This window comes from Apus apus, chromosome 1, assembly GCF_020740795.1.
Source record: "Apus apus isolate bApuApu2 chromosome 1, bApuApu2.pri.cur, whole genome shotgun sequence".
Classification (NCBI taxonomy): Eukaryota; Metazoa; Chordata; class Aves; order Apodiformes; family Apodidae; genus Apus; species Apus apus.
In genome coordinates this window covers 73,271,388-73,745,734 of record NC_067282.1, presented here as the reverse complement: position 1 = coordinate 73,745,734, position 474,347 = coordinate 73,271,388, and the positions used below count along the sequence as shown (strand labels likewise).

Sequence of the window (474,347 nt, the reverse complement as noted above, 5' to 3'; positions counted from 1 at the left end):
CTTTATCTTCAGAGTCCCAGGACGTGATTCATCCAGAAAGGAGTGGGGAGGAAAAAGAAAATTAGTAAAAGGCACAAGTTAAATGTGAGGCAGAAAGGTTGCAACCCCAGAACTGCCAAAATCAGCATCTTCTTCTACATGCTAGCGCGTCTTCCACTGACAAATTAAAGCGAATAGATTAATATCACTGTCAAAATGGAGTCACAAACAGAGCTAGTTAAGGAACTAATTGAAGTAAACACTGTCTTCTTCATCATTGGTGATCAGTGGATGAATCGCCTATGTGTGTCTAGGAACATCACGTTGCTTCTACATTAGGACAGGAGGTTTGTTTGGCTTTTCAAATTACTGGATCACTTCCATCTCAGGTTTAGAAAGAGAGCTCAGAAAGCTGATGTGATATGCCAAGTATATAGAGAAATGCAGACAAAAAAAGCACTCGGGTCTCTTGGGATGTGACCAGTCTAGTCATTAGATACTACAGATACTGCTAGATACTACTGTTTATTTAACAGATTACAGTTTATTAAGATGATTTTTCTTCTTATCAAGAAAAAATATGAGTAAGATAAGGTATGCATTAAATCTCCTTGGTGGCAATCTGCAAAATATTTCTAAAAATACTCGAACTAAAAAAATAGATAAGAAAAATACCAAAATCTAATTTTTTGTGGTCAAAACACTCTGTACTGAGGAAAGCACTTAAGGATATAGGAAGGACTGAGTAATTGCTGGAATAATTAAGATTACATTTATGAACAGGAGCTCCAAAACTGTTAGTATACCTTTCAGACAACCAAATGTCTTAATGGTCTGCTTCCAGAGGTTTTAGTTAAAGGCAGGCTGTGCCACAACACCAGTGACTGATACTGGGACAAACCTCCAGGCAAGACAGGGGTGTTTGCTGCCCCTCTGGGCACAGCTCTGTCTGGCTATGGATCTGTCTGCCTGCCTGTGGTAGCAGTTAGGTTGTATGTGTGCCTCTTGTCCTAAATCTTTGCTTTCTCTCTATTAATCTCTTTAGCACAATAAAACAGAGAAAGGAAGAGGTCCTCACTTCTGTGATTGGCTGATGAGTGGGATGGAGTCTGAGGGTGGGAGAAAACAGCCTTCTCCCTGGCACAGGGGGGATGTTTGAGCCTTTCAGCTCCATAAAATGCCAAGGTGAAATTCCCCCCAAGGGGGTTGCACAGGCACTGGCAGTCTTTCTTCATCAGAGGGGCAGAAGTGGGGCTCTGTGTGGCAGGGCAGAAGGAGTGCCCCCTTTGCTGGGTGAAAGCAGCCATGGGTGGAGGCTGCATGGTACAGCTCCAGGTCTGGCCTTAGAGTGCATCCCACTTCCCAGCTGGCCCACAGGCTAGGAAACAGTTGCAGAGTCACCCAGGCAAGCTGGCCACTGTGAGCCCCAGCTATCTCGCTGCTTTCAAATAGTGAACAACCACAATTCTCAGCTGGGGAGAAACATTTCCTCCTTGTCCTCCCACTCACAAAGAATGCTTAGTACCCCTGCATGTGTTAATTACTTTACAGCTTCTTGCCATAAGCAGTTAAATGTTTGATTTCCTGGGGTTAGAGTTTTAAACTGGTTCTAAAAGACACACAGGAAGACGCCCGTCCCTGCACAGGATTTGTACAGAGCAAAGCAGAACCAAGCATGATCTTGAAGTTGGGGAAACTGAGTCACATATTAGTTCAGCAATGTTAAGCTACATTCAATATACAACCAAGTCTGAGGTTTACAGTATTTTTAAAGCATACACAGCTTCTGAATCACAGATCTGGGTTTTTTGCTTATAAAAATGCTGCTAGATGAAAGCAGGGACCTTGCATACTTGCAGAAAATTTTAAATTGCAAAGTAGGGAAGAAATAAGAATTAATTATTGTGGTTATTGATGTATCCCTTTCTATTCAATGGGAATAACATCCCTGCTTCATTCCTTTGCATAGCTAACATCATCATGGACTTCTTTGAGCAGCATGTTGTGTTTAGATATAAAAAATACTGAGTACAAAACACTGTGTTACAAGCCCAGACTTTCAAGGGGAAGAAAGCTTGTCAACTGGGAAGTGGAAGCAGGATTTTGAGAAAAAAATGATTTGGAACTTCTAACTTCACATGAATATTTTATGTAAACTGTAAAGGAAAAAAAAATTACAGAAGGAACCAGATGGCAAAACCAAAACAAATTCATAAACACACCCAAAGGATAGTACAGTTTTATTTGTGAAAATATTGAACTATGTTTATATTATAGAATAATCAAACTGAAAGAAAACCGTATTATTTGCAAATTTGTGTATGTGATGCAGCTGTGAGGAGATAAAACCATTCTTGAGTGACTAGATATGTTTCTTTTGCTTTCCTCCATTTCTTTTAAGCCTTAATTAAAGCCAGATGTTTCTTGTCTCCTTTCTTTTTGTATTTTCAAGCCTGAATAAAGCATGGTGCCAGCAGTAAACACCATCTCTGACATTTTTTTGTGTGTCAGCTTCATCTGGCTGAGTCAGAGTCACAAACCGGTAAAATTACAGCACAGTGCTGCAAGCTTTGACTCCTGCTGTCATTCCTGTTGGAAGCAGGGAATCAGCATTACTGGTCCTGGGGCTGCTGCACAGGAGCCATAATAATCCTGGAGTGTGTCTGAGAGCCTTGTCCCTGGTAAATTTTGCTGGAGGCATACTGGAATGCCATATACCTTGAAAGCAACTTCCTCCCCCGTAGTCTGAGAGTGCTAGGAGTGATTTCTAGTTGCTCAATTGTTGTTCAGTCATACAGATTGACAGTCTATTTTCCGTTTGTTCTTTGTCCTCCTAAGGGAGGCAATGACTGGTACCCACAGTACAAAGATGTAACCATTTCTGGTCCAATTCCATGTCCTTACTATGATATTGACCTCTTAGGTACCATCCTCTGGGAAGTATTTTGTCATTAAATGCCAGCAGTCCATATGCAAGAGCTTTATTTCTGAATCAAATTGCAAAGCATGTTGTAGTATTCATAATTATGTTTTTCAACTACTATTTAAATGTATTTGCATTCTAAGAAGTGTGTCAAATATAAAAAACCATGAACTGCAACAATTACATAGCAAGGTGCTAGAAACCGCTGTTCTGAAAAAGTCGTCTGAGGACTAGTTATGCCTCATTTGACAAATATTAGGCTTTCTACTCCCACATATTTTGAACAAGGATGTATTTTACCTAGAATAGATTTTAAAGGCAAGTGCCCAGCTATTTTCCAGTTGTCTTTCTCCCTTTTAACCGATGTGCTGTTGTTGTGCAGTCCTTGGGAGTCAAGCTTACTTCCACTACTGCACATGTCAAAGAGATTTTTTGATAAAAAGCTATTCTGTTTTCTTCCACTGACTTCTGTACCAGTAACTCCTAGCCCAGCTGCTGTAGTTCAGAGGAATTTAACCATGTAGGAGGAGGACATTAAGGTACCAGCTACCCCAAAGTTTTCTAGTCCCTCTGTTTTAAGGATGAATGAACCTGTAGGATTGAAACCTTGCTGCCAAATTTACTCTTAGTTCAAGCTATGTATAGACACAAGAAAAAGAAAGTATTTATAGCATATAAGTATCACAGTTAACAAGCTGTACAGAGATGCAGATAACGTAATTAAGAGAAAGCCACATTCAACTCATTCATCCTCCCTCCTGCCAGACAAACTCCTCACCTTACCCATGTGTGTGCCTCTATTGGTGGTGCTAAAGGAGTAAACCTCTACAGCACAAGTATTCCATGCTACAGGCATTTTGAGACTAGTTTTGTCCCAGGGAGGCAGATGCCCATTAGTGCTTGGAACACATAAGATGCAATGCTGGAGAGCACCATCAAACTTCATTTCCTATGAAGGGACTCCAGCTCCCACAGTATGGCTCCTCTCCATGGTGCAAACCTTGGCAATTAAGCTAGGACAGGTGGGTGGGGTTCAAAGAGCTCTCATGTTCCAGACTAAAATGACAGTGGTGCACCCAGTAAGGTGGTTGAGGACCCAGGAACTGCAGGAACAGCTTTAAGCTGCCATGTTGAAGATGCTCTTTTCACCCCCAGGACATCTTGTTTCCTGGTTGTCCAGGGCATGGTTGCAGCCTCCTTTCCTTTGGGCTACTGTCTCCTTCGCAGCCTGCTGACAACATTGAGTGAGCTTTCTTGGGCTCAGGCAATGCCATCCCAAAATCAGGATCCTCATATGGTGCCTAAGTGCTTCCCTCTATGCCTCACACCAACATCAATGCAACCATGAGGTCCTGAGTCATCCCCCATGGGAGGAAACACCTTCTCGTTGAGAAAGTTTCTGCCATACACTGAAGCTGGTTTGCCTTACACATAGCCAATGTCAAAATGTGCTTTTTTTATGGTTGCACTAATGGGAGATGGGAGAGGGCATGCAGCCTGTCACCAGGTTTTTCTTGGGGTCAGCCATGAGAGTAAGCAGCCATGCCAGCAATTTGGTTGGAGATAGTTGACCCCAGCCCCACAGCTACTTCTAGATTTTCAAAGATTCTGACCGGTAGTTTTCAGGAAAACAAACAGACAAACAAACAGCCACAACAACAACAACAAAAAACACACAACAAACAAAAAAAAGAAAACCCCACCAAACAGCCAAAAAAACCCCAAAAACCCAAAGACATTTGTGGATGTAGCACTTAAGGACGTGTTTTCGTGGGATGGTGAGGTTAACAGTTGGACTTGATCTTAAAGGTCTTTAATGATTCTATGATTCTTTCAGATTTTTGAGCAAGCAGACGAAATGGGAAATTAGAAAGTGCTGGCTTTCTCTTCCTTACCTGGTCCTGGAGAAATTTAGATGTTTTCTTCTGTATAGGTTAGTGCAGTCCACCTGAAGTTGTCCATAGTTGACAGAAAAACACTCCGTCAAATAAGTAACAAAGGTGTATCAAATCCATGTCATGATGAAAGCAAGCCATGGGACTGCATTCTATAACAAATGATTAATTTATGCCCAAAATGCTGTCTAGGAGTGGCCAAAATTATAGTCCTTAATTTTAATTTTAGGATCTGGTGGACCTTATGAAAAGGACAAATTCTCTTTCTGCCAGCATTTCTTCAACTATCTCAGTTTTTTTCTTTCAGAATGCATTTTCATCTTACAGCAGAAAAAGGTTTTTATTTCTCTTTTTAAAGGAAAAAGGGAGCAAAGTCAAATAAAATCCTAAATATTTTTATTATTAAGATTCTCAAAACAGAAAGATCCTGTTCGTGCAATTCTTTTTACCTGGCTTGCTGGCTGCTCCATCTGGTATGACACAGGAGACCAAATCCAAATCTGGAACCTCCTTTTTCCCCAGCATTTGACCTTTGTGGATCTGTAAAGCTATAATGCCTAGACCTCAAAAAGAGTTGTTTTCACCCGTGATGTAAATTAAAATCAAATAGTAGAATCAAGGGAGTTTGACAAGGCAGCACTGACCTTTCCTGAATTTGAGTGTGACTCATTCAAATGCTTGGGTGGGCTATGAAAGTAACAGGTCTATCCCACCCCATCCTGCCCCAGAAATGGTTAACTTTTTTCCCCTGCAAACATGACAGACAACTTATATGAATAAATCAATTTTATTTATATAAAATTACAGGCATACCTTGTGTATTATAAACTGCCATATAGTTTTTCAAAAGCACCATATTTATCAATAATTTAAAATTTCTTGAGAGCAGCTACCTTTTTCTGAGTGACATTCATAAATTTGTCAGACTTCCCTCCACTCATTCAACTCAAGCATAATCTGTTGCTCATGAGATGCTGAAGGTTGTACCTCTTTCATCATATTAAACATCTTACTGTTCCTGGACATCTCTTGTGAACAGTGCTAGAGAAGAATGGGTCGGGTGTTCCGCTTAACAGTAACTCACCCAAAAATGGGGTGTTTCTTTCTTTTGTGGCACCAAAAATACGTCAGGTACAAATCCCCACTGAGACACTCACTCTGTACGTATTAAAAATTAAATCCAAGAGACTACTGTTTCTTTGAGGCTTCAAGATCTGTTTTCCCTTGCATTTCTTCAAGCTCATTAATGCAATAATCTTTCTTCTCTTACGTGAAGACAGAGTTTTTGTGAGAAGCCTGCTCTACAGTTCTGTGTCAGACTGCATTAGCTTCCAGGCTGTGCTTCTTTAAAGGCATCTTTGCTAAGCATGGGTACACCAAAACCAGGAGGTGTTTCTGATGGGCTTATTCATCCAGTTCTCTGATAATTTAAGGGAGCTTCACAGCAGTGACACAGAGGGAGATACAGGTGTTACCTCTCAGCAGGCTTAGTCCTGCTCAGGTTTTTCCCAATAATATGCATGACCAACAGCCACTGCTGGGCTGATGCCCTGGTGCAGGTAAAGATGGATCCAGAGCCACCAAGCTAAGGTTGTCACAGGACGAAGAGTGGCAGGCAGCCACTCTTCTGGTCATCGTATTTGAGTACTGGCACTTTTTGTTTCTGAAAAAGCAGGTTTTTTCAAAAGGGGAGTTTGCTAAGCACCCTCAGCATTCACAGCTCACTCAGGTTGTGGAATCCCATGAGACTCACTTTATCAACTGATTTTGGCTTATCCTGACAGACTTTTGTAGTAATCCCCAAGTTCTCTTTGACATGTAACCATTGTGTTCATTGCCCAGCACTGCAGAGAAGCTTTATACTCCAATCATGCTAAAAGGAAAAAATAAAAAATCCTACCCTTTAAAAGAATCCCAACAGTTCAGGGACATGAGTGATGTGGTGCAATGAAGGTAAGATTATGGTTGGGTGTAGTGACATGCTGCATTTGGCCAATGTATCCCTGCTGCAATTAACAGGCAAGCTCTTTGGCAAAGCCATGGATCTTCATTATGGCTTATGCCGACAGAAAACCTGATTTTACTGGAACTACAGTAATGAAACTCAAGTCTAAGATTTGCAGAGTGGAGTGAATATAATTTAATACAGAGTTTACAGTGAGAACACTCCAAAGCTGAGACGAAGTGCTACAAAAGTGCAAAAATGTCATACTGATACCTTGCTTACAAGGTTGTCCTGAGACAACTTCAAGATTGCCAAAATCTCCAATGTCCTTGAGAGAAAAATCATTGAAGAAGGTAAAACAATTGTTAAGAAAAGTGGTGATCTTTGGCTATGCATCTGCATTTTCCCATTTTACATTTCTAACCATAGAAATGTCTGTGAACCAGCTATTGTTGCTTTCAAACGTAGATTCATCTGGATAATCTGTAACCTGGTTACAAGTGTCACTTCATGGTACTTGGCAAAGGTCTAAAATACTTTTTAAATTGCCAACCGAAGTCTTCTAAGAAGACATATCAGAGCTCAGCCAGTTTATCTGGCTGTTCTTCCTGCTTAGGTTATCCCGTTGGAGGTACAGCACCTTAATACTTGTACACTATTAAATATAATTTATCAAGAAAAGCAGTGAAGAAACTTGCATTGTTCCTGCCTATGAGAAGCAAAGTACTTTCTGAAGCTCTTCTTCATAATAAAATACCTCATTGATTTTTAAAAGCCATTGATAAGCTCAGAGGTCTAAAATTCACCTTTAACAGCATGTGCAACTAAGGAAAGTGGCTGCTTGTAGAAGAGAAGGAAAAAAGTGGGTCCTCAAAATGAAGTGAACGTGTGAAATAGCTTCAGAAAAAGCCCTTTGTTTTTTTTTTCTTTTTCTGAGTCTTGTGATCCCTGTGAAGTACAAACTATTTTATTGCCTATCTTTTTAGGCAATCAGCTTACTGCAATTAATAATTTAATGCTACTCATTCTTCTGGTTCACACTGAAAAGAAAAACAATGGGGAAATTCAAAAGTAGAGGCACCAGATCCTGCAGCTCTTGTTCATCTACCAGAGTCCAGCTCTGCATTTCCTTAGAAGCATCTGAAAAATTTCAAATAATAGAAGGAACACACTTATGCAGCACCGAAACTGACATACTGGTACTATTTGAACAGAATTTGTTGTTCTGCATCAACCTGTTTCTGAAAATAATTAGAAAATAAATTTTTAGAAGGTCTTTTAAAGGAAAGGGCAGTTCTCCAGAATGATCCCTTTAGCACTGATGGATATGTAAAACGGCCCATGGCCACCAGCATTCATCCCATGTTCTGCCCTCTGGAAGGCAGAACACACATGCAGTGGCACAGCAAATGCTCCCTCCTGCCCACCTGCTTGTGCAATCCTTTCAAAAGGTGTAGAGCCAGAGCAATGTTTCAAAAGTCTGCTCTGTAAGGGCAGTGTGCTTATACACAACATCATTTTCTGATGTGTTTTGCCATGTATCAGTTCTTTCCCTTTTGTTGAGGTTGGAGAGCAGCCCAAGCAACACTGAGCCCTGGGAGGGGCACTTTCTGTGCCACTGGATCACGACTTCAGTTATAGTATAGAAAAAAAGTGTAGTTTAAAAATATACTTTTTTAAGTTGCACTTCTGTGGGTCTCTGGGCATGAAGCTATGATGAAGGCAACACCTGCCCTCCTGCAACTCACCATGCAGCACTGTACAAGCAACCTGGCATTTGCAGGGGCAGAAGCATGGGCGACACAAGGAAAAGGATGCATATCCATTTCATCCTGCCCACAGATCAGCATTACCCACTCCTGTCCCGGGTACTGGGTCCAGCTGTGCATCTGCTATGAACTCTGCTGAAATTCCACCAAGTAAAGAAAAGAACTTTGGAAAAGAAATCGGCTTTGTGGCTGGGTGCCACCCCATTGGACACCCCTTGGCCTTTCTGGAAGTTGCTCCAGGAGCTGAAGGAAAACAGAGTCACTTAATTGCCTTTATAGGCCAAATTATAGCAAAGAGGCAGGACTATCTATGCATGAGAATGGAGAAGAGCAATTACTTTTGATCAACATACAGCTCTTTTGTACAAAGCTTGGTACTGCCTCTGCAGGAGTGAACACACTACATACTCTTCAAGGAAACACTGAATGAGTTTGCAGTGAGTAGTTCGTTCCATTTAATATCAAGCCATTAGCAGAGACATGAAAGTGGTACACAAGACAGCTGCAGGACTCTTAATTTTTTTATCTTGTTCTACCATTTTCCAGGTCTGCAAAGTTATTTATGCACAGTTACTCCCAGAGCAACAAACACACTTATTTGGACACCCTACCTATGGAAATTTCACAGTCCATTCATTTTGCTTAGCCTTTAATGAGGCAAACACACAGACTTCATCATGCCATCCAGGCTAAGTCTGTCTAGTATTAGTCTGGTTTTCTCTGAAGCATTTGATGAGCAAGGTACTAAAGGTACCATCACAAATCGATATCAAGCTTACCCTTCACAAATAAAGATGATATTTATATAATAAGTTGTAATACAGAATTAATAAGATGGCAAACAACTCTAGAAATGAGGTATCAGTTAGCCTAATGGTAGAGCAGATAGGATAGTCAAGCCATATTCATACTAAATTTCATCTTCTGACTCTTGGTCTCTTTCAGGTGTTTTCAGTAATCCCATTTCCATAGACTGGGACTGTTTGACCCTTGAACGAATTGTCCTAGAAACAAACAAACAAAACAACAACAACAAAAGAGTTGTCAATAGCAACACAAAGGCTCATCAGACCATTTTTACATGGTAAAAACTGTTTAACTCTTTCATTTCAGCAAGGAATTAGAATTATTGATTTATGAAGACTTGAACTGGACCACTGGGAAAGACATTGTAAAGAGAAGACAGTGATTTCAAACAGCTTCTGGGCAGAATTTTACACCAGGCCTTAATTGTAGATAACTGTATTTTAGCATGAGTGACTGCTGCACAATGCCCTGACATACCATGACATTCATATGTGCTGCCTGTAACAATACCATCCATATGTACTGCTTGTAAGAACTTGTTCCTATGGACACATCAAAGAACGTACACTTTACGCAGACCTCAGTGTAACAACTAGAAAGTTCCATGTTGTGCAGGTACAAGACAGACAGCTGCATTCACTTGGAAGAATACTGTAAATCTGTGGAGAAAAATGAGTCTGGTCAACCTCCCCAAGGATGGGAACTCAGATCAACTCAGGGGAGGCTTGTCTGACCCTGCAGCAGCTGCCATTCCCAGCATCAGAACGGGATGTAAGATTGTTGTCACCTTCTCTATAGTTGTTATCCTTAACACAACAACCAGTTACCCAGCTGTGAGTGTCAGTGTCTTTTGGATTGAAATCCAAAAAGACTTGGCATCTCCTCAGTGCCAAGCAAGGCTGCAAGAACTAAATTTGGCCAAAGCAAGATTAAATAGGGCTATTAGGATGGTAGGGGTAAAGCAAGAGGTGAAAAGGATGTTTAGGGCAGTGCTGGCAAAGGCTTGGTAAGGTCCTGCATGCCGGTGATCACACACGGCAAAATCAGGCTCACTTTTACAACCAGCCTAACTCTGCAGTTGGAATCTTGTCAGAATTAACACTGGGCAGCAAGGAAAAAGGCTAACTTTAGAAATTAGGAAATGAAACTATCCAGTGAAAAAGAAATCAAGTCTAGTCACAGGAAAATACTAGCAATCAAACCCATCCAATAATATTCAAAGCTAACTCATGAAGACTGCTGATTAAGCCACTTGGAATTAGTAAAGATGAGCACTGGGAGAGAAGATATTGTAGGGAAAAAAGGTCTCTCCTTGTAAAATTTCTGTATTTACCAATGTGAAGGACTGTCAAAAAAAGCTCATTTATCTGAGAAGCATTATGCCATCAGAGCTGTATTTTTTAATTTTTTTTCCCCTTTCTACTGCAGCAACGTGTCATGTTGTCTTCACTGATTAGTAATACCTATTTTTATTATACTTTGCAAAATAATAGATTACTTTGTGGAAACCTTTTGATTTGTCAATGAAACTTTTCTGAAACAAAGCTCTTGCTAGACTAAATAGCCAGGTCTCCATAGTTTCAGTGTTTCAGGTAACTTACCAGCTGACGATTGTGTAATTCACTGCAAGTATAAGAAAAGCGAAGGCGTAATGCCAGCAATAGCACATGGTGAGGAACATCATATTAGTATGATCAGTCTGATTCCACTCTGGACTCCCATTTGGAGGATAAAGCACAAAACCAATCTATAATTAAAAAATACATATATATATTTAACAAATGTCATTTGACGTACATCTTATGCTGTATATGTACTAGGCTATTCACCACAAGGCAGGCATTTCATATTCTTATAGTTCTGTATATATCTGTGATTATTACTAAAAATACTTTGATTCAATGCATCATTTTACACACTCTTGTGCAGAAATGCCTTTGAAGATGCAGAGCTAGTCCCAGAGAACCACTACTCTTGCCAAGTCAATTAAGGAGTGGGCCAAACAAGTCCTGCAGTGATCACAATTATGTACTGTAAGGAAAGGGGCTGATGTTCAGCCATGTATGGTCTGAACTGCAAGCACATCACCAACCAGCAAATCTGCCTGGCCATTTGCACTGCCTCACTTCTTCCCAACATCATCTGGGAATGTGCTACATGGTTCAGAAGATGATTAATAAATTAATAAATAAAGGCAAGCCATAAGTCTATTTCTTCTTGGTCATCCGGGGAAAAGGTCAAGATTTGAAATTACATAAAAACAGAGCATTCTCACCCAAGGCCATAAGCTCATGTGAAATACATAGCTGATTTTTTGATTCAGAGCTGAGAAAGGTCTAAGTCAGAGTAGTGCATAAACCAGAAAACTAGTGCTGCCTAATACTCTTCAAAGTCACTGCTCAGCAGTTTAGCTGAGAATTCAGGAGCCTGGAAGAGGAGGAGAGAAGGGAGGGGAAGAGGGAGTGCATTTTGCAGTTCTATGCAGAGAATTTAATGAATGAGAGTGTTGATGATGCAGAAAGGAAATGTCTTTACCTTTTACAAATTTGTCACGCTGCAACTAGTATGTGGTTTTCAGTCACACATATGGTTGAAGTCGTGTGGTTGTGAAAAAAACCACACTTAAATGTCTTGCATTATTAGTTCTTCATTTTTTTTACTTTGAAACAAAAAACACATTGTCTCCAGAGCTAAAGAAATAACTTATTCTAAAATTAGACTAGGCAGACAACAGAGAATAAATGGTTGCATTGAATTTCTCTTAAGTAAAGCTTCTTAAATTATTGAATAAATGTTTACAAATAAGAAAATAAAACACCAAGTGCTGCAGCACCAGGTTCTTGAGTTCACTTATAGAAAAATACTGCTGTTTCAGAGGTCTGTCTTCTTGCCAGAGCAAGTACTTAAATATTTGATTTGGGGCTGAGTGTCCAGTTCTCCTAAGGAACAGCAAACATTTTTACTAATCGTGTCTGGCCAGCACATAAAAAAGGGAAGCCAGTCTAGACATGCTGGAAAGAAAAGTCACTGGAGTGACCTCAGTTCTGCACTATAAGATGAAACACAAATTGGCACTAGAGCTCCTACTTCTTTGTTAAAAGATCACAGCAATTAACTAAGTTCTCTCTCTTTTGACAGCAGGTAAAGCTTTGCTATCAAATATCTATTAATTGGATAGAATGACAAGTAAACAAAGACATGGAAGCTGCATTTTGAAGAGTCCTTTTGGGAGACACATGTCTGAACAGTAAAAGTTTGGGCTGTTACTTCTGCTCAGTTTCCCAAACACCAGAAAAGCGGGAGGCTTTACATCACTCAATCTCTTAATGCAAATAAGGAGCTCAAATGCCTCTTCAACTCAGCTTGCCAGTGTTGCAATGCTTTTTAAAAAGTAGAAAGAGGCAGCCAACATGAAAGGTAATTGGCAGCTTCATTCCTCTTCACACAATGTCAATGGGTGCTTTGCCTGGCCCATCCAGTGCTCCGCTGGGCATTTACTCACTGCTTTGGAGGCTGACAGCAGGACTGCCTGTGTAAAGAGCAACATACACTGCTGGGCTGTGAAAACACTGCCACTTGGCTGGCAAATTTTGAACAAGATGTTACCGAGATCAGAGGGAATGTTCAATCACAAGGGAGAGCTCAACAAAACCACTTTAGCTTTTTTATTGACTCAAACAAAAGACACTAGAAGTAAAATGTCTTTTTCATCTGTAAAACAGATATGATAAATACTCCTGCCTCTTTAAAGGGATATCAAGAATGGATTTTTTTTTTTCTATGAAAGCTTTGAGATCTGTGTTTAAAAGGCATATTGTACCACCTGTGAAACTTCCGCAAAGGGGTAAATTACTAATTTGGGTGAAGGAAGAAATTATTAAGGCAGAAACGTGACCTACCTGCCAGAACCAGCTGCCTTGTAATATGCAGAGGCTTGTACGGAGCATCTCCAGCACAATACTGCCACGGAAGAAAACTTCCAGAAATATGCAGGCAGCAGCTCCAAAGACAGCAAACAACAATAACTGATGAACATGAACATCCAGCATGGCTCTCCCATGAAGGTGATAGCAAAAGAGAAAACCTGGAATAAATTAAGTGACCAGTTTACAATATTTTCTTCCCATGTAACCTCCCTGCATCTGCTTTTATAGAACAGTGAACCTTTAGCATTTCTCTTTACACCAATATCACCTTCTCAGTTGAACTGAGAGTAATTTTTTAAGACTGATGCCTGTGTAATGTGTGCTCCCACTCTTGAGATCATACCAGGAAATTGCATGGGAAGCTGGAGCTCTGGTACCTTCTGTTTAAAACACATAAACAAAAGGTCTCATTCATCTATCTCTGCAGTGTATCAAGTGAGATGCTGTGCTGCATGTACAGAAAATATAAAGTGAGTGTATCTCCAGTGCAATTCCAACATGTGATTGCTCTGCAGGTAAATGCATTCACGCTGGCTTTAGTTATCAAGTTGCCTACCATGTCAGTACATACATTGAAGCTCATGCCCGAGCTATGAGTGCTTACCCAAAACAGGCTTGTGCTGCCATTTTCATAACATTTCTATTATCTGAGCCAGTTAGGAAAGCACAGATACGCCTATACAGTGTGTGATCGTGCTCCAGGCTGTAGTACAGACAAACCTCAGCCATTTAAGGAGGGCCAAGACAGCATTTAAGCATTTTAGGGATTTAAACACCCATCTCCTGTGGGCTCATTCTTTAAGGCTTATTTGAGATTCCCGGACCAAGGACTGATACTCCTCTACAAGTTTCACATGCACCTCTGCAGGGAGAGGTAAACTGACCTTCAATAAACACTGCTAAGGAAAGCATCATCCTGTCCATAGCCACTGGCAATGCATTGGTCCCATGAGCCACGATGTCAACCAACCCTGAAATGCCATAGAATAGGTACATGGTGGCATGTTGCCAGTTCATCAAGTGATCCCAGTGCTTTTCCTCATAATTATACAACTTCAGATGGGGTCCATCAGGAACAAACTGCTCGGCGACCATTCCTGCACATGAAATGAGAAGTATAATTATTTGTCCTGGTGCTTAAGGTATACATGGATGTTAAGTCTTTGGACAAACAATAGAGGCAACAATATATCCCCATGCAGTATAATGCCAGTCACTTTGGAGTTTAGTCTGGCTGTCTGTGGACTGTTCTGGATGCTTGATATGCTTTGCTCCCTTCTGCCCCATTAAGCCATGCCCAATAAAGTTTTTAACATGTTGTCCAAATTCAAGTGAAAATGCACAGAGGCCTCAAAGGTATTAATTACATATAAGTTTTCAAGAGAATAGGCAGTGAGTGGAGGAGAAGTGAAATAAATTACTTTGCTGAAAAGGAATGACCACGGGGTGAACTCAAACATGTATTAGAATAATAGAATCATTAGGTTGGAGAAGACCTTCAAGATCATCAAGTCCAACCATTAACCCTACTCTACTAAGTCCAGCACTAAACCATATTCCCAACTGCTACATCTAGACAGCTTTTAAACACATCCAGGGATGGTGACTCAACCACCTCCCTGGGCAGCATGTTCCAATATCTGACCACCCTTTCAGTGACACAGTTCTTCCTAATATCTACTCTAAACCTCCCCTGGCACAGATAGAGGCCATTCCCGCTTGTTCTATCACCAGTTACTTGAGAAAAGAGACCAGTGCCTACCTCTTTATAATGTCCTTCCAAGTAGTTGTAGAGGTTGATGAGGTCTCCCCTCAGCCTCCATTTCTTCAGACTAAACAGCCCCAGTTCCCTCAGCTGCTCCTCATAAGACTTGTTCTCAAGGCCCTTCACCAGCTTCATTTCCCTTCTTTGGACATGCTCCAGCACCTCAACGTCTTTCTTGTCCAAAACTGGACACAGTATTTGAGGTGTGGCCTCACCGATGCCAAGTACAGAGGGATGATCACCTCTCTGGTCCTGCTGGCCACACTATTCTTGATGCAGGCCAGGATGCTATTGGCCTTCTTGGCTACCTGGGCACACAGCTGGCTCGTATTCAGCCTCCTATGAATCAGAACCCCTAGGTCCCTTTCTGCTGAATAGCTTTCCATCCACTCTTCCCCAAGCCTGTAGTATTGCATGGGGTATTGCATGTGCATCACATAATCAAGAGAGGAGAAAGCCAGAGGAAATCAGGCTTCAGCTCCACTCCTGATGCATCTTGCAGTTTCCAGCAGTGAAAATGGAGACAGCTATTCTGTGCTGCTGTTTTGTTGGGGTTTTTTTAAACAATTGCTATTGTAGTAGTCCTCTGACTGAATTTTTCAGCTGCCTTTCCCAGTGGTTCGAACATAAGTATAACACATGCTAAAGTCCCCAAAAGAAAGATTTACCATTTCAGTCCTCTGCAATATGCAGAATGGCAGAGTTCAGAGTCTTAATTCAAAGGGATTTTTTCCTATAAAGCCATAAAAGGAAATCCCTCCACTGTGCAGAGTTATTAAAGGTCCCATGAGAATGTATTTTGAGTTACAGTTTGAATTGCTGCTCCACCACCTCCCTTACCTTGGCCCCTCAGTGTCTTGCTAACTAGCTGCAGTATTCCAACAAGGGGAAAGCTGCTTTTAGATACTGTATATGATCAGTGGAGTTTTGAAAGGGTTAAAAATAAATTATGCTTTAAAAACATTCAAGTTCATTATACTGTTTATAAAGCGTGACCCTGCATCCTGCTGTACAAGGAGATAGGCTGCAGAGCAAATGCAGTGTTTTTCCACCTTTACTTCAACATTTTCCTAACACAGAAACAGCAGGTTTTACTCCCGCTGCTGCTTTTACTGCTTGTCCTTGCCAGGCTTTCTGGCCCATGTTTTTAACTGGAATTGAAATTACCATACATTAAACTAATAGCTTTTTGTTTCAGGGTAAAAATAAAAACACTAGATGAGTGTTTTAGCTGCCCAGCTACCTCTAGCCACTGACTGGGAAATTTGTAGGAAAACTGGCTTCATCCTGGCTCAAACCAGGACAATGTCCCCACTCACACCTCAAAATGAATGCTATTTTTTAGGTTTTGGCCATTTTAAGGCATATCAGAGTGATATCTTAACTGATACAAGTTCCAGGGAGGGAGGAAAGCAAGAACAAGATTTTGGCACAGCCAGCAATTTGATTAGAAACCAGACAACTGAGCACCTAAAGAGTAGATAGAACCTAAAAATCCAAAAATCTAAAAATTAAGATCCTTAAGACACACATATGCTGAGCTCCCCAGGTCCCCTGTTATTTAGCTTACTTAATCCATGTAGGTAATTTGCTAGCATGCAGCCTGCTGGAATTCCAGCAAATGCTGGAATTGAAAAACAAAAACTAGGCACCACCAATAGGCTTCACAGCTCACTTAACAATTCCCATGGGTTTCCACCCAGGCCAGTCTACACCAGAAGGAGAAGAAACATCTTTCCTCCACACTATTGCAATGGTCCTGCAGCAATAAGATCTGGAGTTCAGTCTTTTTTTGTGAACATTTTCACTTTCAAGTGATATTAATGCAGAAGAATTTGTATTTACATATTATATCAGTAACTCAGTGGGGACTATCAATATCTGAGATGACTGGATTCAAACTAGGAAAGCAATGCCACAGTCTGGTGCTCCCAGTCTGCACGTGAGAACCCCTTGCCTAAATATCTCACCTCCCTCCCTGAAGTTGTGAAGAGCATATGAATGCTCAGGTGGACCAGCTGTGAAGTAGTCAGATCTTAAAGAAGCTCCAGAAGAGCGCTATGGATGAAAACCATGTTAAAGTCATAACTATGCAATCAGTTACAGTAGTCTCACTAGTTCATAGATTCATGGTACTTAAAGGACAAAATACCAAAAATCAGTGAGATATGTTATATCAGAGAACAAAATAAATAATAAAAAACACACACCCACCAAACAAACAAACAAACAAAAAAGTGTTAAAAGGCACAGGTTTTTTGTTGTCTGTTTCAAATCTACCTCACTTACCAATCAGGGCAAAGAAAGCTTTGATGATACCCTCAACAAACTCCAGGCGCTGAAATCCTGCCCTGGAGCCAAAGTAGCAAGCATTCTTGTTTTTTCTACAGGCATACTTCAGTGGGTACTTCACTGACCACCACAAGCCAAAAAGAAGGAAAAAGCTTCCAGGGAGGGCATGCCCTTTGAAATTCCCCATGGTTTCCTGGTAGATGACACCTGAAGGTGAAACAAGTGCAGATAGATTATGAGAATAGTAGAAGAATTCTGGGCATCATAATTTTAAATTATCCCTTTGCATGGATCAAAAGAGTGTCACTGAATTAAGTACTCTCATTTTATTTCAAAATAAATTTGGGTGTTTATCTTCCCTGTCTGTTCAAAACACCCAGCCAGTCTGCCCAGTCTCATAGCTTTGCAGAACAAGAGTAAGTGAACCAACTGCAAAGCAGTTCACCTGAAATGCAGAGCTAGCAGTTGGCTAGTTAAGAGAAAAAATGCCATAGTACACTATAGCATGCTGTTGAAGTTTTGCTAGCAAAAGAGAGAACTTGAATACTCAAAATTTGCTTCTTTCACCTTTAGAGAGTGCTTATGTTTCTTTACTCCACAAAAAGAAATCAGGACTATACCTGACTGAAAGACAAATGAATTGTATACAGATCTGATGGGTAGCTATTCACTGGTAAGTTGTATTTTTCAATCTGGATGATTCATTATGTTTTATAAACATCAAGCAGATGTTTGTAACTAGATACATCAAGTGCACTGAGGGTAAGGTTATTAGTTGGTCAGTGTTATACAGTCCTTTAAAAGCAATGCCATGAATAAAACTTAGTAATTCTGTTCATCGTCCCACCTTTTAGAAGAGTTAACTTAGCTCCAATAGCTTCTTCATTAAAATGACAGTTATAACATTTAATTTCAATTTTTCTTTAAGTTGTTATAAATTGAGTTCGTTTGCATCATGACTCAAAGGCATAATAAATCTTTGCTCAGGCAACAATCAAGAATATCCACTTTAGAAGCACTGGCAATCTGTACTTTCTGTTATTATCATCTCTGACTTAAAAAACCTGATCACCTCACTACACTGAAGCCATCTGGTTATGAATAGAGGAGGCTCTGTTATATTTTTCTTTCCAGTAAGTGTGGTCAGCTCTTCATAAGAAGTTTTAAACTGTGGTTTGTGGACCATGGAGTACTTGCAGAGGGTTCATGTAATGCTGTCTAGTCACGTAGCGTGAGTCCTCTCCAATTTCTGGAGGCTAAACTCCACTGAAAGCATTAATTTTTTTTTTAATTTTTTTTTTTTAAGAAAACAAACTTTTCTACATGCACAGGTCATGAAGCTGCAATAAGGCTTTTACCCAACTTTATAAGGAGAGTTGACCTATATACCTGTATAGCACAAAGTAGAAGAAAAAAATTGCAGTTGTTCATGCATTGCATGAGGTAGGCTGTGATTTAAACAAGGATGCTGAAGAAGATCCTTCCCCTTCTGTCTGTCCCTTCCTCTTCCATAGCTGATTTCTCCAACTGTAAGGGTTGCAGAAATGGAGGGATGAGCTTTATAAGCTTTCCCTGAATAACACTCGTCTGAGCTAATTTCCAGGGAAGTATTGCTGAAGTAATGCTGGAGAGCAGCACGGCAGAGAGGGACCTGGGGGTCCTGGCTGATGGCAAAATGAAGATGACCCAGCAGTGTGCCCTGACAGCCAGGAGGGCAAACCGTGTCCAGGGGTGCATCAAGCAGAGCATTACCAGCTGGTCAAGGGAAGTGATTGTCCCGCTCTACTCTGTAATGGTGCGGCCCCACCTTGAGTACTGCCTGCAGGTTTGGGCACCACAATATAAAAAGGACATCAAACGATTGGACAGTATCCAAAGGAGAGCCATGAGGGTGGTAAAGGGTCTGGAAGGGATGACTTACGAGGAGCAGATGAGGTCACTTGAGGAGGAGGCTGAGGGGTGACCTCACTGCAGTCTATGGCTATCTCACAAGGGGAAGAGATGGGGCAGGTACTGACATTTTCACTGCTGTGACCAATGACAGGACTTGGGAAAATGGCAGGAAGCTGAATGAGGAGAGGTTTAGGTTGGATACCAGGAAAAGGTTTTTCACCCAGAGGGTGGCTGAGCTCTGAAACAAGCTCCCCAGGGAAGTGGTCACAGCACCAAGCCTGCCCAAGTTCAAGAAGCCTTTAGACGATGCTCTCAGGCACATGGTATGATTCTAGGGGTGCCCTACACAGGGACAGAAGTTGGACTCAAAGATCCTGATGGATCCCTCCAACTCAGCATATTCTATGATTCTATGATTCTAAGTGCTAGAAAAGGGAAATGTGATAGTGGTTGCCCAAGCAAGCCCATTTCTGGATGTGACCTCACAGACATTGCCAGTGCTGGCAGTCTCAAAGCCTGGAAGGAAAGTATGCCGAGATGGCTGCACTGAGCCTGGAGAAAGCTCCTGGGGAAGCAGCATCTGCGAGCCATGGGGCACAGAAACAGGAATAAGGATATGTTTACAGGTTAGGAAACATATAGGAGTCCATTTGGGATTTCTGCTGTGTGGGGAAGGGCTTCTGCTTGGTTTTCTTGCTGGCCTGAAAGGTATTGCTGTCTTTTCAGACATGCTGGGTTTTTTCCTTCTTTGAAGGAAGGGGAGAGGAATGGGAAGTGGTCTTTCCTCCCCCTGGGTCTGATCTCTACTGAACACCATTTATTAGAAAGACTTTATTCATTAGATACTTCAGTATTCACTACAGGTACATAGCACTCCAAATGGAAAGATTTACCCTGTACTCCACATCAAAGCAAGACACTGGATTAAAAATGTAAATTAAACCTATGAAAGCCCTCCCTCTAGGAGAGTGCAGCTGCAGTAAGAGTCAAAGAAGAGGGTGTTGATGACATTTGTAGTGCACAGGATAGAAAACTTCAAAAGTAATTCTCAGTCTGTAAATTCACATATGGTTACCTAGATCTGCAGGATTTTCCTGCCCTAAACCTGGGTAAACATAGAATCACAGATGGGTAATCCATCAAGATACTCTGTTTAAGACTCTTTTTTGCCTTCCAAAACAAGGGAAAAGAAGAAAATTAAAAGACTGCTAGAGGAGCTACTGCTGTATATCCAATATAAACAAGAAGAACCAGAAAAATTGAATTTTTGCTATAAGAAATCCAATCACATATTATTATTAGCTTTAGAGGGTGTAAACTTCAGTTTAAGTTCATCCAAAGGTGACGTGACTGAGAAGTTTTGCCTGCAAGTAAACTGGGTGATATTGTATGGTTTGAGGACACGGTGGGGATAAGCAGAAGTTCCCCTGCAGGAAGATCAGTGTGTGGTCAGAAGTGGAGGTGGGATGTGTGAGGCAGAGGTGCAACTGGAGGTGAAAGGAACAGAGGAGAGGGTGGCAGGCTGCTGCCTTTCTGTGCTGCACTTCGGCATCGCCTTGTGCAGCCTGGGACAAAGCATCTCCTGCCACTCTTCTGCGTGGCTTGAGAACCAGCCAGTTTTGGTGTCTCAGGTCCTATTTATTGGCTAAAGATGGCATTAGCATGTTATGACAATACCTAATAAATCTGAGGGTTTATTTTTTTACAGAGCCTTATCACATAATCTAGCAAGCAAATGACCTGAGGACTCTGGCAAAGCAAATTTTGGATTCTACCTTGGGGAAACTCCCTTCTTGCCTACCAGCAGGGCTGCCACCCCATGGAGCAAGCCCAAGAACCAGTCAAGGTGCATGTTCCAGCCCAGATTCAGGCCTTCCACAGCACGTACTCCTTGAAACCCTGTTTTTGGGAGGGTGTGGGGCACACCAGGAAGGGAGGCTGCCGTCAGGGCACCCGTAGACATTAATTGCCCCAACCAGCCTCGCCCTAGCACCCCTTCCCGTGGGTCTGTGGTTGCAGGGTAACTGGAGAAAAGAAGTATGCATAATTATGGCAATAAACTCAATTGTCAAGGTAGTTTATAAATTTTAAGTACCAAGCAAAATTTCTGCAGCTGATGGGAATAAAGAACGAGAATAATTTGCAGCTACCTGTGAATGTGATATACCTTTTTTCATGTGTCATAATGTTGTGGTTTGGGCAAACTTCTGCTAGGGCACCTTCTTCCCCTTCTTCCTCACCAACCACCAGCAGGGTTCTGCCTCTCCAGCACAGCTTTTCTCCCCCAAGTGCCTCTCTGCTCAGGTGTTATAGCTGTTCTTTTTTATGTTAATCACTGAGGCGCATCTATTTTCCTTCTAATGGATCTTTGGCTGGGTTTGGAGCAGGGGGAGCTTCTCAGCTTCTTACAGGAACCACTCCTGTGGCCCTTCCCCTGTTACCAAAAAACTCACCAAACCGAACGAGAACACGTAACTCCAAGAATGTTTTTTCTTGCAATAATCACAGAAAGCTCTGCGTGATTCAGGTTTTTCCAGCGATTAGAAAGCTGTATAGTATTGCAAAAGTGTTTTAAACTCAAACTTTGTTGACCAAATATAGATTGTTGATGGTTGCCCACTTACATAGCAGTAATGCTTTTTGTAGCTGGGATGTTCATCCCTCAGTTCAGGCTGCACCTTGCCCCTTGGGATCAGAAAGGAAGGAATATGAGGATCTGCTAGCAAGGGAAAGGATGAACAAGTTTCCAAGTGAGCATTCAAGAAAAGGTGTGCATTTTTGTGGGTATTAAAATCTGCTTTTTTTAGCCAGAAAATTATCTCCCTTACGCTAGCAGAAGCATGAAAGACAAGCAAGAAACAAACTTACAATATAGATTTAAACACTCTCTGACTTTTTTGGGAGGGACATTTCATAACATTTACCAGTTTGATTCCTGATCTCTTGAGGTCGTCCAGGTAGGGACTAAGGCAGGATTTGCAAGTGGTAAGGAGAAAGTAGCTGTACCACCTTGTTACTAAGATGGCTTCTCAATCACTTCTTGAAGAACAAGAGTAGTTTCCCTTTTTTCACCTTCTCCCTTTTAAAAAAAATGCCAGGGCTCCGGCCGTTTAACCTGTACTGGACAGGGACACAAGAGGCAACTGAGCCAGAGCTGCCCAGCAGCAGGCAACTTCCCCTCCCTGCATGTTCTCCTGCCACAGCAGTATGTCTTGCAATTTCCTGTGCTTATTAAGCCCTGGGGAATGCTGAAGAGGACTGTCAATGAAAAATGTAAGATTTTTTCCAGAAATTACACAAGTCATCAGGCCACAAACTCACTCTGCTGCAATGCATTCACTTCTGCTACAAAACCATATGACGACATAAGTTAAACTCAGAGATTAAACATTAGCAGATTTACTGCAGCTGTAGAACTGAAGGTTATTCTTCTCCCATGCACTAGATCAGGAAACAATAACATGGACCTTATAATATTTGATACAAAATTGTTTATTTATCCATAACAGCGGCAGGAATTGATCATTATGTTAGTGAGGATAATGCACCCAGATTAGAGAAAAAAGAAATAACACCTTTGTAGACACTTTCTTATCAGTGCACAAGATGTGATCATAGAGTTTTTACTGAAAACTGGAATCCAGCAAAGTTGGATGTGTCTAAGACACATCACACAAAATCACAGACAAGTTTACTTCCGTACTGAAGTTTCCTACTTGCAGCTAAAGATGTATTCACGAGGCAAGTGCTTTCTATCTTGCAGCCATTAAATTGCAAACATCACAGAGAGCCATGCTGATCTGAAAAACGTCTGCTGTAATTACTTTATTCACTAAATGCAACACTGGTTTCATGTCATGACTAAAAGCATTTCAGCAACTACAGCCCCACATTTACAGATGAGTTCACTACTCTGGTGTTAAGGAAATACTCAGCTGGCACCTATAGCCCCTTCAGAATTAAACTGGAACTAAGTACTGTGTATGCTAAGGAAAGCAGGAGTCAAGCCTTCCTGAAATGCTAAAAAATTACATTACAGCCTTGATATATTTGGCTTAAGGGTATGGGAGATAGAGACTATCAGGTCAAAAAAATGAAAGGTCATTAACAGGCAACTCTGAAGCCTGTAAAAGAAGAGTTCAACCCTTGATAAAACCTTCGGCTTTTTTCTTTCATCTTCCAAGCTCAAGATAGGTGCATTCCTTTGAAAAATCAGGTAGAGGAGGAAGGAGACCTGCATGGATGAGCAAGGAGCTCCTGAAGAAAGTCTCCTGGAAGAAAGAAGTTCACAGTTTGTGAAAGAAGGGACTTGTCATGTGGGTGCTACAGGAACATTGTCAGAGTATGTAGTAAGGCAACAAGGAAGATCAAAGTCCTCTTAGAACTAAACCTGGCTAAGGAAGTAAAAGAGAACAAGAAGGGCTTCTTCAAATCAGTGGTAAAAGGAAGAACAGGGAAAATGTGGGCCCACTGCTGAATGAGGTGGGAGCCCTGGTAACAGAGGATGCAGAGAAGTCAGAGTTACTGAATACCTTCCCTGCTCCAGTCTTTATTCCTAAGACCAGTCCCTGTGCAATTCCAGACCCTGGATGTAAGAAAGCAAGCCTCGAGGAAGGAAGACTTTCCACTGGTCAATGAGGATTGGGTTAGAGATCAGTTGGGTAAACCAAATACACACAAATCCATGGTCCCCGATGGGATGCACCCACAAGTGCTGAGAGAGCTGGCTGACGGTGTTGCTCCACCACCCTCCATCATTTTTGAAAGATCGTGGAAAACAACAGAGGTGTCTGAGCACTGGAGGAAAGCCAATGTCACTCCAGTCTTCAAGAAGGGCAAGAAGGAAGATCCAGGAAACTACAGACCAGTCAGCCTCACCTGCATCCCTGGAAAAATGATGGAGCAGCTCATTCTGGAGGTCACCTCTGAGCACATAGAAAATAAGGTTATCAGGAGTAGCTGGCAGGGATTTACCAAGGGAAAACCATGCTTGACTAATAGACTTCTATAATGCTGTAACTGAATGGGTAGATGCAAGGAGAGCAGTGAATGTAGTCTACCTTGACCTTAGTAAGGCTTTTGACACAGTATCCCATAACATCCTTGTAAGCAAGCTCAGGAACTGTGGGGTAGAAGAGTGGAGAGTGAGATGGATTGAGAACTGTCTAAGCAATAGAGCCCAGAGGGTGATGATCAATGGTGCAGAGTCCAGCTGGAGACCTGTAACCAGTGGAGTTCCCCAGGGATCAGTGCTGGGTCCAGCCCTGTTCAACACCTTCATCAACGACCTGGATGGGGGGACAGAGTGTATCCTCAGCAAACAAAACTGGGAGGATTGGCTGATTCACTGGAAGGCTGAAAATCAGCAAGATTTGAACAGACTGAAGAGCTGGGCAAATAGGAACCTAATGAGGTTCAACAAGAATAAGCGTAGAGTCCTGCACCTGGGGAGGAATAACAATGCACCAGTACAGGTTGGGAGCTGACCTGCTAGAAAGCAGCTCCATGGAGAAGCACCTTGGAATCCTGGCTGTCAAAAAGTTATCCATGGGACAGCAATGTGCCCTTGTGGCCAAGAAGGCCAATGCTGTCCTGGGGTGCATTAAGAAGAGTGGGTCCAGCAGGTCGAGGGAGATTCTTTTCCCCATCTGGTTGTGTTTCTGTGTGATCTGCCTTAGGTGATCCTGCTCTGGTAGGGGAGTTGGACTAGATGATCTTCCGAGGTCCCTTCTGACCCTTAACATTCTGTTATTCTGTCATTCAGGCCTACAAGGCAGGGATGAAAACATAAAATCCCAAAGAGGTAATGACCAGCAAGCTATATACTAGCCTTAAAGAGTAGGGACTCCAAAACACGGTATCTCATAGCACTGAATCCGGGCCCACAGCCAGTGCTATTCTATTTTTTTTCAGTGCCTTACATTTGTCAACAACTCCTTCTTCCCAGATACTTGACCTTCTTAGCCCTCTGAGTGCTCCTCACTGTGTTTTTTTATCTCTCATGACCCTCAGTTTTCCGGCTTTCCTTCTCCTTTCTCTGTGTATCTGCTGACTCTGTTTCTGCTCCCATAGCTGAGCAGGCTCTCTCCAGGGGTTATCCAGGGACAGCAAACTCTCCAGAATACTCTTACCATTTGCTCTGGAATCAGAGCAGCTGCTAGTGTGCAGATATGAAAGTTCCAGTCTTCAGGACTGCCAATTTGGAGCCTCTCATTCAGGTCACCACAAGTTCAAAAAACATACACACACCAAAAAAAATAAAATAAAATAAAAAAATAAATCTTGTAAGTGCATAGAATACGTAAGAGTCATTTTTTCCTATGAAGAATCATATTTTATTTATTTGCCATAAAACCTGGTCTTTCTTAGCACTGCCTGAATTAAAGGGTAAAATAGCATGAGTATATGAGTAAACTATTGCAGGTATGAGTGTTACCTCCTGCAAGACTATGTTTGGCTTCAACCACCACAACCACTTCCTTGCCTGCAGGATCCTGGTGGTAGCCACTGCCTCCTGTGGGGTGACCTTCCAGCTGTCTACTGTGCAGAGCAGCAGTTCCCTTCCCTGCAGAGGGTCACAGCAGGCTGCTGCCCTTCAAGTGAGGTACTGCCAATGTGCAGCTCCTCTCAATCCAGCAGAGTCAAGCAAGCTCTTGCCTGCGTGTGGCAGCAGCTGAGCCACTGCTGGACAGATGGTGTGGTGGAAGGACATGCTGCAATATCCTACTGCTGTGCTGTGGGAGCTCTTAACTGACATCCCAGGCTGGCTCTCCCTCCCAGTCCACCCGGTGATGGGCTCAGCTAGAGCTCTTATTCCTTCTCGATTTTAACCTGAACTGTTCCAGCTAGTGAAATCCCTATAGCTTCTCTCTTTTTAAAGTAAATTCCTCTTCTTTTCTTTAAACCAGTTCAAGTCACTTCAATGAATGACTTCTGCAGGATCCCAGATATTCCTGAAGGCCTGTGGCCATACAGACGTCACACCTCCAGTAAGAAGATTGCTCCCTGGCTATCCCACCAACACCAGTTTCACAGCATATAATCCCTGCCCACTCCTTGTAGTTCAAGGTGTGCTCAATTGTGTGTTCTCCACTTCCTGACAGTCATGCTAGGAAAATGACAAGAGAGTGAAAGATTGTTTTATCAACTGATGGTTATTGCTCAAAGACCATTTCTGAAGAAAAAAAAATATTATTTGGTTTCTTTTAAGGACTTCCTCTTAGAGTGTCTTCTCAACACAGTCAGGGCCTCAGCAGAAGGATCTAGTAAGACAGTGAAGTTCACAGGACCACTGGACCATGACAAGTATTTGTAATACTAATGACCCCCTAGGCTGTGACAAATCCTGCATTTGGCACTTAAAGAGCATTTTAAAGACTGTTAGAATTTGTAATTTTTTCCAAATATTTCTTGAAGACAAGAAGACAAAACCAAAAAGGGGGTGTTTACTGAGCAAACTCAATGTTTGAGTGGTCTAAAATGCTAATTCCCACCTGCAAAAAAGGCAGGTTTGAAAGAGAGAAGTGAGAAATTCTGTTCTTGGAGAAGGACAGATCTGGTAGGGAAAACAGGGTTTGTTTACCTCAATATGATTTATATGTCTCTGGTTGCAAGGGTTGCTCCCTCAGTGTGGCTACCAGTGATGGTGCAGGCGTTTAGAATTCTCTTCTTCATAGACAGTACCAGATATTGGGAGGACTGAGACCTTCAAATGAGAAACTGGAATGTTACAAAGACAGCCCTGTTCTAATGAATCACCAAACAATAACAAAATATGGGAAGCAGATACATCATGCTGTGCTGTACATACTAGTAAGTGTTCATCTTAAGGATAGTCTGAAGTTTACAAAGAAGGAGAAGGAGTTCATCTCAACAAAAGCAAGAGCATTAATAAGTCCCTGCTAGTATTAATAGGAAGGATGCAGTTTTCTTACCAAAACATTACAAACCAGCTCAATTAGCCAATGTGATGCTCATAACAGCTCATACCCAGGCAACAGGCAGGTGACACCTCTAAGAGACTAACTTTTTCTGTCCCCTACTAGGGATGAGACTGGAAACCAGGGGCATGTGTCCAAAATATTGTTTTCTAGTGGAAACTGTCTCCTCTTATGAGATCCAGCCTCTTCTTGAATCTCTGCTTTCTGAAGTTATTTGATTAAGTGATTCTTAACCTTCACTCATCCTGTCTGTCTTTGGATTACAGTTAGGCATTGTGAGCCCTCAGGGCTCTTAGCAAACAAAGTGATTTAAAATAAATGTTTAAATCTCACAGATTTGGATGCTGTAGCCAATAATATTTCAGTGTTTAGGGCTTGCAACACTGAGTTGTGATAAGAAAGGGGAAAAAAAATCTAAAAATCTCTCCTGTCAGTGTTTTCCAAAAAGCCATGCAACAGAGCAGAAGGTGAAAATTGCACCTAGAGCTTCACCTTCACTGACTTGCCTTTGTATCTGGAAATTTCCTCTGCAAGTTCTCTGTTGAGATCAAGGTGCTTGTTGTACTGCTTGTCATAAGTGCACTGCTTCTACCACCTATTGCATGTGGGAAACACTCTCAGCAGCAGAAAGATGTGTGGGTCAGAAAAGAAAGATAAACACTAAGGAATAAATGGAGGCATTGGCAAGGCAGTCTTCAACATCCAATAACAGCTGGGAGAAATGGCTGGCTGAGTAAGCCCAGCTAGAAGAATCAAAATGCATCAGAGAAACTGGTATAGTTCCTCTTTATGGGACCACATCATACTCACTACATGGGAATCAGGCAGTGCTAATGCAACATTAGCAGGAACTGAAGAGCCCTCCATAAAGCAAGACTACAGCAGAAGTGGCTTCAGTTCTTGCTGCCCCTCAGGTGACAGAATTAATGAAGGGAGCAAGAGTAATGCTGTAGAGTAGGAGCTTTGTCATTCAATCAGACCAGCAGCTGCAGCAAGGGGCTGTATCCTCTTCCAAAACCACCAGTGTTACAGACGCTACACTCAGTCTCTCAGAAATGCCTCAAGTGCAAGGTCACACAGAGCAAGAGTTTTAGGAGTTTTGCTGAGATAACATTAAAATGTTATAGCAGGCCCTGGTTTAGGCATAAATTGATTAGAAAGGGATTGAAGTCTCCTTTCTATCTTCTGGAGGAATAAGCAGTGCTAGGACTCAGGCTCTGTCTCATGCTGGACGATAAGGCAGGATTGCCAAAGTGGCAGGCACTCTACTAAAAACTGAGATACTTCCAAAACTGTGTTTAATTATTTATAATTCCTGGATTTAGGAACTTGCCTTGCTAATAGCTAAGAAGCTATTATGATCAGAATTACCAGTGTTGCCAGCTTCAGGGGAGCATGAGCATGTTTGGTCACATCTCAGAGAGCTTAAGATACTGAGGAGCCTTGATTCATCCAAGTCTTCAGACTGGAGAACAAGGGGCCTGTTTTTGTGCTGCTGCACTGGCTGTTTGCAGTACTGAGTAAAACGATAATTTCCAGGCAGATTTGGTGTGCAAGAAAAGAGTATACAGAGAACCATTTGCCTAAACACTGGCATAATTATTCAAGCCACTTCTCAAGGTTCATTTGGCTTTTCTGCCCCAGCAGCTATTTCCACCCATACTCTCCACAACTGAGAAAAATCTGTTTGGTTTAGCAACTCCATTTGTAAAGAGAAAAATACAGGAAAAGCCCACATAAGCAACCCTGAAAAGCAGCTAAAAACGTTTGAGTTAATTTCAGAAAGGTAACTCCAGAGTCAAAAATGAACTTGCATCTAAAACGGATATTGAATGCATTCCTTTTACAAATGACAAAGTACTTGAGATGACTTATGGTACAATGTATGTCATAATTGAAAGAGGTGTACAATAACATAAGGAGATGCAAAGTTATATATACTGGAGAAATCACAAGTCCTGGGTATATAAATGCATAGTAATCATAATATATTCAGTTTTAAAATTAAGAAGCATAAGTACTTTGTTTTGTAGTGCTTCCCAAACTCTGAAATTTCATTAAGCCACTTAGCAGAAAGATAATAAAATGTTTGATACCATGTCAAGTATTAAACACTATTGGGAGAGAAGAATATAATTTATCACTGAAAAAAATTGAAACAAAACCAAACATATGCAGGGATTGTAAGTGTTTTTCCAGGGGTTAGTCTATTTTGAATTAGAATAGAGACACTGGGTAATCTAATTTTAGGGTTTCTCTCAAAGAGTGAGTAGACATAGCTACATTTAAATTTTCTTGATTTTGCCTGAAAATTCCAGTTTGGATGTAAATCTTCATTTGATACATCCCAGGAAGAGACAGGAAATAAAAACCGGCAAGAAACTTAAAACTATATTGAACCTTTTCTTCCCATCCTTAACACTTAATCCCCCTTTGTTTAGCGACCCAGAACCACTACTGCCAAGGTTCTTGTACCTGAGGTAAAGTACTCCGGATGCCTGCAAGAGCTGCAGGCGTGTTATACCTCCAGCAATCTTTTCAAAGGCTATTTCTGATTTTAAAGTCCCGTCCTCTCTTTCTGCCTCAGGATTCCCCCTTCATGGACCGAGTTAAGGCAAACATGGAGTAGTCGTTGCCCTTTCGCCCGGGAATATTCAGCAATTCCCCCAGCCCTGCCCCCGCCGCCGCCCGGGGGGAAAGCTCCAGCCCTGCCCGCGCCCGGGGCTAGCGGCAGCCCGGGCTGCCCTTACCTTGGCCGCCCTGCTCCCTCGCAGACTCCTCCTTCGCCTCCCCCGCAGCTCCTCGCCCTGCCGGGGGCTTTCTCTGCCGGCCCGGGGCAGCCCCGCGGCCCCGGGACCCTTCAGCTGAGGCCGCCGCCGGGGGATGCGCCGCCTCCGCCGCCCCAGATGTTTGCGGCGCGGCCGCCCAGATGTTCCCCGGACGGCCCCGCGGGGGGCGGGCGGTTTCCTCCCCGCCTGGCCGGGGAGAACCGAGGGCAGAGACAAATAAAAGGGGGAAAGCCAGGCTTCAGCGGGAGCCGGCCCTGCCCGGTGCCCGTCCCCCGCTTCTGCCCCGCTTTCCAGGAAAAGCCGTCGGGAGGGGGCCGGGGCGACGGCGGCAATCACGGCTGGAGGCAGCGGCCCCCACTAGACCCAGGGAAGGCTAGGAAAAGTAGAAAAAGGAGAGAGACTTGCTGACACACAAACCCTCCTTTGATGGCTGCATAGAACAGAGGCTTTTAAAAATGTGCTGCTATTTTTTTCTCTTCCGTGGTTTTCTCCAGGAAAATGTGCACCGTGACTGTAATTCATGTAATTTCGCAGGAATGTACAACAGAGCCCTGAATCCAGAAGAAGAATGTCTAAAAATAAAATCTAAAGGATGAAGCCACAGTTTTATTGGCAAATGTCATGCTATAGTAGACGTTGTTAGTGACATTACTGAATCATTCAAATGATAGTGAAAGGCATCTTACATGGCACCAACCTCTGTTACATTAGCACATGGAGACACCAACAAAATCCTCAGGTCTTGCATTATGGAAAAATCCTCCTTTGAGGTATTTGCCAGAAAGTCGAGAAAATCAGGTTTTGAAGTTTTGAAGTCTCAGGAGACTGAGGGGCAACCTCATTGATGTTTATAAACAGGTAAAGGGCAAGTGTCAGGAGGATGGAGCCAGGCTCTTCTCAGTGATGTCCAATGATAGGACAAGGGGCAATGGGTGCAAGCTGGAGCATAGGAGGCTCCACGTAAACATGAGGAAAACCTTATTCACTATGAGGGTGACAGAGCACTGGAACAGGCTGCCCATAAAGGCTGTGGAGTCTCCTTCTCTGGAGACATTCAAAACCCATCTGGACATGTTCCTGTGTGACCTACTCGGGCATCCTGCTGTGGCAGGGGGGTTGGACTAAATGATCTTTCAAGGTCCCTTCCAACCCCTAACATTCTGTGATTCTGTGACTCCATGTGATTCTGTGAAGTTCTGATTAAACTACACCAGAAGCCTCCATGACCCTTTCCACCCCACAAGTGCATCAAATTCCTGTTTTGTCATCCTCCCTTGTGGCTGTTAGAACAGCCAGGCTGAGATGCAACTTGCCTGACCAGCTAGTCATAACATGGACTAAATTCTGAGATGCCCACGAGTCCCCAAATTTAAGATTTCAGATTTTCAGGATTTGAAACCTTTTTGCTTTGGGAAATTTCTGGATTCAATTAGCTCTAGGTAAAGATGAAAACTTAGATCAACAGTGCATTTCTGTTTGGCGCTTTTTCACCCTCACTTATCTTCTCAGACAACTTGTCTATGCCTCTCTCTTTAGTATAAAGTGATACTTTCACTATCAGATAAATAGTCCTCCAGCAAATACCCTTCAGCATCTGGCAAACAGATGCCTTTGCAGGTTGAGTGATGTAATGAGTTCAGAGAAAAAGGCAATTAATATTTTCCAGAAGGGCCACTTCTCTGTAAACAGTCTTTCAGAAATCTTGCCTCTGTGGCAGCTGCTCCACTTTCCTGGTCTGAATGACTTCTTTTGCCATTTTTTTTTTTCAACAGCAGAGTGCATCTCAGGTAATGGCATTCATTCCTACCTAAGGGATATCCCTCTGTTGCAGAAAAGTTTTTAGTTAGACTGAGCTAAATCAAATAAACGGATAACTGTAATTACCTCATTTATTTACCACTGGCTTGATATGTTCGCCTTGGCAATGGAGCAAAAATCACTTCCCGGGATTCCTCACTTCCATCCATATTTCAGATGACTTAAAAGTGACTCTAAGTAACAATTAGTGTCTCCGATGTCAGAAACTCCAATTAGCATCCTGGAAACCCTGCAGGGATTCTGCACTTCTGCAAGGACCATTGCAGTGTGCATTAATGTAACCACAGAGAAGTGTATGCAAAGAATATTCTATAAAACTGTTAGGGACTACAGGAACAACAAAGCATCCTTTGCAATTTTTAACCAAAGGTCAGCAAGAGACCAACAGCACTGCTACACTCAGTGAAGTTCAGACCTTCTTTTATTTTCATCTTACTCTTTTTACCTTATTCCAAAGGTAGGTAATTAATCCACTGAATCTGTTCCAAACTTAGGATACATGCCTGACGCAAATGCAGGCAACTGAGTCCTCCTCGAGCTGGAGGAACAGTGTTCACCCATCTCTGTAAGGACTTTGTGTGCTTCCCAATCTCTGGTTCAGCAAAGGAGTCAAGAAAACATAAAACATTTGTCTTGCTTGCTGAGGCAATGTATTCTGAGAACTAATACAAACAACAACAAATACCTTAAAGGAAATTTAAATTAGTGAAAAAGACTTCTTCAGATCACAGTGGTTTGTTTTGCTGTTTGTTTTTTTTCCCCTGCCTGTTCATGATTGCTTTCTACAATACAATTGTAGAAGATAAATCAAATTACTAATAGATTCAGTTTACTAGTTTGTAACTAATAATGTATTGGAGCCATTTCCACTTTTCTTCCTGCTTAACATGACCATAAGCAAAAGAACAATTGCTTTTAGATGTTTAATGCTGTAGTGAGTGTCAGGTTTATGCTATGGATTATTCTGGATGACCACTCAATAATTGAATAGCATGGGTTTGATGTCATTAACATTGCTTTTGCTGTACAGTAAAATGACTATATCGTATGGTAAAATGACCACATAATCATACAATGTATTCTCTCTGAAATGGTAAATCCTATTCACTCAAGATAAAAACTGTGGTTTCTAAGACAGAAAAGCAAGATTCTCTGAACATTACAGCCCAAGTGCATCATTTATGTTTGTCTGACAAACAAACATTATTTCCATACCTATAATAATCTATAATTAATGGGCAATTGGCTCTTCTTCATGTTGATTTGAGTCCTCTGAACTAATAATATAGCAATCTGGCATGGAGAACCCAGTACAATAAAGCCAGAAATGCCAAGTGTATTAATGCTAAGGGTTTTCTCCCCAGACTTCTCCATTTCCATATAATGATGATTCATAACAGAGAAATTTGGGAAAAGCAGAAACACTTGGAGAAAGTAGTTTGCAGAGCTCAAATATTTTTCTTCTCAGAGTATCAGTACTTGAAATTAACATATGCCTTGACACTGAGAGCTGTGCAGGTGAGGTCTTCTACTGTACAAACATATAAAAATTATTATCCTTTTCCTCACACTGCAGATGAAGAATCTTTGCTTATTCTTTCCTTGCCATGTATCAGCTGAATGAGAGCAGTGATCATTTTTAAGGCCATAAATGCCACCATTGAGGTTTAAAATGTGGAATGACATTTCCTTTTACTACAGTTCAGCTCATGAAGCAAATCCGGAATTAGAAAGTAAGAGATTATTCACACTGTGGAAAATTATGTGCATTAATCTAGCATTTTTCAGTGGAGGATGGTCAGCAACAGATTAGTTGAACAATGTCTACAACAGAGTAACTTTTCAATAGTCAGGTGGTGGTGAGCTCATCTGGTGTACTCACTCAGGGTCAAATACCAAGCCATCTGTTGTTGCAGAAGTTGAGACTTCGAATTATAAAACAGAAGGCTGTGGGAAAGCAAGGGATAATCTACCAGAGGAGGCTGCAAGAGCTAGAAACTCTCCCTGCCTCCACTGGGTTCCTTGGCAGTTTCTAGATGAGTTACCTGCATGTTTGGTTGATGGTTTCTTATTTTGGGGCACCTAGTAGGAGACATCTAGGTTATAGATTTATAGAAGCACCAAGGACTCAGAACAGCAAATTAAGTCTGCTGGAGCATTAGTTAAAATATAAAGTATTCCGAACAAATCTCAGGGCCAATGGAGAATGCAAAAAGGAATAGCGAATCATAATGAAAATTTCCCAGTTCCCTGGAAATGGGAGCTCCTCACCTTTAATGCACACTGTGATGGCAATCACATTTGCAAAACGTTCAGAAGTTGCAGGAAAGATACCCCAAAAATCCTCATGAAGCAGCTGGCAGCTGTGAATGCAGTGCAGTGTCTGGGTTGTACAGTGATAAATGGGGCTTGTAGTCACACACTTACTCCAGGAAATGTAGAGAACGGCTTCATTCCCAGACGCTGTCCTGCTTTTACATTAAACAAGGCACTAGTCCCACGGGGAAAATAGTATGCAGTCAAATGATTAAATCATGTCACATTATACACTCTGCGTAGGGGAAAGGGAGCAGAGGCTAAGCTACACTTCCAGAGGCAGCGTTAGGTCTGGATTTGTCCAGCCTTTGAGAATTCAGCTTCATCAACCTAATGGTATTCTTCCAGCTTTTTTTATGATGCAACTTCATCTTCCTCATTGGTTTGTTAGTTTTTGTTCTCTCTGTCTCTCTCTGACTCACTTGCTGTATTCAGCACGTAACTCGGGTGAGTCAGGAGAGACAGCTAGCCGGGGGGGACATCAGGGTGAACAACCCTCTGGATGGAGACATGAGGCAGAAAGAGCACAATGGGAAAAATTGGCCAGTTGAGCAGTGACATGAAAAGCACCAGCTGTAGTCCAGCCGAGGAAGACAGAGCAAAAAATGCTTTTTCAGTAGAAGAGGAAAAGCAACAGCAGGAGCACAGCCACGGGAGGTGAGTGCGGAAGGATGGGGAGGTCAGGAAGCCAGTGCCTCTGAGTGGGTATTGCCTCCTGAGATCATTTTCCCTCAGCTCTCCTGCAGCATTGCAGGTTATGTTTTTCTGCTCTCCATGCAAAACAGGAGCACGCAGTTCTTGTGGCTTTGGTTTTCATCCCATGGGACACTGGGGCCAGAAAAGTTCTGGTACAGAAAAGCTCTCCCCATACACACACTTATCACATACATGAAAGAGGAAGAGCACTAATAAGGAAGGTGTCTATCCAAGCATCACGGAAGTCTCTGTGTTCAGGAGAAATACTCCCTGGAGATAAACACCTTCCCTTAGTCACAGTCTTCCAAACCAGCTCCTTGCAGGCATGGCCATACACCCTGTCTCACTGGGATCTGGATCCTTCAGTTTCCTGCCTGGTTGTCACTTATGAAATCTTGACCTTTCTAAAGCACCTGAACTTAGAGCACCCCCACCCCAGGGCCTTGCCATCAACCCAAAATACTTCTCACAAACCAGCTCCCCCCACAAAGGTATCTCTGGGCTTTCTAAAACATTCTTCCTCAGGGTCGTCCTGATTAGACGGTCCAAAACCCCAGCCTGAGTTTCTGCCAATGCTCTTCCCAAACCAGCAGCCAAGCCACAGCTGCAGTGGTGCTTTGGTGTGAACTCACTCAGCTTCTTCCTCCACTTTGCTTTAATCCAGAAGCAAGGTAGGCAGGAGCACCTCCACAGTGCTGGCTCCCCTCCACTCCTGCCTCTCTGCCAGGTTTCCTGCAGCATCAAAATTTCCATTGACCTGTGAGTTAGTATCTACTGGCACAGATGCCTTTATAAATACAAGTAGGCCTGAACATGAGTTTGAACTCACAGGGTGATGTTGGATGTAACAGGATCACAGGCAGTCAGCTAAACAGCGTTTTAGGAAAAAAGAGGGAAGCAAGGGAATGACAGAGAGAAGGCTGTTTCTGAGCAAGAATGTTGAGGAAAAGAAGAGAATCCCAGGGACTGCTTGAAAAACACATATGGCCAGGCAGGGGGAATGGTGGAGAGGAGCCCACAGTACAGCGCACTGCTCTCAGGATATGCAGAGGTGCAAAAGTCTAATTGTCAGCACAGGTCAGTATATATATAACATATTATATCACGTTATTTGGCACCTTGGTGAACCGGCACAATAGAAATGAAACCACCAAGTTATTTAGTAAGCCAGTGATGGGTGTCCAAGGGAAAGAGGGTGATTTCTGATCTCCTGCTGAAGTTCCCAGTGTGAGGGACCTCCCCTCATGATGGAGATACATCTCTCATCCAAAACTAACATATCAAGAGAGACAACATGGCTGCAAGCAGGGCTCAAAGACACACACAAGGACAACGCTAGGGAGCCAGCTGTACAGAACTATGGCGAGAACAGACTCTTTTGCAACATTGTTATAATGGTGACGGGACAAAGAGAAGTGATTGGGTAATAAAGACTGAAAGGACACTGATGATTGGTTAAAATGAACCAGTCATAGTGAGGATCCAAAAGGGACCAATAATAAGGTGCGGTTCACTTCTCTCTGAGCTGTAAAGAAAGGACTGACAGAGCACCCAGGAGCTCAGCGCTGCTCAGCGGAGAGAGCTTGTCTGCCTGCCTGCTGGCCTGCCTGTTGTCGGAGGGAAGAAAAGTGCCTCACCCCTGAAGAAAGGAGAAGCCTGAACTTACCTTCTCTCCCTGAAATCGCTTATTCTCTAGGACAACAGCAGACGGTGGTTCAACCACCAATCCCATGTCCAGAGAAAATAAAAGAGCTAAATATCACTGCTCCCTGTGAGCCTGGGCAGACAGTGGCTTGACCATCAAGTCCAAGGAGCCGGGGGGTGAAGAACAAACTCACCAAAGCACTGCACCTGCAACCGCATTGTTCCTGTCACCAAACTAAGCCCATTGTTACATTGTGCCTGAAAACTTGCTCCACCAGCTGTGTCCAGAATCATGAGACCATTTTCCTAAGTGAAATTCTCTATCTCCTATATTGTTTAGCATGTCTCTCCCTGGGAAAACGTAACTGGCCTGCATCTACATACACTGCATCTACCCAAATGGGATAAGCATGAGGCTCCATGCCACTGTCCATCATAGCTTCTCTTTCTCCTGCTGGTTCATGTTATAACACAACTGTGAAAAAGCATTTCACATCCATACACACTATCCTTCTTTGTTTCCGTCCTGGTGCATCCAGTATTCCCTACTGTCTCTTGCTTTACTCACAAATCTCAGTAAACGTTTGTTTCTAAATTACTGGTTTCCCTGTGAGTTTCTGCATTAAATGCATGTGCATCTGTGGGAGTTTCTGGTTGATTTAATACCTGGTGGAAGCAAGCTGGTCCCAATTCAGGGACAGACCCACATAAAAACACTAAATTAGCTGTAAGAGGCCATGCCGAAACTGACTGTCATGCTCTGACTTGCGGGCTTTTGGCCTGGGTCTGACTTGGACCGTCACACCCAGCCAGAACACCCTCTTTCAATTGAAAAAGAAAGGGGGAAAAAATCTACTATCAGATTTGTTTTGATGTTCCAGTGACTTGCTTAGACTTTTTTAAGAAATTCAGTTGCTTGACCTCCTTTTTTTTTTTTTTCTGAGAAAACATATTTATTTGATGGAACATAGGAACTGACCTTGTCAACATTTGTGCTCCATTTCACAACCATGAGTAATCCCCCTGCAATTAACATATTTGTATATATTTGAAGAACGAAGTTCAGTATGGCTTTATGTCTCCAGCTTTCCTTTGAAATAACAGTAAGAGGCCGAGGAGTGTAACTCACACCAACTGTGCAAACCAGCTGAGTGGTTTAAGACTCCCTGCTGCTCCCCAGCTGTGTATTTCTTTCCCACTGCCAGACATACCCTCAGAGCTAAGCTGACCCACAGGAGTGAGTCCCTGCCCTTCAGTTCACAGCCCAGCAAAGTGGCACAAGCCTCCCTGCATAGGTCAGACTCCAAATTGGACTGACTGAAATGCAGGTGGATGTGCCACTTTCCTACAGACTGGTGTAGAGCAGAAGTTGTTTGATGAACAGAGATGTTTCAAAATGTATTTTTAAAAATAGCTTATTTTTAGCTATGTGTATATGAGAAGTACCTGTAATGTGGTGGTTTTCTTCTGGGCCACGTGGGACAACAGGAGCAATGGAGATTTTTTTACTAGTTAAGACAGTGTGAGATTTGATTTTTAAAAAGTCAATCCACACACATGACAAGTAAAGAAGAGTCATGAAACTATTGAAGGAAACCTGCATAGACCTGCTAAATGTGATTTACAGACTCTGGAAGATAAACATTCCCTAAAAAAAAAGTTGTTAAAAACAAAGGCTTTTATTAATCTTTCTACATTTATTGAATATCATGTGCTTCTTCTAAGAAGAAATTGCTACTGCTTTTTCTCTGAGAAATTTCTGGCATCACATATAATCATTCTGCCAGAATAGACCTGGGCAAGAAATATATTATCTTTTCTACAGTAAGGATTAGTGGAGAGCTTCCCAAAAGTTTTCTTGTATTTAACATTGAAAATAAAGAAATCAAGACTGAGCACCAACTGCAGCAGGGACATTTTAGCCTAAAGGAGCAGCTCACCAGCTATAAGCAAGTATCTGAGAAGCATGGGCAAAAAACACGCCTTAGTTTCAGGGTGTGGGGTGAAAGCTGCTGAACTCCAGGGCTGCCACAGAGATGAAAAGCGGCTCAGATGTATGCACAGGAGGAGCAGTTCCCGTAGGAGGAGCTGGATGAGCTGTGTCTGACACTGGTCACCCATTGACCCCATGAAAAGCAGAAAGCATGCAGACCTCCATCCCTCTGCAGGGGCTGCTACTCAACCCTTCCTTCCAGCCTGGTCATTCAGTGTGCATGTGGGTGGGGGCACCCAGGGCTGCACCAGCAGCTTCCTGATCAGTAAAGGATGATGGACATGGAGGGCAGAGCAAGAGGACAGTTTGGGAAACATCTGCAGTGAGGAGCTGCCAACTAGTGATTCAGCAATACAGCATTTCAGAAGTGAGATCAAGCTGACCACCAGGTAAATACCCCAGTCCCTAATATCAGATAAAATTATCCCATGTGTTTTAGCATGTATCCATTTCCTTCCATATCAACAAAAGTCATATAAGAACAACACAGAGCAAAATTTAACCATACAGTCTTGTGCTCTTTGTTCTGGGATTTTTCGAGCTTGTCTCCTTGTGGCACTGTAGTTAGTTTTCACCTCGAACTTGTGCTTGCAGCAAATAACAGCGCATGTTCTCACCCTGTCGACATGCTCCCTCTGCTGGAAAATGGCTATATGCATTTCTAGCCGTTTAATGATGATAAGTGAAATAACATGCAAACAATTTCTTTTGCAGTAATTTTGTAACATTTATTTACATTTCTGTAGTTCTGTAAAAATATTTTTCTGAACCCTGGCATGTTTCTATGACACACACAGGCAGAAGGAGCTGAGTTAGGTTTTTATCTTCAAAGGTGGGCTCTGAAATGTATTAAAAAAATCTACACTTACAGTAACCTTGTAAAGCATTAGTACACTAAGTAATCTTTTGTTTTCTTTCTTTTTCTGTAACTGGAATCAAGCCTTGACTATTTCTCCTTCGTTGTTGTAAAGGGCCCTCTCTTCTTTACTTCATCATGGATGACAAATGTCTGCCACTGACTTTACCTGAACAAGACATTTTGGATAAGCTGGTTTCCTTTGCAGCCACTTTTGAATGCACTCTTAAAAACAAATAGAAAAAAAATGCTAGCAAACAGGATTTTGACACAGAAATTCTTACTATTTCCCAGGACCTGAGAGGTGTAGATGATATATTTCATTGAGAAGTTAAGATCACTGGTACAAAATACTTACAGAATCAATTATATTAAGGAAACAAGGATGTTGTTATTAGATAAAGTTTTGTTACAGTCAGAATAGCTTCAGCAAGATCCAGCTGAGGCACAATGTAATTTTTTTTTTTTTTTTTTTTTTTTTTTTCCCCCCAGAAGATTGTGGTATCCAGTGCTTTCTCTTTTTGCTTATTTGGTACTAAAGCTAAAAAAGCCTTGAGATTAGGTTCTGTGCTTGAAAATACAGCTAGCGTAGCAGTTACTCCTGCCTCCCTCTCTCCACCAACACATCTCAGATGTCACCTACAGAAACAACCTCCAACAAGAGGAGTAGTCAGTCTTTGGTTCCTCTCCTAATGTTGTCAATAAAGACACCAACTATACCGCATCATTTATCTCTACAGAATGGAGTGAGCTGGACTGACTGAACACTCAAACATATTAGCCAGGGATTAGAATATTTGCTCCTTCTCTGCAAGACCATTTCTGAACTGTAAACACTGAAACAGCAGTCTACTTTCAGGTCCTTCAGAGCGTTTGTGTTCCACTTTTCCACTACAACAGTCACATAAAGAACAACACACACTGGCTGCAGCAGCTCCAGTCTGGACTGTCATCTTCACCTTTTGTCTTTCCACCAGTGCAAAACTTCCCTAAAAACCATTAAGAATGGATGATACTGAGGATTCTCCCACCTTCTAGGTAACATCTGATAAAGTGGAATTATTCCAGCAGCTCCAACACACACATGTATTTCTTTCAAACACCAGCATTCAAGGTTTAGTCAGGGCCTAGCAAAGTTGAGATACCAACCCCTTCCTCTGCTCTTTACATTGCATGTAACAGAAAACAAGGCCCTGGGAGCTCATCATGATACCTCTGTGAAAGCTGTGCATGCAATGAAGTTCTGTTCTGCTGCCAGTCCCCAGCTCATCATGACAATAACACACGGGTTTCACTTTCAAACAAATGGAAATTTTTACCAGTCCTAAACTAGCTCAACTTGGAATTGCTTTTGATTAGGTAATTGTCATTAATAACCTGAATGAGTGATGAACGTTATGAATTATGTTTATTTACCATATTGTTGAGAACTGGATTATACTGCTGTGGGACTAATTTTTTTCAATGGAAATGGAGTTAAAGGAATGAAAAATCTGTTGTCTGAAGTGGTCTCACCTCCAACTGTGGGTAGGTAGAACCTGGCATATTGGAGAAGGAGTGCATTAAATTAGTTTCTGCCCCCTCAAACAATAGCACCTGTGACTTCCACTCCTGCACGAGCATGAGCTGACCACAATTGCTTTGTTATCCCTGAAGACCATCAAGATGAAGAAATGCTCTGTTTCTCCCAGGCATAAACTTGTGCTAGCTGAGGGAAGGCTAATCTAAAATCACTCGAGCTGCTTTCTGACAGCCAAAATTCTCTGTAGAAAATTCCTCAGGGAGTAGACCCACTAGATTTAAAATGCTTATGTGACACATTTAAACGTGTTTTGTGCTTACAAGAAGAGCAGAACATCAACCGAGATCCATTGCATAAATGTCCAGGAAGGTTTATTTTCAAAAGACCAAAACCTTATCATCCCCCCCTATATAGTGGGATATGGTTGCAGGGAAGCAACCCTAATTTATCTTTTCAAGTTTTGGAACAAAAAATGAGCTCCTTTTTGACACTTCAGAATCAGGAGTAGGATTAATTCACCAGGCTGAGAGCTCTGTGTAAGGACTCCATGTGCTTTCTGATGAAAATTCATGTATGACTGTCACGAGTTTTAGTAGAACTTCTCTGTATGGCAAAACTATCAATCAGTTTAGAAACTGCATGAACTAAAGCATTTCAACAGACATATAAGAAGGACAAGAATGTATCAAGTATGAGACAATATTAGTCTTTGATGCTCCCTGTATATATTTTTATTATTATTTTTATTTATTTATTTTTTCCTATTTTCTCTCTGGCCTGGGAGACAAGACAGCTGATAGAAGTTGTCTTTTTCCAAAGTACGCTAGAGACTGGGCTAGGATTCAGAGGGATCCTCCTAATAGGAGGAATATCATCTGCCAAGACAATCTAAAACAACAGAATAAATTAAAATCAACACCCTAAAAGTAATGTTTTCTATAATGTGTGCATTTATTTTAGTGTTTGTTCATACAGTTACCTAAAGCTCTGGCACAGCAGCTGCAGGCAGGTAACTACCTATGAAGTTTATTGGATTTCAATATTCCCTTCACTTGTTGAATGACTAGATTTTGGCTGCAATATCCTTCTGGACATATTTCAAGACCTCTTTGTTTTCAATGGTTTTGGCAGATGGCTGTATAAACTCCAAGTCCCATGATTATGATTCATTTCTATGTGAACACTTTTGGTTATCAGGTGTGATTATATCTCTGTGTGATTTTATATTATTCATATGTACAATTAATGCATTTGGAGCCAGGGCTGTGCTTAGCCAAGTACTTTCTTTTGTGCCAAAGAACAAAAAAGTACAGATGAACATTTTCATTTTTCATACTTAATATTTTCTTTTTTAATGGGTATTATATTCTTGTTCAGTGCTGTATTTAAATGTTTCCTATATTTCATTATTCCTATATTCAGTTTATATTTTTCCTATATTTAAATATATTCCTATAATTTCAAGAAAGCAGTGTGGCGAGCATGGACATAAATATAATCATTGCTGGATTTTGCCTTTGTAAGGTCTGGTATTTTATATGTTAATATGTAATAGTTAACAAGTACCCAAAATTTAACCCATCCTTAAAACCATGCTGCAATTAAACAATACCTCAGAAGCACGCAAGCAGAAATATTTTGCTTTAGGAATGCTCACCTAAAAGATAAGGCAAGCACAACTGCTGTTCTTTTCTTAGCTCTCTCAGAAGACTGTGGGGTGTAACTGGATCTTTCTCATGGAATGCTTTGTGCTTACCCATGCCCTAACTTCCCACAGGAGCACTCTCTAGTTAGCCTGAAGGATACACAGAGACAAACATTTTATCAGAATGTGGTCTCCCACTCATGAGGCACAGCAAGTTTAAAATGTCCTTCCCAGGCCTCTGAGTCACGTCAGCTTTTGATAGCCAGCCCACAGTGCAAGTGTCCTGCTAGTTCCCTCCTGCTGTAAAACTGTTTCACGTTTTCAACATTATCTGTTAATGAGTATTTTGGAAACTACATTTTTGGTTGCTTTGTCTTTGCTTCTTCATGTCCAAGGCTTGGACTCTGATGGCACTTGCAGCCACATCATTCTTGGAAAGAGCAGAAGAAGCAAACAGTGTTTGCCTAGGAATGGGTGTGTGTGCAGAAAAAACCCACAGCCAGCAAGCTGCTCTGGGAACCGGGGATGGAAATCACAGCAGTGACTGTTCTGTGTGTCAGTCACCACCAAACTAGTGCCTTACTGTGAAAATGAAAACCTTCTGGAGTCTTTCTGATAGCTTGTACATCCCCATTCCACTTTCTGAGAATATAGAAATATCAGCCATGCTATTCCAATTGGATTGCTCTTTGGATGATTAGCTTCCTTCCCAAATAGCTGATCCATTATGGGATAGTTTTTAATTTCTGTGGAGAATTATTTCATTTTATCATGTAAGTTTCAGCCTTTCTAAGTAGTACTGTGGTATCAGACTGCATGGGACTAAAATGGGAAGAGTTGTTGGTCCAGTCAGGCATAATATTTTATCTGAGGAACTTGGCATAGCTGGCCATGTCCCTTTTTATCTAGGTCTACTCTAATGAAGTCTTCAAATTAAAGCTATAAAAGGAAAGCGACCTGCATGGAAGTTTTGGCTGACAGAAGAAGTTCATGAAAATCCAATCTGGATTGGGGACTACAGAAACTATGCATAAGAACGTTTTTCAGTCAGATTTATTAGTTTATAATGTATGTTACCATGCAAGAAGCCATTTACAAGCATCAGCAGGAGTTCCATTGCTTTCTTACATATCCCCCAAAGCCCTACTTAAAAAGAAAAACAATTCTTTAATGCAGATAAGCGTTACAAAGTTTTAAGGATGCCCTAAGCTTTTAAAAGGTTGAGCATTCAAAGTTAAGGCTCTAAGGTAAAATAATAAGATCTTTGTTAATTACAGAAAATCACAGGAAGGATACCTGGCAGATTTTGACTTTTGCTCATGACTTTATTAGTCGTCCCTCTTCTTTATTTGTGCTACCCAAAGAAGGCCTTTGCTATACTAGGCCTGGGGAAATTATTCTCAAACAGGGTAGGATTCTTCTCAGCAAGGAAGACTTACATGTTAAGAAAGGAGGGCATGGAGAGTTGTGGAGGCGTGTATGTGTTACGAGCATGTGGAGGTAAAATTTCTCTGCATAGAAGGAAATCTTACTAATAGTTGGTGAGAGTTATACCTGAGTTCAGATCTTCAGTCAGAAGACACAGTCCTGCTTACCATAGACAAAGCCAGCTCCCATTCCCTGGGTTTGGCCCTAGTTCTAGAAAAAGAAGAAAGTGAAAACGGGTCCCAACCATCACCTGTGGTAAACCCATTGACGAGTTTATATAGAAGTGTGAGAGGCAGCACATCCCTGTTTTTACTGGAGAACTTTCAACAAGGCTCAAATTTTGATGGGGCAAAACCAGACATGTAGCAAAAGATGTTGGTGGCTATGACTCAGGCCTATAAAGTAGTAAACAGAGAGGGAGAAGGCCACAAAAGGGACAAGATGATGAGGTTGAAGTTGGGAGAAAGAATTAGCTGTGTGACTGGGGAAATGGGACTGGGGACATGGGAGACAACTGGGGCATGCCAGAGAAATGAGGGTCATATTGCTAGTGACAGTGAGGGAAGATAGAGAGAAGTGAGACATGAGGAAGGAGTAAAAGAGAACCTGTGGGCTTCTCTTCTATTACTTCTGTAAATCTGGTGTTGGGAGAATGTAAAAGAAAAAATAAACCTGTTTACAAGCCAAACCTCAGTGAATGTCAGGGATATGAAGCAGGTGGCTGCTTATGTGTACTTTTTTTTTCCAAAAATCACCAGCAAGTCCATTTTCAGTTAGAAGATAAACATAAGGTTTTGGATGACTTTGCAAAGCTCTGTGACACACACAAGCCCTCCTCTTAAATGAACACATCCAGCACCATCCTGTTGCAGTGCTTAATCTGTCTGGAACACTCTTACAGTGGTTCATTGCTAGCTTGGATCTTGCTCCAGATACACGCCTCCTACGACAAGGGTCACCTTCCTAAGGGAAGAAGTACAGACAGGAAGGTAATAACAATGTGTCAATTATGCAGTTGACTTTTATTTTACCGGTCAGGGTTTACTCTAGCTAACAGGCCTCTTCTAGTCAAAACAAAACAAGAATGTTCCCTCAATTCTTCAGGGAAAGTGTTAAAATTCATTGTATCAATGCATTCTAGTTGCCTGTGCATAAATATCTTTCCTCTGTGCTTGCTTGTGATGGAAACTGTTCATCGTGTTTTGCAGATACAACTTCTAAACCTTCATCTTCTTTCTGCTCTCTTCTGGGCTCTGATTTCTCTCCCATTCTCTTGTCAGACTTGCTTTTTCTCAAATGCAATCTCTCTCTCTCTCTTCTCTCCTTCATGCCTTCAGGTTGCTAAAAGGTAGGAGAAAAATAGCAAGGAATTTAAAGTGTATCCTACATGAACAACTAAATCTCATTATTTTATTTCACTGGTAATGTATAATAAAATATACCAGTTACCTACCTCAGTCAGATCAGCTTTAACATGATGGGCTCAAATTCAAGGCCCCAGCCAGTCACTCTAAAATTCAGCAAGAGACAACATGCTTTCGATGATACTGTATGTATGGTAGGAGGGTCACCTATTTGGAGGGCTTGAGGGGAGAGAGGAAAAAGCAGGGGAGAAGGAAGGGACTCTCAGATTTTAGCCCAGATGCTGTGTTTTTGTTCTTTTGCATGATCCATCTTTGTGTGCCTGAAGGCTGTTCAGTGCTAGCTGCAAAAACCTCACGGAAAACCAGTGCTGAAGTCCTCAAAACCACATTTATAAGAGAAAAGCAATATGCAGGAAAGGAGATGAAATTGGATTGCTTTTCCCTCCCTTTTTTCTTAACCCATGTAGTCATGTAAAGGTTGGTTTTAATTGCACTCACAGAACTCTGAATGCAAAACAGATCTCCATTTGGAGCTGCAAGTTTAAGCCCACTCCCAAATTTCTTTCTAGATCTCTAAAGACCTATAGCTCAGTTCTTAGAGACTCTCAAGCCTTCACATCTCCCAGATTTCAGTGGTGACTGAGGGAATGACAACGATTTAATCTACTTGAAAGGTAGAATAAAATACAGCCCAGCACACCTTACTGTGGATTACAGAAGTGTACCAGAATAGCCATTTTTAACTGGAACTTAAGCTGTATTTAGTGAATTATGGCCACTACACCTATTTTACAACTATTATCCATGCACAGACTTTCTAGTCTTAGGCACTTTTGAGAAATTATAAATTATAAATCTGACAACCACGGTTGAGTGTTGGCAAGTGAGGCAATGTGAAGTTCCAAATGAAATAAATTGTGAGTAACTCCTAAAGGGGAAAAAGAAGATCAGAGAATGCATGTTAAATCTTCACAATTGCATAACAGAGTTGTCATCATCATAATTCTATATATTCTTAGAGGGCTGGGCATGCTAGAATGACAATTGTGGGATTGATCATGTAATGATGCTGCTCATTGAAAAGATAATTTTTTTTCCTCTTTTAGCAGACACAGAAGGTCTGCGAGAGGAGCTGAAAATTATTTCTCTATACAAAACTGTCAGTGTCAACAAACTGAAAAAAAAAATATACTTTCCTCTATTGTTATTTTATTCTAATGTCAAGTGTTATTCAAGCACAGCTTTTTTCAATGGGGCAACTTAATTTGACAGTGTTCTGATACTTAAAAGGTACTTAGGATTTATTACCCTTCCTTCCATTGTATGATATAGCAGGTAGTATGTATCATAATACAGGTCCCTTCCAACTCTGACAATTCCATGATTTTGTGATAATAATAAAAATGCACTAAATCATCATAGACAAAAGGTTGTTATTGGCTATTTCCTCAACACAAACCATACGGAAAATGCTTATGCCTCAGGGCAGAATGGTAGGGAGAGGGGTGAAATGGGGGAGAAAGCCCTGCTGGCTACATGACCTTACAGAGAAAATACGTTCAGTGACTTAGAGCAATGGCTACTGCTGCAGCTCTGTGGTGACACTGAGGGAAGCAGAGTCCCTAGGGGTAAAAGAGAAACCTCTCCAACCGATAATGTCTGGCAGTCTCACAGATGACTCTGTATATGGATAAACCAGGCCAGCACCAGTGAGCCAGCTAAGTCTTCTGGCAAAAGTGAATTTATATTGTCATGCTTTTTTGGCACAGCTGTAGTAACCTCTGAAAACATTGCTACAGCCAGTGTAGTGTCTAATTTTGAAGATACACATTTTTTAAGAATTCTAGATGGTAAGACATCATCAAGAATTCTTATACTAACAACACTAGCACTTTAACCTTGTTTGCACTGCTGTGAGGACCACAAAATTTCAGAAACTCTAATTCAAGATTATTTCTTCTCTTTCCCCAGCAAAGCCACAGCAATGACAACAGAGGTAAAGCAGGCCTGCTTGTTGATTGGTTGGTTTGTTTTTCTCCTGAAGTGATCTTGAGTTGGTTGTTACCTACCAAAGAAATTGAGCGTTTGCTTTTCAGACGCAATTGCTTTTCAAAGGACTCTGCAAATTCCTGGATGGAGTTTGATCTTGACTCTGAGCATGAGCTGCCTGATGAAGGTGTTCTGCTTGCCTTCCTGTGGCGGAGGCATTTGACATCTTGGTCTTCTTGAAATTCCGTAGAGTCCTTGAGATGGCCTGAAGATGAGCCTTTGGTAGAAGCATGAAGTCGTGTTTTATGGAGGGAGGGAAGATTGGCCTGAAAAACAAGATATCTTTGTTGAGTATTTAATATTAGAGCAAAGCACATGGGGCAGATTCTCTGTGCCACAGAGTTCTTGCTGAAAAATGGGGCAGAATGAAGGACCTTGCCCAGACTCCTGTATCTTTCCTTTTATGTGCAGGAGAAGCACACTGGAGCTTACTTTCCAAGGACTGGAGCAGAATTTGCTTTTATTCTGGCTTTTGAGTATCTAAGTTTTGGCACTCAAATGAGCATTTCAAATGTAAAGTGTTCTGGGTCCTCTTAGTACCTGGGACCGTTCATAACCTCAAAAATTCAGGCCTTACATCTGATGGAAGGTTCTAGGCAGGACTCTCAAAAAGCAAAGACCTAGCCTTTTGTGTCCAGATGAGCCAGATACTGGCTTTGACCCACAGATACTCCAGATCTTATCAGATGTCTGAGTTCATTTGAGTGTGACAGGGACCATTTCTAGCCCAGTTGTGTCAAATTTGCAGCACAGCCTACATGCAGACAAGATGCTGCATTGTCCAGATCTGAATTTTCTGCTGGTGTCTTGGGCATGTTGGTCCTGAACTGAGGAGTGAGCTTTTTCAGGGCAGCGAGGCACAGATCCCTACTACAGAAGTGGTAGGAAATAGGCTTTCTACAGTTACACTTGTAGGGCGAAAACGTGGAGGGAGTAGATAGTTGTTTAGTTTCCTTCTGTTTCAATTTTCCCAGGCCTGACATGCAGACAAAAGCTATTGATCTGCATCAGTTGTGTTTAACTGGATATCAGTAAAAGAGATTAAACTGATACAGAACTGCTGTGTCCTATAAAGTCATGTACTGGTGGTTTTACAAATAGACAGACCTGTAGAAGAGACAGGTAAGAAGGCCACCATGTAGAGCCAGGCACACCCCAAACCCTGCAAGCTGTTGATGATTTTTCAGTGTGAGCAGCTGAACACTGGTAAAATGCAAATAATGAAAACTGTGAGAGAGAGATGGGAGGTACCAAAAATGAGACCCCTGCGGGTGTCAGGTTAGGGCATTCCAGGCCCCCTGCTGCTGCATACATGTTTGAATGCCTACACAGTTTGTACAAGCCTGGTGCTAAGCCTTCAGCTACTGGAGTCACCCCAAGAAGCTCTACTGGGTTCAAGGGAGCTGTGATATTCCAGGAGCTGTGACTGTCACCAGCTGTGAAGGTCTATCCCACAAAGCCTGAAAAACGCTTTCTAAGAAAACCCCTACACCCTGTTGGAGGTGGTATGGTGGTGTGTGTTTGTCTTGGTTTTTTAACAGCAGTGGAAAGCCAAACCACCTTGATACAGCGGCCACATGAACCTACAAACCTTGAACTGCAAGGGACCTGAAACATATCCTCTATAAATACATATTTATGCTGGCCCAGATGCTATTATAAATGTATCAGCACAACAGGGACCTGTGCAGCCTGTCTCTGAATAGGAAGTCTGTGCATCCATGTGGCTGTGACTACATCCCAATAGAGAGAGTTGATGACAGGTATTAAAAATAATAAATCTTACTCCTGACAGGCACCTAATCCTGAAGGGGTTTCAGGTCACATGGTACTGCTTCGATTTCTTTTCCAGACACAAGCTTACTTCAGTATCTAGTATCATGAACTGCCTCTGAGAATAGTGGTAATGATTTCTGCCATACTATTTTTACTTTGGTTTCAAAACAATCAATATAGCTGTTATTTCTGTAAGGTCATATTGTATTGTTATTTTTAAAAGCATCAAAGCAATCACATTGTGCTTGAGGGACAGGAGTACACATGCTGTGTCAAGTTCAACATGCTCAGTGTCTTCTGTGTCACTTTAATGGCATCAACATATATTGTTTCCTGGAAATAAAAATTGTCTCACACTAAAAAATCACTGGTATTTGTTCTTAGAGGGCTTTGACAAAAACCGAAGGAGAGAGTTGAAATGGGGATGGTGTTGTATCAAGCCTGTTTTGCAATATTTGTAAATGTTTTATTTTACTAAGACACCAGTTTTATATTTCCCTTCACAGACTGAATTATTGTTAAGCCCTTAAGAAAAAGACTGGAGTTCGTATACTGACATGACAGTAACGGTCCAAAAAAGGGACAGGCCTTCCTCTGAAATGCCCATCTGCTTCAGTGGACTGAAGATAAAGCTACACATACCTACCTATGCAATCATATTACTGTGACTTTGCCTCTTTTCACAGTGCCTTTCCATACTACATAGCACTGTAGCTAGGACAGCATGCTCGTGCATGTTAGCATGTTGCTGTCTTACAGACACAGCCCTACAGAGGACAGGAGCCTTAACACAACTGCTCAAGCATGAGCATTTCATGACTTATAACTAGTTCAGTACATGAGTCTATCAAAGATTAACTCTGTGGAGAACTAGAGAGACTAAAGAGTTGTAAAATTAAGCCCAGTGATGAAGCAGATTTGGCAATGACTTAGGATAAAATCCATGCAGCTTTCTTCCCTTTTCTTAGATGTAATACACACATTTAATACATGTGTTTGATGCCAAAATGATTGCTTGGTAACATTGTACCTAAGAACTGCTGAAGACTGCTCTAATTTGTGCTTCCTCTCCTGAAGTCTCAGCAGCTGCTGGCAACCGAGATTGCCTCTATATCTGCTCACTCTGTTGTCAACCCACTGCTGCTGTCATCCCTTGCCAAAGGTCTCTGAGCACAGCCCTCAGTATCTGTTCCCAACTTTGCCTCAGCAACTGCCTCATGCCTATATCTGGTCCCTCTTTAGCAAACTCACCATGGTCTCTAACTCCTAGGATCTGCCCTTGATTAGTTCTTAAACTGAAGAAGTGGGGAGGAGGTGAAGGAAAGAAAAAGGCATGGGAAAGAGGAATGATAAATGCTCCTGTATCAAAATGGGGATTTTTTGCTAATGCTGGGAAAGCCAGAATCACCAAGTGCCGTTCTCAGAGGTTGTTTCTCCCTTGCTTTAGTATTCACTTCTTCTGCTTGAAACTTTGGGTAAAGACCAATCATGTTTAGTGTATCTATTTACACAATAGCTAATCTTTTGCTGATTGCCCAGCTAAAACACACAAAAACATACAAACAAAAACACCTCAAGAAATAGACGTCAATTTAAGTTGCCTATTCCCTTTCTCCGTTTCTCATGGAGACAAGATAATTGCTTCCATCTTTTGGGCTTGATCTGAGGGCTTGCACAGCTGTCAGTAAGAAAATTACTCCTCAGTGTGCCAGCACAAGCATTCCCTGTTTACCAAAGTTGACACAATGACCCCAGTACTTTTGGGACACTTTGGAACATCTGATATTCAGATGCTGTCCCACTGCTTGCTTTCCTTCTGAGAAGCTTGTAGCCAAGTATATATTCCTTAAAAATCTTTTGGCCTAGGGTCCAAATTATTTGTAGTAACAGTATTGTGGTAGATGTTTGTTCTGACTTCAGATTAAATGTTAGTAACTTCAATAGCAGACAGTTGCTCTACTTCCACTTTCAGCTTTTTCTTTCTTTGCTGTGAGTAGCAATGTCTACTGGAAGGCAGATACACTTATAGGATTGTAAAACTCTTAGCAGTGCCTTTGCCTCCTAGCTTTTCCCCACAACAAAGTATGTGGAAGGTAGGAAACTGTCCTGAATGAACAAAATGATGGAGGACAACTAAAAAGTGTCAAGGAAAAGTCATAGCTGAAGGCTTCAAAAAGGGTATCACAGTTAATATGTTTAAAGTTTGCCAGAGGAACATGTTAACTAAAGGAGATGAAAGCAGATGACTTGGTTCTCCCCAGGCAGTTTTCACATTCACATTCAGTGTTGGTCCACAACAACATGTACTACTCTGATACTTCACAGGGAAGTGTGGTTAAAATTTTAGCCTGTCTTGCAAGTGATCCATTGAAGGCTGAATATAATTTTGTGTTCTCCTCTGCAAAATGGGAATGACAATAGCAAAACCACTTTGCGAAGCTTATCTCAGTAATGTTTGTGAGTTTTACTAAGATACTTGGAAAAAAATAAGGAAAATTGTTGTTAGTCTGGGACTTGTTCTACAAAGCTTTATCCATATTCTGGGAGGATTTACTATGGCAGGATGCCATGGGAATTTACCATTGTGTTTGAGGTGAGAGCAGTGGCTTGAATATCTTTTCCTAACATTCTGTGATTCTGTAATTCCACAGCACAGGAAAAGCTACAAAGACCAACGTACCAGTTTGGAGTGGAAAGTGATTTCCAGTGTTATTTGAAACCATCATTTGTGCTATCCTAATAGCATTTTGCTATGTAACACCAAAAGGCTCCTGGTGCAGAGGCAGTTCATGTGGGCAGGACTGTACTATTGCTGATGTCCCATATAATAGCCTCGGATACGAGATGAAGTGTGCTGGCAGTGCTGTTTTGGCAGGACCACTGTAACTTCACAAGGAACTGTTGCCAACAGCTCTGTCAATCAGAATCTGCAGACTTGATTTTCACCAGGAGAGTGATGCCATCTCCATTTGCTGTGTTAACACATAAGAAAGGGTACACTGTGATCTGCTGTGGAGGTATTAACCTACAGAAGAGAGGCAGTCTGATCTCCGTTATTAATCCTCCTGATTAATAGCACTGTTCTGATAAAAGGAAGACAATATTTAGCTAACACTGATCAGTGTTTTGAGTCTTACAGTAGTTCTCATTTGTAATAATGAATCTTACAGTAGTTATCATTTATAATAACTGTGTAAAAAACACACATGCAGGTGCAATAGCAAGCTGTTGCTTTCAATAAGGAGATGCTCTTTCTGAAGGTATTTCTAACAAATTATTAGTGCCCATTTGTTTAACCTCTAGATTTGGTGTAAGACAACATGTTTTAATGATCTTCATTACCAGCTACTCGGACATTTACAAATAGAAAAAGTTTCATCTCAAAATTTATCTCAGAATCATAAAATCCCTGAACAATTCTTCCCTTCTTATTCTTCCAGTCAGTTTCTGGCCAGGATAAATAAAGCTGTTGAAATTTGTATCTCCTGTATAATACTACTGGAGCAAGACAAATTTGTGGAGAGCTTTAGTGCAAAGGCCAGACATAATTAAGTGTACAGGATAACATTACCTCATTGAACAGTACTGTTAAAATCGCAGTCTTTTCTTTCTGCCAGCTAACTTAATCCTAGTTCTAGGTGTTGATTCAGGGATACAACTATAGCAAAGTATTTGAATTGCCATTAGCAAAGTATTTAAATAGCTCTTGAACAAACTGAAGATAAGAACATACATCAAATGAAATGTATGTGTACACATACAAATACATTAATGTAAAGGAAGATGTGTTCATCAGATTTCTGAATAGTGATCTAAAGTGCAGCCTTATGAGTCAGTCTGTAGTGGGGCCTGAAGAAATTGTATATGTGAAGATCTGGGAAGGACAAATTAAAATACAATAAAATCAATTTTAAAAATTCACATTGTTAAACGTTCTGCTTTCAGGCACTCTAATGGAATCCGTCAGCAGAGTTCTAGTTCAGACTGTCTTGCGATCTGTGAGCAGGATAAAATGTAACTGCAAATAACAAATGTAACTGATCAGTTCCAAACTAATGAATGAAGGTTACCTCTCCAAGCCATCCATGTATTCTAAGAAGGGGGAAACGGTTTTGGCCCATTTTGTTTTTCTTAGCCACGTTTTTTGAAAATTAAAAATCCCACTGCTTAGAACATGTCAGCTCCAGTGGAAGAGAACTTGCAAGGTAAAAATAATAGCACAGCAAAAATAAAAAAGAAATATGGAAAAGATTAGCACCTTCTCCCTAGTAGAATAGCATAAGCCAATTGAAGTAGTTGGAAAAAAAGAGACAGGTTTGGACCACCTACACATTTTTTTAGGGCTGAAATAGAAGCAACAGCATTTGAGCAAAGAGCAAACTGGGAACAGCTGCCTTCAGATTAACTTCATTATGATAATCAATTAGACAGTTGTGAGCTGCCTTAAAAAACTGCCTCTGTGTATGAACCCTGATGCTTTCCCAACTATTGTAAAGCGTACAACTTTCTAGAGTTGGTATAGTTGCAGAATTAGGTCCAGATCCTCTGAATACACACAGGCTTATGTAGTTTTACACATGAGAACAGACTCATTGAAGCCAATGTCTGAGTGCTAGTTGCCAAAATGTTTTGAGTTCTGCCGGGTCATGCTTAGCAGACAGAACAACACTGTAATACAAAATAGGCAGTTATTACAGTTCTTCTTCTTACATTTCTGGTTCTATTGTGGCTTAAAAACCAACTAGCTGCTGCCAGTAGAAGCTCAACTTATGCAGCAAGGTGTACCACACCCATTCTCACAAGTCTCTAGGGCCATGCCCCTGGGGATGACGCTCATATTTATACATAAACCACTCATACACAGAGAAAACTGTACACAGCTCTTACCGGCAGGGAGGCTCTCCTTTCATGGAAGGATTGCGTTTGATGTTTCTTGTAGCCTCTACCCTCTTTCTCATTCTCATTGATAAAGTTGTGTCCCCAGAAGCTGCTCATCCATTTTGCAAAGGAAACATCATCATCCTCTTCATATTCCATGTACAGATGTTCTGAACTTGGGGGGGTCTCCCAACCAGACGAGTCAAGGCTAGGTCCAATGCCACCACCAAGCCAATAGCCTCACACTGTTCTGCCAACTAGAAGAAGAGGAGATGCAGTTTCAGCCACTCTTTTTGCTCTCCATCCCCTAAAACCCATCCCACTGCAGCCCTAGGCGCTGCCTAAACATAGTCAATCCTTTCTCATTTCTTTTCAACATGGTTTCTTTTAACCTTTCCATTACAGCAATGTCCAATAGGACACTGCCGCGGGGGGGCTGGTGGGAAAGGAAATGTGTTGGCTGCTCCCTGCGTGCTGCTGTTGAGTGCACCAGCTGTCAATACCAATGGAGAATTGCCCATGGTTATATGCCTGGGAGGTGTGTTCACAAACCCAAAGTAGCCTTGTGATTTTGAGAAGCAGTATTGACATATTGATGGTGGGCAGAAGCTGGCACAGCTGCTTGCAGAGGCCTGATTGGCTCTGTGGGAGGACAAATTGCCCCCTCTTCCCATGCTGCCCTCCCTTCTGACTTCTGTTGTCTCTTCTCTTCCTTCAGTATTCAGGAAATGAGGTCTGTCCAAGAAGAAGAAAGCCTCTCCTAAAGACACTGCTTGTTCATTTTTTGGTAATGACAGCCAGTGTCAGCTGCTTTCCACCACAGTAATTCCTTCTGCCATGTCAAGGTTACGGGAGGCCCTGCCTTACTTGAAGACATACAAAGTAAAAACGGGTCTAACTCCTCCTCACCAGCCCTGGGTGTAGGCCATATAGGCCACGTCTATACCACAAAACAGAACAGGGCTAGGGAATGTTTTCTGGCCCTAAAAGCAACTGGCTAGACCACTCACATCTACCCTACATGGCACTTATGCTGTGGGTCTCTGCCAGGCTGTATGTAATGCACTGTGGCTGGAATTCTTTGTTGTAATTTTTGTGTCTTCCTAATGTCAAAATATCCGCTATAACAGGAAAACTCTGTTGTGGCCCATAAGACTGTTTTTTGCACAGCGTGAAACTGGAAGATACGTTACCTGCCTTGGGACACGGCAGAAGGACGTGGAGGAGTGCTTTGAGGCTGTACAGCCTGTTGGGATGGTGGTGGAACCGGAGGAGGAGACTCAAATCTAACTTCCTACTGGAACCAGTCCTTGGTGTGTGCTGAGTACCTAGAGGTTCTCTTGGTGCATAGGCATTGCTGTGGAGATGCTAGTCGGCCTTGGCCAGAACTATGCCAGACGCTTGCTGGCAATTTAGCGTTATGTCAAGTTGTCCAGCATTAAAATCTGCTCTTAGTCCTCAGTCTATTTAGCAATACAGACACAGTAACAAACCTCTGGCTTCATTCATGTGGGTGTAGGTGTGAGGTTTAAGTACAACACTGATGTAGGACTTTTCATTCTGAATGATAGTGGTGAAGGGACCAATTGGTCATGGATGCCTGTGTGCTGGAGTTTTACCTTGTCCAGGGCAGACAAGACCATGGTTAGCACAAGGACCTGGAGTGAAAGGATGTGCAGATGGCATATCAGAGCTTGGAGACCAACCAAGCCTGCAGCCCCCTGCTTTCTTGGCAGAAGCACAAATGGACAGGACTGAGAGGAATACCTGCAAAAGAGCACAGTAAGAAGAGGCTTGAAGCAATAAAAAGAACGAATAGGCTGAGTCTCCAGGTGGGAAAGAACACCCTGGGCTATGTTCTGACAGCCTAAATTGGATTTATGTCCTTGAGGCTGCCAATCTGTACAGGCAGGGTACCTCTAAAGATCTACACTAGCTCATAGGGACTGTAATATGAGTGGAACTTAGGCTATCCCAGTAGGAAATTATCGGCGTGTGGATATGTATTTTCTATTGTATGGTTCAAGTTTCTTCTTTTCTGACACATGAGACAGAACTGCAGACCCTCATGTGGAGGAGAAAATGCTTTTGCAGTGCTGAGAGAGGTGACAGGGAAAAGCAGGAGAGAGGCTATCCCACAGCTCTGGCAAAATATGCTTACTTAAATCGTAATAATCCATAAATTAAAGGAGACACATCTCAAGCTGTTTACTACCAGGCAGCAAGATATCTTGACCCATGAGGCAAATTTTAGTTGGGCTCCTGAGGTATTTGCATTGCAATCTTACTCCTGTCTGTATTTTCAGTCCTTTTTTTCTACAGTGCAGTGTCTCCACACATATTCTTCCCATGTCCCTCCTGCCTACAATGCAATATCTAAGTATGAGAGGACTAGTGTTATCTGAGTATAAAAAAGCATTGAAGATGAGTACTATTCCTCCTCAGCTGAGTGCTCCAGGGAAGTAAGTGGAGACAGAAAGACAAGCTTCCTCTGCTTACAGGTAAGGATGTTGATCAAGCACAGACACACACATACGTAATGCTTATGTATATACAACATATATAAAATTCCAGTATTGCACATTAAATTATTTTTTATGACAGATCCAATTAATAACTAAAAAAAAAAATTCAAATAAAAAAAAAAAAAGAAAATTATAGCAAGGATAATTTTGCTTCAAAACGTTCCAGTAACAACAACAAAAAAAAATATGAGAAACTCCACATCAGTCCCGTGTGCTCACACAACCACAGAGCGGTTCGGGTGGGAAGGGACCTTTAAAGACCACCCAGTTCCGAGCGCCCCTGGCTGGGCAGGGACCTGCCAGCCGCCCGGAATCGCCTCCCGCAGAGGACCGGCCCGACCTACAGATGCTCTCGGGATGCTCAGCCCGGGGGACCAGCCCCCCCGCCCCGCAGCCCCCCCGCACGGGGCGCTCCCACCGCCGCGCCAGCAGGCGGCGCTGCTCCGCAGGCCGCGGAAGTGCTTCCCCGACCCGCGCCCTCCCGCCGTGCCCCGGGTGTCCGGTGACCCCCTCCTTCCCTCCCTCCCTCCCTTCCTCCCCTCCCCGGGCGGCCGTGCGAGCGCGTCATGGCCGCCTCGAAGCCGGTGGAGGCGGCGGGCGGCGGCGGCGGCGGCGGCGGGGGGCTGTCCCGCTGGCAGCTGGCCCTGGTGCTGGGGGCGCCCATCCTGCTGGGCGCCGGCGCCGTCTACCTGTGGGGGCGGCGGGCGGCCCGCCGCGGCGGGAAGGGCGCCAGCGAGCGGAAGACCCCGGAGGGCCGGGCCAGCCCCGGGCCCTGCGCGCAGCCTGACGGGCCCGGCCGCGAGGAGACGGTGAGCGCGCGGCGGCGGCCGTGGCGGCGGCGGGCGCGGGCCGCCCTCCCGCGCCCGGCGCGTGGCGCGGCCGTTAGTGCCGGTTGGCGGGGCGGCGGTGGGGGGCACGCGGGAGGCAGGGCCGGGCGAGGCCGCAGCCCGGTCCGAGGAGCGGCGGTCGGAGGCTCTACCCGGGAGGGAGGCGTGTGGGGCGGGGGACACAGGGCCCGGCTGCCGCCGCCGTGCGCGGGTGGAGGAATCCTTCCTTCCTCGGCCGTTCTCGACGTGAAACGTCCGTGAGGTCGGCCCCGGGGAGCGGGGAGCGCTCATGACCGGGCCTTAAGCTTGACGCTTGTCTTGCTGCGGTCGGTAGTGCGGAGTGCGTGTGTTTGTTCCAGTCCTGTGACTGGTGCTTGGAAGAGCGTGTTGGCGAATGCACCTCGTCGTTAGCCAGGTGAGTATGGATCTGAAGCCGTGCCGCTGTTGAGCCAGCGTTCTTCTGCTTCTGGGGCGTTTAGAGTAGCTGTGAGTAAGTTCCAGGAATGGTATTTTGCAAAGGAAATCTGTGGTTGGCTGGTTGTTAGTCTGAGATGCTGGATGCAGCAGAGTGGAAAGAAAACACGATCAAAACACTTTGAAATTAAATATTTTCCAGGAAAATACAAGAGCCACACAGTTCAAGCATCTGAGACTTCAGAGTAGAGTTTGCCTAAATAGATACACTTTCAAAAGTTACATTTATCCTGTTGTAAATTACCATTCTGAAAATTTTCAGATAAAGTAGCCTATCCAAAAATCAAAGGGCAACATGGAAGATCAGGGTTGAGATCAGATCCATGATTCTCTTTTATGTGGAAAAATGCCTCCAGGATGCACGTTCTGCACATCTGCAGTCACAGATACACTGTGACAGTCATGTTGTATTGCTGAGGTGAGGTTACAATTGTGAAGCATGTTTAAAGCGGTGAATTTGGCAAACTGATGGGCTTTGATAAGAAAATCCCATTAAGATATTCCTGCATTTTATTCTCCCATTCTTGTATACCACCCAAAATGCTCTGAACTGTTAGACCACTGTTGTAACTTTGTGTCAGTAATGATCAGGAGAGAAGAAGTGAATCAGCTTTCGGAAACTCAAGAAGGTCAGTTTTAACCTTGATCATTTCACTGAGATTAGTGTTACGAGAGTGGGCGGGCTGTGCAGGAACACATGGGAGTGGTGAGGAGGGTGGCAACTTCTATAGCTAGTGAATCATAGGTACCCTCAGGCATTCCTGAAAGCATTGAGAGCTAGAAAACCTATACTGGACTTGGAGGCAGTTACTTGAATGCAGTGATTTGTTCCTTCATGGGCAGTAGTACTGAGCAAGTAGTGTACAGAGGACAAATTCAGGCTTTGTTTACTGTGGTAACTTTGGCTTGTGGCTGCAAACAGCACCTGGCATATTTATGGCAATGTGCTTGCTATGTGTGAGCTCCAGTTTGCCTGCTGCTTGTGACCTTCGTGTAGCTGCAGTGACTTTGCTGTTAGAATGTTAACTCTGGGTTTCTTGATTGTATTTCTGAATTGCAGTATATACTATCAAGTATTTGTAGTAATTCTGTAGTTGTACTTGAAGCAAGTACTTGACTTAAAATCCTTGAGATTGCTTCACAAGTTACATTACTGGAAGACTGTATGTATCTAAGAATAAGTATATGGCTGAATGCTGTGATCCAGAGTTCCTTGAAGAGCGTCTGTGTTTATACTGTAAGGAAATGAGAGGTGTTACTTAGGAAAACTGTAGAAGAAGGTATCAGATTTGCCTGATTTAATGAGATATGTGTCTAGCTGGACAAAATATGGCTGCAGTAGGAAATGAATGTAGGTACAAGTTACCTTCACTGCTTTATAAATATGGGGAGGAGTGTCTTTTAGAAAGTCTTCTAGAAATATGTAGTTCAGTAATGAATGTGCTACCAACAGCTGTGTGTGTCAGGTAACTATTCTTTTATTCATAAATGTAACTTAGAACTCAGACTTTTTGTGCATGTCATTAAATCAGTTTCTGTATTCATTTGATGCTCTGTTCACTGTTTCTGAAGACATGACTTTGAATGTTTTTGTTTGTTCTTTGAAAATATGTAGGGTCTGAAATTTTCATTGTTCTTTATTCATTCAGGCTTCTTACTATTTTGCATGCTGTTTTGCATGGAAGGTTTTCTTTTACCTGCTGCAGAGGCCTCACATTTTTTCTTCAGACAGTGGCCATGCTAGAGGATTCTTCTGGCACCCTGGTCAAGTGTGTGATCTGTGACTGACGCTGTGTTGGCAGAAGCCCTTAGCATAGTGCTATATCAGGAAGAGCTGAACTACTTTTGAGGTTCCTTCTCCTGTAAGCACAGCTCCTCAGCAGTACAGTGGTATTATTGGACCAGTTAAGTGCCAATGATAAAACTTCATCTGTGGATAACTCAAAGGTTGGGAAGTCAAACTGCATCTGTTAATTACAGAAATTGCCATTGTTTCTCGTAATTTAGGTGAAATGTGTTTTAGTTACTCGATAACAGCAGTTGCTTTTTGTAGTGAATGTTGCATAACTTCAACGTTCTGGAAGAGTAAACTGTTTAGCACTTAACTGCATTAATTGTTACCCTATTGATTCATGTTTTTTTACTTACTCCACGATAAGTTCTTAGCAAGTTTATACCCTCCATGTCTGACAAGAGCAACCACTGCTTAGTCACTGAGGTAATGTGTTGGTTGCGCAGTATATTTTTTCTCCATAAGCAGAAATCACTTCCCTTTCCAAGCCTGTGCTAGCAGAAATCTCACCCCTTAACTCTTTCAGCAAGTTCATAGGCTAACTGTGGTTTTGGTATATGGGGATGCATCGAGCAGCGTGGAATTGTGTTGCAGACAAAGCCGTTTAGGTCCAGAGTTCACGGTCTTCGCACATTTTCTTCTGAGCTGGGTATAGTCTTTCAGCACAGTGGTGGGTGAATGTGGCTGAACTCCTTGGCTTGTGCCACATGTCAGGATCAACAGCCAACTGGTATGGCTTTGTTCCCTTATCTATTTTAATAGCAGTTGCTAAAAGCTGCCTAACTCACTGCTGTGACATTAGATCAGCATATGAATGAATGAAACCCCTTTGTCTAGAGACACTTACGTTGGTACTCTGAATTGATCTAAGCAAGTTGTGTAAAAAGTAACTTCTGATGTACTGTGCACCTGTTGCCTAATACATCTCACTATCGATGTACTGTAGGTCTTCTGTGTTTCATGCTAGCTATAGTGGATAGCTGTAGGAGCTCTCAAACGTGTAATAGCAGTAGAACAATTGTTAGACTCTGGGCAGCCCATGTGCAGCTTGCTTATTCATGGTAGGCTTGAATGGCAAACCCATTTAAAAGGAAGGTGACTGATGGAGAATGTTGACAAATTGTACTGTAAAGTTGAGCTTAATTATTTCTAATTATAATATGTCCTTGCTGGTTTTAGTGCTAAGGGGAATCTTAAAACCATTCATACTCAGTTAATGCCTTTCAGTATAGGTCTGAGATAAGACTCAAGATGAATGTTTGTTAAAAAAAAAAAAAAAAAAAAAGGGGGGGGGGGAAAAGATAGGTATTGAGTAACAGCAAGTATTCGGAAAACTTTTTCTTTTTTCCATGCCTGTTGTCATCAAGAGGTTCTTCTCACTTGGAGAGAAAAAAACAGGTCTAGACTAGGTCCTTTTTTTAATCTTTATTTTTTTTTCCTGAAGTTGATGAATTAGGATGGCAGAAACAGTACTCCCTCCATATCATTTGTCAGACAAGAGCTCATGCAAATCCTTTTAAACCAAAACAAAACGCTGAAACTCGCTGCTCATGCTTCTATTGTGAATCACTGTCATCATTGGCTGGCAGCAAATTTCCTTTTCTGCTTCAGAAAACAACCCCCCTTGAATAAATAAAATTCTGAACTGCTAGCTTCATGATATTGGCATTGCTGAAAGTTACTAAGCTTTTTACTCTTGCAGCTGACACTCTGTCAGAGTTAAGTTGCTGTTTACATGCAGTTTCTGAACACTTTGTGAGGAAGGCACATCTGCTGAGGTTAAAGTAATAGTTAAATTTTTCAGTGCTATCTAGTCTTTTGACAGTTAGCAATCTGTGTCTTTAGCTACTTTGATAACTGAGTGCTTTTCAAATACACAAGTGTCCTTTGGGTTAAACTCTGTTGTAGGACTTGTTTTTGAACAAGTTGCTGAAAGTGGTCCTGACTACTGATGGGTTTTTTTTGTAATTGCAGATAACTTCTGAGCTATTTGCTTATACTCCTGTGGTAGATAATTGATTATGAACTTCCATTTGTTTTATTGAGCTAGTTTGCTTGTTGCACAGGTTCTTTGACCAGTAGGTGACAAACTGAGTTTTCCTTGCTCTATATGGACCTTCAGTTTAGGGGCAAAAAATGTGTGGTGGACCACATAGAATGGCTATGACTCAAGTGAGGATAAGCAGTGGAATTGGAAAATATTGTCCAGAATTACTACATTTGCAAGAAAATGGAAGAAGGTGTGAGGTTTTCTGATTACTTGCACATGAGGTACATGAAGTTTGCTTGCATAATCTGTTTCTTACTTGTGTACATCTTCAGTGTAGCAATTCAGAAGGACTGGAGGGCTGAAAAGCAGCAGCTTAAAAATCTCATCAGAATTAAATTTAGGGCTTGAGAAACTTTCAAAAACTGATCTTATGTTAAGAACTTTCATATTCTGAGTTGTGCTACTATAAAAATGTATTGCAGCATATAATGTGAAATTACTTCTTTGATATATTTTAAAATAACAAAAAACCCAAAACACATACCAAAGCAGAAGGAGAAACTCAAAAATATTTAGCTTTTTAGTAGTTTTGTTTTTATCAGGTTATGCTGCAGTTAATTAAGTTGAATATGTAACTTAAACAGAAAGTATTAAGCTTTATTTTAAAATAATTTATTAATATTCTTTAAAATTTAAAATAAAAGTTGTGGTTTTTTGTTTGTTTAGCTTGTTCCACAAGTTAATAATTTATATACTTACATTGTAAAAGAATCCACTATATTTTACTGTTTTCTCTATGGTAGAAGAGTTTCATGATTGCTAAGAAAATAAATCTCATGAGGATCGTTTTAAACTTGGCAATGGGTCTTGTCACCATTTGGGCCTTGAGACATATGTTTTGTTATTTTTAATGCACAATTTCTATACAGCCTGTGTGGGATCCGTTTTTCATGGGTATGAGATGTAAGTGACTCTTTTCATCTGAGTCTTAATCAGAGTGGGCTTCCTGGTTGGATAGAGCTCTATCAGCATTTGTGTTTATAATGTCAGCCATTCAATTCAACAGTGTATTGCATGCATATGGAGGACTGTAGCAGAAGCAAGTGACTAAAGTTGCAGAGATTAACCATCTAAAAAGCTAGGAGTCTAGTTTAAGGCAACATAAACAAAAACGGTTTATTTCTTTCTTGCCATGGGCATTACTGCTGACTTTATTACATGATGGCGAGTTGTGCTCCAACTCCAGACTCCCTATCCTCAAAATTCTTGCATCATGCAATGTGTGGGCAGAGGGTAACCATGGAGTTAGCACCTATTCAAGGATTCATTTCTGTATAGTTGTTTGTGTGGTCTGTGGTCATACTACTGTTATTCAGAGCTTACTCTGGTAAGAGAGTATCAGAGCTTAATCTGATAACAGTTACTAATTTTAATAGGTTTTCATGTGGCATTGGGATTGTACTTTAAAGTTTTGGTCCCAGTTGCATGCACTTAGGCTTGTTTCAAGACTTCATGCTTCCCAGGAACCAGGAAAGCACCATTGACAGTCTCAGAAGGACACATTTCTTGCTTCTGGTTACAATTCCTGTTGCACACCTGACACTGTAGCAACCATTGCATTTGGATATTTTCCAGTAGTCCTCATCCAAAGCATATGTCTTCATGCAGGGACTGCAGTACAGGACTGTCAAAGTGTATAGGATGGAGTAGACAGATTGGTCAGCCTGTGGTGCGTGTTGGGGTAATAGATTGCAGAATCACAGAACGGTTTGAGTTGGAAGGAACTTTAAAGATCATCTAATTCTAACCCCCCTGCATGGACAGGGACACCTCCTACCAGCTTACTTAAAGCCCCATTCAACCTGCCTGTGAACACATCCACAGCCACCTGGGGCAACCTGTTCCAGTGTCTCACCACCCTCAGAGTAAAGAATTTATTTCTAATGTAATGTAAATCAACCCTCTTCCAGCTTAAAACCATTGCTGGTTATCCTATCACTGCACACCCTGGTGAAAAGCCCCTCCCCAGCTTTCCTGTAGTCCCCCTTCAGGTACTGGAAGGCTGCTATGAGGTCTCCTCAGAGCCTTCTCTGGGCTTAACAGCCCCAACTCTCTCAGCCTGTCTTCATAGGAGAGGTGCTCCAGCCCTTGGATCATCTTTGTGGCCCTTCTCTGGATTTGCTCCTAGAGCTCTAAGTCCTTCCTGTGTTGAGGTCTCCAGAATTGGGCACAGTACTCCAGTACTGCAGATCTCTGGGCTAAAGGAAATGACAGTGATGAGAAAGTATTAGTGTAGTCATAGTGTAGACTTAGACTCTGCAATCTTAAATAATTTTCATACTGGGAACACATGTATGAGTGTAACACCATGGCCCATGTCTCGTGTTTGTTTTTTTTGGTACCAAGTGTCATGGCTTAAGACTGGGCTGGCGATTAAATGAATGACAGATTGCTCTCTGTTAAACTCCTCCCCCCATAAAGGAAAAAGAGAGGAAATAAGGGAGAGAGACTATTACGGGTTGGAAACTAAACTACACAGCTTTAATGAGACAGTGGTGATGAAAAGTAATTAAATATATACAAATATACACAAAAACACTATTGTGGTTCCCCTCCCCAGTCCCCAGTAATGCCCATATCACCACCAATCCTGCAGGGCAGGCCTTGGAAAAGTCTGGACTCAAGTCCCGGAGTCAGTGGCAGAGAGGAGCTGGGATGCAGGAATGTTGGGGTGCAGGAACACAGGGATAGGGATCAAAGGCAGGTGAACAGATGGAATGCTTCCAGGATGCTGGCCATGGACACAGAAAGCAACCCCCGTGTGATCCCTCAAATTTATATACAGTATGATGTGTATGGGATGGGATACTTCATATGGTTAATTTTCGTCACCTGTCTGGTCTACTCCTCCCCAAAGGGGGATCTCAGGTGTGACCCCTGTAATCCCTTCTGGTTCCAGAGCATAAGATGTTTCCTTCAGAACCGAGCAGTGGCCTTGGTTCTACATACCATTCTCTTGCTCTAAGTATAAACACGGGGCATTATCAGTCCTAGAAGCAGACACTGACTGAAAAACATGCTGTTAATTTCAGCAGCTGCAGCTACTAAGAAGACACTAAACTGAAAAGTAAAGTCACAAAAAGGAAATTAGTTCTATCCTAGCTCAAACCAGGACACCAGGTAAATTGGAACAGCATTGAATGTATATATTATTTCACAAAGACAGTTCTAATATGGTTTGTTGTAGAAATGCAGAAGGAAACATTCAGGCAGACTTTCATGCATTTAAGTTTGCCTTAGTTAAAAGAGAAGTGTTGTTGTATTTGGAGCTAAATGTAGGACATACTTAGAGTAAATGTAACCTTTTCAGATGTAAGTAGTTTCTTCAAAACTTAACCTTTCAAAAACATAGTTACATGACTCAGTAAAAATATTTGCGCTCTTAAGAGTTACAGTGTACAGAAAGGGCTGAAGTTAACAATCTTTTATCAATTTTAATTTAAATAATTAAAAAACAAAGCCATGCAGATTATCTTGTACTGTGAGCAATGGAGATCTTGATGGGTGACCCATGAGAGAAGAGATTTTCTGGCAGTAGAGATACTTAAGAAATTCTCTGCCTTATATGGTTTCACTTGGAAGTCTCTCCTCAGGAGAGTGCCTGTAGGATACTTTTGTTCTATTTGGATGCCTATTTTTATGTAGGAACTAGAACTGGTACCCATTATCTGATTCTCTCATGCCATGATAGGAAAGTAGGCCTTAAGAGAGGGATTGTACAGCAACTGTTGGGTTCCCTTCAGATTTTCAGTATCAAAAATCATTTAGATGCTAAAAATGATCAGGCTGGCACGAAATGAGCAGATATTAAGGGAAAAAAGCTGATGAAACTCAAAGATGCTTTCAGGTTAGTTTTACAGCAATCTGGGTGTGGTTTGGTGCTGACAGTGGATGAGGGGGAAGATGAGATAGAAGTATGGTCAAAGAGCAGCACTGACAATTGCCAGCAAATCCTAGATGATCTTTTAAATGCATGTGATTGAAGAGGTGAGATGTAGTTAATCCTGCAGCTATTTTTTAAGGCATTACTGCCCCCAGGTTATACTGTTTCACTCTTCAGAGAGGTTGGTAGGATGGCATGTGTGCTCATACCTCTGTTCATTTTGTTCTGCCAGGTTAGCTTGAGCTTTCCCAAAATGTTGATCTTGAAACAAGGCCATGCAGGAGGAGGAGAAATCCAGATGATGAGTGTTAGGATCATTTGCAGCTCTGCATTTCTTGAATGTGGGTCATAACACCTTTGATAAAGAGAGGCTTATAACATCTGATTACTTATAAACTAAAACAGTTGATAACTGATCTGTAAATCTAGGGGTTACAGGTGGCAGTGTTGGTTTCTGCAGAAATGCAGATGATTGACAAGTAATGCAGAAATTAAAGATTCATTCAGCTGGATCACAGGCCAGTTAGCAAAGTTTTCAATCTTTTGCTAAAAATGACAGACTGATGGTCCAGTGCTTTGTATTAGTTGTTGAATGAGGAAGGTTTTGTGAAGGCTGTAGAGGACTTAGCTGTAGTTTATTTATCTAGTGTATGGAATGCAAAACAGCTTTGTTTTCCCTACAGGTTTTATTCATCTTGCTCAGTAGGTCTTTCCACAAACTGCTTTCCAAGTTTAATTCATAGTCTGCTGAGTGAACTCTGGTCTTATAGGCTATATATATTTCAGCAGGAAACTGAATTGCTCTGAGGGCTTTGTTGTCTTCATGTACTTAGTCTTTGGAGAAATAACTTCTTTCGTTGGTTCTTCTGATCACCACTCACATAGGATTAAAACCTGTTTAGCTTTCCAAAGAGAAATAACGGCATTGCTGTCCTGGTTTGAGCCAGGATTAAGCCAATTTTCCTTTTTACTTTTTTTTTTTTTCCCCCCTTCAGTAAGCTTTCTTTTAACTAGCAACATTCTGTTCTAGCTAGTTGTAGTCAATCTTCTGAAAACATTGTCTCCTATCTGATCCACTTGCAAAACTTCCAGGAAATAGAAGGAGAAAGGTTTTCAGAAGTCTAGACTAGACTTAGATCTGGTTTCTATCTTTGAAGATCAGCCATTAAGTGCAGAGCTTGCACGTGGTGGAACTTTTCTTATTTGAAATGAGCTATTACTTTCTTTTTCAGAGCCCGCTCGATAGAGCCCAAGCAGCCAAGAACAAGGGAAACAAATACTTTAAAGCAGGAAGATATGAGCAAGCTATTCAGTGTTATACTGAGGCTATCAGCCTATGCCCTCCTGAGAAAAACCTTGATCTTTCTACCTTCTACCAAAATAGAGCTGCTGCCTATGAACAACTGGTAAGAAATTAAAGCTAATTATGGTTTTATTATAAAAAGTTGCATTATAAATTGTGTATTTTGTCTCTTTTGTCCAGTGAAAGATCCCAGGTGGTGACAACTGCTGCCTTCACAAGATGCTGTTTCTTGCAGCCATTTTTCAGTAGCTCATCATACTTCTTTATGTAGAAATAAAATTATTTTCTGTTACTTATTCTCAGTCTGTCTTCTGTAACTCTTATGTGTCCCTTTCTTATAAGACAAAGTTTTAACTTCTTATCTGGGACAATTTTCTTCTACATAAGTTAATTCTGCTTCTCTCTACTAGAGTGTTTCTTTATCTGGGAGGTGAAAGGCAAAATATTTTGGAAGGCTGCTACTTCAAAAACTAAAAAATATCACAGAAATCCTACTAAAGCCCAAGATCTAAATTTTTCACATGTGGTGGTAATGTTTATTTGATAGCCGAGTATACATTAGTTTTAGAAGTCAACAAGTGTTGTTTTTTATGGTATCAATAGTTTTGCATATGAGGTCAAGTTGGTGAGCTGTATAAAGGAGTGGAGAAATTTGCTTTGTAGCCTTGAGTATCAAGTGAGAAAGGCTGTGTGATTAGAGAAATGTGGTCTTGAAGGTTAGGAGAGATGAACAATTCTTGTCTGCTCAAATACTACGTATAACACCAAATCGTGCCGAACGTATGTGGTTCCTCTTTTCCAGTTACTAGAAAAGCCTGTTTTGATAATCGGTTTTTCAGATAAATGGATTTTTAGTTCTTAATAACCTTAACCAGCTCTATTTCTACAAATTAATTTATCATAGAATCATGAAGGTGAAAAAGACCTTCATGGTCATAAAGTCCAACTGTCTGCCCTATAGCCCCTGACCACTAAAACATCTCCCGAAGTACCATGTGTGCCCATTTATTTTAACACCTTCAGGAACAGTGCCTCCACTACCTACCTGGGCAGCCTGTTCCAATGCCTCACCACTCTTTCTGTGAAAATTTTTTTTCTAATATCCAGCCTGAACCTCCCCTGGCATAGCTCAACCCCGTTTCCTCTTGTCCTATCACTGGTCACTAGGGAGAAGAGGCCAACACCCACCTCACCACAACCTCCTTTCAGGTAGTTGCAGAGAGCAATGAGGTCTCCCCTCAGCCTCCTCTTCTCCAGGCTGAACAGCCCTAGCCCTCTCAGCCTCTCCTCATAAGACCTGTTCTCCAGACCCCTCATCAACCCAGTTGCCCTTCTCTGCACCCTCTCCAGCACCTTGGTGTCCTTCCTATACTGTGGCACCCAAAACTGCACACAGTGCTCGAGGTGCAGCCTCACCAAGGCTGCGTAGAGGGGCAGGATCACCTCCTTGGTCCTGCTGGTCACACTATTCCTGATGCAGGCCAGGATGCTGTTGGCCTTCTTGCCCACCTGGGCACACTGCCGGTTCATGTTCAGCCAGATGTCAGTCAGCACCCCCAGGTCCCTGTCTGCTGAGCAGCTCTCCAGCCACTCCTCCCTAGATCCATAGGGATGTCGGGGATTGTTGTGGCCCAAATGCAGGACCCGACATTTGGCCTTATTGAGACATTGCCATTGGCCCATCAGTCAAGCCTGTTCAGATCCCTCTGCAGAGCCTCCCTGCCCTCAAGCAGATCAACACTCCCACCCCACTTAGTGTCATCTGCAAAGTTACTAAGGGTGCACTCTATCCTCTCATCCAAGTCACCGATAAATATGTTAAACAGGAGCAGCCCCAGCACTGAGCCCTGGGAGACACCACTCATGACCAGCCACCGACTGGATTTATCACCATTGAACACAGCTCTCTGGACCTGGCCATCCAGCCAGTTTTTTATCCAGCAAAGCATGTGCACATCCAAGCCATGAGCAGCCAGCTTCTCTGGGAGAATGCTGTGGGACACTTTTTTTAAAGGCCATGCTAAAGTCAAGTTAGGCAATATCCACATTGACCTCATCCAATAAGCAGGTCACCCTGTCATAGAAGGAGATGAGGTTAGTCAAACAGGACCTGCCCTTCAGGAACCCATGCTGACTGGGCCTGATCACCTGGTTGTTCTGCATGTACTGCATGATGGTACTCAGGATGATCTGTTCCATCATCTTCCCTGGTATTGAAGTCAGACTAATAGGCCTGCAATTTCCCAGATCGTCCTTCCATCCCTTCTTATATATGGGAGTTGCACTGGCTGATTTCCAATCTGCTGGTACCTCTCCAGTAAGCCAGGACTTCTGATAAATGATGGACAGTGGCTTGGTGAGTACCCCCACCATCTCTTTCAGCTCTCTTGGGTGCTTCCCATCTGGCCCCATAGATTTGTGCACATCTACACGGTGTAGCAGGCCACTGACCATCTCCTCCTGGATTGTGGGGGGATCATCCCTTTGTAGTAATATAGCATAGTAAATTGAAATAACATTAAGGGGGAAAAAAAAAAAAGTGGTTTAGAACTCTGGTAAACTTGTTTGTTGATTTTAATTATGTTTTAATCTTTTTTTCTTATATCTGCTTTGTACCAGTCTTTCAGTCCCAATGTTACCTCCTGCAGGTGTCTTCAGATAAACTCATTATCTTTTCCTGCATGCTTGGCACAACTGTCTGGTTTCATTTTTCTGTAGGATTTGCTTTTCTTTTTGTGGCTTTTCTGGTGCAGGTGGCTTCCAGTGGTGCCTGGCAGTTTCTTACTGAGAAACTTGCAGAAATAGAAGCGAGCAGGTAGAACCAGAGCCCTGGCAACTGCAGCTACTGTTAGGTGGGCATGACCCTGGAGTTGGTATTGGAAAGCTAACAGAATGCAGCTGAGTAGGCCCTCTCTTATTGCAGTGTTTTTCTACCCACAGCAAAAATGGACAGAAGTGGCACAAGACTGCACAAAAGCCGTTGAGCTTAATCCTAAGTATGTAAAAGCTCTCTTCAGACGTGCAAAGGCTCATGAGAAGTTAGACAATAAGAAAGAATGTTTAGAAGGTGAGTGTTGCTTGATGCATATACTTGAAAGTGGAATTAGCTCAGGTGCTTTGGAGATTATAACTTCTGGGATTGTTCTGCTTTTACTTCTGTAGCTACAGTAATACAGAATTATTTCTTTAAAACCATAGCTGCTGCAAATGTATTTTCTTCTCTTGTAAGGGGAAACCTTTTCCCATTCTTCAGTCTCTCATCTGCTTACATCTGAAGTAGCTGCCGAGAAATTGATGTTACTGTAGCCACTCAATATAGTCTTTTTTTCCAGGAAACTCCCTATATTTTAGAATAGAATTCATCTAACATGCTGAGTGGATAACTCAGACAATAGTCGTTCTACTTCCATACAGTAAACAAACTTTGTTCCTTGTTTGTTTTAGGGAAATGGTCCTACTACAGAAACAAAGGTGTTTTTGCAGAAACAAGAGTATTACAGTCATTTAAATGCATTTTGCAGGTTTTAAAGGGAAAACAGTTTCAGTAGCATTTCATTCTGATGTAGTAACTTATGAAAATTGAAGCAGATTTAACTTTTTTTTTAGTATTAACACTATTTGGCCAAAACCACTGTGTCAAATCCTTACAAATATTATTCCTACCAGAATATATTTTGAACTGTCAGAAAGTTGTGACTCAGAAGCCATGAAAATCAAGGAGAACTACAGGTCAGGTTTATTGTCTAAGGGCACTTCTGAACTAAGGGACACTGCTTGAAAGTACCTATTTAAATTTCATAAAATGAAATATTTGCCTTTTAACCTGACATCAACAGGAATTGAAATTATTAGTTGTGCTTATTATCAAAGAGGGATGGAAAATAAGGCAGTGTTCTGACTAGCAAATCTAACTGTTAAATTACTTTCATTATGTGGAACAGGTAGGTATTAGGACTGCGAAATTAGAAGGTAAATAAGATGTAGAAATGTTATTTACCTATCTATTTATTTATCTGCTGTCATCATGAATCATGAATGCATTTCACGCTGATTCATGCAGCAATGGGTTAACATCTGCAGAGGCTTCTGTGTGAATGAAAAGTGATGTGATAGGGCTAGCACTTTAAATAGGTCAGGTATTTCTCTTAAACTTGCTCTGTTCCAAAGTCACAGAGGTGAACAGAAAGTATTGAGATTTTTGTCTCAAGATTTCTTAAACTGAGGAAGAAGCGAGATGTGATGGGACTGAATGTGAATTTTAAAAGCAGAAAATGAGGACCAGTCCCAGAAGAGAAGCTGTCTTAGCGGCTTTAGAGCAAGCATAATATGAACATAATTACTGTCCTCAAAGTTTCAAAACGGTGAAAGCCCCTCCTGGAGATACATATTTTAGCTGTTCATTGTTTGTCTCTAGATAAAAGCATGAAGATAAACATTCGCTGTCATGAAGTTCTTTCATCACAAGGAGATTGTTTTGTATACAACTTGAATCTTTGAAAAAATACAGCAAACCAGGAACAGGCTTTTACCGTCAAACACGCTATGTAATAGTTTGGCAGTGACTCATTTTAACTGGCACATTTTAGTGTACTCCACTGAGTATTAGAATTTGTCTTTAATTTCACTTTTCTATGTTGTTTCCTAGATGTCACTGCAGTCTGCATTTTAGAAGCCTTCCAAAACCAGCAAAGTATGTTATTAGCTGATAAAGTTCTTAAACTCCTTGGAAAAGAAAAGGCCAAAGAGAAGTACAAGGTAGGACTTGTGATATTGCTGTCAAAATTCTGATTTCTCCTGGCTGGTTGTTGAAATGTTGATTGCTGGTATTCTGTCAATTGTAAGCACCTCACTGTCTTCATCTGCTGAAGTGTAAGAGTCAACATGAACAGTTTTGTACAAAGCTACTATTGTACCAATGTTGTTTTTGTTTGGGACCTTTCCAAAGTTTTTCAAACCTCAATAGGGAAAAGAGGTGTATTTCTAACAGTTGTTTCCCTTTAATATTCAAATGTATTATTACATACAGGAGTCATCCTATGTTGGTGTGCTGCCCTACATGGGGCTTTTCGGGACTTGCAACATACTGAAAATAGGGCGTGTTAGAAGAACAGTAGCCAAATGTTCATTTGCTTGTCAGGTGATTGAGTTAGGTATGTGTGTTGAGATAGGGAAGTTTATAAACCATAATTGAAAACGTGTAAAAATGTTGGTTCCTTATGTAATGAATAGGTTAAAATGAGAAGAATGACGACTGAGGACGTTTCCACCCCAGGTTATTACTGCTTTTGTAAATAGAAATTTAATGTAGGAAAGATGAAGTTGACAGCAGAATTCCTATGTTTTAGGTGGTGGTAAAATAATACTGTTTTACAGTTGGATTAAAAAAGAAAAGCAAAAAAGCCTTGCTTAGGAAAAAATAATGCAGTGTGATGTCTTATCTTTTTGTTAGTGGTCAGACTTTCTGATTCTGTATTGAAAAATATGCCTTTATCTCCTAACTGCTACAGATGACTTGTGATGTTCAGTCACAGGCTGTGTCAGTCCATTTCTATAAATAGGTGCTTATCCTTGTGCTTTCTATTTTGGCACTCAGATGTCTTTGCATTAATGTTTGGAGACTGTGGAAAAGGGAACTATGAAAGTGTAGGTGTAGCCAGGAGCAGTCATTTTAAATGGCTGTAGGTTTGCAAAAAAGTTGAGACAGGTGTTGAAACACTTTTGCTCATTATTAAAGCATTCTTGCTTGCTTTTAGTCTCAGTGGTTGAAGTACGGAATCTCCTGTTGGTTTTGAGGTGCTGCTTTTATTTTCTATAGAAAATAACACATAAATGTGTATGTTGTTGAGGTAATAAAAAATGAATTGTGCTCTTAGTGTGTGGTGGTAGCATGATAAAATAGCCCTGTTTCAAATAGACAGTATTATGGTAGAACTTAATAAAGAAATTCAGAAGAGCGCATTCAGACTTTTCTTGCAGGAGAGATTGAATTGGAGTTCTTCTGTTCAGTGTTCATTTTGAGCAAGAAGTATTTTTTTTACTAAAGAAAGGATTTTGTACCTGAGAGGTGTTACTTCTGTGATAGCTGTGCCAAGCTCCATGTAGAGTTAGGATATTGCCTCATTAGTCTTCATTGTAATGACAGCAGCTTCTCTTGGACAAGTTGGAGAAAAGGGCAAATTGACATTCAGAATCTACTTGAATTTAGGCTCATGGTTAAACTGTCAGCTTGTGTTTTTCACCCCAGTTTATGTGCACACATACAGCTTTAGTGCATCTGTCCAATGTCTTATGATACCGTAAGGGTCCTCATTTTTAGTCACACATGCAGAAATATACTATCTCCCTCCTCTCTTGAATATCTTCACATTATTTATACTGGTGATGGGTATTGCATTGTGATCTGAAACTTAAATAATCCCTAATTCTCAAACTATCAAATAAAAAATACCAGACTATTAGATGAGATAGTGGAAAGTCATACAGTGGTTCTTTTAATTACTTTTGTTCAATAATTGCATTTGTTTATCCATTTCCATATTTGCCATCTGATCTTACCTTCTAATGACCTGAAATTACATTTCTCTGTTTCAGAATCGAGAGCCTCTGATGCCCTCACCACAGTTCATTAAATCCTACTTCAGTTCTTTCACAGATGATATAATCTCCCAACCTTTGCTTAAGGGTGAGAAATCAGATGAAGATAAGGATAAGGAGGGAGAGGCTTCTGAAGTAAAAGAAAAGTGAGTGTACAGTACAGTTGAGAATTGCTTGGAATTTCAGTCATTTTGACATTCTGCTCAGTGTAACTTGCTGTTGCTTTTATAGTACTTGGTATGGGAAATCCTGTGGTAATAAAGTGAGTCCATGAAGTGAGATAATACTAAAACTGAAACTGTTATGGAAGCTGACTGGCTAATTCCAAACTGCAGATGGCTTCAATCCACTAAACAGAGGAAAGAAAACTAGATTGGGAAGATACACTGAATATTTACTACAGTATCTTAGTAAATCTTAGGAGATGAGAGGACTGGCGAGTGCTGAATGATGCTTCGGGAGAAAGGAATGTTTTAAACTGAAGGAGAGTTCCCAAGGAGGAGAGCAAGTTGTTAGTCTTTGGGTTGGAAGAGAGAAGAAAATCTAGGGAAAGGGTCTTTGTTAATGAAAACTATGAATTTACAGCAACTGAGGCTAAAACAGTGTTTTATTTTTCTGGAATCCACTTGTACATAAATGAGAGGTTAGATCTGACAAGGAAAAGCTTGAGCTTTTTCTTCTTTTCAGTAGAGCTTGAGCACCACTTGAGTGGTGGTTTAACTGGCTATGCTGCTTTCCAGTTGTTTATTGTTTGTTTGTTTTTTTAAGATATCACTGCTGTCAATATGGAAACCATTGTAAACAGTGTTACTTTTTTTCATAAAGTAAAATAGAATGTCATGATCAGGCAGATTTACTGAATCCAGGACACTTAGCGGAGGACAGGGCAGTGCTTACAGTCATTTTTGCTGTGAAATCCTTTCTTCTATGTATAAACTGCACATTGCTAGGTTTAATATTTCACTTTTCTGATCTGGAACTCCATCTCAGCCCTCTTGTTTTAAGGCAGAGATTATTGCTGTCCTTAAAGGGGGGGGGGGGGGGGGGGGGGGAATGGAAAGGACGAAGTAAGCTCAAGTACAAGGGTGTAAAAACTATTTTCTTCCTTATTTCCAACATAATTTGGCCATTCTTTGTCTTAATTGTCTTCAGTATGTGATGGCTCCATCCAAGAATATTTGTAATTTTACTATTATCCTGGTGTTGTAGCTGAGTATAGCAAAACTTAGTATGTGTTAAGATTTAATGAAAAATCTGAATTGAAATGACAGTGTTCAGTGATTGCATATGTGTATAGAACTGTTCTTGTATCACTTACAGCTCGGGCTATTTGAGAGCAAAACAATATATGGAAGAAGAGAACTATGACAAAATTATCAGTGAAAGCACAAAAGAAATTGAAGCAAAGGGAAAATACATGGCAGAAGCTTTGCTTCTGCGGGCTACTTTCTACTTACTTATTGGCAATGCAAATGCTGCCAAACCAGACCTGGATCAGGTCATAAACATGGAAGAGGCAAATGTGAAGGTAAGATTTTTTTCGCAGTTGTGTTGTTGTTTGGGTTGAGAAAATGTAAAAGTTAGATTTTAAACTTGCATATAGTTCAAGAAGTTGCTTTTCCAAGTTTTCAGATACTTTAATAGTAGTGTTTTTGTTTATTAACTGTTTTGTCTTTTTGTTCCTGACAATTTTTTTTTCCAGGGCTTGTTGATTTTTGAGACAGCTGTTCTAAGTAGTACAAACTAAAGAACAGGGGAAGTTGAATGAATCGGAGGCTTATCAAGTCTAAAAAATCAGTTATTAGATAAGCAAAAACCATTAATTGTACTTGCATACTGAACTGCTTCAAAAAATACTGATGTCTTTATAAGCGTAGGGAAACCTGTCTTCATAAAGGATTTTTGGGGAGTTGAAAATCCACTGAAATGGAAGCATAGGCTGACATACTTGAAATTAAGCAAGGGAGTTGATTCATTTAGTCAATACGAAATTTATTCCTGCTTAGAATGAATGGAATCTGTCAGTGAAAGAAACTGGTCAAGAGAAAAGATTACTGTAATTGTCATAAAGCCTTGAATCAGGAGGAATGTTGGAGTGGCTAATGTGTCTTTAAATTTTTAATTACAGCTCCGAGCTAATGCTCTGATCAAACGGGGAAGTATGCATATGCAGCAGCAGCAGCCTGTGCTGTCCACTCAAGACTTCAACATGGCTGCTGATATTGATCCTCAGAATGCAGATGTTTACCACCATCGAGGACAAGTAAGAAACATTAGGGATTTCATCCCAATACTTGAATATTTCAGTATATACTAAAATAAATATAAAGATGGTTGCATCATCAGAGACACTTTATACTGTTTGTCACAGGAAAAATACAAACTTCTAATTTGAAACTGTTGTGGAATAAACACCCAGTGTAATTTGCAGGTTCAGGTCAGGTAGAAGCAGTTTATTTCTGTAGCTATAGGAAAGAATGCAAAGCTACAGAGGTTCAGCCCTCTATCAGTACAGAATCGCAGAATTGTCACGATTGGAAAAGACCTTTAAGATCACCATGTCCAACCATCAACCTCCACCCCCCACCCAAAATAAATAAAAAAAAGCCCACTAGAGCATGTATTGAAGTGCTTCACCTTCACTGTTTTTAAATAACTCCAGGGATGGTGACTCCACCACTTCCATGGGCAGCCTGTTCCAGCACCTGACTACTTTTTCAGTAAAGAAATTATTCTCTAATATCTAGTCTAAACCTCCTCTGGCATAATTTCAGGCCATTTCTTCTAGTCTTCCTGTTACTTACTTGAGAGAAGGGACCAGCACCCACCTCACTACACCCTTCTTTCAGACAGTTGTAGATAGCAATGAGGTCTCCCCTCAGCCTCCTCTTCAAACTAAACAATCCCTGTTCCCTCAGCCTCTCCTCGCAGGACTTGTTCTCCAGCCCCTTCACCAGCTTGGTAGCTCTCCTCTGGACACACTCCAGCACCTCAATGTCTTTCTTGTAGTTAGGGGCATGATCACTTCCCAACTGCTGGCCACGCTATTGCTGATACAAGCCAGGATGCTGTTGGCCTTCATGGCCACCTGTGCACGCTGCTGGTTCATATTCAGTCAGGTGTTGACCAACATCCCCTAGTCCTTTTCCTCTGGGTAGCTTTCCAGCCACTCTTCTCCGAGCCTGTAGCATTGCATGGGGCTGATTGACTGAAATGCAGGAGCTGGCACTTACGAACTAGGGCCTAAAAGTGCTAGGGCTTATATACACTTACAGCAGACATAAGCTGCTCTGTGAAGGGGCCTGATATGGCAGGGCAGCATCTGCATAGAAGCAAGCTTTGTTACAGCGGATGTGACATGTTCTGGTAGCAGAGCATCTGCAGCACTGTGGCCTAGACTTCCATTTGTTCAGCTCATCCCTCTCTGGATTGTGACGCTGCTATGTCCTTGACTAATTTCTAGACATAGGGAGCCCTGCTTGCACAGAGCTTTTATATTAAATGAAGGATACAGTACCATATGCAGATATGCTAAACCACGGATCAAGTGCCTCTTTCCATTAATTCATTAGATCTATTTAGTGCTCAGAAAATAAGAATGGTATTGTATTAATTGAAAGGAATGAAAATTTTCCGAAGACTATAAATTAAGTGTTTTTCAGTAGCTTCACAGGAAAGTAATAGAATGATACAGTGAACTCCACTCTTCTGGAGGAGTGAGAATGTAAACAAAAAAAAAAATTCAAACGTAAGCTCGGAAAGCCAAAATGTTTTGAAATCCTGATAGTCCACAGGCACTACCTACAGCAAGGCAGAGTAACTTGAGAAAATAATGGCATAGTTTTGGAGATTGGGCATAATGCTGAAGCAGTAATGGCAACAGTCTGAAATGCAAGTATTCTCAAGCCCTACACATGGACATTACCTTTTTGTGTATGAAACCAAAGTTTCACTGGTGCCTGTGTTACTTTATGGCAGTGATTTTTAGTCATGGGCTTTGTAGGTTTCTAGGCAGTTCTAAAACTGAACTGGAGATTATATGAGTAACCAATGTTAACTGAATTATCATTTAAGTATCTGAAGCACAGCTTAAATACAGAAACAGGACTTTCTTTCATTCTGGCTAGTTGAAAATCCTGCTTGACCAAATTGAAGAGGCTGTGGAAGACTTTGATGAGTGTATCCGTTTGCGACCTGATTCTGCCTTGGCTCAAGCACAGAAGTGTTTTGCTCTGGTAGGTAACGTGTCTGTGTTTATCTTTGTACTTTTTCTGTTTAAATAATTCTGGAAAACATACTGTGTTTCTCTGTTTTATTCCAATTTAATGGAAAAGTAGGGCAACAAAGATCTCAATATCTTTTAATAATAAGGTTAGTAAGAAATAATGCAATAGTTTATTCAGTTGGAGCAAGGGTTTGCTGCTTTACTTTTGTAATGTTTGTTAACAGTAGGTTATCTTTTCCGTGTGGTAGAGGAACACAGACACTTCACTTTTGTTGTATCATGTAAAATTGATTCAAATAAAGCTTTATGTTGAGCATATTTGCAATCTTCAAGAAAATGGAAACAAACTATTTCAAGTTAGTACAACGCGTGCAGGAAACCTGAGGACAGCTTTGCATGGTGTGAACAAGGAGGAATTCAAGGCTTGGAGTTTCTAGGCTTTTGAAATAGGGAGGCTACTGGCAACTATCAGGCCTTAGGGCTTCCTTCATTCACCCTTTCTCCTCTCCCAAGTCCACTCTACTAGAGACTTGGACACATGGTAGGTTCCTAAAAACAGATTTGATAGGACATACAGTCACAATACCTTCTGGAATTTGTAATTGTTATGACGCATGCCTCTCTTGGGGAAGTGGGTAGAGGTCTGTTGAACCTTGTGTGTGTGTTATTTCAATTTTTTCAGTTTTTTCTTTTTTTTTTTTTTTCTTTTCCTTTCTTGAATAGTATCGCCAAGCTTATACAGGAAATAATCCTTTGCCTGTGCAAGTAGCCATGAAAGGCTTTGAAGATGTCATTAAAAAATTTCCAAAGTGCGCTGAAGGCTATGCTCTCTATGCACAGGTACATTTTTCTCTCTTTTAAATAGAATGCTGCATTCTCTTGCACCCTTTATCTTTGATAACATACATATCTTCAAATAATATGCGAAGATTTTTGAGAATAACTTCTGATATAACACATGCTGTCTTTAATAAGCTACCTGAATTTATGGGTGTTGTGGGGTAGAGGAAGTAGAGGGGGAGTTGGTGGAGGAGGATATAAGTGCTGAGAGTCAAGGGTGGTTACTAAGAGACAGAGATCTGGCATACACACTTCCCCGTGAATTCCTGCATGTGTGTGGCATCTCACTTGATGGATGTTAGGGATTCTCTAGGTAATCTGGGAGTCAAATGTGTAGAACTAGGGTAATGGTTTTGTTCTACAGATGAGATGTCAAGCAGAGTTTGGTACAGATGTTCGGAGTACACTTGTAACAGAGACTGGCATTTCTTTTCTAAGAAAATGTGTATTGCTGGTTCTAGTACAAAGCATGAAATGTTCTGGTTTTAAGCAGGCAGACAGTAAGGATGCATTTATTTTTTGAAAGAAGTATATTTCAAAACAAAAGAAGTTGAGACTTGCAGGTACAGAGTTTTAGAATGGCTTTTACTTGCAGTACACTTAGTGTGTTGCTTGTGGATCTCCCATTACAGATGGTACTGTGATCATTAATTTGAAAGCCTCGATTTTTAAATTCATCTCTGGTAACTGATGTGCCTGGCCTGCTCTGCCATAAGAGAGCTGTACCCAATCTCATATCATCAGTATGGTTTTAATTAGAACCAGCATAGTGCAGAGTGCATGTTTTGGTTGCGTATTGACATACGAGTTTCTTTTCTGATGCAGGCACTAACTGATCAACAGCAGTTTGGCAAGGCTGATGAAATGTATGATAAATGTATTGACCTTGAGCCAGACAATGCCACTACATATGTTCATAAAGGGTATGTATTGAGTTTGCTGTTCTTTTAGTTAGGGCAGTTGGCATATTTAGATGAATCAATCTGAATGGAACGTTTGTGTTTAGAAGTTTAGCCAGGTGAAGTGACTTTGTGAAAACATCTTTGTGCTGTTAAATGTATTTCAACAGATTCTCTGGACTGAGCTGTAAATAAGCTTCAGGAAAGTTTCATTAGTGTTCATTCCTAGTTGAGTATCTACTTGACGTATATCTGACTTTAGCTGTATCTTAATTCAGCTTTGTGCTGAATTTACTTCTCTTTCATAAAACAACTTACAGCAAGTCTTCCTGGGAGGAATTTACCATTCTTTAGAGTTATTAAACTGTTAGCATGGCTTATTGAAAGTGACCCTCACATACATGGTTTTAAAAGATGTGAAGTTACTGTCTACCCTGCATTAGGAATTAAATACATTTGGAATCTTGTTTTGTTTACATAATCAGGGTTTTGGGAGGAGTATGCAAAGTTTGTTTTAAACTTTCTTTCTCTTCTAGTTTACTTCAGCTTCAGTGGAAGCAAGATTTAGACAAAGGCTTAGAACTCATAAGCAAGGCCATTGAAATTGATAACAAGTGTGATTTTGCATATGAAACCATGGGAACGATTGAAGTGCAAAGGTAATGTTGAATTGCATTGTTAAGAGTTCTTAGTTATTTTGGAAATTGCAGTAGTCCTTTAGATTTCCTTATGGGTCTTAAGTCTTTTGTAAGATCTTCTCCCCAGTGCTGTTTAAGGCCAGCTCTTATCCAAAGTCCTGATCTGTTCTGTAACTCTTAGGTAAAGCCCCCCTTTCTCTATGGCATAATTCTGCTTATGATCTGACAAGTTCCTATGTTCACCAATTTCATACTTGCTGGAAAACATGCAGATGAGTCTGTGTATGTTTAAATACATTCCTTTTGCCTTTAAATTAACTTCCTTAATCATTACAAGGAATCCTGTGTATCTAATGTAGTCCTTAAACATATCTTAGTGGACCATTTGTACTGATGATTTGGGTTTAATTCCAAAAGGATTGCAGTTTGCAAGATTACAGAGTAAAGAGGAAAGACTAATGCACTGTGCTGTAACAGTGCCTTGTATTACAATTGTGCAAAAGTTTGAGGTGTAGCTGAGAGTATAGTTGAGTCTTTTTTTTACATGTCTAGCCATCAGAAGGACAGACAATTCAGCGGTTGCCATGAGAAATTTTGGAAGTGTATTTGGAAGTATTTTAATAATGTGAGCTCTTGACTCTGCTGGTTTTCCTCTTAAGTATACAAATGCTTTCAAGGCAGATGACAGTTCATGTAGTTGTCCCAGCATTATGATTGTAGTAAACCTAGTGTCCTGTGGAGAAGATTTTAATCCCCCACTACCACCCATGAGGCCTTTCAAGAGCAAGGCTGTATAACAGCTGTCCTAGTTGGTAACTTCTCTCAGTTTGCTCATGATCATTGCAAGTTCTTGTGGTGGTTTCTCCTGAAGTCCTTTCAAGCTGTTAGTAATGTAAGTCCTGAAGGAAAAAAAGATGCTGTAGAGATTAAAAAATTGCTTTGCTGGTCTTAACTGGACTACATTTTGGTTTATTTCAGAGGTAATCTGGATAAAGCCATTGAAATGTTCAACAAAGCTATCAACCTGGCCAAATCTGAAATGGAGATGGCCCACCTCTACTCACTCTGTGATGCTGCCTATGCCCAGACAGAAGTTGCAAAGAAGTATGGATTGAAACCACCAACACTGTAAAGAAACAAGGAGGAAATGACCTTCTAAAGTGAAGTTGCCCACTTCAGCCAGCCCTAAAGACGCTGTTGCAGACCATGTTGAATGGTGGAACTTAGTTTCTTTTCCTTTTGTGGTGTTGTCATTTGCTACATCTGTAAATGTTTAGGTGTTGTGGGAGTGGTTGTTCAAGGAAGTATGCAGTGTTGCATCTTCTTCCTTCTGCAGCATAAAATTCTTAAAGCGTCTTAAGGGAAAAAAAAGTTGCAGGGGAACAAAAGAAAGGTATTTTGGCCATGCAAATAAAAACTTCACACTGGTTCATTTTGGGTGATTATGCTGTGGGCGATTTTCACTTTATCAAACAATATTACAGCATGTGGGGTTTTTTCCTGTTGATTTTAAAGGTAATACTAGTCAGTGCTGTAAAATAGGTTTCTTTTTTATATGCAATTAATCCTTGAGGGTTGATTTTAATTTTGCAAAAAGGAAAAAATTAATTTTCAAACTGTTTAATAATAAAAGGTTTTTTTAAGTCAGTAGATGTGGAGAAAATCCCTGTGCATATATGCAAGCATGCACAATCTTCCCTTAAAGCCCCTCCCACCTTCTGCATAACTTAGAAATAGTCCTGTGGCAGCTATTAGGGAATTCATTTGATAGTCTTTATCTTCACCCCAGAAAGCCCTAGTGTACTAGTAAAAAGGCTGGCTAGGGAAAGAGGTCAGGTAACACTGCTTCAGTGTAGGTATTACTGGAAGAAAGGCTGTTTTCCTGTGCAACAGTCCTTACTTGAATGTCATGGGAAATTGTTCTGGAGGGTTCAGAGGGACTTTCAAAAACAAGACACTTCTGGGAGTAGAGCTGCCAAGGTAAGGTCATGCTTGCATATAATCTTTGTAATCTCTGACTCTTTTGCTCTTCAGTCTTTAGAGATCACTGTGTTCTGATCTGCTCCTTGTAATAGCCCCTTTGCAGGATTAAGTGAGATAAGGAACAAAGCACAGGCTAAAACTTAAAATAATGGATTTAGAATCTACTGGTTTCCTTGTTCTTTAGACCCTGTCTTGTCCAAGATTACAGATACTGTAGAAAGGAAGCAGCTGTTCTGTGTATAGCAGATTGGTGAATTACTAACTACTAGTGTAAACAGTCTTCCTCTAGCTAGGAACTTCACAGAGGGCTCTCTTGGCTTTGGATTGACCTTTCTGATATGGCCGTGAGTCACTTCATCTTGACTCTCCCTGGATTGATGTGGCTGGATAAACCTCATGCTGTGGTCAGACTGTCTTGTTCTCTAGTTGTACCACCCTGTAGTAGCCTTCCTTTTTCCCAGCAACAACAGTTGAGAATTCAAAAGGTGGAGAGTAGACAGAAAGATTTAATCATCCTATTTTAGCTAGCTCAGTCAGCAATGTGAAATCAGAGTGTTGGTGTAGAATTGAAGGCATCAGAAGGTACTGGCAGCTGCTGAGGGCAGTGCACATAACAAGTGTCAAATGTCTTCTGGAATTTCCATTCTTTGCATCAATTACATGAGAACAAAAATATGCCAGACTGACTGATGTGCCCTGTTCTCCCAAGGAGTTTTTATTTGCATGGCCTTATTTACATTGGCATTTTCTCCTCTTCACCCTACCTGTACCCCATTCCTTACCCCACACAATCAGTTAAGGGAAAAAAGCATGTGCTGTTGAATACTAGCATTCCAAATCATCACAGACTTTTGCCTGTTCTTGAACTAGTTTGAAACTGCACTGAAAGGATGCATTGTCTGTAATTTTTTTTGTAAATGACGTATCACTTGTAAACTGAAAAAATAAATATTACCTTCAAGTATCTCTCTCTGACATGTGTAAGAACAGGCTTTGATCAGTGTTCTCTGCAGTGGTGCTCTCTTGCTTATTCGAGGTTGCTCTGAGCCCAGGAAGAACTAATGACTGACTCCCTGACATCTTCTCTTGCTTCGGCCTTTAAGAAAAAATGAGGAGGAGACATGGAATTAACAAGTCTTAGCTCCAGTTGCTTCCATCACCCACAGAGGTATGATCTTGAAGATTACAGGGGAAAGGAAATCCAGCCAGGAAAGCTGGGGATCTTAGTAGCTGACACCCTGTTGATGTGTGTATGCAGGTGGATCCCTTTGGTGAAGGATTATTTTTTTAAATGGCTGATTTAGTTGATATTTTGCTTTAAGCTACATGTGCATGTGAACTTCTATAAAAGCCTTCCTTAGTAGGGATCGAGAGCTGAAGTGAAAGAAGTATTGCAGCTATTTAAAAAAAACACAACACACATGCATTGAAATAATGTAGGAAGCTAGTACTGAAGACTTGGATAAACCTGATGTATCCTAGAGACTGAGAAGTTGCTTCTACACGCAGTTGTCTTGCCTCTTAATTCTGATCATGTAAAGTCCCAAGGTGGACTAAATGGAGCTTAGAAGTTGTGACTTGAATTACTAGGACCTAGTTGCAGATTAAAGGGAAGAGGGAATGAACATACTGTAAGGAGCTGTGCTGTAACTTGTTCTGGAACTACTAAGAGCAGCTTAGATGCAGCTTAAACCCTGCTCCGCAGCTGCTGTGGTAATAACACTGCCTGATGCAACAGGCCTTACTGTGTTTTTTGTCATTTCTTTTAAAAATAAACTCTTGCAGGCTGAAATTTTGTAGCAATTTCAGGCTGGTTACTGTTCCTGGTTGGTTTTCTGTACTTACAGAATACTGGTGCATATGTATAGTATGGATCCTTAAAGTGCCTGCTTTCTACCAAGACAGAGATTGAGTATGAGCGCTTTAAATATTGTCTACCTGAGAACTGATTGTGTGATTTTTTTTTCATTGAAACCTCAAAAAGTTTGCCATCCCATTTTTATCACTTGAGCGGCTCGCAGTGGACTCCTAACACATCCTACTAAAACAAGGTGCTTAGAAGTTGTACTGGCAGATCAAAGAGGGCTGAGCACGTGTCACTTCTTCCACTGAGTTTGCCAGAGTAGCTGGCTAGATTTTTATCTGGCATTTGGGATGCCAGGGGAGGAGGGTCCAGTCCAAAGATTCTGTGGTCTGTTGCAGACTGCACTTGGCATTTTTAAAATTAAGTGGTCAGCCCTTGAGAATCCTTCACTAACTTTAATTCTCCAAAGATGGTACTTAGTTCCTGCTCTGCTGCATGTTCAACTAGTAAAGAGAGGGGAGGGAAAGACAGATGGAGTAGTTTAGAATAAAGGGATGTATAATAGTTGCTGATTTAGAAACTGGAGCCCAGCAATGGCCATCCTGGATGCCAGTAGTTGAGTATGTGGGAGGCACTTACCTAATGCAGGAGACTTGACTCAAATGGTAAATTGTTACATTTTTTATATTTATTTTTCAACAAATAAATCTTCATTTCACTTTGTGCTCTGTGGCTTGTTTCTTAAGAGTTCCAGTACAGTATGTGCACCAAAATGCAGTGAAAAGTACAGACCAAAAAATGCCTGCTGGAATAGATCATGCCACTGAGTGGAATGGTGTGACCTGTCTTTTGTGGGGAAAGATGCCTCAGGGTTTAGCTTAGTTTAACCATTAATTTTCCTCTATAAAACACACCTAGCTCATTCCAGAGAAGCCAAAAAAAGAACACTAAAAAAAAATAAAGTCAAGAGAGCAGCTGTGGGAAGAGGAGTCTGGCCAAATGTGGATTAAAAGGTAAGGTAGTTTTGGGGGGAACTAATGGTTGGATAGAGCAAGACGAAACCTTCTCTCCCTCCCATTTTTTCTATTTTGAAACCTCTTTTATCATTTTTGCTCTTGGAAAACTAAAAACCCAAGTGGTAAAGGCTGCACAGCTAGAGTTGCTGCTTTTTTTTTTTTCATTCCAAGGAGAAAAAAAAAAAAAGCTATCTGCAAATTCTTACCTTTTTACATCAGAGCACCAAGGTGTCTTTCTCAGAAAAAAAAAACCCTAAAGAACAGAAGGCTAAACTGGTTTTAAAGCAATCTTTAATTATCACTTTGTTAGTCTGCTCAGCAAGCTATGAAGTAAGGGGTGTTCTCGTGCAGCTGTTTCCATGTTGGGAGCTGCCCTTCAGTAGCAACAATGCACTTCAGCATGATGCAGTTCTAGGACAAGTCTTCTGGAAGACTGGGCAGAAAGACTTGATCCGTGCAACAAGTTTTCTAACCCTTTTCACCAACACCCCTCAGCCTTTCCAAGTGGAGACTGTAAAGCAGCAGAATTAAAGAAGGTAGCAGTATGCAGGGCAAAGGTGTGGTGACATGTGAATGGCTTTAAAGAAAGACAGCAACCCAATGACCAGCAATAAACAGAAATTGCAACAAGGAGAATTTAACACATTTTTCCAGTCATGACACAACCCAAAACCTGTTGCAGTCTTCTCTAGTAGTAATTCTGTATGGCCCCTTCTTGCATTGTGCCTAAATAGTTTGCCTAATAATTTGGTCTGTTTTGCTTAGTCTGTTCAATATTGAGTTTTCCAAGTTAAAAGCTGGGCATTCAAGGAACTTTGTTAAGGCACATACAACTAAGGACAGAGATGGAAGATTCATGCTTCCACATTATCTGATAATTCACTGAAAAATTCACAGTACCAAAGCTGACTTCAGAGATTTCCAGAGAAAATATTATATTATACACATAAAGCCACCAAAAAGTAATCAACTATTGTGATGCATGAAAAGCCATGTTAGCTACTCCTGTGTTGAACTGATTTCACCTCCATCTTCATTTATCCTAGCTGTAAAATACTATAAAATTTTAAATATGTGAGAAAATATAAAAGTTGTATTTTAATCAATTTTAGAATTATACCAGCAAGTTGATTTTTTTTTTTTCTTTTTTTCTAAACTGGCACATTTAGCCAATGGATTCTGAAGCAACTAGTAAGGGAATCCTGAAGATGAAAGCAGCAGCGATTGTGCCAACTGAACCTTCCCTGTTCACCCAGCTTCACTTTTTCATCTCTATGCCATAGAGATCACAACGCTTCTGGCTTAAAATAGGAATTTGTTGACGTATTTCTTCAACTTTCTTCAGATCTGTGGAGGGGGAAGGAAGAGCTATTAAACAGCAGTCAAAAAGGAAAGCTCCTGCCTTGCTTTCAGGTAAGGCAAGGAGAAAAGCAGATTTCGTGGAGAATGGGTATGTAGGGCACTGCAACTGGGCAGCCAGGGCTGAAGGAAGCCTCAACTTTGATCTTTCTTAAGGCGGCAGCTTCCTCCAAAGTAAGGAAACCAAAAGGGTATAGTAAAGTGCTGCTTGTTCTTGCTTTAATCTAACAAAGGTGGAGAAGGGATGGGAACACTGCATCATCTCTAATTCCATGTGCAAGCCCACAAACTTAAAAAATTGTCTCTCCTTAGTCTCATAACCTGTACTCAAGAAAGAAGGCAGGAAAAGAGCCCTTTACCCTTACCTATATCTGTGTATATCACTGTTTCCTCAGCCCCAGCTTTGGCTATGACTTCACCCCTGCAAAATTAAGCACATTTGTTCACAGCATTAACACAGAGGTCTGAAGGCATCAGTCCAGTTGCTGCTGTTTGTACAAAAGAGTTCCTACCCTTGATATCTACAGCTGTAAAGACAGGGCTGTCCTAAAAACAGTGCCATAATTCATAACTCTGGCATGATAGAAATGGCTTTCAGGCTTTATATATGGCACATTTTATGTGATATACACATACTTAACATTGCTATGCTTCTGCAGATCAAGAGTCATGGTAAGAACAACTATGAGAACCAGTGCATGTGAGCTTGCAATATACCTCAAGGGGAAAGGAACAGCTTCACCAGGGCCAGCTATACATGGCAAAACTCAATTTTAATAGGAGTGTACTTTTACTCACTATGTGCTACTGAACATTTTTTATCATCTCCCACTAGACGTTCTGTCACTGTTTTCATCGCATAAAGTGAAAAGCTCAAGACATGGATAAAGTTTTTCTTACTTTGTAATCATCTGGAAGAGAACTATCTGGATTTATTTGAAAGAAAAATAACTGCCTGAAGACTTGGTCACTTGTACCTCTTGTGTACCTGTGTGACTTCTGTTTAAGTCAGAAGATGTCTCTTATCTAGCTGAAGACATTCATGTTCTTTCTTAGTCAAAGCAGTGTTGTTCTTTGAGGAAACAAAATAGTTTTGTGTAAGCTGTTTAAGATGGTTCAGTTCTGCAAAGAGAATTACCATAACGCATAGCAGATAATGGCCTGAACTTCAGAAACAAGCTGAAAAGGTCAGCAGCTTAGCTAATGCTAAATATTAGTACTCAGTAGTTTCTGCTACCAAAAAGAATACATACTGTTAAACTACTTTTAGTTTCTTGGTTTTCAGTCAGTTTTAACGGATGATTTTGAGAACGCAGGCTTAAGCCTCAGGTGCTTTTTACCAAGAACTTATAGTATTTTTAAGAGCAGATGGAAATGTAGGACTGAAATATGCCTATCAGGTACAACATAATTTTTAACCAAGAAAAGGTGGGGTGGTTTGTTTGGTTTTTTTAACTCACCATGGATCTACTACAGTGCTGTGTCCCCAGGCAACATAGGATGCTTTTTCATCTCTAGCAGGAGATACAGCAGCTACATAGACTTGATTATCAACAGCTCTGTGTTCACAGAAAGACAAGGGAAGGGGAAGAAAGTGAGTAGAATTTTTTTTTATGCCACCAATTAACTAAGCATGAGAGAAAATTCACTTTGAAGGGCAAGCTATATAACCTCCTAAGGACTAGCCAAAATTGTAAATTATATGAAGGTCAGAGAAAGCAGAACCTGCAAAGTCTCTAGCACCTGCTCCAGAGTTACTCGGTAGAATGAATTAAGCATTTGTTCAGTATTTAGCAAAGTTGTTTGAAGTTGAGCAAATGAATAAATAATACTGCATTCAGGAATCTCATGGTCTTCCTATCTGTAATTAGAGCAGTTACCAAATGGTTACTGGCTTTTCTCTTGAGAAGTTTGTGTGTGAAGGGGTGCTTACAGACCCATGGGGAAAAGGTCCCTGAAAGGGCTTAACTGCAGAGGGGCTGGCAGAAGGCAAGGATGAGCATTTCCTGCTTTTGTCCTAGACAGCAAAATCATTTCGGAGTCCCATGCAAGGCTTGAGGAATGGTGCAGCCCCAACAGCCTCCCTTATGAGGAAAGGCTGAGGGAGCTGGGTCTCTTTAGTTTGGAGAAAAGGAGACTGAGGGGTGACCTCATCAATGTTTACAAATACGTAAAGGGTGAGTGTCAAGAAGATGGAGTTAAGCTTTTTTCAGTGATGACCAGTGATAGGACAAGGAGTAATGGATACAAATTGGAGCATAGGAGGTTTAAGGTCAATATCAGAAAAAATTTTTTTACTGTGAGAGTGACAGAGCACTGGAACAGGCTGCCCAGAGAGGCTGTGGAGTCTCCTTCTCTGGAGACATTCAAAACCCGCCTGGACATGTTCCTGTGTGATGTACTCTAGGTGACCCTGCTCTGGCAGGGGGGTTGGACTAGATGATCTTTCGAGGTCCCTTCCAGCCCCTATGATTCTATGATTCTATGAACAGTAGAATGGCCCTGCAGCACCACTTCTGATGCAGTGTCATTTGAAACACAAGAACAGTTCAGTTCAGCATCCTAAAACTCCCTCTAGAACAAGGATAAGCTGTTACTTTTTTCTTACCGACCCCTCTGTAGCAGTTCCCAGTGAGCTGGTCCTGTTGTCAGGTTAAAAGCCCCTGGATATATCAGCAGCTGGCAACCTTTGTTAGAAGAAAATTAGAATCCGACCATCATTTAAGGGGAAGATGGCTTAACCAAGAGTGGCCTTTCATATTGAGACTCAAGGCGAGGTTTCTTCAGTACTTCCCAACCTCTGCCCAAAATGGAACCAAACAGAGCCTGCCCATGCATGACATGGGTAACTTGTTATGTCAGCAAAGTCCTGGGACACATCACCAAGTGTGGGGCCATTCCCATCTCCATCACTCCATCAGCAAATGGGTACGAGGAAATGATCACTACTCTACCCGAGAAGAACAGACACTCACTTGAATAACGAAGTCTTGGCCACAGGATGCATTTTGTGTTACTGGGCAAGGACAAGAGTGCCTGATCACACAGCTTGCCCAGTACATACCACCCAGAAACAGCCATGCATAGTTCAGGCCCCTGGGCTAACCAGGCTGCATTAAGTGACCAGCCTCACCTTTCTGTCCGTAGATTTGAGCCATCTCAGCAAATCTGATATCATAGCAGATGCCCAGGCCCACTTTACAGTATGCTGTTCTCAAAACAGAAGAGACAACAGTCATATCACTATCACAAGTACACAAAAGCAAAAAGACTCCCTGTAGCCACCCTGCCAGCTGTTATTTTGTGTGTCTTGCTGTAACAAGACGTGCTATGTTTAAATGTGTATCCATATCTGTAACAACCATTGGCTGCTTGTGGGGGAGAATTCGTGCTTCATGATGAGGGGAACACTGTGTAAAAACAGCCATTTCTGAAAAATCATGTTATAGCAAGTCTTTGTGTAATGTATTCCTCTCTGATTTAGCTGCAGGTTTTTCAATTATTTTATTTTCAAGAAAAGAAAGCACTCACTGCTCTTCATGGACTAAACAAAGTACAGTCATGTACTTTCTTACAGCATGTGCATTGCGAGGAAGAAAAAGTGACCATGGTTGATGAGACTCCTCAGAAAGCTCAGTAAACAGCCTGCATTTATTTATGTACACTGGGGCAGTGTTGGTTTCTTGCTTTTTTTATCTGATTTGGTTGATTCAAGAATGCTGGAATGGGAGTTACAGTTAATTGTCTCCATTATTAAATCATCCTCACATTAAACAGTGTCCCTGTGTAGCTGTGTAGCTACATATATTATTTTCCAAGCCATGTTTTATAAGAACCATTACAAAAAATGTACCTACTATTAAAAATACAGTAACTTCTCTAACAAATCAAAATGACCACTGTTTATTAAGTGCCATGATTCAACCCCGCCTACTCTTCTCTCCTTTTGCTGTCCTACTGCTTTTTTAAGTTTCAGAAGTGACCCATGCACTTCGAACAAACTTAAACTGTGTTTGCCATGTTTGGCAAATGCCTAACATCAATCTGATAGCCTAAAAATCCATTGCTGGGGAGGAGGAGGGGGAAGAGAACTCTAGAATTACTGTAGTGTTATTGTTGTAGAGCTTCTTGAAGAGAGGGCTCATCATACTCACGAGTATCAAACATGGATAAATTATTCCCTGGACTCAGTGTTTCAGATTCCTTGAACTGTATCTTCCCAGGAATATTAATGTCAAACAAATGGACCTGTAATTACAGTATAATGAATACCAATTAATAACAATTTATCTGCTTGGTATTTGAGACTCTTTCTATTAGGCATGCTTTCTAGTTACCACTATCTAGCCTAGTCTTTTGACAAGTGTTCCAACTAAACACTGCTTAAAACTGAGATCTGAAGATGATTTGAAGCAGTTTACTTCTTTACAGAAATTATGCACATATCAAAAGTTTATATTGCTTACCAAAGAGGATGCCCTGTCCTTCTCCCATGCAGTAGAGTAGTTAAAAACAGCTAAAAAATTAACAATTAATTTGGCTCTGTATCTTCTTCACAGAAAGAATCCCTGCAAAACAGCCAGATATCTTGATCTAATGAGTAATTTTGCCAAATAAATTTTTATATAAATGCATATAAAATGTATTGAATTTGTCAGGGTGATTTTAAAGCATGTTGAAGCAGGTGATACTTTCCTCTCTAAGATTTTAATCCCATTCCTGCAAAACTTCTCCAGAAAACACCCTCACCAAGTCATAAAGTTGCCACGACTTCAGCTGTGCAGATGCTTCCTAGCCCCTGCAGGGTATTTACTCCTCCCTTGCAGTGGAAGATTCTGTTCCTGGTCAGAGCTGCCTGGTAACATAGCTGGTTTTATATTATAATTCATTCATATTTACACAGTAGAAGCCTGCACTCAATCTGCAAACAACTACCAGGCTTGCAGACTGGTATGGCATGACAGCTGCAAGGCAACATGGTACTTCAGAAAGTGATAATAATGAGAATAATGTAGCTAGGTGTAGAATCAGTTCACAGAAAAAATTAACACTTGCAAGGCACAGTTATTTTGCACCACCTCTTTTGTTCCAAGCAACATTGTACTCTATTTTGTTTTTCCTTGACAGAAATAAGCTGCTATTCACCTAAGGAATGATACCTGTATGCATAGTCACATTAAGAGGAACTGCAGTCAACAGTTACGAATAGGAGGTAGTTTCTCAGAAGGCACAAAGCAGCGTCCATGTGGGAGACAACAGCAAGCAAGAACCTGCCATACACAGCAGACACAGCTTAACTATGGAACCTGGACTTCGGTTGTCTGCACTCATCATACACACAGCACACAAAGCATGTAAGGAACAGTATTACTGGTAACAGAAGGACTAAATCCGTTGGGAACTTGAGCAAAAATCCTGATCCCACTGAAGTGGCACTGTTTTAGACGTGGACCAAGGTACACAGATGAGTTGGATCAGAATATACTCTTCACCGTAGTTTTCCCAGCATCTGGGAAAAGCCAGTTATGCCTTCTGCATGTTGTCACACAGATCTAGAACAAGTTTATGACCACCTCTGTAAGGGTGTTTACATGCCCCAAATAAAAATTACATACAATTTTACTGACAGTAGATAGCTTCATTAATTAATGCAAGATTCTACTAATTCACATCACCTTCAGACACAGAAGAAATCATTTGTGCAACATTGAAGAGAAACCTTTTCATAACAATACTGTGCCATCTTACCTTCCTATGCTTTGCCAAAATAGCACCATCAGGCCCAAAGACAGCACATGTATTATACAGCTTTCCACTATCCTCCTCTGGAATGGATCCTTTGTAAAGGTGAGAACAAAGATTTTCCCTGCTGTATTATATGAAATTTTGATCCAATGGCACAAACAGACATTGGCCATTTTTCCCTCAATGAGGGGGTCACTAAAAATAAACTACCTCCAACGAGATATATGCTGCACTCCTTTGCAACTTCTGAGAGCTTTTGTGTGGATACCCCAGGGATCTTCTCTGCATACTCCTTAAAGTATTGGGTTCCATATGGAGAATTAAAGCATTCCTAGAATTAGGGAAAAAAAAAAAGTTAAAATCCAGTAACACCACTACAAGGAGATGTACTTAAGCTTTCAAACTCCCATATATCAATGTTCTTATACAATCTTTAATTACAGGAGTTTAGTTTACAGGAGCTCAATAAGCAAACCAGAAAATAACAGGAAGCCAGAGAACCCTTAACAATCAGAGAAAACGCAGTGGGTGTGTTCGTGTGAACACATGCCAAACAGAACATGAGCTAGGAGTATCACACAAGCTGCAAGTAACAAGGCTAATACATTTATCTGTCTAGACTTAGCAAGATAAAAAGGGATGTTCTTGTCAGGACCATGAACCACGTTCCCACTAGCTCATCTCACAAGTTACAAGCTAAGGCCATTTCAGTGAAGCCACGGAAGCGAGGAACACCAGAGCGAGGGATCGTGCTGGTGGACCCCTTCTGCAGCAGCTAAACTGCAAGGAAACCCTCGGCAAAACCGAGGAAGAGAAGGTGAGAGAGAGAGATAAACGGCGAGAGTGGGAGGGAGTCAGTCCCTGCCCCCGAGCAGCGAGTGAGAGCTTCTGGGGAGCTGCAGCTCTGACTCACCGTGGGCGGAGGCAAAGGGACAGAAGCCTGACCCCCTCAGGTAGAAGAGCAGCCCCCAGGGAGCGCGGCGACCAGCAGCAGCAAACAGGGCGTGGGGCAGTAGAAGGGCCTGGCGCGGCAGTTTGCGCAGGCAGAGCGTGCAGAGCAGGGCACGGGCCTCCTCTTGGCTCAAGGCAAGAACTCGGCTAGTGATCATCCTCCCCCTGAAGAGGACCTAGCCATGGTATCCACTCGGGGAAAAAACATTGCCAGGAGGACGGTGGCAACCCAGGCAGAGGTCCCTCCCTCTCAAGAATGCAGCTGTCCATGCCTCTGGCTGCACAGGAGGTCTCAGCCTGGCAGTCGTATCGGAGGAGAGCAGAGAGAGCACCTGCGTGCGCTGTGACCAGGTGAATGATTCACTCAGCCCAGTGGCTGAGCTGAAACAGGAGGTGGAAAGATTACGGAGTATCCAGGATTGTGAAAGAGAAATAGATGGGTGGAGTAATACCCTGCCATCCTTGAGACAAAGCCTCAAGGTGGAGGATTCACAAGAAGTAGAGGATCCCCTGCCTTCCTGTCACCTGGCAGAGGAAGGGGACCTGAGAGAAGAGGGGAACTGGAAGCAGGTCCCTGCTCAGGGCAACAGAGAACCTGCTCCCAGCTTCCCTCACCTTCACGTGTGCCCTTACAGAACAGGGATATGGCCGTGGATCAGGAAAATCAGGTCACTGAGGTTACTGACAAAGGTCTGTCCAGAGAGTTGCCAGGACAGTCTTCCCCATGCATTAGGACTGCTTCTGCTAAGAGCAAAAGGTAATTGTTGTAGGACATTCTCTTTTGAGGGGAGCTGAGGGCCGTATATGCCAGCCAGACCCAACCTCAGGGAGGTCTGCTGAGGTCTCCCTGGGGCCCGGGTTAGTGATGTTACCATGAAACTCCCAGGGCTGGTGCAGCCCTCTGGTTACTACCCACTAGTGGTCATGCAGGTGGGCACTGATGAGGTTGCCCAGGCAGGTCCCAGGGTGATGAAAAGGGATTTCAGAGAACTAGGCCAAATGCTTGTGGGATCAGGAGCACAGGTGGTCTTTTCCTCAGTTCCTTCAGTGGCAGGAAAAGCTGAAAGGACCAGGAAAACACAACTGATTAATGAATGGCTTAGAGGCTGGTGCCGTCGGATGAACTTTGGGTTTTTCGATCATGGAGATGTTTACAGGGCACCACCTCTGCTAGCAAACAATGGCATGGAGCTATCAACAAGGGGGGAAAGGGTTCTTGTCCAGGAGTTAGCAGGGCTCATTGAGAGAGCTTTAAATTAGGGTAGGGGACAAAACTCCTGGATGGTTTGATTTCCAGGACACCAGGTCTGCTGGCATTGGATGGGAAGACCCTGTCCTGCAGGGAACAAAGGGTCCTAGGGCACGAATTAGTTGACCTAGCAGGTCAGCAAAGCAAGGTGGTGGAGTTGCTCTTTATGTGAGAAAGCAACTAGAATGTACTGAGTTCTGTCCAGAGGCTGATGAGCAGCAAGTGGAAAGTCTGTGGGTACCAATCAAGGGGCAGGCTGGCATGGGTGATACAGGTGTGGGGATCTGTTACAGACCTCCTGATCAGGATGAGGGAGCTGATGAGGCTTTCTATAGGCAGCTGAAAGCAGCCTCACAACTACAGGCCTTGGTCCTCATGGGGGATTTTAACTACCCAGATATTTGCTGGAAGGCCTACACAGCCAGCCATTCACAGTCTAGGAGGTTCCTCCAGTGCATTAAGGATAACTTCTTGATATAAATGGTGGACAAACCAACTAGGACAGGAGTGCTGCTGGATCTTGGGCTCACCAACAAGGAGGGTCTGGTTGAAGAGGTGACAGTCAATGGCAGCCTTGGCTGCAATGATCTCAAGATGATGGGAGTGCAGGATCCTGTGTGGGAGGAACAGAAACCCTAGCAGGACCAGAACCCTGGACTTCTGCAGGGCCAACTTTGGCCTCTTCAATCAATTGTTAAGAGAAGTCCCATGGGACAGGGTACTAGATGGTAAAGGGGCTCAAGATAGTTGGTCAACATTCAAGGACCACTTCTCCCAAGCTCAGGATCAGAGTGTCCCAATGAGTAGGAAATCAAGTAAGGGAGCCAGGAGACCTGCATGGTTACACAAGGAACTGCTGGGCAAACTCAAGTGGAAAAAGAGAATCTATGGATCATGGAAGGAGGGGCTGGCCACTTGGCAGGAATATAGGACTGTTGTCAGAGGATGTAGGGAGGCAATTAGGAACGCTAAGGCCTCCTTGGAACTAAACCTTGCAAGTGAGGTCAAAGACAATAGAAAGGGCTTCTTCAAATACACTGCAGATAGAACTAACACCAGAGGCAATATAGACTCACTGCTGAATGAGGTGGGTGCCCTGGTGACAGAGGATATAAAGAAGGCAGAGGTGCTGATGCCTTCTTTGCCTCTGTCTTTACTCCTGCAGGCTCTCCCCAGGAGCCCCAGATCCCTAAAGCCCCAGAAGAAGTCAGGATGAAGGAGGAGTTTGCTTTGGTAGATGAGGATTGGGTTAGGGATCAGTTAAGCAATCTGGACATCCATAAATAGATGGGTCCAGATGGAATGCACCCGCGAGTGCTGAGGGAGCTGGGGGAGGCCATTGCTAGGCCACTCTCCATCATCTTTGGTAAGCTGTGGGCAACAGGAGAGGTGCCTGAGGACTGGAGGAAAGCAAATGTCACTCCTGTCTGCAAGAAGGGCAAGAAGGAGGACCCAGGTAACTATAGACCGGTCACCCTCACCTCCATCCCTGGAAAGGTGATGGAATAACTTGTTCTTGGCACTATCTCTAGGCATATCAAGGATGAGGGGGTCATTAAGAGCAGTCAACATGGTTTTACCAAGGGTAAGTCATGTGTAACCAACCTTATATGAGGAAGTAACTAGGTGGACAGATGATGGTAGGGTGGTAGATGTGGTTTGTCTTTATTTCAGTAAAGCATCTGACACTGTCTCCCACAGCATCCTCGTAGATAAACCGAGGAAGTGTGGTCTTGATGATCAGGTAGTGAGGTGGATCATGAACTGGTTGAAAGGAAGAAGTCAGAGAGTTGTGGTCAATGGGACAAAATCTAGTTGGAGGTCTGTGACTAGTGGAGTCCCTCAAGGTTCAGTACTGGGACTGGTACCATTCAATATCTTCATCAATGACCTGGATGAGGAAGTGTAGGAAAAAGGGACCTGGGGGTCCTGGTGCACAGCAGGATGTCCCTGAGCCAGCAATGTGCCCTTGTGGTCAAGAAGGCCAATGGCATCCTGGAGTGTATTAGAAAGGGTGTGGTTAGTAGGTCAAGGGAGATTCTCTCCCCCTCTATTCTGCCTTGGTGAGGAATTTTGTGTCCAGTTCTGGGCCCCTCAGTTCCAGAAGGACAGGGAACTGCTTGAAAGAGTCCAGCACAGACCCACAAAGATGATGGAGAAGAACATCTCCCTTATGAGGAAAGGCTGAGGGAGCTGGGTCTCTTTAGCTTGGAGGAGACTGAGGGGCGACCTCATCAATGTTTACAAATATGTTAAGGGTGAGTGTCAGGAGGACGGAGCCAGGCTTTTTTCAGTGATGTCCAGTGATAGGACAAGGGGCAATGGGTGCAAACTGGAGCACAGGAGGTTCCACGTAAACATCAGGAAGAACTTCTTTACTGTGAGAGTGACAGAGCACTGGAACAGGCTGCCCAGAGAGGTTGTGGAGTCTCCTTCACTGGAGACATTCAAAACCCGCCTGGATGCGTTTCTGTGTGATGTGCTTTAGATGACCCTGCTCTGGCAGAGGGGTTGGACTAGATGATCTTTCGAGGTCACTTCCAGCCCCTAAGATTCTGTGTAATTAGATCCCCTCAGAACTGTGAAATGCTAGTGCTCAACCACAGCCCAGGTTTTCCTCAAAGGACCCTTGCAAAAGCATGCATTTCTCAAAATTAGCTACTCTTTTGCTAAAACAATCCTTTAAACATCATTTCCTCCCAACAGAACAGTGTCTTCTGCCCTGGCTTCTAGTTAAAGATTTGCTATCCCTCAGAAGCAGGCATGTAACCTTTAAACAGTAAGCTTAACAGTACAGTTCAGATGCCTAAACTAGGTGGCTAGTGGTCTTGGAGATACCCAAGATACTGAGAACTTCGTGCTATATTTGCCAGCTCTGTGACTATGTGAATCCCTCCCAAGACTTTTTTGTCCCTGAAGGAGAACAACTGAAGGCCATAGATAGGCTATCAAAAAGCACCAGCACCTACTCTTTGGCACCAAAACCGGATGGATGTTTTTGCTCCAGACACAGACACTGGGCCAGCAGCTGCCAGCTAACCCACAGCAGGCTGTCTCATGAGCTTCCCAGGCTTGTGAAAGTTGGACTGAACTTCAAAGAAATTAAAGCAATGCCAGCTGCCTCCACCTTCACCTTGCCACTTGCAGTGTCAAATGTGGCTGGGTCTGAAACCAAAGGCTCTTGTTTGACAAGATTTACTCTAAAATAATAAATTATTGGCAAAGTGAGCATCTCAACCAAATAGGTGTGGAAAACTCAGTGTTTGCACACATGATGAAAGTAGCAAATAATAGATGATCTCAATGTAGGAGGCCCAACCAGAATAATCAAAGGTCACATTTGCAACACAAGAGCTGTGTTAGCCCAGAGGAGCTGGGAAGGTTGCTTAATACTTTGCCTGTGACAATAAGAGGGAAAACATCCTGTGTGTAAAACATTCAGACCAAAAGTTCACTCAGAGAAGAACTTTGCACTCCTGAGTCAGATGCTGCAGGGCACAGGGGTGACAGATGTAACCCCAGGAAGAGAGGAAAAAAGCTTAAAGCTGCAGTGGGAAGGTCACGCCACTGCCAGCACACTGATCTGTGTAAAAATTCAGCAAGGTAATAATGGCTGAAATCCAAAAAGTAAATTTGAAATGATTGATAATTTTAAACGGCTATTTATGTTCCCACACAAGGAAGTCACAGGAGAAATATGTTTTAATCAAAATTCAGCCACAAATGACCTGCTATAAATCTCTTAAGTCTATTTTGTTTCTCACATAATATCTAATCTGGAATGATTATAGCAAAGAGAGTCACTGAATACGTGTTTTCTTTCATCTTCATATCCACATTGCTTTTTTGTTTGGTTGTTTTTGTTTTTGTTCTTCTTACTTTCCCCTCTCTAAAGTGTGATCCTAGACAGAACCCCTGGGTTTTTTCCTATTTTGGAACCTCATAGAGCATCTAAGCTGTCCAGACAGAAACAGGAATATATAATGCATTAACAAACACTAGAAGGAGTTTTCTAAGGGTTTGAGATACAGGTGCCAAGTAGGCCATGATCTTTACTCACAGGTAGAGCCACAACTTTTGCTCCTTTAGCTGATGCTTCTCTCACCAGTTCACAGGCTCTTTGAAGGTTATCCGATTTAACAGCAGACACTTGAAGTTGAATAAGAGCCAGGCGGAAGTCTAACAGCAGAAAAGAAAAAAATCAGTCAGCAGAATTAGCCCCCAGGAAAAAACTCTTCATTAATCTGAATTCACTAATGAGTATTTAACAAAAGTAATCTGTTTATATATTAACCCATACACAAACCACTTCCAAATCATTTTGCCGTCTGTCTGTGACAGCGGAAACAGTCTCTCAACACAGGGGAAACACTCAAACCTCGGCTTGCTAGTGGGAAACACACATCACCAGCACCCTGCTCAGGTAGATGGTCACAAAGTTCACGTGCCAATAACATTTTGCCCAGGCAGTACCCAGCCCAAGTTCCAATGTGAGGTACCTAGCCTGGGAAAAGGTTATAAAATCCAACACAGAGAACAAATTTCATGGTAATTTCTTTGCAGTTTGGTTTCTAGCCAAGAGATGGTTGCAAGTGTTATCAACACTGTCTCTCCTGCAGCTAAGCAGGATTTAAATTTGTAGGCTCTTGAAGTTCACAAGTCAAAGAGATCAAATCAACTTTTGTGCACACCCCTTGGACTGCCTTCCACGAGTCTCCTAGGACCTTGGGCTGCATCCTAATCAGGTAGAACTGCCTCCTAAAAAAAAATATATATAAAATAAAAAGCTCTGGCTTCATAAAGAAAAGTATCCCAGTTTCAAAGCATGTCTCTCCTCTGGAAAAATCCCATCATATGGTTAAAGATTACAAGATAAAGAAAAGGCTGCAAGCAACACTGCCTCAGCAGTCAGGGAAACATGAAGAAATTATTCAAGTGAAGGTGAGATTGGTTCAGGAACAGTCAAGGAAAATATCTTTCTTATTACTTTAATTCCCACATTAGCTAAGCAGCCAATTTCTAACGGTTAAGCAAATTATTAGCTGCTCACTTTGCTACTCTCCATGTGAGAGACTCTTAGTATTTGGTTTATGGAGTAAGTGAGGCTTCACTGAGATTTTTAACAGCTGTAACCACAGATTCCAGACCCGCCTATGCAACCACACTAGGAATCTGCCTAAAATTTTCCCGTATTTGTGCAACATGTTTCAGCTCTGAGAAACTGGACACAAAGGTTTACATTTCAGCATAAATTCACCTTCGCAAAAAAAACTCTTAGAAGAGCCTCTACTAGGAAAAATTGTAACTAACGTCCCGTAATATTTAAAACAGCAGGAAAACATCAGTCTTGCTTGGAGTTTGCTAAAGGGCAAAACTAAAGCTCAGTCACAACCGAATACCTGTACTTGTGCCCGCAGCTTAGTTTAAAAACGTTAAGAACTAACAAGGAGAAACGAGCAACAGCGCTGTAGAGGCTGAAGACGTCTGCTTTGGGCCTCGCGGAGCTGCCTCAAAAACTCATTCAAAAGCAACTCTTCGGACAGGCCTGCAGCAACGCAGACCACAACCAGGTAAAAGCGCGTCAGGGACAACGAACAGGTGGTGTCAATACAAAACGTGGGGTGTTTTTTTTTTTTTTTGGAAAACACCAGAAGCTAAGCAACATCTGGTCCTCCAGATCTAGCCCCCCGACACGCTGACCGCCGCAGCCGTGCAGAGAGACGCACAGCGAGAGGCCTCTACCAGTCTGGGGCCGCTCCCGCCGGTCCCCGCGCCGAAGGCTCAGGGCCAGCACCCGGGGCTCAGGCCTCCACGGCCCACCCAGGCCTGGGGACCCGGGGGGACACACCGGCCGCAGCAGCAGCCGCCGGCCCGTCCCCGGCTGCCTCCCCGCGGGGAAACAACCGGCTGAAGGCCCCGTGGGAGCGGGCGCCGGGTCGGCGGCAGCTGTGGGGGCAGCCGGGGGGTGCCTGGAGAGCCCCGAGGCGCCTGGGGAGGCCGGCCCCGCATGGCGGCCCCGCTGCGCTGCCCGAGGCCCGGGGCGGGCGGCCGGAGCTGGGGTGGCGGGGCCGGTCCCGCCGCAGGGGGGGCCCTTTCCCCGCGTCCCCGGCGGGGAGGGAGGGGGAGGGAAGGAGGGAGGGAAGGAGGGAGGGAAGGAGGGAGGGAGGGAAGGAAGGGAGAGGGGAGGGAGGGAGGGAGGCAGGAGCGGAGCCCCCGCTCACTCACTGGCCATGGCGCCGCGCGCCGCCCGCATCCCCGCGCCCCGCCGCGGGGCACGCTGGGAAATGTAGTCCCGCCCGCGCTGGGCCCCGCACACCGCGCGCTCGTGCCCTGCCTGGCCGCGCTGCTCCGCGCCGCTCCGGGGACACAGCCTGGGGGGGGGTGTCGGGAGAGGGCCCAGCCGGGAGCGAATCTCCTGCCCCGAGGCCGAACTGCTGCCGAGTGAGCCCCGCGAGCACAGACGCGCACCAAAACCTCTTGGGGCTCCAGAGCTTTGCTGCGCCAACGTCTTATTTCCTCAGGCCGAGGCAAGCCCTGGCAGACTTAGACGTGCTGAGGGTTGGTGCCAAGAGGTCTGTATCCAGTTCACAGGCAGCTCGTTCGCCAGGGACGTCCCCATCTTCCTTCCCAAGAACAGCATCGCCTGCGGTGCAAGCAACAGGCCAACCTGCCGTGCTGTCTGGATTTATCACCCTTCAACCCAGAGTGCTCCCCTCTACTCGGCACTGACCCTTGCTGCCTCACGGGGAGGTTATGATCTTGGGCTTTTAAACAGCACGTTTGTAGAACTGCAGATCCGTGTTGTAAGAACAGTTTCCAACAGACTTGTGCAAGAGTATCCCCACAAGTTGCGAACACAGGGCAGCAGAAGGGCCAAAGTCGGGTTACCCAGCATGATCAATCTCTTACACTGTTCACTTTCAGGAAACAGAGATAAAAGGGTAGGAAGTGCACAACCACCCCTAAATGCACAACCATTGCTTGCAGAAGTCACAAACATTTATTAACAGAAAAACTTTTCAATCTGTCCCTTGGAGCAGTAAAGGGAACAGCTCATCTCAAAACGACCAAGCCAAAGGAAGGCAGAATTACCAACAGTGGGCAACTGCAGATGAGGAGGGGATGCAGCAGCTCTTCAGCAGGCCTCCCTCCCTTTTACACCATGTGGTGGCAGACTGGACATATATAAACTTGGGGTTTTTTTGAGTAGCATACCTTGCAGGGCTCCAGGTGCAAAGAATAGCTGTCTTCTGAATTCACACGAGGTTTGGGGTAGAGCACAAAGTAAGAAAGAGAGTAAGTAGTGAAGCAGTATCATTCCTGCAGGGCAAAAAGCACAGAACTCCACCGTTTCCCATGGTTCAGACAGATAAAGTGTATTTTTCAAGTTTCAAAACAAAAAGATCTGAAAGCACTAAATACAAAAGAACAGGTTACACACTATCACCCCCCCTTCTTGCTCAAAAGCTGAAAACTTTTCAGCCATTTAATAGACTACACTTATATTGAAAAAGGTTATTTGACAGTATCAAAAGTTTTGAAACCACAGCTAAAACGTAGCTAGAAGGAAGAGTTATATACACTGCTGAGACCCACATGTAACGTCCACCAGGAACTAAACTGAAAGGACAGCAAGTAATTTGTACTTAGATCTGGAGGAAGCAATATATATAAAATCACATCTCCACAGTCAGAGTGTTCTGGGTGTGAAATACACGTAAAGTTTTGTACAAATTCAAGTAAAGATCAGAACCTAAAAGAAAGTGAGACAGCTGAAGAGCCATCAGTGAGCACAGAAGCACTGACCTGGGCTGTGAAACACAAAGGTAAGAGCTTCCATTTGGCAGGAAAGCTTACTCTGTGTGTTTCTTGGCTGCTACAGGCCTAATTTCTATTGCCAAAATAAATAAAAATTAAAACCCCAGCAACACTGCAGCTGTCATATTCAACAATACAGACAGCAGTGCATGCAAAATAAAATGAGAGCCTGCAAACCTCTGGCAAATAATAAATATTTGAAGATGAAAGGAACCTGTAGGAGCATACTATTTTGATTCTTCTTTTAAGAAATTGTCATGCCAGTACAATTTCTGCTTTATAATACAAGTTTTGTAACAAACACAGTAACTACAGGCATGTACACTATGAGTCAAATGTAGCATTTAAATTGTGGGTAGAGATGCATAAACACCACTGAAATTATTCACAGTTTGGACTCAGCCTTGTAACATAAGGCGTCTTTGATAACTTGCACATTGCCTGAAAAATGACAAACAGCCTCTTAAGGGCTTGGATTATACATTTCTGCACAGAAGATATGTAAGAACTGACTTACTGGAGCTTTACATACTGTAGATCTAAAAGATCTGTATTTGTTGTCTTCATAGAGAAGCACACACTGTACCCACTCTCCATAAATAATACTCAAAACCACCTGTTTAACTTGGTGTGCTTTTCACAATTCTGCCCCACCCCCCCAGTGACTAAGAGAAATGTGTTGCATTATTTTGTCAACATTTTCATAATATAAAAATATGATGCTGAGAAGTCTGGAATTCATGCACAGACTCTTTCTTGTATAATTTCACCATTTGTTAACTCATTTTGACCTTTCTACAAATGCTCACTATGGCTCACACAAATATTTAATGAAATTAGTCTAAGCCTAAATTCCAAAATACTTGCATTATGATGTCTCCAGCAGTAGCTTCCTATGATCCATAATCAACTTCTTTATCTCAAAAAATCAAATTCAACTCCATTGACAAATACCTTTAGGAAAAACTGTTAATCTATTGAGAGAATTCACACAGAATGCAACTAAATGCTTTCTGACAGGAAGTTATGTTCAAATTGGACTGGTTTATTTACAACTGTAGTTTATAAACAGTAACACAAACATTTTTACATGAAAAAAATCTCATTGCTGAAGTAGGCACAGAGTCCGAGACTCTTCAGGGTATTTTCAGAAGGGAGTAGGAAGAGGAAAATGTAATACAACAGCTGCTGGGCAAAACTATAAATACATGAGCATTGGCCCAGGTGCAATTTCATGCAAATATCTTCAACAGTTCAAGTTCTATTGGTGTTTACTACAGTGAAAAAAAAATAGAAAGGAATTAGTTCCAGAATTAAGGTGCCCTAGCTTGATTCCTAGTAAAATAACTTAGAATAACTGTTTCTTATAAAGGTCAGTTTAATTTATTTTACCTCCTGATGAGGTACCAATTAAGAGGTTTTGATTCAAATACTCAGAAGACTTCACACAGCAAAGCTAACCCCTATTGTCTTTTATTTCACAGTTTTTGGTAATTTCCACAACAGTCTTATGAAGATGCTCTGCCGAGGCCTGTACTGAGCTTTTTAACAAGAGAACTGTTCTTGAAACAAGTGGAGAGCTGCTGATAAACAATCACAGAGTTGCCATCTTTCAAACATGGAACTAATTTAGAAGATGTTTATTAAAAGAACATAAACAAATGCTTGAAATGATAAGGCAACACATAATGAATACATTTATCACAGGTATATAGCACTTGAATCTCTTAACTTTGTGTGCAGTAGTTTTCTTGCTGAGCACACCTCTGACCAGCATATAACCACTTCTGTGCCAAACAGAAGGTTTTTAGAGGTCTAATTATCTTAGACATTTTGTTCTGAGGAGCAAGGCAACTCGTTTTCAACTGTCATATTCTATTTTGAAGCATTAAATTCAACTTCAATGCACATGCCCACCTTTACAGGAGAAACAGCCTCAACCTATGAAATTTAAAATTTTGCATAATTAAAAAAATCACAACCCTGTAATAAAAGCTTATTGTGCACAGTTCATTTTGGTATTTACCACCAATTCCAACTTTTTAACCTAGTAGCAGTTAAGATTTTCTAAAAAAAGTTAATTTTACAAAATGCTTGTATTTTTTCCATTTATCTGCAGCCCAAGCTGGACTTGACCATTTTCAATGAGAAGGAACCAGTATTTCCAACATTTTTATCTGCTCTGCTGATAACCCTAAGTCCTTGATACTACCCAGTAGGTAAAAATCAAATTTATGGACTGTAGACAATAGAGTCATTTTACTTTCACAGGATAGTAATTTAAAAATAATTGTTTTCAATTTTTTCTCCATATCTGGCAGAGCTTCATTACTTGAACGTAGCAAATGCAAACCCAGCTGCATCTTATCTTGCAAAGATGCAGATCCCTCACATTAAGGCTGCACTGAAAATTAAGCAAACTGACCTTTATAATAAACGTTTATTACAAACAAACAAAGTCATAAAAAAATTTAAAATCCTGTTTAGAAATGGATAATAATTTACCCTATCTTAAGCCTGCTACTCAGGCACTCCCAACAGCAAACAGAAAAATTCTCTTAAGTTAGTATTGAGTTGGGAAACAGTTTGTGTCCACATACAGTATCTTGGCTGCTTCTTCTTTAGAAACTTCTCTACAAAGTCTTTAGTTATTAACTCTCCAAGGCATCCAATACTTTCATTATCTGTTGTTTTATGGCTTTGGTAGCATCACCTGCGTTTGGAATCAAATACCTTTAAAAAAAAAAAAAAAAATTAGAAAAGCCATCATTAATTCACCATAACAATTCTGAGTATCAATTCCATAATTTTTGTTTTGATTTTTTTCCCTGACATGAAATAGGAGGAAGAGAATATATTAAAATGAAAAACAACTAAGAAAACAACATTTATTTCCTGTTTATACTATGGAATGGTTTCCGTTTGTGAACTTGGAACAGTTGAGGAGTACTTCACAGGCCTTTCCTGGAAAGGAAAAGTTCTTCATTATTTGATAATGGTATAGATCAGGCAGTTCAAGATCTCCAGAGACAGCACTGTCTGACTGGGCACAGCAGTTGTGGGGTTTTTAGTTGTTTTGCTTTTTTTTTTTTTTTTTAATTCCTATAGAGAGCTCCAGGTGATTTATTTATGATCCTTTCTTTTCTGGATTTGCTCCAGCCAGCAAGGTGGTGAAGTCATTCAACAAGCAGCAAAGCTCTCAGCAACATTTTTATTTATCTTTGTCTGACCTGCTACCAAACTAATTTCATTCTAAGCAGCCAACAGGCATAGAACAACTCTCCTAGTCAGCTGGGAAACTTATCCCTGACTTCTCGTGAAAACAGAGCACCTACTGCACATAGTTCTCTCCAAGGAAGAGGATGAGAAAATGTCCAACTGTTGTCAGCAGCTTTCTTAAAACAGTGCCAAGAATCAACAGGCTACAGTAGTGGACAAAAGCCTAGTGCATCCATCTGACTTCCTCCCAGACTTCAGCATACAAAAGCTGAGCATGGCAATACCTAACTTTCAGGAACCAGGTTTCAGGGATTCAGTTTTGAGGTCAGACTTCTGGACATCTTGTACAACGCACAGGAAGAGTTAGCTATCCCAAAAAAGACAAGACAGAAGACAGACCACTCCCTTAAATGCTACCCTTCACAAATCCATACTTTATTCTGCAGACAGTTGTCCAACTAATTTGCATTTAAGACATTACAAAAATGAAAAAGTTGCACACATCCCATCCCCAACAACTGTCATTGCAGACTATGGAGTTCCTCTCTGCTGGGTCTTGTAAACTCTCCTTGTTCTGCTGGCAGATCTGTTTTCTAGCTCACATCCAAATGATTTATTCCTAAGTAAAAAATACTACTTTTGAACTCAGTTCTGGGAATTTTGGGATTCTGATTACAGCATGATCCTGATTTCCAGTTGACAGCATTCTGTATCCCATTACTACTTAGCATCTTGCTACTGAGATGGCTTACCTTTCAACTGCCAAAATTTCTATGCCTGAAGTATTGCTGTTTCCATACTTAAAGGTGATCAGTTCTGGGTGTTTCTTCTTGGATGTGATTTTGACAACAGAGTTGAGTGCCTGTCGAGACTGTATGTAAGCCAGTCCCTTTCGTGATGGAATCTCTCTCAAACAGTACATATGAGTTGCCGTCACTAGGAGATGACTTTAAGGAAAAGAAAAATACAAATTAAATTTGCTAATGAACTAAGTATCAGCCATTTAGAAAGCTAAACTCTACAAATAAGTTACATGGAGAGAGCTAGATAAAACAGTCCATAAATGTAAGAAACAGTGTTAATATTTCTAAAATCTGTAATTTAGAAAGGTGTACAAAATACTTCAGATTTGCCTTGAGTACTGTATCATAGCCATTTTGAAAACACACATGGCATCCTCAACAGCATATAAACCCAGAGTGGGCAGTTAACATCACCTCAACACGACTGCCATGAGTGCTATTAACAAAGATCACAACCACCAGCAATGTGGTTAGGGCACACTCAGAGTAGGGAAATTGCTGCACCCTCTCTCTTTCACCCTTCAATCATACCCTAACCCCATCCCTACATCTATAGAGCAACAGCTCTCCAAGTGGAGCATCAGACCTAAATTGAAAGGATGTGCTGGTACTCCATGATTGTCCATCACTGTACAAGCACTGACGTGGAGATGCAGACCTGCCAGCTCAGTTCAAGACCTACTTTTGCCTTCTTCATGGAAGGAAAGAATGTTCAACTAGTGGTGCAAATACATCAGTTGAGTTCCAACTCAGTTTAAGAAACCAAACTATGACAGATTACTCATCATACACCATGGAAAACAAATCTAATGGAAGAATAATAATAAAAGACAAGAAAAGACCATGATGTAAGAGAAAACCCATCATAATCTTCTGTTCAAATTCAACAGCATTTGTACTCTTTAAGGAAGCCAAAGATTTTCATCAAGCTTACAACTAATTCCAGTACCTGGGAAACATATGTCCATTTTCTTTTACTTCTTTACAGGGGAAGTTATACTTCACATCAGGTTTATTTATCCATGTTTGGATGTTGACAACCTCTTTTCGATCATCATCTGACATTGAGGAGCTATCAATTTCATCTACTTTGAAGGGAGGGAGTAAAAAAAAAAAAGAAAAAATTTAAAAAATATTTTCCAACAACATTTGACAACTTTTCAACTCACCTAAACCCACAGTAGTTACACTGGTTCAAACCAAGGTCCAATCTAACCATGAAGTTTAGAGTTCAGAGGGAAGAAAGAAAAAAGCATTCTCTCATTTAATTCTCTCTCAGCAGACAACTATTTTCAGCTAAGGGGATTTATTAGACTGGTCTGATTTGTCCATTGAGTAAAGTTTAATAAATTTCTTTTATACAGACTTGTCAGTCTCTACATGAAGCCATGTTAATTTTTTGCATCTACAACACCAATGGCAAGAAACAGAAAACATGTCAGCTACATTCCAGGAAAGCCTCCTCTGTGGCTTCTAGTTTTTTGTACAAGAAGAAATAAACTTCTGTTTAAGCACTTTCCAAGTCAGGTATTATTTTTGTGAGCTACTTTTTCTCCCTTAAATTGCCTATTTCACACACAGAATAAAAGTTCTAATATTCAGTTATGCCTATTGGTAAGCAATTTAGCCTCTTTCCTCACCCTTCTTATCCCTCTGAGCCTCCTCCTGGTTTCTGAGGTAGAGGATCAATGCACACAATATCCAATGTGTGGGTGAACCACAGGTTTATACAGTGACATAATAACCTCTGTTTCATTCTCTGTTCCTTTGGTTATAATTCCTAGTGTTTTTATTTGTTTTTCTGACTGCTAATGAGCACTTACATTTTATAAACCTACTGCTGTGGGACACAGCCAAATCAGGCTACCATTTTGGATCTGAAACTAGAACTGTATTTTTCCATGTCTTCCTTGCCTCACATTAATTCATATTGAATTTTATGTGCCATTTTATTGCCCAGTCACTCAGGCTAGCAACAGACTCCTTTAGTTCTTCAGTCTGTCCTTATAACCTTGAACAAGCTTGGATCATTAGCAAAAATCATTGCCTTCAGGTTCACCTCCTTTTCTAAGGGCATTTAGGAACATACTCAAAACCAAGATCTTCAGCACAGACCTCTGTGAAACACCCGAAATTCCTGCAAGTGTTATCTCTTTGTTGCAAAATACCATTTTTATGTCTAAATATGGTGATTATTTTTAGCTAGTAATTTGGTGTTACACTAGAAGAATTCAAGCAGTCTAAAAGAATTAACTATATTAAATCCATAGAAATTACTCCCAGAAATTCAGGATGCCTGGAGAGGTGTTAGAAGTCCCATCCCTGGGAGCATTCAAGGCCAGGTTGAACAGGGCTCTGAGCAACCTGATCTAGTTGAAGACGCTGCTGCTTGCTGCAGGGGAGTTGGACTAGATGACCTTGAAAGGCCCCTTCCAACCCAAACCTTTCAATGTTTCTATATAACTTCAAAGGACACCACTTTACAGCACCTTGGAAAAGGTTTTGAAAAGGTTTTCACTGAAAAATGCATTCTGAATTGAAAGCAATGGAACAAAATCCACTCTCATTTCACAGAATCACAGAATGGTCATCTGGCTCAACTGTCCTACTCAAGCAGGGCCACCTAGAGCAGATTGCAATTATTATAGCTGATAGCAATTATTTGCTACAAAAAACCCCAAAACACTAAAACTTCACAGAAACAGGTCCACTTTTTTGAATTTTTTTGTACCAAAATAACCTGTATTTCACCTAATATGTGTTGGCTTTGCTTATTCAAATTGTTGCAGAGATCCTGCTTACTTGCTAAGTCTAATAATGCATTTAAAGGCAAGTGTAAATAGAAAATAGCAAACAATCATTACTGAAAATATGTTCTAGACAGTTCTTCTTTGAGGACCTGGTTTTCTGAAACCACAAACTTTGCCAAACCCTATTATGGATGCGCACGGAACTGTGCAAACTTAATTACATGGCATTTCGAGAAGTATCTTGTTAGCGTTAAATCTTCTGCCTGGTATGTCATTTTGCTCCTTCCCAATTCTTAGAGCAGACAAACAATGATCAATGATCAAGATTCCTAAATTATTTAGTTTGCAGGTCAAAGACTCTTAGTATAGTTATTTGGTTTTCACATAGAAGCCAAGTATGCCTTTTGGTCACAGAATGGTTACTTGTGTGATGATAATGGCTGGGAACAAGCTAACGTTACCAGAACAAAACTAGGACAGAAGTCAGTCTGCACCATTCTGATGTTAGCACTGGTCTCAAAAGACCAATAATAATAATAATAATAATAATAATAATAATAATAATAATAATAATAATAATAATAATAATAATAATAATAATAATAATAATAATAATAATAATAATAATAATAAAAAAATAATAAAAAAAAACCAAAAGGCAACTTTGTGAAAAGTGTGGTGTTTCAGTTTTGCCTGTAATTTTTCAACTGGAAAAAAAAATAAATTAAAATTGCATGCTTTTTCTTCTCCATGCATATCAAGAGATGAATCAATAGATTCACTGCTAATAGGCAAAGTCCAAAACACTGGAGAGGCGTGCACACATTAGCCACCTTAAGCCTAGCTCCAACCCTACTTTCAGAAATTCAGGCTGTCACATTAACTACCAATACTAAAGAGTCAACCTGAAGCCTATCAGCCAAACTAGATCCTTTACATTTTGCTTACAATCATAATAGAGGTACAACTGCAGGTTTACACATACAATAGCAATGTTAAAAAAAAAACAACAACTTTACTACAAAAAAAACAAGTTTGTGCGAGCGATCCACTAAATCCATCTATTTCCATTTCTTTCTGTTGGCTGTTTGGTGCCTACCACAAATATTTTCATTTAGTCTACTGCTATGTATTTGAAGAGAGTGGTCATTTCCTGGTTGGTCCTAGTAGCACACACCATTAATGATAATAGTTATAAAGATCAACCTTGTAAGACAAAGGAGTAAAATACACTCATATGATTTAGCAAGCTTAATAATTTTGTCTAAATAAGCTCATCTAGGTAAGAGGAAAATAATCTACTGTACCAGTATCATATTCTTCTTCATCCCCGATGCTGAATACTGGTTTCACACCCCGGTAGGGTTTTCCTACTCTGTCACTGCTGCTGACATGTCTGTTGGCAATGAAAAGGGCAGGAGAGAACATGGGATAGGAGAAGAAAAGTAACTTTCAAACTGATGACTGTATGACTCTTACAATAACATATTAGCAAAATGTAAACACAACTGTGCAACTTGAGGAGGACAAGAGAACTTCATGAAGCTGCCCGCAAGGAAGCTGTGACTGACCCATCAAGCAATTTGGTTAGTGAAAGCATGTATTCAGTTAGGTGGCAAGGTGGACTGTTGTAACAAATAAAGTAAACAAGAAATACTTCTTTGTTGCAAAAAGAACTTCTGGTCACCTTTTCAAATGACAAAATACATTACAGACCTGAAAACAGACAAGATGCTATGAAGTCTCTAGAATGAAACTTAAATATTTCTGGACAGCCAGGGCAGCTTTACAAGGATGCCCAGTTAGGATGAAGTAAAAAATGAATACTAGTAGCTAACATATTTGGAAGCTCATTTTTTATGGTTAATTCCTCAAAAAATAACAAAATACCTTAAGCACTTCAAAGTGAGGTTATTATAAATCATCCACCCTTTCCACTACTTTCTCCAGCATGAGCAAAACCCTGAAGTCTTTGGTCAAGTAATTCCTACTGTTAGAATTCCAGCATCACTGGGATTTCTGCATAGACATTGACTTCAAAATCACATTTAAATCTGCTTCTACAGATCGTATTAGATAACACAAACACACACATTTGAGTCTTAATGTTGCAAATCCTGAGATATTTTAAAGCTCCAGCTGAGACTGCTGTGATTACACGATTAAAGCTATAATTTTAAAATTTCTGACCCTCAGCTGCTGAGAATACCTGAAAATTATGAAAAAACCTAAAGGTTCAGAAAGCCACAAAATCACTAATCGATGGAAAATAAACAATTCATGATTTTAGCCTTTATAACTGACAACACGTCGTAGTTTAAAAAAAACAAAACCAAAACAACACCCTAAAACCCAGTCCCTTCTCCCACTTCAGGTTCTATGAGCTCCCTCCCCATAATGCTTATTTCCTATAAACCCTGATTCCTGTTTACATGTATTCAAAAATTCCAGTTTACATGCTACTGTAGAACCAAGTTGGAGAGGCAACCTCTTCAGTAATATACAGATGAATGCTAGTACTTATGTATACCTGAAAGTATATTTGAAAAATATATATATTATAAAAAGATAAAAACATAACATATATAACATATAAAAAGAAACCTAAATTTTCTGTGGCTAGAATTTATTACTGTAGACAAAACAAGGAAATGTTTAATAGGAAAAGAAGCAGAAATGCATTCTACAATGAAACAAAAAAACCCAACAAACAAAAACATGCTCATTAGTGTTTAAGACAATAAGCATCAATGACACTGACAATTTAAGAGGGCAGTGCTTCTATATGGAGGCTTTTGTAAATATGCTTTAGTAATACATAACCAATTGAGTAAGAAGCACATTTAATTAGTATCAAATTGAATTACAAAGGGAATATTTAAGACAAGATCTCATTGCTGTTTATAGACCAAAGTTAGCCAAGACAAGAGAAAGTAAAAAGATACTTTATAGAAACCTGGTAACACCTTAAACTAGATAAGGATTTCCTTAAACCTGTTTGCATGGAAGACCATAATTACATTGTTAGAAACTGCAATTCCCTTTAGTGGCAAACCTGCAAAATGAAATATATTGGTGATAAATTGAATCACCAGTTGGATCTAATAGGATGGATGGGAAAAGAATGCCATTCCAGGTTTTGAAGAGCTGCAAATTTAAGAGATCCAGTGATCAACAGTCTGAGCAAATGTAGTATTGCATCTTCTCAATGAAAGAAGATAAGCAATATGAGTGAAAGGAGCAAGTAAAGTAACTGAAGTATAATCTCAGTATATCAAAACTTGATGGTTACAAACACAGGTTCAAATGTCTTTCAGCTATGGAACACAGTCTCTAATTGTTCTAAGTTGGAATTTTAACACTTTCTTATAATATTCTAAAAAATGGTCAACAAGATGTGGGGAAAACTTCCCATGATCTTAAGGATTTCTAAATTAACAAAATGTATTATGTGCTAGTGGGATACTCCCAGCATGTTTTTAAAAATAATACTGGTTAACATGCCTAATGGTTTTGCTCACGCAACACCATCCTGCAATGCTTACAGGTAAATCCTATCTCAAATTATGTGCAAACTACTTGAAAGAATTGGTCCAAAACTCTTGAAAACCCAAACATCATTTTAAGTCTTCACTAATTCTTCCAACACCCATCTTCATGCTTCTCATGAACCTGTCTGACGAACCTGATCTCCTCTTATAACCTGATCACCTGACTATTGGATGAGGGAAAGGCTGTGGATATTGTCTATCTGGACCTCCAAAAAGCACTTAACACGGTTCCCCATAGAACTCTCATAAAAAAACTGGCTGCTCATGGCCTGGATGAACATATGATCTGTTGGATCAAGCACTGGCTGGACAGGCAGGCCCAAAGAGTGGTGGTCAATGGAGTCAAATCCAGCTGGTGGCCAGTCACAAGTGGTGTTCCTCAGAACTCAGTGTTGGGACCATTTCTGTTTAACATCTTTATTGATGATATTGATAAGGACATAGAGTGTACTATCAGTAAGGGAGGGGTTATTGGATGTAGATGATCTTTAAGGTCCATTCCGACCCAAACCATTCTATGATGATTCTTTGAGACTGTGAATCAGAACTCTTCCAGTTACGTAAAACTACTAGGGATTTTTGCAGTTGCATTGTTGAGTTACTAAAATAATTCAGATGGGAAGGAACCTCTGGAGGTGTCTAATCCAGCCCTGTGCTAAAAGCGCTGTATGGACTTGTCCCCCTGTACTCAGCACTGGTGAGGCCACACCTAGAGTGCTGCGTCCAGTTTTGGGCACCTCAATTCAAGAGAGACCTCGAGGTGCTGGAGCGAGTACAGAGGAGGGCAATGAAGCTGGTGAAGGGCCTAGAGAATAAATCTTATGAAGAACGCTTGAAGGAGCTGGGAATGTTTAGTTTGAGAAAGAGGAAGCTGAGGGGAGACCTGCTCAGTCTCTACAACTACCTGAAAGGCCATTGTAGAGAGGTTGGTGCTGGTCTCTTTTCACAGGTAATTAGCGACAGAACAAGAGGGAATGGCTTCAAGCTGCAACAGGGGAGGTTTAGACTGGACATGAGGAAAATTTTTTTCACAGAAAGAGTGGTTAGACACTGGAATAGGCTGCCCAGGGAGGTGGTTGAGTCACCATCCCTGGATGTGTTTAAGGGTTGTTTGGCTGTGGTGTTGGTGGATATGGTTTAGGGGAGGACTTTGTAGAGTAGGGATGATGGCTGGACTTGGTGATCCCAAGAGTCTTCCAACCTGAATAGTTCTATGATTCTATGATTCAGTCTACGAGGCCCAAAAGCTGTAACATAGCATTGCTAAAGTATAACTGAAGTTCCAAAGTGATTATGCATGAGCTGTTTTTAAATTTATGTCAAGTAATTTTATATAACCTTAATTCACAAATTTTATTTCTGAAATAATTGTAAGGCAATGAATCTGAGACAAATGTGAAGGGGCTCCATATTTGTATGTAATGTAGTAGTTTTGTGAACAAGATGAGGGAGAGCTGCAAGGCATATTTAACTGTTAACTCAGCATCTTGCTTTGCCCAGTAATGAGCACCTCTGTTTCTATCAGGATGTTCTATCACCATTGGATGAGAAGCATAAAAATTCCGGATTTCCGGATCTAAGCTCTGATGATGCTTTATGAACAGTTCATAACAAATCCTTTTCACAGCTGTAGTCTCTCGTTAAAACCTCAAGACATGGTTTGTTCAGTAATTCCTTCTGGTGTCTTTCACTAGTACAAGTCACTAATAAAACTCACATAGGAAATGACAAGTAAAAAGAAAAAAAAAATCATAAAAAGCAAGAGTTGGGAAGGAAAAAAAAAAGTAAGGAAGAGAGCAGAAACCACAAAGCAGAAACTAAGAAAGCACTACCAATACATAATTTCCCTCCTCCCAGTCCCTTGACCAGTGCTTGTAAAACCCAATAGCTTTAACATATTCAGAAAACCTAAATGAATATAAAAACACGTGACCAATTTTGTCAGTGTAACCAATGCTTACAAATACTGCAATGCCATGCTAAATACAACAAAGGTGGTTTTAGTCAGACTGCTTAATTATCAAGCTTACCGCTCCAGGCTTGCTCTGTCTGGCCAGGGAATATTGAAAGGTATTCTATAGTACATCGGGGCAGAGGACAGAACAAAAGAATTAAAAAAAAAAAAAGGGAAAATCTAGAGAAATTATTGAAATGCTCTATATTGGCAATGTGTCTTCTTCAGCGAGGATGCTTATAAATAAAAGCAATGCTTCATGAGAGCTAGCCATGAGACAAAGACATGTAAAAATTCTACTAAAAGATCCATTTTCCATGCTGTATGTATCCATGTAGAGCTTACATATCAGCCTTACTTGAATTCTTCACACAACAAAAGCTACTACCAAATGTTATTTATGAATGTGTTGCCTCTAATTGTGAAAGAATAGTAATAATTTTAAAAAATTATATTCCAACACAAAAAGAAGCAACAATCTGTACCTTTTGATTAGGTACAAGACCACTAAAAACTACTTTTTGGTATGTATTTTAAATCCTGCTACCAAACTCTGGCTCTGTAAAGGTTATTAGATACCCATGTCTTCGTAACATACAACTCCAAAGGTTGCATTTTAAAAAACTCTGAAACACGCTATTCAGTTACAGCTTTGACAGATAAAAGCTGTTATTTGCATAAGGTGAGTATTTGGAATGATGACTTCCAACTTTGAAAGTGTCTTTCAACATGTTTGCATATTCTCATTCCCAGCTCTACTTGAAGGTACAAATATGAACAGAAGTAGATTCTGGGTTTGAAAAGCAGCTTTACGTCAGAACTTAAAAAATCACAGTCTTCAAAAAAGTTAACCTCAACTTGATGAGGCAGTAAAAAAACAAACCAAAACAGAAAAAAAACAACAATCAAACAACAACAAAAAGGATTTAGGATCCTCCTGTTATTCACCCACTCCACTAGAATCAGGATGGGGAGGAACTGAAATAAAAGTGAAATGATTCTTGACTTTTAGACTGAATACAGAATTGACACATCAGAAATCAAAGTAACCATGCAGTGACAAATTCTAGATAAAAATTCAAGAGAAAAGGCTGCTCACACTGGCCTTTCCAAATTAAGGCAGCACAGCAGTCTTACTGTGCTGTGATAAAATTGTGAGGAGGATAGGGGTAGGAAATCTAAATCCTGAAACTAGAAGATAATATTTTTTCCTAACTAGCAGAGTCTTCACATTTACAAAATAGCCACCTGAAATGGGAAGTCATTCCTCACTACTAATTCACAGGGAGATACAAATGACGCACCTGTCCACTGGAGTAGATGTATTTTCAATAAAACTAATAACCTTTTCTTTCACATTCACAGATTTAGTCTTCAGAGCAACCGTCATTTTATTCATCAGAGACTTTACTCCTTTCCCATCACTTGAACCATTAGGAGAATCACCCTGCAAAAGTAACTCCTCTCAGGATTAATCACATAATGTTATTTCATCTCTAGTTTGTTAAGAAAGGAGACAGACTACAAAAATAGTAATGTACTTTTTGGTACTCAGTAGAACATAAATTACAGCATTAAGAATTCTTTTAAAGTTCTTTCAAATGACAGTAACAGTATGTGTCTGAGGTAAAGATGATCTGCTATGAAAATCTGGAGAGGAAGGAATTCTATTAATGGTAAATTGTATCCAAATTAAAAGCCAAATCCTACATACAACCTATCAGCTGCAGAAGAGATCATTTTGAGCTTTCCCATGCAACTGTATGCCAGTTTTATATTACTTTTTTCTCAGAGTGAAGAAGAGCCAGGAAAATAATTGCCTATTACATATATACTGCTGAGAACGACTACTGCAAGTTGTTCTATTCACTGTCTTCCTCTCAAGAGGAAGATGTTTAGGTCACCTCCAACTAGACAGTGAATATTTTGAAATTAAACACACAATTGAAAACAGTCATGACTTGAAGCAATGCATTTTACAGAACAGAATGAGAAATATGAAGAAAAACTCTCAGTATACCTAGGGCTCCCACCACACTACGCCACTTGAGCTTAAAATTCACTTACATCAACAGAGGAGTTTATGCTACATCTTGAGCCCGAAGTACTAGCAATCCAGTGTCCATATCCATTTTCTGGTCCTTCCACATTGATATCTGCTAAGTGCTGCTGGAGGGCTGTTAAAAGGCCATTAAAAAACGTTCAGAACTACACTGGAATTAGTCTGTTGATGAAAATACTGTATATCCAAGACTAATCAGTAACATGATAAGTAACATGATGCTGCACATACTGACTAGTAATGCCTCTATGGTAGCACAGATCTCTCTGCTGTTGTAGAGCCTGACTGATTACAACAATATGAACTGCAGAATTACAAACTGCTAATTTAAGAAAACACAACAACAATTAATCATAATTATGAAGTAGCATCTTCTTAATAATCTGCAATCTATGGAGGCTAAACATTGAGAACGACAAGTTTGAAGAAAGAGGGAATTTCCCCACTTCTTATATTCATTTTTCACTATTCAGAAATGTGGGTAAGCACAACAGTTAACCAGAATGTGCAAGAGCAGCGTGTTGACTTACACAAAACATAAACCTGACCAATGAGTCCTAAATGGTATTAATTTAGCTGATTTCTCACCAAAGCCTAATGAAAGTATCAACAGCATTAAGATACCAAGTTTTGTCAAGCCAAAGCTCATTATTATTAAGCTTACCCATAAATCCTCCTTTGGCAATGCTTACATACTCCTTATTTTTCTGCAACAGAAAAGACATTTTTGTTTGGGAAAAAATAAATCCATGGAATGGGTTTTGCAGGCATATTAATGAAACACAGCTTAACTTCACAAAACTTTAGTAACGTAAAAAACAGTTTAGATTTTAAGAGAAAAATGTTTTGCCATTTAGTATCAATAATATGTGCAGAGACAGGTTTTTTTAGTTATTAAAATCAACCGCAATTTAAGTGTACCTGTAAGAAGTGTGCTAGCACCATGTTCATATACATATCTTCTTCTTCCCTGCCACTTCCCATGAAGCAGAGATGCTCCCCACTAGCTATAGAGCCAGACTCAATAGATTGTTTTTGTGCTTCTAATAGGGATTTTACAGACTGTGCAAATTCTGATGGGTTTTGAAGCATCTGTGGAATGAACAAACAAAAGTGCTTTTTGATGCCAACGTACTGTAACACAACTTGTGAAAAGTTACAAACTTAGAAAATGGTTCTAACAGGTTGAGCACAAAGAAGACAACATCAGCACTGCACAAGATAGACACCACAAAAAAAACCAAAAGAGCCTGACCCAGACTTCATGTTACATAAACAACACTGAGAATGGTCCTTTTCTTCCTAACTCCACCTTGTTCTTCCTAGGAAAGAAATGCAGCCAACATTTTTTATTTTTGCAGACCAAATGATAGTGGAAAAAGTCTTAGCAACTTTCACGTTGCAACTTCCATGTTGCATTCAGTTGGCAATACGGCAGAAGGACTGATTTCCGTACTTACATGTGCTTCACCATAACACATGCAAACTTCGCAATTTTTAAATTCTTTAAAATACTTGGAATTTCTAGGTGGCAATAAGATTCTCCTCCTGTTGACTTCCTGCTAAGCTTTTTCTCATTATCAATATTAAGAAAAAAATTTAGAATCAGAAGTACAAGGAGACACTTGGGATTCTACAACTCTGAAAAAGTTAAAGCTGTTGTTTGTCTGAAGGCCTATTATGCATGTAAAAACAATGAGCAGCCATATGAAAGAGATGGAGAAACAAAGACTTTTTAAATACAGCTGAAATTTTAACTTGCTTTTTTGGGGAAGGCACTTATTTAAATTACTATGGAAATATTGACCTGGAACTGGATTAGGGGAAGAATTTTCATTATCTAGTCTTTACACTAGATTAAACGATGAAGCACAAAGCAACAAGTACATGACCTAGCCACGAGTACGTCAACCTAAAATTTAACTGGGGTTTTTCTAGAGCAAATTGCTGCTGCTTTCTTATGTAGGTGCTAAATCTCACAGCTTCCTCTAAGACTACCTATAAATGAGATGTATTCCAAAGGGCTTTCCCCATTGCCTCCCCTTAAGGTAAATTGTGTGTATTTTGCAGGTACCAGCATGTAAAACCCACCAAGTTCCATCAGTGGCTTTTCATCTCAAGTATTATTCCCTACAATGTTTTCCTGGCATTAATCTGCTCAAAACAGAGATGAAACAGGTAACATTCATTCAGCATGGGTCAAGAAGTATCCTAACCATACCAACTGACACGGACTGCAGAAGCTAATTCCAATATATAATGTCAAGATATATGAACTAATCATATACAATTTAAGAATTGTCTTCATGGACCTCTTTTTCATATATTACTAGTTTTTTCAACTATTTAATAATTTATAATACTTATTTCTACTTTATGGAATAGTATTTTCAGTTAAGGCTAACAGAAGGACACTCACCATGGGGAAAGTTTCTTCCTAAATACTTTTTTCATCTAGGTTAAAACCCAGAATACTATATTATAGAATCATTGAGTCCAACCTACATCTAGCATTGCCAATTCTCCATCACAAAGCCATGTCCCTAAGTCTTTTAAATACAAGTCTTTTAAAGTCTTTCAAAGTCTTTTAAATACCTCCAGGGTATTTTAAATTTTATATACATATTTTAAATACTTCCACCAGTTCCCTGGGCAGCCTCTTGCAGAGCATGATAACCCCTTCTGTGAAGAAATTTGTCCTAATATCCAATCTAAACCTCCCTTGGCACAACTTGCATCCATTTCCTCTTGTCCTATCACTTGTTAATTGGGAGAAGAGACCAACAACCACCTCGCTACAACCTCCTTTCAGGTAGCTGTAGGAAGCATAATGTCTCCCCTCAGCCTCCTTTTCTCTCATCTATAATTACACTTGTGCAAATCATACTAAATACTACATCATTTTAATTAGAGAGGTAAAGATAATAGATGCATCTATCCTGCAAAGAGATGCAGGACTGAGGTTCTTAACTAAGAAAGGTAAAAAAGGCCTTTTATGCAGTATATACATAGAAATACTACCATGCAGCATCCACAGACTGCTTGAAGTGAAATAGTAGAGGGTTAATCCAGAAGTGAAGAATATAGTATAAGCCATCTGAAGTATAAGTAATTTGTGGAAAAAAGGATACAGAATACATGATTGAATGTTCAATTAAGAATTCATAATCAAATGGAAACTACAGCAAAATCTTTAATGAAGTAATTAGCCCATAGTACATCTCAGTCCTCAAACTGAAGTACTTCCTCCCTTATATTGTACTGCAAAAATTTTAAAGGAGAAGCCAAACCCTTTTCAAGAGATGCTCCTTACAAGCAGACTGTAGTAATCCTGGCTGGGGAAAAAAAAAGCTACTTATTAAAATTAATAACACCTTTCATTAGAAATTATGATCCTAAAAAGAGATTTCTCCTTCAAACTATGTCTAGTCTTCAGCTTGTATCAGGTTCCAGTTCTAAGAAAAGAACAAGAAGCCTGGAATCCCAAATTCTAATGTTATTAAGGACTAAGGTTCTCAGTAAAATGATTGTTCCACCAATCTCCTTTAGAGAAACTAACTTGTGAAACCTCATCACATAGCTAGACACTGCAGTCCACAAATCAGAGTCTAATCTAAGGATAAACGCTTTCTCTATAGCTTGGGATTCAAAAATCAGTAAAGAAACAAAAAGCATACGAACCAAATCAGAGTCTAAATGGAATGCTGTTGATAAATGTCCAGCATTGTATTGCTCTGCAGGACGACAATCCACTACAAAGAACCTTACTCCGTCCTGAAACAGAAAGGTTTTGCCTGTTAAAAATTTTATTATCATGTAATAGTTGACGGGAAAGTACATAATTCAATTATATTTCAATACTAATTCCATTACTGCAGGAACTGCTCAAGGGGGCTAATAGCTATCAAAGAAACACCTTATTTCTTTTGATTCATCTGAACTTCTACAGTTACCAGACCACCAACAGTATTCTAAAAGTGATTTTGAATTAATACATCAGCTTGCACATTAAAAAAGGTCAGCCAAATGCATACACACAGTGTATTTATTTCTCCTCTACTGAGAAGAAATACAGTGGGTATGAGAGCACACAAAAAGACATCAGAAGGGCTAACTCTGAGATCCCAATCCAACTGTCCACTACTACTCAGCACAGTACATAAGGATAGCTTTATATCCCACTGACTAAAACAGGATATAAATAGATACTTAACATTAAGTGGACTGAGGGAAAAAAAAAACTATGCATGATTAAACTGGGGCCTGGAAACTGCTACAAAAAGCCAGTGGTCGATAAGAAACATTGTAATCTAGCTACACTACTATCCATATATTGGTCTGAAAATACTCTAAGTGAAGTCCCAGCATCTAAGTATATCTGCAATTTACTACTACAGAAATAACCTGAATCAATGTTTGTTTGTATAAAACTTTAATTGACAAAAAAGACAAATATTTCACAATGGCATTCTTCTCAATGGTACTAACTAGTGGATTTCACATTTTCCTCTACAATGCCTTGGTTTGGAAAGTAATTCAAATTCATGAGATATTACATTAAGCTCGGATTCAAATCAGCTGCATTAAGCTCCCCTGTGCTATAGCTCTAGTTGCTACAGCACAAATGAATTGCAGTCAGCAGATCCTTTACAAGGGAGACAAGAATACTTTTTCCTGAAATAGCAAATATTCATCTGTGTTGTTAGCACTTAAAAATATTTATGATACACAAAGTAATAAGTGATTCTTTTCCTTTTCTATAAAACTGGGGGGGGAAGGGAAGAAGAATTCAGTGCACTTACTCCTTGTTGCTGATTTGCTTGAAGAATCTCAGACACAGAAACTGCTAGACAGAGAGCCTGGCTCAAGTCTGTGTCATCATCTTTGAGGCCCAGCAAGCTGCTGCCGAAAAGACTGTGGTTGTCCTAATAAGGCAAGATGGAAAATAATAGTTAACTGAAGCCACTGTCTTTAGATGTGAAGGCTTAAAATAATACTATATCCACCAGGTCAAAAATATTAAGGCAAATACATGCATAGTCTTGTCCATATAATCAACAAATTTTTGATCAACTGAAATTCTTTCTGAAAATCATGGCAAGGCCTCAACTTCCATTACAAACACACTTATCTACCACTCTGACCATATCAACATGATGAAATACCTCTGTTTTTTGTTTTCTTTGTTGTTTTGTGGGTTTTTTTCCCCAAAAAATTCTCACCTATTTGTCTATACACATCAGAGAAAGTAATTACAAGCCAAAGGCAATGATTAAATATTACTTTTATTTCATTAATTCAATTAAGTCAGGTATCTTCTGTAAGGAAGAACTCCAAGAACAGCGCAGGCAATGACAGCTTTATCTCCAATAAGTGACTTTTTCCTGTTTGCTGTTGCGAGCACAGCTAGGACTACCATGCAGTCTACTACAATGCAATTGGTTAAGTATGACATTTTTGTTTCATCAGTTCCTTACAAGAACTGGTTTGTAAAACAGGGTAATCTGAATACTGCAGGGAAGCTTCTCTATAGCATGTTTCACTTAACCTTCTTATCTTTCAAGAATCCTAGCAGTAAATAACACCAGGGTAACAACATGAAAAACTTGTTTAAAAGACCATCACAATTAAATATTCAAAGTTACTGTCACAGCAGGAGCTTAACCAGTCACCAAAACTAAGAGAATTTTGAAGTTACTTTATTACCTTCCTGAAAGAAGCTGGAGTTTTGCTACAGTAATATTGTGCCAAAGAGAAGAGATCTTCTATATCTTCTAAATCAAGATTGGCTGGTGAAGTTTCTAAGAATTCTGAGATATACAAACAACATAAGCACACCATTATCTCAGGCATAGAAAAGCAGCACCATGTATCTTTCACAAGATAAAATTGCTTATTTTTAATAAAGAATAACACAATTGATTTTATTGATTAAACATGAATGTTGACTCAGTCTCTAGGTGTAAAGAGAAGATACAGTAAATACTCCTTTATCCATAGGAAACCTGTGCTATTTGTTAGAAGTTCAAACCTACACAAAACAATTTTTACCACATTGTTATCTCCATATGGTTTTAGCTTTCAGTTGTAATACTAAGTCAGCTGCCTTTTTTACAGAGGGTTGACCCAAGAGAGTCAGTAGTGCTATTCTGTGCCCAAGATGGTAGAAGGTTCTGCAGTATATGGCGAAGATGCAAAATTCCAAGCCCCTCACTTTTAACTAGTAGATTATTAAATATGTTGTATTATACCACATTAAAAAAACCCACAAAGGCAGGTGAAATAGGCTCACAAGAAATTTACTGTAACTTCTATAAAAAACAGAAGAAGGTAAGACAAGAACAATGAATGAGGCTCAAATCAAGTGCTTATTTCCTGCAATAATCAGGAAAAATACAAGTGCAGTAGACTTCAAAAAGAATTTGAAAGCTCCTGCTTTGGGCTTAGGAACACGGTGATTGTTTCAAGTACTCCAAGCTGAAGTATAAAACAAGGGGTGGGAAAGCTAAAAGGAAACATAAGAATATTAAGTACAGGGCAAATGTGATGCAGCAAAGAATAGCGACAAAGGAACTAGTGGGTGAGGGGATTCATTAATGAGAAAAATCACAGGGAAATAATTAACTAATTCAGTTATTCAAAATAATAATCAATGAGGATTATACATATATGGCAAATATTTCACTAGCAGCTATATAAGAGAACGACTTACTTATCATTTCTTCTTTATCTGATTCTTGTGCTAAGATAACATCTCTGAAAACAATAAAGTGACAGGCATACATTAAGTCACTAAAACCAAAATGAAACAGGAGTATTAAAATTGTGTCAGCAAGAAATGTCCCAAAGAATTCACTATACACTTACTTTGCATTGACAAGGATGATTAACATTAAGAAATAAATAAAGAACGGATCTGCTTGTTGTAGATATCCATCCCATATTGCCTGAGTGACTTCAGTTGAACAGTAATATGAGAAGAGGCTTCCAAGCTAAACATTTGGAAAACAGTGTGAGAAAAAGCAATAACCAGGCACAATCTTACCGGGATAACATTTTTTAACATAGATACCAGATACCTAACAGAAAATAAGGGCAACTAAATTATGTCTGCTCCCATGTTCCAATTTAAACATGCATCCTTTCTGATATACCAAGTTTGGAGTGGATAAAATAAAAGGTAGGAACTTCTTTTCACACATGCCAGATAGGATTTGCACTCACACCTAAATCAAATGCATACCAGCTGGCTTCACTGGGGCCTTACTGAACTTGCTGATACGTACAAATTCTGTATCAACCAAGCCACAGCTTCCACAAGATCAGTATCTCTTTTTTAAACACTATAATGGAACATTTCAACACTTCCTAGTATACTTTTAGAACAAAAGGTAAAAAGATCTACGCATTTCTGAGTCAAACGCAACTGAAGAGAAAACATCCCTGGACAAAGAGGCAATGACAGGTCTCCGAAAGTTGTTTATGTATTTCTACAAATTAGAAATCCCTCTATATATACTAAGTTTTTTGACAGATGAAACAAGGAATTTTAACGTAATCTCATAACATAAACTGAAGGTTAAGATTGTTTCTAAGCCTGTACACCAGAAAGCATGACATTGAGAACTGCCAGCTACACTAGCTTATTTCCCTACCTCCTTTCATAGGGAAGATTTTTCCCTAATGAATCACTAAGCCTTTAACAAACAACTTCAAAGAAGTTTGTATTTACTAAGGAAAATTGCATGTAAGAGGAAAAGGGAGATTCAGTAGTGAAAAAGCACCTGATTCCTCTCTTGAAGGCTGATCACTGGCATAAGGCAGATTTTGAGAATATGGAAACTCTTCCTGGACACATTTTAATATTAAAATTAGTGGCAGCCTAAAAAAAATAGTCTTTAAAAAACCCCAACCAAATACAGACTTTGCAGTTTAATAAATAAATTTAGTCTTATTTCTTTAACTGAATGTAACAGAGTTACAAAAATATTACAAAGCCAATGGGAACGAAAGAAGAACCTAGAAGAGTTCATGGGTCATAAAATCTTCTTTATCAACTTACAGGCTTTGCCTCTGCAAGCACTGATTTTTTGCATTGCATGCACTATTTAACATTGAAACATGAGAATTTTGCTGCTATATTTTATAGTTCTGCTACACAAACTTTATAAAAAAAAATATTGAGGTAAGAATCTTTAAAAATGTTCCTGGCTTGAGGTAGTTTTGAAGTTAAGGAGAGGAGGACATGACCAGTTCTTGAAGAGCTGTATGGAAAATATATGTACCTAAATTTCAAAAGGCATGACACCACTTGAGGTAATCAAATATATCTATTAGAATGGAGGTTTTTAAAACATTAGGCTGATGTTTATCCATATCTACAAACATATAGCTGCCCACTATAAAAACAGGCATCACAGCTTATTACTTACTTTCTGAGTGTCAGCTGCTTTCATTCCTACTTAGTCCAAGTAGTTCCTAACATCAGTGGCTCAATTAACATCCAGTACATCAAAAATGTGATGTTAACAAAATAACATACTTTATGTTAAACAACCAAAAAAACCCAACCCCACGCTATACTAAAACAAGCAATTGATTTCAATATATGCAGTTCTAATCTCTTGTACTACTCTTCCATAGACTGTCAAGCTGTACTTAAATTTTAACACAAATTTATTTTTCATTATGTTTCCCTACTTTCACATTATTACCCAGTTGAGTGCATATGAGTCAGGAGTCATCTTCTTAGTATCAAGAAAGGAGCAGAGTTCAGGCTCATGGTACTGAAGAAGCAGTCTAAATAGATGAAATGGTCTTCCTTTCATAAAACAATCCCTAAAAAGTAGCAGTGAAAATAATAATAAACCCCTCTGTGTTTTTCCAGACTTGCAGTAGCAATTGCAGTTATGTAATTTCCTATATTTTTGTTTTAATTCACCAAGTCTGATCATAAACAAACCTCAAGAGTTAAAAACCAACCAAACAAAAACCCAACAAAAACCCCATAAAAACTGAAAACCCCACTCTATTAATAAAGACAGGAGAAAGAAAAAAATACTGCCAACACTAGATAAAGTATATAAACACAGAAGTATTTAAAACAGATTTAAATATGGAATCCAGGCTAGTATGGTATCAATACTGTTAACTAAAAATTGAATTTAAAAAAAGATAAATAATTCTGTTGACCAAAAGAAATTTAAAATATGCTTATATAATACATTAATAACAATTAAATGTCAATTCATCAAGCAGGAAATACAAGAGTATTAAAAATGGATAAACAGTTGCTTAAAGACATTGGGAACAAATCTCAGCGCTAAAAAACTTAAATAAACTTATGTGACACTTGACACACAGCTCTCCAAACACAACTATTAGCCTAACTTTCTTAAAGAAGTGTATGTCTCTGGTGGAGAACAGGAAATATCCACCACACATTATATGCAGGGATTCTGTTTTGAAGTTATCACAAGGACTCTGACTTTCCATTAAGATAACAGCCAAAAGTGTGAAAAGAAGAAAAATATTATATTAATTATTTTAGCATAAGAATCTAAATTTGCAAATTACTTCCTGTTTGAATGGTTATTATGGCAAATTATTCCAGTCAGTCATTCTTTACCTCTTCTTAACATAGCAAAAAGTTAAAAATTAACTTCTATCAAGTAGTAATGATGGTCCAGCAGCCAAACATCAAACTGAGACCAAACTGACCTAGGTGGAGATTTGCAAGCCTACAATAAATTGATTTTCTATTACCTTAATTATACCATTGAAAAGAAATAGAAATATCTAGGTCTCAATGAAAACACCACCTGTGTTCTGAAGGTTTTCTGTGGCTGAAGTATATGAGTTACATGACCATAATGACACTATCCCCAAACAGTTCAGAAAGCCAAACAGCGTATTAAATCAGAATAAGACACAAGCTGAGTCAAGTGACAGGACCAATAAATGTTTCCTGCCACGACACCAACCGTGCATTTTCATATTATGAGTATACATCCAGTGTCTAGGTCAGAACTTCCCCTCCAGGGAATCAGACTAAGATCTCCAATTATAAACTACCCACATAGTATTTCACCATGTCTTAACCAGAAGACCCTGCACCACAGTGTCATGGTGCTACTCCAACATAAATAAAATTAATTTTTGTGAAAGCATCTATATAACAACATGAAAAACTCCAATTTCATTTTTATTAAAAAAAAAAAAATCTAACTACTAAAAAAAATAGTAACTTCAGCCCCAACTCAGTAGAACTCAGGAAAAATATCAAATAATTCTTGTAAAGAGATTTTTAGACTTATTTATTGATAATTAAGTACTTTGAAGTGACAGGGATAGAAGGATTTTAGATACCAAAAATGCTAGGTAAGGAAAGAGAAAATGCTTTCACATAATATACATTAATTAGATACTTCCTAATCACATATTTTTTATATTGCATGAAATGAGCTTTTCTTTAAAAGGCACATGGAGTCCACATCAGCCACGTGCACTCTTTCCATCTTAAATCAACTCAATCATCTACTGGACTTTAAAGCAACAGGTACTGAAATGTGACTCAATCTATTATCATTTGAAGAAACCTGACAACTTTGCTACAAAGAGTGTTACTCTGGATGAAACCAACATGCACATCCTTTCAGAAAATACATTAAGGAAATGCCAATAAAAATAGTACACAGGTAAAAGAGTTTTACCTTGGAATGAATCTGTTCATGATAGCATAAAAGCAGTTGTACAAATCACTGCGTGGCAAACGAAGGTGCACCAGAGGTTTGAGAAGATGTATCCAGCCAAGGCAAGAACTGTATTTAACATTGCGTGATTTACAATAAAAAGTAATAATTGATTCGATATCCAGAAGTAATACTGACTTCTCCTCCTCTGGCACTGACAACTGGTCTGAAATAGGCACAGCAACATAAACTGAATCAATGGCCTTTCAAAGAACTTGAAAGAGATTATTTCATAGTACAATTTCACCAATAGCTACTGCTTGGAAATAAAAATAAAAGCAACAAAACCAGATGAACAAAAAACTAGCAGCCTGGATTAAATGCTTACAAAGAGGCATCCAAAAGGCATCAAAAATACAAGTTATTTTATAACCCCAGTAGGATAACGCATTTAAATATAATTTAAATATCACAAAAGTATTAAAGAAGTTTGGGTTTTCCAGGATCTATATGAAACAAAGATTATTTTAATGCACAGAATGTCCCATCTTCTATTCCTACGTGATGTGCTCAGCAGATAACTTAAGCTCAACTCTAGAACAACTTCATTTGAATTTCAACACAGTTCAGCCCACAATGCATACCTCCAATTCCTCAAAAGCCTACTGACACGAACATTTAGAAAAATCATTAGTTTGAAATGAGCTAGACTTACAGACAAATTTTACTATTAATTAAACTACTTATTTAATACCTACTTCAAAGTAATTTTCCTAACAAGTTTAAATTTGGGGGTTGTTAGGGTAATGATAAAAAGGCAAATTATTTGATTACTTATAACTACATCTGGCTTTTAAATTCTATTTGGTACTGTGGTTAATCAGATGATACACTAACCATGAACACAATATTTTACAATAATGTAGTACAAATTCTTAAAATGTAAGGTACTGAAAAGTAAAGATGTCCCCTATTTAATAAATAATTTTGAATCCATAATTTATATTGTCACATTTGGATAAAAACTGGCACAAATATTTGGAATAAAACCAGTTCTGTAATTAATGTAGCAAGCTAAACATTTCTTAAATACTGTAATTATTGCATTTGAAATGTACACAAAGCTTAGGTTTTCCTTTGTTCCAAAGCATCTTTCTGCATACTCTAAGACACTACATTAATGCAGTGGCATTAAATTTCCAGGGAGCATTTTTTCCCCTCAATTACAAGTAGTCCATAAGTCTTATAACTGTTAATGAAATATTTTGTTACTGAAGTCTTTAATACTTTCCCATCAAAGCCTGCCAACACTTGGCGTTTCCTGTCTTCTACCTCTCAGGAAAATAAAGTAGTACATTAAACTCAAATGCTATCTGAAGATTTACTGTAAATTTAGAGAGTACTTGCTTTGCTGAAACATGGAAAAAGAGAGATTTAATCTGATCCAAAACTGAAATATCTATATAACAATTAATTCTGAACTAATTTCACATTTATTAAGCAGTTTAATATTGTTACATATTACAAAATATTTCCAATAAAGACAAAGGGACAACTAACAGACATAGAAGTGCTTCATTTCCTATGCTATGAACACTAAATGGGACATTTCACTATCTTCCAGAAAAGACACTGTAATTAAATAATACAGTGAAATTTTTTCTCCCCTTTCCTTCACAGGACTGAGGGGTTTTGAAAATAAGCCCTACTAGATTTTAGAGCCAGACAATGTAGAACAACATTTTTAAAGTAGTAAGTACATGCGCATGCACACATGCAATAACCCCATTCTCTGCCTTAACTTCCTATTGTGCAAGAATAAATTAAAGTGTGACAGGTAATAAAATGGAGGATTCTCTTATCGATGCTGCACAAAGAAGTATTCTAATTTATGAATAAGTATTGGCTCCAGCACCTGATAATTGATACTAAGGCTGTTGCACGGTCCTAGGGATTTGGCCACTTTTGTGGTAAGTTGCCAACCATATCCTGTGGCACCTCCCCACAGGCATACTAGAATATTATTTCCCATGTCCTGGCAGCATCTTGCTTTCATAAACACAACCTTTCATTTTTGCTGAAAACACTATTAAAAAAATACTTTAAAAAACCCCCAGTCTTTAAAGTCCAAAGCATTCAATATATGTCTTCCTTTAGAGGTTAGATGCATTTTGGTGCTACACCAGCTTTTCAGATTAAGTTCATTAGGAAATGAAAAACTCGAATGACACTATAAAAAGAATACCTGGTTTAAAAGATGGAGATTGGAAAAAAAATTAATTTATTTTCAACTCCTGGGTTTCTTTTCCCATTCAAGTCCGAGCAGGTAAACTATCACTTAAAAGCTAGTACTTTAAAATTCCATGATGTCACCCTTCTCAGAGTCAAAGTGCAGGTAAGATACTATGTTTTTCTTACAAGTTCTTCCTGATTTTCTCTGCCTTTTCATCCTCTTCCAAAATGTAAACATTATTCAGGTTGTTTAATTCAAGTAACAAAGCCCTAAAAGAGCTAGGAATTTTCACATAGATGATCTAAACATAATAGAACTTACCAATCAGCTCTTGGCAATCTTTATGAATTATAGTCTGTTCTGGTAGGTCTAAAGAGCCATCCCAGGATGCTAGGCTGTCCCCCTTTCCTACAACATTAAGTGCAATCTGAAAACAAAAAATAGAAAGCCCTCTAAGCATTTTAGCGTTCTTCCATCACTACCCAATTATTGAACTCAATGCAGAGGTATTTCCTAAAACTGAATCAACATACAATCATATAAAAATTCTAGTACTATATCTCTTCTGTATAGATGCCTGTTAATTAAATAATTTACCTCAAATCAAGCAACTATTTCCCGCTTCTTGATTTAAGCTTTTATTTACCTTCCAGACTTTGGCCCTCAGATAAGCAGGTAATTGCCTTCCTTGAATGATGTTTCTCACTGTTTCAAGATCACAGCCTCCTTCTTCTAGAGCGTCTGCAAGATCTTTTTCCCTATAATAATGATACATAATATGTTTATTAAAAATAAATTATATAATATTTTTCAATGTTTATCTATTAAATGTCTGTAGACTGGAGACTACTATCAGGCAAAACACACATATGTACAGATGTATTATAAGGCAGTTTGCAAGTTAGTGAAAATAAATATTTGCAAAATGTTATTTATTCTTTTATTTTAATACTACTTGATATCTTTATCAATGAGCTGGATGAGGGAATTGAGTGCACCCTCAGTAAGTTTGCAGACAACACCAACTTGGTCAGGACTGTTGATCTGCCTGAGGGTAGGAAGGCTGTACAGAGGGACCTGGACAGGCTGGATTGATGGGCTGAGGCCAATTGTATGAGGTTCAATAAGGCCAAGTGCAAGGGCCTGCACCTGGGTCCCAACAACCCCAGGCAACACCACAGGCTTGGGAAGGAGTGGCTGGAAAGCTGCCCAGAGGAAAAGGACCTGGGGGTGCTGGTGGACAGCCAGCTTAACATGAGCCAGCAGTGTGCCCAGGTGGCCAAGAAGGCCAACAGCATCCTGGCCTGCATCAGGCCAGCAGGAGTAGGGAGGTGACTGTGTCCCTGTACTCGGAACTGGTGAGGTGGCACCTTGAGTGCTGAGTTCAGTGCTGGGCTTCTCACTATAAGGACACTGAGGAGCTGCAGCATGTCCAGAGGAGAGCTACCAAGCTGGTGAAAGGTCTAGAGAACAAGTCATATGAGGAGCATCTGAGAGAACTGGGGTTGTGTAGTCTGAAGGCTGAGGGAAGAACTCATCGCCCCCTACAACTACTTAAAAGGAGGAGGTAGTGAGGTGGGTGTTGGCCTCTTCTCTTAAGTAAGTAACAGTAGGATCAGAGGAAATGGCCTGAAGTTGCAGCAGGGAAGACTGGATACCAGGAAGAATTTCTTTACTCAAAAAGTGGTCAGGCACTGGAACAGCCTGCCCACGGAGGTGGTTGAGTCACCATTCCTGGAGGTATTCAAGAAACTAAATGTGGCACTTCAGGGCATGTTCTAGTGGCCAAGGTTGTGGGGGTTTTTTGTAGGTGTTTTTTGGTGGTGTGTTGTTGTTTTTCTTTGTTGGGATTTTTATGTGTGTGTTGACAGTTGGACTCCGTGATACCAGAGGTCCTTTCCAGCCATGAAATTCTGTTATTCTGTGATTCAACTTCTAATCCCAATCAATTTACACAAGAGAAAAAGTTAAGTTCAGAACATGTTTTGTTTGCTTTCATAAAGTGGCAATACTGCACAATGTACCATAAAAATGCAAGCTTAGTTGTGTTTACAACTCGAGACACACTGCAAATTTTCACACACAATGTATTCAGAGCAAACACTACACCTAAATTAGGTGCCAGTGTTCTTTTAAATAAAGTACTACATGACCTAGAAAATTTATGTGAAAAGTTTAGAATTATCAGCTTTTAACCCCATCTTTCCCTAAAATGGGAAAGCACCTGTTAGTGAAACTCCAGTTTACTTAACTACAAAGTTCTAGTACTCTTAAGTGTAGGCATGTGCAAAAGACTGAATTAATGCATTAAAAAATGTTAATAATAGTGTAGAAAGTAGCAAAATACACACATTCACAAGACTGTCAAAGAGTAACAACACTTTTAATTGCCACAATAAGACAACAAGGTAAGAAGGTACGCATTCAGAAATTACTTTACAATCTCTCTGTTAACTTCTGCAGACTGTTTCAGTGGTTCCATGCTGACAACAATGAATCACATCTGAGGATTTCAGGAATTTTCGTATTATGTAGCACAGCAGTGGCAAAACACCAGGTTCACTGGAAAAATAGCAATGGCAGTGACACATAGGTCCCACAGGCAATACTTCTGCCTTACTGTATCCTCTTGACAGTTCTCTACTGACATATGCCTTAAGGTTTATAGCCAGAGCACAACACAGAATGGGATTTATTCAGGGCAGATACTGAAGTATGAAGATGTACTCCCTATGAACAACACAGTTATTTATACACGTGTAATGACTGATATTCAAGTGTTATCGGTACAATTCTCAGTTAATCCACATGTTATGTACTATGCAGTCAATTCCAAATACCCATGGAAAAAGAATGTCAGCTGTTGAGCTCTGTCTGCTTCTTTAATTTGCATATACCCACAACTAAATCCTTGATACAAAGCTTCTTAAGTTTGGTCTTCTGAAAGCTTAACACACAAATTTATTATTTTCTAAATCGCCCGTTTTTTGATAAACAGATTAAAATCTTAATCCTGTAAGAACATAGGCATATAATTTAAAAAAAAAAAAAAAAAAAGGCAATGAGCTCACCTTAGCTAGCTTACTAAGGACTTGTTAGTTTTACAAGTTTGCAGGGTAAGCATTTTCCTTGCATTGTACCAGCTAGTTTCTTTGCCAGTATTTTTCAGTAGCACTTTAAATTGTATTTCAGATATAAACTGGGTCATAACTTATAGTCAGTTTTCCTCAAGTACTTCTGCAAATTTGGATGAAATAAAGTACAGCTTACAAAGAGACTGACTTCCCTTATTTTCTTGTATTTTCAGTATTAAAAAAATTCCAAAGCCCACTTACTATAGAATTACAGGCTGTACAGGTGAATGTCCCTCTCCTAAGAGAAACGGTGGTGGAAAAAATACACAAGCACACTTGCACATCTGTCATCTACCCTGTTGTCTGATTGTATACATAACAATCAACACCGGAAAAATTAAATCACCAAAACAGTTCACCCTAAATAAAAGTCAAGTATTTCCAGGACATTTACACAAAGAGATTTAGCACTCCGCAGAATTGAATGAACCCTAGGAAGATCTAACTTCAGCAGAAGCAAACGTCAAACACCAGCTGAAGAGAGCTAGATGCTCTCATATTGCAGGTTTTTGCACACTCAATGTATGACAATCAGACTACAGAGCAACAGCTAGGCCTTGAATCATAGCACACAAAATAAGATCAGTTGCTATAAATATTACCCAAGTATTAAGGCACCTGAAAACGAATGTAACAGCTGCATGCACGTTGTATTTCATAGAATGGTTCAGGTGCAAAAGTCTTAAATCACAATACTTAAATTTAGTTTCTATGTCCTCCAAACAAAAGTACTGGGGGTAAAAAAAGGTAATTTAATATATATGTGAAAAAACACTTAAAACCACATCTACATAAATTACAAAAACACACCTGGCAAAGAGTGTTTCACAGGCCCATGAGTACTAGTGCTACTAGTTTCTTGTACCTAATATTCAGAGCTTAAAAAGCTGTGCATGGGGTGAACAGCAAGATCAATTTCAATACGTTATCTGCAATTGTGTGCTCCCTCTGTTGGATAATATACTGCTATATGCAAATTCCTCTTCATCAGTACTGTCATCTGCACTTCCTACACTGTAAAGATGACCAGCAAATGCTAGCTATTTCACTTTAAAATGCAAGAATCTGATATGCCCATCTCCCACATGGAGAGATGTATTACCACACTGAGTGAAATTAAATAATAGAGGCAAGGTGGTGTTATTCTATTTATGATTAGCTATTTTTTTCCTCCACCAGCTCCCAACTGTTCATAGTCTAGAACTGAGGACTTCTCAAAGATTAAGAAAAAATATTTTCTAATAAATATTCTATTCACACTAACTTGCCATGAAAGTGACTTTTAAACACATCCACTAGCTGTGTTTTACCTTATTTCAATCGGAGCTATAAATGTTCCATCCAGCAAACTGCTAGCAATCTGGATCCTTGTCTTTCATGAGTTAAGATCAGCTAGCAAGTTTACTGTTTATATGGAGAACAACTATTACAATTACTTCAGAAAGAATGCGGCACTTCTCTTCATAGGCAAACTCCTCCAGACCTAAACATCCTTCTTCCTGCTCTACCACGAATCCTAATTCTAGATGCAATTCTAAATTTTGGTTAGATATGTACATGGCCTGAAAGGTTAATTCTCACAAGATATACTGTTCAAAATGTTATAATCCACAATACTGCTATTAGTGTATCTGGAATAAATTTCCAAACTTACAAAAGGGTCTCTAAAATTCACAGTAGTCTAGTGACATATTACAATCAGTAGGATACCTTTGCAGATATTCAACATTATGTATTTTTTTAAGCCAAAAGTGAATTGAAGGCAAAAAAAAAAAAATTATCAACTGTTGGGACTTTGGTTTCTTTTTTTCCAAGTACTATTTATTTTGTGTATATATATTACTGTGATGAAATTGGTAATAATAACTTATAAATACTAATTAAGAGATTAAGAAATTGTGGGGATGTGAACAGGAGACAAAAGACAGTAGGAAGTGTTTTGATAAACTACAAGCACATAAGAAAAGATGCATTAAGAAAACAATCAGTAGGATTACAATGTCTGGAATGTGCCTGCTAAAGTCATTATGTGTGCCCATTTGTTACTAGGAAAGACAGATCCTTTTGACCTGCTTCTTCCAAGTCAAAGCTAAAGCTTTAATGTGTGATGGGCATAGTTCTAATACGAATGCATAATTTTCACAGCCCAACAGGTGCCTCCTACATGTACCAAATTGATTATATAAAAAGCACTTAGCAGTCCAAAACAAGATCACTGAATCTACTATTACACAGCTGCCTGTTAAGACACTACTCAGTGGCCTAAAAGAGGGTTAGAACACGTACTCCCACTTACATTACACCACTTACCAAACTGACCCCCCTGCCTTCTAACCACTGATCAATGTTGGCATAACACCTGAAAAGCTTCTTTGATTATTTTCTCCCACACTCCTCAAGTGACACACTCATCATAGCTGCTCTTGATATGCTCTAGCAGCCCACCACCATTTTCAGCATAGGTAGTAGTACTTCTTAAACATCTTCAGATGATTCTTGCTTGCCCTAAACCAGAAGCAAGGCTGCTACAAACTGAACTCCTGCCAAGTGTATAATCAGTTTGAGTTTCTACAAAGTCATTGTCTCCTAGGACATCAAACACATCCAGTCTGCAAGCTTTCATGTATTTCTGGTAACTGTAGTACACAAAGAGAAAGGTACACATATCACAATGTTGACATCACAATTATGAGATCCACTTGTACATATCCATGTTAGTACCAGACTGGACTAATTTATTCTAATATAACTGTTTATTTTTCTTATTGAGCAAGTACTTTACTTGAAGAAGCTCACAATAGCACACAGGTTTATAACACACAGTAACAGCAAACAAGCTTCAGTTAAAAGAAAACTGGGCAAGTTAATACTGCTGACAAACAGTTCTGAAGTTAATGGCTAATATAAATTTATTTTTATAGTCATTCTACCTTTCCACAGCAAAGAACATAACTTTCCACCACAGAAAACTATCTATATCAAAGCTTCTCTGCCCCTGCCCTCCCCCGAAATATGCTTATATATGATCTAGTTACTCTGGTTCCTACTTCTAATTTAGGATTCTCCTGACTACTGGAAAAAAGCCTCAACAAGTGCTACATTAAATCGAAAGTAATGAAGAGTGTTTGTTCTCTACAGAAAACAAACAAACAAAAATCAATTCCTCATATTTACTTCAAAATATCCATTGTACTCAGAAAACTATTGAATACTCTTTTTTTTTTCCCCCCAATGGAATTTCAGAGAAAAACGTTAATTCCCTGGCATTTTTTCCCTGGCATTTTATGGCTCCAAGCACTAATAAGCCAGATTCTGAGCATGGAAAAAATCCTTATGTACTAGTTTTGTCACCCTGCTACCAGAAACAGTTGGAGTGTATTTCAGGATCCATAAGATGAATTATTCCAACGCAAAGTTAAACACAGGGGAACAATTCCATCTGTGGTTAGAGTTACAATTAATTAGTTCAGGTCCTAACTTTCCAAGTATAGATCTTAAAATAAAAAACACTGCTTGATCAGGTTCCCTGAAGAATGAGTATGAAGGAAACATTTGTAAAATGGTTTTGGAAATTAGTAACTGTCTATATCTACTTGAGAACCTGAACAAGAATAAGTTCAAATTATTTAGTTTGTTGATAAATGAGGGGATAAAAACATTAACTTCCAATTACAAACATTTTAACTAAGAAAAGCCCAGTTTCTGTCTATACATTCTATTGACTAGAAGTATTACACTGACTAAAATTACAGTTAAAGCAATCAAATCAGTAGACACACACAAAAAAAAAAAGAAAAAAAAAGAAAGAAAGAAATTAAGCACAGCTTGAAAGCAGCCTGCCTCATTTATGTTTCACAGTATTCTCAGTTTTGGACACAGCTATGTTTCCCAGCATCAAATATAATACAGCTGGCAATTTCTCCAATTAACTTTTGAGAATCTGCCAAACAGCTAAAAAGAAATATTTAATAAAGAAGGTCTGATGGAATTTTCTCACTTTTGGACCAAGACTGTTGATAAACTTCCTGTATTTACTGAACAAAAGGCTGACAATCTCATATTTTAATAACATTATACAATAAGCTGGGGGGGAGGTGGGGAGGAGTTTTGTTGTGTTTTTTTAAATTGTATTTTGCAGGGGTAAATTTCCCTCTTTTTTGTTCAACAAAATACATTACGGTGAGTTCAGATAATTAACAGTTTTGACTCACCTTTAGTTTGTGCCTCCTCAAAACAGTCACCCGCACAGCATGTCAGATTGACATGGGAAAAACAAAACAGGCATTTTATGTCAATAAGCATGTCTAGTCTCTACATACTCAAGGTGCTGAACACAAAATTTCATCTGCCTTTGAACCTCCCTAAGGAACTGAATAGAGAATAAGGAATCAATGCTGCCAGTTTTGTTCCCAACACAGTTCAGGTGTACATACATGTCACTTTATGTGTTGGCCGGATTTCTTTAAAACATGAAATGTTACTGAACAATCCTATACACTTCAAAACTATGGTAAAGTAGTAATTTCCACCAAAAAGCTCATTCAAAAGTTACATCTACTTAGAAAAACTACAACTGTTCAACAGCATTCAGGTATGTACACAACAGTTTAAATCAAAACACGAAAAAAACAAACCACTGAAACTTGCTTCAAAAAAACAACAAAACACAACAACAAACCAGAACACAACAAAATCAAAGAGCCATGTATAATTTCTAAACATGCAGTAAGGAATACAACTTTATGTTACCCACAGCGTACAGCTCTAGAAACAGGATGTATTCTGGCATATTAATGTAGCATTTAAGCATAAACCTCTTCAACCGTTACCATAAAGACTTATGAAATCTCTTCTAACAAAGGAAAGCTTGCCTTTTCTAGTACTACCTGCTGGTCACATTTACTATAGTTACACTTTGAAGCTACCAGTGACAACAATATGCCCTGAAATATTTCTGGAAACTGCATTTGTGCCTTGTTCTTAACCAGGATTTTCAGAAGTGTATTGTGATCTAGGAGATTGCAATATACTTTCCACATTAGAAATGAAAGAGGTTTGAAGTATTTTTTCAGAGATGTTTCAACATGGTTCTTTTTCAATATTCAGGGTTGTATTTCAAAGAGACCACGTTGTCAATGAGTCTGTTGTTCATTTTGTAATTATGTCTCAACAGTCAGACCTGTATTTAGACATAATGCTTATACAACAGTGTAATTATAGAAAATGCTCCATAAATATTGAAGTCATGACTCATAGCAAAAAAAAAAAAATAAAGGAAAAATGAAAAAAACTATACTAATTAATTTTACTTTGCTAATGAGTGATACTAATTGTTTTATCCAAGAGCTGTATGTGTAGAACCAACTTAGACAAAGAATAGATACCAGCTACACCTGCGTGTGTGTCAGTTCTGGCTTCTTTACAGTGAGATAAGTAAGCACAAAGAAGGCTGAGGATAGTCAGCAAGAAGCTTTGAAACTGCCACATAAAGTCCAGAAGCAAAAACATTAGATTGGAAATGATAATAAAAGCAGGCCTGTGAGGTAACAGTTTGAAACGTGTACGTGAAAAGGCCAAAGAGCAACGCTGTGGCACAGAATCACAGAAAGAAATCACATGCAATGCAGAAGCACATGGAGAAAAACAAAGTGAAGATGCACAGGAATGGAGATGTGGAGTGCTGTAAGAGCAGCTTCCGTGTTTAAACACAGTGTTTATTTAAGCCTCAGCACTCTTAAGTGAATATGAATGCAACAAATACTAAAATCACATCACCGTTACCATCAAAATGATCCTATACACACTCCAGAAATAGTCTCTTGTCCTAGAGGTTCAATGTGAAATCCATTGTAAGTAGCAGCTACACCAGAGGAGTGTGGCGAGCAAAAGCACTCAGGAAAGAAATCGGGACCTACTGTCACCCCCTGTGCTTGAGCAGGTACGCAGAGCTAGGGAAAGCTGAACGGAACAAAACAGCTCTGCTCCAGGCAGACGCACACACCGAGCAGCTCCCACCGCGTACCAAAGCTGTCACTTTCAGCTGGAGCAGCCGCCCGGCTCCAGGCTGAGCAGGGCCAGAGCCCGCCCCGCCCGGCCCCTCTCCCGACGGCGAGGGCCCGGCCCTCGGGCCCCGGGCGCTGCCGAGCGGCTGGAGGCGTCTGCCGCGGGGCTCCCCTCGGACCCCCGCCTCGCCGGGGCCTGCCGGGCCCGCAGGACGGTACCACGGGGGGGCTAACCCTTGCCACCCTGCCCCCCCCAGAGCGCTCCTGTCCCCTCCGCGGCGGCGACACCGACGCCCCGTCCCGACCTCAGCCCCGCAGCACAAACGTGCCCTATGCCGGGGGACGGGGGGGTAAACAGCGACACGCAGGGGAAATTTCAGCCCCCCCTCGTCCATCGACTCCTCCCCGCCGGCCCCACGGCAGAGGAGAGGGCAGGGGGCGGCGGGAGGGCACCCCCAGCCCCGTCACTCACCAGCCGCCCGGCGGCGGCGCCGCTTCCCCTTCCGCCATAGCTGTTGACGTGCCCCCCGCTCGGCCGTAAAGCGCGCCCGGCTGGGGTGGGCTTTGCCCTCTTCCCAACACGGCAGGTTCGCGGCTCCGCCTCCCTCTGCTGTCGTGAGGTGAGGCCGCCCACCGTAAAGCGTGGAAGCCTGGCGAAGGGGAAGGGCAGCTCTGGCGGGGGCGGGAGCGGCCCGGGCGGGCTCTGCGCTGCGCTCCCCTGAGCCGCCGCTGGGCTGGTGGCGGGGAGGAGCGGGGGGAGAGCGGCGTGAGGCGTCCGAGGGAGGCTGCGGCTACGGGGATCTTCCCCGCAGCCCAGGAGCTGGCCCGCCTGCTGCTGCTGCTGCTGCTGCTGCTGCTGCTGCTGCTGCTGCTGCTGCTGAAGATGTAGGCGCTGGTTTCACAGAACCACAGGATGGTTTGGGCTGGAAGGGACCTTAAACATCATCTGGTTCCAACCCCCCCTGCATGGGCAGGGACACCTGCCACTTGACCAGGTTGCTCAGAGCCCCATCCAACCTGCCCTTGAACACCTCCAGGGAGGAGGCATCCACAATTTCCCTGGGCAATCCGTTCCTGTGTCTCGGCACCCTCACATTACAGAATTTCTTCCTAATGACTAACCTAAATCTACCCCCTTCCAGTTTTAATCCATAACCCCCTCATCCTACACTGCCTGATAAGAGTCCCTCCCAGCTTTCCTGTAGGCCCCCTTTAGGTACTGGAAGGTGAGTATAAGGTCTCCCTAGAGTCTTTGCTTCTTCAGGCTGAACAACCCCAACTCTCAGCCTGTCCTTACAGGAGAGGTGCCCTCTTATCATCTTTCACAGCAGGGAAGACATTCTGTGAAAAATTAGAGTGGTTTTGGTTTTCATAAAGGTGATCTGCTTTGCTATGTATAGGTTTGACTATTAACTTACTTCCCCTACAGTCAATGTTGTGCCATCAGTCAGAGAAAATTCATGTTTTACACAGAACCCTAAGATCTATAGACAAGTTGGTCTCACCTCTGTGCCTGGCAAGATCATGGAGCAGATCCTCCTGAAGGCACTGCTAAGGCAGGAGGTTGTTGGGAGCAACCAACATGGCTTCACCAAGGGCAAATCATGCCTGGCAAATCTGGTGGCCTTGTATGATGGGGTCGTGGCACCAGTGGACAAAGGAAGAGCAACTGATGTCATCTACCTGGACCTGTGCGAAGCTTTGGACACTGTCCTGCATGACATCTTGCTATCTAAGCTGGAATGTTATGGATTTGACGGGTGGACCATCAATGGGTAAGAAATTGGCTGGATAGTTGCACTCAAAGAGTAGTGGTCAATGGCTCTAAATCCAGATGGAGACCTGTGATGAGTGGTGTTCCTCAGGGGTCAGTACCGGGACCGGTGCTGTTCAACATCTTTGTTGGAGACATGGACAGTGGAATTGAATGCACCCTCAGCAAGTTTGCTGATGACAACAAGCTGTGTGGTGAGGTTGACATGCTGGAGGGAAGGGAGGCCATCCAGAGGGACCTTGACAGGACTGAGAGGTGGGCTCATGCAAACTGCATGAAGTTCAACAAGGCCACATGCAAGGTTCTGCACCTGGGTCAGGGAAATCCCAAGCACAAATACAAGGTATGTGGAATATGGATCAAAAACAGCCCAGAGGACCTGGGACTGATGGTGGACAAGAAATGTGCCAGCAATATACACTCAGAGCCCAGAAAGCCAACTGTGTCCTGGGCTGCATCAAAAGCCCATGTAGGCTGGGAGGTGGTATTTTCCCTCTAGTCTACTCTTGTGAGACCCCAGCTGGAGTACTGTGTCCAGTTCTGGAGTACCCAACACAAGGACATAGAGCTGTTGGAATGAATCCAGAAGGAGGTCCATGAAGATGAATAGAGGGATGGAGCACCTCTCCTATCAAGACAGGCTGAGAGAGTTGGGAGAGCTGGTGAAGGACTAAGGATTGAGAACAGCCCAGAGGAGAAGGACTTGGGGGAAGTGGTGGACCAAAAGTTTAACATGAACTGTCAATGTGCACTTGCAGCCCAAAAAGCCAACTGTGTCCTAGGCTGCATCAAAAGAAGCATAGCCAGCTGGTTGAGAGGTGGTTCTCCCCCTCTGCTCTGCTCTGATGAGACCCCACCTGGAGTACTGTGTCCAGCTCTGGAGTCCCCAACATAATAAGGACATAGAGCTCCTTGAGCATGTCCAGAGGAGAGCTATGAAGATGATCAGCGGGATGGAGCACCTCCCCTATGAAGATAGGCTGAGGAAGTTGGGGTTGTTCAGCATAGAGAAGAGGAGGCTCTGAGGTGACCTTATAGCAACTTCCCAACATCTGAAGGGGGCCTACAAGAAAGCCTGGGTAGGGCTTTTTACATGGGTGTGTAGTGAGAGGACAAGGGGCAATGGTTTGAAGATTGAAGAGGGGAGATTCAGGTTGGACATCAGGAAAAAGTTATTTCCTGTGAGGGTGGTGAGATGCTGGAACAGGTTGCCCAGAGTGGTTGGGGTTGCTCCCTCCCTGGAGGTGTTCAAGGCCAGGTTGGATGGGGCTCTGAGCAACCTGATCTAGTGGGAGGTGTCCCTGCCCATGCAGGGAGGTTTGAACTAGGTGATCTTTAAGGGCCCTTCCAACCCAAACCTTGATTGTGCAAATTCCTTACCCACCTACACACTCACAGGAAAAATAAAAAGGTATACTTCTATGAAAGTTCAGTAAAAAGCATTCAAGTAATTTATACACGGAATAGCACTGCCATCTCATGATAAGTTCGTGTCCTTACACTTGGCTCCTTTACTTCCACAGCACGACAGTGCTCTGGTATGTAAATGCTCAGACTTTGAGCAGGGCTGCTCCTGTGAGAAAAGAGACACGCGTGCTTAGCTGTGCGCAGGGTCCCGTTCCCAGACAGCCAGGAACATTAATTCAAAGGGAATGCCCGGGAATTTCCCGTATCTATTTGTTTCTCAGAAAATATTACAGGGATAACCTTCATCAACAAAGTAAAGTATTTTCCAGCGTCAAACCAGACTCAGGCAATTAAAAAGAAAATATATTGTGAAGGAGCTGGCAGTATTTTAATTCCTTCCCACTTTTCCCCCCTTCATTTATATTCTTCACTAAGGAAAAGAATACAACAAAACGCCTAAAAAAAAAAAAAAGGAAAGAAGAATCCGGTGAATGTTAAAGGCCTGCTTTCAGCACTTGGGCAGCCAGATTCCTATCGAAGCCCACCACCCCTTCTCCCTCCCCCGTCCCTCGGGAAGCGCTCCCGGGGCTGCCCCCCCCCCCCCCCCCGCAGGGCCGGGCCGGGCCGGGCGGTGCCAGTGCGCAGGCGCGGCCCGGGGGGCGGCGCTCCACGCGTGGCGGCGGCGGGAGCGGGATCGGGAGCGGGATCGGGATGGGGGACACGCTGGAGGAGCCCTGGTGGGAGACGCCGTCCGGAGCAGGCAGCAGCCCAGGTACTTCCTCTCCTGGAATTCGCTTCTGTCGCTGGGCTTGGAACGGTTTTCCCGAGGGCCGGCCAGCCCCCTCCTCCCCCGCCCTCCTGCTTCCTTGTAGGGGTTTGGTTTTGGTTTGTTTTTTTTTTTTTCCCCACTTCCACCCTCCCTCCAGCGTCCTGCGCCTTTCCCCTTCTCCACCCGGAATTTACTTCTCCCCGTTTTCCTCTTTGGTTCCTTTTCCATCCCGGTGCCGGCTTGTCCCCGCTCGCCGCCGGTGGCCGCCGGGGCCGCGAGCAGAATCTCCGCAGCCCCGTGAGGTCTGAGGGCTGGTCCTTCGGGCCCGGGGTGGCTGCGGGGTGAAGCAGCGAGCGGAGATCGTCCGCCCTTGAGTAACAGCAGGAGCCCACTCAACAAAAAAAATACTTTTAAGCCAGTTTGGAGAAGCGGGGAGGGGGAGGAAGAGGAAGAAAGCCGCTGGGTTTGAGTTCAGCTGTCGCCTGCCTTCGTTTGTCTCCTAAACCGTGCTTACTTCCAAGCCGAGTTTCCCTGGTGCAAGGATGTTGCACAGTGTGTGTTGGTTCTCGTCACCGAGGTGAAGTTACTTGCACTTCTGAAAGGCCTTAAGCAGGAAATCTGTAGCAGATCCTTTGAGAGGAAAGACGCCTGGGGTGGTTGGAGAGCATCATCACCCATGTGCTCCCTGGGGTGTCTCATCTCGCCCCTGCCATGTGTTACTGTAACAGGACGGGAGTTCAGCAGCTTTTCTGCAGCTCCTGCAGCGTGCTGCTGTGGCTGATTTTTGTGTCTTTTCCTGATGTTTATAATATCTGGCTCCCCTACTTGGCTTTTTTCAGTGTATTGTAAAGCGCTTTACAGCCTGTGGTTGCATCGGCAATGTTGAGATTTAATGTGGAAATTCAGGTAGACCTGGGCGACTAAAATTACTTTCAGACTTTATCATGGCCCATAGTACTGATTTTTTTTTTTTTTAATGGGTTTTTAAAACTTATAATATGCATAAGAGTTTGAAGTTACCACTTCCCTCTAGGAAGACTCTAGATCTTCCAGTGTCCCTACAGTGGTTGCTTGTGTCCTGTGAAAAAGTACTGGAGAAGAGTTTGAAAGGGAGCAATATAAAAATTATATGTATGTAATAAAGAGGGGTCACAAGCTCTAATAAGACTCCTGAATACTCCATTTTTATTTTTAGTCTCATGTGAGTTCCTTAAACAGTTCTAGTTCCCACAGTAATTCCCATTAGGAATTTGTAATTCAGGAGTCCTAAATATCTGAAGAGCCTACCTGAGCATTCTGCTATTCATAGGTTTCACTTGGGGTGGGTGGTAAGGTTGTTTGTATAACGTTGACGGATTTCCTTTAGAAACTGCATACAAAGCAGGACTTGCATGATAAAACTTTTGGCATGATGGGTAAGCCATCAGACTTTCATAAGAAGCTCAGCATAAGCCGGCAATGTGCACTTTGTAGCCCAGAAAGCCAACTGTGTCCTGGGCTGCATCAAAAGACGTGTGGCCAGCAGGTCAAGGGAGGTGATTCTTTGCGTTTACTCAGGTCTTGTGAGACCCTGCCTAGAGTACTGTGTCCAGTTCTGGAGCCTTCAACACAAGAAGGACATGGAGCTGCTGGAGCGAGTCCAGAGGAGGGCCATGAAGATGATCAGAGGGCTGGAGCGCCTCTGCTATGAAGATGGGCTGAGACAGCTGGGGCTGTTCAGCCTGGGGAGGAGGAGGCTCTGAGGAGACCTCATAGCAGCCTTCCAGTACCTGAAGAGGCTAGAGGAAAGCTGGGGAGTGGCTTCTTAAGAGAGCTTTTAGCAAGTTGACAAGGGGTGATGGGAGAAGGTAGATTTAGGTAAGACATTAGGAATAAATTCTTCAATGGATTGGTGGTGAGACACTGGCACAGGTTGCCCAAGGAAGTTGTGGCTGCCCCCTCCCTGGAAGTGTTCAAGGCCAGGTTGGATTGGGCTCTAAGGAACCTGATCCAGTGTGTGGGAGGGGTTATTGGATGTAGATGATCTTTAAGGTCCATTCCGACCCAAACCATTCTATGATGATTCTTTGAGACTGTGAATCAGAACTCTTCCAGTTACGTAAAACTACTAGGGATTTTTGCAGTTGCATTGTTGAGTTACTAAAATAATTCAGATGGGAAGGAACCTCTGGAGGTGTCTAATCCAGCCCTGTGCTAAAAGCGCTGTATGGACTTGTGCCCCTGTACTCAGCACTGGTGAGGCCACACCTGGAGTGCTGCGTCCAGTTTTGGGCACCTCAATTCAAGAGAGATCTCGAGGTGCTGAAGCGAGTACAGAGGAGGGCAACGAAGCTGCTGAAGGGCCTAGAGAATAAATCTTATGAAGAATGCTTGAAGGAGCTGGGAATGTTTAGTTTGAGAAAGAGGAAGCTGAGGGGAGACCTCCTCAGTCTCTACAACTACCTGAAATGTCAGTGTAGAGAGGTTGGTGCTGGTCTCTTCACAGGTAATTAGCGACAGAACAAGAGGGAATGGCTTCAAGCTGCAACAGGGGAGGTTTAGAGTGGACATGAGGAAAAAAAAATTCACAGAAAGAGTGGTTGGACACTGGAATAGGCTGCCCAGGGAGGTCATTGAGTCACCATCCCTGGGTGTGTTTAAGGGTCGTTTGGCTGTGGTGTTGGTGGATATGGTTTAGGGGAGAACTTTGTAGAGTAGGGATGATGGTTGGACTTGATGATCCCAAGGGTCTTTTCCAACCTGAATAGTTCTATGATTCTGTGATTCACTTTACTCCAGGAACATACTTTGAATGTTTTATGAGTAGTGATTACATGAGAGCATTGTGCAAACTGGCTGCACTGCTGTTAATATCCCATTTTTGTAAACCTGTTGGCAGGTTCTTTATGTGGAGCTTGTAGTTGTATTAAGTTGACAGAAACCATCAGTAAAATAAGAAAAGCACCAGTTACTTTAATTTTGTATAGCTATTTTTCACTTACAACAGATGCAAAACCACAGGTTAATTTGTACCACATCTTATCGCAACTGTAAAATGCTTTAAGATCAGTTGGCATGAAATAGGAAATCAGGGATTACAATGTACAATGTAAGCAGCAATAGAAGAAAATAACTGCCCATTAGCAAGCACTTCTGACAGACTTGATCAAGTTTATTTACATGAAGCATCGAGTTTTGTTAAAAAACCCCACTTTTATGTCCAACTTAATTTTCTGACATATTTTAAAAGAAACATCTCTGCCGCAACTGTAGATGCAAATCATAAAAATTCTATTTGTACTTTTAAAATACTGTTCTTTTGCCAAGTCCTTTAAGACTAGGCCTAGAATGAGTCCTGACCAATGGAATATTCTTCCTAATAACTCAGCCCTCACCAGTGTCTTAGGTTTTAGCAACTTCTGGTTAGAAGAGACTACTTTTAAGATGAAGTATATGAAAGATATTCAGATCCACTTACAATGTATGAAAGCACAAAGTGTATATCCTAGTTTATGGATATATAGGTAATTCTTAATTTGATTTTGGCCACATCATTGAAAAATGAGTATTTTACAATCCATATTAAATATTAAAGGTAGTTACTCTCACTTTGAGACATGAAACTTACCCTGCTGCAGGTGTTTTATAGATGTAAAAAAAAACAATAAAAAAAGAACCCTGAAGGGATTAGCCATCTGTGTTTACCTTGTCACATGACACAAACTAAAGAATCTTGCCCAATAACATCTTCACCAAACCTTTATCTTTGAGAGTAGATTTATGGAGAGAGTCTTCAGGGATTATTGTCTAGTTATCAGGGATGTTCAGTGTTACACAAGTCCCAGGTAGGGCTTCCTTCCCTCCCTTCTTCCAGTTCATGTCACAGCTATGTCCAGTCTTGAATATGATTTTTGTATTGCATTCAGACCTATAAGGGAGAGGATAAGGAATGCTAAGGGGTTTATTTAGTACTGGTGAAAGACACTGACTTTTTCCTCTTTTCTCCATGAACAGAAAGAGTTCGAGTCACAGCATTATGAATGTCTGTATCTTGCTTGTAGCCAGCATGCCACATCTCCCGAGCAGTTTGAGGGAGAGTGATGGACTTCTATTTTTCCGAAATTCTTCCAGTTTCTTCCTTTTATGTTACCACTCGTTGTCTTTCATTCTACATGCTTTCTTTGTCTTTCTTAATCCCTTAAGAGTGTAGTATCCCAGTTTGTCATTTTGTTTAAATGGCCTTAAGTAAGAGCCTATGTGGACCATGCCCCTCACAGGTAGAAACAAGTTATGTCGTCCCAAGACAGGAGCAAAAGACAGGGAAACTATTCTATGTCAGCAGTACAAATAGGTGAGAATTAGAGTATGGTACCATTGGAGGATGATTTGACAGTACTTGTGGGATGCTAAAGAACAGGATGCTGTTGTGGGAACCAGTTTCTTTGAGGTTTTCTTTTATTTCTGTAGACTGGCAATAACGGGTGCCATATAACATCAATTTGTAATACGTAATTTACAGCTATTGGGAAGCAAGAGTTTTGCTTGATCAGAGCTGAGATCTGTTGGTGGACCTGTCTATCCAGAGGTGAGGTTTTTTTGACTCATCCGTCAGTTGCTTCTGATAAAACTTGCTCTTGTACTGAAGATCAGATAAGCATGCCAAATTGCCAGCTGCTTTTTGAAATTTGAGTTTCTTGGTGTTTACATACACTTACTCTGCAAGTTGCTTCTGTGAACCTTATTTGGATCTAAGCATGTATGACATGGAGGCTTGGAACTTTATAGTTACCTGCAGATTTAGTGAATAAATTTCAAACCTTTTCCGTTTAATACAGAAGAGCCAGTCTTTCTTTAATTTTTGTGTTTTGACACAGGTTTGTCTTGTAGGACACAAGCTGAAGTTTTTTTCAATAGACGGATCTTTCCCTTTTTTTGGTACTCCGTACATAATTTCTTGTGAAGCTCTTGAGGGAGGCACAGGTTTCCATTTTGGTTTTGCAAAAAAAGTCACACAGCAGTGCTAATGTGTTGTACTGTCTTGGTAGTTAAGTTAAAAGTTTAACTGTGAAATAAAAGGAAAAAATGTGGGTAATGGATTGCATCAGAATCTCTCCTTGCTTCAGCAAAAGGATCGCGGTTCTGGCTACAGCACTGTAAGCCAACTTTTGCTTTACTTAGGAATCAGGATTTGGCAGTTCTTAAAGTAAGACCTATGTGAAAGGAGTTTTCCCACAAGTTATGAGTTGAGCCATTTAGACTGTTGGAATGCACTCTGTTAGGGGAAGAAGAATGAGGGAAACATTAATACCAGGGAAATAAATGAATTTTAATGTTTTAAGACAGTAACTCATGTCAGTTGGTATTACAAGATTCTTGGGGGGGGGATCATTGCAGTAATAATATGTTGTTAGTTTTAACTTTCTAAAGTGAAACAGTGAGAAATTTTCCTGTCAGAACATCTTCTAATGTTTCGGTTTTTATGTGTGTGTTGGCTGATGAGAAACTTTGAGTGAATTTTAAGTCTTTCAAAAAAGTTATGCTTTAAGACAAAGCAAAAAGGCAAATTTTCTCATGGATTAACTAGAACAGCTTGGTCGAAAAGTTAGTTGGGTTAAAAAAATACTAAGAGTTATGAATGCATTTATTTTACTTGAATATGAGCAACTGAAAGGAAGGACAAAATTATGGAGAAATGGAAGAACAAAATCGCAGTTCTCTGTAAGTTACAACTTATTGTTAAGCTTTACTCAAATTCTGATCACTTCCAAAATACTGTTTAAATTAACTGAAATCTAAATACTATAGTCCAAATAAAATGGTGAAAGTTTATACAGCTAATACAAACAGTATCCATCTCAAGTCTTGCATCTATTTTCCTAAGATAATATCTGCACAAACGTGAGTGCGGATAATCACACTAGTTAACTCATTGAGGAGAGAATTGTTCATGTTCAAATCCTGCTTCTGAAATGATACTTGGCACAACAAGCAGCTTTGCATATATTCAGGTTCTGTACATTATGAAAGAGCAGATTTCCCCACACCTCTCTTCGTTCTGTCATTACAGCTGAACAGAAGCTATCCATACTGCAACATTTCTTGACTAGGCCAACTCTGAAAACAAAATGGCACCTCCTTCAGCCCTTCTCATTTGATTGACCATATAGTTTTATAACTCTACTGAGACAACATTGGTATTCTTATTTGTGAAACATGTCAAAACTGAATTTATAGTAGAAACTTATTTTGTTTTCATGAGCTTCTCTACTGTGAGGGCCAAATTCTGGAGTTACACCATAAAAATGGGAGCAGAGCTTGGTACCTGCAGACATGCAAATACCAAATAATTTGTCTCTTGATGTTTTGTGATTGCTGACCGTTGACATACTGACCATGCGGGCAGTTTGAGACTTCCCCAATAGAAACAACTACTGTTGAGATTCAGATTGCTTAAAACCATTTTAATGTCATAGATCACAGAAAAATATTTACCTTCTCCCTCCACTTTGAAGGCAGGTTTTAGACACAGTCCTTATGATACGTAGCTTTCCAGAACTGCTGTCTTGAAGTGGTTTGTTGACATGTCCGGCAGGAATTTTGACAGGTACTTTTGTTGTGCTTGTAGGCTTTGGTTTGGGGATCCGAGTTGGAACCGAACGATGGAAGGCATCAGTAATCTTGAAATAAACCAAGAAAATAAGTCATGCGTTAGGGAGGAAGGATGGATTGTATATTTAGCTGTTCAGTGTCTTTACTTCATAAAGCTAAGCAGGTTGTTCTTAGACCTGTTTCTCTGAACTTCGTTCTCTCTTTGGTAATGAGAGTGTAGCTTTGTATTTAACTCATTTTCTTGATCAAAGAATCTGAATGGTTGAAATCCAGAATATAAATAGGAGAGGTTTTCTGTCAGCCCTCTGACTAAGACAGCAGCCCTAGGGGCTGAGTGAGTGATGCAGTGCAAAGGCTGTGAACTGGGTGGCCCCACTGGGTGAATAATCAGAGAACTTGCACATGCAGAAGCAAGTCTTGATTCAGTCCTGAGTAGCAGGCAGTACCTAGCTAATACTTCACTGCGAGAGATCATTCTTTGAAAGTGAACACAAAATGAATTTATTTGTAAGACAGAACTCATAACTCTGCAATCCAGCATAGTCATATTTAATTGCAAAGAAGTAATTAGATGAAAATAAGAAGTTAAAATAGGCACTGAAATAGACACCTGTAAAGGCAAGGAGATTTTTTGAGAGATAGCATATCTGAGACTAGGGTTAGACATCAGAAAGGCTTTTTACATCACAAGCCTTTTTATATATAGCTTTTATAGTTGAGCAACAGAGTAAAATAAGTTCATCGGGTGTTTGTTTGTTTTTTAATCATAAAATGGTGAATTAAGTGTGAATAAGAATGAGCTAGATCAAATAATTTTTGAGAAACAGCTTGTTAGTGGCCATAAAAACCTGCCTGGAATTAGTATTTATTAAAAAAAAAATAATCAGAATTCAAACTCCTACCATTTGGCTGTACATAACTCTATAGGGGAGGAGTTCTCAAAGCTGAGCCAACATCAAATCCTGGTACGTGCTTAGTATGAAGGAATTTGGGGAAGGTTTGCACACCACAGACAAGCTTAGTGGATTATGAGTAACGGAAAAAAAAGCAACCTGGGTTAACTGAAATTTGGTAGCAAAAGGGTAGAAAGAATACTAACCATCTCCCAGAACAAAGACGTATTTTTTAAAGAGTTCTGAAAGAGATTATTTATTAAAATTGCCAAATCCTTATTAGTATTGTGCAATCTGCCCCTGAAATTGCTGGTAATGCTAGAGGAATGAATGTGATGCCACTTTTAGAATAAAGCTTCACAAATGATTTGTAAGGGTAACAGCTGAACTGACCAAACTATAGAAATGACATTATGAAATAGCATGTTCACACAACATGGTCACAAATTTCACAGTGGGAAAATATCTACATTTCTTGTCAAGGATAATATTCAAGTATGTGTTAGATATTGTTATATAGTTATATGGAATAATATTTTCTAATAATGAACTAGCCAGTGCCTGTGAATGCTCGCAGGCACTTGGACTGTTCAATAGTCAATAGTGTTTAATTGTGGGAATGGTCTGTTACCTGGATCTAACTAGAACAATCCTGATCCATAGCTTGGGAGTTAGCCCAGAGGAGGTTTCGTTTTGAGTAGACAGTTTGTATCTGACTAGGAAGTTTTGGAGGTTCAGGAAGTTTCTTGTAGTTTGTGTTGACCCTTGTCTTAGTGTCTGAGGGGCAGACGTGGGTGGCTTTAACTTACTATTATAGATGTGACCATATTATGATTTAAAAAAAACATACAATGCCACAAATATGATAGTAGTCTCTAACAAATGAATCTTGGGAGAGCAAAGTGTCTGTGGAAAAAAAAAAAGAAAATTCTCACTGTTAAAAAGTGGAAACTGGATAGGAAGCAGAGCCCATAGCCTGTTTTCATAGTACAGTGGAGATAACACCTGAGCATCACAGACACCTGTGATGTTCAGCATATTCATAAACTGCATGGGATGAGAGTACTGAAATCACAACATTTGCATATAGAATAAAAGGAAGGGTGTTAGAAGAAAGAGCAGACAGTAATTCATGGCATGTTGAGTTAACAAGGGGATAATGTGTGTCAGTTCAGTGTTAAATGACAAGATATATGGGGGAAACTACTTCACATAGGCGAGTAAATATGACATCTACTGTCAATCAGAAAACACAGATCCTGTAAGTGGTCCTCATTGCTCAGCAACTGGCAATTGTCAAACAGGTAACAGGCAGGTTAGGAGCTACTAGTAAAATAGAAGAAGACAAAACCCATCATGGATTCAAGTTGATAAAGGGAATGTTTAGATTGGATATTAGGAAAAATTTCTTCACCCAGAGGGTTGTCAGGCACTGGAACAGGCAGCCCAGGGAAGTGATTGTGTCACCATCCCTGGGGGTGTTTAGAAGATACGTAGATGTGGTGCATAGGGACGTAGTTTTGTGGTGGACTTACCAGAGTTAGATTAGAAGTTGATTTGATGGCCTTAAAGGTCTGCAGCCAAAACAATTTTGTTACTATTTTTTTATGTCTAAATCAAAACCATACCTACATTGTAAATGTTTTGCAGAGTTTTGTCCAAACAGCTCAGAAAAGGATATGACAAAATACATAAAATTGTGACAAAGACAATAAATTATGGAATGGCTTCTGCATGAAGATTAGCAGCATACACTAAACCTTTTCGAGTTTGGAAAATAGATTGTGAAGAGAAGAGAAAAAAAACCACAACCAAAACGAAAACAAACAGAAGGAATCTATCATTACGCGTAATAGGGAAATTCTCCCTAATAATGTGCTTGAGAGGGTGTCTGTTGAAGGTGGTTTAAAGTAAGTAAAAATCATTTTTCCTTGCAATGAGTTATGAAACTCTTTGAGACAGGCAGTTTTTGAGGTGATGACAAACTGTTTTAGACTGATTCATGGCATCCATCAAGGACTACTAAACACAAAGACATTATGTAGATTTCAGCGATGGATAGGTGTAAATTGTAGGCTGCTAGAGGCTGGGCTTATTGCTGTTTGTCTGGAATTTAGCTTTCTTTTCATTTGCCACTGGTAATTATGACAGATGAGGTGCATAGCCTGAAAGTATATAACTAATTTGATTTTTTTTTTTTAATATTTTGAGAAAGGAAAGAGTTTGCCTATGAAAGTGAGAAAGAAAAAGGAGATGCGTTTTTCTGTGTTCCTTGAAGATTTTAACTCTAGGTGGCAGCAAAGTTTTTCTTTTCTACTGCATGCCAGTATTTTCACTAAAGTCGAACTTAAACTTGTCCTGAGATATTGAATAAAAAAAAAAAAAATAAGCCTGCATTTTCATGGTAGTCTTGAATTTTAGCACTCTTATTTTTAGCATGCAAGGAGAAATAAAAGAAAACCCTCTCAAATCAAAAAGCTTCAATTACCAGAGGCACCAAGTTACAAAAGAAGGGGTTGACGGTGGAGGGGGTCGTGTTACTGCTATTGGATTTCTTTGAGTACTAAGTTGGAAGAGTTTGCCTTCTGACTGTGTGGTATGGCCTGGTAGATGAGGCACAGTATTGATAATAAAGTGGGTGGACTAGTCCTAGCAGTGCTGCTCTTAGATGTAAATTCAGAGGTGATACAAAACACGCCTCAGTTTTCTAACTGCAAAAAGATTATCAATCATTTGGTAAGCATATTGGCATACATAGATAAAAATATTTATGTAAAGTCTTGCATGCTAAAGTGTGATGTGTGATAGTATCTCTCAAGAAGAATTGTGGCTTTTTTTATTCCCCATCAGTTCAGAGTTTCCATGGAACACAAAATGGCTGGAGGATTCTGTCCATGATTGATTGAACAGCAATGTTAGTACTTCAAGAAGGTATTTATAGGCCTAGGTTTTTACAGGTTTTTTGCATCTCACTGGTTACTGAGGTCCTAAATTCTTAATTATTAAGTGGGAAGTTAGGTGTTAAAAATACCCCTGTGCTCTGCTCTGTAGTTTGCACCAGCTCCCAACTCACTGAAACCACTGTTTATAATGTGACCTTCTGAGCTGTCAGATTTCATTTCAAGCGAGAAGTTTTTGGTGACTCAAAATGAAGTTCTGTTTGCAGCTCTAAATGACAGTATTGAATACATCTAAATTATTGCCACTTAGTGCTGAGAGTTGTATTATAACTGATAACTTTGTCAAGGTTCAGTCTGCTTAAGGTGTTTGTATTGCTCTCTTTGGTGCATGTTACATTCCACAATTGATGCCACTCCTGGCATAGGCTCAAACTTCAGGATAGCAGCTGTATTACAGGGCTTTTTCCCTATGCAAATAAACTATACCAGTGTTAAGTTTCTGTGCCAGGACAACTAAACTTGCACTTCAGTAGTTGTACCAATCTAACTGTATATCTGTAACTTCTGTTGTAGGCAGGGATTTAACAAACTGGCCATCTAGCTCTCTTCCTCCTCATTCAGCACTTAGACATTAATATTTTTCATCATTCCTGATAAAAATTCTAGAGACAAAAGGCTGACTAATTTAAGATTAAGGAAAATGCTTCTTGGCACTTCTTGAGTTTAGTTACATGTGTAGCTAGATCCAGGACTAAAATTTGTTTATTTTCAAAAACTTTGTAGTTGACAAAATATGAATCTCAATTATGAGCTGTAAGAAGAACATTCTGGATCAGTTGACTTCAGTCGATGCTTAAGCTGCTGTAAGATATACCTGTTAAAGAGGGAATGTCATGATGTGCGATTTGTCTGGCAAGCACTTGGATGTAACTTTATGCAAAGTTCTGCATTGATTTAGTTGTATGTATACTGAAAATTCTTACGTAGTCCTCTTAGTTCCTTTACTACTATTTAGTGTAGAGACATGTAAGCAGGTACATTGGCTATGGTGGCTTGTGTGTTAGGATGTCCACTTTGTATTTTGGGCAGACCTCTATGACTAAAAAAACCCAAACCCTTGATGATGGGCTTTTTCAGTTGACTTTTAGCTGTTACCTATGTATGGGAAGTCTATATGCACACCAAGAATCTCTTCAAACATGCATGCTTTCTAACAATTCATTTTCTCCTTCAAGATGAATGGCTTTCAGTCTCCCTTGTTCTTTTTATTTGTATTCTGAATCTGCTGGCTTTGTTCATCATTGCTATTTAGTTGTGGCTTCTTGATTTCCCATCTATAGGCCACTTTTTATTTTTTACATCTTTCCAAGTGATAGAAGACAAAATAAGATAAGTTTATCCTTCAAAAACCAAGCTGGGCTGCCTTTCATGTTCTGGAGGGCTCTTGAGAATTCCCATCAGTGCTCTCAAAATACCCCAAGAAGCAAAATCTTGTGCAGGAACTACCTATCTGAGTAGTTGTGCAGTTTTCCTTTGCTTAATGTGTCTAAACACAGTAAGTAATTATCAGCAAATAATTACAGCAACAACAAAAGGCAACCCAAACCCGAAGACATTAAACAAGCCATGTTTTTGAAATGAGAAGATTATGTGGTACTTCTGTCTGTAAACATAACAGCATCAGGTTAGTTTATGGTGTTGGACTCAGAAAATACCAACATTTTTGTTAGTGCTTGCAGTTGCAGAAATAAGCAGTTAAAGCTCATTTTAAAGGCAAGCAATGATGTAAGAATCAAGAAAGCTGCAGTTTCATAAGAATCTTTTAACTCCCTAAGTTTTAAATGAACTTCTGAAGTAGTTATCAATCTACTTCAATCTGTAAAATAGTAATTGGCAGGAGAATAGGTGTTAGAGTGAGGACTCATGCAGCGGCTGTGTTTGTTACTTCATAGTGAATGACAGCAAGTACTTCAGGGTTGGGGACAAACACTCCACAGGTGACAGCTGTGGAATTTTCAGACCTGACTGAGAAAAAATGACCCTTCTTAATTTCAGGAGGTCAGCTGTGAAAGCATGCTCTGCACTATCAGGATATATATTCCATACACACTTAGGGTTTTTTCTCCAAGGGTGCAGAGGTGGCTTGTCTGTTATTTACATGGGCCATCAGGTATTTTACCACAATACTGTGCTAAGTGGGCTAAGGCAAGTGTGTGGGGGGGGAAGGGGAGAGAAAATGTCTGTTAGTGTGCTCTTCAAGTGGTTCTTCTGCCTTTGATCCTATTTGTTGTTTTTTTTTTATCCCCTGGAATTACAAGGTATGCTTTGCTTCCTGTTTGAACTGTATTCCTTTAAAAGGCAGGGGGGCAGTGGTAGTACTTCTGCTGTGAGTTTTCTGATTTACCTTTCTTGTACAACTTGATCTAGGAGAAATAACTTTAGATAAGGTTCTTTCTCACTGCTTACATTTTTAGCTTAGGAAATCTGAGTAACAGACTTTTCACTTTAGTGAAAATGGCCAGGAGATGGTGCTGAAGATTCTTTACACGAAAGTCCATATATCTGTATGTGCACAGTAGTGGCTCTTGCCAGACTTAAGTTTGTTCCTGGATGATTGAATGCAGTCAGAATGTAAACCAGGCCTGCAGGTGAGAATGATTTAAGATTAAGCAATAAGGCAGAACATTCCCTTTGATCTCCAAACAAGACTGTTTTGCCTGAAATTTCCAGTTAGGCCTCCTCAACTGCACTGGACATTAAGGTGTTTCCTTTTCTTTCAGTAGATCCTGGCATCTGTCTTCTAGGTATCCAGAGGGAAAATTCTCTGTTGCTCTGCATTTCCTTTTAAGCAACCCACTTGGAGTCAGACATTGTATTCCTAATTACTGAAGTTCTGTTATGTGCCTTGCTTTTTTAGGAGATATCTTCCACGGGAAATGTGATAATATCTTAAACATAAGATAGCTTAAAGAACTGTTTTTAATAGATAATTGCCATGCAGCTGTCTGTTCTCTGAAATGAATGGTTGCTTGTTAGTTTTCTTTGCTTTGCCCCTTGTAACAAGGAGGGATCTTGGACACCTTGTTAGGGTCTCTAAGAAGAACAGTAGTATGGCCTTTTAAAATATCGAATACACTGCAGTATTAATTCTGTCCAAGAGAGGGTAGTGCTAGCATTTAAATGTTTCTACTGGTGCTAAACTGTTAGTGTTTTTGTCATAGAGTCATGGAATAGTTTTGGTTGGAAAAGACCTTTTAAGTCATCAAGTCCAACCATTGACACAGCACTGCCAAGTCCACCACTAAACCACGTCCCTAAGCACCACATCTATATGTATTTTAAATCCCTCCAGGGATGATGACTCCATGACTTCCCTGGGCAGCCTGTTCCAGTACCTGACAACCTTTTCAGAATAAATTTTATAGAAGACATTATTCTACAAATCTGTGTTAGATCATCAGTTTGCTTGGTGTAAGGCTGCACTGCTATTTGTTGAGTAAGGTTCTTGGCAGTGGGTCTTATTCTGTACAGATTGTGGGCAGGTAGCGATAGGTGTGTTTGGTTGTTTCTAAGTATGTAGTTTTTAAAGGGGCCTGGATCTGCGCTCATACCTATATGTATCTTTTAATATGAAAACATCTTCAGTATCAATATTGTCTGCTCAAAAGCTTTGAATATAGTTTTTCCCATATTAGCTAATCTATGTGTTGAAAAAGCATACAGGAATAACCAGGTCGGGACCAAACTGTTCTGCACAGAGAAGTAAAAAGAACACTCTGCTTTTGCTGTTATGGGTTTTTTTTTTCTGTCTGAGAGCAGGCTGGTTTGTTCTGTGAAGGCTACATATAAAGGTGTTTTAATCAGAATCCTATTTTATATAGATATAAAGATATATATTTTAAAAACCTTCTACCTTTTGTCCAGCCAAGAGTAGGTTTTCTGTGGAATATAACATGACCTATAATGGCTTGAGTATGGGAAGATGAAGGTTAAGAAATTCTAGATTCTAATCTCAATTGAAGCTGCCTTACTGTGATTTTGCACAAGTCAATTAACTTTTCTCTTAAAAGGAGGAGTACTTTCTTCACCAACACAGAAGGTTGTTAATGGGACTGAGGAGTGTTTGTTGTACATTTGAACTGCTTTGTGATGCATTTGCACCTTCAGACAATAGTGGTAGCATCTAAGGTGATGAGACCAGGGCTTTGGCAGTGATTCCAGTATAAAGTGCTCATCCTTTTTGCTTGCCCCTTCAGTTATGCTGTTGGAGCTCTTTTGTAGAGGTGTGCTGTGAAGTGAATCCTGGTTCTTTTTTAATTATTATTTTAAAAAAATAAAGATATGTGAAATGTGTTTTTTTTTTTTTTGGTTGGTTGTTTTTTTTTAATCTGGATTTTTTTTTGACGGCTTCCCAGTGCTACCTTCTTTAACAGTGATGACAGCATAACAGAAAAGACAGTATTTTGTGATATGGGATGTCGTAGGGGTAGGGGAGGGAGCTTCTCTTGTCCATACATGTATGAAGACCCTGTGATGTTGGGCCACTGCTTGGCAAGTGGAGAGTCATTGATTAAAACAGATCTCTCCTCTTGTATCCAAAATCTGTTTCCCAGGAGTGCTTTGCTTAGGGGTTAGAGGAGAATCACGTTCATTTGGCAGCTCATATGAGGCTTTCAAAGTGCACACAGTGTGGTGGGTCAATGGGTGATGTGCTAGAGGAGAGAATTATGCAATCTTTGGGCCACTGACTACAGGTTTCTGAAAACACTTCATGCTTCTTAAATTTTTAAGTTTTTTTTTTTCTTTTTTTCTTTGAGCAATTTCCCACTTAGAGTACTTAATGTTAATTTTAAAATTTCTTTACGCGTCCATCTGTGCTGTACTTTAAGCGTACAATCCTTTTCACTTCTGTTCTTGGTAACAGAATGTTTTGGTAGTCTTTACTTAAGCCTGGAGATTAGGCAGTTGTCAGTTTTTGTTTTGCTTGTCTCAATATCTGTTTCCTAGGGACAAAGTCATCCTGCAGATGGTCACTCCATTTCCATCACCTAACCCTGCAGCATCCATTCAGTCTTAATCAGAAAGCAGTGCTGTACAACTGTTTCTTATTATTTTTTCCCCAGTGTGGGGAGCACGCCTACTTAAGCCTTGCATGAGATCTTTTTTTCATATTACAGCCTTACATTTTGTCCCCAGACACCATATTACCTACTGTGCTTTGGATCAGGAAGATTAGCTATCTGCTCCTGTAATATTTGTCAATTCTGTTTCTTACTTAGTTACTAGAGGGAAGTTTTTACATAACTTTAAGTACCACCTCTCATTTGATGGATGGGCACTTTGCTCTCAGAATACCATTATTGCTTCTTACTCTCTTCTTTTTCTTTTCCTGTTTTTCCCTCCCCTCCCTCATCCATCCTCCTTGTATGAATAAAAATTACAAAAGTTTCTTCTGAGGTACTGAATCGGATAAAAAGAAAGAGTTAAAAGTGCTGAGTGCTGAAATGTTAGTGCTACCCTTGTTTGTGTTCCTTTACTCACTCACTGAAATAAAAATGAAAAGATGAAGGAAAGTGGGCTGACAACTTCTGCCATTTTTTTATCAGTTAATTTTCCCTTTTCTTTTCTTGGGGACTTAACTCAGCATCCAGGCTAAAGGGTAGAATTTTAGACTTTAGAGGATATGCTTGCTAAATATTTTGGAAAAGAGAAGTGTTGATTTTATGATATACTGAAAACTGCCTTTACTCTCTCTTTCACAGTTTAATCCCTCTGATATATGCTACTTACTTTGTGACCATATTTCCCTTTAATATTTAGTTGAATCATTACATACCTGTCAGATTCTAGATTTTAGGCTTTTGGGCAAATGTTGAAAACATGTCTCAGCCTCCAAATTAACAGTCATACTTACCATTTATGTAATGCTTGCAATTCCTAGAAAAGCTGCCTTACTTGGTTGGATTTTAATAGCACTATGCTTGATGTTTTTGTTCAGAGTGTTTAAATCAATTTGCAGACAACTGATTTAATTTTCTCCTTGCTCTATTGTTTTATCTTTGTCTGCTAAGAAAGTAGGTGAATATTTCCACTCAGCAAAATGGGAATGATCTGAAATATGGAGATGGGGAACTTGAGGCTAATTTGTAAATAGGTGTTTTTCTTATTATTAAGCTACGCTTCCTATTTGCTATTTTATGATAAAATTACACCTACCTTATTTCTGTTCAAACGATTAAGTTTCAGCTCCCAAGAGATACATCCGGGTGTTTATTTTCTCTGCTGCATGCTTTGAAATGCACAGATTTTATTCTACAAACCCTGTTTTTAGTAAAAATAATTATTTGATTTTTTCATCTGTTGAAATGAGTGACAATAATTCCACTGTGAAGTCAAGTCAGTTAAGGATCTACACTTAGCGTTTTTCATCACCCCTTAATCAAGGAGTGCTTTTAGGAAACATAGCAAGTTCATTTACAGGCAATGGTGATGCTTCTTATTTAGGAGTTAATGGTCATGAGTGACTGCATCCTTTGTCTTGTTAGTTGGACAGTTACAGGTAAACAGTCAGCAATATAAGGATTAAGACAGGAACAGAAGTTAATTGTTAAACTTCTAAGTAGTGTGAATTCTCATCTCGATTTTGTATTCCTAATATAGCTTGGGAATTGTCCAAAGGACTAAGTGTGCTTATTGCTATGGTCCTGATTTGTGCTTTTCTTTTACAACACGTTGCAATAGATGGCCAGGTGGTTAATGATCAACACGTTTCTGTTTATTTTGGAATGCTGGTATGAAATGAAAACGTCTTCTCTACAAGATTTTTAAGTCCACCTGAAAATATTAGTGCTTCTGGAGAACAACTGTTAATCCTCTAATTTTTGAAGACTCTGGTGTGTGTTAGTACTCTGGCAAGTGTGTGCTTCAGACATAGTTATTTAGCACCAGGACTGTAATGTGCCCCTGCAGAGTTCTTTGCTATGGATCAGCAGGATATGCAGTAGAAGTGCACAAAATGTGTTTTGAATTGATTGCTTTTTTGATTTTGAATGAGCCTTGTGGTTAATAAAGTGTAACCTGAATGTAGTTAAGTAACTTGTTCGTTTAATTATCACACTCTACAATTTTTATGATCCTGACTTGCCTCAGTGCTGGCTACTGTCTTGATCACTAACTTTCTCTGAAGCTGATGAGAGCCAAAGTTTGCTTTGTAAGACTGTGGGCTTGTTCTGACCCAGATCTTAGATCTCACTTTTGCAGTCACTGAAGATAAACTGAGATGGAAGAAATGGGAAGGATCTCTTAGGAAGCCCACTAACTTCAGGAGATGTTTTATAAGCATGACATTAAGCTAGGCTTGTGCAAGTCTGCATTTTGTCTTTTTAAAACTGCCACTGCTCAACTGTAGTACATTTTTTATACCCATGTCTATCACATATGTTATAATATTTTATAATATTTTTTTCCCATTGTTAATTTTACTGAAAAAAAAGTGTGTATGAGTGGTGGGCTTCACTTTTCAGCATAAACTGTTGCTTCTAAAATCAGTTATTACCTAAAGTTGTAATAAATTAGATTCCTGTAATCAAAATAACAAGATAAAAATTCCCTTATTATGTGAAAGTATATGCCAAAGTCCAGTTGCTAAGTTATACTGCAGAATTTTTTTTTTCTCTACATAATGTAAACAGAAAAAAGATACGGGTTTAATGAATAGGGACTTTGTGCTTACTTGCAAACTTCCTTGTTGATAAGGAGGATGAATTTTTAAAAAATAATTTTCTTGCCCCAAGAGCATGAGAGACATGGACATTTAACTTTTTAGAATCAGAGCAGCTGTTCCAATTTACAGCTGCAGTTTCCAGAGACATTTGAAAGTGCATTTCAGGCCATTTGGGTTGATTTACATTCTGCTTGAAGTTGGTCGACTACTAGCAATATTTTCTGGGAGGTTAGGATTGATTGTTTTTCTGCAGTGAACCTGTATGATGTATATTGTCTGCTGAACTGGTGGCTAGGAGTTTAGATGAAATTTTAATATTATGTGTGGCTCCATTCTTCTGAGTTATCCTTTCAGAATGCAGGTATTGCTGGTAGTTGCTTTACAGTGTACCTAAACAATAGCAGTTTTTCTGTTGTATTGGAAAAAAATGCCTTGTCTGGGGAGAAAAATTTTGTGATATAAGCTTCTGAATGAAGCTTGATTACAAGAAGAGTTTACAGGGAAGTTTGAAAAGAGTTTTAACCCAACAGTGAGAAAAAAAACGTGGAGGAAAAGTGGTGATTGTGAGCTGAAACATACCATGTATGCATCATAAATTTGTAATGAGAAACATAATATTTTGAGTGTTTGTCTGTGATGTACTGATAATTATCAGAAATGAGATGGCTAGGAGGAGTTGGGAAATAGCAGGGAAGATAATGAATCAAGTCTTATCTGAAGTTAGCAGGCAAAATATTATGGCTTAATTAAAATTCTACTGTACATGCAAAAAAATACAAACCACACAAACCAAACAAAAATATTCTGCAAGCAATGATAAAAGTAATCAATTATTTACTGTGTTTGTAATGTTAAAATATTTTACCAAGGCAAGTTGCAGTCAAAAGTAATGTGAGTTATTCTGAAAATGGAAATACATAAAGATGCATTTATACAAGTGCAAGACTAAATATTTTACATAACTGTATTTCAATGAGAAGGTATACAGTAAGTGCACACTTGATAACACTAAGCAGGCAAAACTTAACGTTAGTTCCATATACAGTCGTATAGTTCATGCACAGATCTCTCCCAGGGTAAAGGGGCTGTTCCAAATAATTCTTGCTGGGATGAAAAACAGGATGGGTTGCTGGTAAGGGTGTCAGCATGGATGGGGGTCAGTTATAGACATTACTTACTGTAATTTGTGATTGCCGTGGGAGAGGAGTGGCTGTTGGTGTAATAGTAATACTGCTGGTGATTTTATTGGTGGGCTTACTGGGTAGGCCGTTAGCTAGTGCTGGTGTTCTGTTGTCTTGCACTGGATTACAAGGACTGGTGGGCTTGGAACTGGTGAAAGATTGGACATAAGGACTTCCTAAATGGATGTGGATTTTGTTATCCTCAGTAGTTATTACACTTGATCCCGTGCTGTTAGATCTCTGAAACTGCCATGATGACTGCCTGTCTGGGGATACTCTAAAAACAGTGTGCTTGGCTCCCATTTCCAAAGACTCTGAGGAGAGTATTTGTTCCTGAGAACTTGAGCCTGGTAAAGCCAAAGGGGACATTGTTCTTTCAGGAGTTAGAGAACCACATGATTCAGGAGTTTGAGATCTTGCAAAAGTAGCCATAGTAATTGGAGAAATTACTTGCTCTGGGCTCATGTAACCTTCTGCTGCTTTTGATTTTACAGGTGTTAAGGAGGCATTTTGAATAATGGTTATTCTTTGCTTTGGAGTACCACAGTTTGGTATAACTGCTGTGCTTGTATAGGAGTGAGGACTTTCAGTGGTAGGACTAGTTATTTCAAGTGTTGCTGTGTTCTGTCCATGGTCTGGAGTTACTTTGATGTGAAGAGGTTGGCCAGGGGTATGGCTTAGCACGAGGTCTCCAGTCTGTGCACAGTTTCCATTTTGCTTTGTATGAATCTTTCCATTTTGAGGGTGGCTGTCTTTGGACTTCATCCAAGGGATCCATAGTTTTTTGTTGACGGCATTTGAAATGGATGAGTTACTTCTGAAAGACACTCTCTGTTCTTCCTCATTATTGTCTTTGTCCTCATTATCGCTGTCTTCATACAGCTGCCCATTTATGACTGTTCGTTCTAAAGGCATGAGGGTTTTGTAATCAGGTGGTTCATTGTCTCCCGGATCCGTCTGGACTTCTTTAGAAAAAACTTGCAAATCAGAAATTCTCCTTCCATTGAGACCAGGCCTGAAGTTCTTGCTGAAGTGTCTGTACCTCTCTAATTCTTTCGTGAGACTTTCCATTTCTTTTGCTAACTCCCTGTTCTTGTTTTCTTGCTGGAGGAGTTTCTTCTGTAAGACTGTGTGATCACCTCGAAGGTGAGAGATGAGATCTTCTTTTGCCATGTATTCATGAATTTTCTCTTTCAGTGCATCTACTTCTCTGGAAAGATGACTTGATTTAGCTTCCTCTTCTTTGAGCTTCTTAAAAAGACGCTGTTCTTGATTGGACTCTGCCTTTTCTGTTAACTTACACCTAGCCAATTCCATTTTCACAGCCTCCAGCTCCTGTGATAGGAGCTTAGATCTGTCCCGTTCATTGACATACCTTCGTTCTAGAGATTCAAATTCATCTTCAGTTTTCATAAGATCATCTTCTATAGCCTTCATTTCTTTCAGCTTTTGCTTAAGCCTCTCCACTTCTTGAGAGAGCTCTTTGATTTTGTTGTTCTCGTGCTGCAAGGAGGTGCTGGATTTAGTATTCTCCTTAAGTTTATTTTTAAGATACTCTTTTTCAACAGCTTCCAGTGACTGAAGTCGTTTTCTTAGAACATTCACTTTGGAAACAAGATCATCTCCTTTCTCCTCTTCTGCTTTGAGTTTGTTTTTCAGTTCATCTCTTTCTTTTGTAACGCTGGACACCTTTTCCTCTGCATCAGATTTTGATTTGAGTGCCTTTTTACTTTCCTCAATTAATTTTTCTGTAACAGACATCACTTTATTTTGTTCCAACTGAAGCTGAGAAGTTGCAGCTTGCAGCTTTTCTTCTGTTTGCTTTATTTTTTCACCCATTGTTTTTCTTTCATCCACAAGCATCACTGTTAAACTCTTCAGCTTTGTTAAATCTTCTTTAAGTGTAAACTCAGTTTTTTCTAACTTACTTTCAATTGCTTCAAGCTCACCAATTCTAGCTTTTAAGCCATCTAGCTCATGGGACAACTGCTGTGTTAACATTTTTTCTCTTTCTAGGTTGCATTTCAGGGAGTAGCAGTCCTGTTTGCTCTTGTTGAAAGCATCTTCTAATTTCTCCAGCTCCATAATTCTTTTGTTGAGTTTGTCAACTTCCCCTTTAAGGTTCTTGCTCTGTGATGCTTCTTTTTCTAATTTTCTATTAAGTTCTCTGCACTGGTCTTCCATTTTGATGAGCTCTTCATCTTTTCCTTCCATCTCCAGCAGTCGTTTCCGTAGTTCTTCTACTTCGGTCATAAGTGTGGAGTTCCCACACTCTCCCTTGTTTATCTTATCCCTTAGGTCTTGCAGTTCTTCCTCTGCTTTTCTTAAAGATTTATTGGTCTCTTCCAGCTCATCAATTTGTCGGCTGAGAGCAGTTAATTTTATCCGGAGCTGACGGTTCTGACTGTCTTCGTTGGTTAGTTTGGCCATCATTGCTTCTTGGTTTTGGGAAATCTTAGTGCTTTGGGCTTGAAGTTCAGCCTCCAGCCTGCTGGCTTTCTGTTCCTCTTCCTGAACTTTGGCTTCAGCAGAAGCCAGCTTCTTGTGTGCTTGTTCTGCAGAAGTGGTTAATTCTTGAATTTTTTTACTTTGTTGATTCAACTGGTCAGTAAGTCTTTGCTGTTCATCCACCACCATTAAAGCAAAGGATTTCAGTTTTGTCAATTCTTCTTTCAGTTTAGCTATTTTCTTGTTGTTTTCCTTCTCTATTTTTGCCTGATACGCTGTTTCCTGTTCAAGAAGCTTTTTCAATCTGTGGGGGGAAATAATACAATATTTTATAGCCATTTTAATGGACATTTAAAAACATACCTGAAATATCATGGCATCTCTGCTGGATGTGCATGAACTTGTAATTACAAGCAGACCTCTCCTAGTTGTGTCATGGGGCCCACAGGTCTTATTTTCTACTCAGAACATCTTTTGTAATAGACACTTCAATGTGATAATTTAGACTTCAGTAATTATGCATCTTTGATTGCATTTTCAGCTTTTGGCAAGTGTTAGCGTGACCCAATTTTCTGCTAATCTACACCAACCAGCACTGATCTTGGCTGTTTGCTGACATCAGTTATGTAGTGCGGGTGTTTTTAAGAAATGTGTTTATCAAAGCAGTTGAGAAATTAAATCAGTGCAGGCATCAAGGGAAGGTATAATTTACAGCAGCATAAACCTCCTAATAGCTTTAAGTTACTTATAAACTATCCTGATGTTTTATGATGTTTCATGGTTAAACCTTATGGGTATTAAAGCGTGTGAAAGAACTGTAGCCACATCAGGGAGTTAGTCAGGCTGCCTATTGTCAATTTCTAAGCAGAGCAAAATCAAACATTGTAGGTAAGTCAATCCTCAGTGAAAATGCAAGCCTTGTGACCTTGTATCATACACACATTAAAAACAATCCAGTCAGCAGATAAGCAAGTGTTTAAATTGTGCCCTTTGAACTTCAGAAAGGCTAAAGTTCTTGCTGTCTGTTAGGTGTGGATTCAGTCTTACCTCCAAAACTTGCAGATATATACCCAGGTGCAACCCTGCTTTTACATGATTCTTGAAAGTTTTCACAATGTTTTTCCAAAATTAGTTTTACATGTTTAATTTAGTACTCAGTATTAAGCAAGATGCAATATACTTAATTGGGGACAAGGTTGTACTTTTGTTTGTGTAAGATCCTAAGAAACCTCCAAATACCTAAAAAAATTTGCTTCTTTTGTAGACTCCTTTGTCAGTGAGATGGCTGTGGAGTTGTTCAGTATGGTATGATTAAGTTTGGCCAGCACATTTGCCTTCTTTCCATTAGATTTTTCCCACAGCCCAACTGTAACTATAGTCTGGTATTAAAGAAAATCTGAAAAGCCTAGGTTGATGTAATAAATTATTAGAATTTACATGTTTCTCCATTGTTTATGTATGTTGTTTATGTATATGTATGGTACGTACCCAGTTGTATAGATTATGCGTGGGAAATTAATTGCATATCAGAACTGAACTTGAACCAAATGACTGCTTCATCATTCATTTGCTGAGACCCCTTGCTTTTGTTAGCTTTTCCCCCCTCTGCAGTATTACAATGGCTTTGTAGAAGTTGCTGCTGAAATGTAAGATTCCTGTTCCACATTTGTCTCTGGCCGTTGTTGTGATGCCCTTGTCCAAGTGGTGAGTCTTTATGGCTTCCCACCAACAAGTTGCTATAGCAGCCATCCCTTCAGCTCAGGAAGAGCTTAGATAGCAGCCTCCTTTGCACAGCTCTTTATTAGCTATTGACTGGCTGGAGGCATATATTTCTGGGCATTTAATAGGCTGCCTCAGCAACATCTCCTTTTGGCAGTATTGTAGCTTTACTGCATGGAGAAAGAAAGTCCCTGCTATTCTACAACTACCAGGCTTGTCTGATTTAGTGATGAAAATGTATAGAAGTCTATGACTATGAAATTTCTTTATACCTTCATCATCTCTACTATTGTTATGTTAGTGCAAAAGTTGCACTGCATTGAATGTAATTAAAAGCTTTACGTGAAAGGTTGTTATAATGGGAAGTAGCAATAAACAGAGTTGATATGGAAGACTTAAGCCCCAAATTCTTTACAACAGTCAATTAACATAAAGGGAAAAAAAGACATGAAAAAGTTAAGTGAAGAGGGACAGAACTGTGAAGTAAGCTTGAAGGAATGCTGCTGGTTGACAGAACAGAAAAAATGGGGAGAGGACTGCGCCATCTTCAAAGACAGCTTTTTACTGTGTTGTTGGTACGTAAACTTTTGTCCACTTCTCAGTGCTATTTCCAATTTGAGGGTTTTTTTTAGTGTAAAACTCTCTCTTCCCTCCCCACCCTTGACTCTAAATGCTTTAGTAGTGAAGTTCAATTGATGATTTACTGTTGCCATAGAGACAAAACCATAACAGAAGCATAACTAACAATTTCATTTGGAATGAACGCAGTTTTTGTGTGTGCATGAAGTTAAGACATCTTTTATTCATATTGTTAAAATAGACTTATTAGCATTTATTTTAGCTTGCTTCACAGTAGTTTATTTTGGTAAGGCAAATTTAACTGAGGGTATTAATACCTAAACTAAACAGTGTTTTACCCAACACTTCCATATTAACTAGTTGATATCTCTCTGTCCAAATGAAACTGCAACGCTTTGCTGACCAATGCCCCTTAAACTGCTTTAGAAAGAAAACTCTTAGACCAAATAGTAACCAACAATTGTAATTTTCATAGGGATGCTGTATTATTTTTTATGATGTAAATAAGATAACTGTGCCTAAATAATAAAATCAGTTTATGAATTAATAAACCCAGTAGTCCTTCCTATGAGCATCAGTCTGTATGATTTGTATTTTTTGCTGTAGTCTTATCTGCAAATATTTCTAAACCCTAAGATCTGTTTCTTTTTGAAAAAGTACTTGTATAAAATCACTCAATTGAAGTTAAGTTGCAGAGAATTGTTCAGAAGCTGTAAGTTAAAGGATTTTAATGTGCTTCTAAAAAGGAATGAGGGATGTATTAAGCATGTGGGTTTGGTGTTGCTTTTTTCTTTTATATTGTGTAGTTAAATAAGTTTTTGCATGTGTTTTTGATAGCTGTATGTTTATTCATATATTCCTATGCAGAAATATTTCTGTATTACTATACAGAAAATGCCCTCAACAGTGCTGAATAGATAGTAATTTCTTGGATAGAGGTGAGATTGATACTGTACGAAGTAAACTGGGAGTCTGTTAATATTTGCAGAAGAATTTTTCCTTGGCTGTTGAATTCCTGTTTCATGGTTCAGTAGGTCACAACAAATCTGTCTGTGCACATGCAGTTAAGAATGGAAGAGGACCATAAAATGTTTGGGGTTTTGGTGGGTTTTTTTGGTTGTTTTGTTAGGTTGGTTTTTAAAATTAATAATTTGGTTTTGGTCAGCTTTTTTGGGGAACCTGACTTCTGCAGGTCAGGGCTTGATTATGTATATAATTTGAATTAAGGCAAATCACAGGTTTAATTGAAGAAGTGCTGTGACTGATAATAACAGCACTTTGATATTTTGTGTACTTTCTGTGACAGAATCCAAATGCTTTTTTGTTCATCTAAAATACTATCTTCATAGAATCATAGAATGCTTGGAGTTGGAAGGGACCTTTAAGATCACTGAGTTCCAACTCCTGCATGAGCAGGGACACCTCCCACTAGATTAGGCTGCTCAGAGGCCCATCCAACCTGTCCTTGAATGCTTCCAGGGATGGGGCTTCCACAGCTTTTCTGGGCAATCTGTTCCAGTGTCTCACCATCCTCATCACCACTAAAGAATTTTCTTCTGATCTCTAACATAAATCTCTCTTCTTTATGTTTAAAACAACTGCCCCTTGTCCTATCACTACCTGCCCTTGTAACAAGTCCCTCCCCAGCTTTCCTGCAGGCCCCCTTCAGGAACGGGAAGGCTGCGATGAGGTCCTTCTGGAGCCTTCTCCAGGCTGAACAACCCCAACTTGATCTTCCTGAAGAAGAGTATCTGAAGTATTTGAGAGAGCAGTTTTATAAAAAATACGCAAAGTTTAAAAAAAAGTTGGCTTAAAAAATAATCAAAAAACCCCTAGGCACGCCCCTGTCCAATAACATATTTTTATTATTTTAATTTCCAACTTAATTCATGATAGTGTAATTTCATATCAGGGAAAGGTAGGTATATCATCTAAGCAAAGTTTTCACAGATAATTCCAAGCAATTGACTTCATAGGACTAAAAGAACCCTTTCTGAGTCCAGACCAGCAAAAACAGGCATTAGAAATTCTTTTTATGAACATGAATGTTAGGTAGTTAAATGAAATCAAAGCAGTGTCATAACTTTTTCTTTAGAGCTTTTGCTATAAATGACTGCTTTATTGTGGCTTACGATTGTTCTTGCTTGGAATACTAGTTGCCTGCTTTCTTATTTCCTTAAAGAAATTGTATTTGTCAGCTCCCCTCTGCTTATTGTAATCACCTTCCTCAATATACATTCTATAGAATAATAAGAATTAAACCTATTACTTTTTCCTTTAAGCAATCTCATGATAACTTTAGAAAAAGTTGCATTCTTTAAGGTTTGTAAAGCTGTACTTCTGTAATTCCTTTCACCAAAGTATTGAGAAGATTTTAATACACACCTTATCAAGATCTTTATTGTTACCAGCTCATTCTGCAGAAAGGACTGAGATTTTTTAATGTCTGTGACTTTTACTGTTTGTAAGCCTTAAAGATACATATTTGTATCTAGCTCATGTGCTCTTCACTCTTCCCCATTAAAAGATGGGGCTTACTATGGGTTATGACATGAAGGAGACTCTCTTCTAAAGTTTTTGGACCTGTGCTTAAGTTCCCCTATGTACAATGCAAATAAAATCAGTAAGCTGAAAGCTTTTAAATGTAGATGAAGTCATTCCTTTTGGTCTGAGGCATTCTTCCCAGTTAGCAGTAAGCCATGGTCTGGCTTCCAGTAAGAAAAGAAACAAGCTTCATCATTTCCGCTAAATCTTACAAGTTGTTGTAATTTTTGACACCAATGCAGTTAAATTTTCATTTTTGGAAGAAAGCCAGCCTGTCTGTGCCTTCCACAGTTTAAAGCAGCAAAATCTGGGTTTGTTAAAATGGGTTTCTGGTCTTGGAGTGGTTATACATTTTCTTTTCTTCTTGGCCTACAATTCTACTTATTGATGTGTAGTTTTTATGAATTCATATGTTATAGCTACTTTTATGACTCTATTTATTAACTTTATTGATGCTTCTTTTTTGCCCCTGTCATAAAGTCAAAGCCTTTGAAATTACAGCAGCAACAACATACCATAGCTGTTGTGTAATCTGTTGGCTTTATCTGAATCAGTCAGCACTTCCCAGCAGAATGTGAACACTTACTTTAACATTTGTTTTCCAGTATATTGTTTACATATGTATATTTTAAGTAATTAGCTTATGCTCTGATGCAAACTTCTACAAAGGAAGGGTGTCTCACCTGCAAGAGACTGTGTGTAAGGCTAAATTCCCCATAAAGAAACTTATTTTGTAAAATGAGGACTTTCAGTGAAGGGGGTGTGAATTCTGCTTATTACTCCACAAACTACCAGAGAGTAATCATTGTTTTATCTGATGCTTAAAATGCTGACGTGCTTTTAGGAGTCTTAATAAAAGTTATATATGCTGAATGGTGATGCCAGTTCTGGGTTAACTCAAATCGATAACCAGATAGATACAGCTGTGATGCTGAGTAATCATATCCAGATAATATTTAAATAAATAATTAATCTGGAACTTTGTGACCATGTTTTCACAACTCCTAAGCTGCTGAAAATTCTTCCTGGTGATGTATGGATCCTGGTACTCATAAATGTTATGAAATCCTGTGTAAATTTAGTGACAGTAAATGTAATGAGAAATTTTTAATAAATTTATGTTGGTTAATTTAAGATTTAAGACTGGATTGACATTCACTTCTAGTTGGAGTTATTTTAATTCAGCACTAAAATTCATTTTGTTTTAAAATGTAACCTCAGTTTAAGAAAATCTTCTGTCGTTAATCATATTCTTCATATTCTTTCCAGATCTAGATGTTCTTGGAATCACCTATCAAAATATCGGTCTTGTGTAAAAAGTTTTAACGCTTTCTGTGGCAGTAACTGTTAGAATGTGCAAGGTGATAGTTAGTCATTCTTTGTGGTTACTTCTAATCTTGTAATGGTAGCCTTCTGCAATGTCTGAGATTATGATAGGAAGATGCAGGATTTTTAGGTGGGAGTGAAGAAGTTGCTACCCCATTAATTTGTCTGGATCTCAGAGGTCAGCTACTAGAAAATGTGACACAATGAATTGTGAGCTGGGCTCTGATGTGTCACTCTTTTTTGAGATGCACTCTCCTTTCTTCTTCCCTCTTTTTAGATTTAACAGTTATTTCAGTTGTTCTTTGAAGTCAGTATCCATTACTGTTGGCATTTCAGTGGCGTCTAATTGTGCACTAGCCTGCCTGTAAATCCTTTTCTGTTCTGAATCTAAGTGAATCAATAACTTAACTGACTCATGGGAATAGGACTTGGGTTTTGTTCATTTGTAGTTTGGGCTTTTTTTTATATTACCATAGTGCACATGTATTCCCCCTCACTCTGTCTCTCTCACCCTCCCTCCATGCTGCCTGTAAAGTCGGAAATAAAGCAAGTAATTTCAGATGTAACGCCAGAATTTGGAACTCTTCAAATTTACGTCAGCCAGGAAATTATAGTTTCGCAGATGGAAAGCTTTCAGAAGGAAATGGAAAGATGAACCACAAGAGATGTGGTATAGGGGTCAGAGCAACAAAACTGAGGCAGAACTTCTCAGTTACTAATCCAGGTCATGCTTTTGTCTTTTCTTCATAATTTAACAAGTAAGATTTTGTGTCTGAACTTCAGATTTCTTAAAATGGAAAAGCAGTGTTGACTTTCTGTAACAGATAACTTTGAGAATTAATATTAATCCAATTATGTTCTGGAAGTACAGGAACCATGCAAAACAAACCAAGACAACTACTGCTTTTTATGATTTCTGATTTTTAAATGATAGTGTCATTGAAGTGATTGATATCTGATATTGTGTGATAACAGTCTAAATTGATGGGGGAGATCCTGTCTTTATGAACCTAATTTTTGTTTTAAAGCATTCTTAGCATTACTGCTAGAACATTATTGCTTCACTACAGTTGTTGAGCTGTTTTTAAAATCACCAGTGCTATAAACCACTCAGTACTACAAAGATAAACAGGACAGAGTTTTTCCATGGTTTTTTTTCCCCTCCATGCGCAGGTGAATGTGCTTTCATTGTCAGTTCTGAGTATTGCTTACCATTGCAGCCTACTGCTAGGATTTGCAAGTGAAAAGTTGTAGCAGGAATTAATTGAGCTCCTGAAAACTGTATTTTAGAACCCTGCTCGTCTTCTCCCCATTTGCTGTGGGAAGGTTAGGCACAAAAAAGGGAGTACAGCTTGCCCAAGTTCTAGTAATTTCTGGTCAGGCTGCTACTAGCACCCATTACCCCAGCCATCTGTATTTAGTTTGTATGAGGCAAATACTACTTAGTTACCACTGCCATGCTGTGTTAACTGTTGATTGAAGTGTAATAGTTGGAGGGCTGAGTTTTCATCTAGGCTATTTAATCTGCATCTTTCAAGTGTCTAAGGAGTTTGCAGAAGTTCTTATTCCCTGAATGAGTCAGTTGCTTCAGCACAGTTAAGGTTTGTAACCCTTAAGTAGTCTTTTTACACTTTTCAGTTTAATCATAATACTTCTTTTAGATTAAGAGAACAATCTGAGTTTTCTTTAGACAATTCCAATAGATAAATGCTGTCTATATTTTGACTGTGTTTTTTTAATTCTGTATATAACATCACAGTGTGTATGTTCAAGGTGACCCTCTGTTTTATGGGTGCTTTTTCTGAGGGGCAGTTGGGAAAATAGTTGCTTTTCCAGTATCTAATTGAGCTGGGGCAGGGCTAATGCTGCTGTCTTGACCAGAACTAGGCATAATTGCGCAAGGTTTCAATTCATACAAACTTTTAAAAACTTCAATTAGTTAATATTTTTGGTATGACAGAAAATGGCACTCAGCCAACAATAACACATCATGTTATTCAGAGGAGACTGGTTAGTCCTAAATGTCATTTTCCCAAAACATTTACAGAAACTGAATGTTCTCTAAAACACTTTTAATACACATTTTATATAGAACTTAATGTCTGGGGCCATATTTTCATCCATGGGCAGAATAGGCACTGTGCCTATCTCCAGTGCTAACCGTGGCCTTGTTTTGTATGTTATCAGTCATCAGCAGTGGTAAAATTTAGAACTTTCCAGGTTGCCACATGCACTTTCTTTTTTAAACGAAAGGCATCCTTCTTTTTGTTGCTAGTCCTGAATGAGCTGCTCGAGTCCTACAGTGGCCACTTGTTTTTAGACGGGTAGGAGTTGGCTGCCGACTTTAGTATGTTCTCAAGATGCTTAAAGCACATAATCACAGTATCAGCACATACATTTTTATTATAACCCCATAGATTAAACACTTTACGTTAAATAAAGGTACTTAAGTATTGAATGGGACTGTCTGGGAAGACGAGTTTGCCATTATTTGGAGGAATGGGGCTAGTTAAAAACCATTAGACAGACATTCCTCAGGTATTATGTAGGTGGTGTTGCTCATGTGCAGGAGGATGAAATTCCATGACTTCCTGAGGGTCCTGTTCATACCCATAAAATCTTTATTATATACATACATCCTAAGACAAAAGTAAGCCCTTTTTCTGGTGTGCTTACTTCCTGAAGTAGCTCTGTGTACGTGTATAATAAATGTTAATTGTTTGAAAACTGAGTTTAGGTGGCACCCCATTACTTTTATTGGCAGAAAACATAAACCTTAATTGTTTCTGCAAATTCAGCTTGAGATATGTAAATTTTCCTTGATGCAAGACTGTCTGAAGAAGTGTAGTTGAGAATTTGCAAATAATAGACTTAAGTCAGCTTTGCTGATACAGTTGTAACTTGTCCTAGTAGCCACAACTCAAAGTATTAAGAGCAGTAATTACACGAGTGTCAAATGGAGATTTCACTTTGAAGATAAATACGCATCTTTTTCCCTTAGACCTAATAATTAATGTGAGGGTGTCCATGTTTCTCTCTGTCCTAATCCTGCTGAATATCTTACTGTATCTGAATGCGTTGAGACTTCTAAGTGTGGGAAGTTTGCAAGTTGCATTTTCTTTTTGGCCAATCGTCTAAAGGTGATAAGTCAATGCACGTTTGTTTAAAGCACGTTAATCCTTAGCATATGTGCACTTGTTCAGGTTTACATGGTTCCTCCAAACTAATAATCTTCAAAGAGGACTAACACACTGTTTTAGACTACAGTATAGGAAGCTATGGTGAAGAGCTAAAGATGATTGCCTGAGAATTTTTTGAGTGCTTATAGTTCTAACCAAGGTTTACTTAATAGATTTAATTCACGTATTTGAGAAAAAAAATTAAGAAGAAATAATAATTTAAGTAGCCTCGTCGTCTGTGATGAATTTTTAAACTAAAGAAAATATTTTACTCTCAGATCTGTTGATAATGATGTGCTGAAGTAAGTTTTTCCATTCTTTTGCAGCCTTGGTAGTCCACTATGTTAAAGATCAAATGCCCTGCTTAAGTGTAAAAGAAAACTAGGTTCTTTAGTCATATCTCCACTCAAACTGCCAATAAAAGTTTGTATCTAAAATTGCTTTATTTATTTATTTTTTTAATTCCTACTTGCCTCTGTGTTCACCAGCTGAAGTAACTGTTGATTGCTTAGGAAGTAATTTCTTAGGAGAAAACCCTACATTGTTAGGATGAAAAAGTGGCTGTAACTAGTTCTGGGTATTCCTTGACCAATCATTTCTTAAACTCTTAAAATTAGCTTGAACAGTCTTCCTAAAGTCAAGAGAGGGACTTACTCTTTCCATCTTTAGTTGTTTTCCAGTTTTCTTGCTTTACCTTTCAAATACTATAATAGAAAATAGGCTTTTTAGGAAAGACAAAGGTCATGTGCATGTATGTTTCCCTTGCCCCTTCATGTGAAGACTTTTAGACTCCAGGTGTTCGCTGTTGATTAAACAACTGTTAATTCAGTTGAACATTCTCTGCCTTGTTGTACCCCAAACTGATTTATAACTCAGTATCGTTAAGGGACTGAAAAACATTTGGCTACATGCCTTATTTCATCTCTTGCCTCCTGGCTCATGGTCTGTGATGTTTAGGTTATAGTCTCCTATTTTCAGATGTCACTCTGAAAATGAAGGATCTGTAGCATGCTTTCATGTACAGTATGTTTCTGATGTAATACATTTTAGCTTTTATCATTGATTTATAATGTGTCTTCAAGTGCTGAAAATACAAAATTATCTCTAGACAGAACTTGTTAGTTGTTTGGTTAACTGCATAGATAGATGAGAGGGTCATTTACAGGTCGTAAAATCTTACCTTGTCAAATTTTGATTTTCCCCACCCAGTTAATCCGGATTGAAAAAGGAGAATTTTGCCATCTACAAAGATGGGAGCTAGAGCTTTTACTAGACGATGGGAACAAAGCAAGGCCATGCAGAAACTTCCCAAAGTGGCTGCTCCTTTGTATACCATGGTACATTTTCTTCCCTCCTCCTTTATAGGGGTTAGCAAAATATGTAAGCTTGAAGATTCTTGTCAGCTTTTTATCTGCTGCTTTCCTGAAAGGGAATCAGTGTATGCACCTCCTAGTGGAAGCCTAAATATTCTCCACTGCCTGGTATTGTCCCTGCACCACCCTCATCAGCAGTCTATTTTATGTCTTTAATTGACCTATATTGAAGCTATACTCACTGACTTTGCTTCAGAGACTTTTTATCCCCCAGCTCTGCTTACACATATGCAAGCAAATGCACATAACCATTTATATATTAGATATATTCTTAGAAACATGTATTTTAGGAGAAGTTTTAAATTTGTGGTGGCCTTTTCCTTGCAGCCAATTCAGCATTTAATTTAGGAATTACATGGGCTGGTAGTGAAAAGACTTTTCTCTTTACATGAAAGAGTGTACAGTAGTGAAAATGTTTCAGCTTTGAGCATTAACAAAGTTGTGGGTTTTTTTTTTTTTTTTTTTGTTGTTGTTTTTTTTTTTGTTTGTTTGTTTTTTGTTTGTTTGTTTTTTTTAATCCACCTTTGTACATCCCAGTTTGTATATTCAGCACTGGATTTCAGATACTTAGGTCAGGGGTTGGTTTCCCTAAATGTTGAGCTGTTGAACCTCCCATGACCAAAAGTAAATAAAATAGGCTCATATAATTCACTTTTCTCTTTTCTAGGTAGGGATTTGTAACAGCATGGTTCTACTGAGGCTGAGAACATGCTTGACTGGGGGAAGTATTTTGAAGTTGAAACCAAAAACAACTGTGGCATTTGCTAGGTGGCTTTTGAGAAACCTCTTAGCTTAGTAGAACAGAATTACACTTGGGAGTGTGGCGGGTGACATTCATTTAAGGTAATCCAAGCTTAATGGTGACAAAGTTTCCTAATTTTCTTCATAATTTGACTTAAAGACTAAAAGTTATGCAGAGTTTACCAGAATATTGATGAAATCCATAAAATGTTGATGGAATTCAGTCAGTTTATACTTTTTATAAGATGGTTTTGTCTGTGTGTTAAAATCCAATATATAATAAAATTGTGAGGTTTATGGGTAGATTACTTCACATTTTTAAGCAGTCAATCTTGTGTGTTTTTTCTCATGGTAATAGCAACATGCTGTTCATTTAAGTTTTTAAAATTCTGCCTCTTATGCTCTCATTGCAGTAGTTGCTATGCAAACACTAAATAAGCTTTGTATCTCCCATAAAAAAAGAATAAAGTTTGAAATCCACTCTCTGTAATGAAATTGAAAATGATTGCTTTTAATATTACGTTTAAGGCAGATCTTTAATAACTCTAACCTATTGTTTCTTTTAAATTAAATTGTTGTGTTCCTTTCTAGACTTCCAGAAGCCTACAAAGGACACTGTTATCTGGTTGATGCTTGTTTCACATCCCTGAAGTTTTTCTTGCCAGAAGTATTTAGGTTTTTTCCATCCACACTTTCAGTCATGTTCATAGGAGCTTTCAGTACCCCTCTATAAGTATATCTGTAAAGGTTTGTTGAAGCTTGAGCATGAGCAGTCAGGTGGTTGTGGGCTCTGGTTGCTCAGCTTCTAAGGTTATGCATTGTGAAACAAAATGGCTTCAAGTTCTGCTTATTTACCTGAGCAGCTGCTCTCTGGTGGTTGTCCATAGGTCCCCTGCCCAGCTCGAGGCTGAATTCAAGAAGTTGTGTTACATCATGACATGCATGATGAGCTGTACCAGAATGGGTGACTTATCCTTTATCAACTTGAATTATCAAGGTTATAGGACTTTGAGTGATGTTGAAATGTTGTCTAGCAAGGTTGGTTCAAATTTCAGCTCCAAACTTTCAATTTTGTTATTAAGGGAGTGTTATACAATGCTGTTGGGTGTTCACTCAGCATTATTTATTGCATGAACCTCTTCACTGTCACCTCAATTCTGGTGTTCTGGTGAGGAAGAAGTGCTTTGGGAGGTGTTGCTTTTGAACTGTTTTTTATATGGAGGCTACATACTGTCACAGAAAAAAAGTAAAATAAATTTTCCTTGAATTTGTGAGCACTTGAGGAGAGTGAGCTGTGAATGCCTGAGTGTGCTCCATTGGTCCCTCAGCATGAGGGCTGTTACTGACCTTCCAGAAACAACATGGTGACCTGGACATGCAATCAAAGTGATCTCTGTCTTGCTGACAGAAAATACAGCAAATCTCAAAATCAGCATAACACTGAGAGGTGTTAAGACTCAAAATGTCCATTACTTCACTTAAATTCCAAGACTGGGCACTATATTTAGAATTTTTCAGCGATGCCTTTTACCCTCTTGGATCTGAGTAAAATAGTTTAGTGAATGGTTGAACTAACCAAGTTTTGAACCATTTCAAAAAAGTTCGACATAAACCTCAAGGATACCCTGGCAGAATCCATTCAATATGAAAAAAACAAACCTAAGCAATTAGAAATAATTTTTATTGGTAAGGTATAGTTTCTAAGCTCAAATCAACTTGATGACAGGGTAAGGTATTAGAGTGAACTATTAATGAGTCAGAACTAAGATTTTATAGGATTATTTTTAAAGATACGTCTTCCTACATTGTAAACTTCTTAGGATTCTCTGACTTAAGTATTTGAATTGCTTCTGTGACTTAGACATTTTAATTGCTTTTTTTAATGAACAGTATTTAGGTGATGCCACACCCAGGATTTAAGAGAAACTGTTTGTAGGAGAGGTCCAGAAGAGCAGTGGCTGCTCACTTGCCCGTGCCAAACTACCTGTTAAAGAATTTTTGCTGAAGAAAAATGTTAGCCCTTTTAAGAACTGCCATGAAGGGGAAACTTGCTGGGAGTAAAACCAGGCTGTTTTTTTACCCCATGACAATGGCAAATGTGATAATTCATCACAGTATCAGGTAAATTGCACAGAAGTGCTGTTACTTAGCAAAAATGAAGGAATAACTTGATTTTACAAGTGATGATCGGGAGAATAAAATAAGTGTAAGATATATCTCTCAGTCTTCTGGGTCAAATCTCTGAAAACTCTTCTCTCAGCAGTTACACAACATTTGCCAGTGGAGGGAGGGGAAGTGACGGGAAAGGAAAAAAGGGTCAATGCAGTTTGATAGGAAGTTGACTTTCATTTCTGGAGGATAAACTTGTTCTTAAAATGCTTTCTCTTTGCACTGGACATTAGAAAAAAAGCTCTTACAAAAATAAATTTAAATGAAGACTGAATTATGTTGATAATTCTTTTCCTTTACTGTCTCCTTTTACTGCTAAGTGATGCAAGCAAACATTTTAATGGCTTAAAATTATATAGTCTCAATGAATATTAAGAAATCTGATAAAACGAAGGAGTGTAATGCTGGGGTTGGGGCGGGAAACAACAGTAACACGTTTTAAGCATTATACCTTAGCCTTATTGTCTTGGACTTCTAACAGTGTAGATGAGAGTGAAATTGGTCATGCAAGTATTAAGTGAAGAACGTTTTCCCTTTTGAGCAAAAGAAGACAGACTGTGGGAAATAAGAGTTCTGGCTTTTGATAGATGCTATGATTCATATTAGGCAAGCAGCATTCACAGTACAGATGGGACTTTGGATGTTGCTAAAGCAGTAATTAATGATAAATGTTACCCTCTGTTGGATTTGAAAGAGCTGAAATAGTCTTTTACCTATAGGCAGGCTTTTTTTCTTTTTTTCTATTTATTGCCTTGATCAAATCTATATGTTTATTCCATGAGTAGAATTTCTATGAATATTTTTTCTTTATCATATTGTAGTTCTTTGACTCCAGCAACCCTTTCTGCTCAGACACACTTTTTGAGGTCTGTTGCTTAACTTCGGTTCATAATGTAGCTAAATTTTACAAGTTATAACTTGACAGCGTATTTGTTATTAAATCTGCAGATATGACAGAATAACAAACTGAAGACATTGTAAGGGACTTAGGATACTGATCCGGAGTATTGGTTTTCTACTCTACACTTATTTGTTCTGGTTACCTCCTCCCCTATTTTATAGCCAGGCAGACTCAAGGCACCTACAGGGGTGTAAACTTTACTCATTACAAGAAAGATTATCTTGGAAACATGGATGTGACCTTTATCTAAATGCCAAGTTTAATAATACACAAATAGATTAATTATCTTTGAAATGAAATGTGTCTTTATATGCTTATGTTTTTAGAAGCATGTGGAAAATAACTACTTCATGTTTTCTTGTCGTTTAGAGCAAAAACAGTTGTAAGACTGTTCGAACATGGTATTTTCACTCAGTCTCTAAATCCATATATGCTTGATACTACAACAATTTATATGATATTATAATCTTGATTTTTCTGAAAAATATGCTTGAACAAGGATTTTGCAGTATTTAAAACATCAAATGATGGAGGGAAAAAACCTCCTTTCTGCTGTCCTACAATTTAATGCTGATTTAATTTCATATTAAGGAAAATGAAAACATGTTTTACTTTTAAGAAGAGATTGAGTTTAAAGGTCTTAAGGAGTCTTAACTTTTCTAACATTTTGAATTACACAGAAGATTTCAGGTGGCAATGCTTAGTAGCCTGAATATCTAAGTAGGACAGTACAATTTACTTAATTGTTGTTTTTCCTATAAACAAGGATTTGAGAGGGTTAGGTTCTTAAACAAGGGAGAGGCAGTGTAGTGTTTTTTATACTATGCAGATGTGAATGATAAACACGCTAAGGTCTAATCTTTCAAGGTGCTTAGTGCCTCCTCGGAAGTGCTTTCCATTCTGTTTTTTGGAGTTAATAGCTGTGCAACTTGCAGAATAAGCCAGTGGGTTTTCTGCTTTTGAAAGCCTTGTCATTTGTTGGATGATGGGGATTTGTTTTTTTTCATCAAAATCTGACAGTTCTGCCCTCTTGTGATTTTGACACTTGCACACAAGACACAGAAGAGGGAAGCAGCGTGTAGTAGTTGAAAAGTTTGTTAGTAATTAAAGTAGTTACAATGTTTCTTTCAGACATAGCATAATCTTATTGCAAAGTAACGTTTGTGGCAATTTATCCATCCCTCTGTAAACTACAGAAGTTGTTCAAAAGCATAGTAAATGCTCAGAGACATATGCGCATACATGTCTACTAATATATAGCATATGCATATAAAAGCAGCATAAAGAGAGGCAGTAGCACTACCTAATACAATACAGTTGGACTCTTTCCACAGCTTTCAATGCAGTTATGATTTTATCCGACCCTTTGGAAAGTGTATGTAATTCATAACTACCTCCTTCTTTAATGTTAAATTAGTTCCTCATCTGTTTGCTCTGTAGTTACTGTTTAGAATACAGTTTTTAACGCTTGAAACAGTCATCCTAATTTTGAGTAACCGGACGTCTTCTAGATCTCCTGGTGCTGTTTTGGGGTGTTTTAATTTGTTCCTCAGTCCTCACCCCGTTTTTTGGAAGCGACTTTTTTTTTTTTTTTTTTTTTTTTTTAAATCAAAAAAGCATCTCGCTAGGAAAAAAGCAAGAAGCCGTCAGCGCTTGCCAGAAGAAGTTTTGCTTCCCACCCTCTCCCTTACCTTGCGCTCCTGGGCTATAGAAATCCTGGGTCAGCTATTGCTCCACGGTGTGAGGCGTTCAGCTGGAGCATCAGAGCCGTGAGCATTCCAGCCAGTCCCACTGAACAATGAGAGATGGGCGCCCGGCGTGCCCCGAGCCTATGGAGCATTACGTCAGTGCCTTCCCATATAAGGCGCTCGGTGTTGTGCAGCCTCGTCCTGGCTGCCTGGTGTGCTTCGGTGATAGCCAGGACTTCCAGAGCTTATTAATGTGTTCTGGCTCCAGCTGACGCTCAGGACTGTGTGAAGTATTTCGTTTGTCTCCTAGTTCATGGCCAAGAAGAATGTGCGGAAGGTTTGGGCTAGGGCAGTTCCCTTCTATTCTTGATAATAAAGTCGTTAGAAGTTGTTTGCTGATTAGTTATAATGTTTTCCACTTAGTCTCACAGCCTGCCATTTAAGAAGGGAGGAATTAAATGCAAGGTCATCTTCTTTATTTACTTGTTCTAAGGGAGGTTTTTTTCCTTTTTAAAAAATATGACCAAAAATGTGAATTTAGCTGAACTCTTCCAAGGGTGAAATGAACTCCAAGGCTTCCTTTTTTTCCCCCCCTTCTGTAAAGAGTCGGGGTCCTCAGAGAATAGTATTTTATTTCCTGATGATGTAACTACAAAACAATTCTCTAAGTGATGATGGGAAGGCCAGATGAAATCAGATTTTTTTTTTTTCCTCCCTTCAATGTTTTTCCTACAAAACCCTTTTCATATGTTTGTGTTTCAGCTAACACAATTAAGCAGTCCAACCAACTATTTTTAGTCAGAAGGTCTTAAAGAAATGAGTCGTTTGTTTTAATATTTAGAAAAGAGGCGGAAAGCCAAAAAGTAGGATCTAGATTGAAGAGCTTAAAATGTATCTCTTTTAGTCTCTGTCCTTCAGTGTACGTCCTGAATAAACATTGAGAGCACAAAATAGGCACAAAACCTGCTGAAATTCCACTAAGGGTTAACAAGAATAAATTAAATAGAGTCCTTCTGTATTACGGGTAAATTAGACCTTTGAAAGACATTCTACACTATTTTGTGCAGCTCTGTGACAGTAGGTGCATCCACAATTCATTTACTTGCAGCGTTCGAATTTTAGTGTTCAAATAAATTTCAGGATAGCTTGAGCTGTTGTACTGCCTGCTTTTTGTATGTTTTATCATACTTGAACAGAATGCTAGCATAAGGTAATTTGCTTATTTGGGAGTGTTGTCTGTAGATATGAAGACAAATGGTGATTAAAATGTTTGCATTTCAGTAAAAGGACGGGCATCTCTTAGCTACCTTGAGCATAGTTACCCTGAGTGTAACTTGAAAAAGAGACTTACTCTTCAGTTGGAAAATTTCAGCCAGCTCTTAGTTCTGTGACTGCTGTGACTTACTCAGAAGCGTGCTGCTTGTGTGTCTGGGTGACCCTGCTGTGTCCTTCTTGTTTGATTCTGAGGAAGTTCAGGTTTGGTGCTTGGTCAGAAAATTGCCAAATCTATTGAATACTGCAATAACCTGTATCCTGACCCTTGCAAAATAGTTTCAGAGGTAATGCCGTGTCCAGTGGACAGAGCAGGACATTATTTTGTTTGCTGTTCTAGGGAGATTTAATAACCAGATTCAAACAAAAAACAAACAACCCTGTCCTTTAGCTAAAATTGGACTGTTCAGTTGCTTGGCTAAAGTTTTTAGGAACTAACATTTTATGTAGTTATTCTTAAAAACATTGTGCTGATATGGATCGTTTGAATTACATAAAAGCTTATCCAGGTGACCTTGGTATAGGGAACATAAAGTTAACTTAATCTTCAGCTACAAACTCCCCCTTTCTGCTGGGACTCTGTTTAAAAAGACAGGACAACTACAGGTGGAATGTATTGTCTTAGAGCAGGCTGTATCCAGTTAAGATTTGCAGGGGGAGTCAGGAATGTAGATCTGTGAAAGGTAGTAGCTAGGAGTTAAATATGCATGCAGTCTTTTTACATCTCTGTACATCTCAGAATACAAATTATTAGAGTGAAGACTGTTTCTGCATTTTACCTGGTTAATTTTTTTTTCTTTCATTCCATTTACAGGTTTTTCCTTGCATCTTCCCTTTTCACCTGCACACCCCGTCTCGCTAGTCTATATAAAAATTGCTTGGATTTTTGTCCTCCCACATGAAACAATTGTGGTAGACCATACACAGCTTTGAAGAGAGAACTGCAAAAGCTGGTAAATAAAAATCCATCCATATAGTTCAGTTCTGTTCTGGAGATTATAGGAACACAGCTCAGATAGTGCTGGTTTTAAGTTTAGTGACAGTCTGGGGGCAGGCTAGAGCAGGAAATAGGGAATAGAAATCCTCCTCGTTTTAAGTATGCCTTTATGTCTCGAGGTGGCCGAAGTATGAGCTTCTGTTTTCTTAATTAATTTTCCTCTGTGATATTAAAGTGCAAATCTCACCTTGTGCAAAACGGCTTTATCAAAGAGCATCCTCTGAGTATATAATGACATGACTTCCTCCTCTCTTGTCACAACTTAATAAAGCACTGAGTACAAGTACTATTCTAAGCCCTGTGTAAGGAGCTATATAATATAAAATTCCAAATTTTGGGGTATAATAACATGAAAATCTTATTTTATATCTGAAATAACAAATAGAGCTGCTGAGAAGCCTTCCTTTGCTGTTTTTTCACAGTGTCTTACAGAATGTATAGGTGGAATCCCAGTACTGGTGAACATTGCTTCCAAAATTTAATTCAATTTCCTTAGTTACTAGAGAGATATAGATATGTATATAGTTGTTCACAATTGGTCCATTTTCAAGTATTGTGACAGTAGAAGAAACCGTGGATTTGTAGAAATTAGAGATCAAATAAAAATCTTATTAGAACATTTGGTGTATCCCCTGACAATGTGGGACTGCTCACTGCAGCCTGCTTGCAGTGGCTTTCATCCAGTCTCTCTGCATATCATTTCGTGTTGTTATTTGTGCCCACATTCTCTCAGGATTTTACTTGTAAAAAACAGAAGCTGGAAAGATGGAAGATTGTGGCAGGCAGGGAAAAGATAGGACTAATATACTAAAAGACACTGAGGCTGTTGTTTAGACTTAAACTATCTGAATTTCTCCTATTGCTTCCATCCTTAAGCTACGTCTCTTTTCTTTTTCTTCCCATGGCAATTCATAGCAGCAGTTCCAGTGTCCTTAAATCCATAACCTATCTCTTGCAGCATTTGAGCCCTTCCTTTAGCCATTTTGTATCTAAGATAAATAAAGGAAATTAGACCTTGGGCCTCAGTTCAACAAAGCACTTAAAACATAGTCATGTGTATTTTTGTTGAAAAAGGAAAGGACTTCAGCATAAGCCTGATTTTAATGATATATTGAAATGCTTGGCTGAATTAGGCTCTCAGTCACATTTACTTCATGTAGTTTTAAAACTTGGGCTTTTGAAATTCTCTGTGGGGTCTAAATCTTTAGGTTACTTTCATATTCCAAAAATAGACATCTGCAGAAGTATAAATGCTGTCAAAGCTCTTATAAGCATTTTACATTACTTAAAACCATTTGCTTTTTTGGAGGTGGTCTGCTTAAGCTATGCAAATGATACTGGAGAACTGAAGCAGATGCAAGATTGAAAAGTTGAATTTTAATGACTTTCATAAATGAGATCTGATGTTTAATGTTTTAATAACATGTGACTTCAAGGATTTTTCCCCAATATATGCTGAGCCTTGTCTTTGGAGTCTGTGGGAGTTTTGACATTAATTCAGTGGAAGAATGATCACTCTTTATTTATTAGATTGATAGTATCCTTCAAAGAAATTGCTATCCAATTTGTCTTTATTACTCCTCTTAGCATTGTGATTGACACTTTTAGATTTAATCAGTAAAGAGTCTTTTAGTATTTTATATCTAATGTGTATATTAATTTCTGAATATTTTGAAGAGAAATATGGAGGCTATATGGCTAAGTGACAGTCTGAAATGCATTGACAAGTGATAAATTACATGTGGAAGGCAATAGGGAGAAGCAGGGGAAAGTTCTAGAGATAACATTATTTAAATTCATGTGTCTTTTCCTGTGGCCCACGGACAGAAAAAGGGTCCTGTCTTCATTACTGTGTGTTTTTAATTTTTTTGGCAATAGAAAGAAATATTTTCACAAACTCTCCTATTGTTTGCAGATTCCATTATTCTCCCTTTTTGGCAGATACAAATAAAATCCCTAGCCAAATACTAGGGATAATTAGACGCCTTTTTGTCGAGTGCCGCCTTGAGAAGTTGATGACTGCATCTCTTAACTACTAATGACTTCTCTCCTAAGGAGAACTGGCAAGTACTCCATATCTGTTTGTGAGATTGCTTCCTCTTTTATAAGGAATCAAGATAATTTTTAATGAAAAAGACATTTTTTGCACAGTAGAGCTTACTACGAACAAGGATTAATAGAATTTAGTTTGTATGCCTTCCCCTAGTCTGTATAAACTATATACAGCCCAGTAATTTTTTCACTGTAATTAAATGAGATAATGTTCCTCAGTCTTTGAAAACTCTGCACTGTAGTGTATTTTAAGAAGCAGTTTAGGCTTGGAGATTCGTTTTGTTTGTGGTGTTCTGCACTGAGATGGTTTTCCCCACCTCCTCCTGCAAGTATGCTGGTCTAGTTGGGCTATTTCTGAAAGCGTGGCAGCCATTTCAGAATTAATGCAATAGCACACGTGAGTTGCAATTATGTAAAGACTGTTGCAGTGAGGTACCTTGGAAGGTACTAAGTTCCATGTTTGTTAACATACTTGGAAGTAGAACATATTTTAAAATGTCTACCTTTAGTCATTAGACGTCAAAAAAAAAAAAAAAAGTTAGACTGTATAATTAGTTGCCTACTTTTCTTCATCCATCTCCTTTGAAATTCAGTCAATTCGGGATTCTTCTTGTAGAACTTCAGGGAAATTATATGACTGAAATATCTGAGCTTCAAATCTGACTCCACATGAATCCCTGATCTCAGATCTTTTGTATGTGTTAACCTAAGCTGTGGATTCAGTAATTTTGTTCAAAGTGATCAGACCTCTCTCTGAGCAGCTTAATTCTTTTTTATTTAATAAACACACAGTTTTGAGAGAAGTTGACTCAACTTTTTGCATAGACATTAATTGAACACAGTGTCAGTGGAGGATGCCTTTCAAAGCTTTGATGCAGATAAGGTGAAATAGATTGAGTTGCTGCAAGTTCCTTCAGTTCCTCCGTATCACTGGCCATCTCTTCCCTTCCGCTTTTCCCTTCACATCTACTGTTTCTTGACTTGTTGCTGAGTGATGCTGTTCCGCCAGGGCCTTGGAGCACAAAGCCCAGCACACAGGGAGAAGGGATTTGGCTTTCAGTTCACTTCTTACAGGTTACAAGTGTCACTAGAGTCAGTTGAGGCTATGGTCTACTTTGAGAGCACAAGCTTGTGAGGAACACAGGTTGAAGGCCACTTAGATGTATGTGGGCTTGAATGCAGCTTAGGAACTGTAAGAAGACTTGTTTGAGCTATAGATATTATACGTATAGGAGTACAAAGTTGGCACACTTTTTTAGTGTTTAAGTAGAGAGAATCCAGGATCAAAATGTATCATGAGTCTTCCATGTAATTGTTATAATTCTCTTGAGTAGGCATCTTTTGCCTCCTACAGATTAAAACACAAACCTGCTCTTGGGCCCACAGGCTCTTCTTTGCATCTCTAGATGCTGACATTTATGTTATGAAACCTACATGATAAGAGACATTTTTTCTGCCTTTAACTTCCACACACCCACCCCCTTTAGATTCCCTACTAAAAAATAAATTGTAAAAGGCTTCCTTGTTCTCTACAATTTCAATAGCCATACATTAGTCCCTGTTTAAAGCACAGTACTTTCAGTTATTGGTGATTTTGTGTTTGAGGAATCTGTAGGAAATAATGCAGAGGAAAATATAACCTATACAGGCCATTTTAGATTGTGGATTCCTAAGGTTGTAAGGTAACTTGTAAAACTTTGCTCCCTTTGGGATTCAGAATTGCTGAGCTATCTGATAAATTCATAGCTTAGAAATGTGACTTAGTTGTGTGGTTCAATTCTCTAGTCTGGAAAAGTATTTACAAAATTTCTTGGTCTCCTAGTGTGTAGTCCCATGTAGTTCTTTGTATTAGTATTGCCCATAGCAGGTAATGTTCAAGGAGTCTCTTGGGCTTGGGGAAATGTATTTAGCAGACCGAAATGCACTATAGCTGCAGAGTCTGCAGCAAAAATTTCACAAAACCCTTGAGTGAGGAAGGGGAATAAATACAAAAGGGTATTAACTTGACTTTTTTTATGGCAGCCTGCATAAGCTGTGTCAGCATTAAGAACTGTTACCTTAAACTCAGCAATACTAAAAGTTGTGTTGTTATCTAGGAACAGTTTTATGGATTTCATGTCTGTGGATGTTAAGCCAACAGGATGGACTGCTACTAAGAAAGTCTTTCAGGAGATGAACAGAATGTTTGAATAACCTACAGATTGCTTTGTGCTTAAAAATCATGCTCAAGCACAATGAATTGATTTAGGGAAATTCTCTTCCAGCACCTAAGGAAAGACAAAAATTCCGTTTTAGTCCCTAAAATCCTATGATCTTGAAACAATGTTCCCTGCAGCCTTTCCCAGTGCTCTATGATCTGCTTTATTTTGGGAGTTTTTTCAGTTGAGTAATGTTTTGTTCAGTTACCTATTTTTAGTTATGAGGGTGGAAGTTTCTGTTCTTTTTAATGTTGTTTCCCTGTGGTAACTTAGCTGAAAGCATTCTGACATCATCATTTCTGGCTTCTATTTGCTCTGGACAGTGAACTCAGAAACTCATAACATGAAGATTAATAATAATTAGATGAAAAGTACTTTCAGTCCATAAAAGGTTGTGTGTATATTGTGTGATCCTGATGGACTGTGTAGAATTGATTAAATGAAGAGATGTGTTAGATTCTTTCTCATAGTGATACAGCTTCATATACATGAGATCTGAAGTGAAGTGGCTTCTTTTGCTACAAAATCTCATGATGCATTTGATAATAGTTAATAATTTATCTTATAAACAGATGGTGTTATTACTCAAGAAAAAAAATTAACAAGATGTTTTCTTAAATGGACATATAATTTTAAGTTGTTCTCTCATGTATGTTTTTAACATAGGTGTGTTTTCCTAGGAAGGTACAACAAAATACTGTAGATATCAGAATTCTTCAGTGATTCCATAGAGCAAAGATTCAGGCATGGTAAATTTATTAATAATTTGGTTGTTCCCCATGTGTGTCCTTTCCCCTCCCCCCAGTAAATACATACATTTGTGTGTAAGTGAATATTTGTGTATGACTCTAGCCAGTAGCAAGGGCAGAGGGAGAAAAGTTCTAATTATAGCAGTATGCTACTTAGGATACTGTTTGCAGACTTTTTGTGGAAAATTACAACACTTATTATTTGCTTTAACTTTTAAAGTGGTGCATAAATGAGTGTTTGGATTCCATATATATGATAAACAGAGGCCTAGAACTAGAAGTTACGGAAGATTAAGTCTTTCCCAAATTCCTGAGGTATATTGTGTTGTTTAAATGAGACCCAGTTGTGCATGATCTCTTGGAGTTTGATTGAAGTTGACTTTGCCTACTCTAAGATGTCTGTGTTTTTGGACATAGAAAGTTTATTTGTTCTTTGTTGCATTTTTGGTTTACCCTATTTTTCTGGTTCTATTTCTTTTTTTATTTCAGAATCCCCATAGTAGATGAGCAAAGTCTGTTCTCACATAAAACAAATCAGTTCTTGATACTGCAGCTGAGTAAAGAGGAGCATACATGGATCCAACTCTACCAAAATCGGAGGAGTTATTTTGCTAGAAGCCTAAGGTGTGTCCAAGAGCGACATAAGGTTATACAGAGCTTGACAAGAATAAATACTTAATTTGAGAGTTACAAAATGAGTTTGACCTTGGGGCTTGGGAATGTAAGTGGAGCCTTAACTTGTAGCTATCTGTGTATTTCTAAATCAATGCAAGTCATGCCTGAAAGATGTTGCTATATATGGTTTGCTCAGTGGTAAGTATGGTGAGTGGTTAGAGTTCTTGGAGCAGTCCTGTTGGGGATAGGTATCACTAGAGCAGAAACACTCATACTTCAGAGGCCTGTGGAAACCCTTATTGGTGGCTTTGCTCTGGGAGACCAGGGTCTGAGCAGGGGTGAGTTCTGAAATGCCTCCAGTCTTTTTGGGAATTGCTCTGGGAAGTTTTCATACTCGAATGTACACAGAGGAGTTGTGGATACTTTTGAGATTTTGTGGACAGTGGTTCCAAAGGATGTTGATTTCTTCCAGCTAGTTGTTATTTAGAGGAATAACTTTAGAAGTGACTGAGGACTGTTAGGGTATCACAAAGTTATAAAAGCCAAACCAGTATGTTTTCCACATGTATTGACATCACAGAATTTGGATTGTTTAACCAAGCTTGGACCCATTACTTTTGCATCAGTATTGTGGGAAATGCTTTCTTGGAAGCATCTTCTCTGTTTTAGGTATCTCTCAAAAGCAGGAAAGCTGACCATTTTTGGTAGTGAATTCCTACAGGCTTCATGGAATAGCATGAGTATCTTAAGTAATACAGAAGGAAGATGGGAAATCATGTTTATAGATCCTTTTGCAAGTATAATAATAAATTTATTTTCAGAACTGTGGGGGAACAGGTAGACCAAATCGCCCTGTGAAGTTTTGGTGTTTGTTTTTTTTTCTTTAAGTACTTAATCAGTAATTAAAAAGTCTTTTCTCTTCTTGCGCTATTCTGTGTTCATTTCTGATTTTTTAAGTGCATCCAGGAGCCAAAAACAATAAAAGAGGCTAACATTTGTTAGGTGAGGTTCCAATTTACCTTTTTCATGTTGAAAGAAAAAAATCCATGAGTGGACTATTGGAAGGTGGATGAAGGACCATGTGAAGATGCCAGTGTCCAGTGGAGTGACTGGGAAGGAATGATTAAGAGACATTTTTAGCATTTGTACTGGAATGCAGGGAGGCTTGTGATTGCACTTTTGTTCCCTGAGGGAGGTCAGTGGGGAAGGGAAGAAGTGCAGAATCACAAAGTAGTCCACACAGATTCTTAAATGCATACTTTTCAATCTGGCATTTTTCTTAGTTTAGAAGGGAAAATGGCTGTATCTTGCATTTCTGTGTGGGATTATATTAAGAATATTTTTATTTCAGATAGGGCTAATTGCATGGCATTGCGGATGGTGAAAATGGTCACCTCTTTAGCAATGAAGAAAAAAGTTCACTTTGTTTTTCAGTAGAGCTTTGGGCTTGATTTATTTGTCTGTCTTTATTCTTCTGACCCTGATGATGTTCTTTCTCTCACATTATTCAAAGTCACCACTTCAGTGAGAGCAATTTTACTGAGTTGACAATAGAATTCTGTTGCTTTGTTATGTGTTCTTTCTGGTGAGTATTTGAGTGTTTTACTGCTGGTAAGCTTTTTTACTCTTTTAGAAAAAAACACTTCTTCATTGGTGGGAAACAAGAAAGCTGCTATCTGTAAGCCCCATGAGGCAAGTCCTTTTAAATTGTTTGTGTGTGTGTGCACATGGTCTTATGACATTCATGGCTGTTCCTGTTTCTACTTTGATAAACAAGGAGTGTACTGGGTTTGTGTTCAACTGCCGAGTTAATCCCAAGTTAAACTCCTTCATAAGTCTTAAACTACAGGTGTATTAATACAAGTTGGATTTCTAGATATAACTTGTTTTTTGAAGAACTGCACAGATTACTACACATGTTCTTTGGACTGCTGCCTTTTGGGCATTGTGCATTGTTTAAAGCTATCTAGAAAACATTTTTCATGTTCTTATTCATGAATATAAGTTGGGAGAGGGTTTTTATTACATTGTTTGAGAAGCTGTTAGCTTCAAGTAAAGGTTTGTTGTTCTTGGTGGGTTTTTGTGTGAGTAGTTTTGAAGAAAACTGGGATTCTATTTTTGGTATCCTAAAGTTTGTAAAAGCTATGGAGCAGACAAACCAGAAAGGGAGATCCAACTCTCTAGCATGTGAACGGTTCCCACTGAAATGTGCCTTGGCTTTTGAGTTGTGGTTCACAGTGGGCATGCTCAGACATTTTGTTACTTCCGAAGCAGCATTACATCATCTTATTTGCAGTGTCACTGTGTTACAGTTGTCCTTACATCCAGAAGAGCTCTGAGTGGGATATCGAATATAAGCATTACATAATCAGAACAAAGTCTTTATTGGTTGATTGTACCCTGAGGGTGGGATGGTTAATGGTTGTTGCATATGGAAGACATAATCATGCAAAATTAACCATTTCCTAACCATCATACAACTGTGAACTGAAATAATAGGCTGGAGTTAGGATTCACTCAGGAAGAGTGTAACTTAAAGAAATTAGATTTTAGATCGGTTAAAAGTTCACCTCCTTTCTGTAAATGTACTTAAATGTACTGAAACAAAAAAGAACTAGAAGAGATCTACAAATATGTTTATAGACTGATTTGCTGAAATTTCATGTAGTGTAATTGCTGTTGTTAATGAATTTGATGGAGGCAGACCCATTTCCACTCTGTCTGTGGTTTTAATTTATTGGAAAATGATCTACTTAAATATACTGGAAAGAAACATTTTTGGTTATGTAATATTTAATTGGTCTTTGTGAGCTAATTTAAGCACTTTTTAGAGTTACTCACTTTTTAATGACTGTATGTGCAAAATTACTGTTATGTGCCTAGCAATTTTAGTTGCCCAGATTAGAACTAATTTGGTTTTCAGTAAAACTTTTTTTTTTTTAAGGTATTATACAGAGTTTATAGTTCTCAAGCTATATGAAAGTGATATCAAAGTTTGGTCTTCTGTTGATTGTTGTGGTAATTTGTGTGATCTCAGTCTAGTTTCAAAGAACCTGGACTTCATAAACATCATCTTAAATAAAATCAGTCCCTATTCTGTACGAAATGAGACAATGTAAAAAACCAAAACAAACCCAAACGTTTACAGGTCTGAGCTTTATGTTATGATCGTCTACAGGTGATTTCCTGTGTTGTCTTAGTGTAGTATTTATGCATGTTTTCAGGGTAAATTTGCACCAAACTTTCAAACTAAGACTGCTAATCAGCCTTTGGGTATGTGTACCTTTTAGACTGGAAGGTGTTTTTCAGTGAAAAGACTGACTGAACCCAAGGCTTCTCTCTCACCCTCTTGCCCTGCTCTTAGACTACATTAGGCACCAGTACGAGTCATCCATCAATACTGACTTTGCTTTTGAGGTATATTTGCTGAAGAGTGGGAACTTGCTGGCAGTTTTTTTTAATGTGCCTGTCCCACTGTATCCTCAGAAATAATACATTTGATTTGATCATTTCACAGAATTCCCCACTACTTCTTCAGATCAATTCCAGATGGTCAGTGCTCCCACAAGATCTTGGAAGAAGATGAAGATTTTGAAGGAGTTGGGTGTTCATGTAGACGTCTTTCTGTTTCAGTCTCCTAGTCATCTTTGTACCAGTTGTGGAGCAGACATTGAAACAAGGGATTATTAGTTAATTTGGAGAGCTAAATATACATGTTACTGATATATGTTTAGGAAAATAAAACTGAATTGTGTTGTTCCCCCCCCCCCTCTTTTGGTAACAAGAAATCAGTTTGGGGAATTTATCTCTTTTAACCATGCATCTTGCCACATGACTTTATTGCCTTTTGACCTCTCTGACTTAAGCCTGAATATTCCTTTTTCTGCAAAAGGACCAAAGAACTTTTGCATCTCCTCACTAATAGCTGGTCATTTGAAACTTTCCGAGACCCAGTATTTGGTGCTTTACCTTGCTGACTGTTCATTTACTTTATATGTGTTTTGAAGAAAGTTAGAATTGGAAAACAACTTTAAGTGTTATATAGGAATTTTTTTCATCATTTTAGTGATAGAATTAAGTGGTGGAGGATTTGTCAAATTTTCATTGCTGAATCATCGTAAATATAAGGGTGTCAGCTATCTTCTATGTTCGGTTATCAAGTAGTATGATAATTACTTACTAACTTCCAGATAGATGGGGTTACCAATAAGGGCAGAAATTTGTGGCACTGAAGAGGAGTAAGTGGTACATCACACCGTTTCATTTTGGGGCCACTACTCTGAGAACTGAGAAAAAGTATTATTCTGCATGAATTGCATTTGGTGTGGTAGGACACCTTGGAATAACAACCAAAACCTCAGGATGAGACTTATTTTTTGAAAAACGGGTAAAAATAGCCAAGCATGTCCAGGAGGAGTCACTCAATAACAAAACACAATGTAAAAGTAAGATTTGTTGGGTAGTTTCCATTCTTAATATGAACCCATGTCTTTATGTAATTAACAACATCTTTAGAAAATTTTAAAAATACAAGGTTTCAGGCTGTGCATCTTTATTGTTTTAATTATGCTCTTGAGAATTTCAGTAGAGGCAAAAGGTAATTCTTTGGCCTCTGATTATGCAATTCAGTTTAAGTAATTTTCTGGCATTGAATATATGTTTCAGTTTTTTTTCTTCTGAAAGCTTCTGTATCTCCTCACATTAAAAAAAGAAAACAAAAACAAAACATAAAGCCCAAACTGAAACATAAAAAAAAAAAGAAAAGGAGAAAAAAAGAAAGATCTGGTGTTACCACATAGCAATTTTGTTGCTGATAGTCAATGCAGGAGTGTCAGAGAAGAAAATACTGAAGGTATTAGTTTAACTTGAATTAATTTTATTTTAGAAACACTTTTTTTTTTCAGGAAAGATTTTTTTTTTTTAAATAATTTCTTTTGAAACTATCCAACACATCTAATTTTGTACTGTGTTTGACTCCTTCTGGAAAATCTTGTTGATTTTTAACCTATTTAAAAAAAATATTTATTGATAGGCTAGCTTCTGTTGCCCCGGTTTAATGTTAGCAAGGTTAGAAGGCAACTGCTGGCATCCATTTTAGTTGATTGCTTTTTTCTACTGAGTTATTAGAGAGCTGAAGATACTGTATCCTCATGGGCTGTTACTCAGCAGGATTTTCAGGGTGCTGGAAGAACCACCGTCAGGAGAATGGCTGCTTTGGCACTGTCAGAATTTAAGTCATCACACTGACTTGCATTTTGGTTGGTTGTGCATCCTGTTTTTTCCCTCCATTCACCTTTTACTGATTCCTCCCCCTGCATCTGTCATTTGAAGATTTATGTGTATGACTTTATCTTTTCATCATCTTCTCTGGAGGAGAAAAAGAAGAGAGTGGGTAGTGCTGTAGATGTTTTTTGAGGTCCACTGCTCTGGAACTGTGAAGTGTGCACTGTGAGGCTGACCCTAGGAAGCAAGAGTTGCAGGGAGAGAGACTGCAAACCACTGGTAAACTGAGCAGTGAGTTTACAAGAAAAGAATGTTGGATCACCAGTGTTGATGCTTGGGTAAGCGATTCACAAAAAGAATCCTCCATCTGGAAACTGAAAGGAGAAAAAGTTTATTTAAGGTGGCCTTTAAAAAAAATGAAAAAAAATTTGCTTCTCTGATACATGGCTGCAGCTATATATTTTGCAGCATGAGTCATGGATGGCTTTATAGTTCTGCATCTCCTTGCATAGGACAAATAAACATTGGAGAAGAGGAAGTTAAGAGAAAACAGAAGTGTGAATAACTGCTAATGGTGCTCTCTCTGGCTCCATTCAGTCTGCCATTTCATCATACATGAAGGGGGTAATTCAGAGATTCCTTTCTTGGCACATAAGTGGCAACATATGTTTGAAACAGTGAGTGGAAACTGTAGGAACAAAACGGCAGGCATATGGCAATAGGAAGGCAACGGAAAATTTGTTGCCCTAATGTTAGCCACATAATTGGGACACTTAACTTCTGGGGGACTGATTTATTTAAAGACAAAAATGTATGCTCCATTTATTCAGGTTTTCTGTATGTAGCCCATATCTTGTAGTTCCTTCATAAAGTCTGTCTGAGGGAGTGGAAGGTGATGTGCAAGGTTTAGAGCCTCTGCCAAGGAACAGAGGGAAAAATCTGGATGCAAAAGCACAAACCTGCCTTCGTTCATATTCTCATTTTAAAAGAGGAAAAATTGAAATCCTTCTGTATTTTAATATTCAGTTTTGTGGATTTTTTTACCATGTTAAGTTAGCAAGAATGTTTATGGCTTAATGCTAACATTTACTGCATAGTGAAAAAAGGTCTGTCCTGGAAACAGCCATCATCCCAATGATGTTTCCAGCGTGAAGTACATGCTGAGGTAACCTGCTAACTTTAGTCAAAGAAGCACTTCTACCCCATGCACACACATCTATGCACGATGGTAAGCAAAATGCAGTCTCTCAAGCTGTATGTGATGTGGAGAAAACATGGGTAGTTCTTCCTGTTTCCTCAGTTAATTTTGTGCTGTAAGTCAAATAATCAATTTCAAGTGAGGGTGTTGTTGGCAAGTTCAAATTCAAACCTGGCCCTACAAGGCTTCTGTTGTTATGTAAAAATGTCTGTTTATGAACTTGCTTTGGCCTGCAGCTGAAAACTCTTCAATCCAGAGAATATGTTCCCAAAAATGCTTAAGAGGAAAGCAGTCTGTTGTCTTTCTATTGAAAAATAATTGATCAAAACCCGGGAGAATGTTTCCCAGCACATTTGCCTTCAGAAGTATGGGCTTTTTCCTGAAGAGTGGTGGGGCTTCTGGAGAACTTTACAACTGAACAGTCATGTTATGATCTATACACTGAGGAGGTCTTAATCCTTGCATGGAAAAGTAAAATTGACTAAATGATGTTTTAATTTTGTTCACTCTTCTTTCGGACCTCTTCTGGTTCTGGAATTTTATGGTCTAGTGATTTAATTTTGAGATGTTAAGTCCTATGTGAGATTATAAAGAAGTGTTCATTTATAAGTTGGTTCTGTTATGCCAGCAAATGTAGCTTATTTTGGAGAGAAGGAGGACAGATGCTTTACTGATCTTACTTAAATTTGGAAAGTGTGCAGTGTTAAACTTCTAAAAATAGATAAAAAGCTAGCTCTAGCTTTTTATTAAAAAAAAAATAATGAACAAAACACCTTCATAATTAGTAGTGTGTGTTAACAACTAACACCCTGAAAACTTGAGAATCTGAGCTAGTTTCTTTACCAGAGTAAATGACATCACAAATACTGTCAGCAAAAGGAAGGAAAACAAATGTTTTGGAAGGAAACCTATTTATGTTATTTTCATTGTCACCCATGTTAGCAAAAAGCCAGGAAAATGCATCTGGAATTTATAGAAATCTGTGGAGTTGGTTAGGGTTTTTTCCCTTCCTTTTTATAAATTGGGGGGGCTGCTACTTTTTTCAATATTTAGTTTTAAGCAACAAAAATGTTCTACTTGTTTTGGAGGAAAGGGGAGACATTTTTAGTGAAGTTTCAGGTAAATTGTTAAATATTTATATTAGGTAGCTTCTGTATGTCTTATTTTACTTAAGTGTAAATGCACTTAGTTATCCCATAGGGTTTTTTTTTTTATTAAGTTGACTTTGTTGGAATCACTGCCTTGCACACAGAATCCTGTAAATATCTGTAGACTAGAGTGAGACAGGTCAGAATGGACAAGGACTTCTTTTGGGGCCCTGCCCTCTAATTATTAAACAGTTTTGTAGAGTACATTTAAAGAAATTTGGTCCTTCTTCTTTTCAAGTTTCAGTTTCTGAATGAGTAGCCACTAAGGATATTACTATATTTTGCATCTGGTTTGAGTTTTCCCATAAATTTGCCATTATGCCAGCATAAAAAGCTGTGGTGACTTGTCCTGATTGAGGTAGAGCTTTTTACTTCGACATGTTGGTTAAAAAATACCGACTAATATCGACTGTCAGGTGGCAGAAGAGAGTCAATGCATGGCTCTTATGTCATTGTATTCCACCGCCAAGAAGCTGTAGTCACAAGATGGGACATTTTTATAGTGTGAGGAACTCCAAATGTTTTGTACAGCCTTTTGAAACTGCAGGGTTGCAGCATGTCTATGTGCCATGACTGGCAACCATCCTGCAGAAGTGCAAATTGCAGACAGACATGTGCAGGCTGCCTGCTGGGCATGGAGCACACGTGTACAGGTAGTTATTTCTTGTGTAATGCTGACAACCTTTTCAACACAAGTGAACTCATCCTTTTTTCCCTTCCTTTTCTCATGTCCAACAGTAACTCTTCTGCTCCATGTTACTTCAGTCCCCTTACAGCAAATGCTGGATGAGAGCCAGCTGCTGCTGCCATCCCTCTGTGATAGAATGTTGGAATTAATGTTTTTATGCCACTAGGAGTCTTGCAGTTTCCTAATAAATATCCTTCTCTAGGTGAGCTGAGCTTTAGAAACTTCTGTTTACCATGAAACCTCACAATTAGTTGCCCTATACGTGGTTCCTAATTTTATGAGCTGTTGGCTCCTGGAATCACATTTCCGAGCTTTGAAAAAAAGCTGTATGCAGATGTGTAGCTCTGGCTTCTGAAAACATGCCCAATTTCTGCTGACTTTGTAGAGAATTCCAATAGATTTCTGTTCTAGTTTCTGTGGAGTGATGCTGATGTTCAAGTTGGCAAATGCATAGTTTTGGGTAAATTTTGACCAAGTGTGCTGCTTAGAACTAATTCAGGAGCTGGTTTTGCTATTTGTTGCAACAGTTGGATGGGGGAAGAAAGGCCTTTCTTATTTTCCATGCTCTGAATTAATTTCAGCAGACTGTTTTATTTGTAGACTCAACTAGTGGTACTGACAAAATTAGGATCTTCTTCCTGTATTTGTCTTGTATGTGTTTGGTTTGCCATCTGGGCATTGGGAGAAACTCTTTTCTATCCTTGTCTACTTTTGACTTCTCAGCGCTAGAATTGTAGAATGTTGTTCAGAAGTGTAGCTGTTTCCTTCACTTACAGACCTGCTGATCTGAAATCTCTTTAAATTTGCCATCCAGAACTTGAAATGGAGCCATCTCATCTTATATTTCTCCATACGTTCTTTAACAAAACCTTATTCTCTGCTTCACTTGATGCATCTTTCTACAGGACTCAGGAAGATGTCTAAATATCTTAACATACTGTAGGGATGACTGCCAACAATTGAGTTGGTTCTAAAAACAGTGGCATGATTAATCAGTGCTGACCTGCCTGTTCTGTCATACCTGTGCTGTTTTACAGTGTGGGTAAGAGCTATTTTGAGGAGAGTAAGAATTGACTTCGCTCTGGACATCAAGTCATGTTTGGGTTCAGCCTGCCTTTTCTAATGAGGAGAAGATGGGATGTTTTTTCATCTGAGACTTCTAACAGTGGTAAATTTTGAGCTTCTTCACAATTGAGAATTCTTGAAATCCATTTGTCAAGTGTCGTTGCAGTTTGTTGTTTGTTTTTTTTCAGATTTTGATATAGGCTGTGTTGTTTTGCTCTACTGAGATGGGTTTCTTCTCTGGGACTTGGGGATCAGTTTTATTGTTTACTTCCCCATCCCGCCTGGATTGCTGTTGCTGTTACAGATTCTTTTCTATGTTGAAATTTTGCCTAGAGATGATGAAGAATTGCATTCTTTGAAGAGCTCTCTGGATAAGCTAAAGAGACAACAAATCTAATGCTTTTGGGGCTTTATTGCAAATGATAATTGGACCTTTATAAATCTTATAAGAGGAGGATGCTACATGATTAAAGTAGAGATCCTATGTAAATATTTCAGATTTTTATAGTCTAGATTGTCTCCTGGTGTGATTTTGTACCATTTCCTTTTAAGTAGACTGATTGTATGTTTTTAAAAGATGTAAACTCCTAGGATGGTAGCTAATTAGTGTGGAGAAATTAAAGTGTATAAAAATAGCTTACACATAGACTAATGAATTAAATATTTAAACAATATAAATAGATGACAGTAATTGAAACTCACCTCTTGAGATTATGATCACCAGGTCAGGATTTTTACAATTACGCTTCTGACTCTCTCAGTTACAGTTGTTTCTTCCTCCCAGGCAATGTATTGCCAGTACAGATTATAAGAACATAAACTACAAGCTTGCAGGGTGTGTATTTTATACAGTGCAGTCTATAAGGAACCTTGTGCCAGACCTCATCCCCAGTTTGTGCATTTAAGGATAACTTGGGGCTTTTGGCTGATAAATATCTCTTCCCAGATTCTTTCTTCAAAACCTCATTTCACATCAAGAGAGCCAGTCTGTGACCATCAGGGTTGGGCATGGCCTGCCAAAACACTTTAGTAGGCTTTTTTTCTTTTACCATCATTCCTTAAGGCAAGGAGTTCTGCCTTATGAATTCTCCTGCTGGTCTGTATCCCCTGCTTTGCTGTCCTCCTCCATGAAATGTACATTTGTCTCAGGTTGGAGGACACGTACGTTACAGGGAACACCAGCATTTTGGTCATGTGGTGTCCTGTTCACAGCCTGCTTTCTTCTAAATATTATTCAAATGCATTTACAGTTATTTAAGATAAGTTATTTGATACCTAGGAAGTACCTTTCATCATGTATTAGCAATTATCCTGGTGGGATTCAGTTCTGTTTGCAGCTTGCTGGTATGGTGCCATCACTAATACATGAGCCTGCTGCATTACTCTGTGTGTGTATGTTTATGTATTCAGATACAATCTCCCTTTAGTCCTAATGCAGACTTCTAGGTAAGATTCCAGTTTTGTTAAGGCACTAAGTAAAACTCCCTGTCTGTCCTAGGAGAGGGAGGGTATTGATAATGTCTGTGAAAAAGGCTGGCTAGAGTGTAGCTTTGGTGGCTCTGGCTCCTATTCCAGACCATCACCAAAGTTGTAGTTGGAGGCCATGAGGCCTTTTGTGCGCTCCGTTCAGCTGGTGACTGAGATATGGGTAGAGCTGCAGCTGAGCAGATACTATTTCAAATAACGGGATGTTGCCTGTGACTTTAGTGGGACAGGCATGGGTGTTACATCTAAATGGATGAGGAGAGCTGTGCAGTAAGAGATCATGCCTATGGCAAACCCTGTAGCTGGTGCACCTTTCCTCTGCACAGTCAATGAAATGCTGTATTTGGAGAAGCATCAGTCTGCTCCTTAGAGCTTGTGTGGTATCTTGAATTTCTGAAGGTGCACAGTCAAAGAACAGCCACAATAGATTCTGAAAGGCATTTGTGTGAAATGACCCAACGTCCCTTTTGGTTCTAAATAAAAATAACGATATGTGTTTAAATCAGAGCTTACATATTGCTATGTTAGGACTTATTCTAGCTTAGTATCGGGACTCTTGATGATAAACATAAGATGCCTAATAAAAGTGTAGGAGCCAAACTGTAGAGTAAACAGGGCCAGAATAATTTCTTCTATGAGAGTGTCTTTCTTATTTCTAAGAAGTTGCATTCAATCTCAAAATAATCTCCTTTCTTTTTTCCTGCATGCCGCCAAATCCTTAGAACTGTTTCAACAATTTCAGGGTCTTTGTTTTGCATCTAAAGTCTCAGCAGTATTTTGAAAATTCTTGAGTTCAGAAACTTCTGGTAAAAGTGAATGTCATAACCTGATTATCAATGAAAGAACAGATTTTTTAATATACTTTTAGTCTTGGAGTTACCATGTTTTGATGTTAATAGAGGCTCTCCTCCATAATGTAAGATAAACCAAAGAACAGTTGCTGAACAGCCGTCACTCTCTGTTCATGTTGGATTGCCTATACTGCGCTTGATTATGTCCTCTCTTAATATATAAAACAAGAAATCCTACAGATAGAGTAGACTGACAAGTGAATGTATAAATGTGTATGGACATTTTACTGAATATGGATGTTTCATTTCCACGATGGAATGCAGTAAAGAACATCAGATGTGCAAAACTGTCAAATAAAATGTATCTCAATATACATAAGTACAAAGCATGAGCATGTATGTACGTACATGTATGTATATATATGGGCCTCTGTTCATTTCATGCATTAGTATCAGATTCCCAAAAATGCGGTGACGAGAGAGGACCATTTTAGCTCATGTCAAGACAATGTGCTTTAGTAATTTCTCCATCGCTGGAGAGCTTATTTAAACACAAAACAAAATGCCCCAGAACATAACTGAGTGTTTTAAGTTATTTGCTTTCGTTTCGCTCTTGGCCAGCTTCTCATTGCAGAGGGCTATGGCAAACTAAACCTGTAATTTACACTGACAATGATAATACACCGTTTATTCTGCTAGCTTCTTAACTCAGAGTTTTTATAAAGTAAACATTCTAACAAAGCTCAAGTTCTTAATGTAAACACATTTTATTACTCTAAACTTAGCCAAAAAGAAATCAAATAGTGATTACATTTTTCTCCCCTTCCCATGAAAGTGTCATTATATAGTTTTCCTTTCATTTGCTTATAAATACGAATATCTCAACCTGAATGATGAGAAAACAGAGCAGTAACCTAAGAACTTGTTTTTCTTTTTCACATTTCTTTTTTTTAACCACGAGTGTTTAGCACCAGCTTCCTAACCATTTTATCCTTTACTGCCAAGTGTATCCTTGTGAGGATTGACACAGCTGCCACCATACATTGCAAATCTGCTCATCAAGCTCTACTTGCTCCAAACTCAGAGTGCAGAATGGAAGTTAGAGGCTTCTGTAAAATCTGTGATTTCCAGATATTTTTGGGATTTTGCAGTTTGATTTTTTCATTTGTTTGGGGTTCTTTGGTGGCATTTGTGGGGTGTTGGTTGTTGTTTTTTCCCATTTGCTGAATCAATTTTCTTCCAAAAGGGTGTTTGTTCCTTCTCAAGAAATGAAATGTGAAGTCTGTGTAAACAAGAGTTAGAATGCTGAGAAATCTGAATGGGCAGATGCAGTAGGTGTGAAATGGTTAGAGTCAGTGGTCAGTACCAGCACTTGAGAGAGCAGTACAAGAAACATGCTGCAAAACATTGTGTTAGAAACTTAGTGAACAGCTCAGTAAAGATTTATCTTTCAAATGCCTATTCAAAGAGGGTTACAGAAAGAAGTAGTGACCCTAGCACTTAAGTTACCAGTTCTGGAGTGGGTTTTAGTCCATGTGAAGGCACCTGTCTTCAGTCATTTGAGTGGAGCTGTCATGAGTACATTTCCATGGACAGCGCTGAGAGCTTAGGTACCTGCCTCGCAACAGAGGCATCTGAACAAGGTCACGTACTGTAGATGTCTTAATCTATAAGCTGAATCACACCTTTAGTATCAAACATGGAACAAGTTTGTTTCTGAACATAATTTACAGGTTCAGTTGAAAGCAGAGAGAGGGACATGAGTGCTGGGAGGGCAAAATTTGCCCTGTGTTGTTAGCTTACTAAAAGGTGATTTAATATACCTACTATAAGATAGTCCTCATATCTATATATATGAGAGATATATATATGAGATATACTATATAAGAATGGAGAAGCAGAAACATCTGAAGAAAAAATGAAGGCTGCAACCAAAAATACATGTTTTGCCATGACTGCAAAAATAAGTACTCTTTATAGACCTGACGACCAGAACAAAAATGAAAGGAATTATTTTAATACTAAGGACTGAAGTATCTGAGGGCAGATTGATCAAATAGAATAAACTTCTTTTTTAAAGAAACAAATGCACTGTGCTTTCGTAGGAGTGTCTGCTTAGTATATACTTTGTGAACTGTAACACACAGTTATACATACTCTTGTATTATATATTTGTCCTGAATGCAAAGACAGTGAATAAGACTGGGGACCAGTAATGACTTTAGGTGTTGTGTTGTCAATCAATTTAATGCTTGAGGAAAATGAGGTGTTTGTCTTAAAAAAGGCAGTGTAATGACTTCAGTGTTATACAGCAAATAATCAGCTTGTCCTTTTCCTGCTGTAATTATAGCAGCTAAACAAACTGCGTAATATGAGGAGAAGTTTCTTAAATAAATAAGGATACTACGAGAAAGTGGAATGGTGTTCAAATTGTTCAAGATGGGAGTTTTCTGCATTTGTGGTCTCAGTGTCTTCCTGTATTGGGATCCGAGTATACCTGTGTCCTAATTCTTGAAATTATTTCAGTGTCTTAAAGATTAATCATGTACATTTTGTACTATCCCATTTTTTGTGGATTCAGCTGAAGAGGACTTGTGCTATGATCTCTCCAGCTTTTTTTTTTTTTCTTTAGGATGAATGTAATTGAAGATATTTTTAGCATTTTTCTTCAAAAAAACCCAAAAGTAAAACAAACCAGCCTCTCTCAGTCTTCTTGGAGGTAGGAGAGCTCTGCTTTATTTGGGATAACTTTTAAAACCGCTACTGTTCCAGTGTGCTCAGTGTCTTCATTCCTCTCCGTGTTGCTGTTAAGAACTGCTGCATGCCTGAATGCATTGGCAAGTCTGGCTACAGTTCTTTAAGAGGGTGAAGACTGCTCTTTGGAAGCTATGACCCCACACGCTAGTACTTATTTCTTGAAAACTTGACTAAATATTTCATTATAGATACCTTCAGGCAACTTATGCATGGGTTCCTATAATCTTGATTTTTATAAAGAGAAGAAGGAAAAAGTGAAGATTGTGATGTTTTATAACCATTCAAATATTCAGCTTTGCAACAGCAAATCAATATTCTGATTTTACTTCTTAGTTTGGGTGTAGTACAGATAGGCAACTGTTTTCCTGAGGTTTGTAAAAAGAGTGTTATTTACCATGGGAAAAAGTTGCTTCTATAGTGAAACAGGATTAATTATGGAAGTTTGTTTCATGGCTGAATGTTTTTAGTGTCCAAAAATGTGCATCCTGCTAGGCTTTCCTCCCTGTTAGGATGACGCAAAGTTTTTCTGCAGTGTACTTTTACCAGGGTCAAACTGGACTCTTGCTTAATATCCTGCAAACTAAAAGATAGCCATTTTCAAGAGCCCCGTAGGTATTTCATAATTTAGAGGTCTTTTTTTCTTCCTTGCATTTCGTTTGAAATTAGCGATGAGAAAATGGGATGATGATGTACAGATGCACAGCCATAAGAAACTCAATTAAAAATAGGCATTTTAAAACATCTATTTCAAGCAGTTACAAGTAACTGATCAGGACCTAGAGTTTCATGCACTTCAAAGTGCACGAAAAACATACTCATGCTGGGAAAGGGGTAAATGAATTGCTAGGAGCTCAGGCATGCTTCAGTGCAGGTACCAGGATTAATGGGAGGATAGAAGGGCAAAGCATTACCCAGTTTAAGGACAGATGAGGAAGGAGAGCAGATATGGCACATGCTTCTACTTTCCTCTCTGCTGGCTCGAGTATTTTGTGTTTGCCTGATATAACTCAGTTCTCTTCTTTACTATAGTTTCTGCTAATTAGTTGGTGAATCAAATGAATTGATCTTGAATTCTGCTTGAGTTATTCCTGGCATCTTTTGTTAAAAAGTAGTGCTGCTGCCCATTTATCTGGTGTTTTAAAAGATGTTACCCATTGCCTAATAGTTCATCAGTTTGTCAGGCCGATTCTTTTGGAACACGTAAATACTGTTTAGTCCTGGTAAGTTGCTTAGTAAGCTTGTTTTTTGTTGTACAAATTTGATCTAAATCTATTTCTATTATCAGTTCAACTTCAGATGGCTTCACAGACTCTTTGTCCATCAAGAGATTCTAATGATAAAACCTTCTGACTTCTCACACAGTGGAATCCAATGCTGTTATTCAGGGAAAAATATAAATTAAAAAGAACTAAGGTTGTGTCAAATTAACGTAATTAATTTTATGCCTCAGTGTTTAGATGAGAAGAGTGTCCAGAGCAATTCAGTGTTCTCCTCTTTGAGAAGGATGCAGCTTTCCACTTTATATGGATGTTTTTTATCAGACTAGCATTTCTATTCCTTGTATGTTATCTTTGCATATATTTTCTCTTTTAGGATGCCTTTTTACTTAATTTATTTTAATCTGTTATTAAATTGCTTAGTTGGCTTCAGGAAGTGCTTTTGAATTGCTGATACACATTTACATGGAATCTGCTTTGTCAGTGTTGTTAAATAGTTTCTGTGGTTCCTTCAAGGTATTTACACTCCTAGTTGCTTGGTTTAGTTATTTTCTATTAGTTTTATGTCTTTATCCCACTGAAAGCAAGATATAAATGCTGGTGTTTTTGTTTTGTTTTGTTTTTCTTTTCCTCCAAACAGGTTGAATTTGAGAACTTACTGATCTCTTGCTTTTCAATATTTGCAGTGTGGACTAGTTCATGGCTCTAGTAGGAACAAAACCCGTAACTTGCACCTAATATTGAAATTTATTATTAGACGCTTTACAAAAAGTTCAAGTATTTAAATAGTTATTTTCTGTTACACTTTAGTGTAACCTATATCCAGCATGTAAAAATAACGGCAGAGTCCATTTATTTCTGCCTGTTCTACCTCTCATCACTGTGTGGTAAGTGTCATGATTTTGGATTGAAGGTCAGTAGTTTAGCATTTATATGAGATTATCTCTTTATATATGAGCATCAATTAATAGAAAGTCTGGATATACCTTTACAGAATTAAATACATTTATCTTATTTAACTCTCTCTACTTTTCTGCTCCCCTTCTTTTTGTTACAGCTGTACAGCTCCTACATCAGCATTGTTAGTTCTCTCATTCTGATTTAAATACTTTTATCAGTAGTATAATCATAGTCCTCTGAATGTTCTTCTCAGGCACTTTTGGGAGCACATTCTATCCATGTCACATTTAAAACTAGAGTAGTTTTTATGTGGGATTTTGGGCATTTCAGTAGGAGCCCTTGCACCCTTGTTCTATAGTTCTCTTTTTGGGGAAAAAAACAAACAAGAAAAAAAACCCAACAAACCCCCCTTAAAAGCAACAACAAAAAACCACCCAACCTCCCTGCTCCCCCGAAAAAAAACCCGCAAAAAACCCCCACCCAACAAAAACCCAAAACAAAACAAAACAAAAACCTAAAAATTTGTGCTTTACTGAAAAGCTGTTTGGTTAGACAGAGCTTTGCTATTTCCTGTCAAACTTCATTAGCTACTTTAATGCGTTATTTCCAAGAATACAGAGTTTTAGTGATTGCATCCCTGATTGATGTGTCATACTGAATTGTGTATGCCTTTGCACCCGCCAACTTTCTGCTGAGTTTAAACAGTCTTCATCTTAATTTTAAACTTAAATATCAGCAGCCCATTTTGTTGTATTTTAGGTGGAATTTGTGCATCCAATTCCAAAAGGTTTTCAACAGTCTAATAAAACGGAATCCTTTCTTTCTGCATCATTTTCTCAATAACTTTCTGAAGTGCTACTTTACTGCCTGAACCTGTGCTTTGAGACTAGCACCATATCAAAGATGTGGCTGTGGTGACAGTCCTGTAGTCAGGTGGCTAAAAAGCTAATTTTGTTTCTAAGCACTTTGCAAATTCCTTTGTGTGTTGTTATTTTTATCATGAACAGCTCCATCTCAGTTTTCTCCAAGAAATGCTCTGGATGCCTTCTGGGTATTATAACCAACCATCTTTGCATTTAGTAATCAGAGTACCCAAGATTGTGCATAATGTTTTGAGACTCAGATCTTTGCATATGTAAGCATTAAACTACACGCTTAGTGAAAAGCTTGCAGTGAAATCTCAAATGCTATGAAATTAGCTTAATTTTAAGATTGGTTACAGACAAGAAATTTAGACCAGACTAATCTTAACATTTGTAAATGTTTATAGGCATGTATGGAAAACAACCTGATATGTAATTAATGTAAAATAAATGTTTTATTTTATGAAAGCAGTAAAAACTTTGTTCTTTTGAATGCCCTCTTTTCACTGATGATCTTGAATCAGTGTGGTACCTTCGTTTAATAAAACTCTATTGCAGAGTTGCACACTATGCTGTTGGATGTTCACTATTGCAAGAAATGATGCTTTCCAAAATGGTGTTTAAAATGTCCTTACCCTTTGGTTAACTGAGGGTTCAGGAAACTAAATCAGCTCAGTATTTCTACTCTTCTACAAGTTCAGTACTGTATATTTCAACCATTTCTTATTGCTAGGCCAAATACTACTCTCAGGGAGACCTAAACCACATACAGATTATAACAGTAGTCTTCACTGTCTTTTCAGGAGTGTTGAACTGCGTAAACTCTGGGTTTAGCTGTTGCTCATTCAGTCTGGACTACAGTACTGGCTGTTACATTGTGTTCAGAGACCATGAGAAAACTCGATTCTGAACCAAGGATGGTCTGTATAGGGCTGATATTTCAATAAGTTGTGGATGAATAGCAATTAATAACATAGATTTATGGATGTGGTGCTATATTACAATGGTGAAGCTTTGATGAGCATGTTTACAAGGTCCTTTGAGTTTTAATATAGTGGTTTTCATTAAGTTTATTTATAATCTATAGTTTTTATTGGCTATAGTAGTCTACAAGGATTTTGAAGGTTTACAGCAAACTTAAAGAGATATAAAAAGTTAAGTAACTATCCAGTGAGCATGTTTATCCAAATATCAAACTTATCAATTTCCTTTTTAAAAGGCTAGTTAGGGACAGCCTGACTCATTCTCATGTCTGAGAGAATGCAAATATATCCAGAGTTTTGCTGGCAAACTCTTGAAAAAAAGGGAGAATTTGGGGATTTCAGGGAGCGTGTCTTGTTTCTCAGTTCCCCAGTTGGATGCAAGATAAAATTTTCAAAAAAGAAACATGGGAAATCTTGTCTAAACATCTGAGTAAACCATGTCCACATTTTCTGAAGCCTTAAATGCAAATTGTAGAATCTGAAAGTTCCTAAAAGTCATCTTAGTAGTCATAAATTTATACATCAGGAGAAGGTTTAAAGTGCTCAGGATTTTCTAATAAACCTATAATTCTTACCATACAAATCAAATTGAAGGGCAGGTGCACAGTCTCAATTTCTGCTAGGTTTTGTTTCCCTTTCCACAGGACTGTCTGGTTTCATTCAGAATTTTTCCCAGGTTATGAAAGAGGAAGGAGACTAGCATAGCATGTAAGAAGTGCAAGTGAGATAGTAGCAATTATGATTGACTGAAATTGAAGGATAGTTCAAGAAAGCCAGTCTTTTTAAATCTATACCCTGATATTGTCTGTGTGGCATCAGTGAATTTAAGATACTGTGAATCAAAGTGCTGAGGCTAAAGAATTTCCCAGTAATATACAAGAGGCACGGTTTTAAAAGTTAAGAGCTCTGTTCAAGTTGCACATTTTTAATCAGCTGTCATAATTTTAAGCAAAATGTGTAACTTGAAAGATATTGACAAGGAAGTAAATAAGGTATTGTTCCAAAGAGCAGTTTTAGTGATTTTTCTTTTGCAGTGCCATAACCTGATACTATGTCTGTTGAAGCTCCTAGGATTATCTTGAGCAGAGAATGAAAAGAGACATATGCAAGGTATATCTTGTCAAGCTCCCGTGCACATTTGAAAACAGCCATGTTTCTGGATTCAGTGAGATTCCCTTATCTTGCGTATTGTCTGGGAAAAGGTAACTGATGCTAGGCCAAATTTGGCAGCTGTAAATCAGTTAGCTGCCTGGGTATTTTCAGTGTTATTGTCCCTTTGGCACTTTTAATTTCCTATTTTGGGGGAACAGTACAACTTGTTCATGACAAAATACTTCCCCTCTTCCCTTTCAGTAGTCTGATCACAACTGTTGGTTTTGGGTTTTTTTCTGCTTGAAAATGAGATGTTGTTGACGATCAACTGATGGTTTGATAGCTTTTATAGCTGTAGCCTTCTGTAGTCAGTATGACTGTACAACTTCTAGCTTTTACCAGGTGTGTTCCCCAGCACAAACTTTTCTGTGGGAGGGTGAAGTGGACTGGTTAAGTCTCTCTACCTGCTTGGTCCTTGGAGTACCTAGAATTCTTGCCTCCCAGGGGCTGATGTCTTGGGTTTTACAGCTAATGTATTATTGAATGAATAGAAAAAAAAAAAATCATTTATTACAATGCAGATTTAATAGAGCAGTTCTACAAGGATTGAGACCTTTCTGTACTTTGGACATTTATAATGAAAAGAGAAATTATCAACAGTACGCTTGGAGAACAACCCTCTGTTGTCAGGGATGAGACTAGATGATCTAATGTTTTTTTTTGTATCTACTTCCAATCACTGCCATTTCCTACTCTGAGCCATCCACTCATCCTGTTGACTCCCCCTCTCATATAGCAGTCTGAAAGAGAAATTGTAAAAGCATAAGTTCTTATGTCCCTCCTGACCTTTTAGTTTATTTTGGAAACTATACGTACTCTGTGGCTGTTTTCCGAGTCTTCTTAGCAGAAAGGTTCAAGTGCTGAACAGAATTCCTTAAAGGTTTACACTTTCGGTCTTCATACACTAAGTAGGTTATGTGTTAACTTGTGCAAGTCTGTGGTGTTTTCCTGAAAAGTTTTACAGTGGGCATTCGTGGCTTAAGAAAGAAAAAAAAATAATATACTTATATGAAAATCAAAGTTATTGTGGAAGAAGATTTTGGTGTTTATTTTTTCCAGTAATCTTTGTTCCCAACAGGTTTACTGCTACTGATTTTTGTGTTTATGCTTTGTTTAAAATTACTGTCTTAGCACAGAGACTAGGGTTGTAGCATTTTTCTTAAACTGCTTCAGCCTCCTCTTTCATATGTGTATATAATGCTCAGACATTTTGTAGCTGGGCATAAATGGATTGAAGCTCATAGTATGCCATGGGAAACTTGGTTATGAGTTTAGACTGCAGGGCTTGGTAAATGATGTGTGACCTGCACTCTCAGTTCTCATGGCCATTTTTCTCTTGCCTGTTCTTAAGATATGAAACTATTTATAGCACTTGTAAGTCCCTTAAATTTTTCTGTCACAAGAAATATCTTAACTTCATTGAGACTTCTCCTCCTCCTCCACACTTGACCAGGAGAATAACTTTTCCCATAGCAATCATTTGTTCTGGAAGGTTACGATAGTGTCAAACTTTCTATCTCAGAGAACAATTTATAGTTCTCTGTCTGATGTTGTGTGTTCTGTTTTCAAACTTCAGCTACAAAATCCTGTGCCAATTTCTCCCTCTCTCCCAGCCCCACCCTGAAATGAATCAGAAGTGTACCGTGTCTTTTTTTGGTCACAGGTCTTGTTGCAGTCATCCACTGCTATTGTTGGTCATGGTTAGACTAGTTATGCTGTATTGCACATGGAGCAGTGCACTCAGTCTTATTTGGAAATGTAAATTGGTGAATACAGTCACTGCCCCGTTACTGAGGGCAGTGCCTCACCATGAGCATATTTGGCCAGTGCTTCATTGTCCGGGCTGGTCACTAATTAGGTTCCAAAGAGAGTATATGGAGTTGGTGTTGATTTAGAAGAGCCATAAATATTCTGTGACTTGCCAGCTTAGAAGGATCATCTTTGAGCTCTGACTCTAGGGTTAAAAGTGCTGACCAGAGCTACCACCAGGCTGGTTTTCCATGATCATCCCTTTCAGAAGGATTTTCATCCTTTTGCAGGGAGGTCTTATGTCAACCACAGTCACTTTCACCACTCATGAGAGATGAGAGGGTAGCAGTGTAGAACATTGTTTGACTAAAGGTTTTCACTGTGTCCTCCCTGGCCTCAAAGTATACAATGGTAGGATCAGCTGGTAGTCATGACAGTGTACCTGAAGCGGTGAACAGACATGTTACGTGCTAAGAATTTAGTGAAATTAAATGTGAGACTCGCTTCTTTCTTGTCATTCCACCAGTGTCAGTGGAGTTGTGTGAGAAATGGTTGCCACCTAGGTCTTGAATTTGCTTGCTGATTACAGTAGGTTGAATAATTTAGAGTTGCACCATGGATCTAGAAAGTTTCTCAGCTGTATTAACACAGAGTTGAAAGCCCTGTTTCAGTTTTTATTTATTCTTAATTTTTGCTTTGAATAAACATAATGTGACCTTGTTTGACAATTTGGCGTTTAAAAAATCCCTTTGTTATTGTAGATATTTTTTTTCTTCAAGGTCAAGTATTGCAACCTTCCATCACGCACAGAAACTTCTGTAAAGATTTTTGAATCCTTGAATTTTGACAAGCATTTTGATTTCACAACATCTGTTGAAAGTTATGTAGTGCAATGGTGCATAGTTTTTCACGTACAAGCGTGAGGTCATTAATCTGTATACATCACTTCCTTGATTCTGTCTTAGTGCCTCAGTGGTGTTATTAGTGGGACTGTCCCATTGGGGTGTAACGCAGAGTAAGAAAGCTAATGTTTTGCTTGTGGTGGGTCTCTCTTTTTCACCTTCAGAACACTAGATACCCATGAAAAAGGTCAAATGTACAGAGATCTGGCATCCATTTCACAACTTGCAAGACATAGTCTCAGGCATATGTAATATACATAACTCATTGCCAGAAAGCTAAAAGGAAATGATTGCATTTGAGTACAATGCAATCTACAACAATAGTTCAGTGTGCATGAAATTAAAAACTGCTGGTAACTCATGTAGAATAAATAAGCCGACAGTGTTTATTTTTACTGTAGCTTTCTGTAGAGATAAGTTCCTGCTTCTTATAATATTTAATTGGCTTCATTAAGAAAACCAGCAAATATTAATTATATTTGCTGTTACAGAATATTGAATTTTCAGAATTGGGCATGCTCTGAAATATTTTTATTCCAAATGTGTGAAGGTGTCAGAATTGAAATACAGCAGTGTTATGCTGTCAACATACTAAAACACTTCACCTTTTAGCTGAGATGTTTCCTTCTCTCCTTGGTGCCCTGTCCTGGTTTTCAAGCATTGGTGGCTTGACCTACTGTGTGTAGCAATTGCTTTTGTCTGACACTTTAAGTATAAAACAACCAATCCATGCAACCTAGAGTGTTCAGTTTTATGAAGTCATGTTTTCTACCTACTCAATACCTGAGCAGTATTATAACATAATATGATTTAATTTTGGTATATTTTTAAGGTGATGTTTAGTCCATGTGTTAACGTCGTATGAGAAGGTAAGAGTGTACACAAGGAAGTTAAAGGGTACACAGGAGGAAACACATAGCCCTAATGCAGTCATGAGTGTGCCTCCAGTGAACAAACACAGAGGAGTGAAACAGCTTATGTGGAAATGATAAAAATATTTTTCAAGTGAGATCCTGGAGAAGGACTGAGTTATTTGGATGGGCAGAAAAGATATGTTTGGCTTATTTGTTGCATTTTTTTTGTTTGTTGTTTTTTTGTTTTGTGGTTTTTTTTGTTGGTTTTTGTTTGTTGTTTGTTTTGTTTTCCATTTTTGTTTACTTGCTTGATTTGTTTTGTTGCTTTTTAAAAATTTTTATTTTTTAATTTTCTTGGAGTTTCTATGAAGAAGAATTTGTGAGACTTTAACGTAGAAAGGCTTAGGTGGAAATTGTGCCTGGTTATCACAGGCTGAGTGACAAACAGTATAACTTGGTTACCCCAGTTTTAAGAACTGAGGTATTAGAGAATCTTAAGGATGAAGCTAGGGGAAAGGCTGAGTTCCCTTCTAGTCTTGTGGAGTTGGGGATGATGGCAGGTTGCTCACAAATGGTGAGATTTGTTGTTGGGGTCATGGTTAGAGTAGACTGGAGTCATCAGCATAGAGATGATGGCTGTCTCTGAGTTTCTGTGGGAAGAACAGAGTGTGCATGGATAAAGAGAGGACCAAAAGAATAAGACCTGCAAAGTCCTATGGGCAGAGTAGCAGATGCACAATGAGGAGTTCACAACTCAGAGTACACTGTGGAAACATTTAGAGAAATTAGTCCAGCTGGAGTCACAGAAACTGTGTGTAATATGGCATGGAAGTGCTGAAATTTCATTTGAGTCCAAGGCAGCCAAAAGATCAGAGACAGTGAAGATGGATTAGGTTCAGAGGTTTGCCAGAAGAAAAGTTCCTTAGCCTTTAACGAGAGCAGTTTTAGTTGAACATGGGAGAGATGCCAGACCAGAATTATGCCTACAATGAAACTGAGGGAAAGGGTCTCCTGGTGAGGATGACAAAGACTATGTCAGGAGCCCAGGCAACAGCAAAAGACTGTCCCTTGGAGATCTTCAACAGTCAGCTGGACAGGGTCTGAGCAACCTGATCTGACTGTGAAGTTAGCCCTGCACTCAGCAGGTTGTGCTGAAGACCTCTAGCGAACTCTTCTAGCCTGTATCACTCAACAAGACATCATATTAACTTAGTAACCTTGAGGGGGACAGCAGTTGGAGCAACAAGCACCGTGTTTTATGGTGTTTTGTTAGATAAGACTACAGTCATGAGATGTTTGCAGATCAAGTTCCATTTTTTTATGCTCAGGGAATCCTGATTTCCTCGTATCAGTATAATAACTTTTATCTTAACACTGAAAATGCCCTTTACTTCATGTTTTAAGAAGAAATGTCTGATACAGTGGAGTTTGGTTGGTTGGCTCAGGGTTTTTCATTTGCTTAGAGCATAAGGAGTAAGTTTCCTTTTAGGAAATGTTAGGTTTATCTTGTATGTAAACAGTAGTGTTTTCTTCTTCTTTGGACTGTGTTCTCTATGTGACCTTTGTGAGTGTGAATTCTGGGCTAAAGCAAAAAACATGGCTTTTCTCTCTGTAGAAAAGAACCCTTCATCTTAGCAGATGATCCTTACACTAAAGATCTTATTTATTGCTGCTATACCACCTGCAGAGTTTTATGCTAATATTTTAATTCCTGTGAGCAACATTTATCATAACTGCCTTTAAAAATCTATTTGCATTGCTTATTAGCAAACTGCTATTTTTTTCTGTTCTATTGAGTATTCACTTTTTTAAATGGTGACTGTGACTGGTATCTTCAACTTACATCTCCCATTTCCTTTTAGTGTTCAGAAAATGGGTAATAATTGTTTTTGTGTAATACTTAAAACTCCTTGAGATTTGCAGAGGAAAGGGGCTGTTGTAGTGCTAATCATTGTATTCTTCCATTGTTGGTTTGGTGTTTTGCTTTTTTGGGGAGTGGAGAGTAATATATAAACACATACTTGTGTGCGTGTAGAATGTGTTTTAGCTTGGTAAAATGTTTTCAAAAATGGCAGATTTTATTATTTTGTTGTACTACAAAAATACAGAATGTGGATAAATGTATTTGGATAAGTAGGTTTATCCTCAGGGAAAATACAGTGGAACCTGCATTTGAATCTAAGTATTCTTTCTACTTCTTGATCCTGCCCTTCATCCCCCAAACCCGTCATACGCAAGAGCCTCTAAACAAGCTCAGTGGCTTTTATGCTACCGTTCTTCAGTAGCTTCAGCACCCAGTAGTCTCTGTATCTAACTTCTGGAGTTCTTTCACATTCCTGTGAGTTTAGGGGCTGCTGTTTCTTTAAGCTTCAGCGGTACAAAAACATTGTCCCTTCTAGACTCCAGTAGACTTTGTCTAGTACATTGTAATGGACATGTAGCTTGTCTTTGTGTATTCCTGTCTCGTCTGTGCACATGCAGAGTGCAATTCATGTTGAAATGCAAGAAAGATCTCTCCAGTTGTTGCCCATCAGCCTCTCTTTCTCCAGAAAACTGTTCCTTATCTGATAGGGGCTGGTCAGTGGCTACATGCTTTAAAAGTGTGTGTAACTGAAGATTAATAAAAATACTGATAGTAGCATGATTTTATCATTCTTCTAGTGGTGAATGTAGATGTTGAGACTTTTCAGTTTGGAAGACTAATCTTTGCCTCTTAGCTGCAGTAGGACTATGAAGGATTATGTTTGGCTGGCAACAAGAAAAATGCTTAAAATGCCTAAAGAGTTAACATTAAACACTAACCAGTTCTCACATTTAGAAAGCTGTCACTAGTCCTGTCATAAGTTTAAACTCCCACATCTGATAATGTACAACTGCTGAGGCCAAACTTAACCTTGTTGTCTTGCTGTGGAGTCAAAGGGGTTCTTATATTAATTAAGGTGAAGGGTTTTAATGGACTCAGTGAAGACTGCTAATGTTTTGCATGATCCAAACATGTTTTCTAACTCTTCTAATGAGAAATGTCTTGTACAGAGATAGTAAGGCAGCAGAAAGGCCCTAGTGATGGAGGCTTGCATAGTTTTTGTAAAACATGATTGTCTGATGAATTAGTTTGTCATTAATTTTTTTATTTAAGAATTGTTCAGTTCTCTACTTCTTGAGCACATACGTAAGAACAAGGAGATGCTTTCTCTCTGCCTTACTTGAAAATAAGGTCAGTCATATGGAAGAACTTTTTACTGTGAGGGTTGCAGAGCACTGGAACAGGCTCCCCGGAGAGACTGTGAGTCTCCTTCTCTGGACACCTTCAGGATCGCTTTTTGAGTGATCTGCCCTAGTTGTATTTGGGTTTTTTGGTCCTGCTCTGGCAGGGGGGTTGGACTCAATGATCTTCAGAGGTCCCTTCCAATGCCTAACATTCTGTGATTCTGTGATATGTAAAAGTTGGAATTGACCGATAATTTCTTTATTCTTGCTGTCAAGAGTAGTTTTCAGTGCTTGAGCATCACTGTCTCATAATATTTTTTTTTTATTATTATTTTAACCACATAATCATGTTAATCATGTACCTTGATTGTCTTGCATGCATTCTATGCTCTTCAAGGATATCATTAGCATCTGTGGCATTGCTCTTTGATGAAAGCAAGACACTTTTTTCACTAATTGAATGGAACTTCAGATTTTGCTTAGAAACTGAAATACTGTTAGGAATTTTTTATACCCTTCCACACTTGGAAGAGGGTATTGCTTATGGCTGAAAAAAGAAGTAGTTCATCTATGAATGCTTTTCTGATTAATTTATTTTTTTACTTGAATTGAGGGGAGGAACAAAAATTTGTCACTGCTTTATGTATGAAACTTTTCAGAGTTCTACTTAATCTAAATGCAAAATTCACATCCTGAGAAAATTTTAGATTGGAATGAGTTTTGTGAAATGGAAGAAGAGTTCACTTTGCTGTGTATGGGTCTGTAATCTGAATGTTGATTCAGGCAGGCTAACGTAGAAAGAAAGCTGTACTTTAACGTGCTGAATGGTTTTTGGTTGTGAGCTTTTTTGTTGGTAGGTGGTTTTTTCGGCTGGGTTTTTTTGCTTTTTTTGTTATGGCAGGCAGTTGACTGGAGATCTTGATGGCGACATTGCTTGGCAAACATTTTGGAATCTGCTCAACATGTGACATCACACCCCCTTAAGGTTTTCCACATAAAATACGTCCTCCAAAGAAAATACGAAAATTGAGACTTAATCTGAAATCTATTATTATATCCTCTAAGGTTTCATTAGACATCTCAGTATTCCCCTGCCTGGCCCTCTCCTATTCCCCCCCTTTTCCAGGCAGATAGACTGGATGTTGCAGATAATACTGGTGTTTTATAGTCTTCTTGGGGGGAATACGGAGGAGGGGCAGGGAAAAGAGCTTTAATCCCCTGTCTACGCTGTTTTCACAAGGAAAAAAAACCTACAAAGACTCTGATGCTTAGGCTTTCCTTCTGTGCAGCTTTTCACGCTGTGTGAGCAACATGTGTCTGATGTAACATTTTACCACTTTTAGCAACTGTAGTTGTAGTTGTTTAGCTCTGTCTCTAGGAGATGAGTGTCTCATACTTCTTGAGAAAAAGACAGCAGAGATAAAAGCTTCCATTCATCTCAAGTTTTGGTCCTGATACGACGATGTTTCACAAAAACCAGTTCTTGGAGAAAAAAAGTCAGTTCTGTGCCTTGTGAGGGGACTTTGTATGTGCTTTTCTTTGTGTGCCTGCGCTTGCCTGCATCCGGTATACATTTTCTGAGAAGCAAAGGGTTTTTTCCTTAGGTGTTTTAATTGCAATCCATAAATATGGCTGTGTACTCCATAGGAAGCATATGTGCTATGTTAGATAGACCTGCAGGAGAGAGGTGTAGTTCGGAGCGTGAACGCTGCCAAAATACATGGAACATGATGTTACACAGGCAAAGCAGAGGAAGAATTATCTATGCATGCTGTGAGTTTAGAGTAGGCTCGACATTCTCACACCCAAATATTTCCATCTGGAAGCTGTTCCTAAGCAAAAGGAAACAGACACAATATTCTCCTATCTTCTGGAGTAGCTATCCAGGGAATAGGAAATGTTTTTAGATAGTTTTTTTTCTTTAGTATGTGTTCATCCTAAGTGCAGATTAATAGAAGCCACAGTTTAAAATGGCTTTTTTAAAGACAGTAAATGACATTAAATTCTGTCTGTCTTCTGAGAATTGATATTGAAACCCTCACACCGTGTGGCATTTTTAGGTTGCACTTAAAGTTGGATTTATGGGTTTTGTGCCACTCCTGATACCTGAACTTTATGACGTTCTTAATTTCAAAGCTTTCTGTACATTATCCTCTGTCTCTGCTTCCTCTCTGTTTCTGTGGTCTGTCCAACCACCTTTCTATTTTCATCATGTCTTTTTCTTCTGCCACCAGAGGTTGTGTGTCTGATTTAATATTCTGTTACTTACCTACTGTAGTGTACACTGAGCATCTTAAATGTGATGGAAGGGTTCACCTGCTGTGACTTTACACATTAGTGTGTCTCCCTGTATTCTCTGTAGTGTAACATACCTGTCTTCCTGCCACAGTGCTGAAGAATCTGTGAACCATTTGACCTACCTCACCTGCTGATGGTGATGGAGGCACTACTGTTAACTTAGGAATAATTAGTCATGTTTCCACAGCTGACGTCTCAAAATACAACTCTGCAAATATTTCTGACTTATAGCAGATGCAGAATAAGAAGGTTAAATTCTAGGTATTTCTTAGTAACCTTACCTTTCACGTTCTTGTTCCAGTACATTTGTGAACTCATCGCTTTTTTCCATGTATTTGCTGTGCTTCCTCTTCTCTTCTTCTAGTTCATACAGTGTCTGTCTGTGTGATTTTTCTACCATTAGAAGTTGCTCCAGCATTCTTCTGTGAGTTTCTTTCTGTTTCTCTATAACTTTATCAAGCTGCAAAAAAATGCCAAAAACTCAGGCTTTCATTAATGAAAGATTTTGAAAGGCTTAATAATATAAAATGCATTTAATAGCCTAATGGACAGATCCTTTGGTGTCTGTTTTGAAAGGGTTATTTAGTTCTGTCAGATGAAATCTGACAAAATAGAAAAATAGGTTAAGGTATGGTTTTGCAGGACCCTTAGTTGCCTCCTGTTCCTCTTCCTGCCATGACCAATCCTAAACAGCTACTAATTAGCAGTTAGTGTTCCCAGGGCTGTGGTTTTCTCATTGATCATTATGGTAGAGAAACAGATGTCTTGGCAGAAGAAGCCTTTGCTTCACACAGAAGTAGACTGACTTTTGGTTGAATAGAAATAGCTGCCTCATTTGTAGCTGCATAGGAAATAAGAGCATTGAGTTATCTTTATAAGGTAGACAGGTAGATCAAAAAGCAGTTTTCCTCAGATTTCACAGTAAATGTGTGATAAAAACAAGAGTGAAAGGCAATCCTGTCTCCTGTGCTTCCTTTGAGCATGGCTCTGGGTTTCTGGAAGAGCTAAGCACTAAACTTTGAAATGGTTCTAAGTATTTTTATTAAAAAGTAGCATTTCCTGTTTTGTTCCTCAAATGTTAGACATTGTAAAGGAGTACCTTGCAGATGGCACCTTTATAGCACATTTTGAACATCAGATTCCCTCTTCTTCCCCAAGGATTTCTGCTGAGCTTCTAAATATTATTATATAGTGATATTTTAATTTAAATAATTTGTTTTTGGCTTCAGCAATAGTTCTAGGTTTTTCTAAAAACAAAAGTATTGGCATAACTGTTCACTGGAGTTACGCTGTTAAAATTATTTTCACAGACTAAGATAAAGCTATCTTTCTGAGAATTCTGTCATAATTTTGAGTTCTTTATGTGACTGAGTTCTGGTTTGGTGGGTTTTTTGGTAGCGGCGGAAGGGTCACAGGAGTGGCTCCTGTAAGAAGATGAGAAGCTCCCCCTGCTCCAAACCCAGCCAAAGAGCCATTAGAGGGACAATAGGTGTGTGGACAATAGGAATGTGGTGGAACATTCCCTGAAGGCACCAGGAGAGGTGAACTTGGCCAGTGGACTTGGATTTTGCAGCCAGAGGATTTGCTGCCAGCGGACTCTGATTGTGCAGCTTTGGAAGACCCTGGTGCCAGGGGAGGTGGCTGTTCCTGAAGGAGCCTGTGACTCTGTGAGAAGCCCAGGCTGGAGCAGCTCTGGACCTCGTGGGAAGGACTCAAGAAGGAGAGGTTCATGGAGGACTCTCTCCCATGTGAGGGACCCCGTGGGGAAGCAGGGAAGGACTTCCTTCTTCCTTCCTTTCAGGGAAGGAATCCTTCTTCCTGAGGAGCAAGGAGCAGCAAGAGCCACCAGCCTGTGAACTGACTCTAAACCCCATCCCCTGTCCCCCTGTGCCGCTGGGGGGAAGGAGGGAGAGAAACCGGGAACAAAGTGATTTGGGCCTGGGAAGAAGGGAGGGGTGGGGTAACATATGCAAGTCCTGCTCTGTGTGTTGTCTGTGTCCTGTGTGTGTTTGATTAGTGTGAAATTAAATTATTATTATTTTTTTCCCCAAGTTGAGTCTGTTTTGCCCGGGACCTTAATTGGTGAAGAACCCTCCTTGTCCTTTGTCTCAACCCATGAGCTTTGTCCTCCTTATCCCATATAGTGTGTGTGGCGGGGGGTAGTTGAGTGAGGAGCCATGGGGCTGTTCCTTTGCTGTTGTGTTGTCCCAGACCATGACATTATTGGCAAGCCAGGCAGGAGAGACACAAGGAACCACAACACTGAGTTATTCAAGTGTATGTGTATGAAACCAGAAGTTTTCCTCCTTAGGCATTACTGATCTAGCTGAAGCTTGAGGAGCATTCACTGAAGGCCAGCTGAAGACCTGGGAAAAGTCTATATTAGTGGGCATCTTTGTTCCCTGCTCATTCCTCTTCACCTGTGGAGACTGCCTCCTTCATCAAGTCAACACAGGAATCCTCGTATCCCTTTTGGAATAGAGAAATTTAAAGCTCAAAGCCCAGTGACTCTTTTTAACCACAGTCTGTTCTAGTAAGTCAAGCTGTGTTGCAGTGCTTTATTCTATTAATAGGAAAGTATTCACAAATGGGCAATGTGGAAAGCAATGCTGGTTCTGGGTCTCCAGCATTTCCCTCACAAGGAATTTCATGTGTCAGAAGAAACACTGAGGCTTCAGATTCTTAGGACCACTGCTTATTTTGGACAGTTTAATTCCAAGGAGTATGATTAATTATCTTCTCCTGAGCTGGAATGCCTAAACATGAGTTTCTTGAGTGAGTGAGAACTTCCTCAATTTCTACATGGGCTTCCAAGTCTCCCCTTGCTTACCTCAGCTTCTTTGTAAGCTTTTTAGATTTATGTTTCTTGTACATCATTGTTAACTTTATTGGTGGCACTTAGATGAATAAAGAAAAAGTAACTAGTGACAAGACTTTGAAGATCATTTGAGTCCAAAATATCCCAACAGAAATGTGAATTTTGAAAAATTGCCTGTTCTTTTTTCTTAATGCATTAGAGAGTGTCTTTTCTGTTGTGAAATAGCTGAGCTCATGCAGGATCAAAACTGTAAAGAAATCTATGATTGTCCTTTTTGGTTGTTTAGTGTCTCTCTTTCAGCAGGTTGTTATGATTTATATCACCTCATTCACTCACAAGTTGCACACTTTCACACCAGCAAGGTCAATGCTTTCTGGAACTATGATCATGTAGTAGGACCTCTCATGGGAAAACATCTCTTACCTAAACCCTTGCATATGCAAGCTTTCTCAGTAAGCAAGCACCGCCTTATACAGTAATCTCTTGGCTGTGTTTCCCATGTCTTTTACAGAGGTTGAAAACTGAATTGCCTTAAAAGGTCAAGTTGAAGAAAACTGGCCCTTTTAAATTTCTCCACACTCTTCTTCCATGGGAAGTGGAAATTTCAAAATTTAAAATCTTTTGTTCAGCTGCTAGTTTGCCAGAATGAGAGAATTTTCAGTGTTTTATCAACCTTCCTCCCTCTCCAAAATGTCTGAGGGGTTTTTGGAACAGCAATTGCACAGATGTGTGAATCACCATCTTTGGAGTTTCTGATCCTCAGCTTTTGAAAGGTCACACTGTTGAATGAATACATGCTGTTCTCAGAAAGCAAGCTGCCTTGTTTTTTTGGTAAAGTTCTAATGTGATGCTGTTTGCAGCTATGGGTCTGTCGAACTTCAATTGCTGTGAACTGGGCATCAGCCTTGCATGGTACGGCTTGCTGGTCTCAGCCCTCAGCATGAGATCAAGTGGGGAAGAAGGCAAAGGCAACAGCTTGAGATTTCTTTTAACAGGCAGTCTGCATGGATGGGGTTAAGCAAGTAATGGATTGGACCACTGCTTTAAAAGTATATGTAAGAATCTGAGAGGATGTGTAAATTGCTGTCATAAGAAAACACTGAAATTTCTGGTTACAATCAAACGACTCCTGTTTCCAAACATTAATGCCTGATGGAAATGAGCCTTTGGAGATGCAGCAGATCCTATATTGCAATTAATGCAGACACTTGAGATCTGCACGTAAGCTGCACAGGGGGTAGGGCTGGTTGGCCTTGTGACACTTGCTTGTGTTACTGTGCAGCAGTTCCCTGTAGGACCAAGCAGAGCAGAGTCGTACTGGGTTGCTGCACTCCTGTGTGGGGTTTTTTTTAAGCTCTGTTGTGCCCCTCTGTGAGATAATGGCACTGCCTTGTGAAGCAAATTTGACTCCTGCATTTTCTCTGTGAGATCTTGTGGCTGACTCCTGTGTATCCAGCAGGGAAGAGAGAGGAGTTGTGTGAACCCCTGTTAGCATGAGATCCTCTCCCAGGAGCAGTCTCTAGCAGCCCCTTGGTTCCTCACATTACTCTGTCTAAATGCTAAAGCTGCATATGTAGAAGTATCCATTTGTATGTACACACACATTTACTCAGCATATACAGTTCTTGGCAAAAAACTGCAGAGGACTAATAAGCAGCAGTATAAATGTCTTCTGTTGAGAATTAAAGTGATAAAATCTTAATTAAGTGATTTGTTATTTTTTTCTTGCTAACCATATGGGCTTTTTGAACATACTGTACAATACAATGGAAAATAAGAGACATGGACTTACGTAAGTGTGAATAGTTCAGCAAGCTAAAAATTCACATGAATTTAATAGTTTAAATACATTTTGCCACCAACTTGTGTCTGAAGTCAAAACTAGGATGGTATGTCTCATATACATTTCATTGAAACTTAACTTTTTGTCTTTGTCTTTTAACACTGTTTTGTGTTTGGCACAACCAGAGTAAAATCCAGGTTGGTTACATTTCTTTATTCAAAGTGCAGTGAAATATTATTCATGGTAATAATATCCTCATGGTCATTGTTTATAAATTTGTAATCTTGAGTTTAAGATTGCTGGAGATTATGGGAGATGTTTCTCCCTTGTCTTTTTCAGCCCTATCTGAGCCAAATTTCCATGTGGATATGTAGGCCTGCTTCTCCTGTATGTTGCTTCCTATGACTGTAACTTACTGGTGCCCTACAGCTGTCATCATTAGAAAGTTGTGACCAACACTTGTTAAAAGGCTGAGTAGAATGCATCTTCCCTTGAGTTGATTTGCACCAGAATTAAAAAAATTAATTAAATGTTGTATTGTCCTTGGTGGGTGCACAATATAGGCTTTCCTCTAATTTCGCTGCTTTTAGAGTTTTCAGAGGGGTAGGAGGTTTGTTCATCACATTTCAAATAGTGAGGCACCAATTTTTTTAATCTTTGACTGTGTTATTGGAAGCTGGGGAGGGTTAGAAACCAGAATTGGCTTTCTAATTCCATGACAGTTTGAAACATGAGAAAAAGACACCACAAATTCTACATTATCTTCCTTTTTTCTCTCTCTTGTCTTACATCACATTCTCTGATGGTTTTTTTGATTTATTTTTTTTTAACATTTTTTTATTTTTAAATCTGGGAAAATGGTTCTTACACTATTATTCTGTATTTATTAGAATGCTGAATACTTTCTCTTTTCTGTTTAGGAGAAGTGGCAATTTGTCTGAAACCAGGTTTTTTCATGAATAACTAACTCAATCTAAGTTTACAAACCATGCAAAGATGGAAAACCTTTTCAGGCCTTTGTGTCAGACAAAAGCAAAAAGTAAAAGCTTATTATGTTTTCTTTTGAGCCACATTAAATAAAACAATTTATTGTATCCTCAAGTGTGAGGAATAAGATTTGGCTTATCTGGCATGTGTTAGGTTGCAGAAGAAAATAACTGTAGAGCAAATACAGCTGAAAACCCCTGTGCTTTAAAAAATAAATAAAAATTTCCTCATAGCCGGCGAAGACATGCTTTTGGTCTGTCACACTCATAAGTTTTGCAAAGGACAAGGTATTACTACTGTTTTCTGTTTTACTGCATTTCTTCATCTGTGAATCCTGTTGCTAGTGAGTAAAGCTGTGCAGTCAGCAAATTTTCCCACTACATTCTTAACTAAATTTGCCAAGGAACTTCACGAAGTTTAGGATAGATGAGCCGGTTCTGAGAGACTGGTAAAGGACCAGTAATCTTACTCTTGCCTTCTGAAATTCACTGTATTTTCAGTTGAGTTCTGGGAAGATCCTCTATGGTCAGGGCTACAAGGCTGTGTTGTCAGTGATGAGACCCTGCTTTAGAGGAGCTGAATCAGCACAGATTTTGTAAGCAAATACAAATGTCATGGTAGCAAAGGGGAAATCTGAATGATCAGTTTCCATACTTCGTGGCTGGTTCTTTGTCTCACTTGGTTTTTATAAATGTTTAAAAAATCCAGGCAAAAACGAAATGGATCTCTAACTTAATTTGGGGGGATTTTGAAGCGGAAATTGTGGAATGCCTGCTGATTATGGCATCTTCAGGTTTACCAAGTTATACGAAGTGTCAATGCCTTTCTAGCCTTTCAGTTGCTCTTGGGATGTTTACCTTTGCCTTTTGGAATTGCCAGTGGTGTCAGAAATCCTTACACTTAATGGCAGAGAAGGAAGGAAACAGCATGTATCAACTTAGGTAAAGTAACAAACTGAACTCATGTCTTCAAACTTTTTTGGACTTCAAGTAATTTCCATTTGCACTCTTAAGTTTCTGTGACATAATGCCACAATATTCTAAAATAAATTAACCTCCACAGAACTAAATCTGCTTCAGATTGTAGTCAGAGATTTTAACCTTTGAACCTCTGAAATGAGTGCTGACCTTTTGCCTGACAGTTTTCTCTGAAATTAACTCTGTATCCTTACATACATTTCTGTTCAGAAATCTTGTAAAACACTTGGTAGAATAATTTTTTTTCATATTTTCTGCTTTTATTTTTATCATTATTATCTATATTGGGCAGCATATTGAAAATGTTTATGTAAATTCAAGAGGAGATGTATACTTGGGAAAAACCAGCATATTCTGATATGAAGGGTTTTTAACACCCAGTGATCTGCATTGCAGGGCAGAAATAAAATTCAGATAACACTGTTCAAAAAATATGACTACTGCTGCAGTGTAATTAAACTAAACGTTAATTAGGTATAATGTAAGAATATTAGATTTCTGCCTGAATTGAGTTTCTAATGATAGTTCATTACAGTAGCTACTCAGATCAAGCAGACCTAACTCTAACCCATGACTCCCCCAGAATTAGTGGGAGCTGGAATATTTAAAGGTAGACATTGCTGCCATTACTGCTAAATGGGCCCTTTCCAGCCGTTGGTAAGATGTCCTCAATGAGACAAGTGGGGAAGCATCTGTTTGGTTGGGTTGAATATGGATAACAGGGAGAAAAAGAAGGCAGTGTCAGAAAGAAAAGGCTGATAACAGAGTCTGAGTTTCACAAAATCAAAACTGTCTATGTCTAAAGCCCCAAGTGCACAGTATAAATGAGGAATAGATACCTGTTTTTATTAGGGACCCTGGACTTTGTTCTGCTGTCACACTCAGGTTCTAGATTTAGAGCTCATATGCTTTCATTCCCTGAAGTCAGTGAGATAAGTTCTGTTGAATTTGGTGGAAGCTATGGTTAAACATCAATTATATGTTCATACCTCTCTCATAGGCTTTTCATAGACATCTTCTTGCCATTGCTCAGCCTTTGTTTGAATAGCATCTCGCTGGAGAGCCTCTAACACCTTCTTGGGAGTAACAAAGCCATATTGTGCTTCAAGCAAAGCCAAGTCAATTTTTTCAGCCTTAAGTACTCCTATAACTTCATCTTGAGCCTGCAGAAACACAAAGTAAGGTTTTATTTTGTTAAACTCTGTATGTGTATTTATAGATTGGCTTTTTACTTTGTTCTTAAGAAAACTCAAAAACTTGTAAAAGAGTGCTGTGTATGTAAAGTGCCTGAAAAAAGTTACTAATGTGAAGACAGTTAAAAAGCATAAGAGAAGTATTGGTCCTTGCATTTTTTTAGCTCTGCATAAACTCCAAAATCTTCAGAACCGTTATCAATGCTTAAGTACTTCGTTAGTGATTAGGTCTTATTTCTGTTTCTGGATCAGCGTGTAGCATTCACAACACAAAATTTCAGGGTAAATTCTGATGTGGGGTATTAGAAGCTGATTTTAAATTGTTAGTGAAAGATGTCAAGAGAGTTCTTGAAGCCTGGAAGTGTTACTCATTTGGTATACTCTGTGTGCAACGGTGGCTTCTGTAGTTTAAATCCACCTGGGATCATCTGCTTCTGTTGTTACACTGAGCTTGTTTGAGAGCTGAATGTTGTGAGGTGTGTGGTGCAGGGGATGTGACCCTTTGCAACACACATTCCAAAGGCATGCAATAATGGCAGTTCTTTAAAAGAAGATTAATTGCCTTCAAAGCTGGAAGCGGGGTCCATGTGCATGTGTATGCATGTGTACGTGCAAGTGTGAGACCATGCCTCAAGTAAGCAATCTTGTAGCATCAAGTGTTTGGGAAGTAAATGCTGTAAGGGTATTCTCAATTTGTGAGTGCATGCTAAAAAAAAAGGCATTTAAAAATAGTTAAGGGAAAGTGGTGTTATCTGGCTTCCAAAAACCATGTAGTTTCAAAAAGTGTAGTTTCAAAAAGTATAGCCTAAAAATGTACATTATACTTTTCCTTTTTTGATGTCATTGCATTTTCTAAATCTTCTAAAATATCTGATGACATCCTGTTAGCAAAGAGTAGATACAATATTTTCTCAGGCATGTTTTCAATATGTGCTTCTGTGTATTTCAGAAATTCTTGTGCAAGCTGGCAGGTGCACACACCTTATCTTCCTGTCAGTTAACACTGCTCTCATGCTTTGTGCTTCAGAAATGTGCCATATGTATCTGCAGTATTTGAAGTGATTTATAGATTCCCTTTGTTCTTTTAAAAAAAACCCAAACAAACAAAAACAAACAAAACCCCACAAAAAAACATATCTTTGCTGTACAGTTGTTAGCTCCCAGATGTTAAGTTGGAGGGGACAGAATACCTGCTGCAAATATTTCCTTGTTTTAAAGTCTAATGATAATGTTATTTCATGAGAACTTCAAGAAAAACTGGTTTAGGTCACCACCTCTCCTGGGGCTGTGTCTATTTCTTTTTTGTTCCTGCATCCTCTGGTGGTGGAGGTTGCCCACTGCCCCCATTACAATCCCACAACTGCATGAACTGTCTCAAACTTCCCTTGTCTGCAATGATCTCAGTTAAAGCCAAAATGAAATACATGTAATCCTAGAAGGGTAGAATAAGAAAGGAGGAAATCAGAAAGAGAAAAATGTATCAGGAGAGTGTAACACTTGCAGTCTGACTGTTCTTGACTGGAGCACTTCTGTAGCTCTCTTTGTAACTGTTAAAAAATATAAAAGAATCTATTTCTAATACCTTTAGGAAAAAACCTAGAAGGGGGGATCTTTGTGCATCTTAAATGTTCTGGAATCAGGGAATAGTGGCACCTAACTTTGAAACTTAATTATGGTTGGGTTGACAGCTGATCTTCAGAGATTGGACATTACAGGAGGTGGAAAATTAGGAATAAAAAATGAACTTTCAATTTTTTTCTTTTACGGTGCTTCCTCTGGTGTGTCAGACATGATTTAAGATCTTTGTGTCAGGCTCATTGTTTTTCAGTTTCTCATTTCACTCTGTTTCAGCTTTAAATCTGAAGAATTTAAGTGTGTGTTTATTTTATAGATACATTTTTTAATGTTACACAAATGTAATGAAGTGCATGTAATACATCAAAATATATTTACATACACATCTCTTTTGAGAGGAAGAGGAGATTTTGAAGCGGTGTGTGGCATCTGCATTTTAATTTAACTTAAGAAATGGTAACTGAGAAGGAGATAAATGTTTCTTACAGAAATCGTTGTTTGCATAATGAAGTGTTCTATATAAGTTTGCCTTGGATCTACTCTCAGAGATCGGTACATCTATCAAATATTCATATTATATGTGTTCTGTTAAGCATGCGTGTTTTATTAAGTAAATATAAATGCATATGTTAAGAATGGAACTACCCAGGTATTGTCTAGGTAGTAAACTCTGAAACCATGTAGTATACCCATTTATGCCACTTTGTCCAGTTAACTTTTCCCTCTGCCTGCGAGGACTTTCAAGTGACCATCACTACTTCCATGCAGTCAGCCTGCCAGAGAAATATTCTGCCTGCTTACTGGAAATCTAGTTCCCACTTCCTGAGATTACGTTTGACCAGGTTAGGCATTGTTTACCACTTGGGATCTGGCTCCTTTTCCAGACAGAAGAATGGTCACTCTTCAGAATTCTGTATCTTGTCGGCTAACTGGCATGCAACGCTTAAAGCTTCATATTATGGGATATAAAATGGCTATTTTTATTTTTCTAGAAAAAACATCTTAGAATACTGTTGAGCGAGTTACTTCTTGTAATCTGGCACACTCTGATTTATAGGGAGTCATGCTTGTGACTTCACAGGAAAGAGAGGAGATAAGAAATAATTAATAGATCTTAAAGGTCTCTAATGTGTTCCTCGTATAGGTTTTACAGTGACAAATACCTTGTATTTCAAAGTACTGAGAATGTGGCATCACAATAGGAAAGTTTAGTGAGTTCTCTGCTTTGAGAATTACATGAGCCTTCACGGTGAACCATGAGTGTTTTTAGTGTGATACAGGTATATTGTGAGTACATTTTATTTGCATTTAGGGGTGGTGTAAAGATCACCTTTTCTGGCTGATAGGTGGAATAATAGCTATAATTTCCATTATTATGTACTTTGCAGTTTGTATTTGTCCTGTATCAAATTAGGTAGGGTGTTTTCTTTATATGAAGGCAGCATGCGTTTCATGGTAAATTGGGTGTGTGTGTTTTAATTCAGGATATAAAAGAAGACAATAAATCACCTGCAGTTCACCCTCGAGGACACTAAGAAGAAATATTAAGTCATCATGAGAGAGATCCTCTCTTTGCTTGAAAGAACTTCTTTGCTTTTTCTCTGCCTTAGGGCTTCTTAGGATGGTACTGGCTTGGGCTACATCATCCTTCTGCCTTCCTTGCACGTTTCCTCTCCCACTGCAACCATCCTCTTCTTTATGGTGGTCTTTCAACCTTTGCTGGCTCAGCTTTGGTCTGGTTGGGCTTTCTGTGCTGTTACTTCTGGAATGCATGGTTTATATCTCTGAAGCTGAAGGAAGGCGGGGAAAAAAAGTAATTGTTTTAACCAGCAGAGACTATAAAACTATTACCATAATTTATGGTGGATATTATTCTTCCCTTGAGACTAGTAGTTTTCCCTCCCACACAAGGCTGTTTGTCATTTGTGTAAGCCAACAGGAGTGAGCTGTGATTCTTACTGGATGTCTGTAATGAAGTAAGTCTTAATTGCCACCGCCACCCCCACAACCTAACTACCTTGCTGATCATGGTCTCCCCCCACCAGTAACCATGTAGTGTGAAATCTGCTTCCTTAGTCTTAGACTCTAACCACTCTAAAGGTGTTAATACCTGGCCAAAGGGACACTTGTTCTAACTAGACCCCTTTGAAGTGCCACTGGTAAGTAAACATACTCTAATGCCCTTGCAGATAACTGACTAACACTGTATAAATATTGATCAACCTCAGGAACTCATTTTTGCTTATCATTGCACAGATTAAGGTATGAGTGGATTATAGTCCACCTGTACAGGAAAACTGTTGTCATGGATACCTTAATAAACAGACAAATGCCTGATTGTGTGATTCAAAGGTGAAATTAAACATGTTCCAAACACAAGGCATGGTTTTTCTAACAAAAGTGCAATGCTAATTGCTGAAAGGTCCAGAAAATTGTTACGGCCTGTAGTAGGAAGGAGATAATCCTGCTGCTGCTTTTTGGCATCACAGATCTGTGGCTGATAAAGTTCTATCAGATCTCCCACATCCACCAAGTTCTGACTCTAAATGCTTTCAATTCTGACTCTGTGATTGCACTCCTTAACTTTGGTAATTTTCCACTAAACACTAGAAACAGTGCCTTTTGTTATTTTGCTGCAAGAACAGAGAAAGTAGAAGTTTTTTGGTTTGAAGTTGATGCCTGAGAGTGGGGATAATTTATCAAAAACATTACAAGTGTACAAGAGAAGTGTTCAAGGCCAGTTTGGATGAGGCTCTGAGAAACCTGGTCTAGTGCGAGGTGTCCCTGCCCCTGACAGGGGATTGGAACTAGATGATCTGTAAGGTCACTTCCAACCCAAACCAGTCTGTGATCTATGAAAAACAAGGAACATTTTCTACGATGCTGAAGTATCTTCCAGTATAATTGAAAGCACTTATAATAAGCTTGTATTTCATAAGAAAAACTAGTTTCTCCAGGTCTCCAAAAACTAAGGTGTGTCAAATTTGCATGGCAGTGTGTAGTGGAACCTGTTTAGTGAAGCTGTACATCAACAGCATCAGTTTAGGATGGGAGCTTGTTACAGTGCCCAAAAGCGAGAGCTGTTCATAGCAGGCTGGAAATTATGTTAGCTGATTATTAGTTTAAGTTGGTGCTTATCCTGTCCTTTCAGTTGAATGTAATTCCTCTGTGTTCACTGTGGTCTGCTTATTAGGCTTAACTAACGTTTTGCATCTTGCATATGGAGTACTATTATGTTGGAAGACCATTAGTTTCCTTTGAGCATTAAATGCTGAATACCTGCTTTGCATTTGCATACAGTTAATGGCTAGTGTTTATGAAATTAAATGCAGGAGTTGTTAAATCAGGTAACGTGAACACACTCTAAGCTTGTCAACACACCTTGCTGTTGCAAGCACAGGACACCATGAAATGCATAAATAGTGCAAGAAGTCCTTGCATTTTCCCCTCATACATGCAACAGCCTTGACTGAACATCGAGCCACTGTCAGACTTGTTGACAGCAGATGCCCATATGACATTCCTTGCAGAAGGGAAGAGGAAGTAGTGCATAGGGAAGAGGTTAATATAATTTTCAAGTTTTTTTAATTGTCTGCACCTGGAAGCAGAATCCTGAACTTGAAAGGACAGTAGCCTCAGTGATCCTACCAAGAAGGACACTCTCCTGGATGTTTTCTTTTATACTGTACACATACGGTTGGCTTCAAGGCCACATGCCACGCAGTTTTTACAGCTGCAGAGGGCTAGCTGTGACTCCCTTTTCAACTTGTCATGCCTACTTCTTAATCAAGTAGATCAGTCCTTTTTGCACTAGCAAAAGGCACTTAATCCCTGAGAAGGCCAACTGACCTACTGAATAGGTTACCCTCCTATGGAGATGGCCCCTTTGCAGCATTCCAGAGTGGATTTTTCTTCTTTCCTTGTTGAAAAGAGTAATGTACTCTTCCACCTGCATTCTATTCTGACATTCCTGAATGCCAGTGCCTACTATTGAATCTGCTAATACAAATATTATCGGATATGCAAATACTATCAGATTTAGCAGTCAGCATGAATTGTTAGAGACTGAAGTTGCATACTAAATGTATGCTTTAAGCACTTTTTAAGCACTACTTGAATGTAGCTGATGAGAGAGGCACAGAGACTTCAGTATTAATAGGCTGCCTTATTAATGTAGTCTTTGTTGATTCATTTAAGCCTTCTTATTACCTGTACATTGACTGGCATTCTTATTGTAGTGTTGTCTGTTTGCATAAGGATGTTCATATTAATGTAGTCATCAAGGGGTGTGGGTATGAATAAGAGAAGGACCATTCAAAGCTTAAAATTACTGCAGACAGTATAGATGCTATTGAAGCAAGCAAGGCTGGACCTCAGAAATGGACAAAAATAAACATCCCATCCACCCACCTTGAAACTCCTTACCACCTTCAAATTGTCAGACCCCCTAGATGTGGCACCATCTAAGGGACTAACTGTCGAAGTGCACCTGACATTTTGGACAGAATATCAGCTGTTGTGTCAGGAACTTGCACAGTGGTAGAAAAATGACCCATTACAGTCCAGAGGATGCTGGTTTTCTGCAATGTTATTAAGGCCTTGAAGAGCCCTAGTGTAATGTTCAAGATAGAAGCAGTGTAGTTTGAAATTGTCCAGCTGTGTATTTTGGTATGATGGGTTATTTTTTATTTTGAACAACTCTTTCTATGTTCCTGAAGGTTAATGAAGAACGATTTCCAACCCCCCACCCTCCCAAGGCAAAAATACTAAGAGAGACTCATAGAATTTGTGGATATCAGTTGTCTTACAGCAACAAAAGAGGTGTCTCATCCCTCCTTGAGCCTTGGCTCTCAAGATTAGACTAATCAGTGGAAAATTTGCCTTTTTGCAAATCTGTCTTAGTTCCTTTTCACTTCAGATTACACATTGGTGGGGTCTGTGTAGAAGAAAGCTCTCTTGCAAAATATAGGTAAAGAAGAAGGGTTCCTTCTTGTAACAGGCTTACTGCTCTTGTAGTTCATAAGAGTCTCTGGTTTCTTGCGGACTGACTCTTGTATCTTGTGATGAACTTCCTGTATAGAAGCTAATTTAAACCATGTTTCTCTGTACCACCAAGAAGGATGACAATATAAGATACCTTAGAAAATGATAAACAACAGCTGCTAAGAAAGAAAGCAGCAGGTGAGAAGATTTGGTTGGGCTTGTGTGCCTTGTGCTTGTGATCTTTCATCTGGTCAGTTAATATCTATGCAGCAGGAATTGTAGCTACATGAACAGTAGAAACAAGGATACATGTCAACATTCTCATATGGTGCTTTACATAAGATGTAGGCAATATCTGCTTGCATCAAAATAAAAAAAAGGGTTTATTCAGATTTTGAAGTCACATGTCCTGAAATCACAAACCACCGTGCAGTGGGTACTTAATATAGATTAGTTTACTGTATGTGTGCTAATTAAAGACCACAAGGCCTGTATTCTGCACTATTGTGCTTTCTGTCACATTATTATGTGTCTTTTTAACTGAAGATTTTGCAGTGGTGTCTTGCTTAAAGTCACAAGGTGATGGTTCCCAGGCTCATCAGTTGACATGTGGCTTGCTAGACTGGTTTCAGTGGAGTAAGGGTACGTTACTTTGAAACATTCTGGTAAATTGAATTATTACAAGTAACATACTCAACTAAGTTTGAATCTATTCTCAGTATTCATGTTGTTGTTCTTTTTATAGTTTGTTTTCTGTTCTGTTTTTTAGAGAGCATGTGCATCTCTGAATATGAATGCTGTCCTTCTGCATATAAAGGAGAAGTTTTCCTGTCCTTGGTGATGACCAAGTAATCTGAGGGATAAAAATACACTTCCCTAAAGTGCCAGATGAATAAATGACCAAATGTTTCTATGATGTTAACTTGGTCTCCACCTTCTCAATCATATTCTGAAGGAGATGAAACTGCATTTGTCTCTTTGGCAGCAGTGAACAAGCAGGTGGTTCAGAAATCCTTGCACTTTTGTGGGAAAGACTGAAATATCCTTCAGAGATGAATTCATCACAGACACCGCAGGGTTTTAAGAGACATCCATTTTTTACCCATCTATTTTTCCCTTTTGTGATTTTGCTTTAGTCAGTGATTGACTTAAGAGCTAACAAAATCCTTCACAGGACCAAATCTTCCCTTAATCCCCGGGTAAAGTTCCTGAATAGTTAAGAACTTGCAGTTTCTTCCAGAAATCTGTTACTAAGCAAGGAATTAATTCTTTCTGTTTTTGAACATCACTTAAAGGGCTATGGCAATGCTTTCGATTTGCTGAAATTAGTAGGACTCCTACCAACAGACTGACTTTTAAAAGGAGTTGAGATGCAGTTGCTCAGCATGCCAGTGTAATGGGAGCGTGTAAAGCACATGATGTCTTTTGAAAAGAGGTCTGCAGTCCTCTGCCCATCACTACAGATACGGTTTGGGGCAAGAAAAAAGGTGATCTCACCTCTGTTATTGCAGGGTTACAGGTAATTGCTTCCTTTCCTGTGTAGCAAAATCTGGTTTGAAGCATCATGTTCAGCTTAGTGCCACACATACGTGCCTCAGGAGAAATTAATCTCCTGTACCTATTCTTTTGCTTTGTTGTGTGGTTTTGTGCCGGGTAGTGTCCAGGCATGGGAAGTAAGGGGCTCTTGGCTGGGCCGAACCATGTCCATGTGGCCTGTGAGCTAGCAATTGAGCCATCTGAACTGTGGGAGAAGACGAAAAAGTTCTTATTAATTGGAATCCCAGGATCTGGCCATTTTGCAGAATCAATGAACCTTTTCTGGAACTGATGTCTTCTGACAGTGCATTTAGGACTTTCATCCTTCTCGTGCGTGGGAATACATTGGTTGGTGGTAAATTTGCACCACTTCCAAAGATACACCCCTTCCTTTTGGGTGAACTGCTTTAGTGTCTTCCTGAAAACCATTTGCAGTGACTTCTATCCAGAGGGATGTTCTGTTGCACTATGTCTAACTATTTCATTCAAGCTGTGCTCTTATTCACGGTAGACTCTTGTGCTGTTTTAGTACATAGGCAGTGCAGTAAGTGAGAAGGGACTTCTTTCCTTTATTGGATTCTTCACCTAGGGACTCTGGAATTAGTGTTTCTGTCCTGGCATGGAAACTGCAAAATTAAGCTGTTTATCTGGGAAAACTGATGCAGGAGTGCTTACCTATATTGCCATGTGTTGGTATGTGGGTTGCTGGGACTCAAGCAGGAGAAAGAAAATAAATTAGTAGTTTGTTTCCCTGCTTGTGGGAGGATCTTGTCAAATGTTGGCCTTTAAAGACCTTGAGGATCCTACAAAAACATTTTCTGTATGGTAAGCCATACCTTCTGTCTACTGAATGGTGGATTTGGTGGTTTTTTTGCAACTTTACTGGTGATTTTTGCTGGCTTTTATTCTATATTTTATGGGTTATTGATGTGATGTAGTTTGTACATTCATATCTCATTTCTGATTCTTTCACGTGAGATCCATGTGCCTCTCAGGTCAGTACAGATGTTTCTGGATTTTGCTTTCTCCTTTCCTACTACAGAATTACTAAACGAAGTTTTGTGGAGGCCCTGGTCAAGATTATTATCTCCTTATGCCAAACACAGTGCAAACATACCTGATGGTGTTGTCTCAACAGTAAGAATAATTTTGTGCAAGTACAGGACAGTTTTGGCAGAGTTTAAAATCCAGGGAAAATTTTTTGATACATAAGGCTCTCTAAATGCTCCATGTGTTTGCTTCTGTCCCAGCTGGCAGGTATGTGCTATTCCTTCCCCAGGCTGAACGTGCTTTTGTTAAATGGGGAACCTACAAAAGGAGCTATTTCTGACTTTCTGGCAATATAGGTTATTGCCCACACTTCTTTGGCTGTCCTCAGCAGACCTGATGTAGCTAAAATGCCACAACTGTGTGGTAATGTTACAAATATTTAAAGGTGTGTTTTATGATATCAGGTTGGTTGGGTTTGTGGTATTTTTCTTAACACAATTGTTATCATGTTTCCTCCTGGCTTCCAAAACTTCCTGCCATCCCCAAAATGGGAATATTTAATGTTCTTTTTTAGTCATGTAAGCAGAATTAAAATACTGTCATTTCAATACTTGCAGTGTTTTTTGTAGCATGACAGAGCTCTTAATTTTAAAACTATTTTTCAAAGTAATAAAAAGCTAAACACAAGTACACTGAAGAAAAATCTGTAAGAAAAAAAGGCTGTAGAAGTTCACAGTCAGGTTTTTTTGTTATTAACTTTTTCAACACATGCTCCTGTGTGTGTACAAACAAAACTTTATTGGCCAGTGTGTCTTCTATAATGTGGTCCTTTCTGATGGAAGGTAAATTGACTCTGGCAAAGAAGGGCTTGTGACAAGCCATCTTGTATGCTTTTGAATATGCTGGTAATGTGGTATAAGGTCATTCTAAAAAACAGCCTGTGGTCATAACTCTCCAAACATAATCTAGTTGAAGAAATACAATGTTATGATTATATTAGTTGTAATAGCTGTAGGCAAAACAGAAACAAGAAGTCAGTGGTATTTCTTGTATTTCAGTGTTTGTTTCTCTGTACACACACATTACATTTTAAAGGATGTATTTGTGTAATAAGTGTGTCTATGTAATTCTCTTCTGCTGGGTGTACATAACAAATAGTAAATAACTGGTCTTTTATAAGCTTTCAGTGTAAGAGCAGTAGTACACACAGCTGAAGTACCTTGCTTTGGTTTTCAATAAAAATTTTGTGGTTAGTAAGCAAGAATTATCTAGTATATGTTATCTAAGTTAATTGGCTACTCCGCAAAAATCAGTCTGAGTACACAAGACCTGAACTTCTAAACTCCTGCAGCCTTTTCTGTTTCTATTTTACTCTTGTTTTCTGTGTACATGATGTTTGCATGGAGTGCAGTATATCCATGAGTCATTAAATAGCAGAGACTAAAGTGAGGACTACAGAATAAAAATGTACACCTTCAAAGTGAGTATATTAATTTTCTTTAAGGGTATTTTTGACAGGCATAGCTTTGTTGAGACATTTCTTTGTGTGGGAGTGTTCGCCTCAGTGTTGCTTTTCCCCACACATGAAAATAAACCACAGACTTTTAAATATCCTGAGAAAAGTTTCTTCAAAGAAAGATCAAAAGTCTTTACTAAAGTCTGAGGAAGCTGCACGGCTGCCTCTCTTGTGAACTCATGTCTATGGAGAGCTAGCCAAGACAATCAAGATCTTTATTCCATTGATTTGAACATTTGCAGTCTACTCTGAGAGGAGATGCCTTGTTTGGAGAGGGAAGAGGTGGGGGGATCCACAAATGCCCCCTAATTTTACCAAGACAGACATGAATAAAATAACTTTTAAGAAACAATAGTTATTTTTGCCACTATATGTGTGGGATGCTCTACTTCAGACAGTTGTCTTTGGCAGTGCATGTTCGAGAGTTCTGTATAAGAGTGAGTTGTTTGACATTTTTAAATATGCAATTTCATCTGCCTTTGTGGCTATTGAAGTTACGTGACGTGCAGATAGGGCTTTCAGAGCTTCACACAAATTGTATATCTGGTTTTTGTTTGCTTGGTTGGTTTTGATTTAATATGTCCTAAAATATCGTTCCATTTGTTTTTGCATCTAGGCAACACAGAATACATATTAGCCAAGCTTTGAATGTTTTAGATGTTCCCCCTAATCTGGAATTTACCACCTTGAGACAGCTTTCAGGAAAATAAGATTTATTTTTGTTCTTCCTTAGCTCTGGGTTTTCTTTCTTATTTTTTTCTTAATGTTTGTTTGCCTTCATGAACTTTATCTTTTATGCTTCAGACCAAATCTTTATGTGCTGTCTGATAGCAGAGTGTACTTAACTCACAGAAGCTGTTGAGAATAGCATTTCTCTTTCGAAGGGTTTTACTGATTTTTCTCATTCTGGCAACCAAGCATCTGTGAACAAGACTAAGTAGGACTTTAGGCTTGTATCTAAACCTAGGATTTCTGACTTGTTTGTATGGGATTTTGGGATTTTTTGTTTGGTTGGGGTTTTGTTTGTTATTTTAAATTGAACTTCTTCATACCATCCCCATCAATGACTGTATTCTGTTATTATCTAGAAATTGGTTATCTTTCATTGATTTCCCTCAGCAGAAATGAAATCACTCAGGTTACTTTTTTTTCTAGATCTTAGGGTTTTCTTTTAGCTGTGGACTAGAATTTTTTTATATATCCTAAAGTTCAAGTCTTTATTACATTCTGTGATTTGATTCTTGGGCGTTCCTGTATTTGGGAAATACCGATTTTTCCTCCGTATTCTGTAATAGAAAACCAGTGTGGTTCTCCTTGCTTTCTTTTCTCATTGATGACAATAACTAAGTATGTAACAGCAGGCGTACATATTTTTTCTGACTCAGACAATCTAGTTGTGCAAAAAATCTGCTCTGGCGTTTTTCTCTTCCAACTGCAACGACAAAACGGCAACATGCAGATGATGATGGAAGATTCCTCACCCTGCTCCCCATGCTCACGTTCTCTCTGTTGAATATCCAAGAGAAGAATTTGGATAAATTATATAAATATTCTAAATCATTAATTCCCAGGAGTTTTATGGAACCAAAATCTCTCAGATCTCCAGTGCTCTCACTATAATCTTTCTATGTAGACTAGATGCTACTTCCTATGGAAGAGAGTTTAGGATTTTAGTGAAGGGAAGGGATGTTGCTTTTAGGGCAAATGGCACCTGTTCCCTCTGAGCCAGGAGTACTGACTGGCAGTGCCCTGTATCCCATTCATCCAACTCCACAAATGCTGCCTGTGGGATCTCACCAGTATTCATGGTGACAAGTTGTATGATTTTGATGAGTGCCCTGGGGTCACAAGATACTCTGAAGAAATTTTGAAAACTGTTTTCTAGGCTTTGGTTGAAGTGGAAGTCAGTGTTGTATTGGTTGAATCAAAATCTCTTTTTGCAACAGGAATATGAATTTCTGCTTGTTGTTCTGGAGGCTTTTTTCTTTTATTTTCTTTGGGGTTTCTTAGTCTTTTGTTTTATTCTTATTTCTCTTTGTTCTACCTGTTGATTTTTGTGGTAGCAGAATTTTGTAATTATCTGGTAAGTGTTCACCTCTGCACAAATGAACACAAAGGAAGCATGAGCTTCCAGGTAGATTCTTAAGTCAGCTTTGTAGTTGGTTTTTAGTTTTTGAAGAACTTTTTAAAATTAAGATTGATTATGACCTTAAATAAGCCAAAATAAGATTACAACTTTGAGTGGTGGTTTGTATTTTTTATATTGTTCGTATTAATTGGTGACTGTGGCTATGTGTGTCTGCCAGGAAAATGTGAAAAACACAGTCTCAAAAGTAACTGTACACAGTGAAATTAATTTTTGTATGCGTTCAGATTACAGTTTTTTACTAGCCATAACATTCGTTATTATTTATTACAATGGTTTACAGTTTTGGACCATTAGCTCCCATAGGAATATAACCTTGCTCTAATGATGCAACTTTGGAAAATGCAATAAAAATGCACTGGAAACCACAGCTTTCTAATAGGAAGTTTCTTAAAAGCAGTGAAGTCAAATTGCCTCCTTGCAGAAAAAAAAATAAAGGCTAATGGAGATTGGTGAGCTTGGTAGATGTATCTCCTTTGTGTCCGTGGCTGTGCTTTCTTTCTTTCCTCCCCTTGTTTGAAATTTGGTCTTGAGGCCATCATCTGTGCTTTGGCATATGGCAAGTGAAGAAAACTCATATATTCCTTTCATTGCTACGTAAGGACCCTGCAATTTTGTTACACGAGGCTCATACATAAAAGCAAATGTTGATTTGTGGCTGCAGCTGTGACTTCACCCTGGTTTTGATTATGCTGTAGCTGAGTCCTTGGAGGGGGCTAGAGAGGACAAGGCATACTCGAGAGGTGGCTTAGAGAACATACTGTTGTTTGTTTCTCTCTTTGTTTTTCCACTTGTATAAATAAAATACGGCTGCAGCCAGGTGCTAGCCCAGTGACTAGTGGAAGATGAGGAGAGGGATATTGAAGACATAAATGGGTGCATCTGTATGAATATTTTACAAGGTTCTGATGTTCACAGAGGTTCTAAGGGAACGCTAAATTCTAGATGCCTTCTTCCCCATCCCTACCACTCTCTGAAAAGCCCAGCTGAAACACCTGTTTATCTTTTTGGAAGAATGGTATTTAAAGCAAAATGTTGGTATTACTCAGCTTGGCAGCTCAGCACCGGTTGTCCTGTTTGCTGGAGCCGTTTTGTGTTGATGCTGGAGAGCCTTTCAAAAAGCTTGTCCTCGTGCCTCTGTGATAACCATTGACAAACAGCATGGAGTGAGGCTGAGGCCAGGTGAGGCGAGAGGGACACAGTAGGGACCCTTCTGCTGTCTTTGTTCAGCCCTGCAGTTGTTATCAGGAAGATATGAGAAGGAACTACTCCCTGAGCAGCAGGTATCATAAAAGGAGTAGATCTGTCAGGACAGTCCTGTTGGGAGTTGCTTTCTTTTTGGTCTTGGTGGCAATTACATTATGTTCTTCCTGGTGTTTTCCTGGCAGCTGAGAACATGACTGCAGTTTTTTAGGTGTGTTAAGGAGGCCACGGACAAATGACCATAAATGTTTGCATTTAATATTAAAGGCCTTCCTAGTGAAGCAGTGAGTCATATCCTGCAGGCACAGAGGGCCTCCTTGGAGCTGCTGCTTTGTAAAACTTCAGTGAAATTATTTTATCTGAAGCTAATACTTAGCTCCTGAGAGCACCATGCCTCTTCTGTACATAAATAGCAGTAGCTTGCTATACATTATCAGCAGGTTAATGCCGCTTCTGAAAGTACTTGTGTACCTCATGATCTGAACGTATCCTCCTAATTATTTGTTGTATAGGTACAGACATTCCTAGATACATATGAAAAAGATGTTTTCTGGTCAAACTTCTGACATGTAATTTTGCTTGTGAGTATCTGCTTATCATTAAAAAAAATAAATTCCAAAGTAGCCCCCCATTTTGTTTCTGGGTGGTTGCCAAGGAATCGTTTTTACGCACAGCAGGTGTGCATGTAGTGATCGTATGTTCCCACACATTTAATAGTATTTACATTCTTGCTCTTAAGAGAATAATTTTTCTTAGCTCTCTGCTCCAATCAATTCTGTTTCGAGTGCATGAATAAGCATTTAAAAAGTGTTCACAGTAGAGTACATTTGCCTTGATTAGGACAATACACAGCCCTGAATGGGTAGGTGTTCCTGTATGGGCAAGCAGTTCTATTTGAGGTACAATCACAGATCCTAACACTTCTCTGACACTAAAAAGTTAAGCTTTCTGATCAAATAAATATCTGGAGATGGAAGGAAAGGTTTTTAAATGAAAGGCTAGAGAATCTTTCCTGCATAATTTAATACCAAATTCCCAGTAAACATCAGAATGCATTTGGAGGGCTTCTGCAAGCTTTCCTTGTGCAGGAAGGCCCGTTAAAGTCTGAGAGGCTGCACGTGTAGGATTGAATTACAGGACTGGGGACTGTATTTTGTGACTCTTGATGCTAGTATAACTCTGAGTACCTACATTTTCCTTTAAGTATAGTCTGGCCAGTCTCAAAATGTAGCATTTTTAATGCTGTGTTGTTAACACATTAATTAAAGGCTCTAATCTAGAGACTGTAAGACATTTTCTCCTTAGTTTAAGGTTTTGTAATTTTCTTGCCATAAAGCCATAAGAAAAAAGGAGGTGGGGGGGAGGAGCACAAAACATAAAATTAATTGGGATAGGAGAAGAAAAGGTATCTTCTTGGTACCTGAGGTATACAACTGACTGTCCAGTTTGGCTTTGAGGGTTAGAGCTGAAGGAGAAATAAGGAACAAATGCCTATGTCTGTTAACTGTGAGGTAGATTGTGGTTCATAACACTAGTGTTCATAATGACAGCAATACCATTTTGTCATGCATGTTCATCATTGTTTTCTTACCTTGCATGAGCAAGACAAGCTATGTAGGTTTATCCTCAGAGTATTTGCATAGTGAGTTTGGTTTTGTAATAACTGCAGCTTCATACGAAGTAGAGCTGCAGAACTGAAACTTGCACATCTCTTTAAGGTTAATTAGTGATTTCTTTAGAATTTATATAGTTTCAGGCAAATGCGTCAGTGGTGAAGAGCAGTGCTGAAGTGTCATGATTTGTTTCAGCAAACTCAGTCAAATTGGAATAGTTTTAACTTGGCTTACTACAAATAGGCTAAAACAACTAATTTTGCTGCTGATCAAGAGAGTTAACTAAAATCTTCAGTCCTTGAAAATAGCCTTTTGCAAATATATTATAGTTTTAGTGTTGCTTTATTTGAAGAATGATATTTACAACTTCTTAGTGTCCTGTTAGGTCCTAGACAGGGTTTTTAAAGGCCACTGAAAAAATTCACAGGCATGATCATTCAGAAACCTGATCATCTTTACCTTACTGCATCCGTATTGTACATTTCAAAATGAAGTTGTTGCTAAGAGTGCATGTTACAATGCACTGCGTCTTTCAGTGTCTGAACCAAGCCTTGTAGCAAATTCTTGTTCTTGTGGTAGTCTTCATGTGTCTCTTAAAACAACATTATCCCAGTTGATATCCTTTATGTTTTTCGATCAGCAGCATTTGTCAGAGATGTATGATTTTAAGGATCTGGACTAGATATAATTCAGTTTAGCAAATTGAACTTGATCCTAATGATTACTATTGTTCAGGGCCCATAAAAATAGTTTGGAGGCTTAGTCAGAACTACAGTAATAAATGTAGTGAGCAAGCTTTGAAAAAACATATTAAGAACAGGATCCTGTGAAGTTATACAGGCCACCTGCGCAAGACGTAACTCTGTGGAGATTTAAAGCTGTCTTCCCAGAGGGCTTGTACAATACTTGTAAGAAATAGCTTTGTCGAATTTGCAGCTGCCTTGTTAAGCATGGACCCTGGTCATCTGCTCCCCAGCTTGGCAGGTGCAACAAAGGCAGCATTTCAGCCATTGTCTAGCCGCTGGTACCATCCTAGAGGGTACCACGGGCCCTTGTGCCCCACACCCTGAGGTGGGCAGCTCTGCTTGGCTCTGAGTTTGCTGCTGTGCATGGGGTGCAGGGCACCTCTGCACCTGCTAACCATCTGCCCTGGGGGCAGCAGGACTGCCGGGGAGAGTGAAGGAACAGGAGAACCTGTCAGGAGGGAAAGAAGAAGCCCCTGGAAAACACTTATCACAATTCTGGGGACGTGGCCACCGATGGTGTTTCATCTGCTTCACAGAAGCTATGCATGCAGGTTGAACTGGACAGAGCATCTGCAAATATGTGAATAACACTGTGTTGTGGGACATGAATAAGGCTTCTATGTATTTCCATATGTAAAATACATATAGATTTTAAAATGTGTAAGTATGTACATATGTAAACCTAGCCCACTGTGAGGGAAAATTGTAAGGGCTAAGACCATGATACCTTGTAAAAAAAGGATGATTCTTTGTCCAGAATCAGTTCTCTTAAGATAGATGTTTGCTTTCAGATATGCAGAGGAGAGTGCAGGAAGGTTTTCACACTAGCTGTGCATATGTGCTTAGCCTTGCTGGCTGTAAGCAGTGAAGAGGGATGGGGCTATCAGAGGACACTTTCACAAACCCAAGGCTGAATTCCTGCTCAGAAGCCCTGCTTTTTCCATGAGGTGTAGCAGGGGACTGAAGAGACTGTTTAAATAACTAAGCACTGAGGTATGAAAACTCCATCCTTCCCTTTCTGTGTTCTTCCTTCCCAAAGGGAATCAGTGTTGTTTCTCAAAGATGTTGAACTGTTTGTTTAGTGCAACATACTAGAATTTGTTTCACTGAAGCCCTGCAGAATTTTTGTCGGAGTTGTAGCAGGAAAACTATTAAAATAGGGTTATCAGCCTATTTAATCAGATGCTTCTGATGATGTCTCTTCAGGAAAAGTCCTGAGGTAGTTATTGCCAACTCAGCAAAGTGGACTTGTAGGAAGTCCCTCTTAGCTTTTCTGGGAATACTTCTGAGAGTCCAGCTTGGTCATAAACCAAAGCAAGTAAACAGAAACAGAAAGCCTTGTTATGTCTAGATGCAAAACATATTTTAGGTATTAGATGTGGCTGCTTCCCTATCTCTATAACATGTAAGGTAGCACCAGATTACCTATGTCCTAGGACTACTAAACCATGATTGTTCAAATGGGAAAGAAAATGTCTAAGAGGCATCTAATGTAGGACTCAGATATCCTGAGCAGCACACATGAAGCCAATGGAAATAGTTATGTTCTCAAAGCATGATAATCAGGGGACACTCAGTGAATCAGTTTACCATAAAACTGAAACAAAGTACTTCCTTGTACAGCACATAGTCAAACTGTGGTGGTCAGTGCCATGGGATATCACTGAGGCCAGGTGTCTTGTTAGATTCAGTAAGGAGATTCACAGGGGATCAGTTTGGTTGTGATAGGTTAGCAGGATGTTCTGGAGGCATCTGAAAGCCTTAAATGGAAGCTAAGGACATGCTAGGAGAAGGATCATTCTGTTGATGCTTTCTGTTGCTCTCTCTGTCCAAGTTATCTGCTTTTGGCCCATGTCAGAAAGGCTGTGGAAATAGTTCAGCCTCTGCCTTTCCTCATGTGTTTGTCCTGTAGCACAGGTGAGACTCCAAGACTATTGATTCTCCAGTACCTTTTAAACCTAGGTAGTGAAATACATTTAGTTGCAATCTACTAATTATTTACAGCAGGGAGTCAGGCTAACTTTGCCCATGTGATACTTTATATATCAGAAGTTACAGCTGTCACAAGCCATTATTTCCCTTGAGAATAGTGATTCATGTTTCCATGGGTTGTCAAGAAATCTCACAGTGGGAAAAAAATTTTAGCTCATGTCACTATTCTGTAAGAGGAAATACATATGGAGACAGGACATTATGTTTGGATACATGTGTTTTCAGTTGAACTGGCTTGTGTCTAAGAGCTTTTGACTCTGAAGTGTTTTGAGTTAATTTAGTATTTCTTTGTGCATGGCTAGCCTCAGTGTGGTAGTTGTGGAAGGAGGAAGGCTTGGTTTTATGGAAAAGGTGTATGTCAGCTTAGCCTTTCAAATGTCGTTTGGTCCTAATACGGAAAACCAGCTTTTAGTTTGATAGAAGAGTCTCTAGGAGATTTCATCTTTTCTTCATGCTGTAACTGCTGCTGGTTATGCTATTCCAGTCAATGTTTTAACTGACAATGCATTTCTGATGTATTCTTTTCATCTGTCTTAATTGCTTGTCAGTGTGCTGCTTAGATTGGAAAGGGATCTTGGGCAAGAGCTAACCACTCCAGCCTTGCCTTCTGTATTACTGTAACTACATATGAATTTCTGGAAAGAATAATCATTTGGAGAATATGATTTCAGGATCCATAAATCAATGTATCACAAGTTACCTTGTGCTTTGGTTGTGTCCTTGTGGTTTTTTTGTTTTTTCCCCCCCCACACTTTGGTTGTCTTTTTAATGCTCAGTGTACAAACTCAGTAGGGGAGTTGGAATGGAATTTGGAAAAATCTGAATTACAAATGTCACAGTTTTATAAAGAGAATAAATATGCTAATGAACAGCATCTGTATAAACTTGGGGTAACATTGTGTATATTTCCGAGCATTGTGTTTCTGGTGAAGAGTTGTCTTTCATAAGTATGATGCTATGAAGGTTGAATCAAAGGACAACATCTTGAGAGGGCTTTGAAACTACTATGATAGGATACAAGACTTTCGCCTTTCTTTTAAAAACTTAATTTTGGTGCAGTACTTATCCCAAATTGTAGTCCTCAGGAGTCAGGACCGTGGCATCCTAAAAATGATTTTCACAATGTAAGCCCCAGTTGCTGGATGAGGATTTTGTTTTCCCAGTGAAGAGTCCTTAGCTTTGTGCAACCACGGAAGCGATGTTGGTCAGAGGAGCTCTGTGAGAATGTTTTCAGTCGCCTTTATCTTTTGGTGCTTCCTGCAGCACACTACGGCTTAGACAGTGGTTGTGGTAAGAGGCAATTAAATTGATGTAAAGACCAAGTTGATTTGACATGTTTTTTTAACCAAGTGTTTATTAGTTGAAGTAATCTTGGGTGTTTTTTGGCATAATTTATCCTTGAGTGGGAACTTGACTCATTGTCAGAAAACTGTGTGTATTTGCGCGTGTTAAGCTGACATTACCAAATGGAACCGTGGGAGGCTTTTGGCTTATGTTTATGGAGTATAAACCAGAGTTCCTACCTTACTGCCTCAATAGCCACAAAAATGTTAATAGAAGTCAGAGATGCAAGAAAAAATATATGCCATATATCCTGTCAACTTGCCAGTACTAGCTTTAGCTTTTTCTGTGGGTTACTTTCCACTGTTTTGTTCCATCTAGTTTTAGGTATCACAAGGGATGAGACTTACTCTGCATTCCTTTGGAAATTATTTTGCAGACCTCCTAAGACTTTGTGAAGCTTCTCCCTCATTTATACTTCCTTAGATTTCCAGAGCAGAACCTGCACCCAAACTGTCAGGGATTGCCTTTCTGTTAGCTTCAGCAAAATGATTCAGGCTTCCTTCTTGCTGCTGTCGGCTTTTGTTCAACTGAATGAACCAGTGAATGTTTGCACGCCTCAGACTACAACTGCTTTATGATAGATATTGTGATACTCTCTGCTGAGCAATGCTGTGAGGATTTGAAATCAACCTGCTTGTATCAGGTAGCTGTAGCTGCTAGAGTTTCTTTTATTGTATTTTCTTTTGTTTCTCTCATACTGGATTTTCTGCACAAAGTTTAGTGTTTCTTAGATTTTTTCCTTTTGCATAAGCCTTACAATAAGCATATGATAAGGCCAATTACAGGCACTTACAGCTAGATTAAGATGAAGTCAATGATTCATCAGCAAGTAAAACCTAAAACTAATAATTTGAACTGCTTGTAAGATTGGACAATGTTTTCCTAACTTCATCAAAGATAATTTGAGGTTGCTTGTATCTCAACGTTTAGGAGCCAGTTTGTACAGAACACAAGATAAACTGATTTGAGTTGTTTGAGTCTGCAGGAAAACAGTAATCTTTTAAATTTTTTCAAAACACAAAATATTTCTGGTCTATATAATTTAAGTAGTTCCTTTGTTTTTAATTAAGTATATGTATACACACAAAACAGTAAATATATATTTACTCTAATCATCATAGGGAAAAATAAAGAAATTGAGGGCAACTGAAAACCAACTGCAATCAACAGTAAACATATTTTTTTATTTTTGGCTTTGGGAAAATATTTTCTTGATTCCTAAGATTTAGTAAGTCTTGTTTGCACTCTAAAGTGGGGGATGTAAGCTGGTAGAAACTGCAAAGCATTGACTTTGTGGGTGCACCCTTATGCTAAAACCACAAAGATAAAATTACTGGTACATGTATAATTGTTAAAAGTTGATACTTTAGATTTCTGAAGCTGGAAAGACAGGAAGGTTTGTCTCTTGCACAAGATTTTTGAAAAAAATTTCTTCCTATAAGAGTTTTTAATACATGTTAAGAAATTCAGGCTGGGAGATGACATCTGACAACTTAAAAATGCTGAGTAGAACCTCTGGGAGTCTTGTACTCTACATTGCTTGCGTGCTCTGCTAGCTTGCCTGTCAGTTTTGCTCCTTCATCATCTTGTTTGCAGAGATGTATTCAGCATAGAAGAGAAAGGAGGGGAAAAGTATGAAAATAGACAGTTTTGCCCATTTAGCTAGATATTTCTGCCTAGTTCTTAGTTGAGCTTTGTCAAGTCATGTACCTTCTTGTGGCAAAAGTACTGATTGTGGTCAAACGCCAGAAATAGCTGAATACAGTCTTACTCCTGACTTCCACTTTCTGCAAAACTTGCCAGATTTTTGACCAAAAAAATGTAATTGTTCTATCCATTAAAATACTGACTTAAATGTAGTGATCAATTAATTTGAAAATTCTTTGCTGGGAACAGCAGTTTTTCCTTACTCAAGTCCATCTGTCTCTTCCCCTGCACTAAATAACATTTTAAAATCTAGCCAAAAATGAAGAAAATAAAAACCCAGTCTTATTAATATGGTACTACATAATGGTGTCAGCTTAAAGGAAGCATGCCCTAGCAATCTTCCTTAATTATCTGTTGCCCCTACCATTCTGCATGCATCTGATGTTTTGTTTGTGGCTTGTGGGGGCTCCTCCCCCGACTTTTTTCACCTCTGTTACACTAAGGTCAACTTTCAGGCCTTTTCTGTTAGTTGTCTGTAAGTACAGAGGTGTGGGGTTTTATAAAGGAGCTACTTGTTCAGTATTGCTGCTTATCAGGTTTTGACTCATCCAAAAACCAGACTGTCCTTTGCCAGATGGAAACAGAACTTTGAGGCAACCAGTAGTTTGACAGAGACTTGGCAAGAAGAGGCCTTCTACTGACAATGATGATGCCAGCTTGGCTTTACCAATTTATTTAATTTAGAGCAGCTTAATATTTATTGCAGCACATTTTGGTACAGCATTGAGGCTACAGTTTGATTCTTGAGTCAGGTGAGGTGGTTAGAAATTACCTGGTTTTGCCTTTTTCTTTGTATTTTGCTTGGTTTTTACTGTAGACTACATTTCTTGTGCGGAGTGGCAACTGCTTCTTTGAAAGTTGCCATTTGGGAGGAAGCACAAAGGGCTGCCCTACAGACCTGCACGCACATGCATAATATATTACATGTGGATACACCCTATCTCAGGTGGGGACAGAAGCAGCCAAAGGCATACAGAGGTTTTTTTCAAGACAGAATTGTTTTTTTGTGAATTTTTTTTAATCCGTTCCCTGCGAGTTTGTGAATACATTTTAGATGTGGTATGTGCTCTGAAGTGTGATAACAGATGAGCTAAGTCGCTTGCTGCCAAAACCCTGCAAAGTGTGACCGATACACAGCCTGAGAAGGAACGCTGCTCTTTCAAAACTCTGCCAACCTTAATATTGTAACTAAATCACAGTTTAAATTATGAAATCATCACAGTAACCTTGAAACAAGATGTAGACTAGGTTCGGTGTACAAAAATGGGGGGAGGATGTGGATGACATCTGTGAACACAGTGAAAAAGGAAATAAAAAGCCATGGAAATCTTATCAGGACATTTGTGCTGCATGATCATGGTCTCTTTGTTTTTCATCAGTCTCAAAACAGAACCTTTTTAAAACATACTCTGCATTCCCAGTTGCTGTTCTCATGCAATTCTCTTTTCTGGTGCCTGAATTGGAGGGGTTGTGGTGTGGAGCAGAGCTGTTCTCCTCATTCCCTCAACAGCTCTTAGTGTGTCAAAAAGAAACAAAGAAACTATAGTTTGGTGAAAAGTCTGTATCATCCTGAAGCTTCTCAAATAGAAGAGTGGCCATTCATTTCAGTGAACTGATCAGGATTAAATTTATACCATGGGTGGAAATTTCTACTTTATTAAAAGAAAACAACACCAAAATTATCACATTAACTTTTATACAAAAAACTTGTGTGCCAGATACCATCGGTCTGCATCATGATGACTCTGTCCTTCCACAGCCAGTATAACATGGGTGCAAATTTTGGCTCATTTAATGGAAATATGGGCATGGTTAATACAGAGCAAATTTTTGCTACTGAAAGATTAATTCATACACAGCCCATGTTAGTGATTGTGTGAATACAGCTTCATAAATGAATTTAAAAAGGCTTTTGACAAGTCCACCTGACCTGAGACAGCTAGTTTTAAAACATCAGAAAGCTTTGTAAGGATGTTGGTATGGAAGTTTGTTGTGTCACATTACAACTAGGTTCTGTGCAAATTGTACAGGTTCAGTTCAGTTTTATTGGTCCTACTGAGCAACTGGACAGTTTTATTTGCTGAGAGTCAGCCAAGTGTGTCTCTGTGGGAGAATGCTGATAAACCTCACTCTTTTAAACCTGTCTGTCTGTCTCTGCTGTTTCTCAAGCACAATGTCTCTCTCTTCTGCATAAATGGTGTTGTCTTGCCTCCCCAGCTCTCTTTGGGCCTGGCTGCTGCAAAGGTGGGAACACTTCTCAATTACACATCAAGTGGCCATCAAGGTTTAAGGCTAGCCTGGCAATTAAAAGTCTGACAGATGCTCTCAATTAACCCCTCTCCCTTCCCAGAAAGGGAAAGGAAACAGAATGAGAGAGAGACTTATGGCTTGGAAACAAAACTAAGCAGCTTTAATGAAACAATAATGACAAGAAAAATACTAATGAAATATATACAAATATATACAAACTCACTGTCTTGCTCCCCTCTGCCCCGTAATGCTTATGTCACCACCAAGGCTGCAGGGCAGGCCTTGGGAAGGTCCCAGACTGGACTTCTGGTCTTGGTGGCAGATTGGAATTGGATTCAGGAATGCATGGATTGGGATCAAGGCAGAGGTATGGATAGGGTCCTTCCAGGACACTAGCCATGGACAAAGAGAGCTTGACCCTCTTGAGCTTTATTTATACTGAGTGTGACACATACTGGGTTAGAATACTTGGGTCAATTTTGGGTTGCCTGTTATGTCCACTTCTCCCTACAGAAGGGTCACAGGTGGGACCGCTTTTATTCCCTTTCATTTCTGGCACAGAAGATGTTTAGCAGAACCAAGCAGTGACCTTGGTTTCTATAGGAATAAGTATAAGCAAGAGCCTTTCTGCATACCATTCTTCAGCAATAACTATAAACATCAAGCATTGTCACTCCTAGAAGCAGACACTGACTGGAAAACATTGTTAATTTCAGAAAGTAAGTCACTTAGAAGAGACTTAACTGGAAAGTAAAATTACTAAAAAAAAATTTGGTTCTGTCCTGGCTCAAACCAGGACACATGGCATCTTCATGTTCTTCCCATTTTTGCTCACCTGAAAAGCTTAGTCTTTTATTTTCCTTTGTAAAGTGCTTTGAGACTGCTCAGTGGATGGCATCCTGTGCACCCTGAAAAGTCATTCTTCCAGTGTTCCTGCAAGACTCCAATGTCTGTTTTGGTGAGGTGTTTAAGGAGTTAAAGGCTTGTGGAGTTTCAAAGAAATGTCCAACAGCTGCTGTAAAGTATCCCTACAATCCTAGCTGACCTCATTCTTGTCAAACAGTGATAATATCCAAAAATGGGATGCAGGACAGGAAGTGTTTCAAGAAGGTATGTGTTTCATGCAAAGACAACAGAAATGTGCTTTCTCCCAGGGCTACTTACTGTAAGATCCATAATAATTTAAATGGAATGGTGAAATTCCAGAATGCGTTTACAGAAACAATATTTCAGTCCAAAAAAACCCATTACTTGTTCTAGTGTGCAAATGGCAAATGCAGATGAGTTAACCACTGTATGCATTTAATATAATGACATCACTGGCTATAGTAACCTACTTTTTAAACATCTGGAGGATTCACATACTTTTTTGATAGTTTTGTTTACTGTTTTTAAAGAAGAGTCTTGGTGAAAAAGCAGTACATGAGAAATATAAATCTCCTCGCAATACATTTTCCCATTTACGTTACATTCCAAGACTGATTTGGTATCTAACAAGCTTTTAATTGATTTAATCAACTGAGATTTTTCTCTAGTAAGCAGAACTTAATCTTTTTTCCCCCCACTGCATTCTTTGACTTGGAATTTAAAAGAATTCAATAAATAGAGCAGTGTCCACTATGTGTAGGAGGTGGTGTCTTCCAAACTTTTTACAGGAAAGTAGGATTATTTTTTTTTTAAAGATTGAACCTTTTTTACTGTTCAGTCTACCAAGTTATCTGCAGAAGGTGTCCTCTACATATAGATTCCTGCTTTACCTTGCTGAAAAATTCATACATGAGAAATCAGTTATATGTAGTTTATATTTTTCAGTAGCACCCACTTAAAAACAGGCAAATAAAAATAATTCCTACCAGTTCAGAGCTCTTCTGCTGATATTTAGGGGTATTCTCCCTAAACTTCCTCTCAGTTGTGTCCAGAATCGTATCTCTTGTAGTGTGAATCTGCAAGAAAATTCAAAATCATTATGATTTTTTTTCACAAGTATAAGTAAATATTACTTGAGAGATTTCTTTTACTTCAGAGGTCCTTATTTCTGCATTATCTTGATAAATATGTATGAAATAATTTCTTAAGGGTTAGAATGGATTCAGGAAAGATTATACCATTTAAAAAGTTACACATGAATAACATGCTCCTCTTTGTTATTTGGTGGTAGCAACTCATTCAGTGTACACAAACAGTTGTTTCAAACTGAATTGTATTTTATATTTGCCTGATGTTTCTGGAAATTATTGCCAAGAGTGAAAACCACATAATATATTTCTAGCATTAAACCATCTATTACTAATAGATAATGACAGAGTAGAGGGAGAAGGCACCAGTTAGTCTGGGTTATCTCATGTGTTCTGGATAACTCTTTCTTGAACTCTTGGATTTCTAAACTTCTACCAGGCTGCGTTAATTTCCTGCTGCTTTTTGGACGTGATGATTTGTGTCCTCTCCCATGTTAGCGTCAGGTAATCTCACATACTCCTATGATAGTTTGCCTCATACTCCTACAGGTAATGTGCCATTTGATCACTTCTCTATTACCTACTATAATAAGATAACATACTATACTGACTGTAATAACAGCTCTTAACAAAAGAAGCATCTTGGAGTTCTTAGAACTACATGTTCTAAATGAACTACATGTGTTCTCATTTACTTTTTAAGTATTTTTGCTTTTTAACATTACAGGTACTAACTTTTGGATCTGTAGTAGCTTTCTGATTTAAGCTCCTAATTTTTGATGTTGAAGTGTGGAAATACAGTCTAATGTCAAAAAGGGTTAACCTTTTGAGAAACTGCTATTACTGAGCAGTTGCTGATGAAGTCATAGGAGAGAGATAAAACCAGAATCCTCTTTTGTTAATTGTTCATTAAAACAATTTTACTCTTGGGAAGGCTTCTGTGAAGTGCTGTGTAAATATGTACCTTTCAAACTCATCTAGTGATGTAAGATGTGGGAAAGGATGTCCATCTATCAGTCTGTGAGTTTTCAAGGTGATTTTTCACAAAGCATTTAATAAACTTGTTTTCTTGTAACAATGAAGTGTGTAATTTAAGGTTTTTTTTATTTGTTTTTCTTCAAAGTATACTTGGTAATTTTTACTAATAACAAGATATATGTAAGGAAATTAAAGAATCACAGAATTGTCACAGTTGGAAAAGGACCTCTAAGATCACCCAGTCCAACCACCCACCCAGGGGGAAAAAAACAAACAAACAACCCAAACCCCCCAAAACATAACCACACCCCCTACAAAACCAACAGCAACACACAACCCCGCAAAAACCCACCATGCCCACTAGAGCATGTCCTGAAGTGCCACATCTACACAGTCCTTGATTGCCTTCAGGGATGGTGACTCCACCACCTCCCTGGGCAGCCTGTTTCAGTGCCTGACCACTCCTTCACTATAGAAATTCATCCTAATATCTAGTCTGAACCTTCCCTAGTGCAACTTCAGGCCATTTCCTCTAGTCCTATCGTTATTCATTTGGGAGAAGAGGCCAACGCCTGCCTCACTACAACCTCATTTCAGGTAGTTGTAGAGACTAATGAGATCTCCCCTTAGCTTCCTCTTCTTCAAACTGAACAATCCCAGTTCACCTCACAGGGCTTGTTCTCTAGACCCTTCACCAGCTTGGTAGCTCTTCTCTGGACATGCTCCAGCACCTCAGTGTCCTTATAGTGAGAAGCCCAGCATTGAACTCGGCACTCGAGGTGCAGCCTCACCAGTGCCATGTACAGGGGCAGGATCACCTCCTTTCTCCTGCTGGCCACACTATTCCTGATACAAGCCAGGATGCTGTTGGCCTTTTTGGCCACCTGGGCACACTGCTGGCTCATGTTAAGCTGGCTGTCAGCCAGCTCCTCCAGGTCCTTTTTGTGCTGGGCAGCTTTCCAGCCACTCTTCCCCAAGCCTGTACCTGTCAATACCATGTGCTGCCAGCTTCTGTAGGAGAATGCTGTGGGAGACAGTTTCTGCCTTAAAGAAGAGAAAAAAATAATTCCCTGATTTTTGGTACAACACAATTAAATACTTTATGGTACGTTCTTGTCTTTAGTCAGAGTGAGAGATACTAAGACAATACTAGATGTGAATTGTAGCACTTCCTAAGACCAGTGATTGTCCAGTATGCTTAATCCCCAAGGAAATTATTGCAGGATCTCAGGGATTTCTTGCTAGAATTCAGTCCTCTGAGCAGGGAGAAAGGAAACTTTATATAGCTTTCACAAGTACTTAAGTCACACTATGTAATGTAATGCTTCTTGATGCATTGTCATAGTATTTTATTTCAGAACCAAATAGCTCTTTACTATTTTGAGTCATTCTTTGAGTAATGGTTTGCAGGAAGTTTAATTTTTTTCTTTCTGTTACTTTTTGTTTGTTTGTGAGACACTGGAACAAGCTTCCACTGGTCTAGTGGAAGGTGTCCCTGCCCATGCACCAGGGTTGGAACTAAATAAACTTTAAGGCCCTTCCAACCCAAACCACTCTGATGATTCTGGCAACTGTAGAGAATTCTGTTCCATGACTCTCCCTGTCCAAAATGTGGTGGGTTTCTTTTCTGTTTTCCTCCCAGGTCCATGACTGTCCCTTTTGTTTCTCAATGTATTCTGGTCTTTCTTTTTTTCATCCATCTGAAGCACTCTTGCAGGCATTTACCTCCCTATCAAATATATAGAAGAATTTGGCACCTGACTTGATAATCTGAAAGAAACCAAGAACTAACTGTTGTTACTGTCCCCTTCAAAGACTGTTCTGTGGTGCACATGGAACATCAAGAAGGATTGTCTTACTGCTCAGAAAGCTCTGTTCAGAAACCTGTGGTTTATTAGTGAAAAGAGGACTTATTAATTGAGATATCAAATTTGGTTACCACCATCAGAAAACTGGGCATTTGCATGGAGCATATAACAGCTGTACAAGCTCTCCCTTGGGGACAGTGCAGCTTCCTGGGGAAGGTGTTCGTACTGCATGTTCCCATCCCAGCGTTGCTGCAGTAGGTGTGTAGCGTAAGTGGGTTGTGAGTGTTCCTCCTCCTTGCCTTTCTACAGCCTGTGCTGGCAAAGTGATCGTGCATGTTACTGCCAGGCTATGAGTTAGTTTTTAAGACCCTTTTTGCACATGGACATGGTAGGAAGCAGAGCCACAGAGCAAGGAATAGGGTCGTCCAAAGACCAGATGTGTGGTGTGGGCTATTCAAGACTGTGGAAGGCTCTTCTCACCTGTTTGTGTGCGCATAGAGGCACACACAGTCCCACCCCATGGGACAGTTACATTAGGTATTTGAAAGAGTTTCTGGGAGCTTTGGCTTTCTGCTGAGGGTGCATGGGTCATTTGGAAGAGACTGATGGCTTTCTTGGAGGGGAAAAAGATCAGTTTCAAATTCCTAGGTGTACTATGTAATGCTGGCTATTGGCAGATTTGTAAGATATCCTTGAAGTCTTCATCAGGGAAATAGGACTTTTTTTTCAAGAGAGCTTTGGATGCAAAGTGGGAAGAAAATAATGTATTAGATATGTCTGAAATATGTTTTGAAAGCCACCGTTAGATTAGGTGTAAACTGTGAGTATGGTTTATACTCCTCAGAGCAGGGGAAAATGGAATCTGTTGTTTATCAGAGCGCAGGTTTTCCCCAGGGTGCTCATATACACTGTGGAGTATGCATTAAGCTGTTGGCATCTCTAAATCTTTTCTTTGGTTTCAGAAGGTCTTAAATTAAAAAAGGACAAACCAGACACCCCCACTCCTCCCAAAATAAACCAAAGTTGTAAAACTGTTTTTAACACCTTTGTTGAATGAAGCATCCAACAGATGACTCTCACCAACCTACTGTTTTCTGGCAAACCCTGTTTATCTACATAGGGACTCTTCTGAGAAATTTTTCAGTGTTGCCCACATAGCCTTTAGGTGATCTTCAAAAAACTGATGAGAAAGGGAATAGCTGTAAGGCAGATTACTGTCTATTTTATATTTAGGATTATTAGTGCTTTCCTGCATATGATGCTGAACAACTATGAGGGACATTTTCTTATTTCTCTGAAGTCAATACTGGCTTTAAAGCAAGAAACCAGGAAAAGGACATGCCCCTTTACGTAAGCTGAGAAAAACCTGCAAAACATCTTAATTTAAATATTTATGAGAGATTTAGGCCTACTGTCATGGCACAACAGAGAAAGTTTCTAAATTGGTGTCAGAAAATTAATGTTGTATTTTCTTTGTTATTTTGGCATCCCACTAATATTTTGATATATTGTCTTAACATTTTACCTATAAAATCAGCAATATTTTCTATGTTGCTTCTAATATTAGTGAAAGGAATGCCATGAATAAACAGTAAGAGCAAAACTGTTAAGTGTTCTTAACTGAAGTGACACATTTAGGTATCAATCAGTAGCTCACGTGCAGCCAGTGTAGTGGATCAAAGATAAAGGAGAAAAGGAAAAGATAAAACAGTTTTTTCTGACTTTGCTTTACAATTTCTAGAACTTTGCTTTATAATGGAAAATCAATTTGGACATTCACAGCATTGACGCAAAGATAAAAATGAGAGGAAAGTGAGGGAAAAAGGAGTGTTCTGTGGGAAGGAAACATTAAGGGAACAGCCTAGTTAGGAAGACTTAGAAGATGAGGTAATGAGAACCTGAACAAAACCCCATAAGCAATGGAGTTTCCATACAATTGGAGAGACTGGGCACACAGTTGTGGTGGATGCTCTTCTGAGAAGTGCTTCTGTGAAACGGCTCTTGTGGAGTTTTTTAATTCATCTGCTGCTGCTATCTGTGCCTCTTGCATGTTTTGGGTGATAGTTTTCTTCAAGAAACTTAAGGACAATTTCATTCTGCTTTTAAAGTAATCTACAGAGTTTTAGATTTTTTTTTCAGAGGGAATGGAAATGATCTGCCCTTCCTTGAAATTACCATTACTTTTTTGAGATGTTGTGGAAGGTGGAATAGCCATATATGATATTTTAAACAATAGTTCTATTTGTTCAAGTGACTTCTGTCAATCCAGAGTGAGTAGTAATTCTAAAAAGGGATTCTGAAATTTTACATTGTTTTCTTACCCTAGTAGTTCTTCTTGTCCCTCTTAATTTAGTGGAGTAACCAAGATACCTGGCTGGGATATGAATCTTTCCTAACAGTACACTTTGTACTCATTGTAGAATTGATTCACAACTCTGTGCTACAGAAGATGTTTAAAAACATATAGACTAATGTGGAAATTACGTAACTGTGATTCAAACTTCAAAAGAAATCTAGGGTTTTTTTTCCCCTTTGCTTTGTTTAGGTATGTGTTTGGGCTGGTTCTTCAGCCGTGTGCTCTTGCATATCCTTCGTAGTTGTATTCTCAGTAACTGGTTCATCAGGAACTTTACACAAAGTATGCAGTCTCCCAGTGGGAAGATATATCTTTTTTTTTTTTCTTTCTTTTTTTTTTTTTTTCCCCCCTAGTTTTCATGTTCTTCCAGGATGTGGTTTGAACTAAAATGAAATTTAGGTTGGTCTTTCCTTTTTTGACCTGCCAAAGTGTTTGTTCTGTTGGTATTGCTCTGCTCCCTGTAAATCAGACATTCTTCTCAGGCTGCGTCAGGTTACTAATGACATGATTAATGCAGGAAGGGTAGAGAAGGATGACGTAGTGGCTCATGCAAAGTTTACCTGAGAATTATCTCTAGCTCTCTACTGTTTAGTGTCTGTGTGACTCATGGCCTGAAGCCCTGCCATTCCCTGTTCTTCAGCTGGGCAAGATCACACTTACCTCATTCTATGTATGCATTTCTGCCTTTCCTGCCAGATCTGATTAGAAGCACTTCTGTTTTAAACTCCATATTTATGAAACATTAAATGCACTTTTTACAGATAGCTGACCATAGCGCTGAATGAAAAGCACCACTAGATGTCTGCAGTTGAGGCAGCTTTAGAAACTTTCTCTGTCCTTACATGAATTCTGCTTTTTATCAACTGAAGTCTTTTTAAAATTCATGGGTTTAGTGATGATAGTGTTATGTCATTAGTAAGCTTTGCAACAGGACCATGAGTCAGTTGCTGTCTGTCAGCAAAGCCTCCTGTTTCTTTTTCTGTATTTGCATACATACAAGCTTACAAAATACAAATGGCTAGTTTGTGATGCTGTCTCCAGCTTTTGAAACTTCCTTGGGCTGCAGATACAACTGTTCCTGTGAAATTCAGTCCACATACTGATTTCTTAACAGAGTAACTAGAAAATTGGCCTTACTGATCAAGAAAACATGTGAGCATGTTCTCTGATACACTTTGAAGCCCTGGTCATTCCCTTATTGTGGGCTAGCTGACTGGACCTCCTTTGTAACTGAAGATCAGTATTTGTTTTGCTATTTGTGTACATGTTTTCTTTAACTACAGGTTCCTCGTAGAGTGTCTGTACTGATGTTGCACTAAATGTGCTAGAAAGTATGCTGTCAAATGCTCTCAAGACCCTTAGGAGACCAGAATAAAGGCAATGTTGAATTTTCAAGAAACACTGATTATTTTTTCCAGATTCCTTTGTTTTCTCTGTAAAACTGTCATGAAGTCTTTGGCATCCTTCAGGACTTCAGCTTTCCTCAACTAAAACTGTCTTCTTTTCTGTGTGTGTACTGCTTATTGTGAATTATCTTGTGCAAAAAGTGCTTAATGTTCAACAGTAGAAGGTTATGCTGAAAACAAGCTATCATTTTCCAGCCAGCTCATATCTCGCAACCTGCCAAAGCCTGTATCACGAAAACAATGTGTGGGGAAAAAGTTCTAAAATGATAGACAGAAAAATGTCTTGTGGGAAACCTAAAATGCCATGAGACTCATTCTGTTAAAAAAGAATGTTTTTACAAGCTCAGCAGCATCCCCCTTTTACTTGTTGACATTTTAAAAAATGAAAGCTTGAGAGCATAACATTTGTGTAGAATGTAAACAAACTTGATACTTAAGATAAGTGACTTTTCTTGGAAGTAACCTTCCCTTAAGAGAAAAGAATGGTCAAAGTGAATAATTAGCCCAAAACTTATTTCTATAAGGCATACTTCTCAACTACTTCTAATAAAGGTCATATTGATGCCTGAGACGAAATTTTTATATGTGCTTTCTGATTACATTTTGAAAACTTATCTTAAAGGAAAACAAACTCATCCTATGATCTGCTAGTCTCAAAAGGTGTATTAGATGAGTGAGTTCTTATGTAAACGTATAATTCTAAAAAAAAGTTGTCTAATGCAACATGCAGCACATCTTGTGTATGTTGCAGTATATGGTAATGGAGTTAATAATTATAATTGCACAGATGCCTGGATGGAGATAGCAAAGGTTCATGTCCAGCTTAATGTTGTCTGTATTTAATTTTTGCTTCTTTTAAAGGAACTGTTTACATTAAAAAGTAGATTTTATTCAGTGAGTCAGTGTTTAAGCAAAAAACAAGCATATTGTTTGACACGTGCCTTTATGTAAGCTGTGTATCTAGAATCTGTCTTTCAGCTTGAACAGTGAAATGGTATTTCTGGCTTTTGTTTTATTCTGGATAAATAGTCGGTGCCTTGGCTGTAGAACTGATTTTTTGCTTTTGGTCTAAACCTCTCTTCTTTTGTGCTTTCAACTAAAAAATTAATCAAACAAAGCTTAAAGGTTTATTTTTCAAAATTGAAAGGCACTGAACGAAGTAGGAGTGAAAAAAGAAACTGTCTTTAAACAGCTTCTGTAAAACCTCTATGTTCACTTCTCCTGCAGGTTTATGAGGCAGGCAGGACATCGCCTGCTCTCTCGTTCGTGTCTGTAGTTGCCTCTTGCTGCTCAAAGCAGCAAACAGTCTGTGGAGAGAGAGTGAGCTCTGTTTGGTTCCCTGTTTCTGTCAAGCTCCCGGGTCCAGTAGAAGCTCTAATTGAGGAAGGGCTCAAGAGGCAGGAAACAGATGTTAACAGCAGTGTCCTGGCTCAGGTGGCCTGATAGCAAGTGTACCAAGCCAAAATAACTAAGTGGGTTAAATGGCCTGTGGTTCATAGTCTTATTTATTGGACTACTTAAATCTAGATTTAACTAAAGATTAATGTGACTTTTGCACATGCTTTTCTTTGGTTGACATTTTGTGGTGTGTTTTCAAGCTTCAAACAGTCTGTCTGATAAAACTGCAGGTCACCATTTATTTCTTTGTACAGCTAGGTAGCTTCCTCCAAATGCTTTATATGTGGGTACTTCATTAGTTATTTATCTTGTATTTGACCAAAGATCAATATGCATGGGGGGGGGGGTGCAAAAGGCAATATTAGAGTCCTGCATATTCAGGAAAAGCCCTGTGAAGTCTTCAAAACAGTGAAGATTTTAGTATTCTGTTTTTACTGTGTATGCTTTTCTTTCTGTCACCTTTTCTGGTGTAAAAGATACCTGGGTACGTTAGTTATACCAGGACCATAGGAAACCTAGAGCAAACTCTTTAAATTCAGTTGTTGGCACCTTATCATTCAGGGAGGGTGCACAGAAATGCCTCTTTGAATCTGCTTTCAGATTTGGCTTTTTCTTGCTATCTCTTCATCAGTTATGGTATGGGCGTATCTCAGGCTTAAAAAAAAGATGATCTCAGGGGTAGTCATCATGCTCAGAGGTTATGCCATGAAGGCATCATGTGTCAAAGACACATGATGCTTCATGCTCATGATGCAGTGGAAGAGCAGTGCAAAGGTCTGTGCCCGGAGCCTTTCTTTTGGCTCCTTCTGGCTTTTGAGAAGGGCCCAGACACTATTTTTGATGGGATTCCTAGCAGTTCTTTTGAGATTCTACCTCCGTCAGGTCTTGTGCAGAAGTAAAACCTTTGTTCCTGCCTTGTTGGTTGTCTGCGTCTATGTTAAAACACCCTCTTCCAGGACTGTCTTTGACCACTTGAGCTTTCCGGCTTGCTGATGAGCTCTGGGAGCCCTTGGTGTGCTCAAGGAGATAGATAGCTACAGGGAAGTGCACAGGCTTTCTGAATGCACTGTTGCTCTTTAGTTTAACAGCAAGAGAAAAGTGCAGAATTTGACTATCAGCAATCTTCCTTCATTCTTGCTCTACGTTTCCTCCTGGAAACTGAGGGATTTGTCTTGTTTTCAGATAGGCCTGACTTTCCCTCACTTCCCGTGATTGCTGCTACCACCATTTTTCCACTTGAGAAGGTCTTTCCAGAGATAGTATTTTAAACTTCCTGAGTGTAACTCTGTGACATTCTTAATTTGTTCATGTTATTTTCTGCCATTTGTCTAGCTCTGGAAATTTCCATTTCCCAAATCCCTTTAGGAGAGATAGGAAAAAACGAACTTTGTGAGGGTGATGAGGCACAAATAGTGTATTTGTGTTTTCAGATCTCTGTAACAAATATTTTCCATTTCTGACTTTATGAAATCTCCCTGTAGGTAAGTATTGGAATTTGCTAACCGTGGATGTTTTAACATTGTATAAAGTTTTTCCTCTTGTAGTGATCCTTCTAATTGTGTGTAAAATATAACAAGGATTCACAAAGTTTATCACTACTATAGTGTTGAGAACCTGGTTCAGAGAGCAGGAAGATCCTTTTTCTGAGTTAAATGCCACTTCAATAAATTTGATGAGAATGTCTTCCCAGGTAGAAGAGAGATATCTTAGTGTAAGCTTGTGGACCTACTAAAGGTTTTTCAAATCCCCGTAGGACACAAGTTCATGGGAGGCCAAACCACATTGGTTCCACTGTTTGTAGAGCTGCTTGCTCTATTCTGTGATGGTTTTTTAAATCAAATTATGGTTGCCTTTGCTAAACTTCTGTTGTGTTGCTAGCTTTACTGTGTATGTTCCAGTTGCCAAAATACTAGAAACCACAAAAGGCACCAGTGTAATAAACAATAACAAATAAGGACAGTCTGAAATGCTCTTGCTTGCAGATAGTTGACTTAACACCCAAAATAAAAACTGTTTCTGTTTTTAGTGTTTATTTTAGTTACAGCTTTCTTACACTCCTATGAACTGCTTTTCTCCCCCTGGAATATAAGTAAATACAAGAGGACTACTGCTTACTTGCAAGTATTTAAGAATTGCAAGCATTAAAAGGAAGCAAAAATTAATACTTCAGATCTGAGAATGACTTTTTATGTGAAAAGTACTGATTTTAAATTCTAAAAATTAGACCTGTTTTCAATTTTGCATGCATGTTGCTAACAAAAAAAATTGAAAATGTAATCTTGTGATGAGAAAACTTCAAGTTTCTGATTTTTCATTTTTTTCCCTTTTCTGATTTCCATTTAAAATAATAAAATAATCACCAAGATGCTTGTTATAAATGTAACTATTTATAAATGATGAGGATTGGGCATCAGAAGCTGTGATTATAAAAGCAATGTAGCTCCTAGATACCTTTCAAACTCCTCCTGATTATGTCTTAAGTGCCAGCAGTATGAGATTATATTCAGTTAAAATTTTGCCCTCGATTTAAAAGTACTACATTTCTGGTGGTCCAGCCTGCTCTTTGAAACCCTGAAGATGACCTATTTGAAGTCTGCATGTGCATGATCCTTACTACAAAATGTGATTGTCTATAGACACCCATGACTTCTAGCAAAGTCTTTTTATATTCCCTTGTTCTGCTGCTTTAAGACAGGTTTCCCTGTGGTTATAACAGTTTCCTTTATTGCTTGTTTGTTTATATTAGTAGTGGTTTCCTTCTTAAGGTTAATTATTGTTTCAAAGAAATTGCAATTTCCTATTCTGCTGTAGCTTGTTTGCTTCAGATTTGTTCCACACTGTCATGATGTCTGTGAAATACTGTTTGGGAATTCTTTGTTTTGAAGGTGAAATGCTCCAAGGTATGATTCTTAATCATATTTATTTTCCCCTCTGTCTTTTCTTTCAATTTTAGGTAAGAACAACTTCTGCAATGATTTTTTTTGCTTTTGAAGAATTTCTCCTTTGGTAAAGTATTATTTTTCTATCTTCCTTTAAAAAAATTATATTTTTGTCCCTATTTAAGGATGGTGAGGGTTGACCAAGGCTAGTGCTGTGTGCCTTTAAATGCTCTGATATGATTGCTGGAAGAGAATTTGAAAATTTCATATAGGTGTTGGGGTTTTTATCATTACTTTTCTATTAGCAGAGTGACTGTACAAATACACAAGCAAGTTATTAACTGTCTCCTGCAATAGTTTGGAGAAGTTTGAAATAGGTTTTCCTGTAATGAAGCAGTGTGCTGCTTCAGATTTCCTGCGGAGTATCTGCATGCTCAAAGGCCCTGTCCAAATGTATACTGAAGCTTATGTAGTAGTAAGTTCTTAATCTATCTCTACTCAAAAAGAATTTAAAACTAGATAGCAAAAAGTCAGTAACTTCAACACATACTGTAAATTAAATGATGGTTCAATGGATTAAGTAACACAAGTTGCAATACCAGGATTCCAGAGTTTTTTGGTTGTTTTAAAAAGCTGAAGTCTGATATGTCTTTACTGTCCAATGATGATGTGAGGCTGTACTGTGCTGCCTTTTCCCCTCCTCAGCTATTGCTTACTGAAGAATTGGAAGCTTCCTCCTAAAAAGCTGCTATCCCAAGGAAAAGGATCTTTCATTTAGCAGGCCTAGAGACAACTTCTGATTACAAGAGAATTGGTATATTGTGGAGAGTAATGCAACTATAAATATGACTTCCTGTGCATTAGACATGTTTGCCAGTTTCTGGAAGCTTGAAAAAGGAGATCTTGTCTGGTTACAATTCACAATCAACCTATGGAAAGAAGTCGAGAACAGCAGTCCGTTTCTTTTATTGGATACAGTCTTGGTTCATATTATTACAGTTCTGCTTTTTTGTTCTTTTTCCTATACTTTACAAAGTTTTAATTAATCAGTGAGAGACCCAGGCATGAGGTAATGCTGGAAATAAACCATTTGAATCCTGCAATTCTTAATAGAGAATTAATGGAAACGGGTATCGCTATCTCCTCTGTCAAAGCAGTGTCATTTGGACAGTATCTAAAGGCAGGCTTTGGTCTACTGTGTGCATAGTATTCCTTTGGGTTTTGTCTGTTTTTAGAAGACCAAAACTAAAAAAAAAAAGTAGTGTCATTCATACTGGGAAATAATCCTGATTTTCAAAGTTCTCTGGCATCTGTGTTGTCACAGCTTAGAAGGACCCTCTGTAAGCCATCTAGTCTGATTCTTTGTGTACTGAAAGGCAAAAATCTCTTGCTTATTATTAAAACAGATTTTATGTGGGTTTCAGCCTCTAATAAAGTCAGTGCAAGTTGTGTGAATTTTAGTTTTTTCAAGCCTTAAATATGCTTCTTCCTTGCGTTTCCATCTGAGAGGCAATTAGTGATGTTCTCAAGTGAACTCTGGAGTTTGAGATACTTTACTTGAAGAGACAAAGCTGGTAATTGCCCAGAAGTGGGTCCATGGTGTTTGTTCTCATGTTGACTGCTCCCCCCACAACTGGTTCCCATGGCAGTGAGGAAGAGATGGGAGGCAGTGTGGTAAGGGGAGGGAGGGTAGAGAGACAGTGACACTGGTGGCATTGAAAGAAGTAAGGAAAAGATATGAAAAAGCTGGTATCAGTGAGTCCCTGCTTCAGAGAGGAAAGAAAACATTGGATTTAAAATAAAAGACCTAGGATTTAAAGGCTTGGATTCCTCTACACATTGACCTTGACCATGTTCTTTTTTTAGGGTAACCAGACACTGAAGAGATTTGACCCTTTAGGCAGTGGTTCTCACTTGATGGGAGAAACCTGAGAGGAGGAGGAAAGGGGGAAGCACACGTGTTCCATCTCATGCAGATGGTCTTGCACTCTTGCTCATGCACTCTTTCAACAGTCACCGTTATCCTTTCCTGGGGTCTCTTTTGTTAGTGAAAGACTTAGCACATTTGAGAGTTTGAGGTGGAGCAAAACTTTAGTTACAAGTCAAGACGACTGCGTTAGCTTCCCCTCTGTCAGCTATCCTCCTCCATATGCTCTCCCATGCTGTGCTATGTACTCTACAAGGGACCAGAAACCTGGACGTTTTGGCACTGGCTTTGGGCTTTGTGCTTTTGGGCCACAACAGGAGTAGAGGGGGGAATGTTGCATCAACACTTCATGCACAGCACAAGCCTAGGCTGTATGGGTGGACTTGTTACAGTGCAATATTCTTTTTTTATGTATTTTTTCATTAGACAGTAGTTTTGGGGGCAGGGAGGAAAGAAGGATCCATAGTTAAAAAACTGTAGATTCACTCCCTTGAGATCAGTTTTTGCCCTAGTTTTTGTAGAGCCATTTTATCTCATTCAGTTAAGAAAACAGTTTATAGTCCTACGTGCTTCTTTCATTTGAGCTCTATCCTATGACTTAAAAGAGCCATGTTCCTACAAACAAACAATCTCTTCTGAAGATTTTCATTATCACAAGGCTCATAATCTGGGAAAAAATAATTAAGTATGGAGTCCAGATTATTTATTTTGAAATATAAATTTAACTCAAATATTCTTTGTAGGTTTTTTTCACCTGTGATTTTTGTATCTTTTACTGAGATTTCCTCTTAAAGAATAGAAAAGAGTTAAATATAGATGTAGATTACATCACTTGGTTTGTAGTACTTATATTTTCTACAAGGATACCAGTTTACTGCCAAAATATGACTCAAAAGATCAATAGCAAACAATCTGTACAAGTTTACACAAGAGAACCAAAGTATTTCATTTCGTAAGCATTGTGCTTTTAAAAGCATGCATTGCAAAAATAGATACTTCTTTGGGAAGACTGCTTTCTTAATTTTCACTGTTGCTTTCAGAAGTATGTCCAAATAGTTAGAGGGTTTTTTCCTGAGAAATCTGTTGCTGAATACTAAGAATGTAAGGGAATTGGAATGGCTATGGCTCCAAATGCTTGCACTTAACAGAGGTCAGTCATAATATTTCTGTCCACAGAGACAGTCCTAAATTAAACAAATAATAATTCTTAATTTACAAGCTTGATGTATTTTTATTGTAACGAAGAATTAGAGGTCTGAAAGGTGTATTCCTTTTTATGGGTATGTACAAGGATTGTTATGCAGTGCATATAGTATTTAATATGCTTTGATTCCTTTAAAAACTTCTGGATTATTTTATATAAAATCTGTGAATTAAGAAGTGACTGATTCTTTCTCCATGTTTGTGCTTGGTTAACGTTCTGTGGAAGAAAATTATTTGGACAACATAATACTGTACTAGTAGACACAACTCTCATTTTTGCATATTCCTTTTTTTTGTTGACAGTGTCAAACATTTTGTTCCTCAATTCCTTTACAGTTCTTCTAATCCTCTGTATTGTTGCTCCATTAAGCAAGTTTAATGTCAGAAGGGAAAAGGAAGGAGAGCTGCCCACTCTTCCCTCTTTTTCGGTTTGAGATTAAAAAAATTACATTCCAGTCTCTCAAGCTCTAGAAGGAAAAATGGACAGTTTAGGAATGAATCCTGTCTCTTTTGTTCAGCTCGTGCTTTATATTAAACTCTTGAGCTCTTGATTTAACATTATCTACACAGTAACTGATAGTTAAAATCTCCACAGCATTTTCCACAATTCCGGAGGCATCCTGACCATCTGTGGATGGTGACTTTTGATAACATTAGGATTTTTTAGGCTTAAATGTTGGATCATGTAATAGCTTTTAGATTTGAGAAAAATCACACATTTTAGAAAAACAACTGAGAATAGAGAAGTAGAAATCGGCAAATTAAAAATTGGGTTAAGTAGGAAAGAAGGGCAACTCGGGTAATGAGGGCTTTCTGCACTGGGTTAATTGCTGAGTGTTCCTTAAATTTGGCACTCGTCTGTTGAAATTGTGAGAACAACCTTCATGGTTCTTAGCAGTTTACCCACCACAAAGTCTTGTTCTCCTTTTACAGAGGCCTTGTCAAAATGCTATGACAACTAGGCTGGTTTTAGACAAACAGAGCCTGGCTCTGAAAAGACAGTAAGTCTGCAACTCAAATGTGGAGGGCAGCCATTGGCACTGAAAGAAGTAAAAAACCACAGATTGTTTTCTCGTTGGATGAAGAGCTTAAAGCAACGTAAAGTTAATTGAAGAATTCCTTGAAAGTGAAGTCAGCCTAAAATAAAAGCTTAGGGGTCTATAATTTACTCAATGTGAAAGCTTTGTAAGCAGTAGTGAACCTAAAAGTTTTAAAAGAATGTATGTTAGTAAACATATCTGGCTTGTGTTACAGACTGTCCTGTTTTAATTATTTGTCCAAATAATGTAGATTTGCAGTAGGATCTCTTAATTAGGCACGCTTTGATTTATTGAGCCGGCCCCATATAAACCATGATGTCATGCTGTACTGCTCAAAATTACAGCTCTGCTCTTGCAGTTTAAAGATGATTATTTTTAACTTTGGAATGTTTCAGTTTTGTGCATCTTGGCTTTTGGCTTTGTGAACTTAAGATGTTCTCTGCTCTTTTCCTCTTCCCTCCCCCAGATCAAAGCAATTTGCTGCAATGTAACCAGAACAAAAAACAGTGAAATGGACTTCTGAACATTCTCAGTTTTACATGATGTTGGTAAATAAGAAGAAAGGCAGGAATATTCATGCTTGCTGTCAGGGGGTTGAGAAATAGGTACAATAGACATTGAACTGTGTCTTGCCAGGTGTCTAGATGCTGATGCCATTCCAAAGCAGGAATCCCTCATTTATGTCTCTAAAAGGTCTTAGTTTTGTGTTGATTCTGTAATTGATGAGAAAAGAAAAAGGGGAAAAGAACAAGGTAAAAAAAGGGAGGGGAGAGAAAGTGAGGATCTGCACTGCTTTTAATAATTTTATATTATATTATCTTTATATAAAAATAACTGCAGGTAATAATTATTTCCTAGGAACAGGAACTCTCACACACATGAATTTTCACTCATATGTGTTGCATTTTCTGCTCATTTCCTTTTTGAATAGGAAAGTTTGCCTTTAGTTAAACCCACGTCTGTTCCAAATGCAAAGGGAAGGCTTTTCACAGGAGGGTTTCTGCATTTCGGTACAGAGGAGGTTCTGCGTAAGTGAGCAGCATCCCTTCCTGCCAGCATCCCTGATCTGGACTTGTGGGCAAAGGGACAAATACATAAGAGGGTGTGGAGGAAGGGAGGACTGAAAGTTAGGTCAGAGTATAGTGTCTCCTGCCAACATGTTCTAGCATGTTAAGAAGAGACCAAGCATTTCAGGGCAGGGGAAGCCTTTCTGTGAAGGTGTGACACTCCTGTTGCAGACACTGCATTGCCTGTAGATGTCAAAAGGTGGGAGTTATGTTTGGGAGGCAATAGCTGTGGCAAAGAAGGGCAGACTCCATTTTCTAGCAGAGCGATATGGAGTATGTCTGAGTGGGAGGGATTGTGAAAATGTCTTCCTGTGTATTTTAGAGGGAATACTCGGTAAGCTGCCCTTGGTAATGATTGCAGAGTTTCAGACTTGAGTAGGTTGAGAACAATGCATGTTGAATCATTGCAAAGCTATACCTCTCATGAGGAGCCTTCATTACATAGCAGCTGACTCAGTTTCTAAGCTATAAATTGTGTATATAAACTAGATTACAGCTTAAAAGGCTCATAAAAAGCCGTGGGCTTTCTTAGGGTTTTTTTTTTAAGGGTATTCTCAAATGAGTATCACATTTTTTAATACAATAAGTTGTTGACTAACATTGTATTTAGATGTGTAACTGTGTTTAGTTTTTCTGTAAGTAGTTTCAGTTCAGCTAATAAGGGCTGGAGAGAATGCTGCTTGGGGGGAAAGAGTTCATACTCTTTCTGCTTCAGTGCCAGCAAACATAAATGGATGGAAAGTATATGCGAGTTTGCTAACAAATGGTATGTACAGTGGAAAGATTTTATATCTGAGTTCAGTTAAAAAAAATGCATATCAATTTGCTTGTTTTGACCCAGAAAAGTTGCCAACTGAAAACAAATTTAGCCATTTAGAATAAGATGAAAGCCTTAATCCTTTGAGTATTCAGGTCTCCAGTTTGCAGTTAGTAACAGAGTGTCTGTAATGTCTTGATTGTAACAGAATATCAATAGAAATTTAATAAAGTTTAACATTCAGTGAGTTTCCATCTCTTGTTGATTGTAAACCCCTGAAAAGCTTTTCACAGTGGCTAAAATCTCTGAGAATAGCCAGCTTTTGGAGATGAACAGACCACCTGTCTTGCTTTGATGAAATGAAAGTAAGTGGTAGATTTCAGATATGATGAGATGCTAATGTTTTGTCTTGTGTTCACAACACATATATATCTTCTTATATCAATCACAAAATCAAAATATAATCTCTTTTCCAAGATGGTAATTAACAGACAGTGGAATCTTGCTGTGAGATTTGAGTGACTATCATCCACTGTGTGTGTCAGAGCACATGTAGGTACATGCATTGGTTTTGTCCTCATTTTCTTTAATGGATCTGGCAATATACTTGGTACTAAAACAGAAACAGTCAGACTTTGAGGAACTTAGGACTGACAGCAGTTTAATTCTTTTCTGTGTAATAAATGGCTGATACAAGTTTTTTTGGTTTTTTTTTGGCAGTTCTTTTCCTGACATTTACTTGCTGAAACAGGTCTTGTATCTTAGAGGAACAGCTTGCCTCTAAGAGGCACAACGGCTTCTCCTTCACTTTACATCTTGTCATTAAGACTGGATGTTCACCCACAAGCTGTCTCACAACTCTGAAGTTAGAGGTTTGAAGTTACTCAGGGAGGATCTTAAGCCTGCAGTATATGATGAAGTGATCCTAAAGGCCAGACAAGATATGAGGGTGATGATGAATGTAATGAGAAACTGAACACAGAGGTGGGACAGGAACATGCCTGCTGTGATACCTCTGGAATTGCCAGGAGGTCACCAGATGGAAAGTAATGGCACTTTCCAGATACAGTACTTTCAGTAGCTTCCTTTTCCTTTTGCTCTACAATGTCAAGCTGTTTAGTGTCACATAAAAAACCAGTCTCATCAGTAACACGTGCCTGAAATTACTTTCTTGATACTGATGCCAAAAAACAACTGGGATCACAGTGTACAAAAGCAGTTGGACAGAGAGATGGAGGTGGTCAAATCTTGTGCACAGTGAGTCTTAGGAATGTGAAGTCATGTAAATTACATGAAGGCACAGGGAGGAACACATCTAGCAGCTGTCCAGTTTGAAGAAGTCCCTTGGCATTGATTAATGGTGCAATGGTCACATACAAGAGCTTACTCCACGTCTCTTGTGATAATCCTCTTACCTCCTCCTTCCCATTTTTTTCAGATGCAGTTGTTCTCTGGCTGGTTTTGTTCAGAATGAGTAGTCTCAACCAAAAAAGCTGAAGGAGCTCCTCATCTGTGCTAGCCTGTCTTGGGTGGAAATATTCAGGGAGTGATCATGCAAGCAGCTCAGCTAGCCTGGGGAGTGTTGACCTGCTACATGGTAGTCAGTGGGAAAGAGGGGACATGTCCTCTGAGGAGAGGTGACTCCTGCCAGAGTATCCATGCTCACAGCCAGTGATGGTGTCTGCTCAGCAACTGGGTGTTAAGAAGGCAAATTATAATTTGTCTGCTGTATCTTAGTTTGCTAATTTGAGCCTAGTTAGCAAAGAAGCTGTATGAAAGCTTAATAGCATGACTGGCTGCACACTTAAAGGCAGACTAGTGCACTCGTTGGCAGGGATTACAAATAACACTGTTTTGGTGTTTTGCAAGTCCACTTCTGACGGGCATAGTGGAAAGTGTGCTTTTCCTCAAGTGCAGCTACATGCTGCCCATGTAAAATTTTGGCTCATTACTGGTTATATCTGGAATTCAGGAGGCAATGCTAAGATGATTCACATTCATTAAATAAACCTGTAGCACCATCCTGGGAGACAAGTTTAGAGAGGAGGAGATGGAGATGAGTAGCCTAAAGGTGCAGAGGGAATCTGCTTCAGAGCTGAAATTAAACTTTGCTTCCAGGTATCGTGCCTCTGGAAATTCCTAAAGTACTCGAGTTTCATGTCAACAGTGTCCAATTACAGCACTGTAATTTAGAGTAATTTATAAATCTGAATCTGTAGTGGATAAGATTTGCATAAACCACATCCATTAACAATAAAATAACTTCTATTAAATAATTAAGTAATAAAATGATCACACCGTCAGTAACATGATTGAACTAAGAAAGTCTATCACTTCTTTGTATCTGGCTTCACCTGAGCACTGAGAAGCAGATAAATCGTGTCAGACCAGTGTCCATCTCTCTCCGTATCTCATCTCCATTAGCCTCAGAAAGATTACAGGAATGAGGCAGGTGTACAGTCAAGCTTTTTATTTGCCACATCTTGCTGTTTTCAGCAGTTCTGCTCAAGTTCTATACTGAAATCTATTTTCAGCTTTGAATTTTGGAAATTATGCATAACTGTGGCAACACAGTAATCTGTCTTTTCTTGTGAAGAATGTGACTAAGCACACCCAAGCCTCCCTCTTACACATTTTATAATCAGCATCTGTTTGTAGCATGTTGTGATGTATACTTGCACTTGAGAAGTTTCTTCCCATTTTATAATATAATTAGTGGTTATGGGAACTATCAAAAGACACTTTCCTGTACAGATTTAAAGGGAAATAAGGAAGGACCTTATAAAATGTGGAAGAAGTCACTGTGCTTCGTGTTTTCTTCCTTGCCGTGGGCGGATATCATTTACATTAGCATCATGATATGTTTGCAGTGAATGGCTTTTGCACTGATCGGAGGCCATCCGATCTGCTTAGTGATCTTGGAGAAGAGGCTTTATGCTTTTGTCTGAAGTTCTGTGAGCATGGTTCTTCAAGAAAAACATAACAAAATGGCTTATTAAAAATAACAACAGCGGGTAATTATTATTTTAATATTTATTTCTTAAAAAAATAAGATTTTAAGAGAAAATTTGGGGCTTTTCAGTAGTTGTACTTTATTATACATGGCTTCTTTTAAATGTTGATGGAACAAGGGAAATCAGAAAAACAAATTTCCCCTGGTTTTCAGTGTGGAACACAGGAACCCAGCATGTTGTTCTCGGAAGAAACAGTTTCATTTTTCCTAATGTGGACTGTTTATGACTGAGCAGTACTAAAATGCTGTTTATTGTCAGTCTTTTCACATCTGAATCATGTTCTGTAATCCAGATTTTGTTTGAAACCACTGCCAGACTTGCAGTATGGATCAACATTTGGAGAAACCAATGGGTGTTAGGCACTCTGATACTTTTGTTTATCCTGATTGTGAATTTCACGTGTGGAGAGAAAATGCTTATTTCCATTCCCCATTTAGATTTATACGATGAATGAAGGGTATAGATGATATATTGTTTCTTTTAAGGAAAAAAAATAATTATAGCAAATATAGCAGGCTTTTGCTTTGCTAATGCTATACATTTGGAAACAATGTTTGTTGAGTTGTTTTTATGCAGTACCTTTCTAACTGATGAATGTATTTCTGTCTTTGTTTTGTGTGATTCTTTACTGCAGAGGCAGGTGAAAAGAAGAGCATAAATAAGGACAAGAGTGTCTGTACCTTTCTTTTACATTTCCTAAGCCCATTTTCTTCTTTTTTGTTGGTTTGTTAGCTTGGTTTAAAGCATAAGAAGAATTGAAATAAAAAGTGACCCTGTAAAAATATAAGTAATCTCAGGTGGTTCCTTTAGTAGACTCTCAAGAATCTCAGTGCCCTTATTTTATATATATGTTAAAGACAAAATTGTGAGTGGTATGTTTGCCTCTCTTACTTCCTGCACAGTGATAATATTTTCACTTTTTTCTACCATGTGCCTGTCTTAGCTAGCATTGTTCATAGCCATAATTAATTGCTGGCAGTAACAATGCCCTGTGTATACTATAAAACAGGAATTGCTTTTATCAAGAATTTGTCATATGCTTACAGCTGGAGCTTCCATCTGCATTAAGGTTCTTGTTCCCACTTCTAAGTCTTTGCACTTGGAACCAAGACGTTACAGAAGAAGCTAATGCAAACTCTGTCACTGCCTTTTGCACAGGGAACAGTCATTTGGCTAGAACAAGCATTTTGCTAGGAAACAGAGTGACATTTGGCTTCTTTACACTTTCATTTAAATCATACCAGCCAGCCCAAACAGGAGGATGAAAACATATTTTCTGGGTTCCGTTCAGATGGACACACCCCCTCTTCCTGCAAGTAAACCCCAACATATCTGGATTTCTTTTGTGCAAATCAGAGGCGAGGGCTTCGCTTTCCATCTGTCAGGCTTTGTGTGCTTTCTTGCATCCTGACGTGACACAGGTTGTTTTCTCCTTACTCTGTCTTTTCCTTTTATGAAAAGTGCTTCTTTTCCTTTTATCCTTTGCTTTACAAAGGTGACTGAAACCTGAAGAAGGGTTTTGGTACCTGGAAATTTGACATATCTATAGAAATTAAATCTAGTAATAGATATTGCCTCTTTCCTAGAACCTTGTCTTACCTGCAGTCTGTAAAGTATTTCAACAGCTTTCATATAATCCTGAATGTATGAACTTCTGATTTATTTTTCTTGTTTCTAGACCTACTCTTTATTGAGTGTAAGTAATGAAAAATCAAAGAGCTATACCTGAGAAACAGGAGTTTCATTTTTGTTTAAAACACATGTGCCTAGTCATGATTGTAAAGGTTCTTTTTTTCTGTTCTTTTTAAAAAAACTCATGGCTAGAACATAGCATATGTTGTAATACTTTCCATTTGCAAGGAGTCCTCTGTTTGATGACTGCAAGCTGCTTTGTAAACATTTTTTGGTCTGACAGTCATTTTTCAGAGACTGGAGCCTTCTCCATTTTTGGTGGGAATGTGGCTGAGTGATTTGCTCAGGGTCACCAAGTGTATCAGCTGGAGCCTACTAGTAACTTGGATCTGTTTTGTTTTGTGGGTTTTTTTTAAATTTTTTGATGTCTTGATGGTATTTTCTACATTACATGGAAAAGTATAGTGCAAAATACCTTAAAAGTAATTAAAAAAATATTTGGGCTTAAAGTAAAAACTCTGGAGGCTAACTTGGGAGTTTGGAATAATTAGTTATAACTTCCCTATATGGTTTTAAAATAATGATAATTGAGAATAATAGATGAACTGGATTACACTTGCAGTCTTACAAAGATACTTCCTTTTGGATTGTTTAAGATCATAAAGATACTATTTTTACTTATGTGTAAACTTAGGCTAATTTTAAAAATTCCAGAATAGAAAACATTATAAGTTTTGATTTGTTTGGTCTTTATTATTATTTTCTGATGATACAAGTGCAATACTTTTGCCTGCTCAGCATAATCAAATCCTGCATACATCAATGGCTAGAGGCAGAGGGGATTTTCAGTAACTGAACTACAGAAGATCGCTTGATTACTAGGTATATAAGGAAGGCCTCATGGAAAGATTTTAGTCTCCCTAATAAAAAGGTGCATTTAGTAATGGTAGGTTTTCTTCCCTTTTCCCTTTTTAGTTCTGGTAATTTATGTGGGCCGTTATTTCTGTTGCTACTTCAGTCCTTGTGTTTTTGAAAAATATCTTCTCTTCCAGTAGTACTTTTGGATGGGTGATTGTATTCCCTGTATCTGAAATAACTTGAGAGTTTCAGGTTATTCAATCATGTAATTACTGGTTCTTTCATATTACTTTTTGTGGGCATCTTATCTCCTTAAAAAGGAATTCTTCAAGGGTGTTCAGAATGTTTTACAAAGGTGAGTTAAATGAAATGTTAGTTCAGAAGCAATTTTTTATGTGAGAGGAAGGAACAGTTTTCAGCAGCAATTATTAAGAAATGTAGGGTTTGGTTTTTTTTAAACCAATCCATGATACTATTGGTGGCTTTGATGCAGAGGAGGGTTGATGAGGATGAAAATGAAGTCAACGTAACTATGTTTTACAGCAATTAGAGTGCTCTCTGACATGTTTGTGCTACCATGTTTCTGCTATTGTTTTTTGATAGTTTCAGCTAGCATGTTTTCATGGATTGTTACCCAAGTTAAGTTAGGTACGCTTATGTGTAACATAATCATATCACTGAGACAATTAATGCATTTCTATCTCTTGTCTTCCCTGTGGCCAGACCTTTCTCAATTTCACCATCAAGATTTGCTTACTTCTTTTCTGTGTAATTTACAAACTTCTGATATTTTAGTGATTGTGTTCAGAAAATGTTGCCTCACACAATCGGCTGGAAAATACAGTTGATTGCAAAATCAACTGTAAAAATGAAGCCATTCTGATATTTGCTGAATTTTCCCCTGGCCGAGCGGAGATTAAGAACATTTATTTCCCATTCCATTTGTATAGCCATTTACCCAGTTTATCATCTTACATTTATTGAGCTTTTCAGTTTCTAATAAGAGATGTGGCACTTGGCAAGCTTGTATATTATATATTAAGGTTTCTCCCAGGAGTAAACTATGTATGGTTCCAGTTAATAACACTGGTATTCAGTAAGAAAGAAAGCAGACATGATAGTGGTTTGAGAAGCAGCTGAGGTGACATTTAGGAACACCTGGTAGAAGTTTCACTAGCAGCTGAAGTGACTGCACAGGTGCTAAATGTTTTTTTTTCCCCATGTACTGCCCAACTTTGCTTATGAAGTATGAATATTCATCACTAGAATGGACACCCTCCCACCCCATATGTTGGAATCAGTGAAAGTTTGCTTATGAAGCTGAAGAGAACGATCTGGAAGAATGTGGAAATGCTTTACTTAAAAATGCGTCAATGAGTGTAGTAGGAAAGCTTCTGGTCATTTCTCTCCCTTGTCCACTAAGTAAGGGACTCTGTACCACCTTGTATTTTACCCTAGGTCACAGGCATTATTTTACTAATCTACAGCCATCTCTGGGCCATTAATGTGTGTAGAAACAGATTCAGCTTGGCTGTTACCGGTTCTCATAGAGTTTGAGCTGGTTTTTTTTTTATATACCTTCTCTACCTAAAACTTTGAAGATTGTTTGCGTGTAAGAAAGGTTTGATTGCTGAGACTAGAAAGGTAAAACACAGAGTAATTGACTTGTTTTCTTTCCCATCCCCACAACCAAAATGCTGACTTGTTTTTTTTTTTCTCTTTGGGAACTCCATTTAGGTTATGACAGGAGCTGCAAATGTGATTAAATACTGATTTATTTTTTTCGGTAGCATCAGAAATATTTTTTGAAACCTTATCAGTCACACCTGTACAAGTCACATTAACTCATTTCAGCATCACAAGAGAGCAGACATTCCTATGGGTTTCAGAGCAGCTGCAAGGCTATCTAAGGTGCCAGTCACATGTCCCAGCCCATATGGTCAGATCTACTTTACTGCTGGGTGCACAGTTTCCATTCAGAGTGCTATGTTGATGAGGAAGGGCAGTAATTCTCTTCAAAGTTTCAATCTTGCTGCATTCTTCAGGGTTTGAATTGACCATTCAAGTTGATCAGTGTCTAATGAAGTCTGTGAAGAGACTACTGTGTGCTGTGTTGTGGTTAGAGCAGCAGTGGAGCTTGTTGCCAAATACTCCATCTCCTTTGGTTGGCCTGAATGGAAGCTGGTTGGTTCCGTGAGCAAAACTTGGGTGGGATAGAGTGGGATGTCCTCTGGCATGACCGTGAAGAATTGCCAGAGTCCATAATGGTGTCCTCATTTGAGAAATCTCGTTTAGAGTATTTCCAAGAATGCATAATTTGAAGCTCATGTTGTCATGTCCTTTGGCTATCCCACTTAATATTTGGAAGATGGGCATGAATGACAATTCATTTTAAATAGGCTTCGCCTTCTTGAGTCATGAATGTGCTACTTCTTAGATTTAGCTTACCATCGTAATTGTAATTACTGGTTAGAGGCTCCAGCAGGTGCTAGGGGCATACATCTGTTGCTGGGTGCTGCAGGGTTTTCCTGTTGAAATCCAGTTGAATGCAGACTGGGTGGATCAAGAAGTTTCTCTTCTATTTTTTATGTTTTAGATAAATCAGAGTAGTTCAGAAATGTGTTCAGTTTTCATTCTTGCTATAAAGATCCATCTAATTTTTCTTGTGATATGAAGACACTGCAAAATTCCCAGCTCTTTGTCACATGTTTTCAACTTAGCATATATGAGGAATTTGGGCTACCATAGACTTTCCAAATGGCCCCCAAATGGAGGAAGGACAGGGAACTGCATAGTCCTTCACCTTGCTAATTACAACTGGAAAAGTGTTATGGTACCCCAAGCAATAACTCTATCTCATGGATCAATGACTTGGTGCTTTTGGTTTCTTTCTACTCTCTTCTGGTTTACATTTTTCTACTTTTTATTTTCCAACTACTAATTGCAATATGTTTTCAAAATGATAATGTGGGGAGCTACTAATTAAAATGAAAAATCCCGAACTTTGATGTATTCCAAGTTTCACTTGCCAAAAGCTTTGGCCACATGACCAACATTAGGAGGAAAAAGGGGGAGGCAATTCCCTTCCTCCATGAGTTCTTAATTATGATAAACAAGTTGTTGTATTGTTAGGAACATAACATAATGGCCATACAGCTAAATATTTACTTGAGAGCTTATTTACTCCAGCTTGCTTTCTTTTTAAGCTACAGATTTCTTCATTGCATCTTTTCTTCAACTGCTTGGTCTTCCTAAACTCATAATCTCGGTATCTCTGATGTTAAAGAAACCAGAGTGTGAGGTCAAAATTTCCATTACATAGTCAGAGAGGAATTTCAAGGAACAATGCCAAAATCACTTAAAAAAATAAATTTACAGGAAAGATGACTCATCAATCAACAATTGCAGTTCTAGAAAATGGAATTAGTTGTATATGTTCTGGGTACAGAGAGAGACGAAATGCACCCGGCCTGACAGGCAGGGGTAAATCAGGGTGACTGTTTGTTTCCAGAGATTTTTACCTTGACCTCTGCTGCTTTTTCACCCTAAAAGGAGGACCCAAGTAGCACAGTTTAATGTTGCAGGAATCATTACCTTCTTAGAGCTATCTAGCAAAAAGAAAAATATTTTCTGGCTTGTTGTGGCTTTGTTCTGGTTTGGTTTGGTGGGTTTTTTGGTAGCAGGGGAAGTGCCACAGGAGTGGCTCAGGTAACCCAGCCAAGGAATCATTAGAGGGACAATAGATGTGATTAACATATGAAAGAACTTGTATAACACCTGAGCAGAAAAGCACTTTTGGGGGAGAAGAGCTGTGCAGGGGAAGAAGGTGCCCAAGCAGAAGTTTCCCTGCAACCCATGGCAAGATGGCAGCTGTTCCCCTGCACTCATGGAGGAACGTGGTGGAACATTCCCTGAAGGCACCAGAAGGGGTGAACTTGGCCAGTGGACTTGGATTTTGTGGCCAGAGGATTTGCTGCCGGTGGACTCTGATTGTGCAGCAGTGGAGGACCCCGAGGCCAGGGGAGGTGGCTGTTCCCAAAGCAGCCCGTGACTCTGTGGGAAGCCCAGGCTGGAGCGGCTCCGGACCTCGTGGGAAGGACTCATGAAGGAGAGGTTCGTGGAGGACTCTCTCCCATGGGAGGGACCCTGTGGGGAAGCAGGGAAGGACTGTAAGGAAACCTTTTTCCTGAGGAGGAAGGAGCAGCAGGAACCACCAGCCTGTGAACTGACTCTAAACCCCATCCCCTGTCCCCCTGTGCTGCTGGGGGGAAGGAGGGAGAGAAACCGGGAACAAAGTGATTTGGGCCCGGGAGGAAGGAAGGGGTGGGGTAATATATGCAAGCCCTGCTCTGTGTGTTGTCTGTGTCCTGTGTGTGTTTGATTCGTATTAAATTAAATTATTATTTTTTCCCCAAGTTGAGTCTGTTTTGCCCGGGACCTTAATTGGTGAAGAACCCTCCTTGTCTTTGGACTTAGAATTAGTCAGTATTGTAATCATATGTAAGTAGGAAGTATGCTCTTACACGCTCCAGTCTCTATGTTGTTTTTACATCTTTCCCACTGATGTCCCATTTTTTCGTGGCGTAATAGTGTGGCAACAGTTGGGCATGAGCAGCCTAGCAGTTTGTGCTTTTTGAAAGGGGATGTGGACTACAAACAGACTCTGCCTGCCATATGTGTTTTACTACGCTTAGGCTTGATGCTTCTCTATATGAGAATTCTGAAGATGCTATGGCATATTTTGAGCTCACTTCTCTTACTGTAGTAGTTAGTGTTTACAAGTGCGTGCAGGATGCCTGTTCCCTCTGAAGCCTAAACCTGACAGAGTCATGGCAACATCCTTTCTCAGTATTGATTGGGAGAGTGCTACAGATAGAGAGTTGCACTTCTCAAACTCATTAGTTTTGAAAGGACTTGTGAGATACATCTGAGACTCTTCAGAGTAGAGAACCTGCCATTGAACTGCTCCTTGATTCCCACTGATGTCAGATGCATTTGCAGCATGACACTGTGGGGCTCAGTGAGGGCAAGGCTGTGCCATGTGCTGATCCTGGAGCCCCTTCTACAGGGCCAAGTCAAGTGGATGCTCATTTAGGTTACTATGGGGGCAACAGTCATGTGGTTGAAGAGTTCTTTTGAGGGATAAGTGGGAGTGCTGAAGCAAGTAATGCATTTCTTCATCTGCTTCCCCTTTCCTAAAGTTTTGTCCCTTCACAGCTTGGATTTCTGGTTTGTTGTTTGTTTGGGATTTTTTTGGGATTGCTAGTGCAGAGAAGTAGGTCATAGATGATGGATTTGAGTGATGGCCACAATACTTGCAGCTTTCAGAACACAGTATGAGGCCCATCTTTTCATTTAGCCTCACCCTCAAGGGTGATCAGGAAACAAGACCGAAACAGTTTATTTCACTCTTCCTTTATAAGTATTCCCTTTTATCTTTAGGGGTTGGCCAGCCTAGCTACTATCTGTCTGTTTTATTTTCCTTAAGATGCTGTGATACCATGGTGATGCGTTATTAATAAAACTCCAGGGAGACAGAGCTTTCAACTGAGTAACTTCTTGGTTTGGGGTTGTGTTTTGGTTTGTTTTTTTTTTTTCCTTGCATCCAAGAATAACCATATATGAACAAATGTCATGGTTTGGTCTGTGGGGCAGAGTAGCTGAGCATTTAGAACAAAAATACAACTTAATCTGCAACTGAATCAGAGCAGACTTTTGACTTAAATGTCAAAATATCACCATGTTTATAAAAAGTGAATTATTGCAAAGCACTGCGTGCACTATTTTAAATATATGCACAGAACGAATTAGATATGAGGGTTTTTTTCTGATTTGTTGCATTTCTGCACATTTTATGAGCTATTATAAGTGCAGTAACAGCATGTCCCATATATCACAGTGCTCTGCTTCATTGGTACCAACTCAAAATTCTTCTAAGTTATTATAGTAACGTGCAGTAGTCTGTAACAGTGACACTAATCTCCTCTTCTAATATGGAAATTTAATTAAAAAATTTGTGAAATTTATCTGTAAAGGAGTTTTTAGGAATTACTTATCAGTAATTGGCTCCAACAGTCACTCATATCAACAGGAATGTCTTTGTAGTAACAGAGCAAAGGGTATTCATGTTTAATGGAAGCAGTGAAGCCTTGGGGTTTTCGGGTTTTTCTTCTTTAATAAAGTGAGAATGGCATTAATTGCGTAACACCAGCAGCAAGACGTTTGTTAAAAATGCTGTAAAATTGTTATGTTGTCCTACTCAAAGGATGCATACTGACTCTTCTCCGATCTTAGTGTACTGCAGTCAGTTTACAGTGTGTTTAAGCTACTGTTAAAGGTTTGAGGTGATACTGTCCTATATGGGAACATTACAAGCTTCCTGAAGTTATTTATCAGCTGCTCAGATGCTGATGGAAAAAAAGCAGACGTCTCCACAAATGGTGAAAGCTGAACAGAAAATTTATTTTTAATATTTCACTTAGTAATTTCAGATTATTGTAGTTATTGAAAGAATAGCATCTAAGCATCTAGGTTGTATTTGGCTTCTCAATCAGATTGAAATTTCATGGTATTAGATATGTAACTTGTGTAGGAAATTCTTAAAATGTTATCCACGATACATAACCTTATTCCTCTCCTTTACTCTCCAGTATGATAATCCATGTCCTTTAAATGGAATCAGTTTTCTCTATAATCTGGAAATTGCCTTAAAAATGCTACAGAAAGATCAAAGCACAGTGAAGAACTGAGAGCAGAATTTACATGACCTCTTAACTGAGGTATTTGTAAAATATAGGTGAAGTGTCGAGAACTGCTGTGACATTTTATTCCATATGGGGATGTAAGTGATTTTGTAAAGCATTCCAGCAGAGTGAAACAACCAACAATCTTTCTGCTGTGTGCGTGAGGTACTTAATTTTTTTTTCCCTGCCAAGAATGCTTCTTCCAAGTGGAAATTTTTTTTGGTCATTTTGGGGTGGTTGTTTGGTTTTATTTTGTTTTGTTGTTTTTGATGTTTGGTTTGGTTGGATTTTTTTTAGCAAACAAACAAAGAAGCAAAACAGGCTGTTTCCATCTGGAAAATGCACTCATTCTCCAAAGTAGTCTATTTAGTAGAATGATGTAGGAAAGTGGACATTTTTTGATGAAGCAATGGTCAGGGAAGCTGAAGGAAGGAGTGTGTTGCATTAAAAAGTTTTGCTTTCCTTTGGAACAACTATGCTTTTATGCTTTTGAGATTTCACCAACTTGTAGGATAAAATGTTTCTGACTTAATAAACCCTCTCCCTTTGAAGAACCTTTATGTATGAGAAAACTTTTGTCTAGTTTTAACTTCAGCCGTGGCCTTTCTGCTCTTGGGTCTGGCTGCACCGTGGTGAAGAAAAGGGCATGAGCTACTAAAACGTGGAGTTTTCTTGTCTCTGTTTCAGGTTGGAGTTCTTGTAGGTGTTGGGCTCTGTTCCCTGTGCATGGCCTCCTGCAGAGCTGTGTTGTGTTGTAACCCCTCTGTTCCTGTGTTATTGTAGTGAACCATTTTGGCATGTTGTTTTATCATAGGAAAAGGGAAAACATTTCCCTCAGCAGCCAACTAAGTGTACTTGATGTTTTTAGGAATATACAAGAGGGCTCTGTTGCTACTGTTTGCTATTTTTATTTGTGCCATGTCCAGAGGCTTCACTTCTGAGCCTTGAAGTTAAAAAAGGTGCTTTATGCAAACTATAGGAAGGTTGTTTCTTCTCTAGATTCCATAGTACAGTACAGAGGTGTGCAGAAATACCTCACCTTGTTTTGATTTAGCTTACCTGGGCACTGGAAATGTAAGTGTGCTGGTGCTGTATGCTACACCTGTGTATTGCATTTGTATAGAGGTGCTACAAACTGATGCCTGATTCAGGGATTTACAGTGCCATATTGGACTTTGCAAACGGAGTACAAGAGATGACAAAGATACAGGCACATGCTGTGGAATTTAAAGGAGCAGCAAGTGATAAAACAAACTGGGGTTAGGGTTACAGAACTAGTGTTTCCTATGGATTTAGGAATAGCATTTTTCTTCCCTTCAAAGTAAATGCATTTAGGAGAAGCTATAAACCCAGCAAATCGGGGAGTAAAGAATGATTTGAGGAGGTCAGGCATCATCATGCCCAAGAATCAAAGGACTGAGCTGAGCAGTGTGTGGCTGAGGAGTTCTTCCTGTGAAACCTTAATGATGCAAATTTGGTGTACAGGTAGAGGCAGACACCATCTGGAAAAATAGTTTGTGATAAAATTGGTAATATTTTTTCCCACAACTCATTATTTCTCCAGTTTTGAAAACTGCTTCACCATATTTGGGATCCTGGACACTTAATAGCCTGGTAAGGAGAAGTGGTTACTATTTATAATTTGGAGTTTTATTACTTAGGCTGCTGTGATGTCTAAGTGCTTCTGTATGAAGGAATGTAATACGGAAGATAATACGCACTGTAAAACTAATGAGGGAACTGCAATACAGATGGCATTGTGTGTCTGCAGACTGTATTTTGCACTGTTCATTTTAAATTTCTGTTCAAGGAACAAGAAAACCATCAACTGTGTGATAGGGAGTGGGTTACTGAAGGTGTCCTCTAGAACAGGCCGTAATGCTAATGAAGTTTCAGTGCTAGTGAAAATGCAGAAACGAACTTTTAAGGTAATCAAGGAATCAGTGCCTCTATTAGTTTGGTAGAAACTTTTGACTACTTTCTTAAAGGTGTAGTTTGAACTGCACTAGACTGATGTTAATTGCCTGTAGAATGGGATAGATGTACTTTTGTCTCCTAGCCATCCACTCCAGCACTGACTGTGAAGTTTGTAAAAGCTGTATGATTCCTCCTTCCACTGGTGTTGATTTCTTCCACAAAGAGCAGAACCTGTACTTCCTTCATCTCTTACATTGTACTGGAGGCCAGTGAATTCAGAACTCAGACCTTTCTTCAGTGTTCACCAATATGACATAAATGGACATTGCACACAGAAGAGTGAGCCAATACATACAGCTCCTGGTACAAAGAGTATTAGAGGAACAGAAATGCCCTGACCATAAATTTATGTGAATGTTAACCATGTGTCTCTGAATGCCTCCTGTTTTTCATTGGAATCAAATGTTACTCTATCAATACTTGCCAGATATCTTGCACTCTCATGTCTGCAATATTTTTAAACCTTTTGATGCCTTGCAGTTTTTTTAAGTTGTCCTATTATTTTTAAGATCCTTAAATTAGGTCATAACAAAAATATTTCTATTTATCTAATCCGTTTCCCTGTGTTCAGACTGCTTGGTGTAGTGGAGCATGTAGTAGAGAGATTTAAATGGCTTAATTCAGTATGAGAAGATGTTAAGAAAATCACAAGTTTCTGTTAAAAACTGAAGCCTTTTCAACAGACTGCAATGTGATGGGAGTGGCTGCAAATGATTAAACTGCCTTGCAGGGGGTAGGATTTGTAGGATACAGAGCTAGTGAGTAACTGTTTCCAATTTTTGACAAAAAGAGGAAAAAAGACAGAAAAAAAGGGACGATCTCTGATTTCTATAGCTGGTGACTGCTGTGTGTCTTCAGTGAAGTAAGTGGTATGGTCTCATATCACTTTTCAAGATGCTTTTGTCTGACTTAGGTTGGAATCTTGAAGCCATCCAGTTGTCACCCTCATGGATGGAATGCAAGGGTCATCCAGCTTTTTTAATCACATTGATTGTCGTCTCTTTTTTATCTCATTTCCTCTTGGCCAAAACCATGAGCATACCTCCCTTTGTGCTTGTGACTGTCCTCTTGTACACGGTGACAATCCTGCTCAGGTGAGTGAGAGCTAACAGTGGTTCCCTCCTCACTTTTGCTGGAGACTCCAATCACACTGAGGGCACAGAACAGAATCCAGGTACACGCTTTAGAGACACTTTGTTGTCCTGGAGTGAGTCTCCATTTAACATCACCCATGTTGTGCCTGTTTAGATAATAACTTTGCCTCCCAATTAGGTCCTTCTGACTTCTCTTTCAAGTTGGATTTACTCAAAACAATATATAGATGACAGCCCAGAGCTCCTAAGCAAACATCTTCTTAGGAGGCAGTGAACTGATGAAGCTGATTTTGTCTGGATCCTGCTCATTTCAGAAAAAGCAGGGCTTTCTCAAAGCCTGGCTGTACTCAACAACTATTAAAAGCACCCACTTTTTTTTTTTTTTTTTTTTGTTTGGTTGGGTTTTTTTTAGGAAAGGTCTGCTGGAATCACATAATCTTCTGAAATGTCTCAAAACTATTCAAACGCTGGCAGCCAGCATAAAGCCTTTTTCTGATCCTAATCTTCAGAATGCACCAGGCATCATTGCCTAGCTATTTTCAGTCAATTCTGCATACTGCACATCTAAAAATAGAATAAAAATACCATAGCTCTGCTTTGCTTTATAATCCCAACTGCTGCAAGACCCCTGTCCTCCTATCTTTTTGTACCCCCTTCAGATATTTAGGACAAAATCAGACACTTCAGCTGTAGGGTGGGGGGTTAAGGTTGCAGTATTCTTCGTGCTGGAGAACCCTGCCATTTAGGTTTGCTGGCATGATTTGTCTTTTTCCTGAGTTTTTACTTAAATAAGCAGTTGCTTCAATATTTATTTGTATTCATAATTCCCATATACCTGTCAAGTTTTCAGAACAAACCTGAATCTGTTTTGGAATAAAATCATAGAATCATCAAGGTTAGGAAAAGACCTTCAAGATCATCAAGTCCAACTGTCTGCCCTACAACCCCTAACCACTAACCCACCTCCTGAAACATCATGTCCACCTGTTTTTTAACACCTTCAGGGACAGTGCCTACACCACCTCCCCAGGCAGCCTGTTCCAATGCCTCCCCACTCATTCTGTGAAGAAATTTTTCCTAATATCCAATCTGAACCTCCCGTGGAGCAACTTGACCCCATTTACTCCTGTCTTATCGCTGGTCACTGGGGAGAAGAGGCCAACACCCACCTCACTACAACCTCCTTTCAGGTAGCTGTATAGGGCAGTGAGGTCCCCTCAGCCTCCTCTTCTCCAGGCTGAACAGCCCCAGCTCCCTCAGCCTCTCCTTATAAGGCTGGTTCTCCAGACCCAGTTGCCCTACTCTGCACCCACTTCAGCACCTCGATGTCCTTCCTATACTGTGGCACCCAAAACTGCACACAGTGCTCGAGGTGCAGCCTCACCAAGGCCGAGTAGAGGGGCAGGATCAGCTCTTTGGTCCTGCTGGTCACACTATTCATGATGCAGTCCATTGCTTTGTGGTGGGTCGTCACTTGCAGCTGTTGTCTGTCCTGTAGTTCTTACCCTCTGAGTTAAGAGTGACTGACATCCTTGACACGTCAGGTCAACGATAGATTACTCTCTATAGATATATATATATTTTTAAATAAAATATATATATAAAAAATACGAAATGAGTCCTCTACAACTTCCTTCTAGAGAACAAGGAAAGGTTACAATTGTATTTTAATTTTGCATCATTTGCTCTGGCATGTGATAGGTGGAGGTACCTCTTTAGTATATGTGTAGAAAGAGGAGGAAATTTTTGTTTTTAAGGAAAAGTAAGAAAAGGCACCTGAACACAAGAGAAGTACAGGTGTTCTTGAGCAGAAGAAAATTTCTAGCTTACATTACATAGCCTGGTGGAACTCAACATGGAGGCACTGAAAGTGTGAGGCAACATACATTGAGAGATTTTGAGAGATGGGGGGGATATTTATGTGATGATCTGATGCCTACTAATAATGCATATGATATGATAATGTGAGGTATGTTAAATAAAGTTAAAAAAAATCAAGTCTACTGTGCAATAGTAGAGAACAGAATAGCATATGATTGGAAGCTCCCTTCTCTAGGATCTTCCTCATTTCTCCCTGTCCTGCCCTCACACCATCAGTGTTTGGCAAAAAGTGGGAGGAACAGAGAACAGTGTCTTTGGTGGGTGGGGTTCCTGGAAGCTGAATTTGGTGCAATACACTAAGACAAAGTTAGCTGACCTGTCCTCATCACCTTCTGCATTACCATGAATTATGCCCTTGTGTTTCTCAAAAAAAAAATATTATTTTGTTGAATTTAGATGAAGATTTCATCTAACCTCTCTTTTTAATCCCTCTCCAGTTTTTTTATATAAACCAAAAGAATCAAGACACACAAGGATTTATGTTCTGTCCACCTGGTTCAGATTAGACTTCTTGCATCACTTTTATAGGTTTTTATGGCTTTCCTATTATAACTGCATTTGAGTGCTTTTAAAAGATTTTGTTTGTTTATTGGACATAATATTTGAGGCAATACATTGGCTATTTGTTTAAATGGACATTTTTACAATTGTTAAAACGAATGCTATTTGTGTTATAAACCACACACGTACTACAGTCTCAAATTCTGAAACTATTTAAATTGCAAAAAGTCCACTTCTTGACACCAAGTTTGTAATGGCTTTATGCCCAAGCTGCATGATAGCAGCTTAGGAGCAAGCTATTGGGGCATTTTCACCCCTTTGAAAACTACTCTGAATGCCTGTGTAGGAGCTGAACACAAATATTCTTTCAGTCGGTTTCACTATGGAGCAAGGACTGCTCCTAAATCTAGTTGCCAAATTTCCAACATGACTGCAGTGTGTTGTCCTCACAAGGTAGAACAGAAGTTCACTGGCACTTTTTCCACCTCCATACAGAAAAGTACAGAATATCTTTCTTATGTAATTGAATAGCTCTCTAAAATATTTAGGCTTGGAGTCTGAATTTCTAGGTGGATCAAGCATTTACATCAGAAAATAAGACACACCGATATGCTTCATATTGGACCATGCACTGCATCATCCACCGTATAAATTAGCTGGTTTTAGTTCACTTCAGTTCAACATTTTAATGACATGTTAAGGCACAAATAGCTACAAGCTCAAATAATTATCTTCTGGACCTTTTCTCTCTCTCTTTTTTTTTCCCCTTTTTTTTTTTTTCCTTCTTTCTTTCTTTCTTTTAATTTTTGGATGATGGAAACTGCTTAGAGTATTGAGACAATGAAAAGATACAAGACTTTATATACAAAATTGCTGAATAAATACTGGAGTGTACCCTCAGGCTGATTATTTAATTCCCTCCCTATCTCCCTCACAGAGCACTTATATCTTGGATTGTGGTCTGAGCATCTGTTAAAGTACTGTTTACGGTACAGGTTTTTGCTTTATGCTGTAGGTTTTTGCTTTTTCGTTGAGATGTGTAAATTGGGCAGGAGTTGTATTGCACTGTCAAACTGGGAGTGAGATTGAGGTCATGGTTCAGACTTCTACCACCTCTGAGACACTGCCCGTTTGAGGTTATGATTCATCAGTTTAGTCCTCCAGCAGTTCTGAGGATGTCTATGTAATTGCTTGGGGCATGGGCACAGTGTTTATTAAAATGTCATTCATGCATAAAAGCCTGTGCAGAGCCACAGGCAGCCTGACCCATCAGTTCTCTCTGGGCTTCCATCGCACAAATTGCAGAAATTACATATGTATCGTGTGGGGGTCTGTAGCTTTCCTATCTACATGTAGTATTGTTTTATCTTAAAATCTTCAACTGAATTTGATATCTTGTCAGTCATGAGGTAGGTAAACAGTGACTGGGTTTACCTAAATAACAAGCACAGCAAAACCCAGTACTAGCAGACAGCATTGTTTTAGTTTGTGGTGTAGATGGGGTGCAAACTGCATTTTATGTATCGACATCATTTATCCAGATGCCAAGTTCCACATGCTCAGTTCCTGACACTATTAAATCAGTTGGACATGGTAAGACATTAATCAGGGGCTTCCTATGAATATGGGTATTTCGTGCCCTTGCTGGAGTTGACATCCATCCTGGTTTTGTCAAAATAGTTACTGTTCTTTAAAGATTTGGTCTGATACTGGAGCTGGAATTAGTTGTTTTGGCAAGAGCTTCCACTGTGTGGATTTCCGTGCCACCAGACCCACCATGCTAGGCATTGCATAGGTGCTTGGAGAAGGACTAAGTGAACAGACAGAACAAATGGCTTTGGAACTGAAGATCATTGATCCACATTTTTTTATGGTACTAATTTGACTTTAAATTGCAATCCTGTTTTAATGCCTGGGTTGATAAAATTTTGACCTGAGAAAAAAGAGATTACAGAAACTATTATAAGGATTTTAGGCTGCAGGCCTGAGGTCTCAGTTGTTCCTGACTGACAAATGAGAAAATCAGCAAATGATTTTGTAACTCAGGGTTGCTGCATCCCTTGTTTTCAGCAACTTCAGAATCCTTTAATGCCAAAACATTTTTTGGTACTCCAACATGCAGACTTCAGGTATGTAAACCCCCATTTAAAGCTTATCATTGGTCTTAGTTGTCAAACTTAATCACCTGAATCAAAGAGATGCAGTTTTCTTATTCTGCCAACCGGCAGCTCTTTCTGCTTTCAAAAAAAATTCTCGTAGGTTAGAGAATCATCCCCCAGAGCATTAAGTTCCCCATACTCTTACACTACGTTTTTGCTGCCATGAGAGAGTCAGTGTTGCCAAATGAGGATTATTAACAAGGTTGATAGGTTATGAGCTAATAAACTGCACCTATGTTCTTGTAACCACAGCTGGGCTGCTCCCATGCCCAGCCTTCACAGAGCTACTGCAGTGTCTCTAGTTCAGACATGTCTTTGGACTTACATTAGTTGCCTGCATTCAAAAGGAGCTCTGCATTCTCCTCCCTCATGCTTGCAACGTCTTCAGCTTTTTTCTCCTTTCCAGCTTCTCTGATTACATTCATACGAGGACAGCATTTTGTCATTTTATCCTGCGTGCTTTCTCAGTATTGGCTACCAGATAAATAGTGTGTGCTTCCTGTTAATTTCATGCCTTAGACACTGATTTTGCCTGGTTTAAGGGATTTTAAAGTTTGGCAGGCTAAGATTATAATGACAGTTATGTTCTTTCACCAAGTTCTCTTAGCTTGATTGCTTTTCAGTTCCAGGGAAGATCAATAGCAAATCTTCCTTTTTTCCTTTTCACTGCTCAGCTTAATGCTAATCTGCCAGTATTTCCTTCTCTGATCTCTTCATTTTCTGCCCAGCCTCAGTCTTGCTTCCTTTATTCTGACAGCTGTTCTAGACTCATCTTCTTTTATGTCCTTCTCTCATATTTCTTTGTGTCATCTTTGTTCCTTTTGATGTTTGAGATGGCCTTACTGAGATCTCTGCTTGAAGGAAATTGCCTCTCTAGAGGCCCAGAAGGCACCGAAAAGGCGAACCAAGGAGTATATAGGCCTACTATGACCAAGTTGTTTTGCTTCTAGGTCTTACCCTTTTTTCACTATGTGGGACAATGTGCAGCTTCTTATGTTTAGCCTACACCCTGCATACTGTGTATGTGTCTGCATGGTCAAAAGTGACCAGGTACCAAACAGACTGGTGCTTACAGGTGAAAGTTTCATTTGTTTAAGTGGCTGGCAGCCTTTTTTTTTTTTTCTATTATGTGACAAACTTGTATTTTAGGACAAAAAGCCTAGAGCTGCCTTTCTCTTCCTTAGCAATATGCGAATATTTTTTTCCTCAAAATATGATGTATTAAATTTTACAATACTACATTTTTAGACCAATTGGGGTGATTTCATCGTGTAATTATAGCAGGTTCCAAACTTATGTTTTGCACAGTGAGGTTAGAATAATAGACTCTTCGTTGTGGTATTTCAAAAAATAGGCAGACTTCTACATCTTCTACATGCAATTCAGCAGTTCGTAATGATATTGTATTGAATGTAAAGTATTTGGCCAGAAAATAGGTTTATGAATAAACTGATGGAGTAACTGTATAGTTAGCTGTTTTGAAGTAGTGCTCAGTTGTTTAATTTCACATTGATTTTTAATAATAAATCAAAGCTGTTTATTGTATGAAAATTTCACTTAGTGTGGATTCTTAGAATCCATCCACCACTTCTGTGGTCTTTCAGTGACAAAAGGGATTTTGAGGCATTAAGCTGTTTACTTTCTGAACTTCTACTTGCGTTGCACTCTACTTCTTTTAATAATTGAATAATCATTAATATAATTATAATGTCTGAGGTTGGAACTGGAAGCAGTTCTTTTTCATCTGTTTCTCATTGTTGGCACAGTTGAAGTTTCTCAAGAGAAGTAAGATCTGAATTCCCTAAACTATACAAATTAGTTCACTTTTTCTTGGTGACAAATAGCCCCCTGGAAGATATCGGTTAATTCAGTCTCAAATATTTAAGAGGTAATTTTGACATAGTTCTGTAAATGTAGGAAGTTCAACAGTAACCAGAGAAACGTTGCTAATGAAATCTTGGCTTTGCTGGTGCAAGAGTCTGACTACTTTTAATATAAGCTTGATTACACTGCATTCATGAGGATTTCTCTAAGTCTGCTGTGATGACACATAAACTTTAAATTAGGCATGGTGAACAAAAGGCCACCTAATATGGTTTCATATTTTGAGAGGATTCCCTGTAGTTACCCCAGCTAGTTAGTTTGTTTTCTAACCATTTTGGAATTTGCATGTGTTGAAGGAAATTGTCCTGCAAGCGATGGCGCTTGCACAGCATGTAATGATGTGAAGTGACCTTTGACAGGTGATGAGACTGCGGCCCTTCTCACAGCAGCTGGTTTCTAAATTTGGTCTGACAAATGGTATCATAAAGGTGGCAGGTGAAGTTAGGAGATCTGATCAGAGCATACTAACAGCCACCAAAAGGTACAAAAGAGTATAAGGAAAAACAATCAAGTGCTGTCTCTTTATCATTGTATCAGCTTTCTTTGTACAGTCCCTTGTGAAAGCCTTTACTGATGGCTTTCAGCTATGTATCATTATAATACCTACAATAAGCATTACCTAATAGGAAAAGTATGCCACATTGAGCAATGAAACTGGTGTTGGCCGGTCCTGTAGCCCATATCAAAATGCTCTTGCTAGCATTCTCTGCAACAACACTTCCTCAGATGTAATGGACTATGGCATATCATCAACTTAAAGTTCATACGTCTGCCTTAATGTTTTTTGCATATCCCTGTTGCAAGTAATGGCTATGACTACTTGAGGGAAAAAGGATCCATTTTTTCCTCTTTAAATGGTAGTTCAGTCATTCTTAAAGCATATCCTCTGCCATTGATATGTTTGCATAGCTAGATACACAAATCCTATGTGTGTTTTGTCTCTCAGGCAGTAAGGAAAGGGGAGAAAACTAATTAAAAGAAGAAGGGGAAAGAACAGTAATGATAAAACCACAAGGATTAACTAAAACAACTGGGTGGGCAGTAGCACTTAAATGAGTTTTGTTGTTCAGTCTCTTTATAATAGGTCAGTAGATTGCAAGTTGTTTCCTATTAATGGTGCTGGTTTATAAGAAGAAATTGCAGAATAAATGCATCTGAGGTGTTTCCATTAGGATAGCAGATTTTTCAGTAGGACTTTGGATGTTAGCTTGGGTCTGCTGCCTCGATGTGTCAGACCTTCAATCTAGAACAAGTCATGGACTCAGACGTTTACTTGAAACAGGGCTCTTGTGCTCAATTTCTGTCATAAAATTATTCTTAAATATTTAAATACCCCTAAAGTTAGAACATTGTATTCTTTAAGGTGCTAAATGAAAAAAAAGTCACTTAGCAGGCATTTTTATTTGAGTTGGCTTACCAAAGTTAAAGCATAGAAGTTACTTTCTGTGTGGGCTTGAAATATTGCAAGCTTTCTACAGGCGACAGATTGTTCAGTTGTCAGTTTGAAGTGCTTTGAAGAATATAATTCCAGATTACAAGTAGGTGGGATATGTGTAGGCTTAGAGACCTTTAGTCATGTATCTTCAGTTTTAAAAGCACATTAAAAACCCGAACATATTCCAAAGACGTTGAGTTATGAAAGGTATATGCCTTTAAATATGAATGCCAGTTTAGGCCAGATGTGATACACAGTACTAATGTAACGGATTATTAATTTTTCACAGTAACAGCAGAGTGAAATCTATCACACAGCATGGTAACGAGGAAGATGACTGGTGACAGTGGAATGGGCAGATGGACTTTATAAATGTTTGCAGTGAGGGCTGGAGAAGAGTAGAATTGAGGGTGATTACTTAAAAGCAGTAAGTCTAACCACTAACTGACCATTTTTGGTCATGATTGTTGTATTTGAATTTTAGATAATTATCTGAGAGAGTAAATTTCTTCCATAAAATCAATTGTGAAGGATGGTGAAAGGCATTATACTTTAGCGGCAGTCAGGGCCCATCTGGAAACCGGGACATGAAGAAGAGTTGAAAGTTGTACCTGTAGCTGTACACATTGTCTGCATCCAGTGTGGGAACGATTTGCTTCAGCTGACCGAGAAGCTCAGCACCTGCTGAGTGCGCTTGGGTCATCGTCTTCTTCTAAGCATAAGCAGGCACCCATCATCCTGTCGAGTATTTGGTCTGCTCCTGCCAGGTGTAGCAGTGGGAAGGACAGCCCACGGAGTGTGTATGGGTGCACAACAGTAACTGCCGTAAACATTTATGTCTGCTCCAGCCTGCATCTTGGTAAGCAGGACGTAACGGAGATCCAGCTATAATCTTGTTTATCCAGTGAACATGTTTTAAGATATAAATATTTTTATTATTTTTTTGGATATTTGTCAACCGCATCATAGGTTCAGTGGGAAATTCATATGGTAATGTTTGGCAGCAGTCACGTATTACGAGGATGGTGCCGTGAGAAACAGGATGCCCAGGTCCTAGCTTGTTTAAACAATCTGTCTAGGTTTTACTGCCATGCTCAACACCATGGTATGCAAGTGCTTACTGAGCCCTCTTGAGTTGCAGCGGCAAGGTCTGCGTAGGCACACAGTCTTATTTTTCTAAGGATGCAATTTAGAGACCTTCTGCTCTGTACATCGGAAGAGTTTTCCCTGATACAGCAGTTTTGCCTCTTGCTGGGGTCTGAGGTGGAATTCCCAAGTGCCTTTGAAGTTGCTGGCAAAGTGACCTTGATGAAAATTGCATCAGTTATTGTATTGGGAGATGATGCAGTATTAATGTGTTGACCTAAAACTTAAAATCCTACAGTGGAATAGGGTGGTGGCTTTTTAAGAAGCTAGTTAATCAACTATTGTTGTTAAGTGCCTTTGTCTGGGGCATGCTGAGGGGCCAGATGAGATCTTCAGGGTGCTGTTTTGCTAAGCACTGTTCAGACTTGAACAGGCCTTGTCCCAGAGGGCTTGTGGACAGTGTCAATGCAAGGAAAAGTATGAGGAATGCAAAAGTAAAATCAGCTGTGCTACATTTATGAAATCAAATCAGTGTTATGATTTTTGTTGTGTTACTGGGGAAATAACATGCAAGAAGGGCTGTTTTGGTGTAGAGGAAGGAAATGAGAGACAGGGAAGGTAGAGCAGAAAAGGGCAGAACATATGGTCAGTGGAGCTAAGATTAAGGTACTGAAAGAAGGTTCAGAGGTTAGTGGAGGCAGAGGAATACAATGTTTGAGTAAAGAATAAACCTAACCCTTGCACTACATTTGCACATTTTAGAGGGTGCATCCTGGGTGCCATACACCTGCACTCCTGCAGTAGCTTTCTATGAAGTGTCATGTTGTGAAGGAGGGGTGCTAAACTGTCTCAAGGACAAACAGAACCTGCTGAAAGCAGTTGTGCCCATTTGATGAAAGCTTGAGCTTTGGCATCTCTCTAGTCTCTGCATGGGTCTGGAAGCAGTTTTACTCTTCCTTCCCAATCTCAAATTCTTCCCAAACAGAATTCCTAATACTGCGATCACACCGTTACAAGAAAGCTGCAGAACACACCTGTTGTTCCTGTGTTGGCTGGAAGATGGATGGGACCTTTTTGTAGACACTGGTCTCAACTGAAGTCAGATACTGTCTTATGGTCTGTCTCAGATCTACCCCCTTTACCCCTGCCTTTGAAGTACAGCTCTTCACAGCTTTCTGACTTTTCTGGGTTAACTCAGTCTTCCCATGGGATGAGTCCCAAACTCTGTAGATCCCTAGGTGCCTTCAAACAAGCCCTGGTCCAGGCCTACATCACTTCCCACCATATTCCACCCTGAGATATATCCTCTCTGTAATTTTGGCTCTACTGGATGAAGAATTCACTTCAGTGGGCAACGAGTAAAAACCTGAGGGACAGAGAAGCAGCACTTGATGTGGACTTCTAATTCAAAACCAGCTCACTGTTGTTTTGTGTGTTTCTGGCTCTGTTGCCTCCTGTATAGGAAGTTCAGTGATCCTCCATTGTATATGTGCAGCTTTGAGGGTGTGCCCCTAAGTGTTTGCAAGGAATATAGAAGGTAAGTGGTAATAATCTGATAGCCAACAATATTTATGATGGCAGATTAAGCTCAGGAAGAAGTTTAAGGGTATTTCTGTCTGCTTTGTCCTGGTCCCTTCTCCCATTTTCACACCCAGAGTTTAGAAAATGAACCAAACTGGAGTGTTTTTGGCTTCTGTTTTTTGTGCAAAGTTGTGTTTCTTCTTTTAACATATGGAGAGACTGCCTGCACAGCCTGTGTCTCACTCTTCCATAGCTGTATGTCATTTGGATAATACCACCATAACAGGCCATTTCAGCCTCCCAGTGGCTGTCCTTGCCATTCTGTTGCGCAAAATGGTGTTCATTCACCCTTCATCAGAAATGAAAGCGTGTCCTGCAGTACTACAATAAATAGATGGTAGTTTGTTTTCTTAACCTTTATCTAGAAGCATTTCAAAACTTACAGTTATCTAGTAACTTCATCAGGAGGCTGGGATGTTTCTAGGCAGCACAAGCATAGTTACCACACAGCAGAGTTGGTTGGAAGAGCGTGAGTAATTTGAATGGTAAGATCTGCCGTGACTGTGTTTTTTAACTCCCAGTTTTCCAGTGTGAAACTTGTGAGGTTATCCTGGAAGCTGCCATTACCTTCCAGGCTCTGTCTTTCCCCTTGGTGTGCAGGACCTCTCTGCCTCAGGGCTTGGCACCCACCCTGCTATGTCATGTCCCAGCTCTACTCCCGATTTTCCTCCCTCAGCCTTGTGCCTGCTTCAGCTCAGTTGCTTCTGCCCTGCAGTGACATCAGAGAACTGCTGTGCAGGTGCAGGTCTGTAACTGGGGATAGTGCCTAAGTCTTTGCACAAGAGCAAAGTGTGCGTGTTTAAAATATAAAAGCAGTCATTCCAGTGAATTTTGTAACAATGGGTTTTTACTTTTATCTTTGTTGATTTCCCCAGTGGATTTAGAAATGTTTTCTTTTTTGTCTTTTTTTTCCCCTGCCCTGTCTATTCAAGACTCCTACATTCTATAAATATTTGAAACAGGAATATTCAGCCTGCAAAGCTGAACTTGTACACAAATAAGCAGTGGGAGACTGGGGTTTTTTCAAGTTGAATGTATGTATTTGGTTTACAGTATCCAGGCTTCTGGTCTTGTGGACTTTCAGGAGGGGATTATTTTCTTCCTCCATGTGTATTGGAGCAAGTTTACAGTCTGATATTAATTGGAGCTTTTAGATGCAACAGGAATACAGCTAATAAGAAAATAATGAGTTGGTGGGCATTTGTGTGCAGTGCTATCCCCTTATGAATTGTCTTGACTGCGAAATATGTTAAAACATTAACAACTCAAGGGTATTCTCCTGGAGGGGGAGTAATGGAGACTGGTGCTGTTGCAACTGAAGAGCAAGGGTTGTAGAGCCAGCTGTACCAGTGTATGAAATTTATGTCTGTATTGTGCTCATGATCATTAATTAGTTATACTAAGGTGATACCCAGCAAGAGACAGCTAGCCGTGAGACCAGAAGGGTCTGGAGATGGTTAATGACAGGAAAAAGAGGAATAAAGGTGATTTTCCAGTTTGTGCTGCCTGTTCTACTTAGCCTTTCTGTGCAGGGAATAATCCCATAGTCATAGTTAACTGTGAGTAATTTACTATATTTGTATTCCCAAAACAAAACAAAATTTTTAGTTCAGCTTTGAATGACAAGTAGTTCCTTATGGAGCTTAATTGTTTTGTTTACATGTAGCTAGTTACTTACCATGTGGTAAGAACAATAGGCTGACTGGCTTGTTTAACTCATGATCAGAATGAGATAAAACACAGAAAACAGCGAGGCTGTATTTCTTAAACAGACCGCACATCAGATGCAGCCTCCTTGGCTGGTTGCAATGTAGAAAACCTGCTGCTCAGCATACCCTTTGTCACAGCTGTGTGACTTTGCTGTCTGCCCTTACTGCCTGATCTTCAGCTAAAAGCAAGTGGTATTTCTTTGGCCTTTCTGTTTCATGTGGACTAGGCACCTTTCTGAAAGTTGTCTGACTCAGTGGCCAGACATGGCAGAGTGCATGCAGTGGAGATGAAGCCATCATGAGAGGAGCTGGCCTCACTTTCCCCCGCAGTTTACCCTGGATCGCACCCCTTTTGCAACAGAGGCAGTTGGTTTTTCTCCTTTTTGGTGAGGAGGCAGGGCGGGTATTTGGGGCAGCATGAGCCTTGATTTCTCAGCCAGCCACGCCTGTCATGTGGGATAGGGAGCAAAAGGGACATTGCTCCAATTAAGCCAAATCTCTGCCAGCCAGTCATGCCTGCTACTGACAGGAGACCTTTTAACAAAGGTGCTCCAACCATAGCAGAGCACAACCGTAGTTCGTGTTGACACATGGTCCTCCAACCACAGGCCCTACCCTGCGATCCAACATAACAGGAGTGCGTGACCCAACACGTGCTTTCCTGCGCGGAACTTTAGGTGTTCATTGGCAGGGCTGCCAGACTAACAGAAGCAAAATAATTTTTTTGCTCAGGAATGGAGCTCACACCCTGGTGGAGTCCCTTGTGTCTTGGAAGAGCGTGGGGCTGATGCCAGGTCTCCCTGCATAGCAGAGCTTTTCTGAGCTCTGAACAGAGAGGACGTTCCAGAGATTTTTCTGTTTGCTTCTTAATTTTGCCTGTGGCTTTTCCCCTCAAAACATCTGAACTAAAAGTCAGAAGGTTTGCTGATAAAGGCTTATAGTGTGTTCCTCAGGTAGTTTCTGTTGATGGGAGGGAATTCTCTGCTTCACCAACTTGTACCTAAGGACTAAGGTACTCCATTGATTTGCGTGAAGGTAAGTAAACTGCAGCCCTGCTCATAGCAGACACAGGCCACACCAGCTGAGTGAGCCTTCCTGCCAACCCTGCAAACTGGAGAACAAGGTGCTAACTTCACTTATTTTGTGAATCTGTGTGCAATGGGGAATGAGAGGCCATAGAAGTATCCACAAAAAGTGTAAGTGCAGGAGAACATCTGTAAACCTAAAACTTTATCTTACTTCACCATGATCGAATGGTCATCTGACTGGCACGGTTGTGTGCTCAAATCTTGCGTGCAGTTTGCAGTTGTCACCTCCACTTGAAGAGGTATCAATGGAGACTGATACCCTTACGGGCAGCGTATCTCAATAAGCTGTTACCCTCTGTAGGCTATCTCTGTGTCTTCCTTGCAGAGGTAATGCAAGGCAGACATGTTTCTTCTTTGTGTATGTTTGTTGCACAGAGAAACCACATCATGCAAATAACTGAACAAGACCACAATGAAAATGGTATTCTAGAGAATATCATTACCATCCCAAGCCTTCAGACCATGAAAATAAACTTCAAAAGTCTATTGTAGATTTAAGCAGTAAGAGCCCCTTCCCCTCCATCACCACCCAAATATAACATGAGCTGCTTCTAGGGCTGGAGACCTTCTCAATAAAGACAATCACTTGTTTTGAGCTTACAAGCTTTTACAAGGACATTATAAATTGAAAGATTAGCATGTCTGTTCTTGCCTTGTCAGTCTTCTGCTTGTGTAACAAACAGCCCAGCATTCATCAAAAAAAGAAAACTTTCAGAAATGTGTCTTTGAGGAGGAAAAAAACCCCACAAGGATCATTTATGATCCTCAGAAGAATTCAGCATCTGAGTCAAGGGTTCCCAGAGGCTAACCTGGAAAGCTGCTAAGTATGAACCTCAGAAGGATTTTCAAATTGTGGCTGTTCTGCACTGTCATGCAGATTGGTTTTCCTTATGCAGCCCCTAGCCTGATGTCACACCCATTAAGTTGTCCTCTGTGGACCAAACTCTGGGAACCCCTGAGTTCATCATCCAATAAAATTGTTATTTTGGAAGGCAGACTGAAAAAGGTAATCTATTTTGTCAAGTATTACCACACCTCTGCAAACATATATCTCCTCGTCTGGATGATCTCATGCATGTATTTGTCAAAGTTCTTGCTCTGCTTTGAGACAATAGCAGCAAAACAGTAATATATGCAATATATACAAAGTTTTTGGGTGAGATCCAGTACAAGCATCTCATGGTGAAATCATTCTTAATATTATTTAACAGCTACCTGGTGTCTGGTCACTTAAGTGGATAGAACATGTGAACTTGGATATTGTGTGAATGTAGGCAAGGAAGACATGGATCATAATTTTTCTCTCACTAAAAATTGTCAAACACATTCCTTCTCCATTTTTTGGTGGTGGATTGTTGATGCAGTCATAGCAGCTAAACAGGCATAAGCACTCCTTACCGAAGTAACTGTGTCTGGAAACTCTGACCTTGCTCATTGGAAGGAGAAAGAAGGAAAACTGGAAATCCCTGGCTTAAGGAAAAACATTTAGTGATCTAGAAATTATGTGAAGATCAACTCACCTGCTAGAGCATCACAGGCTGGAAACCTGAATGTACTGGCAGACGCCGTCATTTTGGGAACGGAGCAGGTGGCAGTCCTGCAAAGTCGTCATGGTCTTTCTCACGTAGTAGGAAGTGGCATTGCTGCCCTGGATACAAACATCCTAAGAGATAAGTGAACAAGGTGATTAGTGACTCCACAGAAGTAAATGGTTGGACACAGTTGATACTGTGAGTCTTCAAGTTCAAGGTAGCAATTTGAGTCCTTTGGAAGGAGTATCAGTGTTTCCAGTGAAAGAGGTAATATCTATCTATGATTAAGTCTTAAAAAACAAACTGCCCAAACAAACTTAAAAAAAGACTGCCCAGAAGTCTTATTCAGTCACTGTTTTTTAGTTTTCAAAACTCTTCTGGAAAGTTTGCTAATGGGTGGTCTAAAATCCAGGCTGTTTAAAGATCTGATCCACGTTCCGTCACCTTGGAAATGGGGAATGCCTACTATGAAAAATTATCTGACCCTGGAGGATCCAGGATGGAAGTTCACATGTAATACAGACTTTCTTCCCTTTTTTTTGTTCCTCAGAGCAATAATATAAGGTTCCACAGGAAGGTCCACATTTCCAGCCATGTGTATAGTGTAACAAGTACATTGAGGTGGCTTATGACAGACAGCATTTTATACTAAATGCTGCATTGGAACTAATATTGCCTGTGTCTCTGCTGCTGAAACCAGGCAAAAACCTGCCTTCACACTCTATAATGCAGAGCATGCACCCACACAGATTTATCTCCTTATTTACTCCAGCCAGTTTATTGTGGGCCATGGTAACTATCTGTGTTAATGTCTGCTCTTGCTTGCAGCCCTGGGAGATGAGATCGTGCAGTGGATACATTGACAGCAGGTTTTTTTTTTTTCCAAGTTCCTTTGCCTTTGTTCTTTTCTCCAGGCAGCCCACATAAATAATCTCTTCCTGGACTATTGAGTCTTACAACTTCTTCAAGAGGTGTTTCTTTTTTGCTGGGCACATCCATAAAAAAAACAAGGAGTTCTGCCTTGTATTCCTGGGACAGTTTTGTTCCTTCAAAACATCAGCCTGCATCCACCCATATATGTCATCTTTTGTCCCTAATCTCTCAGTATCTCCAGGCAACAAAGAGACTGGCTTTTCATCTGTCTTGAACTCCTGAGAGTTACTCAACAGCTGCACAAAGCTTTTATCTTCCTTCTGCAGTGAAGATAGCACCAAGTTAGGAGTGTGTTAGGTTTTTCGCTTTTGCCAGGGGCTGTGATGTGGTGGCCTGAAGATGGAGATGTCCCTCACTGTGTTAGGCATGGAGGCCTGAGAGTCCTTTGCTTCCTCTGGCTTTTTAGGGTTCTAATTATCCAACAAGGACTTTCTTCCCCAGCCTTCTTGACCCTTTACTGTGTGGTAGATGTTACGGGGTATGCAGAGCCAATGAGTACAGTAGCCCTGAAAGATACTAGAAAGAAATGGAACTTACATCTGATTTTTTTGTTTCGTTGTCAGAACTGTTACAAGTTCAACAGTTTTTGATAACTCAAAAGTTACTCTTTTAATCCTGTTGGGTTTTTTTATGAATGTTTCTTGTTTTTCAAGAGAGATGCCAGAATTACAACTTCTGCTTTGGTTTGGGGATTGTGAAGTCCATACTTATGACTACAGTAAGGTAGGATCCCGACTTCAGTTCATGGCTTGATGTCCTGTTGTCTTGGAAATAAGATATGCCAAGTGAGCTGTTTTCTGTTTTCTTTCCAAGGTGCGCAGCTTGGTTTTAAAGATAAATGCTTACGATTGGGGCAGACAGTGTGCTAGGTTTAAGTTCACTTAGCAAAACTTTTTTATTGGAGTGGCTCATGTAACTTTTTAACATGCAAGAAATTATTAAGCTTTCATTTCCTCCACTCCCATTTCCTGTTTGGATGTTGAAAGGAAGCCCTGATCGCTAATTTGTGATTAGCCAGCAACCCAGAGTGAACTTAATCCTGTGGGTTTGTGTGGTGCTTGCCTGTGCAGATACTGTCTCACTCAAAAGCGGGCTGCAGACTCTCACATTTCATGGTAGGACCTGTAAACAACCTGCTCCTCTTTCCGTGAATTCATGGCCTGCCTGCTGAGAACAGAGGCAATGTCTGGCCTGCCAGCACATGGGAGATGATGCTAAAACACTGGCTGCTGCGAGAAGGGAGGCAAGAGGGTTTGTTTCTAATCTTGCTTGCCCAGGAGATGGCACTGTGCAATAGTGCTATTTGTACCTGCAGTGTTTGTGGTGTGACCAGCTGGTGATTGTTTGAGATATGACAGATGAGTGAGGTTCTTGAGTCAATAAGAGCAGAGTGACTTGAACTTATTTTAGGATGCCTCAGCACTTTCTTTTCTGTAAAAGAAAAGAAATCATACTATACATCATACTGTACCTGCTGCAGGCAGGTTGGGTTTCAATCTGCTTTGCAACCTTTGTGCAAACTCTAGTGCAGTCAAGATCAGAACTGGATTTTAGGGATAAATTGATCTGGCCATTAATTAAGTGGTGATGCCTTTGGAGCACCCTTACCTCCAAGGCTTTTGTATAAGTCCTTTGTGTTCCTCTTGGTAATTCCCAGACCAACTAAGAAAGGAGCCAAAACAAAGAGATATATATGTAGTGTACAATAGAAAATGAGAAAGTTTTGTGGAGCCCTCTTTCTGTCCTGCATGCAGTGTGCTATGGTCCTATGAGAATACTGTTTGGTTTAGTGCTTGTATACGAAACACACATTCCTACTTTAAGGAATCTCTGGCCCACCTGCAAATGCCTGACCTGACTTGTGCTGCCAAGTGCAGGCCAGTGCTGCTCAGATAAATCTAGAAAAACTTCCTGATCTTCCTTTTTAAAATGTTGCTATTTTCCATTACCATTTCCATTTATCCCTCCAATAACAGACTGAGATTGGGACCACATACAGATCTGCAGGGAATTCTAATCTTGGTATCAAGATACTACTTTAAAGAATCTTAGGGAAACTGATTCACCTTCTTATTTTAATTATCAAAAAGGTGAGGAGGGATAATACTTACATAACACAGAGGTGTTACAAATATGTTGATAATAAACCTTAAAGCTAGAAATATTATTTGAATCCTAAATACTTTTTGTTGTTCTTAATCGAATCTTAAATGGCCTATACTTCTGTAACAAAGGCTCCTTAGCAAACACATGCACTTTGAAATAGCCTGACCCTTTCAATTTTTTCAGAGACATTAATAGTTTCCTGGCTTGATGCTTTTAGGAAATGTCATCATAGTCTGGAGGAACCAATAAAAACATAAGTCACCTATTTTGTCTGACCATTTTATGCCAGGATATTTGAGGCTGGAAGCTGTGGAAGGGTAGGAGGGGACTGCTCCATTTGTAGGGGTGGATGATGTAAAAGTTTTAGTACCGTTTTAGTGCAACTTTGCATATTAAGACTCTAGATCCGTGTGAGAAATAGTATTTTTGAGTTCACAGACGGGATCTCAATAGTTTTAGCAACTAGTTAACTAGTTTTCCCCTTCCTAAGCCATTTATTGCTCTAGTGTGTGATGAAAGGCATGTTGTCTTTGGGGAAGAGTGTTTTGTAGGTTTTAGGCTTAAGAGGCAAGAGAGCTCTGAAGAAACAGCAGTGACTTAAAACAAATGTTGGTAAATTATTATGGAAATATGATTGGTGGGACGATAGCTCATTGCATATGGTCAATGCAGACCATTTCCCACTAGCAGAAAATGTAATTACCTAAATTAAGGAACTACTGTATGAGATCTCAGTACAAAGCATCATTACACAACAAGCAAGTCCTGACCATGGTCTCTTTGGTCTGTGGAGAGCAGGCGTGCATGCCAGTTTTTATCTTACTGTGCTGTCTCTTCCTGCAAGGTTCAAGCAGCCCCTGAGAGGTGGGAAGATCTGTTTTGTTGCTAACTTTCACTTGATTGCATGAAGCTGGAGAAGACTACCAGACCCTATTTATCGTCCACCTTTTCCCAGAGTATCCTCCAAAGAGAGCCAAGGTTTTCACCCATTTTTGGGAGGTCATGCACTGTATTTTCTCTTCTGTATTCCATCAGTGTTGGAGGCCAGTCTAATGTTTGTCAGCAGTCTAGAGAAACTGAAGGATAACACTTACTTCATCCTGCACAGCTATCTTTTTGGAAAGGAACTGCGGCACCAAGAGAGACAACTACCACTGCTGCAAGCCATGCCCAAATGTATTATGCAAACTCTTGCCCTCCTCACCTGCCCCCCAAACTGGAAAAATTAAACATTATTTCTTTTCAGCTTCTGCTGTAGCCTCAGATGGAGCTGACGTGCAGCTGTTGTTCAAACTGTTTGCTCTTCAGGTACTGCAGACCCCCACTAAAAAAGTCCTTGAGGATTTCAGAAACATGCAGAAAAGGGCATGGGTCCTGAGATACCTTGATCAGAGTCCAGTCTAAATAGGAAGTTGCTACTGGTCTACTGCTTTTACGTTTTATGAATCCATCAAGGTGTTAACACAGGAGTTATACAGGAGGCCAACCCCCACAAATGAACCTTGGTATTAACTCTTGCCAGCAATCTATCCCTTGTGTTTTTTGGAGGCTTTTCTTTCTACCTCTCAATTTAATGTGCCAAATGCTGGGTTTTGTTCTTTGTCTCACCCAAGCTGAGCATGTACACATTGGCCCCATGGCAGAGATGCTGCACCCTTCTGGTTTCCACTCATGATCGCCACATGGAGATGTGGCATTTAGATCAGCAACAGTGGCTTCCCCTTTGTACTTGTCAGGATTTCTTACCTGTTTCTTCTTTCTGTGTACATTTTCTCAGGTCAGGCCTAGATTTGTCACTGTGTACTGTGCCATGAGATACCCCATTCAAATTCCCTCTTAAACTGGAGCTGGATCTGTGTGTGTGGGAGTCCTCTGGCTGTCAGGATCCCTGTGCACTGCAGGGTTGTTGCTTAGTCCCAGAGCACAATGTGCAGACTCTGCAGCCTGTAAGTGTCTTGAGAATGGCCAAGTTGAGGCACATTTCTTTCTTAAAGTAGCAACATCAAAGTCCTGAAGAAACACATGCATTGAGCACGATGTGCAGGTGAAGGTATGAGTACAGCATTGCTATTGCTGTTGCTTATTCCCACGACAAGTTCAGAAAAAAGTGCCTGTGTCAGGTGCTCCTACCAACTATTCTGGGGCTTTTGAATAGGCAAGGCTCCCCTTCTGACTGCTGTCTGCCATGCTCTTGATTTCTTCTCAGTCAAAAGGGTGTAGGCCTCAGAAAGTGAAAATTTTGTCTTTTTCTGTATTCCATGCTTCTTGAGTTGTTGTGCTTTAGGGAAGGAAGAGCTCTTCTCAGTTAGATCCATAATTCAGTCATTTCCAATTGGGAGCCCTCTGATTTTTATTCATGTGCAGTTAAACTGTCACAAGCTTTGTGTGTACCTGTTCTTTTAAAATAAACACCCACTCTCTCATCTAGCAAAAGAAATGTGATCTCAACAAGAACCAGATTTTAAAACAACATTTTAATTTTAATCCTCAGCTTGCCCACTGCTCCTCTCAGGGTTTTGTTGATGACTGGAATTTCTTCATTGACTGTAGGAGGTTTTTTTTAAGCAGTGAAAATCTCTTAAACTATCCAATCCCACCCAAAGAGATTTAGTGAAATTGAGACTGTAGAGATGATGAAGGCAAACTATTCCTTACACTGTATTCATCTTCTTGTGTCCTAACATATAACCTGACCACAGCAGTTGTGTGAAAATGCGTGTGACCCGTTCTGTTAGTCTGAATACCCTGCAGTGACAGTGTTTATGGCATATAGAAGGAAAAGGTCTTGTCTTCAGATGTGTCTTTGCAGGGCCTAGGACAGTTTTGGCTCTACGTAAGAAATAATAATAATATTAAGGCCAAAAGCCTCTCTGCCAACTAGTGAAATGAAAATTCTGTACTTCACAGCTATGTCATTGGAGAGTTATATTTCATTAGAGCTGATATTAAAAACCCTGATGTCAGTTGTGAAATGTGGATGACTTAAAATTTGCAAAACACATAGGAAATTTTTTCGTAATGTGTTGTCACTTTAGAAGTCTGGCAGTTCTTCAGGTTCGCTCATAAAACCAAGCTCTCAGAAGGGGATAACCCCAAGGGTATTTCCCCCAGTCTTTAAAAGTTTTGCTTCTACTAACAAATACCATTTTTATAAAGTATGTGCAAGTAACATTCTCAATGCTTCAAACAGCAGCAGTTGTTAGGACTTTCAGACTGGACAACTGGATAAAGTAGTCATGAGAAATAAGGTATTCTAGAGATTTAAAGGACAGCTTTTAACAAGTTAGTGAGCAAGGTAGAGAATAGCAGTCCCAACTCTTACTGGTTATTAAATGCAAAAAAGCCATGTTGTTTTGCCATGTTTTCCTTCCCATTTGCTGGATTACATTGCATTACAGGGAAGGAATATGTGCACAGTAGTTGAATTGGTTCCAACAGGTCACCGAGCTGCAGAACAGTTTCCATGTTAATCTTGTTTTCACAAAATCCTGAAATACTTGTAAATCGGACATGGTAAAGACAGCAGGAGTGTATGCATGTGTCAGCTTTTCAAAGTGTCACACTTTTATGACTTTTTTAAAAGGGGAAAAAAAAGTATTTAGCTTATTTTTGCTTGCTGGACAATATTTTAATGACCAGTGCAGTACATGAGTAAGGTTACTTCTGTTACAGTTAGAGTTATTGTAGGAGATGATAAATAATACTTCATTCTAGACAGATTTTTTTGGTTTGGGTTATGCTCACACGTGGAGAACTCATGAACACATCATCATTTTCTAATAGAAAAATATATTATAGTTAAACATGCAAATCCAAAGTGTTTGTAGCCTAAAGATATATTAATTGTATCCTTTTCTGCTTGGGAACCTCCAGCTCTGCAGTAACCTCAGCTTCACACTTCGCTCCCTGTTGAAACCTTCCACTAGGCAATAGCCAGTGTCTGCTATGTCCAGTCAGTAGAAATGGTGCTGTACCACCAAGTAAGACTTATAATTGCAGAGTTCATCTGTTTAAATTTTTTTTTCCATGTGTCCTGATCATAATCTCCTTTCTTTTCATTGATTTCTTACCAGATTTTTAGGAGTTTACTATCTTCAGGACTTCTGTCTCTCTTTCAAAATTGACAAGCGGTGAGAAGGGACCATAGAGGTGGGCTGATAGAGAGTTGCTAAACATACTATGCAAGACTTTCTTTAGGAAGGAGTCTCAAATCAGTATTGTAAAACTGTTCTTACAGATCTGTATGATTGTTCCTAGCATTTATTAGACATTCACTACAGCTAATGTCGTTAGAGTGGTGAATTTTGGTACTGTGAAGGCTGTTTTGGTGGACAGACAGGGCTGAAATGCCAGTTAATTCCCTGACAGGGCAGATTCGGCTGTTGCATTTTGAATTTGTCAGCTGATTTGTGTGAGCAGGTCATTGTCTCTGGTGAGGGAAAGGAGTGGGATGCTTGTGTAAGGGTTAGATCAGCCTGTGGGATCAGATCATGGTTAAGTGAGTTTGAGTTTATCATCAGGTTCTAAGACAGATTGGAAACATGGCAGTTTGGATTAGGAGAAGTCCTTGAAGTATGCATCTGTTCAGCGTGTTAATTTCATGCAACCAGGGACTGTAAAATCAGGGATAAACCCACCTATTTTCCCCTTTTTTTTTTTTTCTTTATTTTCTTTATCTTTTTGTAAAAATAGTGAAGGCATTGAAACACTGTCTGGAAACAGAAAACATTCCAGCTTTTATGGATATGTGGTCAGCTGGCTCTTGCTTATTCCCTTATAAGCACTGTTCTTAATTGGACTAAGTGGCTACTATTTCAGGTCAGTGTGTATGTTTTCTCTTACAGTTGCCATGGAACTGGTAGGACAGATATGTTCTGTAGTTGGGTTTGTCCTTTTACAATATGTGCATTTTTATTTTCAGCCCTGTATTTGCAGCATAGTAGTGCTTGTAGTATTTTTCCATACCTCACCAAAGTTGCCCCTGTCAGTTACTGCACTTGGTTATGACATTTGTCATATAGCAGTCCATTTTACATGCCCATCTATGTGACCATTAGAGTCAGTAGCTCCTAGGTCTTTTGTATTTGGGGTATTTTACAGCTTGGTGAATACTTAAGGTTAGAGACATTATGTCATGGTTGCAATCTTACATAAACCATAGAGCCTAATCTTGTTTTTATACAACTCGGTAAACTTGGCTGAGCTACAGTTTATCTTCTAAGGAGGTGCCCAATATTGATTTAAAGGATTCAGGTGATGGAGAATCTAACAAAGATTAACTATACAAGTTACAGCTATTAAGTTATTACTGAGTTCTGTCACTGTTAAAAAACGTACTTTTACTTGAAGTACAGCAAAACAACAGCAGCAACCATAGCCCGAATCAACCATATCTCTATTTTTTTTCCCTCCCTGTAAGGGAGTTTTTCATCTCACCTATTGAAGTAAAATATCTCAATACTTCAGCTTTTACTTTTTACTATGACAGAAATACCTAAGGGAAGTCTCAAAGGTTTCCCAGGTAAATTTCACAGTTTGAAGTATGTGGGAATATCTAGGAATGAGATAAGTGTAGAGCAGCCTAAGACAAACTGATGCTGATGTTCATGTTGAGCCCCAGCTTCCCTTGCCATCATTTTCCTTTACTTGAGTGGCACCTGTAGTTGTTTCATTGAGAGTTATAGTTATGCTGGTTGACAGTAGCCTGCTAACCACAGAAAAAGTAGTAGTGAGGGATGAAGAAGTGTCTTAAGGCTATCTCACCTTAAGGCACGTTAGCCCTACAGGCAGGATTCATGTAGAATATAGTATTGAAGGAAACTATTTTATAGTAAATTTGTAAGTAGGATTTTTATGTTGCTGCTTTTTACTTAGCCAGACCAAGTAAAGGAAACCTGTTTTGCCCTTGCAAGCACTGGAAACACTGGAAGTATGGATGAGCTTTGGAGGAAACAGTGAAAAAGGAAGAAGCCCACGGATACCAGAATAGACTAGACTGATGCTGAGTCAACAGAGAGTTATAGACTAGTTAATGAAGTTTATTAGCAGTAGATGGAAGAAAAATGCAGAAGCATTATCAGCTTCCATAGCATGCTGGTCTTGAGAATACTGTTGCCCTTCTCAGTTACAGCAGTGGCAGACTCAGGCATGTTCAGTTGGAAGTGGCAACAATTGACTGTTTCACAGGATCTCTAAAATTTAATAAGGGGAGGGGGGGCACAAAAACCCCACCCCTCTGTTTAATTTAAATTTACTCCTTTTTGGACATTGTTTAGAGGCTTCTGAATTAAAAATACCTAAAAATAGAGCTGCTGCTTTCAGCTGTTTCCTTAACCTTGCTAACCTGAAGTCATCCCTCAGTAGTTGTGTGGGCAGAGAAGTCTGCAATAAACCCTTTATGCTTTGCTAACCAAAGCTATTTAAAGAAGAGGGAGCTAGTGTTTTCTGTCATGCCTGTTCACATTGGTATGCCCTTATGGGTTGTTTTCTTGTAAGATATTACAAAATTAACAGAAAATACTGGTTTTCCCTAGATATGTGTACAACAGTTAAGTTTCTAAACACACAACACTGGTTTACTGAGCATCAATAGGATCAGCTGTCATTCAAGTTAGTAGAATTTTGACTGAGAGTAAGAATCAACCTAAACTCACTCAGAGCAGAGGCAGGTGGGTTGGCATCCTTTTCTGGAATGAGCCATTTCTCGTCACAGATGCCATCTGAAGACTATAGCCATTATTTTGTTCTTAATTTACATGCAGTTTATCAGCCAGTTCTTGTACTTGGTAAGAACATGTGGTCTTGGACCATTGTAACTCTTCCAGGATTTGGGTTTATTGCTGTTGTAACAGGCTTTCATAACAGCCTTTCTCCATCAGTTGGTTTTCTGCATTTATTTAATGCTTGTTACCTTGAAATTGATATGCATGACTACCATTTCCTGACAGATTATGGAACAGGCTTTCAATTAATCAGTGTGTTGTTTTTGTTGAGAGGGATCCTTCTTAATTGCCTCTGTTTTCTTTTCTTGGTTTGATGTCTTCTTTAAGTGATACGTAATTATACTAAGTGGTATAGAAAACCAAGAACTCGAGTTAATTCGCTTCTTCAAGGATTATGCTGTGAACAGACTCTGCATGTAAAACAATACAATTATATGCTGTCAATTAAGAGGTTAAATAAGTTTCTAATTTAGCAAGCGAGCTGGAAAGATTGCCAATTGCTCAAAGGTGCTTAGGGCTGCCTCTTTCCAGAAGCTGCGGGTCACCAAGGTAGCCAGTCCACTGTCACATGGGCAGACTGGGTGTTGTGTAGTACCTGAGACCTATGAGGCTGGTGCAATGTAATGCTGCTGCTGCTGCTTGTTTGCTTACGTATGACTCTCAGAGTCCCTGTGTTCCCAAATCCTGCCTTCTGAGCTGTGCCTTAAACAAAGCACCTTGCTTGATGCTAACAGTATAGATGGCATTTAGAAGTGTGATGTAACTTCTTAGCTGAATCTGTGGTCAATGGTGGAAGCTAGAAGAACATCAGACTGAAAGATGTTTTGGCCCTTTAACCTGAAAGAAATACTAATGGCAGCTCAGCTGAGCTCCAAGAATCACATTTGTCAAAAGACAGATTACATAAGCAGTGATCATTATCCCCACCCTTGGAAAGAACTGATTGAAATGCTTCGCGATTTCCCCCTATGTGCTAAGCACTGCTGCATGCCGTGGTCCATCAGAAAGCAAAAATAACTTTCAGAAGGGGAGTGGTTGGCCAGCCTGGCTCTGTGTGTCTCTGTTGGCCAGGAAGGCCTGTCTGCTGCCGTGGCAGCCACTCCTCCTCTTCTCCCAAGGTGATGTGCTGGACCAGCTGAAAGGATCCCATGTGTCAAAGCCAGCTTGTGGGCTCTGGTTTGGGCCAGGCTGAAGGAACCCACGGTCAGGGTAAATGTTAAATGAGATTGAAGTTCTTTGCCTGATAATAGACTAAAAGTTTAAAAAGATCACAGACAAATGCTCAGTGCTTCCCTTTCTACAAATAAAGTATTGGAATTTGGAAAATTCACCTTTGTGTCTAGCTGGAATTTATTTTCATGCTTTCTGTGTGGATTGTTTGGTCTGATCTCAGTGCCACTGTGTTTCTAATACAGATGCCTTTCATTCTTCCACTAAATTATACTAAATGCTCAATAGGAAGAGCAGATGTTCACCACTTGGAAAAAAATAAATAAATTAGAAAGAAAAAGAAAGCTGGGGGTAGGGCATGGCATTTTGATTGCCAGGTCACTCTTGCACAGGAAGATCTGCTAGGCTATGTGAGCACAAAGTCAAATGGGGGATCCCAACTAACGCCCTGCCTTGGGCTCCTCCCAGGTCATCATGGGTACCATCAGCCCACCAAAGGCCCACCTCCACAAGTCCAGAGGAGCAAAGGGGCAGGTATGAACTCTAATTAGGACTGGGAGGAAGGGACACTCAGTCTGGGCTGTCCCGGGAGAGCCCCAGCCTCAGGGTCCAGACCTGAAACCCATCAAGATGGGGCAACACCAGAGCACCTTTTGGACTGAGGGGGTTTGCTGCTGAGTTGTATTGCAAACGTGATGGGATGAAGGGGAAGAGCATTTTGGGGTTGCCCAGGACTTATTATAGGATGTTTCAGAAGAACCAAGGGCAGGCGAAGGGAGGCATTTAGGTGGTTTGGGGAGGGACAAGTGTGGGGAAAACAGAGGGCTAAGGGCATAAAAAGGAGCAGTTGTGTCTAAAAGCTTTGCTGGTCAGTATGCTTATCTGGCCGTGCCCTCTGCCTGACAGGACAGGCTGTGCTGTTTTCTTCTTATATTCCTTTCTACCTCATTCCTGGGTGAGAGACTCTCGATTCTTTGTGTCTAACTGGGGGTCTGAATACAGCAACTGTGGTGTAGCTGCTGGAGCAAGCGGAGGTCAGGCTGCCAGCAGCTGAGCTGTGACTGCAGGATACAGGGTCCATGTGTCTGAGTGCCAGGACTGGGGGACACACAAGTGAGTGAAACCAAGTCCCAGCTACTAGGGTGGGACCAGAGGCCAGAGACCTGTACATCCCTGGTGCAGCGCCTGGAGCACGTGTGGGTGTGCAGCTGACTGTGGAAGCAGTAGCAAAGGTTGTGCCAGTGAGCTGGTGGTCTGGGAGCCAGCTACATATGTCTGGAGCAGGGGAGGCCCAAGCAGCTCTGGATGTGTGTGTGATGGTCTGTGCCAGAAGCTGGAGTGTGACAGTGCCCTCGGGAGTTCATATGTCCAGGTGCCAGCAACTGGGAAGACTGGGATCCAGGAGTGGTTACTGGGCAGACTGCATATCGGAGCCCAGCTGCTGAAGGGATCTGTATTATCCATGTGCATGGACACATGTATATATGTAAATTTACACACACATATAAATAGTAAGCACATGTGTGTACATATAAAACATATATATTCTCACTAGCAGACCTCTTCCTGTTCAGCCAGAGAGGAGCTGTGTGTTACCTGTGTGATGGCTGTATGTGTCTGTGGGTGTGCAGTGTGTGCATGTGCTCTGGGAGTATTTGTGCCTTCTGAGAATATGTTTTCAGTCTTGGTACTGGTTGCACCTAGGAGCATCGAGCTGTGGCAGCCTCACCTCTTGTGGCCTGTTGGATTGGACCTATTCTCCTAACAAGATGCACCTGAACATCCTATAAATCATGAAAAAAATTCCAAGATAATAGACACTGGCTACCATATATGTTTTTAGGTTTTGTACAGTATCAAGTGAGCAGCTAGAGCTTGAGCTAGTAGTGTTAATACAAAGGCAGTGAGGGAAATTTTATTACCAAACTGACTTTTTTTTTTTACTATGGACAATTAAGTGGTGACATGCTCTTTTGCCTCCTTTAAGCCTTTTCACTGAACCTATGAAAAGATGCCCTTTGGCACCCTTTTCATTGCCTCTGTGCCTTCACATTTTGGCTATTCCTCAAAATACTGTAATCAGTGTCTAAAACATTTTTATAAAGTAACATTAGAACACAACTTCTATCTCTTGATGGACATGATTATAAGAATTCATTACAGAAAATGCAAATAAAATCTATGCATTCCAAAAATTAAAAGAGTTAAAAATGGTGCTTATTTTGCAGCTGGTGCAACCACCTCTTTCTTTAATCATTAGCCAATCTGGCATGTTATAATTTGCCTGGTGGCTAGTTTTTACTCACCACTGCTCTTGTAAAACCATCTGTTAATTGTGGTTACTTTACTTTGCATTTTAAAATCCTGCTAGCTTGGATGACCCATATACCAAGCATTTTTAAAAGTTGAAATTAAAAGCAGCTCCCTTACCCCAAAACAAGCTTCTAGCTTTACTTTTCCTCCATTTGAAAAGCTTCTGGCAGTCCAATCAGAAAAAAAGGTAGAAGTTGTGTAGAGAAAATACGGCTACTTACTCAGATGTTACCAAAGGCGAAATCTGGAGAGACAAAAACAATCTAAATTGGGATTTGGACTAGCTAGCAGTGCAGAAAGATGGGTGAGTTACTATCTTTTAGTGAGCTTAAATGGTCAAGACTAAAGTTTTCTGTCTTTAGCAGAAGAAAACACCCTGAAAAACTTTATAGAGGAGGGAGTATGGAAGAAGGAGGGCTTTCATTGTTACTTTAGGAGAAAGAACCATTATTTGTAAGGCACTGCATCTGCAGCATTGATGGGAAATCAGCCATGCTTGTTTGCTGAGATCAAATGAGGTGACTAAGTATATTTTCTGATAAAAAAAAATTTGAGATCTTTGTGTAAGCTGCTATGTGAGAATGCTTTAGTGCAGATCTGCCTGTTTAATAATATCCTAGCCAGTGCTGATATTAAATTTGGCTGCTACTAGGGTTTTGATGATGGATTGCCTGGAATTTGTGAGCTGTGACCTCTGGAATAGTGTCAGTTTGAAGCCTGTCTTTATAGGCATAGTAGAACTATTAACTTTGGTAACTGAAGCAGTAAGTGAGATCCCATCATTTGACTCAGTGGCTGTGTGAAGACCTCCATCTTGTCACACCTTTGTAGCATTTGTTTTAATTCTAGCAATGGAAGCTAGATTTGGAATGTTGTTTTCATAGAAATTGGGAAATCTCTAGGGAAGGAGCCCTACAAAAGTTTGTTTAAGGGGTTGACTCCTTGTTATGCCAGTCAGATCTCCTTTAACTCTGATAGCTATCTGGGTTTTGGATTAGCAGAACCACAGCTTCTCCCAACACCTTCTGTTGAATCAAGTGGTTTGTGAAAGGTTTGAGTGAAGAGTAAGGGCAGATCTAATTACTGTACCCACTGCTCCTTAAACCTGCACCTGGTTTACAGAAATCTAGCTGATAGGTTTTTTTCTGAAGAATAATACAGCCTGCGGGTACTTTAGCCTAATTTTACATACAGAATCATTAGAATCATAGAATCATTTAATAATTTTGGTTGGAAAAATCCCTTAAGATCATTAAGTGCAACTGTTAAACTAGCATAATGACAACTCCACCACTAAACCATGTCGCTAAGCTCCACATCTACACATCTCCAGAAATGAAGACTCCACCCCTTCCCTGGGCAGTCTGTTTCAGTGCCTGACAACCCTTTTGGTGAAGAAATTTTTCCTAATATTCACTCTAAACCTCCTCTGGCACAACTTGAGGCCATTTCCTCTTATCCTATCACTTGTTACTTGGGAGAAGAGACCAACACCCACCTGGCTACAATCTCCTTTCAGGTAGTTGTAGACAGTAATAAGGTCTCCCCTCAGCCTCCTTTTCTCCAGGCTAAATAGCCCCAGTTCCTTCAGCCCCTCCTCATACTATTTGTTCTGCAGACCCTTCACCAACTTCATTGCACCTCTTTGGACATGCTCCAGTACCTCCATGTCGTTCTTGTAGTGAGGGGTCCAGAATTGAACACAATTTGATTTACACTTTAGTCTTTTTCAGTCGTCTTTTCCCAAATTGTCTGCATAATTAGGTTTTGACTTGAGGACAGTTCTGGGCTTTTGTCAACACTGGGTACTAGAAAAATTAAACCAAGTGGACATCTGATTGGGTCAAGTCTGGAACTTTTGGGTTTTTTGTATTCTACCTGAAGTCTTCTGCCTTCTGTGTGTTGAAACCTGAGAAATTGTAAATTGGTTTATTTGTAGTTAATTGTCTCTCACAGATTGACTAACTCTGAAATAAAAGATCAAAGTTTTTAGGGCCGATAGTGAAAATTAGTTGTTCTATTTTCTGCTGGAAAAGCCATAGAAAGAAACATAAAAATAAATATGAATAATTAATTGCCTCTTTTGGAAGCAAATAACTTCAAAATCTGTAATAAAAACATTCATAAATTCTGGAACTGTAGTGCTAGGATTGTCTAAGTTTTGTTTATATTTTGCAGGTACATATAAGGCCCTATGAGGCAAGTACAGCCACATGCAAGAATTTAGGAATTTTTTTCATATTTCACCTTTGAATCTTTCAATACAAGAAAATTACTTGGTCAGCAAGATGGCCACCAGCTGGTGGTTGCAAACAGAATTTCCAGTTCATAGGCTTTATTATCAAATGTGCTTTGATTTATTCAAAGTCAGGAGACCGAACCAATTGTTTGGATTTGTGGAGTGCTGCATGGAAGATCAGATTGGATGGAGGTTAAGTTTCCTCTAAGGAAGAGTGCTTAGCCCTTGAAAAATAAACAAAAATATAAGTCTGGTTGTAGTATGAAAAGAAACTGCAAACATAGTAGTGTTTTTTTTGATACTGCTACATTTTATTAATTTCTCCAATTTGCATTTTGCTCACACCCACTCTGCAGTTTGGTTGAAAAGATCTGACCAACAGGGGTCAGAATTGGATGTCAGGGACATCTTATGTTTCTGCGCTCATTTGAAGGCTGTAGAATCACGGAAGTGATGAGGGAAAACAGTAATCAATTTTGTCTGTCTGCTGTTCTTTTAAGTTCAAACCTAGTGTGCAGACTAAGGACAGTTGACAAATAGTTACAGAAACATGACAAACATACACCTTCTAGCTGACCTGGCATTTTCACAAGATTATGAAAGGTTTACTCCCTCTCCTTTCAGCTGTATTTTTTAGCTGGTAGTTTGAGTATCTCATTTATTCCCTTCCATGTCTTTATACAGTCCCACTCTATTTAGTGCCTGACTCAGAAAATCTGGGGAGTGAAACTAATGGAGTGAAGCTCGTACAGTGAGAAGGAAACAGCTGCTGTCAGAAGGACTTTCTCATCTCTTGATATAGTCTACCTTTCACTATGGACAGCTTTTCTCTGTCATCTCCTCTGACTGTAAGGCTTCTTTTCTTTTTCCTGCCCAGGACAGGGTTCTTGCTGGTTAGATCTTATTAGCTGGGAGGTTTTTGTATGAGTGTGAATGTGACTACTTCTGTACCTGAAAAATGAGGGGCAGTGGCAGCTAGTACTGGGCTGTGCTGAGTGAAGTCTCTCGGCTTGAAAAGGGGAACCAGAAGCCTTTATAAGGAACTCGTAATTCTGTTTTGTTATCCCTGTCCTTGGTAAATGTGCATTACTCCCACATGCAGTGGTTCCGATTCTGGGTGAGACACTGGAACAGGTTGCCCAGGGAAGCTGTGACTGCCCCATCGCTGGAAGTGTTCAAGACCAGGTTGGATGGAGTTTGGAGCAACCTGGTCAAGTAGGAGGTGTCCCTGTCTGTGGCAGGGAGATTGGAACTAGATATCTTTAAGGTCCCTTCTAACCCAAACTTCTCTGTGATTCGGGGGTGCCAGCTGAAGAACTGCTGTTTCTCCTACAGTGTCACCTGGAAACCTGTCCTACACACATGGCATGGAGTATGTTTGCCATTAGTCCAAAGGACGATTATCTGCTGCTTTCTCCTTGGTGGAAAACATACAGAGTGGTTGGTGGTTTTTTGGGGTTTTGTTTTGTTTTTTTTAAACCAGAACATTTGATAGTGTTACTTAGCAATGGGAAGGTCTTCGGTAATGTCTAGGCCAGTCAAACATTTTCATAGTTAATAAATTACTGTCTGTGCTTAAAAATCAGTCTTTTGCAAAATTAAATTCAGATCTTTCCATGTGTATCAGAGACTTTATTTGGCGTTTTTTTTTGGTTCATAGTTCTATATTTTTGACTAATTTTAAACTGTCCTCAGAGACTTTTAAAACTTCTTTAACTGTTCCTACTGGGGGCAGAGAGACATATTCATGGAGCCATGTCAGATAAGCTGGAGACTGTGTAGTTCAGTGAGTAAGATGCTCACAATTCCAGCAGATGTGTAAGCAGTTAGTTTTTTTCCTTTAGCTGTAACTTTTCCTGGGAATATTTTTCCTCTTTTTTTTCACATCCAAAATCAACTGCATTTCTTCTTTGGGAGGTTTTTTGTCTGTTTTTTAATAAAGCTTGTTAGGTATCAGTGTTAACTCTGAGGAGCTGAGAAATAATATTCAAGTTATATGTGTAGATCTGAAGCACTGCTTTACATGTTTGGGGCGAGAGACTGACTTAGGTGTTTAGAGGAAACTGCCCACAAAATTTGGAATTTCACTTTTGAGAGAAGTCTGCTATATGTGATTAATTTTACATGTTATGTTTTAGAAATTGTTCTATTATGTTAAAACCTGCTTGTAAAGTGCCGGGAGAGTGGGAAGATGGAATACTTTGTTAAAATACTAAAGGATGTGAAATTTTATTTTTTGAAGGATATTTTCAACATTAGGTGCTTGTGAAGGTGTTGCAAAATGCTTTACCTTAGTATTTTTATTGAGGAAGTCTAAGGTCAGTCTTTTGTGTTTTTTAATGGGCAAGTTTCTGTAAGTAGAAACTAAATTTTGGATTGTAGAAAAGTTTGCCATTGAATGCCATGTGACTAAGATTTGGCTTATAGTGCTTATGGCACATGGGCTGGTTTCTTCTCTCAGTCTCACTGGTGAAACTTCAAAACCGTTTGCTGGCCACTGGCCGTAAGCCACAGTAGTGGGTTACTGTTCATAAAAGCTCTTCAAAGAGATTTAGCATTTTATAAGGAAAGCTTTGGAAAGGTTCTCTACTGATATCAACTCTCAGGCCACACCATCAGATGAGGAAAGGTGAGGCATTCCTTACGTAGTTAGCATAGAGATACACAGAACCTCACAGATACCAAAACCAGCTTATTAAGCTTCACTCAAGAATTGCTTAGGGGTAAATACAAAATATGGTTCAAATTTTCCACTTTCCCTTTGTGTGGATCAGCAGTGTAGTATTAGTTCAGATTCTTCTAGGGAGATACATCTTTATGTCAGCTGTGTCTTGTGAGTCTGCATTGCCCATTCAGACAGGTCTTTGTGGGCAGAATTAGAGGAAGATTCTGGCTTCTGGCATTGCTGAAATGCTAGGAGTGTGTCCAACATTCTGTCAATTTGATAGCCAAAGCAAGCGAGTGGTTAATAATCCAGTCCTTCCACTTTTGGCATTAATTAAGAGGGCAGAATTGATAGACATGTTAATTATTCTGTTACATTTTTTTCCAAAAGTAAAATTCCCAAATTACAGTAATTTCATGTAAGTATTTCAGCAACACTCTTTAATCAGAGACCTTAATAGCAAGAGGATGAAAATGACTCTCCGTAGTGGGAATGCATGACAGACCACCAAACATCAAGAAATCTCCATAATAGGAATTTTGTTTTACGGTCTGTTTAGTTTGAAGCCAACAGATCTAACAGTCCTGTTACACAACATGCTTATGTGCTTTGCTAAGTTTTGATCACTAGACTCCCCAAGGAGCTTAAAAGAAAGGAAATAAAAAGCCCCTGACACTAGTTTTGTTGACCTCCTTCCAACCTGCTAGCAGCTCTTGTGATTATTTTTTTTTTAGGTCTAGAAAACAAAATAGAAAAACTGTCTGCAAACACCTGGGATCCCAGCTATTTTGCAAAAGACAAAAATTTCTGATTATTTCATAGGATGCGAATTGCCAGGGCTGGAGACTGTGAAATTTGCACTTCAGTTTTTGGAACGCAGCTTCAGATGCTTGCCAGTGTAATACATCAAGAAATGTACCTTACCTAGAATTATAAGTGAATCTCACAAGGCTTTAAATAACCGGTATCATAGAGTCAATGTGGTTACACGTGAGAGTACTTCAGAATGCCTTGTTCAGTCTACTACATCACTGGCAGAGCTTCAGAAATGCTATGCTTTGGAAAATCACATTAAATATTTTCCCATGCTTCAGCTGACTGCAAGTCTTTACTTTTAAAACACAAAAGGAATTATTAGTCACTGCAAGAAAATGTAATTGATCTAACTGCTCTATTGGTTCAGTTTTCAGATTTATTGTATTTGGTTAGCTATGAGCATATGTATTGGCCTTGCTGGAAGACTTTAGTTAGGATTTTTTTGCACTAACAGAAAAACGTCTGTGTAAGTCAAAGGCACAGTAAAGACCCCCAGTAGGCTAGCCAGGTTAATAGGGTTGAGCTGTGAGAGAGACATGAATGCTCAGGGTCAGCTAAAGGATAGGAAAAGTTGACAGATGCAGGGTGAAAGACTCAGGGGAAAACAAGAATTAAATGGATTATACAGCGATGCAGAGTGGTACAAGACCAGGTTTACGAAGATAGCCCTTCCTCTACCACTTCTGTGGGTGCTCCTCCTATGTCTTTATCATCCTTCCTAACAGGATGGCAGTTGAGTTCCTTTACAGGTAGATAAGTAATTGGCTGGATGGCCGCACACAGAGAGTTGTGGTCAGTGGTTCAGTGTCCAAGTGGAGGCAGGTGATGAGTGGCATTCCCCAGGGGTCAGTATTGGGACCAATGCTGTTCAGCATCTTTGTTGGAGCCATGGACAGTGGGATGGAGTGTATCCTCGGCAAGTTTGCTGATGACACCAAGCTGTGTGGTGTGTTGACACCCTAGAAGGAAGGGATGCCATCCAGAGGGACCTTGACAGGCTGGAGAGGTGGGCCAATGCCAGCCTCATGAAGTTCAACAAGGCCAAGTGCAGGGTCCTGCACATGGGTCGGTGCAACCCCAGGCAAATATACAGGCTGGGAGGAGAATGGCTGGAGAGCAGTCCCAAGGAAAAGGACTTGGGGGTGGTAGTAGATGAGAAGCTTCACATGAGCCATCAGTGTGTGCTGGAGCCCAGAGAGCCAACTGCATCCTGGGCTGCATCAAAAGAAGTGTGGCCAGCAGGGCCAGGGAGGGGATTCTGCCCCTCTGCTCTGCTCTGGTGAGACCCCACCTGGAGTGCTGTGTACAGTTCTGGTGCCCTCAGCACAGGAAAGAAAGACATGGAGCTGTTGGAGAGAGTTTAGAGAAGGGCCACGAAGATGATCCAAGGACTGAAGCACCTCTGCTGTGAAGACACACTCAGGGAGTTGGGGTTATTCAGACTGGAGAAGAGAAGGCTCCGAGGAGACCTTATAGTGGCCTTCCAGTACCTGAAGTGGGCTACAGGAAAGCTGGGGAGGGGCTTTTCACCAAAGTGGACAGTGATAGGACAGGGGTAATGGTTTTAAACTGAAAGAGGGGAGATTTAGGTTAGACATCAGGAAGAAATTCTTCACCATGAGGGTAGTAAGGTGCTGGAATAGGGTGCCTAGGGAGGTTTTGGAAGCCCCCTCCCTTTAAGTGTTTACGGCCAGGTTGGATGAGGCTTCATGCAACCTGGTCTAGTGTGAGGTGTCCCTGCTTGTAGCAGGGAGGTTGGAACCTGATGATCTTTAAGGTCGCTTCCAACCTTAACCATTCTTTGATTCTATGATTCAGAATCGCTGGATCATCCTGGAGACATTTAACTGGATGAACTATTTAAAATATCACTCTAGGAAAAAGTTTGGGAAATATAACATATTTTGAGCTTTTGAAGCATAAATTAGATATTTGCTTACCTGATTCTGCCCTCTTGACTTAGAAGTCCTCACATGGATGATGTTGATGGCAACAAGATGTTGCCAGCCTACTGGTTCATTTCTTTAGGTAGCTGTTGCTTCCTTAGGAATAAAATTTATTGCTTTTGTGCTTAGTTTTTTGCAGCCATGTCAATGTAATGTAACATGAACTTCAGCTACAACAAAGCAGGTCAGAGCTGTGTACTGTTGTTTGCAGAATGAGCTATGTCTTTCTGACATCTCTGAATGCAAGGTAGAAAAACACCCCAACAATTAGCCTGTAGGCTTTTTTGCACCAACTCTTGTTTCTTCATGGCGAAACATGGTGGTGAATCTCTACAGCTGTTGCCAGGGAATGATCAGTGTTACTCTGAGCCAGCTGTGAAGTGGAAGTCAACTAAAGTCCATCTGCAAACTTTACCATCTTTTTATTGCAAAGGCATCTTAAGGAACTGGAGTCAAAAGCAAGTTAAAACTAGAGAGAGCCTTCATACAAATAAAAGTCAGCTATAGGCAAGACAGTTGTACCCTGAATAAGTTTTTCCTCATTTGTAGTTGGAATGAAACAACTGTGCAGACAAGGCTTGGCCTCAAAATTAAAAAAAAACATCAAACTACATCTTTGCATCATATAAGCACCCATTTTTCTGGGTGGTGTGTTTTTTTGGGTTTTTTTTCAGACTGTCTTTTAAACTGCTTTCTACATCTACTTCCTTAGTATTTTAATTTCTAATGGATTAAGTTTTTCAGATGGAGGGACTTCTCTAAATTCAACGTGGCATAATCAAACTGAGTCCCTCAGTGCTGGTACACTGAGCAATAATTGTATTGATGCTTCATTTCTACAGAACCATACTGACTTCCTTTGTCAGTGACTGTACAAAAATTTTGTCCATGTATTTTCATTTTGTCTTTGAGATGTCTCATATTCCTAATGATTGCATGATTTGTAACTCTTCCCATTCCTCATCTCCACTCCAATAAAAGTGTATTTTTCTGGTCTGGGATGACAGAATTGCTTCTAATAGTTTTATACATAAATGCCCACATATCAAAACAGCTGGAGGAATTCTTTAGAGAACCAGGGATAACACCTCATGAATTTCCTTTTAATTTGACAGTGTGTGTCCACATTACAGCAGTTTCTTTTACTGGACTGTACAAACATAACCCAAAACTAGGGGAGGGGTGGAGGAATGTGTGGCCATTGACAGCTCACTAGCTATGCTGAAGTTAAAAAAAATCCAAACCTGTAAATTCATAGAATCACTTAGCTTCGAGAAGACCTTTACAGTCATTGAGTCCAACCATTAACCCTACTCCACAAAGTCCAGCACTAAGCCATATTCCCAAGCGCCACATCTAGATGACTTTTAAACACATCCAGGGGTTGTGACTCAGCCACCTCCCTGGGCAAAATGTTCCAATGTCTGACCACCCTTTCAGTGACACAGTTCTTCCTAATGTCTAGCCTAAGCCTCCCCTGGCACAGATTGAGGCCATTTCCTCTTGTTCTATCACCAGTTACTTGTGAGAAGAGACCAGTGCCTACCTCTTTACAGTGTCCTTCCAGGTAGTTGTAGAGGTTGATGACGTCTCCCCTCAGCCTCCATTTCTTCAGACTAAACAGCTCCAGTTCCCTCATCTCCTCATAAGACTTGTTCTCAAGGCCCTTCACCAGCTTTGTTGCCCTTTCTTGGACACGCTCCAGCACCTGAATGTCTTTTTTTTATTGAGGTGCCCAAAACTGGACACAGTATTTGAGGTGTGGCCTCACCAATGCTGAGTACAAAGGGATGATCACCTCTCTGGTCCTTCTGGCCACACTATTTCTGATACAGGCCAGGATACCATTGGCCTTCTTGGCCACCTGAGCACACAGCTGGCTCATATTCAGCCGCTTGTCAGTCAGAATCCCCAGGTCCTTTCTGCTGAATAGCTTTCCATCCACTCTTCCCTAAGCCTGTCATGTTGCATGGGGTTGTTGTGGCACAGGTGCAGGACCCAGCACTTGGCCTTGTGGAAGTTTATGCAATTGACTTTGGCCCATTGATCTAGTCTGTCCAAGTCTCTCTGTAGAGTCTCCCTTCCGTCAGACAGATTAACACTCCCTCCAAAGTTGGTGTTATCTGCAAACTTACCAAGGATGAGCTCTATCTCGTTATCAAGATTGTTGGTAAAGATGTTAAAAAGAAGTGGTCCCAACATTGAGCCCTGCAGAACCCCACTTGTGACAGGCTGCCGATTGGATTTAACTCCATTCATCACCACTCTCTGGGCCCAGCCATCCAGCCAGTGTCTTACCCAGCAGAGTGGACACCTGTCCAAGCCATGAGCAGCCAGTTTTTTCATCAGAATGCAATGGGAAACAGTGCCTTATGGAAGTCAAGGTAGACAACATCCACAGCCTTTCCCTCATCAACCAGGTGGGTCATCATCCACCTCCTCATGCCGGTTGGGTGGTCTGTAACAGACTCCAACCACTATATCAGCTTTGTTGCCCGTCCGCTTGATTCTTATCCATAGGGACTCAACCCTAACATCACTTTCATTAATTTTTAGTCATTCATATGTCTCTCTAATAAAAGAGAGACACTGCCTCTTCTTCCTCACCTATCCCTTCTGAATAGTTGGTAGCCATTGACTGCAGTATTCCAGTTGTGTGAATTATCCCACCTGGTTTCCGTGGTGGCAACTTTGGAGAAGAAATTACATACCAGAGCGTAGAGTGTAATCTGCCAGATTACTATGCTGATGTACTTGGGAGTGTTGTAACTATAAAATTACTAATACATTAATTTGAATTAGTGTTAAGGGTCACCCCAGAAGAAAAGCTGCAGGAGTTCTATCCCTTATTGTCACTGTGCATGGAGAATCCTACTAGTACTCTTGATCCTTGATAGTACACCATCACTATGTCATCAGCAATGTAAGATCAGCTCATCACAGGAATTTGACTTAGTAGGCTGGCTAGCCTTTTCAATTTGGTAAGAGTTGAACAGCTGCAACTCTGAACTATGTTTGGTAGGCAAAAAGTGTACTCTGTGGTATGGCTGGCTGTACGTGTGTTCTCCCTTGATGTGTGTTCATGTTGCTGTTGGAGCTGGAGAGGCTTTAGATCTAGCGATGCCTACAGGGGGGCAGCCTATGCACTTCTTCCTCCCTCTGTTCTGCATATAGGCAGAGTGCACAGCATTCAGCCTTGCACACCTAGCTCTTCCTCTTGTCTTGGTAAGCCAGAGCTCCTCTGGGATTTGTTGCTCTGTGCTTGATGTTACTCCAGTCTTTCTATTTTGCCTTCTGTGAATTTTAACTTTTTTTTTGCATCATTGTAATGTTTAATCACCTTCAAGTTACCTTTTCTGTGCTTCTCTTAAGTGTGTGTACTCTCCCTTCCTCCTCTTGTTTTTTTTTTTTCTTTTTTTCTTTTTTTTTTTTTTTAACCTCATCTTAAGAAAAGAGGGGAGGAGAAAAGAAAAACCTAAATTTACTCAGAACCCTGATGACTGTGCTATTTTCTCTCCTCTGATTAGTTTAAGACTGAATGTAGGAGAGCAGTGCTGGGAAAAGTCAGGAGTGGCATCATGAAGTGTGCTAAACCTTGCATATTAGTGCTGTAAAATATATTGTAGAAAACCCAGAAGAGTCTTAATTGCTTGATTTTTCTATCCAAAAGTGGCAATAATAATGTTGTCTTAGTATTTAGGACTGGCCGTGTACACTAATGCTTAGTGATTAACTTCTGTGGGGAACTGACGGTAGAGGGGCCTTTGGATCCTCCCCTGAAAATGTGGAATTTTGAGCTATTTTGCATCTGGAAGGAAGAAAGTTCCAAATTTTGAGGTCAACCATATTAAGAAACCTCTGCAGCTATATTTTTAGTTCACCAAATGAAAGTCAGATTTGACTGGTGAAGAATGGGTTTCCTTCTGCTAAGTGTTTTAGCTGATACTTTATTACAAAATGAAGTGTTTTGTTTCCCATTTTTCTTGCAACTGGCAGAGTGTAAAACTTCCAGTTTGCACTTGGCCTCAAAGAAGACTGCCTCCTGCTTTCCCTTCAAATTCCTGTATGTAGCTTGTCAGTAGCTTTATGGTATTGTGGAAAAGTCTCTGTTCTTGTGAAGAAGATGGAAAAATCGCTGATTCTTATATAGATTCAAAGTTGCAGATGTTTGCTATTGTCTTCTCAAGAATGAAATTTAATTGTTATGTGCTACTATGACTGAGGATAGTCATTGGAACATTATGTCACCATAAAAATAATTGAAACCTCCTTTCAGGATAATTCATATGTGGCTCATAGCAATGTTGGCCACAGACATTGCATCTGAAGATTTTAAGATTTAAGGTATTTCTTGAGTGTCTTGTTGTGATCTTAAGTCAGTGGGTATAATTCAGTTGAAATTGTTCTTTTCTCTTCTGTTGAGATCACAGTCCTTAAAACCTAATTGCTAATATTTTTGTCATGTTTTATGCCTGTCTCTTAGGACATGGGATCATGTGAATGGAACAACTTTTTAGTACATTAAGTTTTCAGATCACTGCTTTGAGCTGAGTTTATTTCAGTTCTATGTAAAATTATAAGGCCAGGGGGTCAGAGCAGCCAGTTGGTCTTGGGATTACCTCGGGTATTTCATTTCTCTTGTATAACCTAGTGGAGATGCTTATGGTTTGTAATGTGTGGACTCAGGGTTTAGAGGTTTTCAGTGCCTTGGTGGCATACCTGTCTCTTGAGATTTTTATGTCCCATCAGCTTTTTGATAGAATTCCAGATTTTTATGAATTGAGTGGTCCTGGCACCGGAATAATACCTGAATCTTAGTGTAGTGCATCATGGCTACATCAAGAGCATATTTTCTTAGTAGTTGAGAGTGAGACTTTGGCTGCCATGAAATAGAATTGATCAAAAGATTATTATCTTCTTATGGTCCTAAAAGACATGGCTTTTTTGTGCTAAAAAAAAACACAACAATTTTTTTTTCCAAAGGCTGATATGTTTTGTGAAAGACTGAGTAGTTGCAAGTTGAGTTTTCTGGATTTGTGGTTAAGAAATGCATTAAAAAGTATATGCAACTCTTTTGAGTTCTGCTGATGAGAGACACTATATAAGCACAAAGTATTGTACTTTTATAATTATTTCTTTCTTAGTACTTAGTTTACCTCTAAGGGAAGAAAATATGGAAATGTTAAGCTCAGAGTATTGAATGAGTGCTCAGTCTTCCTCAGCCGGTGAGAACAGCTTGCAACATAGTGAAAAAAAATAAAAGGTTTAGGGAGGGTCACTCTAAATCTGTCTGACCCAAACAAAACAAAAAAAAATTCCACTGAAGTATTTTCTCTGAAATAATTGTTCTTTGATGTTCCCCTAGTTCAGTGTCCTTGTTCTGCTTTTACTTGATCTTAAGACCAGCTTAGGTGGCAGGGGACCAATATGGGACTTGTATTGTTTTTGTTGCAAATTGTCAGTGTGGCCCATGTGAGCTTGTCATGGGCGATGCAAAATGAGAACAAGATCAGATGCTTCCAACTGTGGGTCCTAATGCTGCAGTTTAGGCAGCTGAGGTGCCTGTGTTTTAAGGTCTAGAGATGGTCATCACAGTAGAAAAAAAAAAAGGTAAAGCATTTGAGTATAGGGTTGTGGCTTGTTGCAGTGATAGGCATCAAATTCTAGGCTCATCTTCTGCTTTTTTTCTTTATTGCTGATGATTCTCACACCTTTTGTTTTCCAATTAATTTCTCCTGAAAGTCTGTGGCATGTTAGAACAGAAGGATAAAATTCAGACTAGGGAATGTTTAAAGTGCATCACTTAAATATGTAGAGTGAATTTCTTCCATGTGTAAAGGCAGAAGGGACGGACCTCAAAGTGAAAAGCTGAAATGCTTGGCAGCTCATGCAGCTTGCCATCAGCAGAGTGTGTTAGTAGGATGGGGAGAATTTTCAGAAGTCCTCATCAGTAGCTTGATTTTCTTCTCACTGAAGTGGGTTGTTTGTTTTGGAGGTTTTTGGTTTTTTTTCTATTAATTTATCTGGGAGTGGATCTGAACAAAATCAAGTGCTTCTGTAGTTCTTATTTTTCTAATGTAGTGGCCATGTTTTTGAATTACATGGGAGAGCTGTATCTTTAGTCCTTTCTATTCCTCCAGGATTGTGCACGTGCTTATGCTACAAGTGGGGATTTTGCCATGACCTGTTCTGCTGTATTCCCTTACTTAAATCTAAGTACCACTTTAACCCCAGCATGTATGTGGGCTTTGTGTTTTAAATTTCTTTGAATAATAAGTGTGCTTAATTCCTGCTAAAGGTTGTTTACTTCCTGCCTCTGAATGGTAAAACCTCAATGTCTGTTTTTCATATACTGTTTCCAGGAACCTTGTGTGATCCCAATGGCATGCCCTAGGGAACAGCTTATGAGGTCAGCCCTGCTGCTTGCTTATCTTGGGATTCAGCCCTTCCGCCTATGTTCTTCAATAGTAACATTTTTGGTTCAAAGCCACTATTGAAAGGTGGAGATAGCATGGAGAACCCTTATGGTTCACCTGGAGCTGATTGTGTTGCAGTGGGGAGAAGGTGTTATTCCAGAGGGGCTGCCATCCTACTCAGAGACATTTGGTAGCTCTTTACACTCAGTAATAAGGGTGAGGAATTTTTTCCTTTGATGAGGATCAGATGGAATTTCAAACACCTCTGACAGGTTACATATTAATGTGTATCTTGGTCCTTGATCAATAGCATCACACAGCTGAAGTCTAAGACAGGCAGTACTTAGAAGAGTATAATTGGCGGAGCAAGCTCCAAGTGAAGACGTTGTTCACCTACCCTTTACAATGGTTGCTCAAGTTTATATGCAAGATCTGCCTTGCTTTTTCTGATAGGTAACTTTTAAAAGTCTTTCTCATGTGGTGACATCATTATTCTCTATGTATTACACATCTTAACTATGTTTTAAAAGAGCTTGAGCTGTTGCCAACCACAACATGTCTGATCAGCTTTGATGCAACTTAGGTAGCTTTAGGCTTGAGGTCATTTGAGAAATGTTGCTTTGGGGACTAAAGTCTTAAATATTATCCCAGCAGAAGGTTCCTTAGAGATGTAAAGAGTGCTGTGCTAGTAATTCCCTAGAGTTGAGTGTAATAGCATTTATATTATCTGTTTTATGAACTTGGGAATTAAATACAGTGTTTTTTTGAAATTAGTATATTGGGGGTGGGATAGGGGTATGAACCTGGGATGGAGGTTAATGTTTTGCAGAACATTGAGTCGACATAATACTCAATAACAGACTGCCTAAATTACATTGTCACTGGGAGAATGTGTTCTGACTTCATTTGCAATTAAAAATAGTAACAGTAATAAAAAACCCACTGTCTAATTTTCCAGCTAATCCTCATGTTTGTGCTCCCTTAATTTTTCTCTTGAATACTTTTCTTATTGCTATTGGCAACTCTCAGATGCCAGTTTGAAGTAAATAACTGACTTTGTTTTAGAAGTGACACAGTGCAGTGTCTTGTCTTCAGATAACTGACTCCTTCAGTGCTGGCAGAGCTGTTGGCATACCCCTTAAGAACAGTCATCCCTGCAAAAGCTTTGCTCTTAAAAGACTTCTAATCCAGATGAGCCTTGCTTTGATCAGATCTCATCTACAGCTCCCTGTGACCAGCCAGCTGTAAATGCCATGGGTGCCTCTCAAAGTGCCTGGCCTTTCTGGATGGGGAAATAAAATTCATTGTTTTCCTGTGCCCTATTGGCTGCACAGATTTCTGTGCGACAGTGCCTCAGGACATCACCTTGCTCTGGACCTGAGGGAGGCCTGTGAACTTACTCTTCTGCTCTCCTCACTTGCTGGAGATTGGAGAATTTTGATGCTGTTAGGTTTTGATCATTCAAGATCACAGCAGTTCTTTTGAGCAGATCTAGTGTTATTAACCTATATTATCAATGCCTAATGTGTAGGGAAGTGCTTTGTAGCACATTACCAAAGTTCTGATTTGTTGGACTGTCATATTTTATAGCAAAGAAGGTGCAGAGAGAATCAAAAGACATAAGGAAAAATGCATTCTTCTTGGAGGAAAAAAATCATAGTATGTCTTGGATTGGAAGGGACTTCTGAAGGTCATCTAGTCCAACCCCCTGGAATAAGCAGGGACATCGCCAACTAGACCAGATTGCTCAGAGCTCTATAAGGCCTGACCTTGAATGTCTCCAGGGCGGGGGCCCCCACCACCTCTATAGGCAACCTGCTCCAGTGATCCTCCACCCTCATTTTAACAAACTTTTTCCTCATGTCCAACCTAAATCTGCCCTTCTCTAGCTTAAAACCATTACCCCTTATCCTATTGGTACATGCTCTTGTGAACAGTTTTCCCCAGCTTTCTTTCAGGCTCCTTTCAGGTATTGGAAAATATTGGAAGTGTTGCTGGCTTTTTCTCTTTCTCTTTTTTTTTTTTTTTTCTTAAACTTTATTTTAACAGATTTTTATACTTGTGAAAAATCTATCTTGTAAAAATAAAGCACCAGGGAGCATGAGCACAATTGTTAATTAAAAGGAAGATCAGAAAGTCTAATCAGACATGTGAAAACATTTCAGGGTAAAGAAAATACCTAACTAAATGTTCCTGTACAGTGTTCAGCATAGCCAAATCTACTGGTGGAGTGTTTTCATCTTCCACGTGTTGCTGTCACTTTAGCTTGTTAGTATCTGTTGCACAGTGGGATACGGTGGAGGTGTCGATGGTGTGTTGGGATTGACTGTGGTAATGGAGAACATGTCCTGAACACTTCTTTTAAAGTGTCACTATTGTGTTGTGCTTGGCTGCCAGCAAGTTTGGTCATCGGAGTCAGGCAACGTGTAAATGACATCAACTCATTTGATGTTTTCCCCTGAAGGGAATGGCCAGCTCTCTCAGACAGTCGCAGCTGTGACACCCCTGACTGCACATGGGCTCTGGTAAGGCACCATTCAGAGGAGGCTGGCAGGCTGCAGTCAGGATCATGGTGTAACTGAGGAAGGAATTACAATCTTCCTCGCTCTAAAAAGTGCAAGTGCAATTGAGTCAGCTGGTTAAGCCAAAACCCGTTGCTGTCTGTGCTGATTCACAGTGGGAGCCGACATGAAATATCAAGGAGGGATTAGTGTGCGCAGCGAGCTGTTGTTAAAGGCTGTGGTTAAGTGCTTGTGCCACTTGGTCAGACCACGAAGTGGAATTGCGGTGAGTGTTGAGTTGCTAATGTCTCCTCAGGTTACTCAGCTTGGGATTGCATGCAAGCAGGGCAAGGTGGCTGATTGGCAGGTTTGCTTCATAACCAGGGATTTTAGAGTGTTGCTGAAGAATAGGCCTGAAATACCAACCCTTGCAGTGCCTCACTAACAGGAGCAGCTACGTGGGGCCTTGCTGAGGAAGGAGAACTGGTCTGGATTGAAACTGATGTTTTAAAAATATTTTTCTGCTTTTTTGCTTCACTGTTCTGGTGAGCTAACCAGGTTCTCCTGGGCAAAGAGAAGTTAAGTGTTTTGTTGAGCTTCCCACTGAAGAGTCTCATGTTACTATGCAGGAGCTCATGAATGGAGGAGAGTTTTTGTAGAAAAAAGATCTGCAGTCTGGGTATTTCTCTATGCTGATTTCCAACCTTTTCAAGTTCTCAGTATTACTGGGGAGAAGTATTCTCCCTTCCTTCTGCCTCACGCCAGTGTCTTTCTGGCCCTCTTCTCACACCAGGGATTTGCCTTGCTCAGGAGTCACCTGTAGCCCACATTTACTGGCAGTTTCATAACCCAGCCCTGGCAGAAGAACTCTGCTGGGACAGTTTGCCCATGGTGTGCCACAGAAGAGGCACATCGTGCCTGTTTTGAAGGGGGCAGGCATGTCCAAAACCCAGCATGGCAGGAAATGTATGTTTATCCCAGATTCCTAAAATGAGAAGTCGCTATCAACTTGAGGAGTGTGAAAGCAAGAGAAAACCAGGGCAAAAAGATTAAACCGAGGTCCTTGCCTGATTGTCTTTTACAAATTTCACAGTGGTATAGGAGCTGTCACATTTTGGTCCTTTCTCTAGACTTCAGACACCAGATGTGTCTCTGTTGCAACCAGGGATATAAATACAAACATATGAATGTTAGCTGCAGAGGAAAGGAAGCAAATCAAGCTGTACTTAAGTAATGAGATAGTGTAGCAGATTGTGGTGTGAAGGATCTGCTCTTAAAGCTTTTTCTTATTCTTGAATCTGTGAGGGGAGGAGTATGCGCTTGTGCTAGTGCATTATCACTGAATATCTGAACTCCTTGTTGCTGGCTCTCAAATACTTTGTTATTGCCAATTCACTGACCTCTCCTGTGCTGATTGCACAAGACCAGGTTGAAGGTCTGTCATGCCATCACCTGGGAAACTAGAAAATAAATTGAATAAATTCCATTAAGGTATTTATAGATAGAGACTGATTCATGGAGGGTTGGAGTAGATAGAGATATATTTTTAGTATATTTTTTTAAGTGCAGTAAGAATTCTGTCAATGTTGGTAATTTCTACTTGTGAAAAATAGCATTCAAAGTTTTACAGGGCTGAGGGGAGGAGAGAAAGGAAGAAAGGAAGCAATCTGTGGGGTGGAGAGGCAGTCATGGTCTTAGGTAGCAAGACCTGATGCAGTTGAGACAGGTAGACAAAGTCATAGGAAGTCTGTTCAGTTTCTGGGAGAGTGAAGGTTCCTAAGAAAGTGTGGCAAAGCTCAGTTCTCACTAACTGGTGAGACCATCTGGGTAATGCAGCCATGTGTCTGAGTCTCCTGTCCTCTGTTGTGCACTGCCTGTATCCCAAGGGCTCTCTATAAAGTTAAATACCTGATTCTTGAAGGAGTACTGACTATGGGGGGCAATGTCTGGCCAGGTCTGAACCCCTTGAGAGACAGAAAAGTGTGCATGCTGTGGTCTGTCACAACTGTTTCAGCCTGGAAGTTCATGTGTCTTTGAACAGAGATGACATCCTCATGTAGTAAACTACTGGTGGGAAATAGTCTCCCCTTGCATTATTATGCCAGCAAGGAGGTTTTCTATCACATGATAAGATTTGTTCAAGCACCGTCTTCCTGCCATAGTTTTTGCTGGCTGAAAAGGTCACTGCCTGCTTCCCACAAGTGCCTGCAGATCTGTCAGATGAGTGGCTTGTGTTTGCTCTGTGCCTTAGATCAGCATGAGCAAGGTTGGTGGTAAACAGCCTGAGTAATGGGTCATTGCCAAGTTGGTTTGTTGCAGCTGAAATGGGCATGGGCAGCTAAGGGGTAGGACTTGAGTTAGGGGGGTTAATGGGGATCAGTCTTCCCTTTTCACCCAATACCTATGTAGCCACAGCCACAGGTGCTTCTTGGGGATGTTTGATCAAAATACTGACAATAGATACCTCTGCTTTCATATGCAGACCTCAAAAAACTGAACTCAGCTATCTAAAAAAGTTGTATGTTGGCTTTACCCTGCTGCTTATTTCAGGATGGGTGCTCTTCTGTATTTGAAAGTATATGCATGCAAAGTGTTTGAAAAGACAGGCTTAGAAACAAACAGGATCCCATGCCACAACCTGTCACTGGCTTTTGTCCTTCTTAATTTGGAAAATACATAATCTGCTTTTATAAAGATCCTTGCTGTGCTAGCAAGTGTGTGTCACCCACCAGTTTGCTCTGTCCTGTCTCAGTGCTGGGAAAGATTTCTTAAAAGAATGGAGTAAATAATTGAAATTACTATATTTTGCAGTGCTTGCCTAGCCAGACGAGTAGTTATTTGAGCACTGGGGTTGAACTTGCTTACTTTCCTATAAATTTGTGTACAGTGGTTGACTCTGAGTTTCAGCTAAAAGTTTTCCCATGGTTGAGGAATTTGCTGGGATGCTCCCCTCCCTCTGGAACCGCACATGCCAGACTTGCCTTCTGCGAGGATAATTATAGAACTGCCTCCCTGCCTGTTTTCACAAAACTTGTAAGAACTTGCAAGAATTTGCTTTCTCCAGCCCTTCATCAAACCTTGGTGTAATGACTGTGGGCCAAGAAAAAAGCTCTGGGATCAGCACACAGACATAGACATACACACACAGATACTGTAGTCATCATATATAAGCCCCATTTCCCTAAGAAGCAAAGCAAAGAGGATGGGCAGTGGGAACCACATTGTGGTCTCTGTGTGGGACAGGGAATCACTAACTTGTCACTCATAGAATCATAGAATGGTTTGGTTTGAAAGGGACTGTCAAAATAATCTAGTTCCATCACCCCTGCATCAGCAGGGACACCTTCCACTAGACCAGGTTGCTCAAAGGCCCATCCAGCCTGTCCTTGAACAGGGACAAGGCATCCACAGTGTCCCATGGCAACCTTTTCTAGTGTCTCACCATCCTCACACTAAATAATTTATTTCTAATGTCTAACCTAAATCTGCCCTCTTCCAGATTAAAACCATTACCCCTTCTCCTATCACTATATGCCCTTGTAAAAAGTCCATCCCCAGCTTTCCTGTAGGCCCCCTTCAGGTATTGGATGTCTCCCTGGAGCCTTCTCTTCTCCAGGCTGAACAACCCCAACTTTGTCAGCCAGTATTTGTAGAAGAGATGTTCCAGCCCTCTAATCATCTTCATGGCCCTCCTCTGGACTCACTCTAACAGCTCCATGTACTTCTTGTGTTGGGGGCTCCAGAACTGGACACACTACTCCAGATGTGGTCTCATGTGAGCTGATTAGAGGGGAGAATCACCTCCCTTGAGCTTCTCATCAACCAACACCCCCAAGTCCTCCTTCTTTTCAGGACCTCTCTGAATCCATTCTCCATCCAACCTGTATTTGTGCTTGGGATTGCCCCAGCCCAGGTGCAGGTCCTTGCACTTGGCCTGGTTGACCTTCATGAGGTTCAGATGAACCCACCTCTCAAACCTGTCAAGGTCCCTCTGGATGGCCTCCCTTCCCTCCAGCCTGTCGACTGCACTGCACACTTTGGTGTCATCAGCAAACTTGCTTAGGATGCACTCAGTGCCACTGTCCATGTTGCTGACAAAAACATTAAACAGCACCAGTCCCAGTACCAACCCTTAAGGAATGCCCTCATCACTCTTCTCCATTTGGACATGAAGCCGTTGACCACAACTCTTTGAGTGTGCCCATCCAGCCAAATCCTTATCTACTGAGTGTTCTATCCATTAAATCCGTATCTTTCCAATTTAGAGACTGGGATGTCATGCAGGACAGTGTTGAACGCTTTGCACAAGTCCAGGTAGATTACATGAGTTGGTCTTCCCTTGTCCACCAATGCTGCAACCCTAGCAAAAAAGGCCACCGAATTGGTCAGGCACAATTTGCTCTTAGGGAAGCCATGCTGGTTGCCACCAACCACCTTCACATTTTCAGCATGCCTTAGCAGAACCTTCAGGAGGATCTATTCCATGATCTTGCCAGGCACAGAGGTGAGACTGACTGTCCTGCAGTTTCCCTGATCTTCGTTTTTTCCTTTTTTGAAAATGGGGGTTATCTTTCTCCTTTTCCAGTCAGTGTGAACTTCACCAGACTGCTGTGACTTCTCAAATATGGATGGAAAGCAGCCTTGCAGCTTCATCCGCCAGTTTCCTCAGGAGCTGCTGATGGATCTCATTAGGTCCCATGGACTTGTGCACTTTCAGGTTCTTTAGATGGTCTCAAACTTGATCTTCTACAGTGGGTGGATCTTCCTTCTCCAAGTCTCTGTCTTTTCCTTTGACAACTTGGGTGGTATGGCCAAAGCCCTGGCTGGTGAAGACTGAGGCAAAAAAGTTATTGAGTACCTCAGCCTTTCCCGTATCTTATGTGACCATGTCTCCTGTTTTCTTCTGGAGAGGGCCCACATCTTCCCTGGTCTTCCTTTTATTGCTGATGTACCTGTAGAAGCTTTTCTTGCTGCCCTTGTTGTCCCTGGCCAGATTTAATTCTGCCAGGGCTTTAGATTTCCTAACCTGATCCCTGGCTGCTCAGACAACAACTTTATACTCCTCTCAAGCTACCTGTCCTTGCTTCCACCCTTTGTAGAATTTTTTTTTACATCTAGGTTTGTTGAGGACCTCCTTGTTCATCCATACAGACTTCCTGTCATTCTTATCTGCCTTCCTGCGTGTTGGGACACCTTGCTTCTGGGTTTGGAGGAGGTTATCCTTGACTATTAATCAGCTTTTTTGGGCTTCTCTCCCCTTCAGGACTTTATCCCATGGTACCCTACCAAGTGGAACCCTCAAGAAGTCAAAGTCTGCTCTCCTGAAGTCCAAGGTAGTGAGCTTCCTCCTTATTGCCCTAACAATCCTGAATTCCACCATTTCATGGTCACTGTAGCCAAGGGTGCCTTCAAGCTTCACCTTGTCCACAAGCCCATCCTTGCTGATGAGAACAAGGTCTGGATAGCAACTTTTTTTTGGCTTCTCTGCCATTTGAAGAAGGAAACTATTGCCAATGCATTCTAGGCACCTCATGGATTGCTGGTGCCTTGCTGTGTTGTCCCTCAGATATCAGAGTGTCTGAAATCCCCCATGAGGACCAGGGCTTATAGACACAAAGCTCCTCCTATCTGTTTAAAGAGGGCCTCATCCTCTTACTCTTCCTGGTCAGGTGGCCTGGAGCAGACCCCCACTACTATGTCTTCTGCCACTGTCTTTCCTTTCACCCTGACCCATATGCTCTCTGTCAGCTCCTCATCCATGCACTGCTGGAGCTCCATTGACTCCAGCTGGTCACTGATGCGGAGGGTGACACCCCTTCCTCTTCTCCCCTGCCTGTCCCTCCTAAGGAGCTTGTATCCATCCATTCCCACGCTCCAGTTGTAGGAGTCATCCCATCATGTCTTAGTGATGCCAGTAACATCAAAGTCCTGCAGGCGGGCACACGTCTGTAACTCCTCTTGCTTGTTCCCAATGCTACGTGCATTAAGTGGGACCCCAACTGAAGCTGTCTTACTGGCTGGCATTACATTCTTCTGCATGTCAGGTATTCTCCTGCTGGCCTCTGATCCTTCTCCAGGCCCAGAGTATCTATTACTGGCACTGACTTCAAAGTGATGGCAGTGACATGGATTGAAGATCCCCTCCCTTGGCAACTGTAGTTTAAAGCTCTCTTTACTAAATTGACAAGCCTGTGGCCAAAGATGTTTCCCCCCTTCTCCGAGAGATGGAGCCCATCAACGCCTAGGAGACCAGTTTTCCTGAAGCGAGTCCCATTCAGACTTATCCTTGTGGAATTCAGCAGTGTTCATTTGGAGAGGCTACCTTACAAGTAGTAAGGCTAGAGGGGGGTGGGATTAGTCCTATTTAACTACAAGGAGTTATCAGAAATAAAAGTATGGTAATATTTTTAGTAACCATAAGAGAAATATGGTAACTGCAAGCATAAAGGCTTGGGACTTTAATTGAACTGAAGCTGTTCAAAGGTATGGTTCCCATTCTGGTATTAATTCACTCAGTGAAAGCTATGAGCAGTTACGTGTAACACTTTCCAAGTGTGGGAAAGCCCTAGTTCAGTCTTGCATAATCAGCATGTGAAAAATATGTGGATGTAGAGACACATAAAATAAAAAAGCAGAAAAGCCACACGTGGGCTTATTGATGTTTTACCATGTCCATGGGGTTTGCATACTGTTTCTGGCTCTGCTGTTAACTTGGTATGGGATTTGAGGAAAATCATCTTAATGTTCTGGGGACTACCTCTTTGTGTGGGAGATTATGACTGTCCTCAGGAATCTCACTCTGCTTGTGTAGAAGTTGTTTTTTGCTTTTTTTCTGATAAGCTTTGTAGTATTTTTTTCATTATTAGTACAAACATTTCTGGAAAGAGGACTGTAATTTGTAGTTTTAAGCTGTAACTTGGGCATCCTGAGTTTTAAGAGATTCTCAATCTCAGCCTTAAACCCAAAATGAAGTCCTAAGGTTTAACATTTGACATTTTGACTTGTGTTATAGATGAGCTGAAGCACCAAACAAACTTTTTGGTTTGTAGAAGTAAACCTGAGAAAGGAGGATAGTGGAAGTACAATGGCATTTCCCAGAAACACACTGACTTCCAGCACAATGGCCCATCTCATGCTGTTAAGAAATGGGATCTCAGGGTCTGAAACAGGGCTGAAGTTTACAGAAGGGTCTTAGGTGGCATTCACCTTGAACATGGGATCTGTTTTCATGGATGTTGTTCAGGTGCACGGCAGTTCTAGTAAGAGAGGTTTCCGGTTGTGGTGATAAATTACTGACAGGCTCAGCTCCTTTTTCTGCAAATGGGCTTTAAAGGGGGCCCATAGTATGATGTTAGCAACCACGCTAGCTGAGAACACGTAATAGTATCTCTTCCCACATCTTCAGCTGCTCAAAAGTTCTTGTGAGAAATTCCACTTCCGAGGCTAAAATTTCCGTACATATACCAGCATTTATTTATTTTTGGCTCTTCTGATAATAGAAGGTTTCAGTCACAGTTCAATAATGAGAGAAGAATAAAATAAGATTTTTTTTGTCCCCAGAAATGTTGGTTTAAAACATCCTTTCAGCTGAGTGGGTGAAATTGGAAAATTGGGATGTGACAGTAGTGCTCCATAATTCTCCAGGGGACTTTGGCCTTGACTTCATGGTTTCATGCAGTTTTTTGTGGCTGATATGGAGCCTATGAAGCAAACTTTTCCACTTAATTTTATCTGAAGCACATGACTAAGGAAAGATTTAATACAGAAGCGCATCTGCAACTAATTTAGCAGAGTAGCCCTATGAAGCACATTCCTGCAAATTGCTACAGAGACCTGGCATGGTTGGTGATGAGGCTGGGGAAAAATGTCTTCTGCATGGCTGTCGAAATCGGAAGGTATCTTAGTCTTTTGTGCCTTTGGCATACTGAAGCAGAGGCAGGACTTTTCTCAAGAGTTGTCCCATGGTCTAAAATGAGAGATAATTTCTCAACAGTGAGGTCTTGTTTCTCCTTCACCGTTTTCCTTGTGTGTCCATCTCCTGTCCCTCCATCCCCCCCTGAAGTTGATTAAGGAAAGATAATAAGAAAGGTAATTCATTAAACTCTTTCCAAGAAAAAAACCTGGCCACTGTTGCTGCTCTGATCTTTCTTCTTATCTCATGCCTTCCCTTCTATTGATTCATGTTTGAGTGGTGATAACATCCCATCTCATTTTGAAGTTCTCAGTTCCTCTTATGTCTCTTGCTTTCCTATCTTGATTTTTGTCATGTTTAAAAACAAACAAACAAACAAAAACAAACAACAAAAAACCTGACAAAAGTCTTTGATGGCACTGCATGGGCAGAAAAATGTTTGGGGGATCACATCATTCAGTCTACACAGTGCCTGGATCTAAGCCATTCTTTGAGTTCATTGCTTACATGAGCTCTAAATATTTATTTTTAAAATGGATTTACAAATTGCTATGATTGATTAAAAGACTCCTGAAAGATGTGTATTCTTCTAAACACACGCTGAATGGTGCTTTGTTTTAACAAAACAAAATAACGAAAAAAGCAAACAGCTTGTTTAATTTTATGTGAAGTAACAGTTCTGTGCAAAACTACGTCTTGTTTTATTCTTTAAATCTTGTGACTGGTGTCTGAACAGCCAATACATATCCAGGATTACCATAACCTTGGCAGCAACTGTGAACTCTTTTATCAATATTTCTAACATGAGAGATGTGACCATAATTTTCTTTCAACAGCCAAGTCTTGGGGGGTTTATTTTGTTGTGTTTTGTTTTGTTTTTTTAAATGTATTCCCCTTGTGCTTTTCCTTGGACAAATACTGTGTCTAATGTAATCAAACTGTTTCTATTATTTGTGTATATTTAAATTGCTTTCTGTCCTGTATAAACCAGTAGATCTTGTCTCCAACTCTACATGAGTATGTGAGACATCAGACTCTTAAGACCACTGGTTAAATGGAAATCAGGTAATGGAGGAAACTAATTGTCATTGCCTGTCATGAAGGCTTAGTGAATGTATCTTAATAGAAATGTGGTGTGTCGATTTCTACATGACTGTGTGAGCCTTTCAGGTTGCCTCGACCATCTTTCATCAGCTTAGCTGTAACATTTCAAAGTGTAGAACACTTTCCCATTTGCTAGTGAAGTCTAGGTGCCTGATTCAGGGGATCAAAAACTGCTTGGAAATTTTTTTACCCATGAGTGAAACACTTATTTAAAAATTGTGCTTTCTCTCATGTAACATTGCCATAGTAGAGACCCCTATTTTTCTTGAGAGGATGGGATTTGTAAGATACTTGTGTGTTGATGTGACTGTTCATAAACTACATCACTACTGAACTGCATCCTAAAATGCAAAACTGGTCCAAGAATTATGTTTCTGGTGCAAAATTTTAGCTACAGTGCTTAGTGTTCTTTGGTTTTTAAGGGCTTAATCTACCTATCAAGTCATGTATTTGTATTACACTAGTCTATGTCATTATTATACAAACACAGAATATCCTGAGTTGGAAGGGACATATCAAGATAATCAAGTCCAACTCCTGACTCCACACAGGGCAACCTGAAAGTTAAACCAGAGATCTGAGAGTTGTCCAAATGTTTTTTGCATGGTATCTATACAAGCATTAAAACATCTTTGAGGTTGTCAGAGGCTTTTAAAGGTCTGTAAGTCAATAAGGATCCATTTCTTCCTGGTTTTTATGTAATTTGCTATCCAGTTGATTGTGACCACTTTTAAGAAGGGCTGCAGAATGTAAATCTTGTCCAGCACCCCTTACAAACCAGTTCTTAAATTGAAGGTTAAAAGTTCTTCCACAACTTGGTTCCCTTTCTGAAGATTTATTTATTTATTTATTTACAACAGTAACAACTATGTGGCATCTAATTGTTACAGTGGTCATGAAGGAAAAGAACCATAGAGATTGTTTAGCCCTAAAACTAATACCATGAAGGACATCTAAGGCATAAAAGCTAGGGAATTGTTGAGTGCAGTTATTTTCTTTACAGTGTCCACCCATTCCTGAGCTCTGGGAGGTGTGCTGCCATTATCTTGCACTGGCTGCATAATTTGGGCATCTCCTTCCGTTGATCTGACAATGACTGTCTTGCAGGAATCCATCCCAAAAAAACCCAAATGAATGGTCTATTGGGGTCAGGTCCTTCACTGAGAAGAAGTGGCACAGCTATCTTGTAAGCAGAAGATACAAAAAGAGTCTATCGCACCAGGACATGTAGAGAGGAGGAGTGGAGTATGAATCCCAGGCAGTTGCTGTGATAGTGCATAGGGGAAGGATTCTGAATCCTGCAAAGTTTTAAGAATCATTTCCTCTTGATGCATGCTTGCATTCTCTCCATTTACTCGGACTGAGCTGGAGACAGCTGGTATTCTTCCAGACACTGAGGAAGCTGAGCGTCAGCACTGTCTGCTTCAGATAAGATTAATAATGTATAGCTTCATGGGGAATGGAGCCTAATCTGTTGGGATGCCACAGCAAGCAGTCCCAGTGAGGAGGAGCAGCTGCCTGTTTTGGGCCTCCTGAAAGAAATGAGGTGAACCATCTGAGGCAGGTTCAGATTGACTCCTGTTTGGTTCTGCAGGCAAGTTGCTCGCACCTTGTAGGCAACTGTGTTGAAAGCAGCAGATGGATCTATGGACTTCCGATCATGTCCAAGTCCAAGCTCTGTATGCTTCAAAATTCTCTTTGAAAAATAACCTCGTAATTCAACACAGGAATATAGCAGAAGGAACTTGGTTTCCTACTTGTATAGCAGAGTACAAGAGTACTGAGAGCTTCCTGAAGTACATGCTAACAGAAGTCTTGACTGGGGAACAAGAACAGCAGCTGTTCTTTGAATGAAAACCCTCTGCAGTCACTCCTGCTTTCCGTTTTTAATTTGGAGATTAAAAAGAGAATTGTTTGATCTCTTGAATGCTTTCTGTGTTGAACACATGTTGGAGTCTTTTGACCTACATCTCTTGGACCTTGCACATTAATGGTCTATTGATTTTGGTCTGTGCAATAAAGCCATGGATCTTCACCTTCCTCAAATGGTGCAGACAAAAATTATTTTCCTCCACAGAATTTCTGCCTATCTTAAGTGGTGTTAAAAAAGCCAGAAACTGTGTGAGCCCATAAAAAAATGCCGTGCTTTGTCTGCTATGTGTTCCCCCCACAGTGCCCTGTATTTTTGTCTGTATTTTACTTGCTCTTAAAAGCAGTCAGAATGGATTTTTCCAGTCATGCTGCAGGAAATGTGCAGCTGCTCCATGTGTAGGCAGCTTTGAAGACTCTTGTGCATGCAGTTTCCCCCTCATCCCTCCAAGCTTTACTTGGTAGGCATGCATGTGATTTGGTTGTTTCAAATGCACAAGCTCCACTCTCCCAACATGTGCATGAGTAATTTAAGAAGGAGGAGATGAACCAATTCTCTAATTAAAAAAACAACAAACCAACCCAAAACAAACCCAGTAAAGCCTTGCATCAAGGCAGCATTTTCTTTGTCACTTTCCTCTTTAGAACAGGAGTTCTCATGATAGATAAAATTTGGAGTCATGAGCATCTTTGTTACTGTTACACGTATTCATAAAGCACTGGTGCTGTGTACTGGTACTGTACTGGTGCACCAGTACTCTTACTGGTGCAAGAGTAAAGGCAGAATAATTCTCTGCCTAGAAGAAGCTTTTCCCTCCCTGTTTTCAGAAATAATGCTGCCTCTCTCCCAGCATTCAGTGACTCCAGGGCCAGTATCTAGAAGTGGAAGACTTTTTGACACAGCCATAGATTTACCTGCAACACATTTTTTTAAAGCATGCTTCCTGTCTAGGTGTGTTTCCTGGGGCTCTAAGCTTAAGGGGAGCTGAAAAAAACTGACTTCTGTCAAGATCACCTAGGCCAGAGGGCAGCATGCTTCAGCTTCCCATTCTCCTTTAATTTATCTTCACTTTCTTAACGACTGCTGTGTAGAAAAATCCTGTGACATTAGTTGCACTTGATAATGCCGAGGACCTTGGTTAGCAGCCAGAGTATTGTTCACAGCTGTGGAGTGATGGGGCTTTGTAGGCTCGTGCTCATTTGGGCTCCCTTCAGAGACCCTGGCTCTGATCTGCCCAAGCGTGCAGTTTTGAAGCAGCTTTTAGGGTCAGCCCCAGGTAAAGCAAACCACATTAAAACCTTTCCTCCTTCTTGGATGCAGTTAAAAGACAAGGCATGAGTGAAGAATAGAAAATTGGGGGAGGGGGGGGTGAGGCAGTTCTAGATCACTGGAGGCTGCTGCGTGTGAGTGCTGGTGCTTTCACATGCTCCTGGTGGGGAGTTCCCATTCCAGATGCTTAACCTGGGGCAAAGAGAGCAATAGTATTTGTTCCCCTTCATCTGGTTTGAACATGGTGTAAGTGGTGGTGTGCCCAGCGGGTGTTAAATACATCACTTGAGCTCTTTGGAAACCTGAACTAAGTATTCAGTTGGTCGTGCCAAAAAATAAATAATTTTTTATTTAAAAATGCTTTAGGCTTGCAAATATGTGCAGAAACTGGCTCTCCAAATCAAAAAGTCAGGTTTTGTGCCTTGGTCTATGGCAGTAGTTTTTCCTCTGAGGTTTTCAGTCCTCTAAGCATTGGTTTCACAAGCAAATATTACTAGGCATGAATGACTGGCTTTCAGCCTGGGATAATTTGACACGCTCCTGAGAATGCCATTGCCTTTACCCAATTATGTGATTATTTACTGTAACAAATTATTCCTGTAATATTTGTGGTAATGGCAACTGTAGCTCAGAATGTCTGTAGTACTTGTCAGGTTAGCAGAAAAGGGAAGCAGTGACTGCTGAACTAGATGCCTTGTCAGGGAAGCAAGCTTAGGTCTGTACCATTTCCATTGTCAAAGGAAATCCATTATCATTTTCTTAAATTACTGTTGCTTCATTGTTTCTACACAGAACGGAGCTACCCATTTTTATCCTACACAGAACAGCTTCACCCTAGCAAACTAATCTAATTGGTATTTGATTTTATTTTGGGTTGGGTTTTGGAAGCTTTGTGGATACACTGAGGTAAAGGACCATGTGAAGTTACTTACTCCTTCTTGTCCCCAGCTTTTTCTTATGTAGAGGAAAAGTCATAGTTATGGTTCCTATCTCCTCAAAAGATTTAGGTAATGAAAGTGGCACAGCTGACAGAGGTGGGCTACATTTGGCCTAGTGGTGTAGCAATGAGGGACTTTGTACCCCTTAGTAAGGGTAGGTGCTGCTAGGAGAAAGTGTTTCTACACAGGTATTATAGACAGTGCCTTGAGACAGCAGGAGTTACCCCCTCTACTGTGTCCTCACACAGGACCAAGGAGCAGCTTCATCACCTTCTGGACACTGATCAGGTGGTACAGTGGCTCACCCCACTGAGAAGGGTTTTTTTTCTGTAGAAAAGAAAGCATTTTCGACATGATCTACATGGAGAAGTACATTGGCTGAGAGCTAGAGCTCCACGTCTGTTGTCCTCAACCCCTTTCCTGTTGCCACTGCCACTAGCTTCAACGCTGTGCTCTGCTCTTCTCTTGCATTTGGCCCTCTGCCCACAGCATCCTTGTAGATAAGTTGATCAGGTATGGGTTTGATGATCAAGCAGTGAGGTGGATCAAGAACTGGTTGAAAGGAAGGAGTCAGAGAGTTGTACTCAATGGGGCAGAATCTAGTTGGAGGCCTGTGACTAGTGGAGTCCCTCAGGGGTCGGTACTGGGACCGGTGTTGTTCAATATCTTCATCAACGACCTGGATGAGGGTACAGAATGTACCCTCAGCAAGTTTGCTGATGACACCAAGCTGGGAGGAGTGGCTGACACACCAGAAGGCTGTGCTGCCATTCAGAGAGACTTAGACAGGCTGGAGACTTGGGCGGGGAAAAACCTGATGAAGTTTAACAAGGGCAAGTGTAGAGTTTTGCATTTGGGGAAGAAAAACGCCATGTACCAGTACAGGTTGGGGGCTGACCTGCTGGAGAGCAGTGTAGGAGAAAGGGACCTGGGTGTCCTGGTAGACAGGAGGATGACCATGAGCCAGCAATGTGCCCTTGTAGCCAAGAAGGCCAATGGCATCCTGGGGTGCATTAGAAAGGGTGTGGTTAGTAGGTCAAGGGAGGTTCTCCTCCCCCTCTATTCTGCATTGGTGAGGCCACATCTGGAATTTTGTGTCCAGTTCTGGGCCCCTCGGTTCAAGAAGGACAGGGAACTGCTTGAAAGAGTCCAGCGCAGAGCCACAAAGATGATTCAGGGAGTGGAACATCTCCCTTGTGAGGAAAGGCTGAGGGAGCTGGGTCTCTTTAGCTTGGAGGAGACTGAGGGGTGACCTCATCAACGTTTACAAATACGTAAAGGGTGAGTGTCAAGAAGATGGAGTTAAGCTTTTTTCAGTGATGACCAGTGATAGGACAAGGAGTAATGGATACAAATTGGAGCATAGGAGGTTTAAGGTGAATATCAGAAAATTTTTTTTTACTGTGAGAGTGACAGAGCACTGGAACAGGCTGCCCAGAGAGGTTGTGGAGTCTCCTTCTCTGGAGACATTCAAAACCCGCCTGGACACCTTCCTGTGTGATGTGCTCTAGGTGACCCTGCTCTGGCAGGGGGGTTGGACTAGGTGATCTTTCAAGGTCCCTTCCAACCCCTACGATTCTATGATTCTATGATTCAGGTTTTCCCCTGGTCCTTTTGTAACTTCTGACCTTTTTCTGTTTTTTACTTCCTTCTTGGAGGAAGATTCATCAATAACTACTGCAACTAGATAAAAGGGCAGTGTACAGGTGCCTTTGCAGGTCACATTTAACTGATGTTGGGGACTGCAGCAACTCAGTGGAAACCAGGAGGGTCCTAAGCAGTTTGACATTCTGGTTTCCATAGAGTAGCAAAACACTAGTGAATTCAAGGTGCAGAGAATAACGCGAAGGATAATTTCTGTACTTTTTGAATTTAAAGATAAAAATTACATCATCTCTGCTGGGTCTTATGATGCTCAGAACTTGATTATTTTGGGATCTAGTTCTTCGTTTGCCACATATTTCTTAGACTACGTGTGTTTTGTCAGCCGTTAAGGATGGCTCACTTAAGCCTGGATTATATAGATAATGTAGACATTACACCATGTGTTGAACCCTGAACATCTTTCTTTTCTTTTGTCACTGACAATGTGTTTATCCCATAGTGGATGATATCTAATATTATTGCGCTGTCTCACTGCTGAGCTTTTTAACTGAATACTGCTGTGGCTTGTCTTTATTGTAACAGAGACCTATTTTAAATTAAAATGCTTTATCGATACGACAAAACTTTTAGAAAATTAGCTATGCTTTTAATTAATACAGGTATTAAAGAGATATTTTGTTTCTGAGTCTGTTTTTGGCATACGCAGCCACATAATTTTAGTGATTTATAGTTGACATGGTTATTGAAAGCCTCCATAATAAAAATAGAAAAGAGGTTAGATTGCCTCAGAGACGTAAAAGAACTGTTGAAGAATTTATTAGAACAATGTTAAAATATACCCTAAAACAAGTCATGTTAGTCTGCAGGTTGAAATGGGATACCTGGGAATTCGAAGTGCTGTACTACTACGATTAATTAAAATTTAGTCAGCTGAAACCCTCTGCTATAATCAGAATTGTTCCCCTGAGGTTTTACCTTCATTACAGTTGCAGCCTTCCAGTCCCAACCATTTCTGAGCTTAGTAATTAGTTCACTTTAAGAAAATAAACAAAAGGATAAAATTACCATGACAGTACATAGAATTTTTTTTTATTGCTATGCTGGGCTGTGCTGGATGGTATGAATTGTAGATGGCCATTCTTTCTGCTGCCGAAGACAAACAGTGAGAGACAAAGTATCTCTGGTTTGGGGGCTATGCTGTTTTCCATATTGTAAGACTTGGATTATTTTACAATTGCTGTTTTCTGTAACTTTGGCTAAGATGCTGTTCTCCCCTCTGCAGATGGGCTGCCTATCTCATTCCTGTTGTGCAGTGGGTAGTGTTCTGCTACAGCAGGGTTTCCTTATCAGCAATCCTGCAGTAAATCAAGCTGGGAGACTACGTTTCCCAACAGGATCTCGAATTAAGAATTCACAGCGTGTGAATTCATATGGGATACCAGCGGACCTCTGCCTTACAAGGCTGTCTCCAGAGTTGAGACTTCAGGGCGTAGATAAAGCACTGCTTCTGTCTCTCCTATGCCATATATAATCTGACCCCAGCCTTATGAAGTCTGTCATCGCTTTGTCCATGAGCTGGATGCTGTAGTGAAGCCCCCTTATCATTCTCTTGTTTCATGTCAGGACACTCTTGCAGAACCGTTTGGTTGTGGTTTTTGATACTGTGAGTTGAGAATCATAACTCCAAATTAAAAGGGATCACACTGAGCTGTATCTCTCTGTGACAAGAGTGAGCCCAAAGTTTGTTTTTCATTTTAATTATCTGAATGCAACTGGTGTGGATTCTCAGAAATATTTTTTAAAACACATGCTTTTTCAAGGGTTACAGAAAGGGACTTCATGTACTTTCAGTCTGAATATAATAAACAGTTATTGTTTTATTCTACTTTAGTACTTTCTTCAAGAATCCAGTAGTGCTTTACGTATGTTATTTAGATTCCAAAACACCCCATTAAGAGAGATTTTTGCATCTTCTGTTTTGCAGTAAGACAAACTGAGATGGAAGAAGTGCTAGTGATTTGCTAACAGCTAAGCAGTCCCTGTCAGATGTAGAAATGTGTACTCCCAAGCTCTTTAATACAGCAAAGCACATACATGCACCCGACTTGCATCCAAGCAAATCCTCTGGGATTCCCTCCTCTGACCATGTTTTGTGGGTATCTACACAAAGTGCAAAGAAAACACATTATATCAACTCGTATATGTAGTATATTCTCAACAATGGTAAAGCATGAGACTGCTCAGTACATACTATAGCTTTGCACTTTTATTTAATAATAAAAAGTATTCAATGTCGACAGCTCTTTTTAGTGACATGTCACAGAAAGGACAGTAGAAAAGAAGCTAGCTGTGCCTTCTGCAGTGGTCACTCCATACCCTGCATTGCTTGATTAAACCTGTCATTTCTTCCTATTGTTTTACTGGCGAGGAGCAAACTTGATGGGCACAATCTCTAGGAAGACTCAAGATACCTATAATTAGACTACATGGTGTCCACCTCAGACAGCTGGAGGTCAGATGAAAGTTGGCAAGGGGGGAGCGAATGCTCTGTTTTTCCTTCCCCCTTCAAGAGTCTCAAGTTTCTTGTCGCAAAAGAGTTGAGAGGTCATACAGTTTCAATCTGTTGGTGTCTACTCATCTATATTGAGAAACTCCATTGCAACCTGAGCTGTCTCGCCTTCTAAGCGGGCCAGTGCTGGTTGGTGGGATGAATGTAAAGTGGGGCACATGCGGCCCATTGGCTTGGCTTTGTGAGACAAACTGTACAGCAACAGCATGACACAAGTCCTGGCGCATCATCTTAACCTTTCCTTTTTCGCGTATACTGACAAGCTCATCCTGTACCGCCCGACTTTCTTCTTAAGTGGGATTTCCTCATCTTCTCACTCTTCCAGGCAGGTATTCTGAAACACGATGCTATGCATCAGGATGCATTGGATGACATCTCTAACTGTTATGTTAGCAGAATAAAACATAGGAACAGGAAGAATGGCTGCCTCTCATTTTCTATTTAAATTGAGTGCTTTTAAAGACAGGTAAGACTTGATGTAAAATGCCTGTTTTTCACTATATTTCACAGAATCATAGAATTCTAGGGGTTGGAAGTGACCTCGAAAGATCATCTAGTCCAACCCCCCTGCCAGAGCAGGATCTTCTAGAGCACATCACACAGGAATGTGTCCAGGCGGGTTTTGAATATCTCCAGCGAAGGAGACTCCACAACCTCTCTGGGCAGCCTGTTCCAGGGCTCTGTCACTCTCATAGGAAAGAAGTTTTTTCTGATGTTTACATGGAACCTCCTATGCTCCAATTTGTATCCATTGCCTCTTGTCCTATCACTGGACATCACTGAAAAAAGCCTGGCTCCGTCCTCCTGACGCTCACCCTTAACATATTTGTAAACATTGATGAGGTCACCCCTCAGTCTCCTCCAAGCTAAAGAGACCCAGCTCCCTCAGCCTTTCCTCACAAGGGAGATGTTCCACTCCCTGAATCATCTTTGTGGCTCTGCGCTGGACTCTTTCAAGCAGTTCCCTGTCCTTCTTGAACTGAGGGGCCCAGAACTGGACACAATACTCCAGATGCGGCCTCACCAAGGCAGAATAGAGGGGAGGAGAACCTCTCTTGACCTACTAACCACACCCTTTCTTATACACTCAAGGATGCTAATTAGCTAACTCAGCTAAAGTAATAGTGAAGACAGAGCAATTCTAGGTAGAACTTGGGGAAAGCCCATTGAGATGCTCTGATCCTGAGCTTGCAAGAAGTGGTCCTTGAGTGTTGACCAACTAGCTTGAGTGCCCTTTACCATCTAGTACCCTGTCCCATGGGACTTCTCTTAACAATTGATTGAAGAGGTCAAAGTTGGCCCTGCAGAAGTCCAGGGTTCTGGTCCTGCTAGGGATTCTGTTCCTCTCACACAGGATCCTGCACTCCCACCATCTCGTGATCACTGCAGCTAAGGCTGCCATTGACTGTCACCTCTTCAACCGTAGAATCATAGAATCACAGAATCGTAGGGGTTGAAAGGGACCTCGAAAGATCATCTAGTCCAACCCACCCGCCAGAGCAGGGTCACCTAGAGCACATCACACAGGAAGGCGTCCAGGCGGGTTTTGAATGTCTCCAGAGAAGGAGACTCCACAACCTCTCTGGGCAGCCTGTTCCAGTGCTCTGTCACTCTCACAGTAAAAAAATTTTTTCTGATATTCACCTTAAACCTCCTATGCTCCAATTTGTATCCATTTCTCCTTGTCCTATCACTGGTCATCACTGAAAAAAGCTTAACTCCATCGTCTTGACACTCACCCTTTACGTATTTGTAAACATTCTTGAGGTCACTCCTCAGTCTCCTTTTCTCCAAACTAAAGAGACCCAGCTCCCTCAGCCTTTCCTCATAAGGGAGATGTTCCACTCCCTTCATCATCTTTGTGGCTCTGCACCGGACTCTTTCAAGCACTTCCCTGTCCTTCTTGAACTGAGGGTCCCAGAACTGCACACAATACTCCAGATGCGGCCTCACCAATGCAGAATAGAGGGGGAGGAGAACCTCTCTTGACCTACTAACCACACCCTTTCTAATACACCCCAGGATGCCATTGGCCTTCTTAGCCACAAGGGCACATTTCTGGCTCATGGTCATCTCCTGTCTACCAGGATCCCCAGATCCCTTTCACCTACACTGCTCTCCAGCAGGTCAGCCCCCAACCTGTACTGGTGCATGACATTTTTCTTCCCCAAATGCAAAACTCTACACTTGCCCTTGTTAAACTTCATCAGGTTTTTCCCCGCCCAAGTCTCCAGCCTGTCTAAGTCTCTCTGAATGGCAGCACAGCCTTCTGGTGTGTCAGCCACTCCTCCCAGCTTGGCGTCATCAGCAAACTTGCTGAGGGTACATTCTGTACCCTCATCCAGGTCGTTGATGAAGATGTTGAACAACACCGGTCCCAGTACCGACCCCTGAGGGACTCCACTAGTCACAGGCCTCCAACTAGATTTTGCCCCATTGAGTACAACTCTCTGACTTCTTCCTTTCAACCAGTTCTTGATCCACCTCACTGCCTGATCATCAAACCCATACTTGATCAACTTATCTACAAGGATGCTGTGGGAGACGGTGTCAAATGCTTTACTGAAATCAAGATAGACCACATCCACCGCTCTACCATCATCTATCCACCTAGTGATTTCCTCATAGAAGGCTATGAGGTTAGTCAAACATGACTTACCCTTGGTAAAACCATGTTGACTGCTCTTGATGACCCCCATCTCCTTGATATGTCTAGAGATAGTGCCAAGGACAAGTTGTTCCATCACCTTTCCAGGGATGGAGGTGAGGCTGACCGGTCTATAGTTACCCGGGTCCTCCTTCTTGCCCTTCGTGTAGACTGGAGTGACATTTGCTTTCCTCCAGTCCTCAGGCACCTCTCCTGTTACCCATGACTTACCGAAGATGATGGAGAGTGGCCTAGCAATGACCTCCGCCAGCTCCCTCAGCACCCTTGGATGCATTTCATCCGGACCCATCGATTTATGGATGTCCAGATTATGCAACTGATCCCTAACCCAATCCTCAGCTACCTGGGCAAACTCCTTCTTTATCTTGACTTCTACTGGGGCTATATGAAACTGGGGCTCATGGGAAAAGCCTGCAGGAGTAAAGACAGAGGCAAAGAAGGCATTCAACACCTCTGCCTTCTTTAAATCCTCTGTCACCAGGGCACCCACCTCATTCAGCAGTGGGCCTATATTGCCTCTGGTATTTGTTTTGTTGGCTATGTATTTGAAAAAGCCCTTTCTATTGTCCTTAACCTGACTTGCAAGGTTAAGTTCCAAGGAGGCCTTAGCTTTCCTAGTTGCCTCCCTACATTCTCTGACAACAGTCCTATATTCCTCCCAAGTAACCAGCCCCTCCTTCCATGATCTATAGATTTTCCTTTTCCATTTGAGTTTGCCCAGCAGTTCCTTTTTTAACCACGCTGGTCTCCTAGCTCCCTTACTAGATTTTCTACCCATTGGGACACACTGATCCTGTGCTTGCAAGAAGTGGTCCTTGAATGTTGTCTAGCTATCTTGAGCCCCTTTACCTTCTAGCACTCTGTCCCATGGGACTTCCCTTAACAATTGATTGAGGAGGCCGAAGTTTGCTCTGTAGAAGTCCAGGGTTCTGGTCCTGCTGGGTATTCTGTTCCTCCGACACAGGATCCTGAACTCCACCATCTCATGGTCGCTGCAGCCAAGGTTGCCATTGACCATCACTGCTTCAACAAGGCCCTCCTTGTTGGTGAGCACAAGATCCAGCAGCGCTCCTCTTCTAGTCGGCTCATCCACCATTTGCATTAAGAAGTTGTCATCAATGCACTGGAGGAACCTCCTAGACTGTGAAAGGCTGGCTGTGTAAGTCTTCCAGCAGATATCGGGGTAGTTAAAATCTCCCATGAGGACCAAGGACTGTAATTGTGAGGCTGCTTTCAGCTGCCTGTAGAAAGCCTCATCAACTTCCTCATCTTGATCAGGAGGTCTGTAGTAGACCCCCACAACTGTATCACCCATCCCACCCTGCCCTTTAATTCTTACCCACAGACTTTCGACTTGCCTCTCATCAGCCCCTGCACAAAACTCGATACATTCTAGCTGCTCTCTCACATAAAGAGCAACTCCACCACCTCGCTTCACCGACCGATCTTTCCTAAAAAGCACATAGCCATCCATGGCCACATTCCAGTCGTGTGAGCTGTCCCACCATGTCTCTGTTATTGCTACCAGATCATAACCCTTAGACCGCACACAGACCTCTAACTCCTCCTGTTTATTCCCCATGCTGCCTGCATTGGTGTGCAGGCATTTCAGGGAGCGAGCTGAGCATGCTGGTGGCACCCTTGGGAGGCAGGAGGCCTTCTGGTCTTCATTAATAGCAGAACAATGCCCCACTAATGCAAGGGGCAGACTGTCCTGGCAACTCTCTGGACGGACCTTGGCCAGTAACCTCAGTTACCTGATTTTCCTGATCCAGGGCCATATCCTTGTTCTGTAAGGGCACACGTGAAGGTGAGGGAAGCTGGGAGCAGGTTCTCCTGTTGCCCTGAGCAGGGACCTGCTTCCAGTTCCCCTCTTCTCTCAGGTCCCCTTCCTCTGCCAGGTGACAGGAAGGCAGGGGATCCTCTACTTCTTGTGAATCCTCCACCTTGAGGCTTTGTCTCAAGGATGGTAGGGTATTACTCCACCCATCTATTTCTCTTTCACAATCCTGGATACTCCGTAATCTTTCCACCTCCTGTTTCAGCTCAGCCACTGGGCTGAGTGAATCATTCACCTGGTCACAGCGCACGCAGGTGCTCTCTCTGCTCTCCTCCGATATGACTGCCAGGCTGAGACATTCTGTGCAGCCAGAGGCATGGACAGCTGCATTCTTGAGAGGGAGGGACCTCTGCCTGGGTTGCCACCATCCTCCTGGCAATGGGTTTTGCCCAAGTGGATACCATGGCTAGGTCCTCTTTAGGGGGAGGATGATCACTAGCCGAGATCTTACCTTGAGCCATTTTGCACATTTTTAAATGGTTTATTTAGTTTGAGTTTCTAAAACATTTGTCATTAATTTGGGGATTATTTGACGTTCTTCTCATCCTTTGCTCTTATATTCTTCTGCAGTATTATTAGTGGTTAAGAAAATTGCCTAAGCGCTGTGCTAAACACAACTGTTTTGTAAATACTGATTTATTTTTTTTTAATGGTATTTGCGGGCTAGACACTGGACACTGTTCCTCAGTTCAAGTGAATGCCTGAGGAACAGATTGCTGTACTAAAAAGCTGGTTATGAGTGAAAAATGTAAAAGTTCAGCTCCAAGGATTTAATTTAACGGGACTATGTTTAGTTCAAGTTTCATTTTATGTAAAAATTGTAATTTACAGTTTTGCAGCTGTACATATGCACTTTCACTCTCTCATGTTTGAGACAAAAGAGTTTAGTGTTGTTGGATTACCCTGTGGTGTTGTAGCCCCAGTAGTGATCACTGTGAATTTGCTGTGATTGAAAGATTTTAGACTTTTGTAATGGAAGATAAAAAAATTTATTAGAGTTTTGTGTAATCCTAATTTTTACTACTTTTCCCTGCGCGAGTATGTAATATCGTATAGTTTTTAATAGATTTTTTTTTAAAGTTAACCTCCCTGATCTTTAAATGAAAGGTACTGAAACAATCTAGCCTTGCATATTATCTTTTTCCTTGACAGACATCATGGAGCAGCAGAAAGCCATGCACACAGCTTTCCTAGAGAAACTACTTCAGCAAAGCCAAGCTCCCACTGAACTTCCCTGAGACAGCAAAGGCCTTTCCCTGAGCTTGCTTGTGTGTGTACTCCACTTACAGCTGTAAGGAACATGCCCCCCACTGGAGCACTCTCAGCTTACTTCTCTAGCTGTCACTAAACTTGCAGTTGGGAACCGCTCTATGAAAATGACAAAGCAATCTGCGCAGGTGGCCAGCAGGTGTCCTCAATTTTTAATATTTTTGAAAGCATATTACCAAGTATAGATAACCACTGCTGCTCTGGGTATATATATGCTGTCTCATACCCCTGCACAGTGTTTTATAACATTCCAGGTAAACTACTTTCTTTTGTTTAATTTTGTTCTCGCCATCATTTTTAGGCAAAGCTGTCATAGTTCCTCTCCATTTCATCTAGCTCAGCTGAAAGGCCATGTAAAATAAATTGCATTTTTCAAAGGAGAAGTTTTATCTTCATCTAAAATACTGTGTTTTGCTGCTAACGGATAGAGTGTAGGCTTCTACCCTCTGCGGCTTTGTCATTTATCCGTACACAGGTGTGTACATACATGTATGTGCTTTTGCATGATTGCAAAAGAGAGATGCAGATGTGACAGGGGAAGGCAGGCTGTGCAAACTATGTCCTCAGTTGCACTGGTGGCCAGTGTCTGAGGTCAGGTGGGACCCCTACTTCTGCCTCCCCTTCCCCTGCACTGACAGGACCCTGGGTTCCTGTTTTCACAGGGAGGCTGTGCACAGCAGAACTTCTCTCACATGAGTGGGTTTTGTGCCAGTCCTAAATAACTGCTGAAGGGCTGAGACCCCTAAAACTGTACTGAGTGGGACCATGAAGATGCCTGGGCGAGAAGTAAGGCACCGAGTGTAGCAGACAATGGTCTGCCTGCAGTTTTCACCAGTTTGGAGTTGGCAAATGCAGCTGCAAAAGCAGTGTGGTACTGCAGGCCTGTAGAGTACCTGAATCTTCAAGTGGGATTTATTTTTTTTCTGTGTCTGATTCTGCACAGATGCAAGCTTGAAGCATTATTGTGCTTTAAGTAGACAAGTGTGAATTTGCCACGGTGTTGAACATCTTTCTGTTAGTCTCAACACTATCAGACTGAAAAAAAAACCCCTGCAGATTGTTGAGGCTATTGCTCACCTCAGAGCAGACTGTTTTCTGTAACAAGATATCACTATGCCACTGGTGCACAGAGAGAAAATGCAGCTGGGGACCCTATGGAAAAGTTCTGTTGTCAGGGGAGAGGGATTTCCACCTATTTTTGGGACACAGACTTGTGAAAGCAGGTCAGACAAGGCTTGGGGCTATGTGGCTCGTTGTGAGTATAAACTTTGATTCCCTTCCCTGTTACTAGTAATCTTCAGGCAAAAATATTTAACAGAATTACTACAATTATTTAATTAAGTGTTAGCTTTGCTGTAGCTTAGTAATTTTTCACTGCATATAAGCATCTCTCTTTCCTATACAGCAGGTATTGGCACATGATCCTCTGTCCCTTCCTAGAAAGTATTCAGGAGTCATGGCTATAGCCATGAACGTTTTTGAAAGAGAATTTCTAGGTGTGTGTATGTGCTTCAGCAGCAGTAGCAATAAATTTCATACCAGACATTGGGTTCCCTCCTGATGCAGGCATATACAGAGAGAACTGTACCCAAGTGCTCTTGGACTGACTGTATAGGTGCCACCTTTACCCTTCTCACACTCTTCCATTCCATTTTGTGTGTCCTTACCTGGACATTGGCCATGCACCATCAGCTATGCAACGATAGTGGTGGTGGGTGAAAGTGAATTCTGGGCCCTGCTGGCTTACTGCAGAGCCATGTGCCGATGATACCGTAATGTCTGACAGGACCTCTTGCTAAAGGTACTTGTTTCAGGATGAGTTGAGGTATGCTTTGACTCTCCTCAGAGCCTCAAAAATGCAACTTGTTTCTGTCAGATTAGTTTGGCAGGGAGGGAGGAAAATCCCAGCATAGTTTGTTGTTTGGTTGCACTAGGAGAAAGCCCCCAAGCAGGAACATAAATACAGTAAGCGGTAGTAAGGATTTGACTGCTGGTGGGACTTACTCATCCCTGTGGCGCTGTTTGGGTTTAGCCATCTGGCTCTGGCCCTGCATACACTTGTCAGCTGAGGGTGACAGTGCCAAAGTCAGGAGTTTGTCAATGTCGCTTTGGAGCTTTGCCTGGCCAGTTGGCAGCATATATCATCAGCCAAGCATCCTCTTCCCCTCCTCTGCAACCTTGGACATGTCAGTCAACACATCTAGCCATGTCCTCCCACCCTCAGTGAGGAAAGTGAATTTCAGCCCCATCTAAGCCCCACTAATAGAAATGAAGGGTTTCAGTGTTTTTCCTGCACTAGAGGTGGGGAAAAAAAAAAAAAAAAGAGAAAAAAAAAAAAGAGCTTTTTCTACTTTTTAATTTCTTTTTAAAATTTTTTTTCTTTCCATGATGATCTCCAATAGGATGGGCATGTCTTGCCCGTGGGAGGTTACACCTTAACAAGATGAAGGCAGCTCGTTCTAGTGCTGGAATTTTATAATGGAGAGGAGAGAACAGAAAGAGAAGGATCCTACCAAGCATGATTAGCCACAACCAGGAAGAGATTAGAAGCAGACTGAGGTTCATCTACATTAGGACACGAGACCTGCTTCTCTCTAACTTCTTCCAGTAATGACATTTATCATCAAAGCAATATTGCCATTTTCCATCACTATCATCCTCTGATCCATATGCCAGCAAAACTCCCACCAGTTTGAGCAACAGAGACCTTTTAGGCTCAGCTCCTCAGTTGCCACTGCTCTGCCAGGCAGACTTTGTGAGTGCTGTATTTGTAAGCTACAGTCACATCTGTACTGCTTTTTTTAAGCCACCTTCAGCACCTCTGGTATCTTCGGTGTTGATGGGGAAATAACATTGTCCCACAAGCAGATAGCAAATAGGTGCCACAAAGTGCCACAAAAACTAAGCTGATTCATCTTGTAATCTTCTACTTTATCACCCTAATGCATAGCATTGTTTAACCAGCAGGTATATTAAGAAAAGATGACCCAAAATAAGAGCAGGAATTCACCCACTCATCATATCTTAGATGAACTCCCAGTGATCTAGTGACCTCTCATGCCCTTTGCTTACTGTTAATCCAGAACCTATCCGCTTTTCTTCAGATGTTTCTGCTAAGACTTTTACATAGTTTTTATGTTACGGAGAACTTTTCAGTGTTGTCACATCTGTATTTGGACCTTTGGGTCAAGTGGAACTTTCTACCCTATTTTTTCAGGTTACCATTCCTGCGTGTTTGCTGTGGTCATATTGCATTAGTGTGTGTGTGCCAGTGCTAAATCCGTGGCTCCAGAGTGTCTTTACATGATAACAATCTCCTCCTGTTGGAGTCCACACCACAGTATCATGATGTCCATGTGACCTGAAGTGTGTTAGGATCTCCTTACAGACAGGCATGGAATGCTGTACTCTCTCCAGGCTTTTTTTTCCCCTTGAGAATCACAACAATTTAAAATGGTGCTGAGGAAAACTCCTCAACCATATGTTTTTTTAAATGGAGAAGCAAATCAGGGCCAGTGTAAAGCACACAGTGGAAAGGAGACCAAATTCAATATGATCTTTAATCCTGCCTGTACTCTGGTTAAAACTAAGCAACTTATTTGGAACTGTAAGGGTATTTGAGGATGTGTTCATCAATTAATTTATTATTTTTTGTATATATGTACTATTTGCAGCAAGCCCTATATTCCAAACCTGAAGCCATGTTTTCTCATATTTGACAAAATAATGTGAGTAAAACATCACTCAACACATCTAAATGCACACCTTTATGTGTAATCATCATACATAGCGTCACACGTCTGTTATTCTCTTACTTTCAGGATGATAGTTACTGACATGAGTGTGTGCTTTTTACATTATTTTAAACAGGTAAAATTAAATTATATTAATTCTATTGCACATGCTGATACCCTTTTATTTTCCCATTTCCTTTAGACAGTGATAACAAAAATTAGTATTTTGAAATTGAGAATTTCAGTATAAAAAAAACCCTTGATGTTGACATGCAGGACTGGTGTAGCAAAAAAAGCATATCTGATCCAATTGCTCTGTAATTATGATGACAATACAAAAACAAAGCAAGCTTACCTTAGCTCAGGTGACTCTTTTTTGCTGTATCCCAGGCAGTTTCCTCTCCTTCTTCACTTGAAAAGGGAAAATCCACTTCAATAAAGAAAAATAAATGCTAGAAGAATGAGGAATTTAAGGAGTCCTCTTCTGAGCTCCTGATCCTCTTGTTTTTAGCAAATTGCAAAAACCTCGATCCAATAGTAGCTCAGATTGACTTTCCTCTCCTCGTGTGTTCTGTGGGCTGAGAATCTGCAAGAATAGACCTGAGACGATGCTGCAAGAGAGAGACAGTGAGGGGACCTTGGCACGGAGTGGAACCAAACTCTAAATATAGCCCAACCCACTTTCTGTGCAGTTCTCTTCATACTCTGAAGGCAGATGACCTTGTCAGAAAACTGACCTCCTGGCTTGTCACTCACTACAAAGAGAGGATCTAAGGGAACAGGACTGCAATGTAAAAGGACAGAAAAGCAATCAACCATCTGCTTGCAGCAAGTGAATGTAGGTATGAGCTCTATTTTTATGGCAATTGCAACTGATTGAGTCGTAACTGCTTTATTTGATCATTTAGACAAATGAGCTGCATGCCAGTTCACAGAAGACCTGTACAGATGAGAGATTGCTTTGTAATTGCTAGTCTTAAATAGAGAGCACTGACAAAGATGAAAAGCATATTACCTTTCCTCCTCTCAAATTCCTTAATGCAGAAGAGTGTGTAGTATTTCCTTGAAAGCTTCTATGTATAAGAAATTATCCCTTCTTGTACTGGCTCTTACAGTATGACTTTTCGGAAAAGGGACTGATCCACAAATATGTGTTCTGGTACCATATAAATTTGAGATGCTGGGATAGCTTGAAAGATCAGTGGAACCAGCAATATCAGAGACCAAACTGCAGAGAAATGTGTAACAGTTGCAGAGGAAGAAGCAAAAGAATAAGAAGTGTAGAAACCTAATCCTTGTGCTTTAGATAGGGAACTGGTTTTCAACAGATGTTTTATAATCCAGGGAATTTGCCACTGTAACTCTGTGTGGCAGTAGGTCAGTGTATTCTGTTCTTAACCTGAAGGAGAGTCTGACTTGATATGAGTAAACCTGATACTCTGTCAAACAGGGACCTGATACTGCTATGTCATATGAAGGCTTCTGAATAAAAAAAGCTTCAGAAATCTAAGCAACTCAAAATGTCTTCTCTCACATTCTGTCTTAAGCCATGTAGGGGAGCTGGGATAAAAGCTGAGAAAACATGAGAACTGTGATTGAATCCTACAATTTTTTGCAAGTTCCACAGTGTGATTTTATCATGACTTGAAGTCCGCAGAGTCAGCCAGACTCCGCATTACCTTCACAACAAGAGCTACAGCTGTGAGACACAGCTGCTTCTTAAGATAGTGGGAGAACAGTAGAAAATGCGAATCTTCTGCAGCATTAAGGGAGACATCACAACTGGGACCGTACTGCATTCCTGGGCAAAACTTACTGATATCAGACCTAGGCTAGAATCCACCCATTAAGTAGTTGTATGGGTTTATCCAAATCCACCTTCCTCCCAGTTTACCTATTTCTTCCTCCTTAAAAAGAATAAATGTTTGTTAGCAGTGACTGTTATAACAAAGGAGGGATGCTGGTGTTTGACTTTGAAGAGAAGAACTGAAAAAGGAATGGGTCTGCCTCCAAATAGACATGTTATGTGACATACTAGCACTGAGTAAGTAGTGAAATTCTAAATGTATGGGATACCAACAGCATTAAACACAGATAGCATCATGCTGTCTGTGCTTCAGGGTGGTACTTTGATGAGATCCAGATGACCCCTGTCAATTCCAGCTCCACAGTACTGCCACCACTTCTGTCCCTCTCTCCAGGTCTGGGATATTGAAGTTGCCACAGAGCCCGTCATTTCCCTGTGAGAGAGATGAGGATAAGGGAGGGAATGTGTTCTCCTCCCCAGTATGAGTTAGTACTCTCTTCACCCTCCACAGCAAACAGCTGGAGCAGCTTCCATACATCATAAATCAGTAGTTCTTAGAAAAAGAAGGAATCACAGTGGTAGGTCCTGAAGGACAGAAATAATCATACTTTGCCAGAAAGTGTGCCATACATTTCTCCTCTATGAATATTGTGGAGAAGGGGGCATTTCTTGCTTACACAACTGAAATGCTGGTTGGCTTTGGGGAGAGAGTGTTAATCTTTGTGGAGGCTTTTATACAATGATGCTGTTTGTGTGTACAGGGCTGTAAAAGTTGCCTAATCAACCTCAGTAATGAGAACTTCCTGAAAGGAGGGTAAATTGCTTTAAGATGGGTTGTATGAATTCGTCTGGATGGAGCACTATTTTGTTTGACAGCTGTATGCACTGAAGTTTTCTTTATGATGGCTTTTGCATGAGTTCCCTATCTACATCACCAAGAGGAAATAAATATACTGGGGAGTCAGACCCTAGTTTGTGCCTAGCTTTTCCTGGGCTCATAACTTGTGGTTTTCCTTATGGTGCTCCACAGCTTCTTTATACAGTTTTTCTGTTTGACTCCCCAGCCTTCTTTGGTACCATTTCCTCTGGAATGATCTGAATCTGGCTTTTCAAGAGCCCAGGCTGTTTCCTCTCTAGATGCCTTCTGTTGGGATTGATACTTACTTCAAGTCAGCCAGACTTCCTTCTCATACAGTCACAAATTCTCTAACTAGTATTTGTGAATTGATTATTTTGATTAACCCCTTGTGGTTATCAAGGTGGGATATATGAATCATAGTGTTGCAGCCAGTTTCCAATGTGGTCATCTGTATCCTTGCTTGCCTCATTATTCTGCTTTTCAGAGCTGGATTGAGTGTTCTCTTACTAAAATAAACTGTTAGACAGTATTGCTGGCATACTTTGAGTAATTTCTAAAGTGACTGTAGAGTATAAAATGCCTTCCATCTACCGAGAAACCCTTGTTACAAGCATAAGCATTCAATTTTAGAACATTCATCCAGTAGATTTATAAAGAGCCAAAATCCAAGATACTTACAGACAAAACTGTCTCCCACTTCTCCATCTCTCTAGAAATAAGCTTTTAAACTGAATTTGGAGATCTAAGGAGATTATTGGAAATTTTTGCTTAAAGGATTTTTGAGAGAACAAAGAAAGAGGGCAGCAACTTGTGGATGTCACCGGAGTCTTCACTCATGGTGTTATTGGCGAAGGGTACAAGAGCAAACAGTAGAACTGATTTGCACTCTGTGCTGATAGATTATTATATCTACAGGCTCTGGTTGTTCCTGTTTGGCAGGCCTGTAATGAAGAAATTAAGATGGATGACAAGCAATAAAAGGGCCTGTCATTCCCAACATATAAAATTTTTCTGTTTGTCCTTTACTTACCACAAGTTTTAAAACTAGTGACTAAAGGAATATTGAGTTCTCCCTCCTTGCCTTGGTGATGCCATTCTTCCTTGTGCAATAGGATGTCAAATTCAGCAATTGTTTTACAGGAGAAAAAGCTAGTTACTTTTATTTGGAGGAGAGTAGCCTACTACTTTTGCATCTAATGAATTACTTTCTGTGTTTTTCCTAACATGTTTCTGTCTCATAAGGCAATATATAAAAATGAAAAGTTAAATTATGAATAGGGCTGGGTTGTAGCTATACTACAAGCTGGACCTAACCTTAATCGTGTAAAGTTTATTCTTCTGTGTTTATATGTGTACATCAGAGGATTTCCTCTGATGTTATTCTCCAATATGTTCTTTGTTTTGTCATCAGTTTGCTCCCAGTCAGCGAGTCAGATGTGTCAAAAACAACTTTGGAAGTACCCATTTTTAATATTAAAGAGAAAGTGTTAAAAAAAAAAAAAAAAGGAACAAGAACAGGTAGTTGTAAGAAATGTTCTGTGGGAGATCTTTTGCATGGTCACATTAGAGCATAGTGAATATTAGCATTATTCATTAGGACCTGTTAATTTTTGCTTGAATGGGCAGTGATTTTAATTTAAATTGCTATTCAGTGTAAGAAAGATGAACCTAAACTGAATGTCCCGTCAGCAGATTTATCAGGCAAAAAAATTTGTTTGTGGTGATGTGCTTTCTGAACTGCACAGGCCTTAGTTGATAGAGAAGGGAAGGGAGAACAGTGCCCAGGCCTTGGTGTACTGTGACTGGTTTGGGATGATGGAGCACTGGCACCACATGATTACCATGTCATTACCATGGAGATCTCGGCCCAGGCAGGAGGGCAGCTGTGTTTTCTGTTGCAATAGCTGGCAGGGGAAATCAACAAAAGAATGGTAACTAACTGCTAGATACCTGCAACAGAGCTTTACGTACAGCTTCTTACTTCCTAGTAACAATAGCAAATACCAGTTAATTCATAGTTTTTCCTCTTTAGTTCCAAATGGTCAAAATGCCCAAGTATTTTAAGGCCTCAAGAGTTAAGGCACTTAATTTGATTCATGACCCCAGTGAGAAGAGCATGAAATCTTCATTAGTATATTAAAACTGGAGTTGCAAAAGCTATAAAGTGGGGGGAAGGGAAAAAAAAAATCAAAAAACCAAACCAAGAAACAGAAGAAAGATCTTAAGTAATCTTTGAAGTGACACTGCTTAGCCATGTCAGCATTCTTCCTTGCATCACAGATTGCCCGAGCTGTAATACTCAGTCTTTTGATGCAGTTAAATATTAATTTGTTTTATTTCTTGTCAATATTTGTGTTCTCTTACTGATTTCTAAGGCTAAATCTTGTTTCATTCTACTGTTTAAAGGGATTTATCTAATGCTTATTCAAGGAGATAAGGGAATTATTTATTTATTTATCTCCCTGTGTTGTGTCTGTTACTTTTGTAACTAACATTTTACCTCTACTACAAAATTTCTAAAGTATTTTCATGGTAGATAGACTGCAACTGCTCTGAAGAACTATATTAATCATAAAATTGGTATTCTTAGCTATTCCATGGGGCTGGTCTTGAGATCTCCAGAAGAGCTTCTTAGCTTTTGCTTGGCCAGTTGGCCTTACACCTTGGGCTCCACAGTATCTGAGGTATTATTAGGCTTCTCAACAGGAAAATTCGAAGCTGTCCATTGCCCGCAGAGAGAGAACTTGGAGAAGATAGGCCTGGTAGACATGAAAGAGATCCTCCTTTCAGGATTAGCAGTCCTGGTGACACACAGCTGAGTATTTTGGGATATGTGCAGGGTTTGAGCTGCTGCTTGCCTGTTGCTACTGCACCACTGACTTCCGTATCTGCTTCTCCCACTGCTATGTGGCACCATTCCATCTCTTCTAATGGCCTCTCCTTGTCTCTGTATCCCTTTCCTTTTGTCAGGGAAGCAGCTCTGCTTGGAATCCTTTAAAATATTTTAAATTTGAATCCTTTTTTCTTAGTTGATCAACACCCCCAGCCAGGCCCGTTTTATTTAAAAGATGTTATCTGTTCCTTTGGATACTGGTGGGCAGCATGGCAGGACCTGCCTGAGCTTTGTATTTCCTGCTGCCTTGAGGAGTGATACCGTAGTGATACGTTAAAATACTGTCATCACCACTTCTAGCTCAGTTACTCTGATCAGTTTAGCTCATTTACTGTGGTGGCAAGAGGATGCCTCTCAACTGAGCAAGGATGAACAGGGATTTGGGATGCAGTTTTGCTGACAGCTGTTATTTTTAATTTTTACGGAAAATTAATTGACCTTGCACTGTGTGTGCCTGATGGGACACACAGGGAGGATGCAATGATAAGATTTCAAAGTTGTGCATTGACATTAAGATTACTTAATCGGATTCACTGAAGATTTAGGCCCTGTTTTAATGGCAAAACCATGAGAATAAAAGGAAGTCTCAGACTTCCTTTTGTATGTAAACAAATATTTTTCTATTCTGAGCTTTCTTTTTCATTACATGTTCATGGTTCTTATACTATGAAGAGTTGTATGCAGCATGCCTTCTTTCTCTCAAAAAAGCCCTCTTGTGTTCTCTTCATCCTCTCTTCCTGTGAGGAACTTTCTATACGTACCATCATTTCTATGAGCTTCCTTTATCTTTTATTTCAGTTGTAAGCTGTCTCAAACTACAAGTTGCATTTTCCAAAGAATGTTAAGGTTGCTTGCTTTCCCTTTTTGGTTCTAATCTTTTTTTGGGGGGCGGTATTTGGAGATGTGCTGTCTGGAAGAATCACAGAATCACAGAATCTTAGGGGTTGGAATGGATCTCAAAAGATCATCTAGTCCAACCCCCCTGCCACAGCAGGGTCACCTAGAGCACATCACACAGGAACGCGTCCAGGTGGGTTTTGAATGTCTCCAGCGAAGGAGACTCCACAACCTCTCTGGGCAGCCTGTTCCAGTCTCTGTCACTCGAGTTTCACTTTTTCAGTCAGCCTTGTCCTTTTAAGAGTTAATCACTTACCTTGTGCTCACTGTAACTCCTTTATTAATCACTTCAGAGTAGATTACTGGCATGTAAAGGTCAGAAGTCTCAGTAATGGTGAATCAGCCTAGCAAACACAAATTTGTGCATACTAGCTATATTGTACAAACAAAATTGCATTCACATCAAAGCACATGTCACTACCTCCTGTATCATTGAGGTCTTGTGTACCTTTAAAAATGCTAGTATAAATAACCAAGAAAATGTGCATTCTTTGTGAATGTATTAGTTAATAAAGGTGATTATTAAAGAGAACCTGATAAATTATTTAAGTATCTATGTGTTTATTTATATGCATGTGTATAGACGTGCAGACATGTGTATGGATTACTATAGCTGTGTGTATTTATTTAGTATGCATATTGAAGTACTTAGACCTGTGTATGTATCAATATTACATTTGAAAGAAGTTAAAAACCATTGCACTGCAAGATTTTAAATACTGATCAATAGCTGAGGAAGTCCTATTTGTATATGTGTGTTAAGAATAAATGGCTTTCTCCATCTCAGCATGGTTCAAAATAAAATCAAATATAAATACTTAATGACTGATAAGCCTGTTAGTGTGTGCCATGCCACTGGTGTAATACAAAAAGGAAGAAAAAACATGAAGAGCTGTGGAATTCACATGGATTTTTTTATACTGAGAGCATTACGTGATGTTTCAGACATCTTGGATGACCTTGTGGTTGTGTAAGGTCCATACGTTGCATGAAAGCAGATGCAGAGGATTGCTGCGCTGAACATCACCCCTTCAGCAGCGTGATCTATCAGCACGTGCCTGCCCGCTCATTTGCACCACAAGGGAGATGAAAGTCAACGTTGTATTAATCAATTAGGTTCTGCATTTGCGCCAACTTATTATTAAGAAAGAATTTGTACTCCTGTTCTGACAGAGAGGACTCTCCTAGGAAGCTTGACACCTCGAAGCAGGTCAAGCGGTGCTGCTCTGATACAGACATGTTAGGGATCGGTGAGCTGGGTGCTTCTGCATTTATTTGCATCAAGTTATGACTGATTTTGTGAATAACCCCGCTGACATCAAGGTAACTATTTGCGGAAGAAGGTACACAGTTTGATATGAGCATGGCTGGCAGAGTCTGACCTGTGATATTCTGATGCCCATAACAAAATGCTCCTGTCATCACAGGGGCTGACAAAGTGTCATAAACAATCATAGCTCAGAACCAGGTGCTGTCTCGACTGGGATGTGAATGACTGTTTCTGGAACAGATAAAAAAGTCCTTCAGTTGTATGAAACAAAGGTGCTCAGGTACTGCAGAAAGAAAATTGGAACTGGCTCACAGATGTTTGTTCAGTCTGGCGCTGGGCATTGGTTCCCTCCTCTCTTGCTTCTTGCTGAAAATGGAGAAGGACGCTGCATCTCAAAGTGCAGTCCAAAACTCAGATGGGCAGTGAACAGGTGGTACATTGTCAGGATATTTCAGATCATGGAAACCATTTGTCCAGTTTTAGATTGCTATTGCTAGCAGTGTGTCTTTTAGTTATGAGAAAGAGAAGAGGTTATTTAAAACGTAGATGACTCCTGTTTGCTTGCCTTTCAGAGCATGCCAAGTGGGAGTTAAGAAGGAATGCTCAAAGATCACAGGCAGCTTCCCCTGAATCTATTTTATGCGATTCTCATTTATTTTCAGTGTGAAGCGAGTATGTGGGGAAAGAGCTGGCTCAGCATTCAGTTCAGTAAGGCATGAACAGATTCACTCTGAAATGGGTGTTTAGTGCTCCAGCATGGCAAGGAAGAGGGTCAAAGAGAAGGCTCCAAGGAGACCTTATAGCAGCCTGCCAGTACCTGAAGGGGCTACTGGAAAGTTGGAGAGGGACTTTTTATAAGGGTTTACAGTGATCGGATGTGAGATTGTGGTTTTAAGCTGAAAGAACATAACTTTAGATTAGACATTAGGAAGGAATTATTCACTGTGAGGGTAGTGAGACACTGGCACAGGTTGCCCAGAGAAGCTCTGGCTGCCCCATCCCTGAAGTGTTCAAGGCCAGGTTGGATGGGGCTCTGAGCAACCTGGTCAAGCGGGAGGAGTCCCTGCCTATGGCAGGGGGGTTGGAACTAGACGATATTTTAGGTCCCTTCCAACCCAAACCGTTCTATGATTAGTTCTGATTTGATATACTTCATTCATATCATTGCTCCACAGCCTGCTTGGATGTAGTGCATCCAGGACCCTGGGTGTGTGGAGCTGGTGTGTGTAAAAGCTGATTATTCCTTCAGTATCTCTGAAGTCAAGTCATATGAGGCAAAAGTCAGTGATGGCTTCTCAAACACAGGAACCGCCCTACCAAAATGCAGCACAAGAAATTTGCCAGAGGAAAGGTGATACAGAGGGAAACAAGCCCATCATAGTGCACAGTGGTAACACTAAATTACCAAGACACCTTTTAAACTTTCTTAAGTAGGCTGGATGATGTAATTTTTCAGCTTCTTCTAATGAAGTATAGTATCTGAGATTCCAGAGTGGCCAGAGGACCTAAGTGGTCAGTGACCTTAGAGAGTTTTGGTCTGAATTAAGTTCATTAACAGGTTTATCAAACCCCTTCACTTAGGAGTCTTTTAGTTGTAATGGACGGGAAAATAAATTCTCTTCTCAGTTGCTGCTTTGTTTCTAAAGCTTTTGGGGTTTGCCAGGAGTATAAGATTTCATGACAGACAACATTCAACCTGCTAAAACATTCACCAGTTTTCTTCACTTGCTAGCTTTCAACTTCCCAAACTTTTTTTAACTCTTCAGAATGCTGACTGTTGCACAAGTTTTTCTAATTGGAGAAAGGAGTGGAAGTTACAATATGATATCTTTCCAGGCATAAATATGCATCCATTTTGTTACCCATTCTGTCACATTAGGATTTTCAAAGCCATTGCCTTATTGCTGTTATCATATATAATGTTGATATTGTGGATGAATAAAGATCCTTTTTTCCCCTTCATATCCTTTTACTTACCTTTCACTTAAATTCTTTTACATACCTTTCATTACCTTTCACTTACCTTATTTGTATAGGTAGCTATTCCAACATGCAATCAGTAAATAACAGCCACAGATGATTTTCTGTCTCTCTCTTGTTCTCTGGCCATCAATTCACTCTGCTCAGAGGTTCTGCTTGTGTAACATTAGTTATAACATCCAGACTTGGGGTGATGCTTAAGAAATCATACTGTACCTCTTTATTCAAAATAAATAACTTAATCTTGAAGCCGACAATTTACAACTTCAGAATACAGGAGACTGCAACAACGACTAAGTTGGGCGGGAATATTCCAGATACAGAAATAGAATTATTCAGTTCTAATTACTCAGTTCAATGGATGATAATGCTTCTGTTAATGATCAAGGAAATAATTCAGTTCCCAGCAGAAATACAGCATCTTAAGTACTAATATATCACTACTACGGGGAACTATTACTGTGGGTGTTTATTTTTCCCTGGAAGTCTCTTTATAGATAAAAGAGATAAAGAAGAGAATTAATAGAAAAGCTTTAATTTAAATAGTTTTCTTTCAAAAAATAAGCCTGTTTTAGTTTTGTGGACATTCTGCTTAAATTTTAGGAATCGTGCCTTTGCCAAATCTTTACTGAAGTAGGAGACACACAATTAAAATGTGCTTGTGGAAAATGCATATATTTTTATATAATAGGATATTATACCAATCTTTTCATTTTTCCTCTTCTGGGTAAGGGCGTTTATATGGAGGCTGAAGTGGTTTTTGTGTGCATTTTTAGTTGTGTTTGTTTTGATATTTTTTTCTTCCTTCATCTTCAAGACTTGATTTGGTAGGAGGAGTTTACTTATTCTGAAAGTAGTGACAGTAAACTTAGAAAGAAAGATTTATTTTTACAGTGATCCTATGGACCATAGTGACATTAGTCTTCAGTACCAGTTCTATTGCTTGTTTTGGGGTCTAATGAGAGAAATCTGTAATTACATACTGTGAATGCAGTGCTACAGATCCAAGACCATATTTTACTTGGTCTGAAATAATGTGGAGAGATGTCATGTGACTTGAGATGTATTTTATCAAAAACATCTTTCATTTTTCTTTGCTTTGCTTAATTCAAGGGAGGTTTTAGAAAGATTAGATATTTCTAGCTGTGATGCTGCAGCTGGCACCCACTGTGCAGCATTCCAGAAAGATAAAGAAATACATTGCCTGCCAGATACAGTACCTGTGAAGACAAGGGGAAACCTGGGATTTCTCTTAGAATATATCTCAAATACCAGTATTCTAATATAATTTAAAAATTGTTGCAGCTGTACTTATTGCCAGTCTTAAGATTGTATTATTGTGACAGCCTTTCAGCTGAAGATTTTATCCCTTGTTTTGAATGCAAAGATAAGAGATGGATTTGAAAAACAGTAACAAAACCTCTTCTTTTTTTCATATTAGATCCTTCAGATGATGAACCTATTGAGAAAATGGGTGATAACAGGACAACAACAAATCAAGATTCCAAGCCTGCTGTGAAAAAGAAAAGAAAGCAGGTTTGTAACTTTAGCGGTTGTGTAGAGCATAGGAATATTGCATAGGGAAATGTAGTCCCATTTTGTTCAGTAAAGGGGCAGTTTTTTTCACTCATTGTCAGATTTTTAATTTAATAAAAGTGTTTTATTAAGTTATTTTGCCTTATTTTTGAGTGATGGTTTTTTGTGAGTGAGATTACCAGGCCTGTCTCTTACAAAATGACTGTCTAGTGATAAAAGCCTGGATGGTAATACTGAGTGTTTCCCCTATAACCTTCTCCTTTTCCCTGCACACACAGGGTCTCTTGTTTGAAGGTGAATTTCTTCTGCTTTCCTGGTACCATACAGGACAATAGACTGAATGACTGTCAGAGAGCTAAAATGACATTGGAAGCTTGTCTCCTTGCAGTTATGGATATTAGTTTTGACCCCTAGGTCAGTAATAAATTCACTGTGTGAGCCTAGGCATTTGCCTAAGTGAAAACCATTTGTAGGGACATTCTTTGTAACAGAGAAGTGTAAACAACACAGTAGCAATTACTATGCTTTTAGGTGTCTTTTCAAGGAGACCAAAGGTGAAGTGAGCCAAATACCTAAACTGGTTCCACACTTTGATTAGGAAACAGAGAACCAAGCAATACCGGAGAAAGCTGTATTGTGTTTGTACATGCTCTACTAGGGAGTCAGATGCTGAGGACTTTAGGTTGGTGAGAATGCTTATAGTGCTATTTTTTATCGCCTTTGCCTTCACTTAAACATTTAGAACTAAATGAAGAGAGTTTGTTTGTAGGAATTGCTTTGCTCTTTCTGTGAGAATGTTAGAAAGAATAATCAACACAGGTTATCGTGCCAAGGTAGACTGGGACTGCTCAGCTGTAGCAGAAGTCCTGTCACAGCTCTTCCTGTCATACAAAAAATATCAGTCTGAATTTCTGAATCGGGTAATTTGATGTTTAGCCACAAAAGTCCAGGAGGCAATGCTTTATCAGAGCTCCAAGTTATGGATGTGTTATTGCATGTATTTTCAAGCAAAACACTTGCAAAATCAGATGTATTTATGGAAAGTAGTAGTTTTGCCATTCTGGTGCATATAATATAACCCCTTTTGCTCATCCCTGCCTTATTCATATGCTGGAAGCCATTCTGAAATGGACTGGGCACTTTAAAGCCAGTCAGGAGAGAACCAAATAGATTTATGAAGATTTATGTTTCTAGTCTGCAGCCACATTGATGTGTTTACTTTGTCACAAACTCCAAAAGTCAGAGTATAAGACTGACCTGGAATGTAAACTTTCACACGCACACAAGAATGTTTTCACTCTACATTTGAATTTCCAGTAACTTGTCAACATGTAAAGAAAAAAAAATTGTTAGAAATATAGTCCAGGGAGTATTTTATGTTCTGTCTATGATTAACAAACAAGGAATTTATGACATTTTAGTTCATAAATCAATAGCCTCAGCACAGATTTCCTGTTTTCTGCATTTTAAGAACTTCCATGTAAAAATAGCTTACAAACACAGAGCTCAAGGGAGCCATGTCAAAAACCAGTAGGTTGTCTGCTCTATGTCTTGCATAAGAAAAACATGCTAATGACCTTCTCTTCAGGGTGGCATGCAAAGAGCTAGTAGGCAACTAACATTTGGATAAGGGTCAGAAGTTCAGTCTAGATCAGATGCCTAAATATTTTAGACTGCAGACCATCAACTACCTGTAAGTGTATAGCCATTCACCACCATGAAATTTCTCTTTTTCTTATGACATTATTTTTAATGTCTGAATAAAGTGGACTTTTTATTTCTGGGCTAATAGCATGCTATGCCTAAATATATATATTCTGTTGTACAAGAGATATTTTTGAGTCTTAATTGCTTCTCTGAGGAAGCAAGTCTTTGACTACAAGCCTGGGGTCTACTTCTATTGCTGTTGAAAGAGTTACATATGACCTTCAAAAAAGAAGCCATGGAAGTCAATACAAAGCCTTATTTTCTGTGTAAAATGTCAAACATGGAATTTATTAACAAAACACCTGGCAAGTCGTCTTTGAGTATCTATGGACAGCTGGGATGTGTAAGGATAGTGCATGAACTGAAGGCAGAGGGTAGGTCTGTTTCAGTCTCAATGTCTGGGAATGCTAATGGTAGGGATAAGAATGAAGAAATGTGTGATGGTGTTTTAAAAGCACTTTGCATCAGACTCAGGACAGAGATTTAAAATAAACAACCAAAAGCAACAAACCAAAACACACAAACCAAAAATAAAACCAAAAATCTTGGAACATTCAGTTAGCTGCAGTGAGTTTCTACGTGCAGTCATTCCGTTGGTTTCTAGTGAAGGTAATATCCTTTCTCTCTTTATACCTGAGAAAATCACAGGGTCAGATCTCTGTAGCTGAGGCAAGATACACTCCCTATCACAACTTCTCATGGGTGGGTTTTGATCCAGGCTGCGCTATATGCCAGCCCTAGTTGTAGAGTGCTTTGCTGCCTGTAGACAGTCTCCAGCCAAATCTTCTCTGGTAGTTCCTAAGTATCATTAAAACCTGAAGCAGATTCAGGGCCACATCTGTACAGTAGTACTGCCTTTGCAAGTGCAAGGGCTGTGGTTGCACCATGGCACACAGGGAGGGAGCAAGCTATGTGTCATTTGTTTATGTTGAACAGGGTGGTATCCTGGTTTTGTAGCTAAATTAGATAGGGGAGCAGGGACAAAGAAGGAAATGTAGGCATAATATGAAAAATTAAACACCACAAAATGCTTCTGATCAAGATATGAGATTGGACTTGGAGAGGCAGTTAAATCATACCGGTCATCACGAAGTGTCCTCCTGTTAGGGGGAGGGCAGTACAAGGAGAGCTCAGAAAGGCTCAGACACTCTGAACTTCTGTTAGCTTTCCTTTGTCCCCTCTTGGCCCTCTCGAAGCTGCCCTGACAAGGGAATGGAAGGGCAGCTTCTCTGGCTTTCAGCTGAGCTACCTTTCCTGTTGATACTTTCCTTCCCAGGCCTTCTCCAGAGAGCACCACTGGATTTGCTTTTCCTGAGCTTTTAATGTTCCATGTCATGAGACTTCTCCATGGTTTCTCACAGGAGCAGATTTTTCCAGCCAAATGCATCCCAGTATCAAGGAGCTTTTTCCTGCAGCTCAGCCTGTTTTCCCATTGCTCTTCATCAAGTCACTTACTAAGCTATAAAGTGTGTGTGTTTAGATTAATTTGCATTTCCATTAAGTGAAAGTCCCTAAGAAAGCAAAAGAAAAGAGAATTGCTGTCTCAAAAGAAGGAAGACCTGTTCTTCACTTCCTCTATTTTGGGCAATTTTAGGTGGCTAAGGAGAAATTATTTTTCTGGTTAATGTGAACAGGGACTCTGTTACATATGATCCAATTCAGCCTGCCCACTCAGGCATAGAAGAGGGTTAATGATAACAGCACATGTTGGATGAAGATTATTCTGAAATGCACCATGTATTTTTTCTTGTGTGTATTTGACCCTGCCTGCTACGAGGAGACAAAGCAAGAATGGGGCAGAACAAATCTGATATACATTTTCCAAAATTTTGTAATACAAATGTCAAAAGAAATGTAGAGCATGATTGTTTCCAATTATTCTTGCCCAGTGTCTTTCACCCTCTGCATGCTCACCTTAGACCCAGTTATTTTACAGCACCATTGGCAAAGGTTAGAAAAACAATCACATGCAGTAATAGAGATTAAAAAGATAATTTTTTAAAAAAAAGTTTCATTCATATTTTCCTTGATTTTTTTTTTATTTATTAAAACCTGCTTTTCACCATTTCATGGAAGTGGGACTACAACCTGTATGTTTTTTCATTTCTTCTGTTGCTTTCTTGCTTACAACAACATAGATTCCAATTCCAAAATTAGTCCAGAGAAATGTAACTGTTAGAATTTGATCCCTTCTACACATGAGGAAGCTTGGTTTGGGTTTTTTTCCCTCTACTCCAGCATTATAATTTCTATATCCCTCCTTTATACTTCCCATTGATGACTTCCCCTCCCATCCCCACTATGTGATCAGATATCTGATGTTCAATCTTTTTATCTTAACTTTTTTTTTTTTAACATATGCTTTGCAGCCTACAGAGTGTTTTCTAAGTCAGCCTGAAGAAAAACAAGAGAGCACTGTAAAGGCAAAGAGGAGAAAGAAGGTATGAATGTCTGAGAGTATGTTGGGGACTGGGCAGTGGGTGTTTGTGCTATTACAAGATTCAAAATTGGGACAACCTGGTTATTATGAGAAGTAATATGGTCATAATATTGCAGCCTCTTCTACAGAAGAATAAAAATTCCTACCTTTTGGCTTCACTCAAAATACCCATTCCTAACTGGAACTGGCACATAGTGTCTATACTCTACTCAAGGGTTGTATCTGTCTGCACCCCACTTGCAAGTGTTGCACATGGGGAAAATCTAACTGCATCAAAGAGAGGTGTAATTTCAGTAGCTGCGAAATCTGCCCCATTTCAGCAGTGTGTTAAGGCTCCAGCTGCTGTTACATCTTTTGAGCCAAGAGCTGTCCTTGTTCACTCTTCTCCTCATGGCACAAGTATATAAATAAATACTCTGTATTGTCTCTCTGGCCAAGCTCCATACTCACCCTCAACAACATATACACTCTGCAGTCTAGATGGAAATTATATGGCACCAGGCAAGTTAATTGTCTTTCAGGACAGACTAAATATCTGGCCCTCTCATAAGGCTGAGAGTTGGCCTTTTTCTATTATGTCAGGCCTCTTAATCATCCAAGGAATGAGAAGAGGGAAGAGTGGGATTTAGCTTTAAATGCAGCTCTGGCAGAAGTGACCGAGGTACTGGTTCCACTGCTGCCAAAGCAAAAGCATCCCACAACAGAGACTGGTGAACCAGACCAAACAAAATGACCCCAGTTCTCAGGCAAACAATATGTGCTTAGTTATACCTTTGGTTTCAGTGGGGCTAGGCCAGTAAGTTGACATACACAGCCCTTCAAAAATTCCATCAGGAAATATTTATTAGGTTGATCTGTGGATTCCAAACAAAGTGCTCTCTCCAAAATTCAGGAAAAAGGGGAAACAAACCCTTTGTTTTTTAAGCATCTGGAATGAATTGGAAGAAAAATAATAGAATTTCCTGCATGAGGAACGTTTCCCCACAGCTTTCCTTGAAGGAAGAGAGTTTGCTCAGGTGTCCTTGCTCATAAGGAATTTCTCATTAGTATCAGGCTTCTCCCCTCTAGAGGGCCATAATTTTCCTGGGGAAACCAAGTGGCCCAGTGAATGATGTAATGATCCTGTGGAACAGAGCCTTATGCTGAGTTACCATGTAAAATGAGCCTGGTGTTTCTGTCTTGTTGTCTGCTAAATCAGAGGTTCCCCAACGGGGGTCACCTATGAGACAGGTTGCTGGAAAAGAGCATTTGTATTTGGTAGGAACAACAACAAGGAGGTCCATTAGTGAGCCTCACGCAAAGGGTATATCTGCTGCAGATGGCCTCTAGTCATTCTTTGGGAAGACAGTTGTTATGTAGTATAAAAGTATAAGGGTGCCGAATGAAGGTGAATCTTGGGAAGGAATGCTACTGGAAAAACCTGCCAAGCAACCAGACGTCCACTGGGAAGTCTTCCAGGGGCTGCAGAGAGCTTTGCACTGGGCCAAAGGTGCACCAAGAAGTAGGTGTAAGTGTTTCATCTCTGTCAAAGATTCAGCTGGGGTCTTGCAGACATACAGGTGGCTTTTAGCAGAGGTAGAACAGGCAGTGGCCAAAGTGGCAGGTGTCTGGGAGAGGCAGCTGCCTACCTTGCCTTTGCTGTAGGGTAGTGTGGCTTCAGCAGCCCCCAAGTAGCTCTTCCCTGTTCGGCATTCTGCCTCTAGTGCTGCCATTCTGGGAGTATTTGGGGTGTCCTGGGCAAGAGGGAGAGACAGAGGGATGGGAAATGGAAGAGAAGGAGAGAGTGCTGGGATGGAGTGGGGGAAAAAGGGATGGGAAAAGATCTGTCCCCTATGTTAAAATTCCTGCTGTAGGTCTCTTCAAAATTCCCATTGATCTTTGCCACCCCAGACCTTAGCCTGCTGAATTTGCACTGAATGTACCCAGCAACCCCCCAGAGCTGTTAAAAGTGCCCAGGAAATCTCACTTTGCCTTGCAGGTACATACCCTGTTTTTCTGTCATAACCATGCTCCTTTTCACTTCTGGGCGTGTGCTGCCATATGTCCTCAAGTCAGCAAGTCCAGTTTAGCTTACGCAGCTGAGAATCCTAGAGCTGGCCTTTCACAAATGAGTCACTTCTCAGTGAGAACAAGAGAGACTTCACATTCTTGCTGTACTCTCCAGGCTCTCTCTGTCCTTGAAAATCTGCTGTTTTCTTAAATGCTGGCAGATCATTCAGATCACAGGAACCCTGGGCTATTCTACCCCAATGATCCATTTAATTATGGGAAAAAGCAGAGCAGCACTTTCACTTCAGTGAAAATTCAGACCTGTCACTTGCTAACATTCCTAAGGTGTAAAAGTCATTATGAACTCATGTCCAGGCTCTTAAAAGTACTTGTTTGATTTAAAAAAATACATGTTTTGGAAGAACAAAGTAGCTTCTAAACTCTCTCTGGTGACTTCTGGTTTTGTGAGCTTTTAACTCATGTTCTTTACACTTCCATGGTATTCTGTGAGTATAGCTAGGGATCTTGCCTTCCAAAGTAGGTAGTTACCTTGTTTTAATAAAAACCCAGACTTATATAATAACTTGGTTCCTATTGTTATGCTTTAAGAATAATGAATTAAAATAAATTATAGAAAAAAAAACCCTGAATTTGCAAGCTGATATTTAAGTGTAACAACAGCAAAACTCACAAAATCAGGTTTCAGTTATGTTTTTGTTACAGCAGCATTGCAGGTGAGCACACAAGATTTTTTGTCTTCCGGCCCACATCTCATCAAAGTATCTGAACTTGCATCTAAACTCTGCGTTCCTACTAAAGATAGTGGGAAATCCTGTCTCACTGTAAGGTGTTTTTCTACTTAAACTGTAATTAAGCCAATCTAACTGCATAAAGTTATGGAGGAACATTTGTTTACTATGTTGTTAGCTAACCAAAGAGCAGAAATTATAGAAATGCTATAATTACCTGTTTTACTTTTTTCTTTTTTTTAGAAGAAAATTTCTGATATTCTGGAGAAATCCGCTCCAAAACCTGGTGTCCCTGCAGATCTACAAAATCTGCTTAGCCAATATTTTGCTGAAAACCGTTCAGTGATTGAAATAGAGGAATTAAAACTGTCAGGTAACTTATCCTATATGTAATATATAAGTAACATGTTTCTTCATTATATTGTGGAGTTCTTTTTCTGCAGAAGAAAGGATTTTTGGGACAGGTCTTGAGTTCTACTTTTTTATTGAAATATTTTCTTATACTGCGTATTAATGTGCTGTTTAAGTAGAGATGTTAATTTCTTTCAAATAAATGTGAGTTTTCTTGGAGTTACAGAAATTAAAAGAAACTTTGTTTATATATGTCCTTTTATTGTAAAGTATTAATTTCAGGAGCTCACTTTTCTGGTAGAAATTATATTACTCCTAATCATAGTTTCCCATACGCTGATCAAATAAGTGAAAATGTAATTTGGTTCTGGGATTATCTTAGTCGGTCCAGATGCATAATAGCAAGGCTGACAGGAGTAGACAAAGAAATAATGAGATGCCATTCTTACGTGGTTTTGAGATATCAATCACGGTGGTTTCCCAGTGAGTGACATGAAATGAGATGGTAATTTTGGCCCAAGTGTAAAGTGACCAAGTTTTAACTATAACACAAGGACCCTCTTGGTTTCCCACATTCTGTCTCCAGAAAAGCCAATGATAAAAAAGGCAAAGCAGGACAGAGCAGAGTTAGCTTTTGATAATTGGAGGTTGCATTTGAGATTAAGGCAACATTGATCATCTCTGCTTCTGGCTCTGCAGAGGAAGGAGCACTGCCATTTATTGTGAGGGTGGTGAGACACAACTAGGTTGTCCAGGAAAGCTGTAGATGTCCCTTCCCTGGAAGTGTTCAAGGGCAGGTTGGATGGGGCTTTGAGCAGCCTGTTCTAGTGGGAGGTGTCCCTGCTCATGCATGGGGCATTGGAATTAGATGATCTCTGAGGTCCCTTCCAACCCAAACCATTCTGTGATTCAGTGATTTTATAGGCACTGTCCATTATTTGTTGGTAGTGGGTAGTGCTCATGAAGAGCAAATGTCCTGGTAACTAACCTGCACACACCTTTGATACTTCTTGAACTCTTAGTGACCTGTGCCCAGTATAGGAACCTTCTAGCCCAGAAGTGGTTTCTCTCTTTTATTGTTTAAGCATGTCTTTCTAGATTAATATGCTCCTCCATAATATCCATGATTGTAGGTTGAGCCTTCTTTATTTCTATGGGGAGGGTTGTTTCATCAAGAAAACCAAGTGCCATAGAGATTGCTTTGAAAAACTTGTGTTAAATATTTTTAGACCTTTAGAGGTTTTAGCAAATAATAATTGGTTTCTTTCTTATTAAGAAAGACCTTTGGGCTAGTGAAGTGACCCATTTCCATATGGATTTGCTCTTGGGGTGGATGAGGATATTTTTTTTCTTTCTTTTTGTGCTGGGAGTTGGAGGCTTATAGTGCCAAGGAGTCTACAAACTTCTACAGCTGTCAAGTAATTCACATCCAAGCACTGAGCAAATAACAAACAACTACTTAGAGTTATGTGTTCTTGTTAACTGACAAGGTGCAGAAGGTCAGGTCTGTAGTCACCATCATCTTTTGCTGCAGTCTGGAACTACACATTTTTCTCCCCTTTCTGAAACTTTAATTTAAAATTGTTGTTAATACTCCAGTGTTGCTGGAGTGCTGATGAAAGTCAGTAACTGAAGCTCATGTCTCTTAGAAACCGTATTTTAGTCAATAATGAGACAAAACATTCAGAAGAGCAAAACAACAAAGATACTTTGTCACTGGGAGGAAATGACCATGGTGAGTGTAAAGAGCTCTCCTATCACCACCAAATGCTTATGGATGAACAGCCCCTGTCCTTCCCATCAAGTATATCTTTTAAACATGATCTTGAAAGTAAGTCAGCTGCTGGTCCTTCAGTTGTACATATTCCTTCCCTTTTAGGCTCAAGACCAAATAAATGTCAATCTCTGGATTTAGTAAAAGGGGTCAGTGCAAAATAAAAGTTTTTAGCAAGAAAACATCCATTAAATGGAAGTTACAGTGATGGAGAGTGGTTATGCTCAAGAAACTAGACAGGCAGGACTATTAGGCAGGCATCAGCTACAAACCGACTTTCTCACACTTTGTTAATGGAAATAATGGATTGATGCTGCCAGCATCAGCCCAGTGCACCATCCACGTGAGGAAACCTCCTTAATTTAGCTAAAGTATATCAGCAAATACCATATTCTGCAGAGAGGCACCTTGAGGTGCAGTGCTTCATGATCAATGACAAAAAAACGTGTGGGTCCCTGAAGACAGAGTTGTTGATGCTCTGCAGGAGCATATTGTTCCATCAGGCAAAGGACCCTTAACAACGATGGCGACTTTACAGACCATGTCATTTTCATCACCATTTTAAGAACTTAGACTTTCTATATAGGCACTGGAGAAAGGAAACGCCTTCCAAAGAACTTGTTAGGACCTTGTCTTTCTTCATTGCCTGTATAGGAAGATTAAAGTTAAATGGCATGTCTGCCACAGAATACTTTTAAGATGTACTAGTTAACGTAATGACCAGGTAAAAGATCAGCAGTCAGTGGGAAATGAAAAAAGAGGAACACGTTGAAATATGGTGTAGGTGTTACCCTTAGGATTTATGTAGTTGGGTAGATTAGCACAATACAGAAGGTCAGAAAGAGAAACAAACTTACTGACAGGTAGATTATGGGTAGGTTCTTCCATTTACACTATTAATTGTTTCGGTGCTCTACAAATGTCTTCCACCACACGTAGATTGGAGGAACAGCGTAGCAGGTTCACAGTAAGTTTTTTGGTTAAGACCTTTAGTTGATTGATTGTGGCAAAGACATATGAAAACTTTTTTTTAAGGTATGTGATCACACATGTGCAGCCCTGTATTCAGAGGTTTTCATGGTGGAGGGAAAGAAAGGAGTTACAGTTGAGTTGAAAGCTGTTCATTGATTTATCCAACATAAAGCTTCTTGACTTCAGGTGCACATTGGTCTTTGTTCCAGAAATGGTAATTAATGGATGAAGGATTTAAAAAACAGTTGTGATTTCGTCAATATAACTAATTGTTATGCTGCAAACATATATGCTCCTTTTTCTGTTAAAAATACATCAACAAAAATATTTTTTCCTTTTATGTTTTCAGATTCCTGTTTTTTGCCAGCCAATGATCTCACCCACAGTTTTTCTTCATACCTGAAGGAAAGTGAGTTAAAATGTTGGATGAGATTAAAGTTGTATGAAAAACCTTGTTAATGCAATGTTATTGCACTTATATCTGCATCTCCAAGTATTTTTAATTATGAAATAATAACAATAATAATAATAACTATTATTATTATTATTATTATTATTATTATTATTATTATTATTATTATTATTATTATTATTATTTTAAGGGGGTTTAGTTTTCTGTTTTTCATGACAGGTCTTGTTTTTCTGGCTCTTTTTTACTCTATCTTTTTTTTTGGGGGGGTATCAAAGTATTTTAGGGTTTCTTGTAATTGCTAGCAATTATTTGTCATTAGTTTATTGTGGCTTCATAAGTAGGTGTATGTATTATCTCACCGTAAAAATCCTGCAGCTGCTTGCTGACATAAACCCAGAGAACTTTTATTCTCTTCTAGATGTTTATATAGAATTTCTGGTCTAGTAAATGTATCTTTTCAATTGATTTCCTCTGGTACAAATTACTGTTTGTGGCAGATGACGTCAATGGGCTTGTCACCTTACATACTAGTGATTTTTAATGCTTATCTGATTTGTTCAGTTATGTGATACTTATGTATTTTCTTTATTTTGGGTGGTTTATTTTCCAGTTTCTCAGCCATGAGTAAATGTAAAAGTGTTGCCAGAAATCCAGACCTCATAAGAGTCAGCATGCATGTTCTTGCTGTTGGCTCCCATTCATCCTGTATTTTTATAATTTACAATTGTGGCATGTAGTACTTTGTGTGTGGACACGGGCTTTTTCATTGCAGTCTGTCCTAAGTGGGCAAAACTCCGTAAAAACCACAAGGAGAAGAAGTCGGTGGTGATGCTTGTTATCTGCAGTTCTGCCCTTCGTTCCTTGGAACTCATCAAGTATGTCGATAGCAAATGTTATGTTGGGTTTGGCAGTCAGTCAGAGGTTTTGTCTTGGAACCACAGACATAAAGGCAAAACTGGGACACTGTTCTCTGCTAGCCAGCAAATTCACTGACCCAAACTGATGCAACATCCCTTGTTTCTTTAGACTGTGGGAGTCTGGTGTTTGGTTTTAGACTCAAATAACACTTAGTAGTTCAGTTGCATCGAAGTACTGTTTTTGTTAAAAGCCAAAAATAAAGTGTAAAACCAATTTTGGGGATGCATACAACATGTTACACTTGGGAACAGAGTAAGCCCATAGAGCGTCATGATTCACCACTAAAAATCATGACTTTGCACCAAAGGCAATTTCAGAGCCTCAAGTGCCAACACATGCATCTGGCCTGAGTGCCTCCAAGTCTGTGTCCATATTCTCACCTGACTTAGGCTGGCAAAACTGCTTTGGTGATGATTTTCAGTGTTCCCTGATCTCTTTTTTTACTTCTCTATCCTCCCCCTTTTCATTCCTGAAGTCCTGATTACTTTGATGAATTAATGTGTACATCAAAAATTTCATGTTTGCCTTTTGAGTCTTGACCCCATTTCCTGTGATTATCTGCCAGTACAGCATGAGGTGGAGAGTTGGGAAGTTTGACTCCATGTCACAGATAGAAGCACAGATATGGCAGATGTGCCTGTAGTGCTTAGCCACGGAATGCAGATATAACCATGTGAGATTTAGGTGGTTTATATGTACACTTGTATATAAACCTTTAGCTTTGCACAAGACAAAAGTAAAAATTTAGCACACTGTAAAAAACATGCAGAGAAAGCTTGTCTTAAATGACATTCAGAAAATACTGAGTATGTTGCCTGCTGCTTGATTAATACAGAACATTGTTATTACTGTGAGCCAAAATGGAGTCTTAGAAAAACAAGTCAGGTTTTTCAACTAATGAGTTTTGGTTAATTGCAATTTGGGCAATCTTTGCAGTAAAGACTGTGGCAGCCTAGGTTTTCCCAGCAGCCACGCTGCCGGAAAACTCTGTAAAAAGTAGGTTGGTCCATACACAGATCTTTTCCTTTTATGCATGCACATTCATGTTCATTCACGCCTGCATCTCAGTAACTGAGATACTTTTTAATTAGAATTCAGTGATTAGTCAGTTTTGAACTAATTTAGCTGTGAAAGCACAGGCCATGATTATTAAATATTATCTGAAAAGCTTATCTAAACAATATTGCCCCCTACTGATATCTGCTATTGTGTTTGTCCAGTTGTTGATCAAGTAGCAAGGAAGAATGTACATAGTGTTCAAAGTACAAGCAGGAGTCACTGGGGAACTGTATGTCTCAAGCTTATTGAGAAATGCCAGTTAGTTTTGTTTTCTTCCTGTGTGGTCTTAATCCCAGCCCTGATGCTTTCCTTTTTCAATTTTTTTTTTTTTATTGCTAGGTCAATGACAGCATTTAAAGGAGACTGCAGAGTTCTCAAGCTGTTTGCAAAGCACATAAAGGTAAGAGGGCTGCAAGGGAATTTTGATAGAACAACTCAACAGCTAACTAGTGTTGCACCATTTTCTTTTTAATGCACTTAGCAATAGTGCCTTTCATACAATGTTCATACAATGTTCCTTTCTGTAGGTAATACTTCATTTGGTAACCCATGGTTGCAGTTTGGGGAGTCTAGCCAAACACCGTCTCCACTAGCTCTGGTGCAATCCTGTGCAGAATGTAGATGCTTATGCGTGTGCTACATTTTAAAGCTATTCCACATTCCCACGAGGTGCTCATTCAAATGGCTTTTCCCTGTTCAAATAGAAGTCTCACACACAGAAGTTTGTAGAACAAAGTGTACCAACACCCACCTTTGCATTCTGCCAGTTGGATGCCTGCATACCCAAATCCATACCTGTTGCAGAGCACAAAATATGGGGTTGTTTGTAGTAGTGTGGGGACATTGGGCTTTTGATCTAAATACTGTCAAACACACAAATGTCCCTTGCTTTATTTCACACTTTTCCAGTGTCTTCATCTTGAAGGAGTTTAGAGCTAGTTCAACTTGTCAGTTTTCCAGATATTTGCAGAGAATTTGTTTAAGCGCTGAAGGAAGCATGCGGTTCTCACCTCCAAAAATAGTTGGTGCAGTAGCAGATTTTCAAAGTTGAAAATGACTGAATTTCTAGAGAAGTGTGTTGCCCAGATGGCTGTTCTATTTCTTAAACTTTCTCCCAGATACACCGGTTTGACACTTTGAAAGATTAATAGCACTTGTTAGTTGATGGTGTTCTAGAAGGAGATACTATGAGATCTTGAATTTATTTCCAGGCTCTCCGAGAAGAAATTTGAAATAAAAAACTATGGTTTGTCTTTCTCTCTCTCTTCAAATTAGATAAAAGAACAGATGAATATGTTGGAGAAAGGTGTGTTCCACATTGGGGTTGGAACTCCTGGGAGAGTAAAAGCACTAGTGGAGCAAGGTAGGATAACAAGGAGGTTTTCCTCCATAGGTATCTTGCACTTGGTATAATGAGAAGCAAGACTTAGCTGGTTTTGAAGTGCTTAGGTTGAAATGAATCTGTGGATTTGGGTACTAAATTTTACAGTTCTATTCTCCCCTTCTACTATGTCAAGTCAAAATGAGGTCACAGTTCTAGTAGTTGATTTCATGATCACTTTAATCTAGCATAAATCAGTATTACCAGAAAAAGGCATAGTAATACTTCCTCCTCCCAGTCAGTGCCCACTTACTCCCCCTTCCTGCTTCTTTTGCTAGCCCAAGAGTCGGTTTGGCAGCTCAGTGAACTGATCCCAATTAGAACTGATCCCAATTAAAACAAAACTAGTGTGCACATAAAATCAGGTAATGAGCAGGCAGAGATGGGGGACTTCCTCTTTTGGCAGGAATACTGATTTATGCTGACTTGAAAGTGATTGCAAAGCCATGGTGTAAGATTTAAAACTCCAGGAAACTAAACACAGCAAGTAAATCAAAAGGAAATAATGGCAGAAGTCACCGTATCAAATGTCACTGTGAGCTCAGTGTAAACTTTTATGAGGGGTGGACGAAAGATCTGCTTGCTGGTTTGCTTTTATTTCTGATTTGCCTGTAGTGTAATTAATCATTCTATATAAATGTCTTTTTCTCTTTCCAAATTCTGAGTAGTTTTACTTACTCAATAGACATTATGCACACAAAGAAAAACAAACAACAGAATGCCAGGATGATAAGGTGATTCTTTACGTTCCTCTTTCTAAACACTGCCTTGCTCTGACTGTGGTTTCTTGGTCAGGGACTGGCTGTGGATTGGGTCTCTACCACTCCTTCCTGGAGGGTACAGGAGTAGCCTAATTCTGTTGCTTCCTGTGCCCTCCACCAACATCAAATCGTTACTGCTCAGCACATCAGCACATGTTAGGTGGAGGAAACTTATGGCAGGGACACAAGATGTATCATCTTATCCAAAGGTCTAGTCCTTTTTTGACACCTTAGTAGTGCAGCGCCAGGTCATTGGAGAATGGAGAAGAGTCAAAATGGATATAAAAACTTACGGGCATCCTGTAGAAAACCAGGGAAAAACAAGGGAACAGCTGGAGAACCAGACCTTTTTCTTCTTTCACCACTGTTTATTTGGAGGATAAAGCAATTCTTCAGCAGCACCACTGACCTGACTCGTATTCACATAGCACCCAGTCCTGTAAATTGCTAAGCACTGTCAGTTCCCATTAACAGGAGTGTTCAGGCAATGGTCCTTGCAACTTACCAGCTCCTCATCAGCTGTGGAAATTCAATTCCTGCGGTTTCATCAAGAGGAAGCTTGAGGAATTATTTTCTGGCAGGATGTGAGCTCTTGACAAGCCTGGCAACGGTAGTTGTTCTGCTTTTGTGTTTATCTTCCAAAAAGGCATGGGATTATGTGGTTAAGGGAGTTTGCAGTGTCAGTGCATTAGTTTTCCAACCAGCAAATGTAGTACTTAAGTATTCAGCGATCAGGTTCCTTGGAAACAGACAGCAAAAGGTGAAAAAGCCCAAAATCATTTTGATAAGCACATGTGATATTATCTTGATAGTAAAATTTATGTTGCCTTTTTAGATGGCTTGTGCTTGAACTCCACAAAATACATGATTCTCGATTGGAACTGGAGAGATCAGAAACTAAGGAGAATGATGGATATCCCTGAGGTATTGTATAAGCACCTGTATATATATTCTGTGTATTCATTACCTTTGCTTCTAGTGCCCAGTTCTTGGTCAGTAAGCTATTTTTTTCTGTAAAGCTGAATTCAGTGGTCTAGAAACACAAAGAAGTCAACATTTGACTGCTAAGTCTGTACTCTTAGGTCTCAAAATCATGTCCTGAGGAAGATTTTTTTCCTATTGCACGTCACAGCTGTGACTTCTATAGCTGTGCTATGAATTTCTCCTGTTCATTCTATTGCGTTGCTCTACCTGTTCCTGGAAGTTCTCTAAGTAAGAGGACTTTTTGCAAAACTAAATTAAACTTTGGAGAAGCATGTAGTCTGCCTTGACCTTAGCAAGGCTTTTGATACTGTCTCCCATAATATCCTCATGAGCAAGCTCAGGAAGTATGGGAAGAATGGACAGTGAGATGGATTAAGAACTGGCTAAACAGTAGAGCCCAGAGGGTGATGATGCAGAGTCCAGCTTGGAGACCTGTAACTAGTGGGGTTCTCCAGGGATCAGTGCTGGGTCCAGTCCTGTTCAACATCTTCATCAACGACCTGGATGAGCGGACAGAGTGTATCCTCAGCAAGTTTGCTGATGACACAAAGCTGGGAGGATTGGCTTATTCACTGGGAGGCCATGCAGCCATTCAGCAAGATTTGGACAGACTGGAAAGCTGGGCAAAGAGGAACCTAATGAGGTTCAACAAGAATAAGTGTAGAGTCCTGCACCTGGGGAGGAACAACAAAATGCACCAGTACAGGTCAGAAGCTGACCTGCTAGAAAGCAGCTCTGAGAAGAACGACCTTGGAGTCCTGGTGGTCAACAAGTTATTCATGGGGCAGCAATGTGCCCTTGTAGCCAAGGAGGTCAGTGGTATCCTGGGGTGCATTAAGAAGAGTGTGTCCAGCAGGTCAAGGGAGGTTCTTCTCGCCCTCTACTCTGCCCTAGTGAGACCACATCTGGAGTACTCTGTCCAGTTCTGGGCTCCCCAGTTCAAGAGAGATGGGAATTTACTTGAGGGAGTCCAATGGAGGCTACAAGGATGGTTAAGGGACTGGAACACCTGCCTTGTGAGGAAAGGCTGAGAGACCGGGGGCTGTTTAGTCTAGAGAGGAGACTGAGAGGGGATCTTATTAATGTATACAAATATCTGAAGGGTGGGTGTCAAGAGGGGCCACTCTGTTTTCAGTTGTTCCCTGTGATAGGTCGAGGGGCAATGAATGCAAACTAGAACACAGGAAGTTCTACCTCAACATAGGGAACAAATTCTTTACTGTAATGGTTATGGAGCTGTGGAATCTCCTTCTCTGGAGAATTTCAGGACCCGTCTGGATGCCTTTCTGAGTGATCTGCCGTAGGTAGTCCTGCTCTGACAAGGGGGTTGGACTCCATGATCTTCAGAGGTCCCTTCCAACCCCTAGCATTCTGTGATTCTGTGATTTATTTGTCTCCATCTCAGAGTAAGATAACATCTGTGAGGACTTCTACAGTTTTTTCTTTTACTTTTTTTTTTTTTTTTAAGAGGTAGGATGCAGATGGTATCGATCCATCCATCATTTGCAGACTCCTTTTAAGATTGTTCACCATTATTTTAGATTCTGTAATGCAGCTTTCACATTTATAGCTGTGAACAGGCATATTTACCATCTGCTGTGGGGCATCAGCTGGTGTTTAGCCAGCAGAGTGAAAGAGGCAGTTTCCTCCACTAGTAGTTGTTAGAAAGCTCCCAATTTCTTGTGCAATGTTTCAGGTTTTTTTGCACATTTAGAGCAGGTCTATATGCAGAATGTCCAGGGAAAAATTACTTTCTTTTTCTTTTTAATATAGACATTAAGCTGTTTCCCAAGGGAAACAATCATTCATTCTCTGCACTTGTCTGTGCATTTGAATGTGCTGTTCTACAGACACAAAGATATATAGTCCTAATAATCTTTGATTAAGCACCCCACAAAAAAATACACTGCAGAAAAGAAGTAGCTTAGAAACCAGCTTTGCTTTTTGAGGCAAGGAGGCTCCCTCTTGTGGTAAACACATAAGGCTTTTTTTTTATATGGTGCTTGCATTTACCTGTAAGTTTTTTAAAGAACAGACAACATGAATTCACAGCTATATTAGTACAAGATGGTAGTACAGAAGGTGCTGGTTGCAGTGGGATGGATTTTTTAAGTCAGCTGAAGTAAGTTTACATACAGTAGACTACAGTTAATCCACTGAAAACAAAATATAAAAAATTAAGTTGTTAATATTTTATTTTGGGCTATTGCAAACCTGAACTACCCCTTTCAGCTCACTGCAGGTAGCATCACATCATTTTTGCAGTCTGTCTAGGAATATAGGCCAAAGGTTGTGACTTCAGCTGTATCTTAATAAGGGAAAATCTTAAGGCTATCTTAACAAAATGTTAAAGACTTAATAAATTGCTACATGTTTGAGTTTTTTTATATGACCATGTAGAAATAGGATGAGGGGTAATGGTTTTAAACTGGAAGAGGGTAGATGTAGGTTAGGCATCAGGAAGAAATTCTTCACTCTGAGGGTGGTGAGACACTGAACAGGTTGCCTAGAGAAACTGTGGATGCCCCCTCCCTGGAAGTGTTCAAGGACAGGTTGGATGGGGCTTTGAGCAACCTGGTTTAGTGGGAGGTGGGAACTAGAAGGGGAATTGGTACTAGATGATCGTTAAGGTCCTTTCCAACTCAAACCTTTCTGTGATCTATGAGCCTATGAAGTTAAAATCAAGTAAGCATGTTACATTTTCATCTCTAGTGTTAGCATAAGGAATAGATATATATGTGTAATGAATTTGCAATTACAGAATAGTCTTCAAATGTGTACTTGACTCGGGTAACACAACATACAGAAGGTTTTGTGATATATTGAGCTATGTAAGTGGATTATCTTGCAGCTATTTGTTCTGCTCCAGACATCAGGCAGGTTCCTGAACATTATGTCAGCAATGAAAGATACTCAACTGATGTTTTTGGCTTAAGGCATCTTAACAGAGTAGAAATCAATAGGATTTTCTGGCAACTTGCAGACTTGAAATGTGGAATACAGTCTTAGTGAGCAGGGGATCTTACTCCCCTGCTTGTATAAAAATTGTCTAATATATGCCAAGATTAGTAATAAGTTTGCTCAAGGAAGAGAAGAATTACAGTATGAACAACACAATATAGAGAAGTGGCAGTTAAATGTACTAATTTTTATTATCCTGTTTTAGTTGTGGAGGCAAAATTATGTCCTTAAAATTTGGAAATGAGGCATACTAACCCTCATACAAGCCTCACTTTGTCAATAATTTCTTATATTTGGATAAATATATTAATTTAAAAGCACATTAATCCATCCATATGACAGTCCTGTATCCCATCACATCCACATAATGAATGGTGCCCTGATCCACTGCTCTTTCAGATTCCTCAACACCTCACTAGTTAATGCTGTTGAATTTTTTTCTGTGTGTCTCACTCCATTCATCCCAAACAGTGGAGAGAAGGAAATAAAAAGAACACTCACAAAGAAACCACGGGCGGGGTAAATTAGTTTCTCAGACACTGTCTTGCATTCTTTATACTGAAGAATTGACTGTATACATTCTGATCTCACCAAAGGACAAGCTTCCTGCTTTGAAATCTTTGTGTATAGAGGTTGATGGCAATATAGATCTGATCTGTCTCAGCTCCTCAAATTACTTTTATTTTCTGCAAAGAATACGAACACCTTGAATACACAAAGAATACAACAGCCTTGAGTAGGTTTGAAAATACAGTAAGCTTACGTTTCAGATTTCATTATCATAGAAAGATTTGTAAGAAATGGACATGAGATAGAAAGACAACCGTTTTCACCCTTCTGCAACACATCCAGTGTCAGACTTTCTCACACGATGTATTTCTGTGCAAGGTGGAGGCACAGAAGGATATAATCCTGAGAGAAAACTCACAAATAGCTTACTTGTAAGTGGAAAGAAGAAGGCATAAAGAGACTCTGGACTAACCGTGGTGATAGAGAATCTTGTGTTCTTGCTGAAGTATGTAGTCAATATTTACTTAAGCAATAAGCTGCAGCCATATCTGTGTTATAAACCAAAGTACTTTGCATGCTGCACATGTAGGCTTGACCTTTCTGCTTGCTTTCGTTCAGGTGTCTCAGACACAGAAAATATTGTGGCTGTTGCAGTGCAGTACTGCCCTTGGACTGCTTGATACCCTGGGAAGTCCCACAGAGATTTTGCAGCCCAGGGTGGATCTCTTGCTGTGGCACCCTTGATCAGTTCCATACTGATGACAGTTAGTTTTAGCCCTATTAGATGGGACTGCATGAGCAGTAGTTGTACTTCATGATTATAGAACAAATGTTAGATATTTTATAAAGTGGAAACATTGCAGGGTTTGGGATCTTGTTTGGGAACCTCTTATTTAATTTCTAGTCCTATAGTGAGGTGGTGCCTGTTAAATAAATGATGGCATTCAGCTGAAGCATTCTCAGTAACTTTTGATGCTTTCTTTGATTTTTGTTTTCTTCAGATAAAGAAAGAAACAATTGACCTTCTGGAGATGTGTATTATAAAGCTGTGCAGAGAAGGGTCTGTGAAGCTGGGACTCTTTTAATAGTCTTACCAACAAGGAAGTCGTTTGCAGCTGCGTTTTACTGTTATCCTGTCTGCAATTGGCAAGCAGTGAACGAGTGATGGAATTAAGAATTTTTACTTTTCAGAGGTCTCTCGGTACAGAAAGAATGCACATTGCAACTTTTTTGGAGTTCTCTTTTAATAATAAAACAGAAGTTTTGTTTGTACTTTTGCTATGCTTTTTATTGCACGAGCAATGTGATATTGAAATTAGAGATATATAGCATTCAACTGCTAGATTCACTGCTGTGTCTTTACTTTTCTCATGAGACTTACAATCTAGTTTTTGCCTTAGAGGATCTTTGAAAATGTTGCATGAATATCACTAATTTGTCAAAGCAGTATCTTTTTTTCTGTTCTAGAGCTGGCCAAATGCTGCATTTTTGCTGTTACATGAAAAATTATCTGTATTTTGAGACTTATTTTAGTCAGACTGTTGAAGTGTGCAAAAAATATTCCTCTGTTTGTCCATTTAAATTAAAAGGCAATGATTTCTGGCTGATTCTTCTGTCATTGTGGATAGTAGGGAATAGATGAATTTTTTTCAGAGGGCAAGGTGGAATAGGGGCAAGCAGATCATCATCATCTCGGAAAGACATTGGTCCGAATCGGATGTTTTGAGAATGAGTTGCACTTTTGTGATTAAGAACACATAACTTTTTTACAACTTTTAGTTGCATCTAAATCAATAGCAATGAATGTAGTAGGTTAGGAAAATGGATTTGATCTTCCAAAGCAATGTTTTCTGCATGTGCAGTCCTCCCCAGTGGCATCCAGTGCAATTGGAGTAGAGCTCCTTTCATTGTATGCCATGCCTGTTAGTTGAGCAGCTATAGAAGTGAGGGGAGAAGAAATAATGCAGCTGAGATTACACAGACATTCCAGTATAGCTGGCAGTATCCCTGAAAATGACTAATACATAACAATCCTACAGAACTGTGGGGCAGGAAAAAGCATATATTTAAGCTTTTCCCGGAGGCATTAGCTGGACACCCTGGCCAAAGTAACAAGCTGATCATGGGGATTCAGGCACAAGCGTAGAAAATGAGGAAGTGCTAGATCTAGTTAATAAGTAATTCCTGGCCATAATGTAGGTTTGAACAAACAATGAGGTCTCCCAACAGTAAGGACAGTATCTCAGCTTAAACACTCTCCAGCACAAGTATATTATTCCTCCCTCTCACCAAGAAGAAAATGAAAAACAAGACAAGCTTTATCCCCCAAGAAGGAGAGGCACCACGTCCTTCCAGATGTCCGGATAACAGTGCCTTCAAACAACAGAAGCTACCAGCTTGGAAGCCCCAGCTTACCATTGTGACTGTGCTCTCCACCTTCTTCCTCACGGGCGCATTCTGCCTTTCGGTGGGAGTCTGCCTCATACTGTCTGCAAACAGTGTCCAAGAAATCCAGGTTTGTTTTGGGGTGGTGTTCTTAGATATTGTATGAAGAAGAAACTGGGCTATGTTTGGAAAAAAAAAAAGACTTTGAATTTTTACTTATGGATAAAGGTAATAGCAATGGCTTCGTGCCTTGGACCTATGTCCAGCAGCCATTGTTCGTCTTATATCCTCAGAGATAGTTAGTTACCCATAAAAATGGAGCAATGGGTGCTAACAGCTGAAATATGGGTGGTAATTACTGGTACTGGCTGGTATTATCAGAAATGTAATTATTTCCTGGATTTTTGAAGGGAAATAAATTAATTCCTTTGATAATATTTGGTACTAGAAGAACATACATATTAGTGTAGGGGGGGAAATCTTAAAATTAAGGGAGCCATGATGTTCAAATGCCTCCTGAAGGCAAGGTTGTTTAGACCTGTGGTAGTGTTAATAGATTCCTGGTGGGAGCCAATACGTAGCACTACATCCAGGCTGTTCAAGAGGGGTGGGCCCTAGTGCATGTGGGGATTTGTCAAGCATTACTTGGTCTGCCAGACCAAGCTGCAGAAGTGTTCTTCACTCAGCACTCCTTTGCTGAGAAGCAGATGTGGAGGTTCTGCAACAGTCATCAAAAGGCTCTAAAACAGCTTTAAACTAGGGATAAAATTTGTGAACATTCACTGAGGCCAAGTCCTGATTCGCTGTCCCTGTTGAGTTTTAACCATGTTTTTGGCAGTCCAGAGTGACTTAGGAGGGAACTGTTCTGAGAAGTCTTGGAGCTGAAACACTAACCTTTTTCTGTGTGCGTGTCCATTATTACAATATCTCTGCATGTTCACTTCTCTGCAAGATTGATTATTCAGATAAATGCTCAGATTGTTCAAAACTCCGTGAAAATACCTCTAATTGGAATAAGGAATGCCACTGTTCTGTTAATTTCACCCTGAAGGAAGATATATTGGTAAGTGGATGCAAGAAATAAACTCAAGTTGCTTCATACCTCCTGTTATTTATATCCTTGGATGATAAGATACAGTAATTCTCCTCTGTAGAATTCCTGATTAAATGTTCCATTTACTTTTTAAAAATTAGAAATACTCAAAGTTTTACCTTTGCTATTAATTTTGGTATATATTAAAAATGGTTAAGATCAGGCTACCTCTGTCCTTGTTTGGGAGATGTCCAAGGAGAAGATAGGGATGGAGGAAATGATGTTTAATTATGGAGGTGACTTTCTCTGTATTTCCTGCTTTGAGTCAGCAGCAAGCCCCTTGGCCTGGCCTTTGTTGTTACTGGACTGCTGAGCTCTCAAATGAGGAGGGAATCCGAAGCTCTGACTATTTGTCATAAGTAAACCCCTGTAGTCTTTTTTACAAGGGTTATGCTGTTAATCCCCAAGGTCCTTGAAATAATTCATGTCTAGCAATGTGATTCTGCAGTTTGACTTCAGAGAAGGATCCTTCATTTCCTGTCCTAAACTACTGGGTCAGGTCACTGAGTCTGTTAAAATGCTTCGTGCTCTGCCAAAGAAATCTGTTGCTTAATACTGCATAAATGATCCCTTAAAATTGCAGCATAATTTGAATTATAAAGGCACTTACGGGTTTTTCAGTGTTGAAGATGCTGTTAAAATACTCTTGATTTTTCGGATTACAGTGATGTTTGAGATTAGAGGTCTCTTTAACTGAATAATGGGGGGTTTATAGTTTAATAATCCTCTTTCTTGCTTGTTTTTGCTTGACTAGCATTCTCCTTTTAATTACAGGACTGAACTTTCGAAAGGGTCCAAATAATTTATGAGAGGCAGTCTTACTTAAAAAAAAATCTGAAGGAATTAAAAGCTAATGGGGTGCTTTTTGAAGTGTTTTGTGCACCTTCTTTATGGAAAGGGAGTGTCTGTCTCCACAAAATTACTAATTTATTGCAGGTTCATGGCCAGCTATGCCAACTTGAGTAAAATCATAATCCGGCATTTTTATTTTAGGTTTCAACTGGTGATTTGAAGTAAGTTTATTTCTGTACCAAAACACTAAAACTTTCAGTTGGGGTAAAAACTAGATTCTAGCCAGTATTTGCTGAAATAATGATGTTGTTGAGCAATTGAGTGTAGTTACCAGCACTTAAATAAGAATTGCGTACTCTGTTCCTCTCTTTTTCAGCACATAAAAGGGTTTTTCTTTTTGTACATGAGCTCACTTTATTGCTTGGATTTATCCTTCAATTCTAGGGTGATGTTTTTATGTACTATGGCCTGCAAAACTTCTATCAAAACCACCGTCGATACATGATGTCAAGAAGTAACGCACAATTGTTGGGTCGAAATGTAAATGTAAGTTTTCTTCTTTATATTATGAGATTGTCAGTATTTCCATCAGGTGCATCTTTGACCATATGGAGAGCTAACTAGGCGTAACTGTGTGTTAAGATGACTCTAGAGAATAATAAGAAGGTACATATTTTCAGTGTTTGGCTTCTGCTTTTATGATTGTTAGGGCCATTACATCTAATAAGTTAATAAGAGAGGAAGATTGAGGAGATAAACAAAAGATGTCAGTCCAGTGTTGCAGATCTCAAACCAGCACCTTCTAGGGATGCCAATTAAAAATACATTGTCTTTTACAATTAACATACTGAAAGTTTTTCCTTCTAATGTCTTCAGTCTTAGCCAGAAGAGATTTAAGTTGTGCTTTTATTGTTGGGTTAGGGGATTAAGTCATTCTAAGTCTTTCATTTTGCCATCTGGCTTTGGAAGTGGACAAGGAACAGGAAGAGGTTTATGGTGAAGTGGGCTATCATGTAGCATTCTGAAATATGCAACTTAGAGGTCTAAAGAGGAGGCTAGACAGTGTCAGCTGCAGCAGGCCTGCATGAGGAAATTGGAGAATGCAATCATTGCGTTCAGTTTTTTTATTTAGAAATCTAAAACATGTTTTCTTTGGCTTAAAAGTAGCATTTCTTAATATACACACAGTCCGCGCACTGTCCTCTAAGTACATATGATGATTCTGCTGTAATAATCTGTTATTTTAATAAAATGCTTCCTGTAACTCTCAAGGCATGTTTCTTCTACATCTGCTTGTCCAGATGTCCAGTCAGCTTGTTTGTTTGTATCCAGGTGCAACTGCTTTTGTCTTTTTTGCCAATGAGATACACAGCTTATTAGATATTTGAAGATGTTTCCGTTTTCAAACCTGAAGATTTATAGTTTCTCATTAACTGGGATAGGAGAGATGTGATAGATTTGGGATAGGATTTTGGTTTTGATGAAGATTTCCCCACACAGAACTGTAGTGATGTGGCTAACTGCCTCTTCTGTTCTTCAACACTGAAGCAATCCAGGTAAAAATTAAAAAGAAGGGGAAATAAGATGTTCTAGGGTAAGCCACTGTGACATTTTACATCATAGCAAAGTTAAGTTAAAATTTTGGGCAGATCCCAAAATGAGTTTTTGTAGTCTGGAGTTTGTGAGTCCACAGTATAATCTGGTGAACATTAAGTTTACTTACTGTGATATGGAAGGTGTTTCTCAACTACAACCCCCTTCATTTGGATATATCTCTAGTGTGACTGAAAGGTACTGAGACTCAATTATTCAGTGGCTTTTCAGAAGAAGGGATGGGAGGAGAACATTAACACCAGAAAACCTGTGCCTGATTGTTCTGTGGCCTGGAATGCAGGTTCGGAAGAGCTACTGCGCACCCTTCGCCACCTACCGAAACGGGACGCCCATGGCTCCATGTGGTGCTATTGCCAACAGCATGTTCAATGGTAAGGACATTCTACACCTGCCTTACTACTTTCCACCTGAAGCTATTTGATTACTCCAGTCCAGCTGAGTCCCAATACTGCAAGATCTCTGCCTCTCTCCCACAAAAGGTTTTGTTTGATGGTGCAGCTGTGGTGAATATGGAGGTCTGCTTCCTCCTGTTTAATAACTTGCCTCTCATTTTGGAACTGAGAAAGATGTTTTCATTTACTAAGGCTCTCTTCAATGTAAATATACAACAGAACTGAGGAATTGAATCACTGGTGTGATTTAGTGTACTTCCTTGCTAAAAAATACATTCTTGTACAGTGATGGGAGAGCCTAGATTCTGCCTTCCCATAACAGTGTGCTTAGGAGGAAGTGACATGTTCTGCACATTGGTTTGGACCTATGGATCTGTGTGGTTGGATTTTGTTCTTTGAATGCCTGTATAGTGTTACTCAGTTTGATCCCAGTTTTGATCTTGTTTATAGTAACCTAGTTGGCGTAATCCGCCCATGAGTACATTTAGGCTGAAACCTAGAAGGGCTTCCAGCCATGAACAATGGCAGATTTCAGAATGGATTTATTTGGGACGAAAGGAGATTTCTACAGACTTTTCTCCTCTACCCCTCCCTTTTTGTCGTCCCCCTTCAGCACCCTTCCCCCCCCCTCCCCCTTTTTTTTTTTTTTGTTTCCACATGTTCCACAGTTCTTGGCAATGCAGCAACTGTTTCCAAGGAGCTGAGCCACCCATGCCAGAGGACTTGTGAACGGAGCTGCATTCAGTTTCTTCTAGATGCCTTTGACTTTTATCTGCCTGTGCACCTACCTGCTCCCCTGGAAGTCTGATTTACTGGGCTGGGCTCAGACACAGGCCAGCAGAGCCACCTGTATGCAGCCCCTACTCTTCTGGAGGTCTGGCTGCAGGACAGAATGTTCCTGCAGAGAACTATGTTGAGGATAAAACTCTTCGTGTCTGCCTTTGCATCAGACTTCAGTGCATGGTGTGATGAAATGTTCCAGCTGCTGGTGATGAGGGGAAAGATGGTGATATCTGAATCCCCCTCGCTGCCCTCTGGTGTGAAAGAGGGTGCTTTTAATTCACTTTTGACAGCTTAGCTGCTTGTGTAATTGCTCTCTAATCTTTTTTTGTAAAATGAGGAATGTGGCCAAGTTCCTGCCTTAGGAAAGGCTTTTAACCCAAGCTACCAGGTAAGGGAGCAGTCAGGCAAGCAGCTAAGCAGTCAGAGCTCAGAGAATAGCAACACCTGTTAATAAACCAGTAACAAACATCTGGGGACATAGTGGGGCACAGAATGATCACTTAACCAGAAGAGTGTGTCTGAGCCTTAAGAAGCTGTGTAAACACTGGTTTTGTAGCAAGATTTTTAAAAGCATGTTTTCATTGATGCTTATGCAGTTGAGTTGTGTTTTTCATGGTGCCTAAAATGCAGCCCCTCCACATCTAGGTGGTCATCTGTCTGTCTCTGCCTGTTACATCATTGGCTGCCTAGGTGCTTATATAGGTGCTAATGAGACCCATAATGTTTTTGCCTTATGTTAAAGTAAGCTAACTAGGAAAATAGAATGGATAAAAACAAATGCTTTTTACCAACCAAAATAGGATGCCATGATTACTCACAACTTTTAACTAAATGTTTCTCGATTGAAAGTAGTGTTCATGTCCAAGTTGGTAAACAAGGTCTAATTAGCAAAAAACTAGAGTTTTCTCCAAAGGATCATGGATTCCTTTGATTGCGCTGTCACCCCTTCTCTGTTTGCTGGAAACACAAACCAATCCATTTAGGACAATGGCCAAAGAAAGGCTAAGGAAAGCTAACTGGGAGAGTAACTTCTGTAACTAACTAGAGAGCTCCAAAAGTGGTTTGCAAATAATTTTGTCACGAAGGGGTTGAGTCTTGCACATTTCTGTGCATGGGGTTCAGTAGGAATATTGGTACAAGCATATTCAGTCCTTAAAACTTCAGAAGTTCTAAGGCTCTGGAACCTTAATTGTTGTGGAGTGTGCAGTGCTCTCTACACATTCATGATGCAACCCTTCCAGGATTTCTTTTTTTGTTTTCTATTCACTTGAAAGATGCTTCAGTATGACAGATTTTGTTAGTCATGGTGGCAATTGGAGTGACTGTCTTTTACTCATACGTATTGTTTCTTATATTCCCTGCAGATACTATTGATCTTTTTTACAATCATAACTCATCTGTTATTCAAGTACCGCTGCTGAAGACTGGAAACAGTTGGTGGACAGATAAAAATGTGAAATTTCGCAATCCAAAATCATACAATCTCTCCTCTGCATTTGCAGGTAAGACTGGTTCCACTGGTATTCCTTATGTTTCTGTAGCTTCCCTACACTAACTTTCCCCTGTGTATAAGGATCTCCCACTCTGACATGAATTGCCTTTGGAAGGAATACCACCCAAAGCATGTTGGAGTTTTAGAGGGTGACTGAGAGCATAAGACAGATTTTAGCTAAAATATATATTTTTTTTAATATTTTTTTTTCAATCACCGACTATAGAAATTGGGAGCAAGTGGTTTTAGAAGACTGAAGTTAGCCCACATCAACACTTTTCTGTGTAGTTTCTTTTAGGGCTTGATCTGTCCAGAGAAAGCAAGGATGCAGTCACTTTATTTTTTCCTACTGAAAACTTCTATGAAGGAGAATTGCATGTCACGTCTTTCCTTCTTCGTGCCCTTGCAGATTCTTAGGCAGTTGTGAGACAAGTGAGGCTGCCATCATCACCAGTTTTTTTGAACAGCTGTTTCCTAGGGCTGTTTCTTTGTTACAGTTGATCTGTATTGAAGTGGAACTAAAAGCTCTCTAGTTTGGATCAGGGCAGTGCTGTGCTGGGTGCAATATGCAAGAGTTAATTATCTAAGGAGTCTTCATATGATAGATTCTAAATATCATAGGCTGTGCCATTAGAGTGCAAAAAGGTGTCTTTCCAGTGGTACAGGAATAAATTAACATGTAAAAATGAAGGCAAGTGCCTCATTACAGAGAGCATGTTGCTCGCTGAAGAGGCGAGAATCCAGAATAAATAGTATTTTCATTTGCGCATGCCACTTTGTTTTTCCTGTGCTTGAAGTCTTGAATGTGTAGCAGCACCTGGGTACTGCTAAACTCTGTTCTTTCCCGTTTGAGATGAGTGGAGATGCTTGGGTGAAACGTGCTACATAGCATATGGAATTTTTTCAGTACTGGACAGAGTCTTGTGTCTCTTTCATATCTCATATTCTGTGTTGGTTGTGAGTAGGCCCAGAAGTTATTCACCAACCAGTGTTTTTACTGACAGTGTGTCTTCCCTGGTTTCTTTCCTTATCATAAGGGACAGCAAGACCTCCTTACTGGCAGAAACCAGTATATTTGTTGGACGAGGAAGATGAACAGAACAACGGTTACATGAATGAAGACTTCATTGTCTGGATGCGTGTGTCAGCCTTTGCCTCCTTCAGAAATCTTTACCGTCGTGTCAGACGGATAAGGCAGTTTGCAGATGGCCTCCCAGCAGGGAATTACACTTTCCATATTTCCTATAGTATCCTTTCACATTTTTCAAGACTAATAGATACTTATAACAAGATGGAAGTGTGTGGGATTTGTATAGCAAAACAGCAAAGAAACCAAGCAAAACAACCGCAACCAAATCACCATGTTTTGTGGGTGATGAGACACCACAAGTGGATTTTCTTTAGCCCATGCAGATGGAGTTGAGACATGTTACTCAAATGGCCACACATGACTCTGGAGTTTACTTCTGAGAGGGCTACTTTCAGCTGGAGAGACAGCACATGGGAGCTTTACACAGAGTAAAACTGAAGAGTAGGAACCTGAAGAGATGGTTGAAGATGTTGTTTTAGCTGAAATATTTAATAGTGGCCTCATCAGATGTATAGATACTTTGCTGGGGTGCACAAAGTACCAGAGGTATCCCTGCAGTTGAGAAGTGTGCGGGTTGCCTGGGGTCAGCACAGCCTGCTGGTTGATTTGGGACACGTGCTGACAGGAACTTTTGTGCTGGTGAAAATGCACACTCACACTGACCTTTGCTGTCTGAAACTCTTGTTTAGTCAGCAGGAGTTATGTTGAGATGTCTAGAAATTTCTCTCTCAGCCAACAGAGCTATGATTTAAAATGTTGTAGCATGGTTCTATTCTGAAAGCTTCCATGTGGAGCAATGGAAGGTAAAATCATAAGCCATTCTGGGTAGACAACATATTAGGTAAAAGTGACCACTTCCCCTCAGTGAGAAACGTAAGCCCGAAAGACTCATTTTCAACTGATTATTCACAACAAATTAATGTAGTAGCAGTTGCATAAATTATGAATCTGAAATTTATAATGTGAAAAAAAAGGTATTTCCATTTTCATACAGAGACTGTATCTAAAAGAACTGAATTCTTACCACCAGCTGCTGCTGGGTTTTGGACCCAGAACAGCAGAAACATCACAGATCAGTTAAAGGAATTTTTGCAGCAAATGCAGATCTGTAGAATGCTTATGCCTTGGGAAGGTTTTGAACAATTACCACTACTTTTTTCTACTCCTGGAAATGTAAACTTTGTCAGTGAAACCTTAACATCCTTCTACCAGATTTCCCTGTTGCCAAATTCAAGGGGAGGAAGCATGTGATTCTTTCAACCGTGGTTTGGAGTGGAGGAAGTAACCCATTTCTGGGAATTGCCTACGTGGTTTCTGGCACAGCAGCAACTCTGACAGGTTTTGTCATAACTGCCATCCACTTGAAGCTCAGAAAAAAGAAGACATACTTTCAGAGGGAATAAGGTTCCATGGCCTTCTGGACAAAGACAAAGGTGTGCTGTGAATGAAGAACATGCTGCACAGACCTTTCATTCTTTGCCCTGAGCTCTGGATCTGTTTCAGTGACAGATTTGGTGAACGTAAGGAAACTGAGGAGTGCTATTACATCATACAAAGCTAAACTTACCTGAGGCTGCATTCTTACTGATGTATGTGTGCTCTTCAACTTGTTTCATAGGAAACTTGGAGTGAGATGAGCTTCAAACAACAGATAGTGTAGTGGGTTAGAGTTGCAAAGGGAAAGAAATTATGTGGTACTGATGTCTGGCCTGAAGTAAGGGTCCATCGTCATTTTTTACTCAGCCCTTAAACAATACTTCTCTTGACTTAAACAGAGGTTTAGATGGGTAAAAAGTGAAGTTTTGATCCAACAAAAAGCTTGAGCAGATAGAACTTGGTGCTCAAATCTGTTTGTGAGCCACATGTATGGGCTGAATGGCTTGGCTTATGTTTTTTATATACCTTTTTCAGCTCTCTTGAAAAAGCAACCAGTTTAGTGCCACATAATCATCATCGTTTGATACTCAATTTACGATATTTTTTTGAGTTTGTTTAAACCAAATCTATTGGTATTATCTCGGTACTGAGACTAACCTGAAAGCCTGAGGGCATCAAAATGCTGATTACGTTTCTGAAGTTATGATTTGATATAAGACTTAAATTCAAAACTCCTGTAATGCTAAACTTTTTAGCTAAAACATCTACCTAATATAACTGTTAGGCCACAATTGCACTCATACCTACCCCACCTTACCACGCAAAAGTTCACAGACTCTCATGTGATGTGAAATGTGTCTTCCCCTTTCAAGTTTCCATTTCTCTGGTGTGGTGACTTACTGTCAGTAGAAAACAAAGCATCAGAAAATCTGTCAACTTCATTTTCAGGAAGTAAACACTGCAGCTCGTGAATAGGCTTATAAATGTTAATGTTTCGTGTTCAAAATGTTACACATTTGAGAGTTCTTTCCAGTTTCTCACAACATGTAGGAACACCACTGAAGAATTTAGGTCAGGTATACCATGGTACATCTGAATTTTTTAAAATGTTTCTGTTTTGAAAGTGCAAGTGGAATAACGCACTTTAAATAATGCCTTACCTTCCTCTCCCCTAAGAAGACCCTCCACATTTACACCAAGAAAGAAGTCACACACTAGAGCAAGAGAAGATAATGTGGCATGGGGAGGCTCTGTGCCTCTGTCAAGGGCAACTACATCTGCTTTTAGAAGTGTCTCAGGCACTCAGAAGCCTGTGGCCTTTGACAGATGTCCTCTGGTGAATCTGCTTGCAGCCACGTAAGGTATTGTTTCCTTTAATCTCTTCTTCATAATTGTGCCATGAACAGCAGAAGGGATGCTGCTCAATGTCACAACCCAGGCTGTTGGTACAGTCTCAAACAGTGGTTTTCACTGACCTGCTGGGCTAAGGTGCGTGTCCCATCTGCTTTTCCTGGTCAGGGCCAGTCCCCTCCATCTGAAACAGGGTTCCAGTATTTCAAACCCTTGCATGGAAATCTGTCAGAAACTGTGGGAGAACCCTACCCCTCACTGGACTGGACAAGACAGAGCACGAAGCAGTACATTTAACAATGCTTAAGCTCATTACTCTGTAAGTAATTTTTAATAATGAGACTGCACCTAAACATTCTAAGTCCTTGTGAAAATCTAATCCTATGCAGTCCTCTGGAAAGCCAAAGTTGCTGCCAAAAATGAACTTAGGATTTCTGTCTCCAAACAGACCACAGGAGCCTCTTTCTTTTTTTTTTTCCTTTTTTTTTTTTTTCCTTTTCTTTTTTCTTTTAATCCTCTGAGAACTGGCTTGAAGGAAATGATATGTCATTTGTGTGGCTAAGTCACAGTGCAATTGTCGCTGACTTTATTTCTTCATAAAGTATCTGGTAAAAATGTTAGTAAAAGAAGACTGAAAAATGAGTTATGTATTTCAGTGAGTCAGTGTCTTCCAGAAAAAAATGAAACAAAACTTACTTAGAAAACACAGTCTAACAAGTAGTGCTTGCAGTTTGCCCTTTATCTCCCAGAGGTTTGTGCAAGAACCTCTTCTCTTGAAATGTACCTTGTCTTCAGACCCCTCCACTGAGAAAATCCGTCTTCACACAAATCTTCCTTTTTCTGTTATTCCAGCACTTGTCTCTTTTTCATCTTTCCATAGCTTTAAATACATCTTACATCTTTCTTGTACCCCCTGAACTGTGTCCTTGGAATCTGCTGCTTGAGCTCTGGTAGTTACTTGCTAGCTCAGAGCAGCTCTGCAGTGTCTGTCTTGTCATGTGGAATTGTGCTGCCCAGACCAGCACAAAGAGAATGGCAGTTTTGATAAACTGCTCCCAGCAGATGGAATCTGCCTTGCTCAAAAGATGGAAAATGAGTTTTAGGAACAACCTTTTACTAAATTTTGCACCAGTGCTACAGTGGTGCTGTTGGTCTGTCCTTCATGCCAGAGCTTGCATGAATGTGCCTTTTCAAGAACATTTTGTAGGTGTCTTCCTAATTGCCCCCATTGAGGAATACTCCTCTACCTACATGAAATGTTTATTGGAATTGTTTTATGCTGCTGCTGCCTTTATCCCTCTTGTGCAGGGGCTGAAACAGAAGTGAGAGCTCTGGCTGAAGGACTGGCCTAATGTAACAGAAAGATACTAAAAGCCACCATTAATTGTTCCTAGCTGTGGCATGTCTCAGGGGATTGTCCCCTTTTGTCAGCTGCTGTTACTACCAAGAAGCATGATTCTACACAAAAATCCAATGTGATTTTGAATTAATTTATTCTGGCTATTAGTTCATTAACTCAAATTGATCAGGGAAAGCATACTGAGATATGGAGAGCAGAGGTATAAAGGATCTAGAGATCTTTCACTTTTACTGAGGTACAAATTGCTTTTAAAATACCTGGAGTGTCATGAGCAGTACTATGTCTTTGGCATAGAGCTGCTTTTACATTGCACATTTGATTATATTAATTAGGATTGTGTGTCTCAAGTAAAGAAAAATAAAGCCTTGGTAAAACTTTTCAAAATTGAATTTTAATTAGCTCATCTATCAGCATACCTCCACCAATAAGTGGGCCTTTTTCTCTGAGAGATTAACTTATGTACACTTCTCAATTCAGTACAAAGATGTGTGAGTTTAAGATTGCTGAATGAAGTGAAGAGCTGCACCTGGAAAGTATAAGTCAACAGCACCACTGTGAGTGCTACATCACTGAGCCCTAAAGCATTTAAGATTTTAGATGTATTTTTTTAAGATTTTAGAATCATCAAGGTTGGAAAAGATCATCAAGTCCAACCATCTGCCCCTACAACTCCTAACCACTAAACCATCTTCTGAAACACCACAACCACCCATTTTTTTAACACCTCCAGGGATAGTGCCTCCACCACCTCCCTGGGCAGCCTGTTCCAATGCCTCACTGTCTGTGAAGAAATTTTTCCTAATATTCAATCTGAACCTCCCCTGGAGCAACTTGACCCCATTTCCTCTTGTCCAATCACTAGGGAGAAGAGGCCAACACCCACCTCACTACAACCTTTCAGATAGTTGGAGAGAGCATTGCCATTATTTGTAATATTTTGGCATATCAAAATTACTAAATTATTTTAATCCCTTTCCTGCAGGTGCCAATACTTTAGAAAATAACATAATACTGAAAAAATGGCGTTTGCTGTCAAAGGAAAATGGTGGTTCTTTTGTGACTGCTGCCTAAAGCCTTATCCATTGCTATATATTCAGCCCCTTTGAGCTGGTGGAACTTTACCTGTATTGGAACGGGTTGCCCAGGAAGGTTATGGAAGACCCCTCCCTTGAGGTGTTCAAGGGCAGGTTGGACAGGGCTTTGGGCAGCCTGGTCTAGTGGGAGGTGTCCCTGGCCTTGCAGGGGGGTTGCAACTAGATGATCTTTAAGGTCCCTTCCAACCCAAACCATCCTGTGATTCTGTTTCCTTCACTCTCAAAAAAAGAAAGATGCATGTCAGAAATGGAGTTTAGGTTTGGTGGACCAAAATTAATTATAGATGCTTAAAATGCTAGAAAGTGCATATTTTTTTCTTTCCCCCATCTTTTTTCTAGAACAGATAAATAAAGGAGGACATTATTCTTTTCTTTTGGGGAGTGGATATTTAATAAATGGAAAACTGGACAGAGGATTCCTATTAGCAGACATAATTAAATTTCTGTGTTAAACATGGAATAAAACAGGTAAGTTAAATAAGATACAAGTTTCTGGGTTTTGTCTTTTTTTTAATTTATATTTTAATTTGTAATTTTGAAGATCACAGATACACATGGGAGCATTTTATCTTCTTAAGTTCTGTAGTTCGGTTTTAACAGTGGCAAAAATATTTGGGGGTGAAAAGATCTCATTATTATGAAAAGCTTATATGCAATTTAAATCTCATTCTAAATTACAGGGAGATATAAGAGACAGATATATTTTAATGTCAATAACTGTTGCACTACTTTTAGTTGCCAGCTCCCTTTAGGATTGAATTTCATTAATGGTATATATATTTCTATCTATATATAGAGACATAAAAGTGAAGCAGGAGTTACAGGATATTTCAGTAGCACTTCAGTTACAGACTTTTTCCATGTCTTTTCCAGGCTTTACAGTTTCATGCATATCCATCTAGTATCTATCTGCCTTTGTTGGTTTTTCTGTGTTCTAAACATTGACTTTTGCTGAACTCATCTAAAAATAAAGAGATGAGTCCTTCTTGTGAAGCAGATTAGCATCACAGACCTATAGAATGTGGAAGAATTATGTGCTGCATCTATTTCACACAAGCACCTGTGTTGCACAGAGATAATAGTAGTGTTTGCATGGGGTGCCATGTATTTTAATGATGCATTACAGTGTAAAAGCTTTTTCTCCTTCCTCTGAGAAACCAAACCAACACCCGAGTAGAGTCAAAGACAGCAGTTCAGGAAAAGGATGACTTGGAAAGTTTTGATAATATAAATCCATATTGGTGTACAATCTGTCTCTAAGTTTAGATCTAAAATAGGAGAAGGTAGTTGTTTGTCACATGATAAGAAGGTTCCTTGGGTGAGAGACAGAGCTCATATGAGAAAAAACTGTAATTGCACAAGGAGGAAGACTGGTGGAAGGGGCAAGGTGCTTTACCTGCTCTTGGGTATGGAAACAAAAAAATGTGGCTGAGCTGCTTAAGATGATAGCGTATCCTGACGTGATCTGGAAAGTCCGTATGATTTTGGGGAGCAGCCAAGCTAAGTAAAATAAATAGTTTTCAATGGAAAGCACAAGCTTCCTGGACTATGATGCATAATTTTTGAGCTGGGGTGTTTTGACTCAGTTCTCTTCAATTGCATTATTCCCTACAATTCCAAGAACAATTTTGTTATGAGCTGAGAGTTCTTTGGGCAGCTGCCTTTGCTTTGGTGGCCTCTTGTTTGCAAGAGAGGGATTGTTGAGCAATTTTTGTTTACTCTCTGTCCTGCTTTCTCCCCAGGCTAAGGAAGGCCAGGCAGAGGAAGACTGGGGCTTGATTGGCTTTTCCTTCCATTCATGAGTGCATGAAAAAAGCTCTCTCCTCATTCTGGTCTGATTCTGGTCCAGTGCAAGTAGAGGTGGTATTTTAATGGTATCAACTGTATTTCAGACAGATCTAATCAAAATATCTATGTGTCTACTGAGTACATACTGTGTTGACAAACGTGCGGCATGGAACAAGATGATAAAAGGCCATTTAGTTATCCTCCCACTTAGTTGCAGCCATTGTCTCTTTGCATTAAAGTGCCTGAAATGATCCCTTTCAAACTGAAACAATTAAAGAACTTGTGAAAAAAACCAAGGTTTTCTACTGTGTCAGACCAAGCTACCCAAAGTTATTTGCCTTTTTCCCCATGAGGACTCCTGTGCGTGATGAGAAGCAGTTCCATTGACATCTCTCTTAATCCAGTTACAGTACTGGGGAATTCAGGTTTTAAGATTAAGTTAAAATTTCTTAAGGTTTCTCAAATAACTTACAGGAGTTTCTGGGCTTTCTATGGACTGTATTATTAAGTGTCAACCTGAAAACACTAGAAAAAGAAAGGTGTTAAAAAATCCAGAATGGTTAAAATAAAAAAAGGAAGGTAGCAGTATCTGCCCATAGCCCCAGCTGTCATAATGTGGTAACATTTGGGGGACATTTACTGAGCCACTGATGCCGCCTCTGAGGGAAAATGTGGCAGCTATCTGACAGTGCAGAGAGAAGCTTCACAACAGCTCAGGACAGTAACATCTGCAGTTAATAGCACTCCTCCCTGAAGTGGGTGTGCCAAGAAATCTGTCATGATGGCAGAAGACAACGGGACTGTGTCCCCCAACGCTGGATGCCAAGGAAAAGCCTGCGGTGCTTCATCCCGGTGGGTGGCAGGGAGTGTTTCAAGCCTTTGAATGCAATTCAAATTGTAATTAGTGCCTGCCTTGGGCTCGCCTGGGTTTTGCCATCCAAATGTGGGACATCCAGGAGTTTGAGACCCCTCCCAGGTGTTCACTGAAAGCAGTGTGTGCTGCCAGGACATCTCCATGGCTTGCTCTGCTTCTGACCACTGTCGTGGTCTGAGTTGCCTGTAGGGTTAACATCTGGAAATGTAACAGAGGTAAGCGAGCAGGGAAGAGCACCAAGGTAGTGCTGTGTGTGGTTCGTCAGTTTTGAAAGCTGTCAAAATACAGTCATAGGAAAAGCAGCCCATGGACAAATCAAGTGGTGGCATGAGTGCTTTTGCTGAACTGTCTTGGTTCAGATCCTGGAAATTTATATACAAAGAGAATTTAGGCAGTAAGTGACTTGAAGTAACACCAGTTTTGTGAAAGAGGGACCTTGCTTCAGTTTTTGCTTGGGTTCTGTGCCCAGTATGTTGCTTTGACTGCAACAGGGTTAGTCTAAATTGAAGTCACTAAAAGTAAAAATAGTAAAAGAACAATCAGTGAGTCATCAGCTACACCTCACAAGACTTAGAAGGCCTATAAAGCAGGTTAGGTTCCTGCATCTAATGCCTTTCATAGTGTTACCGATGTAGGTTAGCTCCCAAAATGCAGACAAAGAGATTATGTTTACAAAGGAGACATTGTTTATTGGAGGTTTGTGCAAAGCTGGGTGGTCAGTGGACTCCCACAAATCAAGCACACCTTCCTCCTAATACAGGGTTTCTTTTATACATCAAAAATGCAAATTCATCTTGCCTCTCAAGTATACTGATCTTACCACCTACATACTAGACTGGTGAGTTCTTTTGTGAGAAGGGGTTCTTCTCAGTAAGTTTACTACACGTTGTTCTCTACTATCTGTGATACCTATGGCTAAAGATATTCCCACCAAGATAAGCTCAGCAAGCAACCCCTCCTGCTGGTCATGCTGGCCTGTCTCTTTCAACATAAATGGTATTATCTTCCAATGAGTAATAAGCCAAGGCTGGAAATCACCCACCAGAATCTGGGACTGAGAAGTATCAGTGGTGTTCAGGTTATTTCAGTGTCAGCCATTCCTGTTTTGACTGAGCAAAATAAAGAACAGGTTTTTATTTGCCAGGTTTTGTGAAGAAAAAAAGGCAGTGCTAATAGTCAAATTTCCATGTTTTAAGCTTGCTGTTGCCAGGTCTCATGTGAGATCCAGCCATGATCCAGGAAAGTCTTAGAACAAATTTTCTTCATTCACTCTCATTTCTGGCTTTACAGTTAATAATAAAAAGAAGGCATTGATCTTGAATGGAGTTGATGAGCTAAGAAGGAAAGCTATGGACAGTATTTTGTCTCTGGGTATTTTTTTACTGATAAAATGATGATACAATAATTACAATATAATAATTGCTTATCAAATGTAAAAATTGTAATTGTGCCAATGGGCTTCAGGCTGTAGCTTGAAGAATTTATCATTCAGACTTCCAAGTTCCTAACTTCACTTCAGGCAATCAGTGGAAAGCCAAGTCTTAACTTGGTCAAGAGTTGCTTTTCAAACAGAGATAAGAAATTCAGAAGACAGAGCACAAGCCTGTTGGGCATTTTCATAATTTTTAGCTTTTGGGGAGTTTTGATTGAAATGGAATGTCTCACACAGCATAAGTAAATAGGCTGAGTTTTTTCATTTGGGATTTGCCTTAAAACTTACTTGTTTTGTCAGGAATTCTCGTATCAACCTAGCAGGTAATAGTGATTATGTTGTAGAAATAAGTTAATTATGAATGTGTCAGGTGTAATTTTAAGCGCTCTCAGTTGTTGAAAGATTATTTCCAATAATTATTTCAATAATGCTGAGTCCTGGGGAAAGAAATGTTCCCTCTGGCAGGGGTGGGGGTATGATTTTAAAGTTTTAGGAGCATACCAACTGTTACTCAAACTTTATTTTTTTCTAGTAGAAAAAACAGGAGGTGTGTGGTTCACTTACTTGTGAGGCCTTTTGAATACTGCTTTTATTTTAAATAGTTATGTTAATAAAGATGTACACAAATGTAATAATATAGGTATACAGTAATGTCTTGTAATAATCTAAGTATAATTGGCGTTTTTTTAATAAATAATGATGTTCAGAGCTGAATAGTACCTCATTTACCTGATATGAAAGCCAAAATTTTAATTTTCTAGTTTAAAGCTGGAGTAAGCCACATTCAGAATTCAGATAATTTTAAATTTTACTCAGTAGGTTTTTTAATAAGTATTTAGCTTTGCATATTTAGGTTATTCAATCAAGGTCTTGCTTTTCTAATCAACTTCAAAGTAGCTGGTAATAGAATCCACTTATTTTGTTTCCATGGAGTTGTCAATGCTATGAAGAACTTCAAGGCAAAACTGCCCTGCAGGAGAAAGCCTGATTAAGACAGTCATAATTTTGTATTTGGTTTGTACAGAAGAAAGGGGATTTCACATGCTGTTTTTCCCCCAGTTAGCTGGGAGGAAGGGCTTGTTTTTATTTTGCAAAACTATCTTGAAATAGAACTACATATAGCATAAAGCTGCATGTAACTATATGAACAAGTGTTGTAAATCCATTCTTCGTGCATGTGTTTATAGATAAATGATCAGATAAAGAAACAAAATTGTTTTTAAATGTTACATCTCTGTTTGGTTCTGTATGAAGCTTCATGGTTAGAAGACATACAAACCATCTCAGGTTATACTCAAGCAAAGTCTGAAGGCACGCAAAAAGGAATGCCAGGTAAGCATTTTTTTAACTACATGAATGAAAATCTGAAAATACGTGTTTGAACTACAGAACATGAAAATAGTGAATTTGTCAAATATATTCTACAATGCAAAATTAAAAGAAAAAGCAACTCGTTGAAATAGTGTACTTTTGTATATACAACTCCTTGGAACTCTTCTGTGTTCGTCTGCTGGCTTTGAGAAGTCCTGCTTCCAAAATCCTGCAGAAGTCTGACATTTCATCACTAGTTAATTTTCCCTTAAAAAAAGCAAAGTATAATAGTGTTGTTCCCACAGGAAAACAGCTTCCTCATACCTCTCTGTTTGTACAAACAAAGTAATGCATCACTAGGGAGAGTTTTTAAACTGTCAGTTATGAAGGATTCAGTTGATACATCGTTTGACCTCGTCATTCAAAATGTTAAGGCATCTATCCTGCAGACTGGTAAACCAGAGAAGTTATTGGTGATGGAGACTGAGAGAAAAGAAAGTGTCTCAAATGCACAGATATATATTAAGGAAAAGGATTAGCACAGGATCAGATGTTAGATTCTCTTGGTGTCCAAATTCTGTTTGCTTTAGAGAAAACAGAAAGGCGATAGCACCATCTACAGTTGAGAGTAAGGAGTATCATGACAAGGAAAAAAATATTTCTGGAATTATTTCATGCTAATGCAGTCATGCACAGGCTTTTAAAAATAACAAATTTGGAAATATGCACAAGTTTTGAAAATAGTAATACAGTTGTATTTCTCGTGGTCTTTGATGTTGACTCAGTGGGAACCGTTTTTTGCAGACATCTTTATTAGTACTGGATATCATGTGGCTGTTTTATTGTATGTGTTTAAAATCTGATACAGATGCAAAAAACATTAAAACTTTTGGAATAACAAATAATGGTTTCAGGCTCTCGATACTGACAAATTTAGTATCTGCCACTGTCTGGAGTGGGAACACTGCCAATGGAGGTGTAATTTTATGAGAGAAGTTTGGTTTAATAATCAGCATTTTTTTGTTTGCTTTGCTAGAGACTAGTTCTTTATGGTTTCATCTTCCTCTACTGGGTTGAAAAAACGCTATAAAATATGCAGAGAATAATAAATTATTTTTATTTTACTGTGAATACATAATTGAAACATCTTTTATTGTAATCTGCTGTTAGGAACTGGAATTTTGTTAAGATGTTGGGGTTTTTGTCCTTGACATCAATGTAATGGATTTTGATCCCATTTAATTTGAGGAAACTAAAATCACTTTCAAAATAACACTGTATTGTGGATTGCAGTAATTACAAAAAAAAAGCTGGTTTTGGTTGGAAGGCTCTGAAAATTTTGAAGGGCTGTGGTGCTAGAGTAGTGATTTGAATGTTTGGTGTTAGCCAAGTGCCCCACGGTTTATTGCAGCGATGTAGTGTAGTACATGCTTATAAATGCCTTCAAGAATGTAAAGGAGTAAGGCAGGGAACTGCCTATCTAGGCTAGCAGTGGAAGGATTGATGTTAGGTAGGTATAAAAAGAGGAGTGAATAAACAGAAAAGACACTATAAAGAACAAAATACAACCAGGACTTAGTAAGCATGTGCGCACACACACACACACGCACAAAATAATCCCTTTTTGGGAGTTAGAACAGAGCTTCCGTAGAGACCATTGTATGTTGCCTGGGCAGATTCTGAGACCTAAGTATTCCAGTGGTGTGCTGGACACTGTCCCACCAAAACCAGTATGTGGAAGCTGTTCTGCATTAACCTAGTTGCAAAACTGAAACCTAACATTATGTTAGGGATCTAGCTCCAGCTGAGAGAAAGAATGACTTAATCAGAAGTGTCACTTATTTGAAGCTCAGAAACTTTATGGATGCGAGAGCAGGGGAAAAGGGCGCTTGCTTTTTGCATGTGTTACACCTGAAGAGGTAGTCAATATTTGGAAAACTGCTCTTTACTAGTGATTAATGAACTGTAACTAGCATTTTAATCACTGAAATGTTTTTGTGTCTTGAATAATTTAAGACAGTGAGATTTATCAAGTAGGAATGAACACTCTATATTGTATATGTGTGGTACATGGTTCTTGATATGCTGTGTATGCTGCCAGATGACAGGATGCTGAGTAATTCTTTGAGGAAAGTAACATGAGATCTTTTTGCACACTCATCTGAAGAAAGACGACTTTCCAGGATTTGAGATGAAATGCTCTTATAGGGGCTGAGAACTGTTGACGCTGTTCTAGCTTCCTTTTTACCTTAATGAGTTTTTGGATCAGTGCAGTGCTTCCTTGTTTCGTTAAATTGTGGCTGGCATAAAACATGTATTTGAGCTTTACTGAAAAATGCAAGTGTTTGTTCTCCATAAATCAGTCTTCTTGGGCAGCACTGGAGTAAGTTATCTTTTAATGAAGATAGCTTAGGGACTTTCTTTGGGATTTATTTTTTTTCTCTAGTTTTTGTTCCACAGTTGTCATTGTAAAGCCTGAAGGAAAAAAGCAGAGACTTGTTTGCAGTATTTTGTCTCAGTGTCTGGAGAATATTCTCATTTTTTTGTTCTGCAAATGCAATCTTGAAATGGATCCTGAATATATTCTATCATAGCTGGTTTACATACACAAATGAGTTCACATTTTTGTGTGTGTTTTACCATGCTGTTATTCCTACTATAGAATATTACTTGGCGTTCACAGCAGATGCTAAAAGCAAATCTTGAATCTCAGAAAGTTTCCCATGCACCAGAAATTTTCACTGCTGGGTCTTGAGATTGAATATACATCAAATACCAGTTCAAGACAGGTCCTATCTTCATGGCTGTGAGCACTCCTGCTTAAAGTTCTGTTATCTGCTAGACTGCAGTGCATGTAAATTACGTGTTCTCTTTTGTTCCCAAGCAAATCATCCAGCTTTCTTTGGTTTGGGGCTTTGAGGTGGAGTTCCTTGGACTTCTGCTTAAAGTGAGCACCCTAATGAACATAGAGGGTTTTAGTTTTTCAAAAACACTGAAGCAGCTTACAAAGGAGAGAATCAAAGTTAAGGCAAAACAAATGAAGACATTATAAATCCCCTGTGTTCCTGTGGTGTAGGTGTCAGCTCTATGTCAGCATGGTTTGGTTTCAGCTTGGTTTTTAGGTCTGGTTTCAGTACTGCCTCAGTTTCACACTGCTGAGCCTGTAGGATGTGCCTCTGCCACTCCTGCTGTGGTGGTATCTGTCTGCTTCCTCCCCATGGAGTCTGAGTCTGTCATCTTTACAACACCCATTCTTAGCTTGAATGGTAGAATTTGAAATGTAGATAATTGTAAAATACTTTTGTTCTTATTTTTTTCTAGTCAGTTTCCTTATAGTGTATTTTGTGTGACAGTCTGTGCCAGTTTTAAAGTCTTAACTTGTACTGAGGAGTTTTCCAGTGGTTTGCCAAATTTTCATTTGCCTTTAAATTGAGTTTGCTATGATAGAGCTGAGATGACTGTTTAAAAGTAAGGGTCTGTTTTCTCTCCCGTTGAAGTACGAAGGAATATAAAATATCACTGAATTTTTTTGTTTATTTGTATCAAGATTTAATTACTTTCTTCATTGCCTCTTAGAGGTACCTGTGAAACTTGTCTGCCTTTTCATCTTAAATGACAAAAAACCTACTGTGTTAAAGCTCCTCATAATTTAAATTTCCCTGTCCTGTTTTCTTTACAGCCATTCCTCATTTGCTTCCAATAATTATGAAAAACCCTTTTTTCTTATCTCTTTAGTTCATGAAGTGCTTAACAAGTAGCTTTTCATTGCTTTGGCAGCTAACTGATGAAACAAGTTTTACCTTTTAACTGTTCCATCTAAGTTGATACCAGAAGCCTCCTCTGAAAATTGGACTGCAAAATTTTGCCATCATTGACAGGTCAGGGAGTGCAACCAGCTTGTCAAAATTATTGACATAGGCTGTGTTGTAACAGTTGTTCCACTGCACTGTTTTCCTCTGTCTGCCTCTACCTGCTTTCCTCTCCTGAGCAGATTCATAAGAAGCCTTGACAGAGGCTGCATGTCCCGTCTTTGCTTGCACTGATGGAAACTCTTGACTCATTATGGAGCTTTTACAGAATCTTTTTGTTGTCATTTCTTGAAGGACCTGAGGCTTTCTGCATGGTCTGTCTGCTATGCCAAAAGCATTGGGCTAATTTCAGCCAAACTTGAAAAAGTCTTCAGGCTTATTTTCTTAAAAAAAAAAGAAAAAAAGAAAAAAAGAAAAAAGTGGATGGATGGGTGAAGGAAACCCAACTGAGTGCTCCCCACTGCACAGCAGCAGGCAGAATGAACCTTGCATTATGCTCCAGCTGGTCAGGTATTTTGGAGGAGAGCATGCACAAGGAGACAAAAAACAGAAGACTGTATTTTCCTTCCTTTAGATTAATAATAACAGAGCAGAGAGCTGAGCTCTTCTCAGAAGTTGGCACAACTCCTCCCTTTAGATGAAAAAAAACAACCACAAGCATTTACTTTTGACCAGGCTTCAGTGGAGCAAGTACAGGAAGAGTATAAAGAAGAAAAGATTACAGATGCACAGTGGACGATTCAAAATTTCATCAACACATGAAAAAATCATTCCCAGCACAGAGATTTTAGGTAAGATTACTCATACATGCTAAAGGATGAGGAACAGCAGACAATTTTTTTTTTTGGTATGTTTGTTTCCCCTACGAAACATGAGCAATACATGAGCCACTGCTCCATGCTGCTGTGTATCTCCTTAGCAGAAATCAGTTTCTACTGTTGGATATCCTTTCAGCAGAGAGGCAGGTGCATCCCCTGAGTTGCAGGTGAATTTACTGGATGAGCCAGTCCCTTTCTATCCCATGTTCACAGCCTGGTGGTTTCAAGCTATGTAGCACATACCAACAAAAATCCAGTTACAGTGAGGCAACTTGGTATTACCATGATGGTTGCTGGCAGCCTCCTGAATGCTACACTGTAGAACTGACTTCTACAGGTGAGATTTTTTTTCCCCTTAACCAAGTACTATTGTGTTTGCACACTTATATTACATTGAAAGGTGCAGGGACTTGGCTGCATGGGACAAAGATGCTGTTGATTAACAGCTCAAAAATATGGAGCAGTGTAAGTAGAACAATGTGGACTCGTGACTGCTCGTGCTAAGAAAAAAAACAGCTCTGCTCTAGTGTCCAATTTACTTTCTCAGCATAGTCAGTGGTTTCTGGCAAACAAAAGAAACAAAAAAGTCATCTACTTTCTAGAAAACATTATTTCTGATTCTCCACATACTTTTCATTCTTTGAAGTATTACAGAACAATATTTCATTCACTAGTTTTTTCACACAAAACAGTCCACATGCAGTTTCTCCTTTATAGGGAGCACTAATACCTGTACTAATAGGTACTGTAGAGCAGGCAATGGCAGTTCTACCAGTACAACAGAAATGCAAGAACTCATAGAAATGGTAAGAAAGTAATTCCCAGTGTGTGAGAGGAAGCAGAAGATGAATACTGAAAACTGCTTTTGTTATTTTGTGTGGTTTTTTCCCTCAGTGCAAAATCAAGTTATCAGTGCAAGAACTTCAGATATTTATTGGTAGTGTTGTTTTTTTTTAAATACAGCTAATGTTTTTTGTGGGACCAAACTAAACCTTTTCCTTGATTCCTTGAGCCAATGTGTGGCAGTGCTGAGTGGCTATTCTGGTGTTGGAAAGTGACTAGGCAGTGAGGAGCAGGTTCAACCCAGCAAGTGTGTCAGTACAAATTGTGGAAGTACCATTAAGATGTGTATCAGATGTTTGCTACATAAACATATTTATTTTAAAAATAAAATTCAGCTTTCCTTTTATTTGGCCTCCGTTTCAGAAAGACTCATGTACTAAACTAAGCCAAAATGAAGGAACCTTCCTGAGCAGTGTGGATTCTGGCACTCAGCCTGTTCCTAAAAGGTGGTTTTTAGAAAGCTAAAATCTTATGAAGCTGCAGTGTGCTCAGGAACAGGGCAGATGAACTACAGGCACTTAGAAAGCAAGACTTAGAAATTAGTTATGGACTATTATAATCGTGGCATTGCATTATTGTAAAACCTGCCCTGTAGATTTCCACTTTCCCCTTCACTTCCTTCCTGACTCTTTTGGACTCCATCTTGCTTAAAGCCACATTAAAAGGTAAAAAAAGCCAAAAGAATCACATTATTATTTAACTTTGTAGGTAGACTGTGATTCTAGTGTAATTTGACTACAGAGTTGTTTGCATACTCAACCTAGGTAAGTTCAGCATGCAGGTAGTAGTACACTTTAAAGGTTTTTTTAGGCTTCTGCCAATGTGACTGTATGTAGGGTTCTTTGTTCCAACTTCCTGTCAGTACTGGCATCATATGTTCTTTTGCTATTGCTCTACAGCATCTGTGGGCAAGGAAATAAAATCTAGTATGTCAAGAGACTTTTATGCACACTAAGATGTGCAAACGTAAGAGTGGTTTTGGCTCTCCTGAAACATTTTCAGAAATCTAGGTAGGTTTTTTGCTTCATTTTTTTTTTTCCCCCCCTCTGCCTTACCCAAAATGTAGAAAACCTAAGAGACGAAGCTGGGACAGCCAAAGCTGAAGTAGCAGTATCGGGCATGTTTCACACATAAAGTCTGTATAACAAGCAGCAACAGATAAAGAGATGGGAAGTGTTCTGCCTTACACAGCTGGGTGTGCCACGTGAGAACAGTCCCTCTAGAACACCAGTCTGCTAAAGCAGAGATGCTTGCAAGCACTGCTGGCTTGCATGGTCTGAACACAAGTCTGCTTCTAATGTTACAAGGATGTTTCAGTTTGACAAGCACAGGACTAACTAAGCCAGTTAGGATCCAATTATAACCTTCTAATTGCAAAAGAACAGTAAGTGTAATTTTCTTATTTTAGCAAGTCCAGTGGTAGAATTAAACAAAAGGGGAAACTTTGAAAGCAAAAGCGGGTTGTTTTTTTCCCAGTGATTGGAAAATAGCCACGGGCCATTTGAAGAATAAACTAGCAGCCTGATATAGAGGTGGTGTGCTGACTGATTGGTGGACTGTCTCCAGTCCACCATTGCACCTGAGCAATGGGTTATACTGGACCAGAGCCTGACTACAGCTGCCTGTGCTGTGCCTTAGCCTCTTGTTATATGGACTCCAGCACAGGCACTCTGCCAGCAGCAGGTAACTCCAAGGAAGCTCCCTCCTGTAAATACCACTTACCCCTGCAGCAGAATCAAGCCACAAGGAGAGCCTGGTGAGATGGGGCAGGGACGAACCTGTCTGCTCTGAGTGGTTGCTACACACACCTACTGCCAGAACATGGGGCATTGTGACTCTTGGAGGCAGGGTGTATACCATACTGCAACAGAGGTTAACTCTCATGTAACCCTTGCATTTCCAAATCTCAGACAAATTCGATATAAGTTAGATGTTAAATGCAAACATACTGAGTAATACATATGTACAATTTATTTAAAATACTTTTAAACATACATATAAAAAATCCCTCACTATTTATACAGTCTAAGTTCTAGCAACATATACAAATACTGAGCAACTACAATACATGCTGAGGTAAGAACATACATTCTGGGAGAATACTCAGGACAAATAAGATTGAAATACATTTTATATCCATATGTCTTCACAAGTAAGAGAGACCCATTAAATGTACCTCTGCTTGTATTGTGCACATGAGAATGCTAATCTTAAGTGTGTCATGGAACTTACATTTGGGAATCAACGTTTAACAGGCTGTAGCATACATTTCAAGCCCAACCCTTACATACTCAAACCTTTCTTTGCCCTAGCAGATAACATTTTCAAAGTTGAAAGCAGGAAGCAAAGCTCAGGGCAAATTTATTTCAGAAAAAAGAACTTGAATTCTTAAAACCAACAGTCAACAGCTCATGCTGCTTAGATAATAAAACTGCATTATGGTTGCTTAAAAAAATTAAACCACTGTAGAGAAACCATTTAATTTTTACACCATCTTAGCCTACAGTCTATCCACAGTTCTACCATAGCTGGCCTACAGTAAAAATAAAATCCAAGAGTATAAAGTTTACTTACTTGAACGCATAAATTTATTTTTATGGTAGATTAATTTTTCTAAACCTAAACTGGTACAGTTTGAGAATGTATAGATTTAGGTATGTCACATCTTGGTAGAAACAAATCATATCCTGTCCCTTTCAAATAAAATCAGCTCAGATAATTTCAAAGTCATAGCTGCTGCTGACTGTTTAAGCAAAACTACAAAGACTGCTGGCTAGCCTTATTAAGCAGAAAAAGTTGCAATAACATAAAAAATACAACTATAGGCGAGAATTTCTTTTTCATGAATGGGTCATATAACACCCTTACTTACATTCACATTTAGACTTAAGACACCCAATTCTAACCAGGCCACAAGTAATTTTGGACGACCTAGTTTATATATAGCCCCTGTGCAAATAAATCTTCAAGTGATAAGTTAGCTGTCATACTGGTATAAAGACATGGTGGCAGCTGTTTGAACAGGATTTTCATTTTTTATTTGGATGTTCACCTGGTTTAAGGACCCTGGTGTCAGAAACATATTTCCTTTGAGTAATAAATGTCTCTCACGGACTCAGATGATTTAATGAGAGACTATACAGAACCTACAGGAGCTGCCAAGGACATTTACAAGGACAAAGGGAGCCTGTTGATGGACAGGGAGTGAGGCAGGAAACAGCAACATTGTTGCATTGCTGCAACTCAATTGGCTGGCTACACCGCACCAGAACTAAAATTGCTAATAAAGGATCAAAAAGAAACACCAATCAGGGATTTAGGTTCATCTTCAGGAGAAGTATATGGACTGCTGCTGCAGCCCCCTGCCTGTCGCCCACTGAAGCTGCAGTGCCTTTTGCTTTCTACCTTTTCATGCTTGCCTGGAGAAGAAGGAAGAAGGAGCTGATCAGAGCTACACAAGAAGAGCGAGGAGCGGGTGAAGACCGGATGTGTGGTGTGAAGGACCAGACCTTTCCTCACACAAATATAATGTGCCCTTTAGGTCAGCAGTCATAATTGGCTTAAAGATGGCTGCTCCACCTGGCACTTTAAATCCTCTCCTGCCTGCCTCCTCTGCCATAAAACAACTCAGAGGTAGCTAGCTGCTAGACAGGGGAAGTGGTGGGAAAAATTCCCCACCTGATTGGCTGAGAAGCCCAGAAACAAGAGACTGGCCAATCGGGAACAAAGGAGATCCATAAAGACACTGCGTGCGTGCTGCTTTGGGCGCGCTTTCTGGACGGACACTGAAGCTGCTGCTGCTTGCTTTTGGGGGTCGACCTGCTCCTTGGGGATGCCTACCTGCCTGCCTGAGGTCCCCGCTCCTGTTTCCCTGCTTGCTTGCTAGTCCCGGCTCCCGGTTCACCCGCAGTCCCTGCAGTCCGGGCTAGTCCCTGCAGTACTGACTCGTCCCAGCTCCCTGCAGACCCAGCTCATCCCACCTCACCTGCGGCACTTTGCAGTCCCGGCTCCTGGCTTGCCCGTGGTCCTGCTTACCCACGGAACCTGCCTGCGGTCCTGCCTGCTGCCAACCACCTGCAGTGAGACTTCTTCCTGCCACCCATGGGTTCTAAGACCGGGTTGCAGGAGAAGGCATCTGCACCTAATATATAAATACCTAGACCATCTCAGAAACAAAGTAAGGGATTGTATTTTGGGTATCATTACTCTCCCTCAGGTGTTCCTGCCTCACCTCCACACAAACTGCGACCATATACAGGACAGGTGTCGGGCATATCCCTCCTTCCTCTTCCCCTCTTAGATAATAATAATAAATCTGGGTGTGTAAATGATAAGGTGTATCTATATATAAGTATTAGGGCATATATGAGTGTTTGGTATTTGGTGTTTTAAAGACATTTCACAGCTCCTATGTCTTTTGATTACCCTCTTTGAGCCTCCTGCTTCAAATTGTTTTATTTTTCCCCTCAATAAACTGTGTGTTCGTAAATTCTAATTGGGGGTTGGCTGCTGTTATTGGAGACACTAGTGAGCATCAAACAAGTGCCTCACCCTAAAAGTCAGTGCCGAAGTTCACTGCTCCTCTGTGAGAGGCGAGCGCTGCGTGCGGACCTCTTGGCAGATCCCAGTAAGTTAAAATCATTCCAGAAAGGAAATACAATAGGTCATAGATCGCGACATGCGGCTCTCCCCAAGACTTGATATTTGGGGGCTCAGTCGCCAATTGAGACCTCTGAGTGGAGAATGACTACTGAGCTAAATCACTTTGAGCTGAAATCGTAAGACCTAAGGCAGGGGCAGTGGATAGACAAGAGCCCAGTCCTGGCCTAAATCCTAAAGGAGCAAATCCCTAAAGCCACCACCAGTTGCAAAGCCCCACTGCCGCTAGCTCCTCAACTCGGCCACTACACGCTGCAACTCCAAAGTGCCTTAGCACACCACAGGGCCTACAAATCTCAGCAGCCTTAAATCACTGGGGCGCCCTCAAACCAGGACATCACTCTCAAGTTGAGAAAGTGTTCCCAAAATCGCCGCAGCACTGTGAAAGATTTGTAAGGACTGTATTTGTATAAGCCTCTCACGCTTTTTCTTCCTTACACTATCTCACCCCGGGAAAATTTAACCAGCCCTCTCACAAAGCGACTACCCAATCTGGGACCAGCAATGGGCATAATACTCCTTATTCCTCCTCTATCCGGTTCTGTAACATTTCTAACCTTAGCATGCTCCTCTTTCTGGGCAATACCTTTGCTAGGAGCGTGTTGGTCAAACCCAAGGCACATATCGTTATTCCTTTAATTCCCAATTTTAGTCATTCTGTACATCCTCGTCTCCCCTTAAATAAACCGAGTTAATTCGTTAAGCTTAATTTGGCTCCACTGTTAATTGGGAAGGCATTCATGTGTGGCTTAGAGATCTATACACCTGAGGTCCCTGGTGCATTGGTTAGCACACTGGTCCCAATCTGGGACGAATCCATGTGCACCACTTGGTAAATTGTTTCGACTGCCTGACCGGCAGGCCGGTCAGGTGGCCGAAACTGGTGTCAGAAAATCCTGATCGTTCGGGAGCGCGTGTCCAACCACATCAGCCTGCCTACCCTAGTGTATGACCCACACAGATCATGACACCTGGGCAATAAACAAGGCTGATGTGAGTTACATCACAGACACAAACAGTAACCACGGAAGTCCATAAAACTGGGCTAATGTGTAGGTAGGGGGTTTCACATGTATAAATTAATTCAGCATCCTCCCAACAGTGCTGTTACAATAAAAATAAAGCATTTTTATTGTGGGTTTTTTTTCTGTAGTACTTAGGTTAAAAAAGCTGTGCTTTGTTTCTAACAAGATAAAAAAATGGCAAATATGACATCCAAATTGTTTTCATTTCATGATCACCTAGCTAAAACTACTCTACCTTATCTCATACTGAAGACTGACTGCCATGTTTTCATAGTAGAGAACACTGGAACATTCAAAGGATACAAGTTCCATTCAGTGCTTCTGAAATGGATACTCTTTGGAACAGTACTGGTTCTCTTGCAAAGGTTTTGGAATCTTTTATAGTTCTAATACTAACAATCATAAGAAAAGCCCTACGGCTGAAATTTTTCAGTTGTGCTAAAACGTACCACATGTGCTAAATACATGTATAACAAACTGTGCACCATTACAGTATGTGTGTGCTTCCTTAAGCACTCACAACAATTATATATACATCTTTGTATAAGCTCACATCTTAACACACCACAACAGATACTCTGGAGGGCAAGTGGGGACAGGGGGACAGGGAGAACCCTTCTGAATTCAGTCATCTTGAACACCTGGATGCTTCTTGCACATTGAATTGACCAACAGGGAAGTCTGAATTCAAGGCAGACTATAGTCAGAGTAGCTTTGACTTTGAAGGCAAAAACATAAAAGCAGTTGCCATGTAGTTTGCATGTATGACTTAGTCATAGTCTGTGCCTCCTGGATGCCAAGGAAGGAACGTGACTGAGTGGCTGAAGGAGCTGAGGCAGAAAACAGACTGTACAGACAGCACATCTAATTTTGGAAGCCTACGAAAAATGGTAGGAACCTTCTGAGGAACATACAGCTGATATAATCCTGTGAACAAAAGCTGAAATAACGGAATTTAGAGCCAAAACTTTTATGCCATGAAGGTAATGAGATTTTTGCCATCAGTCCTGATAACAGTCTTTAAAGGCCAAAGTTGTGCAGGCATTTTATAAGGTAAAATTAATTTTAATATCTATAATGCTTATAGACCTTAGAAAGTTAGGAGCTTTGGGTTTTGGGGTGGATTTCCCCCTATCCCCCCAAAATAGTACCATTAGGAAGAAATTATTGTCTTTTGTCCTTTAAACTGTTTCTCCCAATTTATCTTCACATCTATGAGTTACTGAAGCTAATCTTGAAGAGTTCTTCTCTAATGTCTGACAAACAATTGCACAGTAGTAATAAAAAAGTCCATGGTTTTGCAGGAGACAAGCTGTAATTACATATACAGATTAAGGAAACCAGAATTACTGGCTTCCCAGACCTCCAATACCACATCTTTTGGTTCAACACTGTATTGTTTAAGACTAACAATATCAAAACAATGCAATTAAAAATGAAACTGTCAGTTTTATGGAACTGGCTTTTTAAAAACAAGCCATCATTCTACCTTACTTGGGAGCTGACTTGGTTCATCCTTACTCCCAGTGGAATGGGCCACACTCTGTGGTACCTGGTACACCATTTCATCGGCGGCACCTGGCCCCGGCTGCCCCTTTGGTGTATCGTACAGTGCCTGTGCCGATGATGTGCTGTCTGTCCTAGATAAGAGTTTATTGTAAGTTCCCACCAGTGGTGGGGCTTGATTCCCTGCAGCTTTGAAGGTGGAAATGGAAGGAACGCCAAGAGGTGTGCTAGGATGGCTGGACATGTCCATGATGATTGGAGTTGCATATTCTGGTCCAGTTATAGGTAGTGGTTCAGCATAAGCATGGTACACTTCTTGTATGGGTGAATTGTAAGGGTCCAAATCGGCATAACTTGCTTCTTTTCCTTCCTCTGGTTTAAAGGTTGATCTCTGATGAAGCGTCCCGACAATTCCACCTACGAGAGGCTGAGCGTACTCTGCCGCAGGCCGCAACAAAACAAAAGAAAGCACACTCAATGGAAATTCTTTTGACAACTGACACCACATTAAATGAAACAGACAACTGGCTTAATCTAGGATAGTAATTTCTGTGACACTGTTGGCATATCTCTGTCTGCCAGTGCCAATTGCTTTGGAAAAAAAGTAATTTCCACTCACTAGGCTTAAACCTATTAGGATGGCCACAACAGCCCTATTTCTCAGGTTTATACTTCTTCCCTTGTGAACTGCAATTTCCCATGCTGTAAATCTTTGTCAAAGTTTTTTGAAACATTCATCCCTGCAAAATTAGAACTGAATTAAATGATCCTGCCTGGCTTTGAGTAAAAAGTGGTCGTTGGGACATAGGGTTTGTCCTCTGAGGTGGGAAGCCTGCATGCAGTCAGCTCACATGGTTTAGTTCAACAGATAGTCTGCATTACAAAAGCTGGAGGTGAGAAACCTGGTTAGCTGGGTAAAAACAACAGACAAGCAGCCAAAATCAGAAAGGTACTGTGCTGTTCCATGTGCTGTGAGGCCATAATTCCTGCATATCTGCATATTCCTGCCATTAGCATGAAAGCACGGTACCAACGGCAGTCATCTTCCTATAATGACTGGCTCACCAGGGAAAGGAAACGTGCTGACATCAGTAACTCCTTTTCTAGATCAAAAGAACGATTTAATTCATAGTCAGGGTAGGGAACCAAGTGCTACATTTCATTTGTGCATAAAGATAATGGAGTGAAATAATTTCCAGCATTTGAAAACAATCAGAAAAATGCTTCAACCCTTTGTGGGATTTAACAAGTACAAGTAAAGAAACGTCTAATTACTGCATTAACTTGGGAAACTGTCTCTCCACAGCACATCAAGTCAAATAATACATCCTTTTATGGTACTCCAAGAACAGTCTTGAAAAAGCCTGCAGTTTAAGAAATGTACTTAACAGCACAACAATTCATTTCTCCTCTCTTCACCAAAACAAACAGGAAATAATTAAATGTAATCAACATGGCCCACAAAAACAGTAAAGTGTACCTGCAGACTCTGTTTGCAGCATTGTTGGAACTTCTCTTGGTCTCAGGTGACTAATTTCATTGCTGCTGTACCGTACGGGAGTTTCTTCATGTTCTGCTGACTTGGTTGGGAGAAACTGTTTCATTCCTTTCCACCATCCTTCACATGGATTTTAAAAAAAAACAACAAACAACAAAAACACAACACTCCAAAGACTGCGTATGTAATATGTTTTTACACCACAGCTTGTATTTTGTAGCAGCAGGTGAACAATCATCAGTATTTGTGTGATCCTAAGGGTTACAAGATACTTTTTAACATTTTCTGGCAGGCTGAATTCAGTGGTGACAACATCACTGTCACCCAATCAAAGTGCTCCCTGGCAAACACCTGCCAGAAAATGTTAAGAAGTATCTTGTAACCTCAGGGTCACGCAAATACTGGTAATTGTGCTTATGCACATTCAGGGATAGATTCACGGGACTGCAGCAGTGCTGAGGCTACCCATCAGGTTAATAAACTCATAAAATATAACACAGAAAACACTAAAAAGTCAGCCCTTATTCCAATTTGTAAATCAAGTATTTACATAAAATTTTAGACAATCTCAGTGGTCATGAACATTTTCTTGAGAGAAGGCAGGGAGTAGGTTGGTTTTGTTAGTTTTCCTCCCCATCCCTCCCCCTAACAGCCATTGTAGCTTTGTTGTCCATTCACATACTTCATTCCAGCTGCAAGAGACCATCCTGTAGGTAAAGCCTGAGAAATAGATTTGAAACCACAGAACACTGTTGAACAAAATCTAAGGTAGCCTGTGGGAGGGGACAGACAGAGGTTCCACAGAGAAGTGAAGCAACATTATTTTGATGTTGTCTTTTGCAAAATTTCCTTTTAAAACAGACCTACAGCCTGAACACTTAAATTAAAACAGGAAAAAAATCTGGCATGTCCAACACTGCAATTTAAATACATGATATTTTGAGTCAAATATTTTAAGACAATAATGCTGTGAACTACTGGAAACAGACATGTCATAAATAAAAACAAGGTCATTAAAAGGCCTCTTGTCTAAAGGACAAGGCCTACTTAAAACTGCCAGTGAGCAGAGGAAAGAAGCACAGTCATACAGGCAGTACCAACCCAGCTGCTGCTGCAGCCCTTCATGCTGCAGCATAAACATTTTCAGGATGCTTGCCAGGTGCTGATTGGTGGAATTGTCTGAGCCCAAGTTTATGGGCCACAGGAGAGCAGGATTAGTTGTGACTAATCCGCCATGCTTACTAGGGCATTGAAGAAAGATAAAACTTCACAGACCTTACACACTTAAGATGAAAGATTTTTCTCAGGACAAGAAAAGTACAAAATATATCTTTATCAAATGTATAAAGACATTCCTCATAAATTATTCGTCCCCTCATGTTGTACAATTAGGAGGTCCTATACTTTGTTTACTAAAAAAAATCTGAAGCTGCAAGCTCTAGCAGAAGACAAGGCACTTTCCATGAAAAAATTCAGAGGGAAAAAAAAAAATGCAGTTAAGTCTGTGCAGAAAAGAAACTCAGTGTTCACTATGCCCACATCAGTTGGCATTAGAGAAGCTTCTGCTAGTGGAAATGGTCTGTTAGTGCAATCCGAAATATCTATCAAACAAAAAATGCTAAATGAAGGATTTCATAAAACCATTTTGTTACCTGCACGATCCCAGTAAGGTAGATCATAAGTGCCCTCAGTTTTTTTCTTACTGTGAAAAAAAGAAAAGGGGAGTATTTAGCTAGTCTGTGTATCAGAAGATGCATTCATTTAAGCTCAGCAACTATCACGTTAGCTGTAACTGGTCCTCAAATTTCAAGTATAAGCACCAGTAACCTGGCTTGTGATCACCAGTCTGCTGCTACTGGAGAAACCAGTTTTCAGTAAAAGCAGTTGTAATGAAAATAGTTACAAAGAGCTGTTTTCACTGTCTTTGCTAATCAAGTGAATGCTTTCTCACAAAGAATACAAATAATCTTGCCCTAAGTGTGGACCATGTCATTCCCACAGTGATACATGCAGCATTTCATTCCCACACACCAGGCTAACAATCATTTAAAACACATTCATTAATCTAGTCATTTACCGGTTTCTCCAATGCCACGCACAAACTAAGATAAGAATCAGAGTAGTGAAGACCATCACCAGCACTGGAACCAGAACTGCTGCCAATGCCACATCTGAAAGCCATTAAATTAAGTGGTGTCAGACAGAAGAGCTTCTCATATATCAGTTTTTAATTTGCAAATTAGTTGTGTAAAGCACATAGGTTCTATGAATAGCGTTTATCACACCAGACTCCCCAGCTAAGCTACCCTGCTGGATGCTCCCACAGTATCAATGCCAATTAACACCTAGCTCTTCTACATGTATGCACAACTGGTATTTTTGCAAGGTTTTCCATCAAAATCAACAGACTTGTTTTAATGTAAGTAAGATTTTCCTGTTAGAACAATGTAATTATAACTAACAAGGAAAATCAAAGAGCCCAGAAATATGCAACCACTTAATTTTGAAGTAAATACCACAGGACCTTAATAGTTAATCACAATCAGCCTCTGCTAGGTCTGCCTGTGCCATGAGACCATCCTGGCCTCTGCCATCCAAAGGACACTTCACCAGTGCCTTTGTCTGCAGTGATCTTGCTCCCTTTTCTGACAACTATCTTTGACAAACAAAATGATGATGCCAGATGATGATTTTCGAATTTCATGCCAACATGACTGCTACATCAAAAGTGTTTTTCCCAAGAAATGATTGAATTAAGTAACAAAGCAGTTGTATCTGATCCATTTTGAAGGGAAGTCCAGTTTGCAATGTCTCCTCTGACAAAATCTGTTCAGTAATTAAAAGCTGAACTCAGTTCAAACAAGTTTTGAAAGACAGAACTAATATACATATGGCTTGGTAGACTTCTTTTTCCTACATGCAGCATGCAGCTCAACATTTTTATCGTATGTATATTTAATAACTGGTAAATATTAAATGAAAATACTGATAATTTGTTGTAATATATTAAGTGTTGAGACAATTTAAATTCAGAAAGCACACTTAATATAGGCCAAAGTTCTGAAAGGAGTTTCCAAACATATCTACTGGTTAACTGTAGATACCTTTGGTTACACTTGGAGTCATTGTGGTGTTTTTTATTTCAGGTGTGAAAGTTGTTTTATCTGTCTGCAGCAAAGTCTTCACTGAATGAATGAAGTCATCGCTGAAGTCATCACTCTTATCGTCATTCTTGTTCTGAGGTGGTGGTGTCATGGTGATCTTAGGAGCACGGCCTTTAGAAGAAAAGAATTTATAAGAAAAGCTTTTCTAACCAAAAGGTTTCCATGTTTCATTTTCAGGAGAAAACATCTGGAACACTTTGCTCTAATGCTTTTGTTCATGTTATATAATGAGGAAAACCCCATTAATCAGAAACATAGAAAGCAAGTGACTGGTATATTTTCAAACACTTATTTTCTAAATTACCTTGTTTATGCCTAAACTAGGTATTTTCCAGGCTAAGTGTAATAATTATGGAAGAAGTTCAGAAATAACAGTTACAAAAGGGTTGTGCTCCTAAGAAGTACTATTTTCTCATTGAAAAGAAACCAAGGTAATCTTTGCCAAATTATTTCACTGACTGACTTGCACAGTTGAAAGGTTTTCAGTTGCCTTACCTATACTAAACTGACATCCTAGCAATTCTACTTTCATTGCAATTTTCTGGTGCCATTTTAAGGGATTAATCCTAAAAAAACGTGCAATAATAGGTGGAATGAAATTATTGCGAACTTCCTTGTACAACTCAGTGTTCCCTTGAAATACCTAGAAAAGAAAAAAAAAAAGACAAACATTATATTATACACATGCAATTAAGTTACTACAACCAATCATAATGCTTCATTTAGGAAAAGTAAGCAGTGCAGAATCCTGAAAATTCACTCCAGAAGGGTGCTGCTGTGTGTATACCTCCAGTCACTTGGGTCTATTAAGTATATAATTAAAGAAAGGTGTGTGTGTGTGTACATGTATACACACAACTATGTACTTCAGAATAACGGTACCGTGCAATATTCTTCTGATGCTCCTCAGACTGTGCCTGCTGTTAAAAACATCTCACGTTTATAGCACTGAACAATTCTAACTCGGTCCTTTTTGGTATTTCACACTGACTCTGCAAGTACAGCAAGCAGCGGTGCCAATATGAAAGCAGCAATGAAGCCGTGCTTTCACACAGCCTAGCAGTGTAAACGTGGCCTGTCCTGTGAATAGGTACGGCATTTATTCAAAAGCATGAAGGGACACAGCCAAGTGCATAACCACAGCGTCCTCTAGCAGTTCCTGCCTACACGGGCTGAACCAGAAGCAAAACTGAAGGGTTAGGGTTCAGAAGGTGAGCACTCTCTCTTCAGTCTCTCACAGAGCCACACGGGAGAGAAGAGAAGGGCACAGACTTTGCATCAAGTATGAGCTGAAGCTCGTCCTTCACTGCTGGTCCTTGCACACTAAGAACTCATGAACATTTGACAATACAGAACGGGGTTGCCTGGTTGAAATTTAAAACCAGTCAGCAGATAGTCACTGCGCAATGCAGTGTAAGCACACTGACAAACTTAAGCCAATACAGGTTTTGCACTGAGCTACTCAAAACCATACACAAACCAGGCCCAGTACTCGAGCCCAGCAAGCCGTTCTCTTCTCTAGGGGGACGGTTCTGGTATCATGCCTTTGGGCAGGATGTGAATCGTCTCCCCATGTTAGTGCACAGCAGATGGGCTTTGGATCTGCAAACACAGCTCCTGGGTGCTACTGCAGCATGTCACCATGGAAGGGAAGTTTGTTTTTAAAGCACTTGATATAGATATTGCAAATCGTGTTGGACACTATGCAGAACAGAATTACAGCACTTGCCTGAAAAATAATTGCTATAGCAAGTTTTTAACTCACTCACACCATCTGGTAAACAATAAAGCATCTTGCCACTCTTAAGAGCACACACTGTATTGTGTAACAGCTGATGTGTCTGCATTAAATGGAGCTGTCATTAAGCTTTGCCACACTTTTGATCAATGCAGATTGCTGGAGTTTCAACCTTGACACACAAGATACAGATTTTTGTATTGCACTCCTATGTCTAAGTTTTTGTAACAAAATGACTACCATATCTCTATACGTTTGAAAGAAAACAATTATTCCAGGAAACTAACCATTCAAAAGCCAAAAAAAAAGAATGCCCAAACAACCCCAGGGACCTTTAACGGACTCACACTTGGGCTCCCAGACATAAATAATGTGCCTCAACCTCTCAGGAGACACACAAACCCTGTTACTGTTATTTGTGCATAATAATTTTGGTTTGTCCTTACAGGGGCATTAATTGTCTTCATGTTTGAAAGCACTGACTGATCAAAAAGACGTGTAAGTCAATTTCGCTAGGCATTGAAAAACAAATCACACAGTAATTTAAATGCAGTATTTTATGTTTGAGTATATTGGTTTCTTCTACATCATAAATGAGTAACCACCATTTTCATTTTTATGTATCCAAGTAACACAATCAAAACTAACTGCTAACCCATTCATGATACTAAAAATCTAGGCAGGCAACACAAGGCATTTGCCTTGAAAGTGTATAGCCTCTGTTCCTCCCCAGTTTACTGCAGTGCATATTTACAAGCACATAGCTCTCAGTGATACTTGTCCTGCTCTGAATTCAAGCTTATTGCTTTTAAATATACTTACTAGCAATGAACAAAGACAGATTAAACATGGGGAAACATCAATTATGTTGTTTTGGAAATAAGTAACACAAAGCAGTCACAGTTTATGTATCCAAATATTCACAATCTAGTAAGACATGGCATGAACTGGGTTTCATTTTACAGCCACTTTTTCTGTGATCTAGGGCAATTTTTTTAATATTTTTTTTTTTCCTTAAACGGACAGGCTTGTAGCTACAGATCTCACTACAGAATTATTTGCTTTGGGAAAGATAAAAATGAGAAGCAAAATACAGAGGTGATTCTCTGAGGGAATGCACCCAGCCCAAACTGCTGTACAGTATCCTTGTTTGTGCTGTGCCGTGCCATGCCAGTGCCCAGTACTAAAAGAAGGTGCAAGCTGCATCTGGCTACCTGAGCAGCAAATGCAGGAGCTACTGATTAGGGAAATAGATGCCCAGCACTGAGTTAGTCTCACTTCAGGTTTCTGAGGCTAAGTATCTGACACCAAAGGCAACAAGAATCGTTCTTATCTTCACAAAAGATTAACAGCAAAGCAGTTTGTTCCAGGCTTTTATTAGTCAACCTTACAACGTCAAGTGTTATGAAAGTAAATTAACTTTACTTGCAGCTCAGTTTTTTTGTACGTTTAATTTTCTGCACAATTTGCTTCTGAGTTCAAGAAAGTGCAAGGTGTTTTTTATGAGAAATCACTTTCATATTCCATTCATTATCAAATTTACTATCTGTGCTGGTGAACAAAACTCTTCCAACACTGCAACTCTGATCTGTCATTTTTCCCCATTTCAAGTATTGTCTTCCGTTTTTCATACATTAAATTTTTAAGGAAAGCTTTTCTTGAGTACTGATGGATCTCTAGAAACTACTTGCAAAGAGAACTACAGGAAAGCCTTGAAAAAGTCTCTAGTCTTCTCAACAACAGCAGGAATTTCAAACATCTTTCAAAAGACCTCCTTGGTGGGGTTGGTGTGCAATTGTGTAAGCCTCAAAGGGAGAAGCCTGCATGCATACACATCCAAAAGCGAAGACTTATTAAGGGAGATGATGTCAGAGAGGAAAAAACAGTACTAAACCCTTTTTTTTCCTGTCATTTAACTACAGCTGGCACTTCCTGGATAGGTATGGTTCTTCATGCATTGCACCTAATGATACGAATGCAAATAAAGATCTATTGCCTGCCAGTTTCCACAATTTGTTTAATTTTATGAACTTACAAGAAAAGCAATACACTCCAATTAAAAGGCAACAGCTGCAAAGATTTTCTAACAAAGTAATCAAACTAAACATGAAGCTTCAATCTATGCAGCTTGCTAGATGAGATTGTGTTTTCTGAACAGAAGAGGGCACCCAAAAACCAGAAAAAGATGCCAGTTTTTTGGTTATGTTTCTCTTTGCATACTGCATACAAACAGTCTGTTAGTTCACATATAGGTCCAAGGAAATAGACCAGCACCAACAGTAAAGTCTCCTCCTTTGAGGAAAGTTTCCTACTGTAATTATATTCAGCGTTCAAAAATGCTTGATTTAACAAGATGCTTCAACCTTTCACTTCATCAACAGGCTGCTACATCCTACCCTGAAACATTCTTAACCCACTGTAAACAGAATAAAACCAAGTACAGCTGAACAGTTATGTGGGAAACGGTTCTTCTTCGTCCCCATGTAAGTCTAAACAAAATGCCTTTTAAGTCAGCAAAGACCTTCTGCTGATTATACCCAGCTAACAGACCAAAGCCAGGCCTGCTGCTCAAGGACAAATGAAAGCAGAACAGGTGTGGTACAAGACAGGAAGGATGGGCAACAAATTATGCATTGCCCCTAATAGTTACCGCCCTAACCTGGGACTTATGGATGCCAATTGGCTCTGGACATGAGAATGTTCATGCATTGCGGCAGTGACGCTGACTGGGCAGGGGGTCACTGGGGTATAAAAGGCCATGGGTTTAGCAGGTGAGAGAGCAGCCATTCTTCTGTGAGGAATGTGTGTGCTCTCTGTTTCATTTTAAAACCCCTTCAAATTTGGGGGGGAAGTCACAGAAGCATCCTGAGAGCCGGTAGCCTCTGTGTCAGCATTGGCTCACGACAAGTTACCATTCTTAAGACCCATTTCTAAAAAGTTACTGGGTTATTAATTATTACATGTATGTAATACCACAGGCATATGGAAGTAGGCTAAACTACATCCAAGAATTTCAAGAAAAAGAAGGAAGTCTAGTTCCAGTAGGCTACCAAGAATTCTCTCATTTGTTTAACAAAATCTGATCTGAACCCCTGGGAAGACTAAGCAGGACATTAACCTTCTCATTATACTCTTTATTAAATACTGCAAAACTCTAAACACAGGAAAAATATTATTACTTCGCCACTAACATTAGGTAACTTTTCTGTGTGGCAAAGCATTGCAATCTGAAGATACCATTTCATTTTTTAAGAAAACTCCTCTTTGCAAGGGCTGTTCTATTATACAAGAAGCCAGTATTTTGTCAAAAAGATGATCAGCAATGTTACAGAAGATGGAAAATTAAACAACTGCTAGCATTTATTCTGTAACCACAAGAGGATAAGAAAATAAGCCTTAATTTTGAAACATGCATCCAACATATACTGAAAGAAATCTGATTGTTCTTAAAGAGATGCAGTACCAAACAGCCTAACCCTGGCAACAGAAATTTCTTGTATAGAATATTCACACCCCCAAATGGTAATAATATCTGAATTTCAGAATGGTTCAAATCCTTACATATTTACATATTTTGATCTGCATAGATTATGTTTATGATTCAAAATTACATTGAAAAGTTTTTTAATGTTTCCTCACCGTACCAAAATTAGTCATATTTACAATTGTGAAATCTCAATAGAACATACCTAGAAAGTGTGTGGTATTTTTACCTTATATTTATCCATGCCAGGCTCTCTGTATACTGTCCATTTCTGTGCATCATCACTGTATAAAATTCTGTATGCTGAGACATAATAGTAGTACTCCGCTAAGGTTGATCCAGTTGTTATAATACCTGTCAAAATTAAGGTGACAATTAGACAAAAAACTGCTATGAGTTTGTAAAAATGAATCAACTTTTCAATCCAGAGTTAGGTAGCTGGAAATCTTCACTGGTGCAGTTACATTTCAAAAAGTTTATCCAAGGTGCCAGGGTCTGAAACTTTTACAGTGATTGAAACTAAATGATAATTTTAGTTACTTTCTTATTTTAATTCTCACGATATAACCTTGCTAAGCACTTTCCCCTCATTTCTTGATGGACACGGCCTGTTCATGGCCTACTCCTGTCTCCAGTCGTGAGACAGCACCGCTCTTCCCTACTTTTGTACTGTCAACCCAAAAGAACCACTGAATGAACTACAGCTTCCTAGCACGACTCACTAGGAAAGCTTTTGTGTAAATGGTTATTAGCACAGCAATGAGAGGAGTAATGTAAAATCCAAGTAGTTCCCAGGGAGGTAATAACAAAGGCTGCTGGTAAACCTGAGCTGCTCAATGAAAGGAAGCCAGGCTGCTGATTGCAAGGTGTGCAGCTCAGTTTACAGAGACCAACTCATGCATCTGAGAAAGACACAAACCCAAACTGATTAAAGAAGGATGGTTCTTAAAGCTCGGGACTCTATGAAGCACCCCACCTAAATTCACTTTATTTTTTAAGTCAGACTGCAAACACGCCCATTAACAAGAACAAATAACCTCTGAACAATTGAAATCAAAACAGAAAACACTAATGACAGCACAGAAGATACAAAAGTTGCACTGCCACTACTTAAGGCTACCACTGAGGTTAACCCCAAAATGCAAATGCCTCGGTGTTTCACTAGTCAACATGAGTCACAGGAATAGGTAACCACGAGCTCACTCGCTCAACTCCCAAAACAAGAAGCAAAGCATCCAGAGGGAATTGGGGAACAGCATTGCCAGCTGTTTCTCCAAATAAACAGAGCTACTAAAAATCATGACAGATGCTCCCTCACCATCTCTGTGAAGGAACAGAGCCTAACCCAGACTCTGGCTGCATCGGTGTGCACGGTTTGCTGAGGCAAAATGCAATTTTCTGCTGCAGGGCCCAGCACACCCAGCTTTCAGTCCAAGATCCAATTCAGGCAAGGAGGTGAAGGAGTGGCTGCCACCTAGCTTACTCTGCCTCCTACTGATCTCACATCACACTACAACTATTCCTGTCCACTGTTGGATTGACCACAGCCATGATGGGCAGTAGGGCAAACCTAGAGAGACGAGTCAGTACACCTGCATCAGAGGTACCAGTGTCTCTCTCCAAAGAGACAATTGGCAGGAAAACGGAAGCATCAAGGATCCAATAAACCACGGGAAACACTTCAGTAAGTTCTGGTGGAAGGCGTGTTTTCTACCATGAAACTCTACCTGTTCAACTCTAACTCCCCAGTGCACAAGCTAGTCCATGGAACCAACTTTGCTGTACTGGTAATAAATTTCACCTGGACTTTATTTAAGACTAAACAGTGGAATAAAGGATGTCAGTAACCAAACTTTTTGAATGCTGCTTAAAAGCCATGCAAAATTCACCTACCTGTTATTCTCTTTTCTTTATTCAAGTCAATCTGCAACCACTGACGTTCATCACTGATAAAAGCAGCCCAAGGAGGACCAACCCTTTTTAGTCTGGCATTTTCAGGTTTCCAAATGTTCACTTGTCCTGTTTGGTCAAGCCATTCAAGAATGGATGATGCTGTGATCTGTGAATCAGGGATTACCCCAGATTCCATCCCCAGTGTCCCATAACAACCTGAGCAACAGAAAAGGTAAGGATTCAAAATGAAAATTCAAGTTCCAGGATTATTTTACCTGCTTAGGCTTTAGGACTTTACATGCAAATATTAAACTGCCATCTAAATTTTTTCTGTAACAACACTACCAACTAAACACCCTGTCTTCTGCTTTCTAAAAGTGATGCTGGAACCCAGCTTGTGGTCTTGAGTATTACATAATTTATGCCTGCTCAAGAGTAATGTGGGTATTACCCCAATCACCACCCAGACAGAGCACAAGAAGAGAAGCTTTGGGGCAGCTGTCATGGTTTAATAGTAGGTACAGCTGATGCAGAACTGAGAAACGAACTACTTGATAATTACTTTTTTTTGTGTCTATACTTTTTCTTTAAACCCACCTCAGTATCACAATGTTAATTCCAGCAATACACCAAAGAATGTAGGAAGTCATGTAATAATCTTGGCCTTGAGCTCAAACACATTCTTGAAATGAGTAGTATTTTTTGTTACCATTCCTACTACAAGTTTCTTTCCATGTCACATTCTGCTGATGGCTAAAAAACATCTCTTAAATTCCTGGATAAATTTCCTTGTGGTTAGTTGATATCCATTTGCTCTTTGCTAAAATCTTGTTCTGTAGTGCCAACAGTTTTCCCCATCACACGTGTATTCCCCAGACATATCAGCAGGAAGCAATCTTTGCCATCAGCCAGCCAGCCTAAACAACCCAGCCTGGTTTCCATTTTGCTGTGAGCTCCCTCTCTCCCTGTAGGGCCCTTGCAGGAAGATTCAGCACTTATCCCTGAAGGAGGCGCAGCAGGTGGAGCCCATGCATGATTCTATTCCAGAAAAGGCTTTGGCAATATCCTATGCGATGCCATGAATAGTTCATTATCTCTACTGGATGTACCTGCTACAGCACAGGATCACATTAGCACTTCACTAACCAATCCTTTCATCCATCTGTCATTTCCATCTCACATGCTGCCAGTTTGAAGCAGAAATGGCTCAACTTCTATGTACCCAATCTTATACTTTTTTGTTTTGTGATACTTCAATTAATTTCTATTAGTCAAGTCTCAGAGTCAGCCAGGTCTTCCTGTACAAATAGTTTCATCATCCTCTGCACTGACCACACCTCTACCATTGATAACACTCCTCTATTTTGTACCAAGTCATGAAACCAAGTATTACAGAACCACACTAGTAACTTCACCACAGTCTGATAAACCTCATTTAAACATACTACAGAGTCTTCTTCTTCCTCCAGCTAATTCCTAGGCCAGCCAACTACACACATTTCAATCTACATTTGCATCTTGTCTCTAGCTTATTCAGTAAGTTCTCAAATGTGTCACTGAAACCCAGTCTAGGTCAGCATTTTATCCTATCTCTTCATATTTCCAGGCCATTTAATTACTTTCATATTCACTATCAGATCACATTTTGAAAGACAAAAAAACGCCAACAAATCCTGCCTCAATCACTGTGTTTAATATTTTCCATGCAGACAGTCACCACAACTGCAATTTCTTCTCCCAGTTCTATCAGAGATCTGGGTGATAAATTATTTTAATACCATGTGAATTATATTTTCTAATTTTTGCTTGTTTCTATACATTTACATGTCAAAACACTTCTGCCATCAGATTCCTGCTTTTCTATTCCCATTTAGCATCCATTTCTACTTATATATTAAAGTATTTGTTTTCTTTTGAGGAGTATGTGTATGATTTCCCCTTTTTTTCTTCTTTTTAATTTACCCTTACAGAAATCAAGACAATGCTTTTGTTATTTTTTTTAATATTATTAAAAGAGTTAAATAGACTAAGGAAAGGCCACTGTCTTCACAATACTTCCATTCAAAGATGACATTTGAAGTGACTTACAGAAAAACTAGCTTCCATTTAGAAAACTACAGCTTATTTATTTGAAAAATGATTAAGTGATAGAAAGTAAAAGCATGAATAGCAGTAAAGTTTTAAAAGGGGGGAAGACTCTTTATCCTAGTCAGCAGCCTGGTACAAATTTACAAAACAAAATGCAGCAGTCAAGAAGGAACAAAACTTACACATTGAGCAAGGTCAAAGAGATGCCTTTCTAAAGCAATAGACACAAGTAATTTATCACACAGTTTTCAGTTGCAAGAATGGGAGAAAAGAAGTAAAAGGGAGTGGAGAAAATTGAGGAATCATTTTGGGATTTCTGCTAGCTTTCTTAGCAGCCAACAAGGAAAGTGTAAGGAGTAAACCTGGGGAAAAAAAAACCTAGAATGCACATTTGTTACAATTAAAGAGCAATTCTGAAGTACCTAACTGTGCTTTAGCAGTATATGAAAGTCAAGCCACTTAAACCAAACTATAGCCAAGGAACAGAACCCGAAAGAATCTTTCTGCAGACAAGCAAGGTTTACTTTACATCACTGTATCTATAAATGTTGTGATGATTAATCCCCAAAATGAGATAGTAAAACAATTTAAAAATACGCATTATTGAGGATGGCAGCAAAAAATAGGGTTGCTAACCAGGGCAAAAACTAAGAAGTAAAAGACTTGAAAAACACATTTCTACTCACAAAATTTGTATGAAAGTGTCAACATATAATGCATCTGATAATGCTTACCATTTGTCTTAAATGTGAAGAGACTTGTAGACAATAGTCCCCTGCAGAGAACAAAAGAAGGTGTGTTTTGTGGTAGTCTGTGAGGAAAACTGAAACGAACTGTCTTCCATTTATTTTTGTCTGACTGATTGCCACTGAAACCTATATACATATGCCTAAATAAGTGCTTCAAGATTAAAGTAACAGTTCCTGCCACCAAGCTGCAGTGCTTTCCATACGAACACCTTTTCAATTGGAATCTAGTCCAGAGAGACTATCTGATTTCAAGGCTTTCAAACAAACAGCTACACACAAGACTTCATTAAAAAGCTTCCCATTTAAATTAAGCTAATCGTAGTAATAAGAATCAATCTACTCTGATTGTTTTCATTCCTTGGACTTCTGAGATACAATGACAAGTTACACCCTCTTCCCTGCATGAAAAAGTTGCCATTACATTATTGTTTTATCACAGACCATTAGGGATTTATGGTCACACCACACATTCTGGACGATAAAACCTCACTGCAGAATTTGGGAAATTAATCTTCATGATCAAGAGGTTAAAAATATCTGGTAGAGCAATCACACTGTAGCAAAAAAGCATTTCAAGAACCTTACAGAAGAGAACCTGTCCATGGAACACATAGCTCAACCAGCTGAAATTAATCCCTGGGTGAGACACTACCAAGCTTTAAGGTGCTAAACATAAGAACATCAGAAGTACACTTACACTTTTGAGGTGACATTGTTAGCCAGGGAGCCTTCATAGTATGGAATGCCCTTGCTGATTACAACATTAATTTGGCCACCCAGGGTATTTGACACAACGCCTGCATGAACACCAGCCATACAGAGTGATGATGACTTGAATGGGGGAGAGGGAAAGAAGAAATTAATACTACATTGTAAATACATGAAATACTACACTATATATTGTAAACGTTACATTGTCCAGTTACGGTCTTTGTTATTATTACATTAAGAAATTGTTCTTATTTAACTGTTATCTCTATTATTTAGAAACCATTCATTTTTGGTTTAGCATGGAATTTATAAAAACACAAAAAGAGGCTCCTACATTTCACTGTATCCTCGCCCAGATGTATTTGTAATGTAACTCTTGCAATCAAATAAGCTCAAACAAACAGCAAGGTTAATCAGATTGAAAAAGCCAGACAGCCAGACTTTCAGCCTACAATAAATCTTATGTGAGACAACAGAAGTTGGATACATAAATACACAGAAAACCTTTTAATAGAGAGCACACTGAAAGTATGTTTATTCATTTTCTCACAATTAAAGAGTGATGCATTGCAGATTTTGTCACTTTCAGCTGATGGGTTATATTTTAACTCATGGTTACACATGGTTTAACCATCCAACATTCTGAGCTGCATAAACCCACAAAAATACATGAATACAATTTGTTTTAAAGAACCCTACAACCTAGGTTGCACAGGTCAAGGCAGATCAGTTTTTGCAGGACATCCTGTTCTTCCCCTCTCCTCCTGGACAACTGTTAGTCCAGATCCACTAACAAATGTCACAGTGACACTTCCATTCCCTGGCATGCAGGCTAGCTGTGCGACAGAGAGCAGGACTGGCTCACTACACCAAGTCCTTAGGGCACAGCACAGAGTGAGCAGAGCAAGGTGCTGCTGTCTTGTGGATCAAACCTAGCTCAGGAGATGTTCTCTAAACCCTTTCAGGCCAAAGGGCTTGACCAAGGAACATCCTAGTTGTCAGAAGAAGAGAAACCATCCAGTTAAAAAAAAAGGCTTAGAAGCAGTGGCTTTGGACCCATCAATCGTGTGAACAAAGGTTCCTGGAGGATTACTGACTACTAGCACTGCAACAGGCACACACAGAGCTTTTCACAGGTGTTCCTGTAATGTGCAGCACTGAGGTATGCACAGACACGCTGCAATTCTGCAGCCCCTTGGTCACATCCAGAGTGACTGGGATCAACCTGATTTTGAGAAGAACAAATGAGTCTTAAGCTGTCTGTGAAGGACCATCTGAGTATCTCCCAATACACCTTCCAGAAACCATATTTAGCTTGTTTTTACACATGCAGTATCCCAGTGTGGATTAGCACATGTCGATAAACAACAGATTTGTTTTTATGGTTAACATTTGTTCCCCTACATGAAGTCCCCTGCTAGCTCTTGGTACTGAAAACATTTGCTGCACTGCTCTGCCAATCAGTCCACTGGGTGCTATAAAGCCTCACCACTATTAAGAAAGAACCAGCAGGTCCTTTCCAGAGAAAGGAGACTTACTGGGTAATTTTCTTTCTCCCATTATTTTAAAAACACAGCAAACTTCTCCACTGTGGTTTCTTCAGAAATAACTGCATGTGCAACAGGCCAAGATGCCCCTATATCTCAAGCTCACTGTAAAAAAGATCCTGCTCACCACGACTTTTCCAAACATAATTCTCCTCAGTATATTCACATATAAAAACTCTAACCTTATTCACCACTCTGAAATATCCCAAAAGCTTTCTAAAGAAATGTAATTACATCTCACTCATGTGCACAGCTCCCCTTTTCCTTTCCTGCTTTCTCTTGCAAGTAAGAGATGGGATTCTGCAATAGATGTAGCTCTCTTCTCCCTGCTCACCAGAAGATGTCAGCAATGAGCACTCTAAGTCCTCAAGGACTGTGGACACTAGAGTCACACACAAAAGAATCAAAATTTAGGGTATTTTTTTAAAGCAGCAAGCAGATGATGATCACTGGAAAGAGCTGCATGAGAAATCTCTCCCTGAAACTCTGTCTAAAGTGTGGGATGATTTGATTTCTTTCCACACAACTTCTGGGAAATTCTCTTTTTATTCAGAACAATAAAATTGACAAAAAGAAAGTCACAGGCATTTTATTTTCTAAAGTTTCATCTTTTCTCCACAGAAAAAAGTTATTTCAGATTTTAGCAAAAAAACAAAAACCAACAAACAAAAACCAACTCAACAAGCAGAACTCCTACAAATGCTGCAAATACATTAGACAAGAGAATCGACTTCATCTTGTTACAAGCTAGAAAAATTACCTTGCAGCCATTTAGTGAGGTTCACTGTGGACCAGAACATGTAACACAGTTACGTCATGGTGACATTTTTACATATGCACAATTATTTAAGCAGGTAGTCTAGGATTTACAGATATTCGAGTAAAGAAAAACAGAGGCACATGTTAGGTTCATACTGAATATTAAAACCTTTTCTTACTAATGTTTTTAAAAATTGTCTTTTCTCTAAGCTACATCTAATAGCTTGTTAAAACGAGTATTTTAAGATCAACAAGAGACTGAATGTAATTTTTTTTATTAGAATGCTAACAAAATTATAATAACTTTAAAATAAATAAAGCAAACATACTCCAGTCCTATGGCAGGTATGCTAACTCACAAAAGTTTACATCAGAAAACCAGTGTACAGGTTTTGGTAGTGTTCTAAACACTATATTTTTAAAGATTTTAATTTCCAATTTATGGAGCTATTAATGTTACAGTATTAGTTCTGTTTTGCAAATGGTTTTACAGCTGCTGAGCAAAAATAGTAATTAATCTCTCATGTTGTAATAAAAAATAAAGATAACCACTGCAACTCTCTGTTTAGAGATGTATTACACTGACAAAAAAAAGTGGACACTATTAAAAGAACTGGTTCTCTCTTTATAAAACTGAATTTGTCCACCTGAGAAAGCCAATAAGAAGAAAACAGGGAGCATAAAACTATTTTTATGCTTTCAGCAGGTCTTACAAAAATGTTTGAGTCTCTACTATGCTAGTTCGCTTCTTGGAGATGGCAACATCTGAAGCACCAGTCATTTAGCAGCTGTGCAAAAAAATGAGTACCATGCTGTTCACCTTAGGAGGTGTAAGTTCCAAAACCCAGGCAGCAGAACTGATGTGTACAACTATAATGAACTTTTAATCATACAGTGCCTGTTTTACCAAAATTCATGTAAGCCCATGGTATTTTCACTTACATCTCTGTATCCATGGGGAATAGTGCCTGAAATATCAGCGAAAGGAATCACACATCCAGCTGGACAGTACTTACTGGAAGACAACAAAATATCAAATCAAGATAGGCATGCAACTGCAATTCTTATAATGTTATTAAATAGTCACTATGGTTTTTATTTACAATACAATGTTATCATTCACATATCAGTACATAAAGATATATCCTAATCAAAGACATAACAAATTAGACCCCCAAAAATATACTCAGGAGAACAGACATTTGAGAAAGTTTAAGACAATTCTCTGCTGAAAATATCGTTCCAGTCTCAATATAATCAATTAGTAAAGCCAACATTTTGTAATATAAATACCGCACGGCTTCTATAAATTGAAAGTCACATAAACACCCATATTAACAAATTTTTTTTTATAGAGACCTGCATATCTATTTGTTTTGCATCCTGAAATACTGTATCTGGAAAGTACAGTAATTTCAAATAGCTCCTGGCAACGCTTTGATCATAAAAACCTGGCCAAATTCAATTAATACCACTAGCTCATGAAAAGCAAGAAACAAGACAACTGCACCTCTGTTGCGAGCCCATCTTCATGTTCGAGTGCCATTTTACACTACGCATACAAAAACTATTAAATCTGTTAAAAATTATTAAAGCTATTAATTTAAGATTTACCAATGAGCTGGAGTAAACTTAATATTTTCACTGCAGTCCAACAACAGTTAGAGCAATTTTGCAGGTAGCACAGAAATAGTGGGATTCAGAGACTTCAGTGCACGTTGACTAAGGCCAGAATCTAAAATTTGAGCCCTATTTTGGAACTTGGGAAAATGGAAGAGAAATGCAAGGGCTGCACTTTGAAACAATTCATGATGCCAGGACTGAAGTTCTCCAAAAGGTAAGTTTATGTATTTCACAGAAGTCTGCAGCTTTAAACACTACTCTTGCTTTACATGGAAACAAAGTAGAAAACAGGGAAATTACAAAGATTTCCTCTATCAGAAGCTGCAGCATGTTATGTCTCCACAGAACCTCATTAATTCACACCAAACTGTGAAATAGGTTTGTCATTTTTCACACGTTTGATAGCTTAGTGCTCCTTTGATAACTGTAACATGAATTTCAGTATTTAAGGTGTATACCTGCTGTAGTATGTGTTTATAAAAGCAATATTCTTTCTATGGAAATGAGATATTGGTACCTACGTGTTAGTGCAAATTAACGAGGTTCTACTGTATACTGCATGCAAACAGCAAAAATGAGAGAGAGAGAGAGAGAGAGAGAGAGAGGAGGAATGAAAATGTCAAAATTATTCAGCTCTAACCCTAACTGGTTTATTTCTTAAGTTCTGTGGACAGCCAATTTTCAAACTGCGCCAGGTAAGTAACAGAGTGGAATAGAAACACTAAAATGACCTCACTGCAAAGATGGGGGGAAACAGGTAAAATCAGTCTTACTTGAATTCTGGTTCGGAAAAGTGACTTGCATTGTCTAAACAGGTAATTAGGTCTGGAAAGAAAAAATGTTAGGTCAAGAGGATGGTAAAGACAACAACTTTGTGTATGCTTTTCAAAGTGCACAAAAATATACATCTGAGCCTCTGTGGCTTAACAAAAAATTTCAGAATGAAAAAACAGGCTCCTAGTAAATTTTCTTGCAACAGATTTTGTATTACAGTAGAACCTTGGTAATTTGTCTGAGTATCTAGGAAATCCACTGAGAATGTGCCATAGACATGAAGAGAAATAATACAAACATTGTTTCTTTATACTTCAGAGAACCTGGTGTAATTCAAAGACACAAACATACGCTCTTTTCACAGAACTAAATTAATACACTAGCTAAACAGGCCTGTGTTTTCAGCATTTAACAGTCCTACAGTACTGAAGCCAGGCAGGAGGGGGAACAAACATTTGAGTGCCATGTTACTGGCCTCCATGACTGATATATCAAATTCTATGTTCACTTTGCTGTGTATCAGCACATATAGTCCAAACCAGAGAGAGAACAGCACTAGAGAAACATGGAAAAAGCAAGAAATGGCAAAAAACCTAAAAAGTAGTCAGCAGATTATATGAGTCAAGAGCTGAGAGAGTCAACGATACTGTTATTAAAATAAATTTTTCCAGGAGGTTGGTCTGTATAAAATATACGCAGTTTGGTATGCTTTTTTTTTTTTTAGTTATCTGCCACCTTGATTACCACCTGAAAAAACACATTTAATTCATACCAGCTAACTGTGATTCTGGCCCTGCTGTCCAGGGTAAGCTTTGCTATAATTTCTTTAAGACTACAGTAACTTACATAGCAACTGAACAGTCCAATTTCCTACAGAGAACTATCGGGAAGATTGCATCAAAAGCCTTCATTTTTAATTTGTGAGAACGCATGAATAAATAAATTAGCTTTGTGGTTTTACTAAGCAGCTCTAATTTTACCAGCAAAGAAAAATTATGAGGCAATTATAAATACCTGATTTGTCAGTGGTTGAATAAGCTGCAAGAAATCCACGTCCAGAAATGTGTGTTCCACTCATGAACTGTACTGTGACTTCATTACTTTTTGAAGTAATTAAACCATCTATTTGAAAGTCAAACCCACAGTATTTTCCTATGGAAAGAAGGGGGAGAACAAACATGGACTAAACCAAATTTATGTATTAAGCACCTTTTTTCATTTGTAGTGCAAGCTCACATTACTTCTGGCATGTATTAAAAAACTAATACATGTGCATGACACTAAATAATGTAGTCAGTGTCCACTTAAAGCAAATGCATCCACCTGGATCTGTCCAAAGCCTTCAACACTGTCCTGCACAACACTGTTCTCAAAACTGGACAATACGGATTTGATGGATGGACCACTCATTGGATAAGGAACTGGCTGACTGGTCACACCGAAAGAGTTGTGATCAATGGCTCACTGTCCAAATGGAGACGTGTGACAAGTGGTGCTCCTCCAGGGTTGGTACTTAAACCAGTGTTATTTAACATCTTTGTTGGCGACATGGACAGTGGAATCAAGTTGCACCCCCAGCAAGTTTGCTGATGACACCAAACTGTGTGGTGAAGTCAACATGCTGGAGGGAAGGGAGGCCATCCAGAGGGAGCTTGACAGGTTCGAGAAGTGGACTCGTGCAAACTGCATAAAGTTCAACAAGGCCAAGTGCAAGTTCTGCACCTGGGTCAAGGCAATCCCATGCACGAACACAGGTTGGGAGGAGTAAGGATTGAGGACAGCCCAAAGGAGAAGGACCTGGGGGAAGGGGTGGACCAGAAGTTTAACATGAACTGTCAATGTGCACTTGCAGCCCAAAAAGCCAACTGTGTCCTAGGCTGCATCAAAAGAAGCATAGCCAGCCAGTTGAGAGGTGATTCTCCCCCTCTACTCTGCTCTGGTAAGACCCCACCTGGAGTACTGTATCCAATTCTGGAGTCTCCAACATAGAATTCCTTGAAAGTGTCCAGAGGAGAGCGACGAAGATGATCAGAGGGCTGGAGCACCTCCCCAATGAAGATAGGCTGAGGAAGCTGGGGTTGTTCAGCATAGAGAAGAGGAGGCTCCGAGGTGACCTTATAGCAACTTCCCAATATCTGAAGGGGGCCTAAAAGAAAGCTGGGGTAGGGATTTTTACACAGGTGTACAGTGAGAGGACAAGTGGCAATGGTTTGAAGCTTAAAGAGGGGAGATTCAGATTGGATGTTAGGAAAAAGTTCTTCCTGTGAGGGTGGTGAGAAGCTGGAACAGGTTGCCCAGGGAGGTTGTGGAAGACCCCTCCCTGGATGTCTTCATGACCAGGTTGGATAGGGCCTTGAGGAACCTGATCTAGCAGAAAGTGTCCCTTACCACTTGCCCCCCCCCCCCCTTTTTTTTTTTTTTAATTAGTTTTGTTTTCAGCTACTGGATCTTGTTACGTGATTGACCAGCATGAGACTCCTCTCAGGGTAAATGAGACTCTCGTCAAGACACCATTTATCCTGTTCTGTAGGCAAACGCACAGGGCAAGACCTTTAAATCTAGCTTGGATAAACCATAAATAATTTTTCTAATTCTTCCCTCCATCTCGCTAGATTTTTAGCAACCTCTTTCAAAAACTGGCACTAGAAATGGACAAAATATGACTGCAGTGAAGCCTCTGGCAATAGTACGTGCAGAAGATGTAATATTACTATTTTGTCTGTACTTACACATTGAAGAACCCCAAGTGCTTTTTGTACAGCAATGTTACAACAGGAGAGGGAATTCCCAGGGTAGCTTACCTTCTCTGCTCCTACACATCTGGGCTTGCATTGTCTGTATTAAGTACATCTGACCCACAGTGATTGACAACTTAAAGGATTTAAATCTTCTTTTGATGTATTGATAAATATTCAAAAGGCTTGGAATGAGAAAAAAGCTTCACTAGAAACTTTCTCTGTTTATCAGTGAGCTAACCTACTAACAATTCATTTTTTAATCTAATTTTTAAGTCGTTCTGGGTTAAAGTAGGTATCAGAGAATTTCAAATTTTATGTAATACAAGTATTTTAATGTTAGACCATGTCAGTAGTCTTGAACAGAAAAGCTTAGGATAAATCCAGATTTCTTCCAAACAATTTCAGGTCACTGTTTAATCCCTCCAGAGTTCGTTGCTTCAAACATGAACATTCAAGAATGTGCATCATCTATATCTGCTGCTGTTAATGTAACTGTTTGTTCTGTGATTTAATTTATTAAGAGCAGAACAACACACACATTTGCTCAACATACTGTGCTATTACACCAGCTGGGGACAGCTGAAAGTCAAGAGAAACAGATGAAGTAGAAAATTTACTCGAACCCATTAAGTCACTTGTAAAAATGAATAATAGACTTATCAGAGCTGGACGTTCCTTGCCATTTAAGGACTTAAATGTTTCCTATTTTAGATCAAGTCTGGCTCAACAGCTCCAAGCACATGCTTATTTCCACACACACTTACCTAGGTAACAGTTGGAAAAGAGGGTTAACAAAGCTAACACTAGCCCCTTTATATCAATTTAGTGGGATCAGCATTTGAGTTGCACAAAAACAGTCTTAGAGAGGTAAATCTCTCCCTCTGTCTCTCTCTCTCCCTTCAGACTAACGGTTTGAGAAAGAAAATGAAATTAATCTGCACAATAACAACTAATTTTAGTGAAGGAAGAATGACAATTCATTTTGAGTTTTATTCAAAGTAATGAGGGTCTTAAAACCCTACGCATACCTTGACATAGATGATGTCACACTGATATTTGAAAAAATCCTGCCTTGTAGCAATGGAATTCCATTTGTCCTCTTAAAGAAGACAAAAATTATACTATGGACATTATCAGAAAAGGGGCAATATTTGAACTACACAACTACTGAAGCATGGCATCCTTTAATACCACTGAGATAAACAGCTCAAATTGGAGCTATTCCATATAAAAAGAAAGGCATTTCAGGTAAGATATATTGACTTATTTTTCTTTTTTCTTTTTTTTTTTTTTTTTAATTAAGGTCCTCACAGTTTTGCAATTCCCTCTCCACTGCTTACAAGAACTTTGCAAGCTACTGGAAAAGGTCTGAGGAAAAAAAAAAAAAAATTACAGTGGGGTTCCCTTTGAGAATGTAAATAAGCAAAGATTATTGTAAGATCTGTGTTGCATTTAGCATCTATCCATTGTATGCACAAAAAAAATGTAGGCATTCCATCACTTTCTCAGTTCATTTTTAGGATCTAGGAATTGTGTGAAGACAGACATTTTTTACATGCGCTTTAAAACAGTAACAAAATGTAATTACTTAAGAATAATTACATTATGAATACTCTGGCATACCAAACACTCATCTGCTGAACAACAATGGTAAGTATACTTGAAATGAGCATGTCACCAGAGAAAAGGACAATCTGACTACCATTTTCTTTACTGATTTTACTTTTATATAGTTCCACCTGCACCCATACTTCATTCCTGTACTGAAGGCCTGTATAGTACACAGGACAAACTTTCCTTAGCCATGCTTTCTAGCAGTACTATCAACAGTAAATTTACTAAAACTGAGAGGAGTTTTTCTACTGTGGTGAAGTATACACCGCATCCTCAAAGTTTTCCAGGGGTTTTTTTATATGAAGATCAGGAAAAACACATCTCTGATTACAGAATTATCAAAATTCCTTTATTTAATATTCCTGCAAATAATAAACACTTTCTTCTTTTCATCACTTCTCATAAGACTTAAAATCCACAACATAGAAAGCGGTGTATGATGTATTCAGGCAAGGCCTTACTCTGCCCAATATCAAACTGAACGGTAACGGTTTTCTTGGGGTAGAAAAAACCCTCTAATACCATACATCTAGCAGTTACTCTATGTTGAGCAGGTAAACAAGGAGAAATTTTTAAAGTAACAAGAGTATCAACAGTATCTTCCAGGCTCTCTATAAGAACATGGCTTTCAAATACAAATAATAAAATATCCTACCTATCTCTGTCCTGGTGGGGCCAATCCCATTGTGAACTCTTAAGTAACTGGAATGACAGGAATCTGAGTCATCAATATCAAAATCACCAAATTTGAGCTGAACTTGCTGCCCAGGCTTTACACGAATTTCCCATTCACAGACTGTGCTATTTGGAGAGGTCTGTGGGTAGTTTATCGAAGCAAGAGTTCCACTTTCAGGGCCCAGAACTGTGTGTCCACATCCATCACCTACAAAAGAACAAAACCAAATCAGATACATGTGCCCATCTCCAAAGCTTCACTAGTGTCTTAGTTATCCTGGTTTTTAGCAATGGTATGAGTTCTGTTGGTTTTTTAACTACACTAATCACGTTGCAAGAAAACTCCAAGGTAAGCTGCATGCAGATGAAGCAGCAATTGTGAGAAAATACCATGCAGCTAATGTTGTCTAATGTTTAATTTCTCATTATAGGTGACCAGAGAGCTGCTACATCTTCAATGAGATAAAAATTCATCCATAATGACTTAAATAAGTGCACAGACAGTACAGAAAGAGTCCCTTCTATTTCATTTCAACAGGTTCTGAAAAGAAGGGAAAGACACTAATAAAACAAAGAGTACATCAGTGTTACTGCTGTCACGCATTCGCAACACAGTAAGAACAGAAGTGGAAAAACAATGAGCAGCAAATACTCTAATAAAAATAACCACCAGGTCTGACCATCATCAAACTGCTGGTGCATTGCTTTCTACTGTATCACAATTTTAAAGTTGTAATTAATTCTTCCAGCTCTTTAGAGAACATGCTCGGTTTTTTCTGCATTTCTACAACAAATTAAATTATAACTCCAACCTGGGACTCTCAACCTAACATTCACGTATTAATTTTAAACAGCAGTAACAATATTAAAGAAGACTTGTTAAGAAATGGAAAAAATATGAGGAGCAAAGTAAAAACTATTTACTCAATAGCTGGACATGGATTTCTGACAAGCATGTAGCACAAGAAGCGTAAGAATTTGTGTGTTGTTTTCGAAAAAAGAATACTCTTCAAGTAACATCCACCATCACTGGCTCTTTATAAATGATGAAACAAAGTATTTCCGAGCCCAGTACACACCCAGCAAAACTAAAACCTGAAATAACACAAGCCCTACAAAACAGGCCTTGAAACACCTCAGATATTTTTTTTTTGCACTGGAGGCCTCAAAGTCTATTTATTGAATTTAGTCCCATGAAATGAGTAGGCCAGAAACAGTATTATCATTTTCACAATTTGCCACTAAGAGGTCCAGAGATCTTCTGAAAGAGACCTGTACACATTATCCTAAAAGCAATCAGGACCTTCCAGGATCTTGAACAAAGTAATGAAAGCAAAAATAGCAAAGACAAAAATCAGACTACATATGCTGCCAAAAAATGTCTTCAACACCACTCCTAAAACATCTACTATCTGTAGATCATTCTTAACCTTCAAAATTCACACCTGTACATACAGCTCCTACCAAGTTATTATGATAGGTTTAACATTATGTCAAGATTTCACTCTGGAAATTCACAATTATCAACATCATTTGTATTGGCAGATGTTTGTTTTGACAGTTAAAAGCGACAGTCTGAAAATGTTTCATACTACATACTAATAGATGTAGATCCTCTACTAAACATGAAAAGGTACATTTTTTGTCCCTAAAGCTTAGCTTACCTTTTCATGTTTAGTAGACAAATTTCAATTAAATTTCAAAATTCTTAAGTGTATTTCATGCAAGACTTAATGCTAAGTTCGATGCACTGAAGTGACATAAGTACCACAGTTTATTTTTCTCAACTAAGTCTGATTAATCTGTAAAAGCACCTAATTGCTGGTAACAAAACCTATTCTCTTTATAATCAGGGCACACTGAAAGACAGCTGCATGTTCTAAAAGCTGAAGCACTGCTGGTATATACAGAATGACAAACAGATGCAAACTGCAGCTTTTTTTATTGGTAACAGTCTTGAATCAAAATTGAGCACATTTTTTTGGAAAAGGTAACTGGAATATCTGCTTCAGTAAAATAAAAAGTTTTATTTGCAAAGCTTTTGTTTAGCCATGTTTTTCTTCAACCAATTTTAGCAATTTGCTTTAAAAACTCTTTGTTCCATCCCATGATAAATATTACTTACATTTGGGTGACTGCTGATAAATTACTTTCCTAAATTACTCTTGTTCCAATACATGAAACACAATTGTCCAATGTTACAGAGAGTTAACTCAAACCATATGCTTTGTGTATAATTTGAATTCTGGTTTCTTTCCAAAGGAATGTTACAAGCCTAAGAGCAAGTGAAAGATTTATCATTTAAAACCTGTATGGTCTTGGTTTATTAGTTAGTAAACATTTACATTTCAGATTCCTTATTAGTCCAAATACACTTAACAGTTAAGAAAAATACAGATTCCTTTGCTAGTAAGCTGGCTTTTTGCAAGTAAAGTACTCACACACATTACAAAATACATGGAATTTATTGTATTAACAATAAAAACAACAAATATATACTAGGTCTCCATTCATGGTGGTATTTGTGGCCAGTATTTCAAAACCCTTTACACTGCAGACATATAAAATTAATTTTCAGCATAACCAGCAGTCAGTTTTAGGTTATGTGCTAAAAAAGAACAATGAGCCAATTAACCAGTTCTATGCTTTTCTTATCCTGTGAGAGGGCTAGCTGTTTACTTATGTACAGATGGAAAATATTAGGCAGATACATTAACACAATGGCCTTTTGAACATGAAATCATAGTAGTTTTCACCTGTACAAGCAGATACACTGTTCTGGGTGCATTCTAAGGAAAAGAAAAACATTTGCACGTTCTAGAATACTTGGTAGCTAATTCTTATTTTGAAGGGCCTGTTATTGCAATGCAGTGACCACACAAATGATATTTCTGACAACCAGGAATACCAAAAATGTACTTGATTACATATCTTTGATTTGTCCCCACGTTTTTACATCTTAAGCATATGCTGCTGGAAGTCAAAGACAAAGGAGCGCATGGGTCTCTTATTTGACCCAAGCTGTACTCAAAGTGTAAATTTCTCCAGTTAAAAGTAGAAAAAATAATGCATAACATTCATTTAAACAACCCTCTTCAATCACTTGCTGCCCAGCTGTCTCACACATGAAACAATACTGGCACTGTGTTCGTATGATGACCAGCACACACCTTTCTGATGAGAAAAGCAAAAGAACTTCAACAACACTTTTACACCTTTAGGTGATAACACGTAAATAAAATATTAGAAGTTTTAAAAAGACATTGAGACTTTTCTTCTAAAGACACATCACTAAGAAATGTCGAATTTCCCCTTGGATCTTGGAACACTGAGTCTTGTTTCCAGTGGCTAGATAGAAAAACTTTCTAATCTTTCTAATCACACAATTCAATGGATATGTGAATCTCGAATCTCTCTTTTGTTGTAGGCTTTCTTGAAAACATCCGAGGAAAAATATTCCTCTAAGCTATACACATTAAAGAACTTGCTATCAAATCATACTGGAAAGGAATGGAAAGGAGAAAACTTGTGCTGAACTGCATCTACAGCATCATCTTACCATGATGCCAGTTTTTAAAAGTAGCTCGTTCTGACTGGACTTTTCAGATCTCAGAGCCGCTCTATGTAAGTGATTCTTCATCACTTCTGCCAAATTTGCATAAAGACCACCAATCAACCCCAGAGACACATGTATCTGTATGAGGGGAGAAATTTGCAATACTTGGCAATTTCTCCAAGAAAAAGAGAAAGTGCAATAATTTGCACTACAGCACTACATATGTAGGAGCGTTAGCTACTCCACTCACTTGGAAGTCATTAATTAAGCTCCACCAAATCTCCCACTTCTGTTAATCTGCATGCATGAGAGTGGAATATTTGAGAACACATCGAAGAGACAGACATCAATTCCTCAATCAATTATTCCTGAACAGGCTGACAACTTCTGTTGTCAGTACACAGCTGAATGGGTCTCTTGCTTTCTTTCAGCCCCCTCCATCGCAAAAGAGACTTAACTGCACTTGCAGAAGAGATCAAGCTCTTCACAGAAGCACCACAACACTTGCACATACACATTACACATGACATTTGCTGGAAGGTCTGCAGATGTGCACTGAATTCCACGTGTCTCGAGGACCATGTTCTCAGCGAACGTGAATAAGCTCAGCTCTTTACTAAAATGTATGTTAGAGATGTAGGAACCTCTTAAGAAGTCGGCAGAGGAAAGCAGACTGCTGTTGTCAGGAGAGCTATTCATCTCTTCTGCAGGCACCTTTGAATGCAGTCTGGATGAATTATCCTGACAGATTACATATGACCCGCAGGCTATGGCACATTAATGTCTGATGTAATCATGCAGATGATTTGAAACGATTTCTCAGACCCAAGTTCTTTACATCAACAAAATACAGAACCTGAACCAACACAAACATACCAAAATGCACTGGATAAGAAGAAAATGTGAAATTTAATAAACTGAGAGGATACGGCACATGCAGGAATGGGTGCTAAGTACTCCACTAATAACCACAAAAAGATTAATTATTCTTTATAGTTGTTGAAGTCAATTAATCAGAACTTTTTCCCCAAGATTGGCTGCTGTTAGCAACTGCTAATCTTGTTCTCAATACCAAGACATGTTAAATAGGACTAGAGAATGCCTTCCCATTCCTTACTTGGAGAAGAGAGAATGATAAAGACATCAGACAGTTTAAGATTACAGTCTATAACTGATAACTGATGCATATCAAAACACTGATCTCAATATTAACACATTGCACTGCCTTTTGAACAGACTCAATTTAACCAGTGTGTTTCCTGAGATTTTACACATATAAACTACATTCTTCTATGAGTTTGTGACTACATACAGGATGTAATTAAACCTTTCTTAACTAAGGAAAGGTAGAACCAAAGCTTTATGAGTTACATAAGCAAAAATATATTTTAAAGCATTCATTTTACCTCCACATACACAACTCTCTCTAATTCAATGCACTACTGTAATTTCTCCTCTATTGTTTAGCTCCTGTGCTCTGCATTTCCCTGCTCTTTATCACTGTGACACCAACAGACGCTGCTTTTGCATTTCTCAGTGTAGACAATAAAGTTTACACAACTATCAAAACAGTTTCATGAATAAAAAACACAGAAGAATTAATACCACAGAGACATCAAATTTTAAATAGCTTTTTCAGGTATTTTCTAATGCCCTTATTTATGTCCTCCAAACTCATTTCTGTTTCTGTCAAAACCCACACAACTATATTCTTCAGGAATAAATTTGTTCCTGTGAGAATTTATTCTCTTAACAAAAAAATATGCACACAGTTCATCTTCATCTTTATGCCATTTATTTGCCTCACGAACACACTAGTTTGAGCATTTCATCCCATTATAGATGTTTCACAACATAAATTACCCGACACGTCCCCAAGTGAGGCTATAGCTCAATAAACACTTGAAGGCACTTTAAATCAGTGCAGCCTCGGACAAAAGCAAGCCTTGTCTGCCTCTCACTTTTGGCCACTTGTTCTCACACCCGTCCTAGCACTCAAGGTAAACACTTCTTCAGCCATATGGTAAACCAGACCAGGGACTTGAGATAAAAACAGCTGTTAGTTTTAACCTAGAGCAACCCCCTAATTTATTTCAGTATGCACATTTAGCAATGCGTTCCCCGACAGAGGCATAAGACTGTGTGAGGGTAGGGAAACACCAGCACGCCACTTTCACCAGTACTGCCAGCCTGCGTTTGCATTTTAAACAACCTTGAATCCCAACCAGTAACGTAGAAACCATGCCTCCTCTGGGAAGAGCAGTCACACAAGAGTAGTGCACTGGTTTCAGGAACTGAGCTGAAGAAGAACCAGTGCCCCTAGCCATTCCACAGCATCGTGTTACATTTCAGCCAACTCACATCTCGGAGGCAGCTCATTGTGGTAAAGCAAGGAAAGGTGGGCAGGTGAGATTTGGGTTATCTCAGCTTGGATTGATTTACTTGCTGTGGGGCAGCCTTAGAAGGGTAATGAAATTATGGCTTTAGAGGTTTAACAAAGGTAGGAACAGGACAGAAGCTAAACCACAATACGCATTCTGCCTTTCAAAATGTTGGCAGATCAGGGAGGGAGAGGCTGATACAGTACATTTAAGATGTCATTGCAAGAAAAGTTTACTGTTTTCATTTGCAACACTAGCCACATGCTGGGCTAGTGATAATTACCACTTTATTATTTTCATCTGTAAACATAGCTTTTCAATCACTATCTCTGGAAATGTAATTTTATCTTTCAGCCACTGAATTTTACACAAAAGAGTAACACTTAGCCTTGCTAAATTTAACATCCAAAATATGGTAACTTTTAAAAACAAATTATCTCAAATTACTACAACATCAGAGCAGGTAAGACATTTGCTTCCTCTACTATCATGTACTAACCAAACAGACCATTTCAAAAGAACGGAAAAGAGAGATCAGCTGTGTAGGACCGTTGCAGAGTTTTTGCTCACTTCTGTCTGATAAATTCTGTAAGTCCCCAGGGACAGCTATGACTTGCTTAAATATTATGCAGGCAAAAGCAGCCTACAGGCTGCTACAGAAAGCTAGCCATGGTGAAAATTATTTACATGGGAATGTTGTAGGAGGGCTCTGCATTCAATGATACATAACGCAGAAGCCCTCCTAATAAGCTGCCCATGCTGAATCACAGTGACAGCTCATGTTGTATTTTGTCTTTTGTCTGGCACATGCAGCCTTCCCACTTCCCAAGACATGTCATTTACTTCGCAATCTGCATCAAGACTTCCATAAAAATCAACACTGTTGTGCTTCAGTGCTCTAAGTGCTACGCAGCAGAAACACAGCTAATGAAGGAAATGAAAAAACGCACAGATGGTCATGCAAAACTCTATGAGAATAAGCAGTACTCATGGTCAGAACAGGCTTTGAATCTCTTGTAAGGTCTTCAAACTCCTCACCACATCAGGACCAAAAGAAATTTCACAAGTCTTACATATGTCAACAAAGGAGCGAAATATTCTCAAGTCATACCAGCAAGTCACATGCTAAATTAACAATGCAGTCCTGTTTTTCTCTCTCCATTATCAGTTCATAAATGAGACCACACAGCCTACTCTGCAGATCCATCGTGCCATACCTTGACCTAAATCCCAGCTGCTGCAGGACCATCTCACGTTCTGTAACAGCTACAACTTCTGCCCTGGCCACTGCTGGTGCTTCCCATACCCTCCTTAAGCTGTACAACAGTTTCATACCCAGGTTACAACCCCATCTGCCTTTTACGGACTAAGGGTCGGTCAGGGGCCTAAAAATCACTGGAGCTTGCACAATGGAGAGAATGTAGGGAAGGAGAGGGAGGAGATGGTGAGACAACAGCAGCCAGTGGTAAAAATCTTGTTTGGATACCATGGAATCAACGTAAGTTGGCATGAAGGAAGCTAATGGTTTGTGTACCTGAACAAAAAACAGTGGGGTGTCTAGATGCTTTCAAAAAGAAAACAAAACAAAAAAAATGTTGGAATTATTTGCACCCTGTAGCTGCACTAAGAACAACGACTTGAAATATCAATTTCTAACCCTCTTTAAAATTTGTTATCCAACTACTGAAACAGTATCACTTCAAATCTCTAAACCAGTATTTCCTCTACTGGTATAGGTGACATACAGCATCATCTTCATTTCTAATATTAAACTCTAAAAAATTTCAATAGGGACTGTTTGGGATTTTTCCATTGTGAATCACACGGCTTCACTCCTGAGGTACAATAAACTATCTGTTCTAAAAGGTGATTAATTTGTAATTTTGCCTTGTAGACGTTCCCTGGAAAGTAAGGTATTTTCAGACTTGTGACCCTCTATGAATATAATAAACGAAACAAGCATCATGTACTACTGATTGACTTCAGATTAACTAGGAAGATGACAGCAAATTTACATACTTGAGTCACTAGTTTTTAAGTGCCAAAATTATCACAAAAGTATAGCAAGAGCATGTAGGAAATCAATGGTGTGTGAAGCTCCAGTAAAAACTGTGAACTTTCAACTTGCCTATCAGTTTTGCTGTAACTTCTTCACAAGAAGAAAAGGATGCCTTGCATTATAGAACTGGAGACCTTGAGAGCAGCTCTTTAAAAATGAAGAGATGAAAATAATGAAAACACTTTGTTTGACCTTTTCAAATACACTTATGATTCAAAAGATAAAAACTGACCACCACTGGACTTCATATGTAAGTGTTCAAAAGTATGAACTTATGATTACGAGACATTTTGACACTTGTATATAAAGGCATATAGAACTTAACAGCTAACGTGGTTCAGGGCTTCCTGGCTTCACAAAACTTACAGATTTGTGAAAGAAAACATAAGCACCAGTGGCTTATTCCCACCACACTGAACAAGCCAAGATTTTTTTCCCAGATTGTAACCACTTTGGAGCAAAAACAAAACTATCAGATAGAGATTTAATTTACTACAGTCCTGCTAAGGACGCACTACCTGCCAACTAGGAAAACCTTTGTGGACTTGCTGACTACTTCACCTACATGCTAGATCACTGCACTAAACTATCCTGTCAAAGTCTCCTAACTCCAACAAGTAACTACGCAACATCGCACTGTTGAAATTTACCTTCTGTTTCCATTGCTTTCCTAATTCATCTTTCCACTCAAGACACTAGGGATCTTTCACCTCTCATTCCTGTAGGTTTCTCTGTACAAAAAAACATTTACATCCAAGAAGCTAAGCAAGCTGCTTGTCTTGCCAAGTCTAATTAATGTCACTTCAGCTTCACCTTAATATAAAAGTGGAAAAATAGGATGTACAAAGAGAACTGTGACAAAACTGCTGAAACAGTTCAGTGTTTCAGTCTCCCTCCCACAATATTTGAAGCTGCAACTGTGTGCCAAACAACTACTACTGCCACTCCAAGAAGCAGCAATTAAGAGACGTGAAAATATTCCCTCTTCACAGTTAAGCAGTATTAGAGGTCTTAGGATCACACAATCTCAGCCTAGGAAAATCACAAGTGGATCACTGAATACTAGGAGAAAACGGCCCTTAGGGACAAAAAATAATTAACCTTTTGCAAAATATGTATTTATAAGCTTTAAATTTCAGACCAAGATCAACAGTATTAGTGCAGTATGACTGACAGCATCACTATGGCAAGCTTTTACACTATCATCTTTTTTTTAAACCAGGACAGAAGAGTTATCTCTTCACAATCATTTACAGAAGCATACCAAGCTTTTCAAGTTCCCTTTTGCACTACTAAAAATATTCCTCAAGGATGTATGAAATGGTTATCTCCCATAGAATTTCAAGTAAAGAACCAAGAAAATCTGTGTATTGTTAAAAGAAATGGTCCTATCAGAAGAAACACTGCAGAGGAGGAAAGTTGAGAGAGAATCCGTGTGGCCACATGCACAGTACATTGAATTCCAGCAAGGCTGATGGTCCAAAGATCAGTAGCTGGCAGGATTATCGTTCTGATTGATACTATTTCAACCCTGGATAACAAAATCTCTTCCTTGAAGTAAATTTGGAAGGAACTTCGAAAGTCTGGAAGGAAGGTTTAGAGGGGGATATTAACAAGATAAATTATGAAGTGGGGAGAGTAGCTTTTAATAAAACATGTAGATGATCTGACTAATGTTTTTGTTTTCATTTTTCAATACATTATTGAAGCATAATCTCTGGACCACAGTTAATAGGGTAGTCTCCTGTGATTTTGCTGGACTTTAATTCAGTTTTCACATCATAAACAAAGCAGGAATGTTAAAATGTAATACATTTATTTAAAACTTTTATTGAACAATGAAAAATGTTAACAAACCCAAACATATACACAACAGAAAACAAAATCTGATTTTATTTTTTTTTAAATACTACGATTAACAAAACTGCTGCAATACAGTCTTGCCAATAACAGAAAAACTTTGGCCTAAAGAAAGCACTGGAAAAAAAAAATATTAAAAAGAAACTAAAAAAATCCCTGAAACGCACACACACACAACCAAACAAAAAAATCAAAAACCCTCAAGACTCAGAAAGAAAAAAGGGTCACCTTTGAACCTCTGTGGTCCTAATTTATAACTCATTTTACAGAAGGATAGATTCACAAGGTTGAAGACCAGAAGGGACCTTTTAAGTATCATTTCTTGTATTCTACAACTACTTAGAGTTGGCTAGTCATGATTCTAACCAAAGGGTATTTAGGATGTTGCAATAATTTTAACTTTACAGAAAGAATTCTGATTTAATTTAAAGGTATCTTGAGAGAGAGAATTTTTAACTATTTCTAAAGCTAGTATGCTTTAAACACTTGGAGACGAAAATAAACAAAAAAGCCCCCACCAAACCAACTGTTTCTAAGATAGTCTTAAAAAATACACCTACTTTATTTATGGCAAATGGGTAAATTCCTTATTATTCAATACTAGTATTGCCAAGAATGACACAACTAAGTTCATAAACTTTATTCAGCTTACAAAATAACATTTTCTAAAGCAATAGCTACGTAAACTATCATAATAATGGTGCAGAACTGGAACTTTCTTAATTGTGTTACCCTTCAAAAACAAGACGTATGGAATTTCTATTAATAGGACAGAAGTTTATTCAGTTGAAAACTTGAAAATTGGTACTTTCAGTAAGATACTAAATACAGAGGTTCTTAAGATCAGTAGCCAAGTGACTGTAAGAAAATAATGGCCACCTGTGTCAAAATGCAGACAACCATCTGCTTATACATCCTCTTCATGTTAGCAAAAATTAAAAGCTAGCACATATGATACATATTCAGCCACCATTTACACATACTCTGCTTCCAGGAATCCTTTTTCTTCAAAAGATTTACCTTATTGAAGCAATAGCTTCTGAGAATGCTTGCACTTCTTAACAGTTCATTCACTTAGTAATGTATTTTATGTTTTTACTGTAAATGTATTTAAATTGTTTTATAGCTAGGGAGGTCAACTCAAATCACAGTCTCACTGCAAACTCGCAACAAAATATTTGTGAGTTGTCACTTATTGCCAAAAGACAAACACTGATGAGCTTGATTTTTGGGGTGCAACTACTCTAACTACAGTCAAAAGGATGACTAGCCACTGAGCTTCAGCACCCATCACCTGTTTGCTGGTGTAAGTCTTACAGACTGGTAACTCGTCATAAATTGTTTTCATTCCCGTATTTTCAAAGAGAAAAGAATCTAACCCAAACAGGACTGACAACTATAAACAAAGAGATTTTGTAATAAATGCCAACAGGAAACATCCAAATGGCATAAGCAGTATTCAAGAGCCTGTGTATCTATTCCAAGATCCAACTGATTAAAATAACTGAAATAACAGTAGCTAAACAGGTATGAACTACCTGCCTTAAATCCAGTTTTTAAAAGTTTAGCAACCATCAAGAAATGTTATTCTTTTACAGTTCTTCACCAAGGGAAATGAAGAGGGATACAGTAGAATGACAAGCCCAAAAAGAAACTGCACAGGTTAAATGTTTCTTACTTACTCAAGGATCTCTGTTTTCTTTTTCAAACACTAGAGAAAGAATTCATCAAATAAAAAGCTGGTTTCAAAATCAGCGCTATCCTATGGTCCAAATCACATGGCTATCACATTTTCAAGTATAATTTTTAATTCAAGTAACAAAAAATTGCTCAAATATAAAGAAACAAGCTTAAATAAAGTATGACTACAAAAGCTCAAGCTGTTTGTCTCAAATAATGGAAGTCAAAGCTCAAAGCTTAACAAAATCTGTTATTTCCCAGTCTTACCACATTAACAAACAGGCTTCACAGACACAGCCACTGCATAAAAAAAAACAAACCAGCACTGAACATTTTATAGATCTTGTTTTAATGCAAGTTGCTATATGGCCTTTTACATTAAAATTACTACTGCTTTACCTCCCAACCCCCCCTAAACTTAGTTTAGTAATAAATCCAGTCTATACTTGGACAATGGTTTCAACTATACAACTACTGGGGGAAAAAAAAAAAAAGACCACAGATGTTCCGTAACATTTGATTTTAAAAAGAAATCAAAAAACACCTCTTATTAAGAAAATGCAGGAGAGGAAAATCCTTTGACCACAGAACAAATACCAGGTCAAACGTGGGGGTTACATGCAATAGCTTATTTAGAAATGTTTCAAAATAAAGATAAAATAACCAATAGAGAAACATTTGCCAAAACGCTGAACAGCGATTCCAACAAGGATTGCATGTGTACTGATGATTATCTATGCTATCAAAGTTGATGCGTTCAAGGCAGCACTTAACTAGCTGATGACTGAAAATGGACAGAACAGCAACGGTCACATTAAAAACCTAATGCATCATTTCCTAGTGTATAAAGCAGGTGGCAGAATTGCAGAAAAGAAGATGGATTCTTTCCCTCTTATGTGAATAACAGAAGAAAACATTCCTCTAAATCTTGAAAGATGAACACCTCCATTTAGTAGCAGGAAAATTTCCTAAAGACTGCACTAATATGCTAGAAGGTTAGGCTGGAGATGCACACAGTAACAGCAAACAAGCTTCTGAGAGAACACTTAGGTTACCTTTTAACATTAGCTCAGATAATTGATTTGAATAGCCATGTGCACATACACACACACATATATAAATCCAATGTGTACTATACTCCTTAAATCCAAAGCAAAACACAATACATTCTGGTATCAAGTATGAGAACTCTTGAGAGCGATAACACAAAGTGGTAACTCCTGCTTTGTTTAGATGAGTGCACTAGACAAGCACGACATTAACAGGCTCCCAAAGATGAGCTGGGCTGAACAGAATCAGTACTACAAAGCAAACTCCCAGAAAGGAAGCCTCTGAAGGACACATGTACCTACCTTCTGATCAGTAGACCCATTTAACTACTTCAAATCAGGCTCAATAACTGGAGGGAGGAAAAAACTTTGCTAAGATTCTTATTTTCAAAAGTAAAGAATTTCCAGAGTTTTTAGATCTATATTTTCAATACCAGCTCATTTCCCTCCAGAAACAGCATTTCTCCACACAGTTCTCTAGAGCACTGCTCGTTCTCCTCCTCACCAAATCTATCTTCAAAGTGCAATGCTGGGAAATGCAAAAGAGCATAAGAAAACCTAAATCAGCAGACATGTCAGCTAAATCTCGTAGAACTTTAAGCCTCAGTCTTGAAAAATTCTTCCATACTTCTCAGCACAAGAATGAACTGGATTTGCCTCAGCATTCCTGCCTACATGGTACCAATCCCCAAATCCACAAGAATCTGTATTCTTCTGCATCTTCAGAGCACTTTGTATTCTTAAGTAAAACTATTCTATTAGCAAAATTAAAGAGGACAATAGAGCATTGCCCTCCCCATCATAGAAGACTTATTCTAATCTTAATTTGCAGGATAATTAATCTCTCATCAAAATGTTTATTATCTCTAATGAAAATAATTTCTTATCGGTTTGGGTGTGACTCTTTTCCTCTCAGATGAGCCCAGCCAAGGACAACTGATACAAAGGACAATGAGACACTACCCAATCTAATCTAGCCAGAGTAGAAAATGGCACTTGAATGAAGGACAAACCATGACAATTGGTCATATGGCAGACAGTTTAGTGGTAGTGCTTTATATTAACATGTCAGAAGCTCTCTGCAGCAGAAAAATTCACCTGCAATGGGCTACCTTGGTAGCTGGAACCCCAGTCAGTCCCCTGCTCCAGAAGGAAATAATCTCCCCCCAGACATCTAGGGAGAAGTTACAACCTTTCTGCCTCCCTCTTGCCCAGCTAATAGATATGTAGCTAGAGCCACCATCCCTTTGTCTGCTTCCTTCTCCCCAGAATAAGCCACCTCTCTCACAAATCTGTAGTTGGAGAACGTTGTTAAGATCCCTCAGGCTTGAAGTTCACAATTGGAAGGTTATGTTAGTGACCTAGTGACCAGAAGAGATAGTTACTTCCAAAGTCTGAAACAACGTTTAAGCAAACAAAACTCACAAAAATAACACAGCTAATTCTAGTCTTTCCACCTGCCTAAGGAACTTCTGAACTCAGCATAATGCAAGCAAAACACAATACTTAAGTGACAATGGCACCAAGACACCCCCTGTAGGGTAAATCGTGAGCAACTTGCATCAGTTGCTACAGCTGTTCATTTCACGCACCACCATTTGAATGACCTTGGGCTATTTCAAGTCCTACAGAAAGGCACAGGCTAGGCTAAAGGATCAGCATGCACTTAATTCTGGACTGGCCACCACTGTCAAAGCTACCATTGTCTAATGCCTTGTGGGATGGACAACCAGAGGTGAGACGAGGGCTGCTGCAGAAGAAAGAGGAAGGCACACAGAGGAACTGAAGAGGAACTGGGGAATACTGCAGTTCAATCACAAAACATAAGGCCATGGAAAACGGTTTCATTACGCTCAGTGTACATGGCGCCATTAGTTCCTTCACTTAGCTTTTCAGATGCGGATAACTTGGCACCGTACATTCAAAAACTATTTTTCTCTGCTATGCTGAAGTAAACATTTTAAAGCTACAGTGATTAATCACTTTCTTGTACTTTTTTCAACAAGGTTGGAGTACGTAAAAACATCCTTATGGGTTGAAATGTCTTTAGAACAAAATGTGAGAATCACATTCAAAAACAAGCAGAGTTACTTTTTTTAAATAAAAGGTTGCAAACAAATCTGCTTGAAATCACTTGGGAAGTGACTTCAGAATCTAAAGACTATTTTTAACTTAAGGCTGTATTCCAGTTTTATATGCAAATCAGTATCCAGCTGGAATGCCAACAGATGGCTACCAAACTACATGTGTGATAACTAAGTTCTTGCTATACAGATCCTACAATTTTCATACCTTCCGAGTAACTGAGACATTATTTAATTTCTACTTTGATGGAAGCTAAGCAACCATTTTTTTCTTAGCTGTGATTTTCTAGATACAAAAAAAAAAAAAAAGTTAAACTTAACTACAAACAGGTTATACCAAATTTATGTCAATAGCTGAACATCTGTTAAGAGCACTGTTTCTCAAAATGCAATCCACAAAGAACAGGAAGCTTACATGGTGCTGGCTTGCTTTCACTCACACCTGCCTAATTACATGAAAAACAAATAAAACACCTTAAGTATTTTTAAAATATCATTTTCCTTGCAACCAGGAGCTAGAGTCACTACAGAATTGTTTCAAAATCACAAAAGCTGACTTGCACACCCATCAGCTGGACAGTCCTGTATGCATGAGAAAGTATGAAACGCAACAAGGGGTACTTTCCTGTTGGGTATCTTTAGTCTTTCTGAAGGTGTTCAACCTCATACAAAATCCTCCTATTTTCCAAGACAGTGAGATGCTTACATTAAAGATTCGGACAGAAGAATGTTGAACTACATATACATTTTTAATATGATAGACTGAAAAAATCCCACTCAAATCCTACAAGATAATACAGTGGGCTACTAAGTGAAGAGTGTATCCACCACAGCAGTACCTGCACTTTTTCATTCCTCAGTTTCCTGCTATCTGGAAGGGGAGGAGGAGGAGGAGAACATTTGACCCAATAATCAAAACAAGTTTCACATTGACTAAAACCATATTGTTATTTTTAAATCAGTTCATATTAGGGAGGTGCTCCATAGAAAGCCATGTGAGAAATGAAAACACTCTTATCTTCAGAAAAAGATTTAAATACCATGCAGCATTTGAGGCTTAGAGCTGCTGAACACAGGAAAAGAAAACAAATAGTTTGTTATTAACAGGGGATCACACTCCCTAATGTAACGGATGAGGCTAGGTTCCTATTTAGTATCACTTACTGTATTTTTATATAAAAGCCTAAAAGCAACTTTAACTGTAGAATCTCCTAAGCCTTGGGTACTTTGACATATCAACATATTCTCCTAGAAGCCCATGCATATATTTAATACAATGATTTAGTAACAGCTTTGTGCAGACCCCTCATGAGCAAGACTGCAGTTTCATTTCTGTATGGGACTCCTTACCCAATACAGAACTATGCCAGCATTTAAAGATACAGGATATGGGCTCCTCAGCCTTCTCTGGAATAAGATAAAGGAAAATATTTTGGCAAGGAAACAGTCTCTCACGAGCAGAGCTTTTCTTAGAAGCTCCAACAGTTTCTTATACTGAAGAGCATTGTATTCAACAACACCAGAGGCACTAACCTTAAAACAAGCCCTGCTTTTTGTTACCAAATAAAACAAAGCTTGTCAATAAAGAAGCTCCCCTCCTGCTCAAAAGCAAAACTTCAGTGCAAATTTTAACAATTAACTAGAAGGAGACCGTAAATCAAAGTTCTGTGTAGGAGCTCTTCCAGTGGATTCTCAGAGAACAGAAAGATAAAGCGAACAGCATTCCTAAGTGTCTGCTCTCCATGCAATCCCACTTCTTGCTCCTGGTCCTATACCTTCTAGAACACCTCTGACCACTCACTGAGCCAATTCAACTCAGTAATCTGGAGGAAAACTATTATTCTTCCCCCCCACCCTTCCCAATTGTTTCAGTTTTCTCCTAGAATAACAAACTCAGTCTGCTCACCAAAAGGTCAGACAAGGGACAGGTTAGCACAAGAATTTGGAGCGTGATGCTACTACAGCCTGAACTAACACCTTGCTGCTGCCTGACTCACCCAGCAGCAGCCTTTAAGAGACTAAATGTTAAAATTGCCCAATTTCCTCTCCAAAGCAAGGGGATCTATTATCTAATTAAAAAAAAAAAAAAAAAGAAAAAGAAAAAAGGAAAAAAAAACAGAAACAGGAATGCCAAATGCTTTTTAGTGTTAGATTTGCATGTGTATAGGAACGTACTTTAAAAAATTGCAATTAGCAGGAAATAAGATGAAAAAGTCAACGTGACTAGTTTGCTTTATGGAAACACCTCTGACCTTTTTTCATTAAAAAAATTAATTAAAATGTGTGTTTAGCAGTACCATGCATATATTTTAAATTCACTTTGTGCATTTAAAAACAGCCTTTGTGGCATTCATATGTATTTCCATCTCCATTTGAGATGTATAGAAAGTTATGTGAAAACAGAGTCGAGTTTCCAAAACGATGTAACGTCAGTGTAAGATGCAAGTAGAACTGGAAAACCATAACATTTCTCAACCCGTGTATTCACAGAAGTGAAAGTTTCAAGAGCTGTCAAAACATTCACTCCCACCACTTTCTCTCCAGCATGTGATCAAAGTGACAGTTCATGTGGCATCCTCTGATCTTCTGCCAGAGACGAGTTGTGGCTTAAAATTTTCAAACCTAATCAGTAATTCTACTCGAGAAGCAAAAATCTCCGCGATTCCTCTAAACAAGCAAACAAAAAAACCGTAATCCTGCCTAACACAGATGCCGGATTCTCACCCCTATATACACTTCTACATCCTCTTGGGAGCGTGTAAGTTTATTTTCCCAGCAAGCAGAATCTCCCCTTTATCCGCCTCCTGGCTCACACCACTTCACACAGAGCCTGCGGAGGAAAAACCCAGGGGTCACCCGCAGCCCCCTCCCTGCTCGGGCAGCCGCCCCCAGAACACGGGGTGTTGTTCAAGACTACAAACCCCGCCACACCCTCTGCCTTCGGACTGCCCCTGTGCCCCCCAGCTACCTCCGCCGCCCAGCGCCTCCCTCCCTCGTCCCCCCGCGCCGCGCCGCGCCCCGCCCGGGTGAAGCCCTCCCGCCCCCGGCTCCCCGTGCCTCGGAGGCGGCCGAGGCCTGGCAAACCTCCCCGCACCTGGCGGAGGGGGGTGGAGGGAGGGGGGCTCGGAGAGACCCCGCGCGTCCCGACGGGACGGACACCCCACCACGGGGCAGTGAGGAGGAAGAAAAAGGGGGCTCCAAGCAAGGGGCGCTTCTTTCACCCTTTGTTGGCCAGGGAAGGGGTAGGCTCGGCGTGTGGGGCCACATGCCGGGGGCCAGGGGGGGAAACCAGAGGTAGGGGCTCCCCCTCCCAGCAGCACCGTCCCCGGGGGATTGGTTTCCCGCGCCCACCCCGCCGCCTCCCCTCGCCCCGGCCGCCGGGCAGCGGGGCTCTCCCGCCGCCGCCGCCGCCCTGCCCGCCCGCTCCCGCAACCCACCTTTCTGCGCTCCGGTGCCCCGCGGCAGCACCAGCAGCAGGAGGAGGCTGAGGCGGAGCAGCGAGGCCGCCTGCCGGGTCCCCGCGGGGAGCGGCCGCCCCGGGCTCACCATGCCCCGCGGCGTGGCCAGCGCGGTCGGCAGTCGGAGGGCATCGCGGGCTGCGGGGCGGCCGGCGCGGGCCGCGTCTCTGCCCTGCTCCCCGCGGCCGCCAGCGGGACGCGCCTGCGGGCCGGCCAGTCAAGCCAGCCAGCGCCGCCAACCGCCGCCAACCGCCCCCTGCAAGCGGCCCAACCGCTTCCGGGGGCGCGGCGCGGCCCCCGGCGGCTGCGGGGCCGTCCCGCTTCCTGCCGCCCCCTCGCCCGCCGCCGTGAGGCAGCCCCGGGGGAGCCGCGGGGCTCTGGGCAGGGGGAGCTCCCGGCGGCGGCCTCGCAGGGCCCGCAGTGTTCCCCCTCTGCCCCCCTCCCCGTCCCGAACCGCGCCCTGCGCGCTGCGGGGAGGCGCCCGAGGGGGCGGCCTGCTCGGGGCTCACGGTGGCCGAGCGGCGTCCCCTCCGGGCGGGCGGTCCTGAATTTCCTCTGCCTTTCACCTCCCTCCGCCCGCCCGAGTCGGCTAAGAGCGTTTCACTCTCTTCCCCCCCTCTCCAAAGTAGAGATTAAGTGCGGCAAAATCGCCTGGAAAAAAAAACCAAAACTTTTGGAAACACGAGTGTTGCTGCTGTTGATACCAGAGGATGAACGGGTGTCCTAGATCTCCGCGCTCCAATGCTAATTCGGCTCTGGAAAAGCAAGGGATTGGCCACCAAGTCCCAAGACGTGACAACTTTTAATTCTTGTCATCTGGTTGTTGAACATTGACAGTGTATCACAGAGGTTTGCTTTAGGAGACTAAATTCACCGATAGGGAATAGATACTTTTAACAAAAGAAAACCCAAAACACAGACTTTCAAGTCTTAAACTAAGAATGCAAAACAGCACGTGTGCTGAGAGTTAAGGTAGATGTTACCGTACTGAGTTACTGTTCCCTGTCCTGATTTGGCTGGAATAAAATTACAGAATCCATTTTCTGTCCGGGGGAGCTGCAATGTTTGAGAAGACTGCAGCACCCAATTCTGTGAGAACAAAGTTGCTGAGACGCTTTGTTTTGGTTTGTGGCCAGCCATGGTATGCGGAGTTCCGTGATGATTGAGGTCTTCAGCAGTTCTGAGCTAGCCGGATGCTGGGGCTGGCGGGAGCGAAGCCCAGTCACCTTCACTGAGTTTCACCCTCGCTGGAAATCGGGACGTTTGCTGGGGACAGAGCTCTTCCGCAATGTAGCCAGAGGGTCTCTCTTGTCGTTCTCCCCCTGAGGCCTGCTCTCCCGTTTGCTGTGACCATCGTGCTCTTGCTGGAGTTGTGGTGCTCACAGTGTTTGACATTTAGCATCCACTCGTCCTGACGACTGTATGAGCTGAGTGTAATTTTGTGTTTCATATTATTATTGGGATTAATAGCAGTTCTTTATTATTAGTTTATTAAATAAGTTTTCCTTTCAACCCACAGGTCTCCTTTTTTCCCCCCCAACTCCCCTTCTCGGGTGGGGAAGGGTCATCAAGAGCATGACCTCTTCGTCCTTGAGCATATCAACCGTACAATTTCTGCCAAATCATGGAAGACTCCACGACAGATTTGGTTGCTCAGACTAAGGAGAGCAAAATTTTGATGCACATTTTTCACTTGTTCGGCCCACAATTGTGCCACAGGTTCCAGAAGATGGTTCTCAAATGCTAAGGGAATGTTAAACATAAGGATTTTAGTACATTTTGTATTTTTCCCCTTTGAAACCTTTTTAGCAACACACAAAGATACCACAATGAAAGTCAATGGAAGGATAACCCAGATAAGACTGGTTTAAGTCAGCTTGTGAGATGTAATAGCCTCCAAGACATGCTGCAACATGTAATGGAAGATGAATCAAAAGTGATTTATGTGTTCCTTTGTCTTCCATTCACCAGATGCAGAAGTTCGTGCCACAGGTCAAGTGAGGCAGTTATATCTCTGCAGAAACATCCTTTCTGCCCTACAGAAAGCGCATTCCTAAGATCACTAATCATTAGTGGTATTTGTTGTGTACTGAAAAAATCACATCTTGCATAATTTGTGGCTTAGTAGTGCCATGCATTAGCAGGAGCATCTGAACATCCTACACGTAAATCATTAACAATCTCTGGTAGACCTGACAGACGTTTTCTCCTGTGATATTTTCTGCTGTTAAGGCTGTGTGGGGTGTTCTGTTAGCTCAAGTTGACTGTTCTAAAGGTTTTTATTTGTTCATGTAAAAAGGGTATCTGGATCTCTGAGAGAGTTGATTTCTAAAAGGGGTGTGGAAACTTACAGAATTCCTAAAAGCAGCCAAAGGCCCAATATACTTAATCTATCTTGGAACTTTGTCCAGAAGCCACATTCCCTGACCACAAATGGTTTATGTGGAGCCCTAGGTTACATACTTTGCAAAGTGAACACCACCCTGACGGAAGTGGTGACAAACTATGAAAGGTTATACACATTAAAAGCCTTAAAGATTTGTGGAATCTACAGAGCCAAAGAATCAGGAATATGGTTCCATTAGCAATGTAACTGTTTGGGTGGCTTCTCTCAATACACACTTTCTAAGCAACAAAAAAATCTGAAGAATCTGGCTTTCAGAATCTTCCTTCTTTTAAAAAGATTTCAGCACAAAATATGTTTAAATAGACCAGCTGCAGAGGACTGCACGTTTTGGTCTGTGAGAGTTCCTGGGGATCTCCTCTGGGGGAAACAGAACTGTATAATAAAATACTGTTTTAGTTTTTTACTTAGAACTGTTCCAGCATCAAATCAAAACAGATACAGAATTAAAATGTTGCGGAAAGCAAATACAAATATCATATAATAGAATACCAATCTCATAAGGCAAGCTGCCAACGCATCTTAAGAGATGAGCACAAGTATTTTTTTTTTTTCAAGATGGTAAGACAGAAGATCAAACCAACGTCTTACTGCTGATAGAAGACCACTTAGACAACTAAGCAGTTCTGTAATGTTTCCTTCCCATTGGGAGTACCTTCTAGAGGTGAATGAAATTATCATGTCCATCTGGTTCTCTCATTTCCCTTGAGAGGCTTCTGATGCACGGGGCTTCTTTCCTGCTGTAGCTCTCTAGCTTTTTACATTCTTCTGTTGCATTTTGAAAGGTGAATTCAGCTGGAAGACATAGGCACTACTCAGAGGGAGTGCCATAATCTGGAGAAACAGGCTGATGTGAACTTACTGGAGTGCAACAAGGGCAATTGCAAGGTCTTGCATCTGGGAAGGAATAGTCCCATGCAATGGTACCAGCTGGAGGTGTGTGGAAGAAGCTCTGTAGAATTATAGAAGCATAACATGTTAGGGGTTGGAATGGACCTCTAGAGATCTTTGAGTCCAATCCCTCTGCCAATGCAGGATCACCTAGGGCAGGCCACACAGGGATACATCCAGGCAGGTCTTAAAAGTCTCCAGAGAAGGAGATTCCACTCTGAGCAGCTTGTTTCAGTGCTCTGTAACCCTTACAGTAAAGAAGTTTGTCCTCATGTTGAGGTAGAACTTCCTGTGTTCTAGCTTATACCCATTGTTCTTTTCCTATACTGGGCACCACTGAAAAGAGGCTGGCCCACTCTTCTTGACACCCACCCCTCAGACACTTATAGACATTAATAAGATCCCCCCTCATCCTTCTTTCCTCAAGACTAAACAGCCCCAGTTCTCTCAGCCTTTCTTCACAGGAGAGATGTTCAAGTCCCTTAATCATCCTGGTAGTGCTTTGTGGACTCTCTACAGTAGATCCCTGTCTCTACTGAATTGGGGAGCCCAAAACTGGATATGGTATTCCAGGTGTGGTCTCACCAGGGCAGACTTGAGGGGGAGTAAAACCTCCCCAAACTTGCTGGACACATTTTTCTTAGAGCACATCCAGAAAAGGACCTGGGTGTCCTAGTGGACAATTTGGATATCACTCAGAAGCGTGCCCACTTGGCAAAGGTGGCCAACAGCATCTTGAGCTGTATTAACAACAGGGCCAAGGAAGTGATTTTTCATAAGATTTCATCTGAATACTGTGTCCAGTTTTGGGCTCCCTCCAGTCAAGAGCAATATTGACGTATGCAAAAGTCAATCAGCAGGCCTCCAAAACAGTCAGGGGCAGGAGAACATGATGCATATGAAGGAGGTGAGAGAGCTGGATGTCTTCAGCTTGGCAAAGAGAATGTTGAGGGGAGACCTGTTGCTGTCTACAAGTACCTGACTGCAGGACGGGATTGGAAGATGAAACTAGCCTCTTCTCAGAGGTGCACGGTGATGGCAGAGGAGGTTGCAAGTTGCACAACACAAGTTGCAACATGATACATTCTGTATTCCAAATAAAAGGTGAAAAAAAAATACCATGAAGGTGCTCAAACACTGAAACAGGTTGCTCAGAGAAGTTTTAGCATCTCCATCTTTGGAGATGGTCAGGATTCCCCTGGAGGTGGCCTTGATGAACCTCATCTGACTAGGCCTGTTTTGAGCAGCGAGTTGACCTATCTAACCCTTGAAGTCCTCTCCAACCTGAATTATGATTGTATGATTCTAAGGCACCAGATAACTTACTGTGGAGGAGAGTTCTGCAGTGACAGGGGACATTCTAACGGAGCAAAAGAGATTTTCAACTTTCCAGTTTCTGTAGTTACTCATCCATGTTCTCTAATTAAGAATTTATACTGAAGAGATTGATTCTTCTGAACTTGAAGAAAAGGAATAATGCATCCAAAACAGACAATCTACTGATTTCCTTGATGATGCTAACATATTAGATCTTTGCTAGCACCTCCATCTTCTTATCCCTTAAGTCTTTTAATGTCACATATGCACTAGATTTTTTCCATGACAGTTAATACAAAGGCCCACCCACCCAGCTAATGTAAGTGCTCTGTGTGCATCTAAGGGCCCTATATCCCCTTTCTGATGTCAGCAGACACCTGAAGGTTATTACTGGTACTGTTCCCAGATAATCACTTGTGAGCAAGTCCAAATCTGCACTCAGGTTCACAGTTTTTCTCTGCTATCCACTGAATTATTAGATCACTTTACCTATTTTTCCAGAAAGCACATTCCACTGCTTATGGTTGAATTTCAGCTAGAAGAATTGTGCTATCTGCTTATTGAATATACTCTTAGAGTTGTTTAGATTACAGCTACAGTGGCACTATAGTCCAATTTGGCTGATAAATTTATAGATCTTAACACCAGAAAAAAAAAGAGACAAATGCCTCACTGTTACTCATTAACTTTGTGGAAGTGCTTTCTAAAAAGTCTAGTATATAGGTTAGACCTTGCAATCTGCTGAGATATACTAAAGTATGCAAATAATTTTAAGCATTATAATACTCTAAAATAAATGAAACTGCAGAATTTTCTTCAGCTGAAACGTTTTCTAGTGTTTGCAAGAGTTTACCAAGAGTACCGTTCACTCCAGACTGAGGGACCTGATTAAGGTCTTCTGCTCTATTTTAGTTCCTCCTAGTAATTTTATGAACCTGTGTTGGATTAAACACTCCTGGACACCATGAACCACCCAGCAGATGTATTGAAAATGCAGATTTCTTTACCACAATACAGAGATGTCTTGGTGCCACTCTAAAATATAATTTAATCTTAAAGGAAATCTTCAACTTCTGTGTTAATTAGGTAAGCAGCCCTTTTACCCAAGAGAGAAAAGATCCATTGTCTTGCCCATTAATAACTGGACCTGGTTACTTGATTGCCGATTGTTTTGTGTTTTTAAAAGTGAATAAACACTTAACATTTAGTTCTGGATTGTTTTGTTAAGAAAAATCTGTTGATTTTACTGTGCCTAAAGTAATTTTCAGGGAAAAATGGTAGCATAAATTCCAATAACAATTTTCTTTTACATTTAAATGCATTGTATATATGAAAAAAATTTCACAGAAGCTGGGAGGAAAATTAAGCTATTTTTTGCTTATTTAAATGTAGTAACATAAAGAAGGAAAATATTAGGGAGGATCTCACACTGTCTTCTTCCCTTGAACGAGTTCGTGTTTATTGGATCAATGCCAGGTACTACTAAGATCCTTCAAGTAAAAACAGTTTGAAAAACATTAAAGATTTTGTCTTGTAACTATGGACTTGGTACTCTCAAAAAAACCCCAACAGTATTTTGAAGTACTGAGCAATGAATCTATGTTCCCTGGAATTGGTGAATTAAATTTAAGAACAAAGCAAAACAAAACAAAACCAAACCAAACAAAGGAGAGAGGAAACATTATACAGCAGAGTATGTTTCTGTCCATTACAATTGTTTATATAGTTTTTAAAGATGTCCAAAATCAAGATAAAAGAAAGGCTTGCACTCCTTGACCCCACATCTTCTACAAATAGCATTGTGGTTTTAGCTCTAGTGTTTTTTGAAATTTATTACTAGCAATACTCAGTTCCCTAGTCCCTTTCCATGTTCAGATGTATGAGGCAAAGATGGTACACGCACCTCTTTTATGTGCACAGCTTCTCTCTTGACACATGCCCCAGTGTGCTTCATGCAAGACTTCATGAGGAAGATGTTAGTTGCTGGATGAGATTGCAACCTAGTTGTGTCCATCTCTCCTTCTGTGAATGTGGTGTGATTTATACAAATGTTAGTGAAAATTTATTTGGATAAAGTTATTAAGAAGTTGGACAGCCAGTTGTGGCAGATGGGAAGAAAAAGGTTCACTAAAAGATAGTTTATGGGCAAATTTAAAGGGAAAGGGATTACTATATTGAACATCAGGAGGTTAGCACTGTAACTGACAGGCTTCCTGAAGGAAGGCACAGAAACATGGATGTGCTCCTTTTTCCTGGGAGATCCTGGGCTGAGTGTGTATGTGCAGTAGCTCATCGCTCACTTTATCAAGTGATAGAGGAGGCATAGCACCCTAGCCTGCTGTAGCAGAAATGAAAGGTAGGGGGAAACCTGGTCAAAAAGTTGAGTATCACAGAATCACAGAATTGTGAAGGTTGGAAAAGACCTTCAGATCATCGAGTCCAATTGTCTGCCCTACACCCCTGTGACAAGAAAACCATCTCCTGAAGCACCACGTCTACCTGTTTTTTGAACAACTCCAGGGATGGTGCCTCCACCACCTCCCAGGGCCGCCCATTCCAATGCCTCACCACTCTTTCTGTGAAGAAATCTTTCCTAATTTCCAATCTGAACTTCCCCTGGATCAACTTGACCCTGTTTCCTCTTGTCCTATCACTGGTCACTAGGGAGAAGAGGCCAACATCCTCAACACCTCACCACAACCTCATTTCAGGTAGTTGCAGAGAGCAATGAGGTCTCCCCTCAGCCTCCTCTTCTCCAGGCTGAACAGCCCCAGCTCCCTCAGCCTCTCCCCATAAGACCTGTTCTCCAGACCCTTCATCAGCCCAGTTTCCCTTCTCTGCATCCTCTCTAGCACCTTGATCTCCTTCCTATATTGTGGTGCCCAAAACTCCAGCCTCACCAAGGCTGAGTAGAGGGGCAGGGTCACCTCCGTGTTCCTGCTGGCCACACTATTCCTGATGCAGGCCAGGATGCTGTTGGCCTTCTTGGCCACCTGAGCACGCTGCTGGCTTATGTTCAGCTGGCTGTCAGTCAGCACCCCCAGGTCCCTCTCTGCTGAGCAGTTCTCCAGCCACTCCTCCCCAAGCCAGTAGCACTGCCAGGGGTTGTTGTGGCCCAAGTTCAGGACCCGACATTTGGCCTTATTGAAACTCATGCCATTGGCATCAGCCCATCAATCAAGCCTGTCCAGATCCCTCTGCAGAGCCTCCCTGCCCTCAAGCAGATCAAAACCGTCACCCAATTTAGTGTCATCTGCAGACTTACTGAGGGTGCACTCTATCCCTTCATCCAAGTCACCGATAAAGATGTTAAACAGGAGCAACCCCAGCGCTGAGCCCTGGGAGACACCACTCATGACCGGTCACCAACTGGATTTATCGCCATTGAACACAGCTCTCTGGACCTGGCCTTCCAACCAGTTTTTTATCCAGCAAAGTGAGTGCACATCCAAGCCATGAGCAGTAGGAGTAAGACTGTAATTCGTATTTTTCTTTCTAAATGTTAGGAATAAAAGCCTGCAGCTGGTTTTGTGTTGAGAAGGAAAATAGGGTCTTACCAGAGAAAATGGAAATATATTCTAAGCAGCATGGCTCAGTAAAATGTTGTAGATCAAGAGTGTCAGATTTAGATTAGACATTAGGAAGAAATTCTAGTGTGAGGGTGGTGAGACACTGGAACAGGTTGCCTAGGGAAGTTGTGGCTGCCCCCTCCATGGAAGTGTTTCAGGCCAGGCTGGATGGGGCTTTGAGCAACCTGGTCTACTGGGAGGTGTCATGGCAGGTGTCTGTCATGGCAGAGGGGTTGGAACTAGGTTATCTTTAAGGTCCCTTCCAACCCAAACCATTCTCTGATTCTATGATTAGGATTGGTGCTTAAAATAAAGCCATTAAGTACATGATTATATCTCAAGGTAAGTAGAAAACTCCCAGTTTAGAGTCCAATTCAAAGATGGTGTCAAAAATGGGTACAGTTTGGTGGCAGGTTGTATATGGAAATACAAAGTCCAGTCTGTTAAACGACTTTACAGCAGCAGGAGAAGAGAGATGAGCTAAAAGAAACATTTCTTTCAGCAAGACCATTAAATCCTCCTGTATTCTCTCATACAAGCTGTAACAGTGAAAATCAAGCAGCAACACTAATATTTTTCTTTAGTCACCTCCAGCATCCCTAGGCAGCACTAGGAACTTCATTTGTATGCCAGTGTGCAGAGAGTTCTCTAGGATGTATTTTATGTTTCAGTAGCTGATTTACATTCAATCTGCTGTAATAAAGGCCAGATGATCATCTCTATTATGAAAATGAATGCATGGAGACAGCAAGGAAGTTGGTAACTTGGAACTGACAGAAAGAGCAAGTGCCATTCTGCTCAGGGTGCTGCTTCTCTCTGTCCCTTGACCTTTCAATAGCTTTCTTGCTTGCAAATTCACATTCAAGGGGAAGGGTACAAACAACTGGAGGGCGATGAATTTGGCTAGAAACCAATTAATGTCACAATTGAGACTCAGCTTACACAGGAAAAGATACATAGGGGGTGTAAAATATGTTCAGTAAGTAAAAGCCTTGTTACCATTAGGCTTTTAGTGTGTGTAAATTCACAATAGTTTAAACAAACAGGCTTAAAATGTATTTGCTTTTAAGCTAGGGAAGGATGTATTTTAATGAAATGCAAGTAACTAGGATATCTGTGCTTAGGGAAAGAAATATAAACCGCCTACATGTAATTATCCGTAAAATATGCTTAATACAGACAATGATCTAGTTATGTTTATGTCTTTGTCATTTTATTTTTGTCTTTTTAGGGAGGTGAATGAAATATTGAATTAAATATTAGTCATACCCTTCAAAATAGAGAGTGAACAATGGACCTCCAGAGCTGAATCCATTCAGTCAGCTTAAGCTAAATATCCAAGCTCCCAGGAATCTGTGGGACAATAAGTTTTAAAAGAAGAGGACTTTCTGGCCAGCAGAATTGTGTCAATGTAATTGTGCCATTCTAGCTGAAGTAGCTTACATTCAAACATTTTAAACCATAAAAATGATAATGCCATACTTATGGTATTTAAAAATAATAAATACTTACAATTATTTTTTAAAATCTAATTTGAAGGCTGAATATTCTGTTGGAAGCTAGTTCCTGAGGCCTAGAGAGGGCTGTAAGACCTGAGAAGATTGTGAGTATTCATATCTTGCATCCACTGAAATAGAATATTAAATTTTACCTGTGTGGAATTAATGTGTACCTTTTCTATTTTCTTTATTCTTTTTAGTTAGACTGGGGAAAGAATGTTTGTGGGGGGAAAAAAAAGAAGAAAAAAAAAGAAGAAGAAAACAAACCACGTGGGAATTAGCAAATTAATGTAGCAATAACTGCACACACATACATGTATATATGTAAATTTACATTAGTAAATTAAATAAATTTAATATAATTTTAACTGAGAGAGTAGTATATTTAAAATCTTTGTCCCAGGACAACAGATAGTGTAGGTTTACAGCCTCCATTTTGTAAATTAAGTGAGAAGGTACCCAGGAGCCTGAGTTCTGAAGGCTTGCTCAACTTTGGGAAACTTCAGTTCCAAGTCAAACTTTGTGGCACAGGCCCATTTCTGAAATCTCTATCAATGTATTTGATTCACTTCTGCCAGTGTCAAACAGATGTAGTTCCACTTTAGTGGGTTCATTTCTGAAGTTGTTGAAGGAACATATTGAAGGAACATGCTTATGTATTGGCTTACAATCTCTTCTGTTGCTAACCTTTCCTTTTATTCTAGGCATGCTTACCCAGATTTTTTGGAAGAACTGTTCTCTTCTAACTCTGTATTGAACTTGAAGTTTGTGGTTTCCATTTTAGACCTTAAGAGGGACTTTTGTGCCTGAAATATTCTTTTGTAACTTCTTATTTGCTTGATGAAAAGATGTTGCCTATCTTTACAGAACTTGCCTGCACGCCCGCGGAGAGAGAAAATGCAAAGTAAAATGAGAGCAACTCACAACTGATTCAAATTGTAAGCCTTCACTGTAAATACTGCCCCTACAGTCAGCACACATTTTGCCTAGTCTGAATGTCTGGTTTTGTCCCCACCCAGAAGACCTGAATCAAAATATCTAAGACTAATCAATTTGGTATTTCTGGATAAAATAGGCCAAGCAACACCATTTGACCTTCCGGTAACTGACCTACTAACAAAAGGAAGGTCTCACAGGATTTACCTCTTCATGTGGGGCAATAAGCCAGTATAACATCTGCTTAGTATTCATTGTAAAGCAAATGTACAATACTGACACCATTAATCAGCTTGTCCAAGTGAATAAAATGTCAAAAGCTGGTGTAAGAAAGCCTGGCTTTAAACACAAGCATTTCATATGGATCTGCATGGGTCCATCTAATGATGGATGAGTTAACCCTGGAAGATGAAGAATTACTCCAGCCTAATGTTTAAGGGAGGAATACAAGTAAATCTAGCAATGTGCACAGAAAGATTGTAAAGAAATTAGATATATGGGAACAAGTTCTACAAAATTAAATCACCTATCATTGGTGCCTCAAACTTCAGCATGTGATATTAAACAGAATTAATTAAAAAGGTTTTATTTTGTGTCCTCCCCACAGGTTGAAAGCTGTGTCTTAAAAGTACTTTTTTTTCTTTCACAAAACTGCTGAACTGTAGGTAGCATTTTTTACCTCCTTCCTCTCCTTAGCTGGGCCACAGACAGAAACAGTACTTAAAAGACATATTAGCTGGCATTTCTGTCAGTGGAAAAGGTGCAAAGCAGTACAGCAGTGCTTGAAATCCAGAGTTAAATTAAGAGTGAAAACTGATGAACAGTCAGTAAAGGGTGCTATTACTTCCTTGCTTAATGAGGAGCAGAACATCTGTCAGGGAATGGGGAGGTAGGGAACACAGACACATGGAAGTTAGAGATGGAAAAAATCTCTGCTAGACAGCTTAAAAATTCAGGACCTATTCTATTGTTTTGTCAAATCTGCTTTGGAAAGTACGTTATCCTTCTTCCAAGATTCCCGTTGGAAGACATCTCCAGATTGCGGTGTATTTTGGTCTCCATATATTTTTTCCTGATATATTTTTTTCTTAACCTTACTTCCCGCAGTTGCTAGCACACCCCTTCATAACACAATAAAAATTTACCTCCCTCAGTAGCCTTCACTGCCTTTCTTTATTGGTCAGATTTGTTATGTCTTTTCAGAATATCATGCCCTAACTTTGCACCATTGGAAACTATTTGGATTATTCAAGGGCTAGGGGACTAGCCTTAAAGAATACAGCAGACATCACTAGAATAGGTATAATGTGTCTTGAAAAGAATGAGACAAACATTTTTTCATTGGGAAGAAAAGACTGTATTGAATGAATCAGCCTCTCCATCACTATAAATCAGATACTTGTTAAAGAGAGTTGCCATCATGTGAATGGAAAGATGTACTTTTCTAACAGAAGAAATACAGTGTTTTACTGATGTAATTTTTTAAATTTACCTTGGGGAAAGAAAAATCTTAACAATTAACTGTAAAGTGCTACTAAGAACCATGGTCATTGCTCCAACTGGATAAAGAACAACAGCAGCATAAAATAATTTTGGGTCTGGTGATCATGAGTTAGGTCAGATCAATATAAATGAAATTATTTTAAACAAACAAAAAGCAATCTTGGAAAAAGAATAAATTTTATAAAACAGATAGAATCATTTGGTGAAGTAGGCTGGAGTGAAGAGCTCAAAATTCTGAATGTTGAGAATATTGGGGAGACTCTGTAAGTGGAAGATTCAAAAACACTCTGTAACTTGAATACCAAGAAAAGAAAAACACTTTTAGAGGAGGTGCCTGACTGTAGCTGGATGAGAAATTACCTGAAAAAATATATTAGAAATAAACAAAAGCTTAGAAAAATGGAAAGGGAAATTATTCAACTAAAATTTCTCTGCCTCGGAGATCAGAAAAAAACCCCCAACAATAAAGTATGAATTGCAAAGAAGACCAAAAAAAAAAAAAGGGGGGGGGGGGAAGGAGACTTTAATAGATAAAAAAATGGATCACTGTGCAATCCTAAGAAAACAGAAATTATTATCTAGCAAAGACACACACACCAAAAAAGGGGGTATTTTTTTCTGTCTCATACAGCAAGAACTACTTTCACATTTAACAATACAGAAGAACATGATGATGCACTCGTAAACTCCAATTAGTGTACAAGGCTTTAGAGCATAGAATCATAGATCATAGAATCACAGAATGGTTAGAGTTGTAAAGGAAAATATTGCAGAAGACATAGAGGTAATGAAAAATAGGACAAAATGCAGCCCAGTTTTATGAAAGATAGGATGTTCATCTGGCATTGGTTTTGCCAATGGCCAGCTTTTTTTAGGAAAAGAAAATCCAGGGAATCTATTGTGACTTCTGTAAAGCATTCTCATACAGTTCAGTAATTAAAGTGGAGAAGATACGAAGTGGTATAGGAATCACCTGAATATGTGAATACAAATGAGTATGATGATAACAAGAGGGTTTGTCAAGGAGGGTAAGGTAGAGAGAGAGCAAGTATTTACCACTGAGGGTTGAAGGAAGATTACAGAGAGACATCCTCCAGGACTGCTTACTGAACTTAGCATTATAAAAAAATCTCATGAACGGCCTTGGCATAAAATCTAGGAACATATTAATGAAATCTGTTGATGACACAGTTGGGAGGCATTTTCAGTACAGTGGCAAAATATTGTATAGGGAAAGGGAACAGCTTATCACACAAGGAATATTGATTTTTTGGTCAGGAGTAATAGAAATGTGATTAACTACAATAACATGCAAAGACTAATAAGAATTTCTCATTTAAGTTGGCAGTTTATCAACTGGAGGTTCATAACCTTATTGTCCAGGGACAGTGACCCATGTGTCTGGATGATGGTCCCAACTATGATATGTGACTGACATGAAGACATGAAAAAGACAAATGTGATCCTCATCTAAGAAGCAAGATACTTGAACAGCAATAAAGCAATATTAAGTTCATTTTATATGAAATAATAAAACATCCCCTGGAATGTCATGTTCTAGTCACCATTATATAAAAAAATAATTTGATCTGGATTGGGTGCAGTAAACACATTCAGAGACTGGATCTTAGGCTGCTCACCAGACTGAATAATACATTCATGAAGAGCCTGTCTTGCTAAAGTGTCTAAAACAGTGATACTGTTCAAATGAGCAATTAGATAACTCTTAGATAAGAGGAATTTGATCTTCATTGCAAAAGATGATACTGGCAAAAAGACAGCTAAAATAAGGTTTCTAAAGAGCAGAGCAGGGAGCTACTAAACCATCCTTTTGACACAATATGAGCAAGAAGACAAATTATATTTTAAAAGGATTGCAAACAGTTTGACAGGAAATTTTTATCAAATGACTATTGGCCACAACAGTAGATTGCACTTCGTGAACCTTGAAGCTTTTGTATAGAGCCTCAAGTCCTTTTTCTTCCCCCCTTTCTCTCAAAGGAAAGAAGGTGGGCCATAAAGGAAAAAAGACATTTAAAGTTGCCACTGCTTTTTAGGACTGAGGAATCTACTTTAGTACAGATAGTTTGAAAAACTCCCCATGGTCCCAGAAAGCTTTAAATAGGCTTTAGATTCTCCTTAGGCTCTAGTGCGTCACTACTTGTTCTTTGACTCCTGAATACCTCTCTGCTTTGTTATAGTCCAATTCCTACTCCTCTCTACAGTGCTCCTCTATGCTGAGTTTTTCCTGGTGTGACTCAAATAGTTCTTGGATTAGGCTGTGTCCAGGTACAATCCTGAAAGTGTTTGGAAATGCTATAGCAAGATACCTGATCGTGCTCTGCCTGGGTCTGATCATGGTCTGTTTATAAAATCAGATGGAGCCTTGGCTTTTGCCTTCCCAAGATAACATGCTCCCCAGTCTTAGGTTTCTTAACTCTATCCACGTTTGATAACTGTCAGGTAGCCCTCAAATACACACTAGCAGAC

General features: G+C 39.9%; 9 protein-coding genes across 24 annotated transcripts; 3 read left to right on the top strand and 6 right to left on the bottom strand.

Annotated features, from left to right (window-relative positions):
• Window positions 1-5,565: 5,565 nt before the first annotated feature.
• TMEM45A (transmembrane protein 45A) lies at window positions 5,566-30,005 on the bottom strand. 3 transcript variants are annotated; one of them, XM_051622307.1, is made up of 8 exons: window positions 29,885-30,005; window positions 26,777-26,899; window positions 25,326-25,401; window positions 17,299-17,508; window positions 14,129-14,341; window positions 13,218-13,402; window positions 10,920-11,065; window positions 5,566-9,515 (listed from the first exon to the last, which is right to left on the bottom strand). In XM_051622307.1, exons 4-8 carry the CDS (start codon window positions 17,486-17,488, stop codon window positions 9,422-9,424), a joined length of 828 nt encoding a protein of 275 aa, XP_051478267.1. In that variant the 5' UTR covers window positions 17,489-17,508; window positions 25,326-25,401; window positions 26,777-26,899; window positions 29,885-30,005; the 3' UTR covers window positions 5,566-9,421. The 3 variants fall into 3 exon arrangements, with proteins under 3 accessions (XP_051478267.1, XP_051478260.1, XP_051478276.1); XM_051622300.1 differs by lacking the exon at window positions 25,326-25,401; XM_051622316.1 differs by lacking the exons at window positions 25,326-25,401; window positions 26,777-26,899.
• Window positions 30,006-44,978: 14,973 nt separating this feature from the next.
• Window positions 44,979-54,067, bottom strand: LNP1 (leukemia NUP98 fusion partner 1). Its single transcript, XM_051612298.1, has 3 exons — window positions 53,918-54,067; window positions 47,275-47,520; window positions 44,979-45,182 (listed from the first exon to the last, which is right to left on the bottom strand). Exons 1-3 carry the CDS (start codon window positions 54,065-54,067, stop codon window positions 44,979-44,981), a joined length of 600 nt encoding a protein of 199 aa, XP_051468258.1.
• Window positions 54,068-56,963: 2,896 nt separating this feature from the next.
• TOMM70 (translocase of outer mitochondrial membrane 70) lies at window positions 56,964-82,905 on the top strand. Its single transcript, XM_051622266.1, has 12 exons — window positions 56,964-57,242; window positions 66,692-66,865; window positions 69,703-69,829; window positions 71,408-71,517; window positions 73,354-73,502; window positions 74,677-74,884; window positions 75,485-75,619; window positions 77,484-77,591; window positions 78,305-78,421; window positions 79,247-79,344; window positions 79,857-79,979; window positions 80,937-82,905. Exons 1-12 carry the CDS (start codon window positions 57,000-57,002, stop codon window positions 81,088-81,090), a joined length of 1,746 nt encoding a protein of 581 aa, XP_051478226.1. The 5' UTR covers window positions 56,964-56,999; the 3' UTR covers window positions 81,091-82,905.
• A 1,506-nt stretch (window positions 82,906-84,411) lies between these two features.
• On the bottom strand, window positions 84,412-100,330 carry NIT2 (nitrilase family member 2). Its single transcript, XM_051622288.1, has 10 exons — window positions 100,291-100,330; window positions 98,126-98,244; window positions 92,076-92,196; window positions 91,869-91,957; window positions 90,275-90,368; window positions 89,254-89,328; window positions 88,729-88,807; window positions 87,581-87,679; window positions 86,486-86,541; window positions 84,412-86,108 (listed from the first exon to the last, which is right to left on the bottom strand). Exons 1-10 carry the CDS (start codon window positions 100,316-100,318, stop codon window positions 86,020-86,022), a joined length of 849 nt encoding a protein of 282 aa, XP_051478248.1. The 5' UTR covers window positions 100,319-100,330; the 3' UTR covers window positions 84,412-86,019.
• A 2,577-nt stretch (window positions 100,331-102,907) lies between these two features.
• Window positions 102,908-138,810, bottom strand: TBC1D23 (TBC1 domain family member 23). Of its 8 annotated transcripts, XR_007888380.1 has the most exons (21): window positions 138,755-138,791; window positions 131,582-131,708; window positions 129,793-129,904; window positions 129,468-129,573; window positions 126,935-127,139; window positions 124,937-125,060; window positions 123,090-123,214; window positions 122,935-122,978; window positions 121,929-122,032; window positions 121,025-121,147; window positions 119,904-119,996; window positions 117,144-117,314; window positions 116,887-116,929; window positions 116,228-116,337; window positions 115,465-115,607; window positions 114,237-114,281; window positions 109,963-110,051; window positions 106,855-106,993; window positions 105,855-106,049; window positions 104,484-104,616; window positions 102,908-103,157 (listed from the first exon to the last, which is right to left on the bottom strand). XR_007888380.1 is itself a non-coding variant. In XM_051608061.1 (20 exons), the coding sequence occupies exons 2-20, from the start codon at window positions 131,626-131,628 to the stop codon at window positions 104,535-104,537; spliced, it is 2,100 nt and encodes a 699-aa protein (XP_051464021.1). In that variant the 5' UTR covers window positions 131,629-131,708; window positions 138,755-138,791; the 3' UTR covers window positions 102,908-104,534. The 8 variants fall into 8 exon arrangements, 7 of the variants coding, with proteins under 7 accessions (XP_051464021.1, XP_051464022.1, XP_051464023.1 ...); XM_051608061.1 differs by having other exon boundaries at window positions 102,908-104,616; XM_051608062.1 differs by having other exon boundaries at window positions 102,908-104,616; window positions 106,855-106,990.
• A 3,341-nt stretch (window positions 138,811-142,151) lies between these two features.
• On the top strand, window positions 142,152-385,276 carry CMSS1 (cms1 ribosomal small subunit homolog). 5 transcript variants are annotated; one of them, XM_051608072.1, is made up of 12 exons: window positions 142,152-142,235; window positions 182,271-182,409; window positions 260,761-260,813; window positions 364,607-364,701; window positions 368,778-368,849; window positions 371,830-371,959; window positions 375,033-375,092; window positions 375,868-375,970; window positions 377,412-377,472; window positions 378,348-378,435; window positions 380,050-380,138; window positions 384,671-385,276. In XM_051608072.1, exons 4-12 carry the CDS (start codon window positions 364,636-364,638, stop codon window positions 384,752-384,754), a joined length of 753 nt encoding a protein of 250 aa, XP_051464032.1. In that variant the 5' UTR covers window positions 142,152-142,235; window positions 182,271-182,409; window positions 260,761-260,813; window positions 364,607-364,635; the 3' UTR covers window positions 384,755-385,276. The 5 variants fall into 5 exon arrangements, with proteins under 5 accessions (XP_051464032.1, XP_051464033.1, XP_051464029.1 ...); XM_051608073.1 differs by lacking the exon at window positions 260,761-260,813 and adding an exon at window positions 187,942-188,076; XM_051608069.1 differs by lacking the exons at window positions 182,271-182,409; window positions 260,761-260,813.
• Window positions 145,160-354,031, bottom strand: FILIP1L (filamin A interacting protein 1 like). 3 transcript variants are annotated; one of them, XM_051608058.1, is made up of 9 exons: window positions 353,815-354,031; window positions 296,843-296,985; window positions 249,760-249,849; window positions 227,390-227,670; window positions 224,102-224,275; window positions 216,829-217,007; window positions 161,515-164,269; window positions 148,704-148,888; window positions 145,160-147,483 (listed from the first exon to the last, which is right to left on the bottom strand). In XM_051608058.1, the coding sequence occupies exons 4-9, from the start codon at window positions 227,651-227,653 to the stop codon at window positions 147,393-147,395; spliced, it is 3,648 nt and encodes a 1,215-aa protein (XP_051464018.1). In that variant the 5' UTR covers window positions 227,654-227,670; window positions 249,760-249,849; window positions 296,843-296,985; window positions 353,815-354,031; the 3' UTR covers window positions 145,160-147,392. The 3 variants fall into 3 exon arrangements, with proteins under 3 accessions (XP_051464018.1, XP_051464020.1, XP_051464019.1); XM_051608060.1 differs by lacking the exons at window positions 227,390-227,670; window positions 296,843-296,985; window positions 353,815-354,031 and having other exon boundaries at window positions 249,760-249,847; XM_051608059.1 differs by lacking the exons at window positions 216,829-217,007; window positions 224,102-224,275; window positions 227,390-227,670; ... (1 more) ...; window positions 296,843-296,985; window positions 353,815-354,031 and adding an exon at window positions 180,188-180,776.
• Window positions 385,277-385,912: 636 nt separating the features above from the next.
• LOC127389350 (cell cycle control protein 50C-like) lies at window positions 385,913-394,829 on the top strand. Its single transcript, XM_051629765.1, has 7 exons — window positions 385,913-386,184; window positions 387,007-387,117; window positions 388,384-388,485; window positions 389,834-389,924; window positions 392,093-392,230; window positions 393,258-393,467; window positions 394,523-394,829. The coding sequence occupies exons 1-7, from the start codon at window positions 385,969-385,971 to the stop codon at window positions 394,711-394,713; spliced, it is 1,059 nt and encodes a 352-aa protein (XP_051485725.1). The 5' UTR covers window positions 385,913-385,968; the 3' UTR covers window positions 394,714-394,829.
• Window positions 394,830-411,312: 16,483 nt separating this feature from the next.
• On the bottom strand, window positions 411,313-460,026 carry DCBLD2 (discoidin, CUB and LCCL domain containing 2). Its single transcript, XM_051631083.1, has 15 exons — window positions 459,718-460,026; window positions 441,592-441,819; window positions 437,599-437,736; window positions 436,584-436,635; window positions 435,130-435,202; window positions 431,868-432,001; window positions 431,156-431,196; window positions 428,334-428,549; window positions 426,670-426,794; window positions 421,714-421,861; window positions 421,159-421,329; window positions 420,132-420,225; window positions 419,707-419,756; window positions 418,037-418,174; window positions 411,313-416,994 (listed from the first exon to the last, which is right to left on the bottom strand). Exons 1-15 carry the CDS (start codon window positions 459,827-459,829, stop codon window positions 416,531-416,533), a joined length of 2,184 nt encoding a protein of 727 aa, XP_051487043.1. The 5' UTR covers window positions 459,830-460,026; the 3' UTR covers window positions 411,313-416,530.
• Window positions 460,027-474,347: the final 14,321 nt, after the last annotated feature.

Bases quoted from the DNA above. Each gene is read 5' to 3' on its own strand.
- DCBLD2 (XM_051631083.1), bottom strand. From the start codon at position 459,829: ATGGTGAGCCCGGGGCGGCCGCTCCCCGCGGGGACCCGGCAGGCGGCC. The intron at 431,197-431,867 runs GTAAGTGTACTT...TGTTCTCTGCAG, and splicing joins AACAATGTCACCTCAAAAGT to GGGACTATTGTCTACAAGTC. The intron at 416,995-418,036 runs GTACACTTTACT...GGCCTGCGGCAG, and splicing joins GCTGCAAACAGAGTCTGCAG to AGTACGCTCAGCCTCTCGTA.
- TBC1D23 (XM_051608061.1), bottom strand. From the start codon at position 131,628: ATGGAACCACTGAAACAGTCTGCAGAAGTTAACAGAGAGATTGTAAA. The intron at 127,140-129,467 runs GTAAGTTCTATT...TGCCTATTTCAG, and splicing joins AGATTGCCAAGAGCTGATTG to ACCAGTTGTCAGTGCCAGAG. The intron at 116,930-117,143 runs GTACACTTAAAT...TTTCTGTTGCAG, and splicing joins TGCTAGCACACTTCTTACAG to AAAAATAAGGAGTATGTAAG.
- LNP1 (XM_051612298.1), bottom strand. From the start codon at position 54,067: ATGGAATATGAAGAGGATGATGATGTTTCCTTTGCAAAATGGATGAGC. The intron at 47,521-53,917 runs GTAAGAGCTGTG...CTTGTTTTTCAG, and splicing joins AAAGGAGAGCCTCCCTGCCG to GCCAATCTTCCCTCCCTCCA. The intron at 45,183-47,274 runs GTAGGTAACAAC...CCTACCTTTTAG, and splicing joins GCAAACGCTCAATTTCTTTG to CAACCTGAAGGCATGAAGGA.
- LOC127389350 (XM_051629765.1), top strand. From the start codon at position 385,969: ATGAAAAACAAGACAAGCTTTATCCCCCAAGAAGGAGAGGCACCACGT. The intron at 387,118-388,383 runs GTAAGTGGATGC...CTTCAATTCTAG, and splicing joins CCCTGAAGGAAGATATATTG to GGTGATGTTTTTATGTACTA. The intron at 388,486-389,833 runs GTAAGTTTTCTT...CCTGGAATGCAG, and splicing joins TGTTGGGTCGAAATGTAAAT to GTTCGGAAGAGCTACTGCGC.
- CMSS1 (XM_051608069.1), top strand. From the start codon at position 142,175: ATGGGGGACACGCTGGAGGAGCCCTGGTGGGAGACGCCGTCCGGAGCA. The intron at 375,971-377,411 runs GTATGTCGATAG...TTTTATTGCTAG, and splicing joins CGTTCCTTGGAACTCATCAA to GTCAATGACAGCATTTAAAG. The intron at 380,139-384,670 runs GTATTGTATAAG...TGTTTTCTTCAG, and splicing joins GAATGATGGATATCCCTGAG to ATAAAGAAAGAAACAATTGA.
- FILIP1L (XM_051608058.1), bottom strand. From the start codon at position 227,653: ATGCATTCCAGAAGTAACAGCACAGAAAGCCCAACCAGACCAAAGCTG. The intron at 224,276-227,389 runs GTGATTTATTGT...GTGTTTCTGCAG, and splicing joins TCCTCGAGGGTGAACTGCAG to GCTCAAGATGAAGTTATAGG. The intron at 148,889-161,514 runs GTAAGTAATGTC...GTTTATTTCAAG, and splicing joins CACGGCAATCACAAATTACA to ATTACTGATGCCTTCCATCG.
- NIT2 (XM_051622288.1), bottom strand. From the start codon at position 100,318: ATGCGGGCGGCGCGCGGCGCCATGGCCA. The intron at 92,197-98,125 runs GTGAGTAAAGAT...CCCTAATTCTAG, and splicing joins CAAAAGTTGTGGCTCTACCT to GAATGCTTTAATTCTCCATA. The intron at 86,542-87,580 runs GTGAGTTAAAAA...TTAATTTTGCAG, and splicing joins AGCACTGTAGTAGATCCATG to GGGTGAAGTCATAGCCAAAG.
- TOMM70 (XM_051622266.1), top strand. From the start codon at position 57,000: ATGGCCGCCTCGAAGCCGGTGGAGGCGGCGGGCGGCGGCGGCGGCGGC. The intron at 73,503-74,676 runs GTGAGTGTACAG...TATCACTTACAG, and splicing joins GCTTCTGAAGTAAAAGAAAA to CTCGGGCTATTTGAGAGCAA. The intron at 78,422-79,246 runs GTACATTTTTCT...TTTCTGATGCAG, and splicing joins GCTATGCTCTCTATGCACAG to GCACTAACTGATCAACAGCA.
- TMEM45A (XM_051622307.1), bottom strand. From the start codon at position 17,488: ATGGGGAATTTCAAAGGGCATGCCCTCCCTGGAAGCTTTTTCCTTCTT. The intron at 14,342-17,298 runs GTAAGTGAGGTA...TTTCATGTGCAG, and splicing joins AGCTTTCTTTGCCCTGATTG to GAATGGTCGCCGAGCAGTTT. The intron at 11,066-13,217 runs GTAGGTCACGTT...TTTTAATTATAG, and splicing joins AAGGCAGCTGGTTCTGGCAG to ATTGGTTTTGTGCTTTATCC.